Consider the following 576,716-nt stretch of genomic DNA (forward strand, 5'->3'; position numbering starts at 1 on the left):
AAAAGATGATGGGGAGGGATTTGACCGGTATAGTCAGTGGGTGACAGGTAGAGGGTGAGAGGGAGAGGGTGACAGGTATAGGCAGTTGAAGACGGAGAGGGTGACAGGAATAATCAGTGGGTGACCGGTAGAGGGTGAGAGGGTGACGGGTATAGTCAGTGGGTGACAGGTATAGGCAGTGGGTGACAGGGAGAGGGTGACAGGGGTAGGCAGAGGATGATGGGGAGGGATTTGACAGGTATATTCAGTGGGTGACAGGTAGATGGTGACAGGTATAGGCAGTGGGAGACGGAGAGGGTGACAGGTATAGTCAGTGGGTGACAGGTAAAGGGTGAGAGGGAGAGGGTGACAGGTATAGGAAGTGGGAAAGGGTTACAGGTACAGTCAGTGGGTGACAGGTAGAGGGTGAGAGGGTGATAGGTATAGGCAGTGGGAGACGGAGAGGGTGACAGGTATAGTCAGTGGGTGACAGGTAAAGGGTGAGAGGGAGAGGGTGACAGGTAAAGGGTGAGAGGGAGGGGGTGACAGGTATATGCAGTGGGAGAGGATGACAGGTATAGTCAGTGGGTGACAGGTAGAGGGTGAGAGGGAGAGAGTGACAAGTATAGGCAGTGGGTGACAGGTATAGACAGTGGGTGACAAGGAGAGGGTGACAGGTATAGGCATTGGGTGACAAGGAGATGGTGACAGGTATAGGCAGAGTATGATGGGGAGGGGGTGACAGGTATAGTTAGTGGGTGAGTGGTAGAGGGTGAGGGTGACAGTATAGGCAGTGGGTGACAGGGAGAGGGTGACAGGGGTAGGCAGAGATGATGGGGAGGGATTTGACAGGTATAGTCAGTGGGTAACAGGTATAGGCAGTGGGAGATGTAGAGGGTGACAGGTATAGTCAGTGGGTGACAGGTAAAGGGTGAGAGGGTGACAGGTATAGGCAGTGGGAAAGGGTGACAGGTATAGGCAGTGGGTGACAGGTAGAGGGTGAGAGGGTAACAGGTATAGGCAGTGGGAGACAGAGAGGGTGACAGGTATAGTCAGTGGGTGACAGGTAAAGGGTGAGAGGGAGAGGGTGACAGGTAAAGGGTGAGAGGGAGAGGGTGACAGGTATATGCAGTGGGAGAGGGTGACAGGTATAGTAAGTGGGTGACAGGTAGAGGGTGAGAGGGAGAGAGGGACAGGTATAGGCAGTGGGTGACAGGTATAGACAGTTGGTGACAAGGAGAGGGTGACAGGTATAGGTATTGGGTGACAAGGAGATGGTGACAGGTATAGGCAGAGTATAATGAGGAGGGGGTGACAGGTATAGTTAGTGGGTGAGTGGTAGAGGGTGAGAGGGTGACAGGTATAGGCAGTGGGAAAGGGTGACAGGTATAGGCAGTGGGTGACAGGTAGAGGGTGAGAGGGTAACAGGTATAGGCAGTGGGAGACAGAGAGGGTGACAGGTATAGTCAGTGGGTGACAGGTAAAGGGTGAGAGGGAGAGGGTGACAGGTAAAGGGTGAGAGGGAGAGGGTGACAGGTATATGCAGTGGGAGAGGGTGACAGGTATAGTCAGTGGGTGACAGGTAGAGGGTGAAAGGGAGAGAGGGACAGGTATAGGCAGTGGGTGACAGGTATAGACAGTGGGTGACAAGGAGGGGGTGACAGGTATAGGCATTGGGTGACAAGGAGATGGTGACAGGTATAGGCAGAGTATGATGGGGAGGGGGTGACAGGTATAGTTAGTGGGTGAGTGGTAGAGGGTGAGGGTGACAGGTACAGGCAGTGGGTGAGAGGTAGAGGGTGAGGGTGACAGGTACAGGCAGTGTGTGACAGCTATAGGCAGATGAGTGAGTCACAGACAGTGAGTTCTATGTATATTGTATATACTTCAATTGGTTTACCTGGACCCTGAACTGCAGACCAGTGTGAATGGTGACTTCTTAATTGCAGGGACGGCTAAGACACTGGCACTAATAGCGTCAACAACAAGCTCCTGCCAGTTGTCCTCTAATGCTCCGCTGGGCAGTGAGAACTGTACAGTCACTGCACTTGCTCTATAGGCAGCTCAGTGGCTGGACACTCTTTGATGGGGAGGACGAAGGCAGCCTCAACTGCTCCTTCGGCTTTTCAGGGGAACCGCTGCACCGGAAGCCTGGCAGGCGCTGGGTATTGAGCTCTCTGCAGCAGGTTGCCCCTCTGCCTCTTACCGGCTTTGCCGCTCCTTCCCCCGATGACCTCTGTGCCCGCTCCAAACCTAGGGCTCCTCCCTTCCCCTCCCTGGCAGATAGGAAGAGCTGCACTGGTCAGAAGGAAATCGGAGGAGTGGGGAAGAGAGGGGATTGGTGCCCCTCCTCCTCCTCTGGCCGGACTGCGGATCACATGGCTTCCACAGCAAGAGGCATCAGCGAGCTCCCTACTGGGACCGGGATGGACGTGCAGCAACGGCAGCAAATAATGAGTCATTCTGACTCATTATAATGGTGCCGGCTTCGGGCCCCTTTATTGCGCTGGGCCTCAGTGCTTTGCACCGGCTGCACTGGTGGAAGTTCCGCCTCTTCACAGAGACACTTCTCAGATAAAAGAAGCACATCCCTACCTCACTGACAGCAGCACATCTCTGCCTCACTGACAGCAGCACATCCCTGCCTCACTGACAGCAGAACATCCCTGCCTCGCTGACAGCAGCACATTGCAGCTTTGCAGAAAGCAGCAGATCTCCGCCTCACTGATAGCAGCACATCACCACTATGCTGATGGCAGCACATCGGTGCCTCACTGACAGCAGCACATCGCTGCCTCAATAGGCATGTGCATGGGGGGTGCCTTGTGTGCACAGGCACCCCCTAATGTCCATCACTCCCCACAAGCCATGCCCGCAGCACAGTGATTGGGGCTGGCCCTATCATTACGCAAGTTGCGCGGCTGAAGGCGCCGCACTTAGAAGGGCGCTGCAGCCCGACATACCCTGCCTGAAGCAGTTTGACATGGCCTCCCCCACCTGCCACAGATACTGGCCCACAGACCCTTGTGTTCCCCTCCCCCCATGTGTCTGCTGCTGTCCCCGCCGCTGCCGGCTCATGTCACAGCCTGGTAGCCGTTCGGGTGTGCTGTGGGGCCGGACTGCAAAGTGACAGGCAGCCGCTGATGAGGGATCACAAGTGTGGGGCCAGGCAGCTATTGTATCAGCCAGCCGCCAGAGCTCAGCTAAGGGGCTGGGATGACTGACAAGGCACGTGGCAGGTGGAGCTGAGTGGGCAGCACAGTGTTCTCAGTCCGCCGGCTGTGCTGCAGCGCTGAGAGGCCGGGCTGACTGAGGAGGCGGGCAGCAGGTGGACCTGATCCTAAAAGAGGCAAGAGGATTATCCTCAGTGGGAAGTACCACTGACAGAGTGGTCCGTTGGTGCTGATGATCCTGGCTGCAGCCTGCTTCTCACTCACAGGCAAATGCATGCCTGTGCAAGTGTGATCATCAGCACCAGTGGCTTTCCCTGTCAGTTGACCATTAGATCTAGGTGTAAGAAGGTGGCATGGGGGTTGTGTGCGCACACCCCCCTTCCCTTCCATAGAACTTCACTCCAGACTTGGAGTAGTTCTGCTCCCTCTCCTGACTCCATATGTTGATATGCCCCAAAGTCCCCATCTGAGGCAAAGACAATGTCCATGGCCACATAATTCATCTGATGGCAGGAAGGCACAATTCTCCATTGATCATTTTATATTTCTATTGTATATGTGTGCATATATTTACATTTATGTTTGATGTGTTTGTGTGTCTATGTACTGTGTGTGTTTATGTGTTTGTGTGTGTGTGTGTGTGTGTATATATATATATATATATATATACACACACAGTATATATATTGATAAGGCTAACTATTTATCTTATAACATTCACAATAAATGGGTAAGAGACTCAGTACGCAATTGGCGTATGGGGTACCGTAAGGGTACACATTTAGCGTAGCATACGCTCGGCCGTGATCGAGACGCACATGCGACACGCTCGCTCACAGCTTAATGCGTGGTGTCGAGCACGCTATAGGCGGCCGACTACCGTAATGCTACGCTACCAGCGTAGCGGACGCTCGAGTCCACGAGGAAAACACGAGCGGCGCAGACGCTCACGGGATGACAATCAGTAAACCTTGAATGTAACACACAGAAAGGATACTCTTATACTGTAAACCTTGTACTGAAATACTGTAGCGATGTAACACTGCTTAACCTGGTTAATGCTAAAGCTGCTTGAGCGTTTGAGACGCTCCTATTACCTTCTGCAATATAATAAACACACGATACCTTGCTAAGGTTCCAACACCTTTACTAACAAGCTTTTAGTTATATTGAAAAGGGGAAACAGTTTACAAGTCATACACTACAAGCTAACATATCATTCTAACAGAATATCTAGACAGAAATATACAATAGCGTCACAATCTTATACTACAACAGAGAGAGAGAGAGAGTATGGCCAATACAAACAGAGAACAAGTTGGTTACAGAGAATTATTTACACACACTGGGAACGATCGCTGCGCAGCTTCTGGTACCAGCTCCAAGTTAGTCAAGATGAAAACCGTTTGTGGAGAGTGAGAGAGCTGCCCAGGCTGGCTGATCTTATATACACTGAGTACAGTACACTACAAAGGGACCTATAATCTCATTGTTCATTGGACACAGGAATGTCTCCTCGCATCATAACAAAAGGTCATAGGTTAGTTTGAACAGGTGGGCTGCGACTATATCAAACTGCTCAGGTGGGAGGGAATCTGAAGATTCCCACCGCATGGGTAATGAATCGCAAATATAGTAAATGTCCAGAAAATACTAATGGCCATAACTATACGCAGGAGCGATTAATCTTTACCTAACCAGCACCGGATTGTTTCTAATAAAATGTTCTTTAGTTAGGTACCAGACACAGCTGCTCAAACCCTGTCTGACCCTTCGTACCATACAAAGAGGAATTCCTCTGTCCAGCGACCATTTACATTAAACAGACTTACAGTCATTTTCAAGGGGAAGATTATATATAAAACATACTATTTGGTTTTATTATTGAGTCGCCCGCTAGACGCACACAAACTCTACTGTAAATGCACATACCACGCGCTCGAGCGCATGGCCGAGGGGGCGCCATCACGCGGCTGCGAGTATCCGCACGCACGGGAGAGAATGTGCACGTGCAGCAGGCACGCGCATGGGGTGGATATATGGCAACGTGTAGCATGATATTTTTCTGACTTTGACAGTCCACCCTTTGGCAGTCGCCAATAACTGCCACTTCCTAAAACAGTTCAAAAAGAGAAAAATATATGTCATAATGTAAATACCATCTCATGATTGGGTAAAGGGAGGAGAGAGGAAGGTGGGAAAAAGGTATGACCTAGTGAGATAGTAGAAGCATGTGTGTATGAATCCATGTTTGAGGGGTCATGTATCATCGTGCCGTACGTGTTTTAGATCAAGCTTCGAGGTATTGCGAAGTATACATTTGAATTCCTTCTTATCCCGTATTACGGGTCTGTGGATGGGCTGTCAAACTTTACCGAGCTCTTTTCGGCTTTTAGTTGTAACAAAATGGGGGAGCACATTTTAGTTGATGATACATGAATGGGGGGATATGTGAGTGCTGATATCTGTGCCTATATTCCCTATTGACTATGTGTGTCATTACCTGGAGGTTGTAGAAATGAAGATAAGAAGCAATTATGGTAAATGCAGTCATAAACTATGTGAGTTTAATATACATTTGCCGATTGAGGTCTTGTCTTGTGTCTTGTCTCGATGTACATGTTGACTGTAGTCTCCTGATGCTTTTGCTATAAATGACGCAAAAGTTTTTCCATTGTCCAGAAAGTTAGTCACTAAAATATTTGGGCTATCGTAAAATTTAAAGTCACTAGGGAAAATGGGGCTTGTAGCATAGTTCATCAATGGTCTGTATAAAAGAGGTTGTCAAATTCTTCTTCCAAGCGGATGTCTTTGTACCTTGGAGGAAAACAAAGGAGAAACGGGTGAAAGAAACGGACTGTGGAATCACATTTTCATCACAACATTGTCTCTATCGTTGGGTCATACATCAAATTAGTTGTTGTTAGTACAGTGTCTTCGCTCCTTAGACTCATCACCCTGGTATTACTTTTACGCTTCGCTAAAACCCGAACGCATCTAAATATCAGGCCAACCAATATGACGACTCCCAGAATACACAAAAGAAATTTCCCTACATCCATAATAATACCTTGGGCCCATTCTCCTAAGCCCGAGAACCAATTTCGTGGGTTCAACCATGACACCCAACTGGTCAGCTCATTACCCACAGCAGCGAGTGTGAGATTGTGTTTCCTTCGAAACTCCCATTTTAATTGTAAAATGTCGTCCATCTTTTGGTCTATGACCTCGGCTGGGTCCTCCGTGCTGTTTGTAATGTACGTGCAGCACTTTATTCCATATTGAGTTGCTAGGGTAACACAATACCCGCCTGTCACAGCTGTGAGGTAATTGAGAATCATCCTATGCTGAACCAGTTCTGTTTTGTAGGCTTGTAACTCTTTCCCAGTGTACCTGAATGTGTCGTCATACATTTCGGTGATATTGTCTAATAAATTTGCAAGCGCAGATATATATTTGTAATTTATCACTCCTCTGGCGGTACGAGTGATATCTAACGCGAGTAGGAATTGAATCCCGGTGGATTCATGGATCAGATCAGAGGCTGAATGCTCTGTCCTCTCTATCAGGTGCCGTTTAACGACGTGCTCGTAATGAGTGTGAGTATAAGGAGTTTGGGCACTGCGGTGAATATCTTTCATTTTGTTATGGGTTACAGTCATTACTTCAGGCAGTATTTTTCCAATATAGCACAATCCCTCTGAGTTTGGGGAAAGCCACTTATACGCCTTCCTCCCGCATATGAAATATGCATCATCGGGGAGAACATATGGGACGGAGTATGACATTATCATGTTATAAATTTTCCATGTGAAATCTCCTAACCCTAATTCTCCCATCTGTTTAGTACACGTATCAGTTTGTACGATCTGTGCACAGTATCCTGGTGATACTTCTCCAACTTGCATGGTCCTACTTCCTAAGGTGTACCTATACCGGAAAAATTTCCTATGGTCGGCTATCTGGCGTATAAGTTCTGTGTCTATGGGCATTCTGTCGGGTCTGTATGAAAAGGTCATGGTTTGATTACTCCATGACACTTCCCAATTTCCCGGCTTTCGGGGATTGGAAATGTTAAAGCATACTAAGGACCTATCCACATGATATTGGTGGAGCTTCAAACTAGGAGGACTAGAGATATTAAACCTCTTGTCCACCGGCCTCCCACCACTTAGCTCAAGTACCTCTCCTACAGTTAAAGGGAATGGTACTAGTCCTGATTTGCTATGGCCTTGAGGTACTTGAGAGCATACCCAACAGTCTGTCTGATTTAACACTTTACCCACTAAGGAGTGATAGTCACTCAATGGATGCCGGTCCATGTGGACATTAAAACTGGACTAACATTTCTTTATGCACCCATCCTCAACTATATTGTCACAATGCCTACAGATGCAGTTCTCTTCAGCTAACAATCCTTCACAATTCCTTCTATTGTCAATGCTACCAGATCGTTTCTGATACTCGCCTTTACTCGGTGATTATGTTGTTCTTGGAAATCTACGCCTGCATCCTGGTCATCAGAACCCATTCCCGATCCTTTCTCGACCTCCATGGTACTCTCACCGAAACAGACTGCTCTGGTCAACATCATGGTCAACAGGAAAATCCGGATCACAGTCTCTTGGGGCAAGTCCATCTTAGAGGAGTAAAAGGAGAAAAATAAGAAGGGGGAAAGGAAATAGGAGGGAGGTGGGAACTGGAGAAAATAACAAATGGGAAAAAGAAATCTGTCTCGACAAGCTTCCGGTCTTGTTATTCTCAGCGCTCAGGTGTCGTCTCAATCCTCCCTGAACAGACACTCTAGTGATACAACCTCTACCGTCTGTTCTTTATCACGGGACCTCTCTGGGTCAGTGACCTTTTTACAATGAGACGAATGGACCCAAGTCTCTCTCTCGGCAACCTTCAAAGCAGTTGTGCTGGTCAATAAGACTTGATATGGTCCTTCCCATCTGTCAATAAGGCAACCTGAGCGTAGAAAATTCCGTATCATTACATAATCCCCAGGTTCAATGTCATGACAATTACTGTCTGGCAAATCCGGAATCACCAACTTTAGATTATCATTCTGATTCCTCAATTGCTTACTCATCTTAACCAAGTACTTTACAGTTACTTCATTGTTACATTTCAAATCATCCTGGGGGTTAATCATAACATGGGGTTGTCGACCAAACAGAATTTCAAAAGGAGACAGATTAAGAGGGGACCTGGGAGTGGTTCTGATGCTGTATAATACAATTGGCAAAGCTTCAGGCCATAACAGTCCTGTTTCAGTCATTACCTTGCTCAATTTATTTTTAATAGTGCTGTTAACTCTTTCCACCTTCGCACTCGCCTGGGGGCGGTACGGAGTGTGCAGCTTACTATTAATTCCCATCAACTTACACATTGTTTGAAAGACTTCACCTGTGAAATGGGTACCCCTATCACTTTCAATTATTCTAGGGATACCGTACCTACACACAAATTCCTGCACAATTTTCTTTGCAGTAAACACAGCGGTATTTGTGGCCGCGGGAAATGCTTCAACCCAATTTGAGAATACATCAATACAGACCAAAACATACTTTAAATTTCTACAAGGTGGTAATTGTATGAAATCAATCTGTATTACCTGGAAAGGGCCATCTGTCGGAGGGATATGGGATGGCTCTGTCGGTATTGCCTTTCCGATATTCTTCCTCAAGCAGGTGAGACATGTCATTGCTCTTTTACCCGCATGGGAGGAAAATCCTGGGGCGCACCAATAAGCTCTTACTAGCTTACACATTCCTTCTTTGCCTAGATGAGTCAGCCCGTGTGCCGCTTCCGCTAGACTTGGAAGGTATGCTCTGGGTGCCACTGGCTTACCATGTCCATCTGTCCAGAGTCCTGAGGACTCCTGGCCATAGCCTTTTGACCTCCAGACTGCCTTTTCCTGTGGGGAACACAAATTTTGCATTTCACACAATTTCTGTATGTTTACAGTATTAAATACCATCAGTCGTGTACTATCTGTTTGTATGGGGTTACCGGCTGCTGATTTAGCAGCTTCGTCTGCTCGGCTGTTACCAAGTGATACCGGGTCTTGGCTATATGTGTGAGCTTTACACTTGATAACAGCCACTCTGTCGGGTTCCTGTATCGCTGTCAGAAGTCTTTTGATGTGAGCTGCATGCGCTACGGGTGTGCCAGCTGCCGTCATGAAATTTCTGAGGCGCCATAGGGCCCCGAAATCATGGACTACTCCGAAGGCGTACCTAGAATCTGTGTAAATGTTGGCTGATTTGCCCTTAGCCAGTTCAGCAACTTGTGCTGAGTGTGGTGGGCCTAGCGGTTCTGCTTCTATGGTACCTTGGTCATCTACGACTGCGTATCCAGTACACAAGTCTCCCGAGTCCGTCTGTCTGTGACAACTACCGTCAGTGTAGAAGGTAAAATCTACATCTTCCAGTGGGTTGTCACTGATGTCAGGCCCTGCCGTGAAATTTTGGGTCAAATATTCCATACAACCATGCGTGTCATCCCCTGTATTAAATCCTCCTTCACCATCACTCTCATCCTCCACCCTTTGTGCCTGTCCAGGCACACCTGGGAGATACGTTGCAGGATTTAATGCGCTACATCTCCTTATGGTGATGTTTACGGGGGCCATCAATGCCAATTCCCATCTTGTAAACCGCGCTGATGAGACGTGCCTGGTTTGGGCAGAATTCAATAAGGCTGACACTGCATGTGGTGTATGAATTGTGAGGTTGTGTCCTAGCACTACATCTTCACTTTTTGTGACTAGCAATACTATTGCTGCAACGCTTCGCAAGCATGTGGGGAGGGATCGCGCTACCGTATCTAGCTGAGCGCTATAGTAGGCTACCGGCCTGCTGGCATCACCATGCTTCTGGGTTAAGACACCTGCTGCGCACCCAGCACTCTCTGTTCCGTACAGCTCAAAGGGTTTCCCATAGTCAGGCATACCTAATGCTGGTGCCTGCGTTAGGCACTGTTTAAGTCTCTCAAATGCCATCTCAGATTCGTCTGTGTGCGAAATCCGATCAGGTTTGTTCGAGGAGAGCATCTCCTGCAAAGGTAGGGCTAGTATGGAAAAACCTGGGATCCAGTTACGGCAATACCCACACATTCCTAAAAATGTTCTAATCTGTTGCTGGGTTTGTGGCAGGGTCATGTCGCGAATTGCTTGAATTCTATCAGCGGTAAGGTGTCTCAGTCCTTGTGTTAGACAGTGTCCCAAATACTTCCCACGGATCTCGCATAATTGTAACTTGTCCTTGGAAACCTTGTGTCCTGTGTCTGAAAGATGAAACAGGAGTTGTTTCGTATCTCTCAGGGACGCTTCCAGTGAATCTGAACACAGCAGTAGATCATCCACATACTGTATCAATATTGATCCACTCTCTGGTTGGAAAGACTGCAAACAATCATGCAGGGCCTGTGAGAAAATACTTGGACTGTCTATGAAACCTTGTGGTAATCGAGTCCAAGTGTACTGAACTCCTCTGTATGTGAATGCGAATAAGTATTGACTGTCAGGGTGCAGAGGTACCGAGAAGAAAGCGGAGCAGAGGTCAAGCACAGTGAAAAATTTGGCAGTGGGAGGGATTTGCATAAGGATGACAGCTGGATTTGGCACTACGGGGAATTGACTCTCAACTATTTTGTTGATCCCTCTTAGATCCTGCACTAATCTGTAACCCCTCCCCCCACTCTTTTTAACAGGGAAGATGGGACTATTGGCAGTGCTGGACGTTCTTATCAGAATGCCCTGTTGTAGCAAGCGCTCTATTACAGGGAAAACTCCTAACTCCACCTCTGGCTTCAGAGGATATTGTGGGATTTTTGGAGCTATCCTACCATCTTTTACTTGCACAACTACTGGGGCTACGTTTGCCATCAATCCAGTGTCTTGTCCATCCTTGGTCCAAAGTGATTCCGGTATCTGGGAAATCATTTCCTCTACCATGGACGGACACCTATTTACAACAACAGTGTGTGGCATTAATCTTGTTGGGGAGTCTAGCATATCCTGCGCTTCCTGAGCGTGGTTTTCGGGTATGTCCAAGAACACACCTTCAGGAGTACAGTATATGACGCATCCCATTTTGCACAGTAAATCTCTCCCTAGGAGATTAGTCGGAGCCGATGCAGCCAGCAGAAAAGAATGTTTGGTATGCAAAGGCCCTATCGTAATCTCTGCAGGTTTGCTTAAAGGGTAGTGCTGTACTACTCCTGTTACTCCCATGGCTGGAATTGTTTTACCAGTGGTTCTCATGCCCACGGTCGAATTTATCACTGACTTGGCCGCCCCCGTATCTACAAGGAAATTTAGAGATTTACCAGCTACATCAATTGTGACCTCGGGTTCACTTCCAAGGCTCGCAATTAGTTTCACTGGCTGCAGATTACAGGTGTGGCCTCGCCCCTATGGTGCGTGGTGGCCTCCCTGCATTGCGCTGGCAGCTATTACCTGTGAAGGGGGTAAATGGGATCTATCAGTGACTTGCCAGTCTCTTTTTGGGGGATACCTTTTTGTTTCCCCTGCGTGTGGCTCATAACTCCGTCTCTGCGGCCCTTGATCCCAATTTCGTGTGTCATGTCATTGTCTAGGGGGTTGATATGATTTTTGTGCATTCTTTGATCTACAGTCTCGTGCAAAATGTCCCTCTTTATGACAGCAATAACAAGTTACCACATTTGACTTACCCACAGGGGTCGGAGATTTATACAGAGGTGGCCTTGTGGTCAGGGCCTGTATACTTACGGCCATTAACTTATCACTTTGTGACCCTGTGTCTGGTGATATTCCGATCATGATCAATAGCGGCCTCTCTCAAAGTAGCCACCGACAGACCTCGCCAACATGGTTGGGTGGTCTGTACCCTCGTCCTCAATACTTCCTTTAAACCATCCATTAACACAGATACTGCTACTTCTCTATGATTCACATTTGTCTTAATGTCTTCTATGCCTGTATACTTAGCCATTTCCTGTAGTGCCCGATGAAAATAATCAGTAGCTGTTTCTCCCTCTTTCTGTTTGATGGAGAAAATTTTGTTCCATTTGACAACAGCTGGAAAATACTCTTTTAACTGTAAATTTATTCTCTTTACATTATCTTGGTTGTACACATCCGTAAGGGGTACTTCTTCATCTAATTTACAGTCAGCTAAAAATTTCGCTGAGTCGACATTGGAGGGTAAACATGCCCTCAGCAATATCTGCCAGTCTTTGTTATTGGGCTCCACAGTATTTCCTAGCTCTCTAATGTATTCCTGGCTTGCAACTAGATCTTTCCTAGGATCAGGGAATTCAGACACCATTGATCTTAATTCCATTCGGGAAAAGGGGCAGTGCATGGCGATGTGTCTGAGAGGAGTGACTCCTGAAGTGTCAGTTTTCCCATTTGGCCCTGCAATTACCCTAACGGGATTAAGTTCAATTACATCATTCTGAGTAGATTCTACAGCATGTGGTGAAATGGTTTCAGCATATTGTATGGTGCCGTACTTACCAGTTGATACGACCTCACCTGTCCCTCAACTAGGGGCCTTTGATACTGCTCTTACTGGTTGGTACGTGCCCACTGTTGTTTCTGCTATGGTGGCTGCTAGAGAGAGTGCCAATATTGTTGTTGGCTCATCCTCTTGGTCACAATCCTGGGGAAAGTTTAAAACAGGGCACAGCTTGCACGGGTTAATATTAGCATCAACAATCTTGGTTACATTAGTCTTAACATTTATACAGTTACTAAGTGCATGTTTATCATTCACCAGTGTGCCATTCTCTGCAACCACCTTCTCTCCCGTTATGTATGGTGGTGGTGGCGCGGTGGCTATCAGTTTTCTGATAGGGTTAGATCCACCCGCTTGAGCCAATCCTCTTTGTATTTCACCTTCCTGTTGCCATAACTGTAAATAATCATAATGTTTGATCCGTCTCTTTGCAGATTTAATGAGACATATCCTTCTCCTTAGATTCTGTAACACCTCGGGACTAAAACTGCCTACCCGTGGGAACTTTTCCCCATCGTGCACAGTCATTCTTTCCCATTCATCGCACAAAACTTCTGTGTGTGAACCGTATTTCTCACACATTACATACCTTGCCGACCCGATTGGTCGGTTTACTAAGTCAACCTGAACCGAGGTTGATCGCCCCCTACCTGAACAACTGGCCCCCATCTTTGCAGGTGTTGCTTTCACTACCTCTGACCTTCAAATCAGGGTCTTCAGCGAACCCTTACAAAAACCAAGATGTCCGGGGTAGGCCGGCGGCGGAAGTTTACCGAGTACTCCACTCACTCGTCAACGTCGACCAATACGCCCACACACTGCCTTAGCACTGGCGTACTCGACCTAGGGCCCCTGCGACCTGAACCTCTATTTACTGGAACATGTGGGTGTGATCCGCAGAGCACTTAACCCTTTCCAGTAACTATTGGTTGTTGGATAGTTCCCAAGTGACCAGCGAACCTCCCTTAAAATAAAAAAAATTACACAAATCACGTTAGAATGTACAAATAGCGTTTATGACCCCTCTAGCGTACGCAAATGGTACTGGGTCAAGTTACTAACTAATGCACACAATTATGTGCGGTACAATCGTTCTGCACATAAGCAACTAATCTTATGTGCGGAGCGACCAGTGGAATCGAAAATTGTGGCTGCGAATTCCTTCAGCCTGAGCTTAATGGCCTATATGGGTACCGCACCAACCCTTTCTGGTGTTGTGCTCTTTTACTCTTTATCTATAGCGGACTTCTTAGTCTGCTGTACCTGGACCTCCTGGTCAGTCTGGACCTCCTGGTCTGTGCTACAGTAGACCTCCTGGTCTGCTATACTCTAATGCTCTTTTTTTAAATGTTTAACAAGGGATGCCTCCCAAGCCACCGTGCAGTCACTTACACGTATGTACCTCACGAGAACTCGATGATTTCCTGTGGTTCAACCCCAAAAATTAGAAACTTATATATATGTATACACACTCTTTCACCTCATATACTCTTTACTTTCATTTCTGCGCAGAAATCCCTTTCATTCAGTATCGCAGGCTAATCCTGAGGAGTTGCAACTAGAGAAGGATCTATTAGCTTAAAATTTTGGACACTGAGATCGATTTGCGCTATTATCGCACTGCCTCCTTATCGCCTAACTAAAACAATACTATCATGTGATTTGTATTATGTGGGCGTACCCAGACGCTCCGTTGCGTAATATACGCTCCGTGCGTCGGCCCTTGCGTCGCGTACGCTAGTCCCGCCCTTTGTTAGAGACACGTGTACGCAAGCCAGGTATATCCACAGAAATACAATTAACACGTTTATATCAATGTAGATGATCTTTAACTGTAATCATCTACCGAACACCACACCGAACTTCCTTGTATCTTAGGCAAGCCGTGCGCGTGTTTTACAAATTACTCCTTAACGTATTAATATTACTTTTAACTACCAATAGCAACACATCTTTCTCAGCACGTTATCAATTGTGAAATGGCAAACAGGAAAGTGATATGTGAAAATACACAAATGAAAAGAAATACAGGTGTGTGCGTGCGTGTGTGCGTACGCAAAACAGAAATAAACAGTTTTAAAAGACAATAGCGTATTGTTCTTACCTCCGGTTCCGGATTCCACCAGCACTCCTTCAACGTAGCGAAACAGACGCTTATCTAGCCAGCACTACTGTATCCCGATACAAAAGGATACTGCCTTCCCGCCCTTGCTGACAGATAAAGTCTGTGTTCGCTAATGTGGATATGTGGAGGACGGACGAACCACCAATTGATATGGCTAACTATTTATCTTATAACATTCACAATAAATGGGTAAGAGACTCAGTACGCAATTGGCGTATGGGGTACCGTAAGGGTACGCATTTAGCGTAGCATACGCTCGGCCGTGATCGAGACGCACATGCGACACGCTCGCTCACAGCTTAATGCGTGGTGTCGAGCACGCTATAGGCGGCCGACTACCGTAATACTACGCTACCAGCGTAGCGGACGCTCGAGTCCACGAGGAGAACACGAGCGGCGCAGACGCTCACGGGATGACAATCAGTAAACCTTGAATGTAACACACAGAAAGGATACTCTTATACTGTAAACCTTGTACTGAAATACTGTAGCGATGTAACGCTGCTTAACCTGGTTAATGCTAAAGCTGCTTGAGCGTTTGAGACGCTCCTATTACCTTCTGCAATATAATAAACACACAATACCTTGCTAAGGTTCCAACACCTTTACTAACAAGCTTTTAGTTATATTGAAAAGGGGAAACAGTTTACAAGTCATACACTACAAGCTAACATATCATTCTAACAGAATATCTAGACAGAAATATACAATAGCGTCACAATCTTATACTATAACAGCGAGAGAGAGAGAGTATGGTCAATACAAACAGAGAACAAGTTGGTTACAGAGAATTACTTACACACACTGGGAACGATCGCTGCGCAGCTTCTGGTACCAGCTCCAAGTTAGTCAAGATGAAAACCGTTTGTGGAGAGTGAGAGAGCTGCCCAGGCTGGCTGATCTTATATACACTGAGTACAGTACACTACAAAGGGACCTATAATCTCATTGTTCATTGGACACAGGAATGTCTCCTCGCATCATAACAAAAGGTCATAGGTTAGTTTGAACAGGTGGGCTGCGACTATATCAAACTGCTCAGGTGGGAGGGAATCTGAAGATTCCCGCCGCATGGGTAATGAATCGCAAATATAGTAAATGTCCAGAAAATACTAATGGCCATAACTATACGCAGGAGCGATTAATCTTTACCTAACCAGCACCGGATTGTTTCTAATAAAATGTTCTTTAGTTAGGTACCAGACACAGCTGCTCAAACCCTGTCTGACCCTTCGTACCATACAAAGAGGAATTCCTCTGTCCAGCGACCATTTACATTAAACAGACTTACAGTCATTTTTAAGGGGAAGATTATATATAAAACATACTATTTGGTTTTATTATTTAACGATTGAGTCGCCCGCTAGACGCACACGAACTCTACCGTAAATGCACATACCACACGCTCGAGCACATGGCCAAGGGGGCGCCATCACGCGGCTGCGAGTATCCGCACGCACGGGAGAGAATGTGCACGTGCAGCAGGCACGCGCATGGGGTGGATATATGGCAACGTGTAGCATGATATTTTTCCGACTTTGACAGTATATATAAATATTTTCAAACTAATATAAAACCATAGCACTCGCCACCCCAGAAGCGGGGTACATGACTGCACTTACCACTCAAAGGGTGGGGTGCATGTAGCCCATGACCACATTACTTAAATACATACAAACAGAAAATTCAGCACTCGCCATAGCAAGCTCACTTTTCCTCACCACCAGGGCTTAAAGTGGTCCTGGAGAGGTGTTGGAACTCATTTATCCAGCCACCCGTCCCCACCCCCCACCCCCTCACATTAAGTGGAGCCAGGGCCAGTGCTAGTATTTTCGGCACCCCCCTGCAAACTCTAAATTAGTGCCCTACTTCCCATACTTTATAAAGGTACATTGATCTCACAAAGAAGCAACATGGTCACATAACACTACTTTCAATTCAAATTGCACAACACAGTAGCACAATTGTATTCACATTACACCACATAACAATGCCCCTTATTCAAGTTACATCACTCAGTAGTGCTCTTTATGCACATTGCACTACACAGTGGTACCCTCTATACATATTATGCCACACAGTAGTGCCCCTTATATACAGTACCCACAGTAGGGCCCCTTATACACAATTCCCACAGTAGTAGTGCCCCTTACACATAATGACCACAGTAGTGCCATTTATACACATAATGGCCACAGAAGTGCTGCTTATACACAAAATGCCCACAGTAGTAGTGCCACTTATATACAGAATGCCCACAGTAGTAGTGCCACTTACACATAATGCCCACAGTAGTGCTGCCACTTATATACAGAATGCCCACAGTAGTAGTGCCCCTTACACATAATGTCCACAATAGTAGTGCCCCTTATACACATCTCTGCCTCTGTCACTCCAGCAGCTCACCGCCTGTGTCCCTCCAGCAGCTCCATGCTCTGTATCCCTCCAGCAGCTTCCCCACCTCTCTTTTCCTCCAGCCCCCTCTCATCTTGTCTTCAAGATGCACAGAGCCTGCTCCTTTTCATGGCTCCGTGATGGAAAAAGAAGCTACTGGGCCCTCAGGAGGGGATGAATGCTGTCCAACAGACACAGCGTGTGTGAGCACCAGGAGGGGTGGGCTGTAGATGGAGGAGGAACATGGAGCCACCAGGACCTGAGGAAGGGGGAGGTGGCTGCAGCTCATCAGTAACACATCAATTGATGTAGGTGACGGGGCAGGTTTTTCTGTTGGAATTACTGTGGTACTGTGCTAGTTCCCCCTACCATTAGAGGTGGTGGAACTCAGTTCCACCTCGTTCCCCCTCACTTTAACCCCTGCTCACCACATCAATAAATAAATAAATAAATAAATAATGGGGGGTCAGTTAGTGAATTGGCCAATGCACAAAAACCTGCAAACTGATTGCCAAGGTACCCCCACCTTCTTGCAGGTTCTGAGGAACACAGAACTAGTCGAAATGTGTTGGTGGCATGTTTTTTTGATATACAGATCTGTACCTGTGGGACCCAGCAGAGTGGTGAGAACAATTGGGCCCTTTTATGTGTTACTTACCTATCAAGCTGTGGAAACATAATATCTACCCACTGGAGTTTACTGTATCTGCTATCTGTTTTGTTTTATTTCATTAATTAAAGTCCATTTTTCATATATCTACGGCTTTTTGCTTTTTAAATTATACTACTTATGCGGGGAGGAAAAAGAAACCGTTATAGGAATCTACAATATATGCTACAAGTAAGCATACAAGTAAGATTGAACTACCAGATGTGAATATAAGAGAACATTTCAAAGATACCTTTATGAGAATGGACTGTATAGATTAATGTAATCTTGAAAGTGAGCATTATTTTCTGGAATCGTTGTGCACTTTGGGTGACCCTATATGTTCTTTTGATGTCACGCAGTGGAGGATCTACATATTTTCCTTAATCTTGAAATCCCACAACCCTTTAACGATAAAATACTACACATTGGAGCGAACTTTTTGTTTCCCTTTTTTCACACCCTTTTTTCACATGTACATTCCTTTGGAGGAGACTCTGTTGGAGTCTCCATACCTAAATGGTCTGAACCAAAGGAGAACATCAGATAAAAAGAATATTCCATCCAACCCAAAAGGAACGTTCTGGTGATGTTGCACTAATGTTTTTTAGCGCTTGTGATGTATTGCAGTTTTCAAAATTCTGTTTTTTGTATGTATAGCTAAATGTGGTGACATTTATTTGAAATCTGTTGCATCTAAGCTGCTTGGCGCCAGTAAGGACTACTCCCTAAACACATTTATTCTGTTATTCCTTTGGAGGAGTTCGCACATCTCTACAGACTAAGAAAATAGGAATAACCTGAAAAAGACTGTGAACGTGATTCGGGCGTCATTTGAAATTATACCGTCTTAAACCATAGGATCTGTACCCATTTATTTAGCGCATGTTGATATCACTGTTTACATTGTGCAGTATATGCACCTAGTCCCACCACTCTCTACTTCCACCACTGTGTCAGGGATTGGTTGCGGAAGTGTAAATAGCAATAGGGTGCAGCGTCAGCTAGAACTCAGGGTTATGCCGTAGCGGACAGTCAGTACCGATCGATGGTCGCACCATTATGTTTTATTTTATTTCTCTGGGGTGTGTTTTATTTACTTTATTAGGAACTAGGGAGAAATTAGAGTAAGCCATGTGATTTCACTGAGGAAATGTGAAATAGTGCTAGACATGTCCCTGGGCAGTGTTAAACATGCCAAAAAGCGGTGCTAGATATGCCCAAAGGCGATGCTAGATGCACCCCTCTGGTGGTGCAACCCCTAATAAAATTAGCTGCGCACACCTATGGCTGTCTCACTGACAGCAACACATCACTGCCTCACTGACAACAGCACATCACTCCCTCACTGACAGCAGCACATCCCTGCCTCACTGACAGCAGCACATCACCACCATGCTGACGGCAGCACATCGCTGCCTCACTGACAAGAGTACATCACTCCCTCACTGACAGCAGCACATCGCTGCCTCACTGACAACAGCACATCACTCCCTCACTGACAGCAGCACATACCTGCCTCACTGACAGAAGCACATCACCACCATGCTGACAGCAGCACATCGCTGCCTCACTGACAGCAGCACATCCCTGCCTCACTGACAGAAGCACGTCACCGCCTCACTGACAGCAGTACACTGACATTAGCACATCAATGCCTCACTCACAGCAGCACATCTCCACCTCACTGACAGCAGCACTTCATAGCCTCACTGACAGCAGCACATCACTGTCTCACTGACAGCAGCACATCACTTCCACACTGATGACAGCACATCACTACCATGCTGATGGCAGCACATCACTGCCTCACCACCTCACTGACAGCAGCACACCCCTGACTCACTGACAGCAGCACATCCCTGCCTCACTGACAGCAGCACATCCTGCATCACTAACAGCACATCCCTGCCTCACTGACAGCAGCACATCCCTGCCTCAATGACAGCAGCCCATCACTGCCTCAATGACAGCAGCAGTACACTGACAGCAACTCGTCAACGCCTCACTGACAGCAACACATCACCACCTCACTGCACAATTGCAGGCTCACTGACAGCAGCACATCACTGCCTCACTGACAGCTGCACACCGCAGCCTCACTGACAGCAGCATATCACCACCTCGCTGACAGCAGCACATCCCTGCTTCAATGACAGCAGCCCATCACTGCCTCAATGACAGCAGCAGTACACTGACAGCAGCTCGTCAATGCCTCACTGACAGCAACACATCACCACCTCACTGACAGCAGCACAATTGCAGGCTCACTGACAGCAGCACATCACTGCCTCACTGACAGCTGCACACCGCAGCCTCACTAACAGCAGCATATCACCACCTCGCTGACAGCAGCACAATTGCAAACTCACTGACAGCAACACATCCCTGCCTCAATGACAGCTGCACATTGCAGCCTCACTGATAGCAGCACATCACTGCCTCACTGACAGCAGCACATCACCACCTCGCTGACAGCAGCACATCACTGACAGCAACACATCCCAGCCTCACTGACAGCAGCACAAATCCCCCACATAGATGGCAGTACATCCGAGTGGAGTAGAGTACTGCAGGTAGTGTACATATATACTTTATTATTATATTTCCCTCCAGTATTTTTTAAGCATTCCTCACACAGAATTCTTCATGCTCCATACAAAGAAAATTATTATATTTTTCACAGTAATATTGTGTTTTTCTATCCTTCTTGATGCATAAACTGCATCTTCCTCATTTTCCTGGCAGTCGCAAATTTTTCTGTACAGCAGTGACTACAGGCATTTAAAAGAGCTACTTCAGTGCTGACGCTGGGTCTCTCTGACCCAGGAGGTAAAGGAAGGACTGTTGCAGCAATCGTGACTAGTATATTATTATGCTTTATCTGTCAACGGACAGTAAACAACACGATATGAAGGTCATGAAAAGTTTATCGCTCCTTCTCCGAAATCTGACCAGATAGAACAACGATCAGAATGGCTGATCTCACAGACCCCGCAGCAGCAGTAAATGGTTAAAGGGGAGTATGGTAAGCCTAAAGGTGGGTACACACTGGAACAACGGGGATTCTTTCTGACATTGGAATGAATGCCCATCAGCACGGATTGCCCATACACAGTGGGATGACTTTAATGGGACAGAATGATCATGTCCCCTCCATTATTATCATCTACAGGACGATGTTGCATGTGACTGAGGGAGCATGCATATTGAGCATACACACTGAACAATTTAGGTGATATGTTGTTCCGATCTGCACGACATATCACTCAGTGTGAACCCAGTTTAGCAGTGAGTAAAACTAAAGTTCTTTGCATAATTTAGTATTACATTTTGATGCCCTGAAGAGGGGTGGTCTTCAGGTTGCCGACTGTCTGGATCCCGGCGCCCAGTATACCGGCGCAGGAATCCCGACAGCCGGCATACCGACAGATTTTCTCCCTCGTGAGGGTCCACGACCCCCCTGGTGGGAGAATAAATAGCGTGGCATGCGTAGCGAGCCCGCAAGGGGCTCATCTGTGCTCACCACGCTGTCGGTAGGCCAGCGGTCGGGCTCCCTCCTCCCTCTGGGAGTGTATCTTAGCTTAGCAGAAGTACGAACAAAAGATTAGCATAACTGCACAGGATTATTTTCATGCCGTTTCTGAGTAGCTCCAGAGCTACTCCTTTCTTGCAATGACTGCAGTCTGTTTAGTTCCTGGTTTGACGTCACAAACACGCCCTGCGTTTGGCCAGCCACTCCCCCGTTTCTCCAGCCACTCCTGCGTTTTTGCCTGGCATGCCTCCATTTTTTAGCACACTCCCTGAAAATGCTGTGTTGCCGCCCAGAAACACCCACTTCCTGTCAATCATACTACAAACACTTGAGCGACTGAAAAACGACGCTCGAGCTTGGGTAAAACTACAAAGTTTTGTGTGAAAATACTTAGCGCATGCGCGCTGCATACCATGCGCATGCGCAGAATTGCAGCTTTTTCACTTGATCGCTGTGCTGCGAAAAACAGCAGCGAGCGATCAACTCGGAATGAGGGCCAATGTGTTTTAGGTTTAACTGCGTATAACTGAATTTTTTTTAAAGAAAAGCCTATGATGGTATATATCACTGGAAAGATAATTTTATACACAATATAATGCAGTGCACAGCAATTAATTATCTTTATTACATAAAAAGTTTAAAGATAGGTAGACTTTATCTGTATGTTATGCTTACACTCAGTTCCATAGGTTTATAGGCGGTGCCTTGTGACGATCACACAATTACCCACTGCCCAGCAGTCTTTTAGCTTCCTGCAATGCTAGGCTTCTCCTATAGCAGCCGCCTTTCCAGGGTGAATTAGGTCCACCCAGTACTCAGATGCCCCCAGGTTTTATGTATGGACAAGGCGACTATCGGAGGCTGGGCAGGGGTAAATGCAGTACGGTGAGACATTCACCAGACACGACCTTACTACCATGCAAAGGCACAGACTGAGGAGTATATAAGGAGAGCACGTGAGTGCAACAATGCACAGGTTGGAATATAATCTTAACACAATCAATATGTACATGCAACAATGCGCAGGGTGTTATTAGCAACGAGACTGTAAATACAAATGATTTGTAAATGCAACAATGCACAGGATGTAATAAGCAACTTAATTAAATATTAACGCAACAATGCACAAGGTGGATACAATAAAGAAGTGTAGGCAAAGACAGTGCTGTGGGATTCAGCGGGAGGTTCAGCGTCTCGGTGCCTAGGCAATGTCCAGGACGCGCACCTTCCAGCGTTAACATTGGAAAGAAAGGGATTTCTTCAACCACCAATTGACCAATAGGAGTCATTGTTGGATCCAACAAGATGTTAGCATGAGTAAGCTCACATTTGTTGCTACCTGAATTAATAGTAAAACATCTTATTTAGTTGCTTGATTATCACTAAGTTGGTTGCTGTTTTTTTAAGCATTTTTTTCTGTATTTTCCTGCAGTAAGTTGTATAACTTATTTAGTATGACAAGCAAAGTAAAAAGAGTTGACTGATCACCTAGAAAGTGATACAAAATAATTACTTTACATGAAGAAGGTAACACAACGAAATTATAAGAAAAGTAGGTGGCAACATAACCAAAGGAGGAATTTCGAAACTGTAGAATAAGTATCAACAGGCTCAGTCCATTCAAAAGCAAACTGGTAAAGGTAGGAAAAGATCCACAACACAGTGCTGTGATAGAAGAATGAAAAAACTGTGCTTGAGTGATAGAAGAAAATTGTCTGAGGCAATTCAAAATGATTTACATGAATGTGGTGTCAACAGCAGTGCCAGGACTATTTGACGCAGACTTCAATATTTTGGATCAAACGCCAAAATTCCAAGGAAAAAGCCGCTTTTATCTCTCAGACAAAGAAAGAAAAGATTAGAATGGGCTAAAAAGCATATTAATTGGTAAGAAGAACAATGGAACAATGTCATCTGGAGAGACAGAACCAGAATATCTATATTTGAAAGTGATGGCATGAAATATGTCCGTAGAAGAATTGGAGAAAATTGGCTACCTGAGTGCACAACACCTACTGTGAAGCATCCAGTTAGTGTTATGCTGTGGGGATGTATGACAGCAAAAGGTGTGGGATGAATTTATTTAATCAATGGCACTTTAAATAGCAAATATATCAGTGTCCCGCAGTGGGGAGCACAAACTATGCAGAGCAGTGGGTAAGCAGCGGGTGAATAGACACTGGGGGTCATTCCGACCCGTTCGCACGCAGTGGTTTGTCGCTGCGGTCCAAACAGGTCCGGAATGCACATGCGCGACGGCCGCTCTGCGCGTGTGCGATGGTGCCCGGCGCCGGGGGTCGCCGGGTTATGTTGCGTCCTACGAAGAAAGCGGTCGCAGAGCCGACCGCAAGAAGATTGACAGAAAGAAGGAGTACCTGTGCGGATCCGGACCGCTGGAGACCGTTTTCGGGGAGTGGAGAAGAAAATGCAGGTGTGTCCAGTAGAACGGAGGGCGGATGTCTGACGTCAAAGCCGGCCCCAGCATAGCAGAGAACGTTGCACAGGGTAAATATGTCCAGGGCTAGTCTTCTTTCGCTTGAATTTTTTTTTAGCTTTGCAGGGCTGCACAAGCGATCGCAGCCCAGCTAAGCTAAAATACACTCCTCAATAGGCGTGTACTAGTTGATCGCAGCAGCAGCAAAAAGTTGCTGGCTGCGATCGACTCGGAATGACCACCACTGTGTGCATGCGCACAGCAGCTATTCACAGTGCAGAGAGAGCCTGGGTTAGCCTAGCATAACAGAGAGTGCTGGACACGCCCCCACAGTTACAGAAATGGGAGTGACATGAGGTTCCACCCCTTTTCCCTAGGCTCCACCCCTTTTCTGATGCAGGCACACTTTTGGAACACCAAAGGTCCCGACCCACTGGCCAACCAATGTTGAGAGGTATGTAACTGCAGCAAAAGGCTTCCCAACAAAGTACTAATGAACATTGGGTCTAATTCAGACCTGTTCGCTCACTAGGTTTTTTTTTTCAGTCCTGCGTTCGCATAGTTGCCGCCCATAGGGGAGTGTATTTTCGCTTTGCAAGTGTGCAAACACATGTGTAGCAGAGCTGTACAAACAGATTTTGTGTAGTCTCTGCTGCAAACACTTCAGCTCGTCCGGGACAGGAATTGACGTCAGGAACCCTCCCTGAAAATGCTTGGGCACTCCTGCGTTTTTCCACACACTCCCAGAAAACGGTCAGTTGACACCCACAAACGCCCTCTTACTGTGAATCTCCTTGTGAACGCAAGTGCGAAAGGATCCTTTGCACAAACCCATCGCTGAGCGCCGTTCCGCTTTGTACCTGTGCGATGCGCCTGCGCATTGCGGTGCATAGACATGCGCAGTTTAGACCTGATCGCATGGCCCGCTGTACGAAATGCGGCCTAGCGATCAGGTCTGATTTAGCCCCATTGTGCGAAACTAAGAAATGTACTTAACCCAGATTTCAGTACGTATAACCGTTTTCAAAATAACATTTTTGTTATAACATTGAATTATGTTGTATTATGTTCCAAATTAAATTGCCATTGTAATGATGTATGCATTTTTGTATATTTCTAAAATATATTAGTGCTATAAGCTTGTAAACTTCAAAAATGCAAATTTTCCAAAAGGTTTTGACAATTTTGGCCACTGCTGGTTATATATATATATATATATATATATATATATATATATATAAAACACATAGTAATGTTAGGATTAGGCCACATGTTGTGGTGTATTTATATAATACACATACTTTTTCATATACCTGTACTATTAAAAAATGATATCTAATAAATTAATTATGCCATCAGTGTATGATGGCTTAAAGGATTGATTAGGTGTAATTAATTAGTCAATAGGGTAGAGTGGAGATTAACACAAAAAAAGCAGGTATATGACACAGGATTTCATTTGTATCAATGCTTCCCGCGCTGCGATTGCTAATCAGGGCCGGATTATAGGAGGGGTGTCAGAGGTGGTCGTCCCTGGGCCCCCACACATTAGGGGCCCCCACACAGTGCAGGGGATGCAGTAGGATCCGCCACTCCCCTGCAATTAGTTACGCTGCTGCAGAATGCTGTTCTGCTGAAACCTCTGTAGGTGGAGGAACAGACGTCCCAGCAGGGTTGGCATCACTGCAGCAGCTGTCTGTTTATGCTGCGGGAGGAGGGGGGGGGGGGGGGGGGCTGCTACTCACCGCTGCCCCAGCTTCTGCTGTTCTGTGGTCAGAGGCACAGAGAAGAACATTCCGGTGACTGGTACAGATGAGGGGGTGACGGCTGCCTCTGCTCTGTAGATGGGGATTTTGAGTATGCCGGTTTTCTGGTGAGTGTGCAGGGGAGGGAAGGGGAACGGCAGGGGAGGTGTGTGTAAGATGTTCCTGCAGTGTACTGGATGGAGGGTGGGGATTAGGGGTACAGGTGTGCTATGCACTAACCTTCTCTGTATGCTGGGGGGTTGGGGGTGGGGTCTGTTCCTGTGCTCTACTCTTAGCCCTCATATATATACAGTCTATCTTTCTATCTATCTATCTATCTATCTATCTATCTATCTATCTATCTATCTATCTATCTATCTATCTGTCTGTCTGTCTGTCTGTCTGTCTGTCTATCTATACAGTATATATATATATATATACTCCCCACGGACCGGCACTCCCTCCTCCACTTGAAAAATGGCTCCGGTGCCCTCCAGGGAAATCCACACAAACAATGAAAGAGAGGCGGCACTCGGAGACTTTAAAGTGTAAATATTGTATTCCACAAATGAACCAACGTTTCGTGGTCAGAGGTACCCCTTTGTCAAGGTGAATAAAAGTGTAAAGCATGATTTACATACCTTAAATAGGGAAAGGTCCCTCCGTGAATCACGCCCGCCCGGCCGCGCTGTCTCCCGCTCCGCCACAGGTGAGGAGTTGACCCAGTAGTATTAGATATACAATCTGATCTGTACTGATCCAGTATAATATTTCCCATCCAGCCACTTAGCACAGGTGTGGCATAAGCATGGTAGCATATTCAACATATTATAACACAAAACGTCCAGTGGTAGGAATTTGCCACCAAAAGCAAGCCAACAAGTTCCGCCACTGGCTCAGCCACAACTATTTTCAGGTAGATCATAGGTTATCTAATGTGGATGAGATGTGAATTCTCATGTCTGGAGAGACACCCATACACAGACCCCCTCTGGCCGCATACTGCACTTAGCACTTCAGTTTTCACCTGCACACCCCTTAGTGGCAATAAATACACCTATAGGTGGATCATTACACCCCCTACCCCCCCTTCCTCAGCAGTGCATTCTACTACCAGCTAAAATCTTCCTGAAACTAGTTTTCAAAAGTAGGCACATATGATCAATTTAAATTTTGTTAAAAAATATTGTAAGCATGAACTGCCACATTGGGTTTTCGATACTATAAAACTTAAAATATCCCTGAACAAAAAAAGAAAATACAGTACAAAATAGTAGATTAATACATGAACTACATTTACTTGCAGAAAAGACTCTGATACACACATTGGCCCAATGGAGTACTATTTAACCAAATTACTAGTGAAATCTTCATTTGTATCCATTTTGTGAACTGTTTAACAGGAACATTTTAATAGGTTTTGTGGCTTTTAAAACACATTGGGAGTATACCGTCTCTCAATATAAATTATTTTTTAAATACGTGTAGGCCACAGCTTAGCTTGGAGATATGTCTTTCACAGCCTGCTATATTCATGAGGATAGATGACATAATCATGTTGAAAAGGCTGACTGTGTAATTACCATGTAGTTATATTTTCACAGAGCAAAGTAGGGCACGCCAAACAAATATACAGCCTTGCACATTGTTTAGGGTTCATTTATGTGCCTAATAAATGATATATTCAAGGCATAAAGTTACGGTGAGGAAGATCTGTATTTATCACCCTCATTATTATTTATAAACATGTCAAGGTTCTTCTCCAGTTAAAAGTTAATTTTGCAATCTTAAAGAAATTACCTCTCCCCTCCATTTCCAGTGATTAGTTATAATAAGTAACTTTCCGTATTTGTGTATAGAGATAATTTTGGAAACAGTTTTTTCTTAATAATACTACAGAAAAATATCAGTAATTATGTAATGACTGCAGAAATTACATTTAGTTAAATGAAGAGAAATCATTTTTGTATTATGTGTCTCTAATTTATATGTAATTACCAGTTATAAAAGAACATTCCTGGTATGCATAATGACAATCTATTGTCCTTGTGTAAAAAGTCAAGGTGTTTTCATTCAAGGTTTCTTCTTTTCAGCTTATTCCTGGCTGGTTGGGGAGACAGAAGCAGCTGTTCTATGACATGGTTCATAATTTTTCCTGATATGAGAAAGCCAGCTGGCTATATTCCTATTATGTCAAACCCATGGAAAATGGAATTCTGGGAATTTTACTTATAAAGCAGAAAGTGGTCCTTGACACATAAACATACTTTTTTTACCAAATTATTTAATAAAATACCAAAAACATTACCAGACAATGAAACTGATATTGCTCGATAGGATATTAAAAGCTTATTATTCATAAGGCTTGCGTCATTCCTAGTGGAACCTCCGCTATGGTATCTGCCCATATTGAAAATTTTATGTGATAGCTAGGTTTTTAATTTAATAGCTATAAATAAAATAAATATAGCACTAAACAGATTCTACATTTTTCAGCCTATTTTTTTTTTTTCAGTTATGGAAAACCACCATTATACAGTACTGGTATGATGTCAAACAAATTCGACTGAAAATATATTCCATATGATTTGATTATCTAGTAACACTCACAACACATTAGGGGATGTGGTCAATTTACCTATAATCAAAATCCCGACGGTCAAAATCCAGACAACCATTGACCAACGGTCAAAATACCGACAAGGTCAAAATCCCGATATTTAAAATGTCGACAGGTCAAAAAGTCGACATGAGTTTTTCATGATGACTTAAATTAAAACCGACTTGTTCATACGTTGCCATCCCAGTGGACCTGCAGAGGGACTATAATAGTGTGCCGAGCACAATGAGGCACTGTGCCTGAAGCATGGCGAGCGCAGCGAGCCATGCGAGGGGACGCAGTAAACTTATATGGTGTCCATGTCAACCTATGTCGACATACACACCAAAAAACAATGGAAAACTTATTTCGACTTTTTGACCTTTCGACATTTTAATCATCTGTATTTTGACCTTGTTGATATTTTAAATGTTGGTATTTTGACCTTGTCAGTATTTTGACCTTAGTACACAAAAAAGGTTTTGTTTGGTCCCGCACAGGAGTACAATAATTTGGAAAAAATTGGGTTTAGTACAAAAGTTATAAGACCCTTAGTATTACCAACAATAACTCATGCAAAGATCCCTGAACTAGGGTATCAGCAAATATTGTGAGTTGGCGGTGCTCCCAGAGTCAGTAAGTAGATTTGTATGTGGGGCACACTTGAAATTTGTAAATTTATTAAAACTTAACTTTTAATTTCATTCAGAATAAGAAATATAGATACAAAAAAATCAGCACAAGAGAATATCACCTCTTGAAATAATATAATTAACAGGAATCAGGATAATCCTGAGATTAAGTAATAAATTTGACGCACCTAATGTGAGAATATTGAGAATATTGGAGTATCTAATGGATATCCAAAATGATAGAGACAAAGGCACAAATAAGGGTAATAATAATGTAGATTAAATTCTAAGTGCCTATTGGTTACTGGAAATCCCCTGGTAAGGGCTAGTTTGCTACGTAGTAGATCCTACAAAAAGAAAGAGATAGAATTTTTCAAAAAAATTCCTAGAAAAAATGGTGAAGATCAGAGTTGCCAAAGGATATAGGTAGAAGGATCACATAACAGATAAAAATAGTAAAAGTCAAAAGGTTGCTCCAACACTTCTGCTGTTTGTTGTCGAATACAGAGTTATATTTACTGCACCTGATATTCCCTAGAGGTCACCCATCTGGGTACTAATCAGGCTTATTACCACTTAGCTTCCAAGATCAAATGAGATTGGGCGTAACCGGTGAAATATGGCAGTAATTTAACTGATATGGAACAAATGAGAGAGTGTGGTTATTGACATGCACTAGGAGTACTTCTGCTGTCCAGTTAGTAGCTCAGATTCCCTGATACTTTAAGCATTGCAGAGAGTAGTCTGGCATCTGGATGAGAGAGTACAGAATTTGTAAGGTGGTGTAAAGAATAGGATAAGGGCTCCGCCTTCTGCTGTCTGCTGTCTGCTGTCTTATAAAATGATAGCGGACAGTAGATGAAAGGGGTGGGCTGAACTCACCTATCGAATGAAGATTTAGTGCCAAGTAATAATAGGTGCAATTAAAGATAGCAGATTGATTGGAGCTTGGACATTCCAGAAGACAGATGGTCAGAAATAGCAATTGGTTGCATTATTTAAATTACAGTTTGCAAAATTGCTGATTAATTAGTGACAAATTATTGAAAGAGGTCACTTAACTAGTGATTAACTGTTGATATTAAATACCCATGCAGACATGCTAAGGCTTGAAAACATTCAATAGCAATAAGCTAGAAAGGTAACTTTCTGAAATGCTGATAGGTAAAAGTAAGAGCATATTCAAATAGTACAATATAATGACAACAGAATCTAGTATAAAAGAGTCTTAAGAGGATTTTGGATCACTGCAGCAAACAGAAATTAAATATATAGGAATAATTAGAAAAGTGCCAATGGACATATACAATACCAGGGGATACCAAAAAGTGGGCTGAACTGTGCACAGTTCAGCTCCACTCAGCACAGACAGCCGTTTCACCAGGGTGGCTTGTTCACTGTCACCCTGGTGAAATGGCTGTCTGTGCCCCATAGTAGTGCCCTAGTTCACATTATGCCACATTTTAGTGCTGCCAGTACACATTATGCCACACAGTATCCCCAAATCACATTAAAACATACAGTGTCCCTAGTTCATAATATGCCACATTAGAGGATGCTGCAAGCTTCTATTGTAATGTAAACGTCCCTCCAAAAATGGCCGCCGCCTCAGAGGAGACAGTTATTAAAGATACTAGAGGAGGCTCCTCTAGTATCTTTAATAACTGTATCCTCTGAGGCGGCAGACATTTTGGGAGGGACTTTTCAATCGAAGCTTGCAGAGTACTCTCCCCCTCCTGTGACATTGCCAGATCTCGGTCATGAAAGGGGGCAGAGCTACACAAAATGGAGGGGGTGGAGCTACATGAGACTAGGCTGTTACCACATCTGCTACAGCTCTGGCCAGCCTGTGATAGGTAAGTTGAGGGAGAGTGAGTGGGAGAGAGAAACGGTGTGTGTGTGTGTATCTGTGTGCATGTATGTGTATGTATGTATGTATGTATGTATATATATATATATATTGTTCCAGTGTGCCTGGCTCTCCCAGTACAAGACCTCGTGCACTGGGTGCCCCCACAGTAATACTTTAAACAAAGGAATTAATAGCAGCCTTGCGCTTGTTAATTGCTGCTAGTTCTAATACAGTGGAGGAAACACCCAATACCTCCTGAGTAACAGCAAATTTACACAAACAAAAAAGTTGCTTAAAACTAGCGCTCTATACGTAAACACAAATGGTGCTTAATATTGACACGCAGAAATCTCCTGTATATTCTCTCTCCCGGAAAGACACTTACAGGTTATTTCTTTCACGTGTGTCCATAAAGGTATCTTTAAACAGCTTAAGGATTTCACCCACTGGTATCTCAGTATTCTTTCAACATACAGCTGACAGGATGTAACTTACATTAGATTTCTGTCCCGCGTTCCCATAAAGGTATCTTTATCCTTTTTGTGTGTTGGTATCCAACAGGAGCTCTCAGCAGGACACACTTGTTTTCCAAAAAAAGGATTTTTTATTTAAAATACAGAATAGTCATTAAAAATAAGTCCGCATACATGTATCGGAGCTGGGTCTCGACAGTTGATGAAAAATCCCGTGAAAGGACGCACCGGCTGCAGACAGGTAAGCGCACTCCACAGGATTCGAATCACCGATCTCCAGGACCTTCAGTATGCGTGACACAGGACGGCTTCGACGCGTTTCTGGGAGTCCACTCCTCTTTTTCAAGAAGTGCCGTCCTCTTCCTTTCTCTGACGTCCTAGTGGATGCTGGGACTCCGTCAGGACCATGGGGAATAGGGGCTATTCCCCATGGTCCTGACGGAGTCCCAGCATCCACTAGGACGTCAGAGAAAGGAAGAGGACGGCACTTCTTGAAAAAGGGGAGTGGACTCCCAGAAACGCGTTGAAGCCGTCCTGTGTCACGCATACTGAAGGTCCTGGAGATCGGTGATTCGAATCCTGTGGAGTGCGCTTACCTGTCTGCAGCCGGTGCGTCCTTTCACGGGATTTTTCATCAACTGTCGAGACCCAGCTCCGATACATGTATGCGGACTTATTTTTAATGACTATTCTGTATTTTAAATAAAAAATCCTTTTTTTGGAAAACAAGTGTGTCCTGCTGAGAGCTCCTGTTGGATACCAACACACAAAAAGGATAAAGATACCTTTATGGGAACGCGGGACAGAAATCTAATGTAAGTTACATCCTGTCAGCTGTATGTTGAAAGAATACTGAGATACCAGTGGGTGAAATCCTTAAGCTGTTTAAAGATACCTTTATGGACACACGTGAAAGAAATAACCTGTAAGTGTCTTTCCGGGAGAGAGAATATACAGGAGATTTCTGCGTGTCAATATTAAGCACCATTTGTGTTTACGTATAGAGCGCTAGTTTTAAGCTACTTTTTTGTTTGCCCCCACAGTAATGTCAATACAAAGTTCGGAGGTGCGGCACTGCTGGCGGCTTGGAGTAGAGTCACTAATCGCAGCATAGATTACGTTTCAATGACTTTAATATGTAATTTTCATCAGGTATAACATAGCGAACATGTGTCTTACCTTAAATACATTCACCCAGTGCCCAACTCGTGCGATATTACCGTATAGAGGCTTTGGACATCTATACATGCATATAATACGATTACTAGAGCTGCCACCACATCATGCAGAGTTGCTGCACATGCCCTGTGGTAGCAGCTTTTGCTATCAAGTTTGCTGTGTGTGCAGGGCCGGCGCTTCCATTAGGCAGCTTTAGGCAGCTGCCTATGGGCGCCAGGACCTGAAGGGCGGCCCGCTGAGGCTGCCTGGGGAAAAAATGAAGCTCTTCTACCAGACACCCGGTGATGGCAGACTGCACTCAGTCTGACGAGTGTGCGCCCGCCCATGTCTTTTCCTATTCGCCAGAGGTGGTCAGCGTGTGTAGGTCAGGTGGTCATGTCACATCCCCCCCCCTCCCCTCCCCTCCCCACCCCACCCCAAGTACCTGGCGCTCCTCCACTTCCGAGGGCAGGCTGGACAGCCACTTCCACCGACATCCCTCCTGTATGATGACCGCGCTGATGAGTCGCTGCAGCTCTTCGGCCAGACTGGCAGCAGGGGCACCAACAGGAGACCCGTGGATACATGGTGAGTCAGTGTGATTATGGCAGCGCTGGCGTTTCCTCCCTGGAGCCTGGCCTGGCTCGGCTCTGTAGTGCCCGCTTGCTGTGTATGTATGCAGCAGGGCCAGATTATAGGAAAGACGAGGCGGAGCGGTCATCCAGGGGACCCCACAATGTGGCAGCAGGGGAATGCATTGCCGCGATTCGTGGGTGGAAAGGGGGCGGGGCCTAATTCCGTGACTTGCCCGCCCCCATCAGAGACATCCCCTGATGGTAGAGGCTAGAACTCCAACCATCCCCTGATGCCTACCAAGGCCGGAACAGGTAGTGTGTCTCTCCTCATCCCTCTCTCTCTCCCCCCTTTCTCTCCTCTCCCCCCCCTCTCTCTCTCTCCCTCTCCCCCCTCTCTCTCTCCCCCCTCTCTCTCTCTTCCCCCCTCCCTCCCTCTATCCATCTCCCTATCTCCCCCCTCTCCCTCTATCTCTCTCTCCCTCTATCGCTCCCCTCTCTCTCCCTCTATCGCTCCCCTCTCTCTCCCTCTATCGCTGCCCTCTCTCTCCCTCTGTCGCTGCCCTCTCTCTCCCTCTATCGCTCCCTCCCCTCCCTCTATCTCTCCGCTCTCTCTCCCTCTATCTCTCCCCTCTCTCCCTCTATCTCTCCCCTCTCTCCCTCTATCTCTCCCCCCTCTCCCTCTATCTCTCCGCTCTCTCCCTCTATCTCTCCGCTCTCTCCCTCTATCTCTCCACTCTCTCTCCCTCTATCCCTCCGCTCTCTCTCCCTCTATCTCTCCCCCCTCTCCCTCTATCTCTCCCTCTATCTCTCCCCCCTCTCCCTCTATCTCTCCCCCCTCTCCCTCTATCTCTCCGCTCTCTCTCCCTCTATCTCTCCACTCTCTCTCCCTCTATCTCTCCCCCCTCTCCCTCTATCTCTCCGCTCTCTCTCCCTCTATCTCTCCGCTCTCTCTCCCTCTATCTCTCCCTCAATCTCTCCGCTCTCTCTCCCTCTATCTCTCCCCCCTCTCCCTCTATCTCTCCGCTCTCTCTCCCTCTATCTCTCCCCCCTCTCCCTCTATCTCTCCGCTCTCTCTCCCTCTATCTCTCCGCTCTCTCTCCCTCTATCTCTCCGCTCTCTCTCCCTCTATCTCTCCGCTCTCTCTCCCTCTATCTCTCCCTCTATCTCTCCGCTCTCTCTCCCTCTATCTCTCCGCTCTCTCTCCCTCTATCTCTCCCCCCTCTCCCTCTATCTCTCCGCTCTCTCTCCCTCTATCTCTCCCCCCTCTCCCTCTATCTCTCCGCTCCCTCTCCCTCTATCTCTCCGCTCTCTCTCCCTCTATCTCTCCGCTCTCTCTCCCTCTATCTCTTCGCTCTCTCTCCCTCTATCTCTCCCTCTATCTCTCCGCTCTCTCTCCCTCTATCTCTCCGCTCTTTCTCCCTCTATCTCTCCGCTCTCTCTCCCTCTATCTCTCCCCCCTCTCCCTCTATCTCTCCGCTCTCTCTCCCTCTATCTCTCCCCCCTCTCCCTCTATCTCTCCGCTCTCTCTCTCTCTATCTCTCCCTCTATCTCTCCGCTCTCTCTCCCTCTATCTCTCCCCCCTCTCTCCCTCTATCTCTCCCCCTATCTCTCCGCTCTCTCTCCCTCTATCTCTCCGCTCTCTCTCCCTCTATCTCTCCCCTCTCTCTCCCTCTATCTCTCCCCCCTCTCCCTCTATCTCTCCCCTCTATCTCTCCCCTCTCTCTCCCTCTATCTCTCCCCCCTCTCCCTCCATCTCTCTCCATCCTCTCTCCATCTCACCCCCCTCTCTCTCCCCCTCCATCTCCCTCTCTCCCCCTCCATCTCCCTCTCTCCCCCTCCGTCTCTCTTTCTCTCTCTCTCTCCCATCCCGCTCTTTCTCTCCCTGATGCACGCTCTCTCTGCCACTCACTACCCCACCCATCTCTTTTGCTCCCCCCTCTCTGTCTCCCTCCTTTCCTGACACCCTCTCTCTCCCACTTGCTCCCCTCCCTCTTTGTCTGTCTCTCCCTCTTTCTCTCGCTAACAGGCTCTCTCTCCTTGACACCCTCTGTCTCTCACTCTAGCTCACTCGCCCCTCCCTCTCACTGGCTCTCCCCTCTCTCCCTGACACACACTCTCTCTTGCTCCACTCTCTCTCTCCCTGACACCCTCTGTCTCTCTCCCACTCACTCCCCCTCCCTTTCCCTCTCTCCTTGACACTGTCTCTCTCCCTCTTTTCTCTCCCCCTCACTCTCTCTTCCCTCTTATCCCTCTTTCTCCGTCACTCTTTCCCCCCTTTCTTTCCTTCTCTCTTCTCTAACACCCTCTCTCTCTCTCCACTCTCTTTCTCTCATTCCCTCTTTCCCTCTCTCGGCAGAAAAAAAGAGAAAGAAACTCTTGTTGGGCACTCTTGTCTATGAAAAAATGGATTTAGTTAACACGTAACTTTTATTAGTTCTAATTAGAATAGATATACGATAGCCTCTGAGATACATTTTTCATGGGGCATAACTCTAGAAAGACATTTCTAGTGTTGGCGAAAATATCAGGAATAATTTTAAGAAATTTGAGTCCAATTACTCAATTCAAAACAGTGCACGCTACTAACTCGACTGCTCTTCATAGCTGCCCGCTCTTCCTTCCTTCTATCCGGTCACAGCTGCAGCAGGACCCGCTCACTGCTGTCCACTGTGACTATACATCACACACAGCAGGCAGCAGCGGCTCTCCAGAACCTCACTGGAACTTTGTTCTACCCCTCTGCAGCTCTAGTCCTCTCCTCTGCCCACACCTCATCTCTCTACCTCTCCAATCCAAAGTGCTGTCATTGGATCATGTGTCAGCAGTGTCCCTGCACTGAATTTAATTCATCAGGGACAATCTGACAATTTTTTTCCAATAGCAGACATTCTATATACCCCCGTCTCCTCTCTAGAGTTCCGGCTCTGCGGACACGGTCACTCTGTCATCACTGCGACCCTTTCATGTGACAGAGCCGCAGCTGCCCTACAGAGCTCATACACCGTGAGACCTTCTTTTCTATCACCCCTTCTTTTCTATCACCCCATCCAGGGTTTTATTGTGGTAGATACTGTACATCACTGAATCTAAACTAATCAGTAATATTTTCACTGCACAACTTATACATTGTACCCATTTATGCGGCAGACTTATTTTGAACTGTACTTTAATGATTCTGATTTGTTTCTTTCATTACCACCACCCTTACACAGCAGTATTGTATCACATTAAGTTTTACATTGACACATTGGGGTCAATTCTATTTGGCAACTAAAGAATAGCGCCGGGAATTAGCTCCCGACGCTATTCAATTCTGCTACTAGTTGCCCGCAATTGTCGGGAATTCTTCTCTCATCCCCGGGGGATGAGAGAAGAAACCCAACAAAAATGCTGCCTCGCGGCCGGCGCGAGGCTGATTCTGTCGGGAATCAACCTCGCGCCGGGTAGTTAAGTCGGAGAATGCCCGTTCTCCCGACAAAACTACCTGTTAAGTCGGCGAGAACGGGACATCGCCGACTTAACTTTAGCTGAATTGAATAGCATCGGGAGCTAATTCCCGGCGCTATTCTTTAGTTGCCGAATAGAATTGACCCCTTTGTTAGCCAGTTCAGCAACACACTATTGTTTGTTACCATATAGAGGGAATCTGTTAGCCATTAACATCCAGGTTATTGAGATGGACTGCATATGCCACTCATGTATTTTGTGACTGCATGCATGTGTTACTAATTTTTGTGTGTGTGTGTGTGTGTAAATAGCTTCGGCCTAATATAGTGTCAGTCTGACCTATAATTGATGAAACTCCTTATATCAAAGCATCTGGCTTTTTATTGTCTATATTTCAGGTTCTGGACAATTTTATAACAGTATCAGACTGTCATTATATTTATATAGGACTGCCTATATGTTTTGAATTGAGTAATTGAACTCCAATTTCTTAATATTATTCCTGATATTTTTGCCAACCCTAGAAATTTCTTTCTTGTGTTATGCCCGATGTGAAATTTATCTGAGAGCTATCATATATCTATTCTAATTATAACTAATAAAAGTTAAGTTTTAACTATTTCAATTTTTTCATAGACAAGAGTGCACAACAAAAGAGTATCTTTCTGTCATTTTTCTGTTAATACTATATTTATTATCTGGGCATACCTCCACCTGCTATATGAAATATACGCTAGTTATTTGATGTAATTTTGATGTGGACCGTTCTTTGACCCCTCTTTAACTACTTTGACTTAAATTGCTTTGCTCGCTGACTGTTTCCCAAAACCTCCCCTCTCCTTGGTTGACACCCTCTCTCTCCCTGATACCCTCTCTCTCTCTCGCTCTTCGTTTCTTTCTCTCTCTCTCTCTCTCTCTCCCTGACACCCTTTCTCTCTCTATCTCTGACACCCTCTTTCACTATCTCACTGTTCTCTTTCTCCCTGATACAGTCTCTCTCACTCATCCCCCCCTCTCTCTCCCTTGCTCCCCCCTCTTTTTCTCTCTCCCTGAAACCCTCTTTTTCTCTCTCTCCTCCCCGTTCTGTCTTACAACCAACCCTCACACACCATGACTCACCCCTCTCACCTTTCCTAGATGGAATTAGGGTATTGGGAGGGGAAGGGGGGGGGGGGGGGCGGGCAGTAGGCAGAAGTTTTGCCTAGGGTGTTGAGAAACCTTGCACCGGCCCTGTGTGTGTGTGGATCTGAGCCCTCATTCAGTGCACTGGACCAAAGAGTAATTACCAGAAAGAAGAGACAGAAGCCTTACCATGAGGTTGGAGAATGTGTTCTTAGAAAGTGCAGTACTGGTTCTATAATGTTTGTACATGTATTTATTATAGTATGTATAACCTTTTCCTGACCACTTATCTTATTTATATTATATTATATTATTTAAATATGTTTGATACAGCTTATACTATAGATCAGGCCTGGCCAACCTGTGGCTCTCCAGATGTAGTGAAACTACACATCCCAGCATGCCCTGCCACAGTTTTAGCATTCCCTAATAGCAAAACTGTGGCAAGGCATGATGGGACTTGTAGTTTTACTACAGCTGGAGAGCCACAGGTTGGCCAGGCCTGCTATAGATCATCTACTGTATTCCATGTTCCGCAGAGTGAGATATTTGCAGATTGCATTTGAAAACCCTCCTCTAGTAATCCTGCATTTGCCACTGCCACCAGTAGAGCACACAGGGGGAGGGGGGGGTTCCGAGTTCCTGGACACCCCCCCTGACGAGCCAAATGTTTATGTGTGAGACGGAGACAGCAGCGTCTCCGTCTCAGCAAAAGCCGCGATCGCAATCGCGACCGCAACCACGACCACGGAGCTACTGCAGCAGCAGCAGCAGCAGCAGAGAGCTACGTACAGTAGCTCTCTGCATTGACAAAGTCCCGGTAGAGCAGCTGGCTGCGCATGCTCAGCCGCAGCAGCTCTCTCCCTCCTCACTGACCCGCCAGTCTGCTCCCGCCTCCCACTGCTCTCAGTCGCTGGTGGTATTTACAGTATACCACCAATACTGTATATGTGTGTGTATCATATGTACTGTATGTATTTACAGGGATGTATGTGTATTTGTGTATGTATGTGTATATGTGTATGTATGAATGTGTGTGGTATGTGTGTGTATATACATATATATATATATATATATATATATATATGTTTATATACACATATGTCTATGTATGTATGTATGTATGTATGTATGTATGTATATATATATATATATATACTGCATATAAAATATATATATATATATATATATATATATATAAAATCCTTATGTCTTACCAGCACACGGGATGCCGGCTGTCAGTATATCGACAGTGGCATCCCGTCTGTCGGAAGCGAGGTGGCGAGAACACTCGCGGGCTCGCTGCAGGGCCGATTGCTCGCTTCGCTCTCCACAGGTTATATTCACACTCGGTTGGTGGCTTGGAGCAACTAACCGAGTGGGAATACCCTGCGGATATCGGGATTCCGGTATTTCACCGGCTGTCGTGATTCTGGCATGTCGATCTCTCGAACACCGGGATGCCGACAGCCGGCATTTTAACTGAATCCCATATATATACATATATAGATAGATGTGTGTGTGTGTATATATATATATATATACAGTATATATAGAAACATATACTGTATATATATATATATAATATATATATCTATGTGCGTGTGTGTATATATATATATATATATATATATATACATATACACACACACACTGCTCAAGAAAATAAAGGGAACACTTAAACAACACAATGTAACTCCAAGTCAATCACACTTCTGTGAAATCAAACTGTCCACTTAGGAAGCAACACTGATTGACAATCAATTTCACATGCTGTTGTGCAAATGGAATAGACAACAGGTGGAAATTATAGGCAATTAGCAAGACACCCCCAATAAAGGAGTTGTTCTGCAGGTGGTGACCACAGACCACTTCTCAGCTCCTATGCTTTCTGGCTGATGTTTTGGTCACTTTTGAAAGCTGGCGGTGCTTTCACTCTAGTGGTAGCATGAGACGGAGTCTACAACCCACACAAGTGGCTCAGGTAGTGCAGCTCATCCAGGATGGCACATCAATGCGAGCTGTGGCAAGAAGGTTTGCTGTGTCTGTCAGCGTAGTGTCCAGAGCATCAAGGCACTACCAGGAGACAGGCCAGTACATCAGGAGACGTGGAGGAGGCCGTAGGAGGGCAACAACCCAGCAGCAGGACCTCTACCTCCACCTTTGTGCAAGGAGGAACAGGAGGAGCACTGCCAGAGCAATGCAAAATGACCTCCAGCAAGCCACAAATGTGCATGTGTCTACTCAAATGATCAGAAACAGACTCCATGAGGGTGGTATGAGGGCCCGACGTCTACAGGTGGGGGTTGTGCTTACAGCCCAACACCGTGCAGGACGTTTGGCATTTGCCAGAGAACACCAAGATTGGCAAATTCGCCACTGGCGCCTTGTGCTCTTCACAGATGAAAGCAGGTTCTCACTGAGCACATGTGACAGACGTGACAGAGTCTGGAGATGCCAAGGAGAACGTTCTGCTGCCTGCAACATCCTCCAGCATGACCGGTTTGGCAGTGGGTCAGTAATGGTGTGGGGTGGCATTTCTTTGGGGGGCCGCACAGCCCTCCATGTGCTCGCCAGAGGTAGCCTGACTGCCATTAGGTACCGAGATGAGATCCTCAGACCCCTTGTGAGACCATATGCTGGTGCGGTTGGCCCTGGGTTCCTCCTAATGCAAGACTATGCTAGACCTCATGTGGCTGGAGTGTGTCAGCAGTTCCTGCAAGACGAAGGCATTGATGCTATGGACTGGCCCGCCCGTTCCCCAGACCTGAATCCAATTGAGCACATCTGGGACATCGTGTCTCGCTCCATCCACCAACTCCACGTTGCACCAGAGACTGTCCAGGAGTTGGCGGATGCTTTAGTCCAGGTCTGGGAGGAGATCCCTCAGGAGACCATCCGCCACCTCATCAGGAGCATGCCCAGGCATTGTAGGGAGGTCATACAGGCATGTGGATGCCACACACACACTACTGAGCCTCATTTTGACTTGTTTTAAGGACATTACATCAAAGTTGGATCAGCCTGTAGTGTGTTTTTCCACTTTAATTTTGAGTGTGACTCCAAATCCAGACCTCCATGGGTTAATAAATTTGATTTCCATTGATAATTTTTGTGTGATTTTGTTGTAAGCACATTTAACTATGTAAAGAACAAAGTATTTAATAAGAATATTTCATTCATTCAGATCTAGGATGTGTTATTTTAGTGTTCCCTTTATTGTTTTGAGCAGTGTATATATATACCGTATTTGCCGGCGTATAAGACGACTGGGCGTATAAGACGACCCCCAACATTTCCACTCAAAATATAGAGTTTGTTATATACTCGCCGTATAAGACTACCCCCTTCCACACACCAAATAAAACGTAAAAGAACATCAGATTTGTGACATACTGTATATTATGACCTGATAAGAGATTTGGATAGGGAGTATTTATCAAGGTATGCATAAGAAGGGGGGAGGGGGCGAGGAGAAAGTTGTAAAATGTATAGAAGTATACCCCTGTGTGCATTTAGTGTTACCGGTTTCACATGAGTGCCATTAGTATTAGTATTAGTGCCATTACAGTACCTGTCATTGTCACCATTGTACGGCCACAACGCGACTGCAGCGCCTCCGGCCAGTCCCTGCATCTCCCTGTAATTGGCACTAGTGACCCGCCGCGGCCGCACTGGATATTGCGCGATACTGGATGGTGAGTAGAATGAGGTGGGCGGGCATCGGGAGGCCACTATGGGCACCGGGCGAGTATCGGAAGGCCACTATGGCAGCTATGTCTATCCCAACTGAAGTGCACCCGGCGTATAAGACGACCCCCCCACTTGGAGGCATGTTTTTCAGGGCAAAAAAGTAGTCTTATACGCCAGCAAATACTGTATATATATATATATATATATATATATATATGTATATGTACACATTCACAGTTACACACCCATTGAAACCCCCCTAAATAAATCCTGCGTTTGCCCCTGGCCTCTACTTACTATTGTGCCACATTGCAATGACCCAGTTCATATTATACCACATTACAATGAGCAGGTCCAGGGTATACCAAGATATAGTGCAGACCCTAAGGCAAAAGCTTGTAAGGGCACTCATGTATCACCTAATGGTGAGAAATGCATATAACACATGTAACTGTGACAGGGAAGGCGGGCTGCACTCCCTGCACCTATATGGTAGCTATGCCCTTGACTGGAACCCTTATGTTTACAGGATGGCATGTGAACATGTCTGTAAGCAGTGGAGGCATTTGTATGAGTACTAAATACATTATGTAGAAGGTAATATTCCAAGGTAAAGGGGGATGAGCTTACAATCAAAACAATAATTTACTTCTAGATTTAAAGGTTAACAAAAAACAGGATTTTAATACCTACCGGTAAATCCTTTTCTCCTAGTTCGTAGAGGATGCTGGGGTCCAATTATTGACCATGGGGTATAGACGGTTCCTCAGGAGCCATGGACACTCTTAAGACTTTTCAATGGGTGTGAACTGGCTCCTCCCTCTATGCCCCTCCTCCAGACTTCAGTTACAGGAACTGTGCCCAGGAAGACGGACATTTCTAGGAAAGGATTTACTTTAATACTAGTGGTGAGATACATACCAGCTCACACCTCAACCATGCCGCACAACATGGCATTCAACATAACACACACCAACAGGCATGAATCAATTACAGCAATATGCTGAAACTAATATAAACACAACATGTGTAACTTAATGAACAAAACTGCAGGTAAAGTACGCACTGGGACGGGCGCCCAGCATCCTCTATGGACTAGGAGAAAAAGATTTACTGGTAGGTGTTAAAATCCTGTTTTCTCATACATCATAGAGGATGCTGGGGTCCACTTATTGACCATGGGATTTATACCAAAGCTCCAGTACGGGCGGGAGAGTGCAGATGACCCTGCAGCACCGATTGACCAAACTTGAGGTCTTCATCGGCCAAGTTATCAAACTTGTAGAATTTTGCAAACGTGTTTGACCCCGACCAAGTAGCTGCTCGGCAAAGTTGTAATGCCGAGACTCCCCGGGCAGCCGCCCAGGATGAGCCCACCTTCCTAGTGGAATGGGACTTCACCGACTTCGGCAACGGCAATCCAGCCGTAGTATGAGCTTGCTGAATCGTACTTCTGATCCAACGTGCAATAGCCTGCTTGGAAGCAGGACACCCAATCTTGTTGGGAGCATACAGGACAAACAAAGACTCTGTTTTCCAAATTCGAGCTGTTCTAGCAACATAAATCTTCAAAGCTCTAACCACATCTAGAGACTTTGACTCAGTGAATGTGTCAGTAACCACTGGCACCACAATAGGTTGGTTTATGTGGAAAGAAGAAACCACCTTGGAAGAAAATGTTGGCGAGTTCGCAACTCTGCCCTTTCTTCATGGAAGATCAGGTAAGGGCTCTAGTGAGACAAAGCCCCCAATTCAGACACCCGCCGTGGGATGCCAATGCCAAAAGCATCACCACTTTCCAAGTGAGAAACTTCAACTCTATCTCTCGTAGAGGCTCAAAACAATCCGATTGAAGGAACTGCAACACCACATTAAGGTCCCATGGTGCCACTGGAGGCACAAATGGAGGCTGGATGTGCAGAACGCCTTTCACGAAGGTCTGAACCTCTGGAAGAGAGGCAAATTGTTTTTGGAAGAACACTGACAAGGCTGAAATCTGGACCTTGATTGACCCCAATCGGAGGCCCGCCTCCACACTAGCCTGCAGAAAATGGAGGAAACGTCCCGAGTGAAACTCCTCCATAGGAACCTTCTTGGATTCACACCAAGACACATACTTTCTCCAAATACGGTGGTAATATTTCGACGTTACTCCTTTCCTGGCCTGAATAAGTGTGGGAATGACTTCTTTCGGAATACCCTTACGGGCTAGGATCCGGCGCTCAACAGCCATGCCGTCAAACGTAGCCGCGGTAAGTCCTGATACATGCACGGCCCCTGCTGCAGCAGGTCCTCACGAAGAGGAAGAGGCCGAGGATCTTCTATGAGCAACTCCTGAAGATCTGGGTACCAAGCCCTCCTTGGCCAGTCTGGGGCAATGAAGATTGCTTGAACCCTTGTTCTTCTTAGGATCCTGAAAACTTTTAAGATCAGCGGAAGTGGAGGGAAGACATACACTGACTGGAATACCCACTGGGTCACTAGCGCATCCACTGCTATTGCCTGAGGGTCTCTCGACCTGGAACAATATTTCTGAAGCTTCTTGTTGAGACGAGATGCCATCATGTCTACTTGAGGATCTCCCCAAAGACTTGTCACCTCTGCGAAGACTTCTTGGTGGAGGCCCCACTCTCCTGGATGGAGATCGTGTCTACTGAGGAAGTCTGCTTCCCAGTTGTCCACTCCCAGAATGAAAATTGCTGATATAGCTTTTGCATGCCTTTCTGCCCAGAGGAGGATCTTTGTCACCTCTGCCATTGCTGCTCTGCTTTTCGTTCCGCCCTGCCTGTTTATGTACGCGACTGCTGTTACATTGTCCAACTGGATCTGCACGGGATGATCTTGAAGATGTACCGCTTGTCGGAGGCCGTTGTAAATGGCTCTCAATTCAGCACGTTTATGTGAAGGCAGGCTTCCTGACTTGACCATTTTCCTTGGAAGCTTTCCCCCTGAGTGACAGCTCCCCTGCCTTGGAGACTTGCATCCGTGGTTACCAGGACCCAGTCCTGAATCCCGAATCTGCGTCCCTCTAGTAGGTGCGGACTGTGTAGCCACCACAGGAGTGAAATCCTGGCTTTTGGCGACAGGACTATTTTTCGGTGCATGTCTAACAGGTCCCACTGGAATACTCTGGCATGGAACCTGCCAAACTGTATGGCCTTGTAGGCCACCACCATTTTCCCCAACAACCAAATGCACTGGTGGATCGACACACTGGATGGTTTCAATAACTGTTTACCATTTTCTGGATTTCCAGAGCCTTTTCCACCGGAAGAAATACTCTCTGAACTTTCGTGTCCAGAATCATCCTGAGAAAAGACAATCTTGTTGTCGGTTCCAGTTGTGACTTTGGATAATTTATGATCCAACCGTGTTGTTGGAGTATCGACAGGATGATGTTTTGTCCCTGGATCTCGCCTTTATCAGGAGATCATCCAGATAAGGAATTATATTGACTCCTTTTTGACGAAGGAGTACCACCATATCCGCCATCCCCTTGGTGAATACCCTCGGCGCCATGGAGAGACCAAAAGGTAACATCTGGAACTGGTAATGGCAATTCTGAACCGCAAATCTCAGATAGGCCTGGTGAGGAGAATAAATGGGAACATGCAGGTAATCATCCTTGATGTCTACCGACACCATGTAATCCCCCTCCTCCAGACTGGAAATCACTGCCCGGAGTGATTCCATCTTCAACCTGAATCATTTCAAGTAGAGATTCAAATTTTTTAGGTTCAGGATCGGTCTGACCGAGCAGTCCGGCTTCGGAACTACAAAGAGGCTTGAATAAAACCCCTCCCCTTGTTGCGGCAAAGGCACCAGGACTACGACCTGGTCCTGACATAATTTTTGGATTGCCGCTGTTACTGCTTCTCTTTCTGGAAAAGAAGCTAGCAAGGTTGATTTGAAAAATCGGCATGGGGGAACGTCTTGAAACTCCAGCTTGTATCCCTGGGATACTATTTGCAATACCCAGGGATCCAGGCCAGACAGAATCCAGCCTTGGCTGAACAGTTTGAGATGTGCCCCCACCCGAGCGGCCTCCCGCAAGGGAGTTCCAGCGTCATGCTGAAGATTTGGCAGAAGTAGAGGTAGACTTCTGCACCTGGGAACCTGGAGCCGCTGTGGGCTTCTTTCCCCTTCCTCTCCCCCTTCCTGCAAAGAAGGGGGAACCTCTCGCTCTTTTGTATTTATTGGGCCGAAAGGACTGCATGTGTGTGTGATAGGTCTTTTTCACCAGTGTAGGTGCAGAGGGCAAAAACGTTGACTTACCTGCGGTAGCCGCCGAGACTAACGCATCCAGACCATCGCCAAATAAGGTCTCACCTTTATATGGGAGAGCCTCCATGTTTCTTTTGGAATCCGCATCCGCGTTCCACTGGCGAATCCACAATGCCCGCCTAGCTGATACCGCCATGGTAGCGGCTTGTGAACTCAAGAGTCCAATATCTTTTATCGCTTCTAGCATGTAGGCGGCAGCGTCTTTGATATACCCTAACTTAAGGAGTATCTCATCTTTATAAACCGTGTCAATTTCTGATGACACGCTGTCTGACCATTTTTTAATAGCGCGACTGACCCACGCGCAGGCAATAGTGGGTCTGAGCAGTGTACCATTGGCAACATAAATGGATTTTAATGTAGTTTCCATCTTACGGTCAGCCGGCTCTTTAAGTGAAGCCGTGCCAGGTGCAGGGAGAATAACCTTCTTTGTCAACCTGGATAGTGCACTGTCTAACATAGGGGGCAATTCCCATTTTTTCCTGTCCTCTGCTGGGAAAGGGTAAGCTACCTGAATCCGCTTAGGAATATGAATTTTTTTTTTCTCAGGATTCACCCACATCCCTACAAAGAGAGCATTTAGCTCGTGGCAAGGAGGGAACGTGACTTTGGATTTCTTTTCCTTACATAAATAAGCCTTCTCCTGAGGTACAGGTGAGGCTTCTGTAACTTCCAACACGTCCCTTATAGCCACAATCATATATTGTATATTTTTTGAAAATTTATGATCTATTTCTCTAGAGTCACTATCGTCGACACAAGAATCAGAGTCTGTGTCGGTATCAGTATTCACAAATGGTCTCTTATGTGACCCAGAGGGGCCGCCTGCAGAAGGAAGAACTGAGTCCTGAAAAATCACATCTTCCACAGATTTTCTCCAGCATTCAGCCTGAGATTCAGACTTATCTAACCTCCTGTTAATAAGATGCATACTGTCACGTATTTCTTTCACCCGTGCAGGCTCTTGGTGTGCCGGCAGCGCCACCACATTACAACTCTGTGTCCCTAAAATGCCTTCCTCCGGGAGGAACTCCCTGCCTCAGACATGCCTTACATGGTACAGCACACACTCACAGACACACTGGGACTTATAAGGGGACAAACCCACAGCAAAATCTGTCAGAGGGACACAGTATAGGAGCAGCCAGTTCACAACCCCAGCGCCAGTATGTAATGTCTGTGAACACAGAATGCCCACAGACAACAGCGCTTTTACACAATAATTCACACTAGTAATGCACCACAAAACGCTTTGTGCCCCCCTTATTTGCACCCTGTACTTGTTGCCAGAAGTGGAGGAAAGGACCAGCGTTGTCTCTGCACCTGAGGAGAGAGAGGAAATGGCGCTGATCAGTGTGCTGGCTGCATGAGGAAGAAGCTCCACCCCCGCAAATGGCGCATTTTTCACTCAGTAAGGTCTGTTAATATTTATACTGGCGGGGGTAGGGCTGTGCCAGCTGCATCTTATGCCCCCTTTGCACCAGTTTAAGGTAATATTTTGCTGCCCAGGGTCCCCCCCCCCTCCCGCGCCCTGCACCCTGCAGTGCTCTGTGTGTGTGTGTGTGGGCAGCAATGGCGCACTGCGCTCTCGCCAGCTGCGCCGTACCTCAGCCGTCACTTTAGTTGCTAGAAGATCTATCTTCTCATACTCACCTGTCTTCAGACTTCTGGCTCTGTGAGGGGGGTGACAGCATGCTGTGGGAGTGAGCATCTAGGCACAGCTAGCGTTCAGTTCCCTTCAGGAGCTAATGGTGTCCTGTCAGCCAGAAGCAGAGCCATGAAACTCTTCAGGAAGTTGGTTCTGCTTCTGCCCCCTCAGTCCCACGAAGCAGGGAGACTGTTGCCAGCAGTTCTCCCTGAAAATAAAAAACCTAACATAAGTCTTTTTCAGAGAAACTCAGTAGAGCTCCTCAGAGTGCATCCAGTCTCCTGGGCACATTTCTAAAACTGAAGTCTGGAGGAGGGGCATAGAGGAGGAGCCAGTTCACACCCATTGAAAAGTCTTAAGAGAGCCCATGGCTCCTGCGGAACCGTCTATACCCCATGGTCAATAAGTGGACCCCAGCATCCTCTAGGACATATGAGAAAGGCATGGTAAATGCTATTCCAAATTTTAGTGTCAGGAATCGACTTACCACAGCTGCATCTGTCCGTCGGTGCGGTCCCGTCCGGGGTCTCTACGTCTCGCTGTCACTGGTCGCCTTGTCGCCGGACGTCATCTTGGGCCTAGGAACGCTCCTGTTGTCAGCGGCCGTGCATGCACGCCGCGTTCCCGCCGGGCCGTGGCATGGGCGCCGCCATGACAGTTTCCATCAGACTACCGCATCGGCCAATCCGGAGCTTGCCCGCACCTCCTCATTCACTTCCCACCAGTGCCTGCAGACCGGGGGGTATATCAGGAGCAGCAGGGTGAGTCGGTCCTTGTCCTGGACTTCATGTCACTCCTATGACTTGTGTCTCTGGCTCCGTTCTCCAGTTCCTCCGTTTACCTGCTTTGCCTTCCAGTTTGATCCTGTACTACCGTGGAACCACAGGCACCAGCAATCCTTGTACTTGAGACTAAGCTTCACACCTTAACCAGCTACAGTGTGCTCCAGCCCTCTGCAGTAGAGACTCTCCTCCAGGTGCATCTCGTTATCTACACCTGTTCATCAGCCTGCAAGCTGCCAGTGTTATTTCCAACTGCACTGAGAACTTTAACACTTGTCTCCTGCAATTGCTACCAGGCTTGCTATTCCCACCATCATCTCTGCTGGCTCCACGGCCCAACAACTATCGGTTCCCATACCGACACATCGATCCCTTGATCGATTGAACTTACCATACAGACTTTGCCATAGACTCTCAGCTTCCACGCTGCATATTCACAGTTGCATTTGTTACTGTTATTATCAAGTATTCCTGCTGCCATATTGTTTAAACCTACTGTTTAATAAACAAAGTTGCGCACATGCGCAGGAATCCAATCCGGCCTCCTCACTTCCTTCATCCTACTTCCACTGACCCACCAGCGCCCCCTCCGGGAACACAAACTAAACAGAACCTGACAGTAAGTCCAGGACCGATGGACTCGGATGGTGGTCAGAATGTGGGGTCAGGGGCCTTACAAAATCTGGTCTCCCGCTTGGATGGTCAAGAGGCTGCGCAGCAGCAGATGTTCCAGTTCCTGCAAGGAATGTCCTCCCGTCTCGATACACTACAACAATCTCTGCCCAGTGCTCGTTTCTTCAGTTCCTGTCACCCCTGCTCCTGCAAGTGCAGCGGGTTCTCCTTCACCGGCTGCATCAACTCCAGTGTCACGCTTGCACCTACCCGTGCCCAGCAAATATGATGGCAGCCCCAAGCTATGTCGCGGGTTTCTTAATCAATGTGAAATCCAGTTTGAGTTGTTATCACACAATTTCCCCACGCCAAGATCCAAGGTTGCCTACATTATATCACTGTTCTCTGGATCAGCTTTGAGTTGGGTGTCTCCTCTGTGGGAACGTGCTGACCCCCTTATGAATAACTATACCGAATTTGTGTCAACCTTCAGACGCATCTTTGATGAACCAGGTCGCGCAACATCAGCTTCTGCAGATCTTATCCAACTCCGTCAAGGTACCCGTAGCATGGGTCAATACGTCATCCAGTTCCAGACGTTAGCCGCAGAGATTCAATGGAATAACCAAGCGCTGGTAGCAGCTTTCTGGCATGGACTCTCTGATCGGATTAAAGATGAACTAGCCACCCGTGACATTCCTGAGCAATTATCAGAGTTAATTTCTTTGTGTATCAAGTTGGACTCTCGCATTTGCGAACGCGACAGTGAGCGTGCTCGTAGTGAGCCTTGCAAACCGAGAATGGTACCTCCGACACAATTTCAGCCTCCACCTTCTGACGAGCCTATGCAAATTAATAGGTCCCGCTTAACCCCCGAGGAGCGGTCAAGAAGACTTCGAAAGAGACTGTGTCTTTATTGTGCGGCTACAGGTCACCAAATTAATTCTTGTACAGCGCGTTCGGGAAACGCCATATCCTGACTTGTAAAGGAGGAGTCAAGTTGGGATCTTCTAGACAAGCTCCTTCAAACCAAGACCTTATCCTTCCTGTGACTTTAGAGACTAGGGCTGTACTCCAGTCTGTAACCGCGTTAGTGGACTGTGGAGCTGCTGGAAACTTCATTACTCAAGCTGCAGTTGATAAGTTCCGTCTGCCTGTCTGCGAACTCACATATCCAGCCTATATCACTGCAGTGGATGGTAGCCGAATTTCCAAGGGTTACATCTCTCATCAAACCAAGCCAGTGGTGCTGGGAGTCGGGTTCCTGCATTCTGAATTAATTGAGTTCCTAGTCATCCCTCAGGCAACCCAGGAGATCGTTTTGGGTATGCCCTGGCTCCAGCTACATAATCCGCAGATTGACTGGTCCACGTTACAACTGACTTCTTGGGGTTCACACTGCCATCAGTCCTGCCTAGCCCAAGTTCGTCCTGTGAGGTCTTCAGAAGTTAAAGTTCAGTCAAGTCTTCCTGTGGCCTACCAAGATTTCCCTGACGTCTTCAGCGAAAAGGCCGCCGATGTTTTGCCGCCCCATAGAGAGTGGGATTGTCCCATCGATCTCATCCCTGGCAAGAAGCCACCTAGAGGGCGTACTTATCCATTATCTGTACCTGAAACCGAGGCAATGAGTGAGTACATCAGGGAGAATCTACAGAAAGGATTCATCCGCCCTTCATCTTCGCCCGCCGGAGCTGGTTTTTTCTTTGTTTAAAAAAAAGATGGAGGATTACGTCCGTGCATCAATTACCGGGGGCTCAACGATATTACCGTCAAAAACAGCTATCCACTACCGCTCATCACTGAATTATTTGACAGAGTCAAGGGAGCCCGGATTTTCACTAAGTTAGATCTCCGCGGTGCCTACAATCTCATCAGGATTCGAAGTGGTGATGAATGGAAAACGGCCTTTAATACTCGGGATGGTCATTACGAGTACCTAGTAATGCCATTCGGGTTGAGTAATGCCCCAGCAGTGTTCCAGCACTTTGTTAACTAAATTTTCCGTGATGTTCTGTATAAATATCTTGTAGTCTATCTGGATGATATCCTCATCTTCTCTCAAGATCTCTCCTCGCATCGCCTACAAGTTCGAGAGGTCCTCCGAAGTCTTCGTGAGAACTGTATCTACGGCAAGTTGTCTAAATGTACCTTCAAAGTTTCTTCCATACCCTTCCTAGGGTATGTAATTTCTGGATCGGATCTCCAGATGGACCCGACAAAATTGGAAGCTATTGCCAATTGGTCTATTCCGAGTACTCTCAAGTCCATTCAGCGATTCCTGGGGTTCGCTAATTATTATAGGAAATTCATCAGAGGATTCTCAACTCTCATTACTCCTATTACCAGCTTAACTCGAAAAGGGGCAGATCATTCCAACTGGTCAGAAGATGCCTTGGCTGCGTTTCAGAAAATCAAGCAGGCTTTAATGTCTGCCCCAGTTCTGTTACAACCAGATGTTAACAAGCCATTCGAGTTGGAGGTAGATGCTTCTACAGTGGGAGTCGGAGCTGTTCTCTCCCAAGTAGGGGTTGATGGAAAGATTCACCCTTGTGGGTTCTTCTCTCACAAATTCCTTCCTGCCGAAGCTAATTACTCCATCGGTGACCAAGAATTACTGGCGATCAAGCTGGCTCTTGAGGAGTGAAGGTATCTCCTGGAAGGAGCAAAGTTCCCATTTAACATCTACACGGATCACAAGAACCTCCTCTACCTAAAGGCAGCCCAGTGTCTTAATCCTCGCCAGGCCCGGTGGGCAATGTTCTTCTCTCGTTTCAACTTTAAGCTTAATTTCCGTCCAGGTTCTCAGAATACCAAAGCTGATGCTCTGTCTCGTTCTATGGAATCCGAAGAGGAGATTTCCGATCCAGTTCCGCATTCTATTTTGAATCCAGTTGTGTTTGCCTCGTCTCAAGTTACTCCTGTTCCGCCTCCTGGCAAGATTTTTGTTTCCCCTGAGCTTCGTTCTAAGTTGCTGTCTTGGGCTCATCAGTCTAAGTTCACAGGGCATCCTGGTATCCTAAAGACTTTCAAGTTCCTGTCTGAAACTTACTGGTGGCCGAAAATGAAGGTCGACATCAAGGACTTCGTGGCATCCTGCCCCAAGTGTGCCCAGCATAAGACTCCCAGACAGTCTCCGGCAGGTCAGTTACAACCATTATCCGTACCCAGCCGTCCCTGGTCTCACCTGTCCATGGACTTCATCTCCGATCTACCCTCCTCTCAAGGATTCAATACCATCTGGGTAGTTGTCGACAGGTTTACCAAAATGGCCCATTTTGTTCCACTCCAAGGTCTTCCTTCCGCTCCAAACTTGCTCAAGTCTTCCTACGGGAGATTTTTTGCTTACATGGACTGCCTACTGAAATCATATCTGACCGTGGAGTTCAGTTTGTAGCAAGGTTTTGGAGAGCCCTCTGTTCTGCCCTACAAGTTAAGCTTAAATTTTCGTCAGCCTACCACCCTCAAATGGACAGACGGAAAGGGTGAATCAAGAACTGGAGACGTTCTTGAGACTTTACGTTTCCTCTTCCCAAGATGACTGGGTAGACCTGCTCCCGTGGGCTGAATTTGCTCATAACTTTCGCTATCATACTGCCACGGAGACCACCCCGTTCTTCGCTGTATATGGGCAACATCCTCGTGTCCCAGATTTCCAAGATCTACCAAACATCGATGTTCCTGCAGCCACTTCTGTTCTAAGTCAGTTTTCAGCTACTTGGAGAAAAATTAATGTTTCCCTAAAAAAGGCCTCAAGTCGATACAAGTTCTTTGCCAACCACAAAACGCGTGCAGTTCCCAGCCTAAAACCCAATGATAGGGTTTGGCTTTCCACCCGGAACCTTCGTCTCAGAGTGCCATCGATGAAGTTTGCACCACGCTTCATTGGTCCTTTTTCCATTGACAAAGTCATCAGTCCTGTAGCGTACAAGCTCAAATTGCCTCCTTACTTGCGGATACCTAATGCCTTTCATGTCTCTCTCCTTAGACCCTTGATCCTGAATCGGTTCCAAAGAGCTCTTCCAGTTGGCCCCAAAGTACGAACCCAACGGGGCATTGAGTTCGAAATAGAGAAGATTCTGGATTCCCGTTGCCGGTACGGTCGTCTGCAATATCTCATTGACTGGTCCGGTTATGGTCCTGAGGAGAGGAGTTGGGTAAATGCTACAGATGTTCATGCTCCAAGGTTGGTCCATGTTTTCCACAGAACTCATCCTTCCAAGCCACGTGGGTGTTCGGTGCCCACCCATAAAGGAGGGGGTACTGTCAGGAATCGACTTACCACAGCTGCATCTGTCCGTCGGTGCGGTCCCCGTCCGGGGTCTCTACGTCTCGCTGTCACTGGTCGCCTTGTCGCCGGACGTCATCTTGGGCCTAGGAACGCTCCTGTTGTCAGCGGGCGTGCATGCACGCCGCGTTCCCGCCGGGCTGTGGCATGGGCGCCGCCATGACAGTTTCCATCAGACTACCGCATCGGCCAATCCGGAGCTTGGCCGCACCTCCTCATTCACTTCCCACCAGTGCCTGCAGACCGGGGGGTATATCAGGAGCAGCAGGGTGAGTCGGTCCTTGTCCTGGACTTCGTGTCACTCCTATGACTTGTGTCTCTGGCTCCGTTCTCCAGTTCCTCCGTTTACCTGCTTTGCCTTCCAGTTTGATCCTGTACTACCGTGGAACCACAGGCACCAGCAATCCTTGTACTTGAGACCAAGCTTCACACCTTAACCAGCTACAGTGTGCTCCAGCCCTTTGCAGTAGAGACTCTCCTCCAGGTGCATCTCGTTATCTACACCTGTTCATCAGCCTGCAAGCTGCCAGTGTTATTTCCAACTGCACTGAGAACTTTAACACTTGTCTCCTGCAATTGCTACCAGGCTTGCTATTCCCACCATCATCTCTGCTGGCTCCACGGCCCAACAACTAACGGTTCCCATACCGACACATCGATCCCTTGATCGATTGAACTTACCATACAGACTTTGCCATAGACTCTCAGCTTCCACGCTGCATATTCACAATTGCATTTGTTACTGTTATTATCAAGTATTCCTGCTGCCATATTGTTTAAACCTACTGTTTAATAAACAACGTTGTGCACATGCGCAGGAATCCAATCCGGCCTCCTCACTTCCTTCATCCTACTTCCACTGACCCACTAGCGCCCCCTCCGGGAACACAAACTAAACAGTACCTGACATTTAGTACATAATCTCAAAGAGCATGGAATACAGTTTATTTTCAATTCCTCAATTGGTTTTGAATATGATATGGTAATTTCTTGCCGTATAACAGCCTTCAGTTCATAAATAGTTTTTGGTCATTGTTTGTAGACCTCAGCTTTCAGATGGCCCTGATGACTGTGTAAAGGCCTTTCATGAAGCTGATGAGAATTGTTTTCTGCCAAGTGATGAAAATTCTGCTACAAAGACTGTGTAAGGCATCTTGTGTGCCTGAACAGCATAAACTCACCGGTCTGGGCATTTAGCATGTCAGTTCATGGATCACTGCTGGCTGTCAGGGGTTAAGGTTTTTTGGGGGAGGAACGTTGTGATGTCTTGGTTTAACTTGATTGGTTGATAGTAGAGATGAGATTCTCAGAGAACCGAACCCTGCCGGACTTTGGTGGTCATTCCGAGTTGTTCGCAGCAGTTCATCGCATCGCAATCAGCGAAAAGTTGCAAACTGCGCATGCGCAAAAGCGTCAGTGCGCGTGCGCAGAGCCAGTGTTACAACGCTTGTGCAAAAATACAAACGGATTTTCTGAACGCACTACTCTAACGAAAAGAGGCTGTGCTGGAGGCGGTGCAGAGGCTTGGCTTCGCTATCTAACTAAATGGGCGTGAAAGTGGGTGGCTAGTGTGGGAGTATGCAAACGGCAGTAGGTGTGTTTTTTGCAGAAATGCGTAGCTGATGGTTATAAGTACACAAGAAATGTTTGCTAGGTGAACTCAGCCTAGGAGTAAGTCTGCAGCTACTGCAGCTACTCAGACTTTGCTAACTTCTGCAACAAGTGTGTTAGGGCATATTTAGCTGTTAACTCACCTGCTGCGAAAATAATTGGCAAACACTGCAGTTACAAAGGACTCTTACCAGTAATTGTTTTTGCACATACCAATTTACCATTTACCATGTCAAAATCTGACACACTGACAAATATTGTACTGGTTTTTTTTTGGTTTTATATTTTTACTTTGCTGTTAAAAGCATATGTTTTTTATTTTTTAACTAATATTCTCCGTGATCAAGTGTGATTAAAGCAACTTGCAAACTACATCTGCTTAATGCAAACATGCCATGTTTTCTAGATTGTAATCTTCCTTTGGACATACTGAACAACATGAGGCACATAATGCAGCCTACGCTTAATGATACTTACTAACACACTGTTATTATTGTTTTGTAACATGTGACCATTATGAATACTATGGCATGTTGCCCCTAGTAACCCTTTTTTTTTTTTAAATTAGTGATTTTTCTTGGCACAGTTAACTGTTGTGAAAGCAAACAAATTAGCAAATAAGAATATTCAATGTTTGTGGCCTTGGTCCACAAATGTAAATATGCAATGTAAAAGTTTACTGTACACATTTTTCTAGAATACATAACCTTCAAATAAACACACACACACAAGGTTTTTTTTTTAGTGAAGAAATTAAATAAATTCAATAAGCCAACATGGCTAGAAAAAAATATCATGAAAAATATCATTTTACATATCTGCAGATTTCAAACATGTACATATATTTGCTTACATAGCAACAAACAGCAGCCAGTGGTGATTTACACATCACAGAAGCCAGTAGTGTGGTTCCCCCATCTACTGGCCAAATAAAATTTAAAATAAACAAAAAATATGTTGTGAATCCCCAGCCACAGGATACTGTTGGTGAAACTGAGGTAGATTCTTGCACAATACACAAACCCAAACAGACACAGCACGCTAGGAAGATGGATCAAGTGTACAGGAAAAAAACTCACAGGCTACAAACCAAAAGAGAACACAACAACCCCCTTTCAGCATGAGGGAGTTGTCCATTCTGGCCACACAAGCCAAAACAAATACATAAAGGCAACATGGAAAACATGGGTGCTGGGCAATGTTGACGCATCTGGAGAGACATTACTTTCTCTTCTTTCGCCCTGCCTGACTTGGTTGGTCACTGCTAGGTCTGCAAAGTGACCTTCGAGGGCCCTGCCCAGTGGGATCTTCTTCCTGGGCAGGGGTAGAGGAGGGAGCAGGTGTGCCAGGCTCCCTGTCACTGTGGGCAAGAAGGCCAGTGATGTCCTGTAGAGCTTGGACAACAGAGCTAGAGAGTTGTTGTACCGAGGAGGTGAGTTCGGCTTGGCCCTGCCTGATCTCTGCCAGACCTTGGCAGAGTTGAGCCACACCTTGCACGACACAGGTCGTGTGCTCAGAGAGCCGAACAGATATCTGACTTACCTCCCGGATTATCTTGTCCTGAAATTGAGTCAGCCTCTCACCATGACTGGCAATTTCAGTCAGAATCACCGGGATAGCAGAGGGTTGGGTTGGGGGTGGGGGGGGGGAATTAGTGTGTGTCTGGCCAGGTGGAATCTGCCGACCCACACTGGAGGACTCACTAAGTCCCCCCACCTCAGCCTCAGCCGGATACCCCTCCTCTGACTCACTATGCTCACCCTCCTGTGCTGTGTTATGTAAAAAGCAAATATAAGAATGAGAGACAAAAGGACAGGAAAAAATATATAAATAAGTCACAAATTATAAAAAATCACTTAAAAAATTCCATTCTATATGTGTGTAAACTTACCTGGCAAGTCATGTAGGTTGCCAATTTCAGGCAGGTCCGTGTCCATCCGAGACACCCCACCCATCTCCTCGTAGCTCACACAGTCCATCTCCAGCTCCTCCAGGTCTGTATACTCCACAGTGGCAGCGGGACCTCCCCCTGTTGCCCTCGAGGCATTCCACTCCGCAGACCTCTTGCCCTTCAGGCGGGACTTGAAGTCGGCCCAACTACATATGTGATTAGAATTAGGGGATAGGGACAGAAAATGTATAAATACCTGTTTCGCTTACTTGTTGTACACATTTTATGTATTTGGTTGCTATAGGCAACATCACATATAGGCAAGTTTTTTTTCTTACAAATTAAATTATATTGTGTGTCAATATTCACTTACCGTCTTCTAACTTCCTGTGGGGTGCGGACAATTGAGCCGACTTCATTTACGCAATCCGTAATGTTCCTCCAGATGCGGTCTTTTGTCGCAGCACCCATGTTTTTGCTGCCTCTATGTATTTTGTCCATGGCTTGTGTGACCATAACTCGCAGCTCCCTCTTTGAAAATGCGGGCTGTCGCCTTCTCTTTTTGGTCGTAGCCTGTGAGGCCTCGTCCTGTACCTGCTCACCATTTTCCTCTTCACTTGCTGGGTGGCTTGTTTGGATTTGTGTTAGTACTCCAGAATCTACCTCAGTTTCCCCAGTATCTGTCTCTGGCAGGGGACTCACAAATTACGCCTGTGTGTGTTGGCCAGAAGATGGGGTTCCTCCAGAACTGGGTTCTGCTATTTCTCCATCACCACTGGCAGCTCTTAGCATCTGCTGCCGCAGATCCATCCTTCTGGCTATTAGAGTGGCCATCTGCTGCTGCACCAAGCTTAACTCTGCAGACATTTGCTCTGGAGTAGCCATGTTGCTGATGGCATGTGCATTAGCACAGCTGTCTGGCGATTTATAGCTGCGTGTGTTTGTAGTGCGGGAAATTGCACAGGTGTTAATTACACTAATTTTTCCAGTAATTGCAGTACTGGCTATTTAAACGTCCTGTATGCGGGCTTTGTTTGTGGGTGTTTGGAATGAAGCAGGAGATAGCCGGATGTGTAGGCAAATGACTATTGAGTTGTGTAAGTTTTTACTCTGTACATTGCAAACTACTGTGCGTTTGCTATATTGCTATTTTTTGTAATGTTCTGTAGCGGATGCTGTGCTTGTTTTAACCTTAAAAATGGCTAATAAACATTTTTGAATAAAAACAAGAGTATGTAGGGGGTGAACATTGTTTTTTTGTAGATCAGTTTATGCAATATTTTCTTTGTTGAAGTTTTTTTCTGTTTTTTCTTCTTCTAATTTTTGCTTAACATGTAATTTGCAGTGTTAGCGTTCTAGGGGTTACAGTGTGTTTGTTCGAATTTTCAGAGTGTTTTTATTTATGTTGTAGGTCGCTTATTGACTTTTACAAATTTGTGGAGTGCCAAAGTTGGCTTTTTGTTCCTTTCTCTAAAGCAGGCCTGGCCAACCTGTGGCTCTCCAGCCGTTGTAAAACTACAAGTCCCGTCATGCTTTGCCAGAGTTTTGCTATTAAGGAATGCTAAAACCGTGGCAGGGCATGCTAGGATGTGTAGTTTCACAACATCTGGAGACCCACAGGTTGGCCAGGCCTGCTCTAAAGCATAGGTTCTCAAACTCGGTCCTCAGGACCCCACACAGTGCATGTTTTGCAGGTCTCCTCACAGAATCACAAGTGAAATAATTAACTACATCTGTGGACCTTTTAAAATGTGTTAGTGAGTAATTAAGACACCTGTGCACTTGCTGGGTTACCTGCAAAACATGCACTGTGTGGGGTCCTGAGGACCTAGTTTGAGAACCTGTGCTCTAAAGTGAAGAGGTTTTTTTTTATGAGCAGGTAAGTAGCCCGTCCAATGGTGTCCTGGTGTTGGTGGGGTTACAGTGTGTTTGGGCCTATTCTCAGAGTCTTTTCCTGTCTCCTGTAGGTTGCTCTTTAATTTAAATTTGTGGAGTGCCAAAGTTGGCTTTTTGTTCCTTTCTTCAAAGTGAAGAGTTTTTTTTCTGAGCAGGTAAGTAGCCTGTCCAATGGTGTCCTGGTGTTGGTGGGGTTACAGTGTGTTTGGGCCTATTCTCAGAGTCTTTTCCTGTCTCCTGTAGGTTGCTGTTTAATTTAAATTTGTGGAGTGCCAAAGTTGGCTTTTTGTTCCTTTCTCTAAAGTGAAGAGTTTGTTTTTTTTCTGAGCAGGTAAGTAGCCTGTCCAATGGTGTCCTGGTGTTGGTGGGGTTACAGTGTGTTTGGGCCTATTCTCAGTCTTTTCCTGTCTCCTGTAGGTTGCTCTTTAATTTAAATTTGTGGAGTGCCAAAGTTGGCTTTTTGTTCCTTTCTCTAAAGTGAAGAGTTTGTTTTTTTCTGAGCAGGTAAGTAGCCTGTCCAATGGTGTCCTGGTGTTGGTGGGGTTACAGTGTGTTTGGGCCTATTCTCAGAGTCTTTTCCTGTCTCCTGTAGGTTGCTCTTTAATTTAAATTTGTGGAGTGCCAAAGTTGGCTTTTTGTTCCTTTCTCTAAAGTGAAGAGTTTTTTTTTTTCTGAGCAGGAAAGTAGCCTGTCCAATGGTGGCCTGGTGTTGGTGGGGTTACAGTGTGTTATTATTTATCCTTTAGTTTTTGTTTTTTTATTGTGTGCCAAAGTAGGCAGTTTGTTTTGTTCTTCCTTTGCGGACCTATTCTATTAGTTTGTAAGTTGCATGTCCTTGCCATTGCTTGCTTAATTTTAGTGATGAGCGGGTTCGGTTTTACTCGGTTCTACTCGGTTCTCAAAACGGCATCTTATTGGCTCACGGATGTCACGTGTTTTGGATAGCCAATAAGATGCCGTTTTGAGAACCGAGTAAAACCGAGTAAAACCGAACCCGCTCATCACTACTTAATTTGTTTGTTTAATTTTGTAGTAGTCCATACTTTGTAGGTTAATCATATAAGTTTGAGTTTGTCAAACTAGTATTTTTTGAATATTTGTGCCTCTGTGTTTTTGAAAAAAAAATGTTGTTACAAGGACAACAATGTTGTTGCTACGTAGGGAATGTTTATTTAACTGTATTTTTTTATTGTGTTTGTTCCTGTATTTCCACATGAAGATATGGAATACGCTCCTGAACTAAGTTTTTGGACTGCCATACCCAGAATTTTTTGTTGTTGCAATGTGTGTTGTAAAATAATTGTGTGTTGTAATGTTTCATCCCTTCATTTGAAGATGCAGATGGCCATATATGTGGCTGCGGAAGCCCTCCCACCCCAACCGGCTCCTCATCCTCCAAGCCACCAATTTACCATAGCCGTGTCACCCTTTTTGGGTTGCCTGATGATGTGGTTTTGCGCAGATACAGGCTGCCACCTCATATCATCCTAGACACTCTCTCCATAATAGAGAGTGATCTAGAACAATCAATTAGGTATCCTACAGCAATACCAGCATTGACACAATTCCTTGCTGTGTTACGTTTTTTGGCCACAGGATCGTACCAGCATGTTGTTGGTGATCTGGTTGGCATGTCACAGGGCCAGTTCAGTAAGGTCCTGCGACATGTGATCAACGCTTTTCTGTCCTGAGTGAAGCAGTTCATATCAATGCCTTTGGATGCTGGTGCCCTGGCTGTGGTGAAGCGGCAATTTCAGGAAGGGGGTAGTCGCTTCCCACACATTATTGGGGTTGTGGATGGAACACATGTTGCCATTGTTGCACCAAAACATAATGAAGAAATATATAGAAACAGGAAACTGTTTCATTCTCTGAATGTCATGGTTGTTTTTGGCCCATCCCTCCAGATCCTGTCCCTGAATGCTATGTTCCCCAGGAATTCCCATGACTCACATGTGATTCGGCAATCAGAGATCTGGTAAAGCTTCAGAATGATGGAAGGCCAAGACATGTGGCTATTGGGTGAGGTTTTTTTTTGGTGTTTTAGAGCACTCATATTGTACAAATTACATTTTTTTACTGTTTTTTTTTTCTTTTTCATATTCTGAAACAGGAGATCGTGGATATCCTTGCACCCCCTGGCTCATGACTCCTTACAGCAAACCCAGGCCAGGGCCACAGTCTGCATTTAATTCCGCGCTTACTGCCACTAGACAGCTGGTGGAGCGCACGATTGGGGTTCTTAAAGGGCAGTTTTGTGTGCTCCACCGCACTAATGGCGACATCATGTATTCGCCGGAAATGGTAAGTAAAATCGTGGTCCTGTGCGCTATCCTACACAATATTGCTGTAAGGAGTCGGCTGGAGCTTCTACAGTAGGAGGAATTGCCGGATGAGGAGCCAGGGGTTGGACGGGCCTTCCGTGGCAGGAGTGAAAGCCAGCGGGGTAACGCCGTAAGGGCTAGAATTTAATTATTTCAGGTATGCTTAGGTTATGATAGTAATATACTTTAAATGCTGCTGATTTGTTTGATTCTGTGTGTACGTGTTTTTTGTTGTTGTTTTTTTTTGGTAGCTTTGTTATGTTGAAAGTGTGTTGTTATTGTTTTCTGAGTAGTTGAAAAAGTGCCTGAGAACTGATTTTTTGTGTACTGTTATCCTTAACATCTGTATTTAGATGTGCTATTTCTCAACAATGGGTTTTCGGTGCCATTTTTTTTGATTATATGCAGTTGTGCAAGTGCAAATTTTGTTTGTTTAAATTTAATAATTTCATAATGTGTAATGTTGTTAAAATTTCGTATTCACACCACCCTTGACATTTTTGTTTTATTTAAAAACTATTTTTGTTTGGCTCTGTTTACCAAACAAATGCCACAACATCTGCCCAACAAAACTCAACTTTGTAACTTTGTGTAGCTGATTGGTCCTGAAAAATGTGGTGAGTTAACTGTATCAAACTATCTCTGTCTGTAGCATTTTCTCTTTGTCTATGTGTATGTGTGTGGATTGTATTTTGAAAATATTGTTTTTTTAGTGAGCCCGTAAAAATAGATTTATATATATCTCCTATCTATCTATCTATCTATCTATCTATCTATCTATCTATCTATCTATCTATCTATCTATCTATCTATCTATCTATCTATCTATCTATCTATACACTGCTCAAAAAAATAAAGGGAACACTAAAATAACACATCCTAGATCTGAATTAATGAAATATTTTTTGTTCTTTACATAGTTGAATGTGCTAAAAGCAAAATCATGCAAAAATTATCAATGGAAATCAAATTTATTAACCCATGGGGGTCTGGATTTTGAGTCACACTGAAAATTAAAGTGGAAAAATACACTACAGGCTGATCCAACTTTGATGTAATGTCCTTAAAACAAGTCAAAATGAGGCTCAGTAGTGTGTGTGGCCTCCACGTGCCTGTATGACCTCCCTACAACGCCTGGGCATGCTCCTGATGAGGTGGCGGATTGTCTCCTGAGGGATCTCCTCCCAGACCTGGACTAAAGCATCTGCCAACTCCTGGACAGTCTGCGGTGCAACGTAGCGTTGGTGGATGAAGCAAGACATGATGTCCCAAATGTGCTCAATTGGATTCAGGTCTGGGGAACGGGCGGGCCAGTCCATAGCATCAATGCCTTCGTCTTGCAGGAACTGCTGACACACTCCAGCCACATGAGGTCTAGCATTGTCTTGCATTAGGAGGAACCCAGGGCCAACCGCACCAGCATATGGTCTCACAAGGGGTCTGAGGATCTCATCTCGGTACCTAATGGCAGTCAGGCTACCTCTTGGGAGCACATGGAGGGCTGTGCGGCCCCCCAAAGAAATGGCACCCCACACCATTACTGACCCACTGCCAAACCGGTCATGCTGGATGATGTTGCAGGCAGCAGAACGTTCTCCTTGGCGTCTCCAGACTCTGTCATGTCTGTCACAAGTGCTCAGTGAGAACCTGCTTTCATCTGCTTTCATCTGTGAAGAGCACAGGGCGCCAGTGGCAAATTTGCCAATCTTGGTGTTCTCTGGCAAATGCCAAACGTCCTGCACGGTGTTGGGCTGTAAGCACAACCCCCACCTGTGGACGTTGGGCCCTCATACCACCCTCATGGAGTCTGTTTCTGATCGTTTGAGTAGACACATGCACATTTGTGGCTTGCTGGAGGTAAGTTGGCAGGGCTCTGGCAGTGCTCCTCCTGTTCCTCCTTGCACAAAGGCGGAGGTAGCGGTCCTGCTGCTGGGTTGTTGCCCTCCTGGCCTGTCTTCTGGTAGCGCCTCCATGCTCTGGACACTACGCTGACAGACACAGCAAACCTTCTTGCCACAGCTCGCATTGATGTGCCATCCCACTTGTGTGGGTTGTAGGGAGGTCATATAAGCACGTGGAGGCCACACACAACACTGCTGCCTCATTTTGACTTGTTTTAAGGACATTACATCAAAGTTGGATCAGCCTGTAGTGTGTTTTTCCACTTTAAATTTGAGTGTGACTCTAAATCCAGACTTCCATGGGTTAATAAATTTGATTTCCATTGATAATTTTTGTGTGATTTTGTTGTCAGCACATTCAACTATGTAAAGAACAAAGTATTTAATAAGAATATTTCATTCATTCAGATCTAGGATGTGTTATTTTAGTGTACCCTTTATTTTTTTGAGCAGTGTATATATCTATATATATATATATCTATATATATATCTATATATATCTATATATATCTATATATATATATATATATATATATATATATAAAATTATGTGTGTAGAAATATATATATTTATAAATATATAGATAGTTGGAATAGGCGGCACTCACAGGAATTCTCAAAGAAGAAAATACTCAGACCAAATAGTCTATTTTGTCAACGTTTCAATTTAGTAAATACATTTTCGTCAGGACATCAATAAAAACAGATATGCTCACCTTTTAAAGCGTCACCCATCTGTTTTTATTGATGTCCTGACGAAAATTTATTTACTAAATTGAAACGTTGACAAAATAGACTATTTGGTCTGAGTATTTTCTTCTTTCAGAATTCCTGTGAGTGCCGCCTATTCCAACTATCTATACATTGCTTTTGGAGGGCACCAAGGTCGATGTTATTCACAAGTGGAGTGCCGGGCATTTGCCTGCATTTATAAATATATATATATATAGTCATGTGCAGGCTGGCACTCTCTCCAAACAGTGTTATAGTACCTCGGTGCCTCCAGAGTAGGTCTTGCGACCGGATATATTAAGGCAAAGCAGTGGCACTCTCAGGCTTTGTGAAGAAATCAATACAGGACACAGCGGTCTCTGCTATTAAAGTTCAACGTTTCGATAATTTAATATCGTCATCAGGATACCAAATACAGATACATTAAACAATATATGCTTACTCACCCACCACGTGCAAACCCTCACCGCGGGCGCCGGGTCCTCTGACGACACCCCCCTGCGTCGCGCACTTCCTGTGCGCCCGGCAGCTCCCGCGGTAACCTAGCAACCAAAAAATACATTGTGATAAACTGGACACAGAAAACAAACACAGTCTCCCGCACGGAGATATACAGAGAGGCATTGTAGTTGAACAGAATGAAACGGCATAACGAGATTGAGAAAGTGAGATGCATGGTTAAACAAGCTCAGACCCTGAATGATCGTACAGATATCCTGTTATAACAATATGCCTGCAAGGAAAGAGTAATAATGATAACAATATGCCAGTAAGGGAAAAGTAACAATATGGCTATAATTATCCAAACATGTGGGTAAATGATATACTCACTACCCTAATCTAATATATGGCATCATACCCCAGTCATGTAACTCCTGATAGTAAACATCAAAATGGTGTATATATTTTTGGGTCATGATTCTGCACCAAAATAGGACATTTATAAAAAGCAATTCAGAGGAAGGTATTCATTGAGTCCTTTGGGTGCGATCGTGTTCAGGCGGTGTATCCAGCGTGTTTCTCTCTGAAGGAGGGCTTTCCCTCTGTCACCCCCTCTGAGTCGTTTAGGCTCTGAATCTATAATTTTGTACCTGAGTGTCGCAAGGCCATGGTTCAGAAGTTTAAAGTGTCTGGCCACTGGTTGATTAAGGCCACCTTTACCTCCCTCTAAAGCACTGCGAATAGCCGACCTATGTAGTGCCATGCGCTCTTTAAACTGCCTAGTGGTCTTCCCGACATAGAGAAGACCACACGGGCAGCGAATGATGTATATCACGTATGTGCTGCTGCACGTTAATACCTGTTTAATGGCAATTCGTTCCCCCGAATGTGGGTGGGAGAACGAGTTGCCAGGTTCCATGTAGCTACATGTGGTGCACCCAGTGCACCGATAGCACCCCGACTTCCTTGAGAGAAACGTGCTGGGACCGCTACCTTTTCTGCCTGAAATGTCATTCTTGACTAACCAGTCTTTCAGGTTCCGATTTCTGGTATAACTGGCCATTATTTTGGAATTACTTAACATTCGAAGATCTGGGTCAGAAGTGACCACAGGCCAAAGGTTCTTCGACGCCTTGGCAATGGCAGGACTGGCCGAGTTGAAGCGTTGTACGAACGGAATAATGTCCCGGTGTTGTTTCCTCTTAGTCGCTGATGGAACAAGGGTGTCTGCACGGGGAATGGTTAATACCTTCTTCTTAGCCTTTATCAAGTTGTTGTAGTCATAACCTCTCATGACAAACTGTTTGATCAGGATATCAATTTCTCTGTTGGTCTCGGACAAATCATCAGAGATGCGATGGATTCTTAAAAACTGGGAAAACGGGAGACCATTCTTAGTAGCAGATGGATGTTGACTGCTACCATGTAAGATGGTATTCCTATCTATGTCCTTTTTATATAGTCCCGTACATAGTTTGCCATTCGAGAGGGAGATCCTAACGTCTAGATAGTTCACCGATTGTGAGCTCATCTGGTAGGTAAATCGAATAGTACCTTCAGTGGAATTGACCCTCAGCATCAGATCAGAGAATTCAACTTCTGTTCCCGTCCAAATAAGTAGCAGGTCATCAATATAGCGCGTAAAGAACAAGATCTTATTCGCCACATCATTGTCGCTAAAGAATGCCTGCTGCTCAATCTCAAACATGTATGTGTTCGCGAATGCTGGCGCCACGCAAGATCCCATTGCACAGCCCTATTGTTACTTTTCCCTTACTGGCATATTGTTATCATTATTACTCTTTCCTTGCAGGCATATTGTTATAACAGGATATCTGTACGATCATTCAGGGTCTGAGCTTGTTTAACCATGCATCTCACTTTCTCAATCTCGTTATGCCGTTTCATTCTGTTCAACTACAATGCCTCTCTGTATATCTCCGTGCGGGAGACTGTGTTTGTTTTCTGTGTCCAGTTTATCACAATGTATTTTTTGGTTGCTAGGTTACCGCGGGAGCTGCCGGGCGCACAGGAAGTGCGCGACGCAGGGGGGTGTCATCAGAGGACCCGGCGCCCGCGGTGAGGGTTTGCACGTGGTGGGTGAGTAAGCATATATTGTTTAATGTATCTGTATTTGGTATCCTGATGACGATATTAAATTATCGAAACGTTGAACTTTAATAGCAGAGACCGCTGTGTCCTGTATTGATTTCTTCACAAAGCCTGAGAGTGCCACTGCTTTGCCTTAATATATATATATATATATATATATATACACACACTAGCAGGCGGCACTCACGAGTATTGTAAGGAAGAATAACTCAGACGGACAGCATCACTGTGATCACTTGAACACTGTGACGCTGTCCGTCTGAGTTACTCTTCCTTACAAGACTCGTGAGTGCCGCCTGCTAGTGTGTACATGTTTTTTTTTTTATGTTTCAAGAAGGGCAGCCGAGCAAATTACAGCCTGGTCAGTCATGCGAGTGCCGACATAATTGTCTGATATATAGAGGTGTATGTGTGTATATATATATATATATATATACAAGGAATAGGTATGGACCAGCACTCGGTTTTCAATGTCCAAAAAGTGCGCCGGTGCCCTCTCAGCAGCAGTGGATAAACAAGCAGGAAAGCAGGAGCGGCACTCAGCGTCTTAGTCAAAAATGGAAAAGTGTATTCACATCACCATCAATACCAATGTTTCGGGACACTTTGACAAAGGGACCTGCGTGTCCCGAAACGTTGGTATTGATGGTGATGTGAATACACTTTTCCATTTTTGACTAAAACGCTGAGTGCCGCTCCTTCTTTCCTGCTTGTTTTTATATATATATATATATATATATATATAGAGAGAGAGAATAATACAAATACATCTCTCTCTCTCTCTCTCTCTCTCTCTATATATATATATATATATATATGTGTGTGTGTGTGTGTGTGTGTGTGTGTGTGTGTGTAAAAGGGACTACGAACAGGGAAACACCAAGAACTGGAGCAGATTTAAAACATATGACAAACCTCAGAAAACAGACCAAAGATACCAGTGGAAGACGGTACCACAAAGAACAAGACCAGCATGGAGAACGGAATCACCAAGAACACCCCATGTAAGAACAAACAACAGATTCAACGTCCTGAACCGACTCAAATCTAGTGGCGAACAGGATTTTTTATCCGCAGGCCGAGGAACACGACCAAAAGAACATCCAAAAAGCACAATACAGGAGGACGTCAGACATGCCTCCCCACTAAAAAGACGTTTTGCAGAAGTAGAGGAAAACGGGGCGGTAGGAGGAAAGGAATTCAAGAAAAGGAACCTGTAATTTCCAATATAGGGGATAAAGGTATTTTCAACCTGTCAACCCATACCCTCACCAAACCGGAACAATCACTTCTCAGCAAAGGACTCTCCTTTGCACCATCCGAAGGGCTAAATAAATTCGACACTTTTATCGACCTTAATAAATTTGTACGAAAATTAACCCTTAAAAGACACTTCATGAAAAAAGAAAATGCCGTTATCTCTAACTACGAAGCAAACTCCAAATCCGGACTCAAACAAAAAAGCAAATATTATCCAGTAGAGTCCAAGGGGAGCAATATTAGTGTCTTCTATGACCTAGTGAAGAAGGACCTATGTGAGACAGAACCACCAACAGTGATCAACAAGAATTTACACAACAGAGAAATAGAAGCGATGCGAAAACTACAAAAGAATACTCAAATCGTTTTAAAACCAGCTGACAAGGGGGGGGGGGGGGGGGGGTTGGTGATTATGAATCGGGATAACTATATACAAGAAGCACAGAGACTCTTAGGAGACTCCAACTCCTATACCGTGCTGACAGATGACCCGAAAGACCAATATATAGATGAACTAAGGTCCCTACTCCTACAGGGACTGAGGAATGATGTCATCACAAAGGATGCATTTTCTTTTTTAATGCAATCCAACCCCACGACCCCCATATTTTATTTCCTGCCTAAAATCCACAAGAGCCTGTCCAATCCACCAGGGAGACCAATTGTTGCCGGGATAGACTCCCTTACATCTAATCTATCTAAATATGTGGATGTGTTTTTAAATCCGTATGTCAAAAAACTACCATCGTACCTTAAAGATACTACCATGGTCCTGAACGAAATCAAGAATGTGAAATGGAAAGAGTCATATATATGGATAACTATTGATGTACAATCTCTATACACCTGTATCGAGCACGAAAAGGGAATTGAGGCAAGCAGAGAATACTTGGACAAAGACAACACCCTCACCGAATCCCATAGGAATTTTATCTATGATTTAATGAAATTCATTTTAAGCCGGAATTATTTTAAGTTTTTAGATAAATTTTATCTACAACGGTGCGGCACCGCTATGGGGACTATTTTTGCCCCTAGCTTCGCTAATTTATTTATGGGAAGATGGGAGGAGAAGCACATATACACCACGCAGCACTTCAAGGAATCTATTGTCATGTATAAAAGATACATTGACGACATCCTGATCATATGGGATGGGAGTGCCGAATCATTTATGGATTTTTTTAAACTCTTACAAATTAATGATTTTAACTTATCTTTTACCTACAATTTGAATAAAGAGTCCATTGAATTCCTGGATCTGATTCTAATTGGAGAGGAAGAGGCAGTGTCTACAAAAAATGTCATAAAAGATGTTGATAAGAACAGCTACCTTCACTATAAAAGCAATCACTCCAAAAAATGGAAGAACAACATCCCATACTCACAATTCCATAGAATAAAGAGGAATTGCAACAAAAACGAAGACTGTGAGAAACAACTTGGAACATACAGAAAAAGATTCGAGGACAAACTCTATCCGAAAACCATACTAGATGAAGCAGTCTCCAAGACGAGAAACTTAGAGAGAGAGAATCTGCTGACATACAAGGAAAACACGGCACCAAAGGAGTCCATATCCTTTGTTACTACCTATAGTTCTCACGAACAGACCATCAGGACTTCACTAAGAACCCACTGGGACATACTCTTGATGGACCCCATCTTAAAAAAGATCCTTCCACCACAACCAGAACTTGTTTTCCGGAAATCACGCAATTTGAAAGACATTCTTGCGCCTAGCATGTTAAGAGAAATCCCATCAGAGGGAAATTCCAACTCTCTCCCCAAATGCATCGGATCTTACATCTGTAAGTTCCTCAATCCTAATAGAAAAATCTTCTGCAATACGGACGGTACTCAAGAATTCAAAATCAAAGAATTCATGAACTGCAATATTACATCTGTGATCTACTTGTTAGAATGTACATGCCACAAGAAATATGTGGGTAAAACAAAAAGAACTTTGAAAATTAGAATACAAGAACATGTACGAAGTATCAAAAACAAAGTAGAGACTCACCTGCTGTACAGACACTTTAAACTGGAACACAATTCCAATCCAGAAGAGATGACCTTTAAAGCCATCGAACACGTGACCAGTGGCGAAAGAGGAGGAGCTCTGGCCAAGAAGCTCTCCCAAAGAGAGATGTTCTGGATATTTCAACTGAAAACTGCACACCCCATGGGCTTCAATGAGGGATATGAGATCGCCCCATTCTTATGAGAGAAGTACCCCCTTCAAAACTCTTCTGGATGCAGACAAGCTACTTCTTCCTTTTCCAAGCACGATTCACTTTATCGGATTTATTTTTCCGATTATCACTATATGTAAAACACTGTATATAGTTGCTAATTATCCTAATAAAAATCTTTAATAGTATGTGCCTGACTAATTTCACTATATGGTACAGTCATACCGCTCTGGTCTTACGCCCAATCCCGTCCGATCTTGGAAGCTAAGCAGTGTTGGGCCCAATCAGTAACAAGTGGGTAACTACTTGCGAATATTGGGTACTGTATAAGAGCGAGCCTTGTCAGGCTCCGAATAATACTAATATATTTATACACGGTTAAATCATCACTGCACAGTAATTTATTATAATAATAATTAATTAAGCACATTATTAATCTTCACAATCAGTCATACACACATGCACTATCTATATATGTCACTAGGAATTAGTATATGACTGATTATTTTCATTTTTTCACTGGTTTTATCCTCTTTAATATGATTCCACACTATCTAGCACATATGCACGTAACTAATGTCAGATATCAGTTTAAATTTATATATCTTCACCGACTACCACCATTTCTAAAATTATCCTCAATCTTATGCCTATATGACGGGTACATTGTTATTTGTTACTCCTTAAGCCCAAAATGGATTTAAAATATTTTTATGCTACAAAGCGACTAGTGTAAATATAATATATGAACTAACTCCACAATTAACCTGTATTCTCCACCTTGATATATGGGTAGAAACATCACGTTTCTGCAACAATTGGCATTTACATTATTACCAGACTCCCCCAATATAAAGTATTAGATCACAGTATGATAATTAAAAATCTTTTAATAAAATAGACACTAACATATGCATTTCTTTATTTCTACTTTTATATATGTGCGCTGTTTCCAAAATGGAATTCTGCACTGTTATATTCACTGGATGTCAAAGACTTCAACAAAATGGCCGCAGTAATGAGTGATAATAGATGACAATTCCAGCTGTCAAAGAGTGAAATCCAGCACTGCTACATGTCCCAGATATCAAAATCGTCTATAAAATGGCCGCCGCGATGATTGACAAGCTGCCCAGCCTATACACGCTACTGATGAGGATCCTGTTCGCGACCGGAAGTGACACGACGGCAATAGCGGAAGCGGGGCAGAGAAACGTAAACACACTCATCCACTGACCGGAAGCGTGGCGCTCATGCGCACGCGCAATAAGAAGACTCTTACAAAGGAAGTGGGGCGGAAGTGACGTCGGGCCCGTCCCCGGACTGATTTTCTAATGTTTTATACATTCTAAAACTCGTTTTTTCTTTTTAATAAGTTCTATGAGGTTGTCATTTAGTATACTACGTCTTTCTTATGCCTGTGTTAAAAAACTTACATGGAGCAATAGTATCAGTCCTTACAGGAAGTGATGTCACAATTATCCATTCTTAATTACATGTGCTATAAATAAGAGTGCCTGTTCACTAGTCCCATACCCCTTGATGAAGTCTGAGTGACGAAACGCGTTGGGTGTACCTCCATTGACTCTCCACTTTTTAAAAAGATAAGCAGCACTCTTTTATTGGATATTTTACCATTTATTGCCTTTTTATTATATGTATTTTTTTTTTTTAGTAATCCTTTTATCTGTTATTAATTAATAGCATACGTCCTCCGGCTTTTAACCCACCCTGACATTCATTATAGTTGGTTTTATATTATACCTTGGTTTTATTTTTGTATAAATAAATATATTTTTATTTTATACGTATCCAGTAAGTCTCCTCATATTTATCATATTTTACTAGACACCGTTGGTCGCTGAAACCCTTATCCCCTTTTTTTTGCATTGTTTATCTAAGGCAGTTTATCCCTGCCTAATACTTAAGGGTTAGCTGACGCCTTGAATTATTTAAGGAGTGTCTGATTTTGTTGTTTTATATTAATCTATTTCACATACACCTGTGGCGCCATACTTCCACTACCCAATTTACTTGATACAATATGTAAGGCAGCCTGGTATCTGTGAGTAGATTTGTAGGATGTTCAGATTGAATGAACGCACCAATAAACGTAATGATTGGTGCCAAAAGATATTTAATGAAGAGACTCAAAACAGCACCGCACCCCCATCAGGCGATCTAGACGACCTGTTTTGGGGAATGGAACGATTAATGGCTAAAGAAATAAAGAATTGGTGGGACATTAAAGGACTTGAGCATTATGTTGAAGTTAATAGAATACCGAGAGGTTTAAGAATTTTGAAACAGCCTACCCTCGGTAATACGGACCCCGAATTCATTGAAAAATGGGACTCCATTCTACATACATGCTCCATGAATTTAATGAAATTATTAATAAATGAAAGGAGGAAAAATGCAGTGACACTTGAGAAAGACATTAAGGATAAAGAAGCCGAATTGGAACCGTATAAAGGCAAAGATGACTACCGGGTCAATGAGAATGTTCTTAACAAAAAGTTGGATCACATCGAAGAAGAAGTCATAAGAGGGAAAGAGAAGAAATTTCTCAGAGACAAAAGGGACTACGAACAGGGAAACACCAAGAACTGGAGCAGATTTAAAACATATGACAAACCTCAGAAAACAGACCAAAGATACCAGTGGAAGATGGTACCACAAAGAACAAGACCAGCATGGAGAACGGAATCACCAAGAACACCCCATGTAAGAACAAACAACAGATTCAACGTCCTGAACCGACTCAAATCTAGTGGCAAACAGGAATTTTTATCTGCAGGCCGAGGAACACGACCAAAAGAACATCCAAAAAGCACAATACAGGAGGACGTCAGACATGCCTCCCCACTAAAAAGACGTTTTGCAGAAGTAGAGGAAAACGGGGCGGTAGGAGGAAAGGAATTCAAGAAAAGGAACCTGTAATTTCCAATATAGGGGATAAAGGTATTTTCAACCTGTCAACCCATACCCTCACCAAACCGGAACAATCACTTCTCAGCAAAGGACTCTCCTTTGCACCATCCGATGGGCTAAATAAATTCGACACTTTTATCGACCTTAATAAATTTGTACGAAAATTAACCCTTAAAAGACACTTCATGAAAAAAGAAAATGCCGTTATCTCTAACTACGAAGCAAACTCCAAATCCGGACTCAAACAAAAAAGCAAATATTATCCAGTAGAGTCCAAGGGGAGCAATATTAGTGTCTTCTATGACCTAGTGAAGAAGGACCTATGTGAGACAGAACCACCACCAGTGATCAACAAGAATTTACACAACAGAGAAATAGAAGCGATGCGAAAACTACAAAAGAATACTCAAATCGTTTTAAAACCAGCTGACAAGGGGGGGGGGGGTTGGTGATTATGAATCGGGATAACTATATACAAGAAGCACAGAGACTCTTAGGAGACTCCAACTCCTATACCGTGCTGACAGATGACCCGAAAGACCAATATATAGATGAACTAAGGTCCCTACTCCTACAGGGACTGAGGAATGATGTCATCACAAAGGATGAATTTTCTTTTTTAATGCAATCCAACCCCACGACCCCCATATTTTATTTCCTGCCTAAAATCCACAAGAGCCTGTCCAATCCACCAGGGAGACCAATTGTTGCCGGGATAGACTCCCTTACATCTAATCTATCTAAATATGTGGATGTGTTTTTAAATCCGTATGTCAAAAAACTACCATCGTACCTTAAAGATACTACCATGGTCCTGAACGAAATCAAGAATGTGAAATGGAAAGAGTCATATATATGGATAACTATTGATGTACAATCTCTATACACCTGTATCGAGCACGAAAAGGGAATTGAGGCAAGCAGAGAATACTTGGACAAAGACAACACCCTCACCGAATCCCATAGGAATTTTATCTGTGATTTAATGAAATTCATTTTAAGCCGGAATTATTTTAAGTTTTTAGATAAATTTTATCTACAACGGTGCGGCACCGCTATGGGGACTATTTTTGCCCCTAGCTTCGCTAATTTATTTATGGGAAGATGGGAGGAGAAGCACATATACACCACGCAGCACTTCAAGGAATCTATTGTCATGTATAAAAGATACATTGACGACATCCTGATCATATGGGATGGGAGTGCCGAATCATTTATGGATTTTTTTAAACTCTTACAAATTAATGATTTTAACTTATCTTTTACCTACAATTTGAATAAAGAGTCCATTGAATTCCTGGATCTGATTCTAATTGGAGAGGAAGAGGCAGTGTCTACAAAAAATTTCACAAAAGATGTTGATAAGAACAGCTACCTTCACTATAAAAGCAATCACTCCAAAAAATGGAAGAACAACATCCCATACTCACAATTCCATAGAATAAAGAGGAATTGCAACAAAAACGAAGACTGTGAGGAACAACTTGGAACATACAGAAAAAGATTCGAGGACAAACTCTATCCGAAAACCATACTAGATGAAGCACTCACCAAGACGAGAAACTTAGAGAGAGAGAATCTGCTGACATACAAGGAAAACACGGCACCAAAGGAGTCCATATTCTTTGTTACTACCTATAGTTCTCAGTCCATCAGGACTTCACTAAGAACCCACTGGGACATACTCTTGATGGACCCCATCTTAAAAAAGATCCCTCCACCACAACCAGAACTTGTTTTCCGGAAATCACGCAATTTGAAAGACATTCTTGCGCCTAGCATGTTAAGAGAAATCCCATTAGAGGGAAATTCCAACTCTCTCCCCAAATGCATCGGATCTTACAAGTGTGGACACTGCAACATCTGTAAGTTCCTCAATCCTAATAGAAAAATCTTCTGCAATACGGACGGTACTCAAGAATTCAAAATCAAAGAATTCATGAACTGCAATATTACATCTGTGATCTACTTGTTAGAATGTACATGCCACAAGAAATATGTGGGTAAAACAAAAAGAACTTTGAAAATTAGAATACAAGAACATGTACGAAGTATCAAAAACAAAGTAGAGACTCACCTGCTGTACAGACACTTTAAACTGGAACACAATTCCAATCCAGAAGAGATGACCTTTAAAGCCATCGAACACGTGACCAGTGGCGAAAGAGGAGGAGATCTGGCCAAGAAGCTCTCCCAAAGAGAGATGTTCTGGATATTTCAACTGAAAACTGCACACCCCATGGGCTTCAATGAGGGATATGAGATCGCCCCATTCTTATGAGAGAAGTACCCCCTTCAAAACTCTTCTGGATGCAGACAAGCTACTTCTTCTTTTTCCAAGCACGATTCACTTTATCGGATTTATTTTTCCGATTATCACTATATGTAAAACACTGTATATAGTTGCTAATTATCCTAATAAAAATCTTTAATAGTATGTGCCTGACTAATTTCACTATATGGTACAGTCATACCGCACTGGTCTTACGCCCAATCCCGTCCGATCTTGGAAGCTAAGCAGTGTTGGGCCCAATCAGTAACAAGTGGGTAACTACTTGCGAATATTGGGTACTGTATAAGAGCGAGCCTTGTCAGGCTCCGAATAATACTAATATATTTATACACGGTTAAATCATCACTGCACAGTAATTTATTATAATAATAATTAATTAAGCACATTATTAATCTTCACAATCAGTCATACACACATGCACTATCTATATATGTCACTAGGAATTAGTATATGACTGATTATTTTCATTTTTTCACTGGTTTTATCCTCTTTAATATGATTCCACACTATCTAGCACATATGCACGTAACTAATGTCGGATATCAGTTTAAATTTATATATCTTCACCGACTACCACCATTTCTAAAATTATCCTCAATCTTATGCCTATATGACGGGTACATTGTTATTTGTTACTCCTTAAGCCCAAAATGGATTTAAAATATTTTTATGCTACAAAGCGACTAGTGTAAATATAATATATGAACTAACTCCACAATTAACCTGTATTCTCCACCTTGATATATGGGTAGAAACATCACGTTTCTGCAACAATTGCCATTTACATTATTACCAGACTCCCCCAATATAAAGTATTAGATCACAGTATGATAATTAAAAATCTTTTAATAAAATAGACACTAACATATGCATTTCTTTATTTCTACTTTTATATATGTGCGCTGTTTCCAAAATGGAATTCTGCACTGTTATATTCACTGGATGTCAAAGACTTCAACAAAATGGCCGCAGTAATGAGTGATAATAGATGACAATTCCAGCTGTCAAAGAGTGAAATCCAGCACTGCTACATGTCCCAGATATCAAAATCGTCTATAAAATGGCCGCCGCGATGATTGACAAGCTGCCCAGCCTATACACGCTACAGATGAGGATCCTGTTCGCGACCGGAAGTGACGCGATGGCAATAGCGGAAGCGGGGCAGAGAAACGTAAACACACTCATCTACTGACCGGAAGCGTGGCGCTCATGCGCACGCGCAATAAGAAGACTCCTACAAAGGAAGTGGGGCGGAAGTGGGGCGGAAGTGACGTCGGGCCCGTCCCCGGACTGATTTTCTAATGTTTTATACATTCTAAAACTCGTTTTTTCTTTTTAATAAGTTCTATGAGGTTGTCATTTAGTATACTACGTCTTTCTTATGCCTGTGTTAAAAAACTTACATGGAGCAATAGTATCAGTCCTTACAGGAAGTGATGTCACAATTATCCATTCTTAATTACATGTGCTATAAATAAGAGTGCCTGTTCACTAGTCCTATACCCCTTGATGAAGTCTGAGTGACGAAACGCGTTGGGTGTACCTCCATTGACTCTCCACTTTTTAAAAAGATAAGCAGCACTCTTTTATTGGATATTTTACCATTTATTGCCTTTTTATTATATGTATTTTTTTTTTTTAGTAATCCTTTTATCTGTTATTAATTAATAGCATACGTCCTCCGGCTTTTAACCCACCCTGACATTCATTATAGTTGGTTTTATATTATACCTTGTTTTTTTTTTTGTATAAATAAATATATTGTTATTTTATACGTAACCAGTAAGTCTCCTCATATTTATCATATTTTACTAGACACCGTTGGTCGCTGAAACCCTTATCCCCTTTTTTTTTGCATTGTTTATCTAAGGCAGTTTATCCCTGCCTAATACTTAAGAGTTAGCTGACGCCTTGAATTATTTAAGGAGTGTCTGATTTTGTTGTTTTATATTAATCTATTTCACATACACCTGTGGCGCCATACTCCCACTACCCAATATATATATATATATATATAGAGAGAGAGAGAGCGAGAGAGAGAGAGATGTAATCCTTAGAAAGTGATGTCTATTTGTAATTTAATGTAAAAACAAAGAATGCAAATTTAGAAGCTGGATTTGTAGTGTAAATTAGTTGTTTGATTTTTTTTGTTTGGTGCTGTGTCTGCTGCGAATAATCGCTGTTGCGAACTAAAGGGAGCACATCAAAAAATGTTTGTAACATGATATTGTACACAGATCAATAAAGTTAAATAAAGATGACACCATGACATTTTAACCAATGAAATGCGAGCACACACTATAAATATATGCCCATGTAAGGAAAACGCCATAGGCACCATGCGAGCATCCGCCTTCAGCCACCGCGAACTGCGGGTGCTTACCGCGGTTATGGACCGCTGTGTAGGCCGCGTGGGACCGTACGTCCCAAATTGGGTCAAGCGTGCGGCCTACGTGTAGGTCCGCCGCATATTGCGGATGCGAACCTGGACACAGCGGACCATAGTCCAGTTGGAGCGGCAATGGAGCGACCTCCGCCGCCGACGCAGTAAGTTAAATGCATTATAATGTGTTCACATGAGTAATTAACTGAGATTATTAGCACTAACAAAAGTACTAAATATTATTTAAATAAATCGCCTTAAAAATTGTGCTGACGTGATAAAGTGAGATTATTAGCATACCATATTAATAAACTAAAGTACCCAATACATACCAAACTTAACTAGTTTACAGAGTGTGTGTGCTTAGGGCTTGCAGGACAGACTGGGGAGCAGAGTGCTGAGGGGATAATGTTTAGTGGTGTGGTGAGTCAGCACACAGGCTGTTTGCTTGAGACATTTTTGTAAAAATATTTTTAAAAATAAAAAATAAATAAAATACTTAAAAAAAACACATGGTACATGCTTGGTTAAATTTTTTTTATTCATTTTGTTCCTAGGGCAAGCACAACGGCGTAGGCGAGGCCCAGCACCGAGGGCAGAAGAAGAAACTCCGCCAACCGCCTCCCCACCCCAAACACCGTCACCCCCTCAACAGCCACAACCCCTAATTCATTCCTCCCCTTCAACAGCATCCTCCCCCTCTCAAACCCCTTCCCCCTCTCTTTCCCAAAATCAATCTCAGCCCACCTCACCCTCCCTTTCCCAAACTCCCTCTCAGCCCACCTCACCCTCCCTTTCCCAATCTCCCTCTCAGCCCCCCTCCCCCTCTCTGGCCCAAACCCCCTCTCATCCACCCTCCCCCTCTCTGGCCCAAACCCCCTCTCAGCCCCCCTCCCCCCTCTCTGGAACAACCCCCCTCTCAGCCCCCCTCCCCCTCTCAATCGGACCCACCCTCTCTAAACACCTCACCCACCCATCCTCTTTCCCCAATCCAGCCTCCTTCCCCAATCCATCCTCCTTCCCCACCAACTGAATGGGCAGCAGAGGCCCCCGAGGAGGTGGAGGGTGCTGGACATGTGGAAGAAGATAGTAAGTTTATTAAAATTTCAAATGTATTTGTTAGCTAGTTTAACTTCAATTACAATTACATGCAGTGTTGTACTGGGGCCAATCTTGGTCCACGGAGAATTGCTTGTCTTCTTCATCATGGTATGGATGTTGCATTTACATTTGTGTGTGGATCATTAGATCGTCAGTGTCTAGGTCTACAATGTTTAGGTTGACCACTCTAGGTCGACAGTCATTAGGTCGACAGGGTTGCCAGGTCAACAGGGTTTATATGTGCTAGGTTGTCAGGTAAAAAGTTAGACCTGAGGGTATTTTGGTATGTTGTTGTCCTTTTTTACTTAGAGTGCCTGGGTACCCCAATTCTTGCTCTGTGTCACCTTGCATGCTTCGATTTGTTTGCCAGGCTTAGGACAAGGTGACTCGCTACACTACCGCTTACATCGTAAGCAATTTCCATTTCAATTTGGAATACACGTGGCGCATGAAGTGATAAATCAATTTTACATTTGTCATGTATCCATAAATAACATGTTGAGCTTGTGACATGTAGAACTAGCATATGTCGACCTACAGAGCCTGTCGACCATCCAAAGTAAAAAATAGACTGCCTAACAATAGTGTGTTCCAAAAAGAAACTTCAAATATACAGTGTAAGATGTAAGGGGTGCGGATCATTAGATTGACAGTGTGTGGGTCGACAATGTTTAGGACCACCAAAATGCACAGTCTGGAACCTGATCCTTAGGATGTTCATGCATGAAATTAGGGCCACTGGTGCTTTCCCCTGTACCCCTGTGTGACAGTCAAAGTCTGGAGACATGTGTTGTTAAAGTGTGACTCCAAAAATGTGGTTTGTCAAAACATAACAACAAGACCTGTCTCACCTTATGTAGTAAGGCAGGCTCTCAGGGAGTGTGGGCATGCTAGTATATGTAGTCCTTCTGAAGATGTCGAGATGCAGTGTGCTGAGGCAGGGCCAACCCCAAAAAAGGCAAGTCTGGGTCACTCCAGATGTGAATGAATCCCAGCATGGTGTGCTACACTTTGAACATGTTTTTAAAAAAAAAAAACCCACTGCAGAGCATGCTTGTATGTGTTGCCCTGCTACTGTTTAAAAAACAAACAAAACATGATGTAGTTACTTTGCCATTAAAGTGTGCTTTGTGCTTTGCTTCTATAATATTTAATGTGAGTAAGTTAATCATTTTTCTTTTTGCCATTCATTTCAGATGGTGCAGTTGGAGATCCCACAACAATTACTGCCATTCTGGCATGCCTAAATGGCAATCTCAGGGCCTTGCTGGCTGATGTGGAGGAGCTTCAGAAGTTTTTTTGATTAAATTTTGTTATTTTGTTTAAAAAAAAAGTTTATTAAAAGCACAAAAAAATTTGTTTGGAAAATAAAAACAAAAAATGTTTTCAATTTAAGCAGGTGTTGTGTTTGTTAATGCAATAAAGGTACAGCAGATTGTCATCCTGAAATTGGTAACCTTAACCATTTCACACATCTTACTTAAGAATAGTATTTTTCATTTGATAAAAAACCACAGACTGATTTATGACAGTTAGGAGCTGATTGTTTTGAAACACATCTAAACACATTTATACACACACTACACCTCTACACAAAAAGCAGGAATTTTACATTAGGCCAGGCACAGTTTCAACATCTATAACACTTATTTTAAAAACAAAATGTTAATGGCCAATTATGCCTACAAAGTGTTCTGCAGGTAATCTTTGAAGACTTAATTGGTCAAGACCATTATAATTCATTACACTAATTGGAATCTTAATTAAGGAAGGCTTGAAGAGTTAGAACTAAAGGTGTAAAAAAAATATTGCTGTGCGTTTTTTAGCAAAAGTACATAGCGTGTGCAATTTTGCGAAGATTGGCCCTCATTCCGAGTCGTTCGCTCTGTATTTTTCATCGCATCGCAGTGAAATTCCGCTTAGTGCGCATGCGCAATATTCGCACTGCGACTGCGCCAAGTATCTTTGCTATGAAGATAGTATTTTTACTCACGGCTTTTTCATCGCTCCGGCGATCGTAATGTGATTGACAGGAAATGGGTGTCACTGGGCGGAAACAGGCCGTTTTATGGGAGTGTGGCTGAAAACGCTACCGTTTCCGGAAAAAACGCAGGAGTGGCCGGAGAAACGGGGGAGTGGTTGGGCGAACGCTGGGTGTGTTTGTGACGTCAAACCAGGAACGACAAGCACTGAACTGATCGCACAGGCAGAGTAAGTCTGGAGCTACTCAGAAACTGCTAAGTAGTTTGTGAGCGCAATATTGCGAATACATCGGTCGCAATTTTAAGATGCTAAGATACACTCCCAGTAGGCGGCGGCTTAGCGTGTGTAACTCTGCTAAATTCGCCTTGCGACCGATCAACTCGGAATGAGGGCCATTGTGCACATATACAATGAGTTCGGCTTTTTACAATGGAGTTTGCTGTAATGCGATAGGAGCGCATTCTTGCGATGTCATTTGGCATACACTTACTTTGTGTATTGCTGCGTACGAGATTGCAAAATTACGTTGTGGACGTATGTTCGCTATTGTGCAACGTGTTCGCAGTTTTGCGTTTGCCTTGTGCGAACGTAAAAAATAGCGAACAACTCTGAATGAGGGCCTTTGCCTTCCGAGTTCGGTTCCAAGCCAGGCTCGGGCTTTCCCGTCTGACTCGGAAACCCGAATGCGGCAAAACGTCATTATCCTGCTGTCGGATTCTCGCGGAATTGGATTCCATATTAGGAGCCGCGCGTCACAGCCATTTTCACTCCAGTCTCGGAGAGTGTATTTAGAGGACGTATCCTCAGTGTTCAGTGTCTGTGCGGGGGCGGGAAAGTGGGGTGGCGAGTCTTGTGCTGTCCAGTGTAGTCAGTGTGCATCAGTCTAGCCAGTCACAGTGTTGGTGTCCTCTGCTGCCATATATCCAGTGTAGCTGTATAAAGTGGTGCTGTGTTGTGCTGTCCAGTCCAGTGTAGTCAGTGCATTGTGCTGCATCAGTCCAGCCAGTCACAGTGTTGGTGTCATCTGCTGCCATATATCCAGTGTAGCGGCTAGCTGTATAAAGTGGTGCTGTGCTGTCCAGTCCAGTATAGTCAGTGTATTGTGCTGCATCAGTCCAGCCAGTCACAGTGTTGGTGTCCTCTGCTGCCATATATCCAGTGTAGCTGTATAAAGTGGTGCTGTGTTGTGCTGTCCAGTCCAGTGTAGTCAGTGTATTGTGCTGCATCAGTCCATCCAGTCACAGTGCTGGTGTCCTCTGCTGCCATATATCCAGTGTAGCTGTATAAAGTGGTGTTTTGTTGTGCTGCATCAGACCAGTGGTAGTGTCCTGTCCATCAGTCATTACAGTGACGATATACGCTGCTGCTATATGTCCACTGCTGCCGTATAATAATAATAACAACCACAAGTCCCTTACAGTGTTGTTGTGTTGTGCTGCATCAGACCAGTGGTAGTGTCCTGTCCATCAGTCATTCCAGTGACGATATATGCTGCTGCTATATGTCCACTGCTGCTGTATAATAATAATAATAATAATAATAATAATAACAACAACAACAACAACCACAAGTCCCTTACAGTGTTGTTGTGTTGTGCTGCATCAGACCAGTGGTAGTGTCCTGGCCATCAGTCATTCCAGTGACCAGGCAGTCACAGTGGTATACGCTGCTGCTATATGTCCACTGCTACAGTATTATAATAATAACAACAACAACAAGTCCCTCACAGTGTTGCTGTGTTGTGCTGCATCAGACTAGTGGTAGTGTCCTGGCCATCAGCCATAAGTCATTCCTGTGCCACATATTGTTTTATATAACTCCAGAAACATAATGGAGAACAAAAATGTGAGGATAAAATAGCGAAAGATCAAGAACCACTTCCTCCTAGTTCTGAAGCTGCTGCCACTAGTCATGATATAGACGATGAAATGCCATCGTTGTCTGCCAAGGCCGATGCACAATGTGATAGTAGAGGGCATGTAAAATCCAAAAAGCCAAAGTTCAGTAAAAAGATCCCAAAAAATTAATTTAAATGGTCTGAGGAGAAACGTAAACTTGCCAATATGCCATTTACGACACGGAGTGGCAAGGAAAGGCTGAGGCCCTGGCCTATGTTCATGGCTAGTGGTTCAGCTTCACATGACAATGGAAGCCCTCATAACTGAGGCCTTGACACTTTTGTTGGTGTTAGACGTGCGTCCGGTATCTGCCATTAGTGCAGTGGGATTTAGACAATTGCTGGAGGTATTGTGTCCTCTGTACCAAATCCCATCTAGATTCCACTTCAGGCGATACCGAGATTTTGCCATTTAAATCCAGTGATTTGGACCTATAATTATTAATTACAGTGATTTTGCCAATTAATTCCAGTGATTTGGACGTATAATTCCAGTGATTTTGCAGTATAATTCCAGTGATTTGGACGTATAACTATTAACTACAGTGATTTTGCCAATTAATTCCAGTGATTTGGATGTATAATTCCAGTGATTTTGCCAATTAATTCAAGTGATTTGGATGTATAATTATTAATTACAGTGATCTTGCCAATTAATTCCAGTGATTTGGACATATAATTACAGTAATCTTTCCAATTAATTCCAGTGATTTGGACGTATAATTCCAGTGATTTGGACGTATAATTCCAGTTGGAATTGTTTGTGTCGCTTGGCTTAGTCATACAGCTACCTCATTGCACCTCTTCGACATCTTTGCATCAGGTGCTGTTTGGGGCCTAGTTTTTGAAAAGTTCCATCCTGTCTGACACTGCCGTATGAGTCATGGGGTACTGCTGTATTAGTCCTGGGGTACTGCCGTATATGTCCATCAATTTCAGAGTTTTTTTTAAATGACTGGAGCGTGCTGGAGATGCTGTCAGTGGACCGAACAATTGCAGCCCACTCTCGACATTCAGCCACTGCGTGACACTACTAGATGGGCCAGGTGGTTGTGTCGCTTAGCTTAGTCATACAGCAACCTCGGTGCACCATTTTTTCTTCTTTGCATCATGTGCTGTTAGGGGCCTTTTTTGATATCTGCCCTCCTGTCTGCCACTGCAGTGCCACTTCTAGATGGGCCAATTGTTTGTGTCGCTTGGCTTAGTCATACAGCTACCTCATTGCCCCTCTTCTACATCTTTGCATGATGTGCTGTTTGGGGCCTTCTTTTATATCTGCCCTCCTGTCTGCCACTGCAGTGCTACGCCTAGATGGGCCAATTGTTTTTGTCGCTTGGCTTAGTCATACAACTACCTCATTGCAATTCTCTTTTTTATTGCATGATGTGCTGTTTGGGGCCTTTTTTATATCTGCCCTCCTGTCTGCCACTGCAGTGCCACGCCTAAATGGGCCAATTGTTTGTGTCGATTGGCTTAGTCATACAACTAACAATTCAACAGATTGGTGATTTCTTTTTTTTGCGCCTTAATACACCTTGCAGCCGAGATACCACCTTTCAAGGGTACCAAACACTTGAAAAATTTAAATACACAGAAAAAAACAGAGGTGGTCCACCAGCGCTGAATGTATACTACTCTTTAAAATCTCTACACCGTTGATTGAAGACTTTGACAATCAATTCAACATCATAGGAAGTTCTCTACTGACTCATTCATTGGATGTTCCTCACTCACCGACGGTCAGTCAGATTCACCCATATAAAGGTATCTTTTATTTGAACATCTTATTGGACATCATAGGACATATGGAAATTCACTCACCATTATTATGAGCCCTATATTCATCCAAAGGTTTCTTTTTGGCTGTACCAACGGAATCTCAGAACCTTGTCAAAGAATTCTCCAATGCTGGATCTCAATAAAAATGTATTTATTCCATAAAAAGATCCAACAAAAACACACAAAGTTAAAAGTAGGGGTTACACCACTTCACTCCACCAAGGATCTCAAACATTCACCAATCGCCAATTTAATCCCGGGAAAAAAAGGGAGATACGGTAGGTCTGAGAACGAGATCTTACTCCTTAGGTGGATGCAGGTGTTAACTCCTAATGTCTTTTTACCACCAACACATTTCGGAAATGTTTCCTTCCTCAGGGTGTCTGTCGGTGACCGTCGGTGAGTGAGGTACATCCAATGAATGAGTCAGTAGAGAACTTCCTATGATGTTGAATTGATTGTCAAAGTCTTCAATCAACGGTGTAGAGATTTTAAAGAGTAGTATACATTCAGCGCTGGTGGACCACCTCTGTTTTTTTTCTGTGTATTTAAATTAGTCATACAACTACCTCATTGCAATTCTTTTTCTTCTTTGCATGATGTGGTATTTGGGGCCTTTTTTTTATATCTGCCCTCCTGTCTGGCACTGCAGTGCCACTCCTAGATGGGCCAGGTGTTTGTGTTGTCCACTTGTGTCACTTAGCTTAGTCATCCAGCAACCTCGGTACAACCTTTTGGCCTAAAAACAATATTGTGTGTGAGGTGTTCAGAATAGACTGGAAATGAGTAGAAATGATTGTTATTGAGGTTAATAATACCGTAGGAGCAAAATTACCCCCAAATTCGGTAGCATGCAGGCAGTGGAAAGAGGGACTAATGCTAGGGAAAGGAGGAGAGCGAGCCGTAGGAATGCACAGCAGAGTTCCTCTGTGGTAGATGATGGTTCTACAGCGGCTGACAGTGAAGGCTCGACAGGGCTGTTGCAGTCCACTGGGGATGCTCATTCCTCTCTTCGTGGCCATAGGACTTATGCGGAGGTAGTGCGTGGCGTACCGCTTAGCGTGACCGCTCCTGCTTTGGATGCATCTGTCTTATCTACAATTTGTGCGGCAGTTGTGACGACAGTAGTTCCCCTGCTAACCACCATGCCAGGTGGGCAGGGCACTGATGCTGGTTCATTGGCTGCTGATGTTACGCGGGCACTTGCACCGGTTTTGTCCTCAATCAGTGCACCAAGGGCACAGGGCCAGTTGTCCAGCTCGACTGTAGCGCCTGCGCTTGAGACCGGGAATGATGGTTCTCTTGTTTCCGCAGCTGCAGAGAAGGCAGTCGTCATGGAAAGAGCAACAGTGTCAGGGAGTCTTCAGGGTGGAGCTGAGTCAGCGACCATGGCTGCACAGGCTGGTGAGTCTTTTTCAGACCCTGACTGGTCCAGAGAGAATATTGGTAGCCCTGGTAGTGGAGCGGACTCTGGTCTTCCTCCTCGAGTGAAGGTAGGGATATGGGTAAGGGCTCCAGCAAGCGAAGTAGGAAGAGGCGCAGACATCGGGGGTCTGACTCATTGTCAGAGGGGGTGTCCTCTTCTGACGGCGGGGTTCACAGTGTCAAGAGTCAACGGCGGCATTCGCATAGGTATTCCAGCTCTAATTCTTCCCAGGTGTCGGTAGAGTCGGACATGGTCCACTGTGCTAACACAGCTGTAATGCGCGGGTTGAGGCCCCGGGCCCGGGACCGGATCCGAAAAGGTCGATATAGTAATATATTTGCACTGACCAGTGATGATAGAAAAGCGTAGCTAGCAGCAAGGAAGAAAGGTCAGGGTAGTAAGTATTCCTTTCGTTCTTATCAGACTTGGGTTCGGTGTATGCTGATTTTTACGGCCTGTTACTTGGAGTCGCGGCCCAATGAGTACATGACTTTGGTTCGCTACCAATTTCTGATCCATCTGCTGTTCACTAAATATAAGGGATATGCGTGGCGTCACTAAAATGAGGATTTTAGAAAAAAGCAGCATGGGCGTGAAATTTACGATTTTGGTAAGAAGGATGTGGAGTTATACGTTGAAGTTGCCTAGGCCGCTGGCGGAACGACTGACGGTAATGACGCTAAAGGCTGGGGGAAGCAATCAGGTCCTAGATACTTTAGCTACTTTAGATAGGTCAGGCCCATCGTGGACGGGGCATGGGAAATGCTTTGCCTTTAACAATGGCCACTGTGAGTTGGGTGTAAGGTGTCATTTTGGACACTCCTGCATTAGGTGTGGTCGGAGTTACGCAATCAAGGACTGCAGCAAACCGGCCACTGAAGGGGCTGCCACGCCCTTGACTCTGCAAACCCGTGGACCAGCGGCCCCTGTTGTTGGGTAGGGCTTCCACTCCAATTAAGCTGCCGGCGCTTTTTCCATGGTTGCGGAGATATCCGCGTCGGGCCGACGCAGACTTTCTGTGAACTTTTTTTGCGGACAGCTTCCCGTTACCTATTGCTGGGTCAATTCACTGTGGTATCATTTGCGTTTCCGCACGTGACTTTCAGGATGTTTTGAAGCATAAGATTTCAGCCTAGGTTAGTTTAGGACGGATGGTGGGCCCCTTTCGGGAGGCCCCTATTCCGGATCTAGTATTTTCACTGGTGGGGGTGGTACCAAAAAAGATTGCCGGCAAGTTTAGGCTCATTCAGCATCTTTCTTATCCCCGGGGGCATCAGTGAACGATGCTATCCCAGGGGATCATTGTCGGTTGGTTTACTTATCTTTCGACTCTGCATTTGCGTTCCGCATGTGACTTTCCGGATGTTTTGAAGCATAAGGTTTCTGCCTAGGTTAGTTTAGGACAGATGGTGGGCCCCTTTCGTGAGGCCCCTATTCCGGATCTAGTGCTTTCACTGGTGGGGGTGGTACCAAAAAAGATTGCCGGCAAGTTTAGGCTCATTTAGCATCTTTCTTATCCCCGGGGGCATCAGTGAACGATGCTATCCCAGAGGATCATTGTCGGGTGGTTTACTTATCTTTCGACTCTGCTTTCGAGATAGTCAGATCATTCGGTAGTGGGGCACTTATGTGAAAGTTGGATGTGGAATTGGCCTTTCGACCCCTTCCTTTACACCCATCGGCGTTCCGGTTTATGGGTTTTAAGTTGGACGACGGGTTTTATGTCGACAGATTCCTGCCTATGTGTTGCTCAATTTCTTGTGCGTATTTTGAGTGGTTTAGTACATTCTTGCATTGGTGCAAGAGGCTACTGGCACTATTTGGGTGATTTTCTGTTGATCGGTTCCCTGAATTCAGATGGTTGTAGGATTCTGCTGAACAAGTCATTAGCATTGTTTGAGGTTTTTGGAGTTCCAATTGCAGGGGATAAGACTGAGGGTCCTATGGAGTCCTTGTTCTATTTAGGTATCCAGATTGATACACAGGCAGGTTTGTGCAGGCTTCCAGAAGATAAAGTTCGGCGTCTCCATGATGGAATTTTGTTTAAGCTTGCAGCAGGCAAACTCACTCTTAAGCAGGCTCAATTTCTTTTGGGACTGTTTAACTTTGCCTGCATGGTGATCCCTATGGGGAGAGTTTTCTTGTAGGAAATTGGAAAGGGCAACAGTGGGAATTAGAAGGCCGCATCATTTCTTGAGGTTATCTCTTGAAATTTGCAGGAATCTGCGCATTTAGGATGCTTTTCTTTTTCAATTTAATGGGATGTGTTTATGGCAAGAATCTGCAGTTCCCAATACTGTATTGGAGCTTTTTACGGATGCGGTGGATGCCTGTGGTTTTGGTGCTTATTTCGCGGGTAGATGGCGTGTGGCGAAGTGGCCGGAGGATTTGGTAACCAATCGATTGATAGGAAAAATTTCGAGTAACAGCATGTTCCCTATCATGGTGGCCTTGGAATTACAATGTCATTGCCTGCACAATAAGGAGGTAATTTTTTGGTGTGACAACCTAGGAGTGGTCTTTGCCATTAATAGACAGAAATCTACCTCCTTGCCGGTCCTGAGGGTTATAGCACAAATAGTGTTGACATGCTTGGTGAACAACATCACGTTGCGAGCCAAGCATGTTCCGGGTGTACGTAACGACATTGCTGATGCCCTTTCCCGTTTTGATTGGAAATGTTTTAGATGGTTGGCTCCCTCTGCACGTCCATTGGGTGATGAATGTCCTGATTATGTGTGGCAGGTTATCCACCAGGACTGGAGGACCTAGCACACAGGTCCTTGGATCCTGCAACGTCTGCAGCCTATTTGGCTTCGTGGGAGCATTGGAACTGTTTCCTGCTGGAGAGGGGCCTTAGGGGTAAGAACTTTCTTGACTTGACTCTTGCCTTTGTGTGGCGTTTTTATGTCAACAGGAAGTCGCTTGCATACGTTGGATGGGTTCTTGAGGGCATATCATACTTTTTGCATCTTCGTGGGGAGAGGGACTTTTCCTTACAAGGGTACTGAAAGGCTGGGCAAGGGCGGTCCCACCTTTGCCTGACAGAATGCGCCCGATTGATGGTTACTTGTTGAGGCAAATTTTGGGGTCGCTGAGGAGGATTTGTTGTTTGGACTACGAAGCTCGTCTCTTCAAGATGGCCTTAGTGATGGTCTATCATGGAGCGTTCAGGGTGGGTGAACTGGTGGCGGTTTCTAGTACAGCAGTTTCACCCATGCTGGCGAACCATGTCGTTGTGTGTCCCGACGGTTTGTGGTGCAAGATACAGCGTTCCAAGACTGACGTAGTGGGCAGGGGGCAGTGGGTCCAAATGGGTCGGGCCAGTGTACACTGCATTTGTCCGGTTGTCACGGCCAAGGCTTATTTGGGCTTACGGCCTCATTCATCTGATGAGTGGCTAGTTCATAGTTCCCCGTTGACTCGTTACCAGTTGAGATCGGGTTTGAAACATTGTATATTGGACCTGGGTCTGTCACCAGTCGATTATGGGACTCACTCTTTCCGCATTGGTGCTGCTTCAGCTGTCGCTGTGGCAGGTTGGTCCGAAGTCGATATCTGGGCACTGGGTAGGTTGAGGTCTGGTGCGGTTAGACGCTATATCAGGCCTTCTCCTGGCAGTGCGCCCCTTTGAGGATTAACCGCTCGTTGCAATCGCCTTTTGTGATTGTGGGGGCCTTGAGGAATTTTTGTTTTCAATTACGGATTTTGATGGCTGATGGACGTTTGTTTTTTGCCTCAAGTCAAATGGGTGACCCACATCCCCCCTCCCTTCCATGGTTAGGGTTTTCCTTCCATGTTATTAATTGGTTTACTCTTATTAATGTTCTCTTACACAATTCTTTTACAGGACGGTGGTTAGATCTGCAAATTATTTGGGTGGTTGGCCACTCATATATCTATTGGCTTTCAGTGTCACCTGTGGTCAATGAAGTTAGAAATTTCCCTGTTAAACAGTGACCAGCTCCTGCAGGCACCAAACAAAAAACTGAAGTGCCTAAGTTGTTGGTGGGGTATGAGGGGAAAAGGGTCCAGTACATCCTGGGAGCTTGAAAGGCTAGCTGTTCGGTGCCTGTCCTGGTCTCCACCAGCATACCCCAAGGTTAACCCTGTGGAGACTACATACCCTGAAAAAAATATATATTTATTAATGTTCTTAGCATATTTTTCATATGAGAGGTACATTGCCCTATTAACAAATACTACCAAGCCATTGTCCCTCCAAAATGGTGGAAACAGGCCTGATTCAGGACTCCTCTATAGGTGGCAGGACTCCTTTATCATGCTGGCACACACAAGGTCCCTCAGGCAGTGGGGCCCTCCCTGCTCTCTGCACTGCACCATTCATCTGACATTGCTCAAAATGGTCTGCAGGGGTCCAGGGGATAACTCATTGCTGGTTTGGACAGCAGTGGGCCCCTTAGTACTCTTAGAGGTCCACTCTAAGGGAGGACCCTTTAGTCCTCCTTTAGAGTGACTAGGAAAACGTGTCATTGGAACACTTCAGTATACTAAAGCAATACTGTAGCAGAGTAACAAATAATACCTCCTTAGTAAAAGTGACATTATTTTCTCTGGGTCTCTGCTGGTGTTCAAGAAATCTATTCCACTCTGCATAAGAAGGGTATTAAATCATTTACTTGCTCTACATTTGATCTGGGGGTGACATTATAAAATGTCGGTTTTCTGTGGCAAGTAGCCATCATTGCTTTATATAATGTGACACCATGGTAGTAGAAAGAAACGCTGCACCAATTTTGGGTGGTGTGTTTTCCAGACCCTATCTGAAGTTATTTGTGACAGAGAAAATAGTTAATACAGGCCCTCATGCATCATGGATCGCATTTGTAAAGCTGCTTGCAGGCAGCTTTGCAAATGCGATCCATACTAATGCAAATGCAGCAGGAAGTGTTAAAACCTTCTGCGTCATTTGCGATCCCAGTGTTGGGACCACGTTGCAGCCTGGGATCAACATTCCGACTGATGTTCTCTGCAGACTGCAAAACTGAGTAAGCCCCAGCTAACTCAGTCGTCTGGCCATCACAGGGGGAAATCTAAGGGGTATATTAAACTGATGTCGGACGACATCTGAGTATCCAATGAGCGGCCATTCACGACAATGCCAATCTGACTTTTATTAAAGTTGGATTGACATTGTCTGAAACGGGGCCACCGCTTCCGGCAAAGAACGTGGATCCGCGGCTATTCCGCCGAACCACGTGTTTTCCGACTTGTCGGAAAATCTGAGTGGTCATTGAATAGGTCGGAACCCTTCCAACCTGAAAAAGTCAGAAACTGCCGTTTTTGTGATAAGATGGCAGTTTCCGACAAGAATTGAATACAACCCCAAGATGCAACATGGCAAATTTACTAGAAAAAGAAATGCAAGTTTGGAATTCAATTGCAAATTTCAATTAAGAATTTGCAGTGAATTTGCCTTGTGGGATCAAGCTTGCACCTAACTGAATTCTCCCCAATATCTTTGGCCCTAATTCTATTCATCCTTCTTTAGTGCCAGCATTGAATGTAGGGTCTATTACAATTTTCTCCTCTCATCTCTCATGATATTGGGGGATGCAGTAAGTAACGTATAAAGAAATGAAATAATCTCTCCATATCCTCTCATGAATAATACAGCTAACTCTGATTCTTTGGGTGGTCCTCAATTTCATTAGATGTAATTCATAACTTATATTAATAGAGACCATTGCCACTACCATATACTAAAAAATAATTCTAAACAACAGTCAGTGGCTGGAGACCAGGGTGGTCATTCCGAGTTGTTCGCTCGCTAGCTGCTTTTAGCAGCATTGCAAACGCTAGGCCGCCGCCCTCTGGGAGTGTATCTTAATTTAGCAGAATAGCGAACGAAAGATTAGCAGAATTGCTACTAAATAATTCCCTGCAGTTTCTGAGTAGCTCCAGACCTACTCCTAGATTGCGATCAGCTCGGTCCGTTTAGTTCCTGGTTTGACGTCACAAACACCCCCTGCGTTCGGCCAGCCACTCCCCCGTTTCTCCAGCCCCTCCTGCGTTTTTACCTGGCACGCCTGCGTTTTTTAGCACACTCCCGGAAAAGCTCAGTTACCACCCAGAAACGCCCCTTTCCTGTCAATCACTCACCGATCAGCAGTGCGACTGAAAAGTGCCGCACGGACAACAGCAAAACTGCTACGTTTTTAGTTAAATAACTAAGCGCATGCGCACTGCGTACCATGCGCATGCGCATTTAGCAACAAATCGCAGCATAGCGAAAATCGGCAATGAGCGAACAACTCGGAATGACCACCCAGGTTAGTAAGTGGCCACCTATTTGTCGCTGTAGTTTGCAGGACAGATTTATCATTCTGGCAGAGGAATTATCTGCAAAAAAACCAACAACTGTATGTGGATTTCATAATGTGAATTTTTGTGTTCAGTGTCTAACATCAGCTTTTAAAACAAGAAGAACATGTTAGGTTTGTTAGACACATTGTTCATTTAAGTGAACTGGAAATGTTTCAAGGGCATCTTTTCATCTCCAAAGCAGGTGCAGCTGAAGTTTTGCAAAACCTTTTCTGTATTTTAAAAATAATACATTTAATTAAAAAGAACACATAAAACTACAACCCCCAGTGTAAAAGACAATTGAAACAATTCTTTAACTTTCAGCATACAAATACTGATTTAGGACCTATGTTGTATAACAAGCTTTAACTTGTAAACAAACCTCTTTGTCTCTCTCAAGGTTTCATTTGGATAATTAAAACAACACAATTTGAAATAATGGTATGAAATAAAATATAACGTAACGTGTATACAAGAGTCACATTTGTATTTATTTCATAAATATTTGCTATAATTGTATGTAAAGACATAATAAGAGCTTAATTATCAATTCTCCTAATTGCAAAACCAATGAACATTTCTTACTGTTACTGTATGTAATAATAATTTTCTAGTATTAACATAGTTCATTTTCATATGATTAAAACTAGCTACTGTAATTAAATAGATCATCACATGTGGAAATGTACTATGGGCCTAATTCACATCTGATCGCTGCTGTGCGTTTTCGCACAGCAGGCAATCAGATCCGAACTGCTTATGTGTATGAGCCACAATGCGCAGGCGTGTAGGATGGCTACAACGGTCATTGGTGGTCAGCGACAGGATGGTGCGAAGAATCCATTCGCACAGGCGTTCGCAAAGTGATTGCCACACTGAGATATTCTGAGGCCATTCTGATGGCCATTACACCATCCATACTGTCCATAATATGCCTATTCCATACGCCCAGCGCCACTTTTCTTGCGGTTATGGTCGTGTACTTTAGTAAATTGTCTGCGTATTGCCTTTAATTTGTTAACGACTTGTTACTGGGTTTTTTTTTATGCCTCTTTCTGCCAGCTTAAGGGATATGTTCTAATACACAACAGAATCCTTACCTGTTCCAGTCACCTGCCTTCTAATTTCTTCCTCCCCGAATATTAAGCAGCTCTTTTATCTCTGTGTTTGACCAGGTATGGCTAGCCATGTTGCTGTGCTGGAGCTTCTGCTACTGTATAGTGGCCCTCATTCCGAGTTGTTCGCTCATTGCCGATTTTCGCTATGCTGCGATTTGTTGCAAAATGCGCATGCGCAAGGCACGCAGGGCGCATGCGCTTAGTTATTTAACTAAAAACTTAGTAGATTTGCTGTGGACCCTGCGGCGCTTTTCAGTCGCACTGCTGATCGGTGAGTGATTGACAGGAAAGGGGCGTTTCTGGGTGGTGACTGAGCATTTTCCGGGAGTGTGCTAAAAACGCAGGCGTGTCAGGGAAAAACGCGGGAGTGTCTGGAGAAATGGGGGAGTGGCTGGCCGAACGCAGGGCGTGTTTGTGACGTCAAACCGTCAGCTCCGTGTCACTTCAAGTATCCATATCTGTGCTGCATTGTTGTGAGCAGTAAATATATTAGAAGTGCAGTGCAGCATTTTGGTGACCAACAGCATATAGTTGTACAGTAGTACAGTGCTCAGTGTCAGTGCTGCATTGTGGTGACCAGTATATTACAGTACAATAGTCCAGCGCTGTTCTCGCTGCTCAGTGTCAGTTCTCCGTAGTATCATCAGTGCTCAGTAAAATCAGTGCTCAGTATAATAAGTGATTGATCAGTATAATCAGTTCTCAGTATAATCAGTGCGCTGTTAGACGTGCGCCCGTTTTCCGCCATTAGTGCATTGGGATTTAGACAATTGAGGAAGTTATTGTGTCCCCGGTACAAAATCCCATCTAGATTCCACTTCACTAGGCAGGCGATAGCGAGATTTTACCAATTAATATCAGTGATTTATAATTAATTATTAATTACAGTGATCTTGCCAAATGATTCCAGTGATGTTGTCATTTTCTTCCAGTGATTTGGACCAATAATACCATTGATTAGAATTTAGAACGAATAATTCCTGTGATTTTGTCATTTTCTTCCAGTGATTTGGCCAATAATACCATTGATTAGAACAAATAATTCCTGTGATTTTGTCATTATCTTCCAGTGATTTGGACCAATAATACCACTGATTAGAACAAATAATTCCTGTGATATTGAGGTGTTTGTGTCGCTTAGCTTAGCCATCCAGCGACCACAGTGCAACTCTTTGTCTCTTTTCTTTGCATCATGTGCTGTTTGGGGACTATTTTTTTAAGTGCCATCCTGTCTGACACTGCAGTGCCACTCCTAGATGGGCCAGGTGTTTGTGCCGCCCTCTTGGGTCGCTTAACTTAGACATCCAGCGACCTCGGTGCAAATTTTAGGACTAAAAATAATATTGTGAGGTGTGAGGTGTTCAGAATAGACTGGAAATGAGTGGAAATTATGGTTATTGAGGTGAATAATACTATAGGATCAAAATTACCCCCAAATTCTATGATTTAAGCTGTTTTTGAGGGTTTTTTGAAAAAAAATACCCGAATTCAAAACACGCCCGAATCCGACAAAAATTTTTAAGGGAGGTTTTGCCAAAACGCGTCCGAATCCAAAACACTGCCGCGGAACTAGAGATGAGCGGGTTCGGTTTCTCTGAATCCGAACCCGCCAGAACTTCATGTTTTTTTTCACGGGTCCGAGCGACTCGGATCTTCCCGCCTTGCTCGGTTAACCCGAGCGCGCCCGAACGTCATCATGACGCTGTCGGATTCTCGCGAGGCTCGGATTCTATCGCGAGACTCGGATTCTATATAAGGAGCCGCGCGTCGCCGCCATTTTCACACGTGCATTGAGATTGATAGGGAGAGGACGTGGCTGGCGTCCTCTCCGTTTAGAATTAGAATAGATTAGAGAGACACTTGATTTACTAATTTTGGGGAGCATTAGGAGTACTCAGTAGTGTACAGTGCAGAGTTTTGCTGATAGTGACCAGTGACCACCACTTTTATTTATAATCCGTTCTCTGCCTGAAAAAAGCGATACACAGCACACAGTGACTCAGTCACATACCATATCTGTGTGCACTGCTCAGGCTCAGGCCAGTGTGCTGCATCATCTATTATCTATATATAATATTATATATATCTGTCTGACTGCTCAGCTCCCACAGCTTATAATTGTGGGGGAGACTGGGGAGCACTACTGCAGTGCCAGTTATAGGTTATAGCAGGAGCCAGGAGTACATAATATATTATATAGTGAGTGACCACCAGACACACAGTGCAGTTTATTTAATATATCCGTTCTCTGCCTGAAAAAAGCGATACACACAGTGACTCAGTCAGTCACATACCATATCTGTGTGCACTGCTCAGGCTCAGGCCAGTGTGCTGCATCATCTATATATATATTATATGTCTGACTGCTCAGCTCACACAGCTTATAATTGTGGGGGAGACTGGGGAGCACTACTGCAGTGCCAGTTATAGGTTATAGCAGGAGCCAGGAGTACATAATATTATATTAAAATTAAACAGTGCACACTTTTGCTGCAGGAGTGCCACTGCCAGTGTGACTAGTGACCAGTGACCTGACCACCAGTATATAATATTAGTAGTATACTATCTCTTTATCAACCAGTCTATATTAGCAGCAGACACAGTACAGTGCGGTAGTTCACGGCTGTGGCTACCTCTGTGTCGGCACTCGGCAGCCCGTCCATAATTGTATATACCACCTAACCGTGGTTTTTTTTTCTTTCTTTATACATACATACTAGTTACGAGTATACTATCTCTTTATCAACCAGTCTATATATTAGCAGCAGACACAGTACAGTGCGGTAGTTCACGGCTGTGGCTACCTCTGTGTCGGCACTCGGCAGCCCGTCCATAATTGTATATACCACCTAACCGTGGTTTTTTTTTCTTTCTTTATACATACATACTAGTTACGAGTATACTGTCTCTTTATCAACCAGTCTATATATTAGCAGCAGACACAGTACAGTGCGGTAGTTCACGGCTGTGGCTACCTCTGTGTCGGCACTCGGCAGCCCGTCCATAATTGTATATACCACCTAACCGTGGTTTTTTTTTCTTTCTTTATACATACATACTAGTTACGAGTATACTATCTCTTTATCAACCAGTCTATATATTAGCAGCAGACACAGTACAGTGCGGTAGTTCACGGCTGTGGCTACCTCTGTGTCGGCACTCGGCAGCCCGTCCATAATTGTATATACCACCTAACCGTGGTTTTTTTTTCTTTCTTTATACATACATACTAGTTACGAGTATACTATCTCTTTATCAACCAGTCTATATATTAGCAGCAGACACAGTACAGTGCGGTAGTTCACGGCTGTGGCTACCTCTGTGTCGGCACTCGGCAGCCCGTCCATAATTGTATATACCACCTAACCGTGGTTTTTTTTTCTTTCTTTATACATACATACTAGTTACGAGTATACTATCTCTTTATCAACCAGTCTATATATTAGCAGCAGACACAGTACAGTGTGGTAGTTCACGGCTGTGGCTACCTCTGTGTCGGCACTCGGCAGCCCGTCCATAATTGTATATACCACCTAACCGTGGTTTTTTTTTCTTTCTTTATACATACATACTAGTTACGAGTATACTATCTCTTTATCAACCAGTCTATATATTAGCAGCAGACACAGTACAGTGCGGTAGTTCACGGCTGTGGCTACCTCTGTGTCGGCACTCGGCAGCCCGTCCATAATTGTATATACCACCTAACCGTGGTTTTTTTTTCTTTCTTTATACATACATACTAGTTACGAGTATACTATCTCTTTATCAACCAGTCTATATTAGCAGCAGACACAGTACAGTGCGGTAGTTCACGGCTGTGGCTACCTCTGTGTCGGCACTCGGCAGCCCGTCCATAATTGTATATACCACCTAACCGTGGTTTTTTTTTCTTTCTTTATACATACATACTAGTTACGAGTATACTATCTCTTTATCAACCAGTCTATATATTAGCAGCAGACACAGTACAGTGCGGTAGTTCACGGCTGTGGCTACCTCTGTGTTGGCACTCGGCAGCCCGTCCATAATTGTATACTAGTATCCAATCCATCCATCTCCATTGTTTACCTGAGGTGCCTTTTAGTTGTGCCTATTAAAATATGGAGAACAAAAATGTTGAGGTTCCAAAATTAGGGAAAGATCAAGATCCACTTCCACCTCGTGCTGAAGCTGCTGCCACTAGTCATGGCCGAGACGATGAAATGCCAGCAACGTCGTCTGCCAAGGCCGATGCCCAATGGCATAGTACAGAGCATGTCAAAACCAAAACACCAAATATCAGTAAAAAAAGGACTCCAAAACCTAAAATAAAATTGTCGGAGGAGAAGCGTAAACTTGCCAATATGCCATTTACCACACGGAGTGGCAAGGAACGGCTGAGGCCCTGGCCTATGTTCATGGCTAGTGGTTCAGCTTCACATGAGGATGGAAGCACTCAGCCTCTCGCTAGAAAACTGAAAAGACTCAAGCTGGCAAAAGCACCGCAAAGAACTGTGCGTTCTTTGAAATCCCAAATCCACAAGGAGAGTCCAATTGTGTCGGTTGCGATGCCTGACCTTCCCAACACTGGACGTGAAGAGCATGCGCCTTCCACCATTTGCACGCCCCCTGCAAGTGCTGGAAGGAGCACCCGCAGTCCAGTTCCTGATAGTCAGATTGAAGATGTCAGTGTTGAAGTACACCAGGATGAGGAGGATATGGGTGTTGCTGGCGCTGGGGAGGAAATTGACCAGGAGGATTCTGATGGTGAGGTGGTTTGTTTAAGTCAGGCACCCGGGGAGACACCTGTTGTCCGTGGGAGGAATATGGCCGTTGACATGCCAGGTGAAAATACCAAAAAAATCAGCTCTTCGGTGTGGAGGTTTTTCACCAGAAATGCGGACAACAGGTGTCAAGCCGTGTGTTCCCTTTGTCAAGCTGTAATAAGTAGGGGTAAGGACGTTAACCACCTCGGAACATCCTCCCTTATACGTCACCTGCAGCGCATTCATAATAAGTCAGTGACAAGTTCAAAAACTTTGGGTGACAGCGGAAGCAGTCCACTGACCAGTAAATCCCTTCCTCTTGTAACCAAGCTCACGCAAACCACCCCACCAACTCCCTCAGTGTCAATTTCCTCCTTCCCCAGGAATGCCAATAGTCCTGCAGGCCATGTCACTGGCAATTCTGACGAGTCCTCTCCTGCCTGGGATTCCTCCGATGCATCCTTGCGTGTAACGCCTACTGCTGCTGGCGCTGCTGTTGTTGCCGCTGGGAGTCGATGGTCATCCCAGAGGGGAAGTCGTAAGCCCACTTGTACTACTTCCAGTAAGCAATTGACTGTTCAACAGTCCTTTGCGAGGAAGATGAAATATCACAGCAGTCATCCTACTGCAAAGCGGATAACTGAGTCCTTGACAACTATGTTGGTGTTAGACGTGCGTCCGGTATCCGCCGTTAGTTCACAGGGAACTAGACAATTTATTGAGGCAGTGTGCCCCCGTTACCAAATACCATCTAGGTTCCACTTCTCTAGGCAGGCGATACCGAGAATGTACACGGACGTCAGAAAAAGACTCACCAGTGTCCTAAAAAATGCAGTTGTACCCAATGTCCACTTAACCACGGACATGTGGACAAGTGGAGCAGGGCAGGGTCAGGACTATATGACTGTGACAGCCCACTGGGTAGATGTATGGACTCCCGCCGCAAGAACAGCAGCGGCGGCACCAGTAGCAGCATCTCGCAAACGCCAACTCTTTCCTAGGCAGGCTACGCTTTGTATCACCGCTTTCCAGAATACGCACACAGCTGAAAACCTCTTACGGCAACTGAGGAAGATCATCGCGGAATGGCTTACCCCAATTGGACTCTCCTGTGGATTTGTGGCATCGGACAACGCCAGCAATATTGTGTGTGCATTAAATATGGGCAAATTCCAGCACGTCCCATGTTTTGCACATACCTTGAATTTGGTGGTGCAGAATTTTTTAAAAAACGACAGGGGCGTGCAAGAGATGCTGTCGGTGGCCAGAAAAATTGCGGGACACTTTCGGCGTACAGGCACCACGTACAGAAGACTGGAGCACCACCAAAAACTACTGAACCTGCCCTGCCATCATCTGAAGCAAGAAGTGGTAACGAGGTGGAATTCAACCCTCTATATGCTTCAGAGGTTGGAGGAGCAGCAAAAGGCCATTCAAGCCTATACAATTGAGCACGATATAGGAGATGGAATGCACCTGTCTCAAGTGCAGTAGAGAATGATTTCAACGTTGTGCAAGGTTCTGATGCCCTTTGAACTTGCCACACGTGAAGTCAGTTCAGACACTGCCAGCCTGAGTCAGGTCATTCCCCTCATCAGGCTTTTGCAGAAGAAGCTGGAGGCATTGAAGAAGGAGCTAAAAGGGAGCGATTCCGCTAGGCATGTGGGACTTGTGGATGCAGCCCTTAATTCGCTTAACAAGGATTCACGGGTGGTCAATCTGTTGAAATCAGAGCACTACATTTTGGCCACCGTGCTCGATCCTAGATTTAAAGCCTACCTTGGATCTCTCTTTCCGGCAGACACAGGTCTGCTGGGGTTGAAAGACCTGCTGGTGACAAAATTGTCAAGTCAAGCGGAACGCGACCTGTCAACATCTCCTCCTTCACATTCTCCCGCAACTGGGGGTGCGAGGAAAAGGCTCAGAATTCCGAGCCCACCCGCTGGCGGTGATGCAGGGCAGTCTGGAGCGACTGCTGATGCTGACATCTGGTCCGGACTGAAGGACCTGACAACGATTACGGACATGTCGTCTACTGTCACTGCATATGATTCTCTCAACATTGATAGAATGGTGGAGGATTATATGAGTGACCGCATCCAAGTAGGCACGTCACACAGTCCGTACTTATACTGGCAGGAAAAAGAGGCAATTTGGAGGCCCTTGCACAAACTGGCTTTATTCTACCTAAGTTGCCCTCCCACAAGTGTGTACTCCGAAAGAGTGTTTAGTGCCGCCGCTCACCTTGTCAGCAATCGGCGTACGAGGTTACATCCAGAAAATGTGGAGAAGATGATGTTCATTAAAATGAATTATAATCAATTCCTCCGCGGAGACATTGACCAGCAGCAATTGCCTCCACAAAGTACACAGGGAGCTGAGATGGTGGATTCCAGTGGGGACGAATTGATAATCTGTGAGGAGGGGGATGTACACGGTGATATATCGGAGGGTGAAGATGAGGTGGACATCTTGCCTCTGTAGAGCCAGTTTGTGCAAGGAGAGATTAATTGCTTCTTTTTTGGGGGGGGTCCAAACCAACCCGTCATATCAGTCACAGTCGTGTGGCAGACCCTGTCACTGAAATGATGGGTTGGTTAAAGTGTGCATGTCCTGTTTTGTTTATACAACATAAGGGTGGGTGGGAGGGCCCAAGGACAATTCCATCTTGCACCTCTTTTTTCTTTTCTTTTTCTTTGCATCATGTGCTGATTGGGGAGGGTTTTTTTGGAAGGGACATCCTGCGTGACACTGCAGTGCCACTCCTAGATGGGCCCGGTGTTTGTGTCGGCCACTAGGGTCGCTAATCTTACTCACACAGTCAGCTACCTCATTGCGCCTCTTTTTTTCTTTGCGTCATGTGCTGTTTGGGGAGGGTTTTTTGGAAGGGACATCCTGCGTGACACTGCAGTGCCACTCCTAGATGGGCCCGGTGTTTGTGTCGGCCACTAGGGTCGCTAATCTTACTCACACAGCTACCTCATTGCGCCTCTTTTTTTCTTTGCGTCATGTGCTGTTTGGGGAGGGTTTTTGGGAAGGGACATCCTGCGTGACACTGCAGTGCCACTCCTAGATGGGCCCGGTGTTTGTGTCGGCCACTAGGGTCGCTAATCTTACTCACACAGCTACCTCATTGCGCCTCTTTTTTTCTTTGCGTCATGTGCTGTTTGGGGAGGGTTTTTTGGAAGGGACATCCTGCGTGACACTGCAGTGCCACTCCTAGATGGGCCCGGTGTTTGTGTCGGCCACTAGGGTCGCTAATCTTACTCACACAGCTACCTCATTGCGCCTCTTTTTTTCTTTGCGTCATGTGCTGTTTGGGGAGGGTTTTTTGGAAGGGCCATCCTGCGTGACACTGCAGTGCCACTCCTAGATGGGCCCGGTGTTTGTGTCGGCCACTAGGGTCGCTAATCTTACTCACACAGCTACCTCATTGCGCCTCTTTTTTTCTTTGCGTCATGTGCTGTTTGGGGAGGGTTTTTTGGAAGGGCCATCCTGCGTGACACTGCAGTGCCACTCCTAGATGGGCCCGGTGTTTGTGTCGGCCACTAGGGTCGCTTATCTTACTCACACAGCGACCTCGGTGCAAATTTTAGGACTAAAAATAATATTGTGAGGTGTGAGGTATTCAGAATAGACTGAAAATGAGTGTAAATTATGGTTTTTGAGGTTAATAATACTTTGGGATCAAAATGACCCCCAAATTCTATGATTTAAGCTGTTTTTTAGTGTTTTTTGAAAAAAACACCCGAATCCAAAACACACCCGAATCCGACAAAAAAAATTCGGTGAGGTTTTGCCAAAACGCGGTCGAACCCAAAACACGGCCGCGGAACCGAACCCAAAACCAAAACACAAAACCCGAAAAATTTCAGGCGCTCATCTCTACGCGGAACCGAGTCCAAAACCAAAACACAAAACCCGAAAAATTTCCGGTGCACATCTCTACTTTCAATGGAAGTTTGGAGAGCCAAAAATCGGTACAGACCATAAAAAAAAGGTACTGTACCTGCTAAAAAGGTACAGTTGGAGGGTATGCATATATATATATATATATAAATATATATAATATATGTATATATCTAATATATATATATATATATATATATACTTGCAATTGTCGGATCGGCACTCTCCTAGCGATGGATATGTTGCTCAGGTGCCATCTGGAGGAATTAATGCAGGTAGCAAACTGTGTAACAAACAGCGGCACTCAGAGACTGACACAGCGTGAATAAAGTGCTGGTGCTTTTAATTCATGGCTGGTAACTCCAACGTTTCGGGGCACGCAAGCCCCTTTTTCAAGGTGAGCCAAATACTTTGTATTTGGCTCACCTTGAAAAAGGGGCTTGCGTGCCCCGAAACGTTGGAGTTACCAGCCATGAATTAAAAGCACCAGCACTTTATTCACGCTGTGTCAGTCTCTGAGTGCCGCTGTTTGTTACACAGTTTGCTACCTATATATATATATATATATATATGTGTGTGTGTGTATATATATATATATATATATATATATAGCACAACAAACTTACCTGTGCTACTTTACTTCTGTACATCCGGGTGCCGCTGGATTTGTTGTGCTGATATCGGATTCCTGGCTGGGGAGGATCTGCAGCAGGCATCGGAGCGCTAATTTATCAGACAGTAGGCTGGGTAGTAACAGGAAGCAGCAGCCAGTGGGGGGGGGGGACTGAGGCAATCAGAGCAGCTTCCAAGACACACAGCACATCTTGGGCAAGTGCACAACCAGTGATTCGCGGGTGTTTGAAGGGGCGGAGCCTTAATAGCAGACTGCGGCGCCAAGTTTTTTGCTTAAAAAAATAAATTGGTCTGTCAGGGGGGGTTTCTGGGTACTCAGAAACCCCCCCTGCGTGCGCTAGTGAAACGAAAACCAAAACCCGAAAGGGTGGTTTTAGCAAAACCAATCCAGATTCTGATCCAAAACACGAGTGAGGATCCAGATCCAAAACCAAAACACAAAAAAGTGCCTGCCGCACATCTCTAGTATTAATGCAGGACCAGGCGTGCAAGAGGGTGGGGTATGGTATGCCGGCGGCCGGGCTCCCGGCGACCAGCATACCGGCACCGGAAGCCCGACCACCAGCAAACTGACAGCGTGGCAACCGCAAATGAGCCCCTTGCAGGCTCGCTGTGCTCACCACGCTGCGGGCACGGTGGCACGCTATGCGCGCCACACTATTTATTCTCCCTCCAGGGGGGTCGTGGACTGCACGAGGGAGAAAAACTGTCGGTATGCCGGCTGTCGGGATTCCGGCACCGGTATACTGTGCGCCGGGATCCCGACAGTCGGCAACCTGAAGACCACCCGTGCAAGAGGTGTGCCACGCACTGAAAAGGGGGCAAGATCTCAGGTGGAGGAGGCGCAGCCTCACTGCATGACTCCCGTTATTGTCATGTTGGAGGAGTGCCCAGCACTCCCTGAGCAGCTGGGCATCTCCCGGGTACACCTATCTGCACTGTTAGATGCCGTGCACATGCACATGGCATCTATTTAGTGATCACTGGCTGCTTTGCAGAGCAGAGCAGCAGTGATCACAGGCTCTACCAACCTTCCCCCCACTCCCGGGACACTATTGGAATCCCATGGAACACCATTCTACCTACCTATAGTGAGGAAATCTTGCTAGCAGGAATCAACGGACTCTATAGCTTTGATTGGGTAATATCCTCTAAGTTTGCTGGCTAATATACTGGATCTACTGGTATTGCTAACAGAGCCGTAACCATGTGTGTGCCAGGTGTGCCTGGCACACAGCGCAGTCGCCCTGAGGGCGCAACTGCCAGCATTCCAAGTCAGCGGCTTGTAAAGAGTCAAATTGACTCATTACAAGCCGTCTGTGCTGTGTGCACCGGAGGAGGAGAAGAGAGGAGCAGCTCCGGGTGCAGGGGAGGAGGAGAAGGAGGGAGGGGGACTCTGAAGCCACAGCAGTGCTATGTAATTGGTAGCGGCGCTGCTACAGCTGTCCCTCTCCTTCCGCTTTGGCTGGCCGTTGCTGCTGTGAATGCTGGGATGCGCTTCCCTCATCCCAGCATTCATAGCGGCGGCAGCCAGCCAATGCAGAAGGAGAGGGACAGCTGCATGCGGCACCACCAGCAATTACACTGCGCTGCTGTGGCTCCAGAGTCCCCCTCCCTCCTCCTCCTTCTCCCCTGCCTCCGCAGCTGCCATCACTGAGGAGCCTGACTCCCTGAGCCAGCGGAGAGAGATGGTAAGTATCAACTATTCTGTCTGTCTGTCTGTCTATCTATCTATCTATCTATCTATCTATCTATCCTGCCATAATGTGTAAAAAGGGGGACACTGTCTGCCGTAATGTGTAAAAAGGGGGATGCTGTCTGCCGTAATGTGTAAAAAGGGGACGCTGTCTGCCGTACTGTGCAAAAAGGGAATGCTGTCTGCCGTAATGTGTAAAAAGGGGTACGCTGTCTGCCGTAATGTGTAAAAAGGGGGTGCTGTCTGCCGTAATGTGTAAAAAGGGGACTCTGTCTGCCGTAATGTGTAAAAAGGGGATCTGGCTGCAGTAATGTGTAAAAAGGGGACGTGGTCTGCCATAATGTGTAAAAAGGGGGACTGGCTGCCATAATGTGTAAAAAGGGGGACTGGCTGCCGTAATGTGTAAAAAGAGTGACTGGCTGCCGTAATGTGTAAAAAGGGGACGCTGTCTGCCGTAAAGTGTAAAAGGGGGACTGGCTGCCGTAATGTGTACAAAGGGGGACTGGCTGCCGTAATGTGTAAAAAGGGGCTCTACCTGGTGTAGTGGCGCTACTGTGTGGCGTAATTTGAATAATGGAGACTACTGTGCACCGTAATATGAATTGGTATTATTTTGTGGCCACACCCCTTCCCCATGAGGCCACGTCCCTATATTTTTTGTGCACGCACTGCCCCTATTTTACACAAGGGGGGGCGCCAATGCAGTTTCTTACACACAGCGCTAAAATGTCTAGTTACAGCACTGATTGCTAATATTGCACTTCAAATCAATATGATATGTCATAAAGGGATGAGCCTCCCTATTATCCTCTGAACACATGTGAGGAACTGCGATTGTTTTGTTCATATTGGGGGTAATTCCAAGTTGATCGCAGCAGGAATTTTGTTAGCAATTGGGCAAAACCATGTGCACTGCAGGGGGGGGGCAGATATAACATGTGCAGAGAGAGTTAGATTTGGGTGTGGTGTGTTCAATCTGCAATCTAATTTGCAGTGTAAAAATAAAGCGGCCAGTATTTACCCTGCACAGAAATAAAATAACCCACCCAAATCTAACTCTCTCTGCACATGCTATATCTGCCCCACCTGCAGTGCAAATGGTTTTGCCCATTAGCTAACAAAATTCCTGCTGCGATCAACTTGGAATTACCCCCATTGAGACATGAATTGCAGAGTTTGCCAATTACCATATTTTTTTTCCTTTTTTCTATGCAATTGATTTATATGCTATGTTTCTATATTAAATACAACTACTTTTAACTTAACCGCAGTTTACATCCTTTACATATATCCCAAAACCCAAAGCTATTCACATCTCTGTTCACTAAAGAGCCTCACACACTTCTTCAATATTTGCTACCAGTTGCTCCGTTACATACTCTTGTTTGGTATATAGGCCCTCATTCCAAGTTGATCGCTCGCTGCCATTTTTTGTAGCGCAGCGGTCAGGTTACTACTGCACATGCGTATGCACTACAATGTGCACACGCGTCGTACGGGTACAAACCAGGGACGTGTAGTCAGGGGAGGCAGTGCCTCCCCTGTCATTAATGACTAAAATAATACAAAAAAGATACATATGACACATATTCTGTGTCATATGTATCTTCTTTATATTAATCTAATAATTTTAGTTTATTAAACTAGTTTGGGAGGCACTGATAGCAGTGCTCCCGTAGACAGTGGGAACGGGGTTAAAGCGGGGGGTGGGGCCAAGCACTGGGCTGTAAAAGCCCGTTAAAATAAGAGGGGAAAGCGGCACATCTACAAGTGCCTCGTTGGCAGGGAAACACGCCCCTGCCAGCGAGACACATGTGATTGGACGCGGATCCAGCGCTGGATCCACTGTCCCAATCACCCGTACGCAGTGGTAGGACAAGGAAGGAACTCGGGAGCTCCCCTCCCTTCATTCCCCCTGACTTCTCTCTTGCCGGAGGGACAGCATACGCCAGCACCCGCTGCGCATTGAAAATAGTCAGATCCTGCTGGCCACTCGTCTGGCGCGACACAGTTGCTGAGGTAGGGAAAAAGCAATGATTTGTAAGGTGCACCCCCCCCTGGTATCCCCTTGTCATCTGGTTCGGTCCCCGTTGCTCAGATCATTGTGCCGCGGCCGCGCTACCTTCCCTCCCTCTTATCTCTCCTCCCTCGTACCGCTGATCGCAGGCTGCCTTTTCTCCCCCGCCCGTGCCCCCCCCCCCCCCCGACCAAGCAGGGAAGCGGGACCCGTCACACTCAGGTGTAAGGGTCAGTTGGTGAAGTAGTCCCCTTCCTTCACCAACTCCTTTGTTGACTCGATGGGCTGGTAAATTCTGGGACAGGGCAGTGAGGTAATTTGTCCACAGTACCTAGTATAAAATCCCCTGTACTTAAACAACAGGTTAAGAAACATTGTTTAAAAAAAAATGACTTTACCTGTTACTACCTACAGTAGAATCTTCTCTTGCGCTTTGCTTTCTTACTTAATTAAATCAGATATCCCTTCCCTCTGTAGCACTGACATCTCCTCTGGGCCTGTAAATAAATCTGGAACTGTTCACAAAGTACACACAGACAATTTCTCAAGGTGGGTACACACTGGAAGATATATCTGCCGATCAATTGATCGGCAGATATATCTATGGACGGATCGGGCAGTGTGTTAAGCATACACACTGCCCGATCCATCGGGGACTGACGTCATGAACTGGGCGGACGCCCGCCCAGTTCAGCTTTCAATCACCGCCGGCCGACTGCCCCTTACACACACAGCGACGCACCAATATTTCAGTAGATATATTGGCCGTCGGCTGTGCTGCGGGGCCGACGTGATATGTCTGTGAACGACGGAGTTCACAGACGTATCGGCCGTACACCCTGGCCGACGGACCCGCGATATATCGGCAGTTCAAGAGAACGGCCGATATATCGGCCAGTGTGTACAGGCCTTCACCCTGCAGGTTTCCCACTGGCTACAGCATGCCTCAAACATCAGACAAGACAAGGGCAATGCCACAGTAGGGTTCTAGCTACTATACTGTGATGCAGATGACCTTGAGCAGGTAAAATAATCAGATGAGCTGCATGATAGTGACACTTGCTGGATTATTCAAATTACATCTTTGAATTGGGAACAGTAGGAGTAGTAATAGAGACATTTGACCATGTATATGTATAAGCCAAGGACGTGCAGTCAGGGCCCCTGTCGTTAATGACTAAAATAATACAAAGAAGATACATATGACACATATTCTGTGTCATATGTATCTTCTTTATATTGTTCTAATAATTTTAGTTTATTAAACTAGTTTGGGAGGCACTGATATCAGTGCCTCCCGTAGACAGTGGGAACGGGGTTAAAGCGGGGCGGGACCATGCACTGGGCTGTAAAAGCCCGTTAAAACAAGAGGGGAAAGTGGCACTTCTACAAGTGCTTCGCTGGCAGGGAAAGCACGCTCCTGCCAGCGAGGCACATGTGATTGGACAGCGGATCCATATAATTTCCCAGTGGTGAATTGGATCTCTGTGTATTTAACTGGCAGTGTCTGACTGCATTTATTAGTGCAGGAAGCTCATTGCCAGTAATAGATGCAGTTACGCTGCCAATGTGCAACTATTGCAGTTTGTTTTGCATGTTCTGGTACTGACATTTTGCATTGGACTCTGGAAACCGCCTGTGTGACCTATATTTTGTTTGGCTCATGGAGTGCTGGGACTTCGTTTGGTTTATATACACACATATATATGTGTGTGTGTGTCTATTATCAGGAGCGCCGTAAAGTGGCAGGTGGCTTATCATATATCTGAAACTAAGATATCTGCATTCTATGCACAAAGAGAAGTCAGTATTATTTTGTGTCTACTGACTGACCGCAAAATTCTGGTTAAATTTTGTGTCTCTTAGCGAGGCAAGGCACATGTGATTGGACACATGGAGTGCCTCCCCAGCCATTTTCCTCACCGCACGTCACTGGTTCAAACAGCATCGTTGCTGTGCAATGCTTCTAGCGACGAATCCTTTCGCACAACCGATCGCAAGGAGATTGACAGGAAGAAGGCGTTTATGGGTGTCAACTGACCGTTTTCTGGGAGTGGTAGGGAAAACGCAGGTGTGTCCAGGTGTTTGCAGGGCGGGCGTCTGACGTCAATTCCGGGACCGGACAGGCTGAAGTGATCGCAGGGGCTGAGTGAGTCCAGAGCTACTCAGAAACTGCAAAAACTTTTTCGTCCCGCTCGGCTGCACAAGCATTCGCACAATTGCAAAGCAAAAACACACTCCCCCATAGGCGGCGACTATCTGATCGCTGCTCTGCAATAAATAGCTAGCGAGCGATCAACTCGAATCGAGGGCCATTACGGGGTAATTCAGAGTTGATCGCAGCAGGAAATATGTTAGCAGTTGGGCAAAACCATGGCCCTCATTCCGAGTTGATCGCTCGCTGACGATTTTCGCAGCGCAGCGATCAGGTGGAAAAACGACAATTCTGCGCATGCGCATGGTACGCAGCGCGCATGTGCTAAGTACTTTCATACAAAACTTTGTAGTTTTACACAAGCTCGAGCGACGCTTTTCAGTCGCTCCAGTGTTCGTTGTTTGATTGACAGGAAGTGGGTGTTTCTGGGCGGTAACTCAGCTTTTTCAGGGAGCGTGCTAAAAAACGCAGGCGTGCCAGGTAAAAACGCAGGAGTGGCTGGAGAAACGGGGGAGTGGCTGGCCGAACGCAGGGCGTGTTTATGACGTCAAACCAGGAACTGAACAGACTGCAGTCATCGCAAGCTAGGAGTAAGTCTTGAGCCACTCTGAATCTGCATGACATTTTTTAGTTGCAGAACTGCTAACCTTTCGATTGCACTTCTGCTAAGCTAAGATACACTCCCTGAGGGCGGCGGCCTAGCGTTTGCATTGCTGCTAAAAGCAGCTAGCGAGCGATCAACTCTGAATGAGGGCCCATGTGCCCTGCAGGCAGATACTGTATGACATGTGCAGAGAGAGTTAGATTTGGGTGGGTTATTTTGTTTCTGTGAATGGTAAATACTGGCTGCTTTATTTTTACACTGCAATTTATATTTCAGTTTGAACACACCACAACCAAATCTAACTCTCTCTGCACATGTTATATCTGCCTCCCCTGCAGTGCACATGGGGGGTCATTCCGAGTTGATCGCACTCTGCCAATTTTCGCAGCGCAGCGATCAGGTTACTACTGCGCATGCGTATGCACTGCAATGCGCACGCGCGTCGTACGGGTACAAACAGCATCGTTTCTTGGCAATGCTTCTAGCGACGAATCCATTCGCACGGGTGATCGCAAGGAGATTGACAGGAAGAAGGCGTTTATGGGTGTCAAATGACCGTTTTCTGGCAGTGGTAGGGAAAATGCAGGCGTGTCCAGGCGTTTGCAGGGTGGGCGTCTGACGTCAATTCCGGGACCGGACAGGCTGAAGTGATCGCAAGGGCTGAGTAAGTGCAGACCTACTCTGAAACTGCAAAAAAAATGTTTTCGTCCCGCTCGGCTGCACACTTGCAAAGTGAAAAAACACACCCTCGTGGGCGGCGACTATGCGTTTGCATGGCTGCAAAAAGTAGCTAGCGAGCGATCAACTCGGAATGAGGGCCATGGTTTTACCCAACTGCTAACAAATGCTGCTGCGATCAACTCTGAATTAGGCTCATAGGCCCTCATTCCGAGTTGTTCGCTCGCTAGCTACTTTTAGCATAGCAGAATTGCTAATGAAAGATTAGCAATTCTGCTAATATTAGCAGAATTGCTAACGAAAGCAATTTCCTTGCAGTTTCTGAGTAGCTCCAGACCTACTCCTAGATTGCGATCACCTCAGTTCGTTTAGTTCCTGGTTTGACGTCACACACACGCACAGCGTCTGACCAGCCACTCCTCCGTTTCTCCAGCCACTCCTGCATTTTTACCTGGCACGCCTGCGTTTTTTAGCACACTCCATAAAAACGGGCAGTTTCCGCCCAGAAACACCCACTTCCTGTCAGTCAGCAGAGCGATTGAAAAGCTTAGTTCGCCTGTGAGTAAAATAGCATAGTTTTGTGTAAATTTGCTTAGCGCGTGCACCCTGAGATGCATACGCATGCGCAGAACTGCAGGATTTTAGCCTATTAGCAATTCTGCTAAAATTAGCAGCAAGCGAACAACTCGGAATGAGGGCCATAGTCTCATGCATGTCTGCACACTTGTTTCCAAAATAAACTGGCCTGAACTCTGTTGGAGGTTGCTTTAGAGCAGGGGTGTCAAACTCACAGCCCGCGGCCGCATGCGACCCCCTCCGCTTCCTTTTGAGGCCCGTGGGCAGGGGTCGGCCCTTTTGTGGCCTGACCGCCTTCTCTTAAATCAGGCGCCGGTTCATGAGCCAATCAGAGCTCATGGACTGGCAGCCAACCTCTGATTGGCTCACGAACCGGCACCTGATTTAAGATACCCACACCGCCACTGGAGACAGGACTGAGGAGCAGGAGGGTCATGCGCTGCGCCCTCCTGCCCTCACACACAGTCGGGCAGAAGAACCCAAGCAGCAGGCAGCAGTGAGCACATTGGGAGCATATGTTATTTGGCACAATGTGGGCATATGTGTATCTGGCACAGTGTGGGCATATGTGTATCTGGCACAGTGTGGGCATGTTATCTGGCACTGTGGGAACATATGTATATCTGCACTGTGGGGGCATATGTGTATCTGGCACTGTGGGGGCATATGTGTATCTGGCACTATTGGGGGCATATGTGTATCTGGCACTCCATATTTGTATCTGGCACTATTGGTGGCATATGTGTATCTGGCACTATTGATGGCATATGTGTATCTGGCACTGCACTACTGAGGGCATATTTGTATCTGGCCCCCATGTGTGTATCAGACACCAAGTACCACTAAGAAATTTTTCCTACTTGCACCACTGCATTAAAGTAAATATTTTCTTCACGATACTTGACATCTCTTTGATTATAATTTATTGTTGGTTTTTCTTTAAAAAAAATATTGAAAATTGCATATAAGACTGTTTAATTTTCTTGCGGCCCACACAAGACTTATGCTGGCTATACATTAGCACGATATCTTTCCTACCAGCCAACTAGTTGGCTGGTTGGAAAGATAATCTGGCAGTGTGTGGAAGGAAATGATTATCAGCCGTTTGCTCCCACACGCTGTCCACCTACTTCTGTCACCATCACTGCCTGCTGGGCAGCACTGTGGAGCAGGAGCCAGAAGGAGGTTCAGGGGCAGCTGCGGCAGTTCATCATTGTTGCCGGGCTGCCCTTGTCACACGGGCACCCTCAGTAGCGGCCGCGGCGGAGCGGGATGAAGTGCAGGGGCAGCTGTAACAGTCTGTCACTGCTGCCGGGCTGCCCCTGTCACCCTGGCAGCAGCGGAAGTGGTGTGGGAGCCGTGAGGAGGTTCAGGGACAGCCGCGGCAGATCATCATTGTTGCCGGGCTTCCCCGTCACACGGGCACCCCCAGTAGCGGCTGCGGCGGAGCAGGAGGAAGTGCAGGGGCAGCTGGGGCAGTCTGTCACTGCTGCCGGGCTGCCTCTGCCCCCCCTGGGATTCATGTCAGCGCATCGGTGGTGCGGAAGCCGAGAGGAGGACCAGGGGAAAATGCGTCAGTCTATCACTGCCCCTGTCACCATGGCGGCATCGGTGAAGCGGGAGACGGGAGCTGTCGGGCAGCAGATGAGTGGTACCTGCGGTGACGGTATCTGGAGCAGTGTGAGTTTGGGTACAACGGCCGGAGGTGGCGTGCTTCTATACGGGGGGGGGGGGGTACCTGGATGCCCCCCTGCTCACCTGCTGCGTACATGGTGCTGTGCTGCTGCGGGATATATTGGAAAATTGAGCAGGGGGAGGCCAGCTCTGCTCCCCCGGTCTGCTGAGGCTGCTCTCCCTGGGATGTCAGGTAGTAGCACTGGGGCTGTCTAGGTGCAGGCCCCTGGGTTTTTTTTTTTTGCTGCTGGTGTTCTTGATGGCCTTTGTGCTGACCCACGCTGAAGTCCAAGCGTGGGAGCAGCACCCCCTGCAGCCCCACTAGCTATTGCACAGCACTCGCGAACATCCGGCACCCCTCACTCCCAGGCGAGTACCACCCAGAGGAGCATTTTCAGAGACCTTGCGGAGGACCAGGGGCAGCCGCAGCAATCCATCACAGCTGCTTAGCTGCCACTGTCAGCTGGAATTGAGACACTGGCGTTTCTATAATGGGTGCAGTGTGTGCGGCGCACACGGGCCCCTGAGTCCAGAGGGCCCCCCACCACCGCACACGCTGCAACCATTTTCTGAATACTCACCCCTCCGGAGTCCCGCGGCGATGTCTACGGCGGTGTTAAAACTCTGTGAAAATGGCCCAGCGGCCATTTTCACGGAGTTCTGCGCATGTGCAGTAGAGTCTGAGCGCTCTAGTGCTCAGACTCTCAGTGCTACCGGCAGAGAGGAGGGGGCCCGAACGGAGGAGGCTGCACCCGTGCCTCCTCCTCTCTTAAAATGCCCCTGCATTGAGCCCCCAATATGTCCAACACTGCACCTAGCTGGCACCCCCCCCCCCTCCACAATAACCAGCACCTTTGTGGCAAATTCTTGCATACTACCCCCATGATCACTTGGCACACCTACCCCCGCAATCAGCATCACTGCCAATCCATTGGTGCAGGCAGGGCCGTCTTAACAGCAGTGTAGGCCCCTGGGCACAGCAATGCACTTGGGGCCCTTACCCATCCTCCAGCGGTAGGGGTGGGGGGTGCTATCAGCGGCAGCTTTGATGTTCCGCGGGCGGTAGGGGGTGTTCTATCTTCCACGCTGCATGTAGGACCTGTAGCAGTAATTTCTGCTAATTACTCCTTTACTGCAGAGATGTTGAGAAATGGGGCGGGAGGGAGAACACTAAACTGTAGAAGGGGACATTGGGCTGAATGAAGGGGCCTCGGTACATGACTTTCAGGGTGGTATGGGGTGTTTAATATAGGTAGGGGAGGGGTCTTTAGTGGAGTGGGCCTAATATTCTTCATTTTCTGGTGAGAGAGCTGCTTGCTTGACTGCAGATACAGTATCTCAAGTTCCTGGAAAAAGATTTCTTAGCTTTGAATGGGATAAAAAAAATTAGAGAGTCTCACCTTTCAGGAGGTACTGGGGACTTGGGGATCAGAGTTCAGGAGCCAGAGCAATCTACCAATGAATATATAAAACTGCATATTAGGCGTGTGGAGCTGGAGCAGGGACCGGCTGCTGGAAGGCTGATATCTCTGGTTCTGGGCATAGTAGAGAAAAGCTGCCAATGTCCACCGAAAGTGGAGACTCCCATCTTTTGGCATATACCATCAGAAAAACTATAAGTCAGACAGAGCCAGAGAGCTTTGGCTGGGAAGAGCAATTAATAGGCTCGGATGGGGACCACTGCTTTGAAGTCAGATATCTCCGGTTCCCTAGGGCCGATTTTCAAAAATCTGGTACCCCTGGAAAGAGGGGACCCTCAGTTATCAGCCTTGGACCCTTATACTCCTGGGGCCCTTGGGCAAGTGCCCATTGAGCCCATACGAAAAGACGGCCCTGGGTGCAGGTGCCGGGGGTTCCCGTCAGCCCAGTATCCCTTGTAGCACAAATGACAGCAGGGAATGGAAAATGCAAAATTGACCTGTGGCAGTGGGTCCACCTGGTTGTCAGCGTTTTTATTTAAATTTTTATTGAAATAACTAAAAGACCTCCAACCTCTACTTGGCGTAATGCGCGTAAGTGGCTTTACTTGGTGTAGTGAGTGTAAGGGGCTCTACTTGGCGTAATGCGCGTAAGGGGCTCTACTTGGCATAATGCATGTAAGGGGCTCTACTTGGTGTATTGCTTGTAAGGGGCTCCAGTTGGTGTAGTGAGTGTAAGGGGCTCTACTTGGCGTAATGCGTGTAAGGGACTCTGCTTGGCATAAATGCGTGTAAGGTGCTCTACTTGGTGTAATGCTTGTAAGGGGCTCCACTTGGTGTAGTGAGTGTAAGGGGCTTTACTTGGCATAATGCGTGTAAGGTGCTCTACTTGGCGTCATGTGTGTAAGGGGCTCTACTTCTACTGTAGGCAGACACTGTCTGCCTACTTCAGTGACATCACAAGTTGGACAGAAGTTGGCAGGTTGGTTGGTCTGATGAAAAGTTGGTTAGGTGTGTGGAGCACTGATGAAAAGTTGGTTAGATGTGTGGAGCACTGTTTTAGTTGAACAGACAAGTTGGATGGTTGGAAGTTTGGAGTGTTGGAGAAACGTTGGTCTGATGTATGGCTAGCATTAGACCTTGATTATTCGTCCCAGTTGGGATTTTGAGTTTGACATGCCTGGTTTAGAGCAGCCATTCCCAACCTCGCTCTTCAAGGCACACAAGTGCACTTCAAGTTCACACTTCACACTTCAAGTGCAGGTTTTAGTGATATCCAGGTTCAGCACATATGGGTAAATAAAAATAACTGAGGTACATATTCAGTAACCTGTGCTCAAGTATGGATATCACTAAAACCTGGACTGTCAGTGTGCCTTTGGACAGAGGTTAGGAAAGTCTGCTTAAGAGAGTGCATAGAACCATGGGCGTAGCTACCATAGGTGCAGGGGATGCGACTGCTATGGGGCCTGAGTTATCTCTGGAGCCCCAGCCTTCCCCTGCACCTACTGTAGTTACTGAGATAGCCCCTGCACTGTCCTCTTTTTCCTTTAGGTGTGATGCTGCACTGCAGCCACACCTGCTCACCCGGCCGCCAGCTCCGCCTCTCCTGAGTATTAATGCTGGTAGCAGGGCCGAAACTAGGGCTTACGTCACCCGGGGCAAGGCAGTAATTTAGCGCCCCCCAAAAAAACCACCAAAAAAATGTATATAATATATATATATATATATATATCCACGCACATGATAGTGGCACTCACTGTCCTTTTTACAGCCACCGGGGTGCCCTCCTTCTAAGGTATAGCCAATTCAGGTTCTCTGGGGCGGATTGCTGCTCCACTCCTCCATGCAATAAGAACCAGGCGGCACTCCACGGGTTTTAAACAAGTACAAGTGTATTAAAAGTTCAAGGCATTACATGCATGTAATGCCTTGAACTTTTAATACACTTGTACTTGTTTAAAACCCGTGGAGTGCCGCCTGGTTCTTATTGCATGGAGGAGTGGAGCAGCAATCCGCCCCAGAGAACCTGAATTGGATATATATATATATATATATATATATATATATATCACTCTAACGGCAGCACTCGGAAATAAACGCACAGACAGGCAGGTATAATATCGACGTTTCGAAGATTTACTGTACTTCGTCATCAGGATCCTGATGACAAAGTAAATCTTCGAAACGTCGATGTTATACCTGCCTGTTTGTACATTTGAGTGATATGTGGTGGACCTGCAGAGATATCTAGGAGGGCACCGGCTAAGTACCACATTTATTGGGAGTGCTGCTTCTACATACTATATATATATATATATTATATATATATATAAATTAAATAAATAAAAAACAAAATTCAAAACAGATATCCCTCAGACCGGCTGACCCCAGTACATACATGGTATATATATGTATATATATATATATATATATATATATATATATAAATATATATATATATATCTCTATGCACAGAACTGTATATATACATATATATATATATATACACATACACACACTATATATATATATATATATATAAAATGATCTGCAGCTGTCATGGTGGTGAAAATAGGCACTATCACTATTATAACTTAAGGCAAGATATGTAATATCAAGAACTACAGTGTAAATGAGCTGCAGGGGTTAACAACAAAACAGAGTGAGCGTGTGTGTTTTTAACCTCCCCTCTTTACGTAAGCCCAGTACCCACGGGGACGGAGGTGAAGGGTGCTGTCCTCCTGCTTCCATCAATCACTGTGCAATCAGCGGCTCCCCGCTGAATGCTGTGTGCGTGGGGCTGGAGAAAGGTCAGCAGCATGAGAACGGGCGGCTGGTGTACTTTTTCGGCTTGCCGCTGAAGATAGCTGACTACTGCAGCTCCAGCGGCGGCCATCTTTCTGCAGGGTGCAATGCTTCAGGGGATTTGTAGTCTCTCTGCCACTGCTTAAAGTCTAAGCGGTAATAGACATGACTACAAATCCCATGTTACTCCACTACCTTCTCTGCTATGTCAGAAGCACACAGATCCCAGCGCCCAATACAATCCCGCGCCCGGGTCACATGCCCCCCTAGCCCCCCCCCCCCTAGTTACGGCCATGCTGGTAGGAGGCGTGGCTGAGTCTGCAGGGACATCCCTGGACCACGGCCATGCATCCTCCCAGCGTCTGTGAGGAGACACGAGGTGGAGCCGGGCCGGCCGGGAGAGCGGATGAGGCGGCAGTGCAGCCCCAATGGTGAGTGCTGCGGGGAAGGGGTTTCTATGGAGGGGGGGGGGGGTACGCACGGGGGGCGGGCCTGTTCCACAGCATGGAAGTATGCTATGGGGCCCCGTCTGGCATAGCTACACCCCTGCATGGAACAATCAAGTATAATTAGAACCTAAATTCTGGTACCTAGATTCCGGCAATATTCAGCATGAAAACAAGTTTTGACCTCCGTCTTCAGCCTGTTTAATCTTCTAACCTTCTGCATTTTATTTTAGTGATGGCAGTAGCTGACAGCATATAGAGTGAGTTTTATGAAGGTCGCAAGCCTTCAGTTACTGAAATATATGGAATCCACAATTAATACTCAGGCACACTTACTGTATAATCATATCAAGTGTAAAAAGGTGAACACTGGACAATGCAAGTGAATATTGTTTATCATTCTAGCAGGTAGTCATAAACAGAGCCGGCCCTAACCAATATGATGCCCTAGGCAAGATTTTGGCTGGTGCCCTCTAGCACCACCGCTAGTTCCGCCTCTGACCCTGCACCCTTTTCCCAGCACCATCACCCCACACACATAGCAGTCCTTTTTTTTGTTTTCCTACCCCCTGTAATTTAAATAAGAACAGTGTGCACATTCGGCGCACAGCCCAAAAATGTATGTGTATTTGCTGGCAAGGGGCATGGCCACACAATAGTACCCCCAATTCAAATTATGCCTCACAGTAGTGCAACTTTATTCACAATTTATCATACGATAGTGTCCCTTATTCACGTTACATCACACAGTAGTACCACTTTACCTTATATATGTTACTCCTCACAGTAGTGCCCCTCATTAACATAACATCATACTGAATTGCTCCTTATTCACATTACACCACACCATATTGCTCTTTATTCTCATTACATCACACCATATTGCTCCTTATTCACATTACACCACACCATATTGCTCTTTATTCACATTAGAGCACACAGTAGTGCCCTTTCTCTACGTTACGCCACACGGTAGAGCACCTTATACACATAATGCCACACATTGGTATTGCATTTATACACATAATACCACACAGTAATGTCCCTTACACATATGACACACATTATTAATGTCCTTATAAACATAATGCACCTTACACATTATGCCAACCCTTATTAATGCCCTTATACACATAATTTTACTTACACATATGCAGCACATTGTTAATGCCCTTATACACATAATGACACACATACTGTCCCTTGCACATATGCCGCACATTATTAGTGCCCTTATACACATAATGACACACATAGTGCCCCTTACACATATGTTACACATTATTAATGCCCTTATACACATAATGACACATATAGTTCCTGGCGTGAGTCAACTGGCAGCTCTGCTAACGTCGGGTGCCTATTTTTTAATGAAAATGCATCTTGTTTGCATTGCTATGTGGTTAGGATACACAAATAGCTTCTGCAGATTAAAATGATATGCGGCATGCCTATATACTGTGTGCGACTTTGGCTGTATCTGCATACAAAATGCTACACACAGAATATAGGCATGCCGCATACCATTTTATTCAGCAGAAGCTGCTTGTGCCCCTAGGCATACCAGGTGCCCTAGGCAATTGCCTAGTTTGCCTATGCATAGGGCCGGCTCTGGTCATAAAGCTAATATACCTTCCCATCCATATACAATCTTAATATATAAAAACAAATGTCCTGACTGACTGACTGACTGACTGACTCATCAACACCCAGCCCAAATCCCTGGACCTAAAAACATGAATTTTGGGGATTATATTCCTTCCATGATGTTAGCACCCACAAAGCAGGAATCTTTTTTAAATTCAACGGAGTGAAAAGGGGTAAAATTTATTTTCACAGATTTTTCAATATCTCTTAGGCCCGATGAGACATTGACCTGGTTTTGGCATACAAAGGTTACCCACACAAATACCTAAACACATTATTTAGAATTTTGTCCTAATCAACTCCAAAAGAGGCAAATCTGGATTCAGGAGTGTCATCCTGACCCCTAAGAATGACAAGGCTACCGTCATTAATCACACGCTACGTTTCACTCATTCAAAGGGGCAGAAATGGAGTGCAAATCTGTGGATTTGATGGTGCAAATGGAGACACGCAGTCCACTATCCCGTGGAGTTCCTTAACGGCTTCAACCCTCCTGGCCACCCACTTCACAAGCTTCTCCTAAAAGTGAAAAACAAATGGAAGCGCTGTCATTGAAAGTATCAAGTTTCACAATTTATTAAAAATATATATATTACATTAACCACATTAACAAACACAATAATATAAAACCAATTCTTCTAGAAGTTTTAAAACAGATCTGCAGACACAACTCTATAGATACATTTGTTGCTTTTAATTTTGAACAGTATCTTTTAGTGTCCACACTAAGAGGCTCTCCTTAGTAAGACGTATCTGTGTTATATTGCTCTTTATTGAGATCCTCATATGTTCTTATTAGTCAAAGATCTCTGGAGTGTACAAGCTCCATGCGTGGGCTAAATGGACATGAGAGCTCACTGATACACTTGATTCTTATAAATTTGTATAACAGTTGTGGGATCCACCGTTTAAATATGTTATGACCAATTATAACACAGTGCTCCATCAATATTGCACTGGATTAGAACATAACGCTCCATCACAGCTCGTCTGACTGTGTGGTCCGTAATATAAGAGGCTTTGCTGGGGCAATGTGTTGTAAAGCACAGTTCAAATAAGATGTTTACTGATGTATGAGCGTGACCCGCTCTCAATAGGCAGTGTATGCGAGCACAGTGCTTACCCCTGCCTGTATTTCTGTGCGGACCATAGGAATTTTCTTCACAGTCTCGGGTGCCGGCTACCCATGTGACTCACAGCGTTGAGGTGGAGCAGACTGGAACTTGACTGTCGACCACTGGCCGCAGCTCTCAGCATGGATCGGTCAGCAGGATAGAAAGTGCGGGATACTTGACGCGTTTCTCAGCCTCAAATCCGGGGCTGTTTCATCAGTGTGGGTTCCAGTGATGTTGCTGTGGGACCTCAACCCACCCAAACTCTGCAATGGCACCAGGCTGTGCGTGAAGGCCCTTCACAGGAACATCATCGAGGCCACACCAATACTCATACCAATAGAGTACCCCTTTGAGTTCAAGAGGATGCAGTTGCCCTTAAAGGTCTGCTTTACAATGACCATCAATGAGTCCCAGAGGCAGATTGACTTGAGGGAGGACTGCTTCTCACATGGGCAGTTCTACATGGCCTGCTCCAGAGTGAGCTTACTCAGTAGCCTAGTGATCCTAACACCTGAAGGGAGAACCACAAATGTGGTTGGCAAAGAAATTCTTAAGTAGAGAAAAACAGGTTTACATATGTCTTATAATCCACCTTCAATTCATTCATATAAAACAATGTTTAAATATCTTATTTTATTTAATCTTGGTACCACCACGCTCCTGTACTCCAAAGGCATAAAATTAACTAAGCATATAAATGAAGATGGAATGATGGAAATGGAAATAGTAAACATTGAAGGTCTACGTGGGTGAAACCTGGCACATCAGCTAGTCAGACTAATAAGGCTACTCGCCTCTCAGCCATCTCAGTCCTTCTTATAGACTGGTAACCACAGTTGTGCCTTGTACCTGAGATGTGGTCTGATAATGCAATTTCAACATGACAATTATGGCCAGCATCTATTGTTATGCATCACTGGATGTTATTGGCATTTGCAGCAACCATTGGACACTAAAGCTGTGTTTTAGTTTAGTCTCTACTAGTAATGTTATAAGCACAAACCTCTGATCCGACAGTATGTCATTACTGTATCTCTATCTCATAATCTATGTGTCTATAATACATGGAAGCTTAATGGATTAATCTATGCCTATTAGTTTTTTCTTTTTGTCATCGAAAAAACACTGTTGTCAAAGATGATGACTACACAAAACTGCAAGTTTTGTGATATAGATGAACTTTGAAGACCTTTGTCAATCGCCCCTTATGACTGCTTTTTAAAGATCAAGGCTTTAGTACTATGCAGCAAGTTTTCGCCGAAATTATTTAAATGATTGTCTCTCTTCTATAATGACAGAAAGAAATTACTGTAGAAGGTTGCTTTCAATATCAGGACAGTGGCAATAAGTGTATATAAGATGAAATGAAGCTTTTGTCTTGAACTACATTAGAAATAGTCTTAAACTCCTCCTCACTTATTTAACAAATGGCCTGTCATGATGAAATCTCTAAGCCCTTTTTCAAGAAGAATAATTACAGCTTGTTAGGTGAAAGCTCATTTGAAGTCTCAATTTTCTTGAGTATGGGGCCCTTGTTGGAAGAGCCAGGTGTGCGGTAAAGGTTGCAGCTAGTGCCTGTAGTGTGAGGTTGAAACTCAACTGGCATGTTGCAAGTCTTTGATTTTTCTTTTGCTGAAGAGGTAGCAGTTGTCTTGACAGTAGAAATAAAGCATCATAATAGCACTTTGATGCATATAATGTCTAAAGGGAATTCAAAGCTGCATATAAAAATGATGGATGTTTAAAATTATGAACAAAGAGTAGACTACAACCTTTTGGCTTTATAAAAGCATTGAAATTGAGCACAGCAGTGTTCAGAAGGAAAAAATACTAAATAACACCCATATGTATGTGTGTCTGTCTGTCTGCCTATTATCTATCTATCTATCTATCTATCTATCTATCTATCTATCTATCTATCTATCTATCTATCTATCTTTGTTTATAACAGTTATAGCACACATACATATAGCACAGCGCGTTACAGAGAATATTTAGTTATTCACATCACTCCCCGCCCCATTGGAGCTTACAATCTATGGGGAAGATGTATTAAGCCTGGAGAAGGCATAAGGAAGTGATAAATCTGTGATAAGTGCAAGGTGATAACGCACCAGCCAATCAGCTTATAACTATCAATTTACATATTAGAGCTGATTAACTGGTGCGTTATCACCTTGCACTTATCACCGCTTTATCACTTCTTGATGCCTTCCCCAGGCTTAATACATCTGCCCCATTCCCTACCAAATGTACACACATATAACGTAATTTTTTTTTTCCATAGACAATTGACAAAGCAAGATATTTTTACAGTGTGGCAAAGAGGAGAAGGCCCATGTGCAGTCTCAGTCTGGTCGCCATCCTCTGTAGCAGACAGCACAGTGACAGAGGGGATCCGGACTATAGGTCGACATACATTAGGTTGACTCTATATGGTTGACAGGCACAAGGTCAATATATGAAAGATCCACACTGGAGAAGTTCGACAGCTTCAAAAGATCGGCAGGTTCATATGGTTGACATAACAATGGTCGACACACATATGGTTGAAACTGCTTTTTGGGTTTTTTTCATGTTTTTTTGTTAATTTTCCCTGACTATTCATGTCACAAATCATAACCTTTAGTATCCTTGTGGTGAACGAAGCAGAGCAAGACACCATGCCCGAAGTGTTGTAAGTGGACGTGTTTCTATAAATGGTGGTCCCAAATTAAAAAACTATCCACATTTACCTCAAAACTTCAAAAAACAGGTGTGTTGGCCATGTTTGTGTTGAACATTGTAATGTCGACCTTTTGACCCTGTCAACCTTTTGCGCCTGTCGACCTTTTCCAGTGTTGACCTTTCATGTGTCAACCTTTTGTCCATGTTGACCTTCTGTCCATGTCTGCCTTGTTTTTGTCAACCATATCGGGTCAACTTAATGATTGTAGATCTAATGAATGTAGATCTTCTGTACCACACCCATCTCGGAGCACTAGGGTCACTAGTAGAACCTAGCGCTGTGCCTGTGTATAGCGCACATGTGTAGGTCTCCAGGGAAAATTGTGTGGTGGACATTTTCCTTGTGATTTTCCTACTGCGCTTGCTGAAAGTGCTAAAAAAGAAATGGCCACTGCAACATTTTCTTTGAGATTTTTATAGCACTGCTGCCACCGATGTGGAACTCCGGAGGGGTAAGTATTGAAAAATCGGGTGCAGGGTTGTGGTGTAGGCCCCCCCGAACCAAGGGCCAGTGTGCACTGCACACCCTGCACCCAGTATAGACATGCCACCGGTGGTAGAGTTTTTATCAAACATTTCAAAGAAATAAAATGGAAAATCAGCTTCTGTCATTTCATAGTCTGTGCTAGGTAATTGACAGTAAGATGCTGATTGACTGCTTTTGGCAACTTCTTCACTTTATCTCTATCCAAGGCTTATCTCCCACTGGGGGAGGAAACCAGGGTACACAGAGGAAACCCATGCAAGCACGGTAAGAATATTCAAATGCTACACAAATAGGGCTCTGTTTGGTAATGAACCCATGTGCCCAGTGCTGTTGTGGCTCCCCGGAACTGTGTGTGCCACTTTAAGAACTTTTGTTAGAGCTGGGACAGGAGGAGTTAACTGCAGCCCTGGTCCAGTCACATGGCCTCAGGAGAAAAATCTGATTGGTGAGAGGCTCCTGGGAGAAGCAGAGAGTGCTGGGAAGAAGAAGGTGGAAAGCGTGGTGTGTGCTGGCAGACAGAGGAATGCGGAGCAGAGCGGGAGCTGTAAGCTGGTAGGGGTCCGCAGGATGCTGGCCGGTGAGTGCAGCTCTGTTAAGGAGAGCAGCAAACAGTTGCTGGGGAGTATTGCTGGAGAGCAGGTGTTGAGACGCCGCAGCCAGAGGACCGAACATCGCTAGGCCTGGTGATAGACGCGAACACCGCAACCATCTTGAGAGAGAGTGAGGAGCCATTACAGCAGGAACAGCCAGCTTAAAATTCAATTCCCTGGGTCTCAGTGAGTACTGTTTGAAACTAACAGTCAGCCAGCCACAGACAAGTGTACTTTTCAGCCTTTACCACCTGTGTTCCAAACTAGCCAGTGATAAAGAAGGGTACAGCCAGCAGCGCCATATTTTACCAACTAAGACTCATAGATGGAGTGCTAAACCAGGACTGAGTTTATTACAAGTTCAAGAGAAATGTTTGTTCTCCAGAGCAGAGTTTAAATGCAAGTATAAGAGACACATCTGTGCTGAAGGACTGAGTTTGTGCAACCCAGACAGTTATTGCTGGAAGGACTGAGCTAATTATGCAAGTGTTGATCAAGCCCTGCGGCTGAAGAGACTTAGATTGTTCCATACAAAAGCCCTTTTATCGTGACTTAGGTGCCATGGTCAAAGGACATTGCCTTTCATTCGCTAGTTACATCTTTGAGACAAAGTACTAAGTTGTATTGACATTCCCTATCCCAGGATCCCCTCAATTATAATGTGCTCATTTCCCCCATTGACAAGCTGTGGAACAACAAACTTAAATAAGAGCTCCAACGAACAGTGGGGGTCGTTCCGAGTTGATCGTAGCCCTGCAATATCTTGCAGGGCTATGATCATGACAATACACATGCGGGGGGATGCCCAGCACAGGGCTATCCCGCCCTGCATGTCAGTGCCAGCTCACCCCACAGAAGTGCAAAAGCATCGCACAGAGGCGATGCTTTGCACTTTAGGAGTAGCTCCCGGCCAGCGCAGCTTTAGCGTTCTGGTCGGGAGCTACTCGTCGCTCCCCGGCCTGCAGCGGCTGCGCGTGACGTCACGCAGACGCTGCGGCCTGCCCCCCGCATGGTCCGGCCACGCCTGCGTTGGCTGGACCACGCCCCCATAACGGCGGCCAAATGCCACCGTGCCACCCCCTCCCGCCCAGCGACCACCTCTGCCTGTCAATCAGGCAGAAGCGATCGCAGGGAAATGACGGCCTTCGGCCGTCCGGCATGCGGTGGCGCACTGCGGCGCTAGCGCATGCGCAATTCTGACCCGATCCCTGCGCTGCGATAAACTGCAACGAGCGATCGGGTCGGAATAACCCCCAGTGTCGGTAAAGATACTTGCTACCTTGGCTAGGGAACGTTAGAAAGTAAGTATTTAGGATTATTGAAACGTATTATCATTGCTCTTCTTATGATCACATTATAGAATGGAATGCACAGTGTCTGATTTGATTTTCCTGATTCCAATGATTTTATATTAATTTTGTGATTCCAATTGTTTCTCATCCCGATTCTAATTCTTCTCCTTTGTGAGTATAATAACTTTTCTTTTGCAAATTGGATGACCTTTTGTGGTGTGAACTGTAGAAAAGTTGCATATTTCTGTTTTCCTTGTAAGTAATTAAGTATTCAACTCGCCGTCATACTGTATGTGGCGATGGATATTCAACTACCGGAGGAATTCAGTATTACTCTGGTGCAGGTCCAGATGCTCAAGAAATCATTTGTACCTGTGATCCCAAACACTGGGGGTAATTCCAAGTTGATCGCAGCAGGAATTTAGTTATCAATTGGGCAAAACCATGTGCACTGCAGGGGAGGCAGATTTAACATGTGCAGAGAGAGTTAGATTTGGGTGGGTTATTTTATTTCTGTGCAGGGTAAATCCTGGCTGCTTTATTTTTACACTGCAAATTAGATTGCAGATTGAACACACCCCACCCAAATCTAACTCTCTCTGCACATGTTAAATCTGCCTCCCCTGCAGTGCACATGGTTTTGGCCAGTTGCTAACTAAATTCCTGCTGCGATTAACTTGGAATTACCCTCACTGTGTGACAAGGTTCACGTACACTGGGTAAAATTCAAACAGCAGGTTTATTCTTTCTCCAGCAGTTAGGTCACTCACAAGGTTGTAACAGCAGTTCACAGCAGGGTACAAGTTAAAGCATAACATTCCATGTTCTGATTATTCAGCAATGGTATAGGCTCCAATGGTTCCTAACGTAAACCCAGACCCCAGCCTACTGCCTGGCCAGCTTGCCAAGAATCAGGAGCATTATCACTGTGTACAGACAGCATTCTTAAAGGCATCTAACAGGTACTACTAATCAACTTGGCTGAAGTTCATTACTGACCTCAACGAAAACCTGGACTGGATCCATGTTCAACTGCTGTTACATACTTAAACAGGGAAATCCTGCTGTCCCTGCCACAACTGCTGCCGAATGACAGTAGTAGTGATATTTACCACTGCTGAACCAGCCTACTCTGCATGTGTAGCCTGAGTTCATGCATGTGCATGGTCGCAGCACCCACAGTGCAGAGGTGGCGGAGGGATCTGATTTGATGCCTCTTTGCAAACATGGACATCCTTTCCATAGGATGGAATGGGGTTCCAGGAACCAACACCAAGGTTCCCATAGGAAAACTCAGGATACTTTCAGTTTTTGGAGTTTCCTGGATACTAGGTGGCCTCATTGGGCCCTTAGTAATGAATGGGCCGTTACTAACAACATGCTGAAACTAGCATTTTCACATGTGTAATGGGTTCATAAAATATGATGAATGGGCCCTTTCGTAATTTTAAAGGTATCCAGTTCGCTAGTCATCATTCAGAAGATCGACATTGCAAAAGTTAACACAAGAATGTTGACATGGTCTGAATGTCAACAGTTATAATGTCATCATGGACGTTAGGTCAACAACCAGTATGTATGCATACAATCAGGTTGACATGGTTAAAATGTCAACATGTTTAGAATATCGACATTTTACATGTCGATTTCAGAGTGTTGATATATCTCTTTATGTTGATTTTTAAGCTTAAGCTTAGGGTTAATTTAAAATAAGCAAAAAGCCATATATTGACATGTTAAATGTCATCATTCTGAACTTGTTGACATTTTAACCATACGCCGACGTTACCCCCTTGATTTGAAAGGATGGAAATCATATATTATTGTGCATATATACTGGTTATCACTGTTTATATGGCATTTCTGAGATACTATATATATATATATATATATATATATATATATATAAAAAGAACTAACAGCGCCAATAATGCAGTAGTCTATTTTATCACGATATGTCAGCAAGTTCGCACCCCTGAGGTGCAGACACTATCTGCCACTCCCTGATGTATAAAGGGCGCCTGCTGTATCTTAAGTATATCCCGCACTAGTACGTGTGCCAGGTTAAAGATTAAAATGGAAAAAACAGATAAGATACATCTAAGCGACCATTGGTGGCATGAATATAAATAGACTGTGTACTTATAAAAAGATATGTACAGGTTTTTTTTTTCAGTAGTAACACTTAAAAAATAAAAAAAATATATCTATGGACAGTACAAAACGCGGGGTTAATAATACAACAGAGTGACTTAGTATAGGTATCTGTGTGTTTTAAAAAAAAGTGAGGCAATCTAGGAAACATTAAAAAAGGGGGACATTAAAACAGGGGATAGTAAAAAATATACAGTATATAATATAAATATATATTAGCTGTACGTATCAAGGATAGGAAGGTATATTAAAATAGCTTAACTGAAGAGTTAGTAGAAATCTCAGGTATCACCCAACGCATTTCGTCTGGTCTTGATGAAGTCAGTCCCGACGAAACGCGTTGGGTGATACCTGAGATTACTACTAACTCTCAGTTAAGCTATTTTAATATACCTTCCTATCCTTGATACGTACAGCCAATATATATTTATATTATATATATTTTTTAATATCCCCTTTTTTCATGTCCCCCTTTTTCTGTTTCCTAGATTGCCTCACTTTTTTTAAAAACACACAGATACATATACTAAGTCACTCTGTTGTATTATTAACCCTGCGTTTTGTACTTTCCATATATATATTTTTTTATTTTTTAAATGTTACTACTGAAATAAAACCCTGTACATATCTTTTTATAAGTACGCAGTCTATTTATATTCATGCCACCAATGGTTGCTTAGAAGTATCTTATCTGTTTATATATATATATATATATAGATATATATATAATTATTTATTTTTATTTATTTTTTATTATTTTTTAACATCAATAATTTTTATTCAATTTTTTGTTTTGCAAAACAGTGGTACAGAAAGAAGAAGAGGGAGGAAGGGGGGGAAGCAGTAAATACATAGATGAGACAACATGTATACATATACATACAGTTCAAAATCAATCAAACATGTGTATCAGAAAAAAAACACAATGGACGTAATACAGTAAGAAATACAGAATAAAAGAGAGCAAAGAAGGCACTGAGCCCACAATAATACAAATTGCAACCTTGAGCACAAAGCAATCCCAGACTCAGGAAGGGGCGAGGTCACCATCAGGGGGAGGGGTATGAGGGTGGGTGTCCGGGGAGGGGGGTTGCAGTACCAAATTCGCTCCTTCACCCTCCGTGACAAAGAGAAGCCAGGGCCTCCAACGTACTAGAGGGGACTTGGCAGAAAGGGAGCAAGGCATATACTCAGTCTCCATCAAAAAGTGCTTCTGAATGTTGTGTATGACTTTCATTAAGGGGGGGGGGGGGGTATGGGTTGTTTCCAATTCTGGGCTAAGGCCGCACGGGGTGCGAGGCAAATATGACCTAAAACGTACTGTAAATGAGCACCCACGTAACGTGGGTAGATATTCAATAAAGCAATGAGGGGGGTGGGGGACAGGGTGAGTCCAAGCACTTTATTAATTAGCCCAAACACCTCGACCCAGTACAACTTAATAGAGGGACAGGTCCAAAAAATATGAAAAAGATGGCCCACCTCACCGCAAAGACGCCAACAAAACTTTGAGCATGCAGGCCAAATTGTGTGCAACCTATCAGGCGTGAGGTATAGTCTATGCAGTAACTTGACGTGCATCTCGGAATGATTTAGACATTTAGACATTGCAAAGGACGACATAAAAATGTTTTGCCATTGAGGGTCGGTTAGGGTACAGCCTATATCCATCTCCCACCTGATTTGGGCTCTAGTTTTAAAAACGGGAATCAATGTTAGTAGTGTTTTGTACCAGAAGGAGATCTCACTTGTAGAGGAATCATTAGAAAGACGGCCTAGGACCGGCGACATAGGAGGGGGCAGTGGGGAGGGGGCAAGGTGAAGGCTGTTCCACCAATATTGTATTTGATAGTATCTGAGCCTCTCAGAATCAGGTAAAGCAAAGCGTTCTTGAATGGCAGAGAAGGAGTTAAGCACAATCCCATTAAACAGATCTCCCAGGAGACCAATCCCCCTAGATCGCCAACCTGCCAAATTAAGATTAGGGACTAGGGCGGCAACTGTGCGTAGAGAGATTCGAGACAGATTATGAAGGGAAGGGGATAAGCCTATGGTCAGTCTGTCCCAGACCTGCAGCGTAGCTCGGGTTGAGGGGAGAAGGCGTAGGTTCGATGGTCGCATAGATTTAGGTAGCCAAAAGAGATCCCTCAAGGGAAATCTGGGGCATGCTAATTCCTCCAGACACATCCACTACGAATATATACCACTAGAAAGAGCTTTAACCTGGGCTAGGAGGCAGGCTTCTTGGTATAGGGAGAGGTTAGGCATGTCCAGGCCACCAACTCTCCTAGGTAATGGCATCCTGGCGCGGGACAGTTTAGGTGGACGCGAAGACCAGATATAATTGGCGAGAATAGTAGTAGCCTTATCTAAATATTTCTTGGGGAAAACAAAAGGAATTGTACGAAACAAAAACATTAATTTGGGAAGCAACAACATTTTAAAAGCGGCCAGGCGTCCCAGCCAAGATATCTCATAGTTAAGCCACGATTTGGTGGACAACTGTAACGAGGTCAGTAAAGGAGGGAGGTTAACTTCAAATTCAGAAGAGGAGGATGGGGGGATAGAGATACCCAAGTACCGTATTGAGGTCGTTTGCCAATTGTAGGGGTATTTAGCACGCAAAGGGGCCATGGAGTGAGTGAGATTGATAGGCAGGGCATCAGTTTTAGTTGTGTTTAGTTTGTAATAAGATGCTGCAGAGTACCTCTCTAAAATATTATGTAAATGAGGGAGGGCGGTGCAAGGGTCGGTTACACATAAGAGAACATCATCCGCGAATAGACAGAGTTTATGGGAGGTGGTACCGAACTGGAGTCCTGGGAACTGTGGGTCTGCTCGAATCTTAGCTGCCAAAGGCTCGATTGCCAGGACAAAAATGAGAGGGGAGAGAGGACAGCCCTGATGGGTGCCGTTGTAAATTGGAAAGGGGGAAGATAGAAAACCATTACTAAAGACCCGGGCCGAGGGAGAGCTATACAAGGCTAGTATGGATGACAGGATTTGGTCACGGAAGCCAAATTTCAATAATACTTTCCGTATGTAGGTCCAGTTTATGCGGTCAAAAGCCTTCTCCGCGTCTAGAGATAACAGAAGAAGGCCTTGTTCCGGGGCTAAGGAGTCTACGAGGTTAAATACCCTACGGGTATTGTCAGACGCTTGCCTTCCAGGGATAAATCCGACCTGGGGGTATATTTACAAAGATTCGTGTTTTTGCCGTTTTGAAGGGTGTTTGAACTCGAATGGTATCGGGTGCATTTTACTGCAACTTTTTGAATCCTGATACGATCATTCACTAAGTTGCCGACTTTTCCCAATTCGTATTTTCCGATGTCAATGTGATTCGTAATGTTAGGCAGTGTTTTACGGGAGTGATGAGTAAAACACTGCCTGACAAAACACAGGGAATCCCGGCCGGATCTGTGAGATCCGTGCAGGGCTTCATTGTGTACCTTAAAAAGGTGTTTTAAGTAGTAAAAAATCCGAAAAAAATTGCGTGGGGTCCACCCTCCTAAGCACAACCAGCCTCGGGCTCTTTGAGCCGGTCTTGGTTGACAAAATATGGAGAAAAAAATGACAGGGGTTCCCCCATATTTCATCAACTAGCACCGGGCTCTGCGCCTAGTCCTGGTTCCAAAAATACGGGGCGTAGGGGTCCCCCGTATTTTTGAAACCAGCACCGGGCTCCACTAGCCAGGTACATAATGCCACAGTCGGGGGACACTTTTATACTGGTCCCTGCGGCCCTGGCATTACATACCCAACTAGTCACCCCTGGCCGGGGTATCCTGGAGGAGTGGGAACCCCTTAAATTAAGGGGTCCCCCCTCCAGCCACCCAAGGGCCAGGGGTGAAGCCCGAGGCTGTCCCCCCCATCCAAGGGCGGCGGATGGGGGGCTGATAGCCATGTGTAAAAAATGTGAATATTGTTTTTAGTAGCAGTACTACAAGTCCCATCAAGCCTCCCCTGCAAGCTGGTACTTGGAGAACCACAAGTACCAGCATGCGGAGGAAAAACAGGCCCGCTGGTACCTGTAGTACTACTACTAAAAATATACCCCCCAAAAAACAGGACACACACACCGTGAAAGTATAAGTTTATTACATACATGCACACCTCCATACATACATACTTACCTATGTTCCCACGAGGCTCGGTTCTCTTCTCCATGTAGAATCCTTGGGGGACCTGTGAAAAAAAATATACTCACATAATCCAGTGTAGATTGTCCTGGTTGACAAAATATGGAGAAAAAAATGACAGGGGTTCCCCCATATTTCATCAACCAGCACCGGGCTCTGCGCCTGGTCCTGGTTCCAAAAATACGGGGCGTAGGGGTCCCCCGTATTTTTGAAACCAGCACCGGGCTCCACTAGCCAGGTACATAATGCCACAGTCGGGGGACACTTTTATACTGGTCCCTGCGGCCCTGGCATTACATACCCAACTAGTCACCCCTGGCCGGGGTATCCTGGAGGAGTGGGAACCCCTTAAATTAAGGGGTCCCCCCTCCAGCCACCCAAGGGCCAGGGGTGAAGCCCGAGGCTGTCCCCCCCATCCAAGGGCGGCGGATGGGGGGCTGATAGCCATGTGTAAAAAATGTGAATATTGTTTTTAGTAGCAGTACTACAAGTCCCAGCAAGCCTCCCCTGCAAGCTGGTACTTGGAGAACCACAAGTACCAGCATGCGGAGGAAAACCAGGCCCGCTGGTACCTGTAGTACTACTACTAAAAATATACCCCCCCAAAAAAAGGACACACACACCGTGAAAGTATAAGTTTATTACATACATGCACACCTCCATACATACATAGTTACCTATGTTCCCACGAGGCTCGGTCCTCTTCTCCATGTAGAATCCTTGGGGGACCTGTGAAAAAAATTATACTCACATAATCCAGTGTAGATTGTGTTCAAAGTATAATCCACGTACTTGGCAAGACAAAAAAATGGAAACCCGACCACGCACTGAAAGGGGTCCCATGTTTACACATGGGACCCCTTTCCCTGACTGCCAGGACCCCCCCTGACTCCTGTCAAAGAGGGTCCCTTCAGCCAATCATGGAGCGCCACATCGTGGCACTCTCCTGATCGGCTGTGTGCTCCTGTAGTGTCTGTGAGGCGGCACAAGGCACAGATACAATGTAGCGCCTATGCGCTCCATTGTAGCCAATGGTGGGAACTTTGCGGTCAGCGGTGAGGTTACTTTCGGTCAACCGCTGACCGCAAAGTTCCCACCATTGGCTACAATGGAGCGCATAGGCGCTACATTGTTTCTGTGCCGTGTGCTGCCTCACAGACACTACAGGAGCACACAGCCAATCAGGAGAGTGCCACGACGTGGCGCTCCCTGATTGGCTGAAGGGACCCTCTTTGACAGGAGTTAAGGGGGGTCCTGGCAGTCGGGGAAAGGGGTCCCATGTGTAAACATGGGACCCCTTTCAGTGCGTGGTCGGGTTTCCGTTTTTTTGTTTTGCCAAGTACGTGGATTATACTTTGGACACAATCTACACTGGATTATGTGAGTATAATTTTTTTCACAGGTCCCCCAAGGATTCTACATGGAGAAGAGGACCGAGCCTCATGGGAACATAGGTAAGTATGTATATATGGAGGTGTGCATGTATGTAATAAACTTATACTTTCACGGTGTGTGTGTCCTGTTTTTTTGGGGGTATTTTTATAGTAGTAGTACTACAGGTACCAGCGGGCCAGGTTTTCAACCGCATGCTGGTACTTGTGGTTCTCCAAGTACCAGCTTGCGGGGGAGGCTTGCTGGGACTTGTAGTACTGCTACTAAAAACAATATTCAAATTTTTCACAAAAGGCTATCAGCCCCCCATCCGCCGCCCTTGGATGGGGGGGGACAGCCTCCGGCTTCACCCCTGGACCTTGGGTGGCTGGAGGGGGGACCCCTTGATTTAAGGGGTTCCCACTCCTCCAGGGTACCCCGGCCAAGGGTGACTAGTTGGGTATGTAATGCCAGGGCCGCAGGGACCAGTATAAAAGTGTCCCCGGCTATTGCATTATGTACCTGGCTAGTGGAGCCCGGTGCTGGTTTCAAAAATACGGGTGACCCCTACGCTTTTTGTCCCCCATATTTTTGGAACCAGGACCAGGCGCAGAGCCCGCTGCTGGTTGATGAAATATGGGGGAACCCCTGTCATTTTTTTCTCCATATTTTGACAACCAGGACCGGCTCAAAGAGCCCGAGGCTGGTTATGCTTAGGAGGGGGGACCCCACGCAATTTTTTTTTCTGTTTTAACACTAAACAGACCCTTTCCCATAGATAACCATGCACAGATCTCACTGATCTGTGCATGGTTATCCAAACTCGACTGGAAAAAGCAGGTCTATTTTTTTGCTGCTTTTTTTATCAAATCGAAAAAAAAACAGACCCGCACTTGAGCACTCAGAGACTAACACCCAAATACGAATGAATAGTGAATGCCCGTATTGTATGAAATAACAGCCGTGTTTGACCGATGTTCTATTCATTCGTATTTCTGAACTTTGATAATCAAACCATTACGAATAGTTCAAACACTGTCGAGATTGGTGCTTAGTGGATTCCCGGATTGGGACTTTGAAAAAAAAACAAAAATCGGACAAACTCGAATTCTTAGTAAATTTTGGCCTTTGTCGGGATGTATCAGGGAGGGGAGAAGGGCATTCAATCGGGAAGCTATTAATTTAGCATATATTTTAACGTCTCCGTTTAATAGCGCAATGGGGCGGTAGTTTTGGCAAGAAGTCAAGTCCTTACCTGGTTTGGGGATCGTGACAATGCGAGCCTCCAGCATCTCCGTTGGGAGAGTGCCCATAGAAGTGATTTCATTATAAACTGTTACCAGAGATGGAGCCAGGAGGTCCTGGAGTGAAACATAAAAATCATTAATAAAGCCATCTGGGCCTGGCGCCTTATCTTTAGGGAGGGATTTAATCACCCTTAGAGTGTCCGTGGTGGACCAGGGGGCATTCAGCATTTCTAATTGATCGTCGGCAATGGAAGGAAGTCTCAAATCAGCGAGGAAGGAGTTAATAAAGGAAAGAGTAGGCTGCGGGGTAGAAGGGTCAGTCGAGAGATTATAAAGTTGGGAATAGAAGTCAGCAAACTGATTCGAAATCTCCAAAGGGTTAGATATTTTAGCGCCCGATGGGGACACAATAAGCTTGATTCTATTCCTAGCTTGTTGTGCTCTAAGCTTACGATCAAGCAGTTTTCCTGGTCTATTCCCCGCCAGGTAAAATTTCTGACGCATCCTGTTTAATGATGCCTGGGAGCGCGCCATAAGCAATGTCTGAAGCTGGGACCTAATATCAGCTAACTCTTTCTGGAGGGATCTCGAGGGTCGAGCTTGATTTTTTTCCTCCAATTCCTTTAATTTACGCTCCAAATCATTCAGACGTTGCTGATGGAGTTTTTTAAGCTGGGCTCCTGCCTGTATTGCCGCCCCTCTAGCAACGGCTTTCAGCGCGCACCAGAAATTCAGAGTGGACGTGTCCGAAGGGGAATTAAATTCCAAGTAAGACGTGATGCTGTCTACTATAATTTTTTTAGATACGGGGTTGGCCAGTAAGTGAGGAGAAAGTCTCCAAGGTCGGGGCGGGGCATGTTGACTAGTAAGATCCCATTTAAGAATCAGCGGGGCGTGGTCTGACCAGGTTATTGGAAGGATATCTGCGGATCTGGCAAATTGGAGGGTCCATTTATTAGAAAACAAAAAGTCAATACGAGAATAGGAGTTGTGAACAGGAGAATAGTAGGTGTACTCCCGGCCAGTAGGGTTTTGCACTCGCCAAATATCGTAGAGGTCAAATTCAGCCAAGAGATTGCGGAAGGCTAGGCATGGGGCATTAGAGGAGGCTAAAGAGGAGGAAGAGGGCCTGGGAGATCTGTCCAGCCTAGGGTCAAGGACCAAATTAAAGTCCCCCGTGAGGAGAAGCGAGCCTTTACGTTTCTTCTGGATAGCTAAACAGAGTTTACGTAAAAAAGCTACTTGATTTGAGTTAGGTGCATAAGCTGAAACCAAGGTGACCGGTTTGTCATTTAAAAGGCCACTCAGGATAAGGTAGCGGCCATTTTTATCGGCATGTAAAGTGAAGGAGACGGAGTTTTTAAACAATATAGCCACACCGTTCCTCTTAAAAGGGCCGTTTGCAAAATAACCCACAGGGAACCTACGATCCTTAAACATCGGAGGCGCTAAAGATGAAAAGTGTGTCTCCTGCAGTGTAACAATATCCGCCTTGTGCCTAGCAAAATAACCCAATTCCAACCTTCGCTTATTAGGGGAGTTTAACCCCTTAACGTTCATAGACAGAACCTGAATCATCGAAGCAGTCTCAAGCACGCCATGAGTGGTAAGATATTTTGATATACATATATGAACATTTTTTGTCTCATACAGTTGTGAGAGGGGGGGAAGGGGGGGAATAACGGGAGAAAAAAGGGTAAGAACAAACCAAAACAACCCAGTACATTGGGTCGGTATAACTACTGCAAGGAAAGCAAAAAAATGCAGTAGTACATTAACAGGGGGGAACATGTGGCCTAACGCCACCACCACCTATGAACCTAGATAAGGAAAAAGAGAGACATGGGCAAATACAAATATGCCTACCAACCATGTAAAGAAAACAGAAAACATATACGCATGTGCTAAACCATAAACACAGAGCCGGGACTCATGCAACATAACTACTAACAGGGTAACTCACGTGACCACATCAAAGTGAATAACTGAGTCCCATCCGTAATAACGGTACAGAGTAACGTCCATAGTCAAAGTCCAAACTCAAAGGGACGACTTCAGGCGACGAACCACTCCGATTGGAGAGTTGACTGTTTCTTGGATTTAGGAGGCATCGTGACAGGGATATCCCACTCCGATAGCAACTTGACTCCAACTTCCAATGAAGCAACTGTGTAGGATTTATTTTCATACGAGATGATGAGCTTTACTGGAAAGCCTCATCGATAGGTGATCTCTTGGTCACGAAGCGCCAGAGTGATAGGGATAAACGATCGTCTTTTAGCCAAAGTCAAAGCAGAGAAATCCAGAAAAAGCTGTAATCCGCCAAGCGCATCAGAATCTGAGTCTCTAGCCGCCTTCAGGATGCGTTCTTTCGTCGTGAAGAAGTACACTCTCATGAGCGTGTCTCGCGGGAGCGAGGGAGGAACCGAGCGCGGTTTAGGCAGTCTATGGATCCTGTCTATGAGCAGCTCCCTGAGATCAGCCCTGGGCAAAAGCTTCCTGAATAACGCGGTGGCGTAATCCTCCAACTCAGAATTTTGCACGGAGTCGGGAATTTTGATATTATTACGCCGAGATCTGTCCTCGAGATCCGCAATCTTAACTTTAAACGCCTCAAGATCACTCTGCTGTTGGTCATGGGCCGTGATGAGGTCATTATGAGACGAGACCAGTTCCTCTACTTTCCGTTCCAGATGGTCTGTACGTTCTCCGTGCAATTCCGTCTTAACCTCTCGAACAGCCGCTGTGAGATCTTGAGTCAACTCTGTTTTAAACGCTGATAGAGCCTGACACAGAGTTTTGACCGTGAGAGGAGCGTCGGAGTCAGGGTCAAACCCCGGTACAGAAGCAGGGCTGCAGGGAGTATCTGTCGCAGAGGTGGTTGCAGGGGACTTCCGTGCAGTAGAGGGGGCATGAGCTGCTTTCTGAGATGAAAAAGATACTCTAGGAGGCAGCACCCCTTTAACCTTTTTCGGAGGCATTCTGAAGAGATGTAATTCCGTAGGCGAGACGAGAGCGCTGGAGAGACCACGGATCCTGAAGAATATATAGCGAGAGATTAGGTAAGCATAAAGGTCAAAGATGGTGGTGTATAAATGGTCTGGACTACATCAGAAGAATGGTATCACCAGAGGCCCGGTATTCGGCCATCACTTGCCTGCAGTGCCCAGGGAGCAGACCTCCAGCGAGCAGGGAGGAGGAGAAGCCAGACACCCAGGCAACAGCCAGCAGCACAGCATCCACAGCTGAAAGTGTAGTGGTAGAGGCTATTTACAGGCCTCCTCACCGGCAGGGCTCTTCAGGTGGGTGTGCACAGCTAATTTAGGCCCCGGTTCCCGGATCTCGTGTAGGCCTCAACTCCCAGGGGCTCCAAAGGAGGCAACAGATCCCTTGTATCCACCGTGGAGGGGGTGCCTATATGGCAGGGGGGCTCGTGGGAGCGGGAGGATGCGGCCGACTGACGGGCCGGGTGCAGCAAGATGGCCGCCGCCGGGAGGGATGCAGGAGCTGGGAGGCCGCAGCCGCGGCTCTGGAGGGTAGGAAATGAGGGTCTAATCTCCGCCGCCGCCCCCGATGGTCTGGGGCAGGTAAGGGGCAGTGGGAGAGCCGATCCGGAGGCAAGTGGGAGCCGCCAGGGGTCCCGGTACGGCCGCGCTCCGATCCCGGAGCTCGCGTCTGGGCAGGCCCCAAACTCGAGGTCTCGGCTTCGGGACAAGACGTAGGCCTCGGCGCTGAAAAGTGACAGGGGGGCCCCTCTCCAGCCTCCCCGGGTCCCAGATGCAGCGCACAGCCGCCGGCAGGTATAATCAGAGGGAATGCCGGAGATATAAGTCAATTAAATGCAGGGCCAGCAGGAGCTCTCAAAAAGCATGTCCTCTCAGGTTGCTGGTTACGCCACGCCCCCCTTTTTATTATTTTTGCCAATTATTTTTTTGGCAATGAATGGGTTAATTAACACTTTCTCCCCAAAACACCAGAATGAATGTAAGAAAGATGGATGAGGGGGGAAGGGGGGGGGGGGGCACGACTTTTAGGAGACAGATGGTCACATCCTCACCTCAGTAATGTCAGTGGGAATTTCCCACTGTTATGTGGGCCACTGTCTGATCCTGCGGAACTCTGTCAGCGGTAGCCACAGAACACTTCAAGTTCTGTGTGTGGGTTGGCTGGCCATGGGCGGGAGGACAGGACAGCGCAGGACAGGCGGGCGTGAGGGAGCGCAGTGTGATGTCAGCATGTAAAGTAATTGTGAAACAGGCAATATCACAAGAGAGCGCTAGATTCCGATCATTACTATATAAACATTTTATTCAATCACATAAAATAAAAGCATAAAAAATGCAATCCATATTTTCATAAAAGAATTATTCCCACTGCTGATATTATTTACACGCTGCCATATACTGTATCCCAATTGTATATTGCACAGATGTCCACATCCAAAAGACCTGTGTGGCTGGTTCGCTCCAAAGCAAATGATAAAGTCCCAATTTGTTTTAGGGAATGTGAATGGTGTTCACTAGATGGTAAATGTTCAGCTGTATAAACGATGGGCGCTATGCTACTACCTCCCCCAACCGCCAAACAATTTTGTGCTCACCACTTATTCCTTAGAGTCTCATGTGAGGCTGGCTGTCAGCATGCGGAATCTGTTGTGGTTGGTGGGAGCGGCGGTGTTCTATTCAGTTCACCGGGGAGGGAGGGCTCCGTTCGTAGCTGCAGAATGTTGATGATGTCAGCATGTCACACCGCGGCCAGGAACACAGCACAGGGCAGCCAGGAGCACAGCGCAGGGTGGGCAGGAGTGAGCGCAATGTGACATCAGCACATCGGGGACGGGGCTGTGTCTCGGCAGCGCGACCATCCATTACCTACAGGAATTTCATTTTTACCCCATTTAGGGTAATTTACACATGTTCCCTGACCACTGGGCTAGTCATTCATCACCGTCCACTTTATCTCCATCAAAGGCTTAGTAAATAGACCCCTCAGCATCGACTGGTTGATCAGGGATTTGCTTCTGGTCCATTTATGCTGGAACAATGTTTAGATGCAACCAGCTCTTGACACCCGTTACCTACATTGCAGGTAAATGCAGGTGGGAGTGCAGAAAACCGGGTACATCTAGACCAGGGGTGGGGAACCTTTTTTCTACCAAAGTCAATTTGGATATTTATAAAATCCTTAGGGGGCCATACAAAAATTATCAACTTAAAAATGTGCCTGCCCCCCAGTAGTTATGCCCCATAGTGGTACTGGGCGAGCGCGCCAAAAAATGGGTGTGGCCAATTAAAATGGGACGTGATACACATATGCCCCCAATAGTGCAGTGCCAGATACACATATGCCAGTGCAGTGCCAGATACACATATGCCCCCACAGTGGCAGATACACATTGCCCCACAGTACCAGATACACAAATGCCCGACAGTGCCAGATACACAAATGTCCGACAGTGCCAGATACACAAATGCACCACAGTGCCAGATACACATTGCCCCACAGTGCCCGATACACATTGCCCCACAGTGCCAGATACACAAATGCCCTACAGTGCCAGATACACATTGCCCCACAGTGCCAGATACACATTGCCCCACAGTGCCAGATACACATTGCCCCACAGTGCCAGATACACATTGCCCCACAGTGCCAGATACACATTGCCCCACAGTGCCAGATACACAAATGCCCTACAGTGCCAGATACACACTGCCCCACAGTGCCAGATACACATTGCCAGATACACACTGCCCCACAGTGGCAGATACACATTGCCCCACACATGCCTCCCCCACCCCACTGTGCTGCTCACCACTGCTGCTGTGTCTCAGGGGAGGGGCAGAGAGTGCAGCGTGCGCCTCTCATGCCCCTTAGTTCTCCGTCTGGCAGCGGCGTGTCTCAGCTGTCAGTGGCCAGACAGGGAGGAGAGCGCAGCTATGTCACGTGGTGGCAGCGGCGTGTAGGACGTCAAACCAGCCACCGGTTCGTGATCCAATCGAGCTCGTGGACTGGAGCTCCTGATTGGCTGCTGGTCCGCAAGCTCTGATTGGCTCATGAACTGGCGGCTGCTTTGAGATCCTACCCACCGCTGCCGCCGGACATAGCTCGCTCTCCTCCCCGCCCTGACAGCTGAGACATGCCACCGCTGGACTGAGGGGCGGCATGTCTCGCTGACACACAGCAGTGGGTGGGCCAGAACAAACGGATTTGCGGGCCTTGTACGGCCCATGGGCCGGAGATTCCCCACCCCTGATCTAGACAATGTCCCGGCATAAATGTACCAGAAATGAATCCCTGGTGAACCAGCCCAACACAGGTTATACTACTCCCAATTTTCATAGCAATGCCGTTGTACACTATTCCCCTGTAATGCAAGAAACCCTTTTAATTATTCTTTTAAACCAAATCCAAAATTAGCAGTCAATTCAATTAGGAGCTAGTCAATTTTGCAGCCAAATTGCAAGGCTAATTTAATTTGAAATTCAATTTGACTCTCACATTGCATTTTTCCTGAAAATTCACATGTTTTGAATTTGCAGTTTCCTGAGCAAAAAAAAAAAAAAACAGGGGAAAACATTTTCATGTATAATGGAAATACCTGGACACACTGAGGAACCTCACATCCCTTCCAATGACTAATAATGCATTTGAGGGGCTTAATATGGCCAATTAATGCAAGTCATTATTCAAGTGAATACCTCTAAAAAGCTCATTAATGGGTTAAATCAGGTAGAGCATGCATGGTGAGGTGTTGTATTAATGGGAAAGGTTTGCTTTGATGGGAAGTTACAGTATTTTTTTTTGGAACTGTTCACAGTCATTTTTCTGTACCCCAAAACATTGTGCATGAAAAACACTTGCTAGCTATCATTCATTTATTAATAAAAAAGAGAGAGAGAAAAAAGAAAAAGTCAACCATAGTGCCAAAAACAAAGAGGATCAATAATAGCATACAGTAAGTAAACAACCTATTAAAGTTGTAGAAGGACATCATAGAACAAATGCACAGTCCTCATTCCCCGCAGGAACACAAAGATCCTGGTGGATAGTGTAGAACCAATATAATATATTTTATTTCTAAAATAGCAGAATATACATACAGTATAAAAATTAGAGATGAGTGCCGGAAATTTTTCGGGTTTTGTGTTTTGGTTTTGGGTTCGGTTCCGCGGCCGTGTTTTGGGTTCGACCGCGTTTTGGCAAAACCTCACCGAATTTTTTTTGTCGGATTCGGGTGTGTTTTGGATTCGGGTGTTTTTTTCCAAAAAACCTAAAAAACAGCTTAAATCATAGAATTTGGCGGTCATTTTGATCCCAAAGTATTATTAACCTCAAAAACCATAATTTCCACTCATTTTCAGTCTATTCTGAATACCTCACACCTCACAATATTATTTTTAGTCCTAAAATTTGCACCGAGGTCGCTGTGTGAGTAAGATAAGCGACCCTAGTGGCCGACACAAACACCGGGCCCATCTAGGAGTGGCACTGCAGTGTCACGCAGGATGGCCCTTCCAAAAAACCCTCCCCAAACAGCACATGACGCAAAGAAAAAAAGAGGCGCAATGAGGTAGCTGTGTGAGTAAGATAAGCGACCCTAGTGGCCGACACAAACACCGGGCCCATCTAGGAGTGGCACTGCAGTGTCACGCAGGATGTCCCTTCCAAAAAACCCTCCCCAAACAGCACATGACGCAAAGAAAAAGAAAAGAAAAAAGAGGTGCAAGATGGAATTGTCCTTGGGCCCTCCCACCCACCCTTATGTTGTATAAACAAAACAGGACATGCACACTTTAACCAACCCATCATTTCAGTGACAGGGTCTGCCACACGACTGTGACTGATATGACGGGTTGGTTTGGACCCCCCCCAAAAAAGAAGCAATTAATCTCTCCTTGCACAAACTGGCTCTACAGAGGCAAGATGTCCACCTCATCATCACCCTCCGATATATCACCGTGTACATCCCCCTCCTCACAGATTATCAATTCGTCCCCACTGGAATCCACCATCTCAGCTCCCTGTGTACTTTGTGGAGGCAATTGCTGCTGGTCAATGTCTCCGCGGAGGAATTGATTATAATTCATTTTAATGAACATCATCTTCTCCACATTTTCTGGATGTAACCTCGTACGCCGATTGCTGACAAGGTGAGCGGCGGCACTAAACACTCTTTCGGAGTACACACTTGTGGGAGGGCAACTTAGGTAGAATAAAGCCAGTTTGTGCAAGGGCCTCCAAATTGCCTCTTTTTCCTGCCAGTATAAGTACGGACTGTGTGACGTGCCTACTTGGATGCGGTCACTCATATAATCCTCCACCATTCTATCAATGTTGAGAGAATCATATGCAGTGACAGTAGACGACATGTCCGTAATCGTTGTCAGGTCCTTCAGTCCGGACCAAATGTCAGCATCAGCAGTCGCTCCAGACTGCCCTGCATCACCGCCAGCGGGTGGGCTCGGAATTCTGAGCCTTTTCCTCGCACCCCCAGTTGCGGGAGAATGTGAAGGAGGAGATGTTGACAGGTCGCGTTCCGCTTGACTTGACAATTTTGTCACCAGCAGGTCTTTCAACCCCAGCAGACTTGTGTCTGCCGGAAAGAGAGATCCAAGGTAGGCTTTAAATCTAGGATCGAGCACGGTGGCCAAAATGTAGTGCTCTGATTTCAACAGATTGACCACCCGTGAATCCTTGTTAAGCGAATTAAGGGCTCCATCCACAAGTCCCACATGCCTAGCGGAATCGCTCCGTGTTAGCTCCTCCTTCAATGTCTCCAGCTTCTTCTGCAAAAGCCTGATGAGGGGAATGACCTGACTCAGGCTGGCAGTGTCTGAACTGACTTCACGTGTGGCAAGTTCAAAGGGCATCAGAACCTTGCACAACGTTGAAATCATTCTCCACTGCGCTAGAGACAGGTGCATTCCACCTACTATATCGTGCTCAATTGTATAGGCTTGAATGGCCTTTTGCTGCTCCTCCAACCTCTGAAGCATATAGAGGGTTGAATTCCACCTCGTTACCACTTCTTGCTTCAGATGATGGCAGGGCAGGTTCAGTAGTTTTTGGTGGTGCTCCAGTCTTCTGTACGTGGTGCCTGTACGCCGAAAGTGTCCCGCAATTCTTCTGGCCACCGACAGCATCTCTTGCACGCCCCTGTCGTTTTTTAAAAAATTCTGCACCACCAAATTCAAGGTATGTGCAAAACATGGGACGTGCTGGAATTTGCCCATATTTAATGCACACACAATATTGCTGGCGTTGTCCGATGCCACAAATCCACAGGAGAGTCCAATTGGGGTAAGCCATTCCGCGATGATCTTCCTCAGTTGCCGTAAGAGGTTTTCAGCTGTGTGCGTATTCTGGAAAGCGGTGATACAAAGCGTAGCCTGCCTAGGAAAGAGTTGGCGTTTGCGAGATGCTGCTACTGGTGCCGCCGCTGCTGTTCTTGCGGCGGGAGTCCATACATCTACCCAGTGGGCTGTCACAGTCATATAGTCCTGACCCTGCCCTGCTCCACTTGTCCACATGTCCGTGGTTAAGTGGACATTGGGTACAACTGCATTTTTTAGGACACTGGTGAGTCTTTTTCTGACGTCCGTGTACATTCTCGGTATCGCCTGCCTAGAGAAGTGGAACCTAGATGGTATTTGGTAACGGGGGCACACTGCCTCAATAAATTGTCTAGTTCCCTGTGAACTAACGGCGGATACCGGATGCACGTCTAACACCAACATAGTTGTCAAGGCCTCAGTTATCCGCTTTGCAGCAGGATGACAGCTGTGATATTTCATCTTCCTCGCAAAGGACTGTTGAACAGTCAATTGCTTACTGGAAGTAGTACAAGTGGGCTTACGACTTCCCCTCTGGGATGACCATCGACTCCCAGCAGCAACAACAGCAGCGCCAGCAGCAGTAGGCGTTACACGCAAGGATGCATCGGAGGAATCCCAGGCAGGAGAGGACTCGTCAGAATTGCCAGTGACATTGCCTGCAGGACTATTGGCATTCCTGGGGAAGGAGGAAATTGACACTGAGGGAGTTGGTGGGGTGGTTTGCGTGAGCTTGGTTACAAGAGGAAGGGATTTACTGGTCAGTGGACTACTTCCGCTGTCACCCAAAGTTTTTGAACTTGTCACTGACTTATTATGAATGCGCTGCAGGTGACGTATAAGGGAGGATGTTCCGAGGTGGTTAACGTCCTTGCCCCTACTTATTACAGCTTGACAAAGGGAACACACGGCTTGACACCTGTTGTCCGCATTTCTGGTGAAATACTTCCACACCGAAGAGCTGATTTTTTTGGTATTTTCACCAGGCATGTCAACGGCCATATTCCTACCACGGACAACAGGTGTCTCCCCGGGTGCCTGACTTAAACAAACCACCTCACCATCAGAATCCTCCTGGTCAATTTCCTCCCCAACGCCAGCAACACCCATATCCTCCTCATCCTGGTGTACTTCAACACTGACATCTTCAATCTGACTATCAGGAACTGGACTGCGGGTGCTCCTTCCATCACTTGCAGGGGGCGTGCAAATGGTGGAAGGCGCATGCTCTTCACGTCCAGTGTTGGGAAGGTCAGGCATCGCAACCGACACAATTGGAGTCGGACTCTCCTTGTGGATTTGGGATTTCGAAGAACGCACAGTTCTTTGCGGTGCTACTGCTTTTGCCAGCTTTAGTCTTTTCATTTTTCTAGCGAGAGGCTGAGTGCTTCCATCCTCATGTGAAGCTGAACCACTAGCCATGAACATAGGCCAGGGCCTCAGCCGTTCCTTGCCACTCCGTGTGGTAAATGGCATATTGGCAAGTTTACGCTTCTCCTCCGACAATTTTATTTTAGGTTTTGGAGTCCTTTTTTTACTGATATTTGGTGTTTTGGATTTGACATGCTCTGTACTATGACATTGGGCATCGGCCTTGGCAGACGACGTTGCTGGCATTTCATCGTCTCGGCCATGACTAGTGGCAGCAGCTTCAGCACGAGGTGGAAGTGGATCTTGATCTTTCCCTAATTTTGGAACCTCAACATTTTTGTTCTCCATATTTTAATAGGCACAACTAAAAGGCACCTCAGGTAAACAATGGAGATGGATGGATTGGATACTAGTATACAATTATGGACGGGCTGCCGAGTGCCGACACAGAGGTAGCCACAGCCGTGAACTACCGCACTGTACTGTGTCTGCTGCTAATATATAGACTGGTTGATAAAGAGATAGTATACTCGTAACTAGTATGTATGTATAAAGAAAGAAAAAAAAACCACGGTTAGGTGGTATATACAATTATGGACGGGCTGCCGAGTGCCGACACAGAGGTTGCCACAGCCGTGAACTACCGCACTGTACTGTGTCTGCTGCTAATATAGACTGGTTGATAAAGAGATAGTATACTTGTAACTAGTATGACTATAAAGAAAGAAAAAAAAACCACGGTTAGGTGGTATATACAATTATGGACGGGCTGCCGAGTGCCGACACAGAGGTAGCCACAGCCGTGAACTACCGCACTGTACTGTGTCTGCTGCTAATATATAGACTGGTTGATAAAGAGATAGTATACTCGTAACTAGTATGTATGTATAAAGAAAGAAAAAAAAACCACGGTTAGGTGGTATATACAATTATGGACGGGCTGCCGAGTGCCGACACAGAGGTAGCCACAGCCGTGAACTACCGCACTGTACTGTGTCTGCTGCTAATATAGACTGGTTGATAAAGAGATAGTATACTCGTAACTAGTATGTATGTATAAAGAAAGAAAAAAAAACCACGGTTAGGTGGTATATACAATTATGGACGGGCTGCCGAGTGCCGACACAGAGGTAGCCACAGCCGTGAACTACCGCACTGTACTGTGTCTGCTGCTAATATAGACTGGTTGATAAAGAGATAGTATACTCGTAACTAGTATGTATGTATAAAGAAAGAAAAAAAAACCACGGTTAGGTGGTATATACAATTATGGACGGGCCCGCCGAGTGCCGACACAGAGGTAGCCACAGCCGTGAACTACCGCACTGTACTGTGTCTGCTGCTAATATATAGACTGGTTGATAAAGAGATAGTATACTCGTAACTAGTATGTATGTATAAAGAAAGAAAAAAAAACCACGGTTAGGTGGTATATACAATTATGGACGGGCTGCCGAGTGCCGACACAGAGGTAGCCACAGCCGTGAACTACCGCACTGTACTGTGTCTGCTGCTAATATATAGACTGGTTGATAAAGAGATAGTATACTCGTAACTAGTATGTATGTATAAAGAAAGAAAAAAAAAACACGGTTAGGTGGTATATACAATTATGGACGGGCTGCCGAGTGCCGACACAGAGGTAGCCACAGCCGTGAACTACCGCACTGTACTGTGTCTGCTGCTAATATAGACTGGTTGATAAAGAGATAGTATACTCGTAACTAGTATGACTATAAAGAAAGAAAAAAAAACCACGGTTAGGTGGTATATACAATTATGGACGGGCTGCCGAGTGCCGACACAGAGGTAGCCACAGCCGTGAACTACCGCACTGTACTGTGTCTGCTGCTAATATATAGACTGGTTGATAAAGAGATAGTATACTCGTAACTAGTATGTATGTATAAAGAAAGAAAAAAAAACCACGGTTAGGTGGTATATACAATTATGGACGGGCTGCCGAGTGCCGACACAGAGGTAGCCACAGCCGTGAACTACCGCACTGTACTGTGTCTGCTGCTAATATAGACTGGTTGATAAAGAGATAGTATACTCGTAACTAGTATGTATGTATAAAGAAAGAAAAAAAAACCACGGTTAGGTGGTATATACAATTATGGACGGGCTGCCGAGTGCCGACACAGAGGTAGCCACAGCCGTGAACTACCGCACTGTACTGTGTCTGCTGCTAATATAGACTGGTTGATAAAGAGATAGTATACTCGTAACTAGTATGTATGTATAAAGAAAGAAAAAAAAACCACGGTTAGGTGGTATATACAATTATGGACGGGCTGCCGAGTGCCGACACAGAGGTAGCCACAGCCGTGAACTACCGCACTGTACTGTGTCTGCTGCTAATATATAGACTGGTTGATAAAGAGATAGTATACTCGTAACTAGTATGTATGTATAAAGAAAGAAAAAAAAACCACGGTTAGGTGGTATATACAATTATGGACGGGCTGCCGAGTGCCGACACAGAGGTAGCCACAGCCGTGAACTACCGCACTGTACTGTGTCTGCTGCTAATATATAGACTGGTTGATAAAGAGATAGTATACTCGTAACTAGTATGTATGTATAAAGAAAGAAAAAAAAAACACGGTTAGGTGGTATATACAATTATGGACGGGCTGCCGAGTGCCGACACAGAGGTAGCCACAGCCGTGAACTACCGCACTGTACTGTGTCTGCTGCTAATATAGACTGGTTGATAAAGAGATAGTATACTCGTAACTAGTATGACTATAAAGAAAGAAAAAAAAACCACGGTTAGGTGGTATATACAATTATGGACGGGCTGCCGAGTGCCGACACAGAGGTAGCCACAGCCGTGAACTACCGCACTGTACTGTGTCTGCTGCTAATATAGACTGGTTGATAAAGAGATAGTATACTCGTAACTAGTATGTATGTATAAAGAAAGAAAAAAAAACTACGGTTAGGTGGTATATACAATTATGGACGGGCTGCCGAGTGCCGACACAGAGGTCGCCACAGCCGTGAACTACCGCACTGTACTGTGTCTGCTGCTAATATATAGACTGGTTGATAAAGAGATAGTATACTCGTAACTAGTATGTATGTATAAAGAAAGAAAAAAAAACCACGGTTAGGTGGTATATACAATTATGGACGGGCTGCCGAGTGCCGACACAGAGGTAGCCACAGCCGTGAACTACCGCACTGTACTGTGTCTGCTGCTAATATAGACTGGTTGATAAAGAGATAGTATACTCGTAACTAGTATGTATGTATAAAGAAAGAAAAAAAAAACCACGGTTAGGTGGTATATACAATTATGGACGGGCTGCCGAGTGCCGACACAGAGGTAGCCACAGCCGTGAACTACCGCACTGTACTGTGTCTGCTGCTAATATAGACTGGTTGATAAAGAGATAGTATACTCGTAACTAGTATGTATGTATAAAGAAAGAAAAAAAAACCACGGTTAGGTGGTATATACAATTATGGACGGGCTGCCGAGTGCCGACACAGAGGTAGCCACAGCCGTGAACTACCGCACTGTACTGTGTCTGCTGCTAATATAGACTGGTTGATAAAGAGATAGTATACTCGTAACTAGTATGTATGTATAAAGAAAGAAAAAAAAAACCACGGTTAGGTGGTATATACAATTATGGACGGGCTGCCGAGTGCCGACACAGAGGTAGCCACAGCCGTGAACTACCGCACTGTACTGTGTCTGCTGCTAATATATAGACTGGTTGATAAAGAGATAGTATACTCGTAACTAGTATGTATGTATAAAGAAAGAAAAAAAAACCACGGTTAGGTGGTATATACAATTATGGACGGGCTGCCGAGTGCCGACACAGAGGTAGCCACAGCCGTGAACTACCGCACTGTACTGTGTCTGCTGCTAATATATAGACTGGTTGATAAAGAGATAGTATACTCGTAACTAGTATGTATGTATAAAGAAAGAAAAAAAAAACACGGTTAGGTGGTATATACAATTATGGACGGGCTGCCGAGTGCCGACACAGAGGTAGCCACAGCCGTGAACTACCGCACTGTACTGTGTCTGCTGCTAATATAGACTGGTTGATAAAGAGATAGTATACTCGTAACTAGTATGACTATAAAGAAAGAAAAAAAAACCACGGTTAGGTGGTATATACAATTATGGACGGGCTGCCGAGTGCCGACACAGAGGTAGCCACAGCCGTGAACTACCGCACTGTACTGTGTCTGCTGCTAATATAGACTGGTTGATAAAGAGATAGTATACTCGTAACTAGTATGTATGTATAAAGAAAGAAAAAAAAACCACGGTTAGGTGGTATATACAATTATGGACGGGCTGCCGAGTGCCGACACAGAGGTCGCCACAGCCGTGAACTACCGCACTGTACTGTGTCTGCTGCTAATATATAGACTGGTTGATAAAGAGATAGTATACTCGTAACTAGTATGTATGTATAAAGAAAGAAAAAAAAACCACGGTTAGGTGGTATATACAATTATGGACGGGCTGCCGAGTGCCGACACAGAGGTAGCCACAGCCGTGAACTACCGCACTGTACTGTGTCTGCTGCTAATATAGACTGGTTGATAAAGAGATAGTATACTCGTAACTAGTATGTATGTATAAAGAAAGAAAAAAAAACCACGGTTAGGTGGTATATACAATTATGGACGGGCTGCCGAGTGCCGACACAGAGGTAGCCACAGCCGTGAACTACCGCACTGTACTGTGTCTGCTGCTAATATAGACTGGTTGATAAAGAGATAGTATACTCGTAACTAGTATGACTATAAAGAAAGAAAAAAAACCCACGGTTAGGTGGTATATACAATTATGGACGGGCTGCCGAGTGCCGACACAGAGGTAGCCACAGCCGTGAACTACCGCACTGTACTGTGTCTGCTGCTAATATATAGACTGGTTGATAAAGAGATAGTATACTCGTAACTAGTATGTATGTATAAAGAAAGAAAAAAAAACCACGGTTAGGTGGTATATACAATTATGGACGGGCTGCCGAGTGCCGACACAGAGGTAGCCACAGCCGTGAACTACCGCACTGTACTGTGTCTGCTGCTAATATAGACTGGTTGATAAAGAGATAGTATACTCGTAACTAGTATGACTATAAAGAAAGAAAAAAAAACCACGGTTAGGTGGTATATACAATTATGGACGGGCTGCCGAGTGCCGACACAGAGGTAGCCACAGCCGTGAACTACCGCACTGTACTGTGTCTGCTGCTAATATATAGACTGGTTGATAAAGAGATAGTATACTCGTAACTAGTATGTATGTATAAAGAAAGAAAAAAAAACCACGGTTAGGTGGTATATACAATTATGGACGGGCTGCCGAGTGCCGACACAGAGGTAGCCACAGCCGTGAACTACCGCACTGTACTGTGTCTGCTGCTAATATAGACTGGTTGATAAAGAGATAGTATACTCGTAACTAGTATGTATGTATAAAGAAAGAAAAAAAAACCACGGTTAGGTGGTATATACAATTATGGACGGGCTGCCGAGTGCCGACACAGAGGTAGCCACAGCCGTGAACTACCGCACTGTACTGTGTCTGCTGCTAATATAGACTGGTTGATAAAGAGATAGTATACTCGTAACTAGTATGTATGTATAAAGAAAGAAAAAAAAACCACGGTTAGGTGGTATATACAATTATGGACGGGCTGCCGAGTGCCGACACAGAGGTAGCCACAGCCGTGAACTACCGCACTGTACTGTGTCTGCTGCTAATATATAGACTGGTTGATAAAGAGATAGTATACTCGTAACTAGTATGTATGTATAAAGAAAGAAAAAAAAACCACGGTTAGGTGGTATATACAATTATGGACGGGCTGCCGAGTGCCGACACAGAGGTAGCCACAGCCGTGAACTACCGCACTGTACTGTGTCTGCTGCTAATATAGACTGGTTGATAAAGAGATAGTATACTCGTAACTAGTATGTATGTATAAAGAAAGAAAAAAAAACCACGGTTAGGTGGTATATACAATTATGGACGGGCTGCCGAGTGCCGACACAGAGGTAGCCACAGCCGTGAACTACCGCTCTGTACTGTGTCTGCTGCTAATATAGACTGGTTGATAAAGAGATAGTATACTCGTAACTAGTATGACTATAAAGAAAGAAAAAAAAACCACGGTTAGGTGGTATATACAATTATGGACGGGCTGCCGAGTGCCGACACAGAGGTAGCCACAGCCGTGAACTACCGCACTGTACTGTGTCTGCTGCTAATATAGACTGGTTGATAAAGAGATAGTATACTACTAATATTATATATACTGGTGGTCAGGTCACTGGTCACTAGTCACACTGGCAGTGGCACTCCTGCAGCAAAAGTGTGCACTGTTTAATTTTAATATAATATTATGTACTCCTGGCTCCTGCTATAACCTATAACTGGCACTGCAGTGCTCCCCAGTCTCCCCCACAATTATAAGCTGTGTGAGCTGAGCACAGTCAGATATATATATACATTGATGCAGCACACTGGGCTGAGCAGTGCACACAGATATGGTATGTGACTGAGTCACTGTGTGTATCGTTTTTTTCAGGCAGAGAACGGATATATTAAATAAAACAAACAACTGCACTGTCTGGTGGTCACTGTGGTCGTCAGTCACTAAACTCTGCACTCTCTTCTACAGTATCACAGCCTCAGGTCAATCTCTCTCTCTCTCTCTCAACCCTAATCTAAATGGAGAGGACGCCAGCCACGTCCTCTCCCTATCAATCTCAATGCACGTGTGAAAATGGCGGCGACGCGCGGCTCCTTATATAGAATCCGAGTCTCGCGATAGAATCCGAGCCTCGCGAGAATCCGACAGTGTCATGATGACGTTCGGGCGCGCTCGGGTTAACCGAGCAAGGCGGGAAGATCCGAGTCGCTCGGACCCGTGAAAAAAAACATGAAGTTCGGGCGGGTTCGGATTCAGAGAAACCGAACCCGCTCATCTCTAATAAAAATGACCTAAACCAAGGGGAAGCCAAAGGACCAGTCAAACAAAAAGAAAGAGAGGAAAGGAAAATATAAGATGAGGGGGATGGGGAAGGAAAAGAAATATAAAAATAGGATTTTAATACCTACCGGTAAATCCTTTTCTCCTAGTCCGTAGAGGATGCTGGGGTCCACTTCAGTACCATGGGGTATAGACGGTTCCGCAGGAGCCATGGGCACTTTAAGACTTTTCAAGGGTGTGAACTGGCTACTCCCTCGATGCCCCTCCTCCAGACCTCAGTTATAGGAACTGTGCCCAGGGAGACGGACATTTCGAGGAAAGGATTTACTTTTATACTAATGGTGAGATTCATACCAGCTCACACCACAACCATGCCGCACAACATGGCATTCAACATGACACACGCCGACAGGCATGAACCATTTGAAGCAACATGCTGAAAACAAATGAAACACAACTTGTGTAACTATAAAGAACAAACTGCAGGTACAGTACTCACTGGGTTGGGTGCCCAGCATCCTCTACGGACTAGGAAAAAAGGATTTACCGGTAGATATTAAAATCCTATTTTCTCATACGTCCTAGAGGATGCTGGGGTCCACTTCAGTACCATGGGGTTATACCAAAGCTCCAGTACGGGCGGGAGAGTGCGGATGACCCTACAGCACCGATTGACCAAACTTGAGGTCCTCATCGGCCAAAGTGTCAAACTTATCAAATTTAGCAAATGTTTTTGACCCTGACCAAGTAGCTGCTCGGCAAAGTTGTAAAGCCGAGACACCCTGGTCAGCTGCCCAGGATGAGCCCACTTTCCTAGTAGAATGGGCCTTCACAGACTTCGGTACCGGCAAGTCTGACGTAGAATGAGCATGCTGAATTGTCCCTCTGATCCAGCGTGCAATAGTCTGCTTAGAAGCAGGACACCCAATCTTGCTGGGAGCATACAGGACAAACAGAGCCTCTGTTTTCCGTAACCGAGCTGTTTTTGCGACATAAATCTTCAAAGCTCTAACCACATCTAGAGACTGTGACTCAGTGAAAATGTCAGTAGCTACTGGCACCACAATAGGTTGGTTTATGTGGAAGGATGAAACCACCTTTGGAAGAAATTGTTGACGAGTTCTTAACTCTGCCCTATCTTCATGTGAGACAAGGCCCCCAACTCAGACACCCGCCTTACGGATGCCAAGGCCAAAAGCATCACCACTTTCCAAGTGAGAACTTTCAATTCTATCTCCTGCAGAGGATCAAACCAATCTGATTGAATGAACTGCAACACCACATTAAGGTCCCATGGTGCCACTGGAGGCGCAAATGGAGGCTGGATGTGCAGAACCCCTTTCACGAACATCTGAACTTCTGGAAAGGAGGCCAATTGTTTTTGAAAGAAAACTAATAAGGCCGAAATCTGGACCTTGATTGAACCAAATGTAAGGCCCACATCCACACCAGCCTGCAGAAAATGGAGAAAAAATGTCCCAACTCAAACTCTTCTGTAGGAGCCTTCTTGGATTCACACCAAGACATATATTTTCTCCAAATACGGTGGTAATGTTTTTCCTGGCCTGAATAAGAGTGGGGATGACTTCCTTGGGAATACCCTTTTGGGCTAGGATCTGACGCTCAACAGCCATGCCGTCACACGTAGCCGGGGTAAGTCTTGATACACACACGGCCCCTGCTGTAGTAGGTCCTCTCAAGGAGGAAGAGGCCGGGAATCTTCTATGAGCAACTCCTGAAGATCTGGACACCAAGCCCTCCTTGGCCAGTCTGGGGCAATGAAGATTGCTCAAACTCTTATTATTTTGTGAACTTTTGGAATCAGTGGAAGTGGAGGGAAAACATATACCGACCGAAACACCCATTGGGTCACCAGTGCATCCACTGCTATTGCTTGAGGGTCTCTCGACCTGAAACAATATCTCTGAAGCTTCTTGTTTAGACGATATGCCATCATGTCTACTTGAGGAACTCCCCAAAGACTTGTCACCTCTGCGAAGACTTCTTGGTGGAGGCCCACTCTCCTGGATGGAGATCGTGTCTGCTGAGGAAGTCTGCTTCCCAGTTGTCCACTCCCGGAATGAAAATTGCTGACAGAGCTCTTACATGTCTTTCTGCCCAGAGGAGAATCCTTGTCACCTCTGCCATTGCCGCTCTGATTTTCGTTCCACCTTGCCTGTTTATGTACGCGACTGCTGTTACATTGTCCGACTGGATCTGCACGGGATGATCTTGAAGAAGATGTAACACTTGTAGAAGGCCGTTGTAAATGGCTCTCAATTCCAGAACGTTTATGTGAAGGCAGGCTTCATGACTTGACCATTTTCCTTGGAAGCTTTTCTCCTGTGTGACAGCTCCCCAGCCTCGGAGACCTGCATCCGTGGTTATTAGGACCCAGTTGTGAATCCCAAACCTGCGTCCCTCTAGTAGGTGAGAACTGTGTAGCCACCACAGGAGCAAAATCCTGGCTTTGGGGGACAGGATTATTTTCCGGTGCATGTGTAGTTGGGATCTGGACCACTTTTCCAACAGGTCCCACTGGAATACTCTGGCATGAAATTGGCCAAACTGTATGGCCTCATAGGCCACTACCATTTTCCCCAACAACCGAATGCATTGATGGATCGACACGCTTGTTGGTTTCAAAATTTGTTTGACCATTTTCTGGATTTCCAGAGCCTTTTCCACTGGAAGAAATACTCTCCGTACTTCTGTGTCCAGAATCATCCCTAAAAAGGACAATCTTGTCATCAGTTCCAACTGCGACTTTGGAAAATTCATGATCCAAACGTGTTGTTGGAGTATTGACAGGGAGAGTGCGATGTTCTGCACCAACTGTTCCCTGGATCTCGCTTTTATCAGGAGATCATCCAGATCAGGAATTATATTGACTCCTTTTTGACGCCATCACCTTGGTGAATACCCTCGGTGCCGTGGAGAGTCCGAACGGCAATGTCTGGAACTGGTAATGGCAATCCTGTACTGCGAATCTCAGATAAGCTTGGTGAGTAGGAAAAATGGGAACATGCAAGTAAGCATCCTTTATGCCCACTGACACCATGAAGTACCCCTCCTCCAGACTGGAAATCACTACCCTCAGCGATTCCATCTTGAACTTGAACCTTTTCAGGTAGAGATTCAGATTTTTCAGGTTTAAAATCGGTCTGACTGAGCCGTCCGGCTTCGGAACTACGAAGAGGATTGAATAAAAACCTTCTCCTTGCTGTGACAAGGGTACCAGGACAATGACCTGATCCTGACATAATTTTTGAATTGCCGTTGTTACTGCCTCTCTTTCTGGAAGAGAAGCTGGCAAGGTCGATTTGAAAAATCGGCATGGGGGACGTCTTGAAACTCTAGTTTGTACCCATGGGACACTATTTGTAAGACCCATGGGTCCAGGCCAGATTGAATCCAGATTTGACTGAAAAGTTTCAGACTTGCTCCCACCTGAATGGACTCCCGCAAGGGAGCCCCATCATCATGCTGCAGATTTGTCAGAAGCAGGGGTGGACTTCTGCTCCTGCGATCCGGGAAACGCTGCGGATTTCTTTCCTTTTCCCCTTCCCCTACCTGCAAAAAAGGGGGAACCTTTGGCCTTTTTGTATTTGTTGGGCCGAAAGGACTGCATGTGAGAGTGATGTGTATTTTTCGCTGGTGTAGGAGCATAAGTCAAGAATGTCAACTTACCTGCGGTAGCCGCTGAGACTAACGCATCCAGCACATCACCAAACAAGGTCTCACCTTTATACAGGAGAGCATCCATATTTCTTTTGGAATCTGCATCAGCATTCCACTGGCGAATCCACAACGACCTCCGAGCCGATACTGCCATGGTAGCGGTTCTTGATCCCAAGAGACCAATATATTTCATGGTTTCTAGTACATACGCAGCAACGTCTTTGATATGACCTAACGTTAGGAGTATCTCGTCTCCATCTATTGTGTCAATGTCTAATGACAAGTTTTCTGATCACTTCTCAATAGCACTACTCACCCACGCACAGACAATGGTAGGCCTGAGTAGTGTCCCATTGGCCACATCAATAGATCACCTCACTCACTTGCGGTCTGTCGGCTCCTTAAGTGAAGCCATTCCAGGCGCAGGGAGAACCTTTTCTCTTTTATGACAGGGCCCTGTCTAAAATGCGGGGTGACTCCCACCTTTTGGAAAAAAGGTAAGCTGCCTGAATCCCTTTTGGGAATATGAAATTTCTTTTCAGGTTAAATCAGACTCCTTCCAAGAGACTGCTCAACATTACATTACATTAACATTAACATTACATTAACATTACATTACTTCTTTACTAAAGTAAACCCTCTCCTTGTGGTAAAAGAGGGGGCTTCGTAACTTCTAACACCACCTTTATAGCTAAAACATGTTTTGAATGCTTTTTTGCTAACTTAGGACCTATTCCCCTGGAATCACTAGTGTCGACACAGGAATCAGAGTCCGTGTCGGTATCAGTTTGTACTACTTGTGCAAATCTGTATGTGACCCAGAGGGGTCCCTGTGGATGAAAGGCAGAACTATTAAAAATCACATCTTCAACAGATTATTTTCATTTTCTGTATGAGATTCAGTCCAACCTCTTACTGATATGATTCACACTATCATGTAACCTTTCACCCAGTCAGGCTCTTGGTGTCATATTACACCTCTGTGTCCCTAGCATGTCTCCCACAGAGGAAGAGTTCCCTGCCACAGACATGTCACACACGTGCACAGCCACACCACAGACACTCCGGGACTTATAGGGGACAGACCCACAGTAAAATCTGTCAGAGGGACACAGATAGGATTTGCCAGTTCACAACCCAGCACCAGTAACACAATGTCTGTGAACACAAAATGCCCACTGACATGCAGCGCTTTTATAATGTTAATCACACAATTATATAGCACCAAATTCACTGTGCCCCCTCCCCCCGTTTTGCACCCTGATACTTGTTCAGCAGTGGAGGAGGACCAGCATTCTTCTCTGCAGCCTGGAAGGAGAGAAAATGGCGCTGAGCAGTGTGCTGGCTGACTGAGGAGGAAGCTCCACTCTTCAATGGCGTGTTTCTCCTCAGCTTTTATGAGGTCATTTTTTATACTGGCAGGGTAGGACTATGCCTGAGCAACTTATGCCCCTTATTTATGCCAATTTTCATAGGTTTCAGGCTGCCCAGGGTGCCCCCCCTGCACCCTGCAGTGCCTGTGTATGTGTGGGCAACATGGCGCGCTGTGCTCCCGCCAGACGCGCGGTACCTTTAGCCATCACTTTCTTGATTGAAGATCTGTCTTCTAACACTCACCTGTCTTTTGACTTCTGGCTCTGTGAGGGGGGTAACGGCGTGCTGTGGGTGTGAGCATCTAGGCACAGCTAGCGTTCAGTACCCTTCAGGAGCTAATGGTGTCCTGTCAGCCAGAAAAAGAGCCAGGAAACTCTTTAGGAAGTTGGTTCCTACTTCTGCCCCCTCAGTCCCACAAAGCAGGGAGACTGTTGCCAGCAGTTCTCCCTGAAAATAAAAAACCTAACATAAGTCTTTTCAGAGAAACTCTGTAGAGCTCCTCTGGAGTGCATCCAGTCTGCCTGGGCACATTTCTAAAACTGAGGTCTGGAGGAGGGGCATAGAGGGAGGAGCCAGTTCACACCCTTGAAAAGTCTTAAAGTGCCCATGGCTCCTGCGGAACCGTCTATACCCCATGGTACTGAAGTGGACCCCAGCATCCTCTAGGACGTATGAGAAATGTGTAGTGGGGAGGTGAATCAACATTCACATAAACTGAAGCAATAAGATGATTTGATGAGATTGGGGAATTCTGTAACAAGAGCCTAGTCTCATAACTAGAGATGAGCGCCGGAAATTTTTCGGGTTTTGTGTTTTGGTTTTGGGTTCGGTTCCGTGGCCGTGTTTTGGGTTCGACCGCGTTTTGGCAAAACCTCACCGAATTTTTTTTGTCGGATTCGGGTGTGTTTTGGATTCGGGTGTTTTTTTCAAAAAAACCTAAAAAACAGCTTAAATCATAGAATTTGGGGGTAATTTTGATCCCAAAGTATTATTAACCTCAAAAAACATAATTTACACTCATTTTCAGCCTATTCTGAACACATCACACCTCACAATATTATTTTTAGTCCTAAAATTTGCACCGAGGTCGCTGTGTGAGTAAGATAAGCGACCCTAGTGGCCGACACAAACACCGGGCCCATCTAGGAGTGGCACTGCAGTGTCACGCAGGATGTCCCTTCCAAAAAACCCTCCCCAAACAGCACATGACGCAAAGAAAAAAAGAGGCGCAATGAGGTAGCTGTGTGAGTAAGATTAGCGACCCTAGTGGCCGACACAAACACCGGGCCCATCTAGGAGTGGCACTGCAGTGTCACGCAGGATGTCCCTTCCAAAAAACCCTCCCCAAACAGCACATGACGCAAAGAAAAAAAGAGGCGCAATGAGGTAGCTGACTGTGTGAGAAAGATAAGCGACCCTAGTGGCCGACACAAACACCGGGCCCATCTAGGAGTGGCACTGCAGTGTCACGCAGGATGTCCCTTCCAAAAAACCCTCCCCAAACAGCACATGACGCAAAGAAAAAAAGAGGCGCAATGAGGTAGCTGACTGTGTGAGAAAGATAAGCGACCCTAGTGGCCGACACAAACACCGGGCCCATCTAGGAGTGGCACTGCAGTGTCACGCAGGATGTCCCTTCCAAAAAACCCTCCCCAAACAGCACATGACGCAAAGAAAAAAAGAGGCGCAATGAGGTAGCTGACTGTGTGAGAAAGATAAGCGACCCTAGTGGCCGACACAAACACCGGGCCCATCTAGGAGTGGCACTGCAGTGTCACGCAGGATGTCCCTTCCAAAAAACCCTCCCCAAACAGCACATGACGCAAAGAAAAAAAGAGGCGCAATGAGGTAGCTGACTGTGTGAGAAAGATAAGCGACCCTAGTGGCCGACACAAACACCGGGCCCATCTAGGAGTGGCACTGCAGTGTCACGCAGGATGTCCCTTCCAAAAAACCCTCCCCAAACAGCACATGACGCAAAGAAAAATAAAAGAAAAAAGAGGTGCAAGATGGAATTGTCCTTGGGCCCTTCCCACCCACCCTTATGTTGTATAAACAAAACAGGACATGCACACTTTAACCAACCCATCATTTCAGTGACAGGGTCTGCCACACGACTGTGACTGAAATGACGGGTTGGTTTGGACCCCCACCAAAAAAGAAGCAATTAATCTCTCCTTGCACAAACTGGCTCTACAGAGGCAAGATGTCCACCTCATCATCATCCTCCGATATATCACCGTGTACATCCCCCTCCTCACAGATTATCAATTCGTCCCCACTGGAATCCACCATGTCAGCTCCCTGTGTACTTTGTGGAGGCAATTGCTGCTGGTCAATGTCTCCGCGGAGGAATTGATTATAATTCATTTTAATGAACATCATCTTCTCCACATTTTCTGGATGTAACCTCGTACGCCGATTGCTGACAAGGTGAGCGGCGGCACTAAACACTCTTTCGGAGTACACACTTGTGGGAGGGCAACTTAGGTAGAATAAAGCCAGTTTGTGCAAGGGCCTCCAAATTGCCTCTTTTTCCTGCCAGTATAAGTACGGACTGTGTGACGTGCCTACTTGGATGCGGTCACTCATATAATCCTCCACCATTCTATCAATGGTGATAGAATCATATGCAGTGACAGTAGACGACATGTCCGTAATGGTTGTCAGGTCCTTCAGTCCGGACCAGATGTCAGCATCAGCAGTCGCTCCAGACTGCCCTGCATCACCGCCAGCGGGTGGGCTCGGAATTCTGAGCCTTTTCCTCGCACCCCCAGTTGCGGGAGAATGTGAAGGAGGAGATGTTGACAGGTCGCGTTCCGCTTGACTTGACAATTTTCTCACCAGCAGGTCTTTGAAACCCAGCAGACTTGTGTGCGCCGGAAAGAGAGATCCAAGGTAGGTTTTAAATCTAGGATCGAGCACGGTGGCCAAAATGTAGTGCTCTGATTTCAACAGATTGACCACCCGTGAATCCTTGTTAAGCGAATTAAGGGCTCCATCCACAAGTCCCACATGCCTAGCGGAATCGCTCTGTCTTAGCTCCTCCTTCAATGTCTCCAGCTTCTTCTGCAAAAGCCTGATGAGGGGAATGACCTGACTCAGGCTGGCAGTGTCTGAACTGACTTCACGTGTGGCAAGTTCAAAAGGTTGCAGAACCTTGCACAACGTTGAAATCATTCTCCACTGCGCTTGAGACAGGTGCATTCCACCTCCTATATCGTGGTCAGTTGTATAGGCTTGAATGGCCTTTTGCTGCTCCTCCAACCTCTGAAGCATATAGAGGGTTGAATTCCACCTCGTTACCACCTCCTGCTTCAGATGATGGCAGGGCAGGTTCAGGCGTTTTTGGTGGTGCTCCAGTCTTCTGTACGTGCTGCCTGTACGCCGAAAGTGTCCCGCAATTTTTCTGGCCACCGACAGCATCTCTTGCACGCCCGTCGTTTTTTAAAAAATTCTGCACCACCAAATTCAAGGTATGTGCAAAACATGGGACGTGCTGGAATTTGCCCAGATGTAATGCACGCACAATATTGCTGGCGTTGTCCGATGCCACAAATCCACAGGAGAGTCCAATTGGGGTAAGCCATTCCGCGATGATCTTCCTCAGTTGCCGTAAGAGGTTTTCAGCTGTGTGCGTATTCTGGAAACCGGTGATACAAAGCGTAGCCTGCCTAGGAACGAGTTGGCGTTTGCGAGATGCTGCTACTGGTGCCGCCGCTGCTGTTCTTGCGGCGGGAGTCCATACATCTACCCAGTGGGCTGTCACAGTCATATAGTCCTGACCCTGCCCTGCTCCACTTGTCCACATGTCCGTGGTTAAGTGGACATTGGGTACAGCTGCATTTTTTAGGACACTGGTGACTCTTTTTCTGAGGTCTGTGTACATTTTCGGTATCGCAACCCTAGAGAAATGGAACCTAGATGGTATTTGGTACCGGGGACACAGTACCTCCAACAAGTCTTTAGTTGGCTCTGCAGTAATGATGGATACCGGAACCACGTTTCTCACCACCCAGGATGTCAAGGCCTCAGTTATCCGCTTTGCAGTAGGATGACTGCTGTGATATTTAATCTTCCTCGCAAATGACTGTTGGACAGTCAATTGCTTGGTGGAAGTAGTAAAAGTGGTCTTACGACTTCCTCTCTGGGATGACCATCGACTCCCAGCAGCAACAACAGCAGCGCCAGCAGCAGTAGGCGTTACACGCAAGGATGCATCGGAGGAATCCCAGGCAGGAGAGGAATCGTCAGAATTGCCAGTGACATGGCCTGCAGGACTATTGGCATTCCTGGGGAAGGAGGAAATTGACACTGAGGGAGTTGGTGGGGTGGTTTGCGTGAGCTTGGTTACAAGAGGAAGGGATTTACTGGTCAGTGGAGTGCTTCCGCTGTCACCCAAAGTTTTTGAACTTGTCACTGACTTATTATGAATGCGCTGCAGGTGACGTATAAGGGAGGATGTTCCGAGGTGGTTAACGTCCTTACCCCTACTTATTACAGCTTGACAAAGGGAACACACGGCTTGACACCTGTTGTCCGCATTTCTGGTGAAATACCTCCACACCGAAGAGCTGATTTTTTTGGTATTTTCACCTGGCATGTCAACGGCCATATTCGTCCCACGGACAACAGGTGTCTCCCCGGGTGCCTGACTTAAACAAACCACCTCACCATCAGAATCCTCCTTGTCAATTTCCTCCCCAGCGCCAGCAACACCCATATCCTCCTCATCCTGGTGGACTTCAACACTGACATCTTCAATCTCACTATCAGGAACTGGACTGCGGGTGCTCCTTCCAGCACTTGCAGGGGGCGTGCAAATGGTGGAAGGCGCATGCTCTTCACATCCAGTGTTGGGAAGGTCAGGCATCGCAACCGACACAATTGGACTCTCCTTGTGGATTTGGGATTTCGAAGAACGCACAGTTCTTTGCTGTGCTTTTGCCAGCTTGAGTCGTTTCATTTTTCTAGCGAGAGGCTGAGTGCTTCCATCCTCATGTGAAGCTGAACCACTAGCCATGAACATAGGCCAGGGCCTCAGCCGTTCCTTGCCACTCCGTGTGGTAAATGGCATATTGGCAAGTTTACGCTTCTCCTCCGACAATTTTAGTTTAGGTTTTGGAGTCCTTTTTTTTCTGATATTTGGTGTTTTGGATTTGACATGCTCTGTACTATGACATTGGGCATCGGCCTTGGCAGACGACGTTGCTGGCATTTCATCGTCTCGGCCATGACTAGTGGCAGCAGCTTCAGCACGAGGTGGAAGTGGATCTTGATCTTTCCCTAATTTTGGAACCTCAACTTTTTTGTTCTCCATATTTTATAGGCAGAACTAAAAGGCACCTCAGGTAAACAATGGAGATGGATGGATTGGATACTAGTATACAATTATGGACGGACTGCCACGGTTAGGTGGTATAAAAAAACCACGGTTAGGTGGTATATATTATAATAATAATACAATTATGGATGGACGGACTGCCTGCCGACTGCCGACACAGAGGTAGCCACAGCCGTGAACTACCGCACTGTACACTGGTTGATAAAGAGATAGTAGTATACTCGTAACAACTAGTATGACACTATGACGACGGTATAAAGAAAGAAAAAAAAATACCACGGTTAGGTGGTATATATTATAATAATAATACAATTATGGATGGACGGACTGCCTGCCGACTGCCGACACAGAGGTAGCCACAGCCGTGAACTACCGCACTGTACACTGGTTGATAAAGAGATAGTAGTATACTCGTAACAACTAGTATGACACTATGACGACGGTATAAAGAATGAAAAAAAAACCACGGTTAGGTGGTATATATTATAATAATAATACAATTATGGATGGACGGACTGCCTGCCGACTGCCGACACAGAGGTAGCCACAGCCGTGAACTACCGCACTGTACACTGGTTGATAAAGAGATAGTAGTATACTCGTAACAACTAGTATGACACTATGACGACGGTATAAAGAATGGAAAAAAAACCACGGTTAGGTGGTATATATTATAATAATAATACAATTATGGATGGACGGACTGCCTGCCGACTGCCGACACAGAGGTAGCCACAGCCGTGAACTACCGCACTGTACACTGGTTGATAAAGAGATAGTAGTATACTCGTAACAACTAGTATGACACTATGACGACGGTATAAAGAATGAAAAAAAAACCACGGTTAGGTGGTATATATTATAATAATAATACAATTATGGATGGACGGACTGCCTGCCGACTGCCGACACAGAGGTAGCCACAGCCGTGAACTACCGCACTGTACACTGGTTGATAAAGAGATAGTAGTATACTCGTAACAACTAGTATGACACTATGACGACGGTATAAAGAATGAAAAAAAAACCACGGTTAGGTGGTATATATTATAATAATAATACAATTATGGATGGACGGACTGCCTGCCGACTGCCGACACAGAGGTAGCCACAGCCGTGAACTACCGCACTGTACACTGGTTGATAAAGAGATAGTAGTATACTCGTAACAACTAGTATGACACTATGACGACGGTATAAAGAATGAAAAAAAAACCACGGTTAGGTGGTATATATTATAATAATAATACAATTATGGATGGACGGACTGCCTGCCGACTGCCGACACACAGGTAGCCACAGCCGTGAACTACCGCACTGTACACTGGTTGATAAAGAGATAGTAGTATACTCGTAACAACTAGTATGACACTATGACGACGGTATAAAGAATGAAAAAAAAACCACGGTTAGGTGGTATATATTATAATAATAATACAATTATGGATGGACGGACTGCCTGCCGACTGCCGACACAGAGGTAGCCACAGCCGTGAACTACCGCACTGTACACTGGTTGATAAAGAGATAGTAGTATACTCGTAACAACTAGTATGACACTATGACGACGGTATAAAGAATGAAAAAAAAACCACGGTTAGGTGGTATATATTATAATAATAATACAATTATGGATGGACGGACTGCCTGCCGACTGCCGACACAGAGGTAGCCACAGCCGTGAACTACCGCACTGTACACTGGTTGATAAAGAGATAGTAGTATACTCGTAACAACTAGTATGACACTATGACGACGGTATAAAGAATGAAAAAAAAACCACGGTTAGGTGGTATATATTATAATAATAATACAATTATGGATGGACGGACTGCCTGCCGACTGCCGACACAGAGGTAGCCACAGCCGTGAACTACCGCACTGTACACTGGTTGATAAAGAGATAGTAGTATACTCGTAACAACTAGTATGACACTATGACGACGGTATAAAGAATGAAAAAAAAACCACGGTTAGGTGGTATATATTATAATAATAATACAATTATGGATGGACGGACTGCCTGCCGACTGCCGACACAGAGGTAGCCACAGCCGTGAACTACCGCACTGTACACTGGTTGATAAAGAGATAGTAGTATACTCGTAACAACTAGTATGACACTATGACGACGGTATAAAGAATGAAAAAAAAACCACGGTTAGGTGGTATATATTATAATAATAATACAATTATGGATGGACGGACTGCCTGCCGACTGCCGACACAGAGGTAGCCACAGCCGTGAACTACCGCACTGTACACTGGTTGATAAAGAGATAGTAGTATACTCGTAACAACTAGTATGACACTATGACGACGGTATAAAGAATGAAAAAAAAACCACGGTTAGGTGGTATATATTATAATAATAATACAATTATGGATGGACGGACTGCCTGCCGACTGCCGACACACAGGTAGCCACAGCCGTGAACTACCGCACTGTACACTGGTTGATAAAGAGATAGTAGTATACTCGTAACAACTAGTATGACACTATGACGACGGTATAAAGAATGAAAAAAAAACCACGGTTAGGTGGTATATATTATAATAATAATACAATTATGGATGGACGGACTGCCTGCCGACTGCCGACACAGAGGTAGCCACAGCCGTGAACTACCGCACTGTACACTGGTTGATAAAGAGATAGTAGTATACTCGTAACAACTAGTATGACACTATGACGACGGTATAAAGAATGAAAAAAAAACCACGGTTAGGTGGTATATATTATAATAATAATACAATTATGGATGGACGGACTGCCTGCCGACTGCCGACACAGAGGTAGCCACAGCCGTGAACTACCGCACTGTACACTGGTTGATAAAGAGATAGTAGTATACTCGTAACAACTAGTATGACACTATGACGACGGTATAAAGAATGAAAAAAAAACCACGGTTAGGTGGTATATATTATAATAATAATACAATTATGGATGGACGGACTGCCTGCCGACTGCCGACACAGAGGTAGCCACAGCCGTGAACTACCGCACTGTACACTGGTTGATAAAGAGATAGTAGTATACTCGTAACAACTAGTATGACACTATGACGACGGTATAAAGAATGAAAAAAAAACCACGGTTAGGTGGTATATATTATAATAATAATACAATTATGGATGGACGGACTGCCTGCCGACTGCCGACACAGAGGTAGCCACAGCCGTGAACTACCGCACTGTACACTGGTTGATAAAGAGATAGTAGTATACTCGTAACAACTAGTATGACACTATGACGACGGTATAAAGAATGAAAAAAAAACCACGGTTAGGTGGTATATATTATAATAATAATACAATTATGGATGGACGGACTGCCTGCCGACTGCCGACACAGAGGTAGCCACAGCCGTGAACTACCGCACTGTACACTGGTTGATAAAGAGATAGTAGTATACTCGTAACAACTAGTATGACACTATGACGACGGTATAAAGAATGAAAAAAAAACCACGGTTAGGTGGTATATATTATAATAATAATACAATTATGGATGGACGGACTGCCTGCCGACTGCCGACACAGAGGTAGCCACAGCCGTGAACTACCGCACTGTACACTGGTTGATAAAGAGATAGTAGTATACTCGTAACAACTAGTATGACACTATGACGACGGTATAAAGAATGAAAAAAAAACCACGGTTAGGTGGTATATATTATAATAATAATACAATTATGGATGGACGGACTGCCTGCCGACTGCCGACACAGAGGTAGCCACAGCCGTGAACTACCGCACTGTACACTGGTTGATAAAGAGATAGTAGTATACTCGTAACAACTAGTATGACACTATGACGACGGTATAAAGAAAGAAAAAAAAATACCACGGTTAGGTGGTATATATTGTAATACAATTATGGATGGACGGACTGCCTGCCGAGTTCCGACTGCCGACACAGAGGTAGCCACAGCCGTGAACTACCGCACTGTACTGTGTCTGCTGCTAATATAGACTGGTTGATAAAGAGATAGTATACAATACATACAACAATATACTACTATACTGGTGGTCAGGCACTGGTCACCACTAGTCACACTGGCAGTGGCACTCCTGCAGCAAAAGTGTGCACTGTTTAATTTTAAATTAATATAATATTATGTACTCCTGGGGGCTCCTGCTATAACAACCTGCAGTGCTCCCCAGTCTCCCCCACAATTATTATAAGCTTTGCCTTTTATACATTGATGTGCAGCACACTGGGCTGAGCTGAGTGCACACAGACTGAGTCACACTGTGTGACTGGCTGCTGCTGTGTATCGTTTTTTTTCAGGCAGAGAACGGATATAGCAGAGAACGGATATATTATATTAAAATAAATAAAAGTTAACTAACAACAACTGCACTGGTCACTGTGGTAAACTCTGTCTGACTCTGCACAATCTCTCTCTCTCTTCTAATCTAATTTCTAATGGAGAGGACGCCAGCCACGTCCTCTCCCTATCAATCTCAATGCACGTGTGAAAATGGCGGCGACGCACGGCTCCTTATATAGAATCCGAGTCTCGCGAGAATCCGACAGCGTCATGATGACGTTCGGGCGCGCTCGGGTTAACCGAGCAAGGCGGGAGGATCCGAGTCTGCTCGGACCCGTGAAAAAAAACATGAAGTTCGTGCGGGTTCGGTTTCAGAGAAACCGAACCCGCTCATCTCTACTCATAACATGTAGTAGCAATTTGGTGGGATCAGGTAGTGTGTCTATGTAGCTTTTCCAGATTTCAAAGAAAGTCTTATGTGTAACTTCCTTCTGTAGAGTAGCCTCCATTCAATCCATGCGGAAGAGAAAGAATAGTTACTCCACAAAAAAAGGACCATAGAATGGGGCCATGGATAATCCAATGTTGCAGAGAATACGTTTTTAGCAGCAGCATAAATTATGAAAAGTTGTTTTTTACAGCCACTCGTTATTCTACTATAGAATGGTATAGGGATGCATCAATACAGGTACAATTAGGGAATTGTGTAGTAAATTGCAAGCCAGTTAAAAGAACTCTGGATGACGAGTCTAAAATGCATCTCCTGATATACAATGTAGGCTAGAAGATACAACTTTGTTTACTTATAGAAGTGCTTTAGTAAGGACATCTGTAGTTACTTGCTGGTGCCACTGAGGTATATCAGTGAGTCTGAAGCCATCATAACGAGACAGCTGTAATAAATTATAAAATCCTCAAATAGCTGTTGGTGAGACAACATAATTAATTAGAGGAAGACTGGTTTGATTCCGCACTAGGTCAAAAGCTAAGAAATAATTAGTATAAACCAACACTCGTCAAGTAAAAGGGCATAGATCCCTATATCTATACTGTTGGTGGTGCACCAAGAAGTCAGTAATTGCTTACTATGTATATATGTCACAAGAAAAAAGAGAAGACTCCTTTTTTGGCGCACTCTTAGAGAAGATAATATAACATTATAATATGAGAAGGATTAAAGCGTAACTTTTACTGTGTTACATTAAAATAGAATCTCCTAAGAAAAAAATGAAAACATTTAAAATCAGTCAATGTGAGCAGTAGATGGTAAACTAGTAAAAATGAATCAATCACAATCTTACGCCCCTCATTGGGCAGTATGCGGCGGGGGAATCTAGGTCAATGCCTTGCCCTGACTCTGCACAATCTGTTATATTGCACATAAATAAGTGCTAACCTGATAATCAAAATCACATAATGTGTGGCTCTTGATAAATACCAACAAATTAGGTACCTCTTGGATAATGCCCAGAGTGGCTGAAACAAAGATGAAGCAAAAGAATGAATCTGCTGTCAACGTTAGACTGGATTAGTTGATAAGTTGAAAGTGAACAAGCCCGTGACTGCAGGCAAAACGCGTTTTCCTGGGTGGCGGTGGCGGCAGCGGCGGTGGGCCTGACTCTGACATCCAGGAGCAGTAGCGGCTATGGTGCTTGACCCCCTTGTGTCAAGGCTTAGACGACCACTTCATCCAAAATGGACAGCACATTCTACTAAGGTCCATGAGCAGCGGACATTTTCGGCAGCTCCACACCCAGGATTTCAAGTCCTGTATAAACTGTACCAGTACCGGGATTCAAATTTCATTACAATGTATCTTATGGCACGTGGTTCACAAGGATATCATCAGGGGGTTAGTGGCCACAACAGGAGGCATTTCCTTTCTATTCATAAGTTAAAAAAAACAAACAAATGTAACCCAGGCAGGAGTTCCCATTCCAAGGAAGTACCTTTTTAAGATTCCGGCATCGGTGTTCTCACAGGTATCGGTATTCCAACTGTTTAGGTGCAAAAGACTTTGCTTCAACAATATCTATTTGCAAAATACTTGCTTCAAATGCCTGCTTATTGAAAGAGACTTTGCCTCATCTATTTACTTATAAAATTCTGTTTTTATCAATTACCTATTTGTATGTAAAAATTTTAATTTGATGACAGTATCTAAGTTATTAAAAACCCAGGAATACAGTGCAGTAGAAACGGGGACATTGGAGAGTGAGACCCGGCAAAATGCTGGGTAAAAAAGCCGAGTCAGACCAGGGATTTTGGTGGAAAAGCATTATACATGTACCCATTTCCACTGCACTGTATTCCCAGGTTTTTCCCGGGTGGACACCATTTACACTGAACTACCAAAAACCTGGGAAAGCACAACAAACCTGTGTTATTGTGGCATCCCAGTCCTGAGGGATACCCCTTTTATGGAAATATAGGAAAGGGTTACAAGCTGTGGCTCGGCTGTGTCACTTGTGAACTTAATGAACTGTGACAGTCTGGGATTCTGCAATTGCAGCCTGAGTGCTAGGCAACCGAGGCTGTGCAAAACGGAAGCAATCTGGAGGGTACTGAGACCCAGGAGAATATGACTGTGCCTGAGAGGAGAGCGGGAAAGAAGGGAGAAGATTTATAGGCTGGAGAGGGGGATGTGACGTCAGATGCTGAAAAAGCCTGCACCTGACGGAGTTTTACGGAGTGCCTATGAGATTCAAGCAGTGATCAGTGTGGTTTGAAGTGAACATTCCACATGCTGTGATTTACTGCAGCTCAGAAGGAGGCAGCAATAGTTAATGTGCACCGAGGAGAAGCAGCGCGGAGTGATCGTTCCACTCAGTAACCGGGTGACAGTGATCTGAGGAGCGGCTACACTGACAGCGCAGCGCTGCACATGTGTTACTCATACCTTCAGACCTCTCCGCGAAGAGAATAGGAGTATCATCGTGAAGCTGAGTTCTGGTAAGCACATTGCCATAAGGGGCTAACCTGAGGGTTCCACATTATCATAATAAATGGCCTTGATTCTGGCCCACAAAGATGAGGTCACTAAAAGAGGACAAAAGGGTGGGGTGGGGACTGCTCACTGCATTGCAGCAGTGATGGCTGATGAGTTAACAGTGTGTTACTGTGAGTTCCTGAATGTTTGCAGCTTTCTGCGTTTTACACAGCAATAAAAAGTGGGATACAGCTTTTCACACTGTACCTCCTAGTACAGTGTTATTTTCGCATGAGGATGAGGAGTGCACAGTTTCTGGCAGGGAGCGCTCATTCTCGCCATCAGTATTTGCGAAAAAAATAATAATTATGTAACACCTTTACCACATATCGACCTATGGTAGCTTGACAGATGACACCTTGCACACCGTCATTTCAATATGCCATCCCCACTAATCAGGATACTGCCACTTGAGGAACACCACTATTTTAAAGATTATAAAAACAGGCTTCCTTAAGCCACAATTTTTACGATACACAACATTTTAAAAGTATTACTACTGAAGTGACCCATTAGAACGAGTGACGTATTTATTTACCTATTAATAAAAAATGGTTTATATTATAAACATTTTTGCTGAATTTTTTTTAAACTTTAACCTTTTTTTAAGAAAAAAATAAATAATAACTTTTCTATTTAGTAAGCTCTCAAGGAGCACAAGGTGGATGTTTTGGGATTCACTGGTTAGGCATTATTGCATAGTCATTATATGATTGATGAAAGATTGCTGCTTTTCCCTTTCTGCAGCAAGGAAGCGTTCTAGGCATGCGTCCTCATGAACCTGCATGGCAGAATCCATTTCATAGAACTGGTCCACCAAGATTTTAGACATGGCTTTTACCATTTCCTGATATTTGTTCGTTGAACATATACATAACAGCTGGACAAGCATACATGCGTTTGTGTCAATATCCCACCCGCAGAAAAGCTACCCCCTGCAATAGTTTGGATTTTTATTTCATTTTTTATTTTTTAATTAAATATATACATTTTTGGTAATGGTGGATTTTTTTAAACATCTTGTACAGGTCTTTAACTGTGTTTATTATTGCAGGTATGAACTTTGCATATACGTGTGTTCATAGGAGTTCACGTTTCTTTGTACATAAAGACTGTAGCATATATTAAATTATCATAGCAGAAGAAGCATTAATGAGTTTTTTGGCCTATTCCAAACTGTATGCTTGCTACACTCTGCAACAGATACAATTTTATTAGTAGGCCCCAATTTTAATGTGTTAATTTACCACTGTAAAAGATATGGGGGTCATTCCGAGTTGATCGCTAGCTGCTGCAGCGATCAGGCTAAAAAATTGCATTTTTGAGCATGCGTATATCCCGCAATGCGCACGCGCAACGCTGTCATGCTGATTGGATGTCTCCTTTGACTGTCTTGAGAAAGTTCTTATGGGTCGAAACGTCGACAATCTACTGATGATTTTGATGTACCAATAAAAAGTCTTTTACATTCAGTTTGGATTGGTGAGTGCCCTCTGCTGGGATCTTTTGATCACATATACCTGTATATATATATATATATATATATATATATATATATGTGTATATATACACTAGCTGTTCTACCCATTCTTCACATGGGAGTTTCTGATTTTCACAGTTGTAAATATAAGTGTAAAAAATGTGTAAATCTATAGAGCTGTAAATTTTAGACATCTTAATGTAAGTAAATATTAATCCATGGTTCTTGGCACTACCTGAGGAGCACTCATAGCAGATACAGTAAAAATATTACAGGACCGTTTTTGTAGTTTATTAAATTGTACACACTGGAGGTGCAATCCAAATTTTGATCCAATTGTCCATTTGGGTGTTATCATTCATGCAACGCAAGCCACACATCGGTAATTACGTCATTATGTCAACTCCCTTTTCATCCCTTTAAGAGAGGTTTATAAAAATTATAATTATGTAGTTTTCCTATTTCCCAATTGCAGAATATCTATGTTAAATTTCAGCTTCCTAACATATCGGGAAGTAAAAGAATTAGTGATGAGTCAGTGAGTGAGGGCTTTCCCATTTATATAGATATATATATATATATAAATATATATATTTGTGTTATAAACATCCAGCCGATATATTAGACCATTGATGATCAGACCATCGTGACATTGTGGCTGTACATTTTCCTGGTGGTTGCTCCTCTTAGCAGCTGCCCGTTGTACCACTGGGAAACTGAGGGCTGTTTCTTTTACATTTCCCCAGGCGGCTGCTAATGTTGGCAGCCATAGGGTGGGGGTTATCATAAGGTTGTCCGATCAGCTGTGATCAGCACACAAGAGGCACTGGTGAAGGGAATAAGGAAGCGGAGGCACAGGACTGCTATACTTCCCAGTTTTTCCAGAGGAGGTGACGCAGGTTCGTGCTACACACAGAAGAGCGGCCGTGATATTTGTATATGGCTTGCTAGGCAACGGAGGTCATGTGTCCGCATCCTAGGTCAGCTGACAGAGAGGCAGTAGCTATAATTGGCTGACTGATATACTCAGCTGTAAGCAATCTCTCCGGAATTAGATTAGTTTAGTGATTAAATATGAGATGTTTTTAAGGACCAGTAGGAGGCATGTTAGACACTCAGGTACCTTGAGAAAGATCCCAGAAGGGATTGAAACCGGTCGGTACAGTCAGGGGACGCAGAGGCTGTGGAGCAGGGCAACTCCGGAAAGGAGCTGGAGACCAGTAGTCTAACCTGGGAGACCACCTGAGGATTTAACCTCTCATGCTCCAAAAGGAACTGCATCAACACCAGTTCCATGCAAATCCGGTAATTGTCCTACCCACACACCCCTTACAACCCTGATTCAAATCTGAGTGCTGTCACTTATTTTATAGTGTTTTTCATTGTCAATTGTGTTGTTTTTTGTGTGTGTCATTAAAAGAACATACTATGCCATGGTCCTTTCTCCTCTGCTTTTTTTCATATACACTGGAGGAAATTGCATGAGAATGGACCAACGTGTACGTTTATACACACACAATCACGTATAGACTGAACTCTGGAAGCTTTGGTTCATATTGGACATCCTTGAAAGAACGGAAGGATTTTCTATCGATAAAGGAGAAATAACATTTGGTCTTTGTGAGCGCCAAAGAAAAGAGATCACTTACCTTTCCAATTATAGTGTCTATTCCTAAGGGTTTTGAGGATCCCCTTTAAGTGTTCTTATTCTGGCTGCCACTTAGGGAGGACTTTTTGAATTGCCCTCTGTATTTTCATATTGGCAAACAATATATGTATGCAGCCCTGCGCTACCAGACAAAAGCTGCTGGTTTGCAACACATGGGATTTTCCCTTATTAATCCCTATAGAACAAATAGATACAAAACAATTGGTGGTTGCAAACTAGCGCTGATTTAAAATATTAAAACTTTAAAACTGAAACTTGAGGCTTTATGTCTTTATCCAAAACTGCATACAGATGTTCTCCCGTTTATCAGAAAGACACTCACTTTATAGTTCTGTCTCGCTTTCCCATAAAGGTATCTTTCTGCCACCAGACATCAGGAGTACATTCATCTAAAATGAGCTAGACTTTTGGAATAACACTTACATTAGTGTCCTGCCTCGCGTGCACAAAAAGGTATCTTTTGTGTCCCTCACAGTGCGGGCTGCAGGAATCAAGCAGACTGGTGTTTTTTCAGGAACACACGATTTTTATTCATCCAATACAGCAAATAGATGGTCAGACGTGATAAATAATAGCAACTTCAACGCGTTTCGGGGATTCCCTCCCCTTCCTCAAGAAGTAAAGTGTCCATTCTGGTTATCCCAGATATATTTAAGCTTCAAACGGTCACATGGTACATTCTGACCAATCATACATAGAACTAAAAACACACAGGTGTACGTATTAAACATCTAAGTTTCCTATAGCAGGAATGACTTTCAAGTATAATCCCTATCTACATTCTTATAAGTAATGCAATATTTAAAAAAAAACAAAACATAAAAACACAGAAGCAGGAACATTAATGATTACTTAAATCTGTAATACTCAATTGCTGAATATAAGTGGTAATAAACCTCAGCGTGCTTCAGGAAAGATTCCACATTCAGGAAACGAACAGCCGAATGCCGAAACAGAGCTTAGTTTAATGCGCCCACACGGAGCGCTAGAAGACAAAAGGCAAGGTGTTGTCTATTTGTCTGCAGCACAGAGAGACGCGCTGCATCGTGACGCGCTGATATAAAGCGCTAGAATGGTTAAATTCTAAAGTATGGCTGTGCCAAAGGTGATGTACGAAATGAAAAAATGGTAAAAATTATATACAAAGTTAAAAAACTTCTTGGCATGTTGGCTGTTCAATACCTGAAGGTGAAGACAGCTACACATGTTCACATATATATAACACTTCCAGTATAATAAAATGTTATACACTGTTATAAACCACAATGGTCACTAGACGTGTAGATCTTCATGTTGCTGTCTTTGACGGAGCTGTGATGTTGAACAGTTCTTATGTCCATAAATTGATTCCCATGATCCACATAAGTCACGTGATTTTGATGACAATGATTCAAAGGCAGAAGAAACATAAAAAACATAAAAAAGAGAGACTTTAGAACAGACAGGCTGATATACGGAAAACTTTCACAGAAACCATTTTATCTCGAACTCTAGATTTAAGCCCCTTGGTGATAGAGTTCTTAGTTGATGTATAGTTTTCATTTCTGTTTGTGCTAAAAGTTTTTCCAAATTTCGAGTTCTCCAATTGTTTTTAACTACTTTAATGCCCATAAAACTTTTTAACCCTTTAAGATTACAATTATGTTTATTTTTAAAGTGATTGGAGACACTATGCTGCTCATATCCTTTCTTTATATTCCTCGTATGTTCTGATAAATGCTCTTTTAACAACCTTCCTGTTCTATCAACATATTGCAAGCCACAATGGCATTCTAATAGGTATATGACATTCTTGGTACAGCAAGTAATAAAATCTTTAATGAAGTATGTGGTCTGTGTCTAGTTAGATTTATATTCTGTTACTTTTCTTTCAACATTACAACTTTTGCACATGGGGCAAAAACCACAATGGAAAAACCGTTTGGAAGTATTCTGGTCTGCATTCTTTCAATTGGTAAAGCACTTTTTACCAGTATGTCCTTTAAATTTTTAGCTTTACGATAAATGAATCTCGGTCGATCCATGATACTTCCAGACAATAAAGGATCCTTCATTAAGATGTACCAATATTTCCCAATAATCCCCTCTAGTAGTTTATATTGGGAGTTATACTGGGTTATAAATGCCACTCCTTGATTCACAGAAGGAATTGAGTTTTTCTTGTTACTCAACATAGTTGAACGTTCTAAGTCACGTGTATCTAAACGTGCTTTTGTGACCATTGTAGAATTATAACCTTTATCAAGGAAATGGCTTTCCATGATTTCATCATGTGAATCATATGTATTTAAATCTGTACAGTTCCTCCTTAATCTTCTAAACTGGCTCTTAGGTATGCTTCTTAGCCAGTTGGAATGATGATTGCTATCAAAATTCATAAAGGAGTTACAGTCTGTCGGTTTTGTAAAGTTCCTCGTGACTATTTTGTCACCCTCTGGATATATACATAAGTCCAAAAAATGTATTTCTGTATTACTGATGTTATATGTAAATTCAATGTTTTTATTGTTCGAATTGAGATATGTACAAAACATTTCTAGAGATGAGCGGTCACCGTCCCATATAAACAGGACGTCATCTATATATCTCGTCCAGAGCACTAGACTGGCACCCCACTGGTGATCAGATCAAATCGTCTGATTTTCCCAGTGGGCCTTAAATAGATTGGCATAACTTGGTGCCAGTCTAGTGCCCATCGCCGCTCCGAGTAGCTGTAGATAGAAATCACCTTCGTACCAAAAAAAGTTATTATGGAGTATGAGTGATACTCCTTCCATAATAAACTGTGTGTCCAAAGTTTGGACATTGGTTTGGGTTAAAAAATGTTGGAGAGCTTCTATACCCTGATCATGTGAGATAATGGTATATAAGGACTTCACGTCCGCTGTAACCAAAAAATAATGTGGTTTCCATTGTATAGCAGCCAATTTGTTAATGACTGATATGGTGTCTTTTAAATAGGATTTGTATCTACTACTAGGGGTTGAATTTTATGATCTAAAAATTCTGATAAATTTGAAAGGGCAGAACCAATACCAGCCACAATGGGACGACCTGGTGGTTGATCCATACTTTTGTGTACCTTAGGCAAAACGTACAGTGCTGGAATTGCAGGATTATCAATCTGTATATAATTCTGCTCCTCCAAGGTCACAGCCCCTAAGGTGGTGTATAGTCCCAGAAATGCATCTAATTTCTTAGTAATTGCCACGGATGGGTCTCCTTTAAGTTTTTTATATGTAGTAGTATCCGACAACTGGCGTACCACTTCTGTATGGTAGTCATCCCTATTGAGGATGACTACCCCCCCCCCCCGCCTTTATCGGCGGGTTTAATTACGATTTGGTCATTATTTTTGAGGGTGCCTATAGCTTTTCTTTGATTTTTGGTTAAGTTACATTTTTTAGGGGGCTTAAACTGAGTTTTGTCCAGATCTTCCTTAACTAACCGCTCGAAGGTCTCAACAAAACACCCCCTTTTATGTTTAGAGAAAAAGGTGGATCTTTTTTTGAAAACCTTCAAACCATCCTGCCCACCATCCAGAGGGGTATTGGTGTCTGTATTCTCCGCAAAGAATCTTTTCAAAGACAATTTGCGGATGAAACACTGCAGATCTATATAAGTACCGAAATTATCAAGTTTGCTGGAAGGGGCAAATTTTAGACCTTTTTCTAAAAGATCCTGTTCATCTCTCGACAAACTGTAATTACTGAGATTGTATACCTTAGTTGTACTATGTTCCTTTTGTGTAGTCTCTGATACTGGATCATTTTGGTTAACTTCTTTTTTCAACTGTAATCTTTTCTTTTTTGACACACCGCTAAATTTATATATATATCGATGTCATTTTATTCCTGTGGAGAGGGGGCAAAGAAATTTTAAAAATTAGTTTTGTGCATATCTTAATTCAAACACACTCAACATTGAGTTCACTTTTACTATCAGTGAATCAAGTGTAGATTTTTTAGACATCACCATTTACATAGAAAATGGGATGTTAAAAACAAAAACTTTCACCAAACCCACAGACTCACAAACCTATATACACACAATGAGCTGCCACCATATTAATTGGATTAACTCGATACCTGGGGGCCAGCTCAAGTGCCTTAAAAGGAATTGTACCGATGAAAAAGTTTTCCAACAACAGGCCAACCAAATGGTGCAGAAATTCACTTCAAGTGGCTATCCCCAACATAATATAGAAAAGGCTATGAAAGAGGTCACAGAGATAGATAGAGGCACCCTACTGAAAGATAATAAGGAAGATCAGTACCTTAAGGGATCCAAACCAGAGAAATTCCAATGGGCATTTGTCACAGAATATAGTGCACAGCATAAACTTATAGAGAAATCCTTCAATAAGCATTGGGGGATTTTAAAAAATCCGAAATCCCTGAAAAGCCGGTATTTATATATAGAAAAGCCCAGAATTTAGGAAATAAATTGACCAAAAGTATTTATCCCCCAAGACAACAAAAAGGGCCATACGGACAACAGGTTTCCACCGGTGTGGGGCGTGCATAGCATGCAGAAATGTGAAGAGTGACATTAGAAAGATAGAGAGATATGGGGTAAAATTAGGGGATTCTGTACTGGAAAAGGACTTATGTGTCCTCATAGATAGCAAGCTAAGCAGTAGTACCCAAAGTAGGACTGCAGCAAAGAAGGCTAATAAGATATTAGCATGCATAAAACGGGGTATTGATGCTAGGGACGAGAGTATTATACTCCCGTTATATAAATCACTAGTGAGGCCACACCTTGAATACTGTGTACAGTTCTGGGCACCGTACTACAAAAAGGATATCCTGGAGCTTGAAAAGGTACAGAGGAGGGCGACCAAACTAATTAAGGGCATGGAGACGATGGAATACAAGGAAAGGCTTGAAAGACTAGGCATGTTTACATTGGAAAAGCGGAGACTAAGAGGGGATATGATCAACATCTACAAATATATAAGGGGACAATAAACAGAGCTTGCGCGGGACCTGTTTTTGGTTAGATCAACACAGAGGACTCGTGGACACTGGCTCAGGTTAGAGGAGAGGAGATTCCGCACAATACGGCGTAAAGGCTTTTTCACGGTAAGGACAATACGTGTTTGGAATTCCCTGCCCGAGGGAGTTGTAATGGCGGAATCTGTCAACACCTTTAAAAATGGGTTAGATAAATTCCTATTGGATAAGGATATCCAGGGGTATGGTGCATAGTCATGCATTATAGTTACTATAAATAGGGATAAAATGCAATGGCTGACAGCAGCATCAGTCAGAAATTTTAGTCAAATCATCTTGCATAGGACACCACAAATAGGTTGAACTCGATGGACAATTGTCTTTTTTCAACCTCAGATACTATGTTACTATGTAGAGTGTTGAAGTTAATGGGTCCCTGCATGAAATAAGAGATTTCATTACATGCAATGTTAAATACATTGTGTATCTTGTTGAATGTACATGTAACCTATGTTATATAGGTCGTACAGCAAGACCCTTAAAAGTTCGTATGGGGAACCATTTGAGAAATATAACGAAGGGTCTGAAAACACATTCACTCTCCCAACATTGCTCTAAAGATGCAGTAATAAGCAAGGCAGCACATAAAGAACTGTGATATTAACAGCCAGGATACTTTAGAACGCCGCACCCGGAAGTGCGGCTGGTACGGGATGCCAGGCGTTGCTAGGAGACCAGCATCACTTTATCGCGTCGAGGGTCAGCTAGCTTTTTACGGAGGAGGTGACGCAGGTGCGTGCTGCACACGGAAGAGCGGCCGGGATATTTGTATATGGCTTGCTAGGCAACGGTGGTCCTGTGACCGCATCCTAGGTCAGCTGACAGAGAGGCAGTAGCTATGATTGGCTGACTGATATACTCAGCTGTAAGCAGTTTCTCCGGAATTAGATTTGTTTAGTGATTGGATATGAGATGTTTTTAAGGATCAGTAGGATGCATGTTAGACACTCAGGCACCTTGAGAAAGATCCCAGAAGGGATTGAAACCGGTCGGTACAGACAGGGGACGCAGAGGCTGTGGAGCAGGGCAACTCCGGAAAGGAGCTGGAGACCAGGGGGTAAATTTACTAAGATGGGAGTTCTATATAAGATGGGATGTTGCCCATAGCAACCAATCAGATTCCACGCTGTGCGATGCCTTTGCACTTCTGCGAGAGGGGGCCGGACTGACATGCGGGTCGGGCTAGCCCTGTGCTGGGTGTCCCCCCGCATGTCAGGGAAGAAGATCGTAGCTGTGCTAAATTTAGCACAGCTACGATCAACTCGGAATGACCCCCATAGACTGAACTCTGGAACCTTTGGTCCATATTGGACATCCTTGAAAGAACGGAAGGATTTTCTATCGATAAAGGAGAAATAACATTTGGTCTTTGTGAGCGCCAAAGAAAAGAGATCACTTACCTTTCCAATTATAGTGTCTATTCCTAAGGGTTTTGAGGATCCCCTTTAAGTGTTCTTATTCTGGCTGCCACTTAGGGAGGACTTTTTGAATTGCCCTCTGTATTTTCATATTGTCTAACTCCCAAGACCCATGTCCGGCTTTTAATAAGAGCCCAAACTCTCATCAAGTCTGTTTCTCAAAACAGACATTTCTGGGGGTATTTAAAATACATAGGCAAGAAACCTAGGACAAGCATACCTCCTGTTTATCACTTTACCAGTGTTTCTATCACAATACACACACAGACACACACACACACACACACACATATATATATATATATATATATATATATATATATATATATATATATTAGGAAATAAAGCAGCGGCACTCCAGGTTTTGTATGATGAAAAGTTCTATTGAAAAAAGCGTCACATTCCAACTTGCTTTGGATGCACAACTTGCAAAAAGATGATTACGGGTGCATCATTCAAGCATCCAAGTAAAGACAGTCTCTATAAAATACACCAGGTCCTTACCTGCACTACGACACGCATAGTGTATTTGATCATATGCCCATGTGGATTGGGCTATGTGGGGAAGACCACAAGAACTTTGAGACAAAGGATGGCGCTTCATAGGTCATCCATCAATGCTGCCATCAAGAGTGGAAAATCTGACCAACCGGTGGCGCAACACATTGCTACACAAGGACATGATGTGAAAACTGCCTTAAAACATATCATAATTAACCATCTTCCGACTAGCCTCAGAGGGGGCGATAGAGACAAAAAATAATTGCGATTGGAAGCCTGGTGGATTTTTAAATTGGACACCATACAGCCACATGGCCTGAACGAAAAATTCCCTTGGAATGTTTTTTGAGAACCTGGGGACTGAACATGGATGTTACTATAAAGTAACCCTTTATGAGGACATTTCATGTTATGTCTTAGGGTGTGAGATACACTTACTGTACTGTTTTCTATCTCTTCTTTCCCTAAGCTGATCGTCTTTTCTCTTCTGTTCTCTGCTGTCTTATTTTTACCGTAGTCTTCACTTGATCTATACTCATCTAGGTGACACCTTAGTTAGGATAACATGTACATGTTGCATATTAGGAGTTATGGGCTATTTCAGGCATGCTGTCACTTAGTTAATTCTAGATTGAAGTATTCTTAGATCGAGTACGCCCTTTGCATTAGCATATTATAGTGTCATAACCATTAGGACCCGTGTAGTATATTTGAATAGGGAGATTAGTACTTTAATTTACACTTGTGGAGTAGTATTTAATATTAATCTCAATGTCCTCGGTCCGTAATATGACACGTTAATTTACCTCTACTATCTAGTTTACCTTGATTATCCAAATGGTTGGTTATTTTATATTTTTAGACCAATATGTGACACATTGAGTACATATATAATAGTACAAACATATATTTTGATTAGTTTATCACATTGTTCACACATGTTACACATTAGTTGTTTCTCTGTGTATCACAGGGTCCTATATTGTTCTAGCACTTGTCACTTTTTCATATTGCAGAGCCCAATGTGCAGACGTGGTGGGAAGCGGCTTGTGTTGCCAAGGTAACCGGGTCGTGGTCCTCGCACCACGTCATTTCCGGCAGACCCCAGAAGTTCTCTGGCGTCCACCAGGACAGAATTAAAAACCTGGCAACTGTATCACACAAGCCATAAGGTAGGTGGCAGGTGCACATTAAACCAAGTAGGCATATTTTCAGTTATATTATGTGTGATACAGTTGCCAGGTTTTAATTTTTAAGACTCTGTGATAGTGTAGAACCTGCATGAAGGTGGGGTACCTTGACGAGCGGTTTGCAGGCTTCCGTGCATTGGCCATTTCACTAACTAAACCCCCATCATTTATTTATTGATGTGTGGATAAGTGAGCTTGCTATGATGAGTGCTGAATTTTCTGTTTGTATATATTTAAGTAGGGGGCCATGGGGTACATGCACCCCACCCTATGAGTGGTGAGGGCAGACATTGCACCCCGCTTCTGGGGTGGTGAGTGCTGTGGTTTTTATATTTATTTGGTTATTGCAGGGTTAATCTTTGGTTAACTCTTATTAACTGTGGCCACAAGCTTTTTCATGCACCCCTATGTAAACTCAATTGTCCTAAACCTGTGTCAGCTGTTCCTTAGTAATTTATCAGCCAGTGATAGGTGACTAGTGTACCTTTAAAAGCCATAAGGTAGGTGGCAGGTGCACATTAAACCAAGTAGGCATATTTGCAGTTATATTATGTGTGATATAGTTGCCAGGTTTTAATTTTTAAGACTCTGTGATAGTGTAGGACCTGCATGAAGGTGGGTTACCTCGGCGATCGTTTTTGCAGGCTTCTGTGCATTGGCCAATTCACTAACTAAACCCCCATCATTTATTTATTGATGTTGTGTGGATAAGTGAGCTTGCTATGGAGAGTGCTGAATTTTCTGTTTGTATATATATATATATATATATATATATATATATACATACAAAACAGTAGTGCAAATAGCGCTGCTACCTGGGTAACAAGACTAATATTTAAGAAATAGAAATGCAATTGTCAGTCAAAGTCAAAGTTCAAAAACACTTCCCCTGTTTAGGGGGGCTGCTAAAAGGGTCCTCTTGGGTGGACTCTATTTCAAAAATCCAGGTAGGTAAAATATACAAAGTGGTAGAACCCATCGCCTTCTGTGTTAGATGAATTCCAAGTGAAAATTAAATAATAATATGCGTACCGCATCCCATGTGTATTTCAGGCGTGTAGTATAAACTGTGTTTCTCCTGATACCAGTCTTCTAGCTTTCCCACTGACTCCGTAGATGGACCGTAAGGAAATTAGAAAAGCGAAAAATAGTGTAATATTGCCAACATGTAAAGAGGTGTGCATATATCGAAATTTCCGATGTGATTAGTGGTTATGCCTTTAGTTAAATAGTGCACCCAGTGTAAAATTAAGTACCCTCAGGACTTGTGATGCTTGCATGTAGAAATGTCTTTAGGAAATTCTTCTCCCATGGTTCATAATGGGGACCCTTACACATTAGCAGTGGTCACTGACTGTAGTAGTGGAGGCTGGAGCTACTACAGTCAGTGACCACTGCTAATGTACTTATTTTTATACTACCTTAGGCTGTGGGCACGCCATTTGGTCTTCAAATGTGACACTGGTTGCACTATTTAACTAAAGGCATAACCAGTAATCACATCGGAAATTTCGGTATATGCACACCTCTTTACATGTTGGCAATATTACACTATTTTTCGCTTTTCTAATTTCCTTACGGTCCATCTACGGAGTCAGTGGGAAAGCTAGAAGACCGGTATCAGGAGAAACACGGTTTACACTACACGCCTGAAATACACATGGGATGCGGTACGCATATTATTATTTCATTTTCACTTGGAATTCGTCTAACACAGAAGGTGCTGGGTTCTACCACTTTGTATATTTATATATATATATATATATATGTATATATATATATATATATATATATAAAAAAAACCAAAAACAATTGTGACCGGCACTCCTACAGCAGAAACCAAATACCTGGGTGCCTTCCCGTGGCACTGCAAGGCCCAGCAAACAGGATAATGTAATGGGCGGCACTCCAAAGGATTTTCAATAAATGAAACAGCTCACCAGGCCGATTTGCGTTCAACGTTTCAGGTGTCTTTATTTACACCTTTCGTCAGTATCCTGACGAAAGGTGTAAATAAAGACACCTGAAACGTTGAACGCAAATCGGCCTGGTGAGCTGTTTCATTTATTGAAAATCCTTTGGAGTGCCGCCCATTACATTATCCTATATATATATATATATATATATATATATATATATATATATATATATAAATTAGTAAGCACTCAAAGCCTTCCAACGATAAATCTGCCGCGGTGCACAGCTCATAGGAACATATACATGGAATGTGTTCCATATACACAATAGCTGCTCCAGCACTCTGGGTATCCACTGCAGGATATGGCTTGTCCGGTGCCTTTCCCAGGGGCAGCAACCCCTGTATAATACCAAGGAAAGAAGAGGCAGCACTCAGAGACTTCTTAATCAGAATAAACGTGTATTTGTGCAGTCAATGTTTCGGAGACCACCTCCCCGTCTTCAGGAAGTGCAAAAGTGAAAACAAAGCATATAAATAGACCAACTTACCCCCCCCCCCCACCCATCCCCCAAAGCAGCATCCCCTCACTGGAGTTTACAGCTGCCACGCCATCTGGACTTCCTGCCTGGCGCCTCTCAGCACATCATCAGATATGGAAGTGATGTCACGGCACCCTGCTTTGGGGCCATGGTAATGCTGCAAAAACAATAACAAACAGCATGATACAGTGCAAACTTGTGCAGTTCTAAAGGTACATATTAAAGTGACATTGTTTGAAAAGACATGTAATTATAACACACAATCCAGTCTGGACCTGAATGAATAACTGCAGTGCAAAATGCATTAGTGAACAAGATATCATCTGTTATACACAACACTAGCAGTAAATTTAAAAACGTAGCCCCCCTAGACTAATAGGAAGCCATAATACACATCTAAAAGATTCCTCTATTACAACCTAACAACACCCTACTTTGATGCATATTGAAGATATTTATCAAAGAAATACCATAACACCTAATAACCCCACAAATAGCTAACACCTACTGCTATTACCCAAGGTGCCCTAGGTTTTCCTGGCTTCCCTAGGACAAGTCGGCAGTTTCCGACTCTAATTGAATATACCCCTTTTTCTACTGTACTGTGATTGTTCTGACTTTTTCTTAGGATCTTGTCTCCAATCCACCTGACTGTTTTAGGGTCATACATGCTTAGCAATGTTGCTCCCAAGTCTATGTACCAGCAATTTCTATGACTCTTATAGCTGAATCATTTGTCTTTTCATGCTTATTTTGCTGTGCAGCATATGTATCTATCATGTTGCATTCAATGGCCTTTTTTCAAAATTTGTGACATATGAGACACCAGTACTTGGGCCTGTTGGACTTGGTATTCCTTGTGTATAATAGAGTACTGTCAGCACTTGTTTTAACTGATATGCATTCTTGGAACTGCAGCAGTTTTGTCCTTACAATCTCTGCTGATAGCTTAAATATTTTGGGTTCTAAAGCTACTACAGGTTGAGTGTCCCTTATCCAAAATGCTTGGGACCAGAAACATTTTGGATATCGGATTTTTCCGTATTTTGGAATAATTGCATACCATAATGAGATATCATGATGATGGGACCTAAGTCTAAGCACAGAATACATGTATGCATATAGCAGGTTGAGTATCCCTTATCCAAAATGTTTGGGACCAGACATATTTTGGATATCGGATTTTTCCGTATTTTGGAATAATTGCATACCATAATGAGATATCATGGTGATGGGACCTAAATCTATGCACAGAATGTATTTATGTTACATATACACCTTATACACACAGCCTGAAGGCAATTGTAGCCAATATTTTTTATAACTTTGTGCAAAGTGTGTCTACATTCACACAATTCATTTATGTTTCATATACAACTTATACACACAGCCTGAAGGTCATTTAATACAATATTTTTAATAACTTTGTGTATTAAACAAAGTTTGTGTACATTGAGTCATCAAAAAACAAAGGTTTCACTATCTCACTCTCACTCAAAAAATTCCGTATTTCGGAATATTCCGTATTTCGGAATATTTGGATATGGGATACTCAACCTGTATACACCTTATACACACAGCCTGAAGGTAATTTTAGCCAATGTTAATAACTTTGTGCATTAAACAAAGTGTGTGTACATTCACACAATTCATTTATGTTTCGTATACACCTTATAAACACAGCCTGAAGGTCATTTAATACAATATTTTTAATACCTTTGTGTATTAATCAAAGTTTGTGTACAATGGGGGTCATTCCGAGTTGTTCGCTCGCTAGCTGCTTTTAGCAGCATTGCACACGCTAGGCCGCCGCCCTCTGCGAGTGTATCTTAGCTTAGCAGAATTGCTAACGAAAGATTAGCAGAATTGCGAATAGAAATTTCTTAGCAGTTTCTGAGTAGCTCGAGACTTACTCCTACACTGCGATCAGCTCAGGCCGTTTCGTTCCTGGTTTGACGTCACAAACACGCCCTGCGTTCGGCCAGCCACTCCCCCGTTTCTCCAGACACTTCCGCGTTTTATCCTGGCACGCCTGCGTTTTTCCGCACACTCCCAGAAAACGGTCAGTTTCCGTCCAGAAACACCCACTTCCTGTCAATCACACTCCGATCTCTTCAACGAGGAAAATTCTTAGTTCGGACGTGAGTAAATCTACTAAGTTTTGTGCTAAAATACGTACCATGCGCATGCGCATTTTTGCCTTAATCGCTCCGTTGCGAAAATCGGCAACGAGCGAACAACTCGGAATGACCCCCATTGAGCCATAAGAAAGCAAAGTTTTACTATTTCACTCTCACTCAAAAAATTCAGTATTTTGGAATATTCCGTATTTCGGAATATTTGGATATGGGATACTCAACCTGTACTAGGAAATCTAATTCAGATGATAAGTTCTGTAGTGTCTCCATTGGGAATTTCTCATTATTGACTTCAAGCAATGTCAAATGCTGAGATACAGAGATCATCAAGTTGATATACTCATTAACCCATTTTGGTACTGTACAGTGGGGCAGATGTATTAAGCCTGGAGAAGTGATAAAGCAGTGATAAGTGGAAGGTGATAATGCACCAGCCAATCAGCTTCAATATGTAAATTTACATATTGGCTAGTGAGTTATCACCTTGCACTTATCACTGGTTTACCACTGCTTTATTACTTCTCCAGGCTTAATACATCTGCCCCTTGGCTATTCACATATTGTGTGGTGACAAATTCCAGTAAATTATGGAATATACATATTGCTTCGCACTAAGGGGGTAATTCCAAGTTGATCGCAGCAGGAATTTTGTTAGCAGTTGGGCAAAACCATATGCACTGCAGGGGAGGCAGATATAACATGTGCAGAGAGAGTTAGATTTGGGTGGGGTGTGTTCAATCTGCAATCTAATTTGCAGTGTAAAAATAAAGCAGCCAGTATTTACCCTGCACAGAAATAAAATAACCCACCCAAATCTAACTCTTTCTGCACATGTTATATCTGCCTCCCCTGCAGTGCACGTGGTTTTGCCCAACTGCTAAAAAATTTCCTGCTGCGATCAACTTGGAATTACCCCCTTAGGCCTATGGTTCCCATGGCTTTATCTACTTCATCAGGATAAGGATTGTCACCTGGATTACTTGTAATCTTGTTATGAACTAGGTCAACACCAAATTGTTGTTAAGATTAAACCAAATGCCAGAGTTCACAAGAAACATATCTTTCATGTTTTGTTTTGTATATAAAAGTCCCTCCCTCATGTTTGGACATCATTTCACACAGGAGATTTGATGTAGATGGTGTAGGCAGTGCTCTATGATAGGGTTTTGGTTAGGAGTACTGACTAATTTTGGACTGCACAGTGTACCTTAAGCCAATAAAGGCAGGGGCACTATGTAATTTAAAAAATGCTATTAGGGAGCATTGTGTTCAAGGGGCACTGTGTAATTAAAAAGCGCCATTAGGAGCATTGTGTCTTCTCTTGAAAGGGACACTGTGAGTTTCATAAAAAATAGCCACTTAGTGTGTTGTGTCATTTGAAACTTAAAAAATATATTTTTCTAAAACTTGTATATTCACAGTGTCATGACTGTAGTTTTGTGAACCCAGTGTGTACGTGAAATCCGTGCGGGTAACTGGAGGACTGCGTGTATATTGGCTGGTCTGTGGGAATCAGTGAGATGAAGAGCTCCATGAAGACTATGGTCGATGAAGTAGGTACAAAAAGTAAGATTTAATGGAGTAATAATAATTCACAGAGACTTAGGTTACCCCAATGACTGAACTGAAGAATGGAGTTAATAATTGTAAAACAATGCTGTATCACTCTGTATGAAGAACAGTGACTGTGGCTGTGACTTTAACATGAGGCTGAAGAAGAACTGAAGACTGTGGCTGTGACTTTAAGACTAGGCTGAAGAATACTGTGACTGTGTCCTTAAGAGGAGACTGAAGAATACTGCGGCTGTGTCTTTAAGATGAGACTGAAGAATACTATGATGGTGTCTTTAAGACGAGACTGAAGAATACTGTGTTGGTGTCTTTAAGACGAGGCTGAAGAATACTGCGGCTGTGTACCAGATATAACTGGTAACGCAGCTGTAATCCAGGCTGGGAAGCAAAGCAGCAGAGGTTAACAGGAACTAAGGTAATTAGTATTACCTCTTAGGAAGCCCAGCTACTAAGCTCACACTGAGCTGTGTGACTCAAGGAACTGGCAGCTTCTGTAACACAAGTCTCTTTACTAATACTTCCTGGTTCTTGGTTATGGGTGAACAGAGTCAGGTGATTCAGGGAGTCTCAGGCTGGCACAGGATTGGATAGCTCCAGGTCAAGTGATCAGACCCTGTCACATCAGTACTCCAAGTTAGGCTCTGATGTGGAGTGAGGGTGAGCAGGCCGAGAAAACACTGAAGCCTGAACTTATAAAAATAAACAGAGGATGCTGACTTTTAGGCCTAAACTCAAGATTGCTGAACACAGTAAAGAATCAAAATGCTGCTCACAGCTGATTACTGGTAACTCAGAGGAATTCCTACTCAGGTGGCTAATCAATGGAAGCAAACACAGATCTGCAGTCTTTATGCTGAGCTGAAGCAAATGCAGGTTATAGAATATGCTCAGGTAAGCCACAGAATATGAGAAATACAGTCAGGATCATGACACACAGCCCAGCAGTGTCACTGTGTTAAACATTAAATGCTCAATAAGTGCAGTGCCACTGTTAATATCCGCATTGTGAGTCGCAATGTGAGTGGGGGTGGGGTGGCTAGAGCGAAACAATTTGGCCCATATTGGTGAACAATATTGTGAGCTGTGATGTTATTAAAATTGACTGGAAATGACTGAAAATGAATGACATTGAGGTTAATAATACTGGGGGTCATTCCGAGTTGATCGCTCGCTGGCTAGTTTTAGCAGCCATGCAAATGCTATGCCGCCGCCCACTGGAGAGTGTATTTTAGCTTAGCAGAAGTGCGAACGCATGTGCATGCGTGCTCTGCAAAAACAGTTTGTGCAGTTTCTGAGTAGCTCTGAACCTACTCAGCGCTTGCGATCACTTCAGCCTATTCGTGTGACCGGATTTGATGTCATACACCCGCCCAGCGAACACCCAGCCACGCCTGCGTTTTTTCAAACATGCCTGCATTTTTGCAAACAATCCCTGAAAACTGTCAGTTGACACCCAGAAACGCCCCCTTCCTGTCAATCTTCTTGCGGCCATCAGTGCGACTGAAAACTTCTCTAGAACCTGTGCACAACCACAACGGGCTTTGTACCCGTACGTTGCACGTGCGCATTGTGGGGCATACGCATGTGCAGAAATGCCATTTTTTTAGCCTGATCGCTGCGCTGCGAACAACGGCAGCTAGCGATCAACTCAGAATGACCCCCACTGTAAGAACAAAAACATGATTTTATCTGTTTTTAGCAAGTAAAAAAATACAGATCCAAAACCAAAACACAAAGTTGAATTCAGATTTAAAACCAAGACCAAAGCACAGGGATCTCCAGTACTAACGATACCCTCCTTTGAGGTGGGGTCAAAAGAACCTAATACCGGAATACTAAACACTGATTCTTTCCTTGTGGGATAGCAATGCATTAGTCCCTCTTCTCAGACTGACAGGCAGAGCTGGCGCTAGCCACTCAGCAAAGGGATGCAGTGCAGAGAGGCGCTGGGCTGGAGAGGCGCTCTCCCTGCTCTCCATCTCTCTGCAGTCTGTTGGTGCTGCCAGGCCGTACCGCAGTGCTGGCAACTATGTGGAAATGGTGCGGCATATACTTTTTTCATTGCAATCAAGGTACAGCAGTGGTCTCTCCCAGAAGTTATAGTAGAGTTGGCCAAGCCACCAACCCCACCAGCGTGATTGCAGAAAGCCCACCCCCTTACGCCCCATGCCCACAGCGCCTTTTAATATTGCTGCAGCGGCCAGCCACGCCGGAGTCCTCCCAGCTGTGCTCATCATTACAGTGAGTAAACCAGCAGCCGCTCTGGGAAGAGACAGGCAGCCCAGGGCGGGTGGTCACGACTGAGCGCTGCGCAGTTCAGGACAGGTCACAGAGCAGCGGGCGGGCATGAGACTGCAAGCACCGTTGAGAGAGACTCCGGGATCTTCTGATGTTACAGAGTCAGACACCCGGAAGTCTCGCTGTACCCTCCCCCTCGGTGTTCTGTCACTGTGCTACCTCCCCAGTGGTCTGTCAGTGTAACCCCCCCCCCCAAGTTTTCTGTCACTGAGCCACCATCCCAGTGGTCTGTCAGTGTCAAACCCCCCCAGTGTTCTGTCACTGTGCCACCTCCCCAGTGGTTTCTCAGTGTCACCCCCACTAGTGGTCTGTCAGTGTCACCCCTCCTGTGTGCTGTCACTGTGTCACTCCCCTCCTGTGTTTTGTCACCCCCACCCTCCTGTGTTCTGTCACTATGTCACCTCCCCTATTGTGTTCTGTCACCCCCCCTCCTGTGTTTTGTCACTGTGTCACACCCCATCTGTGTTCTGTCCCTGTCACTATGTTACCCCCCTCTGTGTTCTGTCACTGCATCACACCACCCCTTCTCTGTGTTCTGTCCCAGTCACTGTGTCACCCAGTTACTTTGTCAACCCCCCCCCTCCTCATGTTCTATCCCAGCCACTGTGCCCTCCTCCCCTGTATTCACTGCAGAGCAGTCTCCTGCTTGTCACTGATCAATGCCGGTACAGGTGCTTCACCCCTCCCCCTCCATGCCGCTCATGTCAACCTGCCTCACATGCACCGTGCAGAAGCAATGCATGTGAGGCAGGGCACAAATTTATAGTTTGCAGGGGGGCGCCGAACACCCTAGCACCGGCCCTGCTGACAGGCATGAGTTACTCTGTAGGACGGACAAGGCGTGAAGTCCCCCTGTGTGACTGTGGAAGGGGGCATTGGGTTTAATGATGCCGCCCCAGTACATGACTTCAAGGGTGGTATAGAGTGTGTTTAATACTCAGGGGAGGGGTGGATAGTGGAGTGGGATTAATATTCATAATTTTCTAGTGGGAGGGCAGCTTGCTTGACTGTAGATACCTCTAGTATCTCAGGAGGTACTAGGGACTTGGAAACAAGAGCAATCCACAAATAAAAATATAAAACTGCATACCAGGTGTGTGGGGCTGGAGCAGGGACCAGCTGCTGGAATGCTGATATCTCTGGTTCTGGGCATAGTAGAGACAAGCTGCCAGTGTCCACCAAAAGGGGAGAGCCCCAGATTTTGGAGTATACCCTCAGAAAAGCTCTAAGTCAGATAGAATCTGAGATATCTGGCTGGGAAGAGCAATTAACAGGCTCTGGTGGGGACCAAGTCAGATTTCTCCGGTTCCCCAGGGACGATTTTCACTCCTGGAAAAAAGATACCATTAGCTATCAGTCTAGGGCCCTTATACTCCTGGGGCCCTTGGGTAACTGCCAATTGAGCCCATACGAAAAGATGGCCCTGCATGAAGTCCCTCTGGAGGCTATGGGTTTGTTACACCATCCTGGGTCTCTGACACTAGAGTCCCCCTTTGAAGATATGGCACTAGAGACCCCTCTTGAGGCTTTGGCACATCTCTAATTCTATCAGTATTCACCCTCCCTTTACTGGGCTCCTAAATACTGGTTCTTTCCATGTGGGATAGCAAGGCATGAGATCCTCTGTGGGACAGACAAGGCATGATGTACCCCTGTGAGACCAGCAAGGCATGAAGCCCCCCTGTGGGACCTGCAAGGCATAAAGTCCTCCTGTGAAACCTGCAAGGCATGACGTACCGCTGTGGGACCTGCAAGGCATTAAGTCTTCATGTGGGATCGGCAAGACATGAAGTTCCCCTGGAGGCTGTAGGTTTGGAACACCTTCATGAGTCTCTAGCACTAGAGTCTCCTCTTGAGTCCCCTTTGAGGTTTTGGAATTATAACTCCTTCCTGAGTCTCTGGCACTAGAGTCCCCTCTTTAGGATATGGCACTAGAAACATCTCTAATTCCATCAGTACTCCCCCCTTTGATATATGTACATATACACACACAAACACACACACACACACACACACACACACACACACACACACACACACACACACACACACACACACACGTGTGTGCCTAAGGGAAAGTGAGCGTGTCCTTGCAACTTTATATTATCAAACTATTATCAAACTATAAATATATATATTTTCACACACCCCTCTACACACAATTAGCAGCCTTACGCATAAGAGTGGTCATTCCGAGTTGTTCACTCGTTGACGATTTTCGCTATGTTGCGATTTGTTGCTAAATGCGCATTCGCATGGTACGCAGCGCGCATGCGCTTAGTTATTTAACTAAAAACTTAGCAGTTTTGCTGTTGTTCGTGCGGCGCTTTTCAGTAGCACTGCTGATCGGTGAGTGATTGACAGGAAAGGGGCGTTTCTGGGTGGTAACTGAGCGTTTTCCGGGAGTGTGCTAAAAATCGCAGGCGTGCCAGAGAAAAATGCGGCAGTGGCTGGAGAAACGGGGGAGTGGATGGCCGAACGCAGGGCGTGTTTGTGACGTCAAACCAGGAACTAAACGGACCGAGCTGATCGCAATCTAGGAGTAGGTCTGGAGCTACTCAGAAACTGCAAGAAAATATTTAGTAGCAATTCTGCTACTCTTTCGTTCGCTATTCTGCTAAGGTAAGATACACTCCCAGAGGGCGGCGGCCTAGCGTTTGCAATGCTGCTAAAAGCAGCTAGCGAGCGAACAACTCGGAATGACCACCAACGCCCACAGTAGTTTTCCTTACACTTAATGTCCCCAGTATAGTATCAGATTAAACATAACGTTCCATTATAGTGCTAGATACAGATAATGACCCCAGTATAGTGCCAGATACACATAATGACCCCAGTATAGTGGCAGATACACATGAGCCCACTATAGTGGCATATACACATAATGACCCCAGTAGTGCAGTGCCAGATGCACAAACGCCACCAATAGTGCAGTGCCAGACACACATATGCCCCCAATAGTGCCAAATACACATATGCCCCCAATAGTGGCAGATACACATATGCCCCCAATAGTACCAGATACACATATGCTCTCAGTAGTGTAGTGCCAGATACACATATGTCCCCAGCAGTTCCAGATACACATATGTCCCCAGCAGTGCCAGGTACACACAATATGCCCCACAGTGCAATGCCAGATACACATAATATGCCCCCACAGTGCAATGCCAGAAACACATAATATGCCCCCACAGTGCAATGCCAGAAACACATAATATGCCCCCACAGTGCAATGCCAGAAACACATAATATGCCCCCACAGTGCAATGTCGGATACACATAATATGCCCCCACAATGCAATGCCAGATACACATTATATGCCCCTACAGTGCAATGCCAGATACACATTATATGCCCCTACAGTGCAATGCCAGATACACATTATATGCCCTCACATGGCTAGATATGCATTATATGCCCTCACAGTGCCAGATACACATTATATGCCCAACTAGTGCCAGATACACATTATATGCCCCCACAGTACCAGACACACATTATATGCCCCCACAGTGCCAGACACACATTATATGTCCCAACAGTGCCAGGCACACATTATATGCCCCCAGTGCCATATACACATATACGCCAGTGCCATAAACACATATGCCCCCAGTACCAGATACACATATGGCTCCAGTGCCAGATACACATATGCCTCCAGTGCCAGATACTCACCACCGCTTGCTCCTCATCGCCTCCACCTCTGCTGGTGTTGCTTAGGTCCCGGTCTCCAGCATTGGGTAAGTTTGTGAGCCAATCATAGCTAGTGATCCAGCAGCCAATCAGGAATTGCCGCTGGTCCACAAGCTGATTGGCTGATGAACCAGTGCCATTTTTTACTTAACTGATGGGCCAGCTGATAGCCGTCCTTAGGAGTCAGGCACCCTGCACTGCCGCTCCTGAGGAACATGCCTCGAGCCGGCCCTGCACACACAGACGCACACACACACACACACATATATACACAAGTATATATATATATATATATATATATATAATATTATATTAGAGATGAGCAGGTTCGGTTCTCAGAGAACCGAAACCCCATCCCGAACATCCTGTTCTGAGCCAGAATCTGAGTCCGGCTCGGGACTTCACGCCAGACTCGTAAACTAGAATGAGGCAAAACGTCATCATCCCGCTGTTGGATTGTCGCTGGTTTTGGATTCCATATAAACATGCGTCACCGCCATTTTTACTCTGGACTTGGATAGTGAGGGAGACAGACCTCTGTCTCTCTGTGGGTGGTGGCATCGGGTGGGGTCAGTGTGTGCTCTATATGGGTGTTGTTCCTGTCACTGTGGTGTACCTGTGCTGTTAGGGGTGCTGTCTTGGCTGTCACTAGTGTTTCATGTCCTGTTAGGGGTGCTGCAGCTGTACATGGGTGTTGCTGTCCTGGCTGTCACTGTGTTGTACCGGTGGCAGGGGCATGTACCGGTGGCAGGGGCATGTATGCTGTGAAAACACAGGTGTGCTGGCTGTAAAAACTCTGGGGTGCAGTGTAGAGATGAGCGCCGGAAATTTTTCGGGTTTTGTGTTTTGGTTTTGGGTTCGGTTCCGCGGCCGTGTTTTGGGTTCGAACGCGTTTTGGCAAAACCTCACCGAATTTTTTTTGTCGGATTCGGGTGTGTTTTGGATTCGGGTGTTTTTTTAAAAAAAAACACTAAAAAACAGCTTAAATCATAGAATTTGGGGGTCATTTTGATCCCAAAGTATTATTAACCTCAAAAACCATAATTTACACTCATTTTCAGTCTATTCTGAATACCTCACACCTCACAATATTATTTTTAGTCCTAAAATTTGCACCTAGGTCGCTGGATGACTAAGCTGGGCGACCCTAGTGGCCGACACAAACACCGGGCCCATCTAGGAGTGGCACTGCAGTGTCACGCAGGATGTCCCTTCCAAAAAACCCTCCCCAAACAGCACATGACGCAAAGAAAAAAAGAGGCGCAATGAGGTAGCTGACTGTGTGAGTAAGATAAGTGACCCTAGTGGCCGACACAAACACCGGGCCCATCTAGGAGTGGCACTGCAGTGTCACGCAGGATGTCCCTTCCAAAAAACCCTCCCCAAACAGCACATGACGCAAAGAAAAAAAGAGGCGCAATGAGGTAGCTGACTGTGTGAGTAAGATAAGCGACCCTAGTGGCCGACACAAACACCGGGCCCATCTAGGAGTGGCACTGCAGTGTCACGCAGGATGTCCCTTCCAAAAAACCCTCCCCAAACAGCACATGACGCAAAGAAAAAAAGAGGCGCAATGAGGTAGCTGACTGTGTGAGTAAGATAAGCGACCCTAGTGGCCGACACAAACACCGGGCCCATCTAGGAGTGGCACTGCAGTGTCACGCAGGATGTCCCTTCCAAAAAACCCTCCCCAAACAGCACATGACGCAAAGAAAAAAAGAGGCGCAATGAGGTAGCTGTGTGAGTAAGATAAGCGACCCTAGTGGCCGACACAAACACCGGGCCCATCTAGGAGTGGCACTGCAGTGTCACGCAGGATGTCCCTTCCAAAAAACCCTCCCCAAACAGCACATGACGCAAAGAAAAAAAGAGGCGCAATGAGGTAGCTGACTGTGTGAGTAAGATAAGCGACCCTAGTGGCCGACACAAACACCGGGCCCATCTAGGAGTGGCACTGCAGTGTCACGCAGGATGTCCCTTCCAAAAAACCCTCCCCAAACAGCACATGACGCAAAGAAAAAAAGAGGCGCAATGAGGTTGCTGTGTGAGTAAGATAAGCGACCCTAGTGGCCGACACAAACACCGGGCCCATCTAGGAGTGGCACTGCAGTGTCACGCAGGATGTCCCTTCCAAAAAACCCTCCCCAAACAGCACATGACGCAAAGAAAAATTAAAGAAAAAAGAGGTGCAAGATGGAATTGTCCTTGGGCCCTCCCACCCACCCTTATGTTGTATAAACAGGACATGCACACTTTAACCAACCCATCATTTCAGTGACAGGGTCTGCCACACGACTGTGACTGATATGACGGGTTGGTTTGGACCCCCACCAAAAAAGAAGCAATTAATCTCTCCTTGCACAAACTGGCTCTACAGAGGCAAGATGTCCACCTCATCATCATCCTCCGATATATCATCGTGTACATCCCCCTCCTCACAGATTATCAATTCGTCCCCACTGGAATCCACCATCTCAGCTCCCTGTGTACTTTGTGGAGGCAATTGCTGCTGGTCAATGTCTCCGCGGAGGAATTGATTATAATTAATTTTAATGAACATCATCTTCTCCACATTTTCTGGATGTAACCTCGTACGCCGATTGCTGACAAGGTGAGCGGCGGCACTAAACACTCTTTCGGAGTACACACTTGTGGGAGGGCAACTTAGGTAGAATAAAGCCAGTTTGTGCAAGGGCCTCCAAATTGCCTCTTTTTCCTGCCAGTATAAGTACGGACTGTGTGACGTGCCTACTTGGATGCGGTCACTCATATAATCCTCCACCATTCTTTCAATGTTGAGAGAATCATATGCAGTGACAGTAGACGACATGTCCGTAATCGTTGTCAGGTCCTTCAGTCCGGACCAGATGTCAGCATCAGCAGTCGCTCCAGACTGCCCTGCATCACCGCCAGCGGGTGGGCTCGGAATTCTGAGCCTTTTCCTCGCACCCCCAGTTGCGGGAGAATGTGAAGGAGGAGATGTTGACAGGTCGCATTCCGCTTGACTTGACAATTTTCTCACCAGCAGGTCTTTCAACCCCAGCAGACTTGTGTCTGCCGGAAAGAGAGATCCAAGGTAGGCTTTAAATCTAGGATCGAGCACGGTGGCCAAAATGTAGTGCTCTGATTTCAACAGATTGACCACCCGTGAATCCTTGTTAAGCGAATTAAGGGCTCCATCCACAAGTCCCACATGCCTAGCGGAATCGCTCCGTGTTAGCTCCTCCTTCAATGTCTCCAGCTTCTTCTGCAAAAGCCTGATGAGGGGAATGACCTGACTCAGGCTGGCAGTGTCTGAACTGACTTCACGTGTGGCAAGTTCAAAGGGCATCAGAACCTTGCACAACGTTGAAATCATTCTCCACTGCGCTTGAGACAGGTGCATTCCACCTCCTATATCGTGCTCAGTTGTATAGGCTTGAATGGCCTTTTGCTGCTCCTCCAACCTCTGAAGCATATAGAGGGTTGAATTCCACCTCGTTACCACTTCTTGCTTCAGATGATGGCAGGGCAGGTTCAGTAGTTTTTGGTGGTGCTCCAGTCTTCTGTACGTGGTGCCTGTACGCCGAAAGTGTCCCGCAATTCTTCTGGCCACCGACAGCATCTTTTGCACGCCCCTGTCGTTTTTTAAAAAATTCTGCACCACCAAATTCAAGGTATGTGCAAAACATGGGACGTGCTGGAATTTGCCCATATTTAATGCACACACAATATTGCTGGCGTTGTCCGATGCCACAAATCCACAGGAGAGTCCAATTGGGGTAAGCCATTCCGCGATGATCTTCCTCAGTTGCCGTAAGAGGTTTTCAGCTGTGTGCGTATTCTGGAAACCGGTGATACAAAGCGTAACCTGCCTAGGAAAGAGTTGGCATTTGCGAGATGCTGCTACTGGTGCCGCCGCTGCTGTTCTTGCGGCGGGAGTCCATACATCTACCCAGTGGGCTGTCACAGTCATATAGTCCTGACCCTGCCCTGCTCCACTTGTCCACATGTCCGTGGTTAAGTGGACATTGGGTACAACTGCATTTTTTAGGACACTGGTGAGTCTTTTTCTGACGTCCGTGTACATTCTCGGTATCGCCTGCCTAGAGAAGTGGAACCTAGATGGTATTTGGTAACGGGGGCACACTGCCTCAATAAATTGTCTAGTTCCCTGTGAACTAACGGCGGATACCGGACGCACGTCTAACACCAACATAGTTGTCAAGGCCTCAGTTATCCGCTTTGCAGCAGGATGACTGCTGTGATATTTCATCTTCCTCGCAAAGGACTGTTGAACAGTCAATTGCTTACTGGAAGTAGTACAAGTGGGCTTACGACTTCCCCTCTGGGATGACCATCGACTCCTAGCAGCAACAACAGCAGCGCCAGCAGCAGTAGGCGTTACACGCAAGGATGCATCGGAGGAATCCCAGGCAGGAGAGGACTCGTCAGAATTGCCAGTGACATGGCCTGCATGACTATTGGCATTCCTGGGGAAGGAGGAAATTGACACTGAGGGAGTTGGTGGGGTGGTTTGCGTGAGCTTGGTTACAAGAGGAAGGGATTTACTGGTCAGTGGACTGCTTCCGCTGTCGCCCAAAGTTTTTGAACTTGTCACTGACTTATTATGAATGCGCTGCAGGTGACGTATAAGGGAGGATGTTCCGAGGTGGTTAACGTCCTTACCCCTACTTATTACAGCTTGACAAAGGCAACACACGGCTTGACACCTGTTGTCCGTATTTCTGTTGAAATACTTCCACACCGAAGAGCTGATTTTTTTGGTATTTTCACCAGGCATGTCAGTGGCCATATTCCTCCCACGGACAACAGGTGTCTCCCCGGGTGCCTGATTTAAACAAACCACCTCACCATCAGAATCCTCCTGGTCAATTTCCTCCCCAGCGCCAGCAACACCCATATCCTCCTCATCCTGGTGTACTTCAACACTGACATCTTCAATCTGACTATCAGGAACTGGACTGCGGGTGCTCCTTCCAGCACTTGCAGGGGGCGTGCAAATGGTGGAAGGCGCATGCTCTTCACGTCCAGTGTTGGGAAGGTCAGGCATCGCAACCGACACAATTGGACTCTCCTTGTGGATTTGGGATTTCGAAGAACGCACAGTTCTTTGCGGTGCTTTTGCCAGCTTGAGTCTTTTCATTTTTCTAGCGAGAGGCTGAGTGCTTCCATCCTCATGTGAAGCTGAACCACTAGCCATGAACATAGGCCAGGGCCTCAGCCGTTCCTTGCCACTCCGTGTGGTAAATGGCATATTGGCAGGTTTACGCTTCTCCTCCGACAATTTTATTTTAGGTTTTGGAGTCCTTTTTTTACTGATATTTGGTGTTTTGGATTTGACATGCTCTGTACTATGACATTGGGCATCGGCCTTGGCAGACGACGTTGCTGGCATTTCATCGTCTCGGCCATGACTAGTGGCAGCAGCTTCAGCACGAGGTGGAAGTGGATCTTGATCTTTCCCTAATTTTGGAACCTCAACATTTTTGTTCTCCATATTTTAATAGGCACAACTAAAAGGCACCTCAGGTAAACAATGGAGATGGATGGATACTAGTATACAATTATGGATGGACTGCCGAGTGCCGACACAGAGGTAGCTACAGCCGTGGACTACCGTACTGTACTGTGTCTGCTGCTAATATAGACTGGTTGATAATGAGATGTAGTATGTATAAAGAAGAAAGAAAAAAAAAAACACGGGTAGGTGGTATACAATTATGGATGGACTGCCGAGTGCCGACACAGAGGTAGCTACAGCCGTGGACTACCGTACTGTACTGTGTCTGCTGCTAATATAGACTGGATGATAATGAGATGTAGTATGTATAAAGAAGAAAGAAAAAAAAAACCACGGGTAGGTGGTATACAATTATGGATGGACTGCCGAGTGCCGACACAGAGGTAGCTACAGCCGTGGACTACCGTACTGTACTGTGTCTGCTGCTAATATAGACTGGTTGATAATGAGATGTAGTATGTATAAAGAAGAAAGAAAAAAAAACCACAGGTAGGTGGTATACAATTATGGATGGACTGCCGAGTGCCGACACAGAGGTAGCTACAGCCGTGGACTACCGTACTGTACTGTGTCTGCTGCTAATATAGACTGGATGATAATGAGATGTAGTATGTATAAAGAAGAAAGAAAAAAAAAACCACGGGTAGGTGGTATACAATTATGGATGGACTGCCGAGTGCCGACACAGAGGTAGCTACAGCCATGGACTACCGTACTGTACTGTGTCTGCTGCTAATATAGACTGGTTGATAATGAGATGTAGTATGTATAAAGAAGAAAGAAAAAAAAAACCACGGGTAGGTGGTATACAATTATGGATGGACTGCCGAGTGCCGACACAGAGGTAGCTACAGCCGTGGACTACCGTACTGTACTGTGTCTGCTGCTAATATAGACTGGATGATAATGAGATGTAGTATGTATAAAGAAGAAAGAAAAAAAAAACCACGGGTAGGTGGTATACAATTATGGATGGACTGCCGAGTGCCGACACAGAGGTAGCTACAGCCGTGGACTACCGTACTGTACTGTGTCTGCTGCTAATATAGACTGGATGATAATGAGATGTAGTATGTATAAAGAAGAAAGAAAAAAAAAACCACGGGTAGGTGGTATACAATTATGGATGGACTGCCGAGTGCCGACACAGAGGTAGCTACAGCCGTGAACTACCGTACTGTGTCTGCTGCTAATATAGACTGGTTGATAATGAGATGTAGTATGTATAAAGAAGAAAGAAAAAAAAAACCACGGGTAGGTGGTATACAATTATGGATGGACTGCCGAGTGCCGACACAGAGGTAGCTACAGCCGTGGACTACCGTACTGTACTGTGTCTGCTGCTAATATAGACTGGTTGATAATGAGATGTAGTATGTATAAAGAAGAAAGAAAAAAAAAACCACGGGTAGGTGGTATACAATTATGGATGGACTGCCGAGTGCCGACACAGAGATAGCTACAGCCGTGGACTACCGTACTGTACTGTGTCTGCTGCTAATATAGACTGGATGATAATGAGATGTAGTATGTATAAAGAAGAAAGAAAAAAAAAACCACGGGTAGGTGGTATACAATTATGGATGGACTGCCGAGTGCCGACACAGAGGTAGCTACAGCCGTGGACTACCGTACTGTACTGTGTCTGCTGCTAATATAGACTGGATGATAATGAGATGTAGTATGTATAAAGAAGAAAAAAAAAAAAAAACCACGGGTAGGTGGTATACAATTATGGATGGACTGCCGAGTGCCGACACAGAGGTAGCTACAGCCGTGAACTACCGTACTGTGTCTGCTGCTAGTATAGACTGGATGATAAATAATGATATAAAAAATATATATATATCACTACTGCAACCGGACAGGTATATATTATATAATGACGGACCTGCTGGACACTGTCTGTCAGCAGAATGAGTTTTTTAATTTTTATAGAATAAAAAAACACCACACAAGTCACACGACGAGTGTACTTTTTCAGGCAGACATTCAATCACAATATACTATACTGGTGGTCAGTGTGGTCAGGTCACTGGTCACAGTGGTCAGTGGTCAGTCACACTGGCAGTGGCACTCTGGCAGCAAAAGTGTGCACTGTTTAATATGTACTCCTGGCTCCTGCTATAACCTATAACTGCTCCCCAGTCTCCCCCACAATTAAGCTGTGTGAGCACAGTCAGATATTATACATAGATGATGCAGCACACTGGGCTGAGCACAGATATGGTATGTGAGTGTGACTGAGTCACTGTGTATCGTTTTTTTCAGGCAGAGAACAAGAACAGAACGGATTATTAAATAATAATAAATTATAAAACTGCACTGGTGGTCTGGTCACTGGTCATCAGTCACTAGTATAACTCCTCCTAAGCTCCAGTAAGTAAATGAAGTGTCTCACTCTCACTCTCCTATCTATTTTAATTTCTAAACGGAGAGGACGCCAGCCACGTCCTCTCCCTATCAATCTCAATGCACGTGTGAAAATGGCCGCGACGCGCGGCTCCTTATATAGAATCCGAGTCTCGCGATAGAATCCGAGCCTCGCGAGAATCCGACAGCGTGATGATGACGTTCGGGCGCGCTCGGGTTAACCGAGCAAGGCGGGAAGATCCGAGTCGCTCGGCCCCGTGTAAAAAAAACTGAAGTTCGGGCGGGTTCGGATTCAGAGGAACCGAACCCGCTCATCTCTAGTGCAGTGAAAATAAATGTACACTGGCCCTGTCTTGTATGCTGTAAGAATTCTGGGGTGCAGTGAAAATAAATGTACACTGGCCCTGTCTTGTATGCTGCAAAAAATCTTGGGTGCAGTGAAAATAAATGTACACTGGCCCTGTCTTGTATGCTGTAAAAATTCATAGGTGCTGTTGTTAAAATAAATGTACACTGGCCCTGTCTTGTATGCTGTAAAAATTCTGGGGTGCAGTGAAAATAAATGTACACTGGGCCTGTCTTGTATGCTGTCACAAAATCTGGAGTGCAGTGAAAATAAATGTACACTGGCTCTGTCTTGTATGCTGTAAAATTCTGGGGTGCAGTGAAGATAAATGTACACTGGCCCTGTCTTGTATGCTGTAAAAATTCTGGGGAGCAGTGAAAATAAATGTACACTGGCCCTGTCTTGTATGCTGTAAGAATTCTGGGGTGCAGTGAAAATAAATGTACACTGGCCCTGTCTTGTATGCTGCAAAAAATCTTGGGTGCAGTGAAAATAAATGTACACTGGCCCTGTCTTGTATGCTGTAAAAATTCATAGGTGCTGTTGTTAAAATAAATGTACACTGGCCCTGTCTTGTATGCTGTAAAAATTCTGGGGTGCAGTGAAAATAAATGTACACTGGGCCTGTCTTGTATGCTCTAAAATTCTGTGGTGTAGTGACAATAAATGTACACTGGCCCTGTCTTGTGTGCTGTAAAAATTCTGGGGAGCAGTGAAAATAAATTGACACTGTCCCTGTCTTTTATGCAGTAAAAATACAGGGGTGCTGCTGTTAAAATAAAAGTACACTGGTCCTGTATGTTGTAAAAATACAGGTGTGCTGTTGTTAACAGAAAAGTACACTGGTTCTGAATGCTGTAAAAATACAAGGGTGCTGTTGTTAGAATAAAAGTACACTGGCCCTGTATGCTGTAAAATACAAGGGTGCAGTGAAAAAAATGTACACTTGCCCTGTCTTGTATGCTGTAAAATTACAGGGGTGTTGTGAAAATACAGGGGAACTGGCACTGTCTGTGGTTGCGATGTCTAGGCCTGACCTTCACAACACTGTATGGGAAGAGGAGGCTCCTACCACCATTTGCACGCCCTCTGTAAGTGCTAGGAGGAGCACCGCCAGTCCAGTTGCTGATATTGAGATTGAGGATGTCACTGTAGAAGTACACCAGGATGAGGGGGATATGGGTGTAGCTGGCACTGTGGAAGAAGTTGACGATGAGGATGCTGATGGTGATATGGTTTGTTTGAATAAGGCACCAGTGGAGACAGTTGTTTTCCATGGGATGAAAAAGCCCATTGTCATGCCTGGGTAAAATACCAGAAAAGCCCCATCTTCGGTGTGGAATTATTTCTCCACAAATCCGGACAACAGGTGTCAAGCCATTTGTTGCCTTTGTCAATCCATAATAAGTAGGGGTAAGGGCGTTAACCACCTAGGAACATCCTCCCTTATATCTCACCTGCAGCACATTCATAAGTCATTGTCAAGTTCAGAAACTTTGGGTAATAGCGTAAGCAGTCCACTGACACCTAATGATGTGGTTTGTTTGAATATTATTTCTCTGTGAGGATGAGGATGTAAACACTCAAGGGGGAAGGGGGGAATCTGAGTATGAGGATGACATCTTGCCTCTCTAGAGCCAGTTTGTGCAAGGAGAGATTAATTGCTTCTTTTTTGGTGGGGGCCCGCACAAAGTAATCATTTCAGCCAGAGTCGTGTGGCAGACCCTGTCGCTGAAATTATTGGTTTGTTAAAGTGTGCATGTCCTGTTTATACAACATAAGGGTGGGTGGGAGGGCCCATGGACAATTCCATATTGCACGTCTTTTCTTTGCCACATCATTCCAGGGGTGCTGCCCTTTATGGAATGCTACCCCTCTGCCCTATCAGTCCAGGGGTGCTGCCCCACTGCCATTTAAGTCCAGGGGTGCTGTTGCCTGTCTGCTGAGCTGTGTAATACTCCAGGGGTGCTGCCTATGCTGTATAAATCCAGGGGTGCTGCCGCATAATTCCAGGGTTGCTGCTGTACTTGATCCTAGGTTTAAATTAAAGCCTAGAGCAGATATGAAATAAGCTTCAGCATGACAAACAGATTTGTGAAAACATATCCACAAAGGTGGAAATGGAAATTGCTATTTTGACAAAGTGTTTTTTTAATAAAGTGGGGAGAGACCACATTTGTGGCCAAAGTCAGTGTGACTCAGAAGTGACTGAATCATAATCCAGTGCAACTGCAGGAGAGGTAAAAGTGAGATTTTCTGCCAAAGCATTAGAGAGAGGTTCTTCTCAATTATTTCATGAAATGAATGGCTCCAATTAGTCAACCTTAATTTTGATTTATTATTGATGTTCCACATTTTGGAATTATTTATTTAGAAGATGCGCATTTGTTGTACAGGGTTCTTTTCCTAAGGGCTGCGTAGGGTTGTCGCAAGACCTTGTGGTGTTAGAAGAACATAGTTTCAGTGATCTTGCATTGCATCAGCTTTCCATTGCACTGCAGCACTACATGGGCCAGGAGCTCCTGTGAGGCACAAACAGTTACTGAATAAGGCTAAGTATGGAGTCTCATGGTGGCTTACAGGAAGATGCCTGGCTTGCCAGGCTGTGGCATGCTGTGGGCACAGAGGTTAGCATTGCTTTCTCCCACAGTCCTACGTATAGTATGAAATTATTTTTGACTGTAGAGTGGTAAGCTCCACTAGGGCAGTAGCTCAATAACAAAAAAATCACTATGCAGTACTGCTTAGTACTGTACCGAACCCACCCGAACTCAGCTGGCCCCATCCGGGGCTGCTGTGCTGGCTCACAAGGAGCTGCTAAAACATCTAAGGGGCTGCTTTATTTAAAAATTAAATATAAATTAAATAAACAAGACACACAGGTTTGCTCACATGCGTGCAACTTGGACATACAGGTATGCTCACATGCGTGTAACTGGGAGCTGCGAAATACCAAAATAAGGCATCTGCCACAATTTTTTTTTATAAAAATGCAATTAAAAAATGGTAAAAAAGAAACCCACGAGATTTTCACAAAATAAGTCTCCAGACTCCATGGAGGGGAAAATATTCAATTTTGATCCTGTGGTATACACCAGTTTATTTGCGTTCCCGCATTAAATCTGGGATTATCTTAATCCATTAACATGGAGAAGGGGCTACAAATTTGGAGGCTTTGGCCCCTAGTTTTTCAGTTAGTCCAGTAATGTGGTAATTATATATTTGCTTGGTTGAAGTCCTTTGCGTTCCACACCAATACAGGAGTGGAGGTGAAAGTCTGTGTGTTGTTCTTGATTGCATGTGCCTCTCTAATTTTTAATCATCTTCTTGACACTGTCCTCTTCCTTATAATGTGAAAAGTCATCAAAGAAGTAGATGGTATGTTTGTAGCTAGCTATGATTCAGAGAACTTGGCGAGCTTTTTCCAGGGGGACCAACTAAATGATGGGTTTATTAAACTGTGCATGTCCTGTTTAAACAACATCAGGCTGGGTGGGAGGACCCAAGACATTCCATCTTGCACCTCTTATTTCTCTGACGTCCTAAGTGGATGCTGGGGACTCCGTCAGGACCATGGGGAATAGCGGCTCCGCAGGAGACAGGGCACAAAAGTAAAAGCTTTAGGATCAGGTGGTGTGCACTGGCTCCTCCCCCTATGACCCTCCTCCAAGCCTCAGTTAGATTTTTGTGCCCGGCCGAGAAGGGTGCAATCTAGGTGGCTCTCCTAAAGAGCTGCTTAGAGTAAAAGTTTTGTTAGGTTTTTTATTTTCAGTGAGTCCTGCTGGCAACAGGCTCACTGCTGCGAGGGACTTAGGGGAGAAGAAGTGAACTCACCTGCGTGCAGGATGGATTGGCTTCTTAGGCTACTGGACACCATTAGCTCCAGAGGGAGTCGGAACACAGGTCTCACCCTGGGGTTCGTCCCGGAGCCGCGCCGCCGACCCCCTTGCAGATGCCGAAAAGTGAAGAGGTCCAGAAACCGGCGGCAGAAGACTTTTCAGTCTTCATAAGGTAGCGCACAGCACTGCAGCTGTGCGCCATTGTTGTCAGCACACTTCATAGCAGCGGTCACTGAGGGTGCAGGGCGCTGGGGGGGGCGCCCTGGGCAGCAATGATAGTACCTTATTCTGGCTAAAAATACATCACATATAGCCCCTGGGGGCTATATGGATGTATTTAACCCCTGCCAGGTCTCAGAAAAACGGGAGAAGAAGCCCGCCGAAAAGGGGGCGGGGCCTATTCTCCTCAGCACACAGCGCCATTTTCCCTCACAGAAATGCTGGTGGGAAGGCTCCCAGGCTCTCCCCTGCACTGCACTACAGAAACAGGGTTAAAACAGAGAGGGGGGGCACTGATTTGGCGATATGACTATATATATTAAAATGCTATAAGGGAAAAACACTTATATAAAGGTTGTCCCTGTATAATTATAGCGTTTTTGGTGTGTGCTGGCAAACTCTCCCTCTGTCTCCCCAAAGGGCTAATGAGGTCCTGTCCTCTATCAGAGCATTCCCTGTGTGTGTGCTGTGTGTCGGTACGTGTGTGTCGAAATGTATGAGGACGATGTTGGTGAGGAGGCGGAGCAATTGCCTGTAATGGTGATGTCACTCTCTAGGGAGTCGACACCGGAATGGATGGCTTACTTAGGGAATTACGTGATAATGTCAACACGCTGCAAGGTCGGTTGACGACATGAGACGGCCGGCAAACAAATTAGTACCTGTCCAGGCGTCTCAAACACCGTCAGGGGCTTTAAAATGCCCATTTACCTCAGTCGGTCGACAGACACAGACACGGACACTGATTTCAGTGTCGACGGTGAAGAAACAAACGTATTTTCCTTTAGGGCCACACGTTACATGTTAAGGGCAATGAAGGAGGTGTTACATATTTTCTGATACTACAAGTACCACAAAAAAGGGTATTATGTGGGGTGTGAAAAAACTACCTGTAGTTTTTCCTGAATCAGATAAATTAAATGAAGTGTGTGATGATGCGTGGGTTTCCCCCGATAGAAAATTATTGGCGGTATACCCTTTCCCGCCAGAAGTTAGGGCGCGTTGGGAAACACCCCTTAGGGTGGATAAGGTGCTCACACGCTTATCAAAACAAGTGGCGGTACCGTCTCCAGATAGGGCCGTCCTCAAGGAGCCAACTGATAGGAGGCTGGAAAATATCCTAAGAAGTATATACACACATACTGGTGTTATACTGCGACCAGCGATCGCCTCAGCCTGGATGTGCAGAGCTGGGGTGGCTTGGTCGGTTTCCCTGACTAAAAATATTGATACCCTTGACAGGGACAGTATTTTATTGACTATAGAGCATTTAAAGGATGCATTTCTATATATGCGAGATGCACAGAGGGATATTTGCACTCTGGCATCAAGAGTAAGTGCGATGTCCATATCTGCCAGAAGATGTTTATGGACACGACAGTGGTCAGGTGATGCAGATTCCAAACGGCACAAAGATGTATTGCCGTATAAAGGGGAGGAGTTATTTGGGGTCGGTCCATCGGACCTGGTGGCCACGGCAACTGCTGGAAAATCCACCGTTTTTACCCTAAGTCACATCTCTGCAGAAAAAGACACCGTCTTTTCAGCCTCAGTCCTTTCGTCCCCATAAGAGGCATATCTGCCCAGGGATAGAGGAAAGGGAAGAAGACTGCAGCAGGCAGCCCATTCCCAGGAACAGAAGCCCTCCACCGCTTCTGCCATGTTCTCAGCATGACGCTGGGGCCGTACAGGACCCCTAGATCCTACAAGTAGTATCCCAGGGGTACAGATGGGAAAGTCGAGACGTTTCCCCCTCGCAGGTTCCTGAAGTCTGCTTTACCAACGTCTCCCTCCGACAGGGAGGCAGTATTGGAAACAATTCACAAGCTGTATTCCCAGCAGGTGATAATCAAAGTACCCCTCCTACAACAAGGAAAGGGGTATTATTCCACACTATATTGTGGTACTGAAGCCAGAAGGCTCGGTGAGACCTATTCTAAATCTGAAATATTTGAACACTTACAAAGGTTCAAATCAAGATGGAGTCACTCAGACGCTGCCGTTTGGATTGTCCACGGCACCCCGGGTCTTTACCAAGGTAATGGCCGAAATGATGATTCTTCTTCAAAGAAAATGGATGACCTCCTGATAAGAGCAAGGTCCAGAGAACAGTTGGAGGTCGGAGTAGCACTATCTCAAGTAGTTCTACGACAGCACGGGTGGTTTCTAAATATTCCAAAACCGCAGTTGTTTCCGACGACACGTCTGCTGTTCCTAGGGATGATTCTGGACACAGTCCAGAAAAAGGTGTTTCTCCCGGAGGAGAAAGCCAGGGAGTTATCCGAGCTAGTCAGGAACCTCCTAAAACCAGGAAAAGTGTCAGTGCATCATTGCACAAGAGTCCTGGGAAAAATGGTGGCTTATTACGAAGCGATTCCATTCGGTAGATTCCACGCAAGAACTTTTCAGTGGGATCTGCTGGACAAATGGTCCGGATCGCATCTTCAGATGCATCAGCGGATAACCCTATCTCCAAGGACAAGGGTGTCTCTCCTGTGGTGGTTACAGAGTGCTCATCTTCTAGAGGGCCGCAGATTCGGCATTCAGGATTGGATGCTGGTGACCACGGAGGCCAGCCTGAGAGGCTGGGGAGCAGTCACACAAGGAAAAAAAAAAAAAAAAATTCCAGGGAGTGTGATCAAGTCTGGAGACTTTTCTCCACATAAATATACTGGAGCTAAGGGCAATTTATAATGCTCTAAGCTTAGCAAGACCTCTGCTTCAAGGTCAGCCGGTATTGATCCAGTGGGACAACATCACGGCAGTCGCCCACGTAAACAGACAGGGCGGCACAAGAAGCAGGAGGGCAATGGCAAAAACTGCAAGGATTTTTCGCTGGGCGGAAAATCATGTGATAGCACTGTCAGCAGTGTTCATTCCGGGAGTGGACAACTGGGAAGCAGACTTCCTCAGCAGGCACAACCTCCACCCGGGAGAGTGGGGACTTCATCGGGAAGTTTTCCACATGATTGTGAACCGTTGGGAAAGACCAAAGGTGGACATGATGGCGTCCCGCCTGAACAAAAAACTGGACAGGTATTGTGCCAGGTCAAGAGACCTTCAGGCAATAGCTGTGGACGTTCTGGTGACACCGTGGGTGTACCAGTCGGTGTATGTGTTCCCTCCTCTGCTTCTCATACCCAAGGTATTGAGAATTATAAGACGTAGAGGAGTTAGAACTATACTCGAGGCTCCGGATTGGCCAAGAAGGACTTGGTACCCGGAACTTCAAGAGATGCTCACAGAGGACTCATGGCCTCTGCCGCTAAGAAGGGACTTGCTTCAGCAAGTACCATGTCTGTTCCAAGACTTACCGCGGCTGCGTTTGACGGCAGGGCGGTTGAACGCCGGATCCTAAGGGAAAAAGGCATTCCGGAAGAGGTCATTCCTACCCTGGTCAAAGCCAGGAAGGAGGCGACCGCACAACATTATCACCACATGTGGCGAAAATATGTTGCGTGGTGTGAGGCCAGGAAGGCCCCACGAAGAAATTTCAACTCGGTCGATTCCTGCATTTCCTGCAAACAGGAGTGTCCATGGGCCTCAAATTGGGGTCCATTATTAAGGTTCAAATTTCGGCCCTGTCGATTTTCTTCCAGAAAGAATTGGCTTCAGTTCCTGAAGTCCAGAAGTTTGTCAAGGGAGTACTGCATATACAACCCCCTTTTGTGCCTCCAGTGGCACTGTGGGATCTCAACGTAGTTCTGGGATTCCTCAAATCACATTGGTTTAAACCGTTCAAATCTGTGGATTTGAAGTATCTCACATGGAAAGTGACCATGCTGTTGGCCCTGGCCTCGGCCAGGCGAGTGTCAGAATTGGCGGCTTTGTCTCACAAAAGCCCATATCTGTTTGTCCATTCGGACAGGGCAGAGCTGCGGACTCGTCCCCAGTTTCTCCCTAAGGTGGTGTCAGTGTTTCACCTGAACCAGCTTATTGTGGTACCTGCGGCTACTAGGGACTTGGAGGACTCCAAGTTGCTAGATGTTGTCAGGGCCCTGAAAATATAGGTTTCCAGGACGGCTGGAGTCAGGAAAACTGACTTGCTGTTATCCTGTATGTACCCAACAAACTGGGTGCTCTTGCTTCTAAGCAGACGATTGCTAGTTGGATGTGTAGTACAATTCAGCTTGCACATTCTGTGGCAGGCCTGCCACAGCCAAAATATGTAAATGCCCATTCCACAAGGAAGGTGGGCTCATCTTGGGCGGCTGCCCGAGGGGTCTCGGCTTTACAACTTTGCCGAGCTGCTACTTGGTCAGGGGCACACCCTGACTGAGGAGGACATGGAGTTCTCTCATTCGGTGCTGCAGAGTCATCCGCACTCTCCCGCCCGTTTGGGAGCTTTGGTATAATCCCCATGGTCCTGACGGAGTCCCCAGCATCCACTTAGGACGTCAGAGAAAATAAGAATTTACTTACCGATAATTCTATTTCTCGTAGTCCGTAGTGGATGCTGGGCGCCCATCCCAAGTGCGGATTGTCTGCAATACTTGTACATAGTTATTGTTACAAAAATCGGGTTATTATTGTTGTGAGCCATCTTTTCAGAGGCTCCGCTGTTATCATGCTGTTAACTGGGTTCAGATCACAGGTTGTACAGTGTGATTGGTGTGGCTGGTATGAGTCTTACCCGGGATTCAAAATCCTTCCTTATTGTGTACGCTCGTCCGGGCACAGTATCCTAACTGAGGCTTGGAGGAGGGTCATAGGGGGAGGAGCCAGTGCACACCACCTGATCCTAAAGCTTTTACTTTTGTGCCCTGTCTCCTGCGGAGCCGCTATTCCCCATGGTCCTGACGGAGTCCCCAGCATCCACTACGGACTACGAGAAATAGAATTATCGGTAAGTAAATTCTTATTTTTTCTTTGCATTATGTGCCCTTTGGGGCCTAATTTTTAAAACTATCATCCTGTCTGCCACTGCAGTGCCACTCCTAGATGGGCCAAATGTTTGTGCTGTACACTTGTGTCGCTTTTAGCTTAATCATCCAGCGACCTCAGTGCAACCTATTGGCCTAAAAACAATATTGTGAGGTGTGAGGTGTTCAGAATAGACTGGAAATGAGTGGAAATAAATGTTATTGCGGTTAATAATTCCATAGCATCAAAATTACCCTCAAATTCTGTGATTTTAGCTGTTTTTATGGGGGTTTTTCAAAAATCATCCAGTCCAAAACCAAAACCCGAAAGGGTGGTTTTGGCAAAACTAATCCAGACCCAAAACATGAGCGGAGATTCAGATCCAAAACCACAACCCAAAACCCAAAAAGTGTCCGCCGCACATCTCTAATACATATATACACACATATGGAACTCTGTGCACATTATATCAAAACCCAACCCCACCGCCAGAAGTTAGCAACTAATATACACTGCAGAGGATTCCTACATTAGCAGTCATGGCTCTTTCTGGCAAGGCTGAGAATTCTCGGCATAATACCACGAAAAGGGTCAGAGCCTAATACCGTAAGTGAACCCCCACCCCTGCGTGAGCTACTGGGTTCTTTCCAAGCAGGGTAGCAAGGCATGAGTCTCTCTTCTGGCACTGATAGACATGAATTTCTCTGTGGGACGGACAAGGCTGATGTCCCTCTGTGGGACTGGCAAGGCATGAAGTTCACCTCGAGGCTATGGGTTTGTAACCCTTCCTGGATCACTGACACTAGAGTCCCTTGTTGAGGCTTTGAACTTATATCCCTTTCCTGGAACTGCAACACTCTTATGAGGCATCTCTGACTGGGCAGCTATGTGAGGCATCTCTGGTTGGGCAGCTCAGTGAAACATCTCTGGCTGTTCTGTTACAAGAGCTTCCCTGGGTGAAGCCAGAGTTAACCTGGGTACACAGGGCCGGTGCTATGGTGTTCTGCGCCCCAATGCAAATGATAAATTTGCACCCTCCCATATTTTACAAAGGGACAGCGTGCGGCAACAAGGGGCGTGGTCTCACAAGGAAGGGCATGGCCACACAATAGTACCCCCATTTCAAATTATGCCACACAGTGGTAGTGCCGGTTATACACATAATAGCCCCTGGGGTAGCACCAGTTATACACATAATAACCCCTGGAGTAGTGCCAGTTATACACATAATAGCCCCTGTAGTAGCGTCGGTTATATATAATGCCATTTATACAAATGATGCCCTCCTCCCACCAGTGGTGCAAGTAGAAAAAAATTCTTAGTGATACTGTGTGTGCGATAAAGGCGCATGTGCCCAAAAATGGGTGTGGCAAATTTCACATGGGGCGTGGCCAATGAAAATGGAGGCGTGATACACATATGGGGGGCCAGATACACATATGACCCCAATAGTGCCAGATACACATATGCCCCCACCGTGCCAGATACAGTATGCTCCTACAGTGCCTGATATGCCCCCACAGTGCCAGATACATGAATGCCCCACAGTGCCAGATACACAAATGTCCCACATTGCCAGATACACAAATGTCCCACAGAGCCAGATACACAAATGCCCAACAGTGCCAGATACACAAATGCCCTCAGCAGTGCCATATGCCCACACAGTGCCAGATAAAACCCCACTGTGCCAGATACACATATGCCCCCAGTGCCAGATATGCTCCACAGTGCCAGATACACTGTGCTCCACAGTGCCAGATACACAGTACCCCACAGTGCCCCCACAGTGCCAGATACACAGTGCCCTACAGTGTCAGATACACATTGCCCCACAGTGCCATATACACTGCCTTCCACACACACACATACACATAGATACATACACACATATAAATACACACACATACTGCAGATACACATACACATAGTCAGGGCCCGTTCTACACCTTGTGGCGCCCAGTGCAAAAGTTTCCACTGGCGCCCCCCCACCGCGTTTCAAAAAGTAGGGGCATGGCTTCATAGGGGAGAGGCGTGGCCACAGTTATGCCCCCAGATTTGCCCCAAGTAGTTGTGCCCCCCAGTTGATTTCCCCCAGTAGATTTGTCCCTTGTAGATGTGCCCTCTGTTGCTGTGCCCCCTGTTGCTTTGCCCCCAGTAGTTGTGTCCCCTGTCGCTTTGCCCCCAGTAGTTGTGTCCCCTGTCGCTGTGCCCCCAATAGTTGTGCCCTCTGCTGCTGTGCCCCCCTGTTGTGCCCTCTGCTGCTGTGCCCTCTGTTGCTGTGCCCCGTTGCTTTGCCCCCAGTAGATTTGCCCCAGTAGTTGTGCCTGAAGTTGCTTTGCCCCCAGTAGTTGTGCCCTTTGCTGCTGTGCCCCCAATAGTTGTGTCCTCTGCTGATGTGTCCCCTGTTGCTGTGTCCCCAGTAGTTGTGCCCTCTGCTGCTGTGCCCCCTGTAGCTGTGCCCCCAATAGTTGTGCCCTCTGCTGCTGTGCCCCCAATAGTTGTGCCCTCTGCTGCTGTGCCCCCTGTTGTGCCCTCTGCTGCTGTGCCCCGATAGTTGTGCCCTCTTTTGCTGTGCCCCCTGTTGTGCCCTCTCTTGCTGTGCCCCGATAGTTGTGCCCTCTGCTGCTGTGCCCCATTGTGCCCTCTGCTGCTGTGCCCCGTTTTTGCCCTCTGCTGCTGTGCCCCGTTGTGCCAATAGTTGTGGCCTCTGCTGCTGTGCCCCCTGTGAACACACACACACACAAAAATAAAAAAAACAATACTTACCACTGCCCCGCTCCTGCTTCCCGACTGGCTGCTGCTGCCGCTACGTCTGGCCGCCGGCTCCTCTGTATGGGAGAGATGTCATGACGTCTCTCCCATAGCAGCGCCGTACAGACACTAGAGGTCAATCCTGACCTCTAGTGTCTGTCACTGGAGCCGGCTGCAGCAGACACCCACACAGGCCTGCGGGGTGACTGCGGCCGCGCCCCCAGGCCGCAGCACCCCGGGCGCAGGCACTGCTTGCCCGCACCTAGGACCGCTCCTGCACATAGTTAGATACACACACATATATATATACACACACACACACACACACACACAGCTACACACACACAGCTACACACACACACTTTCTCACTCACGCTCCTTCAACATATCATCTGGCTGGCTGGATTTGTAGCAGTTTCTGTTCTCTTCAGCCTGGTCCCGTGTAGCTCTGCCCCTTGGTGCTGCTTAACTCCACCCCCTTTTCGGCCAGAGCCCAGGACACTGACAGACGCTGCTGCCTGTCAAACGGTGCAGCAGCAGGGGGCCCAGGCGGGGATGCAGAGCAGGGAGAGCGTCTCTCCAGCGTGGCGCCTACCTTCTTTGCTGAGCGGGTAGTGCTGGGCCTGTGGGTACACAATTGTTTTGTCCCTGGCTGATCAATTAAATCTCCCAATCAGTCAGGCTGTGTGTGTATCCAGCTGTAACCCCCTGTGACCTCTTGAGAGGTGAGGGCAGCAGCAGGTGTTGCAGTAGCCTTATAAGCCATTTATCAGGTGACACTCCTGTATACACACCTACAGTGTACAATCAACAGCCATTCACCTGATATCAGGACTGACAATTCTATAGGTGTGTCCTCCAGCAATCACTTATTTCTGCTAGGGATGTGCGGGCTTGGATCTCAAAGATCTGAGTCCATATGAACTTACCTGATCTAAAGGAATCCAAGTGGTGGCTCTGGTCTTCCTGCCTTGCCTGGATTTCAAATCAAGGCAAAACGTCATTATCATCACTGTCGGATTCTCTTGGGTTTTGGAATCAAAATAAGGACCCTGTGGTCGTGATGCGGCACCATTTCACAGCAGATGCCGGAGAAGGAGCACATCCACTAGACTGCCAGGGCATTATTAATAAAATAGTATTAATTACACACACAGACACTGCAAAGAGCCCAGAGCACATCCAGAAGACTGCTGGGGCATTATTATTATTATTATTATTATTATTAATAATAATAATAATAATAATAATAACTGCACGCACTGACACTGCATACAGCCCAGAGCACATCCACTAGACTGCCAGGACAATAATAATAATAATAATAAAAATAATAATAATAATAATAATAATAATAATCTGCATCGTTCTCTATTTTAATATCATTATATTGATTAACCCATTAATGGTGCACACTGGTGAGTGCCACCATTGCTATAATAAGTGCAGTGATTCGCAGCAGTTTGTAAAAAAATAAATACAAAAAAATTATATATTTTTTCTCAAAAACACACACAAAAAAACAACAACTTGTGTGTTCAAGGCCGGATCCAAAACCAAAACCAAAACACACAAGGGCAGTTTTGGCAAAACCAAAACATGGGGGTAAATTTACTAAAATTCGTAATTTTCCGTTTGAGGTCAAAGTTCAATCACGAATGACATCGAAAGTGTAAATATGCAACTTTTTGAATTTAGGGGGTAATTCCAATTTGATCGCAGCAGGATTTTTGATAGCAATTGGGAAAAACCATGTGCACTGCAGGGGAGGCAGATATATCATTTGCAGAAAGAGTTAGATTTGGGTGGGTTATTTTGTTTCTGTGCAGGGTAAATACTGGCTGCTTTATTTTTACACTGCAATTTAGATTGTAGATTGAACTCACCACACCCAAATCTAACTCTCTCTGCACATGTTAAATCTGCCTCCCCTGCAGTGCACATGGTTTTGCCCAACTGCTAACAAAATTCCTGCTGCGATCAACTTGGAATTACCCCCTTAGTACGACTAATTTACTAAGCTGCCGTATTCTGCATTTTCGGTTTTACCGATGTCGATGTCATTCGTTTTTTTAGGCAGTGTTTTACGTGAGTGACTTGTAAAACACTGCCGACTTTAATACAATGAATCTCGGCCGGATCTGAGAGATCCGTGCTGGGCTTCATTGTGCACTTTTTTTTAATAAAAAATCAGTGTTAAATTTAAAAAAAAAAATGCGTGGGGTCCCCCCTCCTAAGCAAAACCAGCCTCGGGCTCTTTGAGCCGGTCCTGGTTGCAAAAATATGGGGAAAAAAATGATAGAGGTTCCCCCATATTTAAACAACCAGCACCGGGCTCTGCGCCTGGTCCTGGTTCCAAAAATACGGGGGACAAAAAGCGTAGGGGTCCCCCGTATTTCTGAAACCAGCACCGGGCTCCACTAGCCAGATACATAATGCCACAGCCGGGGGACACTTTTATATAGCTCCCGGCGGCCTTGGCATTACATAACCAACTAGTCACCCCTGGTCGGGGTACCCTGGAGGAGTGGGGACCCCTTCAATCAAGGGGTCCCCCCCCTCCAGCCACCCAAGGACCAGGGGTGAAGCCCGAGGCTGTCCCCCCCCATCCATGGGCTGCGGATGGGAGGCTGATAGCCGTTGTGTAAAAATAATAATATTGTTTTTAGTAGCAGTACTACAAGTCCCAGCAAGCCTCCCCCGCAAGCTGGTACTTGGAGAACCACAAGTACCAGCATGCAGAGGAAAACCGGGCCCGCTGGTACCTGTAGTACTACTACTAAAAAAATACCCCAATAAAAACATAAGACACACACCTTGAAAGTATAACTTTAATACATACATACACACCTCCATATACATATACTTACCTTATGTTCACACGAGGGTCGGTCCTCTTCTCCATGTAGAATCCATGGTGTACCTGTGGAAAAAATTATACTCACATACTCCAGTGTAGAAGGCTCTTCTTCTTTTAATCCAGTTGTAATCCAGGTACTTGTCAAAATAAAAAAACGGACACCCGACCTCGCACTGAAAGGGGCCCCATGTTTTCACATGGGACCCCTTTCCCCGAATGCCAGGAACCCCCTCTGACTTATGTCTAAGTGGGTTCCATCAGCCAATCAGGGAACGCCACGTTGTGGCATCCTCCTGATCGGCTGTGTGCTCCTGTACTGTATGACAGGCGGCACACGGCAGTGTTACAATGTAGCGCCTATGCGCTCCATTATAACCAATGGTGGGAACTTTGTGGTCAGCGGGTGACCGAAAGTAACCTCACCGCCCATCCCCTTCCCACTGATAAACATGCACGGATCTCATGGATCCTTGCATGCCTGTCCAAACACGGGATAAAAAAGCAGGTCTGTTTTTTTTTAGCACTTTTTTACGAATTGTATTTCTGCACGGCAGTGTTTGGCTATTGTCGGCAGTGTTTGTGATTTGCACTTTTTAGTAAATTACCGATTTCTACCAAATTGCAGGCGTATTTGACCGATGGTGTATTGATTCGTGATTTTTTTCCTAGGACTTCCAAAATATTACGAATGCCCTCATCACTGCCGAGATTTTTGCTTAGTAAATTACCGAAATGACACTTTGAAGAAAAAACGGCATCTCGGTCAAAATCGGGACCTTAGTAAATATACCCCATGGAGTTAAAACACTTTATGCAGATTCAAAACCAAAACATGGGGGTCAGCGCACGTCTCTAGTAGTGATGAGCGGGTTCGGTTTCCGAGAAACCGAACCCCCCCGAACTTCACACTTTTTACACGGGTCCGAGCCATACTCGGATTCTCCCGTATGGCTCGGTTAACCCGAGCGCGCCCAAACGTCATCATCCCGCTGTCGGATTCTCGCGAGATACGGATTCTATATAAGCAGCCTCCATTTTCACACGTGCATTGAGATTGATAGGGAGAGGACGTGGCTGGCGTCCTCTCCGTTTATATACGAGACAGTTGATCTGATTGCTTTGCTTGTTTATTTTACTATTGTGGGGAGGATTGGGGAGCAGCTGTTAGGAGGAGTACAGTGCAGAGTTTTGCTGATAGTGACCACCAGTTTTTAATCCGTTCTCTTCTCTGCCTGAAAAAAACGCTCCATACCATATCTGTGCTCAGTGTGCTGCATGATATATCTGTGCTGAGTGCTCACACTGCTTAATTGTGGGGACTGGGGAGCAGCTATAGCAGGAGTACAGTGCATAGTTTTGCTGACAGTGACCACGTTTGTCTGCCTGAAAAACACTCCTGTGGCTTTTTTTTATACTAGTAGTTTAGCAGTTTGCTGACAGTGTCCACCAGGTCCATTATACTGTATATAGCAGTACGGTAGGCCACTGCTGTACCTACCTCTGTGTCGTCACTCGTCATCCATTAAGTATACTATCCATCCATCTACATTGTATACCTGTGGTGGCTTTTTTTTTTATACTAGTAGTTTAGCAGTCTGCTGACAGTGTCCACCAGGTCCATTATACTGTATATAGCAGTACTGTAGGCCACTGCTGTACCTACCTCTGTGTCGTCACTCATCATCCATTAAGTATACTATCCATCCATCTATATTGTATACCTGTGGTGGCTTTTTTTTTTTATACTAGTAGTTTAGCAGTCTGCTGACAGTGTCCACCAGGTCCATTATACTGTATATAGCAGTACGGTAGGCCACTGCTGTACCTACCTCTCTGTCGTCACTCATCATCCATAAAGTATACTATCCATCCATCTACATTGTATACCTGTGGTGACTTTTTTTTATACTAGTAGTTTAGCAGTCTGCTGAGTGTCCACCAGGTCCATTATACTGTATATAGCAGTACGGTAGGCCACTGCTGTACCTACCTCTGTGTCGTCACTCGTCATCCATTAAGTATACTATCCATCCATCTACATTGTATACCTGTGGTGGCTTTTTTTTTATACTAGTAGTTTAGCAGTCTGCTGACAGTGTCCACCAGGTCCATTATACTGTATATAGCAGTACGGTAGGCCACTGCTGTACCTACCTCTGTGTCGTCACTCGTCATCCATAAAGTATACTATCCATCCATCTACATTGTATACCTGTGGTGGCTTTTTTTTTATACTAGTAGTTTAGCAGTCTGCTGACAGTGTCCACCAGGTCCATTATACTGTATATAGCAGTACGGTAGGCCACTGCTGTACCTACCTCTGTGTCGTCACTCGTCATCCATAAAGTATACTATCCATCCATCTACATTGTATACCTGTGGTGGCTTTTTTTTATACTAGTAGTTTAGCAGTCTGCTGAGTGTCCACCAGGTCCATTATACTGTATATAGCAGTACGGTAGGCCACTGCTGTACCTACCTCTGTGTCGTCACTCGTCATCCATAAAGTAGACTATCCATCCATCTACATTGTATACCTGTGGTGGCTTTTTTTATACTAGTAGTTTAGCAGTCTGCTGACAGTGTTCACCAGGTCCATTATACTGTATATAGCAGTACGGTAGGCCACTGCTGTACCTACCTCTGTGTCGTCACTCGTCATCCATAAAGTATACTATCCATCCATCTACATTGTATACCTGTGGTGGCTTTTTTTTATACTAGTAGTTTAGCAGTCTGCTGACAGTGTTCACCAGGTCCATTATACTGTATATAGCAGTACGGTAGGCCACTGCTGTACCTACCTCTGTGTCGTCACTCGTCATCAATAAAGTATACTATCCATCCATCTACATTGTATACCTGTGGTGGCTTTTTTTATACTAGTAGTTTAGCAGTCTGCTGACAGTGTTCACTAGGTCCATTATACTGTATATAGCAGTACGGTAGGCCACTGCTGTACCTACCTCTGTGTCATCATTCGTCATCCATAAAGTATACTATCCATCCATCTACATTGTATACCTGTGGTGGCTTTTTTTTATACTAGTAGTTTAGCAGTCTGCTGACAGTGTTCACCAGGTCCATTATACTGTATATAGCAGTATGGTAGGCCACTGCTGTACCTACCTCTGTGTCGTCACTCGTCATCCATAAAGTATACTATCCATCCATCTACATTGTATACCTGTGCTGGCTTTTTTTTATACTAGTAGTTTAGCAGTCTGCTGACAGTGTCCACCAGGTCCATTATACTGTATATAGCAGTACGGTAGGCCACTGCTGTACCTACCTCTGTGTTATCACTCGTCATCCATAAAGTATACTATCCATCCATCTACATTGTATACCTGTGGTGGCTTTTATTTTATACTAGTAGTTTAGCAGTCTGCTGAGTGTCCACCAGGTCCATTATACTGTATATAGCAGTACGGTAGGCAACTGCTGTACCTACCTCTGTGTCGTCACTCGTCATCCATAAAGTATACTATCCATCCATCTACATTGTATACCTGTGGTGGCTTTTTTTTTATACTAGTAGTTTAGCAGACTGCTGAGTGTCCACCAGGTCCATTATACTGTATATAGCAGTACGGTAGGCCACTGCTGTACCTACCTCTGTGTCGTCACTCATTATCCATTAAGTATACTATCCATCCATCTACATTGTATACCTGTGGTGGCTTTTTTTTATACTAGTAGTTTAGCAGTCTGCTGACAGTGTCCACCAGGTCCATTATACTGTATATAGCAGTACGGTAGGCCACTGCTGTACCTACCTCTGTGTCGTCACTCGTCATCCATTAAGTGTACTATCCATCCATCTACATTGTATACCTGTGGTGGCTTTATTTATACTAGTAGTTTAGCAGTCTGCTGAGTGTCCACCAGGTCCATTAAACTGTATATAGCAGTACGGTAGGCCACTGCTGTACCTACCTCTGTGTCGTCACTCGTCATCCATAAAGTATACTATCCATCTACATTGTATACCTGTGGTGGCTTTTTTTTATACTAGTAGTTTAGCAGTCTGCTGAGTGTCCACCAGGTCCATTATACTGTATATAGCAGTACGGTAGGCCACTGCTGTACCTACCTCTGTGTCGTCACTCGTCATCCATTAAGTATACTATCCATCCATCTACATTGTATACCTGTGGTGGTTTTTTTTTATACTAGTAGTTTAGCAGTCTGCTGAGTGTCCACCAGGTCCATTATACTGTATATAGCAGTACGGTAGGCCACTGCTGTACCTACCTCTGTGTCGTCACTCGTCATCCATAAAGTATACTATCCATCCATCTACATTGTATACCTGTGGTGGCTTTTTTTTATACTAGTAGTTTAGCAGTCTGCTGAGTGTCCACCAGGTCCATTATACTGTATATAGCAGTACGGTAGGCCACTGCTGTACCTACCTCTGTGTCGTCACTCGTCATCCATAAAGTATACTATCCATCCATCTACATTGTATACCTGTGGTGGCTTTTTTTTAATACTAGTAGTTTAGCAGTCTGCTGAGTGTCCACCAGGTCCATTATACTGTATATAGCAGTACGGTAGGCCACTGCTGTACCTACCTCTGTGTCGTCACTCGTCATCCATAAAGTATACTATCCATCTATCTACATTGTATACCTGTGGTGGCTTTTTTTTATACTAGTGGTTTAGCAGTCTGCTGACAGTGTCCACCAGGTCCATTATACTGTATATAGCAGTACGGTAGGCCACTGCTGTACCTACCTCTGTGTCGTCACTCGTCATCCATTAAGTATACTATCCATCCATCTACATTGTATACCTGTGGTGGGTTTTTTTTATACTAGTAGTTTAGCAGTCTGCTGAGTGTCCACCAGGTCCATTATACTGTATATAGCAGTACGGTAGGCCACTGCTGTACCTACCTCTGTGTCGTCACTCATAAAGTATACTATCCATCCATCTACATTGTATACCTGTGGTGGCTTTTTTTTTATACTAGTAGTTTAGCAGTCTGCTGAGTGTCCACCAGGTCCATTATACTGTATATAGCAGTACGGTAGGCCACTGCTGTACATACCTCTGTGTCGTCACCCGTCATCCATAAAGTATACTATCCATCCATCTACATTGTATACCTGTGGTGGCTTTTTTTTTATACTAGTAGTTTAGCAGACTGCTGAGTGTTCACCAGGTCCATTATACTGTATATAGCAGTATGGTAGGCCACTGCTGTACCTACCTCTGTGTCGTCACTCGTCATCCATAAAGTATACTATCCATCCATCTACATTGTATACCTGTGGTGGCTTTTTTTTTATACTAGTAGTTTAGCAGTCTGCTGACAGTGTCCACCAGGTCCATTATACTGTATATAGCAGTACGGTAGGCCACTGCTGTACCTACCTCTGTGTCGTCACTCGTCATCCATTAAGTATACTATCCATCCATCTACATTGTATACCTGTGGTGGCTTTTTTTTATACTAGTAGTTTAGCAGTCTGCTGAGTATCCACCAGGTCCATTATACTGTATATAGCAGTACGGTAGGCCACTGCTGTACCTACCTCTGTGTCGTCACTCGTCATCCATTAAGTATACTATCCATCCATCTACATTGTATACCTGTGGTGGCTTTTTTTTATACTAGTAGTTTAGCAGTCTGCTGACAGTGTCCACCAGGTCCATTATACTGTATATAGCAGTACGGTAGGCCACTGCTGTACCTACCTCTGTGTCGTCACTCGTCATCCATTAAGTATACTATCCATCCATCTACATTGTATACCTGTGGTGGCTTTTTTTTATACTAGTAGTTTAGCAGTCTGCTGAGTATCCACCAGGTCCATTATACTGTATATAGCAGTACGGTAGGCCACTGCTGTACCTACCTCTGTGTCGTCACTCGTCATCCATTAAGTATACTATCCATCCATCTACATTGTATACCTGTGGTGGCTTTTTTTTATACTAGTAGTTTAGCAGACTGCTGAGTGTTCACCAGGTCCATTATACTGTATATAGCAGTACGGTAGGCCACTGCTGTACCTACCTCTGTGTCGTCACTCGTCATCCATTAAGTATACTATCCATCCATCTACATTGTATACCTGTGGTGGCTTTTTTTATACTAGTAGTTTAGCAATCTGCTAACAGTGTCCACCAGGTCCATTATACTGTATATAGCAGTACGGTAGGCCACTGCTGTACCTACCTCTGTGTCGTCACTCGTCATCCATAAAGTATACTATCCATCCATCTACATTGTATACCTGTGGTGGCTTTTTTTTATATTAGTAGTTTAGCAGACTGCTGAGTGTCCACCAGGTCCATTATACTGTATATAGCAGTACGGTAGGCCACTGCTGTACCTACCTCTGTGTCGTCACTCGTCATCCATTAAGTATACTATCCATCCATCTACATTGTATACCTGTGGTGGCTTTTTTTTATACTAGTAGTTTAGCAGACTGCTAACAGTGTCCACCAGGTCCATTATACTGTATATAGCAGTACGGTAGGCCACTGCTGTACCTACCTCTGTGTTGTCACTCATCATCCATTAAGTATACTATCCATCCATCTACATTGTATACCTGTGGTGGCTTTTTTATACTAGTAGTTTAGCAGTCTGCTGAGTGTCCACCAGGTCCATTATACTGTATATAGCAGTACGGTAGGCCACTGCTGTACCTACCTCTGTGTCGTAACTCGTCATCCATTAAGTATACTATCCATCCATCTACATTGTATACCTGTGGTGGCTTTTTTTTATACTAGTAGTTTAGCAGTCTGCTGACAGTGTCCACCAGGTCCATTATACTGTATATAGCAGTACGGTAGGCCACTGCTGTACCTACCTCTGTGTCGTCACTCGTCATCCATTAAGTATACTATCCATCCATCTACATTGTATACCTGTGGTGGCTTTTTTTTTATACTAGTAGTTTAGCAGTCTGCTGAGTGTCCACCAGGTCCATTATACTGTATATAGCAGTACGGTAGGCCACTGCTGTACCTACCTCTGTGTCGTCACTCTTCATCCATTAAGTATACTATCCATCCATCTACATTGTATACCTGTGGTGGCTTTTTTTTTATACTAGTAGTTTAGCAGACTGCTGAGTGTCCACCAGGTCCATTATACTGTATATAGCAGTTCGGTAGGCCACTGCTGTACCTAACTCTGTGTCTTCACTCGTCATCCATTAAGTATACTATCCATCCATCTACATTGTATACCTGTGGTGGCTTTTTTTTATACTAGTAGTTTAGCAGTCTGCTGAGTGTCCACCAGGTCCATTATACTGTATATAGCAGTACGGTAGGCCACTGCTGTACCTACCTCTGTGTCGTCACTCGTCATCCATAAAGTATACTATCCATCCATCTACATTGTATACCTGTGGTGGCTTTTTTTTATACTAGTAGTTTAGCAGTCTGCTGAGTGTCCACCAGGTCCATTATACTGTATATAGCAGTACGGTAGGCCACTGCTGTACCTACCTCTGTGTCGTCACTCGTCATCCATAAAGTATACTATCCATCCATCTACATTGTATACCTGTGGTGGCTTTTTTTTTAATACAAGTAGTTTAGCAGTCTGCTGAGTGTCCACCAGGTCCATTATACTGTATATAGCAGTACGGTAGGCCACTGCTGTACCTACCTCTGTGTCGTCACTCGTCATCCATAAAGTATACTATCCATCTATCTACATTGTATACCTGTGGTGGCTTTTTTTTATACTAGTAGTTTAGCAGTCTGCTGACAGTGTCCACCAGGTCCATTATACTGTATATAGCAGTACGGTAGGCCACTGCTGTACCTACCTCTGTGTCGTCACTCGTCATCCATTAAGTATACTATCCATCCATCTACATTGTATACCTGTGGTGGTTTTTTTTATACTAGTAGTTTAGCAGTCTGCTGAGTGTCCACCAGGTCCATTATACTGTATATAGCAGTACGGTAGGCCACTGCTGTACCTACCTCTGTGTCGTCACTCATAAAGTATACTATCCATCCATCTACATTGTATACCTGTGGTGGCTTTTTTTTTTATACTAGTAGTTTAGCAGTCTGCTGAGTGTCCACCAGGTCCATTATACTGTATATAGCAGTACGGTAGGCCACTGCTGTACCTACCTCTGTGTCGTCACCCGTCATCCATAAAGTATACTATCCATCCATCTACATTGTATACCTGTGGTGGCTTTTTTTTTATACTAGTAGTTTAGCAGACTGCTGAGTGTTCACCAGGTCCATTATACTGTATATAGCAGTATGGTAGGCCACTGCTGTACCTACCTCTGTGTCGTCACTCGTCATCCATAAAGTATACTATCCATCCATCTACATTGTATACCTGTGGTGGCTTTTTTTTTATACTAGTAGTTTAGCAGTCTGCTGACAGTGTCCACCAGGTCCATTATACTGTATATAGCAGTACGGTAGGCCACTGCTGTACCTACCTTTGTGTCGTCACTCGTCATCCATTAAGTATACTATCCATCCATCTACATTGTATACCTGTGGTGGCTTTTTTTTATACTAGTAGTTTAGCAGTCTGCTGACAGTGTCCACCAGGTCCATTATACTGTATATAGCAGTACGGTAGGCCACTGCTGTACCTACCTCTGTGTCGTCACTCGTCATCCATTAAGTATACTATCCATCCATCTACATTGTATACCTGTGGTGGCTTTTTTTTATACTAGTAGTTTAGCAGTCTGCTGAGTATCCACCAGGTCCATTATACTGTATATAGCAGTACGGTAGGCCACTGCTGTACCTACCTCTGTGTCGTCACTCGTCATCCATTAAGTATACTATCCATCCATCTACATTGTATACCTGTGGTGGCTTTTTTTTATACTAGTAGTTTAGCAGACTGCTGAGTGTTCACCAGGTCCATTATACTGTATATAGCAGTACGGTAGGCCACTGCTGTACCTACCTCTGTGTCGTCACTCGTCATCCATTAAGTATACTATCCATCCATCTACATTGTATACCTGTGGTGGCTTTTTTTATACTAGTAGTTTAGCAATCTGCTAACAGTGTCCACCAGGTCCATTATACTGTATATAGCAGTACGGTAGGCCACTGCTGTACCTACCTCTGTGTCGTCACTCGTCATCCATAAAGTATACTATCCATCCATCTACATTGTATACCTGTGGTGGCTTTTTTTATATTAGTAGTTTAGCAGACTGCTGAGTGTCCACCAGGTCCATTATACTGTATATAGCAGTACGGTAGGCCACTGCTGTACCTACCTCTGTGTCGTCACTCGTCATCCATTAAGTATACTATCCATCCATCTACATTGTATACCTGTGGTTGCTTTTTTTTATACTAGTAGTTTAGCAGACTGCTAACAGTGTCCACCAGGTCCATTATACTGTATATAGCAGTACGGTAGGCCACTGCTGTACCTACCTCTGTGTTGTCACTCATCATCCATTAAGTATACTATCCATCCATCTACATTGTATACCTGTGGTTGCTTTTTTTATACTAGTAGTTTAGCAGTCTGCTGAGTGTCCACCAGGTCCATTATACTGTATATAGCAGTACGGTAGGCCACTGCTGTACCTACCTCTGTGTCGTAACTCGTCATCAATTAAGTATACTATCCATCCATCTACATTGTATACCTGTGGTGGCTTTTTTTTATACTAGTAGTTTAGCAGTCTGCTGACAGTGTCCACCAGGTCCATTATACTGTATATAGCAGTACGGTAGGCCACTGCTGTACCTACCTCTGTGTCGTCACTCGTCATCCATTAAGTATACTATCCATCCATCTACATTGTATACCTGTGGTGGCTTTTTTTTATACTAGTAGTTTAGCAGTCTGCTGAGTGTCCACCAGGTCCATTATACTGTATATAGCAGTACGGTAGGCCACTGCTGTACCTACCTCTGTGTCGTCACTCGTCATCCATTAAGTATACTATCCATCCATCTACATTGTATACCTGTGGTGGCTTTTTTTTTATACTAGTAGTTTAGCAGACTGCTGAGTGTCCACCAGGTCCATTATACTGTATATAGCAGTTCGGTAGGCCACTGCTGTACCTAACTCTGTGTCGTCACTCGTCATCCATTAAGTATACTATCCATCCATCTACATTGTATACCTGTGGTGGCTTTTTTTTATACTAGTAGTTTAGCAGTCTGCTGACAGTGTCCACCAGGTCCATTATACTGTATATAGCAGTACGGTAGGCCACTGCTGTACCTACCTCTGTGTCGTCACTCGTCATCCATTAAGTATACTATCCATCCATCTACATTGTATACCTGTGGTGGCTTTTTTTTATACTAGTAGTTTAGCAGTCTGCTGAGTGTCCACCAGGTCCATTATACTGTATATAGCAGTACGGTAGGCCACTGCTGTACCTACCTCTGTGTCGTCACTCGTCATCCATTAAGTATACTATCCATCCATCTACATTGTATACCTGTGGTGGCTTTTTTTTATACTAGTAGTTTAGCAGACTGCTGAGTGTTCACCAGGTCCATTATACTGTATATAGCAGTATTGTAGGCCACTGCTGTACCTACCTCTGTGTCGTCACTCGTCATCCATAAAGTATACTATCCATCCATCTACATTGTATACCTGTGGTGGCTTTTTTTTTATACTAGTAGTTTAGCAGACTGCTGAGTGTTCACCAGGTCCATTATACTGTATATAGCAGTATGGTAGGCCACTGCTGTACCTACCTCTGTGTCGTCACTCGTCATCCATAAAGTATACTATCCATCCATCTACATTGTATACCTGTGGTGGCTTTTTTTTTATACTAGTAGTTTAGCAGTCTGCTGACAGTGTCCACCAGGTCCATTATACTGTATATAGCAGTACGGTAGGCCACTGCTGTACCTACCTTTGTGTCGTCACTCGTCATCCATTAAGTATACTATCCATCCATCTACATTGTATACCTGTGGTGGCTTTTTTTTTATACTAGTAGTTTAGCAGTCTGCTGACAGTGTCCACCAGGTCCATTATACTGTATATAGCAGTACGGTAGGCCACTGCTGTACCTACCTCTGTGTCGTCACTCGTCATCCATTAAGTATACTATCCATCCATCTACATTGTATACCTGTGGTGGCTTTTTTTTATACTAGTAGTTTAGCAGTCTGCTGAGTATCCACCAGGTCCATTATACTGTATATAGCAGTACGGTAGGCCACTGCTGTACCTACCTCTGTGTCGTCACTCGTCATCCATTAAGTATACTATCCATCCATCTACATTGTATACCTGTGGTGGCTTTTTTTTATACTAGTAGTTTAGCAGACTGCTGAGTGTTCACCAGGTCCATTATACTGTATATAGCAGTACGGTAGGCCACTGCTGTACCTACCTCTGTGTCGTCACTCATCATCCATTAAGTATACTATCCATCCATCTACATTGTATACCTGTGGTTGCTTTTTTTATACTAGTAGTTTAGCAATCTGCTAACAGTGTCCACCAGGTCCATTATACTGTATATAGCAGTACGGTAGGCCACTGCTGTACCTACCTCTGTGTCGTCACTCGTCATCCATAAAGTATACTATCCATCCATCTACATTGTATACCTGTGGTGGCTTTTTTTATATTAGTAGTTTAGCAGACTGCTGAGTGTCCACCAGGTCCATTATACTGTATATAGCAGTACGGTAGGCCACTGCTGTACCTACCTCTGTGTCGTCACTCGTCATCCATTAAGTATACTATCCATCCATCTACATTGTATACCTGTGGTGGCTTTTTTTTTATACTAGTAGTTTAGCAGACTGCTAACAGTGTCCACCAGGTCCATTATACTGTATATAGCAGTACGGTAGGCCACTGCTGTACCTACCTCTGTGTTGTCACTCATCATCCATTAAGTATACTATCCATCCATCTACATTGTATACCTGTGGTTGCTTTTTTTATACTAGTAGTTTAGCAGTCTGCTGAGTGTCCACCAGGTCCATTATACTGTATATAGCAGTATGGTAGGCCACTGCTGTACCTACCTCTGTGTCGTAACTCGTCATCAATTAAGTATACTATCCATCCATCTACATTGTATACCTGTGGTGGCTTTTTTTTATACTAGTAGTTTAGCAGTCTGCTGACAGTGTCCACCAGGTCCATTATACTGTATATAGCAGTACGGTAGGCCACTGCTGTACCTACCTCTGTGTCGTCACTCGTCATCCATTAAGTATACTATCCATCCATCTACATTGTATACCTGTGGTGGCTTTTTTTATACTAGTAGTTTAGCAGTCTGCTGAGTGTCCACCAGGTCCATTATACTGTATATAGCAGTACGGTAGGCCACTGCTGTACCTACCTCTGTGTCGTCACTCGTCATCCATTAAGTATACTATCCATCCATCTACATTGTATACCTGTGGTGGCTTTTTTTTTATACTAGTAGTTTAGCAGACTGCTGAGTGTCCACCAGGTCCATTATACTGTATATAGCAGTACGGTAGGCCACTGCTGTACCTAACTCTGTGTCGTCACTCGTCATCCATTAAGTATACTATCCATCCATCTACATTGTATACCTGTGGTGGCTTTTTTTTATACTAGTAGTTTAGCAGTCTGCTGACATTGTCCACCAGGTCCATTATACTGTATATAGCAGTACGGTAGGCCACTGCTGTACCTACCTCTGTGTCGTCACTCGTCATCCATTAAGTATACTATCCATCCATCTACATTGTATACCTGTGGTGGCTTTTTTTTATACTAGTAGTTTAGCAGTCTGCTGAGTGTCCACCAGGTCCATTATACTGTATATAGCAGTACGGTAGGCCACTGCTGTACCTACCTCTGTGTCGTCACTCGTCATCCATTAAGTATACTATCCATCCATCTACATTGTATACCTGTGGTGGCTTTTTTTTATACTAGTAGTTTAGCAGACTGCTGAGTGTTCACCAGGTCCATTATACTGTATATAGCAGTATTGTAGGCCACTGCTGTACCTACCTCTGTGTCGTCACTCGTCATTCATAAAGTATACTATCCATCCATCTACATTGTATACCTGTGGTGGCTTTTTTTTATACTAGTAGTTTAGCAGTCTGCTGAGTGTCCACCAGGTCCATTATACTGTATATAGCAGTACGGTAGGCCACTGCTGTACCTACCTCTGTGTCGTCACTCGTCATCCATTAAGTATACTATCCATCCATCTACATTGTATACCTGTGGTGTTTTTTTTTTATACTAGTAGTTTAGCAGTCTGCTGAGTGTCCACCAGGTCCATTATACTGTATATAGCAGTACGGTAGGCCACTGCTGTACCTACCTCTGTGTCGTCACTCGTCATCCATAAAGTATACTATCCATCCATCTACATTGTATACCTGTGGTGGCTTTTTTTTATACTAGTAGTTTAGCAGTCTGCTGAGTGTCCACCAGGTCCATTATACTGTATATAGCAGTACGGTAGGCCACTGCTGTACCTACCTCTGTGTCGTCACTCGTCATCCATAAAGTATACTATCCATCCATCTACATTGTATACCTGTGGTGGCTTTTTTTTTGTAATACTAGTAGTTTAGCAGTCTGCTGAGTGTCCACCGGGTCCATTATACTGTATATAGCAGTACGGTAGGCCACTGCTGTACCTACCTCTGTGTCGTCACTCGTCATCCATTAAGTATACTATCCATCCATCTACATTGTATACCTGTGGTGGCTTTTTTTATACTAGTAGTTTAGCAGTCTGCTGAGTGTCCACCAGGTCCATTATACTGTATATAGCAGTACGGTAGGCCACTGCTGTACCTACCTCTGTGTCGTCACTTGTCATCCATAAAGTATACTATCCATCTACATTGTATACCTGTGGTGGCTTTTTTTTATACTAGTAGTTTAGCAGTCTGCTGAGTGTCCACCAGGTCCATTATACTGTATATAGCAGTACGGTAGGCCACTGCTGTACCTACCTCTGTGTCGTCACTCGTCATCCATTAAGTATACTATCCATCCATCTACATTGTATACCTGTGGTGGTTTTTTTTTATACTAGTAGTTTAGCAGTCTGCTGAGTGTCCACCAGGTCCATTATACTGTATATAGCAGTACGGTAGGCCACTGCTGTACCTACCTCTGTGTCGTCACTCGTCATCCATAAAGTATACTATCCATCCATCTACATTGTATACCTGTGGTGGCTTTTTTTTTTATACTAGTAGTTTAGCAGTCTGCTGAGTGTCCACCAGGTCCATTATACTGTATATAGCAGTACGGTAGGCCACTGCTGTACCTACCTCTGTGTCATCACTCGTCATCCATAAAGTATACTATCCATCCATCTACATTGTATACCTGTGGTGGCTTTTTTTTAATACAAGTAGTTTAGCAGTCTGCTGAGTGTCCACCAGGTCCATTATACTGTATATAGCAGTACGGTAGGCCACTGCTGTACCTACCTCTGTGTCGTCACTCGTCATCCATAAAGTATACTATCCATCTATCTACATTGTATACCTGTGGTGGCTTTTTTTTATACTAGTAGTTTAGCAGTCTGCTGACAGTGTCCACCAGGTCCATTATACTGTATATAGCAGTACGGTAGGCCACTGCTGTACCTACCTCTGTGTCGTCACTCATAAAGTATACTATCCATCCATCTACATTGTATACCTGTGGTGGCTTTTTTTTTATACTAGTAGTTTAGCAGTCTGCTGAGTGTCCACCAGGTCCATTATACTGTATATAGCAGTACGGTAGGCCACTGCTGTACCTACCTCTGTGTCGTCACCCGTCATCCATAAAGTATACTATCCATCCATCTACATTGTATACCTGTGGTGGCTTTTTTTTTATACTAGTAGTTTAGCAGACTGCTGAGTGTTCACCAGGTCCATTATACTGTATATAGCAGTATGGTAGGCCACTGCTGTACCTACCTCTGTGTCGTCACTCATCATCCATAAAGTATACTATCCATCCATCTACATTGTATACCTGTGGTGGCTTTTTTTTATACTAGTAGTTTAGCAGTCTGCTGACAGTGTCCACCAGGTCCATTATACTGTATATAGCAGTACGGTAGGCCACTGCTGTACCTACCTCTGTGTCGTCACTCGTCATCCATTAAGTATACTATCCATCCATCTACATTGTATACCTGTGGTGGCTTTTTTTTATACTAGTAGTTTAGCAGTCTGCTGAGTATCCACCAGGTCCATTATACTGTATATAGCAGTACGGTAGGCCACTGCTGTACCTACCTCTGTGTCGTCACTCGTCATCCATTAAGTATACTATCCATCCATCTACATTGTATACCTGTGGTGGCTTTTTTTTATACTAGTAGTTTAGCAGACTGCTGAGTGTTCACCAGGTCCATTATACTGTATATAGCAGTACGGTAGGCCACTGCTGTACCTACCTCTGTGTCGTCACTCGTCATCCATTAAGTATACTATCCATCCATCTACATTGTATACCTGTGGTGGCTTTTTTTATACTAGTAGTTTAGCAATCTGCTAACAGTGTCCACCAGGTCCATTATACTGTATATAGCAGTACGGTAGGCCACTGCTGTACCTACCTCTGTGTCGTCACTCGTCATCCATAAAGTATACTATCCATCCATCTACATTGTATACCTGTGGTGGCTTTTTTTATATTAGTAGTTTAGCAGACTGCTGAGTGTCCACCAGGTCCATTATACTGTATATAGCAGTACGGTAGGCCACTGCTGTACCTACCTCTGTGTCGTCACTCGTCATCCATTAAGTATACTATCCATCCATCTACATTGTATACCTGTGGTGGCTTTTTTTTTATACTAGTAGTTTAGCAGACTGCTAACAGTGTCCACCAGGTCCATTATACTGTATATAGCAGTACGGTAGGCCACTGCTGTACCTACCTCTGTGTTGTCACTCATCATCCATTAAGTATACTATCCATCCATCTACATTGTATACCTGTGGTTGCTTTTTTTATACTAGTAGTTTAGCAGTCTGCTGAGTGTCCACCAGGTCCATTATACTGTATATAGCAGTACGGTAGGCCACTGCTGTACCTACCTCTGTGTCGTAACTCGTCATCAATTAAGTATACTATCCATCCATCTACATTGTATACCTGTGGTGGCTTTTTTTTATACTAGTAGTTTAGCAGTCTGCTGACAGTGTCCACCAGGTCCATTATACTGTATATAGCAGTACGGTAGGCCACTGCTGTACCTACCTCTGTGTCGTCACTCGTCATCCATTAAGTATACTATCCATCCATCTACATTGTATACCTGTGGTGGCTTTTTTTTATACTAGTAGTTTAGCAGTCTGCTGAGTGTCCACCAGGTCCATTATACTGTATATAGCAGTACGGTAGGCCACTGCTGTACCTACCTCTGTGTCGTCACTCGTCATCCATTAAGTATACTATCCATCCATCTACATTGTATACCTGTGGTGGCTTTTTTTTATACTAGTAGTTTAGCAGACTGCTGAGTGTCCACCAGGTCCATTATACTGTATATAGCAGTTCGGTAGGCCACTGCTGTACCTAACTCTGTGTCGTCACTCGTCATCCATTAAGTATACTATCCATCCATCTACATTGTATACCTGTGGTGGCTTTTTTTTATACTAGTAGTTTAGCAGTCTGCTGACAGTGTCCACCAGGTCCATTATACTGTATATAGCAGTACGGTAGGCCACTGCTGTACCTACCTCTGTGTCGTCACTCGTCATCCATTAAGTATACTATCCATCCATCTACATTGTATACCTGTGGTGGCTTTTTTTTATACTAGTAGTTTAGCAGTCTGCTGAGTGTCCACCAGGTCCATTATACTGTATATAGCAGTACGGTAGGCCACTGCTGTACCTACCTCTGTGTCGTCACTCGTCATCCATTAAGTATACTATCCATCCATCTACATTGTATACCTGTGGTGGCTTTTTTTTTATACTAGTAGTTTAGCAGACTGCTGAGTGTTCACCAGGTCCATTATACTGTATATAGCAGTATTGTAGGCCACTGCTGTACCTACCTCTGTGTCGTCACTCGTCATCCATAAAGTATACTATCCATCCATCTACATTGTATACCTGTGGTGGCTTTTTTTTATACTAGTAGTTTAGCAGTCTGCTGAGTGTCCACCAGGTCCATTATACTGTATATAGCAGTACGGTAGGCCACTGCTGTACCTACCTCTGTGTCGTCACTCGTCATCCATTAAGTATACTATCCATCCATCTACATTGTATACCTGTGGTGGTTTTTTTTTATACTAGTAGTTTAGCAGTCTGCTGAGTGTCCACCAGGTCCATTATACTGTATATAGCAGTACGGTAGGCCACTGCTGTACCTACCTCTGTGTCGTTACTCGTCATCCATAAAGTATACTATCCATCCATCTACATTGTATACCTGTGGTGGCTTTTTTTTTATACTAGTAGTTTAGCAGTCTGCTGAGTGTCCACCAGGTCCATTATACTGTATATAGCAGTACGGTAGGCCACTGCTGTACCTACCTCTGTGTCGTCACTCGTCATCCATAAAGTATACTATCCATCCATCTACATTGTATACCTGTGGTGGCTTTTTTTTTGTAATACTAGTAGTTTAGCAGTCTGCTGAGTGTCCACCGGGTCCATTATACTGTATATAGCAGTACGGTAGGCCACTGCTGTACCTACCTCTGTGTCGTCACTCGTCATCCATTAAGTATACTATCCATCCATCTACATTGTATACCTGTGGTGGCTTTTTTTTATACTAGTAGTTTAGCAGTCTGCTGAGTGTCCACCAGGTCCATTATACTGTATATAGCAGTACGGTAGGCCACTGCTGTACCTACCTCTGTGTCGTCACTTGTCATCCATAAAGTATACTGTCCATCTACATTGTATACCTGTGGTGGCTTTTTTTTATACTAGTAGTTTAGCAGTCTGCTGAGTGTCCACCAGGTCCATTATACTGTATATAGCAGTACGGTAGGCCACTGCTGTACCTACCTCTGTGTCGTCACTCGTCATCCATTAAGTATACTATCCATCCATCTACATTGTATACCTGTGGTGTTTTTTTTTATACTAGTAGTTTAGCAGTCTGCTGAGTGTCCACCAGGTCCATTATACTGTATATAGCAGTACGGTAGGCCACTGCTGTACCTACCTCTGTGTCGTCACTCGTCATCCATAAAGTATACTATCCATCCATCTACATTGTATACCTGTGGTGGCTTTTTTTTTATACTAGTAGTTTAGCAGTCTGCTGAGTGTCCACCAGGTCCATTATACTGTATATAGCAGTACGGTAGGCCACTGCTGTACCTACCTCTGTGTCGTCACTCGTCATCCATAAAGTATACTATCCATCCATCTACATTGTATACCTGTGGTGGCTTTTTTTTTTAATACAAGTAGTTTAGCAGTCTGCTGAGTGTCCACCAGGTCCATTATACTGTATATAGCAGTACGGTAGGCCACTGCTGTACCTACCTCTGTGTCGTCACTCGTCATCCATAAAGTATACTATCCATCTATCTACATTGTATACCTGTGGTGGCTTTTTTTTATACTAGTAGTTTAGCAGTCTGCTGACAGAGTCCACCAGGTCCATTATACTGTATATAGCAGTACGGTAGGCCACTGCTGTACCTACCTCTGTGTCGTCACTCGTCATCCATTAAGTATACTATCCATCCATCTACATTGTATACCTGTGGTGGTTTTTTTTATACTAGTAGTTTAGCAGTCTGCTGAGTGTCCACCAGGTCCATTATACTGTATATAGCAGTACGGTAGGCCACTGCTGTACCTACCTCTGTGTCGTCACTCATAAAGTATACTATCCATCCATCTACATTGTATACCTGTGGTGGCTTTTTTTTTTATACTAGTAGTTTAGCAGTCTGCTGAGTGTCCACCAGGTCCATTATACTGTATATAGCAGTACGGTAGGCCACTGCTGTACCTACCTCTGTGTCGTCACCCGTCATCCATAAAGTATACTATCCATCCATCTACATTGTATACCTGTGGTGGCTTTTTTTTTATACTAGTAGTTTAGCAGACTGCTGAGTGTTCACCAGGTCCATTATACTGTATATAGCAGTATGGTAGGCCACTGCTGTACCTACCTCTGTGTCGTCACTCGTCATCCATAAAGTATACTATCCATCCATCTACATTGTATACCTGTGGTGGCTTTTTTTTATACTAGTAGTTTAGCAGTCTGCTGAGTATCCACCAGGTCCATTATACTGTATATAGCAGTACGGTAGGCCACTGCTGTACCTACCTCTGTGTCGTCACTCGTCATCCATTAAGTATACTATCCATCCATCTACATTGTATACCTGTGGTGGCTTTTTTTTATACTAGTAGTTTAGCAGTCTGCTGACAGTGTCCACCAGGTCCATTATACTGTATATAGCAGTACGGTAGGCCACTGCTGTACCTACCTCTGTGTCGTCACTCGTCATCCATTAAGTATACTATCCATCCATCTACATTGTATACCTGTGGTGGCTTTTTTTTATACTAGTAGTTTAGCAGTCTGCTGAGTATCCACCAGGTCCATTATACTGTATATAGCAGTACGGTAGGCCACTGCTGTACCTACCTCTGTGTCGTCACTCGTCATCCATTAAGTATACTATCCATCCATCTACATTGTATACCTGTGGTGGCTTTTTTTTATACTAGTAGTTTAGCAGACTGCTGAGTGTTCACCAGGTCCATTATACTGTATATAGCAGTACGGTAGGCCACTGCTGTACCTACCTCTGTGTCGTCACTCGTCATCCATTAAGTATACTATCCATCCATCTACATTGTATACCTGTGGTGGCTTTTTTTATACTAGTAGTTTAGCAATCTGCTAACAGTGTCCACCAGGTCCATTATACTGTATATAGCAGTACGGTAGGCCACTGCTGTACCTACCTCTGTGTCGTCACTCGTCATCCATAAAGTATACTATCCATCCATCTACATTGTATACCTGTGGTGGCTTTTTTTATATTAGTAGTTTAGCAGACTGCTGAGTGTTCACCAGGTCCATTATACTGTATATAGCAGTACGGTAGGCCACTGCTGTACCTACCTCTGTGTTGTCACTCATCATCCATTAAGTATACTATCCATCCATCTACATTGTATACCTGTGGTGGCTTTTTTTATACTAGTAGTTTAGCAGTCTGCTGAGTGTCCACCAGGTCCATTATACTGTATATAGCAGTACGGTAGGCCACTGCTGTACCTACCTCTGTGTCGTAACTCGTCATCCATTAAGTATACTATCCATCCATCTACATTGTATACCTGTGGTGGCTTTTTTTTATACTAGTAGTTTAGCAGTCTGCTGACAGTGTCCACCAGGTCCATTATACTGTATATAGCAGTACGGTAGGCCACTGCTGTACCTACCTCTGTGTCGTCACTCGTCATCCATTAAGTATACTATCCATCCATCTACATTGTATACCTGTGGTGGCTTTTTTTTATACTAGTAGTTTAGCAGTCTGCTGAGTGTCCACCAGGTCCATTATACTGTATATAGCAGTACGGTAGGCCACTGCTGTACCTACCTCTGTGTCGTCACTCGTCATCCATTAAGTATACTATCCATCCATCTACATTGTATACCTGTGGTGGCTTTTTTTTTATACTAGTAGTTTAGCAGACTGCTGAGTGTCCACCAGGTCCATTATACTGTATATAGCAGTTCGGTAGGCCACTGCTGTACCTAACTCTGTGTCGTCACTCGTCATCCATTAAGTATACTATCCATCCATCTACATTGTATACCTGTGGTGGCTTTTTTTTATACTAGTAGTTTAGCAGTCTGCTGACAGTGTCCACCAGGTCCATTATACTGTATATAGCAGTACGGTAGGCCACTGCTGTACCTACCTCTGTGTCGTCACTCGTCATCCATTAAGTATACTATCCATCCATCTACATTGTATACCTGTGGTGGCTTTTTTTTATACTAGTAGTTTAGCAGTCTGCTGAGTGTCCACCAGGTCCATTATACTGTATATAGCAGTACGGTAGGCCACTGCTGTACCTACCTCTGTGTCGTCACTCGTCATCCATTAAGTATACTATCCATCCATCTACATTGTATACCTTTAGTGGCTTTTTTTTATACTAGTAGTTTAGCAGACTGCTGAGTGTTCACCAGGTCCATTATACTGTATATAGCAGTATTGTAGGCCACTGCTGTACCTACCTCTGTGTCGTCACTCGTCATCCATAAAGTATACTATCCATCCATCTACATTGTATACCTGTGGTGGCTTTTTTTTATACTAGTAGTTTAGCAGTCTGCTGACAGTGTTCACCAGGTCCATTATACTGTATATAGCAGTACGGTAGGCCACTGCTGTACCTACCTCTGTGTCGTCACTCATCATCCATTAAGTATACTATCCATCCATCTACATTGTATACCTGTGGTGGTTTTTTTTTTATACTAGTAGTTTAGCAGTCTGCTGAGTGTCCACCAGGTCCATTATACTGTATATAGCAGTACGGTAGGCCACTGCTGTACCTACCTCTGTGTCGTCACTCGTCATCCATAAAGTATACTATCCATCCATCTACATTGTATACCTGTGGTGGCTTTTTTTTATACTAGTAGTTTAGCAGACTGCTGACAGTGTCCACCAGGTCCATTATACTGTATATAGCAGTACGGTAGGCCACTGCTGTACATACCTCTGTGTTGTCACTCGTCATCCATTAAGTATACTATCCATCCATCTACATTGTATACCTGTGGTGGCTTTTTTTTTATACTAGTAGTTTAGCAGTCTGCTGAGTGTCCACCAGGTCCATTATACTGTATATAGCAGTACGGTAGGCCACTGCTGTACCTACCTCTGTGTCGTCACTCGTCATCCATTAAGTATACTATCCATCCATCTACATTGTATACCTGTGGTGGCTTTTTTTTATACTAGTAGTTTAGCAGTCTGCTGACAGTGTCCACCAGGTCCATTATACTGTATATAGCAGTACGGTAGGCCACTGCTGTACCTACCTCTGTGTCGTCACTCGTCATCCATTAAGTATACTATCCATCCATCTACATTGTATACCTGTGGTGGCTTTTTTTTTATACTAGTAGTTTAGCAGTCTGCTGAGTGTCCACCAGGTCCATTATACTGTATATAGCAGTACGGTAGGCCACTGCTGTACCTACCTCTGTGTCGTCACTCGTCATCCATTAAGTATACTATCCATCCATCTACATTGTATACCTGTGGTGGCTTTTTTTTATACTAGTAGTTTAGCAGACTGCTGAGTGTTCACCAGGTCCATTATACTGTATATAGCAGTATTGTAGGCCACTGCTGTACCTACCTTTGTGTCGTCACTCGTCATCCATAAAGTATACTATCCATCCATCTACATTGTATACCTGTGGTGGCTTTTTTTTATACTAGTAGTTTAGCAGTCTGCTGACAGTGTTCACCAGGTCCATTATACTGTATATAGCAGTACGGTAGGCCACTGCTGTACATACCTCTGTGTTGTCACTCGTCATCCATTAAGTATACTATCCATCCATCTACATTGTATACCTGTGGTGGCTTTTTTTTATACTAGTAGTTTAGCAGTCTGCTGAGTGTCCACCAGGTCCATTATACTGTATATAGCAGTACGGTAGGCCACTGCTGTACCTACCTCTGTGTCGTCACTCGTCATCCATTAAGTATACTATCCATCCATCTACATTGTATACCTGTGGTGGCTTTTTTTTATACTAGTAGTTTAGCAGTCTGCTGACAGTGTCCACCAGGTCCATTATACTGTATATAGCAGTACGGTAGGCCACTGCTGTACCTACCTCTGTGTCGTCACTCATCATCCATTAAGTATACTATCCATCCATCTACATTGTATACCTGTGGTGGCTTTTTTTTTATACTAGTAGTTTAGCAGTCTGCTGAGTGTCCACCAGGTCCATTATACTGTATATAGCAATATGGTAGGCCACTGCTGTACCTACCTCTGTGTCGTCACTCGTCATCCATTAAGTATACTATCCATCCATCTACATTGTATACCTGTGGTGGCTTTTTTTTATACTAGTAGTTTAGCAGACTGCTGAGTGTCCACCAGGTCCATTATACTGTATATAGCAGTTCGGTAGGCCACTGCTGTACCTAACTCTGTGTCGTCACTCGTCATCCATTAAGTATACTATCCATCCATCTACATTGTATACCTGTGGTGGCTTTTTTTTATACTAGTAGTTTAGCAGTCTGCTGACAGTGTCCACCAGGTCCATTATACTGTATATAGCAGTACGGTAGGCCACTGCTGTACCTACCTCTGTGTCGTCACTCGTCATCCATTAAGTATACTATCCATCCATCTACATTGTATACCTGTGGTGGCTTTTTTTTATACTAGTAGTTTAGCAGTCTGCTGAGTGTCCACCAGGTCCATTATACTGTATATAGCAGTACGGTAGGCCACTGCTGTACCTACCTCTGTGTCGTCACTCGTCATGCATTAAGTATACTATCCATCCATCTACATTGTATACCTGTGGTGGCTTTTTTTTATACTAGTAGTTTAGCAGACTGCTGAGTGTTCACCAGGTCCATTATACTGTATATAGCAGTATTGTAGGCCACTGCTGTACCTACCTCTGTGTCGTCACTCGTCATCCATAAAGTATACTATCCATCCATCTACATTGTATACCTGTGGTGGCTTTTTTTTATACTAGTAGTTTAGCAATCTGCTAACAGTGTCCACCAGGTCCATTATACTGTATATAGCAGTACGGTAGGCCACTGCTGTACCTACCTCTGTGTCGTCACTCGTCATCCATAAAGTATACTATCCATCCATCTACATTGTATACCTGTGGTGGCTTTTTTTATATTAGTAGTTTAGCAGACTGCTGAGTGTCCACCAGGTCCATTATACTGTATATAGCAGTACGGTAGGCCACTGCTGTACCTACCTCTGTGTCGTCACTCGTCATCCATTAAGTATACTATCCATCCATCTACATTGTATACCTGTGGTGGCTTTTTTTTTATACTAGTAGTTTAGCAGACTGCTAACAGTGTCCACCAGGTCCATTATACTGTATATAGCAGTACGGTAGGCCACTGCTGTACCTACCTCTGTGTTGTCACTCATCATCCATTAAGTATACTATCCATCCATCTACATTGTATACCTGTGGTTGCTTTTTTTATACTAGTAGTTTAGCAGTCTGCTGAGTGTCCACCAGGTCCATTATACTGTATATAGCAGTACGGTAGGCCACTGCTGTACCTACCTCTGTGTCGTAACTCGTCATCAATTAAGTATACTATCCATCCATCTACATTGTATACCTGTGGTGGCTTTTTTTTATACTAGTAGTTTAGCAGTCTGCTGACAGTGTCCACCAGGTCCATTATACTGTATATAGCAGTACGGTAGGCCACTGCTGTACCTACCTCTGTGTCGTCACTCGTCATCCATTAAGTATACTATCCATCCATCTACATTGTATACCTGTGGTGGCTTTTTTTTATACTAGTAGTTTAGCAGTCTGCTGAGTGTCCACCAGGTCCATTATACTGTATATAGCAGTACGGTAGGCCACTGCTGTACCTACCTCTGTGTCGTCACTCGTCATCCATTAAGTATACTATCCATCCATCTACATTGTATACCTGTGGTGGCTTTTTTTTATACTAGTAGTTTAGCAGACTGCTGAGTGTCCACCAGGTCCATTATACTGTATATAGCAGTTCGGTAGGCCACTGCTGTACCTAACTCTGTGTCGTCACTCGTCATCCATTAAGTATACTATCCATCCATCTACATTGTATACCTGTGGTGGCTTTTTTTTATACTAGTAGTTTAGCAGTCTGCTGACAGTGTCCACCAGGTCCATTATACTGTATATAGCAGTACGGTAGGCCACTGCTGTACCTACCTCTGTGTCGTCACTCGTCATCCATTAAGTATACTATCCATCCATCTACATTGTATACCTGTGGTGGCTTTTTTTTATACTAGTAGTTTAGCAGTCTGCTGAGTGTCCACCAGGTCCATTATACTGTATATAGCAGTACGGTAGGCCACTGCTGTACCTACCTCTGTGTCGTCACTCGTCATCCATTAAGTATACTATCCATCCATCTACATTGTATACCTGTGGTGGCTTTTTTTTATACTAGTAGTTTAGCAGACTGCTGAGTGTTCACCAGGTCCATTATACTGTATATAGCAGTATTGTAGGCCACTGCTGTACCTACCTCTGTGTCGTCACTCGTCATCCATAAAGTATACTATCCATCCATCTACATTGTATACCTGTGGTGGCTTTTTTTTATACTAGTAGTTTAGCAGTCTGCTGAGTGTCCACCAGGTCCATTATACTGTATATAGCAGTACGGTAGGCCACTGCTGTACCTACCTCTGTGTCGTCACTCGTCATCCATTAAGTATACTATCCATCCATCTACATTGTATACCTGTGGTGGTTTTTTTTTATACTAGTAGTTTAGCAGTCTGCTGAGTGTCCACCAGGTCCATTATACTGTATATAGCAGTACGGTAGGCCACTGCTGTACCTACCTCTGTGTCGTTACTCGTCATCCATAAAGTATACTATCCATCCATCTACATTGTATACCTGTGGTGGCTTTTTTTTTATACTAGTAGTTTAGCAGTCTGCTGAGTGTCCACCAGGTCCATTATACTGTATATAGCAGTACGGTAGGCCACTGCTGTACCTACCTCTGTGTCGTCACTCGTCATCCATAAAGTATACTATCCATCCATCTACATTGTATACCTGTGGTGGCTTTTTTTTTGTAATACTAGTAGTTTAGCAGTCTGCTGAGTGTCCACCGGGTCCATTATACTGTATATAGCAGTACGGTAGGCCACTGCTGTACCTACCTCTGTGTCGTCACTCGTCATCCATTAAGTATACTATCCATCCATCTACATTGTATACCTGTGGTGGCTTTTTTTTATACTAGTAGTTTAGCAGTCTGCTGAGTGTCCACCAGGTCCATTATACTGTATATAGCAGTACGGTAGGCCACTGCTGTACCTACCTCTGTGTCGTCACTTGTCATCCATAAAGTATACTATCCATCTACATTGTATACCTGTGGTGGCTTTTTTTTATACTAGTAGTTTAGCAGTCTGCTGAGTGTCCACCAGGTCCATTATACTGTATATAGCAGTACGGTAGGCCACTGCTGTACCTACCTCTGTGTCGTCACTCGTCATCCATTAAGTATACTATCCATCCATCTACATTGTATACCTGTGGTGGTTTTTTTTATACTAGTAGTTTAGCAGTCTGCTGAGTGTCCACCAGGTCCATTATACTGTATATAGCAGTACGGTAGGCCACTGCTGTACCTACCTCTGTGTCGTCACTCGTCATCCATAAAGTATACTATCCATCCATCTACATTGTATACCTGTGGTGGCTTTTTTTTTATACTAGTAGTTTAGCAGTCTGCTGAGTGTCCACCAGGTCCATTATACTGTATATAGCAGTACGGTAGGCCACTGCTGTACCTACCTCTGTGTCGTCACTCGTCATCCATAAAGTATACTATCCATCCATCTACATTGTATACCTGTGGTGGCTTTTTTTTTTAATACAAGTAGTTTAGCAGTCTGCTGAGTGTCCACCAGGTCCATTATACTGTATATAGCAGTACGGTAGGCCACTGCTGTACCTACCTCTGTGTCGTCACTCGTCATCCATAAAGTATACTATCCATCTATCTACATTGTATACCTGTGGTGGCTTTTTTTTATACTAGTAGTTTAGCAGTCTGCTGACAGAGTCCACCAGGTCCATTATACTGTATATAGCAGTACGGTAGGCCACTGCTGTACCTACCTCTGTGTCGTCACTCGTCATCCATTAAGTATACTATCCATCCATCTACATTGTATACCTGTGGTGGTTTTTTTTATACTAGTAGTTTAGCAGTCTGCTGAGTGTCCACCAGGTCCATTATACTGTATATAGCAGTACGGTAGGCCACTGCTGTACCTACCTCTGTGTCGTCACTCATAAAGTATACTATCCATCCATCTACATTGTATACCTGTGGTGGCTTTTTTTTTTATACTAGTAGTTTAGCAGTCTGCTGAGTGTCCACCAGGTCCATTATACTGTATATAGCAGTACGGTAGGCCACTGCTGTACCTACCTCTGTGTCGTCACCCGTCATCCATAAAGTATACTATCCATCCATCTACATTGTATACCTGTGGTGGCTTTTTTTTTATACTAGTAGTTTAGCAGACTGCTGAGTGTTCACCAGGTCCATTATACTGTATATAGCAGTATGGTAGGCCACTGCTGTACCTACCTCTGTGTCGTCACTCGTCATCCATAAAGTATACTATCCATCCATCTACATTGTATACCTGTGGTGGCTTTTTTTTATACTAGTAGTTTAGCAGTCTGCTGAGTATCCACCAGGTCCATTATACTGTATATAGCAGTACGGTAGGCCACTGCTGTACCTACCTCTGTGTCGTCACTCGTCATCCATTAAGTATACTATCCATCCATCTACATTGTATACCTGTGGTGGCTTTTTTTTATACTAGTAGTTTAGCAGTCTGCTGACAGTGTCCACCAGGTCCATTATACTGTATATAGCAGTACGGTAGGCCACTGCTGTACCTACCTCTGTGTCGTCACTCGTCATCCATTAAGTATACTATCCATCCATCTACATTGTATACCTGTGGTGGCTTTTTTTTATACTAGTAGTTTAGCAGTCTGCTGAGTATCCACCAGGTCCATTATACTGTATATAGCAGTACGGTAGGCCACTGCTGTACCTACCTCTGTGTCGTCACTCGTCATCCATTAAGTATACTATCCATCCATCTACATTGTATACCTGTGGTGGCTTTTTTTTATACTAGTAGTTTAGCAGACTGCTGAGTGTTCACCAGGTCCATTATACTGTATATAGCAGTACGGTAGGCCACTGCTGTACCTACCTCTGTGTCGTCACTCGTCATCCATTAAGTATACTATCCATCCATCTACATTGTATACCTGTGGTGGCTTTTTTTATACTAGTAGTTTAGCAATCTGCTAACAGTGTCCACCAGGTCCATTATACTGTATATAGCAGTACGGTAGGCCACTGCTGTACCTACCTCTGTGTCGTCACTCGTCATCCATAAAGTATACTATCCATCCATCTACATTGTATACCTGTGGTGGCTTTTTTTATATTAGTAGTTTAGCAGACTGCTGAGTGTTCACCAGGTCCATTATACTGTATATAGCAGTACGGTAGGCCACTGCTGTACCTACCTCTGTGTTGTCACTCATCATCCATTAAGTATACTATCCATCCATCTACATTGTATACCTGTGGTGGCTTTTTTTATACTAGTAGTTTAGCAGTCTGCTGAGTGTCCACCAGGTCCATTATACTGTATATAGCAGTACGGTAGGCCACTGCTGTACCTACCTCTGTGTCGTAACTCGTCATCCATTAAGTATACTATCCATCCATCTACATTGTATACCTGTGGTGGCTTTTTTTTATACTAGTAGTTTAGCAGTCTGCTGACAGTGTCCACCAGGTCCATTATACTGTATATAGCAGTACGGTAGGCCACTGCTGTACCTACCTCTGTGTCGTCACTCGTCATCCATTAAGTATACTATCCATCCATCTACATTGTATACCTGTGGTGGCTTTTTTTTATACTAGTAGTTTAGCAGTCTGCTGAGTGTCCACCAGGTCCATTATACTGTATATAGCAGTACGGTAGGCCACTGCTGTACCTACCTCTGTGTCGTCACTCGTCATCCATTAAGTATACTATCCATCCATCTACATTGTATACCTGTGGTGGCTTTTTTTTTATACTAGTAGTTTAGCAGACTGCTGAGTGTCCACCAGGTCCATTATACTGTATATAGCAGTTCGGTAGGCCACTGCTGTACCTAACTCTGTGTCGTCACTCGTCATCCATTAAGTATACTATCCATCCATCTACATTGTATACCTGTGGTGGCTTTTTTTTATACTAGTAGTTTAGCAGTCTGCTGACAGTGTCCACCAGGTCCATTATACTGTATATAGCAGTACGGTAGGCCACTGCTGTACCTACCTCTGTGTCGTCACTCGTCATCCATTAAGTATACTATCCATCCATCTACATTGTATACCTGTGGTGGCTTTTTTTTATACTAGTAGTTTAGCAGTCTGCTGAGTGTCCACCAGGTCCATTATACTGTATATAGCAGTACGGTAGGCCACTGCTGTACCTACCTCTGTGTCGTCACTCGTCATCCATTAAGTATACTATCCATCCATCTACATTGTATACCTTTAGTGGCTTTTTTTATACTAGTAGTTTAGCAGACTGCTGAGTGTTCACCAGGTCCATTATACTGTATATAGCAGTATTGTAGGCCACTGCTGTACCTACCTCTGTGTCGTCACTCGTCATCCATAAAGTATACTATCCATCCATCTACATTGTATACCTGTGGTGGCTTTTTTTTATACTAGTAGTTTAGCAGTCTGCTGACAGTGTTCACCAGGTCCATTATACTGTATATAGCAGTACGGTAGGCCACTGCTGTACCTACCTCTGTGTCGTCACTCATCATCCATTAAGTATACTATCCATCCATCTACATTGTATACCTGTGGTGGTTTTTTTTTTATACTAGTAGTTTAGCAGTCTGCTGAGTGTCCACCAGGTCCATTATACTGTATATAGCAGTACGGTAGGCCACTGCTGTACCTACCTCTGTGTCGTCACTCGTCATCCATAAAGTATACTATCCATCCATCTACATTGTATACCTGTGGTGGCTTTTTTTTATACTAGTAGTTTAGCAGACTGCTGACAGTGTCCACCAGGTCCATTATACTGTATATAGCAGTACGGTAGGCCACTGCTGTACATACCTCTGTGTTGTCACTCGTCATCCATTAAGTATACTATCCATCCATCTACATTGTATACCTGTGGTGGCTTTTTTTTTATACTAGTAGTTTAGCAGTCTGCTGAGTGTCCACCAGGTCCATTATACTGTATATAGCAGTACGGTAGGCCACTGCTGTACCTACCTCTGTGTCGTCACTCGTCATCCATTAAGTATACTATCCATCCATCTACATTGTATACCTGTGGTGGCTTTTTTTTATACTAGTAGTTTAGCAGTCTGCTGACAGTGTCCACCAGGTCCATTATACTGTATATAGCAGTACGGTAGGCCACTGCTGTACCTACCTCTGTGTCGTCACTCGTCATCCATTAAGTATACTATCCATCCATCTACATTGTATACCTGTGGTGGCTTTTTTTTTATACTAGTAGTTTAGCAGTCTGCTGAGTGTCCACCAGGTCCATTATACTGTATATAGCAGTACGGTAGGCCACTGCTGTACCTACCTCTGTGTCGTCACTCGTCATCCATTAAGTATACTATCCATCCATCTACATTGTATACCTGTGGTGGCTTTTTTTTATACTAGTAGTTTAGCAGACTGCTGAGTGTTCACCAGGTCCATTATACTGTATATAGCAGTATTGTAGGCCACTGCTGTACCTACCTTTGTGTCGTCACTCGTCATCCATAAAGTATACTATCCATCCATCTACATTGTATACCTGTGGTGGCTTTTTTTTATACTAGTAGTTTAGCAGTCTGCTGACAGTGTTCACCAGGTCCATTATACTGTATATAGCAGTACGGTAGGCCACTGCTGTACATACCTCTGTGTTGTCACTCGTCATCCATTAAGTATACTATCCATCCATCTACATTGTATACCTGTGGTGGCTTTTTTTTATACTAGTAGTTTAGCAGTCTGCTGAGTGTCCACCAGGTCCATTATACTGTATATAGCAGTACGGTAGGCCACTGCTGTACCTACCTCTGTGTCGTCACTCGTCATCCATTAAGTATACTATCCATCCATCTACATTGTATACCTGTGGTGGCTTTTTTTTATACTAGTAGTTTAGCAGTCTGCTGACAGTGTCCACCAGGTCCATTATACTGTATATAGCAGTACGGTAGGCCACTGCTGTACCTACCTCTGTGTCGTCACTCATCATCCATTAAGTATACTATCCATCCATCTACATTGTATACCTGTGGTGGCTTTTTTTTTATACTAGTAGTTTAGCAGTCTGCTGAGTGTCCACCAGGTCCATTATACTGTATATAGCAATATGGTAGGCCACTGCTGTACCTACCTCTGTGTCGTCACTCGTCATCCATTAAGTATACTATCCATCCATCTACATTGTATACCTGTGGTGGCTTTTTTTTATACTAGTAGTTTAGCAGACTGCTGAGTGTCCACCAGGTCCATTATACTGTATATAGCAGTTCGGTAGGCCACTGCTGTACCTAACTCTGTGTCGTCACTCGTCATCCATTAAGTATACTATCCATCCATCTACATTGTATACCTGTGGTGGCTTTTTTTTATACTAGTAGTTTAGCAGTCTGCTGACAGTGTCCACCAGGTCCATTATACTGTATATAGCAGTACGGTAGGCCACTGCTGTACCTACCTCTGTGTCGTCACTCGTCATCCATTAAGTATACTATCCATCCATCTACATTGTATACCTGTGGTGGCTTTTTTTTATACTAGTAGTTTAGCAGTCTGCTGAGTGTCCACCAGGTCCATTATACTGTATATAGCAGTACGGTAGGCCACTGCTGTACCTACCTCTGTGTCGTCACTCGTCATGCATTAAGTATACTATCCATCCATCTACATTGTATACCTGTGGTGGCTTTTTTTTATACTAGTAGTTTAGCAGACTGCTGAGTGTTCACCAGGTCCATTATACTGTATATAGCAGTATTGTAGGCCACTGCTGTACCTACCTCTGTGTCGTCACTCGTCATCCATAAAGTATACTATCCATCCATCTACATTGTATACCTGTGGTGGCTTTTTTTTATACTAGTAGTTTAGCAGTCTGCTGAGTGTCCACCAGGTCCATTATACTGTATATAGCAGTACGGTAGGCCACTGCTGTACCTACCTCTGTGTCGTCACTCGTCATCCATAAAGTATACTATCCATCCATCTACATTGTATACCTGTGGTGGCTTTTTTTTTAATACTAGTAGTTTAGCAGTCTGCTGAGTGTCCACCAGGTCCATTATACTGTATATAGCAGTACGGTAGGCCACTGCTGTACCTACCTCTGTGTCGTCACTCGTCATCCATAAAGTATACTATCCATCTATCTACATTGTATACCTGTGGTGGCTTTTTTTATACTAGTGGTTTAGCAGTCTGCTGACAGTGTCCACCAGGTCCATTATACTGTATATAGCAGTACGGTAGGCCACTGCTGTACCTACCTCTGTGTCGTCACTCGTCATCCATTAAGTATACTATCCATCCATCTACATTGTATACCTGTGGTGGGTTTTTTTTATACTAGTAGTTTAGCAGTCTGCTGAGTGTCCACCAGGTCCATTATACTGTATATAGCAGTACGGTAGGCCACTGCTGTACCTACCTCTGTGTCGTCACTCATAAAGTATACTATCCATCCATCTACATTGTATACCTGTGGTGGCTTTTTTTTTATACTAGTAGTTTAGCAGTCTGCTGAGTGTCCACCAGGTCCATTATACTGTATATAGCAGTACGGTAGGCCACTGCTGTACATACCTCTGTGTCGTCACCCGTCATCCATAAAGTATACTATCCATCCATCTACATTGTATACCTGTGGTGGCTTTTTTTTTATACTAGTAGTTTAGCAGACTGCTGAGTGTTCACCAGGTCCATTATACTGTATATAGCAGTATGGTAGGCCACTGCTGTACCTACCTCTGTGTCGTCACTCGTCATCCATAAAGTATACTATCCATCCATCTACATTGTATACCTGTGGTGGCTTTTTTTTATACTAGTAGTTTAGCAGTCTGCAGACAGTGTCCACCAGGTCCATTATACTGTATATAGCAGTACGGTAGGCCACTGCTGTACCTACCTCTGTGTCGTCACTCGTCATCCATTAAGTATACTATCCATCCATCTACATTGTATACCTGTGGTGGCTTTTTTTTATACTAGTAGTTTAGCAGTCTGCTGAGTATCCACCAGGTCCATTATACTGTATATAGCAGTACGGTAGGCCACTGCTGTACCTACCTCTGTGTCGTCACTCGTCATCCATTAAGTATACTATCCATCCATCTACATTGTATACCTGTGGTGGCTTTTTTTTATACAAGTAGTTTAGCAGTCTGCTGACAGTGTCCACCAGGTCCATTATACTGTATATAGCAGTACGGTAGGCCACTGCTGTACCTACCTCTGTGTCGTCACTCGTCATCCATTAAGTATACTATCCATCCATCTACATTGTATACCTGTGGTGGCTTTTTTTTATACTAGTAGTTTAGCAGTCTGCTGAGTGTCCACCAGGTCCATTATACTGTATATAGCAGTACGGTAGGCCACTGCTGTACCTACCTCTGTGTCGTCACTCGTCATCCATAAAGTATACTATCCATCCATCTACATTGTATACCTGTGGTGGCTTTTTTTTTATACTAGTAGTTTAGCAGTCTGCTGAGTGTCCACCAGGTCCATTATACTGTATATAGCAGTACGGTAGGCCACTGCTGAACCTACCTCTGTGTCGTCACTCGTCATCCATTAAGTATACTATTCATCCATCTACATTGTATACCTGTGGTGGCTTTTTTTTATACTAGTAGTTTAGCAGTCTGCTGAGTATCCACCAGGTCCATTATACTGTATATAGCAGTACGGTAGGCCACTGCTGTACCTACCTCTGTGTCGTCACTCGTCATCCATTAAGTATACTATCCATCCCTCTACATTGTATACCTGTGGTGGCTTTTTTTTATACTAGTAGTTTAGCAGACTGCTGAGTGTTCACCAGGTCCATTATACTGTATATAGCAGTACGGTAGGCCACTGCTGTACCTACCTCTGTGTCGTCACTCGTCATCCATTAAGTATACTATCCATCCATCTACATTGTATACCTGTGGTGGCTTTTTTTATACTAGTAGTTTAGCAATCTGCTAACAGTGTCCACCAGGTCCATTATACTGTATATAGCAGTACGGTAGGCCACTGCTGTACCTACCTCTGTGTCGTCACTCGTCATCCATAAAGTATACTATCCATCCATCTACATTGTATACCTGTGGTGGCTTTTTTTTAGATTAGTAGTTTAGCAGACTGCTGAGTGTCCACCAGGTCCATTATACTGTATATAGCAGTACGGTAGGCCACTGCTGTACCTACCTCTGTGTCGTCACTCGTCATCCATTAAGTATACTATCCATCCATCTACATTGTATACCTGTGGTGGCTTTTTTTTTATACTAGTAGTTTAGCAGACTGCTAACAGTGTCCACCAGGTCCATTATACTGTATATAGCAGTACGGTAGGCCACTGCTGTACCTACCTCTGTGTTGTCACTCATCATCCATTAAGTATACTATCCATCCATCTACATTGTATACCTGTGGTGGCTTTTTTATACTAGTAGTTTAGCAGTCTGCTGAGTGTCCACCAGGTCCATTATACTGTATATAGCAGTACGGTAGGCCACTGCTGTACCTACCTCTGTGTCGTAACTCGTCATCCATTAAGTATACTATCCATCCATCTACATTGTATACCTGTGGTGGCTTTTTTTTATACTAGTAGTTTAGCAGTCTGCTGACAGTGTCCACCAGGTCCATTATACTGTATATAGCAGTACGGTAGGCCACTGCTGTACCTACCTCTGTGTCGTCACTCGTCATCCATTAAGTATACTATCCATCCATCTACATTGTATACCTGTGGTGGCTTTTTTTTATACTAGTAGTTTAGCAGTCTGCTGAGTGTCCACCAGGTCCATTATACTGTATATAGCAGTACGGTAGGCCACTGCTGTACCTACCTCTGTGTCGTCACTCGTCATCCATTAAGTATACTATCCATCCATCTACATTGTATACCTGTGGTGGCTTTTTTTTATACTAGTAGTTTAGCAGACTGCTGAGTGTCCACCAGGTCCATTATACTGTATATAGCAGTTCGGTAGGCCACTGCTGTACCTAACTCTGTGTCTTCACTCGTCATCCATTAAGTATACTATCCATCCATCTAAATTGTATACCTGTGGTGGCTTTTTTTTATACTAGTAGTTTAGCAGTCTGCTGACAGTGTCCACCAGGTCCATTATACTGTATATAGCAGTACGGTAGGCCACTGCTGTACCTACCTCTGTGTCGTCACTCGTCATCCATTAAGTATACTATCCATCCATCTACATTGTATACCTGTGGTGGCTTTTTTTTATACTAGTAGTTTAGCAGTCTGCTGAGTGTCCACCAGGTCCATTATACTGTATATAGCAGTACGGTAGGCCACTGCTGTACCTACCTCTGTGTCGTCACTTGTCATCCATAAAGTATACTATCCATCTACATTGTATACCTGTGGTGGCTTTTTTTTATACTAGTAGTTTAGCAGTCTGCTGAGTGTCCACCAGGTCCATTATACTGTATATAGCAGTACGGTAGGCCACTGCTGTACCTACCTCTGTGTCGTCACTCGTCATCCATTAAGTATACTATCCATCCATCTACATTGTATACCTGTGGTGGGTTTTTTTTATACTAGTAGTTTAGCAGTCTGCTGAGTGTCCACCAGGTCCATTATACTGTATATAGCAGTACGGTAGGCCACTGCTGTACCTACCTCTGTGTCGTCACTCGTCATCCATAAAGTATACTATCCATCCATCTACATTGTATACCTGTGGTGGCTTTTTTTTTATACTAGTAGTTTAGCAGTCTGCTGAGTGTCCACCAGGTCCATTATACTGTATATAGCAGTACGGTAGGCCACTGCTGTACCTACCTCTGTGTCGTCACTCGTCATCCATAAAGTATACTATCCATCCATCTACATTGTATACCTGTGGTGGCTTTTTTTTTGTAATACTAGTAGTTTAGCAGTCTGCTGAGTGTCCACCGGGTCCATTATACTGTATATAGCAGTACGGTAGGCCACTGCTGTACCTACCTCTGTGTCGTCACTCGTCATCCATTAAGTATACTATCCATCCATCTACATTGTATACCTGTGGTGGCTTTTTTTATACTAGTAGTTTAGCAGTCTGCTGAGTGTCCACCAGGTCCATTATACTGTATATAGCAGTACGGTAGGCCACTGCTGTACCTACCTCTGTGTCGTCACTTGTCATCCATAAAGTATACTATCCATCTACATTGTATACCTGTGGTGGCTTTTTTTTATACTAGTAGTTTAGCAGTCTGCTGAGTGTCCACCAGGTCCATTATACTGTATATAGCAGTACGGTAGGCCACTGCTGTACCTACCTCTGTGTCGTCACTCGTCATCCATAAAGTATACTATCCATCCATCTACATTGTATACCTGTGGTGGCTTTTTTTTTATACTAGTAGTTTAGCAGTCTGCTGAGTGTCCACCAGGTCCATTATACTGTATATAGCAGTACGGTAGGCCACTGCTGAACCTACCTCTGTGTCGTCACTCGTCATCCATTAAGTATACTATTCATCCATCTACATTGTATACCTGTGGTGGCTTTTTTTTATACTAGTAGTTTAGCAGTCTGCTGAGTATCCACCAGGTCCATTATACTGTATATAGCAGTACGGTAGGCCACTGCTGTACCTACCTCTGTGTCGTCACTCGTCATCCATTAAGTATACTATCCATCCCTCTACATTGTATACCTGTGGTGGCTTTTTTTTATACTAGTAGTTTAGCAGACTGCTGAGTGTTCACCAGGTCCATTATACTGTATATAGCAGTACGGTAGGCCACTGCTGTACCTACCTCTGTGTCGTCACTCGTCATCCATTAAGTATACTATCCATCCATCTACATTGTATACCTGTGGTGGCTTTTTTTATACTAGTAGTTTAGCAATCTGCTAACAGTGTCCACCAGGTCCATTATACTGTATATAGCAGTACGGTAGGCCACTGCTGTACCTACCTCTGTGTCGTCACTCGTCATCCATAAAGTATACTATCCATCCATCTACATTGTATACCTGTGGTGGCTTTTTTTTAGATTAGTAGTTTAGCAGACTGCTGAGTGTCCACCAGGTCCATTATACTGTATATAGCAGTACGGTAGGCCACTGCTGTACCTACCTCTGTGTCGTCACTCGTCATCCATTAAGTATACTATCCATCCATCTACATTGTATACCTGTGGTGGCTTTTTTTTTATACTAGTAGTTTAGCAGACTGCTAACAGTGTCCACCAGGTCCATTATACTGTATATAGCAGTACGGTAGGCCACTGCTGTACCTACCTCTGTGTTGTCACTCATCATCCATTAAGTATACTATCCATCCATCTACATTGTATACCTGTGGTGGCTTTTTTATACTAGTAGTTTAGCAGTCTGCTGAGTGTCCACCAGGTCCATTATACTGTATATAGCAGTACGGTAGGCCACTGCTGTACCTACCTCTGTGTCGTAACTCATCATCCATTAAGTATACTATCCATCCATCTACATTGTATACCTGTGGTGGCTTTTTTTTATACTAGTAGTTTAGCAGTCTGCTGACAGTGTCCACCAGGTCCATTATACTGTATATAGCAGTACGGTAGGCCACTGCTGTACCTACCTCTGTGTCGTCACTCGTCATCCATTAAGTATACTATCCATCCATCTACATTGTATACCTGTGGTGGCTTTTTTTTTATACTAGTAGTTTAGCAGTCTGCTGAGTGTCCACCAGGTCCATTATACTGTATATAGCAGTACGGTAGGCCACTGCTGTACCTACCTCTGTGTCGTCACTCGTCATCCATTAAGTATACTATCCATCCATCTACATTGTATACCTGTGGTGGCTTTTTTTTATACTAGTAGTTTAGCAGACTGCTGAGTGTCCACCAGGTCCATTATACTGTATATAGCAGTTCGGTAGGCCACTGCTGTACCTAACTCTGTGTCTTCACTCGTCATCCATTAAGTATACTATCCATCCATCTAAATTGTATACCTGTGGTGGCTTTTTTTTATACTAGTAGTTTAGCAGTCTGCTGACAGTGTCCACCAGGTCCATTATACTGTATATAGCAGTACGGTAGGCCACTGCTGTACCTACCTCTGTGTCGTCACTCGTCATCCATTAAGTATACTATCCATCCATCTACATTGTATACCTGTGGTGGCTTTTTTTTATACTAGTAGTTTAGCAGTCTGCTGAGTGTCCACCAGGTCCATTATACTGTATATAGCAGTACGGTAGGCCACTGCTGTACCTACCTCTGTGTCGTCACTTGTCATCCATAAAGTATACTATCCATCTACATTGTATACCTGTGGTGGCTTTTTTTTATACTAGTAGTTTAGCAGTCTGCTGAGTGTCCACCAGGTCCATTATACTGTATATAGCAGTACGGTAGGCCACTGCTGTACCTACCTCTGTGTCGTCACTCGTCATCCATTAAGTATACTATCCATCCATCTACATTGTATACCTGTGGTGGGTTTTTTTTATACTAGTAGTTTAGCAGTCTGCTGAGTGTCCACCAGGTCCATTATACTGTATATAGCAGTACGGTAGGCCACTGCTGTACCTACCTCTGTGTCGTCACTCGTCATCCATAAAGTATACTATCCATCCATCTACATTGTATACCTGTGGTGGCTTTTTTTTTATACTAGTAGTTTAGCAGTCTGCTGAGTGTCCACCAGGTCCATTATACTGTATATAGCAGTACGGTAGGCCACTGCTGTACCTACCTCTGTGTCGTCACTCGTCATCCATAAAGTATACTATCCATCCATCTACATTGTATACCTGTGGTGGCTTTTTTTTTGTAATACTAGTAGTTTAGCAGTCTGCTGAGTGTCCACCGGGTCCATTATACTGTATATAGCAGTACGGTAGGCCACTGCTGTACCTACCTCTGTGTCGTCACTCGTCATCCATTAAGTATACTATCCATCCATCTACATTGTATACCTGTGGTGGCTTTTTTTATACTAGTAGTTTAGCAGTCTGCTGAGTGTCCACCAGGTCCATTATACTGTATATAGCAGTACGGTAGGCCACTGCTGTACCTACCTCTGTGTCGTCACTTGTCATCCATAAAGTATACTATCCATCTACATTGTATACCTGTGGTGGCTTTTTTTTATACTAGTAGTTTAGCAGTCTGCTGAGTGTCCACCAGGTCCATTATACTGTATATAGCAGTACGGTAGGCCACTGCTGTACCTACCTCTGTGTCGTCACTCGTCATCCATTAAGTATACTATCCATCCATCTACATTGTATACCTGTGGTGGGTTTTTTTTATACTAGTAGTTTAGCAGTCTGCTGAGTGTCCACCAGGTCCATTATACTGTATATAGCAGTACGGTAGGCCACTGCTGTACCTACCTCTGTGTCGTCACTCGTCATCCATAAAGTATACTATCCATCCATCTACATTGTATACCTGTGGTGGCTTTTTTTTATACTAGTAGTTTAGCAGTCTGCTGAGTGTCCACCAGGTCCATTATACTGTATATAGCAGTACGGTAGGCCACTGCTGTACCTACCTCTGTGTCGTCACTCGTCATCCATAAAGTATACTATCCATCCATCTACATTGTATACCTGTGGTGGCTTTTTTTTAATACAAGTAGTTTAGCAGTCTGCTGAGTGTCCACCAGGTCCATTATACTGTATATAGCAGTACGGTAGGCCACTGCTGTACCTACCTCTGTGTCGTCACTCGTCATCCATAAAGTATACTATCCATCTATCTACATTGTATACCTGTGGTGGCTTTTTTTTATACTAGTAGTTTAGCAGTCTGCTGACAGTGTCCACCAGGTCCATTATACTGTATATAGCAGTACGGTAGGCCACTGCTGTACCTACCTCTGTGTCGTCACTCGTCATCCATTAAGTATACTATCCATCCATCTACATTGTATACCTGTGGTGGTTTTTTTTATACTAGTAGTTTAGCAGTCTGCTGAGTGTCCACCAGGTCCATTATACTGTATATAGCAGTACGGTAGGCCACTGCTGTACCTACCTCTGTGTCGTCACTCATAAAGTATACTATCCATCCATCTACATTGTATACCTGTGGTGGCTTTTTTTTTTATACTAGTAGTTTAGCAGTCTGCTGAGTGTCCACCAGGTCCATTATACTGTATATAGCAGTACGGTAGGCCACTGCTGTACCTACCTCTGTGTCGTCACCCGTCATCCATAAAGTATACTATCCATCCATCTACATTGTATACCTGTGGTGGCTTTTTTTTTATACTAGTAGTTTAGCAGACTGCTGAGTGTTCACCAGGTCCATTATACTGTATATAGCAGTATGGTAGGCCACTGCTGTACCTACCTCTGTGTCGTCACTCGTCATCCATAAAGTATACTATCCATCCATCTACATTGTATACCTGTGGTGGCTTTTTTTTTATACTAGTAGTTTAGCAGTCTGCTGACAGTGTCCACCAGGTCCATTATACTGTATATAGCAGTACGGTAGGCCACTGCTGTACCTACCTTTGTGTCGTCACTCGTCATCCATTAAGTATACTATCCATCCATCTACATTGTATACCTGTGGTGGCTTTTTTTTATACTAGTAGTTTAGCAGTCTGCTGAGTATCCACCAGGTCCATTATACTGTATATAGCAGTACGGTAGGCCACTGCTGTACCTACCTCTGTGTCGTCACTCGTCATCCATTAAGTATACTATCCATCCATCTACATTGTATACCTGTGGTGGCTTTTTTTTATACTAGTAGTTTAGCAGTCTGCTGACAGTGTCCACCAGGTCCATTATACTGTATATAGCAGTACGGTAGGCCACTGCTGTACCTACCTCTGTGTCGTCACTCGTCATCCATTAAGTATACTATCCATCCATCTACATTGTATACCTGTGGTGGCTTTTTTTTATACTAGTAGTTTAGCAGTCTGCTGAGTATCCACCAGGTCCATTATACTGTATATAGCAGTACGGTAGGCCACTGCTGTACCTACCTCTGTGTCGTCACTCGTCATCCATTAAGTATACTATCCATCCATCTACATTGTATACCTGTGGTGGCTTTTTTTTATACTAGTAGTTTAGCAGACTGCTGAGTGTTCACCAGGTCCATTATACTGTATATAGCAGTACGGTAGGCCACTGCTGTACCTACCTCTGTGTCGTCACTCGTCATCCATTAAGTATACTATCCATCCATCTACATTGTATACCTGTGGTGGCTTTTTTTATACTAGTAGTTTAGCAATCTGCTAACAGTGTCCACCAGGTCCATTATACTGTATATAGCAGTACGGTAGGCCACTGCTGTACCTACCCTCTGTGTCGTCACTCGTCATCCATAAAGTATACTATCCATCCATCTTCATTGTATACCTGTGGTGGCTTTTTTTTATATTAGTAGTTTAGCAGACTGCTGAGTGTCCCACCAGGTCCATTATACTGTATATAGCAGTACGGTAGGCCACTGCTGTACCTACCTCTGTGTCGTCACTCGTCATCCATTAAGTATACTATCCATCCATCTACATTGTATACCTGTGGTGGCTTTTTTTTATACTAGTAGTTTAGCAGACTGCTAACAGTGTCCACCAGGTCCATTATACTGTATATAGCAGTACGGTAGGCCACTGCTGTACCTACCTCTGTGTTGTCACTCATCATCCATTAAGTATACTATCCATCCATCTACATTGTATACCTGTGGTGGCTTTTTTTATACTAGTAGTTTAGCAGTCTGCTGAGTGTCCACCAGGTCCATTATACTGTATATAGCAGTACGGTAGGCCACTGCTGTACCTACCTCTGTGTCGTAACTCGTCATCCATTAAGTATACTATCCATCCATCTACATTGTATACCTGTGGTGGCTTTTTTTTTATACTAGTAGTTTAGCAGTCTGCTGACAGTGGTCCACCAGGTCCATTATACTGTATATAGCAGTACGGTAGGCCACTGCTGTACCTACCTCTGTGTCGTCACTCGTCATCCATTAAGTATACTATCCATCCATCTACATTGTATACCTGTGGTGGCTTTTTTTTTATACTAGTAGTTTAGCAGTCTGCTGAGTGTCCACCAGGTCCATTATACTGTATATAACAGTACGGTAGGCCACTGCTGTACCTACCTCTGTGTCGTCACTCGTCATCCATTAAGTATACTATCCATCCATCTACATTGTATACCTGTGGTGGCGTTTTTTTTATACTAGTAGTTTAGCAGACTGCTGAGTGTCCACCAGGTCCATTATACTGTATATAGCAGTTCGGTAGGCCACTGCTGTACCTAACTCTGTGTCATCACTCGTCATCCATTAAGTATACTATCCATCCATCTACATTGTATACCTGTGGTGGCTTTTTTTTATACTAGTAGTTTAGCAGTCTGCTGACAGTGTCCACCAGGTCCATTATACTGTATATAGCAGTACGGTAGGCCACTGCTGTACCTACCTCTGTGTCGTCACTCGTCATCCATTAAGTATACTATCCATTCCATCTACATTGTATACCTGTGGTGGCTTTTTTTTTTATACTAGTAGTTTAGCAGTCTGCTGAGTGTCCACCAGGTCCATTATACTGTATATAGCAGTACGGTAGGCCACTGCTGTACCTACCTCTGTGTCGTCACTCGTCATCCATTAAGTATACTATCCATCCATCTACATTGTATACCTGTGGTGGCTTTTTTTTATACTAGTAGTTTAGCAGACTGCTGAGTGTTCACCAGGTCCATTATACTGTATATAGCAGTATTGTAGGCCACTGCTGTACCTACCTCTGTGTCGTCACTCGTCATCCATAAAGTATACTATCCATCCATCTACATTGTATACCTGTGGTGGCTTTTTTTATACTAGTAGTTTAGCAGTCTGCTGACAGTGTTCACCAGGTCCATTATACTGTATATAGCAGTACGGTAGGCCACTGCTGTACCTACCTCTGTGTCGTCACTCGTCATCCATTAAGTATACTATCCCATCCATCTACATTGTATACCTGTGGTGGTTTTTTTTTATACTAGTAGTTTAGCAGTCTGCTGAGTGTCCACCAGGTCCATTATACTGTATATAGCAGTACGGTAGGCCACTGCTGTACCTACCTCTGTGTCGTCACTCGTCATCCATAAAGTATACTATCCATCCATCTACATTGTATACCTGTGGTGGCTTTTTTTTTTATACTAGTAGTTTAGCAGACTGCTGACAGTGTCCACCAGGTCCATTATACTGTATATAGCAGTACGGTAGGCCACTGCTGTACATACCTCTGTGTTGTCACTCGTCATCCATTAAGTATACTATCCATCCATCTACATTGTATACCTGTGGTGGCTTTTTTTTTATACTAGTAGTTTAGCAGTCTGCTGAGTGTCCACCAGGTCCATTATACTGTATATAGCAGTACGGTAGGCCACTGCTGTACCTACCTCTGTGTCGTCACTCGTCATCCATTAAGTATACTATCCATCCATCTACATTGTATACCTGTGGTGGCTTTTTTTTATACTAGTAGTTTAGCAGTCTGCTGACAGTGTCCACCAGGTCCATTATACTGTATATAGCAGTACGGTAGGCCACTGCTGTACCTACCTCTGTGTCGTCACTCGTCATCCATTAAGTATACTATCCATCCATCTACATTGTATACCTGTGGTGGCTTTTTTTTTATACTAGTAGTTTAGCAGTCTGCTGAGTGTCCACCAGGTCCATTATACTGTATATAGCAGTACGGTAGGCCACTGCTGTACCTACCTCTGTGTCGTCACTCGTCATCCATTAAGTATACTATCCATCCATCTACATTGTATACCTGTGGTGGCTTTTTTTATACTAGTAGTTTAGCAGACTGCTGAGTGTTCACCAGGTCCATTATACTGTATATAGCAGTATTGTAGGCCACTGCTGTACCTACCTTTGTGTCGTCACTCGTCATCCATAAAGTATACTATCCATCCATCTACATTGTATACCTGTGGTGGCTTTTTTTTATACTAGTAGTTTAGCAGTCTGCTGACAGTGTTCACCAGGTCCATTATACTGTATATAGCGGTACGGTAGGCCACTGCTGTACCTACCTCTGTGTCGTCACTCATCATCCATTAAGTATACTATCCATCCATCTACATTGTATACCTGTGGTGGTTTTTTTTTTTATACTAGTAGTTTAGCAGTCTGCTGACAGTGTCCACCAGGTCCATTATACTGTATATAGCAGTACGGTAGGCCACTGCTGTACCTACCTCTGTGTCGTCACTCGTCATCCATTAAGTATACTATCCATCCATCTACATTGTATACCTGTGGTGGCTTTTTTTTTTATACTAGTAGTTTAGCAGACTGCTGACAGTGTCCACCAGGTCCATTATACTGTATATAGCAGTACGGTAGGCCACTGCTGTACATACCTCTGTGTTGTCACTCGTCATCCATTAAGTATACTATCCATCCATCTACATTGTATACCTGTGGTGGCTTTTTTTTATACTAGTAGTTTAGCAGTCTGCTGAGTGTCCACCAGGTCCATTATACTGTATATAGCAGTACGGTAGGCCACTGCTGTACCTACCTCTGTGTCGTCACTCGTCATCCATTAAGTATACTATCCATCCATCTACATTGTATACCTGTGGTGGCTTTTTTTTATACTAGTAGTTTAGCAGTCTGCTGACAGTGTCCACCAGGTCCATTATACTGTATATAGCAGTACGGTAGGCCACTGCTGTACCTACCTCTGTGTCGTCACTCGTCATCCATTAAGTATACTATCCATCCATCTACATTGTATACCTGTGGTGGCTTTTTTTTATACTAGTAGTTTAGCAGTCTGCTGAGTGTCCACCAGGTCCATTATACTGTATATAGCAGTACGGTAGGCCACTGCTGTACCTACCTCTGTGTCGTCACTCGTCATCCATTAAGTATACTATCCATCCATCTACATTGTATACCTGTGGTGGCTTTTTTTTTATACTAGTAGTTTAGCAGACTGCTGAGTGTCCACCAGGTCCATTATACTGTATATAGCAGTTCGGTAGGCCACTGCTGTACCTAACTCTGTGTCGTCACTCGTCATCCATTAAGTATACTATCCATCCATCTACATTGTATACCTGTGGTGGCTTTTTTTTATACTAGTAGTTTAGCAGTCTGCTGACAGTGTCCACCAGGTCCATTATACTGTATATAGCAGTACGGTAGGCCACTGCTGTACCTACCTCTGTGTCGTCACTCGTCATCCATTAAGTATACTATCCATCCATCTACATTGTATACCTGTGGTGGCTTTTTTTTATACTAGTAGTTTAGCAGTCTGCTGAGTGTCCACCAGGTCCATTATACTGTATATAGCAGTACGGTAGGCCACTGCTGTACCTACCTCTGTGTCGTCACTCGTCATGCATTAAGTATACTATCCATCCATCTACATTGTATACCTGTGGTGGCTTTTTTTTATACTAGTAGTTTAGCAGACTGCTGAGTGTTCACCAGGTCCATTATACTGTATATAGCAGTATTGTAGGCCACTGCTGTACCTACCTCTGTGTCGTCACTCGTCATCCATAAAGTATACTATCCATCCATCTACATTGTATACCTGTGGTGGCTTTTTTTTATACTAGTAGTTTAGCAGTCTGCTGACAGTGTCCACCAGGTCCATTATACTGTATATAGCAGTACGGTAGGCCACTGCTGTACCTACCTCGGTGTCGTCACTCGTCATCCATAAAGTATACTATCCATCCATCTACATTGTATACCTGTGGTGGCTTTTTTTTATACTAGTAGTTTAGCAGACTGCTGACAGTGTCCACCAGGTCCATTATACTGTATATAGCAGTACGGTAGGCCACTGCTGTACCTACCTCTGTGTTGTCACTCGTCATCCATTAAGTATACTATCCATCCATCTACATTGTATACCTGTGGTGGCTTTTTTTTATACTAGTAGTTTAGCAGTCTGCTGACAGTGTCCACCAGGTCCATTATACTGTATATAGGAGTACGGTAGGCCACTGCTGTACCTACCTCTGTGTCGTCACTCGTCATCCATTAAGTATACTATCCATCCATCTACATTGTATACCTGTGGTGGCTTTTTTTTATACTAGTAGTTTAGCAATCTGCTAACAGTGTCCACCAGGTCCATTATACTGTATATAGCAGTACGGTAGGCCACTGCTGTACCTACCTCTGTGTCGTCACTCGTCATCCATAAAGTATACTATCCATCCATCTACATTGTATACCTGTGGTGGCTTTTTTTTATACTAGTAGTTTAGCAGACTGCTGACAGTGTCCACCAGGTCCATTATACTGTATATAGCAGTACGGTAGGCCACTGCTGTACCTACCTCTGTGTTGTCACTCGTCATCCATTAAGTATACTATCCATCCATCTACATTGTATACCTGTGGTGGCTTTTTTTTATACTAGTAGTTTAGCAGTCTGCTGAGTGTCCACCAGGTCCATTATACTGTATATAGCAGTACGGTAGGCCACTGCTGTACCTACCTCTATGTCGTCACTCGTCATCCATTAAGTATACTATCCATCCATCTACATTGTATACCTGTGGTGGCTTTTTTTTATACTAGTAGTTTAGCAGTCTGCTGAGTGTCCACCAGGTCCATTATACTGTATATAGCAGTACGGTAGGCCACTGCTGTACCTACCTCTGTGTCGTCACTCGTCATCCATTAAGTATACTATCCATCCATCTACATTGTATACCTGTGGTGGCTTTTTTTATACTAGTAGTTTAGCAGACTGCTGAGTGTTCACCAGGTCCATTATACTGTATATAGCAGTACGGTAGGCCACTGCTGTACCTACCTCTGTGTCGTCACTCGTCATCCATAAAGTATACTATCCATCCATCTACATTGTATACCTGTGGTGGCTTTTTTTTTATACTAGTAGTTTAGCAGACTGCTGACAGTGTCCACCAGGTCCATTATACTGTATATAGCAGTACGGTAGGCCACTGCTGTACCTACCTCTGTGTTGTCACTCGTCATCCATTAAGTATACTATCCATCCATCTACATTGTATACCTGTGGTGGCTTTTTTTTATACTAGTAGTTTAGCAGTCTGCTGAGTGTCCACCAGGTCCATTATACTGTATATAGGAGTACGGTAGGCCACTGCTGTACCTACCTCTGTGTCGTCACTCGTCATCCATTAAGTATACTATCCATCCATCTACATTGTATACCTGTGGTGGCTTTTTTTATACTAGTAGTTTAGCAATCTGCTAACAGTGTCCACCAGGTCCATTATACTGTATATAGCAGTACGGTAGGCCACTGCTGTACCTACCTCTGTGTCGTCACTCGTCATCCATAAAGTATACTATCCATCCATCTACATTGTATACCTGTGGTGGCTTTTTTTTATATTAGTAGTTTAGCAGACTGCTGAGTGTCCACCAGGTCCATTATACTGTATATAGCAGTACGGTAGGCCACTGCTGTACCTACCTCTGTGTCGTCACTCGTCATCCATTAAGTATACTATCCATCCATCTACATTGTATACCTGTGGTGGCTTTTTTTATACTAGTAGTTTAGCAGACTGCTAACAGTATCCACCAGGTCCATTGTACTGTATATAGCAGTACGGTAGGCCACTGCTGTACCTACCTCTGTGTTGTCACTCGTCATCCATTAAGTATACTATCCATCCATCTACATTGTATACCTGTGGTGGCTTTTTTTTATACTAGTAGTTTAGCAGACTGCTGAGTGTTCACCAGGTCCATTATACTGTATATAGCAGTATTGTAGGCCACTGCTGTACCTACCTCTGTGTCGTCACTCGTCATCCATAAAGTATACTATCCATCCATCTACATTGTATACCTGTGGTGGCTTTTTTTTATACTAGTAGTTTAGCAGTCTGCTGACAGTGTCCACCAGGTCCATTATACTGTATATAGCAGTACGGTAGGCCACTGCTGTACCTACCTCGGTGTCGTCACTCGTCATCCATAAAGTATACTATCCATCCATCTACATTGTATACCTGTGGTGGCTTTTTTTTTATACTAGTAGTTTAGCAGACTGCTGACAGTGTCCACCAGGTCCATTATACTGTATATAGCAGTACGGTAGGCCACTGCTGTACCTACCTCTGTGTTGTCACTCGTCATCCATTAAGTATACTATCCATCCATCTACATTGTATACCTGTGGTGGCTTTTTTTTATACTAGTAGTTTAGCAGTCTGCTGACAGTGTCCACCAGGTCCATTATACTGTATATAGGAGTACGGTAGGCCACTGCTGTACCTACCTCTGTGTCGTCACTCGTCATCCATTAAGTATACTATCCATCCATCTACATTGTATACCTGTGGTGGCTTTTTTTTATACTAGTAGTTTAGCAATCTGCTAACAGTGTCCACCAGGTCCATTATACTGTATATAGCAGTACGGTAGGCCACTGCTGTACCTACCTCTGTGTCGTCACTCGTCATCCATAAAGTATACTATCCATCCATCTACATTGTATACCTGTGGTGGCTTTTTTTTATACTAGTAGTTTAGCAGACTGCTGACAGTGTCCACCAGGTCCATTATACTGTATATAGCAGTACGGTAGGCCACTGCTGTTCCTACCTCTGTGTTGTCACTCGTCATCCATTAAGTATACTATCCATCCATCTACATTGTATACCTGTGGTGGCTTTTTTTTATACTAGTAGTTTAGCAGTCTGCTGAGTGTCCACCAGGTCCATTATACTGTATATAGCAGTACGGTAGGCCACTGCTGTACCTACCTCTGTGTCGTCACTCGTCATCCATTAAGTATACTATCCATCCATCTACATTGTATACCTGTGGTGGCTTTTTTTTATACTAGTAGTTTAGCAGTCTGCTGACAGTGTCCACCAGGTCCATTATACTGTATATAGCAGTACGGTAGGCCACTGCTGTACCTACCTCTGTGTCGTCACTCGTCATCCATTAAGTATACTATCCATCCATCTACATTGTATACCTGTGGTGGCTTTTTTTTATACTAGTAGTTTAGCAGTCTGCTGAGTGTCCACCAGGTCCATTATACTGTATATAGCAGTACGGTAGGCCACTGCTGTACCTACCTCTGTGTCGTCACTCGTCATCCATTAAGTATACTATCCATCCATCTACATTGTATACCTGTGGTGGCTTTTTTTATACTAGTAGTTTAGCAGACTGCTGAGTGTTCACCAGGTCCATTATACTGTATATAGCAGTACGGTAGGCCACTGCTGTACCTACCTCTGTGTCGTCACTCGTCATCCATAAAGTATACTATCCATCCATCTACATTGTATACCTGTGGTGGCTTTTTTTTATACTAGTAGTTTAGCAGACTGCTGACAGTGTCCACCAGGTCCATTATACTGTATATAGCAGTACGGTAGGCCACTGCTGTACCTACCTCTGTGTTGTCACTCGTCATCCATTAAGTATACTATCCATCCATCTACATTGTATACCTGTGGTGGCTTTTTTTTATACTAGTAGTTTAGCAGTCTGCTGAGTGTCCACCAGGTCCATTATACTGTATATAGGAGTACGGTAGGCCACTGCTGTACCTACCTCTGTGTCGTCACTCGTCATCCATTAAGTATACTATCCATCCATCTACATTGTATACCTGTGGTGGCTTTTTTTTATACTAGTAGTTTAGCAATCTGCTAACAGTGTCCACCAGGTCCATTATACTGTATATAGCAGTACGGTAGGCCACTGCTGTACCTACCTCTGTGTCGTCACTCGTCATCCATAAAGTATACTATCCATCCATCTACATTGTATACCTGTGGTGGCATTTTTTTATATTAGTAGTTTAGCAGACTGCTGAGTGTCCACCAGGTCCATTATACTGTATATAGCAGTACGGTAGGCCACTGCTGTACCTACCTCTGTGTCGTCACTCGTCATCCATTAAGTATACTATCCATCCATCTACATTGTATACCTGTGGTGGCTTTTTTTATACTAGTAGTTTAGCAGACTGCTAACAGTATCCACCAGGTCCATTGTACTGTATATAGCAGTACGGTAGGCCACTGCTGTACCTACCTCTGTGTTGTCACTCGTCATCCATTAAGTATACTATCCATCCATCTACATTGTATACCTGTGGTGGCTTTTTTTATACTAGTAGTTTAGCAGTCTGCTGAGTGTCCACCAGGTCCATTATACTGTATATAGCAGTACGGTAGGCCACTGCTGTACCTACCTCTGTGTCGTAACTCGTCATCCATTAAGTATACTATCCATCCATCTACATTGTATACCTGTGGTGGCTTTTTTTATACTAGTAGTTTAGCAGTCTGCTGACAGTGTCCACCAGGTCCATTATACTGTATATAGCAGTACGGTAGGCCACTGCTGTACCTACCTCTGTGTCGTCACTCGTCATCCATTAAGTATACTATCCATCCATCTACATTGTATACCTGTGGTGGCTTTTTTTTATACTAGTAGTTTAGCAGTCTGCTGAGTGTCCACCAGGTCCATTATACTGTATATAGCAGTACGGTAGGCCACTGCTGTACCTACCTCTGTGTCGTCACTCGTCATCCATTAAGTATACTATCCATCCATCTACATTGTATACCTGTGGTGGCTTTTTTTTTATACTAGTAGTTTAGCAGACTGCTGAGTGTCCACCAGGTCCATTATACTGTATATAGCAGTTCGGTAGGCCACTGCTGTACCTAACTCTGTGTCGTCACTCGTCATCCATTAAGTATACTATCCATCCATCTACATTGTATACCTGTGGTGGCTTTTTTTTATACTAGTAGTTTAGCAGTCTGCTGACAGTGTCCACCAGGTCCATTATACTGTATATAGCAGTACGGTAGGCCACTGCTGTACCTACCTCTGTGTCGTCACTCGTCATCCATTAAGTATACTATCCATCCATCTACATTGTATACCTGTGGTGGCTTTTTTTTATACTAGTAGTTTAGCAGTCTGCTGAGTGTCCACCAGGTCCATTATACTGTATATAGCAGTACGGTAGGCCACTGCTGTACCTACCTCTGTGTCGTCACTCGTCATCCATTAAGTATACTATCCATCCATCTACATTGTATACCTGTGGTGGCTTTTTTTTATACTAGTAGTTTAGCAGACTGCTGAGTGTTCACCAGGTCCATTATACTGTATATAGCAGTATTGTAGGCCACTGCTGTACCTACCTCTGTGTCGTCACTCGTCATCCATAAAGTATACTATCCATCCATTTACATTGTATACCTGTGGTGGCTTTTTTTTATACTAGTAGTTTAGCAGTCTGCTGACAGTGTTCACCAGGTCCATTATACTGTATATAGCAGTACGGTAGGCCACTGCTGTACCTACCTCTGTGTCGTCACTCGTCATCAATTAAGTATACTATCCATCCATCTACATTGTATACCTGTGGCGGTTTTTTTTTTATACTAGTAGTTTAGCAGTCTGCTGAGTGTCCACCAGGTCCATTATACTGTATATAGCAGTACGGTAGGCCACTGCTGTACCTACCTCTGTGTCGTCACTCGTCATCCATAAAGTATACTATCCATCCATCTACATTGTATACCTGTGGTGGCTTTTTTTTTATACTAGTAGTTTAGCATACTGCTGACAGTGTCCACCAGGTCCATTATACTGTATATAGCAGTACGGTAGGCCACTGCTGTACCTACCTCTGTGTTGTCACTCGTCATCCATTAAGTATACTATCCATCCATCTACATTGTATACCTGTGGTGGCTTTTTTTTATACTAGTAGTTTAGCAGTCTGCTGAGTGTCCACCAGGTCCATTATACTGTATATAGCAGTACGGTAGGCCACTGCTGTACCTACCTCTGTGTCGTCACTCGTCATCCATTAAGTATACTATCCATCCATCTACATTGTATACCTGTGGTGGCTTTTTTTATACTAGTAGTTTAGCAGTCTGCTGACAGTGTCCACCAGGTCCATTATACTGTATATAGCAGTACGGTAGGCCACTGCTGTACCTACCTCTGTGTCGTCACTCGTCATCCATTAAGTATACTATCCATCCATCTACATTGTATACCTGTGGTGGCTTTTTTTTTATACTAGTAGTTTAGCAGTCTGCTGAGTGTCCACCAGGTCCATTATACTGTATATAGCAGTACGGTAGGCCACTGCTGTACCTACCTCTGTGTCGTCACTCGTCATCCATTAAGTATACTATCCATCCATCTACATTGTATACCTGTGGTGGCTTTTTTTTTATACTAGTAGTTTAGCAGACTGCTGAGTGTCCACCAGGTCCATTATACTGTATATAGCAGTTCGGTAGGCCACTGCTATACCTAACTCTGTGTCATCACTCGTCATCCATTAAGTATACTATCCATCCATCTACATTGTATACCTGTGGTTGCTTTTTTTTATACTAGTAGTTTAGCAGTCTGCTGACAGTGTCCACCAGGTCCATTATACTGTATATAGCAGTACGGTAGGCCACTGCTGTACCTACCTCTGTGTCGTCACTCGTCATCCATTAAGTATACTATCCATCCATCTACATTGTATACCTGTGGTGGCTTTTTTTATACTAGTAGTTTAGCAGACTGCTGAGTGTTCACCAGGTCCATTATACTGTATATAGCAGTATTGTAGGCCACTGCTGTACCTACCTCTGTGTCGTCACTCGTCATCCATAAAGTATACTATCCATCCATCTACATTGTATACCTGTGGTGGCTTTTTTTTATACTAGTAGTTTAGCAGTCTGCTGACAGTGTCCACCAGGTCCATTATACTGTATATAGCAGTACGGTAGGCCACTGCTGTACCTACCTCTGTGTCGTCACTCGTCATCCATTAAGTATACTATCCATCCATCTACATTGTATACCTGTGGTGGCTTTTTTTATACTAGTAGTTTAGCAGTCTGCTGACAGTGTCCACCAGGTCCATTATACTGTATATAGCAGTACGGTAGGCCACTGCTGTACCTACCTCTGTGTCGTCACTCGTCATCCATTAAGTATACTATCCATCCATCTACATTGTATACCTGTGGTGGCTTTTTTTTTATACTAGTAGTTTAGCAGTCTGCTGAGTGTCCACCAGGTCCATTATACTGTATATAGCAGTACGGTAGGCCACTGCTGTACCTACCTCTGTGTCGTCACTCGTCATCCATTAAGTATACTATCCATCCATCTACATTGTATACCTGTGGTGGCTTTTTTTTTATACTAGTAGTTTAGCAGACTGCTGAGTGTCCACCAGGTCCATTATACTGTATATAGCAGTTCGGTAGGCCACTGCTATACCTAACTCTGTGTCATCACTCGTCATCCATTAAGTATACTATCCATCCATCTACATTGTATACCTGTGGTTGCTTTTTTTTATACTAGTAGTTTAGCAGTCTGCTGACAGTGTCCACCAGGTCCATTATACTGTATATAGCAGTACGGTAGGCCACTGCTGTACCTACCTCTGTGTCGTCACTCGTCATCCATTAAGTATACTATCCATCCATCTACATTGTATACCTGTGGTGGCTTTTTTTTATACTAGTAGTTTAGCAGACTGCTGAGTGTTCACCAGGTCCATTATACTGTATATAGCAGTATTGTAGGCCACTGCTGTACCTACCTCTGTGTCGTCACTCGTCATCCATAAAGTATACTATCCATCCATCTACATTGTATACCTGTGGTGGCTTTTTTTTATACTAGTAGTTTAGCAGTCTGCTGACAGTGTTCACCAGGTCCATTATACTGTATATAGCAGTACGGTAGGCCACTGCTGTACCTACCTCTGTGTCGTCACTCGTCATCCATTAAGTATACTATCCATCCATCTACATTGTATACCTGTGGTGGGTTTTTTTTTATACTAGTAGTTTAGCAGTCTGCTGAGTGTCCACCAGGTCCATTATACTGTATATAGCAGTACGGTAGGCCACTGCTGTACCTACCTCTGTGTCGTCACTCGTCATCCATAAAGTATACTATCCATCCATCTACATTGTATACCTGTGGTGGCTTTTTTTTTTATACTAGTAGTTTAGCAGACTGCTGACAGTGTCCACCAGGTCCATTATACTGTATATAGCAGTACGGTAGGCCACTGCTGTACCTACCTCTGTGTTGTCACTCGTCATCCATTAAGTATACTATCCATCCATCTACATTGTATACCTGTGGTGGCTTTTTTTTATACTAGTAGTTTAGCAGTCTGCTGAGTGTCTACCAGGTCCATTATACTGTATATAGCAGTACGGTAGGCCACTGCTGTACCTACCTCTGTGTCGTCACTCGTCATCCATTAAGTATACTATCCATCCATCTACATTGTATACCTGTGGTGGCTTTTTTTTATACTAGTAGTTTAGCAGTCTGCTGACAGTGTCCACCAGGTCCATTATACTGTATATAGCAGTACGGTAGGCCACTGCTGTACCTACCTCTGTGTCGTCACTCGTCATCCATTAAGTATACTATCCATCCATCTACATTGTATACCTGTGGTGGCTTTTTTTTATACTAGTAGTTTAGCAGTCTGCTGAGTGTCCACCAGGTCCATTATACTGTATATAGCAGTACGGTAGGCAACTGCTGTACCTACCTCTGTGTCGTCACTCATCATCCATTAAGTATACTATCCATCCATCTACATTGTATACCTGTGGTGGCTTTTTTTATACTAGTAGTTTAGCAGACTGCTAACAGTATCCACCAGGTCCATTGTACTGTATATAGCAGTACGGTAGGCCACTGCTGTACCTACCTCTGTGTTGTCACTCGTCATCCATTAAGTATACTATCCATCCATCTACATTGTATACCTGTGGTGGCTTTTTTTTTATACTAGTAGTTTAGCAGACTGCTGACAGTGTCCACCAGGTCCATTATACTGTATATAGCAGTACGGTAGGCCACTGCTGTACCTACCTCTGTGTTGTCACTCGTCATCCATTAAGTATACTATCCATCCATCTACATTGTATACCTGTGGTGGCTTTTTTTTATACTAGTAGTTTGGCAGTCTGCTGAGTGTCCACCAGGTCCATTATACTGTATATAGGAGTATGGTAGGCCACTGCTGTACCTACCTCTGTGTCGTCACTCGTCATCCATTAAGTATACTATCCATCCATCTACATTGTATACCTGTGGTGGCTTTTTTTTATACTAGTAGTTTAGCAGTCTGCTGAGTGTCCACCAGGTCCATTATACTGTATATAGCAGTACGGTAGGCCACTGCTGTACCTACCTCTGTGTCGTCACTCATCATCCATTAAGTATACTATCCATCCATCTACATTGTATACCTGTGGTGGCTTTTTTTTTATACTAGTAGTTTAGCAGACTGCTGAGTGTTCACCAGGTCCATTATACTGTATATAGCAGTACGGTAGGCCACTGCTGTACCTACCTCTGTGTCGTCACTCGTCATCCATAAAGTATACTATCCATCCATCTACATTGTATACCTGTGGTGGCTTTTTTTTATACTAGTAGTTTAGCAGACTGCTGACAGTGTCCACCAGGTCCATTATACTGTATATAGCAGTATGGTAGGCCACTGCTGTACCTACCTCTGTGTTGTCACTCGTCATCCATTAAGTATACTATCCATCCATCTACATTGTATACCTGTGGTGGCTTTTTTTATACTAGTAGTTTAGCAGTCTGCTGAGTGTCCACCAGGTCCATTATACTGTATATAGGAGTACGGTAGGCCACTGCTGTACCTACCTCTGTGTCGTCACTCGTCATCCATTAAGTATACTATCCATCCATCTACATTGTATACCTGTGGTGGCTTTTTTTTATACTAGTTAGCAATCTGCTAACAGTGTCCACCAGGTCCATTATACTGTATATAGCAGTACGGTAGGCCACTGCTGTACCTACCTCTGTGTCGTCACTCGTCATCCATAAAGTATACTATCCATCCATCTACATTGTATACCTGTGGTGGCTTTTTTTTATACTAGTAGTTCAGCAGACTGCTGAGTGTCCACCAGGTCCATTATACTGTATATAGCAGTACGGTAGGCCACTGCTGTACCTACCTCTGTGTCGTCACTCGTCATCCATTAAGTATACTATCCATCCATCTACATTGTATACCTGTGGTGGCTTTTTTTTTATACTAGTAGTTTAGCAGACTGCTGACAGTGTCCACCAGGTCCATTATACTGTATATAGCAGTACGGTAGGCCACTGCTGTACCTACCTCTGTGTTGTCACTCGTCATCCATTAAGTATACTATCCATCCATCTACATTGTATACCTGTGGTGGCTTTTTTTTATACTAGTAGTTTAGCAGTCTGCTGAGTGTCCACCAGGTCCATTATACTGTATATAGCAGTACGGTAGGCCACTGCTGTACCTACCTCTGTGTCGTAACTCGTCATCCATTAAGTATACTATCCATCCATCTACATTGTATACCCGTGGTGGCTTTTTTTTTATACTAGTAGTTTAGCAGTCTGCTGACAGTGTCCACCAGGTCCATTATACTGTATATAGCAGTACGGTAGGCCACTGCTGTACCTAACTCTGTGTCGTCACTCGTCATCCATTAAGTATACTATCCATCCATCTACATTGTATACCTGTGGTGGCTTTTTTTTATACTAGTAGTTTAGCAGTCTGCTGAGTGTCCACCAGGTCCATTATACTGTATTAAGCAGTACGGTAGGCCACTGCTGTACCTACCTCTGTGTCGTCACTCGTCATCCATTAAGTATACTATCCATCCATCTACATTGTATACCTGTGGTGGTTTTTTTTTTATACTAGCAGTTTAGCAGACTGCTGAGTGTTCACCAGGTCCATTATACTGTATATAGCAGTACGGTAGGCCTCTGCTGTACCTACCTCTGTGTCGTCACTCGTCATCCATAAAGTATACTATCCATCCATCTACATTGTATACCTGTGGTGGCTTTTTTTTTATACTAGTAGTTTAGCAGTCTGCTGACAGTGTCCACCAGGTCCATTATACTGTATATAGCAGTACGGTAGGCCACTGCTGTACCTACCTCTGTGTCGTCACTCGTCATCCATTAAGTATACTATCCATCCATCTACATTGTATACCTGTGGTGGTTTTTTTTTATACTAGTAGTTTAGCAGTCTGCTGAGTGTCCACCAGGTCCATTATACTGTATATAGCAGTACGGTAGGCCACTGCTGTACCTACCTCTGTGTCGTCACTCGTCATCCATAAAGTATACTATCCATCCATCTACATTGTATACCTGTGGTGGCTTTTTTTATACTAGTAGTTTAGCAGACTGCTGACAGTGTCCACCAGGTCCATTATACTGTATATAGCAGTACAGTAGGCCACTGCTGTACCTACCTCTGTGTTGTCACTCGTCATCCATTAAGTATACTATCCATCCATCTACATTGTATACCTGTGGTGGCTTTTTTTTATACTAGTAGTTTAGCAGTCTGCTAACAGTGTCCACCAGGTCCATTATACTGTATATAGCAGTACGGTAGGCCACTGCTGTACCTACCTCTGTGTCGTCACTCGTCATCTATTAAGTATACTATCCATCCATCTACATTGTATACCTGTGGTGGCTTTTTTTTTATACTAGTAGTTCAGCAGACTGCTGAGTGTCCACCAGGTCCATTATACTGTATATAGCAGTACGGTAGGCCACTGCTGTACCTACCTCTGTGTCGTCACTCGTCATCCATTAAGTATACTATCCATCCATCTACATTGTATACCTGTGGTGGCTTTTTTTTATACTAGTAGTTTAGCAGTCTGCTGACAGTGTTCACCAGGTCCATTATACTGTATATAGCAGTACGGTAGGCCACTGCTGTACCTACCTCTGTGTCGTCACTCGTCATCAATTAAGTATACTATCCATCCATCTACATTGTATACCTGTGGCGGTTTTTTTTTTATACTAGTAGTTTAGCAGTCTGCTGAGTGTCCACCAGGTCCATTATACTGTATATAGCAGTACGGTAGGCCACTGCTGTACCTACCTCTGTGTCGTCACTCGTCATCCATAAAGTATACTATCCATCCATCTACATTGTATACCTGTGGTGGCTTTTTTTTTATACTAGTAGTTTAGCATACTGCTGACAGTGTCCACCAGGTCCATTATACTGTATATAGCAGTACGGTAGGCCACTGCTGTACCTACCTCTGTGTTGTCACTCGTCATCCATTAAGTATACTATCCATCCATCTACATTGTATACCTGTGGTGGCTTTTTTTTATACTAGTAGTTTAGCAGTCTGCTGAGTGTCCACCAGGTCCATTATACTGTATATAGCAGTACGGTAGGCCACTGCTGTACCTACCTCTGTGTCGTCACTCGTCATCCATTAAGTATACTATCCATCCATCTACATTGTATACCTGTGGTGGCTTTTTTTTATACTAGTAGTTTAGCAGTCTGCTGACAGTGTCCACCAGGTCCATTATACTGTATATAGCAGTACGGTAGGCCACTGCTGTACCTACCTCTGTGTCGTCACTCGTCATCCATTAAGTATACTATCCATCCATCTACATTGTATACCTGTGGTGGCTTTTTTTTATACTAGTAGTTTAGCAGTCTGCTGAGTGTCCACCAGGTCCATTATACTGTATATAGCAGTACAGTAGGCCACTGCTGTACCTACCTCTGTGTCGTCACTCGTCATCCATTAAGTATACTATCCATCCATCTACATTGTATACCTGTGGTGGCTTTTTTTTTATACTAGTAGTTTAGCAGACTGCTGAGTGTCCACCAGGTCCATTATACTGTATATAGCAGTTCGGTAGGCCACTGCTATACCTAACTCTGTGTCATCACTCGTCATCCATTAAGTATACTATCCATCCATCTACATTGTATACCTGTGGTGGCTTTTTTTTATACTAGTAGTTTAGCAGTCTGCTGACAGTGTCCACCAGGTCCATTATACTGTATATAGCAGTACGGTAGGCCACTGCTGTACCTACCTCTGTGTCGTCACTCGTCATCCATTAAGTATACTATCCATCCATCTACATTGTATACCTGTGGTGGCTTTTTTTTATACTAGTAGTTTAGCAGACTGCTGAGTGTTCACCAGGTCTATTATACTGTATATAGCAGTATTGTAGGCCACTGCTGTACCTACCTCTGTGTCGTCACTCGTCATCCATAAAGTATACTATCCATCCATCTACATTGTATACCTGTGGTGGCTTTTTTTATACTAGTAGTTTAGCAGTCTGCTGACAGTGTTCACCAGGTCCATTATACTGTATATAGCAGTACGGTAGGCCACTGCTGTACCTACCTCTGTGTCGTCACTCGTCATCCATAAAGTATACTATCCATCCATCTACATTGTATACCTGTGGTGGCTTTTTTTTATACTAGTAGTTTAGCAGTCTGCTGAGTGTCCACCAGGTCCATTATACTGTATATAGCAGTACGGTAGGCCACTGCTGTACCTACCTCTGTGTCGTCACTCGTCATTCATAAAGTATACTATCCATCCATCTACATTGTATACCTGTGGTGGCTTTTTTTTTTATACTAGTAGTTTAGCAGACTGCTGACAGTGTCCACCAGGTCCATTATACTGTATATAGCAGTACGGTAGGCCACTGCTGTACCTACCTCTGTGTTGTCACTCGTCATCCATTAAGTATACTATCCATCCATCTACATTGTATACCTGTGGTGGCTTTTTTTTATACTAGTAGTTTAGCAGTCTGCTGAGTGTCTACCAGGTCCATTATACTGTATATAGCAGTACGGTAGGCCACTGCTGTACCTACCTCTGTGTCGTCACTCGTCATCCATTAAGTATACTATCCATCCATCTACATTGTATACCTGTGGTGGCTTTTTTTTATACTAGTAGTTTAGCAGTCTGCTGACAGTGTCCACCAGGTCCATTATACTGTATATTGCAGTACGGTAGGCCACTGCTGTACCTACCTCTGTGTCGTCACTCGTCATCCATTAAGTATACTATCCATCCATCTACATTGTATACCTGTGGTGGCTTTTTTTTATACTAGTAGTTTAGCAGTCTGCTGAGTGTCCACCAGGTCCATTATACTGTATATAGCAGTACGGTAGGCAACTGCTGTACCTACCTCTGTGTCGTCACTCGTCATCCATTAAGTATACTATCCATCCATCTACATTGTATACCTGTGGTGGCTTTTTTTTATACTAGTAGTTTAGCAGACTGCTGAGTGTTCACCAGGTCCATTATACTGTATATAGCAGTACGGTAGGCCACTGCTGTACCTACCTCTGTGTCGTCACTCGTCATCCATAAAGTATACTATCCATCCATCTACATTGTATACCTGTGGTGGCTTTTTTTTATACTAGTAGTTTAGCAGACTGCTGACAGTGTCCACCAGGTCCATTATACTGTATATAGCAGTACGGTAGGCCACTGCTGTACCTACCTCTGTGTTGTCACTCGTCATCCATTAAGTATACTATCCATCCATCTACATTGTATACCTGTGGTGGCTTTTTTTATACTAGTAGTTTAGCAGTCTGCTGAGTGTCCACCAGGTCCATTATACTGTATATAGGAGTATGGTAGGCCACTGCTGTACCTACCTCTGTGTCGTCACTCGTCATCCATTAAGTATACTATCCATCCATCTACATTGTATACCTGTGGTGGCTTTTTTTTATACTAGTAGTTTAGCAGTCTGCTGAGTGTCCACCAGGTCCATTATACTGTATATAGCAGTACGGTAGGCCACTGCTGTACCTACCTCTGTGTCGTCACTCGTCATCCATTAAGTATACTATCCATCCATCTACATTGTATACCTGTGGTGGCTTTTTTTTTATACTAGTAGTTTAGCAGACTGCTGAGTGTTCACCAGGTCCATTATACTGTATATAGCAGTACGGTAGGCCACTGCTGTACCTACCTCTGTGTCGTCACTCGTCATCCATAAAGTATACTATCCATCCATCTACATTGTATACCTGTGGTGGCTTTTTTTTATACTAGTAGTTTAGCAGACTGCTGACAGTGTCCACCAGGTCCATTATACTGTATATAGCAGTACGGTAGGCCACTGCTGTACCTACCTCTGTGTTGTCACTCGTCATCCATTAAGTATACTATCCATCCATCTACATTGTATACCTGTGGTGGCTTTTTTTTATACTAGTAGTTTAGCAGTCTGCTGAGTGTCCACCAGGTCCATTATACTGTATATAGGAGTACGGTAGGCCACTGCTGTACCTACCTCTGTGTCGTCACTCGTCATCCATTAAGTATACTATCCATCCATCTACATTGTATACCTGTGGTGGCTTTTTTTTATACTAGTTAGCAATCTGCTAACAGTGTCCACCAGGTCCATTATACTGTATATAGCAGTACGGTAGGCCACTGCTGTACCTAGCTCTGTGTCGTCACTCGTCATCCATAAAGTATACTATCCATCCATCTACATTGTATACCTGTGGTGGCTTTTTTTTATACAAGTAGTTCAGCAGACTGCTGAGTGTCCACCAGGTCCATTATACTGTATATAGCAGTACGGTAGGCCACTGCTGTACCTACCTCTGTGTCGTCACTCGTCATCCATTAAGTATACTATCCATCCATCTACATTGTATACCTGTGGTGGCTTTTTTTTTCTACTAGTAGTTTAGCAGACTGCTGACAGTGTCCACCAGGTCCATTATACTGTATATAGCAGTACGGTAGGCCACTGCTGTACCTACCTCTGTGTTGTCACTCGTCATCCATTAAGTATACTATCCATCCATCTACATTGTATACCTGTGGTGGCTTTTTTTTATACTAGTAGTTTAGCAGTCTGCTGAGTGTCCACCAGGTCCATTATACTGTATATAGCAGTACGGTAGGCCACTGCTGTACCTACCTCTGTGTCGTAACTCGTCATCCATTAAGTATACTATCCATCCATCTACATTGTATACCCGTGGTGGCTTTTTTTTTATACTAGTAGTTTAGCAGTCTGCTGACAGTGTCCACCAGGTCCATTATACTGTATATAGCAGTACGGTAGGCCACTGCTGTACCTAACTCTGTGTCGTCACTCGTCATCCATTAAGTATACTATCCATCCATCTACATTGTATACCTGTGGTGGCTTTTTTTTATACTAGTAGTTTAGCAGTCTGCTGAGTGTCCACCAGGTCCATTATACTGTATTAAGCAGTACGGTAGGCCACTGCTGTACCTACCTCTGTGTCGTCACTCGTCATCCATTAAGTATACTATCCATCCATCTACATTGTATACCTGTGGTGGCTTTTATTTTATACTAGCAGTTTAGCAGACTGCTGAGTGTTCACCAGGTCCATTATACTGTATATAGCAGTACGGTAGGCCACTGCTGTACCTACCTCTGTGTCGTCACTCGTCATCCATAAAGTATACTATCCATCCATCTACATTGTATACCTGTGGTGGCTTTTTTTTTATACTAGTAGTTTAGCAGTCTGCTGACAGTGTCCACCAGGTCCATTATACTGTATATAGCAGTACGGTAGGCCACTGCTGTACCTACCTCTGTGTCGTCACTCGTCATCCATTAAGTATACTATCCATCCATCTACATTGTATACCTGTGGTGGTTTTTTTTTATACTAGTAGTTTAGCAGTCTGCTGAGTGTCCACCAGGTCCATTATACTGTATATAGCAGTACGGTAGGCCACTGCTGTACCTACCTCTGTGTCGTCACTCGTCATCCATAAAGTATACTATCCATCCATCTACATTGTATACCTGTGGTGGCTTTTTTTATACTAGTAGTTTAGCAGACTGCTGACAGTGTCCACCAGGTCCATTATACTGTATATAGCAGTACAGTAGGCCACTGCTGTACCTACCTCTGTGTTGTCACTCGTCATCCATTAAGTATACTATCCATCCATCTACATTGTATACCTGTGGTGGCTTTTTTTATACTAGTAGTTTAGCAGTCTGCTAACAGTGTCCACCAGGTCCATTATACTGTATATAGCAGTACGGTAGGCCACTGCTGTACCTACCTCTGTGTCGTCACTCGTCATCCATTAAGTATACTATCCATCCATCTACATTGTATACCTGTGGTGGCTTTTTTTTATACTAGTAGTTTAGCAGTCTGCTAACAGTGTCCACCAGGTCCATTATACTGTATATAGCAGTACGGTAGGCCACTGCTGTACCTACCTCTGTGTCATCACTCGTCATCCATAAAGTATACTATCCATCCATCTACATTGTATACCTGTGGTGGCTTTTTTTTTATACTAGTAGTTCAGCAGACTGCTGAGTGTCCACCAGGTCCATTATACTGTATATAGCAGTACGGTAGGCCACTGCTGTACCTACCTCTGTGCCGTCACTCGTCATCCATTAAGTATACTATCCATCCATCTACATTGTATACCTGTGGTGGCTTTTTTTTATACTAGTAGTTCAGCAGTCTGCTGAGTGTCCACCAGGTCCATTATACTGTATATAGCAGTACGGTAGGCCACTGCTGTACCTACCTCTGTGTCGTAACTCGTCATCCATTAAGTATACTATCCATCCATCTACATTGTATACCCGTGGTGGCTTTTTTTTATACTAGTAGTTTAGCAGTCTGCTGACAGTGTCCACCAGGTCCATTATACTGTATATAGCAGTACGGTAGGCCACTGCTGTACCTACCTCTGTGTCGTCACTCGTCATCCATTAGGTATACTATCCATCCATCTACATTGTATACCTGTGGTGGCTTTTTTTTATACTAGTAGTTTAGCAGTCTGCTGAGTGTCCACCAGGTCCATTATACTGTATTAAGCAGTACGGTAGGCCACTGCTGTACCTACCTCTGTGTCGTCACTCGTCATCCATTAAGTATACTATTAATCCATCTACATTGTATACCTGTGGTGGCTTTTTTTTATACTAGTAGTTTAGCAAACTGCTGAGTGTTCACCAGGTCCATTATACTGTATATAGCAGTACGGTAGGCCACTGCTGTACCTACCTCTGTGTCGTCACTCGTCATCCATAAAGTATAATATCCATCCATCTACATTGTATACCTGTGGTGGCTTTTTTTTTATACTAGTAGTTTAGCAGTCTGCTGACAGTGTCCACCAGGTCCATTATACTGTATATAGCAGTACGGTAGGCCACTGCTGTACCTACCTCTGTGTCGTCACTCGTCATCCATTAAGTATACTATCCATCCATCTACATTGTATACCTGTAGTGGGTTTTTTTTTATACTAGTAGTTTAGCAGTCTGTTGAGTGTCCACCAGGTCCATTATACTGTATATAGCAGTACGGTAGGCCACTGCTGTACCTACCTCTGTGTCGTCATTCGTCATCCATAAAGTATACTATCCATCCATCTACATTGTATACCTGTGGTGGCTTTTTTTTATACTAGTAGTTTAGCAGACTGCTGACAGTGTCCACCAGGTCCATTATACTGTATATAGCAGTACGGTAGGCCACTGCTGTACCTACCTCTGTGTCGTCACTCGTCATCCATTAAGTATACTATCCATCCATCTACATTGTATACCTGTGGTGGCTTTTTTTTATACTAGTAGTTTAGCAGTCTGCTAACAGTGTCCACCAGGTCCATTATACTGTATATAGCAGTACGGTAGGCCACTGCTGTACCTACCTCTGTGTCGTCACTCGTCATCCATAAAGTATACTATCCATCCATCTACATTGTATACCTGTGGTGGCTTTTTTTTTTATACTAGTAGTTTAGCAGACTGCTGAGTGTCCACCAGGTCCATTATACTGTATATAGCAGTACGGTAGGCCACTGCTGTACCTACCTCTGTGTCGTCACTCGTCATCCATTAAGTATACTATCCATCCATCTACATTGTATACCTGTGGTGGCTTTTTTTTATACTAGTAGTTTAGCAGTCTGCTGACAGTGTCCACCAGGTCCATTATACTGTATATAGCAGTACGGTAGGCCACTGCTGTACCTACCTCTGTGTCGTCACTCGTCATCCATTAAGTATACTATCCATCCATCTACATTGTATACCTGTGGTGGCTTTTTTTTTATACTAGTAGTTTAGCAGTCTGCTGAGTGTCCACCAGGTCCATTATACTGTATATAGCAGTACGGTAGGCCACTGCTGTACCTACCTCTGTGTCGTCACTTGTCATCCATTAAGTATACTATCCATCTACATTGTATACCTGTGGTGGCTTTTTTTTATACTAGTAGTTTAGCAGTCTGCTGAGTGTCCACCAGGTCCATTATACTGTATATAGCAGTACGGTAGGCCACTGCTGTACCTACTTCTGTGTCGTCACTCGTCATCCATTAAGTATACTATCCATCCATCTACATTGTATACCTGTGGTGTTTTTTTTAATACTAGTAGTTTAGCAGTCTGCTGAGTGTCCACCAGGTCCATTATACTGTATATAGCAGTACGGTAGGCCACTGCTGTACCTACCTCTGTGTCGTCACCCGTCATCCATAAAGTATACTATCCATCCATCTACATTGTATACCTGTGGTGGCTTTTTTTTATACTAGTAGTTTAGCAGACTGCTGAGTGTCCACCAGGTCCATTATACTGTATAAAGCAGTACGGTAGGCCACTGCTGTACCTACCTCTGTGTCGTCACTCGTCATCCATAAAGTATACTATCCATCCATCTACATTGCATACCTGTGGTGGCTTTTTTTTATACTAGTAGTTTAGCAGTCTGCTGAGTGTCCACCAGGTCCATTATACTGTATATAGCAGTACGGTAGGCCACTGCTATACCTACCTCTGTGTTGTCACTTGTCATCCATAAAGTATACTATCCATCTACATTGTATACCTGTGGTGGCTTTTTTTTTATACTAGTAGTTTAGCAGTCTGCTGAGTGTCCACCAGGTCCATTATACTGTATATAGCAGTACGGTAGGCCACTGCTGTACTTACCTCTGTGTCGTCACTCGTCATCCATTAAGTATACTATCCATCCATCTACATTGTATACCTGTAGTGGGTTTTTTTTTATACTAGTAGTTTAGCAGTCTGTTGAGTGTCCACCAGGTCCATTATACTGTATATAGCAGTACGGTAGGCCACTGCTGTACCTACCTCTGTGTCGTCATTCGTCATCCATAAAGTATACTATCCATCCATCTACATTGTATACCTGTGGTGGCTTTTTTTTATACTAGTAGTTTAGCAGACTGCTGACAGTGTCCACCAGGTCCATTATACTGTATATAGCAGTACGGTAGGCCACTGCTGTACCTACCTCTGTGTCGTCACTCGTCATCCATTAAGTATACTATCCATCCATCTACATTGTATACCTGTGGTGGCTTTTTTTTATACTAGTAGTTTAGCAGTCTGCTAACAGTGTCCACCAGGTCCATTATACTGTATATAGCAGTACGGTAGGCCACTGCTGTACCTACCTCTGTGTCGTCACTCGTCATCCATAAAGTATACTATCCATCCATCTACATTGTATACCTGTGGTGGCTTTTTTTTTTATACTAGTAGTTTAGCAGACTGCTGAGTGTCCACCAGGTCCATTATACTGTATATAGCAGTACGGTAGGCCACTGCTGTACCTACCTCTGTGTCGTCACTCGTCATCCATTAAGTATACTATCCATCCATCTACATTGTATACCTGTGGTGGCTTTTTTTTATACTAGTAGTTTAGCAGTCTGCTGACAGTGTCCACCAGGTCCATTATACTGTATATAGCAGTACGGTAGGCCACTGCTGTACCTACCTCTGTGTCGTCACTCGTCATCCATTAAGTATACTATCCATCCATCTACATTGTATACCTGTGGTGGCTTTTTTTTATACTAGTAGTTTAGCAGTCTGCTGAGTGTCCACCAGGTCCATTATACTGTATATAGCAGTACGGTAGGCCACTGCTGTACCTACCTCTGTGTCGTCACTTGTCATCCATTAAGTATACTATCCATCTACATTGTATACCTGTGGTGGCTTTTTTTTATACTAGTAGTTTAGCAGTCTGCTGAGTGTCCACCAGGTCCATTATACTGTATATAGCAGTACGGTAGGCCACTGCTGTACCTACTTCTGTGTCGTCACTCGTCATCCATTAAGTATACTATCCATCCATCTACATTGTATACCTGTGGTGTTTTTTTTAATACTAGTAGTTTAGCAGTCTGCTGAGTGTCCACCAGGTCCATTATACTGTATATAGCAGTATGGTAGGCCACTGCTGTACCTACCTCTGTGTCGTCACTCGTCATCCATAAAGTATACTATCCATCCATCTACATTGCATACCTGTGGTGGCTTTTTTTTATACTAGTAGTTTAGCAGTCTGCTGAGTGTCCACCAGGTCCATTATACTGTATATAGCAGTACGGTAGGCCACTGCTATACCTACCTCTGTGTTGTCACTTGTCATCCATAAAGTATACTATCCATCCATCTACATTGTATACCTGTGGTGGCTTTTTTTTATACTAGTAGTTTAGCAGTCTGCTGACAGTGTCCACCAGGTCCATTATACTGTATATAGCAGTACGGTAGGCCACTGCTGTACCTACCTCTGTGTCGTCACCCGTCATCCATAAAGTATACTATCCATCCATCTACATTGTATACCTGTGGTGGCTTTTTTTTATACTAGTAGTTTAGCAGACTGCTGAGTGTCCACCAGGTCCATTATACTGTATAAAGCAGTACGGTAGGCCACTGCTGTACCTACCTCTGTGTCGTCACTCGTCATCCATAAAGTATACTATCCATCCATCTACATTGTATACCTGTGGTGGCTTTTTTTTATACTAGTAGTTTAGCAGTCTGCTGACAGTGTTCACCAGGTCCATTATACTGTATATAGCAGTACGGTAGGCCACTGCTGTACCTACCTCTGTGTCGTCACTCGTCATCCATTAAGTATACTATCCATCCATCTACATTGTATACCTGTGGTGGGTTTTTTTTTATACTAGTAGTTTAGCAGTCTGCTGAGTGTCCACCAGGTCCATTATACTGTATATAGCAGTACGGTAGGCCACTGCTGTACCTACCTCTGTGTCGTCACTCGTCATCCATAAAGTATACTATCCATCCATCTACATTGTATACCTGTGGTGGCTTTTTTTTTTATACTAGTAGTTTAGCAGACTGCTGACAGTGTCCACCAGGTCCATTATACTGTATATAGCAGTACGGTAGGCCACTGCTGTACCTACCTCTGTGTTGTCACTCGTCATCCATTAAGTATACTATCCATCCATCTACATTGTATACCTGTGGTGGCTTTTTTTATACTAGTAGTTTAGCAGTCTGCTGAGTGTCTACCAGGTCCATTATACTGTATATAGCAGTACGGTAGGCCACTGCTGTACCTACCTCTGTGTCGTCACTCGTCATCCATTAAGTATACTCTCCATCCATCTACATTGTATACCTGTGGTGGCTTTTTTTTATACTAGTAGTTTAGCAGTCTGCTGAGTGTCCACCAGGTCCATTATACTGTATATAGCAGTACGGTAGGCAACTGCTGTACCTACCTCTGTGTCGTCACTCGTCATCCATTAAGTATACTATCCATCCATCTACATTGTATACCTGTGGTGGCTTTTTTTTTTATACTAGTAGTTTAGCAGACTGCTGAGTGTTCACCAGGTCCATTATACTGTATATAGCAGTACGGTAGGCCACTGCTGTACCTACCTCTGTGTCGTCACTCGTCATCCATAAAGTATACTATCCATCCATCTACATTGTATACCTGTGGTGGCTTTTTTTTTATACTAGTAGTTTAGCAGACTGCTGACAGTATCCACCAGGTCCATTATACTGTATATAGCAGTACGGTAGGCCACTGCTGTACCTACCTCTGTGTTGTCACTCGTCATCCATTAAGTATACTATCCATCCATCTACATTGTATACCTGTGGTGGCTTTTTTTTATACTAGTAGTTTAGCAGTCTGCTGAGTGTCCACCAGGTCCATTATACTGTATATAGGAGTATGGTAGGCCACTGCTGTACCTACCTCTGTGTCGTCACTCGTCATCCATTAAGTATACTATCCATCCATCTACATTGTATACCTGTGGTGGCTTTTTTTTATACTAGTAGTTTAGCAGTCTGCTGAGTGTCCACCAGGTCCATTATACTGTATATAGCAGTACGGTAGGCCACTGCTGTACCTACCTCTGTGTCGTCACTCGTCATCCATTAAGTATACTATCCATCCATCTACATTGTATACCTGTGGTGGCTTTTTTTTTATACTAGTAGTTTAGCAGACTGCTGAGTGTTCACCAGGTCCATTATACTGTATATAGCAGTACGGTAGGCCACTGCTGTACCTACCTCTGTGTCGTCACTCGTCATCCATAAAGTATACTATCCATCCATCTACATTGTATACCTGTGGTGGCTTTTTTTTTTATACTAGTAGTTTAGCAGACTGCTGACAGTGTCCACCAGGTCCATTATACTGTATATAGCAGTACGGTAGGCCACTGCTGTACCTACCTCTGTGTTGTCACTCGTCATCCATTAAGTATTCTATCCATCCATCTACATTGTATACCTGTGGTGGCTTTTTTTTATACTAGTAGTTTAGCAGTCTGCTGAGTGTCCACCAGGTCCATTATACTGTATATAGGAGTACGGTAGGCCACTGCTGTACCTACCTCTGTGTCGTCACTCGTCATCCATTAAGTATACTATCCATCCATCTACATTGTATACCTGTGGTGGCTTTTTTTTATACTAGTTAGCAATCTGCTAACAGTGTCCACCAGGTCCATTATACTGTATATAGCAGTACGGTAGGCCACTGCTGTTCCTACCTCTGTGTCGTCACTCGTCATCCATAAAGTATACTATCCATCCATCTACATTGTATACCTGTGGTGGCTTTTTTTTATACTAGTAGTTCAGCAGACTGCTGAGTGTCCACCAGGTCCATTATACTGTATATAGCAGTACGGTAGGCCACTGCTGTACCTACCTCTGTGTCGTCACTCGTCAGCCATTAAGTATACTATCCATCCATCTACATTGTATACCTGTGGTGGCTTTTTTTTATACTAGTAGTTTAGCAGACTGCTGACAGTGTCCACCAGGTCCATTATACTGTATATAGCAGTACGGTAGGCCACTGCTGTACCTACCTCTGTGTTGTCACTCGTCATCCATTAAGTATACTATCCATACATCTACATTGTATACCTGTGGTGGCTTTTTTTTATACTAGTAGTTTAGCAGTCTGTTGAGTGTCCACCAGGTCCATTATACTGTATATAGCAGTACGGTAGGCCACTGCTGTACCTACCTCTGTGTCGTAACTCGTCATCCATTAAGTATACTATCCATCCATCTACATTGTATACCCGTGGTGGCTTTTTTTTTATACTAGTAGTTTAGCAGTCTGCTGACAGTGTCCACCAGGTCCATTATACTGTATATAGCAGTACGGTAGGCTACTGCTGTACCTAACTCTGTGTCGTCACTCGTCATCCATTAAGTATACTATCCATCCATCTACATTGTATACCTGTGGTGGCTTTTTTTTATACTAGTAGTTTAGCAGTCTGCTGAGTGTCCACCAGGTCCATTATACTGTATTAAGCAGTACGGTAGGCCACTGCTGTACCTACCTCTGTGTCGTCACTCGTCATCCATTAAGTATACTATCCATCCATCTACATTGTATACCTGTGGTGGCTTTTTTTTATACTAGTAGTTTAGCAGACTGCTGAGTGTTCACCAGGTCCATTATACTGTATATAGCAGTACGGTAGGCCACTGCTGTACCTACCTCTGTGTCGTCACTCGTCATCCATAAAGTATACTATCCATCCATCTACATTGTATACCTGTGGTGGCTTTTTTTTATACTAGTAGTTTAGCAGTCTGCTGACAGTGTCCACCAGGTCCATTATACTGTATATAGCAGTACGGTAGGCCACTGCTGTACCTACCTCTGTGTCGTCACTCGTCATCCATTAAGTATACTATCCATCCATCTACATTGTATACCTGTGGTGGTTTTTTTTTATACTAGTAGTTTAGCAGTCTGCTGACTGTCCACCAGGTCCATTATACTGTATATAGCAGTACGGTAGGCCACTGCTGTACCTACCTCTGTGTCGTCACTCGTCATCCATAAAGTATACTATCCATCCATCTACATTGTATACCTGTGGTGGCTTTTTTTATACTAGTAGTTTAGCAGACTGCTGACAGTGTCCACCAGGTCCATTATACTGTATATAGCAGTACAGTAGGCCAATGCTGTACCTACCTCTGTGTTGTCACTCGTCATCCATTAAGTATACTATCCATCCATCTACATTGTATACCTGTGGTGGCTTTTTTTTTATACTAGTAGTTTAGCAGTCTGCTAACAGTGTCCACCAGGTCCATTATACTGTATATAGCAGTACGGTAGGCCACTGCTGTACCTACCTCTGTGTCGTCACTCGTCATCCATTAAGTATACTATCCATCCATCTACATTGTATACCTGTGGTGGCTTTTTTTTATACTAGTAGTTTAGCAGTCTGCTAACAGTGTCCACCAGGTCCATTATACTGTATATAGCAGTACGGTAGGCCACTGCTGTACCTACCTCTGTGTCGTCACTCGTCATCCATAAAGTATACTATCCATCCATCTACATTGTATACCTGTGGTGGCTTTTTTTTTATACTAGTAGTTCAGCAGACTGCTGAGTGTCCACCAGGTCCATTATACTGTATATAGCAGTACGGTAGGCCACTGCTGTACCTACCTCTGTGTCGTCACTCGTCATCCATTAAGTATACTATCCATCCATCTACATTGTATACCTGTGGTGGCTTTTTTTTTATACTAGTAGTTTAGCAGACTGCTGACAGTGTCCACCAGGTCCATTATACTGTATATAGCAGTACGGTAGGCCACTGCTGTACCTACCTCTGTGTTGTCACTCGTCATCCATTAAGTATACTATCCATCCATCTACATTGTATACCTGTGGTGGCTTTTTTTTATACTAGTAGTTTAGCAGTCTGCTGAGTGTCCACCAGGTCCATTATACTGTATATAGCAGTACGGTAGGCCACTGCTGTACCTACCTCTGTGTCATAACTCGTCATCCATTAAGTATACTATCCATCCATCTACATTGTATACCCGTGGTGGCTTTTTTTTTATACTAGTAGTTTAGCAGTCTGCTGACAGTGTCCACCAGGTCCATTATACTGTATATAGCAGTACGGTAGGCCACTGCTGTACCTACCTCTGTGTCGTCACTCGTCATCCATTAGGTATACTATCCATCCATCTACATTGTATACCTGTGGTGGCTTTTTTTTATACTAGTAGTTTTGCAGTCTGCTGAGTGTCCACCAGGTCCATTATACTGTATTAAGCAGTACGGTAGGCCACTGCTGTACCTACCTCTGTGTCGTCACTCGTCATCCATTAAGTATACTATCCATCCATCTACATTGTATACCTGTGGTGGCTTTTTTTTATACTAGTAGTTTAGCAGACTGCTGAGTGTTCACCAGGTCCATTATACTGTATATAGCAGTACGGTAGGCCACTGCTGTACCTACCTCTGTGTCGTCACTCGTCATCCATAAAGTATACTATCCATCCATCTACATTGTATACCTGTGGTGGCTTTTTTTTTATACTAGTAGTTTAGCAGTCTGCTGACAGTGTCCACCAGGTCCATTATACTGTATATAGCAGTACGGTAGGCCACTGCTGTACCTACCTCTGTGTCGTCACTCGTCATCCATTAAGTATACTATCCATCCATCTACATTGTATACCTGTAGTGGTTTTTTTTTTTATACTAGTAGTTTAGCAGTCTGTTGAGTGTCCACCAGGTCCATTATACTGTATATAGCAGTACGGTAGGCCACTGCTGTACCTACCTCTGTGTCGTCACTCGTCATCCATAAAGTATACTATCCATCCATCTACATTGTATACCTGTGGTGGCTTTTTTTTATACTAGTAGTTTAGCAGACTGCTGACAGTGTCCACCAGGTCCATTATACTGTATATAGCAGTACGGTAGGCCACTGCTGTACCTACCTCTGTGTCGTCACTCGTCATCCATTAAGTATACTATCCATCCATCTACATTGTATACCTGTGGTGGCTTTTTTTTATACTAGTAGTTTAGCAGTCTGCTAACAGTGTCCACCAGGTCCATTATAATGTATATAGCAGTACGGTAGGCCACTGCTGTACCTACCTCTGTGTCGTCACTCGTCATCCATAAAGTATACTATCCATCCATCTACATTGTATACCTGTGGTGGCTTTTTTTTTTATACTAGTAGTTTAGCAGACTGCTGAGTGTCCACCAGGTCCATTATACTGTATATAGCAGTACGGTAGGCCACTGCTGTACCTACCTCTGTGTCGTCACTCGTCATCCATTAAGTATACTATCCATCCATCTACATTGTATACCTGTGGTGGCTTTTTTTTATACTAGTAGTTTAGCAGTCTGCTGACAGTGTCCACCAGGTCCATTATACTGTATATAGCAGTACGGTAGGCCACTGCTGTACCTACCTCTGTGTCGTCACTCGTCATCCATTAAGTATACTATCCATCCATCTACATTGTATACCTGTGGTGGCTTTTTTTTATACTAGTAGTTTAGCAGTCTGCTGAGTGTCCACCAGGTCCATTATACTGTATATAGCAGTACGGTAGGCCACTGCTGTACCTACCTCTGTGTCGTCACTTGTCATCCATTAAGTATACTATCCATCTACATTGTATACCTGTGGTGGCTTTTTTTTATACTAGTAGTTTAGCAGTCTGCTGAGTGTCCACCAGGTCCATTATACTGTATATAGCAGTACGGTAGGCCACTGCTGTACCTACTTCTGTGTCGTCACTCGTCATCCATTAAGTATACTATCCATCCATCTACATTGTATACCTGTGGTGTTTTTTTTAATACTAGTAGTTTAGCAGTCAGCTGAGTGTCCACCAGGTCCATTATACTGTATATAGCAGTACGGTAGGCCACTGCTGTACCTACCTCTGTGTCGTCACCCGTCATCCATAAAGTATACTATCCATCCATCTACATTGTATACCTGTGGTGGCTTTTTTTATACTAGTAGTTTAGCAGTCTGCTGACAGTGTCCACCAGGTCCATTATACTGTATAAAGCAGTACGGTAGGCCACTGCTGTACCTACCTCTGTGTCGTCACTCGTCATCCATAAAGTATACTATCCATCCATCTACATTGTATACCTGTGGTGGCTTTTTTTTATATTAGTAGTTTAGCAGACTGCTGAGTGTCCACCAGGTCCATTATACTGTATATAGCAGTATGGTAGGCCACTGCTGTACCTACCTCTGTGTCGTCACTTGTCATCCATAAAGTATACTATCCATCTACATTGTATACCTGTGGTGGCTTTTTTTTTATACTAGTAGTTTAGCAGTCTGCTGAGTGTCCACCAGGTCCATTATACTGTATATAGCAGTACGGTAGGCCACTGCTGTACTTACCTCTGTGTCGTCACTCGTCATCCATTAAGTATACTATCCATCCATCTACATTGTATACCTGTATTGGTTTTTTTTTATACTAGTAGTTTAGCAGTCTGCTGAGTGTCCACCAGGTCCATTATACTGTATATAGCAGTACGGTAGGCCACTGCTGTACCTACCTCTGTGTCGTCACTCGTCATCCATAAAGTATACTATCCATCCATCTACATTGTATACCTGTGGTGGCTTTTTTTATACTAGTAGTTTAGCAGTCTGCTGAGTGTCCACCAGGTCCATTATACTGTATATAGCAGTATGGTAGGCCACTGCTGTACCTACCTCTGTGTCGTCACTCGTCATCCATTAAGTATACTATCCATCCATCTACATTGTATACCTGTGGTGGCTTTTTTTTTTATACTAGTAGTTTAGCTGTCTGATGACAGTGTCCACCAGGTCCATTATACTGTATATAGCAGTACGGTAGGCCACTGCTGTACCTACCTCTGTGTCGTCACTCGTCATCCATAAAGTATACTATCCATCCATCTACATTGTATACCTGTGGTGGCTTTTTTTTTTATACTAGTAGTTTAGCAGACTGCTGACAGTGTCCACCAGGTCCATTATACTGTATATAGCAGTACGGTAGGCCACTGCTGTACCTAACTCTGTGTTGTCACTCATCATTTATTAAGTATACTATCCATCCATCTACATTGTATACCTGTGGTGGCTTTTTTTTATACTAGTAGTTTAGCAGTCTGCTGAGTGTCCACCAGGTCCATTATACTGTATATAGGAGTACGGTAGGCCACTGCTGTACCTACCTCTGTGTCGTCACTCGTCATCCATAAAGTATACTATCCATCCATCTACATTGTATACCTGTGGTGGCTTTTTTTTTATACTAGTAGTTTAGCAGTCTGCTGAGTGTCCACCAGGTCCATTATACTGTATATAGCAGTACGGTAGGCCACTGCTGTACCTACCTCTGTGTCGTCACTCGTCATCCATTAAGTATACTATCCATCCATCTACATTGTATACCTGTGGTGGCTTTTTTTATACTAGTAGTTTAGCAGTCTGCTGAGTGTCCACCAGGTCCATTATACTGTATATAGCAGTACGGTAGGCCACTGCTGTACCTACCTCTGTGTCGTCACTCGTCATCCATTAGGTATACTATCCATCCATCTACATTGTATACCTGTGGTGGCTTTTTTTTATACTAGTAGTTTAGCAGACTGCTGAGTGTTCACCAGGTCCATTATACTGTATATAGCAGTATTGTAGGCCACTGCTGTACCTACCTCTGTGTCGTCACTCGTCATCCATAAAGTATACTATCCATCCATTTACATTGTATACCTGTGGTTGTTTTTTTTTATACTAGTAGTTTAGCAGTCTGCTGACAGTGTTCACCAGGTCCATTATACTGTATATAGCAGTACGGTAGGCCACTGCTGTATCTACCTCTGTGTCGTCACTCGTCATCAATTAAGTATACTATCCATCCATCTACATTGTATACCTGTGGTGGTTTTTTTTTTATACTAGTAGTTTAGCAGTCTGCTGAGTGTCCACCAGGTCCATTATACTGTATATAGCAGTACGGTAGGCCACTGCTGTACCTACCTCTGTGTCGTCACTCGTCATCCATAAAGTATACTATCCATCCATCTACATTGTATACCTGTGGTGGCTTTTTTTTTTATACTAGTAGTTTAGCATACTGCTGACAGTGTCCACCAGGTCCATTATACTGTATATAGCAGTACGGTAGGCCACTGCTGTACCTACCTCTGTGTTGTCACTCGTCATCCATTAAGTATACTATCCATCCATCTACATTGTATACCTGTGGTGGCTTTTTTTTTATACTAGTAGTTTAGCAGTCTGCTGAGTGTCCACCAGGTCCATTATACTGTATATAGCAGTACGGTAGGCCACTGCTGTACCTACCTCTGTGTCGTCACTCGTCATCCATTAAGTATACTATCCATCCATCTACATTGTATACCTGTGGTGGCTTTTTTTTATACTAGTAGTTTAGCAGTCTGCTGACAGTGTCCACCAGGTCCATTATACTGTATATAGCAGTACGGTAGGCCACTGCTGTACCTACCTCTGTGTCGTCACTCGTCATCCATTAAGTATACTATCCATCCATCTACATTGTATACCTGTGGTGGCTTTTTTTTTATACTAGTAGTTTAGCAGTCTGCTGAGTGTCCACCAGGTCCATTATACTGTATATAGCAGTACGGAAGGCCACTGCTGTACCTACCTCTGTGTCGTCACTCGTCATCCATTAAGTATACTATCCATCCATCTACATTGTATACCTGTGGTGGCTTTTTTTTTATACTAGTAGTTTAGCAGACTGCTGAGTGTCCACCAGGTCCATTATACTGTATATAGCAGTTCGGTAGGCCACTGCTATACCTAACTCTGTGTCATCACTCGTCATCCATTAAGTATACTATCCATCCATCTACATTGTATACCTGTGGTGGCTTTTTTTTATACTAGTAGTTTAGCAGTCTGCTGACAGTGTCCACCAGGTCCATTATACTGTATATAGCAGTACGGTAGGCCACTGCTGTACCTACCTCTGTGTCGTCACTCGTCATCCATTAAGTATACTATCCATCCATCTACATTGTATACCTGTGGTGGCTTTTTTTTATACTAGTAGTTTAGCAGACTGCTGAGTGTTCACCAGGTCCATTATACTGTATATAGCAGTATTGTAGGCCACTGCTGTACCTACCTCTGTGTCGTCACTCGTCATCCATAAAGTATACTATCCATCCATCTACATTGTATACCTGTGGTGGCTTTTTTTTATACTAGTAGTTTAGCAGTCTGCTGACAGTGTTCACCAGGTCCATTATACTGTATATAGCAGTACGGTAGGCCACTGCTGTACCTACCTCTGTGTCGTCACTCGTCATCCATTAAGTATACTATCCATCCATCTACATTGTATACCTGTGGTGGGTTTTTTTTATACTAGTAGTTTAGCAGTCTGCTGAGTGTCCACCAGGTCCATTATACTGTATATAGCAGTACGGTAGGCCACTGCTGTACCTACCTCTGTGTCGTCACTCGTCATCCATAAAGTATACTATCCATCCATCTACATTGTATACCTGTGGTGGCTTTTTTTTTTATACTAGTAGTTTAGCAGACTGCTGACAGTGTCCACCAGGTCCATTATACTGTATATAGCAGTACGGTAGGCCACTGCTGTACCTACCTCTGTGTTGTCACTCGTCATCCATTAAGTATACTATCCATCCATCTACATTGTATACCTGTGGTGGCTTTTTTTATACTAGTAGTTTAGCAGTCTGCTGAGTGTCTACCAGGTCCATTATACTGTATATAGCAGTACGGTAGGCCACTGCTGTACCTACCTCTGTGTCGTCACTCGTCATCCATTAAGTATACTATCCATCCATCTACATTGTATACCTGTGGTTGCTTTTTTTTATACTAGTAGTTTAGCAGTCTGCTGACAGTGTCCACCAGGTCCATTATACTGTATATAGCAGTACGGTAGGCCACTGCTGTACCTACCTCTGTGTCGTCACTCGTCATCCATTAAGTATACTCTCCATCCATCTACATTGTATACCTGTGGTGGCTTTTTTTTATACTAGTAGTTTAGCAGTCTGCTGAGTGTCCACCAGGTCCATTATACTGTATATAGCAGTACGGTAGGCAACTGCTGTACCTACCTCTGTGTCGTCACTCGTCATCCATAAAGTATACTATCCATCCATCTACATTGTATACCTGTGGTGGCTTTTTTTTTATACTAGTAGTTTAGCAGACTGCTGACAGTGTCCACCAGGTCCATTATACTGTATATAGCAGTACGGTAGGCCACTGCTGTACCTACCTCTGTGTTGTCACTCGTCATCCATTAAGTATACTATCCATCCATCTACATTGTATACCTGTGGTGGCTTTTTTTTATACTAGTAGTTTAGCAGTCTGCTGAGTGTCCACCAGGTCCATTATACTGTATATAGGAGTATGGTAGGCCACTGCTGTACCTACCTCTGTGTCGTCACTCGTCATCCATTAAGTATACTATCCATCCATCTACATTGTATACCTGTGGTGGCTTTTTTTTATACTAGTAGTTTAGCAGTCTGCTGAGTGTCCACCAGGTCCATTATACTGTATATAGCAGTACGGTAGGCCACTGCTGTACCTACCTCTGTGTCGTCACTCGTCATCCATTAAGTATACTATCCATCCATCTACATTGTATACCTGTGGTGGCTTTTTTTTTATACTAGTAGTTTAGCAGACTGCTGAGTGTTCACCAGGTCCATTATACTGTATATAGCAGTACGGAAGGCCACTGCTGTACCTACCTCTGTGTCGTCACTCGTCATCCATAAAGTATACTATCCATCCATCTACATTGTATACCTGTGGTGGCTTTTTTTTTTATACTAGTAGTTTAGCAGACTGCTGACAGTGTCCACCAGGTCCATTATACTGTATATAGCAGTACGATAGGCCACTGCTGTACCTACCTCTGTGTTGTCACTCGTCATCCATTAAGTATACTATCCATCCATCTACATTGTATACCTGTGGTGGCTTTTTTTTATACTAGTAGTTTAGCAGTCTGCTGAGTGTCCACCAGGTCCATTATACTGTATATAGGAGTACGGTAGGCCACTGCTGTACCTACCTCTGTGTCGTCACTCGTCATCCATTAAGTATACTATCCATCCATCTACATTGTATACCTGTGGTGGCTTTTTTTTATACTAGTTAGCAATCTGCTAACAGTGTCCACCAGGTCCATTATACTGTATATAGCAGTACGGTAGGCCACTGCTGTACCTACCTCTGTGTCGTCACTCGTCATCCATAAAGTATACTATCCATCCATCTACATTGTATACCTGTGGTGGCTTTTTTTTATACTAGTAGTTCAGCAGACTGCTGAGTGTCCACCAGGTCCATTATACTGTATATAGCAGTACGGTAGGCCACTGCTGTACCTACCTCTGTGTCGTCACTCGTCAGCCATTAAGTATACTATCCATCCATCTACATTGTATACCTGTGGTGGCTTTTTTTTATACTAGTAGTTTAGCAGACTGCTGACAGTGTCCACCAGGTCCATTATACTGTATATAGCAGTACGGTAGGCCACTGCTGTACCTACCTCTGTGTTGTCACTCGTCATCCATTAAGTATACTATCCATCCATCTACATTGTATACCTGTGGTGGCTTTTTTTTATACTAGTAGTTTAGCAGTCTGTTGAGTGTCCACCAGGTCCATTATACTGTATATAGCAGTACGGTAGGCCACTGCTGTACCTACCTCTGTGTCGTAACTCGTCATCCATTAAGTATACTATCCATCCATCTACATTGTATACCCGTGGTGGCTTTTTTTTTATACTAGTAGTTTAGCAGTCTGCTGACAGTGTCCACCAGGTCCATTATACTGTATATAGCAGTACGGTAGGCCACTGCTGTACCTAACTCTGTGTCGTCACTCGTCATCCATTAAGTATACTATCCATCCATCTACATTGTATACCTGTGGTGGCTTTTTTTTATACTAGTAGTTTAGCAGTCTGCTGAGTGTCCACCAGGTCCATTATACTGTATTAAGCAGTACGGTAGGCCACTGCTGTACCTACCTCTGTGTCGTCACTCGTCATCCATTAAGTATACTATCCATCCATCTACATTGTATACCTGTGGTGGCTTTTTTTATACTAGTAGTTTAGCAGACTGCTGAGTGTTCACCAGGTCCATTATACTGTATATAGCAGTACGGTAGGCCACTGCTGTACCTACCTCTGTGTCGTCACTCGTCATCCATAAAGTATACTATCCATCCATCTACATTGTATACCTGTGGTGGCTTTTTTTTTATACTAGTAGTTTAGCAGTCTGCTGACAGTGTCCACCAGGTCCATTATACTGTATATAGCAGTACGGTAGGCCACTGCTGTACCTACCTCTGTGTCGTCACTCGTCATCCATTAAGTATACTATCCATCCATCTACATTGTATACCTGTGGTGGTTTTTTTTTATACTAGTAGTTTAGCAGTCTGCTGACTGTCCACCAGGTCCATTATACTGTATATAGCAGTACGGTAGGCCACTGCTGTACCTACCTCTGTGTCGTCACTCGTCATCCATAAAGTATACTATCCATCCATCTACATTGTATACCTGTGGTGGCTTTTTTTATACTAGTAGTTTAGCAGACTGCTGACAGTGTCCACCAGGTCCATTATACTGTATATAGCAGTACAGTAGGCCACTGCTGTACCTACCTCTGTGTTGTCACTCGTCATCCATTAAGTATACTATCCATCCATCTACATTGTATACCTGTGGTGGCTTTTTTTTTATACTAGTAGTTTAGCAGTCTGCTAACAGTGTCCACCAGGTCCATTATACTGTATATAGCAGTACGGTAGGCCACTGCTGTACCTACCTCTGTGTCGTCACTCGTCATCCATTAAGTATACTATCCATCCATCTACATTGTATACCTGTGGTGGCTTTTTTTTATACTAGTAGTTTAGCAGTCTGCTAACAGTGTCCACCAGGTCCATTATACTGTATATAGCAGTACGGTAGGCCACTGCTGTACCTACCTCTGTGTCGTCACTCGTCATCCATAAAGTATACTATCCATCCATCTACATTGTATACCTGTGGTGGCTTTTTTTTATACTAGTAGTTCAGCAGACTGCTGAGTGTCCACCAGGTCCATTATACTGTATATAGCAGTACGGTAGGCCACTGCTGTACCTACCTCTGTGTCGTCACTCGTCATCCATTAAGTATACTATCCATCCATCTACATTGTATACCTGTGGTTGCTTTTTTTTTATACTAGTAGTTTAGCAGACTGCTGACAGTGTCCACCAGGTCCATTATACTGTATATAGCAGTACGGTAGGCCACTGCTGTACCTACCTCTGTGTTGTCACTCGTCATCCATTAAGTATACTATCCATCCATCTACATTGTATACCTGTGGTGGCTTTTTTTTATACTAGTAGTTTAGCAGTCTGCTGAGTGTCCACCAGGTCCATTATACTGTATATAGCAGTACGGTAGGCCACTGCTGTACCTACCTCTGTGTCATAACTCGTCATCCATTAAGTATACTATCCATCCATCTACATTGTATACCCGTGGTGGCTTTTTTTTTATACTAGTAGTTTAGCAGTCTGCTGACAGTGTCCACCAGGTCCATTATACTGTATATAGCAGTACGGTAGGCCACTGCTGTACCTACCTCTGTGTCGTCACTCGTCATCCATTAGGTATACTATCCATCCATCTACATTGTATACCTGTGGTGGCTTTTTTTTATACTAGTAGTTTAGCAGTCTGCTGAGTGTCCACCAGGTCCATTATACTGTATTAAGCAGTACGGTAGGCCACTGCTGTACCTACCTCTGTGTCGTCACTCGTCATCCATTAAGTATACTATCCATCCATCTACATTGTATACCTGTGGTGGCTTTTTTTTATACTAGTAGTTTAGCAGACTGCTGAGTGTTCACCAGGTCCATTATACTGTATATAGCAGTACGGTAGGCCACTGCTGTACCTACCTCTGTGTCGTCACTCGTCATCCATAAAGTATACTATCCATCCATCTACATTGTATACCTGTGGTGGCTTTTTTTTTATACTAGTAGTTTAGCAGTCTGCTGACAGTGTCCACCAGGTCCATTATACTGTATATAGCAGTACGGTAGGCCACTGCTGTACCTACCTCTGTGTCGTCACTCGTCATCCATTAAGTATACTATCCATCCATCTACATTGTATACCTGTAGTGGTTTTTTTTTTATACTAGTAGTTTAGCAGTCTGTTGAGTGTCCACCAGGTCCATTATACTGTATATAGCAGTACGGTAGGCCACTGCTGTACCTACCTCTGTGTCGTCACTCGTCATCCATAAAGTATACTATCCATCCATCTACATTGTATACCTGTGGTGGCTTTTTTTTATACTAGTAGTTTAGCAGACTGCTGACAGTGTCCACCAGGTCCATTATACTGTATATAGCAGTACGGTAGGCCACTGCTGTACCTACCTCTGTGTCGTCACTCGTCATCCATTAAGTATACTATCCATCCATCTACATTGTATACCTGTGGTGGCTTTTTTTTATACTAGTAGTTTAGCAGTCTGCTAACAGTGTCCACCAGGTCCATTATAATGTATATAGCAGTACGATAGGCCACTGCTGTACCTACCTCTGTGTCGTCACTCGTCATCCATAAAGTATACTATCCATCCATCTACATTGTATACCTGTGGTGGCTTTTTTTTTATACTAGTAGTTTAGCAGACTGCTGAGTGTCCACCAGGTCCATTATACTGTATATAGCAGTACGGTAGGCCACTGCTGTACCTACCTCTGTGTCGTCACTCGTCATCCATTAAGTATACTATCCATCCATCTACATTGTATACCTGTGGTGGCTTTTTTTTTATACTAGTAGTTTAGCAGTCTGCTGACAGTGTCCACCAGGTCCATTATACTGTATATAGCAGTACGGTAGGCCACTGCTGTTCCTACCTCTGTGTCGTCACTCGTCATCCATTAAGTATACTATCCATCCATCTACATTGTATACCTGTGGTGGCTTTTTTTTATACTAGTAGTTTAGCAGTCTGCTGAGTGTCCACCAGGTCCATTATACTGTATATAGCAGTACGGTAGGCCACTGCTGTACCTACCTCTGTGTCGTCACTTGTCATCCATTAAGTATACTATCCATCTACATTGTATACCTGTGGTGGCTTTTTTTTATACTAGTAGTTTAGCAGTCTGCTGAGTGTCCACCAGGTCCATTATACTGTATATAGCAGTACGGTAGGCCACTGCTGTACCTACTTCTGTGTCGTCACTCGTCATCCATTAAGTATACTATCCATCCATCTACATTGTATACCTGTGGTGTTTTTTTTAATACTAGTAGTTTAGCAGTCTGCTGAGTGTCCACCAGGTCCATTATACTGTATATAGCAGTACGGTAGGCCACTGCTGTACCTACCTCTGTGTCGTCACCCGTCATCCATAAAGTATACTATCCATCCATCTACATTGTATACCTGTGGTGGCTTTTTTTTATACTAGTAGTTTAGCAGTCTGCTGACAGTGTCCACCAGGTCCATTATACTGTATAAAGCAGTACGGTAGGCCACTGCTGTACCTACCTCTGTGTCGTCACTCGTCATCCATAAAGTATACTATCCATCCATCTACATTGTATACCTGTGGTGGCTTTTTTTTATATTAGTAGTTTAGCAGACTGCTGAGTGTCCACCAGGTCCATTATACTGTATATAGCAGTATGGTAGGCCACTGCTGTACCTACCTCTGTGTCGTCACTCATCATCCATTAAGTATACTATCCATCCATCTACATTGTATACCTGTGGTGGCTTTTTTTTTTATACTAGCAGTTTAGCAGTCTGCTGACAGTGTCCACCAGGTCCATTATACTGTATATAGCAGTACGGTAGGCCACTGCTGTACCTACCTCTGTGTCGTCACTCGTCATCCATTAAGTATACTATCCATCCATCTACATTGTATACCTGTGGTGGCTTTTTTTTATACTAGTAGTTTAGCAGTCTGCTGAGTGTCCACCAGGTCCATTATACTGTATATAGCAGTACGGTAGGCCACTGCTATACCTACCTCTGTGTTGTCACTTGTCATCCATAAAGTATACTATCCATCTACATTGTATACCTGTGGTGGCTTTTTTTTTATACTAGTAGTTTAGCAGTCTGCTGAGTGTCCACCAGGTCCATTATACTGTATATAGCAGTACGGTAGGCCACTGCTGTACCTACCTCTGTGTCGTCACTCGTCATCCATTAAGTATACTATCCATCCATCTACATTGTATACCTGTGGTGGCTTTTTTTTTATACTAGTAGTTTAGCAGTCTGCTGAGTGTCCACCAGGTCCATTATACTGTATATAGCAGTACGGTAGGCCACTGCTGTACTTACCTCTGTGTCGTCACTCGTCATCCATTAAGTATACTATCCATCCATCTACATTGTATACCTGTATTGGTTTTTTTTTATACTAGTAGTTTAGCAGTCTGCTGAGTGTCCACCAGGTCCATTATACTGTATATAGCAGTACGGTAGGCCACTGCTGTACCTACCTCTGTGTCGTCACTCGTCATCCATAAAGTATACTATCCATCCATCTACATTGTATACCTGTGGTGGCTTTTTTTTATACTAGTAGTTTAGCAGTCTGCTGAGTGTCCACCAGGTCCATTATACTGTATATAGCAGTATGGTAGGCCACTGCTGTACCTACCTCTGTGTCGTCACTCGTCATCCATTAAGTATACTATCCATCCATCTACATTGTATACCTGTGGTGGCTTTTTTTTTATACTAGTAGTTTAGCTGTCTGATGACAGTGTCCACCAGGTCCATTATACTGTATATAGCAGTACGGTAGGCCACTGCTGTACCTACCTCTGTGTCGTCACTCGTCATCCATAAAGTATACTATCCATCCATCTACATTGTATACCTGTGGTGGCTTTTTTTTTATACTAGTAGTTTAGCAGTCTGCTGAGTGTCCACCAGGTCCATTATACTGTATATAGCAGTATGGTAGGCCACTGCTGTACCTACCTCTGTGTCGTCACTCGTCATCCATTAAGTATACTATCCATCCATCTACATTGTATACCTGTGGTGGCTTTTTTTTATACTAGTAGTTTAGCAGTCTGCTGAGTGTCCACCAGGTCCATTATACTGTATATAGCAGTATGGTAGGCCACTGCTGTACCTACCTCTGTGTCGTCACTCGTCATCCATTAAGTATACTATCCATCCATCTACATTGTATACCTGTGGTGGCTTTTTTTTATACTAGTAGTTTAGCAGTCTGCTGAGTGTCCACCAGGTCCATTATACTGTATATAGCAGTATGGTAGGCCACTGCTGTACCTACCTCTGTGTCGTCACTCGTCATCCATTAAGTATACTATCCATCCATCTACATTGTATACCTGTGGTGGCTTTTTTTTTTATACTAGTAGTTTAGCTGTCTGATGACAGTGTCCACCAGGTCCATTATACTGTATATAGCAGTACGGTAGGCCACTGCTGTACCTACCTCTGTGCCGTCACTCGTCATCCATAAAGTATACTATCCATCCATCTACATTGTATACCTGTGGTGGCTTTTTTTTTATACTAGTAGTTTAGCAGACTGCTGACAGTGTCCACCAGGTCCATTATACTGTATATAGCAGTACGGTAGGCCACTGCTGTACCTACCTCTGTGTTGTCACTCGTCATCCATTAAGTATACTATCCATCCATCTACATTGTATACCTGTGGTGGCTTTTTTTTATACTAGTAGTTTAGCAGTCTGCTGAGTGTCCACCAGGTCCATTATACTGTATATAGGAGTACGGTAGGCCACTGCTGTACCTACCTCTGTGTCGTCACTCGTCATCCATTAAGTATACTATCCATCCATCTACACTGTATACCTGTGGTGGCTTTTTTTTATACTAGTAGTTTAGCAATCTGCTAACAGTGTCCACCAGATCCATTATACTGTATATAGCAGTACGGTAGGCCACTGCTGTACCTACCTCTGTGTCGTCACTCGTCATCCATAAAGTATACTATCCATCCATCTACATTGTATACCTGTGGTGGCTTTTTTTTTATACTAGTAGTTCAGCAGACTGCTGAGTGTCCACCAGGTCCATTATACTGTATATAGCAGTACGGTAGGCCACTGCTGTACCTACCTCTGTGTCGTCACTCGTCATCCATTAAGTATACTATCCATCCATCTACATTGTATACCTGTGGTGGCTTTTTTTTATACTAGTAGTTTAGCAGACTGCTGACAGTGTCCACCAGGTCCATTATACTGTATATAGCAGTACGGTAGGCCACTGCTGTACCTACCTCTGTGTTGTCGCTCGTCATCCATTAAGTATACTATCCATCCATCTACATTGTATACCTGTGGTGGCTTTTTTTTATACTAGTAGTTTAGCAGTCTGCTGAGTGTCCACCAGGTCCATTATACTGTATATAGCAGTACGGTAGGCCACTGCTGTACCTACCTCTGTGTCGTAACTCGTCATCCATTAAGTATACTATCCATCCATCTACATTGTATACCCGTGGTGGCTTTTTTTTATACTAGTAGTTTAGCAGTCTGCTGACAGTGTCCACCAGGTCCATTATACTGTATATAGCAGTACGGTAGGCCACTGCTGTACCTACCTCTGTGTCGTCACTCGTCATCCATTAAGTATACTATCCATCCATCTACATTGTATACCTGTGGTGGCTTTTTTTATACTAGTAGTTTAGCAGTCTGCTGAGTGTCCACCAGGTCCATTATACTGTATTAAGCAGTACGGTAGGCCACTGCTGTACCTACCTCTGTGTCGTCACTCGTCATCCATTAAGTATACTATCCATCCATCTACATTGTATACCTGTGGTGGCTTTTTTTATACTAGTAGTTTAGCAGACTGCTGAGTGTCCACCAGGTCCATTATACTGTATATAGAAGTACGGTAGGCCACTGCTGTACCTACCTCTGTGTTGTCACCCGTCATCCATAAAGTATACTATCCATCCATCTACATTGTATACCTGTGGTGGCTTTTTTTTTATACTAGTAGTTTAGCAGTCTGCTGACAGTGTCCACCAGGTCCATTATACTGTATAAAGCAGTACGGTAGGCCACTGCTGTACCTACCTCTGTGTCGTCACTCGTCATCCATAAAGTATACTATCCATCCATCTACATTGTATACCTGTGGTGGCTTTTTTTATATTAGTAGTTTAGCAGACTGCTGAGTGTCCACCAGGTCCATTATACTGTATATAGCAGTATGGTAGGCCACTGCTGTACCTACCTCTGTGTCGTCACTCATCATCCATTAAGTATACTATCCATCCATCTACATTGTATACCTGTGGTGGCTTTTTTTTATACTAGTAGTTTAGCAGTCTGCTGACAGTGTCCACCAGGTCCATTATACTGTATATAGCAGTACGGTAGGCCACTGCTGTACCTACCTCTGTGTCGTCACTCGTCATCCATTAAGTATACTATCCATCCATCTACATTGTATACCTGTGGTGGCTTTTTTTTATACTAGTAGTTTAGCAGTATGCTGAGTGTCCACCAGGTCCATTATACTGTATATAGCAGTACGGTAGGCCACTGCTATACCTACCTCTGTGTTGTCACTTGTCATCCATAAAGTATACTATCCATCTACATTGTATACCTGTGGTGGCTTTTTTTTTATACTAGTAGTTTAGCAGTCTGCTGAGTGTCCACCAGGTCCATTATACTGTATATAGCAGTACGGTAGGCCACTGCTGTACCTACCTCTGTGTCGTCACTCGTCATCCATTAAGTATACTATCCATCCATCTACATTGTATACCTGTGGTGTTTTTTTTAATACTAGTAGTTTAGCAGTCTGCTGAGTGTCCACCAGGTCCATTATACTGTATATAGGAGTACGGTAGGCCACTGCTGTACCTACCTCTGTGTCGTCACCCGTCATCCATAAAGTATACTATCCATCCATCTACATTGTATACCTGTGGTGGCTTTTTTTTTATACTAGTAGTTTAGCAGTCTGCTGACAGTGTCCACCAGGTCCATTATACTGTATATAGCAGTACGGTAGGCCACTGCTGTACCTACCTCTGTGTCGTCACTCGTCATCCATAAAGTATACTATCCATCCATCTACATTGTATACCTGTGGTGGCTTTTTTTTTATACTAGTAGTTTAGCAGACTGCTGAGTGTCCACCAGGTCCATTATACTGTATATAGCAGTACGGTAGGCCACTGCTGTACCTACCTCTGTGTCATAACTCGTCATCCATTAAGTATACTATCCATCCATCTACATTGTATACCCGTGGTGGCTTTTTTTTTATACTAGTAGTTTAGCAGTCTGCTGACAGTGTCCACCAGGTCCATTATACTGTATATAGCAGTACGGTAGGCCACTGCTGTACCTACCTCTGTGTCGTCACTCGTCATCCATTAGGTATACTATCCATCCATCTACATTGTATACCTGTGGTGGCTTTTTTTTATACTAGTAGTTTTGCAGTCTGCTGAGTGTCCACCAGGTCCATTATACTGTATTAAGCAGTACGGTAGGCCACTGCTGTACCTACCTCTGTGTCGTCACTCGTCATCCATTAAGTATACTATCCATCCATCTACATTGTATACCTGTGGTGGCTTTTTTTTATACTAGTAGTTTAGCAGACTGCTGAGTGTTCACCAGGTCCATTATACTGTATATAGCAGTACGGTAGGCCACTGCTGTACCTACCTCTGTGTCGTCACTCGTCATCCATAAAGTATACTATCCATCCATCTACATTGTATACCTGTGGTGGCTTTTTTTTTATACTAGTAGTTTAGCAGTCTGCTGACAGTGTCCACCAGGTCCATTATACTGTATATAGCAGTACGGTAGGCCACTGCTGTACCTACCTCTGTGTCGTCACTCGTCATCCATTAAGTATACTATCCATCCATCTACATTGTATACCTGTAGTGGTTTTTTTTTTATACTAGTAGTTTAGCAGTCTGTTGAGTGTCCACCAGGTCCATTATACTGTATATAGCAGTACGGTAGGCCACTGCTGTACCTACCTCTGTGTCGTCACTCGTCATCCATAAAGTATACTATCCATCCATCTACATTGTATACCTGTGGTGGCTTTTTTTTATACTAGTAGTTTAGCAGACTGCTGACAGTGTCCACCAGGTCCATTATACTGTATATAGCAGTACGGTAGGCCACTGCTGTACCTACCTCTGTGTCGTCACTCGTCATCCATTAAGTATACTATCCATCCATCTACATTGTATACCTGTGGTGGCTTTTTTTTATACTAGTAGTTTAGCAGTCTGCTAACAGTGTCCACCAGGTCCATTATAATGTATATAGCAGTACGGTAGGCCACTGCTGTACCTACCTCTGTGTCGTCACTCGTCATCCATAAAGTATACTATCCATCCATCTACATTGTATACCTGTGGTGGCTTTTTTTTTTATACTAGTAGTTTAGCAGACTGCTGAGTGTCCACCAGGTCCATTATACTGTATATAGCAGTACGGTAGGCCACTGCTGTACCTACCTCTGTGTCGTCACTCGTCATCCATTAAGTATACTATCCATCCATCTACATTGTATACCTGTGGTGGCTTTTTTTTATACTAGTAGTTTAGCAGTCTGCTGACAGTGTCCACCAGGTCCATTATACTGTATATAGCAGTACGGTAGGCCACTGCTGTACCTACCTCTGTGTCGTCACTCGTCATCCATTAAGTATACTATCCATCCATCTACATTGTATACCTGTGGTGGCTTTTTTTATACTAGTAGTTTAGCAGTCTGCTGAGTGTCCACCAGGTCCATTATACTGTATATAGCAGTACGGTAGGCCACTGCTGTACCTACCTCTGTGTCGTCACTTGTCATCCATTAAGTATACTATCCATCTACATTGTATACCTGTGGTGGCTTTTTTTTATACTAGTAGTTTAGCAGTCTGCTGAGTGTCCACCAGGTCCATTATACTGTATATAGCAGTACGGTAGGCCACTGCTGTACCTACTTCTGTGTCGTCACTCGTCATCCATTAAGTATACTATCCATCCATCTACATTGTATACCTGTGGTGTTTTTTTTAATACTAGTAGTTTAGCAGTCAGCTGAGTGTCCACCAGGTCCATTATACTGTATATAGCAGTACGGTAGGCCACTGCTGTACCTACCTCTGTGTCGTCACCCGTCATCCATAAAGTATACTATCCATCCATCTACATTGTATACCTGTGGTGGCTTTTTTTATACTAGTAGTTTAGCAGTCTGCTGACAGTGTCCACCAGGTCCATTATACTGTATAAAGCAGTACGGTAGGCCACTGCTGTACCTACCTCTGTGTCGTCACTCGTCATCCATAAAGTATACTATCCATCCATCTACATTGTATACCTGTGGTGGCTTTTTTTTATATTAGTAGTTTAGCAGACTGCTGAGTGTCCACCAGGTCCATTATACTGTATATAGCAGTATGGTAGGCCACTGCTGTACCTACCTCTGTGTCGTCACTTGTCATCCATAAAGTATACTATCCATCTACATTGTATACCTGTGGTGGCTTTTTTTTTATACTAGTAGTTTAGCAGTCTGCTGAGTGTCCACCAGGTCCATTATACTGTATATAGCAGTACGGTAGGCCACTGCTGTACTTACCTCTGTGTCGTCACTCGTCATCCATTAAGTATACTATCCATCCATCTACATTGTATACCTGTATTGGTTTTTTTTTATACTAGTAGTTTAGCAGTCTGCTGAGTGTCCACCAGGTCCATTATACTGTATATAGCAGTACGGTAGGCCACTGCTGTACCTACCTCTGTGTCGTCACTCGTCATCCATAAAGTATACTATCCATCCATCTACATTGTATACCTGTGGTGGCTTTTTTTATACTAGTAGTTTAGCAGTCTGCTGAGTGTCCACCAGGTCCATTATACTGTATATAGCAGTATGGTAGGCCACTGCTGTACCTACCTCTGTGTCGTCACTCGTCATCCATTAAGTATACTATCCATCCATCTACATTGTATACCTGTGGTGGCTTTTTTTTTTATACTAGTAGTTTAGCTGTCTGATGACAGTGTCCACCAGGTCCATTATACTGTATATAGCAGTACGGTAGGCCACTGCTGTACCTACCTCTGTGTCGTCACTCGTCATCCATAAAGTATACTATCCATCCATCTACATTGTATACCTGTGGTGGCTTTTTTTTTTATACTAGTAGTTTAGCAGACTGCTGACAGTGTCCACCAGGTCCATTATACTGTATATAGCAGTACGGTAGGCCACTGCTGTACCTAACTCTGTGTTGTCACTCATCATTTATTAAGTATACTATCCATCCATCTACATTGTATACCTGTGGTGGCTTTTTTTTATACTAGTAGTTTAGCAGTCTGCTGAGTGTCCACCAGGTCCATTATACTGTATATAGGAGTACGGTAGGCCACTGCTGTACCTACCTCTGTGTCGTCACTCGTCATCCATAAAGTATACTATCCATCCATCTACATTGTATACCTGTGGTGGCTTTTTTTTTATACTAGTAGTTTAGCAGTCTGCTGAGTGTCCACCAGGTCCATTATACTGTATATAGCAGTACGGTAGGCCACTGCTGTACCTACCTCTGTGTCGTCACTCGTCATCCATTAAGTATACTATCCATCCATCTACATTGTATACCTGTGGTGGCTTTTTTTATACTAGTAGTTTAGCAGTCTGCTGAGTGTCCACCAGGTCCATTATACTGTATATAGCAGTACGGTAGGCCACTGCTGTACCTACCTCTGTGTCGTCACTCGTCATCCATTAGGTATACTATCCATCCATCTACATTGTATACCTGTGGTGGCTTTTTTTTATACTAGTAGTTTAGCAGACTGCTGAGTGTTCACCAGGTCCATTATACTGTATATAGCAGTATTGTAGGCCACTGCTGTACCTACCTCTGTGTCGTCACTCGTCATCCATAAAGTATACTATCCATCCATTTACATTGTATACCTGTGGTTGTTTTTTTTTATACTAGTAGTTTAGCAGTCTGCTGACAGTGTTCACCAGGTCCATTATACTGTATATAGCAGTACGGTAGGCCACTGCTGTATCTACCTCTGTGTCGTCACTCGTCATCAATTAAGTATACTATCCATCCATCTACATTGTATACCTGTGGTGGTTTTTTTTTTATACTAGTAGTTTAGCAGTCTGCTGAGTGTCCACCAGGTCCATTATACTGTATATAGCAGTACGGTAGGCCACTGCTGTACCTACCTCTGTGTCGTCACTCGTCATCCATAAAGTATACTATCCATCCATCTACATTGTATACCTGTGGTGGCTTTTTTTTTTATACTAGTAGTTTAGCATACTGCTGACAGTGTCCACCAGGTCCATTATACTGTATATAGCAGTACGGTAGGCCACTGCTGTACCTACCTCTGTGTTGTCACTCGTCATCCATTAAGTATACTATCCATCCATCTACATTGTATACCTGTGGTGGCTTTTTTTTTATACTAGTAGTTTAGCAGTCTGCTGAGTGTCCACCAGGTCCATTATACTGTATATAGCAGTACGGTAGGCCACTGCTGTACCTACCTCTGTGTCGTCACTCGTCATCCATTAAGTATACTATCCATCCATCTACATTGTATACCTGTGGTGGCTTTTTTTTATACTAGTAGTTTAGCAGTCTGCTGACAGTGTCCACCAGGTCCATTATACTGTATATAGCAGTACGGTAGGCCACTGCTGTACCTACCTCTGTGTCGTCACTCGTCATCCATTAAGTATACTATCCATCCATCTACATTGTATACCTGTGGTGGCTTTTTTTTATACTAGTAGTTTAGCAGTCTGCTGAGTGTCCACCAGGTCCATTATACTGTATATAGCAGTACGGAAGGCCACTGCTGTACCTACCTCTGTGTCGTCACTCGTCATCCATTAAGTATACTATCCATCCATCTACATTGTATACCTGTGGTGGCTTTTTTTTTATACTAGTAGTTTAGCAGACTGCTGAGTGTCCACCAGGTCCATTATACTGTATATAGCAGTTCGGTAGGCCACTGCTATACCTAACTCTGTGTCATCACTCGTCATCCATTAAGTATACTATCCATCCATCTACATTGTATACCTGTGGTGGCTTTTTTTTATACTAGTAGTTTAGCAGTCTGCTGACAGTGTCCACCAGGTCCATTATACTGTATATAGCAGTACGGTAGGCCACTGCTGTACCTACCTCTGTGTCGTCACTCGTCATCCATTAAGTATACTATCCATCCATCTACATTGTATACCTGTGGTGGCTTTTTTTTATACTAGTAGTTTAGCAGACTGCTGAGTGTTCACCAGGTCCATTATACTGTATATAGCAGTATTGTAGGCCACTGCTGTACCTACCTCTGTGTCGTCACTCGTCATCCATAAAGTATACTATCCATCCATCTACATTGTATACCTGTGGTGGCTTTTTTTTATACTAGTAGTTTAGCAGTCTGCTGACAGTGTTCACCAGGTCCATTATACTGTATATAGCAGTACGGTAGGCCACTGCTGTACCTACCTCTGTGTCGTCACTCGTCATCCATTAAGTATACTATCCATCCATCTACATTGTATACCTGTGGTGGGTTTTTTTTATACTAGTAGTTTAGCAGTCTGCTGAGTGTCCACCAGGTCCATTATACTGTATATAGCAGTACGGTAGGCCACTGCTGTACCTACCTCTGTGTCGTCACTCGTCATCCATAAAGTATACTATCCATCCATCTACATTGTATACCTGTGGTGGCTTTTTTTTTTATACTAGTAGTTTAGCAGACTGCTGACAGTGTCCACCAGGTCCATTATACTGTATATAGCAGTACGGTAGGCCACTGCTGTACCTACCTCTGTGTTGTCACTCGTCATCCATTAAGTATACTATCCATCCATCTACATTGTATACCTGTGGTGGCTTTTTTTATACTAGTAGTTTAGCAGTCTGCTGAGTGTCTACCAGGTCCATTATACTGTATATAGCAGTACGGTAGGCCACTGCTGTACCTACCTCTGTGTCGTCACTCGTCATCCATTAAGTATACTATCCATCCATCTACATTGTATACCTGTGGTTGCTTTTTTTTATACTAGTAGTTTAGCAGTCTGCTGACAGTGTCCACCAGGTCCATTATACTGTATATAGCAGTACGGTAGGCCACTGCTGTACCTACCTCTGTGTCGTCACTCGTCATCCATTAAGTATACTCTCCATCCATCTACATTGTATACCTGTGGTGGCTTTTTTTTATACTAGTAGTTTAGCAGTCTGCTGAGTGTCCACCAGGTCCATTATACTGTATATAGCAGTACGGTAGGCAACTGCTGTACCTACCTCTGTGTCGTCACTCGTCATCCATAAAGTATACTATCCATCCATCTACATTGTATACCTGTGGTGGCTTTTTTTTTATACTAGTAGTTTAGCAGACTGCTGACAGTGTCCACCAGGTCCATTATACTGTATATAGCAGTACGGTAGGCCACTGCTGTACCTACCTCTGTGTTGTCACTCGTCATCCATTAAGTATACTATCCATCCATCTACATTGTATACCTGTGGTGGCTTTTTTTTATACTAGTAGTTTAGCAGTCTGCTGAGTGTCCACCAGGTCCATTATACTGTATATAGGAGTATGGTAGGCCACTGCTGTACCTACCTCTGTGTCGTCACTCGTCATCCATTAAGTATACTATCCATCCATCTACATTGTATACCTGTGGTGGCTTTTTTTTATACTAGTAGTTTAGCAGTCTGCTGAGTGTCCACCAGGTCCATTATACTGTATATAGCAGTACGGTAGGCCACTGCTGTACCTACCTCTGTGTCGTCACTCGTCATCCATTAAGTATACTATCCATCCATCTACATTGTATACCTGTGGTGGCTTTTTTTTTATACTAGTAGTTTAGCAGACTGCTGAGTGTTCACCAGGTCCATTATACTGTATATAGCAGTACGGAAGGCCACTGCTGTACCTACCTCTGTGTCGTCACTCGTCATCCATAAAGTATACTATCCATCCATCTACATTGTATACCTGTGGTGGCTTTTTTTTTTATACTAGTAGTTTAGCAGACTGCTGACAGTGTCCACCAGGTCCATTATACTGTATATAGCAGTACGATAGGCCACTGCTGTACCTACCTCTGTGTTGTCACTCGTCATCCATTAAGTATACTATCCATCCATCTACATTGTATACCTGTGGTGGCTTTTTTTTATACTAGTAGTTTAGCAGTCTGCTGAGTGTCCACCAGGTCCATTATACTGTATATAGGAGTACGGTAGGCCACTGCTGTACCTACCTCTGTGTCGTCACTCGTCATCCATTAAGTATACTATCCATCCATCTACATTGTATACCTGTGGTGGCTTTTTTTTATACTAGTTAGCAATCTGCTAACAGTGTCCACCAGGTCCATTATACTGTATATAGCAGTACGGTAGGCCACTGCTGTACCTACCTCTGTGTCGTCACTCGTCATCCATAAAGTATACTATCCATCCATCTACATTGTATACCTGTGGTGGCTTTTTTTTATACTAGTAGTTCAGCAGACTGCTGAGTGTCCACCAGGTCCATTATACTGTATATAGCAGTACGGTAGGCCACTGCTGTACCTACCTCTGTGTCGTCACTCGTCAGCCATTAAGTATACTATCCATCCATCTACATTGTATACCTGTGGTGGCTTTTTTTTATACTAGTAGTTTAGCAGACTGCTGACAGTGTCCACCAGGTCCATTATACTGTATATAGCAGTACGGTAGGCCACTGCTGTACCTACCTCTGTGTTGTCACTCGTCATCCATTAAGTATACTATCCATCCATCTACATTGTATACCTGTGGTGGCTTTTTTTTATACTAGTAGTTTAGCAGTCTGTTGAGTGTCCACCAGGTCCATTATACTGTATATAGCAGTACGGTAGGCCACTGCTGTACCTACCTCTGTGTCGTAACTCGTCATCCATTAAGTATACTATCCATCCATCTACATTGTATACCCGTGGTGGCTTTTTTTTTATACTAGTAGTTTAGCAGTCTGCTGACAGTGTCCACCAGGTCCATTATACTGTATATAGCAGTACGGTAGGCCACTGCTGTACCTAACTCTGTGTCGTCACTCGTCATCCATTAAGTATACTATCCATCCATCTACATTGTATACCTGTGGTGGCTTTTTTTTATACTAGTAGTTTAGCAGTCTGCTGAGTGTCCACCAGGTCCATTATACTGTATTAAGCAGTACGGTAGGCCACTGCTGTACCTACCTCTGTGTCGTCACTCGTCATCCATTAAGTATACTATCCATCCATCTACATTGTATACCTGTGGTGGCTTTTTTTTATACTAGTAGTTTAGCAGACTGCTGAGTGTTCACCAGGTCCATTATACTGTATATAGCAGTACGGTAGGCCACTGCTGTACCTACCTCTGTGTCGTCACTCGTCATCCATAAAGTATACTATCCATCCATCTACATTGTATACCTGTGGTGGCTTTTTTTTTATACTAGTAGTTTAGCAGTCTGCTGACAGTGTCCACCAGGTCCATTATACTGTATATAGCAGTACGGTAGGCCACTGCTGTACCTACCTCTGTGTCGTCACTCGTCATCCATTAAGTATACTATCCATCCATCTACATTGTATACCTGTGGTGGTTTTTTTTTATACTAGTAGTTTAGCAGTCTGCTGACTGTCCACCAGGTCCATTATACTGTATATAGCAGTACGGTAGGCCACTGCTGTACCTACCTCTGTGTCGTCACTCGTCATCCATAAAGTATACTATCCATCCATCTACATTGTATACCTGTGGTGGCTTTTTTTATACTAGTAGTTTAGCAGACTGCTGACAGTGTCCACCAGGTCCATTATACTGTATATAGCAGTACAGTAGGCCACTGCTGTACCTACCTCTGTGTTGTCACTCGTCATCCATTAAGTATACTATCCATCCATCTACATTGTATACCTGTGGTGGCTTTTTTTTTATACTAGTAGTTTAGCAGTCTGCTAACAGTGTCCACCAGGTCCATTATACTGTATATAGCAGTACGGTAGGCCACTGCTGTACCTACCTCTGTGTCGTCACTCGTCATCCATTAAGTATACTATCCATCCATCTACATTGTATACCTGTGGTGGCTTTTTTTTATACTAGTAGTTTAGCAGTCTGCTAACAGTGTCCACCAGGTCCATTATACTGTATATAGCAGTACGGTAGGCCACTGCTGTACCTACCTCTGTGTCGTCACTCGTCATCCATAAAGTATACTATCCATCCATCTACATTGTATACCTGTGGTGGCTTTTTTTTTATACTAGTAGTTCAGCAGACTGCTGAGTGTCCACCAGGTCCATTATACTGTATATAGCAGTACGGTAGGCCACTGCTGTACCTACCTCTGTGTCGTCACTCGTCATCCATTAAGTATACTATCCATCCATCTACATTGTATACCTGTGGTGGCTTTTTTTTTATACTAGTAGTTTAGCAGACTGCTGACAGTGTCCACCAGGTCCATTATACTGTATATAGCAGTACGGTAGGCCACTGCTGTACCTACCTCTGTGTTGTCACTCGTCATCCATTAAGTATACTATCCATCCATCTACATTGTATACCTGTGGTGGCTTTTTTTTATACTAGTAGTTTAGCAGTCTGCTGAGTGTCCACCAGGTCCATTATACTGTATATAGCAGTACGGTAGGCCACTGCTGTACCTACCTCTGTGTCATAACTCGTCATCCATTAAGTATACTATCCATCCATCTACATTGTATACCCGTGGGGGCTTTTTTTTTATACTAGTAGTTTAGCAGTCTGCTGACAGTGTCCACCAGGTCCATTATACTGTATATAGCAGTACGGTAGGCCACTGCTGTACCTACCTCTGTGTCGTCACTCGTCATCCATTAGGTATACTATCCATCCATCTACATTGTATACCTGTGGTGGCTTTTTTTTATACTAGTAGTTTAGCAGTCTGCTGAGTGTCCACCAGGTCCATTATACTGTATTAAGCAGTACGGTAGGCCACTGCTGTACCTACCTCTGTGTCGTCACTCGTCATCCATTAAGTATACTATCCATCCATCTACATTGTATACCTGTGGTGGCTTTTTTTTATACTAGTAGTTTAGCAGACTGCTGAGTGTTCACCAGGTCCATTATACTGTATATAGCAGTACGGTAGGCCACTGCTGTACCTACCTCTGTGTCGTCACTCGTCATCCATAAAGTATACTATCCATCCATCTACATTGTATACCTGTGGTGGCTTTTTTTTTATACTAGTAGTTTAGCAGTCTGCTGACAGTGTCCACCAGGTCCATTATACTGTATATAGCAGTACGGTAGGCCACTGCTGTACCTACCTCTGTGTCGTCACTCGTCATCCATTAAGTATACTATCCATCCATCTACATTGTATACCTGTAGTGGTTTTTTTTTTATACTAGTAGTTTAGCAGTCTGTTGAGTGTCCACCAGGTCCATTATACTGTATATAGCAGTACGGTAGGCCACTGCTGTACCTACCTCTGTGTCGTCACTCGTCATCCATAAAGTATACTATCCATCCATCTACATTGTATACCTGTGGTGGCTTTTTTTTATACTAGTAGTTTAGCAGACTGCTGACAGTGTCCACCAGGTCCATTATACTGTATATAGCAGTACGGTAGGCCACTGCTGTACCTACCTCTGTGTCGTCACTCGTCATCCATTAAGTATACTATCCATCCATCTACATTGTATACCTGTGGTGGCTTTTTTTTATACTAGTAGTTTAGCAGTCTGCTAACAGTGTCCACCAGGTCCATTATAATGTATATAGCAGTACGATAGGCCACTGCTGTACCTACCTCTGTGTCGTCACTCGTCATCCATAAAGTATACTATCCATCCATCTACATTGTATACCTGTGGTGGCTTTTTTTTATACTAGTAGTTTAGCAGACTGCTGAGTGTCCACCAGGTCCATTATACTGTATATAGCAGTACGGTAGGCCACTGCTGTACCTACCTCTGTGTCGTCACTCGTCATCCATTAAGTATACTATCCATCCATCTACATTGTATACCTGTGGTGGCTTTTTTTTTATACTAGTAGTTTAGCAGTCTGCTGACAGTGTCCACCAGGTCCATTATACTGTATATAGCAGTACGGTAGGCCACTGCTGTTCCTACCTCTGTGTCGTCACTCGTCATCCATTAAGTATACTATCCATCCATCTACATTGTATACCTGTGGTGGCTTTTTTTTATACTAGTAGTTTAGCAGTCTGCTGAGTGTCCACCAGGTCCATTATACTGTATATAGCAGTACGGTAGGCCACTGCTGTACCTACCTCTGTGTCGTCACTTGTCATCCATTAAGTATACTATCCATCTACATTGTATACCTGTGGTGGCTTTTTTTTATACTAGTAGTTTAGCAGTCTGCTGAGTGTCCACCAGGTCCATTATACTGTATATAGCAGTACGGTAGGCCACTGCTGTACCTACTTCTGTGTCGTCACTCGTCATCCATTAAGTATACTATCCATCCATCTACATTGTATACCTGTGGTGTTTTTTTTAATACTAGTAGTTTAGCAGTCTGCTGAGTGTCCACCAGGTCCATTATACTGTATATAGCAGTACGGTAGGCCACTGCTGTACCTACCTCTGTGTCGTCACCCGTCATCCATAAAGTATACTATCCATCCATCTACATTGTATACCTGTGGTGGCTTTTTTTTATACTAGTAGTTTAGCAGTCTGCTGACAGTGTCCACCAGGTCCATTATACTGTATAAAGCAGTACGGTAGGCCACTGCTGTACCTACCTCTGTGTCGTCACTCGTCATCCATAAAGTATACTATCCATCCATCTACATTGTATACCTGTGGTGGCTTTTTTTTATATTAGTAGTTTAGCAGACTGCTGAGTGTCCACCAGGTCCATTATACTGTATATAGCAGTATGGTAGGCCACTGCTGTACCTACCTCTGTGTCGTCACTCATCATCCATTAAGTATACTATCCATCCATCTACATTGTATACCTGTGGTGGCTTTTTTTTTTATACTAGCAGTTTAGCAGTCTGCTGACAGTGTCCACCAGGTCCATTATACTGTATATAGCAGTACGGTAGGCCACTGCTGTACCTACCTCTGTGTCGTCACTCGTCATCCATTAAGTATACTATCCATCCATCTACATTGTATACCTGTGGTGGCTTTTTTTTATACTAGTAGTTTAGCAGTCTGCTGAGTGTCCACCAGGTCCATTATACTGTATATAGCAGTACGGTAGGCCACTGCTATACCTACCTCTGTGTTGTCACTTGTCATCCATAAAGTATACTATCCATCTACATTGTATACCTGTGGTGGCTTTTTTTTTATACTAGTAGTTTAGCAGTCTGCTGAGTGTCCACCAGGTCCATTATACTGTATATAGCAGTACGGTAGGCCACTGCTGTACCTACCTCTGTGTCGTCACTCGTCATCCATTAAGTATACTATCCATCCATCTACATTGTATACCTGTGGTGGCTTTTTTTTTATACTAGTAGTTTAGCAGTCTGCTGAGTGTCCACCAGGTCCATTATACTGTATATAGCAGTACGGTAGGCCACTGCTGTACTTACCTCTGTGTCGTCACTCGTCATCCATTAAGTATACTATCCATCCATCTACATTGTATACCTGTATTGGTTTTTTTTTATACTAGTAGTTTAGCAGTCTGCTGAGTGTCCACCAGGTCCATTATACTGTATATAGCAGTACGGTAGGCCACTGCTGTACCTACCTCTGTGTCGTCACTCGTCATCCATAAAGTATACTATCCATCCATCTACATTGTATACCTGTGGTGGCTTTTTTTTATACTAGTAGTTTAGCAGTCTGCTGAGTGTCCACCAGGTCCATTATACTGTATATAGCAGTATGGTAGGCCACTGCTGTACCTACCTCTGTGTCGTCACTCGTCATCCATTAAGTATACTATCCATCCATCTACATTGTATACCTGTGGTGGCTTTTTTTTTATACTAGTAGTTTAGCTGTCTGATGACAGTGTCCACCAGGTCCATTATACTGTATATAGCAGTACGGTAGGCCACTGCTGTACCTACCTCTGTGTCGTCACTCGTCATCCATAAAGTATACTATCCATCCATCTACATTGTATACCTGTGGTGGCTTTTTTTTTATACTAGTAGTTTAGCAGTCTGCTGAGTGTCCACCAGGTCCATTATACTGTATATAGCAGTATGGTAGGCCACTGCTGTACCTACCTCTGTGTCGTCACTCGTCATCCATTAAGTATACTATCCATCCATCTACATTGTATACCTGTGGTGGCTTTTTTTTATACTAGTAGTTTAGCAGTCTGCTGAGTGTCCACCAGGTCCATTATACTGTATATAGCAGTATGGTAGGCCACTGCTGTACCTACCTCTGTGTCGTCACTCGTCATCCATTAAGTATACTATCCATCCATCTACATTGTATACCTGTGGTGGCTTTTTTTTATACTAGTAGTTTAGCAGTCTGCTGAGTGTCCACCAGGTCCATTATACTGTATATAGCAGTATGGTAGGCCACTGCTGTACCTACCTCTGTGTCGTCACTCGTCATCCATTAAGTATACTATCCATCCATCTACATTGTATACCTGTGGTGGCTTTTTTTTTTATACTAGTAGTTTAGCTGTCTGATGACAGTGTCCACCAGGTCCATTATACTGTATATAGCAGTACGGTAGGCCACTGCTGTACCTACCTCTGTGCCGTCACTCGTCATCCATAAAGTATACTATCCATCCATCTACATTGTATACCTGTGGTGGCTTTTTTTTTATACTAGTAGTTTAGCAGACTGCTGACAGTGTCCACCAGGTCCATTATACTGTATATAGCAGTACGGTAGGCCACTGCTGTACCTACCTCTGTGTTGTCACTCGTCATCCATTAAGTATACTATCCATCCATCTACATTGTATACCTGTGGTGGCTTTTTTTTATACTAGTAGTTTAGCAGTCTGCTGAGTGTCCACCAGGTCCATTATACTGTATATAGGAGTACGGTAGGCCACTGCTGTACCTACCTCTGTGTCGTCACTCGTCATCCATTAAGTATACTATCCATCCATCTACACTGTATACCTGTGGTGGCTTTTTTTTATACTAGTAGTTTAGCAATCTGCTAACAGTGTCCACCAGATCCATTATACTGTATATAGCAGTACGGTAGGCCACTGCTGTACCTACCTCTGTGTCGTCACTCGTCATCCATAAAGTATACTATCCATCCATCTACATTGTATACCTGTGGTGGCTTTTTTTTTATACTAGTAGTTCAGCAGACTGCTGAGTGTCCACCAGGTCCATTATACTGTATATAGCAGTACGGTAGGCCACTGCTGTACCTACCTCTGTGTCGTCACTCGTCATCCATTAAGTATACTATCCATCCATCTACATTGTATACCTGTGGTGGCTTTTTTTTATACTAGTAGTTTAGCAGACTGCTGACAGTGTCCACCAGGTCCATTATACTGTATATAGCAGTACGGTAGGCCACTGCTGTACCTACCTCTGTGTTGTCGCTCGTCATCCATTAAGTATACTATCCATCCATCTACATTGTATACCTGTGGTGGCTTTTTTTTATACTAGTAGTTTAGCAGTCTGCTGAGTGTCCACCAGGTCCATTATACTGTATATAGCAGTACGGTAGGCCACTGCTGTACCTACCTCTGTGTCGTAACTCGTCATCCATTAAGTATACTATCCATCCATCTACATTGTATACCCGTGGTGGCTTTTTTTTATACTAGTAGTTTAGCAGTCTGCTGACAGTGTCCACCAGGTCCATTATACTGTATATAGCAGTACGGTAGGCCACTGCTGTACCTACCTCTGTGTCGTCACTCGTCATCCATTAAGTATACTATCCATCCATCTACATTGTATACCTGTGGTGGCTTTTTTTATACTAGTAGTTTAGCAGTCTGCTGAGTGTCCACCAGGTCCATTATACTGTATTAAGCAGTACGGTAGGCCACTGCTGTACCTACCTCTGTGTCGTCACTCGTCATCCATTAAGTATACTATCCATCCATCTACATTGTATACCTGTGGTGGCTTTTTTTTATACTAGTAGTTTAGCAGACTGCTGAGTGTCCACCAGGTCCATTATACTGTATATAGCAGTACGGTAGGCCACTGCTGTACCTACCTCTGTGTTGTCACCCGTCATCCATAAAGTATACTATCCATCCATCTACATTGTATACCTGTGGTGGCTTTTTTTTTATACTAGTAGTTTAGCAGTCTGCTGACAGTGTCCACCAGGTCCATTATACTGTATAAAGCAGTACGGTAGGCCACTGCTGTACCTACCTCTGTGTCGTCACTCGTCATCCATAAAGTATACTATCCATCCATCTACATTGTATACCTGTGGTGGCTTTTTTTATATTAGTAGTTTAGCAGACTGCTGAGTGTCCACCAGGTCCATTATACTGTATATAGCAGTATGGTAGGCCACTGCTGTACCTACCTCTGTGTCGTCACTCATCATCCATTAAGTATACTATCCATCCATCTACATTGTATACCTGTGGTGGCTTTTTTTTATACTAGTAGTTTAGCAGTCTGCTGACAGTGTCCACCAGGTCCATTATACTGTATATAGCAGTACGGTAGGCCACTGCTGTACCTACCTCTGTGTCGTCACTCGTCATCCATTAAGTATACTATCCATCCATCTACATTGTATACCTGTGGTGGCTTTTTTTTATACTAGTAGTTTAGCAGTATGCTGAGTGTCCACCAGGTCCATTATACTGTATATAGCAGTACGGTAGGCCACTGCTATACCTACCTCTGTGTTGTCACTTGTCATCCATAAAGTATACTATCCATCTACATTGTATACCTGTGGTGGCTTTTTTTTTATACTAGTAGTTTAGCAGTCTGCTGAGTGTCCACCAGGTCCATTATACTGTATATAGCAGTACGGTAGGCCACTGCTGTACCTACCTCTGTGTCGTCACTCGTCATCCATTAAGTATACTATCCATCCATCTACATTGTATACCTGTGGTGTTTTTTTTAATACTAGTAGTTTAGCAGTCTGCTGAGTGTCCACCAGGTCCATTATACTGTATATAGGAGTACGGTAGGCCACTGCTGTACCTACCTCTGTGTCGTCACCCGTCATCCATAAAGTATACTATCCATCCATCTACATTGTATACCTGTGGTGGCTTTTTTTTTATACTAGTAGTTTAGCAGTCTGCTGACAGTGTCCACCAGGTCCATTATACTGTATATAGCAGTACGGTAGGCCACTGCTGTACCTACCTCTGTGTCGTCACTCGTCATCCATAAAGTATACTATCCATCCATCTACATTGTATACCTGTGGTGGCTTTTTTTTATACTAGTAGTTTAGCAGTCTGCTGACAATGTCCACCAGGTCCATTATACTGTATATAGCAGTACGGTAGGCCACTGCTGTACCTACCTCTGTGTCGTCACTCGTCATCCATTAAGTATACTATCCATCCATCTACATTGTATACCTGTGGTGGGTTTTTTTATACTAGTAGTTTAGCAGTCTGCTGAGTGTCCACCAGGTCCATTATACTGTATATAGCAGTACGGTAGGCCACTGCTGTACCTACCTCTGTGTCGTAACTCGTCATCCATAAAGTATACTATCCATCCATCTACATTGTATACCTGTGGTGGCTTTTTTTTTATACTAGTAGTTTAGCAGACTGCTGACAGTGTCCACCAGGTCCATTATACTGTATATAGCAGTACGGTAGGCTACTGCTGTACCTACCTCTGTGTTGTCACTCGTCATCCATTAAGTATACTATCCATCCATCTACATTGTATACCTGTGGTGGCTTTTTTTTATACTAGTAGTTTAGCAGTCTGCTGAGTGTCCACCAGGTCCTTTATACTGTATATAGCAGTACGGTAGGCCACTGCTGTACCTACCTCTGTGTCGTCACTCGTCATCCATTAAGTATACTATCCATCCATCTACATTGTATACCTGTGGTGGCTTTTTTTATACTAGTAGTTTAGCAGTCTGCTGACAGTGTCCACCAGGTCCATTATACTGTATATAGCAGTACGGTAGGCCACTGCTGTACCTACCTCTGTGTCGTCACTCGTCATCCATTAAGTATACTGTCCATCCATCTACATTGTATACCTGTGGTGGCTTTTTTTTATACTAGTAGTTTAGCAGTCTGCTGAGTGTCCACCAGGTCCATTATACTGTATATAGCAGTACGGTAGGCCACTGCTGTACCTACCTCTGTGTCGTCACTCGTCATCCATTAAGTATACTATCCATCCATCTACATTGTATACCTGTGGTGGCTTTTTTTTTATACTAGTAGTTTAGCAGACTGCTGAGTGTTCACCAGGTCCATTATACTGTATATAGCAGTACGGTAGGCCACTGCTGTACCTACCTCTGTGTCGTCACTCGTCATCCATAAAGTATACTATCCATCCATCTACATTGTATACCTGTGGTGGCTTTTTTTTTATACTAGTTGTTTAGCAGTCTGCTGACAGTGTCCACCAGGTCCATTATACTGTATATAGCAGTACGGTAGGCCACTGCTGTACCTACCTCTGTGTCGTCACTCGTCATCCATTAAGTATACTATCCATCCATCTACATTGTATACCTGTGGTGGTTTTTTTTTATACTAGTAGTTTAGCAGTCTGCTGAGTGTCCACCAGGTCCATTATACTGTATATAGCAGTACGGTAGGCCACTGCTGTACCTACCTCTGTGTCGTCACTCGTCATCCATAAAGTATACTATCCATCCATCTACATTGTATACCTGTGGTGGCTTTTTTTTTTATACTAGTAGTTTAGCAGACTGCTGACAGTGTCCACCAGGTCCATTATACTGTATATAGCAGTACGGTAGGCCACTGCTGTACCTACCTCTGTGTTGTCACTCGTCATCCATTAAGTATACTATCCATCCATCTACATTGTATACCTGTGGTGGCTTTTATTTATACTAGTAGTTTAGCAGTCTGCTGAGTGTCCACCAGGTCCATTATACTGTATATAGCAGTACGGTAGGCCACTGCTGTACCTACCTCTGTGTCGTCACTCGTCATCCATTAAGTATACTATACATCCATCTACATTGTATACCTGTGGTGGCTTTTTTTTATACTAGTAGTTTAGCAGTCTGCTAACAGTGTCCACCAGGTCCATTATACTGTAAATAGCAGTACGGTAGGCCACTGCTGTACCTACCTCTGTGTCGTCACTCGTCATCCATAAAGTATACTATCCATCCATCTACATTGTATACCTGTGGTGGCTTTTTTTCTATACTAGTAGTTTAGCAGACTGCTGAGTGTCCACCAGGTCCATTATACTGTATATAGCAGTACGGTAGGCTACTGCTGTACCTACCTCTGTGTCGTCACCCGTCATCCATGAAGTATACTATCCATCCATCTACATTGTATACCTGTGGTGGCTTTTTTTTATACTAGTAGTTTAGCAGTCTGCTGACAGTGTCCACCAGGTCCATTATACTGTATATAGCAGTACGGTAGGCCACTGCTGTACCTACCTCTGTGTCGTCACTCGTCATCCATAAAGTATACTATCCATCCATCTACATTGTATACCTGTGGTGGCTTTTTTTTTAATACTAGTAGTTTAGCAGTCTGCTGAGTGTCCACCAGGTCCATTATACTGTATATAGCAGTACGGTAGGCCACTGCTGTACCTACCTCTGTGTCGTCACTCATCATCCATAAAGTATACTATCCATCCATCTACATTGTATACCTGTGGTGGCTTTTTTTTTATACTAGTAGTTTAGCAGTCTGCTGAGTGTCCACCAGGTCCATTAAAATGTATATAGCAGTACGGTAGGCCACTGCTGTACCTACCTCTGTGTCGTCACTCGTCATCCATTAAGTATACTATTCATCCATCTACATTGTATACCTGTGGTGGCTTTTTTTTATACTAGTAGTTTAGCAGTCTGCTGACAGTGTCCACCAGGTCCATTATACTGTATATAGCAGTACGGTAGGCCACTGCTGTACCTACCTCTGTGTCGTCACTTGTCATCCATAAAGTATGCTATCCATCCATCTACATTGTATACCTGTGGTGGCTTTTTTTTATACTAGTAGTTTAGCAGTCTGCTGATAGTGTCCACCAGGTCCATTATACTGTATATAGCAGTACGGTAGGCCACTGCTGTACCTACCTCTGTGTCGTCACTCGTCATCCATAAAGTATACTATCCATCCATCTACATTGTATACCTGTGGTGGCTTTTTTTTATACTAGTAGTTTAGCAGTCTGCTGACAGTGTCCACCAGGTCCATTATACTGTATATAGCAGTACGGTAGGCCACTGCTGTACCTACATCTGTGTCGTCACTCGTCATCCATAAAGTATACTATCCATCTTTCTACATTGTACACCTGTGGTGGCTTTTTTTTATACTAGTAGTTTAGCAGTCTGCTGAGTGTCCACCAGGTCCATTATACTGTATATAGCAGTACGGTAGGCCACTGCTGTACCTACCTCTGTGTCGTCACTCGTCATCCATTAAGTATACTATCCATCCATCTACATTGTATACCTGTGGTGCCTTTTAGTTGTGCGCATTAAAATATGGAGAACAAAAATGTGGAGGTTAAAAAAATAGGGAAAGATCAAGATCCACTTCCACCTCATGCTGAAGCTGCTGCCACTAGTCATGGCCGAGACGATGAAATTCCATCAACGTCGTCTGCCAAGGCCGATGCCCAATGTCATAGTACAGAGCATGTAAAATCCAAAACACAAAAGATCAGTAAAATGCCTCAAAAATCCAAATTAAAAGCTTCTGAGGAGAAGCGTAAACTTGCCAATATGCCATTTACGACACGGAGTGGCAAGGAACGGCTGAGGCCCTGGCCTATGTTCATGGCTAGTGGTTCAGCTTCACATGAGGATGGAAGCACTCATCCTCTCGCTAGAAAAAAGAAAAGACTTAAGCTGGCAAAAGCACAGCAAAGAACTGTGCGTTCTTCGAAATCACAAATCCCCAAGGAGAGTCCAATTGTGTCGGTTGCGATGCCTGACCTTCCCAACACTGGACGGGAAGAGCTTGCGCCTTCCACCATTTGCACGCCCCCTGCAAGTGCTGGAAGGAGCACCCGCAGTCCAGTTCCTGATAGTCAAATTGAAGATGTCAGTGTTGAAGTACACCAGGATGAGGATATGGGTGTTGCTGGCGCTGAGGAGGAAATTGACAAGGAGGATTCTGATGGTGAGGTGGTTTGTTTAAGTCAGGCACCCGGGGAGACACCTGTTGTCCGTGGGAGGAATATGCCCATTGACATGCCTGGTCAAAATACAAAAAAAATCAGCTCTTCGGTGTGGAATTATTTAAACACAAATGCGGACAACAGGTGTCAAGCCGTGTGTTGCCTTTGTCAAGCTGTAATAAGTAGGGGTAAGGACGTTAACCACCTCGGAACATCCTCCCTTATACGTCACCTGCAGCGCATTCATCATAAGTCAGTGACAAGTTCAAAAACTTTGGGTGACAGTGGAAGCAGTCCACTGACCACTAAATCCCTTCCTCTTGTAACCAAGCTCCTGCAAACCACACCACCAACTCCCTTAGTGTCAATTTCCTCCTTACCCAGGAAAGCCAATAGTCCTGCAGGCCATGTCACTGTCAAGTCTGACGAGTCCTCTCCTGCCTGGGATTCCTCCGATGCATCCTTGAGTGTAACGCCTACTGCTGCTGGCGCTGCTGTTGTTGCTGCTGGGAGTCGATCGTCATCCAAAAGGAGAAGTCGTCACTCGTCATCCATTAAGTATACTATCCATCCATCTACATTGTATACCTGTGGTGGCTTTTTTTTATACTAGTAGTTTAGCAGTCTGCTGACAGTGTCCACCAGGTCCATTATACTGTATATAGCAGTACGGTAGGCCACTGCTGTACCTACCTCTGTGTCGTCACTCGTCATCCATAAAGTATACTATCCATCTATCTACATTGTATACCTGTGGTGGCTTTTTTTTTATACTAGTAGTTTAGCAGTCTGCTGAGTGTCCACCAGGTCCATTATACTGTATATAGCAGTACGGTAGGCCACTGCTGTACTTACCTCTGTGTCGTCACTCGTCATCCATTAAGTATACTATCCATCCATCTACATTGTATACCTGTATTGGTTTTTTTTTATACTAGTAGTTTAGCAGTCTGCTGAGTGTCCACCAGGTCCATTATACTGTATATAGCAGTACGGTAGGCCACTGCTGTACCTACCTCTGTGTCGTCACTCGTCATCCATAAAGTATACTATCCATCCATCTACATTGTATACCTGTGGTGGCTTTTTTTATACTAGTAGTTTAGCAGTCTGCTGAGTGTCCACCAGGTCCATTATACTGTATATAGCAGTACGGTAGGCCACTGCTGTACCTACCTCTGTGTCGTCACTCGTCATCCATTAAGTATACTATCCATCCATCTACATTGTATACCTGTGGTGGCTTTTTTTTTATACTAGTAGTTTAGCAGTCTGCTGACAGTGTCCACCAGGTCCATTATACTGTATATAGCAGTACGGTAGGCCACTGCTGTACCTACCTCTGTGTCGTCACTCATCATCCATAAAGTATACTATCCATCCATCTACATTGTATACCTGTGGTGGCTTTTTTTTATACTAGTAGTTTAGCAGTCTGCTGAGTGTCCACCAGGTCCATTATACTGTATATATCAGTACGGTAGGCCACTGCTGTACCTACCTCTGTGTCGTCACTCGTCATCCATAAAGTATACTATCCATCCATCTACATTGTATACCTGTGGTGGCTTTTTTTTATACTAGTAGTTTAGCAGTCTGCTGAGTGTCCATCAGGTCCATTATACTGTATATAGCAGTATGGTAGGCCACTGCTGTACCTACCTCTGTGTCGTCACTCGTCATCCATTAAGTATACTATCCATCCATCTACATTGTATACCTGTGGTGGCTTTTTTTTTTATACTAGTAGTTTAGCAGTCTGATGACAGTGTCCACCAGGTCCATTATACTGTATATAGCAGTACGGTAGGCCACTGCTGTACCTACCTCTGTGTCGTCACTCGTCATTCATAAAGTATACTATCCATCCATCTACATTGTATACCTGTGGTGGCTTTTTTTTATACTAGTAGTTTAGCAGTCTGCTGAGAGTCCACCAGGTCCATTATACTGTATATAGCAGTACGGTAGGCCACTGCTGTACCTACCTCTGTGTCGTCACTCGTCATCCATAAAGTATACTATCCATCCATCTACATTGTATACCTGTGGTGGCTTTTTTTATACTAGAAGTTTAGCAGTCTGCTGAGTGTCCACCAGGTCCATTATACTGTATATAGCAGTACGGTAGGCCACTGCTGTACCTACCTCTGTGTCGTCACTCGTCATCCATTAAGTATACTATTCATCCATCTACATTGTATACCTGTGGTGGCTTTTTTTATACTAGTAGTTTAGCAGTCTGCTGACAGTGTCCACCAGGTCCATTATACTGTATATAGCAGTACGGTAGGCCACTGCTGTACCTACCTCTGTGTCGTCACTCGTCATCCATTAAGTATACTATCCATCCATCTACATTGTATACCTGTGGTGGCTTTTTTTTTATACTAGTAGTTTAGCAGTCTGCTGACAGTGTCCACCAGGTCCATTAAACTGTATATAGCAGTATGGTAGGCCACTGCTGTACCTACCTCTGTGTCGTCACTCATCATCCATAAAGTATACTATCCATCCATCTACATTGTATACCTGTGGTGGCTTTTTTTTTATACTAGTAGTTTAGCAGTCTGCTGAGTGTCCACCAGGTCCATTATACTGTATATAGCAGTATGGTAGGCCACTGCTGTACCTACCTCTGTGTCGTCACTCGTCATCCATAAAGTATACTATCCATCCATCTACATTGTATACCTGTGGTGGCTTTTTTTTATACTAGTAGTTTAGCAGTCTGCTGAGTGTCCACCAGGTCCATTATACTGTATATAGCAGTATGGTAGGCCACTGCTGTACCTACCTCTGTGTCGTCACTCGTCATCCATTAAGTATACTATCCATCCATCTACATTGTATACCTGTGGTGGCTTTTTTTTATACTAGTAGTTTAGCAGTCTGATGACAGTGTCCACCAGGTCCATTATACTGTATATAGCAGTACGGTAGGCCACTGCTGTACCTACCTCTGTGTCGTCACTCGTCATTCATAAAGTATACTATCCATCCATCTACATTGTATACCTGTGGTGGCTTTTTTTTATACTAGTAGTTTAGCAGTCTGCTGAGTGTCCACCACGTCCATTATACTGTATATAGCAGTACGGTAGGCCACTGCTGTACCTACCTCTGTGTCGTCACTCGTCATCCATAAAGTATACTATCCATCCATCTACATTGTATACCTGTGGTGGTTTTTTTTTATACTAGTAGTTTAGCAGTCTGCTGAGTGTCCACCAGGTCCATTATACTGTATATGGCAGTACGGTAGGCCACTGCTGTACCTACCTCTGTGTCGTCACTCGTCATCCATTAAGTATACTATTCATCCATCTACATTGTATACCTGTGGTGGCTTTTTTTTATACTAGTAGTTTAGCAGTCTGCTGACAGTGTCCACCAGGTCCATTATACTGTATATAGCAGTACGGTAGGCCACTGCTGTACCTACCTCTGTGTCGTGACTCGTCATCCATAAAGTATACTATCCATCCATCTACATTGTATACCTGTGGTTGCTTTTTTTTATACTAGTAGTTTAGCAGTCTGCTGACAGTGTCCACCAGGTCCATTATACTGTATATTGCAGTACGGTAGGCCACTGCTGTACCTACCTCTGTGTCGTCACTCGTCATCCATTAAGTATACTATCCATCCATCTACATTGTATACCTGTGGTGGCTTTTTTTTATACTAGTAGTTTAGCAGTCTGCTGACAGTGTCCACCAGGTCCATTATACTGTATATAGCAGTACGGTAGGCCACTGCTGTACCTACCTCTGTGTCGTCACTCATCATCCATAAAGTATACTATCCATCCATCTACATTGTATACCTGTGGTGGCCTTTTTTTTTATACTAGTAGTTTAGCAGTCTTCTGACAGTGTCCACCAGGTCCATTATACTGTATATAGCAGTACGGTAGGCCACTGCTGTACCTACCTCTGTGTCGTCACTCGTCATCCATAAAGTATACTATCCATCCATCTACATTGTATACCTGTGGTGGCTTTTTTTTTATACTAGTAGTTTAGCAGTCTGCTGAGTGTCCACCAGGTCCATTATACTGTATATAGCAGTACGGTAGGCCACTGCTGTACCTACCTCTGTGTCGTCACTCATCATCCATTAAGTATACTATCCATCCATCTACATTGTATACCTGTAGTGGCTTTTTTTTATACTAGTAGTTTAGCAGTCTGCTGACAGTGTCCACCAGGTCCATTATACTGTATATAGCAGTACGGTAGGCCACTGCTGTACCTACCTCTGTGTCGTCACTCGTCATCCATAAAGTATACTATCCATCCATCTACATTGTATACCTGTGGTGGCTTTTTTTTTATACTAGTAGTTTAGCAGTCTGCTGAGTGTCCACCAGGTCCATTATACTGTATATAGCAGTACGGTAGGCCACTGCTGTACCTACCTCTGTGTCGTCACTCGTCATCCATTAAGTATACTATTCATCCATCTACATTGTATACCTGTGGTGGCTTTTTTTAATACTAGTAGTTTAGCAGTCTGCTGACAGTGTCCACCAGGTCCATTATACTGTATATAGCAGTACGGTAGGCCACTGCTGTACCTACCTCTGTGTCGTCACTCGTCATCCATAAAGTATACTATCCATCCATCTACATTGTATACCTGTGGTGGCTTTTTTTTATACTAGTAGTTTAGCAGTCTGCTGAGTGTCCACCAGGTCCATTATACTGTATATAGCAGTATGGTAGGCCACTGCTGTACCTACCTCTGTGTCGTCACTCGTCATCCATTAAGTATACTATCCATCCATCTACATTGTATACCTGTGGTGGCTTTTTTTTTATACTAGTAGTTTAGCAGTCTGCTGACAGTGTCCACCAGGTCCATTATACTGTATATAGCAGTACGGTAGGCCACTGCTGTACCTACCTCTGTGTCGTCACTCATCAACCATAAAGTATACTATCCATCCATCTACATTGTATACCTGTGGTCGCTTTTTTTTTTATACTAGTAGTTTAGCAGTCTTCTGACAGTGTCCACCAGGTCCATTATACTGTATATAGCAGTACGGTAGGCCACTGCTGTACCTACCTCTGTGTCATCACTCGTCATCCATAAAGTATACTATCCATCCATCTACATTGTATACCTGTGGTGGCTTTAAATTTATACTAGTAGTTTAGTAGTCTGCTGAGTGTCCACCAGGTCCATTATACTGTATATAGCAGTACGGTAGGCCACTGCTGTACCTACCTCTGTGTCATCACTCGTCATTCATTAAGTATACTATCCATCCATCTACATTGTATACCTGTGGTGGCTTTTTTTATACTAGTAGTTTAGCAGTCTGCTGACAGTGTCCACCAGGTCCATTATACTGTATATAGCAGTACGGTAGGCCACTGCTGTAAATACCTCTGTGTCGTCACTCGTCATCCATAAAGTATACTATCCATCCATCTACATTGTATACCTGTGGTGGCTTTTTTTTATACTAGTAGTTTAGCAGTCTGCTGACAGTGTCCACCAGGTCCATTATACTGTATATAGCAGTACGGTAGGCCACTGCTGTACCTACCTCTGTGTCGTCACTCGTCATCCATAAAGTATACTATCCATCCATCTACATTGTATACCTGTGGTGGCTTTTTTTTATACTAGTAGTTTAGCAGTCTGCTGACAGTGTCCACCAGGTCCATTATACTGTATATAGCAGTACGGTAGGCCACTGCTGTACCTACCTCTGTGTCGTCACTCGTCATCCATAAAGTATACTATCCATCCATCTACATTGTATACCTGTGGTGGCTTTTTTTTATACTAGTAGTTTAGCAGTCTGCTGACAGTGTCCACCAGGTCCATTATAATGTATATAGCAGTACGGTAGGCCACTGCTGTACCTACACCTGTGTCGTCACTCGTCATCCATAAAGTATACTATCCATCTATCTACATTGTGTACCTGTGGTGGCTTTTTTTTTATACTAGTAGTTTAGCATTCTGCTGAGTGTCCACCAGGTCCATTATACTGTATATAGCAGTACGGTAGGCCACTGCTGTACCTACCTCTGTGTCGTCACTCGTCATCCATAAAGTATACTATCCATCCATCTACATTGTATACCTGTGGTGGCTTTTTTTATACTAGTAGTTTAGCAGTCTGCTGACAGTGTCCACCAGGTCCATTATACTGTATATAGCAGTACGGTAGGCCACTGCTGTACCTACATCTGTGTCGTCACTCGTCATCCATAAAGTATACTATCCATCTATCTACATTGTATACCTGTGGTGGCTTTTTTTTTATACTAGTAGTTTAGCAGTCTGCTGAGTGTCCACCAGGTCCATTATACTGTATATAGCAGTACGGTAGGCCACTGCTGTACCTACCTCTGTGTCGTCACTCGTCATCCATTAAGTATACTATCCATCCATCTACATTGTATACCTGTGGTGCCTTTTAGTTGTGCGCATTAAAATATGGAGAACAAAAATGTGGAGGTTAAAAAAATAGGGAAAGATCAAGATCCACTTCCACCTCATGCTGAAGCTGCTGCCACTAGTCATGGCCGAGACGATGAAATTCCATCAACGTCGTCTGCCAAGGCCGATGCCCAATGTCATAGTACAGAGCATGTAAAATCCAAAACACAAAAGATCAGTAAAATGCCTCAAAAATCCAAATTAAAAGCTTCTGAGGAGAAGCGTAAACTTGCCAATATGCCATTTACGACACGGAGTGGCAAGGAACGGCTGAGGCCCTGGCCTATGTTCATGGCTAGTGGTTCAGCTGCACATGAGGATGGAAGCACTCATCCTCTCGCTAGAAAAAAGAAAAGACTTAAGCTGGCAAAAGCACAGCAAAGAACTGTGCGTTCTTCGAAATCACAAATCCCCAAGGAGAGTCCAATTGTGTCGGTTGCCTTCCACCATTTGCACACCCCCTGCAAGTGCTGGAAGGAGCACCCGCAGTCCAGTTCCTGATAGTCAAATTGAAGATGTCAGTGTTGAAGTACACCAGGATGAGGATATGGGTGTTGCTGGCGCTGGGGAGGAAATTGACAAGGAGGATTCTGATGGTGAGGTGGTTTGTTTAAGTCAGGCACCCGGGGAGACACCTGTTGTCCGTGGGAGGAATATGCCCATTGACATGCCTGGTCAAAATACAAAAAAAATCAGCTCTTCGGTGTGGAATTATTTCAACACAAATGCGGACAACAGGTGTCAAGCCGTGTGTTGCCTTTGTCAAGCTGTAATAAGTAGGGGTAAGGACGTTAACCACCTCGGAACATCCTCCCTTATACGTCACCTGCAGCGCATTCATCATAAGTCAGTGACAAGTTCAAAAACTTTGGGCGACAGCGGAAGCAGTCCACTGACCACTAAATCCCTTCCTCTTGTAACCAAGCTCCTGCAAACCACACCACCAACTCCCTCAGTGTCAATTTCCTCCTTACCCAGGAAAGCCAATAGTCCTGCAGGCCATGTCACTGGCAAGTCTGACGAGTCCTCTCCTGCCTGGGATTCCTCCGATGCATCCTTGAGTGTAACGCCTACTGCTGCTGGCGCTGCTGTTGTTGCTGCTGGGAGTCGATCGTCATCCCAGAGGGGAAGTCGGTAGACCACTTGTACTACTTCCAGTAAGCAATTGACTGTACAACAGTCCTTTGCGAGGAAGATGAAATATCACAGCAGTCATCCTGCTGCAAAGCAGATAACTCAGGCCTTGGCAGCCTGGGCGGTGAGAAACGTGGTTCCGGTATCCATCGTTAATTCAGAGGCAACTATAGACTTGATTGAGGTACTGTGTCCCCGGTACCAAATACCATCTAGGTTCCATTTCTCTAGGCAGGCGATACCGAAAATGTACACAGACCTCAGAAAAAGACTCACCAGTGTCCTAAAAAATGCAGTTGTACCCAATGTCCACTTAACCACGGACATGTGGACAAGTGGAGCAGGGCAGACTCAGGACTATATGACTGTGACAGCCCACTGGGTAGATGTATTGCCTCCCGCTGCAAGAACAGCAGTGGCGGCACCAGTAGCAGCATCTCGCAAACGCCAACTCGTTCCTAGGCAGGCTACGCTTTGTATCACCGCTTTCCAGAATACGCACACAGCTGAAAACCTCTTACGGCAACTGAGGAAGATCATCGCAGAATGGCTTACCCCAATTGGACTCTCCTGGGGATTTGTGACATCGGACAACGCCAGCAATATTGTGCGTGCATTACATCTGGGCAAATTCCAGCACGTCCCATGTTTTGCACATACCTTGAATTTGGTGGTGCAGAATTATTTAAAAAACGACAGGGGCGTGCAGGAGATGCTGTCGGTGGCCCGAAGAATTGAGGGCCACTTTCGGCGTTCAGGCACCGCGTACAGAAGACTGGAGCACCACCAAAAATACCTGAACCTGCCCTGCCATCATCTGAAGCAAGAGGTGGTAACGAGGTGGAATTCAACACTCTATATGCTTCAGAGGATGGAGGAGCAGCAAAAGGCCATTCAAGCCTATACATCTGGCCACGATATAGGCAAAGGAAGTGGAATGCACCTGTCTCAAGCGCAGTGGAGAATGATTTCAACGTTGTGCAAGGTTCTGCAACCCTTTGAACTTGCCACACGTGAAGTCAGTCCAGACACTGCCAGCCTGAGTCAGGTCATTCCCCTCATCAGGCTTTTGCAGAAGAAGCTGGAGACATTGAAGGAGGAGCTAAAACAGAGCAATTCCGCTAGGCATGTGGGACTTGTGGATGGAGCCCTTCATTCGCTTAACCAGGATTCACGGGTGGTCAATCTGTTGAAATCAGAGCACTACATTTTGGCCACCGTGCTCGATCCTAGATTTAAAACCTACGTTGTATCTCTCTTTCCGTCAGACACAAGTCTGCAGGGGTTCAAAGACCTGCTGGTGAGAAAATTGTCAAGTCAAGCGGAACGTGACCCGTCAACAGCTCCTCCTTCACATTCTCCCGCAACTGGGGGTGCGAGGAAAAGGCTAAGAATTCCGAGCCCACCCGCTGGCGGTGATGCAGGGCAGTCTGGAGCGAGTGCTGACATCTGGTCCGGACTGAAGGACCTGCCAACGATTACTGACATGTCGTCTACTGTCACTGCATATGATTCTCTCACCATTGAAAGAATGGTGGAGGATTATATGAGTGACCGCATCCAAGTAGGCACGTCAGACAGTCCGTACGTATACTGGCAGGAAAAAGAGGCAATTTGGAGGCCCATGCAGAAACTGGCTTTATTCTACCTAAGTTGCCCTCCCTCCAGTGTTTACTCCGAAAGAGTGTTTAATGCAGCCGCTCACCTTGTCAGCAATCGGCGTACGAGGTTACTTCCAGAAAATGTGGAGAAGATGATGTTCATTAAAATGAATTATAATCAATTCATCCGTGGAGACATTCACCAGTAGCAATTGCCTCCAGAAAGTACACGGGGACCTGAGATGGTGGATTCCAGTGGGGACGAATTAATAATCTGTGAGGAGGGGGATGTACACAGTGAAAGGGGTGATGAATCGGACGATGATGATGAGGTGGACATCTTGCCTCTGTAGAGCCAGTTTGTGCAAGGAGAGATTGATTGCTTCTTTTTCGTGGGGGCCTAAACCAACCAGTCATTTCAGTCACAGTCGTGTGGTAGACCCTGTCGCTGAAATGATGGGTTCGTTAAAGTGTGCATGTCCTGTTTATACAACATAAGGGTGGGTGGGAGGGCCCAAGGACAATTCCATCTTGCACCTCTTTTTTCTTTCATATTTCTTTGCATCATGTGCTGTTTGGGGAGTATTTTTTTGAAGGGCCATCCTGTCTGACACTGCAGTGCCACTCCTAGATGGGCCAGGTGTTTGTGTCGGCCACTAGGGTCGCTTAGCTTAGTCACACAGCTACCTCATTGCGCCTCTTTTTTTCTTTGCATCATGTGCTGTTTGGGGACTATTTTTTTCAAGTGCCATCCTGACTGACACTGCAGTGCCACTCCTAGATGGGCCAGGTGTTTGTGTCGGCCACTAGGGTCGCTTAGCTTAGTCACACAGCTACCTCATTGCGCCTCTTTTTTTCTTTGCATCATGTGCTGTTTGGGGACTATTTTTTTCAAGTGCCATCCTGTCTGACACTGCAGTGCCACTCCTAGATGGGCCAGGTGTTTGTGTCGGCCACTAGGGTCGCTTAGCTTAGTCACACAGCTACCTCATTGCGCCTCTTTTTTTCTTTGCATCATGTGCTGTTTGGGGACTATTTTTTTCAAGTGCCATCCTGTCTGACACTGCAGTGCCACTCCTAGATGGGCCAGGTGTTTGTGTCGGCCACTAGGGTCGCTTAGCTTAGTCACACAGCTACCTCATTGCGCCTCTTTTTTTCTTTGCATCATGTGCTGTTTGGGGACTATTTTTTTCAAGTGCCATCCTGTCTGACACTGCAGTGCCACTCCTAGATGGGCCAGGTGTTTGTGTCGGCCACTAGGGTCGCTTAGCTTAGTCACACAGCTACCTCATTGCGCCTCTTTTTTTCTTTGCATCATGTGCTGTTTGGGGACTATTTTTTTCAAGTGCCATCCTGTCTGACACTACAGTGCCACTCCTAGATGGGCCAGGTGTTTGTGTCGGCCACTAGGGTCGCTTAGCTTAGTCACACAGCTACCTCATTGCGCCTCTTTTTTTCTTTGCATCATGTGCTGTTTGGGGACTATTTTTTTCAAGTGCCATCCTGTCTGACACTGCAGTGCCACTCCTAGATGGGCCAGGTGTTTGAGTCGGCCACTAGGGTCGCTTAACTTAGTCACACAGCTACCTCATTGCGCCTCTTTTTTTCTTTGCATCATGTGCTGTTTGGGTATTTTTTTTTCAAGTGCCATCCTGTCTGACACTGCAGTGCCACTCCTAGATGGGCCAGGTGTTTGTGTCGGCCACTTGGGTCGCTGAGCTTAGTCACACAGCTACCTCATTGCGCCTCTTTTTTTCTTTGCATCATGTGCTGTTTGGGAACTATTTTTTTCAAGTGCCATCCTGTCTGACACTGCAGTGCCACTCCTAGATGGGCCAGGTGTTTGTGTCGGCCACTTGGGTCGCTGAGCTTAGTCACACAGCTACCTCATTGCGCCTCTTTTTTTCTTTGCATCATGTGCTGTTTGGGGACTATTTTTTTCAAGTGCCATCCTGTCTGACACTGCAGTGCCACTCCTAGATGGGCCAGGTGTTTGTGTCGGCCACTAGGGTCGCTTAGCTTAGTCACACAGCTACCTCATTGCGCCTCTTTTTTTCTTTGCATCATGTGCTGTTTGGGGACTATTTTTTTCAAGTGCCATCCTGTCTGACACTGCAGTGCCACTCCTAGATGGGCCAGGTGTTTGTGTCGGCCACTAGGGTCGCTTAGCTTAGTCACACAGCTACCTCATTGCGCCTCTTTTTTTCTTTGCATCATGTGCTGTTTGGGGACTATTTTTTTCAAGTGCCATCCTGTCTGACACTGCAGTGCCACTCCTAGATGGGCCAGGTGTTTGTGTCGGCCACTTGTGTCGCTTAGCTTAGCCATCCAGCGACCTCGGTGCAAATTTTAGGACTAAAAACAATATTGTGAGGTGTGAGGTGTTCAGAATAGCATGAAAATGAGTGGAAATTATGGTTATTGAGGTTAATAATACTATGGGATCAAAATGACCCCCAAATTCTATGATTTAAGCTGTTTTTTAGTGTTTTTTGAAAAAAAACACCCGAATCCAAAACACACCCGAATCCGACAAAAAATTTCCGGTGAGGTTTTGCCAAAACCCGTCCGAACCCAAAACACGGCCGCGGAACCGAACCCAAAACCAAAACATAAAACCCGAAAAATTTCTCTAGTTTCTGCATTGTGGTCATTTAGACAGACTATAAACAATTTCACATATTGCCAGAATTTGATTAGCCAGCACCTGTGCTGGAGAGGTTTGTGCAAGGTCCATGTTTTCTTGTTTGGCTAGTGATAATGTTAGAAACCAGGTCAAACCTGAATTGCAGTTTATATGAAACCAAATTCCAGATTTCTCAGGAAATATATCAGAACTGCAGTAGTGTTGAAAAAGGTTGTTTTATTTTATTGACAAGGAGCTTTGCAGTGCAAAGCAAGGCAGTTTATACATGAAGCATTACAAAGTGTCCTGTATTAATATCCGGCGCATGGGATCCCGGCAGCCATAATACCGACGCCAGTATCCCAATGATGGAAAGACCGACAGAGGTGAGTGTGGGGTGTTCTCCCCTCTCCCCTAACCCTCTGTTCTCACAACCTAAACCTAACACTCCCTCCCCCATAGCCTGATCCTAACCCCCCTGGGGTGCCTAACCCAAATCCACCTTCCCCACAGCATAACTCTAACCTACCCCTCCCCTCGCAGCCTAACCCTAACCCCCCATCTGGCGCTAAACCTAACCCCCCCTCTCCAGATCTAAATGTAACCCACTGGCACTATCTACGGTCGGGATGCTGGTCTGTTGGGATTCCGGCATCGGTCTCCTGGCGTTTTCAGAGTTCTGGCATCGGGATTGTAAAGGATGTTGGGATTCCGGAATGCAGACAGAGTCCAGGGCTTTGAGCAGGCTGTGAATGAAGGCAAGACATTTCCAGACATGACTTAAAGCAGATTTCTATGGGGGATGCGATGCTGCCCAATTTACCATTATCTGGAATGCAAAGCATTCACGAAATTGGCCCCTGCAGCTACCACCATCTGATGATGGGGGTTGCCGATTGTAGTCTATGGTTTACACATCACATAGCTGGCCAGGTAGAGGGTTCACCCTGAAACCCTCACTGGAAGTGGTCACTGTGCAGTGTGGTCTGGATGACCATGCATGTGCAGACCCACCAGCAGCTCACTGAGCAGATCGCAGAGTAAGGGCTCATTTCAGAGCCCCTGAACCTGCCTGTGCTCATTAATATAGTCAGGCAATAGGATCACATATTGCAATGCCATACAAGACTGTAAACAGGACCCAAAGTCTCTTGGTTCAGATTCCAGACTAGAGTTCATCAGGCAACATCAGAATTTTAGACTTCCTCAGCATACTGTACTTCAGAATGTCCTCAGAAAGCAACCAAATACAATAGAATATATAACAATATAACAGAATAAATCAGGATACAATAGAATATCACCAGCTCAGAGCAGTCAGTGTAGCCAGGCTTTAAAGGGCCTTATTGCACTACCTACATGATTCACTTAATCAGTTGATCACTCAGAGTTCCAAGTAACTATGGTAATGGGATGCACTGCATACAGGGGCTTCAAAGCATATGGAATTCTAATGAGAGGGACTCGTGCCCCAGAGGCTGGATTTCAGGAGGCACCAAAACACAGTACCGATAGCAGGGGACAGCAGGAGAGTAGCTGCCGGTCTGACTGGTTGAGTGTAAAGCAGGTCCCAGCACTGACAGTCCCACAGGTTCCGGCATACTTACCACCAATATGAGGAAGCAGCAGGACTCAATCCCCAGAGATGCTGCAGCCAGCGCACAGAAGGAAGCTCTGCAAGGGGAAGACACAGCATGGCCGAGGGATCTGGGACACTGTTTTCCAGAAAAGTAAAGCAGCGTTTTCTAGCTGCAGCACTGCACAGATCAGCTCCCAAGGCACACCTTAGAGTCACCCTCAGATGTTACCATGCTCATCTTACTGCGACCTGGCATGTTGCATCACAGCGTGCCAAGCTTTGACTATTTGCAGCTGGTTTATCGCTTTATTAATTCCTTTAGGAATTAATGGAATTATCGCCTGGCTTGAATAGTCCGAGCCTGGCATGCCATACACTAAGCCATGTTGCAGCATGTTGCACTGCAGCACAGACGAGCATGGATACATTTGTAGGTGAGTTTTTCCATTTGCAATTTGTGCATACAAAAAAAATTAATAAAATCAGCGGTCACAGTCATGCTAAGCTTTCCTATAGGTAGGTGACTCACAGCTTGATTGCCAAAGATACTCTTCAGCAGCTTCACAATGACTTCCAGTAGTGAACCAGCCTATGAGGGGGCAATGACCTCCCTGCCACTGGTGCCAGTGAGGGAGGCACCCCATGGGTACAGGGGAATAGGCATCTCCCTTGGGGACATGTGTGTAGATGGCATATTTATGTCAGGACAACCTCCCCACAGTTACAGATGAGATATTGGCAGCAAGGGGGGTGGATCCCTATGAAGGTAGAAGGGTAATACAGACACCTTGGGCCTGAGGTAGGGATCATTTCCGCATCAGACGTCATCCGGCTGCAGGATCTCCAGCAGCCACACCTCCCAGGGGATCAACTTGGAGGCAGCAGCCAGTTCAGTGGCTCAGGATAAATTTAGGAAAGAGGATGAGCTGTAGAGCATGTCTCTCTACATCACCACCATGGCCACGCCAACCTCCCCTTCCCCGCCCTGACTGAGTGCTGAAGTTGGGGAGACATGGGAGAGAAGATGAATAAAGGTGCTGATACTGGGGGATAAGTGCAGGAAGGAGTTGGTGGGCTGGTATTGGGGTGACATGGAGCAGTTGGGGACTGAGGCTATAGGGGGGATGGACATGCCAAATTACTGCCTTGCCCCGGGTGGCAGAAATTCTAGTTTCGACTCTGGTATAGTGATAGTAGACCCATCCAACAGAGATAATAGGTACTTAAACTTATGAGTAGCTGGATACTGCAAATTCGTGCAGCACTGCGATTCTCAGCACAGTGATATGTGCGTGGTATGATATGTGTGTGGTTGTGCATGTGCTGTAACTCTCCCAGCAGCCACCTTGGTAAAGGGTGCCTGGTTGGCTTCACTCCAGGAGAAAAGAGACAGCACAGGAGCACACCCCTCTCTAACAATATGGGGCATTTTGAGATGAGTGATGTGAACTTACCAAGGTTATATTGGGAAGTTTTTTCCATTGTGGAAAATACTGTATGGGTAACATGGAGCACTTAAAGAATATTGGGTTCCCTATAACTGCTCTGCACTGTAAGCTCTCATGTGCATCCATCACCTTATATGTGCTTGTTCTTTTTTATGCTTGATTTGTTGTAATGACTCTGCAATGCTTCAGTTTGGTGTTGTCTTATGAATAAATGATGATGATGACGATGATCTTAAATACAATTCATTTTGAGAACCTTTCATAATTGCTATATTATACATCCTATATATTCTGTGTAGTCAGAAGCATATGCAGCATACAGAACAAGACTAGTGCACATTGTCTAGTGTGACCATGACCTTCAGACAGGTGGGGGAGGTGTGCTTTGTTAAGTTTTAAGTATCCCCCTTTCTATGCAGCATGTACGCCTGTACATATACAGTAGGTATTTTTCCTGCATCTTTCATCTTTTTTTTGTTTTACATAATAACTCAATAACCAGACAGTGTGATCCTGTGGTGAAAGCAATAACAATGCACATGGACTGTTTCGTGGCTATTTTTGTATTATTTCCTTGTCTGGTTTAAAAATGCAGCTTGTAATAGTTTTTGTCCATTTTATTTTTTTGTGTCTGTAAGGATGGATTCAATTAGGACTTTCAACACGCTTTAACATTCAGTTTACATGAAAAAATACATTGCAATCAGATTACAAAAAAAATAAAATTATTTAATATACAACATATGAACTTGAAGAACAACTTTGTATTCTGTGTTTCTTGCAGTGTGCATGACACTAAAGAAAAGCATCAAGCACGTGGCAGGATCACTACCTGCCTTAATAAAGAGCCTTATATAACATTGCTCCCAACTCACCCACTGGGTATGATTTTATTATCTGAACTATGGGCCTGAGTCAGGTTAAATTACAAATTCTGCTAAGTAGCAGAATTTGTAATCCATGAGATCACATGCTGGGGGCTGCCCATCGCAGGGCAAGGCCGTCCAGCATGCTGACCGCCGCTCACCCCCTTTATCAAGTAGAAATTGCGACGCACTGCAATTTCTGCTTGATAGCAGAAATTAGGGTTGTCTCCTGCCGGTGCAGCTTAGCTGCGCCCGCAGGAGGCCTGCCACCATCATTCCGATCGCGACGGCTGTGTGTGACATCACACAGCCATCGCAATCATGCCCATGCCGCCCATTTTGATGCCGCCACCCCCATTTTGCCGGTTCCGCCCCCACAACGCTCCCTATCCACCTAGAAAATGAAGCGTTGCCACCGCCCCGCCCTGCGAACGCCTCTGCCTAATTGACAGGCACAGGTGTTTGTATTTTCTGTGGGCGCATGCGCAGGACAGGAGCTGCGCATGCACCCGCATTCTTTAAGCAATTATTGCGGTTGGCTTGCTTACTGCTATCCAACCTGAATCGGGCCCTATATCATTAACGTATGTGGACTTTACCACCACCTTTTAAGAACTCAGGCCCAAATGATAAAGTGCAGAGTGATTAAGAATGATAAAGTACTAACAAATTATCTCCTGTCATTTTTCAAACACATCCTGCGACATGGCATTTAGGAAGCTGATTGGCTATCACTATTTATCTCTCTCCACTTTATCACTTTTTAAGGCTTAATACATTTTGGCCTCAGGGTATTATTCCTGAGACTTATTTAATAATTTATTTTATTGGAATTACATATTACATTACTATTGTCTGTTACTTACATGCACTTTATTTGTTTTTAACATGTTTGTTTTTATCTTTCTTGCATTTTATAATCTTATGTACACTACTTTCCAATACATTTTTGGTGTAATCACTTAGCGCCTATTGGTTCTTCACCACCTACTTTTCTCTAAGATCCAAGATCGTTTAATGGGGGAGTTTCAAATGTTTGAAAGTCAGTTGGAAGTCTGTTTTTTCCTATAGACTGGAAAAAACAGACACCCAACCGACTTTTCAAACATTTGAATTCCACCCAATGTGTACGCAGCCTAAACTTTATGTCTAAAAAATACAAAAAGACATCTGATATGTCCAGCAGGAAGACCAAGGGGGTCATTCCGAGTTGTTCGCTCGTTGCTGATTTTCGCTATGCTGCGATTTGTTGCAAACTGCGCATGCGCATACCCTCCAACATGACCCGCCCCACTAGGTACAAAATGCTCTGTTTCTGGACTTCCCTCTTAATTTATGATTGCCATCACCTGTGAAGAAACAGCTTTCTTGTCATTTAACTAGTTCAACACAGGTGATGGAAATCATAAATTAAGAGGGAAGTCCAGAAACAGAGCATTTTGTACCTAGTGGGGCGGGTCATGTTGGAGGGTCTGCATGCGCATGGAGCGCAGAGCGCATGCGCTTAGTTATTTTACTAAAAACGTAGCTGTTTTGCTGTGGCTTCTGAGGCGCTTTTCAGTCACACTGCTGTTCGATAAATGATTGACAGGAAAGGGGCATTTCTGGGCGGCAACTCAGCGTTTTCCCGGCGTTTGCAAAAAACGTAGGCGTGTCAGGGAAAAACGCGGGAGTGTCTGGAGAAACGCAGGGTGTGTTTGTGACATCAAACCAGGAACTAACTGGACTGAGCTGATCGCAATCTGTGAGTAGGTCTGGAGCTACTCCGAAACTGCAAAGAATTATTTATTAGCAGATCTGCTAATCTTTCGTTCGCAATTCTGCTATGCTAAGATACCATCCTAGAGGGCGGCTGCCTAGCGTTTGCAATGCTGCTAAAAGCAGCTAGCGAGCGAACAACTCGGAATGAGGGCCCAAGTACAGTGGGGGTCATTCTGGTGCGGTCGGATTGGCAATCATTTCTGCTTCCTTGGAAGTAAAGTAATAGTGCTATATGTAAATGCAGCAGGAGGCATCTATTACATGCAGATGCCTCCTGCTGCACTAGTGATCCGAGCTGTGTCCTAGGACACAGCATCAGATCAAAAGAACCACCATCAGGTGGCTTGCGGTGCTCATGGTGTCTCTCAAGCCGCCCATCGCAGAAGCCAGGAAATCTCCGTCCTACAACGGAGATCATTGGCCTCTTCCCAACTCTAAACAGTGGTGACACGCCTCCATTTTCCAAGTGCAGCCCATTGCATTCCCTGGAACAGCATGGGACTTTCAATCAATTACAGTCTGATGCTGGCCTGCATCTTGTGCCGCAAGGCCCTTTCGTGCATGTGCAAACAGGTCCTGCGCATGCTCAAAGTACCAAAAATTGGTAATTTGCGCAGATGGTCTCAGGTGCAACCACACCTGAATAACCCCCAGTGACCATAGACAATATTTCACTACCTGTTTTGCGTCTATGGAAAATAGGAATTTGAGTGAAGGATTGATTGTCATTTGGAAGTATTAATATAGACGGATGATTAAAACTTTTTTGATCAGTATCTTTATCTTTCAATTAGTAAAAATATTGAATTGTACAATGAACAGATAGCGTAAATGTATATTACTGCTGAAATAATGCCTAAGCACACACACTGTCAAATTTAAATTTCAGTTATATGTCAAGGTTCAACACATAAACATGTTCTCACTGCCTACTTAGGACTTTGAGCAATTTGCAATGCTTTGTTATCTAATAAAGGCTCTGTGAGCCATGTATTTTGAGTAGAGAGTTTACCAGCTGCTCTCCACTACTAGGCCTCATTAGAAGCCTGCTGTTCTGATGAGAACCACACCACATGCTACACCCTCTGTTGTCTGCATATTAGCCTGTTGCTACTCTTAAAATTACCGGGTACAAAAGGTTGTTCTGTTTCTCCACAGAGAACTACCACTCTTTCTGCTTTCAAGTGCTTCTATATCATGATCTCTATAACTAATTAAGGGTTTCAGACAGGCCACAGGTTGACAGAGCCAAACCTTTCCAATAGCTAAACTCTTTATCTGTGTTTTTGGAAATGATTAAAGCTTATGTGTGTCCTCTAATTTAACAATCTTGTCAAAAAGATATGAAATGTTTGAAATTAATTTATTCTCTGCACCAGACACAAACAGGAAATTGAAATTTACAACCATCTTTTGGTTTATTGCCAGTTTTATATTAAAGCAGTGAATGAAAATATCAAGCAAGAAATATACAACAAATAATAGACATAAGTACAGTAAAACGTGTTTTTTCTTAGATCAGCTACAATATGAGTAATACATGTATTAATGAATCGTAATCATATTTTTTAGTTTGAGTAATTGATGATACCATATAAAGTATAATTGCTCTCTTAACCTATAAGTGGTCCTAATTGCTGTTGCGTGATAGTAGAACATACCAATCATTAAAATGTTCTGGTATTTTAGAGCGTTATTATTAACCAGATGCTTATTATAATTAATATACTGAATAACTCTTAAGATACTATTCCTTTAACAATAGCTTGTATTTTCTTTCTTTTATTTTTTGTGAATAATAGCTTTTGTATTTCCAGTGACAGAGCTTGATTTGGTTCATCATATTCTTATTCTGTATCTCATATGCAATTATCACTTTTTAACCTCTGGACGTTATCAATTAATATATTTTTTAAGTATAGTTAAAATTGAAAATGGCTACATACACAAGAGTCTTGATGTGGTTTGTAGTGCATCAAATTAGGGTTTATAGAATAAGCTGTACCTGTTTGAAAAAAAAAAAAGAAGAGAAAAATCAGTTTGTATAAAAAATAAATAAATACATAAATAAATAATGTAACTGAAACTTTCCAAAAAAAAAAAAAAAATGTGGGTAATTAGTAAATTGTTTTGTGTGCAAGTCCTATACTGAGCTACAATCACACCAGTTTTGAAATAAGATAATTCTGTAATATATTCTTCCTTAAACTATGTGTAAATTTCATTTGCAGGTGTTCACTGAAAATGTACACTGTTTACCCATTCATAAAAAAGTAAAACGACACAAAAGAGTATAAACAAATCTGTTAAAATAAATCTTTGAGGTAAAGTAAATAAAAACTATCCTCAGTGCTGCTGCCTGTTTAATTTTCCTTTCCAAATGTACTTCTTCCACCTCCCCACTATTACAAACACTACACTGGCTTCCCTTCCCCTTCAAATCCAATTCAAGCTTCTCATACTCACTTATAAGGCATTCACCCATTCCTAGCCCATTTATATCTCTGACTTTATCTCCATTTACACTCCCGCTCATCCTATCGCTCCACAAATACATGCTGCCTCTACTCCCAACTGAATACTTTCTTCCATTCTTGCCTCTAAGATTTTGCATGTGCTGCTCCCTATCTCTGGAATTCTCTACTTCTCCTCATCAGACTTTTCACCTCTCTGCAAAACTTCAAATGGGCTCTCAAGACCCACTTCATCATCAAACCCAGCCTAATCTCATCCTAAGCCTATATTCCATGCTCACTGTCTGCCCCATCTGTGTCACCTCTGTCTGTCTTCCCTACCCCTTTAGAATGTAAGCTCTCACAAGCAGGGCCCTCTTACATCATGTGCTCTTTCTACGCCTTACAACGGTACCTGCCCTCAGTTACTGCCACCTTTATACTTATTTCAGTGTCACATTTGTTGATGTACTGTAGCAATGTTTATATACTATATACTTGTCTTACATTGAATTGTACTGTAAGTTGCTGTTTTTCTTGCTTTGTTCATTTGTTTATGTACTTTGTTTGGTGCTGCAGAACCCTTGTGGCGCCCTATAAATAAAAGATAATAATAATAATAATATATATATAGTTGCAAAAAATGTCCCTATCCTGCAGCAATCTAGAGAACTACAACGGTCAGCTGCTACTCACGCAGAGTCCTCTGTTAGAAGGACTAAATAATAGAAATGGAGAAAGGATATTGTGGGAGAGCGTTTATTGGACTTACCGTTTAAGGTCCTCTAGAATATTTGGATTGGGAATATATAGCTCTTTCAGTTAAAATGCATAAAAAGATCTGTTGACACTTATAAAAACATAGGCGGTTACTCAGAACCGATCGCTAGGCTGCGTTTTCTCACAGCCTGCGATCAGATCTGAACTGCGCATGTGTATACACCACAATGCACAGGCGCAACGGAACACAGCAACGGGGATCGCAAGGAGATTGAAAGGAAGAGGGTGTTTGTGGGTGGCAACTGACTGTTTTCAAGGATTGTCCAGGAAAATGCAGGCGGGACCAGACGTTTGGAGGGAGGTATTCTGACGTCATCTCCGGCCCCAATCATCGCAGCAACTGAGTAAGTCCTGGGCTGAGGGGGGGGGGGGGGGGGGAGGGGGACTTGGACTGCACATTCTATTACTAAAGATATCAAGAGGTGCTATCATGCTGAGGCTTCTAATACAATGCTGGAGGAAGAGAGATGCAGATGCACACTCCTAGCACTAAGAACACTGATAGTAAGAATAATTTAGATAAACCCTCACAATTAACATGGAGTATAATTGAAGTTCTTAGTACACATTTGCGCAAATATGAGGGCCCGTGTACCGCGGCCAGGTGACTTTATCACATGGGTCCCTAACATTCCTAATACTATCACATTCTATAAATTTATTCAGGCTTACCTCTAAATAGGGCCTTATCAATGTGTGATCTGAAATGCAGGAACCCAGCTAATTAAAACACCTGAGGGTGAATAGGAGGGGTGCCAATACCAGAGGAAGGAAGCCTTGCCTTCCAGTGTACAATATATACACAAATATAGTGGAAAAAGGGGGGACCTGGACTGCACATCCTATTACTAAAGATATCAAGAGGTGCTATCATGCCGTGGCTTCTAATACTATGCTGGAGGAAGAGAGATGCAAATTTTTCCATAATGGAGCCACATCACGCTGAGATTTTTCATACTAGTTATTAGTCTGGTATCATATGCAGATAACCTGGTTTCAATAGAGGTTTATACATTTCATCAGATTTTCTTCACATCATAGTTTGAGCATTTTGATAAAGTACCCCTGATGAAATCCCGATAGGGACGAAATGCGTTGGGTCAATCTATTGTTCTACTTCTGTATCGTATGTTTCAACAAAGAAATACACTAAAAACTGAATATAAAACCAGATATATCCGAAGACATCCTCTGTATAATCACAAAGACGTACTATGTTTTATTCTGTACTTTTATGAATAAATTTTATTCTATGTAATTGAAAATTGTTTTGTTTTAAACTGATGTACTAATATTATAAAAACAGTACCATACATGTAAGCGCCCTCAGATCTGTTTGTTTGTTTGTTTGATTGATATATATATATATATAGATATATATCAATCAATCATTAGAGTGGGAATAGAACCTGTGGTGAGTGTAGCGAGCTACCGAGCCCACTGCGTGGCGAGAGCAGCAAGCCCACAAGGGTCTTCATTGCACTCATCCTGCCTGACATCCAACAGCCAGGATCCCACCATCGGTACTGGGAGACCGCCGGTCACACATACCCAATCCATATATATACTATTAAGCATGAATAATAATAATAATAATAATAATATATAATAATACTTATATCTCAATTCTTGCCACAAGAATCATATAGACATAACATATATTACAACCAGGTCACCGATTTGCTGGGTTACATGTACAAACATGGCCGTGTGCTTAGAATGGTTACATTCCAAGACTACTCATGTTAATGTGGACACGTGTTATGCTTGTGACATTCATTTAGAAGGGTCAATCTAGTTATGTGTGAGTTGGGTCCTGAAAGCCATTTACACGGCAAACTCGCACAGTGAATTACATTTGCAATCCAATTCCAAGCTTGCATTGATTTTCTAGTTCGATTTTTTTGTGCCCACCTACCTGAGCAGGGGGTACCTTTTGTACACCCCTTCTAATGAATAATCAAGCAATTGGAGGGGTTTAAATAGCATAATTTGGCAAATAAAGACATGCCAGTTTTCAGGTGAATTTCTTTACAAAGCTCCTTAATGGCTTAAATGCTGTGGGACAGGTACGCTAATTTTTACAAACTTATATTAAACCACTGCAAAATTCTTATAGACATTATTCTGTAACCAAAATACTAGAAAGACTTAATTTGATAACCACTCACTTACAGGATGGTTTCCTCACTTTTTCATGCACTTTTCCCAGGTTATAGAAAGGCCATGATACCTAGCAGCAACTGCAGTACCATGAATTTGCATTTCTATTCGGATCACGTGTTTCACGTGTCTGCACTAGAGATGTGCGGTGGGCACTTTTCGTGTTTTGTGTTCTGGTTTTTAATAGAGATGAGCGCCTGAAATTTTTCGGGTTTTGTGTTTTGGTTTTGGGTTCGGTTCCGCGGCCGTGTTTTGGGTTCGAACGCGTTTTGGCAAAACCTCACCGAATTTTTTTTGTCGGATTCGGGTGTGTTTTGGATTCGGGTGTTTTTTTCAAAAAACACTAAAAAACAGCTTAAATCATAGAATTTGGGGGTCATTTTGATCCCAAAGTATTATTAACCTCAAAAACCATAATTTACACTCATTTTCAGTCTATTCTGAATACCTCACACCTCACAATATTATTTTTAGTCCTAAAATTTGCACCGAGGTCGCTGTGTGAGTAAGATAAGCGACCCTAGTGGCCGACACAAACACCGGGCCCATCTAGGAGTGGCACTGCAGTGTCACGCAGGATGTCCCTTCCAAAAAACCCTCCCCAAACAGCACATGACGCAAAGAAAAAAAGAGGCGCAATGAGGTAGCTGTGTGAGTAAGATTAGCGACCCTAGTGGCCGACACAAACACCGGGCCCATCTAGGAGTGGCACTGCAGTGTCACGCAGGATGGCCCTTCCAAAAAACCCTCCCCAAACAGCACATGACGCAAAGAAAAAAAGAGGCGCAATGAGGTAGCTGTGTGAGTAAGATTAGCGACCCTAGTGGCCGACACAAACACCGGGCCCATCTAGGAATGGCACTGCAGTGTCACGCAGGATGTCCCTTCCAAAAAACCCTCCCCAAACAGCACATGACGCAAAGAAAAAAAGAGGCGCAATGAGGTAGCTGTGTGAGTAAGATTAGCGACCCTAGTGGCCGACACAAACACCGGGCCCATCTAGGAGTGGCACTGCAGTGTCACGCAGGATGTCCATTCCAAAAAACCCTCCCCAAACAGCACATGACGCAAAGAAAAAAAGAGGCGCAATGAGGTAGCTGACTGTGTGAGTAAGATTAGCGACCCTAGTGGCCGACACAAACACCGGGCCCATCTAGGAGTGGCACTGCAGTGTCACGCAGGATGTCCCTTCCAAAAAACCCTCCCCAATCAGCACATGATGCAAAGAAAAAGAAAAGAAAAAAGAGGTGCAAGATGGAATTGTCCTTGGGCCCTCCCACCCACCCTTATGTTGTATAAACAAAACAGGACATGCACACTTTAACCAACCCATCATTTCAGTGACAGGGTCTGCCACACGACTGTGACTGATATGACGGGTTGGTTTGGACCCCCCCCAAAAAAGAAGCAATTAATCTCTCCTTGCACAAACTGGCTCTACAGAGGCAAGATGTCCACCTCATCTTCACCCTCCGATATATCACCGTGTACATCCCCCTCCTCACAGATTATCAATTCGTCCCCACTGGAATCCACCATCTCAGCTCCCTGTGTACTTTGTGGAGGCAATTGCTGCTGGTCAATGTCTCCGCGGAGGAATTGATTATAATTCATTTTAATGAACATCATCTTCTCCACATTTTCTGGATGTAACCTCGTACGCCGATTGCTGACAAGGTGAGCGGCGGCACTAAACACTCTTTCGGAGTACACACTTGTGGGAGGGCAACTTAGGTAGAATAAAGCCAGTTTGTGCAAGGGCCTCCAAATTGCCTCTTTTTCCTGCCAGTATAAGTACGGACTGTGTGACGTGCCTACTTGGATGCGGTCACTCATATAATCCTCCACCATTCTATCAATGTTGAGAGAATCATATGCAGTGACAGTAGACGACATGTCCGTAATCGTTGTCAGGTCCTTCAGTCCGGACCAGATGTCAGCATCAGCAGTCGCTCCAGACTGCCCTGCATCACCGCCAGCGGGTGGGCTCGGAATTCTGAGCCTTTTCCTCGCACCCCCAGTTGCGGGAGAATGTGAAGGAGGAGACGTTGACAGGTCGCGTTCCGCTTGACTTGACAATTTTGTCACCAGCAGGTCTTTCAACCCCAGCAGACTTGTGTCTGCCGGAAAGAGAGATCCAAGGTAGGCTTTAAATCTAGGATCGAGCACGGTGGCCAAAATGTAGTGCTCTGATTTCAACAGATTGACCACCCGTGAATCCTTGTTAAGTGAATTAAGGGCTGCATCCACAAGTCCCACATGCCTAGCGGAATCGCTCCCTTTTAGCTCCTTCTTCAATGCCTCCAGCTTCTTCTGCAAAAGCCTGATGAGGGGAATGACCTGACTCAGGCTGGCAGTGTCTGAACTGACTTCACGTGTGGCAAGTTCAAAGGGCATCAGAACCTTGCACAACGTTGAAATCATTCTCCACTGCACTTGAGACAGGTGCATTCCACCTCCTATATCGTGCTCAATTGTATAGGCTTGAATGGCCTTTTGCTGCTCCTCCAACCTCTGAAGCATATAGAGGGTTGAATTCCACCTCGTTACCACTTCTTGCTTCAGATGATGGCAGGGCAGGTTCAGTAGTTTTTGGTGGTGCTCCAGTCTTCTGTACGTGGTGCCTGTACGCCGAAAGTGTCCCGCAATTCTTCTGGCCACCGACAGCATCTCTTGCACTCCCCTGTCATTTTTTAAAAAATTCTGCACCACCAAATTCAAGGTATGTGCAAAACATGGGACGTGCTGGAATTTGCCCATATTTAATGCACACACAATATTGCTGGCGTTGTCCGATGCCACAAATCCACAGGAGAGTCCAATTGGGGTAAGCCATTCCGCGATGATCTTCCTCAGTTGCCGTAAGAGGTTTTCAGCTGTGTGCGTATTCTGGAAAGCGGTGATACAAAGCGTAGCCTGCCTAGGAAAGAGTTGGCGTTTGCGAGATGCTGCTACTGGTGCCGCCGCTGCTGTTCTTGCGGCGGGAGTCCATACATCTACCCAGTGGGCTGTCACAGTCATATAGTCCTGACCCTGCCCTGCTCCACTTGTCCACATGTCCGTGGTTAAGTGGACATTGGGTACAACTGCATTTTTTAGGACACTGGTGAGTCTTTTTCTGACGTCCGTGTACATTCTCGGTATCGCCTGCCTAGAGAAGTGGAACCTAGATGGTATTTGGTAACGGGGGCACACTGCCTCAATAAATTGTCTAGTTCCCTGTGAACTAACGGCGGATACCGGACGCACGTCTAACACCAACATAGTTGTCAAGGCCTCAGTTATCCGCTTTGCAGTAGGATGACTGCTGTGATATTTCATCTTCCTCGCAAAGGACTGTTGAACAGTCAATTGCTTACTGGAAGTAGTACAAGTGGGCTTACGACTTCCCCTCTGGGATGACCATCGACTCCCAGCGGCAACAACAGCAGCGCCAGCAGCAGTAGGCGTTACACGCAAGGATGCATCGGAGGAATCCCAGGCAGGAGAGGACTCGTCAGAATTGCCAGTGACATGGCCTGCAGGACTATTGGCATTCCTGGGGAAGGAGGAAATTGACACTGAGGGAGTTGGTGGGGTGGTTTGCGTGAGCTTGGTTACAAGAGGAAGGGATTTACTGGTCAGTGGACTGCTTCCGCTGTCACCCAAAGTTTTTGAACTTGTCACTGACTTATTATGAATGCGCTGCAGGTGACGTATAAGGGAGGATGTTCCGAGGTGGTTAACGTCCTTACCCCTACTTATTACAGCTTGACAAAGGGAACACACGGCTTGACACCTGTTGTCCGCATTTCTGGTGAAATACCTCCACACCGAAGAGCTGATTTTTTTGGTATTTTCACCTGGCATGTCAACGGCCATATTCCTCCCACGGACAACAGGTGTCTCCCCGGGTGCCTGACTTAAACAAACCACCTCACCATCAGAATCCTCCTGGTCAATTTCCTCCCCAGCGCCAGCAACACCCATATCCTCCTCATCCTGGTGTACTTCAACACTGACATCTTCAATCTGACTATCAGGAACTGGACTGCGGGTGCTCCTTCCAGCACTTGCAGGGGGCGTGCAAATGGTGGAAGGCGCATGCTCTTCACGTCCAGTGTTGGGAAGGTCAGGCATCGCAACCGACACAATTGGACTCTCCTTGTGGATTTGGGATTTCGAAGAATGCACAGTTCTTTGCTGTGCTGCTTTTGCCAACTTGAGTCTTTTCATTTTTCTAGCGAGAGGCTGAGTGCTTCCATCCTCATGTGAAGCTGAACCACTAGCCATGAACATAGGCCAGGGCCTCAGCCGTTCCTTGCCACTCCGTGTGGTAAATGGCATATTGGCAAGTTTACGCTTCTCCTCCGACAATTTTATTTTAGGTTTTGGAGTCCTTTTTTTTCTGATATTTGGTGTTTTGGATTTGACATGCTCTGTACTATGACATTGGGCATCGGCCTTGGCAGACGACGTTGCTGGCATTTCATCGTCTCGGCCATGACTAGTGGCAGCAGCTTCAGCACGAGGTGGAAGTGGATCTTGATCTTTCCCTAATTTTGGAACCTCAACATTTTTGTTCTCCATATTTTAATAGGCACAACTAAAAGGCACCTCAGGTAAACAATGGAGATGGATACTAGTATACAATTATGGACTGCCTGCCGACTGCAGACACAGAGGTAGCCACAGCCGTGAACTACCGTACTGTACTGTGTCTGCAGCTAATATAGACTGGTTGATAAAGAGAAGATGTCTATGTAACTATGTATGTATAAAGAAGACTGAAAAAAATCCACGGTTAGGTGGTATACAATTATGGACGGACTGCCTGCCGAGTGCAGACACAGAGGTAGCCACAGCCGTGAACTACCGTACTGTACTGTGTCTGCAGCTAATATAGACTGGTTGATAAAGAGAAGATGTCTATGTAACTAAGTATGTATAAAGAAGAATGAAAAAAAACCACGGTTAGGTGGTATACAATTATGGACGGACTGCCTGCCGAGTGCAGACACAGAGGTAGCCACAGCCGTGAACTACCGTACTGTACTGTGTCTGCAGCTAATATAAACTGGTTGATAAAGAGAAGATGTCTATGTAACTATGTATGTATAAAGAAGAATAAAAAAAATCCACGGTTAGGTGGTATTACAATTATGGACGGACTGCCTGCCGAGTGCAGAGACACAGAGGTAGCCACAGCCGTGAACTACCGTACTGTGTCTGCTGCGACTGGATGATAAATGATATAAAAAATATATATATATCACTACTGCAGCCGGACAGGTATATATTATATATTATATAATGACGGACCTGCTGGACACTGTCTGTCAGCAGAATGAGTTTTATTTTTATAGAATAAAAAAAAAAAAACACACAAGTGAAGTCACACGACGAGTGTTTAACTTTTTCAGGCAATCACAATATAAGTATACTACTAACTATACTGGTGGTCAGTGTGGTCAGGTCACTGGTCAGTCACACTGGCAGTGGCACTCCTGCAGCAAAAGTGTGCACTGTTTAATTTTAATATAATATGTACTCCTGGCTCCTGCTATAACCTATAACTGGCACTGCAGTAGTGCTCCCCAGTCTCCCCCACAATTATAAGCTGTGTGAGCTGAGCAGTCAGACAGATATATAATATATATAGATGATGCAGCACACTGGCCTGAGCCTGAGCAGTGCACACAGATATGGTATGTGACTGACTGAGTCACTGTGTGTATCGCTTTTTTCAGGCAGAGAACGGATATATTAAATAAACTGCACTGTGTGTCTGGTGGTCACTCACTATATAATATATTATGTACTCCTGGCTCCTGCTATAACCTATAACTGGCACTGCAGTAGTGCTCCCCAGTCTCCCCCACAATTATAAGCTGTGTGAGCTGAGCAGTCAGACAGATATATATAATATTATATATAGATAATAGATGATGCAGCACACTGGCCTGAGCCTGAGCAGTGCACACAGATATGGTATGTGACTGACTGAGTCACTGTGTGTATCGCTTTTTTCAGGCAGAGAACGGATATATTAAATAAACTGCACTGTGTGTCTGGTGGTCACTCACTATATAATATATTATGTACTCCTGGCTCCTGCTATAACCTATAACTGGCACTGCAGTAGTGCTCCCCAGTCTCCCCCACAATTATAAGCTGTGTGAGCTGAGCAGTCAGACAGATATATATAATATTATATATAGATAATAGATGATGCAGCACACTGGCCTGAGCCTGAGCAGTGCACACAGATATGGTATGTGACTGACTGAGTCACTGTGTGTATCGCTTTTTTCAGGCAGAGAACGGATATATTAAATAAACTGCACTGTGTGTCTGGTGGTCACTCACTATATAATATATTATGTACTCCTAGCTCCTGCTATAACCTATAACTGGCACTGCAGTAGTGCTCCCCAGTCTCCCCCACAATTATAAGCTGTGTGAGCTGAGCAGTCAGACAGATATATATAATATTATATATAGATAATAGATGATGCAGCACACTGGCCTGAGCCTGAGCAGTGCACACAGATATGGTATGTGACTGACTGAGTCACTGTGTGTATCGCTTTTTTCAGGCAGAGAACGGATATATTAAATAAACTGCACTGTGTGTCTGGTGGTCACTCACTATATAATATATTATGTACTCCTGGCTCCTGCTATAACCTATAACTGGCACTGCAGTAGTGCTCCCCAGTCTCCCCCACAATTATAAGCTGTGTGAGCTGAGCAGTCAGACAGATATATATAATATTATATATAGATAATAGATGATGCAGCACACTGGCCTGAGCCTGAGCAGTGCACACAGATATGGTATGTGACTGACTGAGTCACTGTGTGTATCGCTTTTTTCAGGCAGAGAACGGATATATTAAATAAACTGCACTGTGTGTCTGGTGGTCACTCACTATATAATATATTATGTACTCCTGGCTCCTGCTATAACCTATAACTGGCACTGCAGTAGTGCTCCCCAGTCTCCCCCACAATTATAAGCTGTGTGAGCTGAGCAGTCAGACAGATATATATAATATTATATATAGATAATAGATGATGCAGCACACTGGCCTGAGCCTGAGCAGTGCACACAGATATGGTATGTGACTGACTGAGTCACTGTGTGTATCGCTTTTTTCAGGCAGAGAACGGATATATTAAATAAACTGCACTGTGTGTCTGGTGGTCACTCACTATATAATATATTATGTACTCCTGGCTCCTGCTATAACCTATAACTGGCACTGCAGTAGTGCTCCCCAGTCTCCCCCACAATTATAAGCTGTGTGAGCTGAGCAGTCAGACAGATATATATATAATATTATATATAGATAATAGATGATGCAGCACACTGGCCTGAGCCTGAGCAGTGCACACAGATATGGTATGTGACTGACTGAGTCACTGTGTGTATCACTTTTTTCAGGCAGAGAACGGATATATTAAATAAACTGCACTGTGTGTCTGGTGGTCACTCACTATATAATATATTATGTACTCCTGGCTCCTGCTATAACCTATAACTGGCACTGCAGTAGTGCTCCCCAGTCTCCCCCACAATTATAAGCTGTGTGAGCTGAGCAGTCAGACAGATATATATAATATTATATATAGATAATAGATGATGCAGAACACTGGCCTGAGCCTGAGCAGTGCACACAGATATGGTATGTGACTGACTGAGTCACTGTGTGTATCGCTTTTTTCAGGCAGAGAACGGATATATTAAATAAACTGCACTGTGTGTCTGGTGGTCACTCACTATATAATATATTATGTACTCCTGGCTCCTGCTATAACCTATAACTGGCACTGCAGTAGTGCTCCCCAGTCTCCCCCACAATTATAAGCTGTGTGAGCTGAGCAGTCAGACAGATATATATATAATATTATATATAGATAATAGATGATGCAGCACACTGGCCTGAGCCTGAGCAGTGCACACAGATATGGTATGTGACTGAGTCACTGTGTGCTGTGTATCGCTTTTTTCAGGCAGAGAACGGATTATAAAGTAAACTGCACTGTCCTCACTAGTAAACTCTCTCCACTCAGTCTCTACACTTCTACAGTAACAGTACTCCTCCTAGTCAGCTCCAGTAAATCTCTCTCAGTCTCTTATAATCTAAATGGAGAGGACGCCAGCCACGTCCTCTCCCTATCAATCTCAATGCACGTGTGAAAATGGCGGCGACGCGCGGCTCCTTATATAGAATCCGAGTCTCGCGATAGAATCCGAGCCTCGCGAGAATCCGACAGCGTGATGATGACGTTCGGGCGCGCTCGGGTTAACCGAGCAAGGCGGGAAGATCCGAGTCGCTCGGACCCGTGAAAAAAAACATGAAGTTCTGGCGGGTTCAGATTCAGAGAAACCGAACCCGCTCATCTCTAGTTTTTAATCTGGATCCTCGCTCGTGTTTGGTTTTGCCAAAACCACCTCTTTCAGGTTTTGGTTTTGGATCTGCATGATTTTTGAAAAAAACAAAACACAAAAACAGCTAAAATCTCAGAATTTGGGGGTAATTTTGATCCTACAGTATTATTAACCTCAATAACATTCATTTCAACTCATTTCCAGTCTTTTCTGAACACCTCACAATATTGTTTTTAGGCCAAAAGGTTGCACCGAGGTAGCTGGATGACTTTGCTAACCGACACAAGTGGGCGTCACAAACACCTGGCCCATCTAGGAGTGGCACTGCAGTGTCAGACAGGATGGCACTTTTAAAAACTAGGCCCCAAACAGCACATCATGCAAAGACAAAAAAGAGGTGCAATGAGGTAGCTGGATGACTTTGCTAAGTGACACAAGTGTGCGGCACAAACACCTGGCCTATCTAGGAGTGGCACTGCAGTGTCAGATAGGATGGCTGATTTAAAAAATGGGCCCCAAACAGCACATCATGCAAAGATGAAAAAGAGGTGCAATGAGGTAGCTGGATGGCTAAGCTAAGCGACACACATGGGTGGCAAAAACACCTGGCCTATCTAGAAGTGGCACTGCAGTGTCAGACAGGATGGCAGATTTAAAAAATAGGCCCCAAACAGCACATCGTGCAAAGAAGAAAAAGAGGTGCAATGAGGTAGCTGGATGGCTAAGCGACACAAGTGGGCGGCACAGACAACTGGTCCATCTATAAGTGGCACTGCAGTGTCAGACAGGGTGGCAGATTTAAAAATAGGCCCCAAACACCACATCATGCAAAGAAGAAAAAGAGGTGAAATGAGGTAGCTGGATGGCTAAGCTAAGTGACACAAGTGTGCGGCACAAACACCTGGCCCATCTAGGAGTGGCACTGCAGTGTCAGATAAGATGGCAGATTTAAAAAATAGGCCCCAAACAGCACATCATGCAAAGAAGAAAAAGAGGTGCAATGAGGTAGCTGGATGGCAAGGCTAAGTGACACAAGTGTGTGGCACAAACACCTGGCCCATCTAGGAGTGGCACTGCAGTGTCAGACAGGATGGCAGATTTAAAAAATAGGCCCCAAACAGCACTTCATGCAAAGAAGAAAAAGAGGTGCAATGAGGTAGTTGGATGACTTTGCTAAGCAACACAAGTGTGCGGCACAAACACCTGGCCCATCTAGGAGTGTCACACAGTGGCTGAATGTCGAAAGTGGCTCACAATTTTTCGGGCCACCGACAGCATCTCCTGCAGGCCCCTGTCATTTTTCAAAAAATTCTGCACCACCAAATTAATGGTATGTGCAAAACATGGGACGTGCTGGAATTTGCCCAGATGTAATACATGCACAATATTGGTGGACTTATACAGCAGTACCCCTGAACTTATATGGCTGCTTCACTGGACTGGACTTATACGGCAGTACCACTAAACTTATACGGCAGTACCCCTGAACTTATTTGGCAGTACCCCATGACTTATACAGCAATTACCTCTGAACTTATATGGCAGCACCACTGGACTAGACTTATATGGCAGTACCACTGGACTTATACAGCAGTACCCCTGAACTTATACGGCTGCACCACTGGGCTGGACTTATACAGCAGTACCACTGGACTTATACGGCAGTACCCCTGAACTTATACGGCAGTACCCCTGAACTTATACGGCTGCACCACTGGACTGGACTTATACGGCAGTACCACTGGACTTATACGTCAGTACCCCTGGACTTATATGGCAGAACCCCTGGACTTATACGGCAGTACCCCTGAACTTATACGCCAGTACCACTGGACTTATACAGCAGTATAATCACTGATGCTCTGTGTATTGTATGGTGGTCACTGATGTTCTCTGTATTATGTTTTGGTCATTAATTCTCTCTGCCTTATACAGTGGCCTGATGCTCTCTAAATTATATGGCGGTGACTATAATGCTCTTAGCACTATATTGCAGTCACTAATGCTCTTTGAGTTACTGTATATGGCAGTCATATTAATGTTCTCTGCATTATATGGTGGTCACTGATGCTCTCTGTATTTATGTCTGTTTAGTATGTCAGTCACTGCAATGCTGTGTGGTGGTTGAAGTAGTGTAGTACATAATGCATATTAGATTCAAAAATGAAGATACCCTAAAACAGCACAATAAATTCAGCGGGAACTGGCACGTTATTGAAATGGGGCTAAAAGAAGTTTTGCCTTCTCCCTAAGGGGGTAATTCTGAGTTGATCGCAGCAGGAATTTTTTTAGCAGTTGGGTTATTTTGTTTCTGTGCAGGGTAAATACTGGCTGCTTTATTTTTACACTGCAATTTAGATTGCAGATTGAACACACCACACCCAAATCTAATTCTCTCTGCACATATTATATCTGCCTCCCCTGCAGTGCACATGGTTTTGCCCAACTGCTAACTAGAGATGAGCGGGTTCGGTTTCTCTGAATCCGAACCCGCCCGAACTTCATGTTTTTTTACACGGGTCCGAGCGACTCGGATCTTCCCGCCTTGCTCGGTTAACCCGAGCGCGCCCGAACGTCATCATCACGCTGTCGGATTCTCGCGAGGCTCGGATTCTATCGCGAGACTCGGATTCTATATAAGGAGCCGCGCGTCGCGGCCATTTTCACACGTGCATTGAGATTGATAGGGAGAGGACGTGGCTGGCGTCCTCTCCGTTTAGAAATTAAAATAGATAGGAGAGTGAGAGTGAGACACTTCATTTACTTACTGGAGCTTAGGAGGAGTTATACTAGTGACTGATGACCAGTGACCTGACCACCAGTGCAGTTTTATAATTTATTATTATTTAATAATCCGTTCTGTTCTTGTTCTCTGCCTGAAAAAAACGATACACAGTGACTCAGTCACACTCACATACCATATCTGTGCTCAGCCCAGTGTGCTGCATCATCTATGTATAATATCTGACTGTGCTCACACAGCTTAATTGTGGGGGAGACTGGGGAGCAGTTATAGGTTATAGCAGGAGCCAGGAGTACATATTAAACAGTGCACACTTTTGCTGCCAGAGTGCCACTGCCAGTGTGACTGACCACTGACCACTGTGACCAGTGACCTGACCACACTGACCACCAGTATAGTATATTGTGATTGAATGTCTGCCTGAAAAAGTACACTCGTCGTGTGACTTGTGTGGTGTTTTTTTATTCTATAAAAATTAAAAAACTCATTCTGCTGACAGACAGTGTCCAGCAGGTCCGTCATTATATAATATATACCTGTCCGGCTGCAGTAGTGATATATATATATTTTTTATATCATTATTTATCATCCAGTCTATACTAGCAGCAGACACGGGGGGTAATTCCAAGTTGATCGCAGCAGGATTTTTGATAGCAATTGGGCAAAACCATGTGCACTGCAGGGGAGGCAGATATAACATGTGCAGAGAGAGTTAGATTTGGGTGGGTTATTTTGTTTCTGTGCAGGGTAAATACTGGCTGCTTTATTTTTACACTGCAAATTAGATTGCAGATTGAACACACCCCAACCAAATCTAATTCTTTCTGCACATGTTATATCTGCCTCCCCTGCAGTGTACATGGTTTTGCCCAATTGCTATCAAAAATCCTGCTGCGATCAACTTGGAATTACCCCCACAGTACGGTAGTTCACGGCTGTAGCTACCTCTGTGTCGGCACTCGGCAGTCCATCCATAATTGTATACCACCTACCCGTGGTTTTTTTTTTCTTTCTTCTTTATACATACTACATCTCATTATCATCCAGTCTATATTAGCAGCAGACACAGTACAGTACGGTAGTCCACGGCTGTAGCTACCTCTGTGTCGGCACTCGGCAGTCCATCCATAATTGTATACCACCTACCCGTGGTTTTTTTTTTCTTTCTTCTTTATACATACTACATCTCATTATCATCCAGTCTATATTAGCAGCAGACACAGTACAGTACGGTAGTCCACGGCTGTAGCTACCTCTGTGTCGGCACTCGGCAGTCCATCCATAATTGTATACCACCTACCCGTGGTTTTTTTTTTCTTTCTTCTTTATACATACTACATCTCATTATCATCCAGTCTATATTAGCAGCAGACACAGTACAGTACGGTAGTCCACGGCTGTAGCTATCTCTGTGTCGGAACTCGGCAGTCCATCCATAATTGTATACCACCTACCCGTGGTTTTTTTTTTCTTTCTTCTTTATACATACTAAATCTCATTATCAACCAGTCTATATTAGCAGCAGACACAGTACAGTACGGTAGTCCACGGCTGTAGCTACCTCTGTGTCGGCACTCGGCAGTCCATCCATAATTGTATACCACCTACCCGTGGTTTTTTTTTTCTTTCTTCTTTATACATACTACATCTCATTATCAACCAGTCTATATTAGCAGCAGACACAGTACGGTAGTTCACGGCTGTAGCTACCTCTGTGTCGGCACTCGGCAGTCCATCCATAATTGTATACCACCTACCCGTGGTTTTTTTTTTCTTTCTTCTTTATACATACTACATCTCATTATCATCCAGTCTATATTAGCAGCAGACACAGTACAGTACGGTAGTCCACGGCTGTAGCTACCTCTGTGTCGGCACTCGGCAGTCCATCCATAATTGTATACCACCTACCCGTGTTTTTTTTTTTTCTTTCTTCTTTATACATACTACATCTCATTATCATCCAGTCTATATTAGCAGCGGACACAGTACAGTACGGTAGTCCACGGCTGTAGCTACCTCTGTGTCGGCACTCGGCAGTCCATCCATAATTGTATACCACCTACCCGTGGTTTTTTTTTCTTTCTTCTTTATACATATTACATCTCATTATCAACCAGTCTATATTAGCAGCAGACACAGTACAGTACGGTAGTCCACGGCTGTAGCTACCTCTGTGTCGGCACTCGGCAGTCCATCCATAATTGTATACCACCTACCCGTGGTTTTTTTTTTCTTTCTTCTTTATACATACTACATCTCATTATCATCCAGTCTATATTAGCAGCAGACACAGTACAGTACGGTAGTCCACGGCTGTAGCTACCTCTGTGTCGGCACTCGGCAGTCCATCCATAATTGTATACCACCTACCCGTGGTTTTTTTTTCTTTCTTCTTTATACATACTACATCTCATTATCATCCAATCTATATTAGCAGCAGACACAGTACAGTACGGTAGTCCACGGCTGTAGCTACCTCTGTGTCGGCACTCGGCAGTCCATCCATAATTGTATACCACCTACCCGTGGTTTTTTTTTTCTTTCTTCTTTATACATACTACATCTCATTATCAACCAGTCTATATTAGCAGCAGACACAGTACAGTACGGTAGTCCACGGCTGTAGCTACCTCTGTGTCGGCACTCGGCAGTCCATCCATAATTGTATACCACCTAGTCCTACCCGTGTTTTTTTTTTCTTTCTTCTTTATACATACTACATCTCATTATCATCCAGTCTATATTAGCAGCAGACACAGTACAGTACGGTAGTCCACGGCTGTAGCTACCTCTGTGTCGGCACTCGGCAGTCCATCCATAATTGTATACCACCTACCCGTGGTTTTTTTTTTCTTTCTTCTTTATACATACTACATCTCATTATCAACCAGTCTATATTAGCAGCAGACACAGTACAGTACGGTAGTCCACGGCTGTAGCTACCTCTGTGTCGGCACTCGGCAGTCCATCCATAATTGTATACTAGTATCCATCCATCTCCATTGTTTACCTGAGGTGCCTTTTAGTTGTGCCTATTAAAATATGGAGAACAAAAATGTTGAGGTTCCAAAATTAGGGAAAGATCAAGATCCACTTCCACCTCGTGCTGAAGCTGCTGCCACTAGTCATGGCCGAGACGATGAAATGCCAGCAACGTCGTCTGCCAAGGCCGATGCCCAATGTCATAGTACAGAGCATGTCAAATCCAAAACACCAAATATCAGTAAAAAAAGGACTCCAAAACCTAAAATAAAATTGTCGGAGGAGAAGCGTAAACTTGCCAATATGCCATTTACCACACGGAGTGGCAAGGAACGGCTGAGGCCCTGGCCTATGTTCATGGCTAGTGGTTCAGCTTCACATGAGGATGGAAGCACTCAGCCTCTCGCTAGAAAACTGAAAAGACTCAAGCTGGCAAAAGCACCGCAAAGAACTGTGCGTTCTTCGAAATCCCAAATCCACAAGGAGAGTCCAATTGTGTCGGTTGCGATGCTTGACCTTCCCAACACTGGACGTGAAGAGCATGCGCCTTCCACCATTTGCACGCCCCCTGCAAGTGCTGGAAGGAGCACCCGCAGTCCAGTTCCTGATAGTCAGATTGAAGATGTCAGTGTTGAAGTACACCAGGATGAGGAGGATATGGGTGTTGCTGGCGCTGGGGAGGAAATTGACCAGGAGGATTCTGATGGTGAGGTGGTTTGTTTAAGTCAGGCACCCGGGGAGACACCTGTTGTCCGTGGGAGGAATATGGCCACTGACATGCCTGGTGAAAATACAAAAAAAATCAGCTCTTCGGTGTGGAAGTATTTCAACAGAAATGCGGACAACAGGTGTCAAGCCGTGTGTTGCCTTTGTCAAGCTGTAATAAGTAGGGGTAAGGACGTTAACCACCTCGGAACATCCTCCCTTATACGTCACCTGCAGCGCATTCATAATAAGTCAGTGACAAGTTCAAAAACTTTGGGCGACAGCGGAAGCAGTCCACTGACCAGTAAATCCCTTCCTCTTGTAACCAAGCTCACGCAAACCACCCCACCAACTCCCTCAGTGTCAATTTCCTCCTTCCCCAGGAATGCCAATAGTCCTGCAGGCCATGTCACTGGCAATTCTGACGAGTCCTCTCCTGCCTGGGATTCCTCTGATGCATCCTTGCGTGTAACGCCTACTGCTGCTGGCGCTGCTGTTGTTGCTGCTGGGAGTCGATGGTCATCCCAGAGGGGAAGTCGTAAGCCCACTTGTACTACTTCCAGTAAGCAATTGACTGTTCAACAGTCCTTTGCGAGGAAGATGAAATATCACAGCAGTCATCCTGCTGCAAAGCGGATAACTGAGGCCTTGACAACTATGTTGGTGTTAGACGTGCGTCCGGTATCCGCCGTTAGTTCACAGGGAACTAGACAATTTATTGAGGCAGTGTGCCCCCGTTACCAAATACCATCTAGGTTCCACTTCTCTAGGCAGGCGATACCGAGAATGTACACGGACGTCAGAAAAAGACTCACCAGTGTCCTAAATAATGCAGTTGTACCCAATGTCCACTTAACCACGGACATGTGGACAAGTGGAGCAGGGCAGGGTCAGGACTATATGACTGTGACAGCCCACTGGGTAGATGTATGGACTCCCGCCGCAAGAACAGCAGCGGCGGCACCAGTAGCAGCATCTCGCAAACGCCAACTCTTTCCTAGGCAGGCTACGCTTTGTATCACCGGTTTCCAGAATACGCACACAGCTGAAAACCTCTTACGGCAACTGAGGAAGATCATCGCGGAATGGCTTACCCCAATTGGACTCTCCTGTGGATTTGTGGCATCGGACAACGCCAGCAATATTGTGTGTGCATTAAATATGGGCAAATTCCAGCACGTCCCATGTTTTGCACATACCTTGAATTTGGTGGTGCAGAATTTTTTTAAAAACGACAGGGGCGTGCAAGAGATGCTGTCGGTGGCCAGAAGAATTGCGGGACACTTTCGGCGTACAGGCACCACGTACAGAAGACTGGAGCACCACCAAAAACTACTGAACCTGCCCTGCCATCATCTGAAGCAAGAAGTGGTAACGAGGTGGAATTCAACCCTCTATATGCTTCAGAGGTTGGAGGAGCAGCAAAAGGCCATTCAAGCCTATACAATTGAGCACGATATAGGAGGTGGAATGCACCTGTCTCAAGCGCAGTGGAGAATGATTTCAACGTTGTGCAAGGTTCTGATGCCCTTTGAACTTGCCACACGTGAAGTCAGTTCAGACACTGCCAGCCTGAGTCAGGTCATTCCCCTCATCAGGCTTTTGCAGAAGAAGCTGGAGACATTGAAGGAGGAGCTAACACGGAGCGATTCCGCTAGGCATGTGGGACTTGTGGATGGAGCCCTTAATTCGCTTAACAAGGATTCACGGGTGATCAATCTGTTGAAATCAGAGCACTACATTTTGGCCACCGTGCTCGATCCTAGATTTAAAGCCTACCTTGGATCTCTCTTTCCGGCAGGCACAAGTCTGCTGGGGTTGAAAGACCTGCTGGTGAGAAAATTGTCAAGTCAAGCGGAACGCGACCTGTCAACATCTCCTCCTTCACATTCTCCCGCAACTGGGGGTGCGAGGAAAAGGCTCAGAATTCCGAGCCCACCCGCTGGCGGTGATGCAGGGCAGTCTGGAGCGACTGCTGATGCTGACATCTGGTCCGGACTGAAGGACCTGACAACGATTACGGACATGTCGTCTACTGTCACTGCATATGATTCTCTCAACATTGAAAGAATGGTGGAGGATTATATGAGTGACCGCATCCAAGTAGGCACGTCACACAGTCCGTACTTATACTGGCAGGAAAAAGAGGCAATTTGGAGGCCCTTGCACAAACTGGCTTTATTCTACCTAAGTTGCCCTCCCACAAGTGTGTACTCCGAAAGAGTGTTTAGTGCCGCCGCTCACCTTGTCAGCAATCGGCGTACGAGGTTACATCCAGAAAATGTGGAGAAGATGATGTTCATTAAAATGAATTATAATCAATTCCTCCGCGGAGACATTGACCAGCAGCAATTGCCTCCACAAAGTACACAGGGAGCTGAGATGGTGGATTCCAGTGGGGACGAATTGATAATCTGTGAGGAGGGGGATGTACACGGTGATATATCGGAGGATGATGATGAGGTGGACATCTTGCCTCTGTAGAGCTAGTTTGTGCAAGGAGAGATTAATTGCTTCTTTTTTGGTGGGGGTCCAAACCAACCCGTCATATCAGTCACAGTCGTGTGGCAGACCCTGTCACTGAAATGATGGGTTGGTTAAAGTGTGCATGTCCTGTTTATACAACATAAGGGTGGGTGGGAGGGCCCAAGGACAATTCCATCTTGCACCTCTTTTTTCTTTAATTTTTCTTTGCCTCATGTGCTGTTTGGGGAGTTTTTTTTGGAAGGGACATCCTGCGTGACACTGCAGTGACACTCCTAGATGGGCCCGGTGTTTGTGTCGGCCACTAGGGTCGCTTATCTTACTCACACAGCTACCTCATTGCGCCTCTTTTTTTCTTTGCGTCATGTGCTGTTTGGGGAGGTTTTTTTTGGAAGGGACATCCTGCGTGACACTGCAGTGCCACTCCTAGATGGGCCCGGTGTTTGTGTCGGCCACTAGGGTCGCTTATCTTACTCACACAGCTACCTCATTGCGCCTCTTTTTTTCTTTGCGTCATGTGCTGTTTGGGGAGGGTTTTTTGGAAGGGACATCCTGCGTGACACTGCAGTGACACTCCTAGATGGGCCCGGTGTTTGTGTCGGCCACTAGGGTCGCTTATCTTACTCACACAGCTACCTCATTGCGCCTCTTTTTTTCTTTGCGTCATGTGCTGTTTGGGGAGGGTTTTTTGGAAGGGACATCCTGCGTGACACTGCAGTGTCACTCCTAGATGGGCCAGGTGTTTGTGTCGGCCACTAGGGTCGCTTAGCTTAGTCATCCAGCGACCTCGGTGCAAATTTTAGGACTAAAAATAATATTGTGAGGTGTGAGGTATTCAGAATAGACTGAAAATGAGTGGAAATGATGGTTTTTGAGGTTAATAATACTTTGGGATCAAAATGACCCCCAAATTCTATGATTTAAGCTGTTTTTTAGGTTTTTTGGAAAAAAACACCCGAATCCAAAACACACCCGAATCCGACAAAAAAAATTCGGTTAGGTTTTGCCAAAACGCGGTCGAACCCAAAACACGGCCGCGGAACCGAACCCAAAACCAAAACACAAAACCCGAAAAATTTCCGGCGCTCATCTCAACAAAGTTCCTGCTGCGATCAACTCAGAATTACCCCCCATGAGCGCTAAGTCAAGCATTTGCCCTGGGTGACAGAACGCCTAGTTTCTCCCTTGTTGCTAGGCATCTGTGTCTCACATGCCCAGTGATAGGCAGGTGGGAGGTACTTAAGTATTTGCTTTATATCAATTACACTGGTCTACAAAAAATAAACTTTTTTTCTTTCACAAGAGCTAAATAAGTGAAACAAAATTTATTTTTCGTGCTGAATTCAAATATACATTCAGATTTTTCCCATCAAGCAGGTTGTTTTGTGTGACATACATTTAAAGTTTTATTAAATCAGTACTTACTGTACATAAGTATAAATGAGAACTATACACCCCATTCTGGCTGACCTTAAAAATTTGTGGATGATGATTTTGTGGGATTTTTTTGCATTTGGAATGTCTATCTGCATGGTCCAGCAATAGTCAGCCAGCGTACTGGAACTCACCATGCTCATCACTGACTACACCAAGATTTCCTGGGTTATGGTATAATAGGTCGACAGTCAAAAGGTCGACTGTGTCTAGGTCGACACCAAATGGCCAACATGTAAAAAATGTTGACACAATTAAAATGTTGACAAGGAAATGGTTGACACATGAAAAGGTCGACATGAGTTATTCATATTTCTCTGACGTCCTAGTGGATGCTGGGAACTCCGTAAGGACCATGGGGAATAGCGGGCTCCGAAGGAGGCTGGGCACTCTAGAAAGATCTTAGACTACCTGGTGTGCACTGGCTCCTCCCACTATGACCCTCCTCCAAGCCTCTGTTAGATTTCGTGCCCGGCCGAGGTTGGATGCACACTAGGGGCTCTCCTGAGCTCTTAGAAAGTTATAGTCTTAGAATTTGTTATTTTCAGTGAGACCTGCTGGCAACAGGCTCACTGCAGCGAGGGACTAAGGGGAGAAGAAGCGAACTCGCCTGCTTGCAGCCGGATTGGGCTTCTTAGGCTACTGGACACCATTAGCTCCAGAGGGATCGACCGCAGGCCCAGCCTTGATGTTCGGTCCCGGAGCCGCGCCGCCGTCCCCCTTACAGAGCCAGAAGCAAGAAGATGGTCCGGAAAATCGGCGGCATGAAGACATCCTGTCTTCACCAAGGTAGCGCACAGCACTGCAGCTGTGCGCCATTGCTCCTCATACACACTTCACACTCCGGTCACTGAGGGTGCAGGGCGCTGGGGGGGGGGCGCCCTGAGGCAGCAATAAAAACACCTTGGCTGGCCAAAATACCTCAATATATAGCCCCTGGGGCTATATATGAGGTAAATACCCCTGCCAAAATCCCATAAAAAGCGGGAGAATACGCCGCGAAAAAGGGGCGGAGCCTATCTCCTCAGCACACTGGCGCCATTTTTCCCTCACAGCTCGGCTGGAAGGAAGCTCCCTGGCTCTTCCCTGCAATTCTACAGTACAGTAAGAGGGAAAAGAGAGGGGGGGCATTAAAATTGGCACTGTATACAGTATATTATATTGAAAAGCAGCTATTAGGGACATAACTCAGTTAGTCCCTGTATATATATAGCGCTCTGGTGTGTGCTGGCATACTCTTACTCTGTCCCCCCAAAGGGCTTTTGTGGGTCCTGTCCTCTGTTGGAGCATTCCCTGTGTGTGTGGAGTGTGTCGGTACGACTGTGTCGACATGTTTGAGGAGGATAATGATGTGGAGGGGGAGCAGATGCCTTTAGCAGGGATGTCACCCCCTGGGGGTCAGACACCTGAGTGGATGGTATTATGGCAGGAAATGAGTGCACGTATAGACTCCTTACATAAAAAATTTGACGACATGCCGACTGTGGGACAGCCGAGTCTTCAGCTCGTGCCTGTCCAGGTGTCTCAAAAGTCATCAGGGGCTCTGAAACGCCCGCTATTTCAGGTGGCACAAGTAGATGTCGACACGGATACTGACACCAGTGTCGACGACGATGAGTCAAATTTAATGCCCGTTAAGGCCATTCACTGCATGATTGAGGCAATGAAAGAGGTGTTAAATATTTCTGATTTACATCCAGGTACCACAAAAAAGGGTATTATGTTTGGGGAGAAAAAACTACCTGTAGTTTTTCCCCCGTCAGATGAATTAAATGAAGTGCGTGAAGAAGCGTGGGCTTCCCCTGATAAGAAATTGGTAATTCCTAAGAAGCTACTAATGGCGTTCCCTTTCCCGCCAGAGGATAGGTTACGTTGGGAAACACCCCCGAAGGTGGATAAAGCGCTCACACGTTTGTCTAAAAAGGTGGCACTACCGTCCCAGGATACGGCCGCCCTTAAGGAACCTGTTGATAGAAAGCAGGAGGCGATCCTGAAGTCTGTATATACACACTCAGGCATTATACTCAGACCAGCTATTGCGTCAGCATGGATGTGCAGTGCTGCCGCTGCGTGGTCAGATAAACTGTCAGAAGATATTGACACGTTAGACAGAGACACGATCCTGCTAACAATTGACCATATCAAAGACTCAGTCTTATACATGAGAGATGCACAGAGGGAAATCTGCCGGCTGGCATCTAAAGTAAGTGCATTATCCATCTCTGCTAGGAGATGCTTATGGACTCGCCAGTGGACTGGAGATGCAGATTCCAAAAGGCACATGGAAGTTTTGCCTTATAAGGGGGAGGAATTATTTGGGGATGGTCTCTCCGACCTAGTTTCCACAGCAACGTCTGGGAAGTCAGCATTTTTACCCCATGTCCCCTCACAGCCTAAGAAGGCGCCATTTTATCAGGTTCAGTCCTTTCGGTCCCAGAAAAATAAGCGGGGAAAAGGAGGGTCTTTTCTGTCAAGAGGCAGAGGCAGGGGAAAAAGGCTGCAGCAAACAGCAGGTTCCCAGGAACAAAAGTCCTCCCCCGCTTCCTCTTCCAAGTCCGCCGCATGACGGTGGGGCTTCACAGGCGGAGCCAGGTACGGTGGGGGCCCGCCTCAGGAATTTCAGCGATCAGTGGGCTCGCTCACAGGTGGATCCCTGGATCCTTCAAATAGTATCTCAGGGATACAGGCTGGAATTCGAGGCGACTCCACCCCGCCATTTCCTAAAATCCGCCTTGCCAATTGCTCCCTCAGACAGGGAGGCGGTGCTAGCAGCGATTCACAAGCTGTATTCCCAGCAGGTGATAATCAAGGTACCCCTACTTCAACAAGGCCGGGGTTACTATTCCACACTATTTGTGGTGCCGAAACCGGACGGTTCGGTGAGACCCATTTTAAATTTGAAATCCTTGAACACATACATAAAAAAATTCAAGTTCAAGATGGAATCGCTCAGGGCGGTTATTGCAAGCCTGGACGAGGGGGATTACATGGTATCCCTGGACATCAAGGATGCTTACCTGCATGTCCCCATTTACAATTCTCACCAGGAGTACCTCAGATTTGTGGTACAGGATTGCCATTACCAATTCCAGACGCTGCCGTTTGGACTCTCCACGGCACCGAGGGTATTTACCAAGGTTATGGCGGAAATGATGATACTCCTTCGAAAAAAGGGAGTTTTAATTATCCCATACTTGGACGATCTCCTAATAAAGGCACGATCCAAGGAACAGTTGTTAGTGGGAGTAGCACTATCTCAGAAAGTGCTGAGCCAGCACGGTTGGATTCTGAATATCCCAAAGTCACAGCTGGTCCCCACGACACATCTAATGTTCCTGGGAATGATTCTGGACACGGCCCAGAAAAAAGTGTTTCTCCCGGAGGAGAAAGCCAGGGAGTTGTCTTCTCTAGTCAGAGACCTCCTAAAACCAAAACAGGTATCGGAGCATCACTGCACGCGGGTCCTGGGAAAGATGGTAGCTTCTTACGAAGCAATTCCATTCGGCAGGTTCCATGCCAGAATTTTTCAGTGGGACCTGTTGGACAAGTGGTCCGGATCGCATCTTCAGATGCATCGTTTAATAACCCTGTCTCCACGAACCAGGGTGTCTCTTCTGTGGTGGCTGCACAGTGCTCATCTTCTGGAGGGCCGCAGATTCGGCATACAGGACTGGGTCCTGGTGACCACGGATGCCAGCCTACGAGGCTGGGGGGCAGTCACAAAGGGAAGAAATTTCCAAGGACTATGGTCAAGTCAAGAGACTGCCCTTCACATAAATATTCTGGAACTAAGGGCCATTTACAATGCCCTAAGTCAAGCAAAATCCCTGCTCCTACACCAGCCGGTGCTGATCCAGTCAGACAACATCATGGCAGTCGCCCATGTGAATCGACAGGGCGGCACAAGAAGCAGGACGGCGATGGCAGAAGCCACAAAAATTCTCAGATGGGCGGAGAATCATGTACTAGCACTGTCAGCAGTGTTCATCCCGGGAGTGGACAACTGGGAAGCAGACTTTCTCAGCAGGCACGACCTCCACCCGGGAGAGTGGGGACTTCATCCAGAAGTCTTCCAAATGATTGTAAATCAATGGGGTCGTCCACAGGTGGACATGATGGCGTCCCGCCTAAACAAAAAACTAGAGAAGTATTGCGCCAGGTCAAGAGACCCTCAGGCGATAGCTGTGGACGCTCTAGTGACACCGTGGGTGTACCGGTCAGTTTATGTGTTCCCTCCTCTACCTCTCATACCAAAGGTATTGAGAATAATAAGAAAGCGAGGAGTAAACACAATTCTCGTGGTTCCGGATTGGCCGAGAAGAGCGTGGTACCCGGAACTTCAAGAGATGATCTCAGAGGACCCGTGGTCTCTGCCGCTCAGACAGGACCTGCTGCAGCAGGGCCCCTGTCTGTTCCAAGACTTACCGCGGCTGCGTTTGACGGCATGGCGGTTGAACGCCGGATCCTGAAGGAAAAGGGCATTCCGGAGGAAGTCATTCCTACGCTTATTAAAGCCAGGAAAGATGTTACGGCAAAGCATTATCACCGCATATGGCGGAAATATGTTGCATGGTGCGAGGCCAAAAAGGCCCCAACAGAGAAATTTCAACTAGGTCGATTTCTGCATTTCCTGCAAGCAGGAGTGAATATGGGCCTAAAACTGGGCTCCATTAAGGTACAGATCTCGGCTCTGTCAATTTTCTTTCAAAAAGAACTAGCTTCAGTACCTGAAGTTCAGACATTTGTGAAAGGAGTGCTGCATATTCAGCCCCCATTTGTGCCTCCTGTGGCACCTTGGGATCTCAACGTGATGTTGAGTTTCTTAAAATCACATTGGTTTGAGCCACTAAAAACCGTGGATCTGAAATATCTCACGTGGAAAGTGGTCATGTTATTGGCCTTGGCTTCAGCCAGGCGAGTGTCAGAGTTGGCGGCTTTATCATGTAAAAGCCCTTATCTGATTTTCCATATGGATAGGGCAGAATTGAGGACTCGTCCCCAGTTTCTCCCTAAGGTGGTGTCAGCGTTTCACCTGAACCAGCCTATTGTGGTGCCTGCGGCTACTAAGGATTTGGAGGACTCCAAGTTCCTAGACGTTGTCAGGGCCCTGAAAATATATGTTTCCAGGACGGCTGGAGTCAGGAAATCTGACTCGCTGTTTATCCTGTATGCACCCAACAAGCTGGGTGCTCCTGCTTCTAAGCAGACTATTGCTCGTTGGATTTGTAGTACAATTCAGCTTGCACATACTGTGGCAGGCCTGCCACAGCCAAAATCTGTCAATGCCCATTCCACAAGGAAGGTGGGCTCATCTTGGGCGGCTGCCCGAGGGGTCTCGGCTTTACAACTTTGCCGAGCTGCTACTTGGTCAGGGGCAAACACGTTTGCAAAATTCTATAAATTTGATACCCTGGCTGAGGAGGACCTGGAGTTCTCTCATTCGGTGCTGCAGAGTCATCCGCACTCTCCCGCCCGTTTGGGAGCTTTGGTATAATCCCCATGGTCCTTACAGAGTTCCCAGCATCCACTAGGACGTCAGAGAAAATAAGAATTTACTCACCGGTAATTCTATTTCTCGTAGTCCGTAGTGGATGCTGGGCGCCCATCCCAAGTGCGGTTTATCTGCAATACTTGTACATAGTTATTGTTAACTAAATCGGGTTATTGTTGAGCCATCTGTTGAGAGGCTCTATTGTTTCATACTGTTAACTGTGTTTCATATCACGAGTTGTACGGTGTGATTGGTGTGGCTGGTATGAGTCTTACCCGGGATTCAAAATCCTTCCTTATTGTGTACGCTCGTCCGGGCACAGTACCTAACTGAGGCTTGGAGGAGGGTCATAGTGGGAGGAGCCAGTGCACACCAGGTAGTCTAAGATCTTTCTAGAGTGCCGAGCCTCCTTCGGAGCCCGCTATTCCCCATGGTCCTTACGGAGTTCCCAGCATCCACTACGGACTACGAGAAATAGAATTACCGGTGAGTAAATTCTTATTTTTTTTATGTCAAATTTTAGCTTTTAGCACATGGAACGCCAATTAGTGTACCACGTCCACTCGCCATGCTTTGGGCAAGGTACCTAACACTTCTACTGCTGTACTTGGCATAAGTTCTGTCAAAAATTGTCATGTTGACCATTTGATCATATTGACCTTTTGACCGTGTCGACCATATGCATGTTGACAATTTGGTGTCGCCCTATTGACTGTCGACTTATCATCTGGATACCGATTCCGAAATATTAGTGTTTACACAAACCTATTTCTTGCTAACCCTGCCTAGTTAGTGGGGATCTTAGCTGTTTGCCACACTCTCTGCTGTATTTATGCTGGGTAGTAAGAATTTACAATGGACTGGTATTTTGTGTGTATGAACAGAACACTAACCAGCTCTATATAATAACCCTAAAATTACCCAGTAATGATAAGCAATGGAAGTAATGATTCATAATGTAATGGAGGGAATAATTCCCAGTGTAATAGGTAAAGACATAGAGAATATTCAATAAGAGTTCCAAAGGTCAAGGTAGGCATCATGAAACTGTACTCAATGAACAAAGCATCAGTCAAATAAATAGTAGTATAGAGAACCATATCCAAGGATTACAGGTAGAACACACAGTAGTATAAAATATCACTGACAAGGAGCCTATTGTCTTTTAAACTCGCAGATTCCAACACATACAGTACCAGCACAGGAGTGAACAGCTGAGCAATCAGAAATGTGGTCATGTGGCCACTGCAGTAAATAACCAGTATTCTTTCCACTAATTGACAGGAAGCCGAGATGCGGAAGTGGATTGTGGCAATGGTCACAGGCTGCTATGTTCTAGCATGAACATAGTTGTCGCTAGGCCCTCTCCTGAGCTCTCAAGGCTCTCTTGCAGGTCTGTATTCACCCTAAGCCCCCACAATGGCTTCATATAGGGCTGAACATTGTTATGTTCATAAACTCTTTTTCTTGTGTGGGACGATCCTGGACTCCAAGGGCTGAACATGTGGATTTTTAGACACCAGGGGGTAAATTTACTAAGATGGTAGTTCTATTCAAGATGGGATGTTGCCAATAGCAACCAATCAGATTCTACTTCATATTTATCTAGCACCTTCTAGAAGAGATAACCTGGAATCCCATATTAAATAGAACTCCCATCTTAGTAAATTTATCCCCTAGGGGTAAATTTACTAAAAAGGGAGTTTTTTAGTATTGGTGATGGTGCTTATAGCAACCTATCAGATTCTACTTAACTTAACATGTATCTAGTTGCCTCTGGAAGATAATAGATAGAATTGTTTGCTTTGGCAACATCACCAGTTCTTAAAAAAACCTCCCACCTTAGTAAATTTACCCCATAGTCTTTAACCACCACAATATAAACACACACACTCAGGTATCAGAGACGAATTAGGGAGGGGCGACAGGGGGTGGCCATCATGGGGCCCCCACATACTGCGTTTCGAACAGAAGGAGGCTCCCTCTGGTCTCTCAGCTGTTTAGTAACAGTGTCAGCTGAGAAGATTCTGCATGCATGGCAAGCGCAGCAAGCCTGCGAGGGGACACCCTGCGATCTCTGTCCAGATCCTGCCTGTCGGGATTCCAGCGTGGGTCTTATGACCGCCGGGATCCCGACCATCGGGATCCCATACTGAATCCCTGGAGAGGCAAGGTGGGCAAGTGTAAGTGGCAGTGACTTGCGGTGGGGTGAGGCAGGTGAGGAAGAGCCTTTCCTGTCATACTAACATTTGCACCAGAGTTTTAACTGTTGGCAGAGTGTTGCGGTGTTTGATAGTGATGTTAATCCACACAATTGATAGTTAACCAGAATGCTGGTTTATTAACATACAAAGACAACACTTGTTAATGCGGAAGATGTTCTGCAGCAGCAGTAACTCACTTATATATATAACAGGCTGGTACAGTGAAAGCGCGGTACTTATTGCTATACGTCATGCGGCTGTGGTAAGGTAGTGACTGACAATATGGGATGGAAGGCTGCACATCCGTGCAGACTGACTCTCATTGGAAGGAACACACACAGCCCTCTGCTCTCCGTCCCGCTCAGGCAGTGCGACACACGCTACAGGAGGAACCTTGTCTCAGTTCACTGCAGGAGGAACTATGTCATCAGTCTCTGCCTCCCTGATGCTCCAGCACTAGAGGGTAAACACTAGAGGATGTGCACCCAGTGTAATGTATACACAGGAGACAAGGTACTGAGTGCACTGTATTAAAGCATATGAAAAATATAAAGAATATGTTAGAAATGGGTTCACTACGATATGCCGGCGGTCGGGCTCCCGGCGACCAGCATACCGGCGCCGGGAGCCCGGCCGCCGGCTTACCGACAGTGTGGCGAGCGCAGATGAGCCCCTTGCGGGCTCGCTGCGCTCGCCACGCTACGGGCACGGTGGCTATTTTATTTTCCCTCCAGGTGGGTCGTGGACCCCCACGAGGGAGAATAAGTGTCGGTATGCCGGCTGTCGGGATCCCGGCGCCGGTATACTGTGCGCCGGGATCCCGTCAGTCGGCATACTGAAGACCACCCATTAGAAATATCTGCTATGTATTATTCTAATCATTTTTATAGTCAAAACTCTGGTGTAAAAAGTTTATGGCTGCATCCCCTGCCTATCCCTTCCGCACATCTCTGATCAAAACTCACCAAATTTCCAGCTGTATATACTGCTGCACCTGTGTATAATGCCCACATGAACACTTTGACTCACATATTGTGTGTAAATCTGTCTCTTGTACTAGCCAGTGCTTCCTGAGCCATTTACCTCACCGCATGTTCCTGGTAAGTGGAGTACAGTAAAGTCATGTGATACAATTAGACTTGGATGCATCTGAACTTGGGCCATTTAGGAAGAATATAGCTAGAGGGTGCTGGCTGGCTGGTGCAATAATACACAATGATGATGATGACTCTCAGCATTACTATCTACCAGTGGCGGAACTAGCGAGCGGTGGGCCCAGGTGCGACAAAATGCTTTAGGCCCCCCATCCCATCCAAGTCCACCCCCTCACCTCTGGAGAGGATCTGGTGAGGGGGACCTGCTCAGGGCCAGAGAAATGGATACCTAGCAACAGTGCCGTAACTAGATATTTTAGCACTGTGTGCAAGAAATGGCATCGAAGCCCCACCCCTGCATGCAAAACAGGGGCAGTGCGCGCCGTAGGCACGCGCAAAAATACATAGTGGCGTGGCTTTGTGGGGAAGGGGTGTGGCCACAAAATAATACCAATTCATAAAACGGTGCACAGTAGTCTCCATTATTCAAATTACGCCACACAGTAGCACCACTACACCAGGTAGAGACCCTTTTACACCTTACGGCGGACAGATTCCTCTTTTTACACATTACGGCAGACAGCGTCCCCCTTTTTACACATTACGGCAGACAGCGTGCACTTTTTACACATAACGGCAGACAGCGTCCCCTTTTTAATCATAACGGCAGACAGTGTGCCCTTGTTACACATAGCGGCAGACAGCGTACACTTTTTACACATAACGGCAGACAGCGTGCCCTTGTTAAACATAGCGGCAGACAGCGTACACTTTTTACACATAACGGCAGACAGCGTCCCCCTTTTTACACATTACGGCAGACAGCGTGCCCTTTTTACACATAACGGCAGACAGCGTCCCCTTTTTACACATTACGGCAGACAGCGTGCCCTTGTTACACATTACGGCAGACAGCGTCCCCCTTTTTACACATTACGGCAGGTTCCCCCTTTTTACACATTGCGGCAGGCAGATTCCCCATTTTTACACATTGCGGCAGGCAGATTCCCACTTTTTACACATTGCGGCAGGCAAATTCCCCATTTTTACACATTGCGGCAGGCAGATTCCCCATTTTTACACATTGCGGCAGGCAGTCCCAAGAAAGAAAGAAAGAAAGAAAGAAAGAAAGAAAGAAAGAAAGAAAGAAAGAAAGAAAGAAAAAGAGAAAGAAAGAAAGAAGAATTATACTTACCCTCTCCGCTGGCTCAGGCTCCTCGGTGCAGCTTCTGGTCACGATTCCCGGGCAGGAGAGAAGGAGGAGGAGGGAAGTGGAGGAGGGAGCCGCAGCAGCGCTGTGTTATTGGTGGAGGCGCTGCTGCTGCTGCCCCTCTGCTTCACTATAGGCTGTTCTCGGAAGACAGCCTATAGTGAAGCAGAGGGACAGCAACAGCAGCGCCTCAACCAGTAACAAAGTGCTGCTGCGGCTCCTTCCTCCACCTCCCTCCTCCTCCTTACCCCCGTGGCCGCTGCAGTGCGCTCCTCTCCTCTCCGGGTGGCTGTGTGCTGCGGGCAGCGGTTGCCCACAGCACACAGCGGCATGTAATGAGTCAGTTTGACTCATTACATGCTTTGGGCCCCTGGACAGTGGCGGGCCCCAGTGCAACGCACTGGTTGCACTGGCAGTAGTTCCGCCTCTGTATCTTACTACTTATAATTGCCGATTGCATATTGACAACTAGCTCTTCATATTAGTTAACTGACAATCATTTTTATTTGGTCTACTGCAGGTAGCTTTTGTTAAAGGTGAAAACAGCAGATGTTCTTTCTTTTAGTTGCATTGTGTATTTTATTACATTCTGTATTGGTAATGTGACTTTTACATTTATTAATAACTGTTCAGACAATATTCCCTCTTGTGTATATGTCGCTTGTTTACATTTTTATATATCGTATACAAACAGAGTAATGTGACCATAATATTTACCATCAATATAGTTGAGTGACATTTCTAGACAATCGTTTTCCTTCTATGGGGCGGAAGTATACAGACGTCTATGACTGATGTATGATATAGTATTTACAGATGACTCTATGGAGAGCCTACTGCATAGCTACCCTGGCTGCCCCCTCCTGAAGGTTCGCCAAGTCAGAAGTTGGCAAGTATGACTTAACTGGCGTAGATAAAGCTTACACCTATTTATATCATGTCTTTCATGAAGTCTGCTAAGATGAGGTCTAAGCACCATATAAGCATAGGAGTGCGCAGACCATTTTATTAGGGTGTGCACCATTGGAGGGTCATGTCTATCAGCGCCTATGAGGCGTGTCTATCACTGCCTAGTGGACATGTCTATCACCACCTATTAGCCCTCAAAGAAATTTTCTCCCAGGCATACATCTTTAGCAACTTAATTCCTTTCAAGATCTTATTTTGTTTCTTAAGCCGCTCTGTGGAATAATCCACACTCAAAGAGCACCCCTGCACTGATACAGCAGAGATGACAGAGCACCCCATGACTGATACAGCAGAGCTGAAAGAGCAGCCCTGGACTGATACACCCAACGGCAAATATACACAGTATTGACGGACACCTCCATCCAGTATACTCTCCACAGCCGAAGTGAAGATGGCGCCAATCACGGGGACCTTTATAGAATCCAAAACCCGCAAGAATCTGACAGCGGCAAGATGAAATTCACCCTCTCTTTGGTATCAGAGTCTGGCGGGAAAACCCGAACCGGACTCGGATCCCGGCTCGGATCTCAATATTTGAGTTGGTCCTATTCTCGGAGAACCAGACCCGCTCATCTCTGATCCTGACTAATAGAGCCTTGCAAGAACTAGTGTCCTCCTTTCAGTGACGTTCTTTATTGGGAGCATCTGATCGGTTCCTCACAGTACAGGAGAAAGAGTGGGCAGGCAGGCGTGCATGTACATGGCATGACTAAATTGCAGTGGCGTGCGGTGAGGTCAGTGGCTGGTGAGGCACTACAGCCATAATGTCCGCCGAATCTGCCGATGACCCCTACCGCCACCGAGCCAATGCCCGCTACTGCCCCTGAGGCGATGCCCGCTGCCACCGCCACCGGCTTACAAACTCGGCCACCATAAACTGACCCATCCCTCCGCCACTAATTTGCATCTCACTCCGATGCCGCCAATGCCCGCTGCCTGCCTGCTCATCATACTTGTGATATATTGTACATTTTTATAGAAAAAAAATGAGTGTTTGGTACTGGGAAGGGAGTGGGAGGAGGACATGAATGCAATTCTGTTGTCCAGGGCTTCCATTAACTTAATGGAGAAGGGTCTGAATGGGGTTAAAAAATGTAAAAAAAAAAAATGCGTGAGGTCCCCCCTCCTAAGTATAACCAGCCTCGGGCTCTTTGAGCCGGTACTGGTTGTTTAAATACTGGGGAAAAATTGGACAGGGGTTCCCCGTATTTAGACAACCAGCACCGGGCTCTTAGTCCGGTCCTGGTTCCAAAAATACGGGGGACAAAAGATGTAGGGGTCCCCCGTATTTTTAAAACCAGCACCGGGCTCCACTAGCCAGGGACATAATGCCACAGCCGGGGGACACATTTACGTAGGTCCCTGCGGCCGTGGCATTACCCCCCCAACTTGTCACCCCTGGCCGGGGTTCCCTGGAGGAGTGGGGACCCCTTAAATCAAGGCCCCCCCCCCTCCAGGCACCCAAGGGCCAGGGGTGAAGCCCGAGGCTGTCCCCAGCACCCCTGGGCGGTGGGTGCCAGGCTGATAGTCATGAGTGTTAAAAAAAGAATATTGTTTTTTGTCGTGGAACTACAAGGCCCAGAAAGCCTCCCCCACTTGCTGGTACTTGGAGAACCTGAAGTACCAGCATTCGGGGAAATAACGGGCTCGCTGGTACTTGTAGTTCTACAAAAAAAAATACCCAAATAAAAACACAACACACACACCGTGAAAGTAAAATTTTATTATAACACACTTACACACTCACACATACTTACCTACATCCCACGCCGAGAATCACGTCCACTTGTCCAGTAGAATCCTATAGCGGACCTGTAAAAATGAGAGATTACTTACCTACATCCCACGCCGAGAATCACGTCCACTTGTCCAGTAGAATCCAATAGTGGGACCTGTAAAAGTGAATGAAAATAAGGAGTTACAGAGGGGGAGAAGGAGAAGGAGAGAGAGAGAGAGAGAGAGAGAGAGAAATACCTGCGTGCTGTTGTATGCGGATGGAGCAGCCGCACGGAGAGAGCCGCACAGAGTACAAGCAGTCAGCGGGAGGGGAGTACGGAGCCGCCGGACTCTGGCAGCTGTCAGCTGCCCACAGGAAAGACGTCTGGTGCCTGTGTGCGGGAGGGGGGGACGGAGCCAGCGGAGCATGACAGGGGAGAGCAGCAGTCATTGCAGACCCACCGCTGCTGCTGCTCCCGTCCCAACTTCTGCCTCGCGCCGCGTCTTGGTGATTGGACAGCGGATCCAGTGCTGGATCCGCAGTCCAATCACAGCTGCCTCGCTGACATGGGGGTGGTGTCCCTGTCAGCGAGGCACTTTTTTCAGTGCCGCTTTGCCACTGTATTTCAATGGGCTTTTACAGCCCGGTGCTAGGCTCCGCCCCCCGCTCTCTCCCCGTTCCTATTCTGTATGGGAGGCACTGCTAACAGTGCCTCCCAAAGTAATTTCACCCCAAAAAAAATATGCCATTACATAAGGAAGATACTTATGACATAGAATATGTGTCATAAGTATCTTGTATGTATTCTTTTACTAATTAATCACAGGGGAGGCACTGCCTCCCCTGGCTGCACGTCCCTGCTAAATTGCATAATGCCGCGACCGCACACACATCATGTTTAAATGGCCCAAGAGTCGAACTGGGAGGCGTGTGTGAGGTGGGGGTGGAGCCGTGGCCCGATGAATCACCGGCAGTGGGCAGCAGCAATTAATGAATTATTCCCTGTGCGGTGGACGGTAACCTTTGCAAATTGCGGGCGTCTGCGGCGGCCACAGCAGTGATGATTTACCAGGCACACCCTGTGCGCACGCCTATGAGTATAAAGAAACTATAAGGAAAGGTTGATGTATTTAACTTGTGACTGTATATATTTGTTTGGTTAAAGGGTTCAAAACAAACTGGCAAATCTCCCCCTTGGTTTGTCAAAAGGAATGTATGCATGACAATATTATTATTATAAAAATGATGATGATGATGATGATGATGATGAGTAACCTCTGCATGTTGATAAGAAAAGCTTTCCAAATATCTGAACCACAGGAAGAGTTAAATGTTGGCTGCAAAATTTTACTGTATGGTGAAGTATAACCTATTGACATTATCTATAGAATTTATGCTTACCAAAGTACCAAATTCTGAAAAAAATAAAGAAGAAAAAAAGGCAATTATAGTGTAGTACCAGTGGCGGATCTTGCCACGGGCAAGCAGGACTTTTGCCCGGGGCGCCGCCTTCCGGAGGGCGCTGGCGCCATCCGGAGGGCGCCGCACCGTGGCAAGATCCGCCACTGCTGCCCGCTGTGTCCCTGTCCGCCTCCGCTGCCGTCCCCGTCCCCGTCCGCCTCCTGAAGGGAACTAGACGCTATGCGTCTAGTTTCCCTTCCTGGAGAGTAACTTTGCTGAGCGGTGCGCGATGACGTCATCGCGCACCGCACAGCAAAGGTCCTCTCTACGAAGGGAACTAGACTCATAGCGTCTAGTTTCCCTTCGTGGAGAGGACCTTTTGCTGTGCGGTGCGCGATGACGTCATCGCGCACCGCTCAGCATTCAAGCGGCGCTTTTAATGTACAGGGGGCGTAATTGACCACGCCCCCTGTATTAGGCCACGCCCCATTTCCTGCCCGGGGCGCAGAGCGCCCTTGAACCGGCCCTGTGTAGTACTTTGAATAAATATATAAACACCCAGGAGTGATAAAATCAAATGACAAGATAGTGTGAAACGTTTTCTTTCTTTAACCTAGAAGAGTTGATAATCTTGAAAGTCATTTGAGTGGTAGAGTTACCCCTACAGGTATCACACTTACTAGATAGGAAAGAATAATTATCTCATCAGATGTATTTCTGTTCCTAATGGATCGTTCTTTACTGTAGATGTTTTCCGCATTACATAATGGGAGATAAACAATACTCCATAGTGTATTACAGTAAAACACCAGAAATAATAATAAAAACATATATTAGATATACTGTAAATGGTAAAATTGTCCGCCTACCAGAAGATGGTAGTATACAGCGTTGTACAGGTAACATTCTTTATTTGGATTTTCAGTATAAGAAATCAACATGTTCTCAGAAGAACAGGTCCACAATCTGCCATCTGACACTCACTGCCTGGAGGCCTGGGGTGTCAGATGTCAGATTGTGGACCTGTAGGAGGTGATGGGCATCCTTGTCAATCTTTGCCATATTTGTTAATCAATTATTGAACATTTCACACCACTCTCCCACATCACCAAACAATGCTTTAATGGACGATAAATTTCCACAGGTCTTACTTTCGGGTGTAGTATGAGTGGCCAGCGTCCGGGATCCAAGGGGCCAGCATACCGGCACCGGGATCCCGACCGCCAGCATGTCAACAGCTGGGCGAGCGCTAATAAGCCCCTTACGGGCTCACTCCACTCACCATGCTGCGGGCACGGTGGCGCACTATATGTGCCAAGCTATTTATTCTCCCTCCAGGGGGGGTCGTGGACCACCAAGAGGGAGAATATGTGTCGGCATGCCGGCGGTCGGGATCTCGGCGATGGTATGCTGGTCACCGGGATCCGGGCAGTGGCATACTGAAGACCACCCTTTACTTTCTGCGTATATTCAAGAATCAAATAACACATCACAGTTGGAAGGATTTTGTATCATAGGGTTCATTTTAACAATGCACAATATCGCCAAATACAAACATAACAAGATACCACTCACAGAGCACTCAGAAAACAGGTTAGTGAGACCACCGGACCATGAATTGATTAGAGTGGATGACCAGCCCAGTGGTAATGTGCAAACGCCTTTTACCTTCTGGAGTACTCTTGTATCTATATGATCCAGGGGTGGAACTGTGGGAGGCAATGGAGTCGGCTGCCGCCGGGCTCCTGACCTGCAGGGGGCACTCCTCCATTGCCTCCCACCCAACAATCCATCGCCACACCTGACTGTTGCTTTGTCCCCACAGTGGCCTCCACTCACCTCTTCAGTGGGTTGCTGCCGCGATCGGAGCTTAGCTCCGTCCAGGCAGCGTTTGGTAATAGCACGCAGCACAGCCTGTACCACTGATGCTGCAGCCCGTGCTGATTCTCCGTTCTCTCAGTGGCTGAGCTATGCAGCACTTCCTCCTCGTACTGCAACCCCGCCCACTGCATGACATTGTGAAAGGGGCGGGGCCAGCACTGCTGCTGTCTTGTCACATGCAATACTGAGGCAGGAAAAGGTGGGAGAAAGAAGTAGCAAGGGAAGGAGAATAAAGAAGGAATGTAGGTAAGACATGAGTACAGGTAAAGAAGAGTAATGTACAGACAGACAGTAAAGTATGAGAATAAGGTATGTTAGAAAAGAAGTAAATAAAGATAAATACTCTCTGTAAGAGATTAGAAAGGAAGGCAAGCATGTGATGTGAGAGATTCAGTAATCACAAAATATGCACTACAGTCATTTTGTGACCCTGATTTAAAAAATGTGCAGGTGCTGCAGCATATGCTGTGCAGTCAGTAACATTTCTCAGTGTCTGTCACCACTAGCAGCGATCTCATCCAATCGCCGCCTGAGACCTACGGCCTCCCTTCTCTGCTCACCATCGCATACTGCACCGCTTTACAATTTGTATCAGGTGTTACTATGTGCACGTTCGGGGAGATCTTGACGGTGTGACCCAGGCTGCGGTGTCAGCAGAGCTGTGCTGGTGCTGACAAGGATCATAAAGCTGAGCCGGCAGATCACGGTGCTTGGCAGCGTTTTCTGCGTGGTGATCTTCTTCCTCTACCTGATGCTGGACTGGGCCAGTTAGGCTGTAGGAGGAGAGGTTAGGGTTAGGCACTGGAGGAGGAGGGGAGGGTTAGGCTGCTGGAAGGGGAGGTTAGGGTTAGGCTGCAGGGAAGGAGGTTAGGGTTAAGCACTTGGGGAGGTTAGGGTTAGGTTGCAGGGAGGGGAGGTTAGGGTTAGGTTGCGGGGAGGGGACGTTAGGCTGCGGGGAGGGGAGGTTAGGGTTAGGCTGCGGGGAGGGGAAGACTATAGAACAAGAAAAGTGGCTGCGCTGTGTGTCAGCCAGCGATCACGAGAACAGGAGACGACCGCACATTTCCTCCTGGCGGCAGGTACTCAGCTTTGGGATACCCACCTTTCCGCTCCGCTGTAAAATCACATTGTGCATCTCAGCAGCTTGCTTTATCGCCGGCTGGCGATCAGGAATACAGGAGACGATTATACATCTCTTTCTATTGGGAGGTGCTCGGCACTGGGCACCGCAACACTCCTCTCCTCTGTGCAGAACATCGGGCAACGCAGGACTCACTAGCCGGGGACGCCCGGCCAAGTTTATACCAGCCCTTGCCGGAGAGGTAGTATACGTTTATATTTATCTGGAACTACATCTACAAATTCTCCCGTTCCCTCCCTATTGCACAATTAGGATTTAATATATTGGATAGCCATTTTATCACACGGCTGAACCTTTACATCACCTGAGACAGATATAGGTGTATTATTAACCTACATGTTTTATAACTATACTGATTAAGAGAATAAATTCTTTACATTTTATACGTTGTGCTCTCTATTTTATATAGCTGCTGACACACAGTGCAGCCACTTTTCTTGTTCTATAGTCTTCCAATCCATCTCACATAGTGGTGTGGCAAGCGCAGTGTCTCAGGAGCCTGCTGTACCTTAATTTTAGGGATGTGCACTTGAAATTTTTCGGGTTTTGTGTTTTGGTTTTGGGTTCGGTTCCGCGGCCGTGTTTTGGGTTCGACCGCGTTTTGGCAAAACCTTACCGAATTTTTTTTGTCGGATTCGGGTGTGTTTTGGATTCGGGTGTTTTTTCAAAAAACCCTAAAAAACAGCTTAAATCATAGAATTTGGGGGTCATTTTGATCCCAAAGTATTATTAACCTCAAAAACCATAATTTCCACTCAATTTCAGTCTATTCTGAATACCTCACACCTCACAATATTATTTTTAGTCCTAAAATTTGCACCGAGGTCGCTGGATGACTAAGCTAAGCGACCCTAGTGGCCGACACAAACACCTGGCCCATCTAGGAGTGGCACTGCAGTGTCACGCAGGATGGCCCTTCCAAAAAACACTCCCCAAACAGCACATGACGCAAAGAAGAAAAAAAGAGGCGCAATGAGGTAGCTGTGTGAGTAAGCTAAGCGACCCTAGTGGCCGACACAAACACCTGGCCCATCTAGGAGTGGCACTGCAGTGTCACGCAGGATGGCCCATCCAAAAAACACTCCCCAAACAGCACATGACGCAAAGAAGAAAAAAAGAGGCGCAATGAGGTAGCTGTGTGAGTAAGATAAGCGACCCTAGTGGCCGACACAAACACCTTGCCCATCTAGGAGTGGCACTGCAGTGTCACGCAGGATGGCCCTTCCAAAAAACACTCCCCAAACAGCACATGACGCAAAGAAGAAAAAAAGAGGCGCAATGAGGTAGCTGTGTGAGTAAGCTAAGCGACCCTAGTGGCCGACACAAACACCTGGCCCATCTAGGAGTTGCACTGCAGTGTCACGCAGGATGGCCCTTCCAAAAAACACTCCCCAAACAGCACATGACGCAAAGAAGAAAAAAAGAGGCGCAATGAGGTAGCTGTGTGAGTAAGCTAAGCGACCCTAGTAGCCGACACAAACACCTGGCCCATCTAGGAGTGGCACTGCAGTGTCACGCAGGATGGCCCTTCCAAAAAACACTCCCCAAACAGCACATGACGCAAATAAAAATGAAAGAAAAAAGAGGTGCAAGATGGAATTGTCCTTGGGCCCTCCCACCCACCCTTATGTTGTATAAACAGGACATGCACACTTTAACCAACCCATCATTTCAGTGACAGGGTCTGCCACACGACTGTGACTGAAATGACGGGTTGGTTTGGACCCCCACCGAAAAAGAAGCAATTAATCTCTCCTTGCACAAACTGGCTCTACAGAGGCAAGATGTCCACCTCATCATCATCCTCCGATATATCACCATGTACATCCCGCTCCTCACAGATTATCAATTCGTCCCCACTGGAATCCACCATCTCAGCTCCCTGTGTACTTTGTGGAGGCAATTGCTGCTGGTCAATGTCTCCACGGAGGAATTGATTATAATTCATTTTAATGAACATCATCTTCTCCACATTTTCTGGAAGTAACCTCGTACGCAGATTGCTGACAAGGTGAGCGGCGGCACTAAACACTCTTTCGGAGTACACACTTGTGGGAGGGCAACTTAGGTAGAATAAAGCCAGTTTGTGCAAGGGCCTCCAAATTGCCTCTTTTTCCTGCCAGTATAAGTACGGACTGTCTGACGTGCCTACTTGGATGCGGTCACTCATATAATCCTCCACCATTCTTTCAATGGTGAGAGAATCATATGCAGTGACAGTAGACGACATGTCCGTAATCGTTGTCAGGTCCTTCAGTCCGGACCAGATGTCAGCATCAGCAGTCGCTCCAGACTGCCCTGCATCACCGCCAGCGGGTGGGCTCGGAATTCTGAGCCTTTTCCTCGCACCCCCAGTTGCGGGAGAATGTGAAGGAGGAGATGTTGACAGGTCGCGTTCCGCTTGACTTGACAATTTTCTCACCAGCAGGTCTTTCAACTAGAGATGAGCGCCTGAAATTTTTCGGGTTTTGTGTTTTGGTTTTGGGTTCGGTTCCGCGGCCGTGTTTTGGGTTCGACCGCGTTTTGGCAAAACCTCACCGAATTTTTTTTGTCGGATTCGGGTGTGTTTTGGATTCGGGTGTTTTTTTCAAAAAACCCTAAAAAACAGCTTAAATCATAGAATTTGGGGGTAATTTTGATCCCAAAGTATTATTAACCTCAAAAAACATAATTTACACTCATTTTCAGCCTATTCTGAACACATCACACCTCACAATATTATTTTTAGTCCTAAAATTTGCACCGAGGTCGCTGTGTGAGTAAGATAAGCGACCCTAGTGGCCGACACAAACACCGGGCCCATCTAGGAGTGGCACTGCAGTGTCACGCAGGATGTCCCTTCCAAAAAACCCTCCCCAAACAGCACATGACGCAAAGAAAAAAAGAGGCGCAATGAGGTAGCTGACTGTGTGAGAAAGATAAGCGACCCTAGTGGCCGACACAAACACCGGGCCCATCTAGGAGTGGCACTGCAGTGTCACGCAGGATGTCCCTTCCAAAAAACCCTCCCCAATCAGCACATGATGCAAAGAAAAAGAAAAGAAAAAAGAGGTGCAAGATGGAATTATCCTTGGGCCCTCCCACCCACCCTTATGTTGTATAAACAAAACAGGACATGCACACTTTAACCAACCCATCATTTCAGTGACAGGGTCTGCCACACGACTGTGACTGATATGACGGGTTGGTTTGGACCCCCCCCAAAAAAGAAGCAATTAATCTCTCCTTGCACAAACTGGCTCTACAGAGGCAAGATGTCCACCTCATCTTCACCCTCCGATATATCACCGTGTACATCCCCCTCCTCACAGATTATCAATTCGTCCCCACTGGAATCCACCATCTCAGCTCCCTGTGTACTTTGTGGAGGCAATTGCTGCTGGTCAATGTCTCCGCGGAGGAATTGATTATAATTCATTTTAATGAACATCATCTTCTCCACATTTTCTGGATGTAACCTCGTACGCCGATTGCTGACAAGGTGAGCGGCGGCACTAAACACTCTTTCGGAGTACACACTTGTGGGAGGGCAACTTAGGTAGAATAAAGCCAGTTTGTGCAAGGGCCTCCAAATTGCCTCTTTTTCCTGCCAGTATAAGTACGGACTGTGTGACGTGCCTACTTGGATGCGGTCACTCATATAATCCTCCACCATTCTATCAATGTTGAGAGAATCATATGCAGTGACAGTAGACGACATGTCCGTAATCGTTGTCAGGTCCTTCAGTCCGGACCAGATGTCAGCATCAGCAGTCGCTCCAGACTGCCCTGCATCACCGCCAGCGGGTGGGCTCGGAATTCTGAGCCTTTTCCTCGCACCCCCAGTTGCGGGAGAATGTGAAGGAGGAGATGTTGACAGGTCGCGTTCCGCTTGACTTGACAATTTTGTCACCAGCAGGTCTTTCAACCCCAGCAGACCTGTGTCTGCCGGAAAGAGAGATCCAAGGTAGGCTTTAAATCTAGGATCGAGCACGGTGGCCAAAATGTAGTGCTCTGATTTCAACAGATTGACCACCCGTGAATCCTTGTTAAGCGAATTAAGGGCTGCATCCACAAGTCCCACATGCCTAGCGGAATCGCTCCGTGTTAGCTCCTTCTTCAATGCCTCCAGCTTCTTCTGCAAAAGCCTGATGAGGGGAATGACCTGACTCAGGCTGGCAGTGTCTGAACTGACTTCACGTGTGGCAAGTTCAAAGGGCATCAGAACCTTGCACAACGTTGAAATCATTCTCCACTGCACTTGAGACAGGTGCATTCCATCTCCTATATCGTGCTCAATTGTATAGGCTTGAATGGCCTTTTGCTGCTCCTCCAACCTCTGAAGCATATAGAGGGTTGAATTCCACCTCGTTACCACTTCTTGCTTCAGATGATGGCAGGGCAGGTTCAGTAGTTTTTGGTGGTGCTCCAGTCTTCTGTACGTGGTGCCTGTACGCCGAAAGTGTCCCGCAATTTTTCTGGCCACCGACAGCATCTCTTGCACGCCCCTGTCGTTTTTTAAAAAATTCTGCACCACCAAATTCAAGGTATGTGCAAAACATGGGACGTGCTGGAATTTGCCCATATTTAATGCACACACAATATTGCTGGCGTTGTCCGATGCCACAAATCCACAGGAGAGTCCAATTGGGGTAAGCCATTCCGCGATGATCTTCCTCAGTTGCCGTAAGAGGTTTTCAGCTGTGTGCGTATTCTGGAAAGCGGTGATACAAAGCGTAGCCTGCCTAGGAAAGAGTTGGCGTTTGCGAGATGCTGCTACTGGTGCCGCCGCTGCTGTTCTTGCGGCGGGAGTCCATACATCTACCCAGTGGGCTGTCACAGTCATATAGTCCTGACCCTGCCCTGCTCCACTTGTCCACATGTCCGTGGTTAAGTGGACATTGGGTACAACTGCATTTTTTAGGACACTGGTGAGTCTTTTTCTGACGTCCGTGTACATTCTCGGTATCGCCTGCCTAGAGAAGTGGAACCTAGATGGTATTTGGTAACGGGGGCACACTGCCTCAATAAATTGTCTAGTTCCCTGTGAACTAACGGCGGATACCGGACGCACGTCTAACACCAACATAGTTGTCAAGGACTCAGTTATCCGCTTTGCAGTAGGATGACTGCTGTGATATTTCATCTTCCTCGCAAAGGACTGTTGAACAGTCAATTGCTTACTGGAAGTAGTACAAGTGGGCTTACGACTTCCCCTCTGGGATGACCATCGACTCCCAGCGGCAACAACAGCAGCGCCAGCAGCAGTAGGCGTTACACGCAAGGATGCATCGGAGGAATCACAGGCAGGAGAGGACTCGTCAGACTTGCCAGTGACATGGCCTGCAGGACTATTGGCATTCCTGGGGAAGGAGGAAATTGACACTGAGGGAGTTGGTGGGGTGGTTTGCGTGAGCTTGGTTACAAGAGGAAGGGATTTACTGGTCAGTGGACTGCTTCCGCTGTCACCCAAAGTTTTTGAACTTGTCACTGACTTATTATGAATGCGCTGCAGGTGACGTATAAGGGAGGATGTTCCGAGGTGGTTAACGTCCTTACCCCTACTTATTACAGCTTGACAAAGGGAACACACGGCTTGACACCTGTTGTCCGCATTTCTGGTGAAATACCTCCACACCGAAGAGCTGATTTTTTTGGTATTTTCACCTGGCATGTCAACGGCCATATTCCTCCCACGGACAACAGGTGTCTCCCCGGGTGCCTGACTTAAACAAACCACCTTACCATCAGAATCCTCCTGGTCAATTTCCTCCCCAGCGCCAGCAACACCCATATCCTCCTCATCCTGGTGTACTTCAACACTGACATCTTCAATCTGACTATCAGGAACTGGACTGCGGGTGCTCCTTCCAGCACTTGCAGGGGGCATGCAAATAGTGGAAGGCGCATGCTCTTCACGTCCAGTGTTGGGAAGGTCAGGCATCGCAAACGACACAATTGGACTCTCCTTGTGGATTTGGGATTTCAAAGAACGCACAGTTCTTTGCGGTGCTTTTGCCAGCTTGAGTCTTTTCAGTTTTCTAGCGAGAGGCTGAGTGCTTCCATCCTCATGTGAAGCTGAACCACTAGCCATGAACATAGGCCAGGGCCTCAGCCGTTCCTTGCCACTCCGTGTGGTAAATGGCATATTGGCAAGTTTACGCTTCTCCTCCGACAATTTTATTTTAGGTTTTGGAGTCCTTTTTTTTCTGATATTTGGTGTTTTGGATTTGACATGCTCTGTACTATGACATTGGGCATCGGCCTTGGCAGACGACGTTGCTGGCATTTCATCGTCTCGGCCATGACTAGTGGCAGCAGCTTCAGCACGAGGTGGAAGTGGATCTTGATCTTTCCCTAATTTTGGAACCTCAACTTTTTTGTTCTCCATATTTTATAGGCAGAACTAAAAGGCACCTCAGGTAAACAATGGAGATGGATGGATTGGATACTAGTATACAATTATGGACGGACTGCCACGGTTAGGTGGTATAAAAAAACCACGGTTAGGTGGTATATATTATAATAATAATACAATTATGGATGGACGGACTGCCTGCCGACTGCCGACACAGAGGTAGCCACAGCCGTGAACTACCGCACTGTACACTGGTTGATAAAGAGATAGTAGTATACTCGTAACAACTAGTATGACACTATGACGACGGTATAAAGAAAGAAAAAAAAATACCACAGTTAGGTGGTATATATTATAATAATAATACAATTATGGATGGACGGACTGCCTGCCGACTGCCGACACAGAGGTAGCCACAGCCGTGAACTACCGCACTGTACACTGGTTGATAAAGAGATAGTAGTATACGCGTAACAACTAGTATGACACTATGACGACGGTATAAAGAATGAAAAAAAATACCACGGTTAGGTGGTATATATTATAATAATAATACAATTATGGATGGACGGACTGCCTGCCGACTGCCGACACAGAGGTAGCCACAGCCGTGAACTACCGCACTGTACACTGGTTGATAAAGAGATAGTAGTATACTCGTAACAACTAGTATGACACTATGACGACGGTATAAAGAAAGAAAAAAAAATACCACAGTTAGGTGGTATATATTATAATAATAATACAATTATGGATGGACGGACTGCCTGCCGACTGCCGACACAGAGGTAGCCACAGCCGTGAACTACCGCACTGTACACTGGTTGATAAAGAGATAGTAGTATACTCGTAACAACTAGTATGACACTATGACGACGGTATAAAGAATGAAAAAAAAAACCACGGTTAGGTGGTATATATTATAATAATAATACAATTATGGATGGACGGACTGCCTGCCGACTGCCGACACAGAGGTAGCCACAGCCGTGAACTACCGCACTGTACACTGGTTGATAAAGAGATAGTAGTATACTCGTAACAACTAGTATGACACTATGACGACGGTATAAAGAAAGAAAAAAAAATACCACAGTTAGGTGGTATATATTATAATAATAATACAATTATGGATGGACGGACTGCCTGCCGACTGCCGACACAGAGGTAGCCACAGCCGTGAACTACCGCACTGTACACTGGTTGATAAAGAGATAGTAGTATACTCGTAACAACTAGTATGACACTATGACGACGGTATAAAGAAAGAAAAAAAAATACCACAGTTAGGTGGTATATATTATAATAATAATACAATTATGGATGGACGGACTGCCTGCCGAGTGCCGACACAGAGGTAGCCACAGCCGTGAACTACCGCACTGTACACTGGTTGATAAAGAGATAGTAGTATACTCGTAACAACTAGTATGACACTATGACGACGGTATAAAGAATGAAAAAAAAACCACGGTTAGGTGGTATATATTATAATAATAATACAATTATGGATGGACGGACTGCCTGCCGACTGCCGACACAGAGGTAGCCACAGCCGTGAACTACCGCACTGTACACTGGTTGATAAAGAGATAGTAGTATACTCGTAACAACTAGTATGACACTATGACGACGGTATAAAGAATGAAAAAAAAACCACGGTTAGGTGGTATATATTATAATAATAATACAATTATGGATGGACGGACTGCCTGCCGACTGCCGACACAGAGGTAGCCACAGCCGTGAACTACCGCACTGTACACTGGTTGATAAAGAGATAGTAGTATACTCGTAACAACTAGTATGACACTATGACGGTATAAAGAATGAAAAAAAAACCACGGTTAGGTGGTATATATTATAATAATAATACAATTATGGATGGACGGACTGCCTGCCGACTGCCGACACAGAGGTAGCCCCAGCCGTGAACTACCGCACTGTACACTGGTTGATAAAGAGATAGTAGTATACTCGTAACAACTAGTATGACACTATGACGACGGTATAAAGAAAGAAAAAAAAATACCACGGTTAGGTGGTATATATTGTAATACAATTATGGATGGACGGACTGCCTGCCGAGTTCCGACTGCCGACACAGAGGTAGCCACAGCCGTGAACTACCGCACTGTACTGTGTCTGCTGCTAATATAGACTGGTTGATAAAGAGATAGTATACAATACATACAACAATATACTACTATACTGGTGGTCAGGCACTGGTCACCACTAGTCACACTGGCAGTGGCACTCCTGCAGCAAAAGTGTGCACTGTTTAATTTTAAATTAATATAATATTATGTACTCCTGGGGGCTCCTGCTATAACAACCTGCAGTGCTCCCCAGTCTCCCCCACAATTATTATAAGCTTTGCCTTTTATACATTGATGTGCAGCACACTGGGCTGAGCTGAGTGCACACAGACTGAGTCACACTGTGTGACTGGCTGCTGCTGTGTATCGTTTTTTTTCAGGCAGAGAACGGATATAGCAGAGAACGGATATATTATATTAAAATAAATAAAAGTTAACTAACAACAACTGCACTGGTCACTGTGGTAAACTCTGTCTGACTCTGCACAATCTCTCTCTCTCTTCTAATCTAATTTCTAATGGAGAGGACGCCAGCCACGTCCTCTCCCTATCAATCTCAATGCACGTGTGAAAATGGCGGCGACGCGCGGCTCCTTATATAAAATCCGAGTCTCGCGAGAATCCGACAGCGTCATGATGACGTTCGGGCGCGCTCGGGTTAACCGAGCAAGGCGGGAGGATCCGAGTCTGCTCGGACCCGTAAAAAAAACATGAAGTTCGTGCGGGTTCGGTTTCAGAGAAACCGAACCCGCTCATCTCTACTTTCAACCCCAGCAGACTTGTGTCTGCCGGAAAGAGAGATCCAAGGTAGGTTTTAAATCTAGGATCGAGCACGGTGGCCAAAATGTAGTGCTCTGATTTCAACAGATTGACCACCCGTGAATCCTTGTTAAGCGAATTAAGGGCTCCATCCACAAGTCCCACATGCCTAGCGGAATCGCTCCGTGTTAGCTCCTCCTTCAATGCCTCCAGCTTCTTCTGCAAAAGCCTGATGAGGGAGCTGGCAGTGTCTGAACTGACTTCACGTGTGGCAAGTTCAAAAGTTTGCAGAACCTTGCACAACGTTGAAATCATTCTCCACTGCGCTTGAGACAGGTACATTCCACCTCCTATATCGTGCTCAATTGTATAGGCTTGAATGGCCTTTTGCTGCTCCTCCAACCTCTGAAGCATATAGAGGGTTGAATTCCACCTCGTTACCACTTCTTGCTTCAGATGATGGCAGGGCAGGTTCAGGCGTTTTTGGTGGTGCTCCAGTCTTCTGTACGTGGTGCCTGTACGCCGAAAGTGTCCCGCAATTCTTCTGGCCACCGACAGCATCTCTTGCACGCCCCTCTCGTTTTTTAAAAAATTCTGCACCACCAAATTCAAGGTATGTGCAAAACATGGGACGTGCTGGAATTTGCCCATATTTAATGCACACACAATATTGCTGGCGTTGTCCGATGCCACAAATCCACAGGAGAGTCCAATTGGGGTAAGCCATTCCGCGATGATCTTCCTCAGTTGCCGTAAGAGGTTTTCAGCTGTGTGCGTATTCTGGAAACCGGTGATACAAAGCGTAGCCTGCCTAGGAAAGAGTTGGCGTTTGCGAGATGCTGCTACTGGTGCCGCCGCTGCTGTTCTTGCGGCGGGAGTCCATACATCTACCCAGTGGGCTGTCACAGTCATATAGTCCTGACCCTGCCCTGCTCCACTTGTCCACATGTCCGTGGTTAAGTGGACATTGGGTACAACTGCATTTTTTAGGACACTGGTGAGTCTTTTTCTGACGTCCGTGTACATTCTCGGTATCGCCTGCCTAGAGAAGTGGAACCTAGATGGTATTTGGTAACGGGGGCACACTGCCTCAATAAATTGTCTAGTTCCCTGTGAACTAACGGCGGATACCGGACGCACGTCTAACACCAACATAGTTGTCAAGGCCTCAGTTATCCGCTTTGCAACAGGATGACTGCTGTGATATTTCATCTTCCTCGCAAAGGACTGTTGGACAGTCAATTGCTTGGTGGAAGTAGTAAAAGTGGGCTTACGACTTCCCCTCTGGGATGACCATCGACTCCCAGCAGCAACAACAGCAGCGCCAGCAGCAGTAGGCGTTACACGCAAGGATGCATCGGAGGAATCCCAGGCAGGAGAGGACTCGTCAGAATTGCCAGTGACATGGCATGCAGGACTATTGGCATTCCTGGGGAAGGAGGAAATTGACACTGAGGGAGTTGGTGGGGTGGTTTGCGTGAGCTTGGTTACAAGAGGAAGGAATTTACTGGTCAGTGGACTGCTTCCGCTGTCGCCCAAAGTTTTTGAACTTGTCACTGACTTATTATGAATGCGCTGCAGGTGACGTATAAGGGAGGATGTTCCGAGGTGGTTAACGTCCTTACCCCTACTTATTACAGCTTGACAAAGGCAACACACGGCTTGACAAATGTTGTCCGCATTTCTGGTGAAATACTTCCACACCGAAGAGCTGATTTTTTTGGTATTTTCACCAGGCATGTCAACGACCCTATTCCTCCCACGGACAACAGGTGTCTCCCCGGGTTCTTGACTTAAACAAACCACCTCACCATCAGAATCCTCCTTGTCAATTTCCTCCCCAGCGCCAGCAACACCCATATCCTCCTCATCCTGGTGTACTTCAACACTGACATCTTCAATCTGACTATCAGGAACTGGACTGCGGGTGCTCCTTCCAGCACTTGCAGGGGCGTGCAAATGGTGGAAGGCGCATGCTCTTCACGTCCAGTGTTGGGAAGGTCAGGCATCGCAACCGACACAATTGGACTCTCCTTGTGGATTTGGGATTTCGAAGAACGCACAGTTCTTTGCGGTGCTTTTGCCAGCTTGAGTCTTTTCAGTTTTCTAGCGAGAGGCTGAGTGCTTCCATCCTCATGTGAAGCTGAACCACTAGCCATGAACATAGGCCAGGGCCTCAGCCGTTCCTTGCCACTCCGTGTGGTAAATGGCATATTGGCAAGTTTACGCTTCTCCTCCGACAATTTTATTTTAGATTTTGGAGTCCTTTTTTTACTGATATTTGGTGTTTTGGATTTGACATGCTCTGTACTATGACATTGGGCATCGGCCTTGGCAGACGACGTTGCTGGCATTTCATCGTCTCGGCCATGACTAGTGGCAGCAGCTTCAGCACGAGGTGGAAGTGGATCTTGATCTTTCCCTAATTTTGGAACCTCAACATTTTTGTTCTCCATATTTTAATAGGCACATCTAAAAGGCACCTCAGGTAAACAATGTAGATGGATACTAGTATACTTATGGATGGACGAGCGACTGCCGACACAGAGGTAGCTACAGCCGTGGACTACCATACTGTGTCTGCTGCTAATATAGACTGGATGATAATGAGATGAAATCAATATATATATATATATAATATCACTAGTACTGCAGCCGGACAGGTATATATATTTATTATGTAATGACTGATGATGGACCTGCTGGACACTGTCAGCTCAGCAGCACCGCAGACTGCTACAGTAAGCTACTATAGTAGTATGTATAAAGAAGAAAGAAAAAAAAAAACCACGGGTAGGTGGTATACAATTATGGATGGACGAGCGACTGCCGACACAGAGGTAGCTACAGCCGTGGACTACCGTACTGTGTCTGCTGCTAATATAGACTGGATGATAATGAGATGAAATCAATATATATTATATCACACTAGTACTGCAGCCGGACAGGTAGATATATTTATTATGTAATGACTGATGACGGACCTGCTGGACACTGTCAGCTCAGCAGCACCACAGACTGCTACAGTAAGCTACTATAGTAGTATGTATAAAGAAGAAAAAAAAAAAAAACCACGGGTAGGTGGTATACAATTATGGATGGACGAGCGACTGCCGACACAGAGGTAGCTACAGCCGTGGACTACCGTACTGTGTCTGCTGCTAATATAGACTGGATGATAAGGAGATGAAATCAATATATATATATATATAATATCACTAGTACTGCAGCCGGACAGGTATATATATTTATTATGTAATGACTGATGACGGACCTGCTGGACACTGTCAGCTCAGCAGCACCGCAGACTGCTACAGTAAGCTACTATAGTAGTATGTATAAAGAAGAAAGAAAAAAAAAACCACGGGTAGGTGGTATACAATTATGGATGGACGAGCGACTGCCGACACAGAGGTAGCTACAGCCGTGGACTACCGTACTGTGTCTGCTGCTAATATAGACTGGATGATAAGGAGATGAAATCAATATATATATATATATAATATCACTAGTACTGCAGCCGGACAGGTATATATATTTATTATGTAATGACTGATGACGGACCTGCTGGACACTGTCAGCTCAGCAGCACCGCAGACTGCTACATTAAGCTACTATAGTAGTATGTATAAAGAAGAAAGAAAAAAAAAACCACGGGTAGGTGGTATACAATTATGGATGGACGAGTGACTGCCGACACAGAGGTAGCTACAGCCGTGGACTACCGTACTGTGTCTGCTGCTAATATAGACTGGATGATAAGGAGATAAAATCAATATATATATATATATAATATCACTAGTACTGCAGCCGGACAGGTATATATATTTATTATGTAATGACTGATGACGGACCTGCTGGACACTGTCAGCTCAGCAGCACCGCAGACTGCTACAGTAAGCTACTATAGTAGTATGTATAAAGAAGAAAGAAAAAAAAAAACCACGGGTAGGTGGTATACAATTATGGATGGACGAGCGACTGCCGACACAGAGGTAGCTACAGCCGTGGACTACCGTACTGTGTCTGCTGCTAATATAGACTGGATGATAAGGAGATGAAATCAATATATATATATAATATCACTAGTACTGCAGCCGGACAGGTATATATATTTATTATGTAATGACTGATGACGGACCTGCTGGACACTGTCAGCTCAGCAGCACCGCAGACTGCTACAGTAAGCTACTATAGTAGTATGTATAAAGAAGAAAGAAAAAAAAAAAAACCACGGGTAGGTGGTATACAATTATGGATGGACGAGCGACTGCCGACACAGAGGTAGCTACAGCCGTGGACTACCGTACTGTGTCTGCTCTAATATAGACTGGATGATAAGGAGATGAAATCAATATATATATATATATATAATATCACTAGTACTGCAGCCGGACAGGTATATATATTTATTATGTAATGACTGATGACGGACCTGCTGGACACTGTCAGCTCAGCAGCACTGCAGACTGCTACAGTAAGCTACTATAGTAGTATGTATAAAGAAGAAAGAAAAAAAAAAACCACGGGTAGGTGGTATACAATTATGGATGGACGAGCGACTGCCGACACAGAGGTAGCTACAGCCGTGGACTACCGTACTGTGTCTGCTGCTAATATAGACTGGATGATAATGAGATGAAATCAATATATATATATATATAATATCACTAGTACTGCAGCCGGACAGGTATATATATTTATTATGTAATGACTGATGACGGACCTGCTGGACACAGTCAGCTCAGCAGCACCGCAGACTGCTACAGTAAGCTACTATAGTAGTATGTATAAAGAAGAAAGAAAAAAAAAAAACCACGGGTAGGTGGTATACAATATTATATATATATTATATACAATTATATATATATATATATATATATATATATTAAACTGGTGGTGACTGGTGGTCAGGTCACTGGTCACACTATCAGCAACTTGCAAGTAGTACTCCTAAGCAGACAATCACAATATATATTATACTGGTGGTCAGTGTGGTCACAATGGCAGTGTGGCACTCTGGCAGCAAAAGTGTGCACTGTACGTTATATGTACTCCTGAGTCCTGCTCTCAGACTCTAACTGCTCCCCACTGTCAGTGTCTCCCCCACAAGTCAGATAATATACAGTCACACTATCTATCACTTCAGCAAGTAACTAGTACTCCTCCTAATGCTCCCCAAAATTACTACTGTGTCTCTCTCTACTGTCTCACTCTCTTCTCTATAAACGGAGAGGACGCCAGCCACGTCCTCTCCCTATGAATCTCAATGCACGTGTGAAAATGGCGGCGACGCGCGGCTCCTTATATAGAATCCGAGTCTCGCGATAGAATCCGAGCCTCGCGAGAATCCGACAGCGGGATGATGACGTTCGGGCGCGCTCGGGTTAACCGAGCAAGGCGGGAAGATCCGAGTCGCTCGGCCCCGTGTAAAAAAACATGAAGTTCGGGCGGGTTCGGATTCCGAGGAACCGAACCCGCTCATCCCTACTTAATTTGTTGGCTTTATTTAAATGATTGATTTGTTTGAGGCGCTGAACAAGTCGTTTCTTTTGTTGTTCTGCGGGGAGGGGAAGTTAGGATTAGGCTGCGGGGAGGGGAGGTTAGGGTTGGCTGATGCACTGTGGTGAGTAAGCAGACATCCAAAGTAGTCCCTCCCACCCCTTCTTACCCCTTATGCTACCTGGACTGCATCACTGTAAACTTCTCCTCCAGAGCTGCTCTGCACGCAAAGACCAGAGCAAAAGATAAAAATAAAAATTTTGTGGGGAGGTAGTGGAGTGTTGTGTATAGTGATGTATTGTGGTGAAGTAGTGATATTATACAGTGTGAGGGAGAGAGTGTAGTGATGTAGTGTGGAGAGTTAGTGCTGAGATATAGAGGTCTATTTACTAAGCCTTGGATGGTGATAAAGCACCAGCCAATCAGCTACTAACTGTAATTTTTGAAACCCAGCCTGTGAAATGGCAGTTAGGAGCCGATTGGCTGGGACGTTATCTCCGTCGACTTTATCTCCATCCCAGGCTTAGTAAATAGACCCCATAGTGCTGAGTAGTGATGAGCGGGTTCGGTTCCTCGTAAACCGAACCCACCCGAACTTCACCCATTTTACACGGGTCCGAGGCATACTCGGATTCTCCCGTATGGCTCGGTTAACCTGAGCGCTCCCGAACGTCATCATTCCGCTGTCGGATTCTCGAGAGATTCGGATTCTATATAAGGAGCCGCGCGTCGCTGCCATTTTCACTTGTGCATTGGAAATGTTAGGGAGAGGACGTGGCTGGCGTCCTCTCCGTTTATTAATGTTGCTGCAAATATTTGTGCTTATTGCTTAATTGTGGGGACTGGGGAGCAGCTGTATTATATATAGGAGGAGTACAGTGCAGAGTTTTGCTGATCAGTGACCACCAATTTTATCCGTTCTCTGCCTGAAAAACGCTCCATATCTGTGCTCAGTGTGCTGCATATATCTGTGCTCACACTGCTTTATTGTGGGGACTGGGGACCAGCAGTATTGGAGTACAGTGCAGAGTTTTGCTGACCAGTGACCACCAGTATACGTTGTCTGCCTGAAAAACGCTCCATATCTGTGCTCAGTGTGCTGCATATATCTGTGCTCACACTGCTTTATTGTGGGTACTGGGGACCACCAGTATATTATATAGGAGGAGTACAGTGCAGAGTTTTGCTGACCAGTGACCACCAGTATACGTTGTCTGCCTGAAAAACGCTCCATATCTGTGCTCAGTGTGCTGCATATATCTGTGCTCACACTGCTTTATTGTGGGTACTGGGGACCACCAGTATATTATATAGGAGGAGTACAGTGCAGAGTTTTGCTGACCAGTGACCACCAGTATATATAGCAGTACGGTACGGAAGGCCACTGCTCTACCTACCTCTGTGTCGTCAAGTATACTATCCATCTAGATTCTATACCTGTGGTGCATTTTAGTTTTGCAGTTTGCTGACAGTGACCACCAGTATATATAGCAGTACGGTACGGAAGGCCACTGCTCTACCTACCTCATTGTCGTCAAGTATACTATCCATCTAGATTCTATACCTGTGGTGCATTTTAGTTTTGCAGTTTGCTGACAGTGACCACCAGTATATATAGCAGTACGGTACGGAAGGCCACTGCTCTACCTACCTCTGTGTCGTCAAGTATACTATCCATCCATACCTGTGGTGCATTTCAGTTGTGTGCAGTATATATAAGAATAGGCCATTGCTATTGATACTGGCATATAATTCCACACATTAAAAAATGGAGAACAAAAATGTGGAGGGTAAAATAGGGAAAGATCAAGATCCACTTCCACCTCGTGCTGAAGCTGCTGCCACTAGTCATGGCCGAGACGATGAAATGCCATCGTCGTCTGCCAAGGCCGATGCCCAATGTCATAGCAGAGAGCATGTAAAATCCAAAAAACAAAAGTTCAGTAAAATGACCCAAAAATCAAAATTAAAAGCGTCTGAGGAGAAGCGTAAACTTGCCAATATGTAATTTACGACACGGAGTGGCAAGGAACGGCTGAGGCCCTGGCCTATGTTCATGGCTAGTGGTTCAGCTTCACATGAGGATGGAAGCACTCATCCTCTCGCTAGAAAACTGCAGTGCCACTCCTAGATGGGCCAGGTGTTTGTGTTGGCCACTTGTGTCACACAGTGACCTTGGTGCGCCTCTTTTTTTCTTTGCATCATGTGCTGTTTGGGGACAATTTTTTTGAAGTGCCATCCTGTCTGACACTGCAGTGCCACTCCTAGATGGGCCAGGTGTTTGTGTCGGCCACTTGTGTCGCTTAGCTTAGTCACACAGCGACCTTGGTGTGCCTCTTTTTTTCTTTGCATCATGTGCTGTTTGGGGACAATTTTTTTGAAGTGCCATCCTGTCTGACACTGCAGTGCCACTCCTAGATGGGCCAGGTGTTTGTGTCGGCCACTTGTGTCGCTTAGCTTAGTCACACAGCGACCTTGGTGCGCCTCTTTTTTTCTTTGCATCATGTGCTGTTTGGGGACAATTTTTTTGAAGTGCCATCCTGTCTGACACTGCAGTGCCACTCCTAGATGGGCCAGGTGTTTGTGTCGGCCACTTGTGTCGCTTAGCTTAGTCACACAGCGACCTTAGTACGCCTCTTTTTTTCTTTGCATCATGTGCTGTTTGGGGACAATTTTTTAGAAGGGCCATCCTGTCTGACACTGCAGTGCCACTCCTAGATGGGCCAGGTGTTTGTGTCGGCCACTTGTGTCGCTTAGCTTAGTCACACAGCGACCTTAGTACGCCTCTTTTTTTCTTTGCATCATGTGCTGTTTGGGGACAATTTTTTAGAAGGGCCATCCTGTCTGACACTGCAGTGCCACTCCTAGATGGGCCAGGTGTTTGTGTCGGCCACTTGTGTCGCTTAGCTTAGTCACACAGCGACCTTGGTGTGCCTCTTTTTTTCTTTGCATCATGTGCTGTTTGGGGACTATTTTTTGGAAGTGCCATCCTGTCTGACACTGCAGTGCCACTCCTAGATGGGCCAGGTGTTTGTGTCGGCCACTTGTGTCGCTTAGCTTAGTCACACAGCGACCTTGGTGCGCCTCTTTTTTTCTTTGCATCATGTGCTGTTTGGGGACTATTTTTTTGAAGTGCCATCCTGCCTGACACTGCAGTGCCACTCCTAGATGGACCAGGTGTTTGTGTCGGCCACTTGTGTCGCTTAGCTTAGCCATCCAGCGACCTCGGTGCAAATTTTAGGACTAAAAATAATATTGTGAGGTGTGAGGTGTGAGGTGTTCAGAATAGACTGAAAATGAGTGGAAATTATGGTTATTGAGGTTAATAATACTATGGGATCAAAATGACCCCCAAATTCTATGATTTAAGCTTTTTTTGAGGGTTTTTTGTAAAAAAACACCCGAATCCAAAAAAAAAATTTCAGGGAGGTTTTGGCAAAACGCGTCCGAATCCAAAACACGGCCGCGGAACCGAATCCAAAACCAAAACACAAAACTCGAAAAATGTCCGGTGCACATCTCTAGTGCTGAGATGTAGTGTGGGAAGGTAGCATAGTGATGTAGTGTGGGGAGGTAGTGTAGTATAGTGTTGAGGTGTAGTGTGGGGTGGTAACGTAGTGATGTAGTGTGGGGTGGTAGTGCAGTGATATAGTGCGGAGGTAGTATGGGTAAGTAATGCAGTGATTTACTGTAGTGCGGAGATGTAGTGTGAGGAGGTAACGTAGCGATATAGTGTGGGTTGGTAGTGCAGTGATATGGTGCAGAGATGAGGCGTGGGGCCGTAGCGTAGCAATGTAGTGTGAGATGGTAGTGCAGTGATATGGTGCAGAGATGTAGTGTGAGGAGGTAGCAGAGTGATGTAGTGTGGGGTGGTAGTGCAGTGATATGGTGCAGAGATGTAGTGTGGGGAGGTAGCGTAGTAATATAGTGATGAGATGTAGTATGGGGAGGTGGTTCAGGGATATAGTATAGGGGTGTAGTGTTGGGAGGTAGTTTGGGTATGTATAGTGCTGGGATGTAGGGTGAGGGGGTAACAATGTGATATAGTTCAGGCATGTTTTGCAGAGATGTGGGAGTGATATAGTGCAGAGATGTAGTATAGTGAAGATATGTAATATAGGGAGGTACTGTAGTGCAGTGATGTAGTATGCCCCCACACCACCCTGGACACACAGGGAGAACTTCTGTGCAGCGATCACACGCCCGGTGGCGGCACTTAATAGGCCCTTCATAAATTTCAGCTCAGGCCTATGTGGATCTTAATCTGGCACTGTGTGTGTGTGTGGGAGGGGGGGGGTGATTACTGGGGGTATCTTGAATAAATGTTGGCAGCACTGTGTTTATGTGTGTGAATGGTTTTTTGTTTTTTTTGTGTGTGAATGTTTTTAAGTGAGGTGTGTGTCTGTGTTTTTTAAAGGAAAGTTGTGTGTTTAAGTGAAAGAGGCGTGTGTGTGTGTGTGTGTGTGTGTGTGTAATTGTGTGTAAGTAAAAGTGGCATGTGTGTGTTTGTGTAATTGTGTGTGTTTAAGTGAAAGTGACGTGTGTGTGTGTAATTGTGTGTAAGTGAAAGTGGCGTGTGTGTAAGTGAAAGTGGTGTGTGTGTGTGTAAGTGAAAGAGGCATGTGTGTAATTGTGTGTGTAAGTGAAAGTGACATGGGTGTGTGTAATTGTGTGAAAGTGGCGTGTGTGTGTGTGTAAGTGAAGGTGGCGTGTGTGTGTAATTGTGTGTAAGTGAAAGTGACGTGTGTGTGTAATTGTGTGTAAGTGAAAAAGGCACATGTAAGTGAAAAAGGCACATGTAAGTGAAAAAGGCGTGTGTGTAAGTGAAAAAGGAGTGTATATGTAAGCGAAAGAGGTGTGTGTGTAAGTGAAAGAGGCGTGTGAGTTAGTGAAAGAGGTGTGTGTGTGTGTATGTATGTAAGTGAAAAAGACGTGTGTGTAAAGGAAAGAAGCATGTGTGTAAGTGAAAGAGGCGTGTGAGTTAGTGAAAAAGGTGTGTGTGTGTGTGTGTAAGTGAAAGAGGTGTGTGTGTTTTCAGTGAAAAAGGCATGTGTGTGTGCAAGGAAAAGGTATGCGTGTATGTAAGCAAAAGATATGTGTGTGTGTGTATCTATACTATTGTGAAAGGCACCTGAGTATGCTGCCACTGTTCACCCTGTGTACCAAATATATACATATGGCGTATATGTATGTGTATATATATATATATATATATATATATATCCCTATATGTATAGGGGGGGGCACCAACATTTTATTATGCCTCCGGGCGACAGGGGCGAACTTACGCCACTGATATGATCTATTATCATGGCATTGTAGTTTCCTTTTTATATTTATGTTTATTATTCCTAGCACCTAGGAAAGGATCTCTGTTTATTTTCTTTTAAACTGTATGCTGTATGGTGTTAGGTGACATCATAGGATATCCCATCCTGGTTGCTGCTTTGCGCAGAACTTTAGTTAGCACCTTGTTTCACATAAAAAAAAGACAACAACATTTTGGACACAAACACTTTTTTTTGTGTTTTTTTCATAAACATTTTATTGATTTTATAAAGGAAAGCACCCAGCAATTAAACAGTCAGTACATAAATATACCATGTATAAGTGAGGTATATGCATATATAGACAAAAGAAAATCCACAGAGCTGTTGAGCGGTGCCCAACTCGGTATATGCATATCAAATTCTCCAAAAGATATGTACTGTTATGGAAAACCGTAATAACAAGTTATATAGAACTTAGAAATAAGGCAGAGGACGATGGGGGAAGGGGGGGGGGGGGGGGTACGTCGGGGAAGAGGGGGAAATGAGAATGTTTACGGACATTGAATATGAAATTAAAATACCATACAAATATCAAGATATGATACCATTCCCAAAAGAAGCAAATATGTGTCCACAACAATTCAATAACACATCCTAAATAGACCAGAATGGGCAAGAAGCGTGTTATATATTAGAAGCATAGACATATACAATAGAAACTCCATATCAGTGGGGATCACTCAACAAGTCTCAGGGAGTTACTGTGGTTGTTTCAAGTATTTTTCTGTGTAAATACCATTTCGTAGTTTCAAATTGGGCAAATATCTGAGTTTGAGTCTCAATTGATAATGTATTGATATAAGGGTTCCATTTTTTATAAAAACGTACTACCCCCTTTCCTATATCAGTGGAATAACAGTCAATATACTGTATAGAATTTTAAGCAGTTTCTGGTGAACCGCTGCTAAAGTTGGGGAATGCTTAGATATCCATCTTTTGAGAATAACCTGTTTCGCGACTGTAACCAGTAGCGTCAAAAAAGGATATAAATATGTATGATCTGCAGAGAGATGCCATTCTGTAAAATCTGCCAGAAGTAGGACTTGCGGATGTAAGATGGCTCCTATATTAAAAGTGGAATTAATATATTGAATTATTTTATTCCAGAACCTTTTTATGCTGACACAGTCCCAGAAGTTATGATAAAATGTTGCCGAGGAATGGAAGCATTTCAAGCATCATCCAGTCTCCTCTCGAACAAAGTGCTTTCTCTGGGTTTGTGAAATATACGCTCTATAGTCAGTCTTGATATGTATTTCTTGCAAAGATGATGCTCACAACAAACGTAATGTTCTGTCATATTGATGGAATATATCAGCTGGCTTGTCTATATTAGTAATAAATTGTTTCCATGACAACATATTCTGGCTCTGGAATTTGTTAACTGACACAGTAATTAAGTCTTCATATAAGAATCTCGTTTTGTAGGGACGTGTTCTTACTAAATACAGTAAAGGTGAAAGAGGGTCAGATCTAGATACATCTGCCACCGCCGGTGGCAAAGAAGCAATATAATGTCTGATTTGTAGGTAGCCGTAAAAACAAGAATTATGTAAACCAAACTCCTCCTGAAAGGCCACAAAGGGAAGTACTCTACCACCCGGATAAAAAACATCCGCAATCTGTTTTATACCCTTCAATTTTAAGCGATAAAAAAACGCATCATCTAGGCCGGGTGTAAAAAGCGGATTGCCCCAGAAAGATAACAAGTGAGAGTACAATGGGTTTCTAGATATCTTTCTATTAGTAGCCAACCACGTGTGATATATATCCCTGAAAAGTAAGTGTTTGCCTACAACTTCCGGTAATTTAGACTTGGGCAAGTGTAACAAAGCACCGGGAGAAAAAGGGGCAAAGAGTGAACAGTCTATAGCACATAACGTGTATACGCTCCTTTCATGGAGCCAATCAAGGACATATTAAAAAGTGCAGAATGTGAAAATTGCAAAATGTCAGGTAACCCAGTACTACCTTTATTACGTGGCAGTTTCAAGTGTCTACTAGAAATCCTGATGCTGCCACCCTTCCATAAAAATTTACAAAATAACTTTTCTACAATAGAAATATCCGTGTGATAAATGTAAAGGCAACATTTGGGTCAAATAAGATAACTGAGGAAAAAGGACAGATTTAATGAAAGCATTCCGTCCTAACATATATAATGGTAAGGACATCCAAGTATCGATTTTCTTCTATATGGATTTAATGATGGGAGTATAGTTTAGGTGGTAAACATTATGCAGACATGCTGGAATTTGTATCCCCAATTATTTAATGGCTGTAGTAGCTACTTTTAAGTCATGGAGTGGACCCAATGCCTCTAGATAACTGGGTGCGCCATTCAGAGGGAGTAATTCTGATTTATGTATGTTAATTTTATACCCAGTGGATTTACTAATGCTGGAAATTAGGTCAAACACTGCTGGTAAAGTTATATGGGGGTGAGACATGTACAGCAGCATGTCATCTGTAAATAATGATATGCGTAAATCAACGTCACCCACCTGGATCCCATGGTAAGTCTGGGATTGCCTGATAGAGATAGCCAGAGGTTCCTGTGCTAATGCGAAGAAAAGGGGTGAGAGTGGGCATCTCTACCTGGTGCCCCTTTTATTATCAAAGGATGATGACAGGTAACCATTACATAGAATTTGTGAACTAGGGTTTTTGTATAAAATACATAAATAATCAATAAATCAGGAAGGAATTCCAAATCTAGACATTGTATCAAATAAGTGTTCGCAGTGCACCATGTCAAATGCTTTTTTTTGCATCCAGTGATAATATTGCTGCAGGTACTGCAGACATGGTGCACTGGGACACATCTATGGCCGCCAACACCTTCCTGATATTCACCACTGAGGACCGGCCCATAATAAATCCCATCTGATCGTGATGAATGATGGAGGGCAAGACCAGCTTAAGCAGTTTTGCAAGTATTTTAGTAAAGAGCTTGTAGTCAAGATTAAGCAAAGAGATAGGTCTATAAGACCCAGGGTCAGATAAGTCTCTCCCCGGTTTAGGTAACACATTCAACACAGCTGAGTTGAAATAAAGAGGCATGTCCCCAGTGGACAAAATATTATTGAATACCTGAGTCAGTATAGGGGTCAGTTTAGGGGCAAACAATTTACAGTATTCTGATGTGAGGCCATCTGTGCCAGAGGCCTTACCGGTCTTAAGGTTGGCAATAGCTTTCGATACCTCAGCTTCGGTGATGTCAGCTATCAGGGAAGTGCTAAGATCAGCCGTCAACTGAGGCACAGGTAAATTATCCCAAAATCTCAAAGCCTCAGGAGGTGAAGATGGAGGGTCAGAGTACAATGCGGAATAAAAAGATTGCATTATCTGAGAAATCTGTTCACTATTAGTTGTTAGTGATCCTTCTGAGGCCTTAAGTGGACGCACTAGCATCGGGGAACGCTGGCCAAGTAAAAGGTTCGATAGTAATTTTCCCGACTTGTTTCCAAAGTGATGGAATCTGGCATCTTTTTTAAATGAATATTGGGATTCCATTTTTGTAAACAAGCCATCAAACACCAATTTAGCTGTAGAGTATTTCTCTTTATTAGCAGTGGTCGGGTCAGATTTATAGGACTGATATGTGTAAAAGCAAAAAAAAATATTATATATCAAGTATATAATATTCAGGCGCATTAATGAGTGGTTTTCCTGAGTGGCTGTAACACTAGGAAACAGTCACTCTCCATTGACAAGAGGAAACAACAATATAAAAAAATATACAGCGCTAAAACAATATCACTGAAATTTGTTATTTAATATTGTGTATTAACATTTAAAACATGAGCAGCAATATATAAAGCAAAATGGCATGGGTAAATAATTTTGTGAATCAATCAGTTGACTATACATCAGTTGCTGGGCTATTAATAGACTCCACAGAACCACCTTCTTTTAAAGGTACTAGTCCATAATGAGATATGGGACAATGATAATACGTCCAAAGGCCAAGACAGTTAGTATAACACTTTACCAATCCTGTGTTGCAATGCAGGGATCCAAGATGTGGGGGTTTTCCATATGATATTGTAGAGATGAGTGGATTCTGGTTCACAGTGGACAAAAGAAATGTCAACTTTAGCTGTCCTGTAGGCTGTGTTCCAAATTAGGGAATCCTGATGGATGATGACCCGTGCAGCATCATTGGACACTATTGATTGGATCCTGGTTCACAATCAAGTTGGTTTGGTTGTCCTGGAGATTTTTCTAGTAGTGAGTGCTAGTGGAGAAGTCCAGCAACCTGGGATTAACACTCCAGGTAATAATGTGCAATGCAGAAAGAAAGCATAAGTGTGTATGACTGCAATTAGCAAGCTATAAGTATCCATCCTGAGTACTCAAGCCTGAGCAAAAACAGCAGCACGGTATAAAAAAAACAGTGTCGGGTATCCCCATCATTGTCAGCAGGGTGTGTATCAGACTCCTCTTCCTCTTTTAAAAATGCTTCTGCATCTGCTACAGAGAGGAAGTCAGTAAATGAGGTGCCTGAGTAGATGCGCAGATGTGCTGAATACAGTAAGGAGAATTTCCTGTTACGCTGAACAAGTTGGGAACATAAGGGCGAGAACGCCTTTCTCGTTTTAGAAAGCTCCACCGAATAATCCTGAAATATAAGGATTTTATGAGAATCTCAGGAAATATTATGCATTTTACGGGAAGCTTTCCATATTTCTTTCTATGCAAGAAATTTAGACATTTAGGTCTGGCACCACTCTAGGTCTGGCACCATCATAACTTTTTTGAGCACCAACTCTGTGTGACCATATCTCAGCAGGTGTCAGAAATATAAAGACTCTCAGGCAGAGTGACACTGAGAAAAGTATACAGCGCAGGACCTTTGAGGGTTTAAGGGAGGTCAATCACACGTAAGTTCGATCTGCGTGACCTATTTTCAAAGTCATCTAATTTATTCCAAATCTGATGATGAGAATTAGGGGGACATTTGCTAAGCAGTGATAAGAGCGGAGAAGTGAACCAGTGGAGAAGTTGCCCATGACAACCAATCAGCACTGAAGTAACATCTATAATTTGCATACTATAAAATGATACAGAGCTGCTGATTGGTTGATGGGGCAACTTCTCCACTGGCTTACTTCTCCACTCTTATCACTGCTTAGTAAATGTCCCCCTTAGTCACATGTGCCATATCCTGCTTGAGCACAGATACATCCTGAAACATTTCCCCTGCCCTTTGCTTTGACTGCAGTACACGATGAGAAAGTTGGGCAATCTGCTTATTAATGTCTGCTGTCTGGGCTTGTAACAAAGGGCCCTTTGCTAAATGTATAGCGCCCACCATGTCACTAAATGTGACAGGTACAGTAGGAGTTAATAGTACCTGGTCACTGGTGTTTAGAGTAAGAGCAGGGGCTGCTAACTCTGTGGGTGGCCTTTCCTCTGCAATGAGGCGCTGTGAGGTAGAAGGGGGGGGGGGGCATTTCTAGAGCTCCGGCATCCAGCGGCATTTTGAGCTCTAGTCGGCATTTCTCTTTTTCCTTCTTCTGCTCCTTTTTGGTCGCCATAGCGGGCACCAGATATCGCTCCATGCAGCTCGCTAATCACCATGTGTAGGAGAGGTAGAGAGTGCGGGTCAGGTGTGGAGGCTTGTAGCCTAATATACGGGGTTGTCCGGCGGGTGGAAGCATAGCTTCTCCCTCATACTGCTATCACATCACAGCCGATCCGGAAGTCACACTTTTTAATTGTACAGAAAAAAATGTAATGGCAGTGCTCGAATTGTGCCGATATACAACGGTATGGCATACCGGCACTTCAAGCACTACACCTTTTTTTTCCAGCAGCCGCATCCTAATCACTGATGAGGTGCAGAGGAATGTGCTGAGGGGGCTGAGGAAGGTAATGAGGGGCAGAGGAATGGGCTGAGGAACTGAGGAAGGTAATGAGGGGGCTGATGAAGGCAATGAGGGGCAGAGAAATGTGCTCAGGGGCTGAGGAAGGTAATGAGGGGTCCGAGGAAGGTAATGAGGGGCAGAGGAATGTTCTGAGGAGCTGAGGAAGGTAATGAGGGGCAGAGAAATGTGCTCAGGGGCTGAGGAAGGTAATGAGGGGGCTGAGGAAGGTAATGAGGGGTTAGGATGGTGATGAGTAGCAGAGGAAGGTTACGAGGAGCTGAGGAAGGTGGCGAGGGGCTCAGGAATGTAATGCGGGCTGAGTACGGTGTTGAGGGGCAAGGGAATGGGCTGAGGAAGGTGAAGAAGGGCTCACCACCCTAGTCTGCCTCACCGACCCTGTCCTCTTAAGGACATACCCCTCTTGAGTGTCCACATCTCCTTTTTCGGTACATGCTTACCTTTGGCGCACAGCAGTACACCCTAGAGTGAACACTAATTACCCTTACATTTTCCATACCCTCCCTTCAAAATTCACCCTTCGACCACTGTGTAACAGACAAGTACAGTTTTGTAATATACATATTACTGTATTACTGTATACATGGGAATACTTAGCAAACATGCTTGAGGGAAAATATATGTTTTAGAACTTTATTCTTAGGTTAAAAATGTGAATACCAAATATTCCTAATTTACCTGTGTTGTTACCAGATATACTTTGTGATATACCCAGTTTACAGCTATATATTCTACAGAAATCAGCCCAATTGTCATTCATACTGTATATTACACAGAGATCAGTCTGTTCGCTTATACAACATCCTACAAAGAAATAATTTGCTATCTTTGCCTGATAGTGAAAAGTACCTAGTTAGCAATTATTATTCAGATAAAAAGAGCAAAAATGCAGAAACTGTCACTTTGTAATATCATCATTCACCCCCCAGGTTAAATGTATTCGACAGACACTTAAAACTACCAACGCAACATTAGTCATAATGTGGATATGTCTGTCATACAGACATGAGTGCTTGTTATACCCAATTGTCCTTTTTTTCTTACTGTAATATGACTATGGTTGGTACAGAACAACAGTTGATGCGTTGCTGTTCAGTTTTTAATAGGATGTTTTGCTTCTTTTTAATGCTTAAGGCAATAAGATATAAGATAGGTGGTAACAATGATATTAACCTCTTATGAAGTACAAACCAGTGATCATGTACTATATGACACCAAGTACCAAAGGAAACAAATTGCCACCATAGAAATAGTAACTAAAATCTTGCTGGCATTTACATTGTACTAGTAAGTTGTCGGAAGGAATCATATAAGTACTTTTTAAATGTACATAGTCAAGTTCTTCTATGTTTCATTATGTCAGCAAATACTGAGCTACATTTAACCAAATAATGTGGGAGAATAGTTCCAAAACTGAGAACAGAGAAATATGGAGGAAAACATTTAAAAAGTAGAAAGATGCAGATTCAGTCCCTTTTTATGGAAGAAAAATAAAAACAAACTGTTGTAAAATACTTTTAAAACATATTTTATCTCTCTATCACCCCATCACCCCACCAAAATCTCACCTCAATCTCTGGCCAAACTAGTTTTGGATTGAAGGAGGCAGAGCTACATATAGGGAGGGGAGATGATAGGTGCAGTGCACATGGGGAGGGAGTCAGAGGCACACTTTGGGAGGCAGGGGGCAGAGGCACTCATGGGAAAGACTTTCCTACAGGCTTGGACTGGCCCACAGTGGTACAGGGGAAACCACCGGTGGGCCCTACTGCCTGGGGCCCCACCTTCTGCTCTAAGGATCAGGTTCCAGACTGTGCACTTGAATTATACATCATACATACAGTATGTTACCTTACACTGTACTATGGTGTATTTTCTACAGTGCATTGCTGTTATTAGTCTGGTACATTATCAGGCATGCAGCAGCTGAATTTACTGTATATATTTATGAAGGGGCCCAGATGTTGCACTCTCTAATGGTTAGTCAAACCAATGAGGTGGCAGGCCACACCGCCTCTGTGGACTAGCCACACCCCTAAACATGGGCCCCTACCACTGCATTCCCCCAGTGGGCCCTACATATCCCAGTCCGACACTGCTTGCCTATATTACGGATGATTCGTGGAAGCAGGTGAAGGAGGAGCATTAAGTAGAGATAGGAGCAGGGACATACTAGACTCTTTGGTAGAGATGTGTGCCTGGCCATTTTTCCGGTTTTGGTTTTGTTTGTTCCTCAAGAATCCTCAAGAATGTCTGATGGTTCTGATTCTGAATGTGCAGTTTGTCTTACTGCCTCTGCAGCTAACTTTCCTTTTCTTTTTGTTTTCTTTACCACTCTATAATTAAATGATTTTACATACCCTGGCCTAAACCCTCTATGCCCCTGGGCATCTGCCTTAGCAGATGACATTGACGGACCTGCATTGTAAATGTCATGATTAGTGGCAGCAGCTTCAGCACTAGTAATAGCCTCCATTATCAACACAAAGTGGAGATGACCTTCATTGACAGCGTCGCACAAATTAGTCAGAAATATGTGTAATAAATAATTACACATTGCAGTTAACTTCACCGAAAGCGTAGCACGTATGTGTCAGAAATGTATATAATAATAATTATACACTGCGGTTGACTTAACCAGAGCCGGCCCTAGCTATAGGCAGACTAGGCAATTGCCTAGGGCATCTGCCTTTACCTAGTTGCTGATTTAGCTATCATGTGGTAGTGAGGGGGGGGCACCCGCTGTTCGGCGCTGTCCGCGTCTCTGCTCTTCCATTATTAGAGCAGAGCTGCCTGCGGTAGCGCCGGAGGATGGAGCGGGTGAGGGCGAAAAATGTACCTGGCTGTGCGTGCGGCGTTTAACTGTCTTACGGCGCCGGCGCAGCGGCGCTACTCAGGGGCAATGTGGGTATTCCAGCAGCGTCTGCTGCCGGGCTGCCCCTTACAAAGATGGCCGCCGCTCCGGGAGGAGGGCTGCTGCGCATGTCCGGCCGCAGCAGCTCCTCCTCCCATGGTCCTGCGCCATCAATGTAGTTGGAAGGCCGAAGTGAGTGGGACTCAAGGGAGCGGCTAATTCCACCCTGACACCACCACCGCAAAGCAGCAAAAGTACAGCTGCTGACAGTAAGGCAGTCTAATTAATTCAGTGTCCACTCTGTCATTTTGCCAATATATATATATATATATATATATATATAAATATATATACTATATATGTATATAAATATATATATATATAAATATATATATGTATATATATATATATATACTGTAAATACATAATCAATATTATACAAATAAATAAATAAATATATATATATATATATGTATTTTTTTTTTTTTTTTCAATTTGCTGGCACTCCTATTGTAACCTTTGCTGAGGTGCCATCCTAAGGCCTGTAAACAGGGTGGTCTTCAGTATGCCGGCGGTCGGGCTCCCGGCGACCAGCATACCGGCGCCGGGAGCCCGACAGCCGGCATACCGACACTTATTCTCCCTCGTGGGGGTCCACGACCCCCCTGGAGGGAGAATAAAATAGTGTTGCGCGCGTAGCGCGCCACCGTGCCAGTAGCATGGCGAGCGCATCGAGTCCGCAAGGGGCTCATTTGCGCTCGCCACACTGTCGGTAAGCCGGCGGCCGGCCTCCCGGCGCCGGTATGCTGGTCGCCGGGAGGCCCGCCGCCGGCAGATCGTAGTGAACCCTGTAAACCTATGTATATTCTCACTGACTGAGAATCAATGTCAGTGCATGATCTATTGCTGCTAATCGCATTGCCATGAGCTATCTTTAATGTATTTCTTTAATGTATTTTTGTATATGTGCTTTGTGCTTATACATGCTGACATGGCAATGCGATTAGCAGCAATAGATCATGCACTGACATTGATTCTCAGTCAGTGGGACAGCGGTTATCTGCTTTTTTTCATTTTTTTCATTGTTTCCAGCCGCCGGGTTGCCATGGCAGCATCGGACGTGCGTCGTGTTGATACGCGATGACGTCACAACTCGGCGCCAGCGCTCGTAGGACGGACTCCCGCGCCGGAGCGATCAGCCGTCCACCTGTGGGTCACCTGTGAATGGGGGGATATAAGGTGAGCTTTTGTTTATGTATACTATGCTTGTTCCTGACGAAAATCCGTAAAGGATTGAAACGTTGACTATACCTACTGGTGTCTGTGATTCCTTTCAAAGTGTTCGTGAGTGCCGCATCCTTGATTGTACATGTTTTATTTATGAGGGCACCAGAACCAGCTATTTACTAGGTGGAGTGCCGGGTAAATTGCATTGTGTATATATATATATATATATATATATATATATATATATATACCCCAATAGTGCATGGAACGGAGCCGCCTGCGGTAGCTCCAGACAGTACCTGCAGTTACGGAGCTGTTGAAGGGCAGCCTGGGCATTCCAGCGCCCGCTGCCCCTAACAAAGATGGCCACCGCATCGGCAGGAGGGCTGCTGCGCATGCTCGGCAACAGCAGCTCCTCCTCCCATGCTCCTTTGCGGAGTCAGGCTGACTCCGGGCACCGCTGCGCAACGAGTCAGCTACTGTGACCGAGCCACTGCTCTTCTAGACCACCAACGCAAAACAGAGCAGCAGCTTTAAAAGTGAAGGGGCGGCCAGTACTATATAAAAAAACAGTAAGGCAGTTTAATTAATTCGGTTTCAGTGTCTCTGTAATTTTGGTGGGCTGCGTAAGTGTGTGTATATATGTATGTGTATAGTGTGTATATATTATATATATATATATATATACATATATATATACATACATACTCTCTCTCTCTATGTATATATATATATATATATATATATATATATATATATGTGACGTGCGGATAAAGTCTTTGTCAGGGGAGGCACATATATATATATATATATATATATATATATATATATCTGCCCCCCATCTCTCACCTGAGATGTCCCCAGAGTGTAGGCGCCGCTGCTGCTGACTGGGGGACAGAGGAGGAGGAACGAGAGGGGAGAGTGCTGGCTACCGCCGCCGCATACATTCCTGGTCTGGGCTTCCCGGGGCCGCTGCTGTAATGACAGGAACTGCCGGGTCCTGTGCCGCTTCTTCCGCCGCGTATGTTTGATTGGGCCAGCGGATCCAGCACTGGATCCGCTGTCCAATCACATGTGGCAGAAGCGTGCTTCCCCTGCCAGCGAGGCACTTGTATAAGTGCCGCATTCCCCTTTTTTCTAATGGGCTTTTACAGCCCAGCGCTTGGCCCCCATGCTTTGTCCCCGTTCCTACCGTCTACGGGAGGCACTATCTATCAGTGCCTCCCAAACTAATTAAATGTTCTAAAAATGATTAGAATAATATAAAGAGGATACATATGACACTTAATATGTGTCTTATGTATCTTCTTTGTATTATTTTAATCATTAATGACAGGGGAGGCACTGCCTCCTACCTCCCCTGACTGCACGTCCCTGATATCCATGTAGTGAACTCGGCACTCACTTATAATAAAACTACAATCCTAACTAAAATCCTGCTGTGTGTGTAGTTTTCCTCTCTACCACTTCCCCTATGCTGTGGGTGCCCGCAGCATTATCTCCTCCACACCTCTATCCTGTCCCTGACCTCTCTGTCCTGTACCTGTCACCCCTCTCTCCTGTTCCCTCTGTCCTATCCCCCCTATCTTGGTCCTATGACTTTTGTCCTGTCCCCTCTGTCCTGTCCTCACTGTATTGTCCCAGTCCCCACTGTCATATCCCTGTCCCCTCTGTCCCAGCACTGTTACTCCTCTCTCCTGTCCCTTCTGTCTTGTCCCTATCTTCTCTGACCTTTCCCTGTCTCCTCTGTCCTGTTCCTGTCACTCCTCTCTCCTGTTCCCACTGTTCTGTCCTGTCCTTGCTCAATCTGTCCTGGTCCTGACACTTGTGGTCTAGCCTGTTCATGCCAGCTCTATCCTGGCCCTATTACTTATGTATTGTCCCTGTCACTTCTGTCCTGCCTTGCCTTTTGTTCTGCCATCACTGTCCTGTCCCTGTCACCTGTCCTGGTCCTGTCCCCACTGTCATGTCCCTGTCACCACTTTCTCCTGTCCCTTCTATTCTGTCCAGTCCCTTTTCCCTCTGTTCTAACCCTCTCTCTGTCACCCAGTGTCTTCCTGCCACCCACTATCTCCCTGTCTCCCTTTCCCTCTCCAGTCACTCATTATCTCCCTGCTACCCCTCCCTCCCCAGTCAATCACTATCTCTGTCACCCACTATCTCCCTGTCTTGGGTAAGAGGGGGGGGGGGGGGCACCAGACATAATCTTGCCTAGGGCATCACATTGGCTAGGGCCGGCACTGGACTTAACCAACAGCATCGCACAATACGTGTATGAGTAGGAAACACTATACTGCGGTCTGACCGGTAGTGTAACAGTACGTATGAAAATAAAATAAAAATTCTCTTACGTCCTAGAGGATGCTGGGGACTCCAAAAGGACCATGGGGTATAGACGAGATCCGCAGGAGCTTGGGCACACTGAAAAGACTTAATCTGGGTGTGAACTGGCTCCTCCCTCTATGCCCCTCCTCCAGACCTCAGTTAGACTTTATGCCCAGGACTGACTGGACACTTACAGGGGAGCTCTCCTGAGTTACTCTGGAAAATACTTTTTGTTAGAGATGAGCGGGTTCGGTTTCTCTGAAACCGAACCCGCACGAACTTCATGTTTTTTTCACGGGTCCGAGCAGACTCGGATCCTCCCGCCTTGCTCGGTTAACCCGAGCGCGCCCGAACGTCATCATGACGCTGTCGGATTCTCGCGAGACTCGGATTCTATATAAGGAGCCGCGCGTCGCCGCCATTTTCACACGTGCATTGAGATTGATAGGGAGAGGACGTGGCTGGCGTCCTCTCCATTAGAAATTAGATTAGAAGAGAGAGAGAGATTGTGCAGAGTCAGACAGAGTTTACCACAGTGACCAGTGCAGTTGTTGTTAGTTAACTTTTATTTATTTTAATATAATATATCCGTTCTCTGCTATATCCGTTCTCTGCCTGAAAAAAAACGATACACAGCAGCAGCCAGTCACACAGTGTGACTCAGTCTGTGTGCACTCAGCTCAGCCCAGTGTGCTGCACATCAATGTATAAAAGGCAAAGCTTATAATAATTGTGGGGGAGACTGGGGAGCACTGCAGGTTGTTATAGCAGGAGCCCCCAGGAGTACATAATATTATATTAATTTAAAATTAAACAGTGCACACTTTTGCTGCAGGAGTGCCACTGCCAGTGTGACTAGTGGTGACCAGTGCCTGACCACCAGTATAGTAGTATATTGTTGTATGTATTGTATACTATCTCTTTATCAACCAGTCTATATTAGCAGCAGACACAGTACAGTGCGGTAGTTCACGGCTGTGGCTACCTCTGTGTCGGCAGTCGGAACTCGGCAGGCAGTCCGTCCATCCATAATTGTATTACAATATATACCACCTAACCGTGGTATTTTTTTTTCTTTCTTTATACCGTCGTCATAGTGTCATACTAGTTGTTACGAGTATACTACTATCTCTTTATCAACCAGTGTACAGTGCGGTAGTTCACGGCTGTGGCTACCTCTGTGTCGGCAGTCGGCAGGCAGTCCGTCCATCCATAATTGTATTATTATTATAATATATACCACCTAACCGTGGTTTTTTTTTCATTCTTTATACCGTCATAGTGTCATACTAGTTGTTACGAGTATACTACTATCTCTTTATCAACCAGTGTACAGTGCGGTAGTTCACGGCTGTGGCTACCTCTGTGTCGGCAGTCGGCAGGCAGTCCGTCCATCCATAATTGTATTATTATTATAATATATACCACCTAACTGTGGTATTTTTTTTTCTTTCTTTATACCGTCGTCATAGTGTCATACTAGTTGTTACGAGTATACTACTATCTCTTTATCAACCAGTGTACAGTGCGGTAGTTCACGGCTGTGGCTACCTCTGTGTCGGCAGTCGGCAGGCAGTCCGTCCATCCATAATTGTATTATTATTATAATATATACCACCTAACCGTGGTTTTTTTTTCATTCTTTATACCGTCGTCATAGTGTCATACTAGTTGTTACGAGTATACTACTATCTCTTTATCAACCAGTGTACAGTGCGGTAGTTCACGGCTGTGGCTACCTCTGTGTCGGAACTCGGCAGGCAGTCCGTCCATCCATAATTGTATTATTATTATAATATATACCACCTAACCGTGGTTTTTTTTTCATTCTTTATACCGTCGTCATAGTGTCATACTAGTTGTTACGAGTATACTACTATCTCTTTATCAACCAGTGTACAGTGCGGTAGTTCACGGCTGTGGCTACCTCTGTGTCGGCAGTCGGCAGGCAGTCCGTCCATCCATAATTGTATTATTATTATAATATATACCACCTAACCGTGGTTTTTTTTTCATTCTTTATACCGTCGTCATAGTGTCATACTAGTTGTTACGAGTATACTACTATCTCTTTATCAACCAGTGTACAGTGCGGTAGTTCACGGCTGTGGCTACCTCTGTGTCGGCAGTCGGCAGGCAGTCCGTCCATCCATAATTGTATTATTATTATAATATATACCACCTAACCGTGGTTTTTTTTTCATTCTTTATACCGTCGTCATAGTGTCATACTAGTTGTTACGAGTATACTACTATCTCTTTATCAACCAGTGTACAGTGCGGTAGTTCACGGCTGTGGCTACCTCTGTGTCGGAACTCGGCAGGCAGTCCGTCCATCCATAATTGTATTATATACCACCTAACCGTGGTTTTTTTATACCACCTAACCGTGGCAGTCCGTCCATAATTGTATACTAGTATCCAATCCATCCATCTCCATTGTTTACCTGAGGTGCCTTTTAGTTCTGCCTATAAAATATGGAGAACAAAAAAGTTGAGGTTCCAAAATTAGGGAAAGATCAAGATCCACTTCCACCTCGTGCTGAAGCTGCTGCCACTAGTCATGGCCGAGACGATGAAATGCCAGCAACGTCGTCTGCCAAGGCCGATGCCCAATGTCATAGTACAGAGCATGTCAAATCCAAAACACCAAATATCAGAAAAAAAAGGACTCCAAAACCTAAAATAAAATTGTCGGAGGAGAAGCGTAAACTTGCCAATATGCCATTTACCACACGGAGTGGCAAGGAACGGCTGAGGCCCTGGCCTATGTTCATGGCTAGTGGTTCAGCTTCACATGAGGATGGAAGCACTCAGCCTCTCGCTAGAAAAATGAAAAGACTCAAGCTGGCAAAAGCAGCACAGCAAAGAACTGTGCATTCTTCGAAATCCCAAATCCGAATTCCGAGCCCACCCGCTGGCGGTGATGCAGGGCAGTCTGGAGCGACTGCTGATGCTGACATCTGGTCCGGACTGAAGGACCTGACAACCATTACGGACATGTCGTCTACTGTCACTGCATATGATTCTCTCACCATTGATAGAATGGTGGAGGATTATATGAGTGACCGCATCCAAGTAGGCACGTCACACAGTCCGTACTTATACTGGCAGGAAAAAGAGGCAATTTGGAGGCCCTTGCACAAACTGGCTTTATTCTACCTAAGTTGCCCTCCCACAAGTGTGTACTCCGAAAGAGTGTTTAGTGCCGCCGCTCACCTTGTCAGCAATCGGCGTACGAGGTTACATCCAGAAAATGTGGAGAAGATGATGTTCATTAAAATGAATTATAATCAATTCCTCCGCGGAGACATTGACCAGCAGCAATTGCCTCCACAAAGTACACAGGGAGCTGACATGGTGGATTCCAGTGGGGACGAATTGATAATCTGTGAGGAGGGGGATGTACACGGTGATATATCGGAGGATGATGATGAGGTGGACATCTTGCCTCTGTAGAGCCAGTTTGTGCAAGGAGAGATTAATTGCTTCTTTTTTGGTGGGGGTCCAAACCAACCCGTCATTTCAGTCACAGTCGTGTGGCAGACCCTGTCACTGAAATGATGGGTTGGTTAAAGTGTGCATGTCCTGTTTTGTTTATACAACATAAGGGTGGGTGGGAAGGGCCCAAGGACAATTCCATCTTGCACCTCTTTTTTCTTTTATTTTTCTTTGCGTCATGTGCTGTTTGGGGAGGGTTTTTTGGAAGGGACATCCTGCGTGACACTGCAGTGCCACTCCTAGATGGGCCCGGTGTTTGTGTCGGCCACTAGGGTCGCTTATCTTTCTCACACAGTCAGCTACCTCATTGCGCCTCTTTTTTTCTTTGCGTCATGTGCTGTTTGGGGAGGGTTTTTTGGAAGGGACATCCTGCGTGACACTGCAGTGCCACTCCTAGATGGGCCCGGTGTTTGTGTCGGCCACTAGGGTCGCTTATCTTTCTCACACAGTCAGCTACCTCATTGCGCCTCTTTTTTTCTTTGCGTCATGTGCTGTTTGGGGAGGGTTTTTTGGAAGGGACATCCTGCGTGACACTGCAGTGCCACTCCTAGATGGGCCAGGTGTTTGTGTCGGCCACTAGGGTCGCTAATCTTACTCACACAGCTACCTCATTGCGCCTCTTTTTTTCTTTGCGTCATGTGCTGTTTGGGGAGGGTTTTTTGGAAGGGACATCCTGCGTGACACTGCAGTGCCACTCCTAGATGGGCCCGGTGTTTGTGTCGGCCACTAGGGTCGCTTATCTTTCTCACACAGTCAGCTACCTCATTGCGCCTCTTTTTTTCTTTGCGTCATGTGCTGTTTGGGGAGGGTTTTTTGGAAGGGACATCCTGCGTGACACTGCAGTGCCACTCCTAGATGGGCCCGGTGTTTGTGTCGGCCACTAGGGTCGCTAATCTTACTCACACAGCTACCTCATTGCGCCTCTTTTTTTCTTTGCGTCATGTGCTGTTTGGGGAGGGTTTTTTGGAAGGGACATCCTGCGTGAAACTGCAGTGCCACTCCTAGATGGGCCCGGTGTTTGTGTCGGCCACTAGGGTCGCTGAGCTTAGTCATCCAGCGACCTCGGTGCAAATTTTAGGACTAAAAATAATATTGTGAGGTGTAAGGTGTTCAGAATAGACTGAAAATGAGTGTTAATTATGGTTATTGAGGTTAATAATACTATGGGATCAAAATGACCCCCAAATTCAATGTTTTAAGATGTTTTTTAGGGTTTTTTGAAAAAACCACCCGAATCCAAAACACACCCGAATCCGACAAAAAAAATTCGGTGAGGTTTTGCCAAAACGCGGTCGAACCCAAAACACGGCCGCGGAACCGAACCCAAAACCAAAACACAAAACCCGAAAAATTTCAGGCGCTCATCTCTACTTTTTGTTAGGTTTTTTATTTTCAGGGAGACCTGCTGGCTACCGGCTCCCTGCAGCGTGGGAGTGAGGGGAGAGAAGCAGGCCTACTTCTTCTTAGTTAAGGGCTCTGCTTCTTGGCTACTGGACACCATTAGCTCCAGAGGGTTCGATCACTTGGTGCGCCTAGCTGCTTGTTCCCGGAGCCACGCCATCACCCCCTCACAGAAGCCAGAAGAAAGAAGTCGGGTGAGTATGAGAAGATCAGAAGACTTCAGGACGGCAGAAGACTTCAGTAACGGAAGGTACAGCACAGCGGTAACGCTGTGCTCCATGCTCCCACACACATCACCAACGGTAGTTACAGGGTGCAGGGCGCTGGGGGGGGGGGGAGGCAGCATGTTACTGAGGTCGGGGACCGGCGCCTGCATCTTTTTCATTTTCAAATTTGGCGGGCCGAAGCACACCGGGAAGGGGGCGTAGCTTCGTCCCGCGGCTCACAGGCGCCATCTTCTCCTTCAACACGCGGCTGAAGGAGACGCTGCCGGGACCTCCACATTCCTCTCACAAATAATGAGGAGATATTCAGAAGGGGGGGCCGCAGTGTGGTGCTTCTTGTCATTATAAATTAAGCAGCGCTGGGTACATATATCTTTTGTCGGGATATATGGGCGCTGGGGTGTGAGCTGGCATACTCCCTCTGTGTCCTCTATCTGGGCTTCATTGTGGGCCTGTCACCTAGCTGGGACGTTCTGAGTGTATCTGTGTGTCGGTACTACGTGTCGGCATGTCTGAGGCTGAATGTTATTCACCAGAGGAAGTTATTGGGGGAGCGGATGAGGGGCTAGATTTGGGACTGTCGACGCAGCCGACACCTGATTTACTCGCATTGCTCAGTACGATAAATTCGAATGTAGCTTCTTTATCAAAGAGGTTGGATAAGTCTGAGTCACAGACACAGACACAGGTGTGGAAAAAGTCCATGGCTTTGTCTCAGGTACAGACCCCATCTGGGTCGCAAAAGCGGCCATTTACTCAAGTGGTAGATACGGATACTGACACAGACTCTGATTCCGAGGTCGATTTCACTGAGGCTGCTTTACTTCCATGATTAGTTAAGAGTATTCAGTACATGATTGTGGCTATAAAAGATGTTTTACACATTTCTGATGAACCTGCGGTACAGGAAACAAGGATTTGCTTGTTTAAGGGACAAAAACCTGAGGTGAAGTTTCCCCCCTCTCATGAAATGAATACTCTTTGTGAAAAGGCTTGGGAGTCACCGGATAAGAGGTGGAAGATTCCCAAGAGGATTTACATGGCATATCCGTTCCCCTCTGATGACAGGGGAAAATGGAGGCGTCTCCAAATGTTGACAAAGCTCTATGTCGCTTGTCTAAGAAAGTGGTGCTTCCGTCTCCTGACACGGCAGCTCTCAAAGATCCGGCGGATCGCAAGCTGGAGACGTCTCTGAAGTCCATTTTCGCTAATTCGGGTGCATTGCTCAGACCTGCTGTGGCGTTGGTATGGGTGAGTAGTGCTATTGCTAAATGGGCTGAGAATTTAGCTAATGATATGGATACCCTTGATAAAGATAATGTTCTTTTGACTCTTGGTTATATCAAGGACGCTGCAGATTACCTGAAGGATGCGGCGAGGGATGTCTGTCTCTTGGGATCAAGAGCCAATGCCATGTCGATATCAGCCAGGAGGGCATTGTGGATCCATCAATGGAATGCTGATGCCGACTCCAAGAGGGCTATGGAAGCGTTACCCTTCAAAGGTACTGTCTTGTTTGGGGACGGCTTGGCTGACCTGGTCTCGACCGCGACTGCGGGTAAGTCCTCTTTTCTTCCTTATGTTCCCACACAACAGAAAAAGGCACCACATCAGCAGATGCAGTCCTTTCGTCACAATAAATACAGGCGTGGAAAAGGTTCGTCCTTCCTCGCTTCAAAAGATAGAGGAAGGGGAAGGAAACCACCTGCAGTGTCAGGCGCCCAGGACCAAAAGTCCTCCCCTGCTTCAACCAAGTCCACCGCATACGCTGGGGCTTCCCTGGGGGAGTCCGGACCGGTGGGGGGCCGTCTACAAATATTCAGTCAGGTCTGGATTCAATCAGACCTGGATCCTTGGGTCCTAGAGATTCTATCTCAGGGATACAAGCTGGAGTTTCAGGAGATACCCCCTCACCGGTTCTTCATTTCGGCATTACCAGTAGCTCTTCCGGACAGGGAGGTGGTGCTGGCAGCGATACAAAAATTGTGTCTACAGAGGGTCATTGTTCCCGTTCCCTCGTCCCAACGGGGGGAGGGGTTCTACTCGAGCCTCTTTGTTGTGCCGAAACCGGACGGTTCGGTCAGACCAATTCTAAATCTATAATCCCTCAATCCATACTTGAAAGTTTTCAAATTCAAGATGGAATCTCTTCGAGCGGTAATTGCCAGCCTGGAAGGGGGGGATTTTATGGTGTCAGTCGACATAAAGGATGCCTACTTACATGTCCCGATATGTCCTTCACATCAGGCCTTCCTCAGGTTTGCGATACAGGATTCTCATTACCAATTTCAGACGTTGCCGTTTGGGCTTTCCACGGCTCCGAGGATTTTCACCAAAGTCATGGTGGAAATGATGGTTCTCCTTCGCAAACAAGGGGTTACAATTATCCCGTACTTGGATGATCTCCTGATAAAGGCGAGGTCCAAGGAACGGTTGCTGAGAAGTGTAAATTTGTCACTGTCGGTTCTGCGACAGCACGGTTGGGTACTCAATTTGCCAAAATCTCAGTTGATTCCGACCACTCGGCTGCCTTTTCTGGGCATGATTCTGGAAACGGATTTACAGAAAGAATTTCTTCCAGAAGAAAAAGCTCTGGAACTGCAGACGATGGTCAGGGAACTTCTGAGGCCGACGAGTGTGTCGATCCATCACTGTACTCGGGTTCTGGGGGAAATGGTTGCGGCGTACGAAGCCATTCCATTTGGCAGGTTTCATGCCCGGGTGTTTCAGTGGGGCTTGCTGAGCAAATGGTCCGGGTCTCACCTGCACATGCACCGGAAGATAAGTCTATCTCCCAGAGCCAGAATTTCTCTCCTGTGGTGGCTACAAAGTCCTCACCTCCTAGGGGGACGCCGGTTCGGTATCCAGGATTGGGTACTTCTGACAACAGATGCAAGTCTCCGGGTTGGGGCGCAGTCACCCAAGGAAGGAACTTCCAGGGGAAATGGTCGCTCCAGGAAGCTTGTCTCCACATAAATGTTCTCGAGTTAAGAGCCATTTACAATGGCCTGCTGCAAGCAAGAAGCCTTCTTCAGGGTCGACCTGTCCTGGTACAGTCAGACAACATCACAGCGGTGGCACATATAAACCGTCAAGGCAGAACAAGGAGCAGAGCGGCAATGGCGGAGGCCACAAAAATCCTTCGCTGGGTGGAACTACATGTGAGCACCCTGTCAGCAGTCTTCCTACCGGGAGTGGACAACTGGGAAGCAGATTTCCACAGCAGACACGATCTCCATCCGGGAGAGTGGGCTCTACACCAAGAGGTATTTGCAGAGGTGACAAAACGTTGGGGAATTCCGTTGATCGACATGATGGCGTCTCATCTCAACAAGAAGCTCCCGAGGTATTGTTCCAGGTCAAGGGACCCCCAAGCCAGTGCAGTGGACGCCCTGGTGTCTCCGTGGGTGTTCCAGTCGGTGTATGTGTTCCCTCCACTTCCTCTCATTCCAAAGGTACTGGGGATCATTCGACGAGCAAGGGTTCAGGCGATTCTCGACATTCCAGATTGGCCAAGAATGGCCTGGTACCCGGATCTTCAGGAATTACTGGTGGAAGATCCTTGGCCGCTTCCTCTAAGAGAGGACCTGTTGTTGCAGGGTCCATGCGTGTTTCCAGACTTACCGGCTGCGTTTGACGGCATGGAGGTTGAGCGCCAGATCTTAGCTCGTAAGGGTATCCCCAGGGAGGTCATTCCAACTCTCATTAAGGCTAGGAAGGAGGATACGGCGAAACATTATCACCGTATTTGGAGAAAGTATGTTTCCTGGTGTGAGTCTAAAATGGCTCCTGCGGAAGATTTTCACATGGGGCGCTTTCTCCACTTTTTACAGGCGGGAGTAGACGCAGGCCTGAAATTAGGTTCCATCAAAGTGCAGATTTTGGCTTTGTCTATTTTCTTTCAAAAAGTATTAGCTGTCCTCCCAGAGGTTCAGACTTTTGTGAAAGGAGTAATGCATACCAATCCTCCGTTTGTGCCTCCTGTAGCTCCATGGGAGCTTGATGTGATCTTACGGTTTCTCATGTCTTCCTGGTTTGAACCTTTGCGTAAGGTTGAATTGAAATTTCTCACTTGGAAGGTAGTTATGCTGTTGTCTGCCAGGTGGGTGTCAGAGTTGGCGGCCTTATCTCATAAGAGCCCCTACTTGATTTTTCATTCTGATAGGGTGGAATTGAGGACTCGTCAACAATTTCTGCCGAAGGTGGTTTCTTCATTTCACATTAACCAACCTATTGTGGTCCCGGTGGCTATGGAGGCTGTGGCGATTCCAAAATCTCTGGATGTTGTAAGAGCGTTGAAGATATACGTCACTAGGACAGCTGTTGCCAGAAAAACTGAGGCACTTTTTGTCTTGAATGCTTCCAACAAAATTGGTCATCCTGCTTCAAAACAGACTATTGCACGCTGGATTTGTAGTACGATTCAGCAGGCTCATTCATCGGCCGGACTACCGGTGCCGAAGTCAGTAAAAGCCCATTCTATCAGAAAAGTGGGCTCATCTTTGGCGGCTGCCCGAGGCGTCTCGGCGTTACAGCTTTGCCGAGCAGCTACTTGGTCGGGATCAAACACTTTTAATAAGTTCTATAAGTTTGATACCCTGGCTGATGAGGACCTTGCGTTTGCTCAGTCGGTGCTGCTGAGTCGCCCGCACTCTCCCGCCCGTTCTGGAGCTTTGGTATAAACCTCATGGTCCTTTTGGAGTCCCCAGCATCCTCTAGGACGTAAGAGAAAATAGGATTTTGGTACTTACCAATAAATCCTTTTCTCCTAGTCCGTAGAGGATGCTGGGCGCCCATCCCAGTGCGGGCTGTTAATTGCAGTGTTTTCTTGCTAGTTAAATTAGTTTATACACGGGTTGTGTATTTCTTGTTTCAGCTTGTTGCTGTTGTTAATTCATACTGTTATCTGGTTTAATGTTACTCTGGTTGTACGGTATGTTTGTGGTGTGGGCTGGTATGTTGGTAGCCCTTAGTTTAAACAAAAATCTTTCCTCGAAATGTCCGTCTCTCCTGGGCACAGTTCCTATAACTGAGGTCTGGAGGAGGGGCATAGAGGGAGGAGCCAGTTCACACCCAGATTAAGTCTTTTCAGTGTGCCAAAGCTCCTGCGGATCCCGACTATACCCCATGGTCCTTTTGGAGTCCTCAGCATCCTCTGCGGACTAGGAGAAAAGGATTTATCGGTAATTACCAAAATCCTATTAAAATGTTTATAGTATTCTGGGGTATATCACAAACAAAAATATATATATTTTATATAATTATCATTTTAGGCTTTTTGTTTTTAGCTTTTATTATTTTCATTTTACATTGGGGCAGAGACCCTGGATGGATGGACAGACAGATCACCCCTTTCAGATATAGCAGAGAAAGCACCCCTTTTTAGATACAGCTGACAGAGAAAGCACCCCTTTCAAATACAGCAGAGAGTACCTCTTTTTCAGATACAGCTGACAGAGAGAGCACCCCATTTTCAGATACAGCTGACAGAGAGAGAGAGAGAGCACCCCTTTGCAGATACAGCTGACAGAGAGAGCACCCCTTTCAAATGCAGCAGACAGAGAGCACCCCTTTTTTAGATACAGCTGACAGAGAGAGCACCCTTTTTTCAGATACAGCTGACAGAGAAAGCACCCCTTTCAAATACAGCTGACAGAGAGCACCCCTTTTTCAGATACAGCTGACAGAAAGAGCACCCCTTTTTCAGATACAGCTGACAGAGAGAGAGCACCCCTTTACAGATACAGCTGACAGAGTGAGAGCACCCCTTTCAAATACAGCAGACAGAGAGTACCCCTTTTTCAGATACAGCTGATAGAGAGAGCACCCCTTTCAAATACAGCAAACTGATAATGTCGGTATTATCTTAGACTGCAAAGCTATACCCCTTTGTACACTATTACCGTTGAGCCGCTATGGCCGCTAGACCACGTGCACATGCTACGCACTTTGTACGCTATTTGCGTACAGAGTCCTGCACGTTGTACGCACGTAACGTACGCACGCTGCGCTGAGCGTACGGAATACACACAGCGAGCGCACACACAATTGGTGACCTTTAAACCTTGTTAATGATACAATGTAATGATATGCTTATACTTTAAACCTTTTTCAGCAAAGTACTGCAACGATGAAATACCTTTAAACCTTAAGTAGCACTGGCGATACAAAGTGTCCGCAGTGCATACACCTTAACAATGCTTATACACCTTAAACAGATAAATCTACTTTTAAAGCCCTGGCAGGAAAGTGAAAACACAACACTGTTTGCAATTTAAACCACAGGGTTCTAAGGCCACTGTGGATTGATTCCAAAAAGGTAAAACAGTACAAGTTATACACTACAGGCTAACAAGTAAATCTAAACAGAAACAATGGCTACAGAGAATGTACGTACGTGAGAATATTCGCAAGCGCAACCCGAACTCGGTCCTCCGCTCGTCATGCAGATAGCGTTTAGAGTCATCTAACCGGCCAGGCAACAATGGTCCTTTTATACACAACATGCATACACAATACAATGGTCACTGTAATCTCATTGTTCATTGGACACAGAGATATGTCTCCACATTACAGCAAAGGTCATAGGTGGATTTGAAAAGGTGGGCGATGTCATTCTCAACTGCTCTTGTGGGTGGTATCCTCTGGATTCCCGCCGCATGTGTAATTTACAGTAAATACAGTTAATGCTCATAATCTACTTTTGTACATAACTATACGCAGGAGCAAGCGATCTTTCTCTAACGAACACCGGAATGTTACCCTCAAAATACCCTACAGCTGGTTACTAGACATCACCTTCCAACCTTTATCTGACCCTTCCTATCATGCAAAGAGGAATCTCTCTGTCCAGGAACTGTTTAAACTAATAATACTTGCTGACATGGTCTAGGGGAACTATATCTACAAAATACGCTATGTGGGTTAAATATGCTATGTTCTAATAACACGCTACACGCTCACAAACTCCGCCGTAAATTCCCATATTATGCGCACGATCGCCGGAGCGATCTTACGCAACTTGCGGATATGTGCACGTACGGCGGACTGAGTGCACGAGCAGCGGGCATGTGCATGGGGTTAGTACAAGGCATATGCATTATGATATTTTTCGACTTTGACAGTCCACCCTTTGGCAGTCAACAATAACTGCCACTATCTGAACATTAAACAGAAAAATATACAATATAATACCTATAAATGATTGGGTGGTAGGAGGAGAGGAGTAGGCAGGAAATGTATGACCTAGTGGATAGTAAAAGTATGTATATATGAAATCCATGTCTGAGGGGCATGTATCATCGTGCTGTACATGTTCTAGATAAGCTTCGAGGTATTGCGAAGTATACATTAAATCCTTCTTATCCCGTATTAAGGGTCTGTAAGTGGGCCAACAAACACTACCGATCTCTTTTCGGCTTCTTGTTCCAACAAATGGGGTACACATTTAGTTGATGATGCATGGGGGGAAAAACATGTGAATGCTAATATATGTATCTGTATCACCTGTCGACTATGTGTGTCACTACCTGAAGGTTGTAGAGATGAAGATAAGAAACATATCACAAATACATTCTCATAATAATGTGTGCAATTGTCCTTGGGTGTTTGTTGAAGTCTTGTCCGGATGGGTGTATCCTTGCTGTGGGTGGTAATCAAAGTCTTTCAAGTGTCCATAAAAAGTCTTTAAACGTCTTTAAAGTGTCCATCAAAGTCTATAGAAATGTCCATCAAAGTCTTCTTCCGAATAGATGTATTTTTGCTTAAGAGAAAAACAAAGTGAAAACGGGTGTAAGAAATGGACCGTGGAATAATGTCTTATCACAACATTGTCTCAATTGATGGGTCATAAATCAAATCAGTTTGTGTAACAATGCCCCCGCTCCTCAAACTCATCACTTTGGTACTGCGCTTGCACTGCATTAAAATCCGAACACATCTAAATATCAAACCAATCATTACGACGACTCCCAGGAGACAAAGGAGAAACTTTCCTACATCCACAATAACATTTTGAGCCCATTCTCCTAAACCAGAGAACCAATTGCGTGGGTTCAACCATGAGACCCAGCCGGTCAGTTCATTACTCACAGCAGTAAGGGTAAGGTTGTGTCTCCTTCGGAACTCCCATTTCAATTGCAAGATATCGTCCATCTTTTGATCTATGACCTCGGTTGGGTCATCAGTGCTGTTTGTAATATACGTGCAGCACTTCACACCATACTGAGTTGCTAGGGTGACACAGTACCCGCCTGTCACCGCTGTGATGTAATTGAGAACCATCCTGTGCTGGATCAGTTCCGTTTTGTAAGCTTGCAATTCCCTCCCAGTATACCTGAAGGTGTCATCATACATCTCAGTGATATTGTCTATCAGGTTCGCTAGCGCATGAATATACCTAAAATTTATAAATTCCTCTGGCGGTATGGGTGATATCTAACGCGAGTAGGAATTGAATCCCGGTGGATTCGTGGATCAAATCAGAGGCTGCGTGCTCTGTCCTATCTATAAGGTGTCTCTTAACGATGTGTTCGTAGTGAGTATGAGTGTAAGGAGCTTGAGCATTGCGGTGAACGTCTTTCATCTTATCATGGGTTATGGTCATAACCTCTGGCAACACTCTTCCAATGTAACACAATCCCTCTGAGTTTGGGGCAAGCCACTTATACGCCTTCCTCCCGCATATGAAATATGCATCATCGAGGAGAACATATGGTACAGAATATGATATTACCATATTGCAAACCTTCCAAGTGAAAAATCCTACCCCTAACTCTCTCATCTGTTCAGTACACGTATCAGGCTGTATGATATGCGCACAGTATCCTGGTGATACTTCTCCAACCCACATGGTCCTACTTCCTAGAGTATACCTGTACCTAAAATACCTCCCACCGTCGGCTATTTGACGTATAAGTTCTGAGTCTACGGGCATTCTATCGGCTCTGTGTGAAAATGCCATGGTTTGGTTATTCCATGTCACTTCCCAATTTCCCGGCTTTCGGGGATTGGAAATGTTGAAACATACTAAGGATCTATCCACATGATATTGGTGGAGCTTCAAACTAGGTGGCCTAGAAATATTAAATTTCTTGTCCACCGGTCTCCCACCCCTTAATTCAAGTACCTCATCTATTGTTAAGGGATACGGTACTAGTCATGACTTGCTCTGACCTTGAGGTACTTGTGAGCACACCCAGCATTCTGTTTGGTTTAAAACCTTACCCACTAATGAGTGATAGTCACTCAATGGATGACGGTCCATGTTGATATTAAGGCTGGACTGACATCTCTGGATGCACCCGTCCTCAAGTATGTTTTCACAGTTTCTACAAATACAATTTTCCTCAGCAAATAACCCTTCACAATGCCTCCTAGTTTCATGACTACCAGATCGTTTTCTGATACTCGCCTTTGCTCGGTGAATGTGTTGCTCTTGGAATTCTATCTATCCGTCCTTGCCATCAGAACCCATTCCAGATCCTTTCTCGACCTCTCTGGTACTCTCACCGAAATAGACTGCTCTGGTCAACAACAGGGTCAACAGGAAAACCCAGAATGCAGTCTCTTGGGGTAAGTCCATCTTGCTAAGGGGAGGGAAAAAGGAGCAAGGAAGGGGGGAAAGGAGGGTAATGGGAGATGGAGAAAATAATAAAAAAGAAGAAGAAATTTGGTGCGACAACCGTCTCTGGTCTTGTATTTCTCTGTGCTCAGGTGCCGTGACAACAGTCCTGCCTCTCAACCTTCCCGGAACAAGCACTCCAGTGATATGACTTCCTCCACACTCTGCTCTTTGTCACGGGCTTTCTCTGGGTTAGCGACCTTCTTACAGTGGGACGAGTGGACCCAAGTCTCTCTCTCTGCAACCTTCAATGCTGTCGTGCTGGTTAGTAAGACTTGGTACGGTCCTTCCCACCGGTCAATAAGGCAACCTGAGCGTAGAAAATTTCGAATCATTACATAATCCCCAGGTTCAATGTCATGACAATTACTGTCTGGCAGATCAGGAATCACTTGCTTTAGATTGCTGTTTTGATTCCTCAACTGCTTGCTCATCTAAACCAGATATTTCACAGTCACTTCATTATTGCATTTCAAATCATCCTGGGGGTCAATCATTACATGGGGTTGTCGACCAAAAAGAATCTCAAAAGGTGATAGGTTAAGGGGGGACCTGGGAGTGGTTCTGATGCTGTACAATACAAGTGGCAAAGCTTCTGGCCACAACAATCCAGTTTCAGCCATCACTTTGCTCAGCTTGTTCTTAATAGTGCTGTTTACTCTTTCCACTTTCGCACTCGCCTGTGGGCGGTACGGAGTATGCAGCTTACTATTAATTCCCATTAATTTGCACATAGCCTGAAAGACTTCACCTGTAAAATGGGTACCCCTATCACTTTCAATTATCCTAGGGATACCATATCTGCACACAAATTCCTGCACAATCTTCTTTGCAGTGAACGTAGCAGTATTTGTGGCAGCGGGGAATGCTTCTACCCAATTTTGAAACACATCAATACAAACCAACACGTACTTTACATTTCTACAGGGTGGCAACTGTATGAAATCAATTTGTATTACCTGAAAAGGGCCGTCTGTTGGCGGGATATGGGATGGTTCTGTTGGTATTGACTTTCCAATATTCTTCCTCAAGCAGGTAAGGCATGTCATTGCTCTCTTACCCGCATGAGAAGAGAATCCTGGCGCGCACCAGTAGGCTCTTACCAACTTACACATACCCTCTTTGCCCAGATGAGCCAGACCATGTGCCGCCGGTATGATCTGGGAGCTACTGGCTTACCCTGTCCATCTGTCCAGAGTCCTGAGGACTCCTGGCCATATCCTTTTGACCTCCAGACTGCCTTTTCCTGTGGGGAACACAAATTTTGCATTTCACTCAATTTTTGTGTGTTGCCGGTATTGAATACCTTCAGTTGTGTGATGTCTGTCTGTATGGGGGTGCTGGCTGCTGATTTAGCAGCTTCGTCTGCCCGGCTGTTACCAAGTGACACTGGGTCTTGGCTGTACGTGTGGGCTTTGCACTTGATAACAGCCACTCTGTCAGGTTCCTGTATCGCTGCTAGAAGTCTTTTGATGTGGGTCGCATGCGCCACGGGTGTACCAGCTGCCGTCATGAAATTTCTGAGGCGCCATAGGGCCCCGAAATCATGCACTACTCCAAAGGCATATCTAGAATCCGTGTAGATATTGGCTGACTTACCCTTAGCCAATTCACACGCTCTGGTTAGGGCGACCAGCTCAGCAACTTGTGCTGAGTGTGGTGGGCCCAGGGGTTCCGCTTCTATGATACCTTTGTCATCTACGACTGCATATCCAGTACACAAGTCTCCTGAGTCCGTCTGTCTATGACAACTACCGTCAGTGTAAAAAGTAAAATCTACGCCTTCCAGTGGGTTGTCACTAATGTCGGGCCTTGCAGTGAAAGTTTGGTTCAGATATTCCATACAATCATGTGTGTCAGTGTATGTACTAAATGCTCCTTCACCATCACTCTCAGCCCCCACCCTTTGTGCCTGTCCAGGCACACCTGGGAGATACGTTGCAGGATTTAGTGCGCTGCATCTCCTTATGGTGATGTTTACAGGGGCCAATAGTGCTAATTCCCACCTTGTAAACCGTGCTGATGAGACATGTCTGGTTTGGGCAGAATTCAGTAAGGCTGACACTGCATGAGGTGTATGGATGGTCAGGTTGTGTCCTCACACTACATCTTCGCTTTTACTCACTAGCAAAGCTATTGCTGCAACACTTCGCAAGCATGTGGGGAGAGACCGTGCTACGGTGTCCAATTGTGCACTGTAGTAAGCTACCGGCCTGCTGGCATCACCATGTCTCTGGGTTAAAACACCTGCCGCACACCCAGCACTCTCCTTACCGTACAACTCAAAGGGTTTCCCATAATCTGGCATACCTAATGCAGGTGCCTGTGATAGGCACTGTTTGAGTCTCTCAAATGCCAGTTCGGACTCGTCTGTGTGCGAAATCCGATCTGGTTTGTTTGACGAGACCATCTCTTGCAAAGGTAAAGCTAGTATGGAGAACCCTGGGATCCAGTTTCGGCAGTACCCACACATTCCTAGGAAGGAGCGGATCTGTTGCTGGGTTTGTGGCAGAGTCATGTCGCGAATCGCCTGTATTCTATCAGCGGTGAGGTGTCTCAGTCCTTGTGTTAAGCAATGTCCCAAGTATTTCACTTTGGTCTGGCACAACTGTAACTTATCCTTTGAAACCTTGTGTCCCGTATTAGAAAGGTGAAACAGTGTTATGCACACCAGTGCCTGCAGGAAAGTACTGGTGTCAGGACTGTTATGCACTCCAGTGCCTGCAGGAATGTACTGGTGTGTGAACTGTTATGCAAAACAAATGGACTTACAGACAGACTGGGGAATATGACATAACGTACACAGAAGGTGATAGGGTAACAAAATACACACAAAGTGAACAGAGAAGCCCAGAGGCTAAGGAACTGGGTATCTCCCTTGTATTAGAACTGCTCAGATGGAAAAAGCAAGATGTTGTGTTTTAATACGTAGAGAACCCGAAATGCTGTTGCTAAGGGCAACAGCAAAACCCTAAAGGGTTACCAATGGGTGTGGCAGTAAACTCCTTGGTCAGAGATGGAATGATAGACACAAGGAGAGTCTCCACAATCCTAATTCTCACTTGCAGTGCACAGGTTCAGCTTACTGCCACTAAACTGACCCCTGACACCTAGCACAGTGAGACAGGATTAGACAGGCAAGTCTTAGAATACAGCCGCAAACTTGCTAAGTTCACAGAGTAGTAACAGAACCCCAGCAAGCTAAACGACTGACTCCAGTCTTACTGCTAGGTCTGGATTGGCAGAGTGTAATACCAAATCCCCAGGCCTATTTGCAGTAAGCAACAAACAAATACAAAGCTACACAGTACTGGCTAACTTTCAGAAACTGACTAACCAACAAAGATTCAGCAGCATCTGCTTACCCTGAGAAGAGGCCTTATAAAGCAGGTGCTGTCCATGCCCCACTCAGACCTCACAGACTGTGAGCACAAAAACCAGCACCGGATCCCCTGCCATGCACAGAGCCTATAACCACTGCACAGCAAAAGACCCGAACCGGAGTATCAGCTGCGCTCAGGTCACTCCGCTAGCACTTGTCTCCCGGTTGCCATGACGACGTGGCAGCACAGGGCAGGAGACCCTAACAGTACCCCCCCTCTGACGAGGGGTCAAAGAACCCCTACCACCGGGTTTATCGGGGAACTGCGAGAAGAAAGAGCGTATCAGTCTGGGGGCATGAAGATCACAACTGCGCACCCACGACCGCTTCTCCGGGCCATACCCCTTCCAGTGCACCAAAAATGACAGCCGACCCCGAACCACCTTGGAGTCAAGAATCCTTTCAACAACAAACTCCCTCTGGCCACGTATCAGAAGAGGGGAAGGTCTTCCACTGGAAGAAGGATTACTAATCGCCCGTTTTAAAAGGGAACAATGAAATGTTTTATTGATACCCAAAGAACGGGGCAGATCTAACTGAAATGCCACCGGATTGATAACCCTGGTGATCTTATAAGGGCCAATGAACCGGGGGCCTAACTTATGAGATGGCTGTCTCAACTTCAAATTCTTGGTAGACAACCAGACGAAGTCTCCTAATTTGAAGCTGCAGGGTCTTTTCCGCTTATCAAAAACCCTTTTGGTCACTAATGACACAGACACAAGGGCTTTCTTCACTTTCCGCCAAATACCTCTAAGGACCGAAACCACAGAGGAACCACCAGGCGTGGAGTCCAGGGGGTCAAAAGAATTGGCCTTAGGATGATGCCCATACACACAAAGGAAGGGAGAGATCCCTGTAGCAGAGTGAGCCGCGTTGTTATAGGCAAACTCCGCCATGGACAGATGAGCAACCCAGTCAGTCTGACACTTGGAGACATAACACCTGAGGAACTGCTCCAAGGACTGGTTCACCCTTTCAGTCTGCCCATTAGACTGCGGATGGTAGCCTGACGACAAGCTGACAGAAATCTGGAGATCGGAACAAAATGCCCTCCAGAATTTGGCCACAAACTGGGATCCGCGGTCAGAGACCACATCAAGTGGCAACCCGTGGAGACGCACAACATGCAGCATAAATAATTCAGACAGGCGTCTGGCCGATGGCAGCCCAACCAGTGGAACGAAGTGCGCCATCTTCGAAAACCTGTCAACGACAACCCAGATGGCTGTCATCCCCGAGGATTTGGGCAAGTCCACCACAAAATCCATTAAAATGTGGGTCCATGGCTTAGATGGGATAGAGAGTGGATGTAATGGGCCAACAGGAACCCCTCTAGGAGTCTTATTTCGGGCACAGATGTCACATGCCCGAACCCACTGATCCACATCCTTAGCCACCGAGGGCCACCACACCGCCCTAGATAGCAACTCTCGAGTTCTGGCAATACCCGGGTGACCTGCAGACTTCTTGGCATGGAATTCCAGGAACACTCGCTGTCTTAACCTAGGAGGCACAAACAAAAGACCTACCGGAAGGTCTGGAGGAGCCTGCTCCTGTGCTCTAAGGACTAATGATAAGAGGTCCTGGGTAATGCCCACTTTAATACATGATGGGGAAACAATGGGCAATGGCTCCTCGGTGGTCTCCTGGATTGGAGAAAAACTCCGCGAGAGCGCATCAGCCTTGATGTTTTTTGACCCAGGGCGATATGTTATCAAAAAATTAAAGCGAGCAAAAAACAAAGCCCATCGTGCCTGCCTGGCATTGAGACGCTTCGCTGACTCTAAATATGCCAGATTCTTATGGTCAGTGAGAATTGAGACCACAAACTTAGCCCCCTCAAGCCAGTGTCTCCACTCCTCGAGTGCATCCTTAATAGCCAACAATTCCCGGTTACCCACGTCATAATTCATCTCGGCAGGCGAAAATTTACGGGAAAAGTAAGCACAGGGATGAAGGCGATTATCAGACACTCCCATCTGAGAAAGCACTGCCCCAATACCCATCTCAGAGGCATCCACCTCCACCACAAAAGGACGCTCTGGATCTGGGTGTCGCAGCACCTTGGCCGAAACAAATGCCCTTTTGAGACGGGCAAAAGCCGCTTTAGCCTCACAAGACCAGTGAGCAACATCCGCCCCTTTCTTAGTGAGTGCCACCAAGGGCGCAACTATAGACGAAAATCCAGCGATAAATCGTCTATAAAAATTCGCAAAGCCCAGGAAACGCTGAAGCGCCTTCAAACTAGTGGGCTGCACCCAATCCAGGACTGCCTGTGCCTTGGAACCCTCCATTTGGAAACCTTCTGGGGAGATAATATATCCTAGAAATGCGATTTGCTGAACTTCAAATTCGCACTTCTCCAGCTTCGCCCCAAGCCGGTGGTCTCTGAGTTTCTGGAGGACTAAGCGTACATGCTTCCGATGTTCCTCCAGGGAATGGGAGAAGATTAGGATGTCATCTAAGTATACAACTAAGAATCTATCCAAATATTCCCTGAGCACATCATTCATGAAATCCTGGAAGACTGCCGGGGCATTACAGAGCCCAAAAGGCATCACCAAATATTCATAATGCCCTGAGTGGGTATTAAAGGCAGTCTTCCATTCATCCCCCTCTCTTATTCGGATTAGATTGTACGCACCGCGTAGGTCAATCTTAGAAAAAATGGTGGCAGTACGAAGCTGGTCAAACAAGACCGAAATTAGAGGCAGTGGGTATGAGTTTTTAATCGTGATACGGTTCAATTCCCTGAAGTCGATGCAGGGTCGCAACGAACCGTCCTTTTTACCCACGAAGAAGAACCCCGACCCAACTGGAGACTGTGAAGGTCTGATAAATCCCTTAGCCAAGTTCTCCTGAATGTACTCTGCCATAGCCTGAGTCTCAGGACGTGACAGGGAGTACAACCTGCTCTTGGGAAGCTTAGCATTTGGCAACAAATCAATGGCACAGTCATAGGGGCGATGGGGAGGTAGTACCTCTGCAACTTTTTTGGAGAACACGTCCGCAAAATCTGCATAACACCCTGGCAATCCTGGCAAACTTAGCTGCGAGAGCCTGACTGGAAGGCTCAAGCAACTCCTGAAACAATCAGTACCCCAACTAAGAATCTCCCCAGAGACCCAGTCAAATTGAGGATTGTGGGCCCTTAACCAGGGTAACCCCAACACCAATGGGGCAAAAGTACAGACAGTCACATAAAAGGACAATTTTTCAGAGTGTGTGGCTCCAATAAACAAAGAAATCTGGCTAGTGCAAGAGGCAATTTTACCTTGGGATAATGGTTCCCCGTTTAAGCCACAAATCTCAATTTCCGATGCCAAGGGTACTAAGGGAACAGAGTGTCTCAGGGCGAATTGGCGGTCCATAAAAACCCCGTCGGCCCCACTGTCCACAAAGGCCTCAGTCTTGACAGTTTGACCGAGGATCTTCAAGGTCACCGGAATGATAAAAGTCTTCTTGGGAAATTCTGACTTCTGGCCTGACAGGATATTTCCCATCACCCTCAGGCCCTGAAGTTTTCCGGCTTTTCTGGGCATGATACTACCACATGACCTTTATTCCCACAGTACAAACACAACCCCTGCTGTCTCCTCCGCATCTTCTCACGCGAGGAGAGGCGGGTAGCCCCAATCTGCATAGGCTCCTCGGAAAATTCCTCAGAGTCTGAGGTTCCCTTGGGAAAGAAGGAAATCTCAGTCTCCCTTTCAAGCCTACGCTCTCTCAGCCGTCTATCCACCCGGATGGATAACTGCATGAGCTGATCCAAGCTATCAGGCAAGGGATATTGTACCAGTTGGTCCTTTATCTGGTTAGAAAGACCTCTTCGGTACTGGTGTCTCAGGGCTGGGTCATTCCACTGGGTATCATGGGCCAACCTCCGAAACTCCGTACAGTAAACCTCAACTGGCCTTCGCCCTTGCTTAAGGATCGAAATCTGAGCCTCGGCTGAGGCCGTCTTGTCAGGGTCATCATACAACATGCCCAGTGCCGTAAAAAAAGCATCAACACTTTTAAGCGACGGACAGTCAGGCTGCAACCCATATGCCCAGACCTGTGGGTCTCCTTGTAGCAAGGAAATCACTATGCCCACCCGCTGAATCTCCGACCCAGAAGACTGAGGCCTAAGCCGGAAGTATAGCTTGCAGCTCTCCTTGAAACAAAAGAACTGCGAGCGATCTCCAGAAAAACGATCCGGGAGATTTACTTTCGGCTCCTTAACCCCTGCAGGTGCTGCTGCTGCGGGAGCTCCGCCAGCAGCCTGGGAGGTGTGCATTTTAATGGACAAATCATTAAATTGTCGAGTCAGGACCTGCACCTGATCGACCACCTGTTGCAACGTATTTTGAGGGGTATGCTCCATATTCCCACAAAATTTCAACAGGAGTATTAGGCTGCTGAATATGTTATGCACACCAGTGCCTGCAGGAAAGTACTGGTGTCAGGACTGTTATGCACTCCAGTGCCTGCAGGAATGTACTGGTGTGTGAACTGTTATGCAAAACAAATGGACTTACAGACAGACTGGGGAATATGACATAACGTACACAGAAGGTGATAGGGTAACAAAATACACACAAAGTGAACAGAGAAGCCCAGAGGCTAAGGAACTGGGTATCTCCCTTGTATTAGAACTGCTCAGATGGAACAAGCAAGATGTTGTGTTTTAATACGTAGAGAACCCGAAATGCTGTTGCTAAGGGCAACAGCAAAACCCTAAAGGGTTACCAACGGGTGTGGCAGTAAACTCCTTGGTCAGAGATGGAATGATAGACACAAGGAGAGTCTCCACAATCCTAATTCTCACTTGCAGTGCACAGGTTCAGCTTACTGCCACTAAACTGACCCCTGACACCTTGCACAGTGAGACAGGATTAGACAGGCAAGTCTTAGAATACAGCCGCAAACTTGCTAAGTTCACAGAGTAGTAACAGAACCCCAGCAAGCTAAACGACTGACTCCAGTCTTACTGCTAGGTCTGGATTGGCAGAGTGTAATACCAAATCCCCAGGCCTATTTGCAGTAAGCAACAAACAAATACAAAGCTACACAGTACTGGCTAACTTTCAGAAACTGACTAACCAACAAAGATTCAGCAGCATCTGCTTACCCTGAGAAGAGGCCTTATAAAGCAGGTGCTGTCCACGCCCCACTCAGACCTCACAGACTGTGAGCACAAAAACCAGCACCGGATCCCCTGCCATGCACAGAGCCTATAACCACTGCACAGCAAAAGACCCGAACCGGAGTATCAGCTGCGCTCAGGTCACTCCGCTAGCACTTGTCTCCCGGTTGCCATGACGACGTGGCAGCACAGGGCAGGAGACCCTAACAAACAGAAGCTGTTTCGTGTCTTTCAAGGACGATTCGAGTGAATCAGAACACAGCAGTAAGTCATCTACATACTGTATTAATACTGATCCGCTCTCAGGTTGAAAGGATTGTAAACAGTCATGCAAAGCCTGGGAGAAAATACTTGGGCTGTCAATGAAACCTTGGGGTAAGCGAGTCCAGGTGTACTGTACTCCTCTGTATGTAAATGAAAACAAGTATTGGCTGTCAGGGTGCAGAGGGACCGAAAAGAAAGCGGAACAGAGGTCAATGACAGTGAAAAACTTTGCAGTAGGAGGAATTTGCATGAGGATGACAGCTGGATTTGGCACTACGGGGAATTGGCTCTCAACTATCTTGTTTATCCCCCTTAGATCCTGCACTAGCCTGTAACCACTCCCCCCACTCTTTTTCACAGGGAAGATGGGACTATTGGCAGTGCTGGACGTCCTAACTAGGATGCCCTGTTGTAGCAAGCACTCTATGACTGGGTACACTCCTAATTTCCCCTGCATGTGGCTCATAATTCCTCCTCTGCGGTCCCTGATCCCAATTACGTGTGTCATACTGTGAGTCATGTTCTGGTCTAGGGGGTCGATATACCTTATGTGGGTCTTTAAAATTACAGTTCCGTGCGTAATGTCCTTCCCTCTGACAGTTAAAACATTTTACCACATACGACTTACCATCAGGGGTTTAGGCTGATGTGGCTTCGTTGTCAGGGCTTTTATACTTACTGTCATCAGCTTATCCCCTGTGACTCCCTGTGCCTAATGATGTTCCGATCATGCTCAATAGCGGACTCTCTTAACACAGCCACCGAGATACCTCTCCAACTTGGTTGAGTGGTTTGTACCCTTGTTCTCAACGTTTCCTTTAAACCGTCCATTAATACGGACACCGCTACCTCCCTATGGTGCACATTTTCCTTAATGTCCGCGACCCCAGTGTACCTAGCCATTTCCTGCAGTGCTCGATGGAAATAGTCAGAGGCAGTTTCACCTTCTTTTTGTCTAATGGAGAAGATTTTATTCCACTTGACAACAGTTGGGAAATATACTCCTAACTGCAGATTGATCTGTTTTACGTTCTCCTGATTGTATTCATCAGTGAGAGGTACCTCTGCGTCTAATTTACAGTCAGCAATGAATTTCACAGGGTCAATATTAGAGGGCAAACATGCCCGTAGCACTGTCCGCCAATCTTTGTTATTGGGTTCGGTGGCGTTACCTAGTTCTCTAATAAACCTCTGACATGCGGCTAGATCTTTCCTGGGATCGGGAAATTCAGACATAATTGTCCTCAATTCTGTCCGGGACCAGGGGCAATGCATAGCAATGTTTACTGATGGGAGTGATTCCCAGAGCATCAGTCTTCCCATTGGGGACTGCGATCACCCTGACAGGATTCAGTTCAATTACATCATTCTGGGTTGCTTCTACAATGTGAGGTGCAATTGTCTCTGCATAATGTACTGTACCGTACTTACCTGTGGACACGACCTCACCTGTCCCTCCGCTAGGGGCCTTTGCTACTGCTCTTACTGGTTGGGCCATGCCCACTTGGGTGTCTTGTATGGTGGCTGCTAGAGAGAGTGCCGATATCGTGGTGGGCTCATCTTCTTGGTCGCAGTCCTGAGGGAAGTTTAAGATGGGAGACAACTTGCACGGGTTAGTATTAATACACTTATTAAGTTCACTCTTATCATATATTAGTACGCCATTCTCTGTAGCCACTTTCTCTCCTGTAATGTACGGTGGTGGTGGTGCAGTTGCTATCAGTTTCCTGCTAGGGTTGGAACCAGCCGCTTGAGCTAATCCTCTTTGTATATCACCCTCCTGTTGCCATAACTGTAAACAATCATAATGTCTAATCCTTTGTTTGCTGGATTTTATTAGACATATCCTTCTCCTTAAATTTTGCAACACCTCAGGACTAAAACTGCCTACCCTAGGGAACGGTTCCCTATCTCCCGCAGTCATACGTTCCCACTCATTGCATAAGACCTCTGCGTGTGATCCATATTTCTCACACATTATGTACCTCGCCGACCCTTTGGGCCGCGGAATATCAACCTGAACCCTGGTTGATCATCCCTTAATTGAGCAACTGGCCCCCATTCTTTGCAGGTATTGCCTTCTCAGCTAATCCCTACAAAAACCAACTTGCTTAGTGGTAAGGCGACGGTGAAAGTTCTCAGAGCGCTCTCACCCACTCACGCCCACGTTGGCCAATACACCTACACACTGTCCTCAGTGCTGGTCGTACCCAACCTAGGGCCCTGCGTAACCTCTATTTACTGAGAGTGTGTGGGAGTGATTTACCCTTCCCAGTAAATATCAGTCGTTGGAGATTTCCTGAGTGACCAGCGAAACTCCCTTAAAATAAAAAACTGTTACACAAATCACGTTGCGTGTACAATTAGCGTCTATGATCCCGCGATTTTACGCAAATGGCGTAATGGGTATCAAGTTGAACTGACTATAGCACACACTAACGCGCGGTACAATCGCACGGCGTATAAGTAACTGTTACTTATCCGCTATACGACCAATGGAATCGTTTTTCAGGCTGCAAAACCTCAGCCGGAGCGTATCTGAACGGGCCTATATGGGTACTACGCAAACCCCCGGGGCTGCGCTCTCACCGCTGACCTTTTTCAGGCCACGGTTTTCTGAGCTTCGCTTGACTTAGCAGATTTCTGACTTCGCAGACCTCTTGGTCTGCTGTTATACTAATTGCTCCTTTATACCTTAAACAATGTTAACGTGAAAAAGCCACTCCCACGCCACCAAGTGTCCACTCACCTGATGTGGTCTCCTACGGGATCCCGAATTCTGGGTTCACAAAACCTTTATTTGCACACTCACGCTTGTTCACTCATATACACTTTGATTTTTCTGTACAGAAAATTAACTTTCATTCAGGTGAAACAGCCTAGTCCCAGAGGTGATGCAGTAAGAGAAGGTTCTTTTAAACTAAATATTGGAAACTGAACAAATTTATGCTATTATCGCGTGGCTACCGTATCGCCTAAACTGAAACAATGCTATTGTGTGATTTGTATTGAGTGGGCGTACCTGTACGCACGTTGCGTAAACACGCCACGTGTGTACGCCTTTACGTTGCGTACGCAGTCCCGAACGTTGTCCGAGACACGTGTACAAAGGCCGTACGTCCGCAGTACTACAAATCCCACACTTCTATAAACGTAAGCGATATTTAACTGTAATCACTTACTTAACACTACACACAGTTTCCACTGTATCAACCTTTACAACTAGGCCAGGCTGCGTGTGCGTTTTGCACTTACTCCCTTAAATATTAACTCTATATGTTAACTAAATAGCAACAAATTTTCCAGTACCGGTCAAAATAAGCCTAGTAATCAGTGATTATGGCAACAGTGTGAGCAGATATGCAAAGTACAAAATACAGGTGTGTGCGTATGATGTGTGCACATTTGGCGCCAAAACCGAAATTCACAGATTTTAAAAAGATAAATAGCTTTTGCGTTCTTACCTTACGGATCCCTCCAGCATCCCTTCAAACCATGCAGGGCAGACGCTTATCTAATCAGCACATATATCCCCGACCAAGAAAAGGCTACAGGGGATACTCCGCCCTTTGCTGACAGATAAAGTCTGCGAAAACTCTGCTAGGCTGCGAGTATGAGGAAGAACCGGACGATGCTACCAATTGATAATGTCGGTATTATCTTAGACTGCAAAGCTATACCCCTTTGTACACTATTACCGTTGAGCCGCTATGGCCGCTAGACCACGTGCACGTGCTACGCACTTTGTACACTATTTGCGTACAGAGTCCTGCACGTGGTACGCACGTGACGTACGCACGCTGCGCTGAGCGTACGGAATACACACAGCGAGCGCACACACAATTGGTGACCTTTAAACCTTGTTAATGATACAATGTAATGATATGCTTATACTTTAAACCTTTGGCAGCAAAGTACTGCAACGATGAAATACCTTTAAACCTTAAGTAGCGCTGGCGATACAAAGTGTCCGCAGTGCATACACCTTAACAATACTTATACACCTTAAACAGATAAATCTACTTTTAAAGCCCTGGCAGGAAAGTGAAAACACAACACTGTTTGCAGTTTAAACCACAGGGTTCTAAGGCCACTGTGGATTGATTCCAAAAAGGTAAAACAGTACAAGTTATACACTACAGGCTAACAAGTAAATCTAAACAGAAACAATGGCTACAGAGAATGTACGTACGTGAGAATATTCGCAAGCGCAACCTGAACTCGGTCCTCCGCTCGTCATGCAGATAGCGTTTAGAGTAATCTCACCGGCCAGGCAACAATGGTCCTTTTATACACAACATGCATACACAATACAATGGTCACTGTAATCTCATTGTTCATTGGACACAGAGATATGTCTCCACATTACAGCAAAGGTCATAGGTGGATTTGAAAAGGTGGGCGATGTCATTCTCAACTGCTCTTGTGGGTGGTATCCTCTGGATTCCCGCCGCATGTGTAATTTATAGTAAATACAGTTAATGTTCATAATCTACTTTTGTACATAACTATACGCAGGAGCAAGCGATCTTTCTCTAACTAACACCTGAATGTTACCCTCAAAATACCCTACAGCTGGATACTAGACATCACCTTCCAACCTTTATCTGACCCTTCCTATCATGCAAAGAGGAAAATCTCTGTCCAGGAACTGTTTAAACTAACAATACTCGCTGATGTGGTCTAGGGAAACTATATCTACAAAATACGCTATGTGGGTTAAATATGCTATGTTCTAATAACACGCTACACGCTCACAAACTCTGCCGTAAATACCCATATTATGCGCACGATCGCCGGAGCGATCTTACGCAACTTGCGGATATGTGCACGTACGGCGGACTGAGTGCACGAGCAGCGGGCATGTGCATGGGGTTAGTACAAGGCATATGCATTATGATATTTTTTGACTTTGACAAAACAGAGAGCACCCCTTTTTCAGATACAGCTGACAGAGGGAGAGAGCACCCCTTTCAAATACAGCAGACAGAGAGCATCCCTTTTTCAGATACAGCTGACAGAGAGAATGCACCCCTTTACAGATACAGCTGACAGAGAGAAAGCACCCCTTTCAGATACAGCTGACAGAGAGAAAGCACCCCTTTCAGATACAGCTGACAGAGAGAAAGCACCCCTTTACAGATACAGCTGGCAGAGAGAGAGCACCCCTTTCAAATACAGCTGACAGAGAGAGAGACAGAGAGACCCTTTTTCAGATATAGCTGACAGAGAGTGCACCCCTATTTCGGATACAGCTGACAGAGAGAGAGAGAGCACCCCTTTTTCAGATATCACAGACAGAGAGCAACCATTTTTCAGATACAGCTGACCGAGAGAGCACCCCTTTCAGATACAGCTGACAGAGAGAGAGCACCCCTTTCAGATACAGCTGACAGAGAGAGAGCACCCCTTTCAAATACAGCAGACAGAGAGAGAGAGCACCCTTTCAAATACAGCAGACAGAGCACCCCTTTTTCAGATATAGCACACAGGACACCCTCACCAGCCGCATGCCACACCACGCAGTACTGAAACTGACATGTTCGTCCAGTACACTCTCCAATGCCGGAGTGAAGATGGCGCTGATGCACGGGGACCTATAAAGAATCCAAAACCTGCAATAATCTGACAGCAGGATGATGATGTTTTGCCTCGATGACGTCATTGAGGCAGACGGGAAAACCCAAGCCGGGCTTGGATCCTGGCTCGGAACACAAAGCTCATCTCTACTTTTTGGTGCCTTATGCCAGAGAGAGAATTGGTGTCCCCCACCCCCACCTTTTTCCAATAGGGACATAAAGCGCATGCCCCGTGGGAAAGGTGCAGGAGTAGCCAGAGTGGGAGGATGCAGCTGTCTGTAATCAGTAAGTTGCTGCATGGTTCCCTCACTGTCATCATTGTCATGTCCCCTGTAGTGAAATGGGTCCAAGGGGGAGGCAGGCTCCAGAGGTGATATGGGCCCCATAGCAACTGTGCTCCCTTGGATACAGGTATCTGGATCACTAATAGCTCTAATGCAAAAACTGAACACAGCTACTGCAATACCACTCTTGGCCATAATGTGCACTGTAGAGCCCTACCATTCTTCTCTTACTTATATCCCTTTCAGCCATACAGCCCGGGAATTTCCCTGCTCAGTCCCTGGTTTTTCACCTCTGAAAAATCCCGGGTTTTTGCTGGGACCCCCTTTCACATTAAACCTGAGACCTTGGAAATTCCCAGGTCGACCCGTTTCAGACAGCCAGAGCAGACCAGGCTACTTTCATGTCACACACACACAGCGTCACACTCGTACATGTCTTACGATGTCCGCTCTTCACTCGGCGCCCCCTCCAGGCAGCCCCACCCCTTCCACAAGTACACCCGCCAATCAGGTGTGACCAGGTCGCACCTTTCAGACCTAAGCCGGGTTGGCTACCCGGGACATAAGTCCCGATAAAAACCCTGATCATTGCAGTGTTGGCAACCCAGGAACGTGTCCCCTGGTTGTGGCCTTTCACACATGCCAAAATCCCAGGTTGATGCACGTTCGTGTGCAAAAACCCACGATTTCGTAGGATGTCTGCAAGGGGTATAACTTGACTCACTGAAATCATCACTGCTTGGCTCCCTTTTTTCATAGGTTAATGTTTCATATGCCTAAATCTTCCTCAACAAATGAAAAGCGCTCTATAAAACTGTGAAAACCACATCAGAATCCATCTAGCAATTCTTGAGCGTGGCTCAAATAGACAGAGAGATGCCTACTGGGGACTTTGGGGCAGATTTATTAAGCTCAGTGAAGTGATAAATTGGAAGGTGATAAAGGACTAGCCAGTCAGATCCTAACTGTCATTTTTCAAACCCAGCCTGTGACATGATAGCTAGGATCTGATTGGCTGGTCCTTTATCACCTTCCACTTTACCACTTCACCGAGCTTAATAAATCTGCCCCTTTATTTTATATTATCAAAGATATACTGTATATTGTGCAATAACAGCAAATGAAAATCATAATCAAGCCAAGTGTAAATAGCAAATGCTTGTACGTCTGAACGAGATCCAAACCTGATTTCCGTTTCGGTGATAACCACCTTTCTCAAGGACTCACAAACTTGATCTGATCATACATACCGTAAATACTGAAAACCGCCATGTAAATATGCCTATAGGAGGGAGGAGAAAAGAAAAATTTGTAGACTAAAAAACATCTGCAAAAACATCAGTGGCCAGAAAATGGTGTGTGGAAGGGGATGTGTGGAGCTGTCAATGCAGTTGGTACTTTAAAAAGGATCATAGGCAACTGCAGAAAGACATTTTCTGACACTGAAAGTGTGTGAAATAAAAATGTCTAAGCAGTGGAGAGCAGCATTTGGAACAGGCGACGGTTCACACAGAATATAAAAGTTAGGAGAGAGCACTGTAACAAGTACTAATGTAATGTGTGAAAGCCTAGAAGGAGTTAATGTGCAAGACATGGACTTGTCTTGTGAGTATCACCATTATTTCACAATATGCATATAAATAATGTTTAAGTTTAACATATAAGCAAGCATAATTAATTGTACTTAATTGATGCTGTTCAGCTGATACATGTACGTTTTCTAATATGCCATGGCTAACACATGGTTTTACTTCACAGCAAGGAAAGAAAAAAAAAACTCTGCATCAATCAATATCCATATTGTTCTCAGTGGTGTAACTAGAATTTTTCCTCCCCCAAGCCAAAAAATTATCTGCCACCTCTCCCCCCCCCCCCCCCGTTGCCATCAGAAAAGTAAAGCATTTGCACGCGCCTAAAGGTGTGGTCTTGCTAAAAGGGATGTGGTTTTGCTACAAGGGGTGTGTCATTGCAGGAAAAGACTACCTTATACCCCAGTTTTACAACCTGCACGCCCAGACATTGGCTACTACACAAAAAATAATCCTGATTCATGCCGCCTCTTAAATTATTTGTAATTTTTCCTCCTTATAGTAATGCCACTTACACATTATGCCAAACACCACAATGGCCCTTAAACATTATGCAACAAACCGTAATGCCCATTACACAATATGCCATACCTAGTAATGCCCCTGACACATTATGCCACACACCCTAATGCCTGTAACACATTATGCCACGCACCGCAAAGCCCATTATACATTATGCCAGAAACCGCAATGCCCATGATACATTATGCCACACACAGTAATACCTGTGATACATTATGCCACCCACCATAATGCCCCGAGACATTATACTACATACCGCAATGCCCATGATACAGTATGCCACACACCATAATGCCTGTGAAACATTATGCCACACACCACAATGCCTGTTATACATTATGCCACACACCACAATGCCTGTTATACATTATGCCACACACCGCAATGTCCGTGATACATTATGCCACACACCGCAATGCCCATTACACATTATGCCCCATAGTAAGGCTTCTAATTACTTTTAAATTACCTGCTCATTGCCATGGGTTTCATGCCCTTGGTTCCATGCTCGTTTCCAGGGGTTTTCATGCTCTGGGTGTCATGCTTGTTGCCAGGTGTGTGTAATACTCATTGCCAGAGGTGTAATGCGCATTGCCAGGTGTTTCATGCACTGGGTGTAATGCTCATTGCCAGGGGGTAATGCTCATTGCCAGGGGTTTCATGCGCTGGGTGTCATGCTCATTGCCAGGGAGTAATGCTTGTTGCCAGGGATTTCATGCACTGGGTGTAATGCTCATTGCCAGGGGTTTTCATGTTGTTGGTGTCATGCTCATTGCCAAGGGTATAAGACTGCCACCAGTGCTACCCAGCACTATGTGCTCCTGGGTCCTGGCACCTCCTGGCTCTGTCAGATGCTAGAGGTCAAGTATGATCTCTAGCATCTGTCTCCTTCATTGTGGCGGTCATTTTGAGAGGGACATTTAGCAGTTTGACATGCGGACAGCTAGTCCGCATGGGAATTTGCCTTGAATCAGCGGTGGCACCCCCGCAGCCCTGCACCTCCAAGCCTCTGCAGTGGCTGAGTCCGCCATCAAGCACTCAGAAAGTTGAGAATTACAAAGTAAAAGGTGGGACTCACTAGAACAAAAAAAATCTATAATACTGATCTTGTACTTATCTAATTTCTTCCCAAAGCCAGCACAACAACATGTAGAAGTTCAAGTAACATTGGCTTTATTCAGTACCTTGATGCTTTTACACATTATTATCTTTACCGGACCCCCACACATCTATGAGTTCTCTGATCCACAGCACCATGCTGAATAATAGCAAGGAGCAGATGACATACTGAAAGTTGCAGAAGAAATTTTAATTTTGTAGTTGAGTATTTGCTACCTTCATAAGTCATCATCTTCAACTGCCTGGTACTCCACATACCATGCCTGACAAAGCTTCACCTGCTTCTGATAAGGCTTCCTGACAGAACTCTCAAAAAAGAATAGCAAATACTGTAACCACCTTTTCCAAATGACCACTGCAAGTAATACGTTAATGGGTGCAGCCAGAGAGCTGTCTTCCAATTTAGCCACAGCCACTGGTGAAATGAAACATGACTTGTATACCTGGTCCATATATTTCAGCCAAGACAAGGCAAACAAGCACACCAGCTCCATATATAAAATAGGTTCACCACCTCTTCCATATTGCTACAGACACTTTATGGGTGATCTTGTATACTGTAGGTTTCCTCTACCCTGATTGTCCAGTGTTGTAGCATCGGTAACCAAAAAAGTAGTGGAATGTCACCTGACCAGTACGCCACTGGCTTAACCTTCAACCTAATAGCAGCTTGACACATATCTAAATGGCTTTCCTGTTATTTACTCCACTAACCTCCCATTGCTTAATATTAGAGATTAGCAGGACTGGTTCTTGGAGAACCGAACCCACCTAAACTTCCCAATCTGAGCCAGATCTGAGTTCGCCTCGGGGTTTCCTGCCAGACTTGGATCTCAAAACAAGGCAAAATGTCATCATCCCGCTGTTGGATTCTCGCGGGGTTTTGGATTCTATAAAAGTCCAGATGATCTGAGCCATTTTCACTCCGGCTGTGGAGAGTGCACTGAACGGATGTGTCCGTCTCAGTGCTGGGTTGTGTGGCATGGGCGTGTGGCTGATGGCTGCTGTAGGACTGGGGTATCAGTCCAGGTGTGCTCTGTCTGTCATCTGGTGGTGTATCTGACAAGGAGTGATCTGTCCATATACATCCAGTGGCTCTGCCCCAGTGTTAAAAAAAACCCCCAGTATACTGTGTGTATATCCAGGGGCTGGTGTGTCCGAATCCTATCAGTATCAACCCAGGGGTGCTCTGTCTGTCATCTGGTGTATCTGACAAGGGGGGCTCTGTCCACTTAGGGGTGATCTGTCCATCCATCCAGGGGCTCCGCCCCAGGGTAAAATTAAAATAATAAAAGCTAAAAAGCCTCAAATATAATTATTAAAAAATATATTATTTATATTATATACTAGGGATGCACATCGGAAGCCCACCATCAAATGATGGATGGGGTTCCGCCATCGAATCTTTCGATGCTATGGTAACTGACTATCGCATCAAAAGAATTCAATAGAAGAAAAAAAATCATATGATTAGCGCATGTGCAAAAAAAGTTCTGTTTGCGCATGTGCAATCCTCTGCAATATGGTGGCCGGGGCTGGACCATTACTACACCCTCAAATGTTTACCATTAGATGGCAGCAGTATTGGAATGCCGCTCATCCATGTGTTTTTTGACATTTCGGAACTTTCGACAGGACGGAAAACCGGCACTTCAATTGAATACTGAAGTGTTGAAAAGTGCTGTCATGGGTAAAAGGGGTGATTTATCCGAGTTGCAATAAAAGATTATTGTCAGCTTTCGAGTCAAGGGTGGCAGTATTTCTGAAACAGCGCAGTTTGTGAACTGACTGACAGCGCAGTTTTGAGACTGGACAAATGGCACCATTGCGAGTAACAGACGTGGAAACTGCGGAGCACCACGTGCTATTGATGTGAGAGGTGAATGTCGGCTACGAAGATGCGTGAGGGTCGACCAGCATGCTACAGTGGAGTAGCTCACCATCAAAATTAACCTGGGGGCTACCAGACGTGTGTCTAAAATGACAGTTCAGTCCGTCTAGCTCCTGTATATGCTGCATACAGCGGTTACTCTGGCTATTAGCTGGTGGTCATAATAATGTGATTCGACTGTGTACAACTAATATTATTATTATTATTATAAATTATTATTATTATTAATAATAATAATAATAATAATAATAATAATATAATTATTATTTTTTTGCTGTAATTATCATTCGAGGGTACAGTATTGCGATCACATTAAGTAGCTCAGTATAACAAGGGAGATAAATTTAATATACCGTGGTTACAGTATAGAAGCATACATTTATAGAGAGAAGTAACTACTTATGCAGAATAAAGGTTGTAAAGTGCTGTTTCGTTACTGTATGGAAGTGGCATAAACTTACCACAGTGCAGGTGATGAGTCTGCCTTGTGTTTCTTTAAGACTTCCTTGTCTTGACATTGTACAAATTAGTTTTATTGTGAAAGTCTGCTTGGTGGTGCATTATGTCACGTGAGGTAAGCGTGAGCTCTGTCAGCTTCTAATTGACCATCAGTTATGTGCACCCTCACAACATGGTTCAGTAACCCTGTCTTGGAAAAGCTACTACCAAAGAACTGAGGCACAGGAAAAGATTGAGGTGACTAGGGCTTGGAAGGAGAAGGTAGCAGAAGCATCATACATATAGGGAAAAGCTGCATGACTGCTGATAGACATATCAATGAATTTGCTACCTGATGAGCATGTGGTACTGTATATTACTGCTGAATGACATATGTATACCATATAGTGCTAAGATAAGGAGAGTGCCTGGCTGGGCACGATATCTATATAAGAGTCTTGCAATTTTGTGATTGGTTGAAGAGGTCAATTGTTGCTAGGCAGATCAGAGTTTTGAGTGAGTGGTAATTGGTTAGGGCCAGCCTATCGGTGAGTGTAGGGGAGGTGTTTAGTGCATTAAGGGTAGAAACTTCCAGAGTTACTTCCTCTTGTCGGCTGGAAGCCCACCCACCCACCCACCCTATTGGCTCTCTAATTTGGCCCTCTTCAATTTGGCTTACTATTATCTTTCTTTCAGACTTAGTGGGCGGGAAGGCGCTACTGGCCAGCGGTCACTTGTAGCATAAGTGGTGTTGTGGGGCACTTACCCCTTTTGAAGGACGGCGAGTGTGTCCTGCCCTTGTGGGGGGGCGAGGGGCGCTTCCTTGGGGAGCGTCCTCACTCTGCTATAGGAAGGGGTGGTGAGACCTTCGCAACACAGGTTATGCTGATATATATAGATGGGGCATTTCAGTCGCACCCATGACAGTTGGGGCGTTCAGTCGCCGCCATTTGGTAAGATCGTGACTAGAGCTGGTTAGTGGTAGCGTCTTCCTGGCCACCCACTACGAGTGAGGTCATTCCAATTAATAAATTCAATGACCATTTAATCCAACGCAGTTGTGTCCGTGTCGTTATTTTTAGTAGAGATGAGCGGGTTCGGTTTCTTTGAATCCGAACCCGCACGAACTTCACTTTTTTTTCCACGGGTCCGAGCGACTCGGATCTTCCCGCCTTGCTCGGTTAACCCGAGCGCGCCCGAACGTCATCATGACGCTGTCGGATTCTCGCGAGGCTCGGATTCTATCGCGAGACTCGGATTCTATATAAGGAGCCGCGCGTCGCCGCCATTTTCACTCGTGCATTGAGATTGATAGGGAGAGGACGTGTCTGGCGTCCTCTCCATTAGAATAGAGATAGATAGATTAGATAGAGAGAGATTGTGCAGAGTCGCAGACAGAGTTAGTTTACCACAGTCAGTGACCAGTGCAGTTGCTAGTTAACTTTTATTTAATATAATATATCCGTTCACTTCTCTCTGCTATATCCGTTCTCTGCCTGAAAAAAAAAACGATACACAGCACAGTCAGTCACACAGTGTGACTCAGTCTGTGTGCACTCAGCTCAGCCCAGTGTGCTGCACAGTCATCAATGTATAAATTAAAAGCTTATAATTAATTGTGGGGGAGACTGGGGAGCACTGCAGGTTGTTAGCAGGAGCCAGGAGTACAATTATATTAATTAACAGTGCACACTTTTGCTGCAGGAGTGGTGACCAGTGCCTGACCACCAGTATAGTATTGTTGTATACTACTAATATCTCTTTAAATATCAACCAGTCTATATTAGCAGCAGACACAGTACAGTGCGGTAGTTCACGGCTGTGGCTACCTCTGTGTCGGCACACGGCAGGCAGTCCGTACGACCAGAATTGTATTATTTATTATTATATACCTACCACCTAACCGTGGTTTTTTTTTCATTCTTTATACCGTCATAGTGTCATCCTAATTGTTACGAGTATACTACTATCTCTTTATCAACCAGTGTACAGTGCGGTAGTTCACGGCTGTGGCTACCTCTGTGTCGGCACACGGCAGGCAGTCCGTCCGACCAGAATTGTATTATTTATTATTATATACCTACCACCTAACCGTGGTTTTTTTTTCATTCTTTATACCGTCATAGTGTCATCCTAATTGTTACGAGTATACTACTATCTCTTTATCAACCAGTGTACAGTGCGGTAGTTCACGGCTGTGGCTACCTCTGTGTCGGCAGTCGGCAGGCAGTCCGTCCATCCATAATTGTATTATTATTATAATATATACCACCTAACCGTGGTTTTTTTTTCATTCTTTATACCGTCGTCATAGTGTCATACTAGTTGTTACGAGTATACTACTATCTCTTTATCAACCAGTGTACAGTGCGGTAGTTCACGGCTGTGGCTACCTCTGTGTCGGCACACGGCAGGCAGTCTGTCCGACCAGAATTGTATTATTTATTATTATATACCTACCACCTAACCGTGGTTTTTTTTTCATTCTTTATACCGTCATAGTGTCATCCTAATTGTTACGAGTATACTACTATCTCTTTATCAACCAGTGTACAGTGCGGTAGTTCACGGCTGTGGCTACCTCTGTGTCGGCAGTCGGCAGGCAGTCCGTCCATCCATAATTGTATTATTATTATAATATATACCACCTAACCGTGGTTTTTTTTTCATTCTTTATACCGTCGTCATAGTGTCATACTAGTTGTTACGAGTATACTACTATCTCTTTATCAACCAGTGTACAGTGCGGTAGTTCACGGCTGTGGCTACCTCTGTGTCGGCACTCGGCAGCCCGTCCATAATTGTATATACCACCTAACCGTGGTTTTTTTTTCTTTCTTTATACATACATACTAGTTACGAGTATACTATCTCTTTATCAACCAGTCTATATATTAGCAGCAGACACAGTACAGTGCGGTAGTTCACGGCTGTGGCTACCTCTGTGTCGGCACTCGGCAGCCCGTCCATAATTGTATACTAGTATCCAATCCATCCATCTCCATTGTTTACCTGAGGTGCCTTTTAGTTGTGCCTATTAAAATATGGAGAACAAAAATGTTGAGGTTCCAAAATTAGGGAAAGATCAAGATCCACTTCCACCTCGTGCTGAAGCTGCTGCCACTAGTCATGGCCGAGACGATGAAATGCCAGCAACGTCGTCTGCCAAGGCCGATGCCCAATGTCATAGTACAGAGCATGTCAAATCCAAAACACCAAATATCAGTAAAAAGCCTCTTTTTTTCTTTGCGTCATGTGCTGTTTGGGGAGGGTTTTTTGGAAGGGACATCCTGCGTGACACTGCAGTGCCACTCCTAGATGGGCCCGGTGTTTGTGTCGGCCACTAGGGTCGCTAATCTTACTCACACAGCTACCTCATTGCGCCTCTTTTTTTCTTTGCGTCATGTGCTGTTTGGGGAGGGTTTTTTGGAAGGGCCATCCTGCGTGACACTGCAGTGCCACTCCTAGATGGGCCCGGTGTTTGTGTCGGCCACTAGGGTCGCTAATCTTACTCACACAGCTACCTCATTGCGCCTCTTTTTTTCTTTGCGTCATGTGCTGTTTGGGGAGGGTTTTTTGGAAGGGACATCCTGCGTGACACTGCAGTGCCACTCCTAGATGGGCCCGGTGTTTGTGTCGGCCACTAGGGTCGCTAATCTTACTCACACAGCTACCTCATTGCGCCTCTTTTTTTCTTTGCGTCATGTGCTGTTTGGGGAGGGTTTTTTGGAAGGGCCATCCTGCGTGACACTGCAGTGCCACTCCTAGATGGGCCCGGTGTTTGTGTCGGCCACTAGGGTCGCTAATCTTACTCACACAGCTACCTCATTGCGCCTCTTTTTTTCTTTGCGTCATGTGCTGTTTGGGGAGGGTTTTTTGGAAGGGACATCCTGCGTGACACTGCAGTGCCACTCCTAGATGGGCCCGGTGTTTGTGTCGGCCACTAGGGTCGCTTATCTTACTCACACAGCGACCTCGGTGCAAATTTTAGGACTAAAAATAATATTGTGAGGTGTGAGGTATTCAGAATAGACTGAAAATGAGTGTAAATTATGGTTTTTGAGGTTAATAATACTTTGGGATCAAAATGACCCCCAAATTCTATGATTTAAGCTGTTTTTTAGTGTTTTTGGAAAAAAACACCCGAATCCAAAACACACCCGAATCCGACAAAAAAAATTCGGTGAGGTTTTGCCAAAACGCGTTCGAACCCAAAACACGGCCGCGGAACCGAACCCAAAACCAAAACACAAAACCCGAAAAATTTCAGGCGCTCATCTCTAATTTTTAGTTGATAAGCTAGCTTAAAGTGTGTAGTTAATGTCAAGCACAATAAATTAATAGACGCCTTATAATAAATAAATGCAAATTGATACTTTGCGGGCATATTAATAGCATGAGTGGCAATTACCGCTGCCAGGCACATGCGTAGCAAATTACTAACTGAAGGGAAACATTTTACTTCTGATAGGCAGATGAGTGGCATTCACTGACTGGCAGAGGAGTGTTACAGCAATTTTTACAGATGGATAGGGCTAGATGTACTAAGCCTTGATAAGTGATACATTTCACAGTGATAAAGTACCAACCAACCAGCTCCTAACTGTAATTTTTCAAACCCAGCCTGTAACATGACAGTTAGAAGCTGATTGGCTGGCACTTTATCACTGTGAAATTCATAATTTTTTTCAAGGCTTAGGGGGTGATACAGACCTGATTGATGGGCTGCTAACTTTGCTGTCCTGCGTTCAGATAGTCACCGTTCCCGGGGGAGTGTAAATTCACTGGGGTAAATTTACTAAGGTCCCGATTTTGACCGAGATGCCGTTTTTTCATCAAAGTGTCATCTCGGTAATTTACTAAGCAATAATCACGGCAGTGATGAGGGCATTCGTAATTTTATGGAAGTCCAACAAAAAAAATACAAATGAATACACCATCGGTCAAAACGCGGCTGTTTAAGTATGAATCTTGGTAATTTACTAAGAAGTGCAAAGCAAAAAAAAAAAAACACTGCCGTGAAAAATTACAACTCGTAAAAAAGTGCTAAAAAAAAACAGACCTGCTTTTTTAATCCGTGATTGTATAGGCATGCAGGGATCCATGAGATCCGTGCATGTATATCAGTGGGAAGGGGTGGGAAAGTGGTTATTTTCTTAAAAAAAATTGCGTGGGGTCCCCCCTCCTAAGCATAACCAGCCTCGGGCTCTTTGAGCCGATCCTGGTTGCAGAAATATGGGAAAAAAATTGACAGGGGTTCCCCCATATTTAAGCAACCAGCATCGGGCTCTGCGCCTGGTCCTGGTTCCAAAAATACGGGGGACAAAAAGAGTAGGGGTCCCCCGTATTTTTAAAACCAGCACCGGGCTCCACTAGCTGGACAGATAATGCCACAGCCGGGGGTCACTTTTATATAGTGCCCTGCGGCCGTGGCATCAAAAATCCAACTAGTCACCCCTGGCCGGGGTACCCTGGGGGAGTGGGGACCCCTTCAATCAAGGGGTCCCCCCCCCCAGCCACCCAAGGGCCAGGGGTGAAGCCCGAGGCTGTCCCCCCCCATCCAATGGGCTGCGGATGGGGGGGCTGATAGCCTTTTGTGATAATGAAAAGATATTGTTTTTAGTAACAGTACTACAAGGCCCAGCAAGCCTCCCCCGCATGCTGGTACTTGGAGAACCACAAGTACCAGCATGCGGCGGAAAAACGGGCCCGCTGGTACCTGTAGTACTACTACTAAAAAAATACCCAAAAAAAGACAAGACACACACACCGTGAAAGTAAAGATTTATTACATACATGCACACAAACATACATACATACATACTTACCTTATGTTCACACGAGGGTCTGTCCTCTTCTCCAGTAGAATCCAAGGGGTACCTGTTGAATAAATTCTACTCACCAGATCCCGGGTCCCAGGGTCCTCGGGGCAACCATTTGTAATCCAGGTACTTGAATAAAATAACAAAACGGAAAGCCGAGTCACGAACTGAAAGGGGCCCCATGTTTTCACATGGGACTCCTTTCCCCGAATGCCAGAAACCCACTCTGACTGATGTCTAAGTGGGTTTCTTCAGCCAATCAGGGAGCGCTACGTTGTAGCACCCTCCTGATCGGCTGTGTGCTCCTGTACTGACTGACAGGCGGCACACGGCAGTGTTACAATGTAGCGCCTATGCGCTCCATTGTAACCAATGGTGGGAACTTTCTGCCCTGCGGTTGACCTAAAGTGACGTCACCGCTGAGCAGAAAGTTCCCACCATTGGTTACAATGGAGCGCATAGGCGCTACATTGTAACACTGCCGTGTGCCGCCTGTCAGACAGTACAGGAGCACACAGCCGATCAGGAGGGTGCTACAACGTAGCGCTCCCTGATTGGCTGAAGAAACCCACTTAGACATCAGTCAGAGTGGGTTTCTGGCATTCGGGGAAAGGAGTCCCATGTGAAAACATGGGGCCCCTTTCAGTTCGTGGCTCGGCTTTCCGTTTTGTTATTTTATTCAAGTACCTGGATTACAAATGGTTGCCCCGAGGACCCTGGGACCCGGGATCTGGTGAGTAGAATTTATTCAACAGGTACCCCTTGGATTCTACTGGAGAAGAGGACAGACCCTCGTGTGAACATAAGGTAAGTATGTATGTATGTTTGTGTGCATGTATGTAATAAATCTTTACTTTCACGGTGTGTGTGTCTTGTCTTTTTTTGGGTATTTTTTTAGTAGTAGTACTACAGGTACCAGCGGGCCCGTTTTTCCGCCGCATGCTGGTACTTGTGGTTCTCCAAGTACCAGCATGCGGGGGAGGCTTGCTGGGCCTTGTAGTACTGCTACTAAAAACAATATCTTTTCATTATCACAAAAGGCTATCAGCCCCCCCATCCGCAGCCCATTGGATGGGGGGGGACAGCCTCGGGCTTCACCCCTGGCCCTTGGGTGGCTGGGGGGGGGACCCCTTGATTGAAGGGGTCCCCACTCCCCCAGGGTACCCCGGCCAGGGGTGACTAGTTGGATTTTTGATGCCACGGCCGCAGGGCACTATATAAAAGTGACCCCCGGCTGTGGCATTATCTGTCCAGCTAGTGGAGCCCGGTGCTGGTTTTAAAAATACGGGGGACCCCTACTCTTTTTGTCCCCCGTATTTTTGGAACCAGGACCAGGCGCAGAGCCCGATGCTGGTTGCTTAAATATGGGGGAACCCCTGTCAATTTTTTTCCCATATTTTTGCAACCAGGATCGGCTCAAAGAGCCCGAGGCTGGTTATGCTTAGGAGAGGGGACCCCACGCAATTTTTTTTTTTATTTTACAGTGTTTAATTAAAAAAAAAAAAAAAAATGAACCCCAGCACGGATCACACAGATCCGGCCGAGATTCATTGTAAAAAAGTCGGCAGTGTTTTGCTAATCACTGCCGTAAAGAAAAAAAAAAAACCACGAATGACATCGACATCGGAACAAAAGAAAAACCCGAATACGACAGCTTAGTAAATCCGTCGTAACAAATTCAAAAAGTTGCAGTTTTACACTTTCGATGTCATTCGTGATTATTCTCCCACCAAATCGGGAGAATTACGAATGTTAGTAAATATACCCCACTGTGCCAGTGTGCGATTGCATTTGTACGCTGAGGGGCAAAAATCTACTGTGTGCAGTCTGTGCGCAGCCCAGGACTTACTCCTACAGTGCGATTAGAACAGGCTGTTCGGGGCCGGAGCTGGCGTCAGACACCCTCCCTGAAAAAGGCTTGGGAATGCCTGCGTTGTTCCGACTACTCCCAGTAAACGGTCACTTGCCACCCACAAATGGCCTCTTCCTGTCAATCACTTTGCGAACGCCCGTGCGAATGAAATTCTCGCACCACCCTGTCACTGACCGGCAATGCCCTTTGTTGTTGTCTGATGCACGTGCGCATTGCTGTGCATACGCATGCGCAGTTAGGAACTGATCGCCCGCTGTGCAAAAATACACAGCAGTGATCAGGTATGAATTAGGTACTACATCTATAGGGTTTAAATAGATTAATGATATGCATAAGTGTTATGCACACCAGTGCCTGCAGGAATGTACTGGTGTCAGAACTGTTATGCACTCCAGTGCCTGCAGGAATGTACTGGTGTCTGAACGGATAGGTATGCAAAACAAATGAACTCACAGACAGACTGGGGAATATGACATTACATACACAGAAGGTGATAGGGTAACAAAATACACACAAAGTGAACAGAGAAGCCCAGAGGCTAAGGAACTGGGTGTCTCCCTAGTATTAGTAATGCTCAGATGGGAAAAGCAAGATGTTGTGTTTTAATACGTAGAGAACCCGAAATGCTGTTGCTAAGGGCAACAGCAAAACCCTAAAGGGTTACCAACGGGTGTGGCAGTAAACTCCTTGGTCAGAGATGGAATGATAGACACAAGGAGAGTCTCCACAATCCTAATTCTCACTTGCAGTGCACAGGTTCAGTTTACTGCCACTAAACTGACATCTGAACACCTTGCACAGTGAGACAGAGTAGCAAAAGAACCCCAGCAAGTTAAACGACTGACTCCAGTCTTACTGCTAGGTCTGGATTGGCAGAGTGTAGTACCAAATCCCCAGGCCTATTTGCAGTAAGCAACAACAAATACAAAGCTACACAGTACTGGCTAACTTTCAGGAACTGACTAACCAACAAAGATTCAGCAGCATCTGCTTAACCTGAGAAGATGCCTTATAAAGCAGGTGCTGTCCACGCCCCACTCAGACCTCACAGACTGTGAGCACAAAAACCAGCACCGGATCCCCTGCCGTGCACAGAGCCTGTAGCCACTGCACAGCAAAAGACCCGAACCGGAGTATCAGCTGCGCTCAGGTTACTCCGCTAGCACTTGTCTCCCGGTTGCCATGACGACGTGGCAGCACAGGGCAGGAGACCCTAACAGTACCCCCCCTCTGACGAGGGGTCAAAGAACCCCTACCACCGGGTTTATCGGGGAACTGCGAGAAGAAAGAGCGTATCAGTCTGGGGGCATGAAGATCACAACTGCGCACCCACGATCGCTCCTCCGGGCCATACCCCTTCCAGTGCACCAAAAATGACAGCCGACCCCGAACCATCTTGGAGTCAAGAATCCTTTCAACAACAAACTCCCTCTGGCCACGTATCAGAAGAGGGGAAGGTCTTCCACTGGAAGAAGGATTACTAATCGCCCGTTTTAAAAGGGAACAATGAAATGTTTTATTGATACCCAAAGAACGGGGCAGATCTAACTGAAATGCCACCGGATTGATAGCCCTGGTGATCTTATAAGGGCCGATGAACCGGGGGCCTAACTTATGAGATGGCTGTCTCAACTTCAAATTCTTGGTAGACAACCAGACGAAGTCTCCTAATTTGAAGCTGCAGGGTCTTTTCCGCTTATCAAAAACCCTTTTGGTCACTAATGACACAGACACAAGGGCTTTCTTCACTTTCCGCCAAATACCTCTAAGGACCGAAACCACAGAGGAACCACCAGGCGTGGAGTCCAGGGGGTCAAAAGAATTGGCCTTAGGATGATGCCCATACACACAAAGGAAGGGAGAGATCCCTGTAGCAGAGTGAGCCGCGTTGTTATAGGCAAACTCCGCCATGGACAGATGAGCAACCCAGTCAGTCTGACACTTGGAGACATAACACCTGAGGAACTGCTCCAAGGACTGGTTCACCCTTTCAGTCTGCCCATTAGACTGCGGATGGTAGCCTGACGACAAGCTGACAGAAATCTGGAGATCGGAACAAAATGCCCTCCAGAATTTGGCCACAAACTGGGATCCGCGGTCAGAGACCACATCAAGTGGCAACCCGTGGAGACGCACAACATGCAGCATAAATAATTCAGACAGGCGTCTGGCCGATGGCAGCCCAACCAGTGGAACGAAGTGCGCCATCTTCGAAAACCTGTCAACGACAACCCAGATGGCTGTCATCCCCGAGGATTTGGGCAAGTCCACTACAAAATCCATTAAAATGTGGGTCCATGGCTTAGATGGGATAGAGAGTGGATGTAATGGGCCAACAGGAACCCCTCTAGGAGTCTTATTTCGGGCACAGATGTCACATGCCCGAACCCACTGATCCACATCCTTAGCCACCGAGGGCCACCACACCGCCCTAGATAGCAACTCTCGAGTTCTGGCAATACCCGGGTGACCTGCAGACTTCTTGGCATGGAATTCCAGGAACACTCGCTGTCTTAACCTAGGAGGCACAAACAAAAGACCTACCGGAAGGTCTGGAGGAGCCTGCTCCTGTGCTCTAAGGACTAATGATAAGAGGTCCTGGGTAATGCCCACTTTAATACATGATGGGGACACAATGGGCAACGGCTCCTCGGTGGCCTCCTGGATTGGAGCAAAACTCCGCGAGAGCGCATCAGCCTTGATGTTTTTTGACCCATGGCGATATGTTATCAAAAAATTAAAGCGAGCAAAAAACAAAGCCCATCGTGCCTGCCTGGCATTGAGACGCTTCGCTGACTCTAAATATGCCAGATTCTGATGGTCGGTGAGAATTGAGACCACAAACTTAGCCCCCTCAAGCCAGTGTCTCCACTCCTCGAGTGCATCCTTAATAGCCAACAATTCCCGGTTACCCACGTCATAATTCATCTCGGCAGGCGAAAATTTACGGGAAAAGTAAGCACAGGGATGAAGGCGATTATCAGACACTCCCATCTGAGAAAGCACTGCCCCAATTCCCATCTCAGAGGCATCCACCTCCACCACAAAAGAACGCTCTTGATCTGGGTGTCGCAGCACCTTGGCCGATACAAATGCCCTTTTGAGATGGGCAAAAGCCGCTTTAGCCTCACAAGACCAGTGAGCAACATCCGCCCCTTTCTTAGTGAGTGCCACCAAGGGCGCCACTATAGACGAAAATCCAGTGATAAATCGTCTATAAAAATTCGCAAAGCCCAGGAAACGCTGAAGCGCCTTCAAACTAGTGGGCTGCACCCAATCCAGGACTGCCTGTACCTTGGAACCCTCCATTTGGAAACCTTCTGGGGAGATAATATATCCTAGAAATGCGATTTGCTGAACTTCAAATTCGCACTTCTCCAGCTTCGCCCCAAGCCGGTGGTTTCTGAGTTTCTGGAGGACTAAGCGTACATGCTTCCGATGTTCCTCCAGGGAATGGGAGAAGATTAGGATGTCATCTAAGTATACAACTAAGAATCTATCCAAATATTCCCTGAGCACATCATTCATGAAATCCTGGAAGACTGCCGGGGCATTACAGAGCCCAAAAGGCATCACCAAATATTCATAATGCCCTGAGTGGGTATTAAAGGCAGTCTTCCATTCATCCCCCTCTCTTATTCGGATTAGATTGTACGCACCGCGTAGGTCAATCTTAGAAAAAATGGTGGCCGTACGAAGCTGGTCAAACAAGACCGAAATGAGGGGCAGTGGGTATGAGTTTTTAATCGTGATACGGTTCAATTCCCTGAAGTTGATGCAGGGTCGCAACGAACCGTCCTTTTTACCCACGAAGAAGAACCCCGACCCAACTGGAGACTGTGAAGGTCTGATAAATCCCTTAGCCAAGTTCTCCTGAATGTACTCTGCCATAGCCTGAGTCTCAGGACGTGACAGGGAGTACAACCTGCTCTTGGGAAGCTTAGCATTTGGCAACAAATCAATGGCACAGTCATAGAGGCGATGGGGAGGTAGTACCTCTGCAACTTTTTTGGAGAACACGTCCGCAAAATCTGCATAACACCCTGGCAATCCTGGCAAACTTAGCTGCGAGAGCCTGACTGGAAGGCTCAAGCAACTCCTGAAACAATCAGTACCCCAACTAAGAATCTCCCCAGAGACCCAGTCAAATTGAGGATTGTGGGCCCTTAACCAGGGTAACCCCAACACCAATGGGGCAAAAGTACAGACAGTCACATAAAAGGACAATTTTTCAGAGTGTGTGGCTCCAATAAACAAAGAAATCTGGCTAGTGCAAGAGGTAATTTTACCTTGGGATAATGGTTCCCCGTTTAACCCACAAATCTCAATTTCCGATGCCAAGGGTACTAAGGGAACAGAGTGTTTCAGGGCGAATTGGCGGTCCATAAAAACCCCGTCGGCCCCACTGTCCACAAAGGCCTCAGTCTTGACAGTTTGACCGAGGATCTTCAAGGTCACCGGAATGATAAAAGTCTTCTTGGGAAATTCTGACTTCTGGCCTGACAGGATATTTCCCATCACCCTCAGGCCCTGAAGTTTTCCGGCTTTTCTGGGCATGATACTACCACATGACCTTTATTCCCACAGTACAAACACAACCCCTGCTGTCTCCTCCGCGTCTTCTCACGCGAGGAGAGGCGGGTAGCCCCAATCTGCATAGGCTCCTCAGAAAATTCCTCAGAGTCTGTGGTTCCCTTGGGAAAGAAGGAAACCTCAGTCTCCCTTTCAAGCCTACGCTCTCTCAGCCGTCTAACCACCCGGATGGATAACTGCATGAGCTGATCCAAGCTATCAGGCAAGGGATATTGTACCAGTTGGTCCTTTATCTGGTTAGAAAGACCTCTTCGGTACTGGTGTCTCAAGGCTGGGTCATTCCACTGGGTATCATGGGCCAACCTCCGAAACTCCGTACAGTAAACCTCAACTGGCCTTCGCCCTTGCTTAAGGATCGAAATCTGAGCCTCGGCTGAGGCCGTCTTGTCAGGGTCATCATACAACATGCCCAGTGCCGTAAAAAAAGCATCAACACTTTTAAGCGACGGACAGTCAGGCTGCAACCCATATGCCCAGACCTGTGGGTCTCCTTGTAGCAAGGAAATCACTATGCCCACCCGCTGAATCTCCGACCCAGAAGACTGAGGCCTAAGCCGGAAGTATAGCTTGCAGCTCTCCTTGAAACAAAAGAACTGCGAGCGATCTCCAGAAAAACGATCCAGGAGATTTACTTTCGGCTCCTTAACCCCTGTAGGTGCTGCTGCTGCGGGAGGTCCGCCAGCGGCCTGGGAGGTGTGCATTTTAATGGACAAATCATTAAATTGTCGAGTCAGGACCTGCACCTGATCGACCACCTGTTGCAACGTATTTTGAGGGGTATGCTCCATATTCCCACAAAATTTCAACAGGAGTATTAGGCTGCTGAATATGTTATGCACACCAGTGCCTGCAGGAATGTACTGGTGTCAGAACTGTTATGCACTCCAGTGCCTGCAGGAATGTACTGGTGTTTGAACTGTTATGCACACCAGTGCCTGCAGGAATGTACTGGTGTCTGAACGGATAGGTATGCAAAACAAATGAACTCACAGACAGACTGGGGAATATGACATTACATAGACAGAAGGTGATAGGGTAACAAAATACACACAAAGTGAACAGAGAAGCCCAGAGGCTAAGGAACTGGGTGTCTCCCTAGTATTAGTAATGCTCAGATGGGAAAAGCAAGATGTTGTGTTTTAATACGTAGAGAACCCGAAATGCTGTTGCTAAGGGCAACAGCAAAACCCTAAAGGGTTACCAACGGGTGTGGCAGTAAACTCCTTGGTCAGAGATGGAATGATAGACACAAGGAGAGTCTCCACAATCCTAATTCTCACTTGCAGTGCACAGGTTCAGCTTACTGCCACTAAACTGACATCTGAACACCTTGCACAGTGAGACAGAGTAGCAAAAGAACCCCAGCAAGTTAAACGACTGACTCCAGTCTTACTGCTAGGTCTGGATTGGCAGAGTGTAGTACCAAATCCCCAGGCCTATTTGCAGTAAGCAACAACAAATACAAAGCTACACAGTACTGGCTAACTTTCAGGAACTGACTAACCAACAAAGATTCAGCAGCATCTGCTTAACCTGAGAAGAGGCCTTATAAAGCAGGTGCTGTCCACGCCCCACTCAGACCTCACAGACTGTGAGCACAAAAACCAGCACCGGATCCCCTGCCGTGCACAGAGCCTGTAACCACTGCACAGCAAAAGACCCGAACCGGAGTATCAGCTGCGCTCAGGTTACTCCGCTAGCACTTGTCTCCCGGTTGCCATGACGACGTGGCAGCACAGGGCAGGAGACCCTAACAATAAGAATGATGTGCCTACTGATGGACATACAGTATGAGTGGCAAATTACTGTTCATTGGTATATTACAGTGTATTAATATTTATGCTATGCACATTGTCACAATCCTGACTAATTTCCTCATGTTTTGTGTCTTACCTCTGCTTTCACTCCTGCAGTTCAGCATACAAGTTGCAGTCAGTGTTACTCACTGCTGAAACCTCTTGGTTAGTCACTTGTGTACAGCAGGTCTCTCTGCTCATTGTGCTTTGTTGTCAGTGAAGTGTACACATGCTGCCTTTGCACAATGCCTTTGCTCAATGTGTATAACCCTAGTATGATCCTCCATAGTACTTTGCTTCCTAGTGTTTGGGCAAAACCATTCATGGAATTTGCCATCTTGGTCCCAGTCAGCTGAGTCTCTACTGACCAATCGTGCCCAGTATGGTGCTCAGCTGACACTTCCAGCCAATCCAGAACAACCCAGAGGTATAAAGCATCCTGCATTCCAGGGCAAAGGTTGCCAGTAAGTCACACAGCTTAGTGTGTGAGCCTTTTTTGCTACGCTCCTCTTTGTTCATAGATATTGCCTTAGAACCTGCTAACCTTTGTGTCTCAGCATTCCAGCCTGGCTCCATTCCAGTCTGGTTCCCATCCAGTTTCACTCCCATCCAGTTCTAGTCCCACAGTGTCATCATTCCGGTTTGAGCCCAGTCAGCACTCCAGTCTGGCTCCATCCAAATCCGGTTCCCTGCTAGTCTGGTTCTAGTCCAGAAGTGTCATCATTCCAGCTCCAGCCCAGTCAGCACTCCTTCAGTCCGGTTTCACTCCGGACCTGTTCTAGAACAGAGGTGTCATCATTCTGATTTGAGCCCAGTTAGCACTCCTTCAGTCTGGTTCTAATATGAAGGGTTCAGTCAACAATATGGTGCTAGTTCTAGTGAATCATCTGACTCTTCCCTAGCTTCAAGTCTCTCTCTGATCTCATGAGCAGCAGCTACATCAAACCATTAAGCTTTTGTCACAGTAAAGCTCCAAGCACCAGTATCTTTGTCACAGGTTCGAAGTCATCCAAATACCAAACCCAGACACAGTGAACCTGAAGGGTACTGGTATTATGTGCAGTCTTGTGCATATTTCTACAGATGGACCCACCACACATTTATAAGTACACATGCATATACAGTATGTTTACACACGTATGTGTGTATATATATATATATATATATATATATATATAAAATAGAGTAGAAAGTTCTCATGGGAGCTAGACCACCTCAATTGTCACAGTGTACAATAAAAACTTATTTATTCATAAAATGAACAATGAATTTTACAACATTGTCGATTACGTCCATGACGCAGATAGATAAAAAGCCTTTCTCAAAATGATATACATCAATTGAACATAAGTATATTGTTTTACAATGGTCTGATAAGTTATACTGTCAGAGTATAACTCTTTTCTATTTTAATCCTAATACCTTTCTTGACAGGAGATATTTCTCAGTGGTGTAGCTTATTAGAATATAGAGCATTATAGGGTCTAAATTGTGTTTATATATATATATATATATATATATATATATACACACACACACACTACACACACACATATGTATACACACACAACCCAGAGCCTGAAATGGAAATGTAACTGCTAATAGCAGCACACACAAAAAAAAAAAAAATGCAGCCGGCATTACTGTTTCCTCTGCTGCTTCCAGAAGTTCCAGGTAGGCTGATGTTAAACAGGAGACAGGAGAGAGAGAGATCATTTCTGTCTGTCTCTTCTCTCCGTCACGCCGCCACATCTCTACCCTGCAGCAGTGCAGCCTGTGCGTCCAGCCAATGACTGAGCCGCAGGCTGCTACTTCACAAACTATTGGACAGTTGAGCCATCGATCAGCTGTACTGTCCTGCTATGTGTCGCCGAAGCCGCAGCTGTGATCACATCGCTGGGAGCAAATCACAGTGCAGCGACGCAGATCAGCAAAAGAGATTCTATCTGTTGTGGCTGGCGGGGGGCCCATTTAAAAAGAGGGGCCCGGGGTACTTACCACCAGGGCCCCCCTTTAATCCGGCTCTGTGCTCTGTTGCTAACTTTTTTGGTTTGCTAACAAACCTGAATAAGGCCCAAAGTCTGCATATTTTACTTACCCTTACTTACATATTTGCCAAATAATGCTTTTAAAGTCCATTTTTATCATTCTTGTACAAAGAAACTACTGTACGTGTGACGTCATGCAGCCACCATGATCACCTGTTCCCGTTTGGCTGCACCGTGCTGGAAACGGAGCAATACTGCCCCCACCCGGCAACCGCCTCTGCCTGAGTCACAAGGCTTAGCTGTGCCTGCAGGAGGCCCACCACCATGTTTCCGATTTGGGACGGCTGCATGTGACACCCCCCATTTGACCGCCTCTGCCCCCCATTCGCGCCGCACCGCTTCAACAGCGCTCCATCTCCGCCCTGGAAACAGAGCGTTGCCGCCCTCCACCCAGCCCCGCAACTGCCTCTGCCTGATTGACAGGCAGAGGCGATCGCATTTTGGTCCTCATTCCGAGTTGTTCGCTCGCAAGGCGATTTTAGCAGTATTGCACACGCTAAGCCGCCGCCTACTGGGAGTGAATCTTAGCTTCTTAAAATTGCGAACGAAAGATTCGCAATATTGCGATTACACATCTCGTAGCAGTTTCAGAGTAGCTCCAGACTTACTCGGCATCTGCGATCAGTTCAGTGCTTATCGTTTCTGGTTTGACGTCACAAACACACCCAGCGTTCGCCCAGACATTCCTCCGTTTCTCCAGCCACTCCCGCGTTTTTTCCGGAAACGGTAGCGTTTTTTCCCACACGCCCATAAAACGGCCTGTTTCCGCCCAGTAACACCCATTTCCTGTCAATCACACTACGATCGCCTGAGCGAAGAAAAAGCCGTGAGTAAAAATCCAAACTTCATAGCAAATTTACTTGGCGCAGTCGCAGTGCGGACATTGCGCATGTGCACTAAGCGGAAAAACGCTGCGATGCGAAGAAATTTTCCGAGCGAACGACTCGGAATGACCTCCTTTCTGCGGCCCAACCACGCTGAAAGTGCAGGCACATGCGCAGGACGGGTGCTGTGCATGCACCCGCGGGGCGATCGTAATAATTCCAGTTGGATCGTGATTTGCAATGCAACCTGAATTAGCCCCATAATTCCCATTTACGCCTAATATTTAAAGTAGAATCATACCATAAACTCATGTTAGGACATAGTAGACAGTTGAAACTATGGCAATTAAAGTTGCAAGTTCATTTATTGGAGTCTGTCAAAAAGTGTAATAATCATCATATATGCAATCCAAACCAAAACAATCATTAGACCAATTTCAGGAGTCACGGCACATGAAAGAAACATAGTGTCTATAGGCCTGATTCAGATTTATACACAAACCTCATGGTTTATGTATAAATCTGACGGTTTGGTGTCTGCCCATGCACAAGATCTGTTCTGCGCATATGGGCCCTCATTCCGAGTTGATCGGTCGCAAGGCGAATTTAGCAGAGTTACACACGCTAAGCCGCCGCCTACTGGGAGTGTATCTTAGCATCTTAAAATTGCGACCGATGTATTCGCAATATTGCGAGCACAAACTACTTAGCAGTTTTAGAGTAGCTCCAGACTTACTCTGCCTGTGCGATCAGTTCAGTGCTTGTCGTTCCTGGTTTGACGTCACAAACACACCCAGCGTTCGCCCAACCACTCCCCCGTTTCTCCGGCCACTCCTGCGTTTTTTTCGGAAACGGTAGCGTTTTCAGCCACACGCCCATAAAACGCCGTGTTTCCGCCCAGTAACACCCATTTCCTGTCAATCACATTACGTTCGCCGGAGCGATGAGAAAGCCGTGAGTAAAAATACTTTCTTCATAGCAAAGATACTTGGCGCAGTCGCAGTGCGAATATTGCGCATGCGCACTAAGCGGAATTTCACTGCGATGCGATGAAAAATACCGAGCGAACGACTCGGAATGAGGGCCATGATGTCACTCGTGCACCCTTAGCCACAGCATCATTGACATGCTGAAGCAGCTACAAGGTCCATTTTACAAAATGGGGGCATGTAACCCCCCATTTTGTAGGCGTGCTGGGCCCAGACTTCCTGGACCTAGCTGTCCGGATCCAATGCTTTGGCTTACACAGACTGACCAAGGTCTGATTCGAGCTGCATCCTCAGATGAAGCATTCAGATCCCACAGATGCATGCAGGAGACGTCTATCTCCTACAGACTCCTCAAGCTGCATTTACATTTTATTTGGACGTACAGTAAGTGCACAGCCGCTTCCCTGTGACTGTGCAATTCCTTTGTAGATCAGAATGAGGCCCTGTGTTACATACACGGACACAATGTTGCCAGAAATATTGCAGGAGAGATTATTAATGTTCTAGAAACAAAATAATATTAAAAAATAGATCTGTACCAGTGTCACTCCTATCATTACCAAAGGGTTGAAAATGATGCCTGAATGTACATTATGCTAAGACAAGATAATGAATACCACACCAAACTGCACATGTATTTATATGACAGAATGAACAAATATTAAATAGAAACAGAAATCTGGGTAATAAATGCACAATAGTATATTTTAGTACATTACAATAATTTCTGAAGTAACCTACATAACTCAATGGTAAGGCACAAATGAGGGAGAATAAGACAAATGCATTAGGCAGAAACAAACAGTAGATAATATGATCAGAAACTAGGAAGGAAAGAAGGCATGGCCAGCAAACAGCGTGGAAACATGGACTTGTAGCGATGGGCAAAATGCAAGATGAGAAAAATGGAACGCGCATGGAATTAGCACACACTTGCATATGTGTGTACGTGCATGTGTGTATTTGTTTTACATATATATACATATATATAGTGTATATATATATATATATATATATATTTTTTTTTTTTTAATATCTCTTTTATATAGCAGTATGGAACACAAGAACCATGGTTTAATAAGTAAAAGCAAACAGATCTCCCTGATTGCAATTTATTGCCTTATAATTGCTGCTTAGATCTGTCTGGGCAGTCTTTGTTATCCTTTGAAACAAAATCTATTAATGGATTGGCTATGATGGAGAGATATGTCACTTCCTATAAATGCTGTTACGTGTAATGTACCCACATCATATACCCTGTTGACTTTTTTTGCATTATGTGAATAATTCCAGGTTCCTACAGGAATAAAATACATGCGGTTCATAATGAGAAAATTATTTTCCCTGTGCTTATTTTGTTGGCACTTGTAGTTTGGTTGGATGTGAGATAGATGAAACATTTGCATCTTCTATCTGCATAATGAGCCCTATACAGATTGATTGCAGCGCATGTAAACGACAGGGTGGCATGTTTTCAGTTTTAATGGGGACACTCGGAAAACTTCCAATCTTTCTTGACATTTCTTATAGCAAAATAAATGGAGTCTTGGCTGGAGTGTCTATTATGAAAATAAGAGAAGAGCAAGTCAATTATATTTCAATGACTGAATAGCCAGGGGTCCTCATTAAAATGATCAGAAAAGGCTTCAGTGTTGCTTTCCTATATGTAGCCACTGATTAAGTTGTAGAAGAATGACATGGCCTTTTTGTTTTGGAGTAATACAGAGTAAGCCTTGCTGCATGGCCAGCCAGCCAGAAACTGTTGACACTTACTAAAGTGAGATGTATACAGAATGAAAGAGAAGTTGCTACTTATGGGCATGAACCTCGAATAAATGCAGAAGGAGTTGCAGCTGTTCTGCTGGAGACAGTCACAGCAAGTTTTGCAGTTACACTAGGCTCAGATGAAATGCCTGTGGTAGGTTGGTGATATGGTGTGTTGTATTTTCTGCTTCAGTCTCTTGAATATAAGACGCATACCAGAAACATTAGCTTGCTACATGCGCCTCAGTGAATTCATATTATAAAGCAGCTCTTATCATTGTATTTATTTGGTATTTTTACCGGAAAGCGCCAAGAAAAGTGGAGCAAAGAACTGAATTTGCATAATTTATTGCCAATTTACTAGTATTCCATGGCGGAATAACTCTCTTATTATGACACTCTTTTCGGCCTACCTACATATTATTTCAGTACTTTTGCTTGCCAAAATTCATGACAAATAAATGTTTTTAGATTACATTAGATTTATTATTGAGAAAAAAATATTATGCATTTGATTCACTACACATCTTTAATAAAAAAACAAAAAAACAAAAGAATCGTAATCTTAATTTAAAATGAAGAAAGCTTATTTATAACAATTTTTTTATAATTGTAGAATTATAGTGACATTTGCACTGAACATGTGCATAGCCTTGTTGGAATAGAATACAGTTCATACAAATTGTTCAATAGCTCTTTATCAAGGTCCCGGTACCTATTATACAATTTCACTGTTTGAACTGAATTCTGAACAGATTCAACTGAAGTCAAAGAAAAAATAAATAAATGAAGGAAACTAATCACACACACATACAAAACGTGTGTGTGTATATATATATATATATATATATATATATAGTGTGTATGTGTATATATATATATATATATATACTCATACATGTGTGTTTGTGAGTTTTCGAAGTTATAACTCAAACTTCTATTTACTGATTCTTTTTATTTATATGAAACAACAGAACAGTTTTTATTCGCTGACAATTTTATCCTGAAGAAAACCTGTTTGCAATTGAAGTGAACCATTAGCAAAGATTCATGAATCTATAAAGCATTTTTCTCAAGAGACACATGTATTAACAGTTATTTATATTAAAAGATCACAATAAAAATAGAATACTTTACTGACTAACAATATGTTTTTCTCTCACATTTAATTTTATATCAAAGGCAAACAAATAAGCATATTTGTTGAAAAGTCTACACATTTCCAAATGTCAATCGGTATTGTTATGTAAGGATGTCTGTTCAAAATAATTATAATGTAACAGATTAGAGCAAAGTAATCACAGATATTCATATGCAAAAACTCAAATAATTATAATAATTGATTCTGGAATATATTGTAAAAAGTAATATACTGCAAATGACCTAATATCTACATTGATCTAATTTTAACCAGCCCTTCAACCTGTGTCTTATCAGAATAATTGGCCTTTTAGTTGATTTGACTAACTGACATCAGGACCACTAATAATTATCCATGGCAGATTTTTATTTCTTAGTTTTATATTTGAATATGCCACTAATGAGTGTGTCTCAGGCACAATAAAAAGAATGGTGAATGCTTAGAGTATCATTTAAATAATTCTCTCTGGAGTTGTGATCTCATATGGCTGATCACAACACAGACATTTAATTAAATTAAAAGGGTTATAAAAGCACACATGGTTAAGAAGCTCATTACCTATAGATTTAATGTAGTTGATTATTCCTAATATCCCAATAATCCATGACAAGCTTTCAAATTTACTTATGTGTAAATATAATTGTTAGATTTAATCATTTGAAATAATTTGCAGTGCGTAGTGGGTCATTATTACCAGGGCTTTCTACAGTATCGAGAGACCACATACTGCAATACGTTTGCAATAATAATAAGCAGTGTTTAGCTGATTCTGTGACTAAGGAACTAAGTGAACAAAGCTTTTAATGTCAAGGTCAGACACCACATGAAAAGCCAATTGTGAATTAGAACCATGAAGATTTCTGTACTTGGGTGAGTTCCAGTGGTAAGTAGGAAAACCGTCAATGTAATGTCTATATATATATATATATATATATATTCATTCTTTTTTTAGTATGTGTGTGTGTATGTATATATATATATATATATATATATATATATATATAATTTATTAATATATATTTCATATATAATATACAGTATTTTTGGCTCAGTAATAGACACAACAAAGCTCTATATAGTTGAATATATTGATGGCACTTTTAATTCTGTGTACTTGTATTAGCTACAGATATGCAAGCTATACAGAAAGAATTACAAATTATACCTGTAACTAAGGAAATTTGCTTTCATTTATTTTTGCATTGTACCATTTCTACATATTACTAGTGTATTGTCAGTGCACAGCTAGACACTGTAGTTGTAAATATATTGCAACAGTTAATCATAAAAAATACAAAACAGCTGAAACAGTCAAGAGTTTTATATGTGGAAAATATACCATCTTTATTTCACACTTCTGTTATTAACATGTAAGTGGTCTATGGTGAAGGTATAGTAAAGTTTTGATTTAGAGTACTAAAATGATCAATTAATGTTATTAACTTATAATGTTTCCTTATTACAATTTTGATTTGGATATTATGGAAGCTTTGGTCTGAAAAATTTTAAATCAGACTATGAATGATTTAATGTTTATACATGGTGCAACTAGCATAGCATATTGTAACCTATAATATAACAATATTTCATTTTATTAGTTTACAGTGTTTGCTCATATGGGTGTATTTGCCAGTGTGAGGAATATTGTGATGTGATGCATTCTCCTATGAACATGGAACCCGCATGATGCATTTTGAGGCAATACTGTTAAAGGATCATTGATCCCTATGAAAATACTATCACATTTTCCTTTTGTATATATCATCAAACTAGGCCAGGACTACAAGGATGAATGCAAATTATGTCCATGTCCAAGACACAATGTATTAACTAAGCCTTCTACTGACTGTTTGCTATGTGTAACATTGTTGTGTTAGTAAATATGTGCTATCTGCTCAATGTCATTAAAGAAGACTTTTAAAATGAGTATAGATATTGCTATTTGCTGTGATGAATCCTGGACATTATAGCATCTCACTTATTGAAGATAAAAACTATGAATTTCTACAAATCATTTGTCTACCTTATACTACAAGTATTAAAATTATTATTTTTTTAGTAATCAAAACACTACATAATAAAAATATGTAATTAAAATGTTAAAGTCATTAAACTAAACCAGAATAAGGCTTACTATACAGGTACTTAAAATTACTATAATCATGTACATCAAAATATTGGTAACAAATGTCAAAATAAATATTATTACAATATTTAATTACTGTAGATGTTTTAAAATAATTTGTAAAAATACAAAATATATGTTAATGATATATTTAAAATATTGTTTAAAAATTCATCTCTTTGTCTATCAAACTCTGGGTAATTTTTAAATTTTTGCAGAAAAATAATAAAAGAACTCTGACGTTTTCAAACGATAAGTTCCTATTCTGTTTGTATGTCAACATTTTTCTAGTTCTGTACTTAGATTTCAGCATGACTATTAAATGAGAATACCCTACTCTATAAAATATGTGTAAGTTATGTCTATTTCCCCTGACAGAGCTGCCTCAATGACCTTACTCCCATAAGACATGATCCTTGAATGTACTTTCTAAGGTTATATATTCAATAAGCAATACTTTGTGCCCTGCTTGAATGACTTATTTTTCGTACGTTTGTTAGAAGTGTTGCACAAAGCCTATGCTAAATTCCTTACCATTTAAACAAGTGTCATTGTAATTTTTATATAAAGATTTCACTTGTTTTGCCAGTACATGGTACTTTACATAATGAATGCTCAGAGGAAATACAGTATACTGTTCAACTAAAAAATTATGTTATTAATGTAATGTTTACAAGGTAATGCAATTGTTAACCATTTGAAGGTCAGATCTAAGATGATCACTGTTTTAGTAACATTACTGTAATTTGTTTTTGGAAATGTGCACATATCTAGGTTCTCAGGTACTGTCATTATTTTACAGCTAAAATGTTTATTTATGAACCAGAGAAGTCAACAAATTCAGATCTGGTGCCAACAGTATTCAATGACAGTTGTGCTGTGACCTTGATAGAGTATATTGTAGTCTTTCTGAGCTATGCATGTGATTTATATACATACTTATACTTATAAGAGCTGTAGTGAAGTGACAATAGCCAGTAGAAGCCCTATATCCTCAGTGTTGGCTGGTTATCCATGTGAAATTATGTTTTATAAATAGGCCACCCTGAATGTTTTAGCAGTGCTCTCATATAAACATCCATGTACCATTTAGAGATCGGGAAAACATTTCTGTAGATGCTGTCTTCTTACAAATATTATTTTTTTGTGGCGGAAACTACTTTGAAGTGTGCACTGAAAAAAAATCAAAATAAAAGTGTCCTTTAACAAGGCATTCTGCAAAACACAACAAAAAAACAAACAACTGAAAAGTACCCTAGATAGAAGATTGAATTACCTTTAAACCATTATCTACAGTTTATAATAATTCTGTAAGGTGTGTCACACCTCCAACATGCATGAGTAATGGTTACCACTGGTGGAGAGATAGGACAGATCTAGTGCCTCTAAAGAGGAGGACGCCACCTGTCACCAGTAATGGGATAAGTATGGGATCGGGGGCAGAATGGAGTGGGCAGGATGAGGTGGGGTGAAGAAAGAGCAGCAGTCAGAGTGTGGGGAATGACAGAGGAAAGAGGTGGCTGGACAGAGTGGAAGGCGGGGGGTCATAGACAGAGGCGCATTGGCCATAGGGTTTACAGGGAAGATCCCCAGTGGGCTGACGAACCCGTGGGGCCTGTTTAGTTTGAGGACATGTGGTCATTTTTATAGACATACTGAATAAGATGCAAAATAATTTTCATATATGAAAATTACTTTGCCACTTAGCCTGTGATTGCAGATGATCTAGTGTATGCTCTGTCTGCCTGCTTGGCTGACATATAAGATTGAGTGGATAGTGATTGGGATACGGTTGGTGTAATAAGCAAGGAAATATATATTTCTAAAGAATGATATAGTTTCCTAAATTCTGAAGGTGTATCATATAATGTGCTCATAATTTGTAATTTTATTTCTTTTTAACTTCCCCTTGATGCTGGACATCCCCACTATCTGGGAAGTCTTGGGGGGAGGGTGCTGCTACCATGGCCCATGGCTAGACCTTACACCTCTGGTGCTGCCCATGTGGGGCCACTAGTACAAATTTTTCCAGGGCCGCTTTTTGTTCCCAATCCGCCCCTGGTCATAGAGATGGCAGTCTGAGGTGACCCGGGTCTCTTTACTAGTTATATGATAATGCAGTAACAACTAGAAATAATCGTTACCATTTATAAACTGTAAATATTTGTTTTGGGGTTTTAAAGATTAATAACATTTTGTGAACCAATCTCTGGAAAATAAAGCATATGGTGTAGTATAAAGAATTGTCTAACGATATAATCAATCACTTGTCCCCTAATGACATGGTAAATAAACACATTTATTTCAAATAAACTATATATTTTGTTATTATTTTGGGCAATCGAAATATATGGTTATTTGCAGTATTGCAATGTGCGCCTTCAAGTGCAATACACTAACATATATTAGCCCATGTTCACAAATATTTACAAGTCATCTAACACTGAAGGATTAAAGATTCCTTTGCATCTGGACAGAGCTTAAATGACTGTTCCCATGTCTGCATACTTTCTGAGTGCCTGAACATGCATTATTAATATTCACTTCACATAAGTTTTGATTTAAATACATCAAGCACACCACTCTGTAGTAGGTTATATAGAACAATATACTGAGGATTTTGCAATTAACAACGTTATGATGAAAGGTCATCCAGTATTCTTTTCCATCATTAATAGCTTTATTCAATTATTCAAACAAAATCACATCTGAGGTGTCATAATTACTTTTAAGAATAACAAATAGTAATTTTCACAATATCAGTAAGTCTACTGGTAAAAACGATATATCAATTCTGAAAGAATACGAAAAAAAAAATAGATATAATAGAAAAGGTAATTTATATATAAAGTAATAATATGTGTAGCACAGGCAATATAATTTAAAGAAATAAATGGAAAACTAAAATAATATCACTGTTTCCATGGCTACGCGTAGGTGAATTCCCTGTTGCTAAGTGGAAATGCTGGAATGCCATGGTGTATGTGTACAACTCTTCCTCTCTTATTGCACCGGTTAGTTGTGGGTGTGGCATAAGTACCAGTGCCCCCCAAAATGCTTGGGTTAAAACAGTATGCAGAGTTGTGGAGTGGCATAGGTGCCAGTGCAGTGAATGCAAATATATTTAATGTCAGGTCATTTCATAGCAAAAATAAAATGTGACTTTAATAAACAGAAGCAGGGTGTAACCATTAGAAAAAAACTCATCTTCTCCAGCACAAAATATACGGTATGGTGGTTACTTTCTAAGTCGTTTTTACAATTCACCAACAACAATCACAATAGTTAGATAAGGACACCAATATGGCACTCTTATTACTTCCATCAGCATATTAGTTTGTCAGATTGATAAACATTGCAAAAACAAGCAACAGTATTACAACATTCTGGGTCCAGTAGTGCCACAGCATTAGAAGTTGCAGTCGCTTGTGCAATACAGCACACCGTAGGCTGTCTCACGAGGTTTCGGAGCAACATCCCCTTCAACAGGGATTCTCTGTTTCTGAGTGTGCCAATGCCACCAGATTTTCGCTGGGGACCACCACACTGTCTCCACACTTCCTCCTAGGATCTTACACAGCTGTGCTGCCCCTGTAGCATGGTAACTGCAGCACACTGACAAATCAGTGTGGCCCTATTCATTCTTAAAGGAGAGTGTCTGTGAGTGACCTCCCTTTTATGGCGGGGTCCTGAAAGGGAATAGTAGCGTTGTCACATCCAAACAGCCTGGATACATAGCACCAATAGGACAGAGCGCTAGTTACACCAGCGCATTAACAAATTAATATGAATACTTATTCCAAAAGAAACACATCAGTGGCGCTGCATCCTTGTTTCTTTTGGAACAAGTATTCATACAGTATGAATTTGTTAATGCGTCGGTGTAACTTGCTCTCTGGGGCTACATATTCTGGTGGAGGGTCAGGAAAAAACTCTTTTTAGAGTGCCAGTATCATCAGCTGCTCTGTTTGCGCACAGTAACTCAGGTGCTTTTCAGTGTTGTGTGTCAAACAGCCTGGATGCCTACATGGAACAAATACAACCTATCCTATTTGATTAAGTGAGTAACAAGAGATATTGGGGACTGTTTATTGAATAAAATACTTTTCTATAAGCTGTGTGTGTCCTGTATTTATTTTAATATTTTTTTATTGGTGGTCTACAGTGGCCAGCGGCCCTTGATGCTGGAGTGTATGTCACTTATGGTTCTCCAAGTGGGAACCTCTGCTTGTATTGTGGTGCATCTGATCACTTTGTTAAAACTTCCAATCTACGTCCGGGAAATGCCCGCTCCTAGTTTGTGCTGGAGAGGTCAAGCTAGGAGAATTCTCAGAATTACCAAGAAAGAGTCTGTCTTGTTAACTCAATTGGAGCTCCCTTCTTCTCTTCTCATCCCTGCACTACTCGACTCCGGTGCCGCCGAAAGCTTCATTACGTCAGCTCTGGTCAAACGATCTGGAATACAAACGGTTCCTTTGGATCATACCATTTCTGTTACCGCGGTGGATGGAAGTTATATCCCTGAGGGTATTATATCCTGTCGTACTATTCCTCTCAAGATTAAGGTCGGAGTACGGTGCGGTGCGCGATGACGTCATTGCGCACCGCACATCATTTAAGTCTGTACTGGGGGCGTAAATGACCACGCCCCCTGTATGAAGCCACGCCCCCTATTGCCGCCCGGGGCGCACAGAGCGCCAGAAACGGCCCTGGATACATACAGTGGTCGAAGTGGAAATTTTGAAGTGGGGGTATGCAAAAGTCAAGGATGTAATTATGCGCGCGCCAAAAAGGGTGCGTGGTCACCCAAAAAGGGGGCGTTGTCACCAAAAAGGGGCGTGACCCGTGTAGTAGAACCCCTTATACTATCTAGTACTGGTGTCCCTTTCACTTTATAGCACACGGTACGAGCTGAAATTCCCATTATAGCACACAGTACGAGCCGAAATTCACATTGAAGCACACTGAATGAGCCGAAATTCACCTTGTAGCACACTGAATGAGCAGAAATTCACATTGTAGCACACTGAATGAGCCGAAATTCACATTGTAGCACACTGAATGAGCCGAAATTCACCTTGAAGCACACTGAATGAGCCGAAATTCACCTTGTAGCCACTGAATGAGCCGAAATTCACATTGTAGCACACTGAATGAGCCGAAATTCACATTGTAGCACACTGAATGAGCAGAAATTCACCTTGTAGCACACTGAATGAGCCGAAATTCACATTGTAGCACACTGAATGAGCCAAAATTCACATTGTAGCACAATGAATGAGCCGAAATTCACATTTAGCACACTGAATGAGCCGAAATTCACATTGTAGCACACTGAATGAGCCAAAATTCACATTGTAGCACACTGAATGAGCCGAAATTCACCTTGTAGCACACTGAATGAGCCGAAATTCACATTGTAGGACACTGAATGAGCCGAAATTCACATTGTAGCACACTGAGGTGGTCATTCCGAGTTGTTCGCTCGCTAGCTGCTTTTAGCAGCATTGCACACGCTAAGCCGCCGCCCTCTGGGAGTGTATCTTAGCTTAGCAGAATTGCGAACGAAAGATTCACAGAATTGCGAATAGAAATTTCTTAGCAGTTTCTGAGTAGCTCCAGACTTACTCAGCCATTGCGATCAGTTCAGTCAGTTTCGTTCCTGGTTTGACGTCACAAACACACCCAGCGTTCACCCAGACACTCCCCCGTTTCTTCAGACACTCCCGCGTTTTTCCCACAAATGCCAGCGTTTTTTCACACACGCCCAGAAAACGGCCAGTTTCCACCCAGAAACACCCACTTCCTGTCAATCACACTACGATCACCAGAACGATGAAAAATCCTCGTTATGCCGTGAGTAAAATACCTAACTTTTGTGTAAAGTAACTAAGCGCATGCGCTCTGCGAACCCTGCGCATGCGCAGTAAGCGACTAATCGCAGTATAGCGAAAATCGGCAACGAGCGAACAACTCGGAATGACCCCCTGAATGAGCCGAAATTCACCTTGTAGCAAACTGAATGAGCCGAAATTCACATTGTAGCACACTGAATGAGCCGAAATTCACATTGTAGCACACTTAATGAGCCGAAATTCACATTGTAGCACACTGAATGAGCCGAAATTCACATTATAGCACACTGAATGAGCTGAAATTGTGACAGCAGGGACAGCCAGAGTTATGACAGGGAGAGAGACAGTGACAACAGGGAGAGAGAGACAGTGACGACAGGGAGAGAGAGAGACAGTGACGACAGGGAGAGAGAGAGATAGTGACGACAGGGAGAGAGAGACAGAGACGGCAGGGAGAGAGACAGTGATGGCAGGGAGAGAGAGACAGTGACGGCAGGAAGAGAGAGAGTGACAGTAGAGAGAGTGACGACAGGGAGAGTGACGACAGGGACGACAGGGAGAGAGAGTGACGACAGGGACGACAGGGAGAGAGAGTGACGACAGGGACGACAGGGACAGAGAGTGACGACAGGGACAGAGAGTGACGACAGGGAGAGAGACAGGGAGAGAGACAGTGATGACAGGGGGAGAGAGAGTGACGAGAGGGAGAGTGACGACAGTGTCGACAGGGAGTGATGACGGTGTCGACAGGGAGAGTGACGACAGTGACGACAGGGAGAGTGACGACAGTGACGACAGGGAGAGTGACGACAGTGACGACAGGGAGAGTGACGACAGTGACAGCAGGAAGAGAGGTGACAGCAGGGGAACATTACCTCATTTGTTGCTGGCAGCAGTGAGCGGTGAGTGGAGGCGGCGGGCGGCTGGTGAGCGGCGAGCGCGGCTGGCAACGGTGAGCGGATGTGGGCTACTACAGTGCTCTATACAGCTGCCGGCCGCCGCGCAGGGACGGGGAGCACCATGTGCAGCAGGATGGCCACTTCCCTCGCCTCCTGCTGCACTTTCATGGGCTCATTTCCGGGTCTGTATACCGCCGTATACCGCCCCACTTCGACCACTGTATATATATATATATATATATATATATAAATAGAATTCCACAGTGGAGTGCCGGACACAAGCTGCATTTTATATATATATATATATATATATATACAGAAACAGAATGGGCGGCACTCCGAGTCTTGGTACAAGTGAAATAAAGTGCAAAGACTTTTATTTGTCAATCACACATAATCATTGATTATGTGTGATTGACAAATAAAAGTCTTTGCACTTTATTTCACTTGTACCAAGACTCGGAGTGCCGCCCATTCTGTTCCTGTATATTCCTGGGCTGCAATACCCGGAGGGAAGGCACCGTGAGCAAACTACTGATACTTAAAGGGCAAAAGAGTGCCGGGTCATTCTGGACTATATATATATATATATATATATATATATATATATATATATATATATATATAATTTTTCTATTTTTAAACTTGCAGCCTGGTTCAAACTGTGTGCGTCACAGGGTTTATAGCTGCTGGATTTGGATTTGGCTCTGATTCGTCGTCCATATTTGGATTTGCCAAACTGCCGTGACTGGCTTTGAATTTGGATTTAGAATTAGTTTTCAAAAATTGACAAAAAAGCTAAAAATCACATAATTTGGACCTTTTTTGTTCCTAGAGTACTATTGACATTAATTTTCAGTCATTTCCAGTCTGCCACATTCTGGCACTAAACAGCAGCGGCACAAACACACAGCAGTTTGTAGTAGAGATGTGCACCGGAAATTTTTCGGGTTTTGTGTTTTGGTTTTGGGTTCGGTTCCGCGGCCGTGTTTTGGGTTCGAACGCGTTTTGGCAAAACCTCACCGAATTTTTTTTGTCGGATTCGGGTGTGTTTTTTTCAAAAAACCCTAAAAAACAGCTTAAATCATAGAATTTGGGGGTCATTTTGATCCCAAAGTATTATTAACCTCAATAACCATAATTTCCACTCATTTTCAGTCTATTCTGAACACCTCACACCTCACAATATTATTTTTAGTCCTAAAATTTGCACCGAGGTCGCTGGATAACTAAGCTCAGCGACCCAAGTGGCCGACACAAACACCTGGCCCATCTAGGAGTGGCACTGCAGTGTCACGCAGGATGGCCCTTCCAAAAAACACTCCCCAAACAGCACATGACGCAAAGAAAAAAAGAGGCGCAATGAGGTAGCTGTGTGACTAAGCTCAGCGACCCAAGTGGCCGACACAAACACCTGGCCCATCTAGGAGTGGCACTGCAGTGTCAGGCAGGATGGCCCTTCCAAAAAATACTCCCCAAACAGCACATGACGCAAAGAAGAAAAAAAAGAGGCGCAATGAGGTAGCTTTGTGAGTAAGCTAAGCGACCCTAGTGGCCGACACAAACACCTGGCCCATCTAGGAGTGGCACTGCAGTGTCACGCAGGATGGCCCTTCCAAAAAACACTCCCCAAACAGCACATGACGCAAAGAAAAAAAGAGGCGCAATGAGGTAGCTGTGTGACTAAGCTCAGCGACCCAAGTGGCCGACACAAACACCTGGCCCATCTAGGAGTGGCACTGCAGTGTCAGGCAGGATGGCCCTTCCAAAAAATACTCCCCAAACAGCACATGACGCAAAGAAGAAAAAAAAGGGGCGCAATGAGGTAGCTGTGTGAGTAAGCTAAGCGACCCTAATGGCCGATACAAACACCTGGCCCATCTAGGAGTGGCACTGCAGTGTCACGCAGGATGGCCCTTCAAAAAAACACTCCCCAAACAGCACATGACGCAAAGAAAAAAAGAGGCGCAATGAGGTAGCTGTGTGACTAAGCTCAGCGACCCAAGTGGCCGACACAAACTCCTGGCCCATCTAGGAGTGGCACTGCAGTGTCAGGCAGGATGGCCCTTCCAAAAAATACTCCCCAATCAGCACATGACGCAAAGAAGAAAAAAAAGAGGCGCAATGAGGTAGCTGTGTGAGTAAGCTAAGCGACCCTAGTGGCCGACACAAACACCTGGCCCATCTAGGAGTGGCACTGCAGTGTCACGCAGGATGGCCCTTCCAAAAAACACTCCCCAAACAGCACATGACGCAAAGAAAAAAAGAGGCGCAATGAGGTAGCTGTGTGACTAAGCTCAGCGACCCAAGTGGCCGACACAAACACCTGGCCCATCTAGGAGTGGCACTGCAGTGTCAGGCAGGATGGCCCTTCCAAAAAATACTCCCCAAACAGCACATGACGCAAAGAAGAAAAAAAAGAGGCGCAATGAGGTAGCTGTGTGAGTAAGCTAAGCGACCCTAGTGGCCGATACAAACACCTGGCCCATCTAGGAGTGGCACTGCAGTGTCACGCAGGATGGCCCTTCAAAAAAACACTCCCCAAACAGCACATGACGCAAAGAAAAAAAGAGGCGCAATGAGGTAGCTGTGTGACTAAGCTCAGCGACCCAAGTGGCCGACACAAACACCTGGCCCATCTAGGAGTGGCACTGCAGTGTCACGCAGGATGGCCCTTCCAAAAAACACTCCCCAAACAGCACATGACGCAAAGAAAAAAAGAGGCGCAATGAGGTAGCTGTGTGACTAAGCTCAGCGACCCAAGTGGCCGACACAAACACCTGGCCCATCTAGGAGTGGCACTGCAGTGTCAGGCAGGATGGCCCTTCCAAAAAATACTCCCCAAACAGCACATGACGCAAAGAAGAAAAAAAAGGGGCGCAATGAGGTAGCTGTGTGAGTAAGCTAAGCGACCCTAGTGGCCGATACAAACACCTGGCCCATCTAGGAGTGGCACTGCAGTGTCACGCAGGATGGCCCTTCAAAAAATACTCCCCAAACAGCACATGACGCAAAGAAAAAAAGAGGCGCAATGAGGTAGCTTACTTCAGGGGGGTTGTACCAGCGCACTGGGCAGATGAGCTCGGCGAGCTGCTTACAAAATAGGGTGACTAGCCTACAGGAACAAGTAACAATTCATGGGTTGTAGCGCTCAACCTATATGAGTATGTAAATAATAATGCTGTGAAACTAGACGAAATTTCAGAAAAATGAATTGAAGTTTTATTACTAAAGGACATAAATGTATATTTCGTATACATGCATTGAGAAAATAAGGATAAAAATAAAAATAAAAATAAAGAATATAAAAAAATATAAATATATATATAAATGTTGCTTGGACAAACTAAATATATATATAAGTCAAGAAAAAGGACCAAAATGAAAAAAATGAAAAAAATGAAAAAATGAAAAAAATGAAAAAAATGGAAAAAAGGGGAAGAAAGTCTATTTAGCTGTGACCCAGCTGATTGTGTTAATCCGAGTGATTATGTGGTAATAAAAGTCATTTAAAGAGTAGTCAGCGGCGTCCCGCTGACTATACGGCTCGAGCAGCTGATGGTACCTGGCTTACGGTGATTGCGGTGTTTCCCCGGGGTTCAAGGTGCGCCTGGTGCGGGGAGGGTAAGGGGACAGGGAGCACTGGAATACACAGGCCCCGTGGGAAGGGATGCACTCACTCTATCCTGGTTCGGACAGTGATGGGAGATCCGGCCACCACAGGGACTGATCTGGCGGCGATTAGCAGTGTGGGCTTGTTTAGAGCCGTCACTGTACTTCGTCCGCCGGGACCGGAGCTGCTGAACCTATCTCTCCCCCCTCCTCCGCTGATCGGCTCGGCAAAAACACCCCACCGGCTTACCTCTTCTCCTTCGGGTTTTTCTCCGTCGCTGATGTCTTCTTCCGGGTAGGGGAGTCACGTGACCCCCGCTCGGCAGTGTCTTGAAGGATTTCTACGGCCCGTACTGTCAGTACGGTATCGGTGTGAGTGTGGTAATTGGTAGTATATGCCCAACGCGTTTCAACCCTCTAGGGGTCTTCTTCCAGGGATTTGTATGAGGTAGCTGTGTGAGTAAGCTAAGCGACCCTAGTGGCCGACACACACACCTGGCCCATCTAGGAGTGGCACTGCAGTGTCACGCAGGATGGCCCTTCCAAAAAACACTCCCCAAACAGCACATGACGCAAAGAAAAATGAAAGAAAAAAGAGGTGCAAGATGGAATTGTCCTTGGGCCCTCCCACCCACCCTTATGTTGTATAAACAGGACATGCACACTTTAACCAACCCATCATTTCAGTGACAGGGTCTGCCACACGACTGTGACTGAAATGACGGGTTGGTTTGGACCCCCACCAAAAAAGAAGCAATTAATCTCTCCTTGCACAAACTGGCTCTACAGAGGCAAGATGTCCACCTCATCATCATCCTCCGATTCATCACCGTGTACATCCCCCTCCTCACAGATTATCAATTCGTCCCCACTGGAATCCACCATCACAGCTCCCTGTGTACTTTGTGGAGGCAATTGCTGCTGGTGAATGTCTCCATGGAGGAATTGATTATAATTCATTTTAATGAACATCATCTTCTCCACATTTTCTGGAAGTAACCTCGTACGCCGATTGCTGACAAGGTGAGCGGCGGCACTAAACACTCTTTCGGAGTACACACTTGTGGGAGGGCAACTTAGGTAGAATAAAGCCAGTTTGTGCAAGGGCCTCCAAATTGCCTCTTTTTCCTGCCAGTATACGTACGGACTGTCTGACGTGCCTACTTGGATGCGGTCACTCATATAATCCTCCACCATTCTTTCAATGGTGAGAGAATCATATGCAGTGACAGTAGACGACATGTCCGTAATCGTTGTCAGGTCCTTCAGTCCGGACCAGATGTCAGCATCAGCAGTCGCTCCAGACTGCCCTGCATCACCGCCAGCGGGTGGGCTCGGAATTGTGAGCCTTTTCCTCGCACCCCCAGTTGCGGGAGAATGTGAAGGAGGAGATGTTGACAGGTCGCGTTCCGCTTGACTTGACAATTTTCTCACCAGCAGTTCTTTGAACCCCTGCAGACTTGTGTCTGCCGGAAAGAGAGATCCAAGGTAGGTTTTAAATCTAGGATCGAGCACGGTGGCCAAAATGTAGTGCTCTGATTTCAACAGATTGACCACCCGTGAATCCTTGTTAAGCGAATTAAGGGCTCCATCCACAAGTCCCACATGCCTAGCGGAATCGCTCAGTGTTAGCTCCTCCTTCAATGTCTCCAGCTTCTTCTGCAAAAGCCTGATGAGGGGAATGACCTGACTCAGGCTGGCAGTGTCTGAACTGACTTCACGTGTGGCAAGTTCAAAAGGTTGCAGAACCTTGCACAACGTTGAAATCATTCTCCACTGCGCTTGAGACAGGTGCATTCCACCTCCTATATCGTGGTCAGTTGTATAGGCTTGAATGGCCTTTTGCTGCTCCTCCAACCTCTGAAGCATATAGAGGGTTGAATTCCACCTCGTTACCACTTCTTGCTTCAGATGATGGCAGGGCAGGTTCAGGCGTTTTTGGTGTTGCTCCAGTCTTCTGTACGTGGTGCCTGTACGCCGAAAGTGTCCCGCAATTCTTCTGCCCACCGACAGCATCTCTTGCACGCCCCTCTCGTTTTTTAAATAATTCTGCACCACCAAATTCAAGGTATGTGCAAAACATGGGACGTGCTGGAATTTGCCCATATTTAATGCACACACAATATTGCTGGCGTTGTCCGATGCCACAAATCGACAGGAGAGTCCAATTGGGGTAAGCCATTCTGCGATGATCTTCCTCAGTTGCCGTAAGAGGTTTTTAGCTGTGTGCGTATTCTGGAAAGCGGTGATACAAAGCATAGCCTGCCTAGGAAAGAGTTGGCGTTTGCGAGATGCTGCTACTGGTGCCGCCGCTGCTGTTCTTGCGGCGGGAGTCAATACATCTACCCAGTGGGCTGTCACAGTCATATAGTCCTGAGTCTGCCCTGCTCCACTTGTCCACATGTCCGTGGTTAAGTGGACATTGGGTACAACTGCATTTTTTAGGACACTGGTGAGTCTTTTTCTGAGGTCTGTGTACATTTTCGGTATGGCCTGCCTAGAGAAATGGAACCTAGATGGTATTTGGTACCGGGGACACAGTACCTCAATCAAGTCTATAGTTGGCTCTGCAGTAATGATGGATACCGGAACCACGTTTCTCACCGCCCAGGATGCCAAGGCCTCAGTTATCCGCTTTGCAGCAGGATGACTGCTGTGATATTTCATCTTCCTCGCAAAGGACTGTTGGACAGTCAATTGCTTGGTGGAAGTAGTAAAAGTCGTCTTACGACTTCCCCTCTGGGATGACCATCGACTCCCAGCAGCAACAACAGCAGCGCCAGCAGCAGTAGGGGTTACACGCAAGGATGCATCGGAGGAATCCCAGGCAGGAGAGGACTCGTCAGAATTGCCAGTGACATGGCCTTCAGGACTATTGGCATTCCTGGGGAAGGAGGAAATTGACACTGAGGGAGTTGGTGGGGTGGTTTGCGTGAGCTTGGTTACAAGAGGAAGGGATTTACTGGTCAGTGGACTGCTTCCGCTGTCGCCCAAAGTTTTTGAACTTGTCACTGACTTATGATGAATGCGCTGCAGGTGACGTATAAGGGAGGATGTTCCGAGGTGGTTAACGTCCTTACCCCTACTTATTACAGCTTGACAAAGGCAACACACGGCTTGACAAATGTTGTCCGCATTTCTGTTGAAATACTTCCACACCGAACAGCTGATTTTTTTGGTATTTTCACCAGGCATGTCAATGGCCCTATTCCTCCCACGGACAACCGGTGTCTCCCCGGGTGCCTGACTTAAACAAACCACCTCACCATCAGAATCCTCCTGGTCAATTTCCTCCCCAGCGCCAGCAACACCCATATCCTCCTCATCCTGGTGTACTTCAACACTGACATCTTCAATCTGACTATCAGGAACTGGACTGCGGGTGCTCCTTCCAGCACTTGCAGGGGGCGTGCAAATGGTGGAAGGCGCATGCTCTTCACGTCCAGTGTTGGGAAGGTCAGGCATCGCAACCGACACAATTGGACTCTCCTTGTGGATTTGTGATTTCGAAGAACGCACAGTTCTTTGCTGTGCTTTTGCCAGCTTAAGTCTTTTCATTTTTCTAGCGAGAGGCTGAGTGCTTCCATCCTCATGTGAAGCTGAACCACTAGCCATGAACATAGGCAAGGGCCTCAGCCGTTCCTTGCCACTCCGTGTGGTAAATGGCATATTGGCAAGTTTGCGCTACTCCTCCGACGATTTTGTTTTAGATTTTTGAGTCCTTTTTTTACTGATATTTGGTGTTTTGGATTTTACATGCTCTGTACTATGACATTGGGCATCGGCCTTGGCAGACGACGTTGATGGCATTTCATCGTCTCGGCCATGACTAGTGGCAGCAGATTCAGCACGAGGTGGAAGTCGATCTTGATCTTTCCCTATTTTTGGAACCTCAACATTTTTGTTCTCCATATTTTAATAGGCACAACTAAAAGGCACCTCAGGTAAACAATGGAGATGGATGGATACTAGTATACTTATGGATGACGAGTGACTGCCGACACAGAGGTAGCTACAGCCGTGGACTACCGTACTGCGTCTGCTAGTATAGACTGGATGATAATGATATAAAAAATATATATATATCACTACTGCAGGACAGGTATATATTATATAATGACGGACCTGCTGGACACTGTCAGCAGACTCCTAAACTACTAGTATGAAGAAGATAGAAAAAAAAACCCACCACAGGTAGGTATACAATTATGGACGAGCGACTGCCGACACAGAGGTAGCTACAGCCGTGGACTACCGTACTGCGTCTGCTAGTATAGACTGGATGATGATATAAAAAATATATATATATCACTACTGCAGGACAGGTATATATTATATAATGACGGACCTGCTGGACACTGTCAGCAGACTCCTAAACTACTAGTATGAAGAAGATAGAAAAAAAAACCCACCACAGGTAGGTATACAATTATGGACAAGCACTGCAGACACAGAGGTAGCTACAGCCGTGGACTACCGTACTGCGTCTGCTAGTATAGACTGGAAGATAATGATATAAAAAATATATATATATCACTACTGCAGGACAGGTATATATTATATAATGACGGACCTGCTGGACACTGTCAGCAGACTCCTAAACTACTAGTATGAAGAAGATAGAAAAAAAAACCCACCACAGGTAGGTATACAATTATGGATGAGCGACTGCCGACACAGAGGTAGCTACAGCCGTGGACTACCGTACTGCGTCTGCTAGTATAGACTGGATGATGGTATAAAAAATATATATATATCACTACTGCAGGACAGGTATATATTATATAATGACGGACCTGCTGGACACTGTCAGCAGACTCCTAAACTACTAGTATGAAGAAGATAGAAAAAAAAAACCCACCACAGGTAGGTATACAATTATGGACGAGCACTGCCGACACAGAGGTAGCTACAGCCGCGGACTACCGTACTGCGTCTGCTAGTATAGACTGGATGATAATGATTTAAAAAAAATATATATATCACTACTGCAGGACAGGTATATATTATATAATGACGGACCTGCTGGACACTGTCAGCAGACTCCTAAACTACTAGTATGAAGAAGATAGAAAAAAAAAACCACCACAGGTAGGTATACAATTATGGACGAGCACTGCCGACACAGAGGTAGCTACAGCCGTGGACTACCGTACTGCGTCTGCTAGTATAGACTGGATGATAATGATATAAAAAATATATATATATCACTACTGCAGGACAGGTATATATTATATAATGACGGACCTGCTGGACACTGTCAGCAGACTCCTAAACTACTAGTATGAAGAAGATAGAAAAAAAAACCCACCACAGGTAGGTATACAATTAGAGAAGAGCACTGCCGACACAGAGGTAGCTACAGCCGTGGACTACCGTACTGCGTCTGCTAGTATAGACTGGATGATAATGATATAAAAAATATATATATATCACTACTGCAGGACAGGTATATATTATATAATGACGGACCTGCTGGACACTGTCAGCAGACTCCTAAACTACTAGTATGAAGAAGATAGAAAAAAAAACCCACCACAGGTAGGTATACAATTATGGACGAGCACTGCCGACACAGAGGTAGCTACAGCCGTGGACTACCGTACTGCGTCTGCTAGTATAGACTGGATGATAATGATATAAAAAATATATATATATCACTACTGCAGGACAGGTATATATTATATAATGACGGACCTGCTGGACACTGTCAGCAGACTCCTAAACTACTAGTATGAAGAAGATAGAAAAAAAAAACACCACAGGTAGGTATACAATTATGGACGAGCACTGCCGACACAGAGGTAGCTACAGCCGTGGACTACCATACTGCGTCTGCTAGTATAGACTGGATGATGGTATAAAAAATATATATATATCACTACTGCAGGACAGGTATATATTATATAATGACGGACCTGCTGGACACTGTCAGCAGACTCCTAAACTACTAGTATGAAGAAGATAGAAAAAAAAAACCCACCACAGGTAGGTATACAATTATGGATGAGCGACTGCCGACACAGAGGTAGCTACAGCCGTGGACTACCGTACTGCGTCTGCTAGTATAGACTGGATGATGGTATAAAAAATATATATATATCACTACTGCAGGACAGGTATATATTATATAATGACGGACCTGCTGGACACTGTCAGCAGACTCCTAAACTACTAGTATGAAGAAGATAGAAAAAAAAAACCCACCACAGGTAGGTATACAATTATGGACAAGCACTGCCGACACAGAGGTAGCTACAGCCGTGGACTACCGTACTGCGTCTGCTAGTATAGACTGGATGATAATGATATAAAAAATATATATATATCACTACTGCAGGACAGGTATATATTATATAATGACGGACCTGCTGGACACTGTCAGCAGACTCCTAAACTACTAGTATGAAGAAGATAGAAAAAAAAAACCCACCACAGGTAGGTATACAATTATGGACGAGCACTGCCGACACAGAGGTAGCTACAGCCGTGGACTACCGTACTGCGTCTGCTAGTATAGACTGGATGATAATGATATAAAAAATATATATATATCACTACTGCAGGACAGGTATATATTATATAATGACGGACCTGCTGGACACTGTCAGCAGACTCCTAAACTACTAGTATGAAGAAGATAGAAAAAAAAACCCACCACAGGTAGGTATACAATTATAGAAGAGCACTGCCGACACAGAGGTAGCTACAGCCGTGGACTACCGTACTGCGTCTGCTAGTATAGACTGGATGATAATGATATAAAAATATATATATATCACTACTGCAGCACAGGTATATATTATATAATGACGGACCTGCTGGACACTGTCAGCAGACTCCTAAACTACTAGTATGAAGAAGATAGAAAAAAAAAACACCACAGGTAGGTATACAATTATGGACGAGCACTGCCGACACAGAGGTAGCTACAGCCGTGGACTACCATACTGCGTCTGCTAGTATAGACTGGATGATGGTATAAAAAATATATATATATCACTACTGCAGGACAGGTATATATTATATAATGACGGACCTGCTGGACACTGTCAGCAGACTCCTAAACTACTAGTATGAAGAAGATAGAAAAAAAAAACCCACCACAGGTAGGTATACAATTATGGATGAGCGACTGCCGACACAGAGGTAGCTACAGCCGTGGACTACCGTACTGCGTCTGCTAGTATAGACTGGATGATGGTATAAAAAATATATATATATCACTACTGCAGGACAGGTATATATTATATAATGACGGACCTGCTGGACACTGTCAGCAGACTCCTAAACTACTAGTATGAAGAAGATAGAAAAAAAAAAACCACCACAGGTAGGTATACAATTATGGACAAGCACTGCCGACACAGAGGTAGCTACAGCCGTGGACTACCGTACTGCGTCTGCTAGTATAGACTGGATGATAATGATATAAAAAATATATATATATCACTACTGCAGGACAGGTATATATTATATAATGACGGACCTGCTGGACACTGTCAGCAGACTCCTAAACTACTAGTATGAAGAAGATAGAAAAAAAAAAACCACCACAGGTAGGTATACAATTATGGATGAGCGACTGCCGACACAGAGGTAGCTACAGCCGTGGACTACCGTACTGCGTCTGCTAGTATAGACTGGATGATAATGATATAAAAAATATATATATATCACTACTGCAGCACAGGTATATATTATATAATGACGGACCTGCTGGACACTGTCAGCAGACTCCTAAACTACTAGTATGAAGAAGATAGAAAAAAAAAACACCACAGGTAGGTATACAATTATGGACGAGCACTGCCGACACAGAGGTAGCTACAGCCGTGGACTACCATACTGCGTCTGCTAGTATAGACTGGATGATGGTATAAAAAATATATATATATCACTACTGCAGGACAGGTATATATTATATAATGACGGACCTGCTGGACACTGTCAGCAGACTCCTAAACTACTAGTATGAAGAAGATAGAAAAAAAAAACCCACCACAGGTAGGTATACAATTATGGATGAGCGACTGCCGACACAGAGGTAGCTACAGCCGTGGACTACCGTACTGCGTCTGCTAGTATAGACTGGATGATGGTATAAAAAATATATATATATCACTACTGCAGGACAGGTATATATTATATAATGACGGACCTGCTGGACACTGTCAGCAGACTCCTAAACTACTAGTATGAAGAAGATAGAAAAAAAAACCCCACCACAGGTAGGTATACAATTATGGACAAGCACTGCCGACACAGAGGTAGCTACAGCCGTGGACTACCGTACTGCGTCTGCTAGTATAGACTGGATGATAATTATATAAAAAATATATATATATCACTACTGCAGGACAGGTATATATTATATAATGACGGACCTGCTGGACACTGTCAGCAGACTCCTAAACTACTAGTATGAAGAAGATAGAAAAAAAAACCCACCACAGGTAGGTATACAATTATGGACGAGCACTGCCGACACAGAGGTAGCTACAGCCGTGGACTACCGTACTGCGTCTGCTAGTATAGACTGGATGATAATGATATAAAATATATATATATATCACTACTGCAGGACAGGTATATATTATATAATGACGGACCTGCTGGACACTGTCAGCAGACTCCTAAACTACTAGTATGAAGAAGATAGAAAAAAAAACCCACCACAGGTAGGTATACAATTATAGAAGAGCACTGCCGACACAGAGGTAGCTACAGCCGTGGACTACCGTACTGCGTCTGCTAGTATAGACTGGATGATAATGATATAAAAAATATATATATATCACTACTGCAGCACAGGTATATATTATATAATGACGGACCTGCTGGACACTGTCAGCAGACTCCTAAACTACTAGTATGAAGAAGATAGAAAAAAAAAAACACCACAGGTAGGTATACAATTATGGACGAGCACTGCCGACACAGAGGTAGCTACAGCCGTGGACTACCATACTGCGTCTGCTAGTATAGACTGGATGATGGTATAAAAAATATATATATATCACTACTGCAGGACAGGTATATATTATATAATGACGGACCTGCTGGACACTGTCAGCAGACTCCTAAACTACTAGTATGAAGAAGATAGAAAAAAAAAACCACCACAGGTAGGTATACAATTATGGATGAGCGACTGCCGACACAGAGGTAGCTACAGCCGTGGACTACCGTACTGCGTCTGCTAGTATAGACTGGATGATGGTATAAAAAATATATATATATCACTACTGCAGGACAGGTATATATTATATAATGACGGACCTGCTGGACACTGTCAGCAGACTCCTAAACTACTAGTATGAAGAAGATAGAAAAAAAAACCCCACCACAGGTAGGTATACAATTATGGACAAGCACTGCCGACACAGAGGTAGCTACAGCCGTGGACTACCGTACTGCGTCTGCTAGTATAGACTGGATGATAATGATATAAAAAATATATATATATCACTACTGCAGGACAGGTATATATTATATAATGACGGACCTGCTGGACACTGTCAGCAGACTCCTAAACTACTAGTATGAAGAAGATAGAAAAAAAAAAACCACCACAGGTAGGTATACAATTATGGATGAGCGACTGCCGACACAGAGGTAGCTACAGCCGTGGACTACCGTACTGCGTCTGCTAGTATAGACTGGATGATAATGATATAAAAAATATATATATATCACTACTGCAGCACAGGTATATATTATATAATGACGGACCTGCTGGACACTGTCAGCAGACTCCTAAACTACTAGTATGAAGAAGATAGAAAAAAAAAACACCACAGGTAGGTATACAATTATGGACGAGCACTGCCGACACAGAGGTAGCTACAGCCGTGGACTACCATACTGCGTCTGCTAGTATAGACTGGATGATGGTATAAAAAATATATATATATCACTACTGCAGGACAGGTATATATTATATAATGACGGACCTGCTGGACACTGTCAGCAGACTCCTAAACTACTAGTATGAAGAAGATAGAAAAAAAAAACCCACCACAGGTAGGTATACAATTATGGATGAGCGACTGCCGACACAGAGGTAGCTACAGCCGTGGACTACCGTACTGCGTCTGCTAGTATAGACTGGATGATGGTATAAAAAATATATATATATCACTACTGCAGGACAGGTATATATTATATAATGACGGACCTGCTGGACACTGTCAGCAGACTCCTAAACTACTAGTATGAAGAAGATAGAAAAAAAACCCCCACCACAGGTAGGTATACAATTATGGACAAGCACTGCCGACACAGAGGTAGCTACAGCCGTGGACTACCGTACTGCGTCTGCTAGTATAGACTGGATGATAATGATATAAAAAATATATATATATCACTACTGCAGGACAGGTATATATTATATAATGACGGACCTGCTGGACACTGTCAGCAGACTCCTAAACTACTAGTATGAAGAAGATAGAAAAAAAAAACCCACCACAGGTAGGTATACAATTATGGACGAGCACTGCCGACACAGAGGTAGCTACAGCCGTGGACTACCGTACTGCGTCTGCTAGTATAGACTGGATGATAATGATATAAAAAATATATATATATCACTACTGCAGGACAGGTATATATTATATAATGACGGACCTGCTGGACACTGTCAGCAGACTCCTAAACTACTAGTATGAAGAAGATAGAAAAAAAAACCCACCACAGGTAGGTATACAATTATAGAAGAGCACTGCCGACACAGAGGTAGCTACAGCCGTGGACTACCGTACTGCGTCTGCTAGTATAGACTGGATGATAATGATATAAAAAATATATATATATCACTACTGCAGCACAGGTATATATTATATAATGACGGACCTGCTGGACACTGTCAGCAGACTCCTAAACTACTAGTATGAAGAAGATAGAAAAAAAAAACACCACAGGTAGGTATACAATTATGGACGAGCACTGCCGACACAGAGGTAGCTACAGCCGTGGACTACCATACTGCGTCTGCTAGTATAGACTGGATGATGGTATAAAAAATATATATATATCACTACTGCAGGACAGGTATATATTATATAATGACGGACCTGCTGGACACTGTCAGCAGACTCCTAAACTACTAGTATGAAGAAGATAGAAAAAAAAAACCCACCACAGGTAGGTATACAATTATGGATGAGCAACTGCCGACACAGAGGTAGCTACAGCCGTGGACTACCGTACTGCGTCTGCTAGTATAGACTGGATGATGGTATAAAAAATATATATATCTCACTACTGCAGGACAGGTATATATTATATAATGACGGACCTGCTGGACACTGTCAGCAGACTCCTAAACTACTAGTATGAAGAAGATAGAAAAAAAAAACCCACCACAGGTAGGTATACAATTATGGACAAGCACTGCCGACACAGAGGTAGCTACAGCCGTGGACTACCGTACTGCGTCTGCTAGTATAGACTGGATGATAATGATATAAAAAATATATATATATCACTACTGCAGGACAGGTATATATTATATAATGACGGACCTGCTGGACACTGTCAGCAGACTCCTAAACTACTAGTATGAAGAAGATAGAAAAAAAAACCCACCACAGGTAGGTATACAATTATAGAAGAGCACTGCCGACACAGAGGTAGCTACAGCCGTGGACTACCGTACTGCGTCTGCTAGTATAGACTGGATGATAATGATATAAAAAATATATATATATCACTACTGCAGCACAGGTATATATTATATAATGACGGACCTGCTGGACACTGTCAGCAGACTCCTAAACTACTAGTATGAAGAAGATAGAAAAAAAAAACACCACAGGTAGGTATACAATTATGGACGAGCACTGCCGACACAGAGGTAGCTACAGCCGTGGACTACCATAATGCGTCTGCTAGTATAGACTGGATGATGGTATAAAAAATATATATATATCACTACTGCAGGACAGGTATATATTATATAATGACGGACCTGCTGGACACTGTCAGCAGACTCCTAAACTACTAGTATGAAGAAGATAGAAAAAAAAACCCACCACAGGTAGGTATACAATTATGGATGAGCGACTGCCGACACAGAGGTAGCTACAGCCGTGGACTACCGTACTGCGTCTGCTAGTATAGACTGGATAATGATATAAAAAATATATATATATCACTACTGCAGGACAGGTATATATTATATAATGACGGACCTGCTGGACACTGTCAGCAGACTCCTAAACTACTAGTATGAAGAAGATAGAAAAAAAAACCCACCACAGGTAGGTATACAATTATAGAAGAGCACTGCCGACACAGAGGTAGCTACAGCCGTGGACTACCGTACTGCATCTGCTAGTATAGACTGGATGATAATGATATAAAAAATATATATATATCACTACTGCAGCACAGGTATATATTATATAATGACGGACCTGCTGGACACTGTCAGCAGACTCCTAAACTACTAGTATGAAGAAGATAGAAAAAAAAAACACCACAGGTAGGTATACAATTATGGACGAGCACTGCCGACACAGAGGTAGCTACAGCCGTGGACTACCATACTGCGTCTGCTAGTATAGACTGGATGATGGTATAAAAAATATATATATATCACTACTGCAGGACAGGTATATATTATATAATGACGGACCTGCTGGACACTGTCAGCAGACTCCTAAACTACTAGTATGAAGAAGATAGAAAAAAAAACCCCACCACAGGTAGGTATACAATTATGGATGAGCGACTGCCGACACAGAGGTAGCTACAGCCGTGGACTACCGTACTGCGTCTGCTAGTATAGACTGGATGATGGTATAAAAAATATATATATATCACTACTGCAGGACAGGTATATATTATATAATGACGGACCTGCTGGACACTGTCAGCAGACTCCTAAACTACTAGTATGAAGAAGATAGAAAAAAAAAACCCACCACAGGTAGGTATACAATTATGGACAAGCACTGCCGACACAGAGGTAGCTACAGCCGTGGACTACCGTACTGCGTCTGCTAGTATAGACTGGATGATAATGATATAAAAAATATATATATATCACTACTGCAGGACAGGTATATATTATATAATGACGGACCTGCTGGACACTGTCAGCAGACTCCTAAACTACTAGTATGAAGAAGATAGAAAAAAAAAAACCACCACAGGTAGGTATACAATTATGGATGAGCGACTGCCGACACAGAGGTAGCTACAGCCGTGGACTACCGTACTGCGTCTGCTAGTATAGACTGGATGATGGTATAAAAAATATATATATATCACTACTGCAGGACAGGTATATATTATATAATGACGGACCTGCTGGACACTGTCAGCAGACTCCTAAACTACTAGTATGAAGAAGATAGAAAAAAAAAAACCACCACAGGTAGGTATACAATTATAGAAGAGCACTGCCGACACAGAGGTAGCTACAGCCGTGGACTACCGTACTGCGTCTGCTAGTATAGACTGGATGATAATGATATAAAAAATATATATATCACTACTGCAGCACAGGTATATATTATATAATGACGGACCTGCTGGACACTGTCAGCAGACTCCTAAACTAATAGTATGAAGAAGATAGAAAAAAAAAACACCACAGGTAGGTATACAATTATGGACGAGCACTGCCGACACAGAGGTAGCTACAGCCGTGGACTACCATACTGCGTCTGCTAGTATAGACTGGATGATGGTATAAAAAATATATATATATCACTACTGCAGGACAGGTATATATTATATAATGACGGACCTGCTGGACACTGTCAGCAGACTCCTAAACTACTAGTATGAAGAAGATAGAAAAAAAAAAACCCACCACAGGTAGGTATACAATTATGGATGAGCGACTGCCGACACAGAGGTAGCTACAGCCGTGGACTACCGTACTGCGTCTGCTAGTATAGACTGGATGATGGTATAAAAAATATATATATATCACTACTGCAGGACAGGTATATATTATATAATGACGGACCTGCTGGACACTGTCAGCAGACTCCTAAACTACTAGTATGAAGAAGATAGAAAAAAAAAACCCACCACAGGTAGGTATACAATTATGGACAAGCACTGCCGACACAGAGGTAGCTACAGCCGTGGACTACCGTACTGCGTCTGCTAGTATAGACTGGATGATAATGATATAAAAAATATATATATATCACTACTGCAGGACAGGTATATATTATATAATGACGGACCTGCTGGACACTGTCAGCAGACTCCTAAACTACTAGTATGAAGAAGATAGAAAAAAAAAAACCACCACAGGTAGGTATACAATTATGGATGAGCGACTGCCGACACAGAGGTAGCTACAGCCGTGGACTACCGTACTGCGTCTGCTAGTATAGACTGGATGATAATGATAAAAAAAAAATATATATATCACTACTGCAGCACAGGTATATATTATATAATGACGGACCTGCTGGACACTGTCAGCAGACTACTAAACTACTAGTATGAAGAAGATAGAAAAAAAAAACACCACAGGTAGGTATACAATTATGGACGAGCACTGCCGACACAGAGGTAGCTACAGCCGTGGACTACCGTACTGCGTCTGCTAGTATAGACTGGATGATAATGATATAAAAAATATATATATATCACTACTGCAGGACAGGTATATATTATATAATGACGGACCTGCTGGACACTGTCAGCAGACTCCTAAATTACTAGTATGAAGAAGATAGAAAAAAAAACCCACCACAGGTAGGTATACAATTATAGAAGAGCACTGCCGACACAGAGGTAGCTACAGCCGTGGACTACCGTACTGCGTCTGCTAGTATAGACTGGATGATAATGATATAAAAAATATATATATATCACTACTGCAGCACAGGTATATATTATATAATGACGGACCTGCTGGACACTGTCAGCAGACTCCTAAACTACTAGTATGAAGAAGATAGAAAAAAAAAACACCACAGGTAGGTATACAATTATGGACGAGCACTGCCGACACAGAGGTAGCTACAGCCGTGGACTACCATACTGCGTCTGCTAGTATAGACTGGATGATGGTATAAAAAATATATATATATCACTACTGCAGGACAGGTATATATTATATAATGACGGACCTGCTGGACACTGTCAGCAGACTCCTAAACTACTAGTATGAAGAAGATAGAAAAAAAAAAACCCACCACAGGTAGGTATACAATTATGGATGAGCGACTGCCGACACAGAGGTAGCTACAGCCGTGGACTACCGTACTGCGTCTGCTAGTATAGACTGGATGATGGTATAAAAAATATATATATATCACTACTGCAGGACAGGTATATATTATATAATGACGGACCTGCTGGACACTGTCAGCAGACTCCTAAACTACTAGTATGAAGAAGATAGAAAAAAAAAACCCACCACAGGTAGGTATACAATTATGGACAAGCACTGCCGACACAGAGGTAGCTACAGCCGTGGACTACCGTACTGCGTCTGCTAGTATAGACTGGATGATAATGATATAAAAAATATATATATATCACTACTGCAGGACAGGTATATATTATATAATGACGGACCTGCTGGACACTGTCAGCAGACTCCTAAACTACTAGTATGAAGAAGATAGAAAAAAAAAAACCACCACAGGTAGGTATACAATTATGGATGAGCGACTGCCGACACAGAGGTAGCTACAGCCGTGGACTACCGTACTGCGTCTGCTAGTATAGACTGGATGATAATGATATAAAAAATATATATATCACTACTGCAGCACAGGTATATATTATATAATGACGGACCTGCTGGACACTGTCAGCAGACTACTAAACTACTAGTATGAAGAAGATAGAAAAAAAAAACACCACAGGTAGGTATACAATTATGGACGAGCACTGCCGACACAGAGGTAGCTACAGCCGTGGACTACCGTACTGCGTCTGCTAGTATAGACTGGATGATAATGATATAAAAAATATATATATATCACTACTGCAGGACAGGTATATATTATATAATGACGGACCTGCTGGACACTGTCAGCAGACTCCTAAACTACTAGTATGAAGAAGATAGAAAAAAAAACCCACCACAGGTAGGTATACAATTATAGAAGAGCACTGCCGACACAGAGGTAGCTACAGCCGTGGACTACCGTACTGCGTCTGCTAGTATAGACTGGATGATAATGATATAAAAAATATATATATATCACTACTGCAGCACAGGTATATATTATATAATGACGGACCTGCTGGACACTGTCAGCAGACTCCTAAACTACTAGTATGAAGAAGATAGAAAAAAAAAACACCACAGGTAGGTATACAATTATGGACGAGCACTGCCGACACAGAGGTAGCTACAGCCGTGGACTACCATACTGCGTCTGCTAGTATAGACTGGATGATGGTATAAAAAATATATATATATCACTACTGCAGGACAGGTATATATTATATAATGACGGACCTGCTGGACACTGTCAGCAGACTCCTAAACTACTAGTATGAAGAAGATAGAAAAAAAAAACCCACCACAGGTAGGTATACAATTATGGATGAGCGACTGCCGACACAGAGGTAGCTACAGCCGTGGACTACCGTACTGCGTCTGCTAGTATAGACTGGATGATGGTATAAAAAATATATATATATCACTACTGCAGGACAGGTATATATTATATAATGACGGACCTGCTGGACACTGTCAGCAGACTCCTAAACTACTAGTATGAAGAAGATAGAAAAAAAAACCCACCACAGGTAGGTATACAATTATGGACAAGCACTGCCGACACAGAGGTAGCTACAGCCGTGGACTACCGTACTGCGTCTGCTAGTATAGACTGGATGATAATGATATAAAAAAAATATATATATCACTACTGCAGGACAGGTATATATTATATAATGACGGACCTGCTGGACACTGTCAGCAGACTCCTAAACTACTAGTATGAAGAAGATAGAAAAAAAAACCCACCACAGGTAGGTATACAATTATAGAAGAGCACTGCCGACACAGAGGTAGCTACAGCCGTGGACTACCGTACTGCGTCTGCTAGTATAGACTGGATGATAATGATATAAAAAATATATATATATCACTACTGCAGCACAGGTATATATTATATAATGACGGACCTGCTGGACACTGTCAGCAGACTCCTAAACTACTAGTATGAAGAAGATAGAAAAAAAAACACCACAGGTAGGTATACAATTATGGACGAGCACTGCCGACACAGAGGTAGCTACAGCCGTGGACTACCATACTGCGTCTGCTAGTATAGACTGGATGATGGTATAAAAAATATATATATATCATTACTGCAGGACAGGTATATATTATATAATGACGGACCTGCTGGACACTGTCAGCAGACTCCTAAACTACTAGTATGAAGAAGATAGAAAAAAAAAACCCACCACAGGTAGGTATACAATTATGGATGAGCGACTGCCGACACAGAGGTAGCTACAGCCGTGGACTACCGTACTGCGTCTGCTAGTATAGACTGGATGATGGTATAAAAAATATATATATATCACTACTGCAGGACAGGTATATATTATATAATGACGGACCTGCTGGACACTGTGAGCAGACTCCTAAACTACTAGTATGAAGAAGATAGAAAAAAAAAAACCACCACAGGTAGGTATACAATTATGGACAAGCACTGCCGACACAGAGGTAGCTACAGCCGTGGACTACCGTACTGCGTCTGCTAGTATAGACTGGATGATAATGATATAAAAAATATATATATATCACTACTGCAGGACAGGTATATATTATATAATGACGGACCTGCTGGACACTGTCAGCAGACTCCTAAACTACTAGTATGAAGAAGATAGAAAAAAAAAACCACCACAGGTAGGTATACAATTATGGATGAGCGACTGCCGACACAGAGGTAGCTACAGCCGTGGACTACCGTACTGCGTCTGCTAGTATAGACTGGATGATAATGATATAAAAAATATATATATATCACTACTGCAGCACAGGTATATATTATATAATGACGGACCTGCTGGACACTGTCAGCAGACTCCTAAACTACTAGTATGAAGAAGATAGAAAAAAAAAACACCACAGGTAGGTATACAATTATGGACGAGCACTGCCGACACAGAGGTAGCTACAGCCGTGGACTACCATACTGCGTCTGCTAGTATAGACTGGATGATGGTATAAAAAATATATATATATCACTACTGCAGGACAGGTATATATTATATAATGACGGACCTGCTGAACACTGTCAGCAGACTCCTAAACTACTAGTATGAAGAAGATAGAAAAAAAAAACCCACCACAGGTAGGTATACAATTATGGATGAGCGACTGCCGACACAGAGGTAGCTACAGCCGTGGACTACCGTACTGCGTCTGCTAGTATAGACTGGATGATGGTATAAAAAATATATATATATCACTACTGCAGGACAGGTATATATTATATAATGACGGACCTGCTGGACACTGTCAGCAGACTCCTAAACTACTAGTATGAAGAAGATAGAAAAAAAAAACCCACCACAGGTAGGTATACAATTATGGACAAGCACTGCCGACACAGAGGTAGCTACAGCCGTGGACTACGGTACTGCGTCTGCTAGTATAGACTGGATGATAATGATATAAAAAATATATATATATCACTACTGCAGGACAGGTATATATTATATAATGACGGACCTGCTGGACACTGTCAGCAGACTCCTAAACTACTAGTATGAAGAAGATAGAAAAAAAAAACCACCACAGGTAGGTATACAATTATGGATGAGCGACTGCCGACACAGAGGTAGCTACAGCCGTGGACTACCGTACTGCGTCTGCTAGTATAGACTGGATGATAATGATATAAAAAATATATATATATCACTACTGCAGCACAGGTATATATTATATAATGACGGACCTGCTGGACACTGTCAGCAGACTCCTAAACTACTAGTATGAAGAAGATAGAAAAAAAAAACACCACAGGTAGGTATACAATTATGGACGAGCACTGCCGACACAGAGGTAGCTACAGCCGTGGACTACCATACTGCGTCTGCTAGTATAGACTGGATGATGGTATAAAAAATATATATATATCACTACTGCAGGACAGGTATATATTATATAATGACGGACCTGCTGGACACTGTCAGCAGACTCCTAAACTACTAGTATGAAGAAGATAGAAAAAAAAACCCCACCACAGGTAGGTATACAATTATGGATGAGCGACTGCCGACACAGAGGTAGCTACAGCCGTGGACTACCGTACTGCGTCTGCTAGTATAGACTGGATGATGGTATAAAAAATATATATATATCACTACTGCAGGACAGGTATATATTATATAATGACGGACCTGCTGGACACTGTCAGCAGACTCCTAAACTACTAGTATGAAGAAGATAGAAAAAAAAAACCCACCACAGGTAGGTATACAATTATGGACAAGCACTGCCGACACAGAGGTAGCTACAGCCGTGGACTACCGTACTGCGTCTGCTAGTATAGACTGGATGATAATGATATAAAAAATATATATATATCACTACTGCAGGACAGGTATATATTATATAATGACGGACCTGCTGGACACTGTCAGCAGACTCCTAAACTACTAGTATGAAGAAGATAGAAAAAAAAACCCACCACAGGTAGGTATACAATTATGGACGAGCACTGCCGACACAGAGGTAGCTACAGCCGTGGACTACCGTACTGCGTCTGCTAGTATAGACTGGATGATAATGATATAAAAAATATATATATATCACTACTGCAGGACAGGTATATATTATATAATGACGGACCTGCTGGACACTGTCAGCAGACTCCTAAACTACTAGTATGAAGAAGATAGAAAAAAAAAAACCACCACAGGTAGGTATACAATTATAGAAGAGCACTGCCGACACAGAGGTAGCTACAGCCGTGGACTACCGTACTGCGTCTGCTAGTATAGACTGGATGATAATGATATAAAAAATATATATATATCACTACTGCAGCACAGGTATATATTATATAATGACGGACCTGCTGGACACTGTCAGCAGACTCCTAAACTACTAGTATGAAGAAGATAGAAAAAAAAAACACCACAGGTAGGTATACAAATATGGACGAGCACTGCCGACACAGAGGTAGCTACAGCCGTGGACTACCATACTGCGTCTGCTAGTATAGACTGGATGATGGTATAAAAAATATATATATATCACTACTGCAGGACAGGTATATATTATATAATGACGGACCTGCTGGACACTGTCAGCAGACTCCTAAACTACTAGTATGAAGAAGATAGAAAAAAAAAACCCACCACAGGTAGGTATACAATTATGGATGAGCGACTGCCGACACAGAGGTAGCTACAGCCGTGGACTACCGTACTGCGTCTGCTAGTATAGACTGGATGATGGTATAAAAAATATATATATATCACTACTGCAGGACAGGTATATATTATATAATGACGGACCTGCTGGACACTGTCAGCAGACTCCTAAACTACTAGTATGAAGAAGATAGAAAAAAAAAACCCACCACAGGTAGGTATACAATTATGGACAAGCACTGCCGACACAGAGGTAGCTACAGCCGTGGACTACCGTACTGCGTCTGCTAGTATAGACTGGATGATAATGATATAAAAAATATATATATATATCACTACTGCAGGACAGGTATATATTATATAATGACGGACCTGCTGGACACTGTCAGCAGACTCCTAAACTACTAGTATGAAGAAGATAGAAAAAAAAAACCACCACAGGTAGGTATACAATTATGGATGAGCGACTGCCGACACAGAGGTAGCTACAGCCGTGGACTACCGTACTGCGTCTGCTAGTATAGACTGGATGATGGTATAAAAAATATATATATATCACTACTGCAGGACAGGTATATATTATATAATGACGGACCTGCTGGACACTGTCAGCAGACTCCTAAACTACTAGTATGAAGAAGATAGAAAAAAAAACCCACCACAGGTAGGTATACAATTATGGACGAGCACTGCCGACACAGAGGTAGCTACAGCCGTGGACTACCGTACTGCGTCTGCTAGTATAGACTGGATGATAATGATATAAAAAAAATATATATATCACTACTGCAGGACAGGTATATATTATATAATGACGGACCTGCTGGACACTGTCAGCAGACTCCTAAACTACTAGTATGAAGAAGATAGACAAAAAAAAAACCACCACAGGTAGGTATACAATTATGGACGAGCACTGCCGACACAGAGGTAGCTACAGCCGTGGACTACCGTACTGCGTCTGCTAGTATAGACTGGATGATAATGATATAAAAAATATATATATATATCACTACTGCAGGACAGGTATATATTATATAATGACGGACCTGCTGGACACTGTCAGCAGACTCCTAAACTACTAGTATGAAGAAGATAGAAAAAAAAACCCACCACAGGTAGGTATACAATTATGGACGAGCACTGCCGACACAGAGGTAGCTACAGCCGTGGACTACCGTACTGCGTCTGCTAGTATAGACTGGATGATAATGATATAAAAAATATATATATATCACTACTGCAGGACAGGTATATATTATATAATGACGGACCTGCTGGACACTGTCAGCAGACTCCTAAACTACTAGTATGAAGAAGATAGAAAAAAAAACCCACCACAGGTAGGTATACAATTATAGAAGAGCACTGCCGACACAGAGGTAGCTACAGCCGTGGACTACCGTACTGCGTCTGCTAGTATAGACTGGATGATAATGATATAAAAAATATATATATATCACTACTGCAGCACAGGTATATATTATATAATGACGAACCTGCTGGACACTGTCAGCAGACTCCTAAACTACTAGTATGAAGAAGATAGAAAAAAAAAACACCACAGGTAGGTATACAATTATGGACGAGCACTGCCGACACAGAGGTAGCTACAGCCGTGGACTACCATACTGCGTCTGCTAGTATAGACTGGATGATAATGATATAAAAAAAATATATATATCACTACTGCAGGACAGGTATATATTATATAATGACGGACCTGCTGGACACTGTCAGCAGACTCCTAAACTACTTGTATGAAGAAGATAGAAAAAAAAAACCCACCACAGGTAGGTATACAATTATGGACGAGCACTGCCGACACAGAGGTAGCTACAGCCGTGGACTACCGTACTGCGTCTGCTAGTATAGACTGGATGATAATGATATAAAAAATATATATATATCACTACTGCAGGACAGGTATATATTATATAATGACAGACCTGCTGGACACTGTCAGCAGACTCCTAAACTACTAGTATGAAGAAGATAGAAAAAAAACCCCACCACAGGTAGGTATACAATTATGGACGAGCACTGCCGACACAGAGGTAGCTACAGCCGTGGACTACCGTACTGCGTCTGCTAGTATAGACTGGATGATAATGATATAAAAAATATATATATATCACTACTGCAGGTATATATTATAATATAATGAATGACGGACCTGCTGGACACTGTCTGTCAGCAGAATGCGTTTATAGAATAAAAAAAAAAAACACCAAACGAGTGTTTAACTTTTTCAGGCAGACAATATACTGGTGGTCACTGGTCAGTCACACTGGCAGCAAAAGTGTGCACTGTTATGTACTCCTGCTATAACTGCTCCCCAGTCTCCCCCACAATTAAGCTGTGTGAGCAGTAAGCACTCAGCACAGTCGGATATACATAGATGATATTATCATGCAGCACACTGAGGCTGAGCACAGATATGGTATGTGACTGTGTATCGTTTTTTTCAGGCAGAGAACGGATTTTAAATAATAAATAAAACTGGTGGTCACTAGTATAACTATCAGCAAAACTCTGCACTCTCTGAGTACTCCAGTCCTAATGCTCCCCAAAATTACTAAAATTAAATTACTAGTGAATCAAGTGTCTCACTCTCTATCTAAACGGAGAGGACGCCAGCCACGTCCTCTCCCTATCAATCTCAATGCACGTGTGAAAATGGGGGTGACGCGCGGCTCCTTATATAGAATCCGAGTCTCGCGATAGAATACGAGCCTCGCGAGAATCCGACAGCGGGATGATGACGTTCGGGCGCGCTCGGGTTAACCGAGCAAGGCGGGAAGATCCGAGTCTGCCTCGGACCCGTGTAAAAAGGCTGAAGTTCGGGGGGGTTCGGATTCCGAGGAACCGAACCCGCTCATCTCTAGTTTGTAGGTCATCTATGAAACATTGTCTCACACTGTGTAGATCACAAAGCTTATTGATGCACGTGAACAAAATGCACTTGAGTAAAGCGCATCAACCAACCAGTACCAAAACAATAAATATATTAGATATATTTTATTTTTCTATTTTTAAACCTGCAGCTCGGTTCCAACCGCGTGAATCACAGGACTTATAGATACACGTGAACAAAGCGCACCAAACAGTACAATTTACAGAAGAGTATAGCACAGCACACAGTAGCATGCCCCCTGTACACAGTCACTATACAGCACAGCCACTTGTGAGTCTGAACACAACACAGCCAGTATAGCAGACTATAGCACAGCACACAGCAGCATTCCAACTATACACAGTCACTATACAGCCCAGCCAGTTTAGCAGAGTATAGCACAGCACACACATAGGTGTGCGCAGGGGGGGTTCCTGGTGCGCACAGGCACCCCCTAATGTCTGGCACCCCGATCTCACATGCCTGATGCAGCGATCGCCAAGCAGGCTGATTACTGTCCCCTCTGTGCTGCACCCTGTCAGGACTGCATTACTGACGAGATGTCTGGGTTAATCAAGGGTGCCACTGCCACTGGCTTTCAAACTCCCGGCTCCACCTCCATGTACAAAAACAGCGTGATGTGACGTGAGTACGTCATGCTTCTCGAACGCCCACCCGTCACACCCGCCACATGCCCACCTCTCCTTCTATGCTATACCAACGCCAGCCACTGATGAGGATCAGCATGCAGCCAGCATTCCTCTTAGGAAGACAAATTTAATACTGGCAGGCGATCGGCAGCAGCTTTGACACGTTACTCGTTTTTCCAGCAGCAGCAGTACTAGTCTGCGACTGTCAGTGTCAGTGAGTTTTTGACTTGTAAGTAAGCTGCTGGAGCTTGCCAGGGAAAGAGAGGGGGAGCCAGACCACGCTGAGGAGGAGCAGTGTAATTGCAGTGAGTGCCATCAGGGCTGTTTGTTTGGTGCACACCACAACATCTGACAATGTATCTGCTTTATTAGGATTGGTACAAGGGTGGATATTTTATATTGCGTTGACCGTCAATAGATGGTACTAGACACACCCCTCCAACGGTGCACCCCCTAATAAAATGTGCTGCGCACGCCTATGAGCACACAGCAGAGTGCAGCATGCCCCCTGTACACAGTCACTATACAGCACAGCCACTTCTGAGCCTGGACACATCACAGCCAGTATGCAGACTATAGCACAGCACACAGCAGCATTCCAACTATACACAGTCACTATACAGCACAGCCACTTGTGAGACTCTGGACACAACACAGCCAGTAAAGCAGAGTATAGTGCAGCACACATCAGCATGCCAGCTATACACAGTCACAGCTATATACAGCACAGATATTTGTTAGTCTGGACACAGCACAGCCAGTATAGCAGAGTATAGCACAGCATGCATCAGCATGAAGTGTGCCCCCTATACACACTCAGGGGCAGATGTATTAAGCCTGGAGAAGTGATAAAGCAGTGATAAGTGCAAGGTGATAACGCACCAGCCAGTCAGCTGCAATATGTAAATTTACAGTTAAGAGCTGATTGGCTGGTGCATTATCACCTTGCACTTATCACTGCTTTATCTCTTCTCCAAGCTTAATACATCCACCCCTCAGTCACTATCCAGCACAGCCACTACAGCAGAGTATAATGCAGCAAACAGCAGCATGCATTCCAGTGTATTCATGGAGAGTCCCGGCCACGGCACCTTACGTATATACAGTAGAATCCAAGTCCCATGAGAATCCGACACTAGGCAGATGGGGTTCAGCCTCAAATTGGAATCCAAGTCTGGTGGAAACACCTGAACCACGGCTTGGGTGGGACTTGGATCCCAGTGTTCAGAGCGGATCGGATTCTGTGGAATCCGAACTGACCATCTCTAACTGTAATATGTTGCTACGTGTAGGTTAAATGGCACTAGTAGTACAGATTATTCAGAAAAATGAGAACGGATCTTTTTTAACAGACTAATCAGAGTCTGAGCAAGCCTCAGTCCTGGGATTGATATAACCAGTAAAGGATGAAATATTACCAGCTCTGTGGTAGATGTTGAGGACCTTCAAGACAGATGAATTTGTGGACTGAAGCAAAATAGTTCCAGAGACTTTATGGTCTATTTACTAAAGGCCCATATAGACGGGCCGATGCAGGAGAGATGTGTGCTGAGCGAACCGCTCAGCACACATCTCTCCTGCCGCTCAGCACAGCACGATCTGTGCTGAGCGTGCGGGGGGAGACGGGGGGGCACTCACTTCACCCAGCGGGTGAAGTGAGCGACCCGCTAGATTGGCCTGCATGCAGGCCAATCTAGCACCAGCGATAGCGATGCGCGGGTCTGCGCATCGCTATCGCTGTTAGGGCTACACACGGAGCGATCTTGCTGAAAATCTAAGCAATCTAGTCAGACTGCTTAGATTATCGCTCTGTGTGTACCCCCCTTTAGCCTTGGATGGAGATAAAGTCGGAGGAGATAAAGTACCAGCCAATTGGCTCCTAACTGCCATGTCACAGGCTGTGTTTGAAAAATGATAGTTAGGAGTCGATTGGCTGGTACTTTATCTCCGTCACATTTTTCTCCATCCAAGGCTTATTAAATAAACCCCTATGATCCTTAACCACAGTTCAGATTTGAATGCTGAAATTTCCAATAATGGACCAGAGAATGTCCAGCTCATTCCTGTGTGCAGTGTCCTGTGCCCACCTCCTCCGAACTGTGGTTAAGGCTCAAAGCTTTAAGTCTCTGGGACTATTTTACTTCAATCCGCTAATTCATCTGGCTTGAAGGGCCTCATCATCTACCATGGAGCTGGTAATATTTCATCCTTTTTTGGTTACATCAATCCCATCAATAAGGCTCAGACTCTGATTAGTCCATTTAATAAGACCCATGCTCATTTTTCTGAATAAGTTATGCTGCTAGTGCCACTGAACTGATATGTTGCAATATAATAAATTTTTTTTATATATTATCAAATGTATTGTTACTTATCACGTGTTATTAAATGTTACTATATAAATATTTTTAAACTTGCTATATCTGAGCATCAGCATTGTTTGTTTAATATTTAATTATCTTGAGTTTTAGGAGATTGACTATCTTAATTTAATCAGCTGCTATTTGTAAATTGGCTCCTTTCAGTTCTGGATTATCTATACCTTCACAGTATATATTTTCATGTTGTCCATATTGTTGTAAATTTTGAGCTACTTCATAAATAATTTTGTTACATTAAAAACTCACACCATAACTACTCAAACACAGCTGCATGTCTAATATATGTGTACTGCATGTTAAACAGGTCATATAGCAAAACAACTTAACACACTTGAGTATACAGTCTTCTTTGGGGTATTTTAAGCACATGTGTGATGTTGTGAGTGATGTATTCACTATTTGTGTGCAATCAGTATTTTGGATTTTTGCTTTTTATGAAGCAACAAATATAGGCCCTCATTCCGAGTTGTTCGCTCACTAGCTACTTTTAGCAGAAATGCAAACACAAAGCCGCCGCCCTCTGGTAGTGTATCTTAGCATAGCAGAATTGCTAACGAAAGATTAGCAATTCTGCTAATATTAGCAGAATTGATAAAAAAAAAAAAAAAAAAAAAAAAAAAGCCAATTTCCTTGCAGTTTCTGAGTAGCTCCAGACCTACTCCTAGATTGCGATCACCTCAGTCCGTTTAGTTCCTGGTTTGACGTCACAAACACGCCCAGCGTCCGACCAGCCACTCCTCCGTTTCTCCAGCCACTCCTGCGTTTTTTAGCACACTCTCTGAAAATGGCCAGTTTCCGCCCAGAAACACCCACTTCCTGTCAATCAGCAGAGCGATTGAAAAGCTTTGTTCGCCTGTGAGTAAAATAGCATAGTTTTGTGTAAATTTGCTTAGCGCATGCGCCCTGCTGTGCATACTCATGCGCAGAACTGACGGATTTAAGCCTATTAGCAATTCTGCTAAAATTAGCGGCGAGCGAACAACTCGGAATCACCACCATATTAACAAGACAACTTAAGTGACAGCAGTGCCATAATTGTTGCCATAATGAAAAAGGTAGAAAAAAGCAACACACAGGTTATGTAATACAAAACTTTCTTTTCTTTTTCTTTTTGCAGACTGCTAATTGTGCAGTCCTACTGCCTCCCCTGGTGCCCTCTAGAGTGGGTTTGCACTTTTCCAGATGTGTCTGTGAGGACCATCTTGCTGGATAGGTAACAGGAGAAACTAATGGGGTGGTTCCTCCAGAACTGCTGCTGGGCTGATCTGTGTGTTGTGCTAACAGTAGTGATGTGCACCAGAGATTTTTCGGGTTTTGTGTTTTGGTTTTGGGTTCGGTTCCGCGGCCGTGTTTTGGGATCGGACGTGTTTTGGCAAAACCTCACCGAAATTTTTTTGTCGGATTCGGGTGTGTTTTGGATTCGGGTGTTTTTTTCAAAAAACCCTAAAAAACAGCTTAAATCATAGAATTTGGAGGTCATTTTGATCCCATAGTATTATTAACCTCAATAACCATAATTTCCACTCATTTTCAGTCTATTCTGAACACCTCACATCTCACAATATTATTTTTAGTCCTAAAATTTGCACCGAGGTCGCTGGATGGCTAAGCTAAGCGACCCAAGTGGCCGACACAAACACCTGGCCCATCTAGGAGTGGCACTGCAGTGTCAGACAGGATGGCCTTTCAAAAAAATTGTCCCCAAACAGCACATGATGCAAAGAAAAAAAGAGGCGCAATGAGGTAGCTGTGTGACTAAGCTAAGCGACCCAAGTGGCCGACACAAACACCTGGCCCATCTAGGAGTGGCACTGCAGTGTCAGACAGGATGGCACTTCAAAAAAATACTCCCCAAACAGCACATGATGCAAAGAAAAAAAGAGGCGCACCAAGGTCGCTGTGTGACTAAGCTAAGCGACACAAGTGACCGACACAAACACCTGGCCCGTCTAGGAGTGGCACTGCAGTGTCACGCAGGATGGCCCTTCAAAAAAATACTCCCCAAACAGCACATGATGCAAAGAAAAAAAGAGGCGCAATGAGGTAGCTGTGTGACTAAGATAAGCGACCCAAGTGGCCGACACAAACATCTGGCCCATCTAGGAGTGGCACTGCAGTGTCAGACAGGATGGCACTTCAAAAAAATACTCCCCAAACAGCACATGATGCAAAGAAAAAAAGAGGCGCACCAAGGTCGCTGTGTGACTAAGCTAAGCGACACAAGTGGCCGACACAAACACCTGGCTCATCTAGGAGTGGCACTGCAGTGTCACGCAGGATGGCCCTTCAAAAAAATACTCCCCAAACAGCACATGATGCAAAGAAAAAAAGAGGCGCAATGAGGTAGCTGTGTGACTAAGATAAGCGACCCAAGTGGCCGACACAAACACCTGGCTCATCTAGGAGTGACACTGCAGTGTCACGCAGGATGGCCCTTCAAAAAAATACTCCCCAAACAGCACATGATGCAAAGAAAAATGAAAGAAAAAAGAGGTGCAAGATGGAATTGTCCTTGGGCCCTCCCACCCACCCTTATGTTGTATAAACAGGACATGCACACTTTAACGAACCCATCATTTCAGTGACAGGGTCTGCCACACGACTGTGACTGAAATGACTGGTTGGTTTGGGCCCCCACCAAAAAAGAAGCAATCAATCTCTCCTTGCACAAACTGGCTCTACAGAGGCAAGATGTCCACCTCCTCCTCATCGTCCGATTCATCACCCCTTTCACTGTGTACATCCCCCTCCTCACAGATTATTAATTCGTCCCCACTGGAATCCACCATCTCAGGTCCCCGTGTACTTTCTGGAGGCAATTGCTGCTGGTGAATGTCTCCACGGAGGAATTGATTATAATTAATTTTAATGAACATCATCTTCTCCACATTTTCTGGAAGTAACCTCGTACGCCGATTGCTGACAAGGTGAGCGGCTGCACTAAACACTCTTTCGGAGTACATACTGGAGGGAGGGCAACTTAGGTAGAATAAAGCCAGTTTCTGCAAGGGCCTCCAAATTGCCTCTTTTTCCTGCCAGTATACGTACGGACTGTCTGACGTGCCTACTTGGATGCGGTCACTCATATAATCCTCCACCATTCTTTCAATGGTGAGAGAATCATATGCAGTGACAGTAGACGATATGTCAGTAATCGTTGGCAGGTCCTTCAGTCCGGACCAGATGTCAGCACTCCCTCCAGACTGCCCTGCATCACCGCCAGCGGGTGGGCTCGGAATTCTTAACCTTTTCCTCGCACCCCCAGTTACAGGAGAATGTGAAGGAGGAGCAGTTGACAGGTCACGTTCCGCTTGACTTGACAATTTTCTCACCAGCAGGTCTTTGAACCCCTGCAGACTTGTGTCTGCCGGAAAGAGAGATACAACGTAGGTTTTAAATCTAGGATCAAGCACGGTGGACAAAATGTAGTGCTCTGATTTCAACAGATTGACCACCCGTGAATCCTGGTTAAGCGAATGAAGGGCTCCATCCACAAGTCCCACATGCCTAGCGGAATTGCTCTGTTTTAGCTCCTTCTTCAATGTCTCCAGCTTCTTCTGCAAAAGCCCGATGAGGGGAATGACCTGACTCAGGCTGGCAGTGTCTGAACTGACTTCACGTGTGGCAAGTTCAAAGGGTTGCAGAACCTTGCACAACGTTGAAATCATTCTCCACTGCGCTTGAGACAGGTGCATTCCACCTCCTTTGCCTATATCGTGGCCAGATGTATAGGCTTGAATGGCCTTTTGCTGCTCCTCCATCCTCTGAAGCATATAGAGGGTTGAATTCCACCTCGTTACCACCTCCTGCTTCAGATGATGGCAGGGCAGGTTCAGATGTGTTTGGTGGTGCTCCAGTCTTCTGTACGCGGTGCCTGAACGCCGAAAGTGGCCCGCAATTCTTCGGGCCACCGACAGCATCTCTTGCACGCCCCTGTCGTTTTTTAAATAATTCTGCACCACCAAATTCAAGGTATGTGCAAAACATGGGACGTGCTGGAATTTGCCCAGATGTAATGCACGCACAATATTGCTGGCGTTGTCCGATGTCAAAAATCCCCAGGAGAGTCCAATTGGGGTAAGCCATTCTGCGATGATCTTCCTCAGTTGCTGTAAGAGGTTTTAAGCTGTGTGCGTATTCTGGAAAGCGGTGATACAAAGTGTAGCCTGCCTAGGAACGATTTGGCGTTTGCGAGATGCTGCTACTGGTGCCGCCGCTGCTGTTCTTGCAGCGGGAGGCAATACATCTACCCAGTGGGCTGTCACAGTCATATAGTCCTGAGTCTGCCCTGCTCCACTTGTCCACATGTCCGTGGTTAAGTGGACATTGGGTACAACTGCATTTTTTAGGACACTGGTGAGTCTTTTTCTGAGGTCTGTGTACAGTTTCGGTATCGCCTGCCTAGAGAAATGGAACCTAGATGGTATTTGGTACCGGGGACACAGTACTTCAATCAAGTCTATAGTTGGCTCTGAATTAACGATGGATATCGGAACCACGTTTCTCACCGCCCAGGCTGCCAAGGCCTCAGTTATCCGCTTTGCAGCAGGATGACTGCTGTGATATTTCATCTTCCTCGCAAAGGACTGTTGGACAGTCAATTGCTTACTGGAAGTAGTACAAGTGGTCTTCCGACTTCCCCTCTGGGATGACGATCAACTCCCAGCAGCAACAACAGCAGCGCCAGCAGCAGTAGGCGTTACACTCAAGGATGCATCGGAGGAATCCCAGGCAGGAGAGTACTCGTCAGACTTGCCAGTGACATGGCCTGCAGGACTATTGGCTTTCCTGGGTAACGAGGAAATTGACACTGAGGGAGTTGGTGGTGTGGTTTGCAGGAGCTTGGTTACAAGAGGAAGGGATTTACTGGTCAGTGGACTGCTTCCGCTGTCGCCCAAAGTTTTTGAACTTGTCACTGACTTATGATGAATGCGCTGCAGGTGACGTATAAGGGAGGATGTTCCGAGGTGGTTAACGTCCTAACCCCTACTTATTACAGCTTGGCAAAGGCAACACACGGCTTGACACCTGTTGTCCGCATTTGTGTTGAAATAATTCCACACCGAAGAGCTGATTTTTTTTGTATTTTGACCAGGCATGTCAATGGCCATATTCCTCCCACGGAGAACAGGCGTCTCCCCGGGTGCCTGACTTAAACAAACCACCTCACCATCAGAATCCTCCTTGTCAATTTCCTCCCCAGCGCCAGCAACACCCATATCCTCATCCTGGTGTACTTCAACAGTGACATCTTCAATTTGACTATCAGGAACTGGACTGCGGGTGCTCCTTCCAGCACTTGCAGGGGGCGTGCAAATGGTGGAAGGCGCAAGCTCTTCCCGTCCAGTGTTGGGAAGGTCAGGCATCGCAACCGACACAATTGGACTCTCCTTGGGGATTTGTGATTTTGAAGAACGCACAGTTCTTTGCTGTGCTTTTGCCAGCTTAAGTCTTTTCTTTTTTCTAGCGAGAGGATGAGTGCTTCCATTCTCATGTGAAGCTGAACCACTAGCCATGAACATAGGCCAGGGCCTCAGCCGTTCCTTGCCACTCCGTGTCGTAAATGGCATATTGGCAAGTTTACGCTTCTCCTCAGACGCTTTTAATTTTGATTTTTGGGTCATTTTACTGATCTTTTGTGTTTTGGATTTTACATGCTCTGTACTATGACATTGGGCATCGGCCTTGGCAGACGACGTTGATGGCATTTCATCGTCTCGGCCAGCTTCAGCACGAGGTGGAAGTGGATCTTGATCTTTCCCTATTTTTTTAACCTCCACATTTTTGTTCTCCATATTTTAATGCGCACAACTAAAAGGCACCACAGGTATACAATGTAGATGGATGGATAGTATACTTTATGGACGACGAGTGACGACACAGATGTAGGTACAGCAGTGGCCTACCGTACTGCTATATACAGTATAATGGACCTGGTGGACACTGTCAGCAGACTGCGTTTATAGTATAAAAAAAAAAGACACCACAGGTATACAATGTAAATGGATGGAAAGTATACTTATGGACGACGAGTGACAACACAGAGGTAGGTACAGCAGTGGCCTACCGTACTGCTATATACAGTATAATGGACCTGGTGGACACTGTCAGCAGACTGCGTTTATAGTATAAAAAAAAAAGGCACCACAGGTATACAATGTAGATGGATGGATACTTAGTATACTTATGGACGACGAGAGACGACACAGAGGTAGGTACAGCAGTGGCCTACCGTACTGCTATATACAGTATAATGGACCTGGTGGACACTGTCAGCAGACTGCGTTTATAGTATAAAGAAAAAAAGACACCACAGGTATACAATGTAGATGGATGGATAGTATACTTATGGACGACGAGTGATGACACAGAGGTAGGTACAGCAGTGGCCTACCGTACTGCTATATACAGTATAATGGACCTGGTGGACACTGTCAGCAGACTGCGTTTATAGTATAAAGAAAAAAAGACACCACAGGTATACAATGTAGATGGATGGATACTTAGTATACTTATGGACGACGAGTGACGACACAGAGGTAGGTACAGCAGTGGCCTACCGTACTGCTATATACAGTATAATGGACCTGGTGGACACTGTCAGCATACTGTGTTTATAGTATAAAAAAAAGACACCACAGGTATAAAATGTAGATGGATGGATAGTATACTTATGGACGACGAGTGACGACACAGAGGTAGGTACAGCAGTGGCCTACCGTACTGCTATATACAGTATAATGGACCTGGTGGACACTGTCAGCAGACTGCGTTTATAGTATAAAAAAAAAAGACACCACAGGAGTGTTTTTCAGGCAGACAAACGTATACTGGTGGTCACTGTCAGCAAAACTGTGCACTGTACTCCTGCTATAGCTGCTCCCCAGTCCCAACAATTAAGCAGTGTGAGCACTCAGCACAGATATATCATGCAGCACTGCACACTGAGCACAGATATGGTATGGAGCGTTTTTTTCAGGCAGAGAACGGATAAAAAACTGGTGGTCACTATTAGCAAAACTCTGCACTGTACTCCTCCTAACAGCTGCTCCCCAATCCTCCCCACAATAAGCTAAGCAATCAGATCAACTGTGTAGTATATAACTAGTATATAAACGGAGAGGACGCCAGCCACGTCCTCTCCCTATCAATCTCAATGCACGTGTGGAAAATGGCGGCGACGCGCGGCTGCTTATATAGAATCCGAATCTCGCGAGAATACGACAGCGGGATGATGACGTTCGGGCGCGCTCGGGTTAACCGAGCCATACGGGAGAATTCAAGTATGGCTCGGACCCGTCTAAAAAGGGTGAAGTTCGGGGGGGTTCGGTTTCTCGGAAACCGAACCCGCTCATCACTAGCTAACAGTAGCATTTAAATATCTAGTGGATGCTGTGTGAGTCTCCATGATGCACATCATTCTTTGTTGTGTAGCTCAGGTTGTTTTTTTTCCCAAAATATGGAGGTAGTTTTGATGGAGCCTCTGGTTCTCCTCCATTAGCCTAACAAATGTGTCCAGCATTTTGTTACTGTCAGCCATCATTAATTCCACCGTGCTTGCCATTCTACTGAGTTGGGTGTTTTGTCTGGTGATGTTGAGACGTAATCTGTTTATGTGATGGGCCTGGCTCCCCATGTATTCTGTCTGCCTCTGCAGGCATTCAAAAATATTTAGAATAGGAGAAAACGGATAATTTGAGACGAGAGTCTCAAAATTCCACAAACCGGCGCTGATTAGTTATATTTTATTAAAACCTGTGTCTCTTTAAAGCTGCTGAGTAAAACAGCTTGCTAAGCTGCACAACAAAGACAATTAGATCAAAGAAAAGTAACTCTGCGCTTAGAGACACCTTGTAAATTTAATTACGTGTGGTCTGTCATGTAGAATAAATAACTCAGTGAGACTTTATGTATTGATATTTTTTATCTAAGATTGTCAACATGTAACATTTATCACAACATGCAAATATTAGTAATTTAGTAGCTTTTATGTATAAAATCTAGTTAATAGTAGATAAGTAGTTAAAAAACTTGTAATTCAGCACTAAAAATTACACTTTGTATAACAGTATAATTGAATGTTTATAAACACATAGTAACAAGGTGTAAAACGTTACTCTCCTAGAATAACGGTGTAATTGAACACATAGTAACAAGGTGTAAAACTTTACTCTCCTATTAGCTATTTATATATAGTTACACTGGCGTCCCAGTGTGTTATTAGAATGAATGTCCCGCAAAAGATTCACAGTAATTAGAGTCTTATTAAGACAGCATTGGCTTAAGTATAATTACCCCCGTGTTGGTTCCTGAAGGTTCCGTTTGGCAATTTTACACGTGGTATACTTGTTGCTCAATGATACTGTACAGAACAGCCCCGCTGGGAGATAGATGTGTCCCCACTCTCCCATCGATGCTGCCCGCTGTTACACTCTGCGGCTTATTGATTGTATGATGGTGTACGGTCCTCACAGCGGAGGTCAGCCCAGACTCACCCGGTATACAGCAGCAAGTCCCTGTGATGGTTAATGCTGATGCTGTTTGGTGGGGTCTTGTACATTCACCCGTGATGTTGTTTGGTGATCTGGACCTTTGTAGCAGAAGGCGCGGGGTTCAGACGAAGATAGCCGGGTGTATTTGCAGCGGTGTGCGGGAGCTGTTCGAAGTGGCGGTGAATAGCAGTCGGAGAGTAACTTCAAAGAAGTGGGCGTCAACGCGTTTCGTCTCCTAGCAACCGGAGACTTCCTCAAGACGGATCACTCCTTGCTGCCAATGGCAGACTTTATACCTTTGTGATTATTTAAATCCAACCTGGTGTGTTTAATTAATTGTTTTAAGTCACACAGCTTTATTCATTTAACTACAGCACACACTCATGATTCGTATTGTTTTAAAACCACTAAAGGTTCTTTAAAGACGCACTGAGTTGACAAATGGAAGACTTTCATACTTATAAACAATTAATTATCTGATGACCGAAAAATGACGTTATTTGACCAGTTCTTTCATGTTAAATAATACAATAAATGTGATAGAAATATCAAGTATCTGTTTATCATTCCCTACTCTCATAGGGTTATGATAAAGACAAAAGATTAAAGCTATAGATTGTATTGTATAGCTTAATCATAGTTACCACATCGTAATAATTTGCTTATCATAGGTAATAAATCATTCCTATCACTTCATTCTTATTTATGCCACTTTAAGAGAAAATTATTATAATAATATCAAGGGTCTATAATTAACTAAATAAGAATGAAGTGATAGGAATGATTTATTACCTATGATAAGCAAATTATTACGATGTGGTAACTATGATTAAGCTATATAATATAATCTATAGCTTTAATCTTTTGTCTTTATCATAACCCTTAGAGAATAGGGAATGATAAACAGATACTTGATATTTCTATCACATTATTGTATTATTTAACATGAAAGAACTGGTCAAATAACGTCATTTTTCGGTCATCAGATAATTAATTGTTTATAAGTATGAAAGTCTTCCATTTGTCAACTCAGTGCGTCTTTAAAGAACCTTTAGTGGTTTTAAAACAATACGAATCATGAGTGTGTGCTGTAGTTAAATGAATAAAGCTGTGTGACTTAAAACAATTAATTAAACACACCAGGTTGGATTTAAATAATCACAAAGGTATAAAGTCTGCCATTGGCAGCAAGGAGTGATCCGTCTTGAGGAAGTCTCCGGTTGCTAGGAGACTAAACGCGTTGACGCCCACTTCTTTGAAGTTACTCTCCGACTGCTATTCACCGCCACTTCGAACAGCTCCCGCACACCGCTGCAAATACACCCGGCTATCTTCGGCTGAACCCCGCGCCTTCTGCTACAAAGGTCCAGATCACCGAACAACATCACGGGTGAATGTACAAGACCCCACCAAACAGCATCAGCATAAACCATCACAGGGACTTGCTGCTGTATACCGGGTGAGTCTGGGCTGACCTCCGCTGTGAGGACCGTACACCATCATACAATCAATAAGCCGCAGAGTGTAACAGCGGGCAGCATCGATGGGAGAGTGGGGACACATCTATCTCCCTGCGGGGCTGTTCTGTACAGTATCATTGAGCAACAAGTATACCACGTGTAAAATTGCCAAACGGAACCTTCAGGAACCAACACGGGGGTAATTATACTTAAGCCAATGCTGTCGTAATGAGACTCTAATTACTGTGAATCTTTTGCGGGACATTCATTCTAATAACACACTGGGACGCCAGTGTAACTATATATAAATAGCTAATAGGAGAGTAAAGTTTTACACCTTGTTACTATGTGTTCAATTACACCGTTATTCTAGGAGAGTAACGTTTTACACCTTGTTACTATGTGTTTATAAACATTCAATTATACTGTTATACAAAGTGTAATTTTTAGTGCTGAATTACAAGTTTTTTAACTACTTATCTACTATTAACTAGATTTTATACATAAAAGCTACTAAATTACTAATATTTGCATGTTGTGATAAATGTTACATGTTGACAATCTTAGATAAAAAATATCAATACATAAAGTCTCACTGAGTTATTTATTCTACATGACAGACCACACGTAATTAAATTTACAAGGTGTCTCTAAGCGCAGAGTTACTCTTCTTTATTCAAAAATATTTGCCTGCTGGTTGGTCCAGCTGGCCCAAAACATCTATCCCGGGACTGTGGTTCTAGAGATGAGGACTCATATGGGCTTCAGCTGTGCTCTGAATTAGAGATGAGCGGGTTCGGTTTCTCTGAATCCGAACCCGCCAGAACTTCATGTTTTTTTTCACGGGTCCGAGCGACTCGGATCTTCCCGCCTTGCTCGGTTAACCCGAGCGCGCCCGAACGTCATCATGACGCTGTCGGATTCTCGCGAGGCTCGGATTCTATCGCGAGACTCGGATTCTATATAAGGAGCCGCGCGTCGCCGCCATTTTCACACGTGCATTGAGATTGATAGGGAGAGGACGTGGCTGGCGTCCTCTCCATTTAGATTATAAGAGACTGAGAGAGATTTACTGGAGCTGACTAGGAGGAGTACTGTTACTGTAGAAGTGTAGAGACTGAGTGGAGAGAGTTTACTAGTGAGGACAGTGCAGTTTACTTTATAATCCGTTCTCTGCCTGAAAAAAGCGATACACAGCACACAGTGACTCAGTCACATACCATATCTGTGTGCACTGCTCAGGCTCAGGCCAGTGTGCTGCATCATCTATTATCTATATATAATATTATATATATCTGTCTGACTGCTCAGCTCACACAGCTTATAATTGTGGGGGAGACTGGGGAGCACTACTGCAGTGCCAGTTATAGGTTATAGCAGGAGCCAGGAGTACATAATATATTATATAGTGAGTGACCACCAGACACACAGTGCAGTTTATTTAATATATCCGTTCTCTGCCTGAAAAAAGCGATACACACAGTGACTCAGTCAGTCACATACCATATCTGTGTGCACTGCTCAGGCTCAGGCCAGTGTGCTGCATCATCTATTATCTATATATAATATTATATATATCTGTCTGACTGCTCAGCTCACACAGCTTATAATTGTGGGGGAGACTGGGGAGCACTACTGCAGTGCCAGTTATAGGTTATAGCAGGAGCCAGGAGTACATAATATATTATATAGTGAGTGACCACCAGACACACAGTGCAGTTTATTTAATATATCCGTTCTCTGCCTGAAAAAAGCGATACACACAGTGACTCAGTCAGTCACATACCATATCTGTGTGCACTGCTCAGGCTCAGGCCAGTGTGCTGCATCATCTATATATATTATATATCTGTCTGACTGCTCAGCTCACACAGCTTATAATTGTGGGGGAGACTGGGGAGCACTACTGCAGTGCCAGTTATAGGTTATAGCAGGAGCCAGGAGTACATAATATATTATATAGTGAGTGACCACCAGACACACAGTGCAGTTTATTTAATATATCCGTTCTCTGCCTGAAAAAAGCGATACACACAGTGACTCAGTCAGTCACATACCATATCTGTGTGCACTGCTCAGGCTCAGGCCAGTGTGCTGCATCATCTATTATCTATATATAATATTATATATATCTGTCTGACTGCTCAGCTCACACAGCTTATAATTGTGGGGGAGACTGGGGAGCACTACTGCAGTGCCAGTTATAGGTTATAGCAGGAGCCAGGAGTACATAATATATTATATAGTGAGTGACCACCAGACACACAGTGCAGTTTATTTAATATATCCGTTCTCTGCCTGAAAAAAGCGATACACACAGTGACTCAGTCAGTCACATACCATATCTGTGTGCACTGCTCAGGCTCAGGCCAGTGTGCTGCATCATCTATTATCTATATATAATATTATATATATCTGTCTGACTGCTCAGCTCACACAGCTTATAATTGTGGGGGAGACTGGGGAGCACTACTGCAGTGCCAGTTATAGGTTATAGCAGGAGCCAGGAGTACATAATATATTATATAGTGAGTGACCACCAGACACACAGTGCAGTTTATTTAATATATCCGTTCTCTGCCTGAAAAAAGCGATACACACAGTGACTCAGTCAGTCACATACCATATCTGTGTGCACTGCTCAGGCTCAGGCCAGTGTGCTGCATCATCTATATATATTATATATCTGTCTGACTGCTCAGCTCACACAGCTTATAATTGTGGGGGAGACTGGGGAGCACTACTGCAGTGCCAGTTATAGGTTATAGCAGGAGCCAGGAGTACATAATATATTAAAATTAAACAGTGCACACTTTTGCTGCAGGAGTGCCACTGCCAGTGTGACTGACCAGTGACCTGACCACACTGACCACCAGTATAGTTAGTAGTATACTTATATTGTGATTGCCTGAAAAAGTTAAACACTCGTCGTGTGACTTCACTTGTGTGTTTTTTTTTTTTATTCTATAAAAATAAAACTCATTCTGCTGACAGACAGTGTCCAGCAGGTCCGTCATTATATAATATATAATATATACCTGTCCGGCTGCAGTAGTGATATATATATATTTTTTATATCATTTATCATCCAGTCGCAGCAGACACAGTACGGTAGTTCACGGCTGTGGCTACCTCTGTGTCTCTGCACTCGGCAGGCAGTCCGTCCATAATTGTAATACCACCTAACCGTGGATTTTTTTCATTCTTCTTTATACATACATAGTTACATAGACATCTTCTCTTTATCAACCAGTCTATATTAGCTGCAGACACAGTACAGTACGGTAGTTCACGGCTGTGGCTACCTCTGTGTCTGCAGTCGGCAGGCAGTCCATAATTGTATACTAGTATCCATCTCCATTGTTTACCTGAGGTGCCTTTTAGTTGTGCCTATTAAAATATGGAGAACAAAAATGTTGAGGTTCCAAAATTAGGGAAAGATCAAGATCCACTTCCACCTCGTGCTGAAGCTGCTGCCACTAGTCATGGCCGAGACGATGAAATGCCAGCAACGTCGTCTGCCAAGGCCGATGCCCAATGTCATAGTACAGAGCATGTCAAATCCAAAACACCAAATATCAGAAAAAAAAGGACTCCAAAACCTAAAATAAAATTGTCGGAGGAGAAGCGTAAACTTGCCAATATGCCATTTACCACACGGAGTGGCAAGGAACGGCTGAGGCCCTGGCCTATGTTCATGGCTAGTGGTTCAGCTTCACATGAGGATGGAAGCACTCAGCCTCTCGCTAGAAAAATGAAAAGACTCAAGCTGGCAAAAGCAGCACAGCAAAGAACTGTGCATTCTTCGAAATCCCAAATCCACAAGGAGAGTCCAATTGTGTCGGTTGCGATGCCTGACCTTCCCAACACTGGACGTGAAGAGCATGCGCCTTCCACCATTTGCACGCCCCCTGCAAGTGCTGGAAGGAGCACCCGCAGTCCAGTTCCTGATAGTCAGATTGAAGATGTCAGTGTTGAAGTACACCAGGATGAGGAGGATATGGGTGTTGCTGGCGCTGGGGAGGAAATTGACCAGGAGGATTCTGATGGTGAGGTGGTTTGTTTAAGTCAGGCACCCGGGGAGACACCTGTTGTCCGTGGGAGGAATATGGCCGTTGACATGCCAGGTGAAAATACCAAAAAAATCAGCTCTTCGGTGTGGAGGTATTTCACCAGAAATGCGGACAACAGGTGTCAAGCCGTGTGTTCCCTTTGTCAAGCTGTAATAAGTAGGGGTAAGGACGTTAACCACCTCGGAACATCCTCCCTTATACGTCACCTGCAGCGCATTCATAATAAGTCAGTGACAAGTTCAAAAACTTTGGGTGACAGCGGAAGCAGTCCACTGACCAGTAAATCCCTTCCTCTTGTAACCAAGCTCACGCAAACCACCCCACCAACTCCCTCAGTGTCAATTTCCTCCTTCCCCAGGAATGCCAATAGTCCTGCAGGCCATGTCACTGGCAATTCTGACGAGTCCTCTCCTGCCTGGGATTCCTCCGATGCATCCTTGCGTGTAACGCCTACTGCTGCTGGTGCTGCTGTTGTTGCCGCTGGGAGTCGATGGTCATCCCAGAGGGGAAGTCGTAAGCCCACTTGTACTACTTCCAGTAAGCAATTGACTGTTCAACAGTCCTTTGCGAGGAAGATGAAATATCACAGCAGTCATCCTACTGCAAAGCGGATAACTGAGGCCTTGACAACTATGTTGGTGTTAGACGTGCGTCCGGTATCCGCCGTTAGTTCACAGGGAACTAGACAATTTATTGAGGCAGTGTGCCCCCGTTACCAAATACCATCTAGGTTCCACTTCTCTAGGCAGGCGATACCGAGAATGTACACGGACGTCAGAAAAAGACTCACCAGTGTCCTAAAAAATGCAGTTGTACCCAATGTCCACTTAACCACGGACATGTGGACAAGTGGAGCAGGGCAGGGTCAGGACTATATGACTGTGACAGCCCACTGGGTAGATGTATGGACTCCCGCCGCAAGAACAGCAGCGGCGGCACCAGTAGCAGCATCTCGCAAACGCCAACTCTTTCCTAGGCAGGCTACGCTTTGTATCACCGCTTTCCAGAATACGCACACAGCTTAAAACCTCTTACGGCAACTGAGGAAGATCATCGCGGAATGGCTTACCCCAATTGGACTCTCCTGTGGATTTGTGGCATCGGACAACGCCAGCAATATTGTGTGTGCATTAAATATGGGCAAATTCCAGCACGTCCCATGTTTTGCACATACCTTGAATTTGGTGGTGCAGAAATTTTAAAAAAACGACAGGGGCGTGAAAGAGATGCTGTCGGTGGCCAGAAAAATTGCGGGACACTTTCGGCGTACAGGCACCACGTACAGAAGACTGGAGCACCACCAAAAACTACTGAACCTGCCCTGCCATCATCTGAAGCAAGAAGTGGTAACGAGGTGGAATTCAACCCTCTATATGCTTCAGAGGTTGGAGGAGCAGCAAAAGGCCATTCAAGCCTATACAATTGAGCACGATATAGGAGGTGGAATGCACCTGTCTCAAGTGCAGTGGAGAATGATTTCAACGTTGTGCAAGGTTCTGATGCCCTTTGAACTTGCCACACGTGAAGTCAGTTCAGACACTGCCAGCCTGAGTCAGGTCATTCCCCTCATCAGGCTTTTGCAGAAGAAGCTGGAGGCATTGAAGAAGGAGCTAAAAGGGAGCGATTCCGCTAGGCATGTGGGACTTGTGGATGCAGCCCTTAATTCGCTTAACAAGGATTCACGGGTGGTCAATCTGTTGAAATCAGAGCACTACATTTTGGCCACCGTGCTCGATCCTAGATTTAAAGCCTACCTTGGATCTCTCTTTCCGGCAGACACAAGTCTGCTGGGGTTGAAAGACCTGCTGGTGACAAAATTGTCAAGTCAAGCGGAACGCGACCTGTCAACATCTCCTCCTTCACATTCTCCCGCAACTGGGGGTGCAAGGAAAAGGCTCAGAATTCCGAGCCCACCCGCTGGCGGTGATGCAGGGCAGTCTGGAGCGACTGCTGATGCTGACATCTGGTCCGGACTGAAGGACCTGACAACGATTACGGACATGTCGTCTACTGTCACTGCATATGATTCTCTCAACATTGATAGAATGGTGGAGGATTATATGAGTGACCGCATCCAAGTAGGCACGTCACACAGTCCGTACTTATACTGGCAGGAAAAAGAGGCAATTTGGAGGCCCTTGCACAAACTGGCTTTATTCTACCTAAGTTGCCCTCCCACAAGTGTGTACTCCGAAAGAGTGTTTAGTGCCGCCGCTCACCTTGTCAGCAATCGGCGTACGAGGTTACATCCAGAAAATGTGGAGAAGATGATGTTCATTAAAATGAATTATAATCAATTCCTCCGCGGAGACATTGACCAGCAGCAATTGCCTCCACAAAGTACACAGGGAGCTGAGATGGTGGATTCCAGTGGGGACGAATTGATAATCTGTGAGGAGGGGGATGTACACGGTGATATATCGGAGGGTGAAGATGAGGTGGACATCTTGCCTCTGTAGAGCCAGTTTGTGCAAGGAGAGATTAATTGCTTCTTTTTTGGGGAGGGTCCAAACCAACCCGTCATATCAGTCACAGTCGTGTGGCAGACCCTGTCACTGAAATGATGGGTTGGTTAAAGTGTGCATGTCCTGTTTTGTTTATACAACATAAGGGTGGGTGGGAGGGCCCAAGGACAATTCCATCTTGCACCTCTTTTTTCTTTTCTTTTTCTTTGCATCATGTGCTGATTGGGGAGGGTTTTTTGGAAGGGACATCCTGCGTGACACTGCAGTGCCACTCCTAGATGGGCCCGGTGTTTGTGTCGGCCACTAGGGTCGCTAATCTTACTCACACAGTCAGCTACCTCATTGCGCCTCTTTTTTTCTTTGCGTCATGTGCTGTTTGGGGAGGGTTTTTTGGAAGGGACATCCTGCGTGACACTGCAGTGCCACTCCTAGATGGGCCCGGTGTTTGTGTCGGCCACTAGGGTCGCTAATCTTACTCACACAGCTACCTCATTGCGCCTCTTTTTTTCTTTGCGTCATGTGCTGTTTGGGGAGGGTTTTTTGGAAGGGCCATCCTGCGTGACACTGCAGTGCCACTCCTAGATGGGCCCGGTGTTTGTGTCGGCCACTAGGGTCGCTAATCTTACTCACACAGCTACCTCATTGCGCCTCTTTTTTTCTTTGCGTCATGTGCTGTTTGGGGAGGGTTTTTTGGAAGGGACATCCTGCGTGACACTGCAGTGCCACTCCTAGATGGGCCCGGTGTTTGTGTCGGCCACTAGGGTCGCTTATCTTACTCACACAGCGACCTCGGTGCAAATTTTAGGACTAAAAATAATATTGTGAGGTGTGAGGTATTCAGAATAGACTGAAAATGAGTGTAAATTATGGTTTTTGAGGTTAATAATACTTTGGGATCAAAATGACCCCCAAATTCTATGATTTAAGCTGTTTTTTAGTGTTTTTTGAAAAAAACACCCGAATCCAAAACACACCCGAATCCGACAAAAAAAATTCGGTGAGGTTTTGCCAAAACGCGTTCGAACCCAAAACACGGCCGCGGAACCGAACCCAAAACCAAAACACAAAACCCGAAAAATTTCAGGCGCTCATCTCTACTCTGAATGGGAGGTGTTGGCACAGAGGGGATATATTGCAGTGAGCTTGAGAACAAATGTCTCCTCCCTTTCAGATCCCACCTCTTGAGCTGGCTGAATGTCAACAGGAATGTCCTCCTCTGAAATGAAAGTACTGTTGCGTGTAAGTCTAATTTTGTACTGTTAGGAACTTGTTCCTTTGAAAAAGTATTTTACATAACTACATTTGTTAAACCATCTATAAATGTGAAATACTGGTATTGGTCTGAGCAAACAAACACATTTACTGAGTTATTTTGCTTTTGTGTGTTTGTAAATGTTCAGCCAAAAAATGGATGGGTGCTCTGTTTAGACCAGGCATTCCCAACCACGGTCCTCAAGGCACACCAACAGTGCAGGTTTTAGTGATATCCAGGCTGCTGCACAGATGGTTAAATCAAAATAACTGAGCTACTAATTAAGTCACCTGTGCTGAAGCCTGTATATCACTAAAACCTGCGCTGTTAGTGTGCCTTGAGGACCGTGGTTGGGAATGCCTGGTTTAGACCCTCAATTTTACCTTTTTTCAGCATCTAGTAAATGTAGGCCTAAGGATGTTTTTTTAACGAGTTAGAGAGAGAAGGCCTAGGGATATACAGTCCAACATGGGTAAGTGGAACTGGATAAGTGTTAAAGCCAATACATGACATACCTCTTTAAGCGACACTAAACGTGTTGTGCCTTGAGATCCCAGTTACACAGGTTGGTATGTATGTCGTAAGGTATGTTATTTTTTGTAGTGTCTAGGTTTCCCATAGCAACCAATCTGTTTGTGTTTTTTAGTAAATAATACCTTCTGTCACACAATGTGACATCTGTTTGTTGTTTGGTATCAATATGACCACTTTCGAAACAAGCCATTTCCCTCAATATAGCTCCTACGCTATTTTGATTATGTTGAAGTGGGTGTGTTATATTGTTTAATATATATACTTTTTTGAATGTTCCTCACCAGGCAGATGTGGAGACTGCGGAGATATGCATGGAGGGTTCTCCAAGACCTGCATTCGTAGCCTGGCTGACACCTCAGAGATGCATTGCTTTGGTGGAGACATGCGTGAGGTTGGCCCGGCAATCAATGAACGAACATTTACTAATTTATCAGTATTTTCGCCACTACAAACACGCATTGAGATACAACATACTACATACTTCATCATCCTCAACTTCAGCTGGAGTAGAGACAGGGCAGAGGTGATGGCAGTCTTTTTGGGCACTGTAAATGGGTAATAAGCATTTTTTAAATTTTATGCCAATAAACACATGCTATTCTATAAAAAGCAAAAAAAAATTGTATTTAATAATCTAATGGTTGCTATGTATAATATTGTTGTGTGTGTTTTAATTCTGCTTATGAAAAATTGTTGTACAATATAAAATATTGACAGTACATGCAATGCATGTTTGAAAAAGGCTGTCAAACACAATCTGCACACTCACAAATGATGTCAAACTAGAATTTCTTCCAGCAAGACCCATCAAAATAATCCATGTAAGGGATTTAGTAAGTGGCTTTAACATGCTGAAATGCTGACAAACACAACACATAAGTTTTACAAATATTGATGAAATAGATGAAGGTAATTGCCTCCAACTACCATTGCCAACATACATGTAAGTCTGGTGAGCAGGCCCTGAGTAGGGGTCTTATGGTCATGGCCTATAAATTGTTAAGGCCCTATTGTAAGAAGTAGTGGAGATAAGGCCAATGCCATATAGGCATAGTGACCTCATACACTACCAGCCACAATGTCTCCATAAAGGCAAAAAAGAAAAATCGCAATTAGCAAAAGTTTGTGTAAACGAACTACTGTTAAGGGGGACAGTTTACTGTACATTTTGAAATTATTGTGTGGGTATTTGGTGGACAAATAACATAATGTACACATTATGATGGGCCTATTTGAATGTAGAGGCCTGGACCTGTACCACCATCTGCACCAATGGGAATGTTGCCCTGATGGCGATGCAAACACCAAACAACACTGCAAAAACCAAAGGACCTACACACAAATACTACACTAAAACAAAAAAACTAAAAATAAGTTGCACACCTCACAAACACCACATCAATGACAGCAACAAACAACTACAACACTGATAACACAAAGATTAAACCCTACGCACAATGACAAGAAGATTTACACAGTTATATTTAACCACACATTTATACAAACACAAAGTACTTTTAACATATAACACCATATCAACACATTATACCAATGAAACTATATCAGTTACTGTAATTATTGGATAAGCAAAAATAATAGAAATCCACAACACGCAATACATTTTCATCACAAAATATTGAAAACAAACACAGCCACAAAAAACATACTGGATTAGTATTCTGCAGTATATATTAAAACACAATACACAACATATGTATATAAAAAAAAGTGTGTGTATATACATACCAGCCTTACTTTAGCAATCTGAGTCCTGAACATAAGCAGGCCTGACCTTAATATTCACCTGTGAGCCACTAATTAGAACTGAGTACTGAGTATGTGGCGCTCTTCTCATATACACTTGTGAACTATTAACCATAGCTGCACACTGATTGGCCACCTGTATACTTAAATATGGACTCTAAACACACTGGACTACCTTCTGATGAAACCGTGCATTTGTGTTGACAGGGTTTCACACACTGCCTGCACATCATTCTGACCACCCACAAGCCTGGGGACTCCATCTACTGCCCACTACAGCCTCCAGCTGAGAGCTGCGCCCTTCCTCCCCGTGGACATTCCAGTCACCGCCGCTCCCACCCTGAGACATGGGACCAGTATACAGATTGCCAGCTACGCTAGGACCAACGGGACGCAGTGGTGAGCACAATTCTGGCGGTGGGGAGGTAGTAGCATAGCGCACGCTCTGCGGGCTTACTGAACCTAACAGCAGACATCCATCAATACCTTTACTACCAAAACCTGTGGAATTACTGATGGGATACCCCTCTAAGCTTGGCAGTTAAAAACTGGAGCTACAGACATTATCTGCATTAGATGTGGACTGCATATATGTTTCTTGTGGTAAGGACGTTTACAGCGCGGTCGTGAAAATCAGTGTGGAAAATTGTTTTTATCTAATTGTTGATATATTATTCGTATTTTATACCATTTAATCAATAAATTGTGGCAAATGTATTTCTATTGAAGCGCTCTTTTGTGATATTCTTTTATAGCCTTTTTGCGTCTCTATATATATTTAGTATTGCAGAGTACTCATATTTGAGTTGCTTATTATTTTTTTACACAGGTGACCAATCTGATATTAATTGTTCTGTGTGCCTGATTTAACAATTATTATATCACTATAATTGTAGTGATGAGCGGGTTCGGATCCTCGGAATCCGACCCGCCTGAACTTCACCTTTTTTTTACACGGGTCCTAGCGACTCGGATCCTCCCGCCTTGCTCGTTAACCCGAGTGCACCCGAACGTCATCATCCCGCTGTCGGATACTCGCGAGACTCGGATTCTATATAAGGAGCCGCGCGTCGCCGCCATTTTCACACGTGCATTGAGATTGATAGGGAGAGGACGTGGCTGGCGTCCTCTCCGTTATAGTAGAACACAGAGTGACTTAGTTAGTTATAATTGTGGGGAGGATTGGGGACGGGGAGCAGCTGTTAGGGAGTACAGTGCAGGGTTTTGATTATACCACCAGTGAGTTTAATCCTTTGTTTCTCTGCCTGAAAAAAACGCTCCGACCACCATATCTGTGCTCACTCAGTGTGCTGCACTGCTGCATGATATATCTGTGCTGAGTGCACTGCTCTGCTCACACTGCCTAATTGTGGGGACTGGGGAGCAGTTATAGCAGGAGTACAGTGCACAGTTTTGCTGACAGTGACCACCAGTCCAGTATACATTTGTCTGCCTGAAAAACACTCCTGTGTTTTTTTTTCCTTCATACTAGTTTAGCAGTCTGCTGACAGTGTCCACCAGGTCCGTTATACAGTATATTATATATATAAGCAGCAGTACGGTAGGCCACGGCTGTACCTACCTCTGTGTCATCACTCGTCGTCCATAAGTAATATAATACTATACTATCCATCTACATTGTATACCTGTGTTGTTGTTTTTTTCTTCATCCTAGTTTAGCAGTCTGCTGACAGTGTCCACCAGGTCCGTTATACAGTATATTATATATATAAGCAGCAGTACGGTAGGCCACGGCTGTACCTACCTCTGTGTCGTCACTCGTCGTCCATAAGTAATATAATACTATACTATCCATCCATCTACATTGTATACCTGTGTTGTTGTTTTTTTCTTCATCCTAGTTTAGCAGTCTGCTGACAGTGTCCACCAGGTCCGTTATACAGTATATTATATATATAAGCAGCAGTACGGTAGGCCACGGCTGTACCTACCTCTGTGTCGTCAGTGCACTCGTCGTCCATAAGTAATATAATACTATACTATCCATCCATCTACATTGTATACCTGTGTTGTTTTTTTCTTCATACTAGTTTAGCAGTCTGCTGACAGTGTCCACCAGGTCCGTTATACAGTATATTATATATATATATATGTAAGCAGCAGTACGGTAGGCCACGGCTGTACCTACCTCTGTGTTGTCACTCGTCGTCCATAAGTAATATAATACTATACTATCCATCCATCTACATTGTATACCTGTGGTGTTTTTTTTTCTTCATCCTAGTTTAGCAGTCTGCTGACAGTGTCCACCAGGTCCGTTATACAGTATATTATATATATAAGCAGCAGTACGGTAGGCCACGGCTGTACCTACCTCTGTGTCGTCACTCGTCGTCCATAAGTAATATAATACTATACTATCCATCCATCTACATTGTATACCTGTGGTGGGTTTTAGTTGGGCGCAAAATATCTAGAACAAAAAGTGGAGGTTAAAAAAATAGGGAAAGATCAAGATCCACTTCCACTTCGTGCTGAAGCTGCTGCCACTAGTCATGGCCGAGACGATGAAATGCCATCAACGTCGTCTGCCAAGGCCGATGCCCAATGTCATAGTACAGAGCATGTAAAATCCAAAACACAAAAGATCAGTAAAAAAATTACCCAAAAATCAAAATTAAAAGCGTCTGAGGAGAAGCGTAAACTTGCCAATATGCCATTTACGACACGGAGTGGCAAGGAATGGCTGAGGACCTGGCCTATGTTCATGGCTAGTGGTTCAGCTTCACATGAGGATGGAAGCACTCATCCTCTCGCTAGAAAAAAGAAAAGACTTGCGGCAAAAGCACAGCAAAGAACTGTGCGTTCTTCGAAATCACAAATCCCAAAGGAGAGTCCAATTGTGTCGGTTGCGATGCCTGACCTTCCCAACACTGGACGGGAAGAGCTTGCGCCTTCCACCATTTGCACGCCCCCTGCAAGTGTTGAAAGGAGCACATGCAGTCCAGTTCCTGATAGTGAAATTGAAGATGTCAGTGTTGAAGTACACCAGGATGAGGATATGGGTGTTGCTGGCGCTGGGGAGGAAATTGACAAGGAGGATTCTGATGGTGAGGTGGTTTGTTTAAGTCAGGCACCCGGGGAGACACCTGTTGTCCGTGGGAGGAATATGGCCATTGACATGCCTGGTGAAAATGCAAAAAAAATCAGCTCTTCAGTGTGGAAGTATTTCAACAGAAATGCGGACAACAGGTGTCAAGCCGTGTGTTGCCTTTGTCAAGCTGTAATAAGTAGGGGTAAGGACGTTAACCACCTCGGAACATCCTCCCTTATACGTCACCTGCAGTGCATTCATAATAAGTCAGTGACAAGTTCAAAAACTTTGGGCGACAGCGGAAGCAGTCCACTGACCAGTAAATCCCTTCCTCTTGTAACCAAGCTCGCGCAAACCACACCACCAACTCCCTCAGTGTCAATTTCCTCCTTACCCAGGAAAGCCAATAGTCCTGCAGGCCATGTCACTGGCAAGTCTGACGAGTCCTCTCCTGCCTGGGATTCCTCCGATGCATCCTTGAGTGTAACGCCTACTGCTGCTGGCGCTGCTGTTGTTGCTGCTGGGAGTCGATCGTCATCCCAGAGGGGAAGTCGGAAGACCACTTGTACTACTTCCAGTAAGCAATTGACTGTCCAACAGTCCTTTGCGAGGAAGATTAAATATCACAGCAGTCATCCTGTTGCAAAGCGGATAACTGAGGCCTTGACAACTATGTTGGTGTTAGACGTGCGTCCGGTATCCGCCGTTAGTTCACAGGGAACTAGACAATTTCTTGAGGTAGTGTGCCCCCGTTACCAAATACCATCTAGATTCCACTTCTCTAGGCAGGCGATACCGAGAATGTACACGGACGTCAGAAAAAGACTCACCAGTGTCCTAAAAAATGCAGTTGTACCCAATGTCCACTTAACCACGGACATGTGGACAAGTGGAGCAGGGCAGACTCAGGACTACATGACTGTGACAGCCCACTGGGTAGATGTATTGCCTCCCGCTGCAAGAACAGCAGCGGCGGCACCAGTAGCAGCATCTCGCAAACGCCAACTCATTCCTAGGCAGGCTACGCTTTGTATCACCGCTTTCCAGAATAGGCACACAGCTGAAAACCTCTTACGGCAACTGAGGAAGATCATCGCAGAATGGCTTACCCCAATTGGACTCTCCTGGGGATTTGTGACATCGGACAACGCCAGCAATATTGTGAGTGCATTACATCTGGGCAAATTCCAGCACATCCCATGTTTTGCACATACCTTGAATTTGGTGGTGCAGAATTTTTTAAAAAACGACAGGGGCGTGCAAGAGATGCTGTCGGTGGCCAGAAGAATTGCGGGCCACTTTCGGCGTACAGGCACCGCGTACAGAAGACTGGAGCACCACCAAAAACACCTGAACCTGCCCTGCCATCATCTGAAGCAAGAGGTGGTAACGAGGTGGAATTCAACCCTCTATATGCTTCAGAGGATGGAGGAGCAGCAAAAGGCCATTCAAGCCTATACATCTGGCCATGATATAGGCAAAGGAGGTGGAATGCACCTGTCTCAAGTGCAGTGGAGAATGATTTCAACGTTGTGCAAGGTTCTGCAACCTTTTGAACTTGCCACACGTGAAGTCAGTTCAGACACTGCCAGCCTGAGTCAGGTCATTCCCCTCATCAGGCTTTTGCAGAAGAAGCTGGAGGCATTGAAGGAGGAGCTAACACGGAGCGATTCCGCTAGGCATGTGGGACTTGTGGATGGAGCCCTTAATTCGCTTAACAAGGATTCACGGGTGGTCAATCTGTTGAAATCAGAGCACTACATTTTGGCCACCGTGCTCGATCCTAGATTTAAAACCTACCTTGGATCTCTCTTTACGGCAGACACAAGTCTGCAGAGGTTCAAAGACCTGCTGGTGACAAAATTGTCAAGTCAAGCGGAACGCGACCCGTCAACATCTCCTCCTTCACATTCTCCCGCAACTGGGGAGTGCGAGGAAAAGGCTACGAATTCCATGCCCACCCGCTGGCGGTGATGCAGGGCAGTCTGGAGCGACTGCTGATGCTGACATCTGGTCCGGACTGAAGGACCTGCCAACGATTACTGACAAGTCGTCTACTGTCACTGCATATGATTCTCTCACCATTGAAAGAATGGTGGAGGATTATATGAGTGACCGCATCCACGTAGGCACGTCAGACAGTCCGTACGTATACTGGCAGGAAAAAGAGGCAATTTGGAGGCCCTTGCACAAACTGGCTTTATTCTACCTAAGTTGCCCTCCCTCCAGTATGTACTCCGAAAGAGTGTTTAGTGCCGCCGCTCACCTTGTCAGCAATCGGCGTATGAGGTTACTTCCAGAAAATGTGGAGAAGATGATGTTCATTAAAATGAATTATAATCAATTCCTCCATGGAGACATTCACCAGCAGCAATTGCCTCCAGAAAGTACACGGGGACCTGAGATGGTGGATTCCAGTGGGGACGAATTAATAATCTGTGAGGAGGGGGATGTACACAGGGCCGGTTCAAGGGCGCTCTGCGCCCCGGGCAGGAAATGGAGCGTGGCCTAATACAGGGGGCGTGGTCAATTACGCCCCCTGTACATTAAAAGCGCCGCTTGAATGCTGAGCGGTGCGCGATGACGTCATCGCGCACTGCACAGCAAAAGGTCCTCTCCACGAAGGGAAACTAGATGCTATGAGTCTAGTTCCCTTCGTAGAGAGGACCTTTGCTGTGCGGTGCGCGATGATGTCATCGCGCACCGCTCAGCAAAGTTACTCTCCAGGAAGGGAAACTAGACGCATAGCGTCTAGTTCCCTTCAGGAGGCGGACGGGGACGGGGATGGGGACGGGGACGGCAGCGGAGGCGGATAGGGACACAGCGGGCAGCAGTGGCAGATCTTGCCACGGTGCGGCGCCCTCCGGATGGCGCCAGCGCCCTCCGGAAGGCGGCGCCCCGGGCAAAAGTCCTGCTTGCCCGTGGCAAGATCCGCCACTGGATGTACACAGTGAAAGGGGTGATGAATCGGACGATGATGATGAGGTGGACATCTTGCCTCCGTAGAGCCAGTTTGTGCAAGGAGAGATTGATTGCTTCTTTTTTGGTGGGGGCCCAAACCAACCAGTCATTTCAGTCACAGTCGTGTGGCAGAACCTGTCGCTGAAATGATGGGTTCATTAAAGTGTGCATGTCCTGTTTTTACAACATAAGGGTGGGTGGGAGGGCCCAAGGACAATTCCATCTTGCACCTCTTTTTTCTTTCATTTTTCTTTGCGTCATGTGCTGTTTGTGGAGTATTTTTTTGAAGGGCCATCCTGCGTGACACTGCAGTGCCACTCCTAGATGGGCCAGGTGTTTGTGTCGGCCACTAGGGTCGCTTAGCTTAGTCACACAGCTACTAGAGATGAGCGGGTTCGGTTCCTCTGAATCCGAACCCGCCCGAACTTCAGGTTTTTTACACGGGTCCGAGCAGGCTCGGATCTTCCCGCCTTGCTCGGCTAACCCGAGCGCGCCCGAACGTCATCATCACGCTGTTGGATTCTCGCGAGGCTCGGATTCTATCGCGAGACTCGGATTCTATATAAGGAGCCGCGCGTCGCCGCCATTTTCAAACGTGCATTGAGAGTCATAGGGAGAGGACGTGGCTGGCGTCCTCTCCGTTTAGAGAAGAGAGAGACACAGTATTTTGGGGAGCATTATTAGGAGGAGTACTACTATACTGTATACTACTATACTACTTGCTGAAGTGATATTTATAGATTAGATAATAGATAGTGTGACTGTAAGTGTATTATCTGACTTGTGGGGGAGACACTGACAGTGGGGAGCAGTTAGAGTCTGAGAGCAGGACTCAGGGGTACATATAACGTACAGTGCACACTTTTGCTGCCAGAGTCAGTGCCACACTGCCATTGTTGTGACCACACTGACCACCAGTATAATAATATATTTTGTGATTGTCTGCTTAGGCCTCGGAGTACTAGTTGCAAGTTGCAACGTGACCTGAAGTGACCACCAGTTTAATAATCAATCACCACCAGTTTAATATATATATATATATATATATATATATATAATTGTATATAATATATATATATATATATATATATATAATATTGTATACCACCTACCCGTGTTTTTTTTTTTTTTTCATTCTTCTTTATACATACTACTATAGTAGCTTACTGTAGCAGTCTGCGGTGCTGTGCTGACCTGACAGTGTCCAGCAGGTCCGTCATCAGCCATTACATAATAAATATATATAGTACCTGTCCGGCTGCAGTACTAGTGATATTATATTGATTTCATCTCATTATCAATAATTTATCATCCAGTCTAGACTCTATATTAGCAGCAGACACAGTACGTTAGTCCACGGCTGTAGCTACCTCTGTGTCGGCACTCGGCAGTCCATCCATAATTGTATACCACCTACCCGTGGTTTTTTTTTTTCTTTCTTCTTTGTACATACTACTATAGAGTATAGTAGCTTACTGTAGCAGTCTGCGGTGCTGCTGAGCTGACAGTGTCCAGCAGGTCCGTCATCAGTCATCATTACCTAATAAATATATTATCTACCTGTCCGGCTGCAGTACTAGTGATATTATATATACATACATATATATATTGATTTCATCTCATTATCAATCATCCAGTCTATATTAGCAGCAGACACAGTACGTTAGTCCACGGCTGTAGCTACCTCTGTGTCGGCACTCGGCAGTCCATCCATAATTGTATACCACCTACCCGTGGTTTTTTTTTTCTTTCTTCTTTGTACATACTACTATAGTATAGTAGCTTACTGTAGCAGTCTGCGGTGCTGCTGAGCTGACAGTGTCCAGCAGGTCCGTCATCAGTCATCATTACCTAATAAATATATTATCTACCTGTCCGGCTGCAGTACTAGTGATATTATATATACATACATATATATATTGATTTCATCTCATTATCAATCATCCAGTCTATATTAGCAGCAGACACAGTACGTTAGTCCACGGCTGTAGCTACCTCTGTGTCGGCACTCGGCAGTCCATCCATAATTGTATACCACCTACCCGTGGTTTTTTTTTTTCTTTCTTCTTTGTACATACTACTATAGAGTATAGTAGCTTACTGTAGCAGTCTGCGGTGCTGCTGAGCTGACAGTGTCCAGCAGGTCCGTCATCAGTCATCATTACCTAATAAATATATTATCTACCTGTCCGGCTGCAGTACTAGTGATATTATATATACATACATATATATATTGATTTCATCTCATTATCAATCATCCAGTCTATATTAGCAGCAGACACAGTACGTTAGTCCACGGCTGTAGCTACCTCTGTGTCGGCACTCGGCAGTCCATCCATAATTGTATACCACCTACCCGTGGTTTTTTTTTTCTTTCTTCTTTGTACATACTACTATAGTATAGTAGCTTACTGTAGCAGTCTGCGGTGCTGCTGAGCTGACAGTGTCCAGCAGGTCCGCCATCAGTCATCATTACCTAATAAATATATTATCTACCTGTCCGGCTGCAGTACTAGTGATATTATATATACATACATATATATATTGATTTCATCTCATTATCAATCATCCAGTCTATATTAGCAGCAGACACAGTACGGTAGTCCACGGCTGTAGCTACCTCTGTGTCGGCACTCGGCAGTCCATCCATAAGTATACTAGTATCCATCCATCTCCATTGTTTACCTGAGGTGCCTTTTAGTTGTGCCTATTAAAATATGGAGAACAAAAATGTTGAGGTTCCAAAATTAGGGAAAGATCAAGATCCACTTCCACCTCGTGCTGAAGCTGCTGCCACTAGTCATGGCCGAGACGATGAAATGCCAGCAACGTCGTCTGCCAAGGCCGATGCCCAATGTCATAGTACAGAGCATGTCAAATCCAAAACACCAATTATCAGTAAAAAAAGGACTCCAAAACCTAAAATAAAATTGTCGGAGGAGAAGCGTAAACTTGCCAATATGCCATTTACCACACGGAGTGGCAAGGAACGGCTGAGGCCCTGGCCTATGTTCATGGCTAGTGGTTCAGCTTCACATGAGGATGGAAGCACTCAGCCTCTCGCTAGAAAACTGAAAAGACTCAAGCTGGCAAAAGCACAGCAAAGAACTGTGCGTTCTTCGAAATCCCAAATCCACAAGGAGAGTCCAATTGTGTCGGTTGCAATGCCTGACCTTCCCAACACTGGACATGAAAAGCATGCGCCTTCCACCATTTGCACGCCCCCTGCAAGTGCTGGAAGGAGCACCCGCAGTCCAGTTCCTGATAGTCAGATTGAAGATGTCAGTGTTGAAGTACACCAGGATGAGGAGGATATGGGTGTTGCTGGCGCTGGGGAGGAAATTGACCAGGAGGATTCTGATGGTGAGGTGGTTTGTTTAAGTCAGGCACCCGGGGAGACACCTGTTGTCCGTGGGAGGAATATGGCCGTTGACATGCCTGGTGAAAATACCAAAAAAATCAGCTCTTCAGTGTGGAGGTATTTCAACAGAAAAGCGGACAACAGGTGTCAAGCCGTGTGTTGCCTTTGTCAAGCTGTAATAAGTAGGGGTAAGGACGTTAACCACCTCGGAACATCCTCCCTTATACGTCACCTGCAGCGCATTCATAATAAGTCAGTGACAAGTTCAAAAACTTTGGGTGACAGCGGAAGCAGTCCACTGACCAGTAAATCCCTTCCTCTTGTAACCAAGCTCACGCAAACCACCCCACCAACTCCCTCAGTGTCAATTTCCTCCTTCCCCAGGAATGCCAATAGTCCTGCAGGCCATGTCACTGGCAATTCTGACGATTCCTCTCCTGCCTGGGATTCCTCCGATGCATCCTTGCGTGTAACGCCTACTGCTGCTGGCGCTGCTGTTGTTGCTGCTGGGAGTCGATGGTCATCCCAGAGGGGAAGTCGGAAGACCACTTGTACTACTTCCAGTAAGCAATTGACTGTCCAACAGTCCTTTGCGAGGAAGATGAAATATCACAGCAGTCATCCTGCTGCAAAGCGGATAACTGAGGCCTTGACAACTATGTTGGTGTTAGACGTGCGTCCGGTATCCGCCGTTAGTTCACAGGGAACTACACAATTTCTTGAGGTAGTGTGCCCCCGTTACCAAATACCATCTAGGTTCCACTTCTCTAGGCAGGCGATACCGAAAATGTACACAGACCTCAGAAAAAGACTCACCAGTGTCCTAAAAAATGCAGCTGTACCCAATGTCCACTTAACCACGGACATGTGGACAAGTGGAGCAGGGCAGGGTCAGGACTATATGACTGTGACAGCCCACTGGGTAGATGTATGGACTCCCGCCGCAAGAACAGCAGCGGCGGCACCAGTAGCAGCATCTCGCAAACGCCAACTCTTTCCTAGGCAGGCTACGCTTTGCATCACCGCTTTCCAGAATACGCACACAGCTGAAAACCTCTTACGGCAACTGAGGAAGATCATCGCGGAATGGCTTACCCCAATTGGACTCTCCTGTGGATTTGTGGCATCGGACAACGCCAGCAATATTGTGTGTGCATTAAATATGGGCAAATTCCAGCACGTCCCATGTTTTGCACATACCTTGAATTTGGTGGTGCAGAATTTTTTAAAAAACGACAGGGGCGTGCAAGAGATGCTGTCGGTGGCCAGAAGAATTGCGGGACACTTTCGGCGTACAGGCACCACGTACAGAAGACTGGAGCACCACCAAAAACTACTGAACCTGCCCTGCCATCATCTGAAGCAAGAAGTGGTAACGAGGTGGAATTCAACCCTCTATATGCTTCAGAGGTTGGAGGAGCAGCAAAAGGCCATTCAAGCCTATACAATTGAGCACGATATAGGAGGTGGAATGCACCTGTCTCAAGCGCAGTGGAGAATGATTTCAACGTTGTGCAAGGTTCTGATGCCCTTTGAACTTGCCACACGTGAAGTCAGTTCAGACACTGCCAGCCTGAGTCAGGTCATTCCCCTCATCAGGCTTTTGCAGAAGAAGCTGGAGACATTGAAGGAGGAGCTAACACGGAGCGATTCCGCTAGGCATGTGGGACTTGTGGATGGAGCCCTTAATTCGCTTAACAAGGATTCACGGGTGGTCAATCTGTTGAAATCAGAGCACTACATTTTGGCCACCGTGCTCGATCCTAGATTTAAAGCCTACCTTGGATCTCTCTTTCCGGCAGACACAAGTCTGCTGGGGTTGAAAGACCTGCTGGTGAGAAAATTGTCAAGTCAAGCGGAACGCGACCTGTCAACATCTCCTCCTTCACATTCTCCCGCAACTGGGGGTGCGAGGAAAAGGCTCAGAATTCCGAGCCCACCCGCTGGCGGTGATGCAGGGCAGTCTGGAGCGACTGCTGATGCTGACATCTGGTCCGGACTGAAGGACCTGACAACGATTACGGACATGTCGTCTACTGTCACTGCATATGATTCTCTCACCATTGAAAGAATGGTGGAGGATTATATGAGTGACCGCATCCAAGTAGGCACGTCACACAGTCCGTACTTATACTGGCAGGAAAAAGAGGCAATTTGGAGGCCCTTGCACAAACTGGCTTTATTCTACCTAAGTTGCCCTCCCACAAGTGTGTACTCCGAAAGAGTGTTTAGTGCCGCCGCTCACCTTGTCAGCAATCGGCGTACGAGGTTACATCCAGAAAATGTGGAGAAGATGATGTTCATTAAAATGAATTATAATCAATTCCTCCGTGGAGACATTGACCAGCAGCAATTGCCTCCACAAAGTACACAGGGAGCTGAGATGGTGGATTCCAGTGGGGACGAATTGATAATCTGTGAGGAGGGGGATGTACACAGTGATATATCGGAGGATGATGATGAGGTGGACATCTTGCCTCTGTAGAGCCAGTTTGTGCAAGGAGAGATTAATTGCTTCTTTTTTGGTGGGGGTCCAAACCAACCCGTCATTTCAGTCACAGTCGTGTGGCAGACCCTGTCACTGAAATGATGGGTTGGTTAAAGTGTGCATGTCCTGTTTATACAACATAAGGGTGGGTGGGAGGGCCCAAGGACAATTCCATCTTGCACCTCTTTTTTCTTTAATTTTTCTTTGCGTCATGTGCTGTTTGTGGAATGTTTTTTGGAAGGGCCATCCTGCGTGACACTGCAGTGCCACTCCTAGATGGGCCCGGTGTTTGTGTCGGCCACTAGGGTCGCTTATCTTACTCACACAGCTACCTCATTGCGCCTCTTTTTTTCTTTGCGTCATGTGCTGTTTGGGGAGGGTTTTTTGGAAGGGCCATCCTGCGTGACACTGCAGTGCCACTCCTAGATGGGCCCGGTGTTTGTGTCGGCCACTAGGGTCGCTTATCTTACTCACACAGCTACCTCATTGCGCCTCTTTTTTTCTTTGCGTCATGTGCTGTTTGGGGAGGGTTTTTTGGAAGGGCCATCCTGCGTGACACTGCAGTGCCACTCCTAGATGGGCCCGGTGTTTGTGTCGGCCACTAGGGTCGCTTATCTTACTCACACAGCTACCTCATTGCGCCTCTTTTTTTCTTTGCGTCATGTGCTGTTTGGGGAGGGTTTTTTGGAAGGGCCATCCTGCGTGACACTGCAGTGCCACTCCTAGATGGGCCCGGTGTTTGTGTCGGCCACTAGGGTCGCTTATCTTACTCACACAGCTACCTCATTGCGCCTCTTTTTTTCTTTGCGTCATGTTCTGTTTGGGGAGGGTTTTTTGGAAGGGCCATCCTGCGTGACACTGCAGTGCCACTCCTAGATGGGCCCGGTGTTTGTGTCGGCCACTAGGGTCGCTTATCTTACTCACACAGCTACCTCATTGCGCCTCTTTTTTTCTTTGCGTCATGTGCTGTTTGGGGAGTGTTTTTTGGAAGGGCCATCCTGCGTGACACTGCAGTGCCACTCCTAGATGGGCACGGTGTTTGTGTCGGCCACTAGGGTCGCTTAGCTTAGTCATCCAGCGACCTAGGTGCAAATTTTAGGACTAAAAATAATATTGTGAGGTGTGAGGTATTCAGAATAGACTGAAAATGAGTGGAAATTATGGTTTTTGAGGTTAATAATACTTTGGGATCAAAATGACCCCCAAAATTCTATGATTTAAGCTGTTTTTTAGTGTTTTTTAAAAAAAACACCCGAATCCAAAACACACCCGAATCCGACAAAAAAAATTTGGTGAGGTTTTGCCAAAACGCGGTCGAACCCAAAACACGGCCGCGGAACCGAACCCAAAACCAAAACACAAAACCCGAAAAATTTCAAGTGCACATCTCTAACAGCTACCTCATTGCGCCTCTTTTTTTCTTTGCGTCATGTGCTGTTTGGGGAGTATTTTTTTGAAGGGCCATCCTGCGTGACACTGCAGTGCCACTCCTAGATGGGCCAGGTGTTTGTGTCGGCCACTAGGGTCGCTTAGCTTAGCCATCCAGCGACCTCGGTGCAAATTTTAGGACTAAAAATAATATTGTGAGGTGTGAGGTGTTTAGAATAGACTGAAAATTAGTGGAAATTATGGTTATTGAGGTTAATAATACTATGGGATCAAAATGACCCCCAAATTCTATGATTTAAGCTGTTTTTTAGGGTTTTTTTAAAAAAACACCCGAATCCAAAACACACCCGAATCCGACAAAAAAAATTCGGTGAGGTTTTGCCAAAACGCGTCCGAACCCAAAACACGGCCACGGAACCGAACCCAAAACCAAAACGCAAAACCCGAAAAATTTCAGGTGCACATCACTATAATTGTTATCTGTATATATTGTTATTCATGTGTCAGGACCTTAATCAGGTAATTTTCCCCCCCAGAGCATTCTATCTGCCTCCAGTGTCTACTGCATATCCACCACCCATATATATATATATATATATATATATATATATATATTTTTTTTTTTTTTTTTTCCCCCAGTAAATAGAATAAATGAGAGCCTCATTCCTAATAGGTAATTCAAGTAAGCATATATTTACATTTTAATATACATATTTTGTTATTGTTAAGAAAATTTACTTTTGTAGCTAATTTTTATTTTTTCGATTTTCAAATGAATGTTTTAAGCAAATAATGGTCATTGTATTAAGTTAATAATATATGACAGCACAAAGCATATTAGTACTCCGCTATTTTCAATCATTTCAAATGTTGACTCGGCAGCTAAGCAGCATGAGATTTGTAAACATTACTGATTTTTGCAATTAGCAGCATAAGAAGGGAGCGGTGCACCCTGTGCCTGCCCCGCCCCCTCACTGCAAGATGTCAGGACATTACACAACGGGGGAGTGGTCACCAGCACTGGCCAGAGCATCCTGAGGACGCTCCGAGCAGCTGTGGATACAACACCTCGAGCGGCTGTACAAACAGCAGGCAACCTGCTAGCCAGAAGCAAGGGCCATGGGGCAGTAACAATGCCATCCATACTTATATAGTTACAGAACCCTGTTTGCAATACAAAATAGTTTTCACAGTTTTGAAGTTTGAAATAAAGTTATTTACTTCTATAGATCATTTGGAGCTGTTAAGGCTATTTAGTACTGTAGCTCATCCTACAAATTGCGTTAAGGGCAGATTTTCTTGGTTAATATTAATCTGTAATGTACTTGCTGACTTTTTATGAGGGCTGCATGAGAGGTGCCTGAGGGGGGAGCCCAGGTGGAAGGTGTGTGTGGTCAAGCTGCCATAATAATAATGTATAATAATGTATTTTTGGTTATGCAACACTAAGGGGGAGATTCAAATGTTTGAAAAGTCGGTTGGGTGTCTGTTTTTTCCTGTCTATTAGATAGGAAAAACCAGACTCCCAACTGACTTTTCAAACATTTGAATCTCCCCCTAAATGTGGCTATATTTATTGTTGTATTTTTAAACGAAGGCCTGAAACTTCTGGGCCAGTGCTCTGGGCTTTCCCCCAGGCTAAAATTTGCCAGTCAGCTACTTCCTGTGGGTTTGCAATGTTATTCTGCACACTTCATAACGTGTGCAGTATGGTATGCCGGCAGCCGGGATCCCGGCGGCCAGCATACCGGCACCGGTATCCTGACCACCGCCTTACCGACAGCTGGGTGAGCGCAAATGAGCCCCTTGCGGGCTCGCTGCGCTCGCCACACTGTGGGGACAGTGGTGCACTACGCGCGCCATGCTATTTGTTCTCCCTCCAGGGGGGTCATGGACCCCCAAGAGGGAGAATAGTTGTCGGTATGCCGGGTATTGGGAGTCCAGCACTGGTATACTGAGTGCCGGGATCCCAACAGCCGGCATACTGAATACCACCCCTTCATAACAAATCTTCTGTAGCATCAGTTTGATAAATTTATTAAGCTCTGTGAATTTGGCCTCCAAGGGCTCAGTACTGCCTCCTACTTCCTCACACCATGGAACCATACCTCCCAACTGTGCTGACTTTTGGTGGAACAGTCCCATTTTTCATTGACTGTCCCACCCACGGGCCGCAGTGTCCCGTGGTGAGGTTGGCAGTTGGGAGACCCTCTCTCACTTGCTGCTCTGCTTAGCACAGCATCTATTCACCGGTAGAGAGGGACAAGGGGCATGGGCAGCAGCTCACAGAGCACTGTTCATGCCCCCGTAGTGATGAAAATGGGGGTATGGTTTGCGATTACGGCACTTGTTGCAAATCCATGCCCTTGCCGCAAGTCCATGTCCCCTAATTTTGGGATTGCACCACACATGTCCCTCTTTTAAAGATCTAGAAGTTGGGAGGTATGATGAAACTCCAGGACTTCCCACTACTGTTGGGAAAAAGGGTGGATGTGGTAAACTGGTCCACTCACTCCAAAATTTGTGGCTCTCTCATAGTAAGCATTTTTTTTTTTTTAAAGTTAGGTTTTTTATTGAGAGTGACCGATAATCAAAACAGTAACAGTAGCACAGTTGTACAGATTAAGGTATTGAACATAACAACATACAGTGTACATATTATACCATACCAATAAAGACAATTTTATGGTGATATAGGCTAACAGGTAATAGCAATATGTGGTCTGTGTAATTCTGTGTGTGTACTTGATCAGTCTCATTTTATTTTTTCAAATATCGAATCGAGTCTGTATCATAGCAGAGTATAATCTTGTGTGAGTGGAAGCAAGAGAGAGAAAGAGGAGGAAAGGAGAGAAGAAGCAAGAAAACAAATGTTAATAAATGAGGAACGTAGTGGATGTTGCCTATAGGGAAGTAAGAGGTTGGGAACAGTCCTCTGTATTAATAACAGGGGGAGGGATAATTGAAGTGCTAGAGGAGATAGTGTTATGAGCGGTGTTGGCAAAGAGTCCGGGCATCAATAAAGAGCATGCAAGGTACCAGGGAGACCAAACGTTGTGGAACTGAGCCACAGTATTATTCCTTAGGCTTGTAATATATTCCATATTGGCTATGTGGTTAATCTTGGTCAATAGTACAGCCTTGGAGGGTGGTTTATGATCTTTCCAGCATTTAACAATCAGTGATTTAGCCGCCATGCAAATATGCATGGTAAGCTTGTCTTGGGTTTTGGGTAGTGACGGTGTGGGGGCGTGAAGCAAAGCGATTTCAGGGGAGAGGGCAAGGTTATGCCCGCAGGTTTGAGCAACAAGTGCTCCAACCGTGTTCCAGAAGGGGCGAACAGAGGGGCACGTCCACCATATGTGAAAAAAGGTGCCCTCCTCTCCACAGAGTCTCCAACACAAGTCTGATGTCGTAGGGAAAATGGAGTGAAGTCTGGAAGGAACCAGATACCACCTGGTGTAGACCTTATAACATGTTTCCCTAAGTGCCACACTAATAGAAGCTTTCGCTATGCGCGTTCTGATTTCCTCCCATTGATCATCTTCCAGCGGATGGGAGAGATCTGATTCCCAAGCTAATTCATGGGGTTCACGGGTCGGAGGATCTGGAGCCAAGATTGAGTTGTATATTGTTGAGATATTCCCCTTTTTGCCAATTGAAAGTAGACACATATGTTCAAAGGAGGTGGGTGATTTCCAAGGGGTAGTTTTAAGCTGAGATTTGAGGAAGCTAAGAATTTGGACATAATGGTATTGACACGAGGAAGGGATACCAAAGCGCTCTTGAAAATCTCCAAAAGAGGTCGGTGCTGAGTGACCTTTGATATGGATAAATCTTGTGACACCTTGAGATTGCCATGGGGCCGCTATTCTACGTTCGCAGCCTGGGGGGAAGGCAGGGTGTCCCCAAATAGGCGATAAAGGTGAGGGGTATGAAGATAGATTGTGAGTGCTGCGGAGTTTGTCCCACAGTCCAAGGGTGAATTTAATTGTGGGAGCTGAATAGGCCGAGGCTGGTCTGCAGGACCTGGGGAGCCATGGAAGAGAGTCGAGGAGTATACCCTGATATATTGAGTTCTCAATATCGACCCATTTTCTGTTCCCATGGGGGGAATGCCAGGACACTATATGATTGAGGTGACAGGCGTTAAAGTAAGCCTGAAGGTCAGGGTATCCCAAACCCCCTGAGGAGGCACTCTTAGTCAACAGTGATCATCTCAGTCGAGATTTACGATGAGCCCAAATAAATTTGTTGCACATTGATTGTAGGGAAGCCAAAGTCACTCTGGGTACCATTATTGGAATGGTCTGAAACAGGTAAAGAATACGTGGTAGGAGATTCATTTTTAGGGCATTGATCCTCCCGATCCATGAAACAAATAAACGGTCCCATTTATCTAGATCTTGAGTGAGAGTTTTAATCATGGGAACATAGTTAGCCTGGTATAGGCTGGTGTAGGATTTAGTAATAAATATGCCAAGGTATTTAATAGCCGAAGGTCTCCAAAGAAAGGGGAAGGAGGAAGTTAAAATCAAACGGGTATGGGATGGAATATTAAATGTAAGGGCCTCAGATTTGGTGTGGTTTATTTTGTAACCAGATAGGGAACCATATAAGAGTAATTCTTTCTGTAGATTAGGGAGAGAGATCAGAGGGTTAGAGAGAGTCAAGAACACGTCATCTGCAAACAAAGATATTTTATACGAGTTCTGTTCCACTGTAACACCCCCAATGTCAGTATTAAGTCTAATTCGGGCCGCAAGAGGTTCAATGCATAGGGTAAAAAGTAGGGGTGAGAGAGGGCAACCCTGCCGTGTACCATTCTTCAGGCTAAATCGAAGTGAGCTCAAGCCATTGGCTAAGACCGCAGATGAGGGGTTAGAATAGAGAGCCGCTATTGCAGTGATGAAATTACCATGGAAGCCAAATGTTGATAAGGTAGAAAACAAAAAGGGCCAAGAGATGCGATCAAATGCCTTTTCGGCGTCTAGCGCCAAAGCAATCGCTGGTGATTTCGTCAAGTTTATTTGATGAATCAAATTTACTATGCGCCTGGTGTTGTCCGAGGCCTGGCGGCCAGGAACAAACCCTACTTGATCAGGATCTATTAATGATGGCAGCACAGTGTTTAGACGTGTAGCCAGTATTTTGGCAAAAAGTTTGAGATCGGTATTTAGCAAAGAAATGGGTCTATAATTTGAGCAATGCGAGTGTTTTTTTCCGGGTTTCGGGATTACTATAATGCGGGACGTCGTGGAGTCAGTGTGAAAAGGTGTACCCTGTAGTATTTTATTAAACAGAGAAACCATGTGAGGAATGAGTTGAGGGGTGAAGGTTTTATAATACACCATCGGATAGCCATCCGGACCAGGTGCTTTAGAAGGCTTCTGGGTTTTTAGTGCAGCTTCAATTTCCTCAGCAGAGATTTCAGCATTGAGAGCTGAATTATTCTCCTCGCCTAACCGAGGGAGAGCGCACGAGTCTAGATATTGTTTTGCTTGGTCGGCTTGTGCTAAAGGGTCAGACGGGGGTTCAAGGTTATAAAGTGTCTTATAGTAATCAAAAAAGACACTATTAATTTTTTTGGGGTCGTAGGTAATGTTACCTGCGGGTTGTCTTATAGAATGGATGCATTGGTTAGCCTTTTTGGCCCGTAAGCGATTGGCCAACAATGTGTGTGCTTTGTTACTTTTGTCATAAAACGATTGATTAGCCCATCGAAGCGAGCGCTCGATATTTTCCGCCAGAAGTGATTGTAGGCCATCACGTGCTTTAGAAAGTTTGGCTAAAGTTTTTTTGGAGCGTGTACGTTTGTGTTCCTGATCCAATGTTGCAATGTTATTTGTTAACAGAGTAATTTGGCTTTCCCGGTTTCTCTTACGGCGGGATGCAAATTTGATAATGGATCCTCTGATGACCGCCTTATGGGCTTCCCATATAGTGGCTATACTGCAGTCACTTACTACATTAACCTCAAAATATTCCCGAAGCTCAGTTTTAATTAGGTCTTGGAACTTAGGGATCTTCAATAATGTCTCGTTAAGTCTCCATGTCGGTCTACCGTCAGGGATATCAAAAATTTCAAATGTCGCAGCTAATGCTGCGTGGTCAGTCCAGGTAAGCAGGGTTATCGAGGGAGAGCAAGCGGTCCGGGAAAGAGGTGCACAACTCAAAAACATGTCAATGCGAGAGTACACATCGTGTGGATTGGAATAAAAAGTGTAGGCCCTGGTGGTCGGATTAAGGAAACGCCATACATCGAACAAACCAGCCTCGGCCATGCTCCTGTGTAATACTGAGGAGTTTAGGGTTTGACTACTACGTAAGGGGCCGGATCTATCCAGGTTTGTGAGAGCCATATTGAAGTCTCCGCCGACAAGTGTTTTGCCTCGTCTATATGAGTAAAGGTCGTGAAAAAATTTGCGGAAGAATTTGGACTGGGCAGTGTTTGGAGCGTACAGGTTAGCTAAGGTCGCCTCCTCGTGTCCAATTTTGCCTCTCACCATTATATAGCGACCTTCAGTGTCGCATTTACAATCTAGGAATTGGAAAGGGACCGACCCCCTTACCAAGATGGCCACCCCATGTCTTTTTGCTGTGTGATTGGAGTACCAGGCCATGGGAAATTGTTTAGATGTCAGGGAGGGATGGGAGTCTGATTTCAGGTGTGTCTCCTGTAAGAAAATTACGTCACCTTTTAATGTTTTAAGAGACCTGTGGAGATGAGAGCGCTTCTGGGGCGTATTCAGTCCCTTGGCATTAATGGACAGACATCATAGTAAGCATTTTTAATCTATAGCTAATCTTTATCTAGAAATATCTATAAATATACAATGGAGCTATCAATAGCAATATTGTCTCCTTGGCAGAATATTGCCACTTAACCTCGTTACTCCAGCTGTGGACATTTCAGTTCAGGAGACACTCATCTGTCAAAGCCTGAGGGGAGAGAGAGAGAGAGAGAGAGAGAGAGAGAGAGAGAGAGAGAGAGAGAGAGAGAGAGAGAATATGTATCTTTTTCCTGTAATTCAGTCATACATTGTCACAGAAAATTACTTATTGATGCATGAAAGTACAGAAAAGCAGCCATAATTATTAAATGTATTAAATATGCATATATATATGTTCTACTCCTTTATTTGACCCTGCTTAATTAATGGTTTTGTTTTTTTATAAACCTTATTGAATTATTACTTGCCGTAAGGGTGTATAACTCATTTCCTGTATTTTGTCTTCCTATTGTTGAATATATATAAATTTTGCTTTATTAATATAAATAATGAAGTATATTCTTATCATGTGAAGAGACATTGTTTTCGATGAAGAACAAAAAAAATCACATCAATAAGTGTTATAGTTCAGAACAAATTAGGAAACAATTATTTTATAGAGATTTAAACTCTATATAACATAAATACACACCTAAACTACAGTATGTTAAAACATACGCCAATATTGTATTCACTTTCTGAATGAGACAGCTGAACATTTCAATAACTGTAACTTATGTCTTCCTTACACTGTCAATTAAGACTTATTATTTTTCCAAAGGGATAAAAGAGAACTAATTAAAACATGAAGTAGGGTGGCGTTCAAAACAGCATGAATAATAATGGGTAGAAAAAAAATCGCTACTTATTTCAAGTAGTGGGTGTTTTCTTCCCTCCTCATCTGATGATGGTGGTAGCAGGACACAGCAGCAAAGTAACAATACATATCCAGCAATAGATGACATTTTATGATCCTATTTATCATTTATTCTGTTACAGAAATCCTGCAGATTTGGTCTATTTTTCAATTAGACTATCCACTTACTTGCAGGTATTGTGTGAAGCTGTATGCGCATACAGCAAGCCCTCTGCACTATTGTAGTGGCCAACAAAAGACAATGATTACATTCTACAAAGCGTTAGAGGAGATGTCAGTACAATGGGCACAAGCAATGAGTGGCATAATCACTTTCTGTTAGATATCTACTAGAATAACATGAACTGGGGCACATTGCTAGCTTTGAAGTTCATTTTTATTTTAACATCAAATGTGCTGCAAGGTGTGTGGTTCACAGTTTTGAAGTGTAAATTTACACCAAACCCAGGTCAAGAGATAATTTAAAAGAACATTGAAGGAAAAATATGTTTGTGGTTTTCTTTTCTATTCAGTGACACATTTGGTTGAGTAAATCAATCTCTTAAATATTATATTTCATTGGAAAGTTCTTTTAATAAACAACTTTGAGTAGACCGTTTGGCTGTGGTCTTCCCGTATCATCTGAGTTAATACTATGCAAATAACATGATAATCCTATCTGAAATGAATTTACTGCTCAGGTTATGGCTTTCCAAACACATTATCATTTAGTTGTAGGCCCAAAACAAAATATTGTCACTCTATCTAAAATTCTCCCTGTGTTATCTGCATGAAGCAGTGACATTTAGTAAGACCCTTAGGTTAATTATGCATATGTATGTGACATATTGGTACTTTTTATTGATCTTCTCAATAGTTCTGCTCCCGTGAACTCAATGTTGGGTAACTTCAACAGTAAAATGGTACCTGTTTTCTATACTAGCTAAAGACAATGGCAACAGTAGTTTACACTGCTCCAGGGAATGAGTTCTGAATTGTACACTTTCCACCAGGAAATGGACATACAGTAGATACACTAGTGACAAGGTACACTAGAGGCCAGTTATTGGGGTCTCTCATGTTTCTAGCCATTAGGCAGTGGGCTTTGTTAGAAAAACTATCCTACAAGTAGTGGTGGCTTCAGAGGTGAGGCTGCAGCACCGTCCAAAGTTCAAATTGGGGAGTCACACCAACTGCCAGTGAGTCTTGGCCGGTGATGTCTAGCAGTGTTTGGGGTGGCGGTTGGTGTGGCTCTCCTATTTGAATTTTGGACTGAGTTGCAACCCCACCTCTGGAACCACATAAGCCTACAAGACTATTAGCTCTATATTGTACGTTAGTGTGCAAGAAATGTAACCTCTGTTGCACATTAGTCAGAACTATGGGCCTAATTGAGACCTGTTCGCTGTGCTGCAAATTTGCAGAGGTCTGCGATCAGATAGTCGCAGCCCAGGGAGAGTCAAAATCTGACACGTGCAAGTGTGCGAATGCAGGTGTACGCCATGCGAAAACTTTGCCAGGCAGTGGACATCTGCAAATCCGTTTGCAACTCACTCACCATCAAATTATTTTTCCATACTGTGCAGTCTGTGCATAGCCCAGGACTTACTCCTACAGTGTGATACAAACAGGCTGATCTGGGCAAGAGCTGATGTCACACATCCTCCCTGAAATCGCTTGGGAAAGCCTGCGTTTTTCCTTACACTCCCAGAAAACGGCCAGTCACTACCCACCAATGTCCTCTTCTTGTCAATCACTTTGCAAACACCTTGCGATCTAAATTTTCGCACCATTCTGTCGCTGTCTGACGTTGTGCCTACGAATTGCGGTACATGCGCAGTCATTCAATAATCAGACGCTGTGCGATTTTGCACAACAGCAATCAGATCTGAATTGGGCCTTATGTACTTTGCATCTTAAACTTGGGAACATCAACAGAGTGGTATAGCGTTCACTGGAATAGAGCAATATGATATTAACTGTTGCAAGAGTTGCCCTGCTACTATGCAAAAAAGTATATATATATATTTCCCGATATGTAGAAGATGGCATTTGTGTCCTTCCAACAATGGCCTCATCCCACAGCTCATTTTGAAAACATCAAACTTTATTGTTTCTATGGAAAACAGACTGCTCAATCTGGAGGAGATTCATAGGCTATTTGCTTAGACAGCAGTTACCTGGGGGATATAGCTGTTTAAGCTGTACTACTGTATAGCTACACTTACTAAGAACAGTACTGCTCCTCAGACACATTAATGCCACATTCCACATACTGTACATTAGTGCATGATTATTATTGACTCAATGCTTTCTTATTCTAGATAAAAAGAATATTTAAATCTGCTCTGAGATATCTTAACCAGTATAAGTCCCCTCATGCTATGTTTACATCACTGCAATAAATAGTGGAAAACTGCTCTAATCAAGCTGGTAACAATCCCCAGGTGCTGCGGGAGGGGGTTACTCTAGACAAGAAATACAAAAGGGATTTTTCCCACGCACTCTGCTGGCTGTTAGTAAGAAGAACTATATACTATGTAATAATAGGAAATTTAGAGCTCTTCGTTACATATGTTTTGCAAAAGATATGATAAGCCTCCAGGCCACTTCACGGCTGCTCTATTACTGGAGGTCCCTAACTAAGCATAGGTCCAGGGCTTGGACCCCACAAAGTCGGCTCAGGCCCGACCACCCCAGGGCAGCACACCATTGAAATACTAAAGTGTTAATATGTGTTAAGAAAGAAGCAGAGGCTATGGGTTAGAAAGTGCTACAAAAATAAGGGTGTTAATAAAATACTCAAAAGAGTAATATTAGTGAAAAAATAGGAGTGTTACATAAGTGCTAAATAAATAATATGGCATGCTACCCCAAGGTGGCCCAGCCCCACCAGACCTGGGGGGTACCACTCCCCAAACCCATACACAGCATAATAATAATAACATCCACTATGGGTCATACAATTGCTTAATGTATGGCCACATGATAATGGCACATACAGAACATATCCAGATTGAGAGCTAGTTTACCTGGAGGCACCCCTGTATCCTCCAAATGGCACCATATGTTTACATCACTCCTTGTCACAGACTTTCCTGGTAATGTCTAAAATCCTTTTACCTTAAGGTGGGTACTACAACAGGTCAATCGTGCATATCGTCTTACGATCATGAATATCGTCTTACGTGTATGGTCAATTGCGCGCTCCCACGGGTCACATGCAACATCTTACGGTTAGCCATGCTGCACAGCCAACCCTACAATATAACATTTGGCAACATGCATATTAATGAAGGATGGAACAGTGATCACTCTGTCATTCATTAAATTTTCCTTGTGTGTACCGGCAATCTGGCATGGTCTGGGCGATAGTCAGTTGTTCTGATGTGTTGCCGGCCTTATGGTGTACTTTGCGATTTCCCCTGAACTCCCCGGCGCCCAGCATCACCGATTTTGACTAACTTTTCTTGAGATATGGACTATGTGTGCTTACGATTTTGGCTTATGTGAGATTTTGGCTTATGTGAGATGTCATTGACATGTGAGATGAACTAGATAGTACACCGATCTAGCAAGGATTGACTTGCCTGCACAGTCTATCTTTTCTTGCGATGCCGACCTGGCGGGACCACGCATCGGGATCGCAAGCGGCATAACACCTTGCGATTTGCACTAACTTTTCTTTTTGCAATTTTGACTATATAGTCAAAATCAAAAGAAAAAAATCTCAACGTGTGTACACACCCTTAGACTAGGGAGTACAGAAGATCGGGTATATTAGTTAGACATTCAAAATATATACACAATAATGTCGACAGGTACAATATTTAGACAACCAAAATATTGACATGGGCTATATAATTTATAAACAATCAATGTATAGTCAAAATATTGACAGGGACATAAAATAGAAATGCACATAAAGTAGACAATATATAGACAGATTGAATTGATGACAGGGTCTAAATGTCGACACATAAAATGTAGATACGGTTAAAATGTTGACATTTAATATATAGACCAGTGGTTTCCAAACTCGAAACTTCTCACACCATCACAAGTTAAGTAATTAGTCTATTAAAATGTGTCAGTGAGTAATGAATACACCTGTGCACCTGCTAGGTGACCTGGAAAACATGAACTGTTAGGGGGCCTTGAGGACTGAGTTTGCAGGGGCGGATTTAGGGATGAGGGTGCCCTTGGCACAACAGTAATGGCTCTCCCCCCGCCTGCCTAATTTTATTACTATTTTTGATTGGTTATAAGCCATTTAATAATAGCCCATTTAATACAGGTTGAGTATCCCTTATCCAAATATTCCGAATTACGGAATATTCCGAAATACGGACTTTTTTGAGTGAGAGTGAAATAATGAAACCTTTGTTTTCTGATGGCTCAATATACACAAACTTTGTTTAATACTCAAAGTTATAAAAAATATTGTATTAAATGACCTTCAGGCTGTGTGTATAAGGTGTATATGAAACATAAATGAATTGTGTGAATGTAGACACACTTTGTTTAATGCACAAAGTTATAAAAAAATATTGGCTAAAATGACCTTCAGGCTGTGTGTATAAGGTGTATATGTAACATAAATGCATTCTGTGCTTAGATTTAGGTCCCATCACCATGATATCTCATTATGGTATGCAATTATTCCAAAATACGGAAAAATCCCATATCCAAAATTCCTCTGGTCCCAAGCATTTTGGATAAGGGATACTCAACCTGTAGAATAATAAAGAAAAAGCCACTATGACATATTTTGTATTTTGAATTACTGTATGTGTTCATATTTGTTAAGTAGGACAGCTTACATGGGCAGTATGTGCATGTCCTACCCATTTACACTTTATTCAAGATGGCATATGGTATAGTACAGTGGAAATATTTGAGTTACTGGCACTTTTTGGGCTGCCGCCCCTATGCACGTGCCTCATGGGAAATTTGCCACTTTGAGTTTGGGAACAATTGATATAGACAAATCATTACTGAAGGCCGCTGCGCACAGGAGGCTGCTGTGTAGGATTATCAAAGGTTGGTCATCCACCACCAAACCGACAAATATTACAGAAAAGATGGATATACCTACTACTGCACTCATTGGCAGGATATACCTACTACTGCACTCATTGGCATTGAGAGGGGAGGAGAGGGCACAAATTACCTGGGCCCAGGTCTGTTGGAGGTCAAGGGGGCAGGGGGTTCCCAGGAAGTTTTTGTACCGGGGTGCAGGATTTCTCTTGGCAGCCCTGACTGCGCTCTACCTCTTAAACAAAACTCCTTAATTTCTCTGTGCAAATCTGGGGTTTTATTTAAGAGGTAGAACGCAGTAGTAGGTATAGCCATCTGTTTTGTGATAGACAAATCATAAGGTCGACACCAGTGGCGCCGAGTGGGGGGATGAGAGGGTACTAATTACCTGGGCCCAGGTCTGATGGAGGGGCTCAATGGGGGACCAGGTGCATCCCTCTTTACCTGGCAGCAGCAGCAGCTCAGCACACGTGTTGTGAGGGAGGCACTTAAAATACAATTTTTTCTGTATTTTGTTCTACGTGTGCAGGGCCACACCTCGTGATTAGGCCACACATCCTCAAAAGTACCTTGTCCCAGCCATGCTCTCTACTACCCTGGTCAACACAAAAATGTTGTCATGGTCAAAATGTCGCCAGTCAAAATAAAGTAAAGTTGCTGCTAAAAGCAGGCCTGTGGCTCAGATGCTGCTAAAAGCAGGTGTCTCAGACATCTGAGACAGTAATGGTAGTTACGTTAAAAAAAAATGTGTTCCTCACACACACCTAGGAGGTGATGCCTGTTGTGCTCATACAAAAGAGCATCAGACTGCACCACATACTATAGCTGGGCCTGTTGGAAAATCATGAGGATAGCGAGGATTGCTGGTGACATGTGAGATGTCTCATTCACTGGTGAAAGTCTGTAACTCACCACCCATGAACTGCATGGCATTATCAATAAGTAGCTTGTGTGGTATGCCATGTGTAGAAAAGTGTCTTTTTGGTTTTGCCTTGTAAGTGATTTCCCCTTTAAAAAAACCTCCAAATTCGGCTGGCGTCGGGAACGACTGACGATCTTGGTCGTCATTACATCCTGCCCATGATATGTGGTTATCTGAACAAATATATAACTCTACTTATATCAAGTTGGTTATATTGCCTGATAGATTCTGGTATGTAGAAACAGGTAAAATGTATCATGCATAAAACTTTAAGCTAGTCAATGAAATGCAAGTTTAGATAATATATAAAGAGCCCTCCAATAGGTACAGAGGAAGTGTTTGCTGCACACTGTGGGCCTAATTAAGACCTGATCGTAGCAGCAAATTTGTTAGTATATAGCCAAAACTTTCCTAAGAAAGTAAATCGAGCGCACCTAGGAGTAACAATATGGATAGTCACTTAAAGAAATTGGCAGCTCCTAATTGACCATCTGGTGTTCTAATATAGAATATAACAGATTTGATACCATAGAAAAGGTGTTAAAAAGGAGCGCTAATAATACTGTATATTAAAATAAGAAATTTATTCACATAATTTAGTGTGATACTGTTTATCAACATATCTAAAACAGCAACAAAATGAAATAAAATATATGACACTATTATATGTCTCACATGTAATTATAAAAGAGAAAGAGGCTGTGCAATAGTCCATTCATAGAATGTACTTAGTTGGGACCAAACATCTTATGGGTGATCCCAGACTCAGTTCATATTTGAAGGTATTTTATTACAGCCACTAATTGTGTACGCTATGCTACTGCCCCTTGTTTGATAAATGTTCTCACCAGCAGGAACAAATATATAAAACCATCACTGTGAAGCATTACCAGTGTATTGCAGAGTTCACTCTGCGACAGCAGATGCAGGCTGTCAGCGTTTGGCTGCTTGGTGGGCTCCGATGCTGGCACAGACGTTGTGCAGAGTCCGATCCCGGACAGCAGTTAGATGTGTTACTTACCACTTGCTGAGCTCCCGTGGTGTCAGGCAGCCGCACGTGCAGAGAGGTTTTACCGGCAATGGTGCAATATCCCTATGTATAGCTGGCGTATGGTATGCAGTGGGGGAGGGCGGACCCAAAGACGGTGGTGGCTTGCTTTAGTTATTTGAGCAAATCAGCCTCAGTTGGATTAATTTGTTTTCTCAACGCGTTTCTCTGCTATTGGCATCAGTGGTTCCCTCAGGAGATGAATATACAGGTCTCAAGATCTCTCAGCATTTAAATTTAAGTTGACCAATCAAAATTCTTTCCCAGAAATTAAACACCTGTGCTTCAATTAAGCACCTGTATAAAGTATCGTTATTGGAAAGTTTCAAAGTGAGAGGGAAATCCATAATAAAAATGTATTGACCAATAGCAATACATTTTGCACTGTCGCAATTTCATTACTACAATCATTCAAATATAGAAACATTTAAACAATTTAAAAACAGCGGCATCTCAGAGAAAGATCAAGACCATTTATTTCAATATTTCTTGTCAGCTAAAGGTTATTTAAGGGATAGCTAGCTACAAAACATGTTGTGGCTCAGGTGGTAAATCCACCAACCACTGTGTTGGAACTCATAGGATCAAATCCCAGGAGAGGAGAGAACAGACTGGGTGCATCATAATTATTTTCCAATTATTGCTATATTAAAAAAGGATTTAAAATCCTCTTCCATAATTTAAATGAAAAAACGATATATTGGTTAAATATTACGTCATGAACATACGGATATATATATATATATATATATATATATATATATATAAAAACCTTTGAGGAGTGACTAAATATAGCCAGTGAGTCTATGTTTTCTTGAAGAAATACTTCATAGAGGCAAGATTAGACATATACACAATATGTACATAAAGAAAGAGAAACGGGCAAAGGAACTATTTAAGGAATAGTTAGCCACAGAAGGTGCTGTGGCTCAGGTAGTAGAGCCACCAGGGAGGAGAGAGCAGACCGGGCGCATCACAATTGTTTTTCAATTATTTCTATATTATAAAAAGATCTTAAAATCCTTCTTCATAATTTAAATGAAAACCAATATATTGGTTAGATATTACATCCCAAACATACCAATATACACTGCTCAAAAAAATAAAGGGAACACTAAAATAACATATCCTAAATCTGAATGAATGAAATATTCTTATTAAATACTTTGTTCTTTACATAGTTGAATGTGCTGACAACAAAATCACACAAAAATTATCAATGGAAATCAAATTTATTAACCCATGGAGGTCTGGATTTGGAGTCACACTCAAAATTAAAGTGAAAAAAACACACTACAGGCTGATCCAACTTTGATGTAATGTCCTTAAAACAAGTAAAAATGAGGCTCAGTAGTGTGTGTGGCCTCCACGTGCCTGTATGACCTCCCTACAACCCACACAAGTGGCTCAGGTTGTGCAGCTCATCCAGGATGGCACATCAATGCGAGCTGTGACTCCAAATCCAGACCTCCATGGGTTAATAAATTTGATTTCCATTGATCATTTTTGTGTGATTTTGTTGTCAGCACATTCAACTATGTAAAGAACAAAGTATTTAATAAGAATATTTCATTCATTCAGATCTAGGATGTGTTGTTTTAGTGTTCCCTTTATTTTTTTGAGCAGTGTATATATAAAAAGAACTAGTGATGAGCGGGTTCGGTTCCTCGGAAACCGAACCCCCCCGAACTTCACCCATTTTACACGGGTCCGTGGCATACTCGGATTCTCCCGTATGGCTCGGTTAAACCGAGCGCTCCCGAACGTCATCATCGCGCTGTCGGATTCTCGCAAGATTCGGATTCTATATAAGCAGCCGCGCATCGCCGCCATTTTCACTCGTGCATTGGTAATGTTAGGGAGAGGACGTGGCTGGCGTCCTCTCCGTTTATTCATTGTTGAGTTGATGCAAATATTTGTGCTTGTTTATATCATTGTGGGGACTGGGGAGCAGCTTTATATTAATATAGGAGGAGTACAGTGCAGAGTTTTGCTGATCAGTGACCACTAGTTTTATCCGTTCTCTGCCTGAAAAAAACGCTCCTTATCTGTGCTCAGTGTGCTGCATATATCTGTGCTCACACTGCTTTATTGTGGGGACTGGGGACCACCAGTATAATATTATATAGGAGGAGTACAGTGCAGAGTTTTGCTGACCAGTGACCACCAGTATACGTTGTCTGCCTGAAAAACACTCCATTGTGTAGTATATAGTAGTACAGTGCATAATTTTGCTGACCACCAGTATATAATATATAGGAGTACGGTACAGAAGGCCACTGCTGTACCTACCTCTGTGTCCTCAAGTATACTATCCATCCATACCTGTGGTGCATTTCAGTTTTGCACAGTTTGCTGACCACCAGAATATAATATATAGCATTACGGTACAGTAGGCCACTGCTGTACCTACCTCTGTGTCCTCAAGTATACTATCCATCCATACCTGTGGTGCATTTCAGTTTTGCACAGTTTGCTGACCACCAGTATATAATATATAGCATTACGGTACAGTAGGCCGCTGCTGTACCTACCTCTGTGTCGTCAAGTATACTATCCATCTACATTCTATACCTGTGGTGGATTTCAGTTGTGCAGTTTGCTGACAGTGACCACCAGTATATATAGCAGTACGGTACGGAAGGCCCCTGCTGTACCTACCTGTGTCGTCAAGTATACTATCCATCTACATTCTATACCTGTGGTGCATTTTAGTTTTGCAGTTTGCTGACACAGTGACCACCAGTATATATAGCAGTACGGTACGGAAGGCCACTGCTGTACCTACCTCTGTGTCGTCAAGTATACTATCCATCTACATTGTATACCTGTGGTGCATTTTAGTTTTGCAGTTTGCTGACACAGTGACCACCAGTATATATAGCAGTACGGTACGGAAGGCCACTGGTGTACCTACCTCTGTGTCGTCAAGTATACTATCCATCTACATTCTATACCTGTGGTGCATTTCAGTTGTGCAGTTTGCTGACAGTGACCACCAGTATATATAGCAGTACGGTACGGAAGGCCACTGCTGTACCTACCTCTGTGTCGTCAAGTATACTATCTATCTACATTCTATACCTGTGGTGCATTTCAGTTGTGCAGTTTGCTGACAGTGACCACCAGTATATATAGCAGTACGGTACGGAAGGCCACTGCTGTACCTACCTCTGTGTCGTCAAGTATACTATCCATCTACATTCTATACCTGTGGTGCATTTTAGTTTTGCAGTTTGCTGACACAGTGACCACCAGTATATATATAGCACTACGGTACGGAAGGCCACTGCTGTACCTACCTCTGTGTTGTCAAGTATACTATCCATCTACATTCTATACCTGTGGTGCATTTCAGTTGTGCAGTTTGCTGACAGTGACCACCAGTTTATATAGCAGTACGGTACGGAAGGCCACTGCTGTACCTACCTCTGTGTCGTCAAGTATACTATCCATCTACATTCTATACCTGTGGTGCATTTTAGTTTTGCAGTTTGCTGACACAGTGACCACCAGTATATATAGCAGTACGGTATGGAAGGCCACTGCTGTACCTACCTCTGTGTCGTCAAGTATACTATCCATCTACATTCTATACCTGTGGTGCATTTTAGTTTTGCAGTTTGCTGACAGTGACCACCAGTATATATAGCAGTATGGTACGGAAGGCCACTGCTGTACCTACCTCTGTGTCGTCAAGTATACTATCCATCTACATTCTATACCCATGGTGCATTTCAGTTGCGCGGTTTGCTGACACAGTGACCACCAGTATATATAGCAGTACGGTACGGAAGGCCACTGCTGTACCTACCTCTGTGTCGTCAAGTATACTATCCATCTACATTCTATACCTGTGGTGCATTTTAGTTTTGCAGTTTGCTGACAGTGACCACCAGTATATATAGCAGTACGGTACGGAAGGCCACTGCTGTACCTACCTCTGTGTCATCAAGTATACTATCCATCTACATTCTATACCTGTGGTGCATTTCATTTGTGCCGTTTGCTGACACAGTGACCACCAGTATATATAGCAGTACGGTACGGAAGGCCACTGCTGTACCTACCTCTGTGTCGTCAAGTATACTATCCATCTACATTCTATACCTGTGGTGCATTTTAGTTTTGCAGTTTGCTGACAGTGACCACCAGTATATATAGCAGTACAGTACGGAAGGCCACTGCTGTAACTACCTCTGTGTCGTCAAGTATACTATCCATCTACATTCTATACCTGTGGTGCATTTCAGTTGTGCAGTTTGCTGACACAGTATCCACCAGTATATTTAGCAGTACGGTACGGAAGGCCACTGCTGTACCTACCTCTGTATCGTCAAGTATACTATCCATCTACATTCTATACCTGTGGTGCATATTAGTTTTGCAGTTTGCTGACAGTGACCACCAGTATATATAGCAGTACGGTACGGAAGGCCACTGCTGTACCTACCTCTGTGTCGTCAAGTATACTATCCATCTACATTCTATACCTGTGGTGCATTTAATTTGTGCAGTTTGCTGACACAGTGACCACCAGTATATATAGCAGTACGGTACGGAAGGCCACTGCTGTACCTACCTCTGTGTCGTCAAGTATACTATCCATCTACATTCTATACCTGTGGTGCATTTTAGTTTTGCAGTTTGCTGACAGTGACCACCAGTATATATAGCAGTACGGTACGGAAGGCCACTGCTGTACCTACCTCTGTGTCGTCAAGTATACTATCCATCTACATTCTATACCTGTGGTGCATTTCATTTGTGCAGTTTGCTGACACAGTGACCACCAGTATATATAGCAGTACGGTACGGAAGGCCACTGCTGTACCTACCTCTGTGTCGTCAAGTATACTATCCATCTACATTCTATACCTATGGTGCATTTTAGTTTTGCAGTTTGCTGACAGTGACCACCAGTATATATAGCAGTACGGTACGGAAGGCCACTGCTGTAACTACCTCTGTGTCGTCAAGTATACTATCCATCTACATTCTATACCTGTGGTGCATTTCAGTTGTGCAGTTTGCTGACACAGTATCCACCAGTATATTTAGCAGTACGGTACGGAAGGCCACTGCTGTACCTACCTCTGTGTCGTCAAGTATACTATCCATCTACATTCTATACCTGTGGTGCATATTAGTTTTGCAGTTTGCTGACAGTGACCACCAGTATATATAGCAGTACGGTACGGAAGGCCACTGCTGTACCTACCTCTGTGTCGTCAAGTATACTATCCATCTACATTCTATACCTGTGGTGCATTTAATTTGTGCAGTTTGCTGACACAGTGACCACCAGTATATATAGCAGTACGGTACGGAAGGCCACTGCTGTACCTACCTCTGTGTCGTCAAGTATACTATCCATCTACATTCTATACCTGTGGTGCATTTTAGTTTTGCAGTTTGCTGACAGTGACCACCAGTATATATAGCAGTACGGTACGGAAGGCCACTGCTGTAACTACCTCTGTGTCATCAAGTATACTATCCATCTACATTCTATACCTGTGTTGCATTTCAGTTGTGCAGTTTGCTGACACAGTATCCACCAGTATATTTAGCAGTACGGTACGGAAGGCCACTGCTGTACCTACCTCTGTGTCGTCAAGTATACTATCCATCTACATTTTATACCTGTGGTGCATATTAGTTTTGCAGTTTGCTGACAGTGACCACCAGTATATATAGCAGTACGGTACGGAAGGCCACTGCTGTACCTACCTCTGTGTCGTCAAGTATACTATCCATCTACATACTATACCTGTGGTGCATTTAATTTGTGCAGTTTGCTGACACAGTGACCACTAGAGATGAGCGGGTTCGGTTTCTCGGAAACCGAACCCCCCCGAACTTCAGCCTTTTTACACGGGTCCGAGGCAGACTCGGATCTTCCCGCCTTGCTCGGCTAACCCGAGCGCGCCCGAACGTCATCATCCCGCTGTCGGATTCTCGCGAGGCTCGTATCCTATCGCGAGACTCGGATTCTATATAAGGAGCCGCGCGTCGCCGCCATTTTCACACGTGCATTGAGATTGATAGGCAGAGGACGTGGCTGGCGTCCTCTCCGTTTAGACTGTAGACTAGAGAGTAGAGAGTAGAGACACTTGATTTACTAATTTTGGGGAGCATATTAGGACGGAGTACTACTTGCTGATAGTGTGACCAGTGACCACCAGTTTAATTAATCCGTTCTCTGCCTGAAAAAAAACGATACACAGTGTGACACAGTCACATACCATATCTGTGCTCAGCCTCAGTGTGCCCTCAGTGTGCTGCATCATCTATGTAATACTGTATATCTGACTGTGCTGAGTGCTCACTGCTCACACAGCTTAATTGTGGGGGAGACTGGGGAGCAGTTATAGCAGGAGTACATATTTTAACAGTGCACACTTTTGCTGCCAGAGTGCCACTGCCAGTGCCAGTGTGACTGACCAGTGACCACTACTACTTGCTGATAGTGTGACCAGTGACCACCAGTTTAATTAATCCGTTCTCTGCCTGAAAAAAAACGATACAGTGTGACACAGTCACATACCATATCTGTGCTCAGCCTCAGTGTGCCCTCAGTGTGCTGCATCATCTATGTAATACTGTATATCTGACTGTGCTGAGTGCTCACTGCTCACACAGCTTAATTGTGGGGGAGACTGGGGAGCAGTTATAGCAGGAGTACATATTTTAACAGTGCACACTTTTGCTGCCAGAGTGCCACTGCCAGTGCCAGTGTGACTGACCAGTGATCACTGACCACCAGTATATTGTGATTGTCTGCCTGAAAAAGTTAAACACTCGTCGTGTGGTGTTTTTATTCTATAAACGCATTCTGCTGACAGTGTCCAGCAGGTCCGTCATTATATAATATATACCTGTCCGGCTGCAGTAGTGATATATATATATTTTTTATATCATTATCATCCAGTCTATATTAGCAGCAGACGCAGTACGGTAGTCCACGGCTGTAGCTACCTCTGTGTCGGCAGTCGCTCGTCCATCCATAATTGTATACCACCTACCCGTGGTGTTTTTTTTTTTTTTATCTTCTTGATACTAGTAGCTTACTTTAGGAGTCTGCAGTGCAGAGCTGACAGTGTCCAGCAGGTCCGTCATTATATAATATATACCTGTCCGACTGCAGTAGTGATATATATATATATTTTTTATATCATTATCATCCAGTCTATATTAGCAGCAGACGCAGTACGGTAGTCCACGGCTGTAGCTACCTCTGTGTCGGCAGTCGCTAGTCCATCCATAATTGTATACCACCTACCTGTGGTGTTTTTTTTTTCTATCTTCTTGATACTACTAGTAGCTTACTTTAGGAGTCTGCAGTGCTGAGCTGACAGTGTCCAGCAGGTCCGTCATTATATAATATATACCTGTCCGGCTGCAGTAGTGATATATATATATATTTTTTATATCATTATCATCCAGTCTATATTAGCAGCAGACGCAGTACGGTAGTCCACGGCTGTAGCTACCTCTGTGTCGGCAGTCGCTCGTCCATCCATAATTGTGTACCACCTACCCGTGGTGTTTTTTTTTTTTTTTCTATCTTCTTGATACTAGTAGCTTACTTTAGGAGTCTGCAGTGCTGAGCTGACAGTGTCCAGCAGGTCCGTCATTATATAATATATACCTGTCCGGCTGCAGTAGTGATATATATATATATTTTTTATATCATTATCATCCAGTCTATGGCCCTCATTCCGAGTTGATCGGTCGCAAGGCGATTTTAGCAGAGTTACACACGCTAAGCCGCCGCCTACTGGGAGTGAATCTTAGCTTCTTAAAATTGCGACCGATGTATTCGCAATATTGCGATTACAAACTACTTAGCAATTTCAGAGTAGCTTCAGACTTACTCTGCCTGTGCGATCAGTTCAGTGCTTGTCGTTCCTGGTTGACGTCACAAACACACCCAGCGTTCGCCCAGGCACTCCCACCGTTTCTCCGGCCACTCCTGCGTTTTTTCCGGAAACGGTAGCGTTTTCAGCCACACGCCCCTGAAACGCCGTGTTTCCGCCCAGTAACACCCATTTCCTGTCAATCACATTACGATCGCCGGAGCGAAGAAAAAGCCGTGAGTAAAAATACTTTCATCATAGTAAAGTTACTTGGCGCAGTCGCAGTGCGAACATTGCGCATGCGTACTAAGCGGATTTTCACTGCGATGTGATGAAAAATACCGAGCGAACAACTCGGAATGAGGGCCTATATTAGCAGCAGACGCAGTACGGTAGTCCACGACTGTAGCTACCTCTGTGTCGGCAGTCGCTAGTCCATCCATAATTGTATACCACCTACCTGTGGTGTTTTTTTTTTTTCTATCTTCTTGATACTACTAGTAGCTTACTTTAGGAGTCTGCAGTGCTGAGCTGACAGTGTCCAGCAGGTCCGTCATTATATAATATATACCTGTCCGGCTGCAGTAGTGATATATATATATATATATTTTATATCATTATCATCCAGTCTATATTAGCAGCAGACGCAGTACGGTAGTCCACGGCTGTAGCTACCTCTGTGTCGGCAGTCGCTAGTCCATCCATAATTGTATAACACCTACCTGTGGTGTTTTTTTTTCTATCTTCTTGATACTACTAGTAGCTTACTTTAGGAGTCTGCAGTGCTGAGCTGACAGTGTCCAGCAGGTCCGTCATTATATAATATATACCTGTCCAGCTGCAGTAGTGATATATATATATATATTTTTTATATCATTATCATCCAGTCTATATTAGCAGCAGACGCAGTACGGTAGTCCACGGCTGTAGCTACCTCTGTGTCGGCAGTCACTCGTCATCCATAAGTATACTAGTATCCATCCATCTCCATTGTTTACCTGAGGTGCCTTTTAGTTGTGCCTATTAAAATATGGAGAACAAAAATGTTGAGGTTCCAAAAATAGGGAAAGATCAAGATCGACTTCCACCTCGTGCTGAAGCTGCTGCCACTAGTCATGGCCGAGACGATGAAATGCCAGCAACGTCGTCTGCCAAGGCCGATGCCCAATGTCATAGTACAGAGCATGTAAAATCCAAAACACCAAATATCAGTAAAAAAAGGACTCAAAAATCTAAAATAAAATTGTCGGAGGAGAAGCGTAAACTTGCCAATATGCCATTTACCACACGGAGTGGCAAGGAACGGCTGAGGCCCTGGCCTATGTTCATGGCTAGTGGTTCAGCTTCACATGAGGATGGAAGCACTCAGCCTCTCGCTAGAAAAATGAAAAGACTCAAGCTGGCAAAAGCACAGCAAAGAACTGTGCGTTCTTCGAAATCACAAATCCACAAGGAGAGTCCAATTGTGTCGTTTGCGATGCCTGACCTTCCCAACACTGGACGTGAAGAGCATGCGCCTTCCACCATTTGCACGCCCCCTGCAAGTGCTGGAAGGAGCACCCGCAGTCCAGTTCCTGATAGTCAGATTGAAGATGTCAGTGTTGAAGTACACCAGGATGAGGAGGATATGGGTGTTGCTGGCGCTGGGGAGGAAATTGACCAGGAGGATTCTGATGGTGAGGTGGTTTGTTTAAGTCAGGCACCCGGGGAGACACCTGTTGTCCGTGGGAGGAATAGGGCCATTGACATGCCTGGTGAAAATACCAAAAAAATCAGCTCTTCGGTGTGGAAGTATTTCAACAGAAATGCGGACAACATTTGTCAAGCCGTGTGTTGCCTTTGTCAAGCTGTAATAAGTAGGGGTAAGGACGTTAACCACCTCGGAACATCCTCCCTTATACGTCACCTGCAGCGCATTCATCATAAGTCAGTGACAAGTTCAAAAACTTTGGGCGACAGCGGAAGCAGTCCACTGACCAGTAAATCCCTTCCTCTTGTAACCAAGCTCACGCAAACCACCCCACCAACTCCCTCAGTGTCAATTTCCTCCTTCCCCAGGAATGCCAATAGTCCTGCAGGCCATGTCACTGGCAATTCTGACGAGTCCTCTCCTGCCTGGGATTCCTCCGATGCATCCTTGCGTGTAACGCCTACTGCTGCTGGCGCTGCTGTTGTTGCTGCTGGGAGTCGATGGTCATCCCAGAGGGGAAGTCGTACTCGTAAGCCCACTTTTACTACTTCCACCAAGCAATTGACTGTCCAACAGTCCTTTGCGAGGAAGATGAAATATCACAGCAGTCATCCTGCTGCAAAGCGGATAACTGAGGCCTTGGCATCCTGGGCGGTGAGAAACGTGGTTCCGGTATCCATCATTACTGCAGAGGCAACTAGAGACTTGTTGGAGGCACTGTGTCCCCGGTACCAAATACCATCTAGGTTCCATTTCTCTAGGCAGGCGATACCGAAAATGTACACAGACCTCAGAAAAAGACTTACCAGTGTCCTAAAAAATGCAGTTGTACCCAATGTCCACTTAACCACGGACATGTGGACAAGTGGAGCAGGGCAGGGTCAGGACTATATGACTGTGACAGCCCACTGGGTAGATGTATGGACTCCCACCGCAAGAACAGCAGCGGCGGCACCAGTAGCAGCATCTCGCAAACGCCAACTCTTTCCTAGGCAGGCTACGCTTTGTATCACCGCTTTCCAGAATACGCACACAGCTAAAAACCTCTTACGTCAACTGAGGAAGATCATCGCAGAATGGCTTACCCCAATTGGACTCTCCTGTGGATTTGTGGCATCGGACAACGCCAGCAATATTGTGTGTGCATTAAATATGGGCAAATTCCAGCACGTCCCATGTTTTGCACATACCTTGAATTTGGTGGTGCAGAATTATTTAAAAAACGAGAGGGGCCTGCAAGAGATGCTGTCGGTGGCCAGAAGAATTGCGGGACACTTTCGGCGTACAGGCACCACGTACAGAAGACTGGAGCACCACCAAAAACGCCTGAACCTGCCCTGCCATCATCTGAAGCAAGAAGTGGTAACGAGGTGGAATTCAACCCTCTATATGCTTCAGAGGTTGGAGGAGCAGCAAAAGGCCATTCAAGCCTATACAACTGAGCACGATATAGGAGGTGGAATGCACCTATCTCAAGCGCAGTGGAGAATGATTTCAACGTTGTGCAAGGTTCTGCAACCTTTTGAACTTGCCACACGTGAAGTCAGTTCAGACACTGCCAGCCTGAGTCAGGTCATTCCCCTCATCAGGCTTTTGCAGAAGAAGCTGGAGACATTGAAGGAGGAGCTAACACAGAGCGATTCCGCTAGGCATGTGGGACTTGTGGATGGAGCCCTTAATTCGCTTAACAAGGATTCACGGGTGGTCAATCTGTTGAAATCAGAGCACTACATTTTGGCCACCGTGCTCGATCTTAGATTTAAAACCTACCTTGGATCTCTCTTTCCGGCAGACACAAGTCTGCTGGTGTTCAAAGAACTGCTGGTGACAAAATTGTCAAGTCAAGCGGAACGCGACCTGTCAACATCTCCTCCTTCACAATTTCCCGCAACTGGGGGTGCGAGGAAAAGGCTCAGAATTCCGAGCCCACCCGCTGGCGGTGATGCAGGGCAGTCTGGAGCGACTGCTGATGCTGACATCTGGTCCGGACTGAAGGACCTGACAACGATTACGGACATGTCGTCTACTGTCACTGCATATGATTCTCTCCCCATTGAAAGAATGGTGGAGGATTATATGAGTGACCGCATCCAAGTAGGCACGTCAGACAGTCCGTACTTATACTGGCAGGAAAAAGAGGCAATTTGGAGGCCCTTGCACAAACTGGCTTTATTCTACCTAAGTTGCCCTCCCACAAGTGTGTACTCCGAAAGAGTGTTTAGTGCCGCCGCTCACCTTGTCAGCAATCGGCGTATGAGGTTACATCCAGAAAATGTGGAGAAGATGATGTTCATTAAAATGAATTATAATCAATTCCTCCGTGGAGACATTGACCAGCAGCAATTGCCTCCACAAAGTAGTACACAGGGAGCTGAGATGGTGGATTCCAGTGGGGACGAATTGATAATCTGTGAGGAGGAGGATGTACATGGTGATATATCGGAGGATGATGATGAGGTGGACATCTTGCCTCTGTAGAGCCAGTTTGTGCAAGGAGAGATTAATTGCTTCTTATTTGGTGGGGGTCCAAACCAACCCGTCATTTCAGTCACAGTCGTGTGGCAGACCCTGTCACTGAAATGATGGGTTGGTTAAAGTGTGCATGTCCTGTTTATACAACATAAGGGTGGGTGGGAGGGCCCAAGGACAATTCCATCTTGCACCTCTTTTTTCTTTCATTTTTCTTTGCGTCATGTGCTGTTTGGGGGGTGTTTTTTGGAAGGGCCATCCTGCGTGACACTGCAGTGCCACTCCTAGATGGGCCAGGTGTGTGTGTCGGCCACTAGGGTTGCTTAGCTTACTCACACAGCTACCTCATTGCGCCTCTTTTTTTCTTTGCGTCATGTGCTGTTTGGGGAGTGTTTTTTGGAAGGGCCATCCTGCGTGACACTGCAGTGCCACTCCTAGATGGGCCAGGTGTTTGTGTCGGCCACTAGGGTCGCTTAGCTTACTCACACAGCTACCTCATTGCGCCTCTTTTTTTCTTTGCGTCATGTGCTGTTTGGGGAGTGTTTTTTGGAAGGGCCATCCTGCGTGACACTGCAGTGCCACTCCTAGATGGGCCAGGTGTTTGTGTCGGCCACTTGGGTCGCTTAGCTTAGCCATCCAGCAACCTCGGTGCAAATTTTAGGACTAAAAATAATATTGTGAGGTGTGAGGTGTTCATAATAGGCTGAAAATGAGTGGAAATTATGGTTATTGAGGTTAATAATACTTTGGGATCAAAATGACCCCCAAATTATATGATTTAAGCTGTTTTTTAGGGTTTTTTGAAAAAAACACCCGAATCCAAAACACACCCGAATCCGACAAAAAAAATTCGGTGAGGTTTTGCCAAAACGCGTTCGAACCCAAAACACGGCCGCGGATCCGAACCCAAAACCAAAACACAAAACCCGAAAAATTTCCGGTGGTCATCACTAGTGACCACCAGTATATATAGCAGTACGGTACGGAAGGCCACTGCTGTACCTACCTCTGTGTCGTCAAGTATACTATCCATCTACATTCTATACCTGTGGTGCCTTTCAGTTGTGCAGTTTGCTGACACAGTGACCACCAGTATATATAGCAGTACGGTACGGAAGGCCACTGCTGTACCTACCTCTGTGTCGTAAAGTATACTATCCATCTACATTCTATACCTGTGGTGCATTTTAGTTGTGCGCAGTATATATAGTAGTAGGCCATTGCTATTTATACTGGCATATAATTCCACACATTAAAAAATGGAGAACAAAAATGTGGAGGGTAAAATAGGGAAAGATCAAGATCCACTTCCACCTCGTGCTGAAGCTGCTGCCACTAGTCATGGCCGAGACGATGAAATGCCATCAACGTCGTCTGCCAAGGCCGATGCCCAATGTCATAGTAGAGAGCATGTAAAATCTAAAAAACAAAAGTTCAGTAAAATGACCGAAAAATCAAAATTAAAAGCGTCTGAGGAGAAGCGTAAACTTGCCAATATGCCATTTACGACACGGAGTGGCAAGGAACGGCTGAGGCCCTGGCCTATGTTCATGGCTAGTGGTTCAGATTCACATGAGGATGGAAGCACTCATCCTCTCGCTAGAAAAATGAAAAGACTTAAGCTGGCAAAAGCACAGCAAAGAACTGTGCATTCCTCTAAATCACAAATCCCCAAGGAGAGTCCAATTGTGTCGGTTGCGATGCCTAACCTTCCCAACACTGGATGGGAAGAGCTTGCGCCTTCCACCATTTGCACACCCCCTGCAAGTGCTAGAAGGAGCACCCGCAGTCCAGTTCCTGATAGTCAAATTGAAGATGTCAGTGTTGAAGTACACCAGGATGAGGATATGGGTGTTGCTGGCGCTGGGGAGGAAATTGACAAGGAGGATTCTGATGGTGAGGTGGTTTGTTTAAGTCAGGCACCCGGGGAGACACCTGTTGTCCGTGGGACGAATATGGCCATTGACATGCCTGGTCAAAATACAAAAAAAATCAGCTCTTCGGTGTGAAATTATTTCAACACAAATGCGGACAACAGGTGTCAAGCCGTGTGTTGCCTTTGTCAAGCTGTAATAAGTAGGGGTAAGGACGTTAACCACCTAGGAACATCCTCCCTTATACGTCACCTGGACCGCATTCATCAGACGTCAGTGACAAGTTAAAAAACTTTGGGTGACAGCGGAAGGAGTCCACTGACCACTAAATCCCTTCCTCTTGTAACCAACTCCTGCAAACCACACCACCAACTCCCTCAGTGTCAATTTCCTCCTTACATAGGAAAGCCAATAGTCCTGCAGGCCATGTCACTGGCAAGTCTGACGAGTCCTCTCCTGCCTGGGATTCCTCCGATGCATCCTTGAATGTAACGCCTACTGCTGCTGGCGCTGTCGGAAGACCACTTGTACTACTTCCAGTAAGCAATTGACTGTCCAACAGTCCTTTGCGAGGAAGATGAAATATCACAGCAGTCATCCTGCTGCAAAGCGGATAACTCAGGCCTTGGCAACCTGGGCGGTGAGAAACGTGGTTCCGGTATCCACCGTTAATTCAGAGGCAACTAGAGACTTGATTGAGGTACTGTGTCCCCGGTACCAAATACCATCTAGGTTCCATTTCTCTAGGCAGGCGATACCGAAAATGTACACAGACCTCAGAAAAAGAGTCACCAGTGTCCTAAAAAATGCAGTTGTACCCAATGTCCACTTAACCACGGACATGTGGACAAGTGGAGCAGGGCAGACTCAGGTATATATGACTGTGACAGCCCACTGGTTAGATGTATTGCCTCCCGCATGTCACAACTGAGGGCCTGAGCTGACGGGAGGCAGCCTCAGTTGTAGGGGCTGAGATGTACCGGAACCTGGGAGGTTGTATCAGACCCCTGGACATGTAAGTAACATGAATAATAACTGCCCGAAGGCGTGACCACGACAACTTGGATAAAAGTCAATGATGTTTATTATGACAACTCCGCAACACAGCAGCAGTAAAAGAAAACGTAAAAGTCAGCAAAGAATAAATACAGTTCCTGGGTACTACAGGATGGCAGGAGCCACAGGGCACTGGTAGTGTGAGATAGTTCTTATGATCTTCTAGATGGAAAGTCCTTACCAGGCCCGACTGTAGCAATGGAGATAACCCAGGATTGTGCCAGCTGGTGTTCCAGGAAAAGCTGGGTTGCTGAAGATAAAACAGCTGCTGTGGATACTGGCTGGAACCAGACTGTTGTTAGCACGGAGTGGATACTGGCTGGAACCAGTTAAATAATAAATGAACTTGGGAGCGATGAAATATGAACTGAAATGTAGAACTTGAGAGCGGAGAAATAATAATACCGGTGGAGAGTGGTAAAGTGTAGAAAGGACACCGGCCCTTTAAGGGAAGCTGTACTCTGCTGGAAGCTGAGCTGGAAGCAGGTAATGTTGTAGCTGGAAACAGATGAATCCACAATGGATTGGAGAGTCAGGCTACACCGCAGGTGGAATGCTGGTGCGGGTCTCTATGGTGGAAGTCTTGAGACAGGAGCTGGAACCTGGAAGACAATCACAGGAGAGAGACAAACAGGAACTAGGTTTGACAACCAAAGCACTGACGCCTTCCTTGCTCAGGCACAGTGTATTTATACCTGCAGCAAGGAAGGGATTGGCTAGGCAATTATGCAGATTATCAATACTGAGAACAGATTGGTGGAAATGATCAGCTGACAGAATCCAAGATGGCTGCGCCCATGCAGACACTTGGAGGGAAGTTTGGTTTGTAATCCATGTGGTAATTAAAACAGTAATGGCGGCGCCGGCCACCGGAGACAGGAGGCGCCAGGCTGACAGATGCACATCCAACCACGCGGACACAGCGGAGGCCGCGGCTGACGTAATCGCCACTCAGACACTCTGCATGCAGAAGTTCAGGGACGGCGGCGGAGGCCGCGGGAGACGCCATGCCAGGTGTAATATGGCGTTTACTGTGACAGCGTCCCAGAGTGACAGGAGAGGATACAGGAATGTACACATCAGGATAACAGATGGGATCCGGTCCTGGAGCGCTGAGCCAGCCTTAGGAGGCATCTGATGGGTAAGAAATGGCGTCCAGATACCCGGATCGTGACAGCACCCCCCCCTTTAGGAGTGGCCCCAGGACACTTCTTTGGCTTTTGAGGAAACTTGGAATGGAATCTCCGGACCAAGGCAGGAGCATGGACATCAGAAGCATTGGTCCATGAACGTTCCTCAGGACCATAAACCTTCCAGTCAATAAGATATTGTAGTTGACCGTAACGGTGACGTGAGTCCAGGATCTTGGCCACTTCATACTCAACGCCTCGTTGAGTTTGGACTTTCGGAGTTGGAGGAAGTGAGGAATGAAACCGATTCAAGATCAGCGGTTTCAACAGGGAAACATGGAATGTCCTGGGTATTTTTAAGAAGGGAGGCAACTGGAGTCTGTAAGCAACAGGATTGATGACTTGTTCAATCTTGAAAGGACCGATATAGCGAGGTGCAAACTTCATACTGGGAACTCTTAACCTCAAATTCTTCGTGGATAACCATACCCGATCACCCACCTTGAGAGCAGGAACTGCTCGACGCTTCTTATCCGCAAACTTCTTGTACCTGAACGATGCCTTGAGCAGAGCTGATCGTACGCTCTTCCAGATATTGGCAAACTGATGCAAGGTGATATCCACTGCGGGAACAGAAGTTGCTGGAAGCGGTTGGAACTCAGGGACTTTAGGGTGGAATCCAAAGTTAGTGAAGAATGGTGTTGAAGCAGATGAAGAATGATACTGGTTGTTATGACAGAACTCGGCCCAGGGAAGTAATTGAACCCAGTCATCTTGAGAGGAGGACACATAGATGCGGAGGAAGGCCTCCAAGTCCTGATTCACCCTCTCGGTTTGACCATTGGTCTGAGGATGGTAAGCCGTGGAAAACTTTAGCTTGACTTGGAGGACTTGACATAAACTTCGCCAGAATTTGGCTGTGAATTGAACTCCTCGATCTGAGATAATTTCTTCAGGAAGACCGTGGAGTCGGAAGATCTCTTGTATGAATACTTGAGCCAACTTGGAAGCTGACGGAAGACCGGTGAGAGGAATGAAGTGTGCCATCTTGGTGAACCGGTCAACTACCACCCAGATGGTATTGAACTTGTTGCACATGGGTAAGTCTGTAATGAAATCCATCGACAAGTGGGTCCATGGTCGACGGGGAACGGATAGTGGAACCAGTTGCCCCGCAGGCGACTGGCGGGATACTTTATGTTGGGCACACTTTGGGCAAGATGCAATAAACTCCAAGACATCCTTTTTCAGAGTTGGCCACCAATAGGACCTAGAGATAAACTCCAGGGTTTTTTGGATACCTGTATGTCCGGCAAAACGGGAAGCATGGGCCCAATGCATGAGCTTCTTCCTTAGCATCGGCTTCACAAAACTTTTCCCTGATGGGGGCGTAGAGTCCATCCCTACCGTGGAGAATGCCAACGGATTTATAATAGGATGCTTGTCTGAAGACTCTGACTCATTTTCTTGCTCCCATGAGCGGGAAAGGGCATCGGCCTTGCGATTCTGAGAGCCCGGACAGAACTGGAGTTCAAAGTCGAACCTGGAAAAGAAAAGTGCCCATCTGGCCTGACGAGGGTTGAGACATTGTGCGCCCTTCAGGTATAAAAGGTTCTTGTGGTCTGTAAGTATGGTGATTGAATGAGAAGCTCCCTCCAACAGATACCTCCACTCTTCTAGAGCGAGCTTGATGGCTAGCAACTCCTGGTCGCCAATGGCATAGTTGCGCTCAGCTGGGGAGAACTTCCGGGAGAAGAAACTGCAAGGGTGTAAATGGCCATCTTTAGCCCTCTGAGATAACACCGCTCCTACTCCAACGGAGGAGGCATCCACCTCTAAGATGAAAGGAGAGTCGATGTCCGGCTGTTTCAGAACAGGCGCAGAGATGAACCTTTGTTTTAAAAGATGAAATGCTTGCATGGCTTCTTCAGACCACTTGGACGGGTTAGCACCCTTCTTAGTGAAAGCAGTAATAGGCGCCACAATGGTGGAAAAGTCTCGTATAAACTTTCGGTAATAGTTGGCGAACCCTAAGAACCTCTGGACCCCTTTGAGGGTTAAGGGTACCGGCCAATTTTGGATTGCTTGTAGTTTCTCAGGATCCATCTCTAGTCCGGAACCGGACACAATGTACCCTAGAAACGGAATGGACTTGACTTCAAAGACGCATTTTTCTAATTTGCAATAGAGATGATTGACACGGAGACGGGACAGAACCTCTTTAACCCAAAAACGATGTTCCTCTAAATCGTTGGCAAAAATGAGGATATCGTCTAGATAGACCACGACATGACGGTATAGAATGTCTCTGAAGATCTCATTGACAAAATGCTGGAAGACAGCTGGAGCATTGCTCAATCCGAAGGGCATGACGAGGTACTCATAATGTCCGTCACGGGTGTTAAAGGCGGTCTTCCACTCGTCACCCTCACGGATCCGGGTGAGATTGTATGCACCTCGCAAGTCCAGCTTTGTAAAGATGGTAGCTCCGCTAACTCTGTCAAAGAGCTCAGTAATCAGGGGTAAAGGATAACGGTTCTTGATGGTAATGTCGTTCAAACCTCTGTAGTCGATGCACGGCCGCAGACCACCATCTTTCTTTTTTACAAAAAAGAAGCCTGCGCCGGCTGGAGAAGAAGAAGGTCGAATGAACCCCTTTGCTAGGTTCTCTTTAATATATTCCTCCATAGAATGCGTCTCAGGCAGAGACAACAGATAAGTTCGGCCTTGAGGTGGAACCTTCCCTGGAACGAGATCAATCGGACAGTCCCATTCTCTATGAGGAGGAAGGATATCAGCTGAAGCTTTACTGAACACATCCGTGAAATCTTGATATGGAGGAGGTGGAACATCAGACGACCTGGGGGAGGAAGAACAGACAGGCAATACTTTAAACAAACATGTCTCAGCACAGGAGGAACCCCATGCCAGGATTTGCGTAGTCGTCCAATCAATTGTAGGATTGTGAAGACGGAGCCATGGAAGGCCCAGGACCACAGGATGTGTGGCTCTTGGAATCACTAAAAAAGAAATAAGTTCGGAATGAAGAACTCCCACTCTCAGACGAACTGGTAGAGTCCTTAAAGAAATAACTGCATCAAAAATTTTGCTGCCATCCACGGCAGTTAAAGAAATGGACGAAGGAAGTCTCTCGGTGGGTAGGGACCACCGTTTAACATAGGCTTCGGTAATAAAGTTCCCAGCTGCTCCGGAATCAAGGAGGGCAATGACGTTCCGATAACGTTGAGCAACTTGAAGCGAGACTGGGAGATTACAATCTTGAGGAGATGGAGAGGAGATCATTACTCCTAGCCGGCCCTCTCCTTGGCGAGCTAGGATTTGGAGTTTCCCGGACGTTTGGGACAGGCATTAATGGTGTGAGACGGAGCTGCACAATAGAGACAGAGAAACTCGGAGAGACGTCTTCGGCGCTCAGCAGGAGTTAAACGGGAACGGCCAAGTTGCATGGGCTCATCTTTAGATGGTGACAGTTGACGAGGAGGAGGAGCAGAAGATTTTGGAGCAGATGATCTTCCACGCTCAGTTGCTCTCTCTCTGAAACGTAAATCAACTTTCGTGCAGAGTGAGATTAGCTCATCTAACTTAGAAGGTAAGTCTCTGGTAGCTAACTCATCTTTAATACGCTCAGATAAGCCATGCCAGAATGCAGCATACAGGGCCTCGTCGTTCCATGCCAGTTCGGATGCCAGGATCTGGAACTGTATCAGATATTGTCCTACAGTACGTGACCCCTGGCATAAACGGAGAATCTCGGATGAAGCTGAGGTTACCCGGCCTGGCTCGTCGAAGATGCGTCTGAATGTTGACACGAAGGCAGTGTAGGAAGATAGCAGGGTGTCGGACCTCTCCCATAACGGTGATGCCCAATCAAGGGCTGAGCCACTGAGAAGAGAAATAATGTAGGCAATTTTTGTACGGTCACTGGGAAAATTGCCAGGTTGTAGCTCAAACTGAATCTCACACTGGTTGAGAAATCCCCTGCAGAATCTTGGAGATCCGTCAAATTTTGCTGGCGTTGGAAGATGAAGACGTGGAGCAGAAATGGGTAAGGTGGGTGGGGTTATAGCTGGAGTCACTGTGGTTGACGCACCAGACGCGCCTGATCCACGGAGAGTTGTCTGAATCCCATCAAGCCGAGTAGAGAGATCCTGGAGACAGCGGATGATGTGGCCCTGTGAAGCCTCCTGATGTTCTAGTCGGGCTGCCAGTTCTTGCATCGGCCTGGCCGCTTGATCCTGGTCTCCGGCTGGATTCATTAGGTCAGTGCTTACTGTCACAACTGAGGGCCTGAGCTGACGGGAGGCAGCCTCAGTTGTAGGGGCTGAGATGTACCGGAACCTGGGAGGTTGTATCAGACCCC

The 576,716-nt window shown here is 44.5% G+C and overlaps 2 long non-coding RNA genes and 3 pseudogenes across 3 annotated transcripts; 4 read left to right on the forward strand and 1 right to left on the reverse strand.

Annotated features, from left to right (window-relative positions):
* Positions 1 to 29,289: 29,289 nt before the first annotated feature.
* LOC134912693 (5S ribosomal RNA) lies at positions 29,290 to 29,408 on the reverse strand (annotated as a pseudogene).
* A 39,874-nt stretch (positions 29,409 to 69,282) lies between these two features.
* LOC134912926 (5S ribosomal RNA) lies at positions 69,283 to 69,402 on the forward strand (annotated as a pseudogene).
* A 5,063-nt stretch (positions 69,403 to 74,465) lies between these two features.
* Positions 74,466 to 74,585, forward strand: LOC134912758 (5S ribosomal RNA; annotated as a pseudogene).
* Positions 74,586 to 115,541: 40,956 nt separating this feature from the next.
* LOC134911510 (uncharacterized) lies at positions 115,542 to 402,784 on the forward strand. The gene is made up of 3 exons (XR_010176630.1): positions 115,542 to 115,659; positions 185,099 to 186,140; positions 402,571 to 402,784. It is a non-coding gene; the product is annotated as an uncharacterized LOC134911510 (long non-coding RNA).
* Positions 402,785 to 525,980: 123,196 nt separating this feature from the next.
* Positions 525,981 to 529,084, forward strand: LOC134911511 (uncharacterized). Of its 2 annotated transcripts, none has more exons than XR_010176631.1 (3): positions 525,981 to 526,050; positions 526,882 to 527,152; positions 528,569 to 529,084. It is a non-coding gene; the product is annotated as an uncharacterized LOC134911511 (long non-coding RNA). The 2 variants fall into 2 exon arrangements; XR_010176632.1 differs by lacking the exon at positions 525,981 to 526,050 and adding an exon at positions 526,404 to 526,535.
* Positions 529,085 to 576,716: the final 47,632 nt, after the last annotated feature.

This window comes from Pseudophryne corroboree, chromosome 4, assembly GCF_028390025.1.
Source record: "Pseudophryne corroboree isolate aPseCor3 chromosome 4, aPseCor3.hap2, whole genome shotgun sequence".
Lineage (NCBI taxonomy): Eukaryota > Metazoa > Chordata > Amphibia > Anura > Myobatrachidae > Pseudophryne > Pseudophryne corroboree.